At 38.0% G+C, this 444,828-nt stretch overlaps 4 protein-coding genes, 1 non-coding gene and 2 pseudogenes across 25 annotated transcripts; 2 read left to right on the plus strand and 5 right to left on the minus strand.

Moving 5' to 3' along the window:
• Nucleotides 1-637: 637 nt before the first annotated feature.
• Nucleotides 638-88,449, minus strand: ATG4C (autophagy related 4C cysteine peptidase). 7 transcript variants are annotated; one of them, XM_064589039.1, is made up of 12 exons: nt 88,145-88,448; nt 75,284-75,323; nt 63,380-63,519; nt 54,400-54,483; nt 40,777-41,010; nt 38,141-38,471; nt 35,620-35,690; nt 32,690-32,826; nt 26,173-26,251; nt 25,438-25,514; nt 16,937-17,056; nt 638-1,800 (listed from the first exon to the last, which is right to left on the minus strand). In XM_064589039.1, the coding sequence occupies exons 3-12, from the start codon at nt 63,453-63,455 to the stop codon at nt 1,633-1,635; spliced, it is 1,377 nt and encodes a 458-aa protein (XP_064445109.1). In that variant the 5' UTR covers nt 63,456-63,519; nt 75,284-75,323; nt 88,145-88,448; the 3' UTR covers nt 638-1,632. The 7 variants fall into 7 exon arrangements, with proteins under 7 accessions (XP_064445109.1, XP_054368806.1, XP_054368805.1 ...); XM_054512831.2 differs by lacking the exon at nt 75,284-75,323 and adding an exon at nt 76,742-76,936; XM_045897522.3 differs by lacking the exon at nt 75,284-75,323 and adding an exon at nt 9,897-9,974 and having other exon boundaries at nt 1,687-1,800; nt 88,145-88,449.
• A 59,982-nt stretch (nt 88,450-148,431) lies between these two features.
• DOCK7 (dedicator of cytokinesis 7) lies at nt 148,432-368,226 on the plus strand. Of its 14 annotated transcripts, none has more exons than XM_054512832.2 (50): nt 148,432-148,799; nt 173,650-173,755; nt 183,565-183,740; nt 183,931-183,999; nt 188,567-188,696; nt 188,803-189,015; nt 189,373-189,458; nt 201,012-201,078; nt 202,819-202,968; nt 209,037-209,117; nt 211,701-211,866; nt 216,853-216,995; nt 220,771-220,864; nt 221,464-221,626; nt 261,864-261,981; nt 265,324-265,394; nt 269,108-269,246; nt 270,203-270,304; nt 278,157-278,243; nt 282,129-282,360; nt 285,990-286,154; nt 287,800-287,969; nt 297,236-297,328; nt 298,524-298,613; nt 299,558-299,653; nt 301,682-301,822; nt 301,913-302,026; nt 304,203-304,373; nt 308,791-308,930; nt 313,208-313,377; nt 314,535-314,689; nt 322,777-322,959; nt 323,070-323,232; nt 327,230-327,326; nt 328,844-328,940; nt 329,476-329,610; nt 330,973-331,125; nt 336,172-336,330; nt 337,019-337,119; nt 338,598-338,790; nt 340,172-340,315; nt 342,881-343,012; nt 344,492-344,506; nt 351,929-352,054; nt 353,816-353,905; nt 354,027-354,263; nt 354,614-354,757; nt 356,402-356,508; nt 366,129-366,296; nt 367,762-368,226. In XM_054512832.2, exons 1-50 carry the CDS (start codon nt 148,762-148,764, stop codon nt 367,802-367,804), a joined length of 6,423 nt encoding a protein of 2,140 aa, XP_054368807.1. In that variant the 5' UTR covers nt 148,432-148,761; the 3' UTR covers nt 367,805-368,226. The 14 variants fall into 14 exon arrangements, with proteins under 14 accessions (XP_054368807.1, XP_064445114.1, XP_064445112.1 ...); XM_064589044.1 differs by having other exon boundaries at nt 323,070-323,205; XM_064589042.1 differs by lacking the exon at nt 344,492-344,506 and having other exon boundaries at nt 351,920-352,054.
• On the minus strand, nt 163,843-163,951 carry LOC123860605 (U6 spliceosomal RNA). Its single transcript, XR_006794734.1, has one exon. It is a non-coding gene; the product is annotated as a U6 spliceosomal RNA (small nuclear RNA).
• On the minus strand, nt 167,137-167,813 carry LOC123858522 (nicotinamide riboside kinase 1-like; annotated as a pseudogene).
• LOC123860759 (U2 spliceosomal RNA) lies at nt 197,480-197,647 on the plus strand (annotated as a pseudogene).
• ANGPTL3 (angiopoietin like 3) lies at nt 239,007-248,919 on the minus strand. Its single transcript, XM_045897539.1, has 7 exons — nt 248,363-248,919; nt 247,578-247,688; nt 244,112-244,226; nt 243,002-243,115; nt 242,041-242,136; nt 239,770-240,036; nt 239,007-239,191 (listed from the first exon to the last, which is right to left on the minus strand). Exons 1-7 carry the CDS (start codon nt 248,855-248,857, stop codon nt 239,007-239,009), a joined length of 1,383 nt encoding a protein of 460 aa, XP_045753495.1. The 5' UTR covers nt 248,858-248,919.
• Nucleotides 368,227-370,420: 2,194 nt separating the features above from the next.
• On the minus strand, nt 370,421-396,167 carry USP1 (ubiquitin specific peptidase 1). Of its 2 annotated transcripts, XM_045897537.3 has the most exons (10): nt 396,041-396,167; nt 390,296-390,329; nt 379,155-379,389; nt 377,688-377,808; nt 377,062-377,166; nt 376,326-376,486; nt 374,517-375,202; nt 373,658-373,828; nt 372,837-373,038; nt 370,421-371,932 (listed from the first exon to the last, which is right to left on the minus strand). In XM_045897537.3, exons 3-10 carry the CDS (start codon nt 379,322-379,324, stop codon nt 371,197-371,199), a joined length of 2,352 nt encoding a protein of 783 aa, XP_045753493.1. In that variant the 5' UTR covers nt 379,325-379,389; nt 390,296-390,329; nt 396,041-396,167; the 3' UTR covers nt 370,421-371,196. The 2 variants fall into 2 exon arrangements, with proteins under 2 accessions (XP_045753493.1, XP_045753491.1); XM_045897535.3 differs by lacking the exons at nt 390,296-390,329; nt 396,041-396,167 and adding an exon at nt 381,525-382,302.
• Between the last annotated feature and the right edge of the window lie 48,661 nt (nt 396,168-444,828).

Genomic DNA, 444,828 nt, shown 5'->3' on the forward strand with positions numbered 1-444,828 from the left:
TCTAAACTTGTATATAGTTCTTATAAGAGAATACTTACAATCAGTTCTGATTCATTTGAAGGTATGGGTACTTTCATTGGATGTGTTTGTTGTAAAATCCTGTGAATATTGCAGGTGTATATAAAGAACAAACTGCAATAATTTAGACGAGACAACTGCAGTGCATAAAATCGGGCATACTACTGGTTTCTTATTCCTATAATGCTTTGACATTCTAGGAAAATTAGTACTGGACTTAATTTGTCTAGATTTTATCTGGAGTAAAGGAAAATTTTAGATTTCAGGCCATTTATATCAATTCAATAAACTGTCCTCATAGGGAAATGCCAAACCTGATTTCTCTCATCAGGCATACTAAAGCAATCTGCCCCCTCTGCTTCAGTTTTGCATGCAACTCTAAACCTAACAAATAGGCTTTCTGATGGAAGAGATCAGTGACTTTAAATGATACACAATTTTATGTCTTTATAAGTCACCTTTCCACACTGAAACATGAAAGCTCCATAAAAGAAGTTAATATTTTGCTTTCAAAGAAACAGTATTACTTGCCTTCATTATAAATAAATAGACTTCATATGAGACAATGATTTTTTTCAAATTAAAGAACTAAAATAATCCTATTAAAACCAAACAAAGGTATTTTATGTTCTCACATCTTTATTAAAGTACAAAATCCTGGCTGAATAATAACTCTTATATTTTTATATCACAAATTTGCCTTTCAGTAACACATAATACACTTAAGGCAGATTTACCTTATAAATAGACTCAACTTCTAAACACCACTACACTGATTTATACAAATAGCAAAAATCACATAGAGGAGCATCTACTGATATCCTTCTTAGTACTTATCTTTAGGTTTAAAAACTCCATAGTAAGCAGAATTCCCATAAAATTCCATTTTTGAGACAGGAAACAAACAACTGCTACTATCTCAAAATTGCCTTTATCTGATTTGATTGGATGAAGTTAATATTAATAACATAACCTTTAAATTTCTGGAGAAAACCAATACTTTATATTCACTCCTCAGAGAAGGCTTGATAGCAAGCAAAATGAGGAGCCATTATAAAATCATATTGCTAAGTATTACATTAACTCACAATTCTACTTATATAATTGTATGCATATCACAGCTAACAATTGCTATTTAATATATCCAGATACATCCATAAGTATCCTTTGGCTGCATTAATAACAGGAGGCTATGCAGCACTCAAGATGCATTCTCTGGTCTTCTGGTTGTTAGTATAAATAGAAGCTTTTGAACCTATTTGGTGATCCCAATTTTGGGGCCTATATCAAAAACCTTCAGGAGACTAGTGGCCTCAGGTGGAAGAATTTGAAGACTGGAAGGCTTATAGTTAAGTTAGAGTTATCGTTAGCAGATCTTAGGGAAATAGGAATGCAGCCAGAATCACTTGATATTTATTAGAAATAAAGATTCATTAAATCATTTCTCCTTCAGAAAAATATCTTTAAAACTTGTATATTTTCAAATGTTCTTTTTTTGAAGAACATATAAAATTAAGATACTTGTGAAAATAAGCCGGTTTCAAGTAAACTTGTTTCTCTTCATTGTTCCCCCTGCAGAAGAGTTCTTCTCAACAAGCACAAATGTACTAATCTTTAGAGCAAGACAAATTCTTCTGTGCTAAATCTTTTTAATCTTTTCTTTTCATCCTCTGAGAAAAGGTCTTCTTCATTGGTTGTAGTAGATGTAAAATCATAGTCTCTGGAATGACCATTTACAAAAGTAAATAAGGGATATCTCTCTTTAGAAGAAATTTTCAGCATCTGTAACAGAAAGTACAGAAAAATCCCTTACTGGATGCAAGAGTGCACAGCAGGACCACATGATGAAGTCTAATGTTTTAGCCCTGAATCTCTCTTGTTAGTTTCTCTCATTTACATTTATCCAGTACCACTGTTACACTGTTCTGGCTAAAAGACAAAAAGTTCATCAGCATTGTAGAGTTTACTTATAGCTAAATACTTGCTTCTCCATTAAGAGTAGACCATCAAAAATTAAGTACATTATCATTCCCATCCTACCCCCCTCAAAGTAAGTCTTCTAATCACCTTCTGACTTAAAGGTTTACTAAAGAACCAAGATTTATCTTCTTTTGGTAGTAATAGACAATAAAACAAAATGGTATCACTGACTATAGTAAAATATTGTGAAAGACTGGGACCATTACACAGAAGAAAAACCATTAAACTGAGTCAGATGGTTCATTCTAATCTCAATTCTACAACTTACCTTGATGAGACCTTGGACAAAATTACTCTACCTGACTATCAACTACAAAATGCAGCAAAAGATACCCAATCTCCTTACCTCAGAGGATTGTTAAATTGACCAAAAGCAGTAATAAAAATTTATTTTTAAAAATTGAGTCTTTTCAGAGTCACATATTTGAAAAAATATTTCTGCAGTAATTTGGTAAACATGAAAAATAGTGTTCTTATACATAGTAATAATCCATACCTTACATATTACCTTCTTAAAGCTACATAATTCAGAAGTGAAAAAAGTAGTACCTGGAATTTTGTGGGGAGACCAACAACCTTTATAACCTCTATCAATTTCGGATTCGTTAACAATCCAACAACCCATTCTAAACCACCTTAAATCTTTCTGTTAAATAAATTCTATTAAAAATTTAAAAGAATTTTCATTAAAAATGAATAAAATTTTTGAATGACATTTTGATAGAAACAAACTTTTCTATAGATAACAAGGACCTATAAGGATTCTGAAAAGTTTATGTGAATTACAGAGAATGCTGAAAAAATATCAACAGTATTTACACATCATTAATCATGATCAATTAATTATAATTTGTTTCTAAAGGATAATTTCAGGGGTAAAAACTAAATTCTCCCAAATGTCAATATTCAACTGAAGGATCATCAAATTCTTATATATTACATTTATAGATTCTCTTAAAATGTGGCTAAAATAAATATGTAGCCCTAGCATACAGATACAGTGTTAAACTTAAAATATTTCAATGAGACAGTTAATATGAAATACATTTTTTAAATTGAATGAGAATGAACCATTTAAAAACAATCAAGTACTTAGAAAAATTAAATGTAATGAAAATCATAACCGATAATTCATATTGCTCTCCTAAAGTATACATTGCTCAAATTTATTTTATTTACACTCTACAAAATAAAAAAGGGAAGAAAGAAGGAAAAGTGCAGAAAATAAAAATAATGTGATCAAGCCTCTTTCACCTCCAGCCAATGGCTGGAATACAGTTGAAAATTGTTGTCATTTTATGTTCATTTAATGTCACTTGTTAAAGTCCAGTATCTAATGGGCACTGTATCATTTTCAAATCAGCACAATAAAGCTAATATTATCATCTCTTCATCCTTTCTTTCAAGATCAATAAAGAAGTCATTTAGGTTTATTAGTGGGTCATCAACTAAGATTCAAATCTGTGACCCGGGGCAAAATGTCAGAAAGGGGCCCTCTGTCCTTTAATTACAAAATGTACCTACTTTTTGCAAACTCACTCATAGTGTAAGGCCCCCTTATGTGTATTTATTGATTTAGGCTTTGAGAATTACAGTTTTTCTAACTTTTCTTGATTTATTTAAAATATTTTAAAGATTATCAAATGAAAAATATATTAAAGGTTTACTCAAATGAACTGAAACTTATGTCCACACAAAAACTTGCTTTATTCAAAATGGCCAAAACTTGGAAGCAACAAAGATGTCCTTCAGTAGGTGAATGTATAAATAAATTGGTACATCCAGACAATGAAATATTACTCAGCATTAAAAAGAAATGAGCTATCAAGCCATAAAAAACATGGAGGAACCTTAAGTGCCTATCACTAAGTGAAAGAAGACAATTTGAAAAGTCTACAAACTGTAAGATTCCAACAATATGATGTTTGGGAAAAGACAAAATTATGGAGGTAGTAAAAAGACCAGTGGTTACCAGGGGTTAATAGGAAGGGAGAGATAAATAGGTGGAATACAAAAAATTTTTAGGGCAGGAAAATTGTTCTGTATGATATCATAATGGTGTCTACATATCATTATACATCTTTCCAAAATCACAGAATATATAATACCAAGAGTGAACCGTAAGGTAAACTATAGACTTTGGGTGATAATAATGATGTGTCCAATGTAGGTTCATCAGTCATAATACATACTGGGGGGATGTCTAGTGGGGGATGCTGATGGGGAAGGTAATATATGGAAACTTTCTATATTTTTCACTCAATTTTGCTATGAAACTATAACTGCTCTAAAAAATAAAGCCTATTTAAAATATATATATTAAAGGACAAGTGAGTTGGGCAGTAAGGTAAGTAATAACCTATCAGTACATAAATATGATATGGCAGGGAAGAAATAATTTTAGAACAAAGAAATATGGAATGCCAAAGGAAACTTTAGAAATTATTGAGCTTACTCACATTTTATAAATGGGAAAATTGAGCCCCAAAGGATTTAAATTACTTTCCCAAGATGACTTAACAGCAGCAGCAACAATAAAAAGAGAAACTAATAAGGAATTATTTGGGTTATTAGGCCTCAATCACTTATCAACATGCTTTTTAAACACTTTTCCTAGCTCATAAGCACCCTATCAAGAATTTTGCAGACTTTTTTTTTTAAGAATAACCATTGATTTGAAAATTTGATTCTAAAAACTTTTGTCAAAAGTGAAAACTTTAGTTTTCCTTTCTTATATTACAAGTCAAAACTAAGCTTAAAGTCCCTCCATGATGGATAACATAAAATCTACATGAAAAAAAAAATTCTAAACTAGGTTATCTATATGACATAGGGTATTATCGATTGAAATACTATACAAAATAAAAGATAACAAAAGTTATTTAATAACTTGGGAAATCTATTATATAATGTTAAAAGAAAAAAAACAGGATATAAAGCTATATCTAAAATTTAATCTCAATTATGTTAAAATCATTTTCAGTAAGTATTTTCAAAAGACTAGAAAGATATACAATAAAATATCAAGTTATCTATGAATGAAAGACTTAGTGGTGATTTTTTTGTAACACTTCTAATTTCCAAACTTTCTAACATGTATATCTTGGATAGTTAGGAGAAAACCATTTTTAAAAAAATTTAAGATGGGCGCCTGGGTGGCTCAGTTGGTTGGGCGACTGCCTTCGGCTCAGGTCATGATCCTGGAGTCCCTGGATCGAGTCCCGCATTGGGCTCCCTGCTCGGCAGGGAGTCTGCTTCTCCCTCTGACCCTCCTCCCTCTCATGCTCTCTGTCTCTCATTCTCTCTCTCTCAAATAAATAAATAAATACATACATAAATAAATAAAAATTTAAGATAACTGAGTTTACTATTTCATAGTCGCTTTTCAAAAGGTGATTCAGTGGTTTGCTCAACAATAATTTTAGAATAGGCAAGTCCTCTGTTGTATTTTAATAACATGATAATCAAAGATACACTAAAGCAGCTTTATTATCTAAAAGGCAAATCATTTTTCAGGAGGTCAAATAATTTATCACATTTTTCCTATGTGCTACGTTGACAGGTTTCAAAAATCTACAAAGGAAAAAGCTGGAGGACAGAAGTTAAGCAATTTCTTCCTTCATAATGCTTGAAGGTGTAAGGAAGAACAGAAATAGAACCAGGAGATGACCTCTTCTCCCCAGGTCAAAACCTTTATTTACCTCTAGCCTCTGCCTCCACACATGTAAAATTATACCCAGTACAGAGCAGTCTAGATCTATGTGGTCTATATTCAACATTATGTTCACAGTGGAGCTACTTTTTATGTAGTGGTTAGGTTCTAAAGTCAGCCCATAATGTGAAAATCAAATACAGTCAAAATCAACATAGTCAGAATTATTTTCAAAAGGCCTTTAAATTGTTTAAAGGGTGTTATGTATAGTCTTGTGTGTATAACCCTATTCCGTAACATGTATAAATGTACAACACACTACAGTCTATATTAGAGTATGTAATAAAGAGCACACATGGTTAAATACATGTTTTATTGCAAGAGTTCATGTAGCTGAACTGAAGTAAGTTAAATGTACATGTGATACTCATTCCTGTCTTCTCTCTGCTCAATTACTGTAACCCAACTTTTACCCCTCACTATACTGAAAATACTCTCTTCTGGTCCTGAAATAAAAAAGGCTTTTGTTAGTTCCTATTCTCTTGATACTTTTCCAGCAACCAATACTTCCAAGCATTACTTTCTTAAAATATTCACTTCCTTTGATTTCTGTAATTTTGCTTTCCTGTTTCTCCTATTTTCTGAACTATTTCTTCTCTATCTCCTTCATTGACTCCACTTATTCCTACATCCCAAAATGCAGGTATTAATCAATTATTGATCCTTTATCTTCTTTATATATTCTATATTCTCAAAAATATTATCTGGGGCGCCTGGGTGGCTCAGTTGTTAAGCATCTGCCTTCGGCTCAGCTCATGATCCCAGGATCCTGGGATCGAGCCCCGCATCGGGCTCCCTGCTCAGCGGAGCCTGCCGCTCCCACTGCCGTGTGCTCTCTCTCTCAAATAAATAAATAAAATCTTTTAATATTATCTACTCTCAGTTTCAGCCATCTCTCTGTTAGGCTTTGTTATTATACATAATTTACAGTTGAGGGGTTAGGTGACTTGTGCAAGTTCACACAGCTAGTAACTCACAGAGCCAGGATTTAAACTTAAGCAGTCTGGTTCTGTTACAACCACTATACTATACCGCTTCCTACAGTAAGTAGAGGCATGCTGCAGTATCTACTCAAACTGATGATCATTTCTGCCTCCCAAAATTAGCTCCCTTCCAGACTTCAGGTTTCTATCATTGATAACATCATCTTTATTAATTAGGAATGGTTTTTGTGCCAACTGACAAAAAGTAAGCTAAAATACAACAATGGCTTTAGGTACCAGGAATTGTTATCACATAACAAAAAGTCTGACATTGCTGGCTTTGGTTAATAGATGTCAAACAGTTCCTACAATTCTCTTGGCCTTTCCCTCATGATCACAAAGTACTACTGAAACCCCTGGTGTTGAGTTCACATTCAAGGCAGGGGCAGACAGATATAAGGGGACTGACAGAACCACATCTAAATCTACCATTTTATCAGAAGAGCAAAATTTTTCCCAGATACTTCCAGCACACATCCACTTATCTTTCACTGGCCAAGTTGTGCTTAAATACAAAGGAGACCAAGAAAAATGAGTATTTGGGTACACTGTCCCCCCAAACAAAAGCAGAATTCTCTTAGCAAAATAACCACAAAAAAGAGGTGGATATAGAACAGGTAACTAATGGTGCTTGCACACCATTCAGAGAGGAGAACCATGATAAAAATAAAACAGGGTAATGTGGTAAGGAAGGACGGGAAGGCTGCTGTAGGTTCTGTGGTCAGAAAAGGCCAAGCTGAGACCCAAATGACAATAAGCAACCACACATTAGAGTTCTAGGAGAAGAGCACTCCAGGTAGGAAAATCAGCTAGTACGAAGGCCTAGGATGCCAGTACACTCAGCATGTTCAAAGAACAGAAAAAAGGCTAGTGTGGCTCAAGGGTAGAAGAAAAAAGGAAGATGGTTGGTACACAAGAGCCAGATCATCCAGGCCCTTGTTAGCCACATTAAACATTCTACTTCATAACATTCAACCATAAACAGTCCATAACATTCTACTGTAATGTTTCTGCTCATGATGTTCCTATCATCTAGCTGCCCTTCATACTTCCTTTCTGATCATACAAACTCAGTCAGTCCTCAAAGCTCCAGCCCACTGCCAAGTACCTCATTCTGAAGTGCTTATAGCTTTCTCCAAAGTCATACAGATCGTCTAGTGTAGCATAAGGATTACAAACATGGACTATGGAACTTAGTCTCTGCTCCGAACCTGGCTAATACCTACAAACTATAGGACCCTGGGCAAGTTACTTAACTAGACTGACTCATTTGCCTTAGGCTGTAAAATGTCAGTATTGATAACATCTATGCCACAAAGTGGTGAGGATTAAATCAATTAATATATGTAAAGTACTCAGAAGATTTCCTGGCCTCTAATATGTTGGCTATTATTGCTGCCATTATTATCACAATGTTAGTATTTACTAAATATATTTTTACAGTCATTTTACTTTAATATCCATTTCATGTCTTCCCAACTAAACAATAAGTCCCTGAAGACTTTAAAAGAATCAGAGTTCTTATCATTAAATTCCAGAAGTAAAGAAGACCTATGAAAGAAAAATATCCCTCAGATTTCACTTGGAGAATACAGAACTAGGAGGGGAAATATAATCATGAACATAAACCTGACACACTAAGGTGTTTACAAAAAGACATTTACCAAAATAGCAATGGGTATGAGAAATTGCATACCATTGGAGAAAATGGGAATGTTTGTTCTAGAAGAAGTAAACTTATTCTCCTGCTTTGTGCGATGAAGGAGTAAAAGTTACATAGAGAATGATTCCAACTCAATATAAGAAATGCTTTTTTAACAATAAGGGTCTGTCCAAAAATTGAAGACTTCCAAGGAAAATACTTAGCTCACCACTACCTGAACTGAAGACTAGATAGTCAACTGTCTGGACCATGTGGATTGATGGATAAATAGGAGACTGTAGAGAATAGTGCTTACGAGCACATACTCTCAAAGTTAAACTGTCTGAGTTTTGAATCTCAGCACTATCATTTATTAGTTGTGACCTTTATGAAGGTTACTGAACCTCTGTAAGTACAAGATTCCACATGTGTACAAGGGGATAGCAGTACCTACCTCAGAAGGTTTGTGTAGATTAAATGAAATAATGTATATCAAGTGTGTAGCACAATATCAAACATATGGTAAGGACTCCACAAATGTTAGCTTTGGATTGAGTAACCTCTAAGATCTCTTAGATACTAGGATTCAATGGCTGTAATATAAATTTTGTTCTATAGCTAGAGGACAGCTGGCTACTTGTAAATATTTTTCCTGTGTGGACATCCATAATCAAACAATTTCCTAATACTCACATTTTTATTTGAGATTTTCTGGTCTCAAACATCAGTACTATTAGGCAGTTAAGTTTATCATTAAAAAATAGTATTTTATCTTACAATTATCTTCAGGCTGAGAACAAGTGAAAAAAAAGGAGGAATAGAGGATGTGAGATAAGATAACAATAACCTACATCAGGCCTTTTTCCAAGACAGCAGAGCAGAGGAGATATAATCTAAGTTCAGGGATTGGGAAAGAGATGTGTTGGCAGGATACTTATGAAAAGTGAGCAAGTTCACCCTGCAGAACTTGGAGACGAAGAGTATATAAAAGCACAAAAACAGAGGTGAGACACAAAACTGAAAACAAAGAAACTCATTGAAAGCCTAACATACAGACTCAATTCCCAGGTCCCTCCTCACAACCAATACCCTTCTTTGCTCCACACTAGACATCCTACAGACAGAAAAATAAAGATGTATTCTTTGGAAAAACTGAATAAAGATACGGCCTTTAGTACACCAGGCACAGTGATGACTACAAAAGCTAAAGATTTAAGTGAGACTCTAAAAATATTAAACTGGAGGGCACCAGTTTAATACACCAGGCACAGTGATGACTACAAAAGCTAAAGATTTAAGTGAGACTCTAAAAATATTAAACTGGAGGGCCCTTCAGTATCCTTCACTTCTTGGTCCTAAAGCACCAGCAAGCAACTTACATTTCACAGGGAGATGGCAGAACTCCTCTATGAAAAAAAATGGGACAACTCCAGAGAAAAGATTATCACTTACGAACACTTGGAGGTCACCCAATGAAAAGGCATACTCATCACCTGATCATCCTAATATTGAAAATCACCAGCTAAAAAGCCATGCTCAAACACACAGAACTTCTACTCACCTCTTTAGTGCCTCATTCTTAAGTATAAACAGACACAGAAGATCACCAGTTATTTGAGGGAAAGCATCCAAGGGAGAACTGGAAGATGAAAGCAAAAACAAAAAAGGATCCAGAAGGAAACAGAAACAGCAAAAAAAAGCAGAAGAAAATTTCAAAATTACTATAATTAATTTCCTTGGGGAGAAGAAATAATATAGCCATTAAAAAAGAAGAAAATACAACAGAAGAAATAGGTGAAAACATACTAGATTTGCTATAATTCAATTACTGAGCTCCTTGCTAATTTATAAGACAAACTTATTACAAAATCTCTTTCATTCCTTCATTCAACAAATATTTATGGATTCCTCCAATGTGACAGGCAGTTCTAGGCACTGGGGAAACAATAATATACAAAACCAACAAATACCCCTTATTGAAATTACATTCCAGTAGAGTAGAAAACTGGTAAATAAATTCAATATACGTAATGTGTTTATATATGATATAACAGAATGTGTGTTTGTGTGTGTACTTAAATGAATATGCTAAGGAGAAAACTAACACAAGGAAAGAATGAAATAACGAATACATAAAGGGTGGCCAGGAAAAGACTAAGAAGGTGACAGGTGAGTAAAGACCTGAAAAAAGTGAAGGAGAGAATCATGAGAATATCTGCAGGAAGAGAATTTCAGGCACAGGAAAACAAGCAGAATCCTTGAAAGAGAAGGGCACCTAGCATTTTCAAGGAAGCTAAGTGTGGCTGGACTTGAGAGAGGAAGGGGATAAGGTCAGGTGGGGGGTGGATAGAGGGAGATTCCATTTATAGAAAGCCTTATAGGTAACTGGAAGAGTAGTGGGCTTTTACTCGGAGTTAAAAAATTACTGTAGAGTTTTGAATTAAAAAGTAACATGATGTTAGTTAACATTTTAACAAGATCATTCAGGCTGCTATACTTAGAAGATATCCTATAGACAGAACAAGGGAGATCAGTTAAGAAGCTACTACAATAATCCCAAGGAAGATATAATGGTGTACCAGGGTAATAATGGTCATGGTGAGAAGTCACCAAATTCTAAATATATTCTAAAGGAGAGATGGTAGACTTTGCTGATGAATTTTGGGCATGGGTTGTGAGATAGAGCAAGGGATCCAGGATGATTCCCAGACTTTTATCTGGACCTTAAGGAAAATGCAACGGATAAATCTTATAAAATTTGTACTCCCCAAATTAAATTATATGTTTCCTATTTTTCTTGTCCATAACACTATATTTTTAAGGAATTTTAAATTTTTGTTATCCACTTGTGGATTTAACGTTCATCTTGTCCACTTAGACATATGTTCATGAAGCTAGGAGTCATAACTTTCTTGCTCACCAGTGCATACCCAGCTCCAGACAGTCATCATTCAACACAGTGAGTACTTACTATGGGCCAGGCACTGTTTTAGATGCTTTGGGATACATCAATGACCTAAAACAGGCAAAACATTCCTGCCCTTGTGAAGTTTATATTCCACTGGGGAAGACAGATAATAAATATAATAGATAAGTAAATTATATAGTGTATTAGGAAGTAGTAAGTGCTAAGAAAAAAATAAAATGACAAGGTAAGAGGGAATGGTGGGGAACACTGCATCTTTAAATAAGGTGCTCAGATTATGCCTCACTGAGGAGACATCTGAGCCAAGACTTAATTAAAGGAAGCAAGGGAATCCGTCCCACAGATATCTGAGGAAAAAAGCATTCCAGTCCATCGCCATTAGGTTAGACATCTGCAAGGAGGCCAACATGACTCAAGCAGAGTGAAAGAGGGTAGAGTAAGAAGATGAGGGTTTGAGGTGAGGGAATGGGGCATGGAGATACACATCATCTGGGGCCTTGGAGGATATGGTAAGAGTTTTTTTAATTTATAAGTGAACTGAAAAGTCAATGCAGGTTTCTGAGGAAAGGAAGATCAGCGAGGCTGCTAAATCAAGAATAGGTTTGGGGGATGGGGGTTTAGAACCAAATTAGGACATTGCAGACCATAATAGTATCAGTAGAGGTATGAAAAGTGGTCTGATTCTAGATATATATTGAACATCTAATTGGTTATAGGATTTGAGAGAGAGAAAGGAGGTAAGGATAACTCCAAGCTTTTGGCCTTAGCAGATAAATTTGCCCTTAAATGAGATGAGGAAAATTATGAGCAGAAACAGGCTTGAAAAGAAAGATCAGAATTTGATTTTGGAAATGTGCATCAGACATACAAAGGATGCTGAATGGCATTTGGAGATATATAATCTATAATTGGAAAAAGAGGTTTGAGTTAAAGACATGATCTTGGTTTTAGTTGACTTATAATTGATATTTAAAGCCATAGGACTAGATGAAATCACCAAGATAAAAAAGATGTGAGAACTGAAGACTAAGCCATGGGGTGCTCCAACATTAAAGAGACTGGGGAGAAGAGCAGACAAAGGAGAATTGAGAAGGAAAAACTAGTGAAGAATGGGAAAAACCAAGAGAGTGGTTGTAGAAGCCAAATGAAGAAGATGTATGAAGGTGTAGTGGATGTTCAGCTATGGCAAATATTAAGGTTAGGATAGGTGGGATGAAGACTAAGATATGACCAATGGACTTAGCAATGTGGGGGGCATTAGTGACCCTGAGAGGAGCTTTGGCAGAATGGTAGGGGTGAGAGCACTCAAATCTTGTTGATTACCTGAACTGTCATATTAATGAACTATTAATTTTTTTCTCCTAGACACTCAGATAGATGTACAGCAGACTGTTTTGGGGCTCTCCCTTTCACTTGCCCTCAAGTCCCAGAAACTGCTTGGTCTTATAGATTCTACTTTCACTAACTCTCAAAACAGTTCCTTCCTCTCCCATCCCACAGCTCTGTCCTCATCCAAGTCTTTGAAGAAGGCATTACAAATCAATGAAGAAAGGTTAGGCTTTTTAATAAATAATGCTAGAACAACCAGTTATCCATGTTTCCCCCAAAAAGATGCAGATCTTAAGACATATACAAGTTTTAAATGTGAAACATAAAACTTTTGGAAGAAATGTAGGGAATTTGTTTGTGACTTTGGTTATTACAGATTTCTTTGATAAAAAATTCAAAGCCCATAAAGAAAAAGATTTACGAATTTGACTAAAATTAAAGACACCATTAACAAGTGAAAATAGTAGCCTGGGAGAATATGTTTACAACACATTGAGCCAACAAGTGGTAGTATCCAGAATTATAAATTTGATTTGATTTCCTTCAACTCAAATAACCTTACAGAGAATTAGAGAAAGGAAATAAATAAACTCACAAAAGGGGAACCAAAGGACCAATAAACTTTGATAAGATGCTCAATTTCACTATTAATCAGAGAAATATAAATTAAAACTACAAAGAGATACTATGTAGTTATATATATTTATATCCATGAGATTTATATCCATGAGACTGGTTAAAAGTATAAAAGTCTTACAATATCAAGTGTTAATAAGAATGTGAATCATTGGAAATTTTCATATACTGCTTGGTATGACCACTTTGGAGAGCATTTAACAATATCCAGCAAATCTAAAAATATGCATACCCTGTGACCCAGCAATTCCACTCTAGTGTGTATCTAGGGTATCTACTGTAATAATCCCAGTTAATGTAGTACACGTAAATGAAGAGATATAAACAAGAATATTCTTAAAAACATTATTTGTAATTGAAAAACAAGCTAGATGACCATCAACAAAAGACAGTTTAAATAAAAAGTAGTATATTGCAAAATGTACTACTATTCAGTTATGAATAAGCTAGACCAATACGTATAGATCTAATTTCTAAGTCACTATTAAATGAAAAAGCAAATTGCAGGATATATACATTTTCATATAAACATACCATTTATGATAAATTTAATAACATGCAAAGTAATATATGTTGTTTATGATATAATATAAAATATGAGTTTTATATACTAACTTAGGATAATAGTTACCACTGGGAAGGAAGGAAAAGAATAAGATTGGGAAAGGTTAAGATGCTTCAATTATATACGTATTTTTTTTCCTTATGCTCAATGGTAGCACATGGGTATTTATTATGTTATTCTCTATATTTCTGTATGCTTGAAATTAAAAAATAATTTAATAAAATCAACATATTGCTAAATTACAGACCTCTTCAGCTTGGCATTCAAGATTCTCCACAATATTATCCAACTTCCTTTTCTAGCCTCATCCTTTGCTGTTTCCTACAGCAGTGTTTCCCAAGTCTTGGACACATACATGCTTCCTTCATTATTTTTTTATGTACGCCATCTCTGTTACGATTAATGATTATTTTTCTTTCCATAGTTTTTAACTTAAATAGCCTTGTACAAATCACTAACAGGAAATCACATGTTTAATATGCCAGTTATATTTTTCTAATATGAATATAAATAAATATATATAGATTAAAATATGTATGCTGGTGCTACCTAAAAACATCAAGTATCACACTTTGGGTTGCAATCTTCCACCAGTAGTTCTCAAATTTGTTGTACAAGACTACTTGGGAGGCTTGTTAGAACTGCAGACTCCCAAGTCATAGAGGATCCTAATTTAGGCAGTCAGAAGACAGAAATCCTACTCTACATGTACCCTTGGCACCTAACAAATTGGACTAATCGCCATTCTCTAGACATGCTCTACATTTTCCTTTTCCAATACCTTTCCTCTTGTTACTTCCTCTGCTTGAAGTAACCTTCCTTCTCCTTAAGCCTATACTTTAAGGACCAAATTAAATATCACCATCACAATAAAGAACTTTGACTTGGATGTGACATTGCTCTCATTTCAGCATCCTTCCTTCTTCTGTCAATTTTTTTCTATTTCTGTATGGGTGCTTATCATATTCAATGTAATGTATATGTACTTGTCTTATTCCCTCTCCTGGCCTATAAATGCTACTTGAGGGCAGAAGCCTTATAACTGTTCAAAAGTAGGGATTATGGCTTGGTCATTTTATACTTTCAACATGGTAGTTACTCAGATACTTGCTGGGCTGAGTTCTGCTAAACACTAAATTAATTTCACAATTTTTATTAATATTTTAAAAATCATATAGTATAAGGCATTAGAATACTCATCCATATAGCATTACAAATTAAACATGAGAATCTAGGCTACCTAGCTTTATTTTCAAAATGAGACAACTGAAATTATATCCTGTATTGAAACAAGTAATTTAAATTGTTTTAATTTTTAAAGAGAAAAAAGTAAGTTTAACATAAACCTGCCAAGTTCAGTTTTTAAGATGAAAAGGAAAACTATTTAACTTACAACCTTCCAAGCAAAAGTAAATGATCAAGTTATTAATCAACAAAGAGAGTTTTTGATACTGCTATGAAAAGCTATTAACTTAAGAACAACACTATTATTAAATAAAGTTAATTGACTCTGGCAAAATTCTCAGTACTTCCAAATGGTATTTCAATATGGTTTCCCTTTGTTTAAATATTGCATATTACTCTGATGCATCATGAGCAATAATTTCTAAGTATTTTTACCATGTAAAAACCATAATATATATAAATACACACACTTATAAATATATAGGCAATATATTATATATATATACATATATATATATAACCCACAAAAACTGTAAGTTTTAATCAGAAAACATCAACATGCAACTCATTTGTTCATCTTGATTCTTCAATTTGGTAATAATTTGATTTGTTTCTATTCCAGGAATAGACTACTTTACTGTTTTAAACACACTTATTTTCACCTAGAGAGAAAATAAACTAGCATAAACAGCAACAGGACTTCAAATGGGAAATGGTCATCAACATCACTCTATATTATAATATCAGCTGGATTTGTGTATTTTAGCACATATTTGACATGATACTTTATAAAGACAGAGTTGCCAAAGAAAAATTAAACAAATGTATATAATAACGTCAAGTAATTGAAAGAGGGGGGGAAACGGAGAAGACACATTTTGTTCCGTTCACTTGGCCCTCTGGGTTAAAAAGGAGAATGAAAAGACGGCAACTATGAGAAATGTAGAATAAGGAAAGGTTCTCACATATCTCATTTTCTCCTCTCATTCATTTTTCTGTCATCTTCCTGTTAAATTTCCTCTTTTGCAGGGCAGGTCAAGTAAACTAAGCTTATATGAAACTTTTTTATTTAACTTTTTCATTCTATTCTTACATTGTAAAAATCAAATTTCAACCCATCAGGTCCATTTTCCAGAAGAAAAATAACTGGAAATTAAAGCAGTAATGAGTACTGTTACACCTGAGCTCAAGTTAAAAATTCCAAAAAATGAGTCTAGTATTGGTTTTACTTACCATAAAATGATAGCCTATAATTATTGATACTAATAAAGACAGCCATCCAGTTATGCTTACTTCCTAAATAAGTAATCCTTTTTATTTTCTAAAGTATTAAATACAGACAGACCTTAAGGTTCTATAAATGTTTTAGCAGTACTCAAGGACCAAAAAAATGCAGAGGTTTAAAGGTAATGAGAGGGAGTTAAATAAACCTATTTCAAAGATCCTATAAGTAGAACAGATCAGATTAGACAAGCTTATTGGAAGGTAACAACACAGCTCATTTTATAAAGCAGTTCTGAGAAATCCAAAAATACCATTTCTCTTTAAAAAAAAATCAAAGAAGCACTTGGACTAACAAGAAATAATGCACAATTTGGCTTGATCAAATACTTCATTAATTTTTTTCTACCCCCTAAGGTATTGCCCTTTTAAAATCCTCTTCAAATAAAATATAACCTAATTGCTTGCACAAGGCTAGTTTGCAAAGGGATTTTTATTTCAACAGTGCCACCTAGTGGAGCAATGGATACTTTCAGCTGGTCACTAGTTGATTTCATTAATCTCAAAGGCTAGGAGTCCCCAAATAGTTTTATTTTCTGGTTCACAAAATTCCTAATAATATTAACATTCAAGGGGAAATTTTACAAAAGAATAATTTACAGATTTTTGTCCTCTGATAGGTTATCTCTAATAAAATTTAGGTCATTTACAAATATTATAATATTTTAAATAAAATTACCTTAGTGATTTCTTCAGAAGCTCGTTTAAAGTCCTGAACATTTCGACAGTAAAATCCTATTGTACAGCTAGGATCCATTTTTCGAAATGACATCTTTTTGGGAGAAGGACAGTGGAATGTCTGCAATTTTAAAAGTTCTTTAGGATTAATTTAGTTTTATTTGATGGACTTGAATATATACAAGATATTACTTAATTTAAAATTTGCCATCTAGCTTTTCTCATAAATAGGCTTTCAAACAGCGTTTTAGTCTGTCCTATGTAAATGGTCCTTTCCACTCTCCAAAGCTGTAAAACATGACAGCCAACATTGTTTACATTCGATTCACATCTCCACCTTCTGTGGCATTACTGCCATTCTGTAAAAGAAAACACGTGTGTCAAAGTGGTGTCCATTTCGAACACTTGCAGAAGGGAGGGAAAATGTGCCACTGGAAAAGACATACATAAGCTAGTACAAGGTTTAGAATCAAGTTAGTGATTTCTATGAAAATTCAATTAAGCCTGGGGTTTTGGTGGGGTTTTTTGAGTTTTTTTTTTAAAGATTTTATTTATTTATTTGAGAGAGAGAGAGAGAGAGAGCAAACACAAGCAGGGTTGGGGGGAGGGCAGAGGGAGAAGCAGATTCCCCGTTGAGCAGGGAGCTCGATCCCAGGACCCTGAGATCATGACCTGAGCCGAAGGCAGACATTTAACCGACTGAGCCGCCCAGGCGCCCCCTTTTTTTTTTTTTTTTTAAGATTTTATTTATTTATTTGAGACAGAGAGAATGAGAGAGAGAGAGAGAGAGCACATGAGAGGGGGTAAGGTCAGAGGGAGAAGCAGACTCCCTGCCGAGCAGGGAGCCCGATGCGGGACTCGATCCAGGGACTCCAGGATCATGACCTGAGCCGAAGGCAGTCGCTTAACCAACTGAGCCACCCAGGCGCCCCTGGGCGCCCCTTTTTTGAGATTTTTTTTTAATGTTTAAAAATCCTTTAATAAGGATACCAAGACTTTATAAACAAATACCCAGATTTATGTAAATGTTCCATTATGATATGAAAAGAGGTCAACTTCAGAGTTTTAGCAGTTGACACAATCAGTACATAATTGCATGTTCTCCCAACCCCCTCTTCTTTTTTTTTTTGGATTTTTTTTTTTTAAGATTTTTTTATTTATTTGCGAGAGAGAGAATGAGAGACAGAGAGCATGAGAGGGAAGAGGGTCAGAGGGAGAAGCAGACTCCCTGCTGAGCAGGGAGCCCGATGTGGGACTCGATCCTGGGACTCCAGGATCATGACCTGAGCCGAAGGCAGACGCTTAACCAACTGAGCCACCCAGGCGCCCCCAACCCCCTCTTCTATGCTTTACTTTAAATTCTTGTTTATTCCCATATGGGACACAGTTCAAAACTGTTCTCTTATGGTCCTTGCTCTCCTCCTTACCAGTCCTGTCCCTTTTAGTTCACTTTTCTCATGTGGTCACAGTGCCACAGATATAAATTGGCTGGGAAAGCTGCGCTAGCCTCTCTGCTCTTGCTAATGGGATATAGTTAACTGGTGGAGTCTGGGATCTTTAGAAAATACAAAAGAGGGACGCCTGGGTGGCTCAGTTGGTTAAGCGTCTGCCTTCAGCTCAGGTCATGATCCCAGGGTCCTGGGATAGAGTCCCGCATTGGGCTCCCTGCTCCGCGGGGAGCCTGCTTCTCCCTCTGCCTCTGTCTCTCTGTCTCTCATGAATAAATAAATAAAATCTTTAAAAAAAAAAAAGAAAAGGGAAGAATATAAAGCTAATCACTCCAGTCTTTTTTCCTTCACCACCACATTCTGGTGCTTTGCCTAAAAGATTTTTTTTTAACTGCTTGAATGCTCAGATATCTTGTCCTTAAAAATCACTGAGGCTACCAAAGTCTGTTTTTCTGTGTATAAAAAAATGTTTACATGTAAAAAAGGAGGGCCATAAAGATATATATATATATTCATATTTGTTTATGTTTATATAAATGAACTGTAAGGATATACCAAAATTAACAAGTCTAGGGGACAGAGAGAAAACTGGGCAGATGGTAGACAGGTGTGAGAGATTCTTTGTTGTATATTCTGTATTTTTTAATTAAAGAATAAGCTCAATTAAGAAATGATCTGGGGGCACCTGGGTGGCTCAGTCGGTTAAGCAGCCGACTCTTGATTTTGGCTCAGGTAATGATCCCAGGGTTGTGAGATGGAACCCCCATCTGAGTTACGCTGGGGATGGAGCCTGCTTAAGATTCTCCCTCCCCATCCCTCTCCCTCTGCCTCTCCCCTACTTGCTTGTGCACATGTGTTCTCTCTCTCAAAAGAAAAGAAAAGAAAAATGATCTAGGCTGAATTTGAACCCATAAAATTAAAATTTCCCTACATTTAATACCTAAAACTAAGGGATTTTAACTTGAAACTATCTATTAAAATACATAGGCTTTCATAGGCTTTCATATTTATGTTCATGGTAAATCAGTCAAAATCACTCTTTTCTCTCCCCCTATATCCATCCCGGTGATCCAATTAGTGTCCCATGTTATCACAAAAGGATATGCAAAATGCATATATTCAAGCTGCTTTTTTCCCTTGTAGATAGTTCAATCATATATTAGATTCAAATCCACTATCATTGCAGTAAATATAGCCAAACAAATGTGTTTTCAAAACTATGACTTCTATAAAATGCTTAGCCAATACTTACTTTATATAGTGAGATCCAACCTAACTAAACTCGAGTCTCCAAAGTAGGAGTCAACACAAGTATCGTATTAGTTGGACTTTTTTCAACACTGTTTCATCACCTGCTTTATTTATCTGTTTTATTGAAAACAAATCTAAAAAGGCACAGAAGAGCTACACAAACTTGTTAACAATATACAAGAGTATATTAGTGTATAAGGCACAAAGGCTCTAGGTCATATTTAAAAAATTATTCTAGGGGCGCCTGGGTGGCTCAGTCGGTTAAGCGTCTACCTTCGGCTCAGGTCATGAACCCAGGACCTGGGATGGAGTCCTGTGTCAGGCTCAGCAGGGGATCAGCTTCTACCCCCTCTCCCCCTGCCCCTCCTCCCCACTTGTATTCTCTCTCTTTCTCTCTCTCTCTCTCTCTCTCTCTCAAATGAATAAATCTTTTTTTAAAAAGTTATTCTACATACATATAAGCTATCTAAAAATAATCACCCTACTCTTTCCAAAGCCAATAATAAGGAATGCTTAGTTTTTACTACTTGGGGATAAGAAAGAAGGGGCAAAGGTTTTTACAGGGTCCAAGAAAGTATTTTTTAAACTCATCTACAAGGATGTCCTACATTATGCCAAATTATGTTTTCATGTAAAAACCAGTAAGACTAAACCAAATAGGCTTAGTGTTGTTTCACTGTATTGCCTCAATGATCACAGATAGTGATGACAAACACTACAGTGTTATTCCTGGTTGTTTTGGTATCTATAAAGATCTTCTTAAATTATTCACAAAAACACAGATATAAATCTCTGATAAATGAAAACTGAAATTACTATTGGGTGTAACTTTATGAGTACTAGGACTCATATTACAAAGAGGCATTTTATACTTTAAAACTAAAAATTATATTTTTTCACTCACCCAAGAAGATTCTGAAGTCAAGCCAACATTAATTGATAATTCAGAATCATTTCTGTTTATTGCAGAACAAGTTAGACTTTAAAATATTTTCCCAAAGGGTGTTACACAGCTATATTTACTTTGTGCTAATGCTTTGAGCTATGTACTTACAATTGCTTTTTTAATTTTTAAAATTCTGAAGATTGGTAAGAGTAGCACCCTCTATAAACACATTTTAGGGAGTATTTACTAGATACACTTCTGTGACAATGAAATATGTTTGTGAAAAAATTAGTCAAGATGAGTTAATTCCCATTTATTTCACTTTTCAATACATTATTCACTGCCTCAACAAATAGTTACTAGGTGCCTACTAAATACCAAGTACTGTCTAGGCTTATTTTTTTGGAATAGTGGATCCTATTACCTAAACATACAAATAATACTGAAACAAATACTTTTAGGTGTAGCTATGCTATTTTGGTGATTTAGATGGAGCTTCCTAAGATAGTTAGAGGATACCCTTACTATAAAGCACCTCCTACTAACTGCAGTTCACATGTGTAATTCATAAAGCGTACATCTTTCACTGATGAATTCACTCATCTAACTATCTAATCACATCACATCATTCTTAAGCTTTAATGTCACTATTCTTTGATTTTACTAGGGCAGATTAAAATAATCACCACTGTGTGGACATCCTAAAATCTGAAACTTGAAACTGGGGGCCCAGGAATCACAACAGACTAACATGTCTATTAATAAGACTTTTCTTGCATTATTAGTAGAATATTAGTATTTAGTAAATCAAATATTGTCTTAATAATAGAAGAGAATTTGGGGGATGGGGGGATGGGTTAGCCCAGTGATGGGTATTAAGGAGGGCACGTACTGAATGGAGCACTGGGTGTTATACACAAACAATGAATCACGGAACACTACATCAAAAACTAATGATGTACTGTATGGTGACTAACATAACAATAAAAAAAATGCAAAAACATAATAGAACACAATTTGTTATTTATAAGAGTTAAAACCGGTCATTCTGAAAGTGTATCATAAATAACATGAAGCAATATTCTCTGGTTTGAGAAATCTTATTAAATACACACATTTCTCCCTCATCCTCTGCCCCTCCCCCAACTTGTGCCCACTGTGTGTCTCTCTCTCAAATAAATAATAAAATCTTTTAAAAAAATAAAGAATACTTGGTCTGATTTGGTTTCAAAATTTTAAAAGTTCAACTCTAAATATGTAGGAATTCACTACCATAAGAACAACAAAAGATGTAATCTGCTAAATCTCCTCTTTAATCTCAAATATTCAGATATCATACTTTCTTAAATTTTCATAATTCTATTAGACTCAAAGCACTCACTAAGTGATTTCTTACATGGAATTGAATAAAAGAGCTAAGATTTTAATTTCTCCATCTATTGACCAAAAACAAGTATTGATCAAAAAAAGTTTCTTTCAAAAATAATTTTGGGTGCCTGGGTGGTTCAGTTGGTTAAGCATCCAACTCTTGATTTCAGCTCAGGTCATGATCTCAGGGTCATGAGATCGAGCCTCATGTCAGGCTCCATGATCAGTATGGAGTCTGCTTGGGATTCTTTCTCTCTCCCTCTCCCCCTCCCCCCCAAATAATTGAATCTTTAAAAAATAATTTTAATCATTGAGGTATAAGTGTGGTTTTAGAATGCTCATATAATTATGCCAATCAATTGCAAATTTTCAATAGCATAAATACACAGAACCTATATAACAAGCCAAGGATGGCTAATAATATAGGGTAGTTAAAATACCTCCAGTTGGGGGCGCCTGGGTGGCTCAGTTGGTTGGGCGACTGCCTTCGGCTCAGGTCATGATCCTGGAGTCCCTGGATCGGGTCCCGCATCGGGCTCCCTGCTCGGCAGGGAGCCTGCTTCTGCCTCTGACCCTCCCCCCTTCTCATGTGCTCTCTCTCTCTCATTCTCTCTGTCTCAAATAAATAAATAAATAAAAATCTTATTAAAAAATACCTCCAGTTGGAGCATTTTAAGCTTAAAATATGATCAAAAGCAAAAAGTAAAATTTTATTTCTGTAGAAAAGCAACTTGCTATAGTTTTCATATTACACTCTCATAGAAAAATAAATGATACTATTCACTAAATAGCCTAAGATAAATCCCTGAACTAAGAAAAATGAAAAACTGTCCAGAGGAATTACCCAGATAGGTGGAGATACTCTACCAGCATCTCAAAAATATAAATCTAAACCCACTTTCTCAGTGTCCTACTGTATAAGAAATAAATGCTTCTGTGCATTTCAGGAGTTACATAACTTGACCAAACTTTGCAAAGTCTCTTAAAATCATTTCCTCTTTTCCATTCTCATTACCAACACCCAACTGCAAGCTTGTATTGATGCACCTGCCTCCCAATAGTGAGCTACAGCCTTTCTAATATTGCTAGTGCAGACATAACCAGGATAGTCACTCACCTGGTTCCTTTGTAGAATCTTTCAAAATATCAGAAGAATAGTCCTTCTCTACTGGTTAAAACAGTCAACAGTAATAATCTTTTAATTTGCCTATTTTAGATAATATTAGAATGCTATGAATAATTTTCCATCTGAGTTTCAAATATCTACTTTTTTAAGGAGTTAATATGGCACAGTGGAAATGTAATTTAGACACAGGAATCAATGCCACAAGACCACCACGCAGCTGAAAGAAAATTACAACGTGGTTCACATAGCAAAATTCTGTCACGCCTCCCACAGTATCAGTCAACTAGAAATATTTATTAAGGTCTACATGTAAGAAACTATGAAGGAAGAAAACAGAAAGCAAACCTTATCTCTGGCCTTAACATACTTATACTTTTAGTTCAGGTAATAGTTTACAAAGAATGCTAGGATGTTTTATAATGTATCTTTCAGAACCAGATTTTTTTTTTAAGATTGATTTTATTTATTTATTTATTTGTTTGTTTGTTTGACAGAGACAGAGCACAAGAAGGTGGAGCACAGAGGGAGAGGGAGAAGCAGACTCCCCGCTGAGCAGGGAGCCCGATGCGGGGCTCGATCCCAGGACCCTGGGATCATGACCTGAGCCGAAGGCAGACGCTTAACTGAGCCACCCAGGCGCCCCTCAGAACCAGATTTTAATCTTACAGTTTATTTTCATAATCTATCCTTTAAATACTACTAGATATTAATATTAGCTAGGAAGCTATTACCAAGATAAATATTAAACCATACTTCCTTGAGAATTAGTGATCCATGCCACTCAAGTGATTATGATTATTTTAAAAGTCTGTAAAAGCAACAACTGGGAAAACAAGAACCAAAACCATGTAATAATTACATGTCTCACTTACGCACTCTCAAAATTTTCTGAATTAAAATACTGGGTCACTGGGATGCCTGGCTGGCTCAGTCGGTAGAATGTACAACTCTTGATCTCAGGGTTGTGAGTTCAAACCCCACAGTGGGCATAGAGATTACTAAATAAATAAATATTTTTTAAAGTAATATTAGGGGCGCCTGGGTGGCTCACTCGTTAAGCGTCTGCCTTTAGCTCGGGTCATGATCCCAGGGTCCTGGGATCGAGCCCCACATCAGGCTCCCTGCTCCACGGGAAGCCTGCTTCTCCCTCTCCCACTCCCCCTGCTTGTGTTCCCTCTCTCACTGTGTCTGTCTCTGTCAAATAAATAAATAAAATCTTTAAAAAAATAAATAAATAATAAAATTTAAAAATAAAATACTGGATCACAAATGACCCAACATAAAGGAAAACAATATGTTAAGAAATCAGACCTAAAACGGGCACGTGGGCGGCTCAGTCAGCTAGTCTGCCTTCGGCTTGGTTACAATCTCAGAGTCCTGGGATTGAGCCCCACATCCAGCTCCCTTCTCAGCGGGAGTCTGCTTCTCCCTCTCCTTCTGTCCCCAACTTCGTGTTCTCTCTCTCTCTCTCAAATAAATAAATAAAATCTTAAAAAAAAATCAAAGCTGGGGCTCCTGGGTGGCTCAGTTGGTTAAGCATCTGCCTTCGGCTCAGGTCATGATCTCAGGGTCCTGGGATCAAGCCCCACATTGGGCTCCCTGCTTGCAGGGAACCTGCTTCTCCCTCTCCTCCCTGCTTGTGCTCTCTCTCTCTCTCTCTCTCTCTCTCAAATAAAAATCTTAAAAAAAAAAATCAGAGCTAAAACAAATATTAGAAACCCAACTTAGCTCTTGAAAAACTTAACTAGGGGCTAAGACTCAACTATTATACTTAAAATAATTTAGCAGGGGGGCTCCTGGGTGGCTCAGTTGGTTAAGCATCTGCCTTCGGCTCAGGTCATGATCTCAGGGTCCTGGGATCGAGCCCCACATCGGGCTCCTGGCTCAGCCAGGAGTCTGCTTCTCCCTCTCCCTCTGCCTCTCCCACTGCTCATGCTCTCTCTCTCTCTGTATCTCTGTGTCTCAAATGAATAAATTTTAAAAATCTTTAAAAAAATAAAATAAAATAAAATAAAATAATTCAGCAGGTAGTCTCAAGTCACTTTGTCATTCTAACCCAACTCCATCATCTTTTTCTTCCCCCCCTTTTTCTTTTTATTAAACATGCCTAACATTTTAAATTCTTCAGTAATATTTAGCTGTTTATCTACAAAATAACTTGGAGGCTTGATCATTTATTTTGGTAGGGCTAGGATATCTAACCAGTTAGAGACAAAGATAAATGAAGAAGAAAGTGTGTCATAAATTAAAATTCAGCAACAAATTATTTAACCTTTGACCACTGTGTGGAGTATGGTTTTATAAATCAGTAAAATATTATTAACTTGTAATACCATAAAAGCATAGCTGTCTAGCACATCTCTACATACTTAGAGTTTGCTTCATATGGTAAGAAAACAGTACCAGCTCTTTATCCATAGTACCTCAAGAGGGAAATCCTTTATGCTGACATCTACAAAAGATTGGCAGTAATGAGGATCCATGTAAATCAAACTGTCATCTACAAGGACAAAACAGAAGACAAGTAATTCAAAAAACACCTTATTATTACACTGCTTATAATCCAATTTCTATGTAGAATAGCTGAAAAAAACCTGGGAGTAACAGCTTGCCAGACTGATATTCATTGACTGAAACATAGGTTTGCACAGGACAGATTAACTTTTGCATAATCAAATATGCTTGTATAAGCAGAATTTTTATAAAGTGATGAGACTGTCATTTAATTTTTGGTGATAAAATTACTTTCACAAACACACAATTATATTCTACAGTTTACATATGAAAAATGTATTGCACTACTTTATCCTGACAGGAAGAACATATTGCTTGTCATTTTATCATCAACTAGCACCACTAAAACTGGTAAAAAGTAAATATGTAAATAGTAACTGCCAGAATGTGGCAGCAATGTCTTCTGAAGTTTAGTGAAACCAATAAATTATGCCTGTTTATGCAATAACAGAAATTAAACATACATTTTACAGAATCCAATTATGTTGTGGACCAAATGACAAATGAGTGGCTATGGTAGGACTGATGAATTTATAAGGTACTCATTTTGCTCTGTTAATCATCCTGTTTCCAAATGATCCCAAATTAACTTTCTGACTTATAAAAGAAAACAATAAAGAAATATATTTTACTAAATCACTGACCTTGAAATCCAGCAAAGTAGTATGACTGTTTAGGTTTGCCACCAATAATACCCACACAATATTCAAGGCTTAAAATACCCTACCAAAAGAAATTAAGTCAGAGTTAGAGTCAAGAGGCAAATGGTAATTATTCAAAACAACCAAATCTGTATTAGCAGTAGCAGTATGTATAGTAGTTCCCAAATTTTTCACTGCCAGTTTTACTGTTATTACATACGCCCAAATATTTCAAAATCCTTTTATCTACCACACTATTTTCCATTTTCTTTAAATAACTCAATATTAACATGACTAAATCATCTATTCTGATCAGCATGTCACTCAACAACATTAACAATTACTGTGTGCCAGATACAGAAATAAATAAGGTCACCATATAAAGGCAATAAAACTCCTGCCAGAGCCAAAACACTTGGCCTTTCGGTTAGCTGGTGCAGCCTTATCATAACATAGTATTTTCATCAGGCTTTCTGAAATACTAGAAATAGTCCTTAGACCTTATTACTGTTTTCACTGAATCTTGAGTCTTAGAATCCTAAGCTACAAACCATTTTCTAATCAACAGCATTCACTTGACACATTTTTATGCGATTTCATACATTTATTGGAATAAATATAAAGACGAATGAAAACAATTTAATCCAAGGCAATTAATAATTGTTATTGCACTTAAAGTCAACTTAATTTACTCATCATAAAATATCAGGGATACCTCAATAAATTATTTAGTGTGCCCCTCAGCATCTATTCTAAGCAGAATTCTATTTAAGCGGGCAAATAACTCTAAACCTTTTTTTAAAAATTGTCTTTTTGGGGGCGCCTGGGTGGCTCAGTCATTAAGAGTCTGCCTTCAGCTCAGGTCATGATCCCAGGGTCCTGGGATCGAGCCCTGCATCGGGCTCCCTGCTCAGCGGGAGGCCTGCTTCTCCCTCTCCCTCTCGCCCTGCTTGCATTCCCTCTCTCTCTATGTCTCTCTCTGTCAAATAAATAAATAAATAAATAAAATCTTTAAAGATTGTCTTTTTGTATTGTATTATTTATGTATTTATTTTAGAGGGGAGCAAAGGGGGTAGGGATAGGGAGAGAGAGAATCTGGAGCAGACTCCAAGCTGAGCATGGCGCCAGACGTGGGACTTGATCTCACAACCCCGAGATCATGACCTGAGCTGAAACCAAGAGCCCTACACTTAACCGACTGAGCCACCCAGGTGCCCCAATAATTCTATACCTTTTAAAAAACATGTCCAGTGGAATCATGTAAACTCTTGTCAATAGTTTAGCTTATATTATGCATATATATATATAGCATATGTTATAAAGTTAGAAAACACTTTATAACATCCAATAAATAATGATAAAACCCCAGAAGTATTAAATAATAGTTAAACTTTCCTTCTCTTAAATGACAGAATGTTTTGAAATCTAGAACATATAAAAATAACGAGTACATGGGGTGCCTGGGTGGCTCAGCCGGTTAAGCATCCAACTCTTAGTTTTGGCTCAGGTCGTGATCTCAGGGTTGTGAGATGGGACCCCGCATTGGGCTCCACACTCAGCAGTCAGTATGCTCTAGATTCTCTCTTTCCCTCTCCCTCTGCCCCTCCCACTGCTTTCTCTCTCTTTCAAAATAAATAAATCTTTAAAATAAATTAATAAAAATATAAAGTATATGAACTAATACTTTTTCCCCTTTAACAAGTAATCAAACCATGGAATTTTTTTTTTTTAATTATTTTCTTAAAAATAATATGTGGTTGGGGCGCCTCGGTGGTGCAGTCAGTTGAACGCCTGACTCTTGGTTTCCACTGAGGTCGTGATCTCAGGGTTGTGAAATGGGGCTCCACATAGGGCTTCACACTCAGCATGGAGTCGGCTTGAGATTCTCTCTCCCTCTCCCTCTGCCCCTCCCTGCCACACTCTCTCTCTAAAATCAATCAATCAATCAATCAATCAATCTTTAAAAAATAATAATACCTGGTTGTTATTTTAAAAACACCCATAGGGGCGCCTGGGTGGCTCAGTCGGTTAAGCGACTGCCTTCAGCTCAGGTCATGATCCCAGGGTCCTGGGATCGAGTCCCACATCAGGCTCCCTGCTCTGCGGGGAGCCTGCTTCTCCCTCTCCCACTCCCCCTGCTTGTGTTCTCTCTCTCGCTGTATCTCTCTCTGTCAAATAAATAAATAAAATCTTAAAAAAATAAAAATAAAAATAAATAAATAAATAAAAACACCCATAGAGTATATATTAAAAAGTAAAAATTGGGGGGGCCTGGATGGCTCAGTATGTTAGGCGTTCAACTCTTGATTACAGCTCAGGTTTTGATTGCAAGGTCCTGAATTCAAGCCCCACTTTAGGCTCCATACTTGGCATGGAGCCTACTTAAAAAAAGAAGTAAAAATTTCCTGGGTGCCTGGCTGGCTTAGTCAAAAGAGCATGCAACTCTTGATCTCAGGGTCATAAATTCAAGTCCCATATTGGGTGTTGAGATTACTTAAATAAACTAATTTTTTTTTTTAAAAACTAACAATTTCCCAAAACCCCAACACACAGAGCTCATCATTATTAATATTTGGGGAACACCTTCTTGAACTTGATCTATGTTACATAGAGATCACATAGAGACTTATGAATACGATCTTACATATGTGGCTTCACACTACATATGCTGTTTTAACTTGAGTCACTCATTATGTTGTAAACATCTTTTTCTACCAATAAATATAGATCACTAGTATAATACCTAATGGCTGTAAAATATTCGATTTTATGAAAATAGCACAACATGCTTTAAAATCTCCATCATGAGTATTTGTCTCCAGATCCTCCCTGTTATAAATAACCCTTTAGGGAAAATAACACCTTTGTATATTTTCAGTCATGTGAAAATATCATAGAGGTTTTCTGGAAAGGAGAACTGCAACTAAAAAAGTTAAATAAAACAAAGAAGGCATAGGTTAAAATTTTAGAGCTAACAAATTAAGCTGAAATTATACAGAAAATAATAAAATGTTATTATTCTATTTTTATTATTATTCCATTAATAGTCTCTTGTTCTGTTCTTTTCCCCTCAAATAAAAATCCTTAATTAGAGAGTGCCTTACTTCAACTTGAGGCAGTCTGATCAGCTGACACACAATGTTTCTGACAGAAAGAACCATGAGGAAGTGAAAGTTCTTAGTCCCTCATAGCCAAGAAAAGAAAAAATATATATAGCAAGAATCATCAATGACTCTCCTCAGCAAAAAAGAATGACTCCAAGTAATGGAATAAAGACTTTGGTTCCTGACATCTATATTTCCTTTGCAACAGACTAGAGCAGATTTAGCAATAAACACTTAGAAGCAGATTAGGAACTAGAATGCCATTACATATAAGAGACTGTATCTTTGGAAACCTGAAACACTCTTCAGTTCCTAAAAAAGCTTCTTCACAGTTATCTAGTGGTGAGAATTTATTGAGCTATACCCATGAAGCAATAAATAAGACTGAAGTAATCAGTCAGAAAGAAAAGTCCCAATTTGTCTTGCTGGAGAAGGAGAACACATTAGATTTTCCCCATTCCAGGTCTTTTAAAATATAAATAAATAAACTTCCTGAGCTAAGAGCTGATAAAGCACCACACCAAGTTTCTTTCTCCTCACAGAAAGTAGCAGGGGATGGTACCATCTCTGAAAGATTGGAATTACCCTGATTAATAAATGTGAAAAATAGAACTGAGTGGTGAATTTTAGAGAGTACAAGCGCAATGGTTTGGCAGGAAAAAATACAACTGCTGACAAAGGAGGAGGAGGAAGTGGAGGGGGAGAGGGAGAGGGAGATGGAGTAGGAAGCGTGGAATGGTGGTGGAGATAGAGGTGAAGAAAGAGAAAGGAGAATAGAGGAGGAAGAAGAATTGAAAGAGGAAGAAGATTATTCTTCTTTTAGGACCACCAGACACTCTATTTTTTCAGTTCCAAGTGAATGCCTCTTTACAAGTTATCATTTTGGCTTTTGACCCAACCAACCCCTAAGCAAACATAACACATAGCATATAATCTACTTCACTCAGCCATTTCTGCCATTTTTTACCGATAATTGGAAAAATTTAAATGTATAAAATGTATAAATTAAACTGGTAGAAGCTCAAAGAGTATTACATTTTTAAAAGTCCATATTTTAGGAGCACCTGGGTGGCTCAGTTGGTTGAGCATCCAACTCTTGGTTTTGGCTTAGGTTGTGATCTAAGGGTCCTAAGTCTGCGTCGGGCTCTGTGCTCAGTAGGGAGTCTGCTTAAGATTCTCTCTCCCTCTGCCCCTCTTCCCCACTCATGCTAAATAAATAAATAAATAAAACATGTTTAAAAATAAACGTCCATATTTTAGGGAAAAATATGAAAATTACAAAAATTCTGGTCAGTTACCAGTTTGCTATCTGAACTTAAACTTATGACGTAACATCTGTCTTTTCTGTTTTATAAAGATAAGATAGTTCCTAGCTGTTGTGAAGGCAAAATGAAATATATCTGCATTAAAAGTATTACACAAATATGAGCGTTAACAAGTATTTGTTGAGCAACTCCTATATGTTGGGTACTGAAGATCACTTTAAAAGCTAACTATGGGGCGCCTGGGTGGCTCAGTGGTTGAGCGACTGCCTTCGGCTCAGGTCATGATCCTGGAATCCCGGGATCGAGTCCCGCATCGGGCTCCCTGCTCGGCGGGGAGTCTGCTTCTCCCTCTGACCCTCCTCCCTCTCATGCTCTCTGTCTCTCATTCTCTCTGTCTCAAATAAATAAAATCTTAAAAAAAAAAAAAAATTTAAAAGCTAACTATGGTTTGTTTACTACACTTCAGGCTCTAATAAATCATTCAAGAGCATGAGGCAGTCCTACCATCTGATAAAAAATATTAATACCACCAAGTAGCAAAGCCCTCAGCTAGATGAAACACGCCTTGAAGCCCATCTGCAGCCCATTCCACTAGAAGTGGGGGTTTGGCTAAAGGAGTCCGTTCCAAGATTGTCTCAGTTTCTAGTCTTTTCATGGTTATAGAGAAGGCAGAGGGAATCTAGTTCAGACTTGACTACAACCTACTGAGACGTGGCAACATGCCAGAAGTCCCAAAACCCTCAATGAATTTGCTAGATGAAATGGTTCATAACTTCCCACATTCTACCATTAACTTTACTACAGAGCCCACATGTTAGCAATCAAAATCCCACTTCTACCTAGGGGATTCGTATGTTATCGGTATCGTATAGTATTGGTATTATTAGTAACATGTATGCCTGCAGAATTTTAGTAACTATTACGAAAAGCCAATATACCAGCTAGAAAACTTCCGTATCTCATGTATTAAAAATAACTGCTCTAGATTTTTAGAAACAGCGGAGTCTATAGTGAGGATATATGTTCCACCCATATACACATGGACCATGAGGCTTCACACGGGGAACAAACTGTTACTGAAACATAAAAGACAAATTTCAGGATTACTATATGCCATAACACTCCATTCAAAGAGCAAGTCCATCTCTGGCCCTGAAAAGATGAGAAACTTTATTAAAACTATGAAAATAATATAAATGCTATAATCTTAACCAAAACTAAGAATTTCAAAAGTTAAAGTTTTGTGCAAAAAACAGAATCAGATCTATAAATAGAGAGAAGGGAGGCGGGGGAGATGGGCAAAAATGAGTAAAGAAGAATGGGAGATACAGGCTTCCAGTTGTGGAATGAAAAAGTCACAGTCATAAAAGACAGCATAGGGAATATAGTCAAGGACACTGTAAGAGCATTGTATGGTGACAGATGGGAGCTACCCTTGTGGTGAGCACAGCATAACATACAGAGTTGAGTCACTATGTTGTGCACCTGAAACTAATGTAACATTGTGTGTCAACTATACTGAAATTTTAAAAAATTCTTTTAAGTTAAAGTTGTGTGACAACTGAACGTCTTGGTGCCCAGAACAAGATAATATAATTAGGCAGGTTCATCTGGAAAAAAGAATTATGTGTTCTCAAATAGAACAGATTTTTAACTGGTTAATATAAAGAAAACCAAAATGGAATCTTCCCCCATACTGTCTTCATCATTTCTGTCTATATAAATAAATAGCCATTCTATTTATTGACCTTATGGTGGCACAGGACTCAAGTTAAGATATAAAACAGCAATAACAGCAAACTCAGTTTGTTTCAATAATTATCTCAAAATAGTTTAATGTGGGTTTTATAAATAAAGGTACATACTTTCAAACAATCACAAATAGGGATAATGGGTACTGTAGACATATTATAGATTATGACTATTGCTGCATCTGTCTCCTTGATTAGCTACAAGAAGTTTAAAAGGCTTTTTACTTGATCATAGAACATCATATCCTTCAAATCATATTTGATCTTACAATCTGAAATTTAAAATTTCTAATATCAAGCTTTATAAAATCATCACTACCAATTTCATAGAAAAAAGACTGCAAACCTTCTGTATTTTTCATATTAGCTAGCATTGCCTTAAAAAAATGTTATTTCATACCTTTACAAAATCTAAGTAGTCGGTGTTGGTTCTTTCCCCACCAAGTCTAACGGGGATTAGAATAATAACAGCTTTGTCATCTATATTATCAGAGGCCATGGAAGTGCACTGTTTATCAATTACATCAGAACTGTAAACTGAGAAAAATACAATAAATATGTATTAAATTTTATAAAAATGATTTTCAGAAATATTTTTACTCTAATCCCTCCTCCCCAGTGGCCAGTCATCTAATCTCTGATATCACTATCAAGGTCTCAATGAGTTAAAAAATGTCTACCTCATTTATACATCCAGTAGATACTTACTGAGTAGCTACTATATAGCATTAAGGGTTTTACCAGTGAGCAAAATAGAGGAAAACCCTGTCCTCATAGATCATATACTCTAATATAAGGAAATAGACAGTAAATTAGTAAAATATAAAATATGTCAGATGGTTGGGGCGCCTGGGTGGCTCAGTCATTAAGCATCTGCCTTCGGCTCAGGTCATGATCCCAGGGTCCTGGGATCAAGCCCCACGTCAGTGAGTCTGCTTCTCCCTCTTCCTCTGCCACTCCCTCCCACTTGTGTGTGCTCTCTCTCACTCAAATAAATAAAATCTTAAAAAAAGATGTCAGATGGTGATGAGTGCTTTGAAGAAAAAGGGAGAAAGATGGCTAGGAAATGTAGGCATGGGGGGTGGGCATGGGGGGTTAAAATAAGGTGGTAAGGAGGGCCTTAGGAAAAACATAACATTTAAGTCAAGACAAAGGAAGAAACCAAAAAATGCCAAAACTTGGGGGAAGAGCATTCCAGGTATAAAGATCAGTCAATGCAAATGCCTTAAGGCAGAATCATAGCCAGCATACTCCAGGAACAAGAGGCCTGTGTTTCTGGAGGGAAGTTGGCAAGGGGTAAAATAATACAAAATAAGGTTAGGAGATAAAGTGAAACACTGGGGGAGAATGAAGACAGATTCTGTGAACTTTTTTTTTTTTTTAAGATTTTATCTATTGGGCGCCTGGGTGGCTCAGTTGGTTAAGCAACTGCCTTCGGCTCAGGTCATGATCCTGGAGTCCCGGGATCGAGTCCCGCATCGGGCTCCCTGCTCAGCAGGGAGTCTGCTTCTCCCTCTCCTGCTCCCCCCTCTTGTGCTCTCTCTCTCAAATAAATAAATAAAATCTTAAAAAAATAATAATAATAAAATTTTTAAAAAAAGATTTTATCTATTTATTTGAGAGAGAGCAGAGCAAGAGAGAGAGAGCACGAGCGAGGGTGAGGGGCAGAGGGAGAGAGACAAGCAGACTTCCCGCTGAGCAGGGAGCCCAATGTGGGGCTCAATCCCAGGACCCTGGGATCACGACCTGAGCCGCAGGCAGATGCTTACCCGTCTGAGCCACCCAGGTGCCCCAGATTGCATGAACTCTTAAAGGTCATTTTAAAGACTGCAGTTTTTACTTTGAGTGAGACAGCATGTTATTAAAGAGTTTTTAAGAAAAGGAATGTCCTAATCTGACTTACACTTTACTAGTGTGGTTCCTGTGTTAAGAACAGACTGTAGGGGCAAGGGCTGAAGCACTGAGAACAATTAGAAAATAGGGCGCCTGGGTGGTTCAGTCAGTTAAGCATCCAACTCTGGATTTCAGCTCAGGTCATGATCTATAGGGTCCTGAGATTAAGCCCTGCATCGGGTTCCACACTCAGTGGGAAGTTTGCTTGAGAGTCTCTCTCTGCCTCTGCCTCTGTCCCTCCCCCTCTTCACCACGCTCACATGCTCTCTCTCTCTCTCTCAAATAAATAAATCTTAAAAAAAAAAAAAAAGGAAAGAAAGAAAAGAAAGTAGCCACAGTAATCTAACAAGAGATGATAGTAGCTTGAACAAGGGCAGTAATTGTGAAGATAGGGAACAATCATGGGATGGTCATGTGGAGCTGGTTAAAAGTGATCAGTAAGTTAAAGAACTCCTTAATATGTTAAATGCAAGATGGGAGAAGAAAAAAAGGGAGTCATAGGTGATTTGAATGGCTTTGGTATAAGTAAACAGAGTAAGAGACATACCATTTACAAAGACATACTATAGACAACTATAGGAGGGGAAAGAGTAGGAGAATCGGGAATTCAGTTTTAGACACGGTAAGTGTCAGATATCTATTAAACATGCAAGCGGGGAGGATGAGTAGGCAGTTATGGATATAAAAGCCTGGATTTGGTGAGAGGTCCTATAAATTTGGGAGTTGACAGCATATAGATGGTCCTGTAAAGCCATGAGACCAGGTGAATTCAAATCTGTGTACAAGAGAAGAGGTCTAAAGGCCGAGTGCAATTTTAGAGATCAGTGAGATAAGGAAAATCAGCAAAGAACACTGTGAAGGAGTGTACGCTGTAGAAGGAAAACCTGAAAAGTAGCATTCTAGAAATCAAGTAAACAAAACATTACAAGGAGGAAAAAGTGGTCAACTGTGTCAAATGCTGCTAGTAGATTGTGTGATGTGAGGACTCTCTGAGAAGTGACCACTGGATTTTTAGCAAGATTAAATTATTGATAAGAGGGAGCGCCTGGGTGGCTCAGTAGTTAAGCATCTGCCTTCAGCTCAGGTCATGATCCCAGGGTCCTGGGATCGAGCCCCGCATCAGGCTCCGTGCTCCGCGGGGAACCTGCTTCTCCCTCTCCCACCCCCTCTGCTTGTGTTCCCTCTCTCACTGTGACTCTCTCTGTCAAATAAATAAAATCTTTAAAAAATAAAAAAAAGTTTAAAAAAAAAAGATTTTTGTTACTATGTATGGTGACAGATGTTAATCAGACTTACTGTGGTGATCATTTCACAATATATACAAATATTAAGTCATTATAAGGTACACCTGAAACTAATGTCATATGCCAATTAAATCTAAGTAAAAAAGTATAACCAAATAATCAGATAAAAATTAGAATTATATACATTCCTCACCTGTACAGTCTTGTGCAACATAAATAGTTATTCCTTGTAAATCAGGGTGTCTTGCTTCTTCAACTGCTTTTCTAAAAAAACAACATGTATCATCCTTTAAAAGCCTAACATTTCCAGTTAATAATTAAAGATTTAAGGGGAGGGGCGCCTGGGTGATTCAGTCGTTAAGCGTCTGCCTTCGGCTCAGGTCATGAAACCGGGGTCCTGGGATCGAGCCCCGCATTGGGCTCCCCGCTCAGCGGGAAGCCTGCTTCTCCCTCTCCCACTCCCCCTGCTTGTGTTCCCTCTCTCGCTGTGTCTCTCTCTGTCAAATAAATAAATAAAATCTTAAAAAAAAATTTTTTTTTAAATAAAGATTTGGGCGCCTGGGTGGCTCAGTTGGTTAAGTGACTGCCTTCGGCTCAGGTCATGATCCTGGAGTCCCAGGATCGAGTCCCGCATCCGGCTCCCTGCTCGGCAGGGAGTCTGCTTCTCCCTCTCCCACTCCCCATTTGTGTTCCCTCTCTCGCTGTGTCTTTCTCTGTCAAATAAATAAATAAAATCTTTAAAAAAATAATAAATAAATAAAATAAATAAATAAATAAATAAAAGATTTAAGGGGAAAGAAAGCCATCTTTTTTTTTTTTTTTTACTTATTTAACCTATAGTGTCTGCTTTCAAAACTATTATCTGAATGGTATCAAAATCTGGTCAATCCTTTCTAAGTAGAGTATTACACTAAATTACTCAAAAAAGGGGTGCCTGGGTGGCTCAGGTCATGATCCCAGGGTCCTGGGATCGAGCCCCACATCGGGCTCCCTGCTCCACGGGAAACCTGCTTCTCCCTCCCCCTCTGCCTGCCGCTCCCCCTGCTTGTGCTTGCTCTCTCTCTGTCAAATAAATAAATAAAATCTTTTTAAAAAATAAATTACTCAAAGAACATTAAACTGTAAGTTACAGGGTGGCTGGGTGGCTCAGCTGGTAAAGCCTTGGACTCAATTTCGGCTCAGGTCATGATCTCAGGGTCATGAGATCAAGCCCCAGATGTGCTGCATGTTCAGCGGGGAGTCTGCTGGAGATTTTTTCTCTCTCTCTCTCCCTCTGCCTCTCCCCTCCTCCCGCTCACTCTCGCTCAAATAAATAAATAAATAAATAAATGCATGACTTTTTTCCCCCTTCACTCAAAAACCTATGTAACCTGAACAAATGAATTTCCTAATTTTGAGTCGTAGAATTCTATAAGTAAAACTGCAAGTTGAAAAATATTTCTGAATGAATAGAATGTTCTCAATGGTGCAAATGATTTGAAAAAAGTCACAGTATCTGTAAAAAGAAATTACACAAATTAGAGAAGTAGAAATATTTTTATTTAACTGTATCTTTATAATTTTTTAATTTCACATGACTTATTATTTATGTTTGTATGTGTTAATTTAGAAGAGGGATTGGCAAACTATGGCCCATAGGCCAAATACAACCTGTGGCCTATTTTTGTACAACCTGCAAGCTAAGAATGGCTTTTACAGTTTTGAAGGGTTGTAAAACAAAAAAAGAAAAGAAAAATGGTCAACAGAGCTCTTTATAGCCTGTAAAGCCTAAAATATTTACCATGAGGCCTTTTACAGAAAAAGTGTTCTGATCCCTGGGGTATAGAACATAATACCTTGAAGAGTAGAAACTAAGCTTTTATAATTATGCTTTTATAAATATCATACCAAGCAGGACTTGATATTATTATTAACAATCCATTTAATAACATTAGACAAATACATTTCCATTTGTAAGCATCTGGCCTATAAAATATAAAAGCCAGCTAATACGCAAAAAAATTTATAATAATTTCTAATGTATATATTATTTTAAATGGAGTAAACTTACTATAACATACTATATTTGGGTGACATATTAATGATTCCATTTACAACAATGGGACACACAACAAATAAGATAAATTTTTTTTTAAATTAAGCAGTATCCAAATGGCACATAAAAGGCTGAGGGACAGTGAGATTTGACTTTCGACTTTTTTCTAACTACTCTGAATGTCACAGACCCTTTACTTTTACTATGATATAATTATAATATTAATAGTCCCATACATTTACAATTCACAAGAATTTGATGTGTGCAAAGAAATGCTGAAAACATCAATTTTAGCTCTTGACATTTCATTACACTATCAGTACATTACAGCCCCCAGGTTACACTATTAAAAAAAAAAAAACTATAATGTTATGCATGTTCCAAGGTTGAAAGAGTTGTTAGTTTTTAGAACATTCCAATAAGGTAGTCTAATGAAAATCTGGTTAGAAAGAGACCCTGGATATCTATCCCCATGAACAAAAAAGGAAAAATTTGTCACAGATATATTAAATGTAACTAGAGTTGCAATGTCTTGTTTTTAGCAAATGAATGCTTCCTTATGAATATTCTCAAACAGGAAGACTTTAAAAGTTCCAATTACATATATGCACTGCAAAAATCAGTATCTCTGAGCCTAAGGACCTCTGTCGTAAGATGAAAGATTTTAATACAATTTTACCTTAAAATATGAGCAACCACAGCTGGTCCATACCAATCTCCGGCTTTTTTCCCAGACTTCTTTCCATATTCTATTAGTTGATGTAAACCGAAGAGAGCCAAAGGGGAATCACCAAACCAAGAGATGATTTTCCTGTGATATATTTCATTCCTCATTTCATGATCATCAGAATATCTCCTGATTGTTTTCTTCTGAGAAACTGTTGGGGTTTTGAGTTCTCTTTCCCCTGAAAGTGATGCTTCAAATGATGCAGTAAATTTTTTCACGGTGTTGGAAGTCCATGATTCAGAGTCTGAATTTTCAATGTTCAAAGCATCAGGCCAGGTCCAAGCTACAGTAGTCCCAAAGCAAGGTGTTCAGATCTTTTAACAGATTTTAACAATTCTACTAAGATAAGTAGATAGCATTTAAAGTCATACAGGTTACTAAACTAAAAAAGTAAACTCAGGGCGCCTGGGTGGCTCAGTTGGTTAAGCGACTGCCTTCGGCTCAGGTCATGATCCTGGAGTCCCTGGATCGAGTCCCGCATCGGGCTCCCTGCTCAGCAGGGAGCCTGCTTCTCCCTCTGACCCTCCCCCCTCTCATGTGCTCTCTCTCTCTCATTCTCTCTCTCTCAAATAAATAAATAAAATCTTAAAAAAAAAAAAAAGTAAACTCAGAAGTAGGCAAATTTACAGAGACAGAAAGCAGATTAATGGTTGCCTATGGCAAGCAGGGTATTGGGAGTGACTGCCAAAGGGTATGAGGTTTCTTTTGGGGATGATGAAAAGGTCCTAAAAGTAGGTGATGGTGATGGTTGCAGAACCCTGGCAACATGCCAAAACCACTGAATTGTTCACTTTAAATGAGTGAATTTATATTATGTAAATTATATCTCAATAAAGCTTTGAGATAAAATTTAAAAAATAATACTGAGAAATAATTTTTTAAAAAAATAGTAAACTCAGGTACAAATAAACAACTCCGGAAAATGCTTTTCTTTCTTTTCTTTTCTTTGACAGTGCTGAAATGGAATGAGGACTTCTATATTCCCTTACCAGTACTATTTATCAGACATCCAATCTTGACTACCCAAACACACAATAAACATATTCACTAACATTAATGAGAGAATAACTTCAGAAAGTAGATTTTGCTCTGATTATATGTTAAAATAGAAGTCTTAACCATGAAAATTTTAAATTTCTTTTCTTTGTTCTTTTCTCAAACAATCCTTTCAAAATAATCATTGTTTAGGGAGTAATATCAATTCTCTAGTAAATGAAAAGTTAATAAATAGAAGTCATTAAAGATCAAAGATACCCCCAAAACCAACTATATTCACTACTTAACAGTTTTTATGACAAGGCAGTTCCAAGCACACATGTAACTTTAACAAAATGAATCATAGATTCAGAGAACTAGTTAGGACTATAAAAAAATCCCAATTCTTGGGGCGCCTGGGTGGCTCAGTCGTTAAGCGTCTGCCTTCGGCTCAAGTCATGATCCCAGGGTCCTGGAATCGAGCCCCGCATCGGGCTCCCTGCTATGCGGGAAGCCTGTTTCTCCCTCTAACTCTCCCCCTGCTTGTGATCCTGCTCTCACTGTGTCTCTCTCTGTCAAATAAATAAATAAAATCTTAAAAAAAAAAAAAATCCCAATTCGTGCCCGTGATTGCACAAGACTATAAATAAATCATCCCAGAGAAAGTTTAAAAATTCTTTTTCTTTGTATTATCCATACCACTCTTGAATAAACATTCTCTCTAAATAATCTCATCAATAATCCCTATAGAAAGGTTACCAAATATTTGCCATGCATTGCAGGAAAATTATCTAACACTCTAAAAATATGATAATACTTAGTAATAACCATATATGATAGCCTAAAATACTAAACTAAAATCTTCCTACAAATGTACAAATTATTAAAAATGGTAAGAAAGGTTTTTCTTTTTTAAAAATAGATATATGTAAGAAGTATCAATGACATTTTTGAAAGTCTTAAAAGACTAAGCATGATAACCTTATTAAGAATATGCCTAATCAAGTTAACTGATTATAATCATATTTGTAAAATAAAAACATTTTAAAGTATTATTGATATATAGAGAGAAAATAAAGCGGTTTAAATTTCTTAAGATTTAAATAATATAAAAATATCAGCTATCTGCTCAAAGTCACTGCCATTGACCTGCTCAAGATTTACTGAACTGGAGATAATCCAGATAATTCAATCAAAAAGAACTAAATAATAACAAAAAAAAAAAAATCCAAAGGCTACTAAAAACTTATACTTACATGTAAGTCATACCTAGCCTAGTTCAATAAATATGGAATATGCTAGATTAATTACAACTTTTAGAAGACATCAGGAAGCCAAGAAACTAACCATAAGAAATTTTACACAGTTTGCAAGCTGGAGTTCAAATTTAAAAAAACAAGCAGGTTGCCCCTGGATGGCTCAGTCGGTTAAGCCTCTGACTCTTGATTTTGGCTCAGGTCATGATCTCAGGGTTCTGAGATTGAGCCCCACGTCAGGCTCTGCACTGGGCATGGAACCTGCTTAAGATTCTCTCTCTCCCTCTCTCTTTGTCCCTGCCTGCCCAAAACAAAGAACAAAACAAAAATCCTCCCCAAAACAGAGATTTGGTTTACCTCTACCAAGGAAGTGTAGTATGAGTCCTTGAGCCAACAGCATCTGGCCAGTTCTTAATGTACAGCCCCAACCACAGTCTGTTGTTAAAGCTGAGCCTTCTATTTGAGGAAATTCTTCCCTGTAGGTCAACCATATTCTTGAAATGAAATCTTTACGAAATTCTTCTACGTTTCCTGCAATTACATGATCTTCTATTGTACATCCTGATCTTGCAGGTAACAGTTTATTTTCATCTACAAAATAAAAATATAAACTATAGTCTAAATATATGCAAAGAAACATCAATAATGGTATTATGTTCCCATTACTGTCCATAAGATATGAAGTATATTACAAGTTTTTCTAACACTTTTTTTCAATTTAAATGAAGATAAATGTTATTCTGCCTAATCAGGCTATTATGAAAATCAAATGAGAATGGATGCTGAAATGTTTTGTACACTCTTGAACTAGCTAATAAAAGGTTTCATCAGTAATACTGTTAATAATAATATCCTATATTCCAAATACAATCAACTCTTTTATGAGGGGATAACATAAAAATACCTTTTCTTTTTGCCTCATTTGGCTCAGGATATACATATTAGTGCTCTCTAAAATGAGGTTTGCAAATAAAATATGATTTGTCAATATGTAAAACTGAATGTAATCACATAAACTAGTTCTAAAAATCAAATAAAATGTGCACATTGTATTTATTGTCATGAATATTTATACTCAAATTATAAAATCAAAACTAAGAAGCTAAAGAGTAAGAATATAAAATTCCTAAATATATAGTTACCCTTTCATCCTGAATACATTTTTTTAAAAACTGCTCCCACCCACATATATCATTTTAAAAAGCTTTTTCAAATTGATTATCTGTAATACAATTTCTGTGTGAAAATTGTGGTCACTGTTTGCCCAATAATTTACAAAATACTGGGGCTCAAATGAACTAACATTCCTTGATTACTCTCTCAAAATGAACGGACATTGCTTGATTACTCCTAGAGAAAATACCTTAGTCACCTTTACAACCTCAGCATATAGCACAGTGCCTAAAACAAGTAGATCCTAATAAATGTTGCTTGGTCTGGGTGGGTGGACAGGTGGATAGATAAATCTGCCTACAACTTTCAATTCCAAGGAGTTCAATTTCCAATGCCCTTCTGCAGGATGTTAAAGCAGTTTTATCATGCTTTTATTCTTTATCCTTGCTGCACCTATCCTTCCTCAAGTTCATTCTGAAAAAATTACAATCACCTAAACTTCATAATATTCAGCTTAATGGAGCTAACTTGTGGCATACAGTTTCAATGACAATAAAAAGAATGACTGCCGAGCCCCCATTATCGATGAATTTCTCTCAATATTTGAAGTTAATTACAAATAAAAATGCCTAGAAATTGAACATGGCCCTACAAATATGTCCAAAATTTCTACTTTAGAGACATTTAAATTTGTTTGAAATTTGATACAATAGTACATAACTCTTGCACCTCATCCTGTGTCTTGCCAAACATATAGTTCCTAATCTCCTACCTTGACAAAGTGATTAATTCTTTATCCTTTTAAGATCTAGCCTCTAAAATTACTCTAAATTTACTCTAAATATTTACTCTAAATTTACTCCAAATATAAAATTTACAGGGACCTGGGTGGCTCAGTTGGTTAAGCCTCTGACTCTTGATTTTGGCTCACGTCATGATCTCGGGGTCAGGAGATGGACCCTGCATCGGGCTCTGGGCTGGGTGTGGAGCCTGCTTAGGATTCTCTCTCTCCCTCTGCCCCTCCCCACCAAAAAAAAATTTACTCTAAATATTATTGGAAAATTGCTAGTACTAAATGGACTTTATTGTCCTCTTGACTTTCCACTATACTAATACTGCCCCTGCTATCCCATTCTTTGACTGACTTTTCTTTTCACAATCTTAATTAATTATATCTATAATATTTATCTACATCTGCCTCCCTTCCAAACTTCAAGTACACTAGAAGAGAGGGAATGTTTTCTTCTGCACCCCTAAAGCTTCAGCACTTAGCACAGAATTCATTCAGTTCATAGTAGATGTGCAATAAACAGTTGTCAGGTGAATGTAAGATAAATGGAACCAAAGGAAGAGGATTTTGAAATTTTTTTTTGCTTTGCTTTTGTTTTTTATGAAGGGAGAAATGTGAGATCAGAGCTTTATGAAGCATGGGAAGTCACAAAGAACCACAACAAAGAATGAAATGAAAGCTGATAAAGGAAACAGAAGAGAACTGCTATTAACATTGAGGGTTCAATCAAGGCTGACTATCACAATTAAACAAGCTAATATGAGAAGTAATTACAAGTAAACAAATTATAAAATGAGCCCTCAAAGACTACGGCTCTTGTAATTATCAGATATTATCAGGATAAAGTAAGTATGCATATGTTTAAAAAATAGAAGGGTACTGAAGGTTAGACAAATAACAAAAAAACAGACTATTAAAATTGACCAGGCACATAGAAAAGAAAACCAAATGGAACTGCTAGAAATGAAAAATATAATAACTAAAATAGAAATTTGGTGTAAGATTGGGTGGGAGGATGGGTTAGCCTGGTGGTGGGTATTGAGGAGGGCGCATTCTGCATGGAGCACTGGGTGTTATGCACAAACAATGAATCATGGAACACTACATCTAAAACTAATGATGTAATAATGTAGGGGATTAACATAAGAATAAAAAAAATTAAAAAAAAAAGAAATTTAATGTAAGATTAGACAGAAAATTATACACCACTTAGGAGATAATTTAAAAGCTAAAGTTACTCAGAATACAGCACAGAGAGACAAAGTAATAGAATATGTGAAAAACCAAAGAATTTCAGAGACACGAAAAAAAATCTAACAAAGATTTATCAGAGATGCTGGAAAGAATGGGAAGAATGGGGAATAGATATAAATTAAAAGTGGTTGAAAATATTTCACATTTTAAGAAAGATACGAATTCCAAGTAGAGTAAAATAAAGTTCACACAAAAGACAAAGAAATGATCTGAAAAACAACCAGAGAGGGGCACCTGGGTGGCTCAGTCGTTAAGTATCTGCCTTCAGCTCAGGTCATGGTCCCAGGGTCCTGGGATCGAGCCCCACATTGGGCTCCCTGCTCAGCAGGAAGCCTGCTTCTCCCTCTCCCACTTCCCCTGCTTGTGTTCCCTCTCTCGCTGTGTCTCTCTCTGTCAAATAAATAAATAAAATCTTAAAAAAAAAAAAAACAGCGAGAACAAAGAAATGACAGCTTCAAAATACTAGAGAGAACATCTTGTCCTAAACTAAGCAAGGATTTATTAAACAGAACACAATAGTAGTAACTATTTAAGGAGGTAAAATAGTTAACCAGACTATATTAAAATTAAGAACTACTTTTCTTCCAAAGATAACATTAAATGAATGAAAAAATAATAGATTAGAAGAAGACATTTCCTATAGATAAATTCAAAAAAGGATTCATATCTAGAAAATATAAAGAAAACTTAGGAATGAATAAGAAAAAGATAATCTAATAGAAGATATATCCAAATGGAAAAATGTTTATGAAAATATGCTCATTCCATTGGTTATTAGAGAAATGCAAATTAAAATCAAAATGTAGGGGCGCCTGGGTGGCTCAGTCGTTGAGTGTCTGCCTTCGGCTCAGGTCAGGATCCCAGGGTCCTGGGATCGAGCCCCACATTGGGCTTCCTGCTTGGCGGGAAGCCTGCTTCTCCCCCTCCCGCTCCCCCTGCTTGTGTTCCCTCTCTCGCTGTGTCTCTCTCTGTCAAATAAATAAATAAAATCTTAAAAAACATAAAATCAAAATGTAGCTCTAATAAAAAAGAAAAATATCAAGTAATGGTGACATAAGGCAAGTAGAATTATTACAAACACCTAGTAGGAATACCAATTGGCACATCTACTTTATAAAAGTATTCGGTAGTACCTACTGAGGCTGACCATATGAATACCCTATGATCCAGCAATTACATTCCCAGGTATACATACTGAATGAAAATCCATACACATGCTCATTCACCAAAGCACATGTACTAGAATATTCACAGCAGCATTCTTAACAATTGCCAAAAATTGAAAATTACCCAAATACCCCCCAAGAGTAAAACAGATAAAGTTTGGCACATGCACACAATGCAATACTGGAAGGAATACAAAAATATCCAGCACCCAACAAGGCAAATAATACAATGTCTGGCAATCAGTCAAGGATTACTAAGCATGCAAAGTGACAGGAAAACACAAGCCAAAAGGAGAATACTCAATCAATAAAAACTGAACCAGAACTAATACAAATGTTAGAATTGCCAAACAGGGACATTAAAAAAGTTATTACAACTATTTTATATATATTCCAAAAGGTAACTAGAGAAAAGGAAGACAAAAAAAATGGAACTTCTAGATATATAAACTACAATGTCCAAGATGAAAAATATATGACTGGGATTCATGGCAGATTAGACATTGCTAAGGAAAAGACTGAAAGACTGGTGAACTTGAGGACACAGCAATTAAGAACGATCCAAAATAAAACACAGAGAGGAAAAATAATTTTTTATTTTTCTTATTTTTTTTTTTATGGAAAAATAATTTTTTAAAAATAAAGGACCAGCAGGAGCGCCTAGGTGGCTCAGTCAGTTAAGGGTCCAACTCCTGATTTCGGCTCAGGTCATGATCTCAGGGTCATGGGATCAAGTCCCAAGTCGGGCTCTGTGCTCATCGCTGAGTCTGCTTGAGTTTTCTCTCTCCTTCTCCCTCTTCCCCTCCCCCCACTCACACTCTCTCTCTAAAATAAATAAAATCTTTTTTTAAAAATAAAATAAACAACCATCAGTGAGCTGTGGCAGAATTTCATCCATGAAAATATACGCGTAATTGGAAACCCAGGAGAGAGAAGAAAGGGAAGGAAAGAAAAAATATTTGAAGACAAAATGAAAAAATTTCAAATTTGAGGGGCACCTGGGTGGCTCAGTCAGTTAAGCATCTGCTTTCAGCTCAGATCATGATCCTGGGGTCGTGTGATCGAGCCCCACATCAGGCTCCCTGCTCAACGGGGAGTCTGCTTCTCCTGCTTCTCCCTCTGCCACTCCCTTGCTCATTCTCTCTCTCTCTCAAATAAATAAAATCTTAAAAAAAAAAAATCAAATAAATAAAATCTTTTTAAAAAAATTCAAATTTGATGAAAACTATGAATCAACAGTTCCAAGAAGTTCAACAAAACCTAAGCACAAGAAACATGAACAAAACTACACCAGTGCATATCATAATCAAATTTTTCCAAACTGGTGATAAAGAAAAAAATCTTAAGTGCTTAGGAAGTAGCAGTTTCATCCTACCAGCCTCTGAGTCATCTACAGTGAATTTATTCATAATGATAAATAAGTATAAGATTCTTTTTTTAAAGATTTCATTGACTTACTTGAAAGAGAGAGCGTGTGAGCACGAGCAGTGGGGAGGGCCAGAGGGAGAGGGAGAAGCAGACTCCTCGCTGAGCAGGGAACCAGATGTGGGGCTCAATCCCAGGACCTCGGGATCATGACCTGAGTCGAAGACAGGAGCTTAACCAACTGAGCTCCCCAGGTGCCACAATAAGTATAAGATTCTTAAACTTGATAATCTGCCTTCTATTATTTTATTTCTACTAATATTAAGACACATTTGCAAAAAATTAGATTATTTTAACCAGGCTAAATCTGGCGTGATCTTTCAAGCTTTTAAATTCATCTTGCTACCTTTCCTGAGCTACAAACTCTTCATTTTATATTACACAATTCTTCCTTCCCAGTGTAAGATACCCTGTTGTGCATTGTTATGTCAATATTTGTAATATAAGGGTTCCTGGGTGGCTTAGATAGATAGATAGATAAATAAAATACACTACCAAAAAATATTTGTAGTATATAAATCCAAATGGTCCTACCAGTTAGTATTATCTTGACGAAATACCAAAATTTAATTTTACAGATTATCTGTGAGAGAAGCAATTAAGGATTTTATTTCATTCTAAGTAAGCTTAATCTTTTCACAGACACCATGCCCCCATCTGGCTAGGATTTTTCTAGGTTTTCTCTTAGATGATTCAGGACATGAAGGCCCAGAGACTGTTAAGGAAAAAACTTAAATTTGAGGCTATCTCTGGCATACCAGTTCTATCATAAGGGCCAAAATTATTTAACGTAAATTGAACAGAGATGAGGCTCTCTCTTTCCTAATTTTTGGGTTGAGGAGCATCTATAGACAATCTCTAGCCTTAGGGGTGAAAATAGTACATGGAAAAAAGAGAGGGGCACCTGGGTGGCTCAGTCATTAAGTGTCTGCCTTTGGCTCAGGTCATGATCCTGGGGTCCTGGGATCAAGCCCCGCATCAGGCTCCCTGCTCGGCGGGAGGCCTGCTTCTCCCTCTCCCACTCCCCCTGCTTGTGTTCCCTCTCTCGCTATGTCTCTATCTGTCAAATAATTAAAATCTTTTAAAAAAAAAGAAAAAAGGGAAAAAACACTTTTTAAAAAGTAGAGAGGGTAGCACAGAGGCTAGAAAATGATAAAAGCTTTTTCTGACCTGAAGCCATCTCAGAGATGGACTTTTGCCTAGGGATCTCTTCGTGGAACATAAGGAAGGGCATGAAAGTAAGACATCAAGTGGTCTTACTATGTGTGCTGTTGGTTTTTGTACTATGTCTACTGTTTGTAGGGATCTGTGTTGCTCTAGATCTTGCCAGGGTTATGCCCAAATGTATGGAAATAAAATCCCAGAATTCGGAACTTTTTGAATCATAACTTTTACTAAAAAATGGCATGTATGAAGAAATGAGTTATATAGAGGTGTATCACTTAATTTCCAGAAATTTGAACATTTTTTAGATCTCGTTCTATCGGGGCACCTGGGTGGCTCAGTTGGTTAAGCATCTGCCTTTGGCTCTGGTCATGATCTCAGAGTCCTGGGATTGAGCCCCACATCAGACTCCCAGCTCAGCGGGGAATCTGCTTCTCCCTCTTCCTCTCCCTCCCCTCTGCTTGTGCGCACACTCTCTCGCTCTCTCTCTCAAATAAATAAGATCTCATTTTATTATTGATTAATACTGAAAGTATTTTGTCTGACCACAGTGGAGTTGAATTAAAAATCAATAAATGATGCAAGAAAATACTATATACATTTTTATAATGGTGAAAAACTAAAAACAAATGCCCATCAATAATAGAATGAATAATTTGTAGTAATTCATACAGTGGAATATTATGCAGCAATAAAAATAAACTAGAACTACCTGTAACAACATGGATAGTTCTTAAAAACACAACTTTGAAAGCCATAAGCAAGTAACAGAAGCAAAATATAGTTTGATTCCATTTTCAAAAAATCAGAAACAAGAAATACAAAATAATTGGTAACATTGCGATAGCGGGGTTTTTTTGGCATGGGAGGGCTGTAATTGGGTAGAAGAAGCACACAAAGATAAAAAAATTACTCAAATAGCATATGATTTCACTTATATGTGGAATTTAAGAAACAAAACAAATGAACAAAAGATAAAAGAGACAAAAAAACAGATTTAACTATAGACAACAAACTGGTGGTTACCAGAGGGGAGGTGGGTGGGGGGATGGGTGAAACAGACGAAGGGGATCAAGAATACACATATTGAGGGGCACCTGGGTGGCTCAGTCGTTAAGCGTCTGCCTTCGGCTCAGGCCATGATCCCAGGGTCCTGCTCAGCCAGGAGCCTGCTTCTCCCTCTCCCGCTCCCCCAACTTGTGTTTCCTCTCTAGCTGTCTCTCTCTCTATGTCAGATAAATAAATAAAATCTTAAAAAAAAAAAAAAATACACATATTGTGATGAGCACTGAGTAATGGATATAATTGTTGAATCATTATATTATATACCTGAAACTAACATACACTGTGTGTTAATTATACTTGAACTAAAAGTTAAATACATAAAAGCAATATTGTATTTTTCTTGTTGAGTACAGTTTTGTTACTCTCAAAAGTATATACACAAGGTTTTTATCTTCTCTATGTGTGAATAATTCATAATATCAAAATTTTAAAGTTTTAATATAAAATTATTAACATATAAAAATTCAATATTTGTAATAAAGAAATAATACAAAGAAGAAAAAGTCTTTCTTCCACTGGATTCTGTCATATCAGTCATATATCCTAGCTTGGTGCTGAAATAAACACTTGCTACTTTAAAGAGTGGTAGGTGAAGATAAGGCCAACATGCTGAGATTAGCAGAGTCAGAAGATGAATAGAACACGTGTTCTTGATGTCAGAGAGGCACTGAATTAACCAACCTAGAGCCATCCCTACATAGGACTTCTGCTTGTGTATGTTAATACATCCCCTTAATGTTTAAGCTACTTTGAAATACATCTGTTAGCAACCTTTCCAATTTGGTCTCCTTCTGCAGTTTTATAGCAGCCTATACTTCTGCTTATCACAAATATCATAATAGGATTGATAACTTTTGTACTTATTTGTTTAATGTCTCTCATCTGCTAGACAGTAGGGTCCTTGAGACTAAGCACTGTGCCTGTCATACTTTCAGTATTAACTCCAGTGCCTGGCACATTATAAGACTCTCAATAAATATTTGTGGAAAAAATGAATAACCTTATTCATCAAATCTCCTACTACTGAATACTTGAGTTGTTTCCAACTTTTTATTTCAATAAAGCTACAATAAACATCCTTGTACACGTGTTCTCCACACATACAGAGAACTTCTCTATGGTAAATACTTAAAGGTCAAATTGCTGGGTCCTAAGTTGTGTATATTTTCAATTTTTCTAAGTACTCTCAAATTTTTCATGAAAAGGTTGTACCAATTTACCCTCAAGCAGTGCTTGAGTTCCTATTTCTTCACATCCTTGCTAACATTTGGTATCATGAAACCTTTCAATTTTTGCAAATCTGATGACTAAGAATAATATCTCATTTTAATTTGAACTCCCTTTATTACTAACATAGCCTTTTCCTATATTTGGCCATTCAGATTTCTACTTAAAAAGCACCTGTTCATTATCTTGGCTCATTTTTTCTTGGATTGTTTATGTGCTTCATATTAATTTGTAGTTCATTATTATTTTGGAGACTACCCTTTTGTTTAAGAAGTAGATGGAGAGATAGAAAGATCATCATGTGATACACACACAGATATCTATACACACAAAAAGAGAATCAAAGAGCGTGTGCAAGTATTTTCTCTCTCTGGCTTGCTATGAAACTTTGTTTGTAGTGTCTTCTGTCATGTAGATATTCTAAATTTGTATTTGGTCAAATTGATCAATATTTTCCTGTATAGGCTGTAATTTTATGTTTTATATAAGAAGTTCTTCTCTGGAGCACCTGGGTGGCTCAGTCAGTTATGCATCTGACCTTGGCTCAAGTCATGATCTCAGGGTCCTGGGATCGAGCCTGGTGTCAGCCTCCCCGCTCAGGGAGTCTGTTTGCCTCTCTCCCTCTGCCCCTACCCCGGCTCATGCTTGCTCAGTCTCTCTCTCTCTCAAATAAATAAATAAAATCTTTTTTAAAAAATAAGAAATTCTTCTCTACCAAATATCATAACCCCCTAGCTCCTTAAAGCAAAACAATGCGGGCGCCTGGGTGGCTCAGTTGGTTAAGCAACTGCCTTTAGCTCAGGTCATGATCCTGGAGTCCCAGGATCGAGTTCCACATTGGGCTCCCAGCTCAGTGGGGAGTCTGCTTCTCCCTCTGACCCTCCCCCCTCTCATGCTCTCTCTCTCTATCTCATTCTCTCTCTCAAATAAAATCTTTAAAAAAAAAAAAAAACAACAATGCAGAGCGCCTGGGTGGCTCAGTTGGTTAAGCGACTGCCTTCGGCTCAGGTCATGATCCTGGAGTCCCGGGATCGAGTCCTGCATCGGGCTCCCTGCTCGGCGGGGAGTCTGCTTCTCCCCCTCCCGCTCCCCCGTCTTGTGCTCTTTCTCTCTCTCACTCTCTCTCTCAAATAAATAAATAAAATCTTTAAAAAAAAACAAAAAAAAACAATGCATAACACAGACCCACACTCAGTAAATGTAGGTTAGCTACTGTTACTTCTCTATCTTTACTACTCTAGTGAAACTGCTCTCTCAAAAGTCATCAGCAATTTCTCATTAACAAACCCTAGAGCCTCTACTGAGGCTATTTCCTACTCAGCCTCTTTTGAGCATTAGACATTTTGTCCTGAAACTCTCCCTGAAAATCTCTTTCCTTTGGTCTCTATGATAATATACCATTGTGGGTTTTTGTCCTATATATTGCCTATTCCTTCTTAATTTCATTCACTAATTCTTCCTTATCAGGATATCCTTAAAGATGGATGTTCTCTACCTATACTTTCCATCAATATGACCTTACCCTTTGGCCTCAAAGGCCACCTCTGAAAATAAATACAGATCAGTTCTAAACAGCCTACTTCATTCAGACTGTTCATTTCTAAATAGTCTACTTCAAACACTAAATGTACCCTCAAACCCATGCTTCCTTTAGTATATAGCACATTTGGTTACTAATACTACCTATCATCCAAGATAGTAGTTTCTAAGTCTTCTTTATCTCCTGTCTCTCATGTTACTAAATCCAGTCATTTGTTAAATGCTGTTGATACTATTTTAAAATATGTCAAATCCATCCCCTCCTTTCCATTTCCACTACCCTATATCAGAGTCATTGTATCTTGCCTATTAACTGACTTCCAATCATTCTTCTATCAGTTATTCTTCCAAAGCATGTATTTAATTATGGTTATTATGTGCTCCTTCTGGGCAAGATCAATGTCCTAACCAGTATATTCTCAATATATGATTACTGATTACACTGAAATTTGGCATTCTTGTTGCTCAAAAATCTCAGATAATAACAATCATTGCAATTAAGAAGCCAACTTGGGCACCCCACTCTATCTCTCTGAAAACTTAGAAAACCTTGCTTATGCCAAAAATTCTGTGACATGTAGGAGTCCAAAGCTAGCCCCTAAGATTTCTGCTAAGTCTCCATAGCTTAAGCTTTAATGGTCCTCCCTGTGTCCAGGCACTACAATATGAGTTGTCTTCTTCATTCCACATGTCAAATTTATCCCCTTTCCAAAAGAACTCCTCTTAGATCAAGCATTTCATAAGCTTACCTGACTTTACTTAAGATCAGGGGATGTCAACAAGGGAATGTCTCATTAAACACGCAGCCTCTTACCACCTTTCTAGCTCCTCTCCTTTCTCCCTCCAGATCCCCACACCTTTCTCCTTCCCTTTATCACCACTCCTAAACCAAAGCAAAATACAGTCAATCCTTGAACAATGTGGGTTAGGCGCTCCAACCCCAATCCTATAGTCCATGTGTAACTTTTGAGTACCCAAACACTTAAACTACTTATAGCTTATTGTTGACCAGAAGCCTTACCTGATAATGTAGTCAATTAACACATATTTTCTCCAATTTCCTATATCATGACTAATAATACTATTTAAGATGCTCATATGTACCAGGCACATCACTAAACCCTTATGAAACAGTTATCATTAATACTTAGGAAGAATAAATAATTTGCCTAAAGTAACAACTAATTAGTAAAGAGCCAAAATTCAAAGCACTTATGTCTGACCCCAAAGCCCATATTCTCCTCTACCTATAAACAAATGACATAACTTTTTAGTATTGCATTCAAGAAGCCCCTCCATAATTTGATTCTTTTCAGAATTCTCTCCCACCATACCTACACTGGACATCTCTGTTTCTGAAATATACTCTCTAATATCTTGTGCCATTCTATTTACCTAAATTGCATCCCTTCTTTGTCCATCACCTTGCTATTCATCCTTCAAGAATGCTGTGAGGATTTAATCAGTTAAACATGTAAATTAAATGCTGCCTAGCACATAATAAATAATAAATGTTAGCTGTTATTATTACAAGACATTTAAAAGGTTTTAGAAAATTGCTGATAAATGATATGCCAAAATAGGTCAACCAAAAATAAAAGCCTTGATAATGACATACTCTCACATACATTCTCTCCTCTCTCTTACACACATACATACACATTCACACTCATACTCACACTCATACACACAAAATCAAGCAAAGACATATAGTAGAAAAAACACCAGTCGCAAAGTGAGACGTAGTCTTGGTTTAAATTTCAGCTCTGCCTGTGTGACTTTGGACAAATTACTTAACTTCTCTAATCTCCTGTTTCCATACTCATAAGGTAAGGATATTTAAATCAACTTTGTAGGCTTGTTGTAAGAATTAAAGACATTTCACAAAGAGCTTAGCATGATGCCTGACACATAGAAGGCACTCATTAAGTGATATAAGTTATTAAAAGAAAATACATAATAATTATTAAAAGAAAACATATGATAATTATTAAGAGGATGAGTAAATGTGGAAACTTAAAAACATCAAATAAAGTCAATTAATTTCAGAAATTGGAACATCCTTAAGAATTGGAAAATCTAATGGATCGTGGATAACCACATCAAAAACCAATGATGTATTGTGTGGTGACTAACATAACATAATAAAATTTAAAAAAAAAAAAAGAATTGGAAACTCTACCATTATTAGGTTAACTAAGGTGATGCTTTTAATTATTAGCATATACTTCAAAGTTATCAGAGAACTTGATAGACAATATTAAGATATCAATTCAAATAATATTTACTTAGCATTCATACTATTATAAGTCCAAAACTAGGAGGGATATAACAAAAGAGGTCATGATTCTCATCCTCAAGGAGTTTACTAGAAACCCAAACCATATGGCAATATATTTTGTGTTACATAAAATACAGGTTCTTAAAAGAAATACGCCAAAACACAGGCATAAAAAGTAGTATGGCGATGGGCGCCTGGGTGGCTCAGTTGGTTAAGCAACTGCCTTCGGCTCAGGTCATGATCCTGGAGTCCCGGGATCAAGTCCCGCATCAGGCTCTCTGCTCGGCAGGGAGTATGCTTCTCCCTCTGACCCTCCTCCCTCTCATGCTCTCTGTCTCTCATTCTCTCTCTCTCAAATAAATAAATAAATAAAATCTTTAAAAAAAAAAAAAAGTAGTATGGTGGTTGCCAGGGGCTGAGGGAAAGAGAAGGTTGGGGAGTTATTGTTTAATGGGTAGAGCTTCAGTTTGACAAGATGAAAAGTTCTGGAGCTAAATGGTGGTAATGTTATTAGCAGAACATTACGAATGTATTTAATACCACCAAACTGTACATTTAAAAATTATTAAGATGGCAGGCGCCTGGGTGGCTCAGTTAGTTAAGCGACTGCCTTCAGCTCAGGTCATGATCCTGGAGTCACAGGATCGAGTCCCGCATCGGGCTCCCTGCTCGGCGAGGAGCCTGCTTCTCCCTCTAACCCTCCCCCCTCTCATGTACTCTCTCTCTCTCATTCTCGCTCTCTCAAATAAATAAATAAATCTAAAAAAAAAAAAAAAGAAAAGAAAATTATTAAGATGGCAAATTTTATGTTATGTGTATTTTACAATAAAAAAGTGTAAGTAAAAAACAAAAAGAAATATGCCAAAAGTAGATTAATCTGGAAATAAACCAATGAAAACAGTTACACAATGAATTTCTACAAAGATTTTTAAATGGGTTACAAATTTAGCACTTACCTTCATATTTAAAATGGTAACATTTTCCAAGCAATAATACAGGGGAATTTCTACTAAAATATGTTTTTGTTTTCAACACCCAACCTAAAGGAGAAAAGAGAAAAGTAGTTTTGCAATTAAAGGATTTCAGACTAAGAGTCTAGCAGCATTCCTTTTTCTTAATTTCAAATCACTAATTCTCAACTATAGACATGCATTTTTTTGCAAGAATAGCAAAATATATGGACAATGAGCTGAAAATACAGGCCATTTATGTGACATTCATTCACACACAGTTAAGTATTTTAAACACATTCTATCCACATAAAGGACATGAGAAAAGAATTTAATTTTAATTTATTTTCCAACACAATGTTCTGATGGTATAAAACTTAAAAGGTACAAATTCTATTCTAGTTTCTCTGACACCAATCTCTTTTCCCAAATGCAACAAATGTTACCAATTTCTTATATTTCCTTCCATCTTAGATAATTAAATATTTAAAGTAATTGAGTATTCCAATGAAGTAATTTAGGGACAAGGTAACACAATACACTAGTGCTTTTGATAAATGTGGATTGAAGTTTCCTAGGGAAATGTTAGACCCCCATCATGTCAGCCACCTGAGGATCTCTGAAAGTAGTGAATAAAGCTTTCAGAGATCCTCATCTCAGTTTTCCACCTCCCAATTCCCAATCCCCAACTGTAGTTGCAAACTCTAATTCTTCCAATTTTCTTCCTACTAAACTGTATGTGTCTAAAAGGTAGTATCCTCGGGGCACCTGGGTGGCTCAGTCGTTAAGCGTCTGCCTTCAGCTCAGGTCACGATCCCAGGGTCCTGGGATCGAGCCCTGCATCGGGCTCCCTGCTCGGCGGGAAGCCTGCTTCTCCCTCTCCCACTCCCCCTGCTTGTGTTCCCTCTCTCGCTGTGTCTCTCTCTGTCAAATAAATAAAAATAAAATATTTTAAAAAAATAAAAAATAAAAGGTAGTATCCTCTTGGTTTTTTTTCCCACGACCCTGAGAGCATGACCTGAGCCAAAACCAAGAGTTGATTGCTCAACCAACTGTGCCACCCAGGTGCCCCTCCTCTTGGTTTTTTATGGTACCATTAATAGTTCTCGATTTCCTGAGAAAAACACTTGTCCATTACATTCCTGAATATTCCCAAGTATATGAAATTCCTGACTGCTAATGGTAGCCTTAAAAGCCACTTCTAAAATGCAAAAGCATATAAACAGAAAGAATCTGAAATTGGGAGTCAACAGATTTAGGTCTACTCTTTTATTTTTCTTTCCTTTTTTGGGCAGCAAAGCAAAGTTTATTGAGTGATAGTAAAGTTTACTGAATCACAGAGTACAAAGCTACCAAAGAGGGAGGGGACCCAAGAGGGTTGCCATTTATATTGAAGAGTTGTTAGAAAATTTAAAATCAGTGATTCTTATGAAAGTGCCCCCCAAAGTGCTATAATACAAATAAATATAAAAAACAAATAAACAAAAATGTGTGTTCATAATAAAGATGATACAAGTATTTGAATTTGCTGGAAAAAAGAATGGAAAATCACACACGAATCAGGCTTTCATGCAGCTTGGATTACTGCAATACTCTGCCATCAGCCTTTCTTCACTCTAGCATATGCCACATGTCACTGCCAAATTAATCTCCTCGTGGCTCAGCTTTGATTGGGTAACTCTTCTGCCCAAAAACCATCCTCAGTGACTCATTACTTAACAGATTTATTATGAACTTCTCAGTGATACTAAAGACTTTCCAAAATATGATACAAATTACCTTTACAGTCATCTTTTCCACTACTTTTCACCTATACTCAAAGTGGGGCTTGCGATCTGGGTCATACTATCAAAATGTCCTCCTCAATATCAGCCTATCTAAATCCTACTTCTTCTTCTGGCTCATGTATGCGTTTCTAAGCCATTTGTTCCTTCTCTCACTGGACTCTCTGATGCTCTTCTCTAAACTCCAATGGGAAGTTAGTATTCACTGGCCACCTACTGTATACCAGGAACTAGGCTAGGCACTTTACAAACATTATGTCTTAGAAATATTATTAGTACTGCACCGGAATGATTCTAATCCCCAAAATAGTAATAACTCCTTCCCGTACAACATCATTTCTAAGGCAAATTTGAAGAACTTCATAAAAACAACCTCAAATAAAAGGAAACAATCTTTAAGGGGGAACTTCTCTCTTTCTCTCTATGCTTTATTACCCTCTGCCTACCCCCTCCTACCAGTCACCAGTCCTTCCTCAAAAAAAAGGGAAGTTGCAAATCTGATTTCTTAGAGCCTGGGCACTGCAAGGATCCACATTTTACATGAGCACAGATTATAGTGCTTTAAAGCTCAACCGTCGTTCATATGGTGCATACTCTCACTTTTGTACTTCCTGTGCAAATTCTGGCAGGACCTAACCCTCATGAAAGATTGACTTCCTTTAATACTCCTTGATGCTAGGTACATAAAGAAGACTCAGGACTTCTGATAAGGTCCAGCCATTTTTCTCTTTTTCCACAGGCATGTCAGAGCTGAATTAGACCAGTATGCCAAGCAACTAGTCTGTATTCTTTTTTTTCTTTAAATTATTTAGTTTTAGTTGACCAATTTTCATTTTATCTTTTTAAAAGCATTGTAAGAAATATACCACTATCTCTGCCCTAGCTTGTTGATGCTGAAGCAGGATGTTCTGGCACACAGAGATTGAAAAATGAAGGATGTAAAATCCATAAAGGTATAGGATAACAGAGCCTGGGGCATAGGAAAGAGCCATGAATAAGAAGTATGATTATGAATAAGTGCTTCTGACACATATTGAGAAATATATATTCATCAGAATTCTTAATACTCAAGAATATATTTTTATTTTATTCCTCAATCTCCCCCACTTTTTACCTCTAAATCTCAATTTATAGCAGCAGGGAGGTGGGACAGAGACAAATTAAATGTCATCATGACTTCTAAATAAAAACTAATTAAATAAAACTAAATAAATTAAGAAAGTAAATTTGGCAAAAAAGCCATTAAATAAATTGACCCAGGGCAGTGACTGTCTATGAGGGGTGAGCACTGACCAGAAGGAAGAATGAAGAAACCTTCTGGGGTGAAGGAAATTTTCTATATATTTATTAGATTGTTAGTTTCATAGTTATACTCTGCAAATTGTATACTTATGATCTGTTCATCTCACTTTATGTTACTTTTCTCTCAATTACAAAAAAAAATTAAGAGAGAAACCAGAACACTGTTCCAGTTATTTGTTCCTGTTTAACAAACCACTCTGAAACTTAATAATTTGAAACAACTTTTTTTCTTATATCACACAGTTTTGTGGGTTGACTGGGCTCAATTGAGCAGGTCTCCTGCTGGTCTTGCTTGGAGTCTCTCATGTCGTAAAAATTAGATGGAGAGGCTCAACTGAGACACTGCGTTGGCTGATGCTTTATCTCTAACGTAGTCTCAGGGCCTTTCTTCTTTGTGTGGACTCTCCCTGTGATTTCTCCAGCTGAGTACCTAAGCTGGTTACATAACAGTTCAGAGATCCAAAACAGAGCAAGCAGGCCTAGAATTGACACAGCCTCATTTGTATCTCATTCTATTGGTTAATATAAGGCATAGGCCAGCCCAGATTCAATGAGAAAAGAAACAACACAAGATGTGATTAAAGATCCTTACTAAGGAGCATCTTTGGAGACTAGCTACCATAAACAAAATATTATAAAAAACCTATAGTCCATTAAGTCAGCAACTCGAAAATCACAAGGCTTTAAAAGATGTAAACAAGCCAAAGAACACAGAAATAACAGACGATAATGATTTTCTGGAGGATCAGAAATATACAGAAGGATGGTTTACTTACTATTTTAAAAAGGAAGTCAAGTTTACATGCCTCATAAAGTCATGAGGAGGGGAGAAGAAAGCAAAAATGAAATAGTTTTATAAGAAAGTAAGGTCCACAGTCTTTTAAATCTTAAGTGCTAAGCCATTTCGAGTTCCTTCATCATTTCATAATATTGACATTGATAAAAGTAATCCTAAATTATGTTCACTGTTTCCAGAAAACAGCCAGACTGAGGAGCAAGACAGGCTGGGTTTGAATACCAGTTTGTTTGGTTTTTTTTAGAGATTTTATTTATTTATTTGAGACAGAGAGAATGAGAGACAGAGAGTATGAGAGGGAGGAGGGTCAGAGAGAGAAGCAGGCTCCCCGCAGAGCAGGGAGCCCGATGCAGGACCCGATCCCGGGACTCCAGGATCATGACCTGAGCCGAAGGCAGTCGCTTAACCAACTGAGCCACCCAGGCCCCCTGAATACCAGTTTTAAGAGTTATTACCTAGATATGTGACTATGAATATGTCGCTGAATCTCAGTTTTCTAATTAAAAAAAAAAAAAAAACACCTCAGAAAGATATCTGTCTCAGAAAGATATGAGATTTGGTGCACCTGGGCAGCTCAGATGGTTAAGCGACTGCCTTCAGCTCGGGTCATGGTCCCGGAGTCCAGGGATCGAGTCCCACATCGGGCTCCTGGCTTAGCAGGGAGCCTGCTTCTCCCTCTGACCCTCTCCCCTCTCATGCTGTTTCTCACTCTCTCTCTCTCAAATAAATAAATAAAATCTTAAAAAAAAAAAAAAGAAAGAAAGAAAAGATATGAGATTTAAATAAGAAGATACATAAATGATCTACAAAATGTTAATGCACTATGGGTGTTCAATCAATGTTAGTCCTTCCTACACCACCCATACTACACAAACCCTAAGCAAGGAAAGTACATAAAACATTTTAGAATGATTTTCACCAATAAAATCAAACAAAAAATAACTATTTTGTAACTTGAAGCTATCTAGAACACTTAGTTACCCTGGACAATCTGTTCTTTAGAGATTAGAGATTACCATAATTTTACTATAGACACTTAAATATCTAGATAAGGAAAACAACACATATGTAAATAATAGGTTAAGTAACAATTCCTAGGATACTACTAAAATGTGTTATCTAGTACCTATATGACAATTTTCAACTTACAAATGAAATCTTCATCACATAACCTATTCACCAGATTAAAAAGAGCATAAGCTTAAAAAGAGCATAAGCTTAAAAAGAGCATAAGCCTCTATTTGCAGATGAACATGATCTTACAGACAGAAAACCCTAAGGAATCCACAAAAAACTGTTAGAGCTAATAAAATAGAACACCAAGCTTACAAGACACAGGATCAAATTACAAAAAACAACTGAATTTCTATATACCAGCAACAAACAAACAAAAATAAAATTAAGAAAACAATTCATTTTAAAATAGCTTAAAAAAGAATACTTAGGAATAACTTTAACAAAAAAGTACACCACAAAACCACAAAACATCATTGGAAAAAATTATAAGCCTAAATATAAGGAAAGACATCCCATGTCCATGGATTGGAAGACTTAATATGGCAATACTCTGCTAAGATGGCAATACTCTGCAAGTGGATCTTCAGATTCTATATCAAACCTATATCAAAATCCCAGCTGGATTTCTTATAGAAATTGATAAGATGATCAAAAATCTTGGAAGCCAAAGCAATCTTGGAAAAGAAGAACAAAGTTGGAGGAATCACACTTCCCAATTTTAAATTTTACAGAAAGCTAAAGTAATCAAGAGAGTGTGGTACTGGCACATGGACAGATGTGTAGATAAATGGAACTGAATTGCAAGTCCAGAAATAAATCTCTACATCTATGGTCAACTGATTTTAGACAAGGGTGTCAAGACCATTCAAAGGAGAAAGAATATTCTTTTCAAAAAATTGTACTGGGACAACTAAATACCACATACAAAAATGAAGTTGGACTTCTACGTCACATCACATGCAAAAATTAACTCAAAATGGATCAAAGACCTAAATATAAGAGCTAAAATAATAAAATTCTTAAAAAGAAACATAGGTACAAATCTTCATGATCTTGATATAGACAACAGTTTCTTAAATATGATATCAAAAGCACAAACAACCAAAGAAAAAAATAAATAAATTGGATTTCATCAAAAAGTGAAAGTTTTGTGCTTCAATGGACACTATCAAGAAAGTGAAAAGACAATCCCCAAATGGGAGAAAATATTTGCAAATCATACATTTGCTAAGGGATTTGTATCTAGAATATATGAAGAACTCTTACAACTCAATAATAAAAGGCAATCCAATTAAAAAAGGCACAAAGGATTTACTTTTTTTTTGTAACTGTCAGCAGTAACAAACCTGGTAACTTTTTTTTTTTTTAATTAACATATAATGTATTTGTTTCAAGGGTACAGGTCTGTGATTCATTAGTCTTACACAATTCACAGTGCTCACCATAGCACATACCCTCCCCAATGTCCATCACCCAGCCACCCCATCCCTCCCACCCCCTTCCACTCCAGCAACCCTGTTTGCTTCCTGAGATTAAGAGTCTCTCATTGTTTGTCTCCCTCTCTGGTTTCATCTTGTTTCATTTTTCCCTCCCTTCCCCTATGATCCTCTGTCTTGTTTTTCAAATTCCTCATATCAATGAGATCATATGTAATCGTCTTTCTCTGGTTGACTTATTTCACGTAGCATAATACCCTCCAGTTCCATCCACGTCATTGCAAATGGCAAGATTTCATTTTTTGATGGCTGCATAATATTCCTGTGTGTGTGTGTGTGTGTGTGTGTATCACATCTTCTTTATCCATTCATCTTTTGATGGACATCTAGGCTCTTTCCATAGTTTGGCTATTGTAGACATTGCTGCTATAAACATTGGGGTGCAGGTGCCCCTTTGGATCACTACATTTGTATCTTTGGGGTAAATACCCAGTAGTACAATTGCTGGGTCATAGGGTAGCTCTATTTTTAACTAGGCATAAAGGATTTAAATAGACATTTCTCCAAAGAATATATAAAAATAGCCAATAAGTATATGGAAAGATGCTTAACATCATTATTCATCAAGGAAATGCAAATCAAACTCAGCGAGATACTTCACACCCACTGGAATGGCTCGAATAAAAAAGATGGACAGGGCACCTGGGTGGCTCAGTCAGTTGAGCATCCTATTCTTGGTTTCGGCTGGGGACATGTGAAATCAAGCCCCATGTCAGGCTCCGTGCTCAGCACAGAGTCTGCTGGAGATTCTCTCTCCCTCACCCTCTGCCTCTCCCACTCATGCTCTCTCTCTCTAAAATAAATAAATCTTTAAAAAAATTTTTTTTAAAACATGGACAACATAGGGCACCTGGCTGGCTCAGTCAGAAAAGCATGCAACTCTTGATCTCTGGGTTGTGAGTTCAAGCCCCACATTGGATTTAGAGATTACTTAAATAAATAAAAAACTTAACAAAAAAAAAAAAGGATGGACAATAAAAAGTGTCGGTGAGGATATAGAGAAATTCAGACCTTCAAACATTGCTGATGGGAATGTAAAATGGTGCAGCCACCTTGAGAAACAGCTTGGTAGTTCCTCAGAAAGTTAAACTTAAGAGTTAACATATGGGGCGCCTGGGTGGTTCAGTCGTTAAGCGTCTGCCTTCGGCTCAGGTCATGATCCCAGGGTCCTGGGATCGAGCCCCGCATCGGGCTCCCTGCTCTGTGGGAAGCCTGCTTCTCCCTCTCCCACTCCCCCTGCTTGTGTTCCCTCTCTCGCTATGTCTCTCTCTGTCAAATAAATAAATAAAATCTTTAAAAAAAAAAAAAAGAGTTAACATATGATCCAGCAATTCTACTAATAGGTATATACCCAAGAGAACCGAAAAGATATAGTCACACAAAAACTGGTACATAATGTTCATAGCAGCACTATTTGTATTAGCCAAAAAGTCAAAAACAACCCAAATGTCCATCAACTAATAAATGAGTAAAGAAAATGCGGTATGGCCATACAATAAAATATTATTCAGTCACATAAAGGAATGAAGTGGTGATAAATACATGCTATAATATGGATGAATTTCAAAAACATTATGCTAAATGAAAGGAGTCAGACACAAAAGGCCACAAGTTGTACAATTCCATTTATATGAAATGTCTACAATAGTCAAACCCATAGAAACAGAAAACAGACTGGTGGTTGCCAGGGGCTGGAGAGATGTGGGGAGGAATGGGGAGTAGCTGCTAATGGGTCCGGGCTTGCTTTTACGGGTGATAAAATTGTTCTGGAATTAGATAGTGATGAAGGTGTACAATCTTATAAATATACTAAAAACCCCTGAATCATAAAAGGGTAAATTTTTTAGTATGTAAATTATATCTCAATTTTTCAAAAAATCAATGTCCATAGTTTTCAAAATGAAATATTTCATTGTTATCAAGTTATAACTATCTAAATAGCTAGCTGGCCATGCCTTCCAGTGAACCAGGAGCCAACTGTCAATTGTGTTTTACCCAAATTTGCATTATGAAGGGGTTTTGCTAAATGTTATCATTCCTATTTTATGGATATGAACCTCTTCCTGTTTCAACTGGTTCTGCTAAGTATTTCTCCATTTTTGAAAGTTTCTTCATCTCTAATTTGTTTCTAGTCCAAGGTGGGTTTCAAAACCACCATATGATCCTTATTGGATTTGTTTGCAAACCAAGAATAAGTAAGTTAAAAATAAAGGTCAAAGGGTACTCCTAAGAGAAATTCATAGGTATCAGTATGGAAACATTATACTGTCTGCTTTGTGTGTTCAAAGGTCTATTTTGCTTGCTTCCTGGTTGCCTGAAACTGAGTCTGAAAAACTGAGGTATTATCCTCACTTAAATAAATTCTGCTTCTGAATGTTCAAAGAAAAAAGGACCACATAGTATGCCTGAATTTCTAGACAATGTTTATGATGATATGTGGTTCTTTCTTAAGGATACAGGCTTATCCACATTCCTTACAGAAATATTTCATTCAAAGAGAAACTTAAGCAATTGTGAGTGACTTAATAAGGCAGATGATATTTGTCTTCAAATATTTCTTTAGATGTATACAATTTTTAAATGATACTTACTATATTTCATGTTGTTCCAAGCAGATACAAATTTAGTTTTTAGCTTGTCAACTTCATCTGTTCCTGTGGCCTCCATATTCAAATTCTAAAGAAAAAGCCATAACTTGATTGCATTCTTCTGTAAAGTTAAATCTTTAGTACTAAAAGAAAAAAATTTAAAGAAAAATAAGTAATGAGTATATATTATATGGTACAATACTGCTAAAGTTTTACTTATGATTAAATACAATTTGCAAATGAGCAAACCAATTTCTCATTTTACATAACAGAATATAATATATTCTATAAATACTTTAATTACAAAAAACATTAAATACCAAATATACAATAAAAATTATCACACAAAACCAAACAATAATCTCCTCCAAGTACTCACAATTAAGAACAATAAATTAGGGCATCTGAGTGGCTCAACTGGTTGAGTGACTGCCTTCTGCTCAGGTCATGATCCTGGAGTCCCAGGATCGAGTCCTGCATCGGGCTTCCTGCTCATCAGGGAGTCTGCTTCTCCCTCTAACCCTCCCCCATCTCATGCTCTCTCTCTCTCTCATTCTCTCTCTCTCAAATAAATAAAATCTTTAAAAAAAAACAATAAATTAACTTAGTGAAACAACTCCACTTCAGTGCTTGTGAGACTATTCAAGATTTGCTTTATTTGTAATGAGAGAAGGTGGTTTTAAATCTTATAAGAAATGACAACTATCTGGCGCCTAGGTGGCTCGGTTGGTTGAGCGTCTGTCTTCAGCTCAGGTTGTAGTCCCCGGGTCCTGGGATCGAGTCTGCTTCTCCCTCTCCTTCTACCCCACCCCCTGCTTGTGCACTCTCTCTCTCATAAAAATAAATAAATAAAATATTTAAAAAAAAAAAAAAAGAAAAAGAAATGACAACTATCTTTAGAATGGAGGATTCCACTTAAACTGATTAAGTCACTACTTTCATATAAAACCTAATTGTTGGGATGCCTGGGTGGCTCAGTCTGTTAAAGCGACTGCCTTCGGCTCAGGTCATGATCCCAGGGTCCTGGGATCGAGCCCCACATCGGGCTCCCTGCTCTGTAGGAAGCCTGCTTCTCCCTCTCCCACTTCCCCTGCTTGTGTTATCTTTAAAAAAAAAAAAAAAAATAGAATGGCTTAGGGGCACGTGGGTAGCTCAGTCAGTTAGGCGTGGGACTCTTGATTTCAGCTCAGGCCATGATCTCCGGGTCCTGAGAGCGAGCCCCACATGGGACTTTGCACTCAGTGGAGAGTCTGCTGGAGATTCTCTCTCTTTCTCTCTCCCACTACCCCTCCCTTTCCCACTCCCCCGCCCCGCTCACACATGCAGTCTCTCTCTCTCAAATAAATAAATCTTATTAAAAAAATAGAATGGCTTAAATCTACAACAGAAGATGTTTTCTTACTTTAAAATAAAAATAAATGTAGCTTACAGATATTTGTTTTATAACTGACTTGAGGGAAAATTGAGATGTGCAATATAATCTGAAAAAGGAACAAACTATACCTTAAAATGCTTGTGCTTATTTGCAATAATTCAGATAGTTTACTTATCAAGAAAAGAATGCTGCACAGAAAAAAAAGAATGCTGCACAGAACACTGCTCTTTTAGGGTTATAAATATCTACTCAAAAGTACTGATACATTTATTTCTCTAACAATAGACATTCCATTTTATAATATGTACTAAAAACTACTAATGATACAGTACAGTTGAGGCAGGAGAAAGCATGGTCCATTGGAAAAATCTTAAAAGTCAGTATGACTAGAGCACAAAAAAATCCAAAAAGGGGGCTTGAGATGTGGCTATAGGTTTGACATGGGCCAGAGCACACACGGCCTTGTACACCATGCTAAGAATCTTGTTGTTTGTCCTAAGAACAATTGGTTTCAAACAGGAATATTAGAATCTGATTCTGTGGGTCTGACTCCCAGAGCAGCACAAAGAATAGATTGCAAAGGAGAAGAGTACATGATTATAGAGTTTACCAGTACTTTACAGGACTAGAAGAGAGATGATAATACCTTGGAATGGAGCAACAGAGAGGGAGATAAATAGACATTATAAGGAAATGTGTCAAAAATTCAATGTCTTGGTGATTAAATGAATATAGAAGGCAAGAAAGATAGATATGCCAAAGATACACCCATGTTCCTGGCTTGTGAAACTAAATAAAAGGTGCCAACCATTGAAATAGGGAGCATCAGAAGAGATTCAGGTTAGAGAAGGAAGATCATGAATTTAATTTATATATAGTTTGAGATGTCTCTGAGAGATATATTAAAGAATCATCCATTTATTTAATTATTCAATAAGTTATTGCCAGGCACTGTTCAAGGCAATGCAGATACAGCTTAGGACAAAAGCAGTGAAATACTTCCTCTCATGGAGCTTAGAATCTAGATATATTCTAGAGAGGCCAACTAGGCAGTTGGATATATAGATCTGGAGCTTAAAGGTGAGGTCTGAGCGGGAGCTATTAATTTGAGAACTGCTGATGTATAAATGAGAATTAGAGCTACAAACATGTTCTTCAAGGACTTTGCCTTATGTTTACACCTTCAGCCTTGAGAATATTCAAGGCCCTTCAAGAAATTACATCTGGGGGGCGCCTGGGTGGCTCAGTTGGTTAAGCGACTGCCTTCGGCTCAGGTCATGATCCTGGAGTCCTGGGATCGAGTCCCGCATCGGGCTCCCTGCTCGGCAGGGAGTCTGCTTCTCCCTCTGACCCTCCTCCCTCTCATGCTCTCTGTCTCTCATTCTCTCTCTCTCAAATAAATAAATAAAATCTTTAAAAAAAAAAAAAAGAAATTACATCTGGGGCGCCTGGGTGGCTCAGATGGTTAAGCGTCTGCCTTCGGCTCAGGTCATGATCCCAGGGTCCTGGGATCAAGTCCCGCATCGGGCTCCCTGCTAGGCGGGGAGCCTGCTTCTCCCTCTGCTTCTGCCTCTGCCTCTGCCTCTGCCTCTCTCTGACTCTCATGAATAAATAAATAAAACATTAAAAAAAAAAAAAAAGAAATTACATCTGCCCTTTTACTTAGCTTCCTCTCTTGCCACTCCCTTACTGCACCATTCACCGAAGCCATTTTTAATATTAATATTAAAGCTTCCTAAACTGGACATGCTTCCATGTCTTTGCATGTGCCATTCCCTCAACCTAAAAGGCCTTCCTGCTCACCCTCACTTTTTGACTACCTTATTATCATGAGTCTCTAAGACCCAGCTTGTTTCACCTCCTCTGGTCAGACTTGTAAGATTCTACCCACCTCCATACCTCAAACTAAAAGAGATGTCCCGCTCTTAACTCCCATAGGATCCTATGTCCTCCTCTATCATGGCATTCATCATACTGTACTGTAATTACTTCTTACCTCTTAAACTAGATGGTCAACTTTTTGAGTGTCCTTGAGTTCTGCCTGGCATGTGATTAGTTCTCAAATTATGTTTATTAAATGAATCAGTGAATAGATAAATAAAGTATATCACTAGTAGCACTTTTACAAGCTGTAAAAGTCTATCAATTGGAAATTTTGTCACTGACAACTAGAAATTTTCCTCCAGAAAATTGCATAATTTAACAAAATTTGGAGAAGTACGGAGAAAGGTTTATAAAATGTACATCCACATGATTGATTACATATCCATTAAAAATGTCTCCAAAGGGGTGCCTGGGTGGCTCAGTTGGTTAAGTGTCTGACTCTTGATTTCAGCTCAGGTCATGATCTTGGAGTCATCAGATCGAGCCCCACATCAGGCTCCACACTCAGCAAGAGTCTGCTTGAGATTCTCTCTCTCCCTCTTCTTCTGCTCCTCCCCCTGCTGTGTGCACTCACTCTCTCTTGCTCTCTCTAATAAATAAATGGGTTATTTTAAAGATTTGATTTATTTATTTGTCAGACAGAGACAGAGCACAAGTAGGGGGAATGGCAGACAGAGGGAGAAGCAGCCTCCCTGCTGAGCAAGCAGCCCAATGCGGGACTCAATTCCAGGACCCTGGGATCATGATCTGAGCCAAAGGCAGTTGCTTAACCGACTGAGCCACCCAGGCATCCCAAGAAATAAATGTTTTTTAAAAAATGTCTCCAGGGGCACCTGGGTGGCTCAGTCAGTTAAGCATCTGCCTTTGGCTCAGATCATGATCTCCAAGTCCTGGGATCGAGCCCTGCATCAGGCTCCCTGCTCAGAGGGGAGTCTGCTTCTTTCTCTCCCTCTGCCCCTTCCCCCTGCTTGTGCTCACTCTTTCTCTCTCTCAAATAAATAAAATCTTTTTAAAACATAATTAATTACAAATAAATAAAGTCTCCAGGAAGTTTGTGATAATGGGGAAACACTGCAAAATCTAAAATTCTATGCATCATATGATACTAGCTGGAGAAGTGGCAGGGGAAGAGTTAGAAAGAAATCAAAAATTGACAAGTTTCTCTGGATACAAAATTGTGTGTGGTTATTTTTATACCACTATTGCCCACCTTTTCCAAATCTTATACAAAGAACAGATGTAATTTTTAGAATTTAAAATTTTTGTTGGGGCAGCTGGGTGGCTCAGTTGGTTAAGCGACTGCTTCGGCTCAGGTCTTGATCCTGGAGTCCCGGGACTGAGTCCTGCATTGGGCTCCCTGCTCAACAGGGAGTCTGCTTCTCCCTCTGACCCTCCTCCCTCTCATGCTCTCTGTCTCTTTCTCTCTCTCTCAAATAAATAAATAAAATCTTAAATAAATAAATACATAAAATTTTTATTGTTAAAAAGCCACCAACTGGGCACCTGGGTGGCTCAGTTGGTTAAGCGACTGCCTTCGGCTCAGGTCATGATCCTGGAGTTCCGGGATCGAGTTCCACATCGGGCTCCCTGCTCAGCAGGGAGTCTGCTTCTCCCTCTCCCGCTACCCCCTCTTGTGCTCTTTCTCTCTCTCTCACTCTCTCTCTCAAATAAATAAATAAAATCTTTAAAAAAAAAAAAAAAGCCACCAACCAGGGTGCCTGGGTGGCTCAGTTGGTTGAGCATCTGACTCCTGGTTTTGGCTCAGGTCATGATCTCAAGGTCATGGGAATGAGTCCCACATAAGGCTCTGCACTCAGATGGGAGTCTGCTTGAGATGCTCTCTCTCCCTCTCCCTTTGCCCCTCCTCTTGCTTTCTCTCTCTCTCTCTCAAATAAATAAATCTTAAAAAAAAAAAAGCCCCCAAAAAGTCACCAACCACAAGTCTTTTAAATTTAAAATATTTAAAATAAGAGAATATACACACGTGTATTTTTTTTTTTAATTTTATTTATTTATTTGAGAGAGAGCGAGCAAGAACGAGGAGGAGAGGCAAAGGGAGAGGGAGAAACAGACTCCCCACAGAGCAGGGAGCCCGACACAGGGCTCAATCCCAGGACTCTGGGATCATGACCTGAGCCGAAGGCAGACGCCTAACCAACTGAGCCACCCAGGTGCCCCCTTGTATTTTCTTTCTAAGTCAGAAAGAAAGTAGGTAATGGGGAATACTTTGGTTCAAACAGTTTGCAACATTGGTTACCAGGAATACCCTAGACAGTCCTTAGGAAGAATGTAAAAATGATCCCTTAAAGTGGGTGGGAAGAACATAAAGACAAAGTAAGATATTTTGTATGGGGAAAGTCTGTACCTTAGAAAATGGCTCCTAAATAAATAAATAAATAAATAGCCAAGGTAAGATGCTGTGACAGATTCAGAAATTAATGAGAAAATTTTCTAACCTCAAGGAACTTAGAGTAGAATAAATTGTTAGGTTACTCTTTTATTATTACCATTTTTCCTCAAAATTCCTGCTTATTGACTATTTACTCAGAATAACTATACCCCCAAATATGAAACATTTAAAATGTTTTTGTAACATATCCTTGACTATGCTCTAAGAATACTTTTATTGCCATTGTACCTAGGGTAGATCAGAATAATAAAATTATTATTATAAGGTCAAACTAGTTAAGCTGTTGCTAGTTTAATAATTCATATACAGTTGACCCCTGAATAATGCACAATGCAGGGTTTGGGGCACTGACCCCCTGTTTAGTGAAAACCCATGTGTAACTTTTGACTCCCCCAAAACTGAACTGAATGTCTCTAATATACGAAGAGCTCCTATAAATCAATAAGGGAAAAAACATCCAAATAGGAAAAAAATCCAGGCACTCTAAAAGAAAAAGACCAATAAACATAGGAAAATATTTTCAAACTTATTAAATCTAAGTAATGCACATTAAATGAATTTCATACTTTTTTCATCATAAGAGATGAAACTAATGATCCTGAAGAAACAAGCATTTTACATAATAATTTCTCAAATAAAAAAGTCCATGAGTACAGAGAATATGTCTCATTCACTACTGTATCCTTATACCTGGCACACTGGTGTGCTAATAGACACAAATATCTGCTGATGACAAAATTATGGTATATACATATTATGACATAGATCTATATTTATTACCATAAAAAGATATCCAGAGAGCATCAAAATATTTGAGGCAAAACTTGCTAAAACTGCGAGAAGAAACAGATGATTCCTCTATTAAGGTTGGAGGCTTTCATACCCCTCTAACAGAAAGAAATACAAGGCCAGCAGGCAGAAAATCAGTAAAGACAGTGTTGAATTAAATAGCACCACCTATCAACTGGACATAATTGACAGAGTACTTCACTCAACAAAAACAGATTATACATTATTCTCAAGTTCACATGAAATATTCACCAAGATGGACAAGATTCTGGGCCATAAAACACCTCTTAACAAATTTAAAAGAACAGAAATCATATAATATTTGTTCTCACTGAAATGGAATTAAACAAGAAATCAGTAACAGAAAGTTAGCTGGATATTTTCCAAATACTGGGACATTAAACAAAATACTTCAAATAACACAGAGCCAAATAAGAAACCTCAAGAGAAATTAAGAAATGTTTTCACCTGAATGAAAATAAGAATACAATTTAAAATTTGTGAGATGCAGAAAATTCCCTTAAAAGTTACATATATTAGAAAAGAAGAAAGATCTAAAATCAATAATTTAAGCTTCCACCTTAGGAAACTAGAAAAAGAAGAACAAATTAGGGGCGCCTGGGTGGCTCAGTTGGTTAAGCGACTGCCTTCGGCTCAGGTCATGATCCTGGAGTCCTGGGATCGAGTCCCGCATCGGGGTCCCTGCTCAGCAAGGAGTCTGCTTCTCCCTCTGACCCTCCCCCTCTCATGCTCTCTCTCTCTCTCATTCTCTCTCTCAAATAAACAAAATCTTTAAAAAAAAAAAAAAGAACAAATTAAATCTAAAGTAAGCAGAAAAAAAAGAAATAATAAAAATTAAGGCAGAAAGAAAGAAATCAGTAGAGAAAATCAACAAAACCAAAGCTGATTCTTTGAAAAGATCAGTGAAATCTATAAGCCTCTGGCCAGGCTAACTAAGAAAAAGAGAGGATACAAATGACTAACATCAGAAATGAAACAGGGGACATCACCACAGATCCCATGGACATTAAAAGGAGGATAAAGGAGTATTATGAACAATTCTATGCTTGCAAATTTGATAATTTAGATGAAATGAAGCAATTCCTTTAAAGACATAGTTTGCCAAAACTCACACAAGAAATAGACAATTTAATTCGGCCTATATCTATTAAAGAAATTGAATCAATAATTAATAAACGTCCAAAAAAGAAAGCATCAGGCTCAGATGATTTCACTCTTGAATTCTACCAAACATTTAAGAAAGAATTTATACCAATTCTCTACAATCTCTCCCGAAAGATAAAAGCAAATAGAATACTTCCTAACTCATTCCATGAGGTCAGCATTACCCTAATACTAAAATCAGACAAAGCCATTATTGGTACTGGCAAAGGAGTAGACAAATAGATTGATGGAACAGAATAGAGAGCCCAGAAATAGACGCACATAAATATAGTCAACTGATCTTTGACAAAGAAGCAAAGGCAATACAACAGAGCAAAGACAGTCTTTTCAATAAATGGTGCTGGAAAACTGGACATACACATGCAAAAAAACAAACAAAAAAAAGGAGGTAGAATAGATCATACACCCTTCACAAAAATTAATTCAAAATGGATCGTAGACCTAAATGTAGAACACAAAACTATAAATGTCCTAGAAGATAACATGGAAGAAAACCTAAATGACCTATAGTATGGCAATGACTTTTTAGATACAGCACCAAAGGCACAATCCCTGAAAGAAATAACTGGTAAGCTGGACTTCATTAAAATTAAAAACTTCTCTGTGAAAGACAATGTCAAGAGAATGAAAGGACAAGCCACAGACTGGGAGAAAGTATTTGCAAAAGACACATCTGCTAAAGGACTGCTATCCAAAATATACAAAGAACATTTAAAACTCAACAATAAGAAAATGAACAGGGGCGCCTGGGTGGCTCAGTCGTTAAGTGTCTGCCTTCGGCTCAGGTCATGATCCCAGAGTCCTGGGATCAAGCCCCGCATCAGGCTCCCTGCTCAGCAGGAAGCCTGCTTCCCCCTCTCCCACTTCCCCTGTTTGTGTTCCCTCTCTCGCTGTGTGTGTCTCTCTCTCAAAAAAATAAATAAAATCTTAAAAAAAAAAAGAAAAGAAAATGAACAACCTAATTTTGAAATGGGCCAAAGACCTTAACAGATTCACTTCACCAAAGATATAGAAATGGGCAAATAAGCATACAAACATATGCTCCACATATGTTATCAGGAAAATCAAATTAAAACAATGAGATACCACTACACACCTATTAAAATGCACAAAATCCAAAACACTGATAATACCAAATGCTGGTAAGGATGTCAAGCAGTAAGTACTCTCATTCATTGCTGATAGGAATGCAAGATCTTATAGCTACTTGGAAGACAGTTCGGCAGCTTCTTACAAAACTAAACATACTCTTAGCATATGATTCAGCAATTGTGGTCCTTGGTATTTACCCAAATGAAATAAAAACAATCCACACAAAAACCTGCACAGATGTTTATAGCGGTTTTATTCCTAATTACCAAAACTTGGAAGCAACTAAGATGTCCTTCAGTAGGTGAATGAATAAATAAACTGTAATACATCCAGACAGTAGACTATTACTCAGGCACTTAAAAGAAATGAGCTATCAAGCCATAAAAAGATATTAAGGAAAACTAAATGTATATTACAAAGTAAAAGAAGCCAAACTTAAAAGACCACTGTATATCAAACTGTATGATTCCAACAGTACGATATTCTGGAAAGGCAAAACTACAGAAATAGTAAAATGATCAGTGTTTGTGAGGGATGGGGGCAAGAGGGGTAAAGAATGAGTAGAAAGAACACAGAGGATTTTTAGGCAATAAAACTATTCTCTATAGTACTACAGTTGTAGATACAGGTCATTATACATTTATTTACACCAAAAGTGAACCCTAATGTAAACCATGGACCTGGAGTGATAACAATGTGTCAGTGTAGGTTCAACGGTAACAAATGTACCACTCTGGTGCGAGATGTTGATAGTGGGGAAAGTTCTACATTTTGTTAGGAGGTATATAGAACTCTGTCTGCTCAGTCTTGCTATGGACCTAAAATTGCTCTAAAAAAGTAAAGTTTAGGGGTGCCTGGGTGGCTCAGATGGTTAAGCATCTGCCTTCAGTTCAGGTCATGATCTCTGGGTCCTGGGATGGAGCCCCACCTCGGGCGCCTGGCCCACTGGGGAGTCTGCTTCTCCCTCTCCCTCTGCCTCTCCCCCTGCTCATGCTCTCTCTCTCTCTGTAACTCTCTCAAATGAATAAATAAAATCCTTTTATAAATAAATAAAATAAAAAAGTTTACCTAACTTTATAGAGGGTGAGGAAAAGGAAGAGAGAATAACATGAATATAATTTACACATCTATATGCATATATACTCTACATGTATATAGAGTTGCACACATACACACAAATATGCAAAAACAATGTCCAGAAGTCCATGCTAAAAGAGGAACTAAGAGATGAAATATCATCTTTTCTTTATTTTTTGTACTTTTCTTTATTTAAATTGTTTACATTGAATGTTTACATTAAAATAATATTCAAAAATAAATTGCTGAATTAAAAACTGAATACAGGAAATTACAAATGCACCTGAAACTGCTTGACTAAGAAACCTACAGAGAAGACATTCTATTACAAAATCCTAAGCAGCTTCTAAGAAAGATAAAATGCTGAGACAGTGCTTTTTCCTTTTTAAGATAAACAATTTTATTCTTCCGGTTCTTAAAGACATCAGATTCAGCTATTTAGTCATGTAGAAAATGTAACTTCCTCAATGCAATCCCCTAGGGCAGCTCTGGCTGAATAAAATGACTTGGAGGATATCCCTAGTTAATTTATAATTTTTTTTCTCCTTAAAATAGTAGTTAAGATTTAGAAAGAGGAAAAGGAATAAATTAATAATTGAGTCCATTCAGTCTATTAAAATGTCTTTTTTATACTTGGTGAGATAAGCCAAGGAAAGGCAAGAAAACAGTACTTTTAGTTTAACTACAAATGAGTAAAAAACACAAATGAAACCACAATGAACTTTAAGGGCAGTAGTACCATTAAAAATTCTAAACTATCCTCACCCACAAATTCCCTTTCCAAAAGCTTTCCTGATTTTTAAAAAATTAGAAAAGAATTAAAATTCATTCTATCAGGTATAAAGTGATGATTTACCCATTACCTAGTATATTTCAATCTCTTGTTATCTAAAATACCTGGTTTCGGGGCACCTGGGTGGCTCGGTCGGTTAAGCGGCTGCCTTTGGCTCAGGTCATGATCCCAGAGTCCTGGGATAGAGCCCCACGTCGGGCTCCCTGCTCAGCAGGAAGCCTGCTTCTCCCTCTCCCACTACCCCTGCTTGTGTTCCCTCTCTCGCTGTGTCTCTGTCAGATAAATAAATAAAATCTTTAAAAATAATAATAAAATTTAAAAATACCTGGTTTCACTGCTGCAGTGATCAAACTGACAGGCCAAAATTCTTGTTTAGTTTATGTAATGTCAGAGCCTTAGTCTGGAAAACCATCAAAATAACATTCTTCACAATTTCCATACACCTTTTTTTAAGACTGTATTTATTCATTTGACACACAGAGAGAGAGGCAGGCAGAGGGAGAAGCAGGCTCCCGCTGAGCAAGGAGCCCAATGCGGGGCTCCATCCCAGGACCCTGGGATCATGACCTGAGCTGAAGGCAGATGCTCAACCAACTGAGCCACCCAGGCATCCCTCCAAACACTTTTAAGAAGGGATTTATGGTTAAAAAAATGGGGGGGGGGATTTATGGTTTTTTCTTTTTTTTTTTTTAAGAAGGGATTTACGGTTATTTCCTAAACTTCAGAGAAATTAGTAACTTTTTTCAAGTAGACTTTCTTTATTAATGCATACTACAATAAATCTTACCATCCACCATTCCCATATTTCTGTTCACTGCTTACCTTCTGACAAATCCATTTTAATTAAAAAATAGCAGTAAAGAGGAGAAATCTCTATTTTATTTTATCTTAGTAAACATAAAGCTACCAGATGAGGTTTATTCCTAAACTTTACTGTTAATGATGTGAAAAATAGAATGAACATTAAGCAGAGTTCTTTTGGAACGCAAAGCTGCAACACTTGATATGAAAATCATCGATTGAGACCCAGATGTCATTTTTAGAGAGTCACTTTTCTAACCATAACCATGCATTAAGACAGTCGATAAATTATAAACTGATAAATGTAAAGGGTACTCAAATCAATGTCCTTGAAGGGCAGATGAAGGTAATCAGCCTCTCCCATAGGGCAATAGATAGAAGAATATTTTATCCACTGAGAATTTAAAGCCAAGAAAAAGTTCCTGACAGAACTTTAGGGACTGACTCTACAGAATATATCTCAGTCACATAGTACAACCGACAAAAACACTGCAGACTTACAGGATTTGCGTATGCTTGGGCATCTTCCCCAAATGGTATTCTGCAGCAAGATGAAATATAGATATTGATTTAGAATTTTTTATGTGCTTTTAGCTATACCATCAAATAAAATGAACTGTGAGGTCCATTCTAAGTTTTCACCCACTGTAACCTTTTCTACCTGCTTGCATTTTTAGTAACAAATATTAATCCCTTGTCTGACCTTGAATGTCTCTCAGTATGTTGGCGTGTCATCTGTGCTCTCTTATTTCTCTTCATCTCAGTTCTTTGCAGAAACATCAATTACCGTATCCATTTCTTTTTCCCTCTTTTCCTATATTTGCCAATCTCCTATCTTCATACATTGAACGTGTAGTCTAAAAATGTTGTTTGTAAACCCAGCATGTTTATTTCTTTTAAAAAGTCACATATATGGGGGCGCCTGGGTGGCTCACTCAGTTAAGCGTCTGCCTTTGGCTCAGGTCGTCATCCCGGGGTCCTGGGATCGAGCCCCACATCGGGCTCCCTGCTCAGCGGAGAGCCTGCTTCTCCTTCTCCCTCTCCCTCTGCCTGCCGCTCTGCCTACTTGTGCTCTCTCTCTCTGTCAAATAAATAAATAAAATCTTTTTTTAAAAAGTCACAAATATGAAGAAAGAGAGAACACTGGTAGTATTTATTTGGATTGTCTTCTTTCAGAGCTAGGGGTTTGGCAAAGTAGATGGCAGTAAGAAGTAAAGATAAAAAGATTGAGCAAAGGAACAGCAATATAATAACGGCAGGACTCACATAATCAGAAACTGGCCTTTTTTTTTTTTTTTTTAAGATTTTATTTATTTGACAGAGAGAGAGACAGCGAGAGAGGGAACACAGGCAGGGGGAGTGGGAGGGGGAGAAGCAGGCTTTCCCGCTAAGCAGAGAGCCCAATGCGGGGCTCGATCCCAGGACCCTGGGATCATGACCTGAGCCGAAGGCAGGCGCTTAACGACTGAGCCACCCAGGTGCCCCAGAAACTGGCTTTTAAAAGAGGGATAAGGGGCACCTGGGTGGCTCAGTTGGTTAAGCGGCTGCCTTTGGCTCAGGTCATGATCCCAAGGTCCTGGGATTGAGCCTCACATCAGGCTCCCTGCTCATTGGGGAGCCTGCTTCTCCCTCTCCACCCCCCACTCATTCTCCCTCTCTCTCTCTCTCGCTACCTCTCTCTCAAATAAATAAATAAAATCTTAAAAAAATAATAACAAAAGAGGGATAAAAGAGCTGATAGCAAAAAGATTAATAAGGGACTAATAAGATAGTTTTGCCTCAAGGATACAGCTTATAAACATTCTTACAACTCCTCAGGAATACACCCTCCAGTTAAAAACACTAAATCAATGCACAGCTACTTTACAATGACAACTCAAATAAAATGTACTACTTATGCATTATTCTCTGAAATCTAAAAATTAAAAAGAAGAAACTAAGTACTGAGCGTTCATTTACCCTCACACGTGACTTGTACCAAGGTCCTACAATCAAAAACCTCCATTTGAGGGGCGCCAGGGTGGCTCAGTCAGTTAAGCATCTGCCTTCGGCTCAGGTCATGATCCCAGGGTGCTGGGTTGAGCCCCGCATCAGGCTCCCTGCTCAGCAGGGAGCCTGCTTCTCCCTCTCCCACTCCTCCTGCTTGTGCTCTCTCTGTCAAAATAAATAAATAAAATATTAAAAAAAAAAAACTCCGTTTGTGCAGCACGGAATATTACACATTCACAGACTATAAAGTTGGTCATCATAACAATCTAAATGGGATATAAGCAGTTTAAATGACTTCAATCACTTACTTAAAATTATAGTAAGAAGTATTAATGAAATCTGGGCTGTTTTAAGCATTCCTTGATCTCCTTGATCTTATCTCTAGGAAGCATATAATATTTACTCTAGTTTGATAACTAAATTTTAATTATGTCAGGTAACCTCTGACAGGTCCAAGGTAACTATGAATGGTTGGAGCCTCCATACTTTAAAATGCAACTTTGCAAGTGGTGAAATAAGCAGTCTGCATAAGAAGCAACATACAGGGTCAAATTATTTAATCATTAACAAAATTAACCTAACCTCTACAAGAACTGAGGGATGTCAGAATCTCAGGACTGAAAGGGAATTTACAAAGTACTTAGTTAACCAGTAAGAAGTAATATTAATAACAGGTCTTAACCATTTTCCCATATATTTCCCATACATTCCAATCTATCCCTAATCTCCCTTAACCTGTGAACAGTGAAAGAAAGCAGCGAAAGAAAATGTTTAAACTTAAAAGATTGAAAAAAATATCACTCCCATCCCAGGAATCTAATCTGCTATCCGGTTCAAACTCACTCACTAATCATTAATTGGCTTCAACCACCCATACAATAGCAAGATCTCCTTTACAACATCCTAGCCAAGTGCATTCACCCAGCCTCTGAGTGAACGCCTCCAAAACAGAGTTCAGTGCTTAATGAGTTCTGTACTGAGCTAAAAATTCAGCTGTAAGTTTAAAAGCCTGATACTATTTTTTTAAACTATTTTTCTTTACTAACATAACTGTTCTAGAGTATCCACATAACTATATTATTCCAGCTAATTTTAAACAATTTCACTTGCTTGAAAGACATTTGGAACCAAAAGTCCTGTGACCTTATAATTTCCACCAACTGGTCCTGGTTGGGGTCCTTCTGAAACTAATATGTCTTCCATTTGATAACCCATCAGATATCTAAAGACCTCCAGGGGCGCCTGGGTGGCTCAGTGAGTTAAGCATCTGCCTTCAGCTGGGGTCATAATCCCAGGGTCCTGAGATTGGTCTCCTTGCTCAGTGGGGAGTCTGCTTCTCCCTCTCTCTTTGCCCCTCCCCCTACTCAAGCGCAAGCACGCGCGCTCTCTCTCTCTCTTGCGCGCGCGCGCGCACATGTGTGTGTGCTCTCCCTCTCAAATGAATGAATAAAATCTTTTTAAAAAAACGTAAAAAAAATAAAGACTGCATCATCTCTTCTCCACATTAAATACACTCAATTCCTTCAATTAGTCAGAAGACTGCTATATGAGTGGTAATGAGGACCTCAAACAGGATACTGATCAGGGGATAAGAAATGACATATAGGGGCGCCTGGGTGGCTCAGTCGTTAAGCATCTGCCTTCGGCTCAGGTCATGATCCCAGAGTCCTGGGATCAGGCCCCGCATTGGGCTCCCTGCTCCGCGGGAAGCCTGCTTCTCCCTCTCCCACTCCCCCTGCTTGTGTTCCCTCTCTCGCTATGTCTCTCTCTGTCAAATAAATAAATAAAATCTTCAAAAAAAAAAAAATGAGATATAAATAGCAAGCTGAATTGTAGAACTAGCAACATCAATTCAGTTTGGGACACACTGATTTTGAGGTTTGTTTAACAAGTAAATATGGACAAGATCTTTTCCAAGTCCCATTCCACTAGTTACTTCTGCTACAAAAAGGTGCATTCATATTATTGAGACTAGTAATTATACCTCATTTAAACACAAAATATCACATTTATTCATTCATCGAGTACTTGAGTGGTTACTTTTGTAAGGTACTATGGGAGATACAATGAGCCATGAAACCCAGTTCCTGTCCCCATAAAATTTACATTCTAGGGACGCCTGGGTAGCTCAGTCGGTTAAGTGTCTGCCTTCAGCTCAGGTCATGATCCCAGGGTCCTGGGATCGAGTCCCACATTGGGCTCCTTGCTCACTGGGGAGCCTGCTTCTCCCTCTCCCTGCCACTCGCCCTGCTTGTGCTCTTTCTCTCTCTGACAAATAAATAAATAAAATAAGTAAATAAAATTTACATTCTAAAATGCAAGATGTTTATAACTAACCAGAACTTAAGATGTAATATGGTTATGTCCCACAGTAGAAATGAAATATAAAATGTTACAATTATTGAGAAATATTTTTCCCCTTTCCAATGAGAATATTCACACAAGAAAAATATCACATACAGTCACAACTGGGATTCTTCAAGTACAAAGACCAAGAACACACAAATAATATAAATCTTACTATTTTGGGTGTAAATAAGGATAACACTAGCCATATTTCTTAGGAAGGAGTTAAAGTACCCTCAACAATTATGTCTATTGTTAAAGATTAATGCTTGAATTGTATCATCAGTCAAAAGAGCATTGTTTAAAATGTTCACACACACAACTGTTTTGGCTTACAAATGGAACTGTTGAATGTCCTTTTCCCATTTCTAATTTTAAACAACCGTATATCAATTTGAAAATAAAGCTAAGGGTTTAAAACTTTACAAAGATAAAAAAAAATGCATATTTTCTACCTGATATAACTGTTCTAGAGTTCCCTATAACAATACACATATTATGATAAAGTTTGAAGTTATTATGGCTACTTTAGTCATTTTACCAGATAACTTATTTTACAGAAAGAGTCTATTAAAATGTAGTTTAGTAGGAACTTTATATTTTAAGCTGATAACATAATCACACAGAAAATATAATACAAATAACTTTGAACACATAATTTGACTATAGGTCTTTAGCAGGATATAGTCTAAGGACATAAAATGGCAAAGAAATCTTTAATTGGTAAATCTGTTGTTGGAAAGAATATCAGTATAGTAATACCAAAACTATCTTAAGTGTTTTACAGGAGATTAGATGAGTAAATATACTGATATGGTTTTGAATCAAAATTTTCCCTGTAGGAAAAAGGAGATACAAATATGAACTGCCAGAAGGTGAAGATGAATTTTGTGGTTCTGAATTTGAACTGAAGGTATCCTATAAGTGTGTGTGTGTGTGCATGTGTGTATCCATTTAAAGGACCTAAAAGCAATGATACTCCAGGGGTGCCTGGGTGGTTCAGTTGGTTAAGCGACTGCCTTCGGCTCAGGTCATGATCCTAGAGTCCCGGGATCGAGTCCCACATCGGGGTCCCTGCTCAGCAAGGAGTCTGCTTCTCCCTCTGACCCTCCTCTCTCTCATGCTCTCTGTCTCTCATTCTCTCTCTCTCTCAAATAAATAAAATCTTAAAAAAAAAAAATTTTTTTTAAGCAATGATATTCCAGTAGCGATGAGTATATTCAATGCCCAAATCTTGGTTTCTGAGTACCATTTGCAACTAAATTGAATCAGGACTCCATGGTAGAATGACTAATCCAGGTCTAGGCAGGGAATATACAAGGTGAGCCTAGAACATCTTATTGTACAAAAAAATAATAATGTGCCCAAATACCAAGGTGAACGTATGCAAAGGCCACAGCAACTGGCTTGAAGTTGACTAATCAAATTTGAGATAATTTAATCATCAAAAAGAATAATGGTGGGGCATGTGGCTGGCTTAGTCGGTGGAGCATAAGACTCTTGATCTCAGGGTTATGAGTTCAAGCCTCACACTGGGCATGGAGCCTACTTCAAAAAAAAAAAAAAAAAAGAAGGGGCACCTGGGTGGCTGAGTCAGTTAAGTATCTGCCTTCAGCTTGGGTCATGATCCCAGGGTCCTGGAATTGAGTCCTGCATTAGGCTCCCTGCTCCACGGGAAGCCTGCTTCTCCCTCTACCAGTCCCCCTGCTTGTGTTCACTCTCTCGCTATGTCTCTGTTCAATAAATAAATAAAATCTTTAAAAAATAAATAAATAAATAAATCTTAGAAGAGGAAGAAAAGGGAAGAAGAAGAATGGTACAGATTTATAACCAATAAATTTTTTTTTAAAGAATTCTTGGGTACATAGTGATACTAAAATAATAGAAGAGAGGAAGAATAGCTCTTCTTTAGAGAAGATAGTCAACAAACATGTAGGATTGAGAGAACTGGAAAACCACTATCTGGTAACCACCAATGCAATGATTGATTCAGGTAAGGAAGATCCATGGCTACTAAAACCAAGGATAGAAAAAAAAATTGTTGGAAAACAGAAATATCCAACAATCTCAAAGTATTTCCCCCATAGATTAATTATTAAGTTCAAAAGGGAAAAGATAACATTAGGATGTAGAAATCTGACTAACGTAAATAACTGATCTTAACATTACCAATAATGGGACAAACTGCCATTATATTCTTCCTGAAGTGGTGAAATGGAAAGTTTACAATATCTCCTATGTAACAGTCTTTAAAAAAATATTTAACCTGAAATTGTGGGAAAACAATCAGACAAATTCATTTTGTGAGGCATTCTACAAAACAAAATGGCCTGGACTCTTCAACAAAACTGTCAGTCTTGAAAGACCAAAAAACAAAAACAAAAACAAAAAAAAGGAAGGAGGAAAAAGAAAAGGTGGGAATTGCTCTAGATAAAACAGGCATAACAACTAAGAAAATTCATAATCTCTGATTGGAAGGATTTTTTTAAAAGATTTATTTATTTATTTGAGAGTGAGAGTGCAAGTGGGGGGGGAGCAGAGGAAGAGAGACAAGCAGACGCTGCACTGAGCACAGAGCCCAATGCGGGGCTTAAGCCCAGGACCCTGAGATGATGACCTGAGCAGAAATTAAGAGTTGGATGCTTAACCGACTGAGCCACCCAGGTGCCCCAATAGGAAGTATTTTTTAAGTATTTTTTTAAAGCTTTAAGGGACATTACTGATAAACATCTGGGTAAATTCAAATTTTTAATATGGCCTATACATTAGATAGTATTATCAATCAGGGTTAAATTACTTGGGTGTGCACACAGCATTACAGCTATGTAGGTGAATGTCCTGGTTCATAGGAGATATATGATGAAGAACTTAGGAGTGAAGTGTCAGGATGACTCCACCTTAGTTTCCAATGGTTCAGCAAGAAAAACAAAGCATGCAATGTGTGTGTATTTAGAGAGAGAGAAAGCAAAATGAGGTATAATGTTAACAACTACTGAATCTAAACAGAAGATAATACAGGTACTCGCTGTACTATTCTTTCAGTTTTTTTATAGGTTTGAAACTTTCTTTTTTTTTAAGATTTTTTTTTTTTCCAAGAGAGAGCGAGCAAGAGAGTGTGCACAAGTGGGGGGGGAGGGGCAGAAGGAGAAGCAGGCTCCCCACTGAGCAGGGACTCAGATCCCAGGACACCAGGATCGTGACCTAAGCTGAAGGCAGACGTTTAACTGACTGAGCCACCGAGGCGCCCTAGGTTTGAAACTTTCAAAAGAAAAATGTTGGGAGAAAAAAGTAGGGTGGAAATTAAATTGATCAGACTTTATTAAGTCTAACTACTTTTTTATCCTTTCCATAAGCACTAAAAGCAAGTATGAGGTTTAGAAAGGTTTGGCTAAAAATAAAAGTAATAGGGCGCCTGGGTGGCTCAGTTGGTTAAGCGACTGCCTTCGGCTCAGGTCATGATCCTAGAGTCCCTGGATCGAGTCCCGCATCGGGCTCCCTGTTCGGCAGGGAGTCTGCTTCTCCCTCTGACCCTCCCCCTCTCATGTGCTCGCTCTCTCTCATTCTCTCTCTCTCAAATAAATAAATAAAATCTTTAAAAATAAAAAATAAAAAAAATAAAAAAATAAAAATAAAAGTAATAATCCTAACAAATAATAAGTAATTACAAACCAAGCCACCATTAGTTTCCTATTATAGCTGTAGACTAAACATAATCTCTAATGAAAATACTTAAAAGAGGACATGTGTTAACTCATCTAGGACAATTATGTATCAGCAAAACTATCTTACATAATATTTACTCCAAATCCAAATATGACTAACCAAGCAAATTTTTTCTCCAATTGAGATCTTTTAGTTATAAGGATCTCTATAATGAAAATGTTGTTAAAGACACACAGATAATTTCAGACCACATATCTGTAACAATAATAAACACAAACTCTGTACCAGGAATTTTGTTAACCTATGCACATATATCATCTCATTTAATCCTTACAGCCACTCTATAATGCAGATACTATTATTATCCTCATTTTATAGATTAAGGGGGAAAAAGGCTTGGAAAGACTAAATAACTTCTACAAGGTCATATTGCTGGTAAATAGCAAAACACACCTTGAATCTAGACAGTCTGACTCCAGAGGCCATTCTCTCTGCTCTACACATTCTACTGCTTTACTATGAAACATAAAATTTAAAAAATAAACTGACTGTATTGATTCAACATCTATCAAAAGTTACACAAAGGAGACATTTCAAGGAAAAATCAAGAGCATGTCTTTCTTCCCTAATACACATTTAAATTTACATATACACTAATTGAATGAAGTTAGAATTTAACCAGATGCCCAATTTATTGCCAATAATCCCACATGAAAATAAAGATCATATACCTATTCATATATATGGTTGAATATGTTACATATAAATTCAGAACAAATACCAACATATTTCCAAATGCTTTCATCTAGAACTTTATCCCTGCTCACTCAAGAAAAAAAAAAAACACTGAAAAAATTTATTTCAGGTACACCATTCCTCAAGTATACTTAATTCAAACAATGACATAAAAGAAAAAAACAAGAAATTAACCTTGAAAACTGATGCCACCATAAAAAAATATTAACAAACAAACCATGTCCCCCCAAACCTGGTTATCTTATAGTGTTCTCTCAATGAACTGTACCACTATCCATCCAGTTACATAAGCCAAAAAGCTAGGCACCACCTTCCTCTCCCTCATTCCTCACATCCAGTCTATCACCTAGTTCCACCTCCTAAATATCTCTAAATCCACCCACTTCCATCTTCACCACCATCTTGCCCAGGATATTTTCATCTTTTCATCTGGCCTCTCCCCATCCACACTGCTGTCCCTCTTGTAAGCAGTTTTTCCTCTGTATAACATCAAGTCCTTTCTTATAGCACTTAAATAACTGCAAACTTTAAATTTCTTTGAACATTTGATTTATGTCTGCCTCCCCAGTTATACAATATGTTCTATGCGGGTAGAAATTTTATTTACTCACCATTTCATCATTGTGACCTAGGAGACTGCCCAGTTAGTAAATGCTAAATGATTGAATGCATGTCAAAGATTGCAAGTTTATTTATAAACAGAAAAAAATTAGTTATAAGGTCCACCAACCATAGGAGTACTTTATTTCATCATTTCTAGATCATACATTTACATTCTAACTCTGAAAATGAATACATCTTATAGTTGACGATCTTTGTTACATTGGCAATATTTTTTTCTTTCATACTGGTTCATAAAACAAAGGTGCATCTTGGAATTTTTTTTTTAATCTCATGATTTGATGAAATAAGTAAATCAATAACACACCTGGTCCACTCAGTTCAAACTTGGTAATCTAGCCTCCCTTTCTTCTTTGGCCACCACGCTACTCCCAACACTGAATATTAACAGAACCTACTGGTTCTTTCACCAACAGCTATCAAATCTATTCCTTTCTCCCAGTCCCATTAAAATAACACTAGATCTATCTAATTCCTCCTTGCTATATATCTGAACTCTTGTCATAGCTTCATTCATTTAAACATTTGTTTCCAATTCAACCAAAACTGTGCACTTGTGTGTGCAAGGAACTAAAGATACAAAGCAGTCCAGTTATTTGTCCGTCCCTCTTTTATCTCTCCCCTACAATTCAGAATTTTCTTCTTTTTATGCCTCAAGCTAGAATCACTTTCCTCCCCATTTCTACCTACCAGATCTACAGTCACTACTTTAGTTCTAGATTAAATCTCATCTTCTTCGTTAAATCATTCCTAGTTAATCTCTTTTCAACTTTAACATTTTTTTTAAATGTTTTATTTATTTATTCATGAGAATCAGAGAGAGAGAGAGAGAGAGGCAGAGGCAGAGGCAGAGGCAGAGGGAGATGCTGGGCAGGGAGCCCGATGCGGGACTCGATCCCAGGACCCTGGGATCATGACCTGAGCTGAAGGCAGACCTTAACCATCTGAGCCACTCAGGCGCCCCTCAACTTTAACATTCTAAAACAGATAAAATCTAATACAGCATATTGGTTGTACTTGCTGCTTCTTGAAGGCAAGGTTTACATCCCATACATTCTGCTATAATGTAAGTTCCTCAAGAGCAGGGACTTTTGTCTCTTTTGTTCACTGTTATATCTCCAGCAACAGATAACATATATCATGTACCAAATAACAGCTGCTTCAAAAAATACTTATTGAATTAATGTTCCTTATATATTCCAGGATAGAGAACACATCTTTGCAGCTGTGGTATAGTGGGAAGAGTCAAAACGAACTGGACTAACTAAATGACTTGAACTGTTTGAGCTTCAGTTTCTTCATCTGCTAAATGTAAATAATGTTCACCAGCTCACTGAGTTGTTATATTGATTAAATCCAATAATGCTTTAACAGCATCTAGTACAGAGCTAAGGACAAGAGGATGCTCTCAATAAATGTTTTGATGATTTTTTTTTCTTTTAAAGATTTTATTTATTTGAGAGAGAGCACAAGCAGGGGGAGCAGCAGAGGGATAGGGAGAAGCAGACCCCGCTGAGCAGGGAGCCCAATGCGGGACTCGATCCCAGGACCCTGAGATCATGACCTGAGCGGAAGGCAGATGCTTAACGACTGAGCCACCCAGGCGCCCTTGATGATTTTTCTGACAATAGTTAAATAGCAAGACATATTCAATAAATGCTTACAAAATGAATAAAATCTCAGGAAAAATATCAAAAGTTTGCATAATATCTAGCCTCTTAATTGTTTATCCAATCAAGAATTCTATGAGTGAATTAAATCTGAAATATATATTTAGCTCCAAATCATAAGCATGGCTGAAAGCATTTCTGACTAATTAGGAATAATCCAATTTGACAGGGTACAAGTATTTATATTTTACTGACATGTATAGATTATATTTGACTGCTCAAAGAAGAACAAAAGTTTTACTATTAGGATTTCCATAGTGCAATAATCAGAAGAAAAGAAAAACTGCAAACTTATTTGAGTTACACAGTCCCCATAAAGCCAGGAAGTACAAAAATTTCTGTCTACAAAGTATTAGTGAAGAGTATACAATGCTGTTTTACCAGCTGTATCAAAATATATAAAAATACACCATGGGGCGCCTGGGTGGCTCAGTCAGTTACGTGTCTGCTTTCAGCTCAGGTCATCATCCCAGAGTCCTGGGATCAAGCCCCACATTGTGCTTCCCGCTGGGCGGGGAGCCTGCTTTTCCCCTCTTCCCCATGCTTGTGCTCTCTTGCTATCATCTCTCTCTCTCCCTCTCAAACAAATAAAATCTTTTTTTAATACTTTATTTATTTGATAGAGATAGACACAGCAAGAGAGGGAACACAAGCAGGGGGAATGGGAGAGAGAGAAGCAGGCTTCCCATGGAGCAGGGAACCCAGTCCGGGGCTCAATCCCTGGACCCTGGGATCATGACCCGAGCAGAAGGCAGGTGCTTAACGACTGAGCCACCCAGGCGCCCCTAAATAAATAAAATCTTAAAAAAATATATACCACAAATAATTACAACAAATAAATTTTTCAACATATTTGCATTCCATTTTAGAGAAAAAGAGCATTAGTTAAATGGTTTTTAAACCTTTTTTACTCCATTATCAATTCCTTATATTGGCTAATTTTTAACTTTAAACCGTTCCCAAAATTTTACAGAGAATGAACTGATAAATCAATACAGCATCAGATTATTGTACCAATTAGAAACTCTTCCTTCAGGAAAGAAGCTTTATTAATTTGTAAACTGGAACATACATAGACTTTACCTTTTAAAGCTTTTCCAATCCCTCTGGGTACTTTCAATGACTCATTATCTAATTCAGAGATCACAAGCAAGCAAGAAGGAAAGAGCATTCCCTTGTGTCTATCTGCTATTAACTGACACAAAATCATTGCAAATTCCACAGGGGATATATGTCCCGACTAAGAATAGAGGGGGGAAATATCCCACCTAAGTAATTCAGATTCAAAGAGCTGTCGGACAAGGTATTCTCCTCTAACTGTAGAGTAGCAGCAAACCCCTTGTGGGAAAATAATCAACACAAAACGAAAATGGAAGCCAAAGAAATCTTAAATAAATAGAAACTCTATAAGCAGAGATATGGCGAGTTGACCACTGACGTCTCTCAGATTCACCAGTCATCCTAAGAATGTATTCGAACTTCCAACCTATAAAGCCCTTAGATGGGATGGAGGTGGAAGCGTTGAGGATGCGTGAGAACCAGATAAAGGGAGTGAACGTTAATGTCTGGATGGAAAGGCATTAAGATATTCAAGCGAGGGGCACCTGGGTGGCTCAGTCGGTTAAGCGACTGCCTTCGGCTCAGGTCATGATCCTGGAGTCCCGGGATCGAGTCCCGCATCGGGCTCCCTGCTCAGCGGGGAGTCTGCTTCTCCCTCTGACCCTCCCCTCTCTCATGCTCTCTATCTCATTCTCTCTCAAATAAATAATAAAATCTTAAAAAAAAAAAAAAAGATATTCAAGCGAGTGTGTTAAGGTCTGCAGAAGTAACAAAGGCCAAAAAGGAGGAAAGGTATTAGGAATGAGAAGATTGAGACCTTCAGAATCTAAGTTTTGGTTCTGATTTTCATTTCTCTCTCTCGTTTGTTGTTGTTTTTTTTTTAAATGGGAAAAAGTTAAACGGATGCGATAGCTTAGGGGACAAGAGGTCGTATCTGGAATACCAAGAAAAGCTACAAGGAGAGGGGAACAGCTGCCTTACAGGAAGGCTTACGGTTTGTTAGGTTTGGAGCCCAGGAAGGGCCAGGGGTCAGAAGACAAATTACACTAGAAAGTAGATGAGGGAGGCGCCAAAATCCTCAAAGAGAGCCTAAACAGTTGGCCACAGGATCTCCACAGAGGGCAGGGTCCCCCAAAAACCCGGTCATTTGGGGACCAGAAACACCAAGTCCCAACCTTCTCCTGACTCCGCTAGGCTCAAATCGCCCCTCACCGAAACAGAACTGGAGAAGTGTAAAAAATGTGCAGGAGCCACCAACCCGGGAAATGTTCCAGCTCTAGCAGAAGCCGCCCCAAAAGCAGCCAGTACACACGCAGACGCTCCGACCTCAGCGCCGCAGCCACAGACACTCGAGCTCCCCGGCCACCGTAGTGAGAGGAAAGGCCTCCCCCTTCGATCCCAGTAGGTCAGCCACTTCCGGGGCACTAAATCCTTTTGATTAGTCGTAGCAACATCAACGGCCCACAGAGCCATGCTCCTCCACTTCATCCTTTTTCCCCACTGTTCGCCACCCCAGCCCCTAGATCACCAATACGGCAAGCGCAGAGCCAAGGGAAAGTATCTATCTGTAATTGGTGTCTCTGATAGACAGTCCACATTACGCCTGCTTGGAGTTCCCGCGAGACAATTGGACTTCAACTCCCAGCGTGCCACGCCACGCCACGCCCTCTCCTTTGGCACCAGAACTACAAGACCCAGTATGCACTGCGCCCCCTCATTCTTTGCCCTCCTCCTGACAGCCGCAGACCCGAGATGTGATTTCAGAGGAGTCACTAAATTCCTTGGGAAAATGTAGACCCATTTTGATAAAAATGCCGCTATTCTGTGCTATCCTGTTTGTGAAGGTTCTCTAAGCCAAGCTATAGTTGAGACGGTAGGTAAATACTTATAAAATATTAAGGAATGTGTGCATTTTCCACATTCCGATTATTTTCAAGGATTGAAACTTAAGAGAGTATAAACGCTTTTTATGAAATGGAAATTTTTATCCACACTCATAAGGAGTATGATACTAAATTATTGCGAAGTGTAATCCTAGGTCGTTTTGCAGTACTGAAAGATTGTGTTGGAACAAGGACTGCCACACATGCTCAGAATTGCGTAAGAAATTATAGTAAGAGCTGGGAGTGAAAAATTAACAATCTGTACTGCCGGACTGTGCACCCACATGGCAAAGGAAATCTTTCAGAATGCCGAGTTGAAAGTTCAAAATTAAATTTTAAAATTTTTTCACTTTTTTAACGGGTTAATGGTTTGGATTATTTTCATTATAACTAGAACTATTTATTTTCTATTATGTGGTAAGGCAACCAAGTAACCAGTCACACAAAGGATATAGCAAGATCATAAATGTAACATTTATTAGAGTGAACAAAACAAAATAACTGTTTTCTTGCCTCATTAAATAGCCTGTGGTTCCATATTTTAAAATAACAGAACTTTGTTTTGATTTCTTAGGACAGATAGCATGTATCAAACAAGCTGTCTGGATGCCTTTTTGTTACTTTCATAAAGATTTAGATTACCAAGAATGAATATATTTTTTTAATTTTATTTATTTATTTGACAGAAAGAGAGACAGCGAGAGAGGGAACACAGGCAGAGGGAGTGGGAGAGGGAGAAGCAGGCTTCCCGCTGAGCAGGGAGCCCGATGCGGGGCTCGATCCCAGGACCCTGGGATCATGACCTGAGCTGAAGGCAGAGGCCTAACAACTGAGCCACCCAGGCGCCCCTGAATGAATATATTTTATTTTTTTTTTTTAAGATTTTATTTATTTATTTGAGAGAGAGAATGAGAGGCAGAGAGCACGAGAGGGAAGAGGGTCAGAGGGAGGAGCAGACACCTCGCTGAGCAGGGAGCCCGATGCGGGACTCGATCCCGGGACTCCAGGATCTTGACCCGAGCCGAAGGCAGTCGCTCAACCAACTGAGCCACCCAGGCGCCCTGAATATATTTTATTTTTGGTATTGTGCACTAGTAGCCCATGAGAAACAATGCTTGAATTCTTAAACTATATGGTAATTACACAAAATAAAATTGATATATACCATAAACATTGGTTTTCTATGGATTTACAGCTAAACAGATTTTAATTGGTTAGAAAAACGAAGTAGAATACTTTCCATTTTTACAACCTCACACAGAAGTCACAGAGGGAAACTGTATTCTGTAACACCGACAAGGCATCCACTACCATACAAACTGCTTTCCAACTACAGTGTGCTGAATTATGCAGCACTAGCGAGTAAATATTTAAAATCTATGATCACAGAAAACAATCTGCTGCTTTCCATACTCATGCACCAACAATATGAATGCAGTAAGAGAAACCTTTCCATTGGAATGATTAGAGGTAATGATAAACTATAATTAGGTTATCTGTTATTCATAACTGTTTGCAGTAAATAAATACATAATTGCATCCACTTATTAAAGATGTTATTAAGGAAGCTTTTAAAATATGCTAAATAATTGATATGCATATTCTAAAGTAATTTCAATGATCAATTGTGTAAATGAACATGGAAGAGGGTTTAAAGAGTACATAATTTATGTAACAGACTTTAGGTTTTAAAAGGAGATTCTTGGCAGCTGCAATACTCAGCAATATTCGGTCCTCACTTTTAAACGTGTCTTTGACTTTCCAATTCAGCCAATTGCCAAGCATAGGAGAGTTAAAGCTGGACAAGATATTCATTTCAGTGCAACAAATACACAATTAGTGCTGCTAAGGACAAAGCACTTTGTTTAGCCACTACAGTCCATTTCTGAAGCACAGAGAATTTTGATAGTTGGGAAAGATTTAAAAGGGAAATGATAAGAGAGCCTTATCAGAATAGAAAACGGAAAGTAAAATATATGTAACATAATCTACTAATAATCACTTATGCATTTGGTTAATTGGAACTCTATACTAGCTAATATACCTTCTAAGAGGCAGGAGCCACATCTTAAATATTTGTGTCCCTCTCAGCTCTAACATAGTACTTTGTTCAGAGTAATTTGCTCTCCATAAGTGTTTGTGGGAGTTCAGAATGATGTCTGAAGCCCTGACACTCCCTTCTTACTCATACTATGTAGTTTGTTTTTTTAATATTTAATTAATTAATTTATTTGACAGAGAGAGGGAACACAAGCAGGGGGAGTGGGAGAGGGAGAAGCAGACTCCCCATGGAGCAGGGGGCCCGATGCGGTGCTCGATCCCAGGACCCTGGGATCATGACCTGAGCCGAAGGCAGATGCGTAACGACTGAGCCACCCAGGCGCCACCATACTATGTAGTTTTAATATAAGCTATTTTTAACATCTGAGCTTCATTTTCTTAATTAGTAATTCAGATTATATAATAAAACAGGTATTAAAACCAGAATATTTCATTAATCAGAATGCACTCAAAAACATGAAAGAACATTTATTGCTGTGTGTGTATGTATATATATATATAAAATATATATATGTATGTATATGTGTGTGTATATAAATATATATATAAAATATATATAAATATATATATATATATATATATATATATAAAACAACATCTATTTTAAGTGTCAAGACCTTTCTAAAATGTCATCATATCCCAGGCATATACTTTGAAACCATACCAGCCATCCTAGTAGCATTGATTGTGATACAACTCAAGATTTTTTTTTTTAAGGATTTTTTTTTTTTAAGATTTTATTTATTTATTTGAGAGAGAGAGAATGAGAGACAGAGAGCATGAGAAGGAGGAGGGTCAGAGGGAGAAGCAGACTCCCTGCCGAGCAGGGAGCCCGATGCGGGACTCGATCCCGGGACTCGATCCCGGGACTCCAGGATCATGACCTGAGCCGAAGGCAGTCGCTTAACCAACTGAGCCACCCAGGCGCCCCAAGATTTTTTTTTTTTTTTAAAGATTTTATTTATTTATTTGAGAGAGAGAGACAGAGAGAGAGCATGAGAAGGGGGAGGGTCGGGAGGGTCAGAGGGAGAAGCAGACTCCCTGCTGAGCAGGGAGCCCAATGCGGGACTCGATCCAGGGACTCCAGGATCATGACCTGAGCCGAAGGCAGTCGCTTAACCAACTGAGCCATTCAGGCGCCCACAACTCAAGATTTTTTAGTAAACTTTTAATCCTTAACTTCTACCAAGAATACTTCTTTATCCATTTCCCTTCTGAACCCAAGGAGAGATGAAAGGTCTGTTTAATAAGTAAATGTGTAACATGAATCCCTGGTCAAGAATATTATCTTGAGATAAATTGAGCCCAGCCTTTGATGAGACCAATAACTTGTAGGCCTTCAAAAGCTAAAAAAAATATTTTGAGGAAAACTTAAAACCTTTCCTCCTTTCCAAGTGACCTTATTTCCATCACCTCTCCTACATCTTCAATCTTTTTCTATTTCTCCACTGCCCTCTGTACCTCAACCTAGCTACAGAATCCTCATAATTTTGAAAGTGAGTTCAGTGGATTCAGCTTCCCTCCTAAATGCAATATTATTCCATCCTCCTTTTCATTACATAGCCACATTCAGCAAGTGCTGCAAAGTAAACCTTAGTCTTGAAATGCCACACACGATCTAGCCACAGCTTATATCTACCAAACACCCAGCACTGTGCTAAATCCTGGAAATATGAAGAGAATTCAGATAGGAAAATTATGGTCCCACAATACAGTGTGATAAACATTATGATAGAGATATGGACAAGGTATTAAGAGAACAAGGAGTGTCAGTTACTCTCAAATTGAGGGACCTTAGAGGAGAAAGTCCTGAGATAACTTAAATGGCAAAAATAATTCACCAACTGCAGAAGAGGGAGGCTCAACCAATGTAGAATAAATTCATTACAGCTGGAACATGAGAGTGAGGGAGTGGTAGGATACAAAACTGGAAAGACAGACTGGGGCTATTTCCTAAAGGGGTCTTGTGTACTATGTTAAAAATCTTGGACTTTAACCTGGTTATATAGGGAACCATTTAGGGAATGACATAATTAGATTGCATTTTAGGCTGCAGTGTTATGGAGAATGTTTTGGGCTGAAAAGAACAGTTAAGATATTGTTTTCATAATTCATATTTAAAAATGGGAAATCTGAAGTAAATAGTGATTTTAAAAAAACAAAAGAATTGGTCAGAGATATTAGAATAATAGAATCAAAAGGAGGTATGAGGGGGAGAAGGAATCAAGAAAGACCCCCAGGTTTCTGCTTTTCCAATTTTCCATATGTTGAGTTAGGAATGGTTGGGGCACCTGGCTGGCTCAATCAGAAGAGCTTGCGGCCCTTGATCTCAGAGTTGTGAGTTTGAGCCCCAAATTGGGTGTAGAAATTACTTGAAAATAAAACCTTTTTTTTTTAATCTTTAAAAAAAAAAAAAGAAATGCTTAAAGAATTGCCAGATGGCTATATCCAGGAGGCAGTTAGATATGAAGTTTAAGAGAAAGATTTGAGCTCACTATATACCTTTGGGAGTTATCAACTTTAGATGATGGTTGAAAAAATGGGCATGGATAAGATTTTTTTTGTTTGAAGATTTTATTTATTTATTTGTCAGAGAGAAAGAGAGAGAGGGTGAGCAGCAGGTAGAGGGAGAAGCAGGCTCCCCACTGAGCAGGGAGCCCAATGCAGGACCCGATCCCAAGACCCTGGGATCATGACCTGAGCCGAAAGCTGATGCCCAACTGACTGAGCCACCAGGTGTCCTTGGACATGGATAAGATTGTGAGCTAGGTAGATAGGGATGTAAGCTCATAACCCAGGAATGAGGCAAGGTAGAGAATGGTATATACAAATGTCTCAAAATCCTTCATGGAACAGGATTTTTACATAAAATCAGAGGATTACAGAATGAGGGAGAGAGCTGAACTCATCTCTGAACCTGGTGTGCATGAATAAATGAGAACAAAAAGACAAAAATAAAAACACATAAATTCAAGAAAGTTGCAGAGAGACCAAATCCAGAGAAAAGTCAGCATTCAATAAGACCAGGAGGTGAGGGGCACCTGGGTAGCTCAGTCGGTTAAGCATCTGCCTTAGGCTGGGGTCATGATCCCAGGTTCCTGGGATAGAGCCCCAGTTGTCCACGGGCTCCTTGCTCACCTGCTCAGCAGGGAGTCTGCTTCTCTCTCTCCCTCTGCTGCCCCCCCTCCCTCTGTGCCCTCCCCACCCCCATCCCTGCTCCTACTCTCTTTCTCTCAAATAAATAAATAAAATATTATTTTTTAAAAAGTCCAGGAAGTGAATTCTGTGAGGAGAATCATGTTGTAGCAAATTAGAGCATGAGAGAAGGAATGGAAAGATTTCTAAGGGAGAAAAGTAGTAAGAGGATTGGGTCAGGGGAAAGGGAAGCACAGGTGAGAGCACAAAAAGAAAGATGATGACCAAGGATGACAGGAATATGAGGTATATTCACCAGCCTCAAGGTTTCAAAGCAGAAATTCTATATAAATCTGAGGTTCACCCTAACTGTGTGTAGCTTTCAGGACTCTTGGCAGCAGAAGGTGCAAACTGACTTACACTCACATCCTTGTTTTATAATGGATTCCACATCCTCCTTACAGCCCAGAGCTTCTGGGCAGAGATATTCCTTCCCCAAAGCCTACAGGTTAAATTATGATTTGCCTATAGTTTAGACTCTAACCAAACAATGTGGCCCATTTCTTTTGGTTTAGGCCATGAACATGTGGCACAATTCCAGGCAATGAGATGTGAAGGAAAATTTGCTAGGGAGCTTCTGGGAAAGGTTTTTGCTAACAAAAAGCAGTTCATGCTGTACACCCTGGTCATAGCAGCATTATTCACAATAGCTAAAGGTGGAAGATGCCCAAGGGTTCATCAACAAGTGAATGAATAAGCAAAATGTATATAGACACACAATGTAATATTATTCAGCCTTTAAAAAGTAAGAAATTGTGATACATGATACAACATGAATGAACCCTGAGGACATTATACTGAGTGAAATAATCCAGTCACAAAAAGACAAATACTGTGTGGTTCTACTTACATGAGCTACCCAGAGTAGTCACATTCAGAGATAGAAAGTAGAATGGTGATTGCCAGGGGCTGGGGGGAGGGGGGAATGAAGAATTATTATTTAACGGGTATAGCGTTTCAGTTTTGAAAGATGAAATGAGTTCTAGAGATAGATGGCGGTGATGGCAGCACCACAATGTGAATGTACTTAATGCTACTGAACAGTGCACTTAAAAATGGTTAAAATAGTAAACTTTAGTTATGTATATTTTGCCACAATGAAAAAAAATTAGAGGGAGAAAAAAGCAATACATGCCAAGGCCATTTAGTGGCAAAAGAATAGTCTCTTCAACAAATAGTGGTGGGACAACTGGATTTCCACATGCAAAAGAATAAATTTGGGGGGCGCCTGGGTGGCTCAGTTGGTTAAGCGACTGCCTTCAGCTCAGGTCATGATCCTGGAGTCCCGGGATCGAGTCCCGCATCGGGCTACCTGCTCAGCAGGGAGTCTGCTTCTCCCTCTCCCGCTCCCCCCTCTTGTGCTCTTTCTCTCTCTCACTCTTTCTCTCTCAAATAAGTAAATAAAATCTTTAAAAAAATAAATAAAATAAATAAATAAATCTTAAAAAAAAAAAGAATAAATTTGGATCCCTAACCATATGATATTCCCATGCCATATTTAAAAATTAGCTCCAAATGGATCAAAGATCTAAATATAAAGGTTAAAATAATAAAACTCTTAGAAGAAAACATACAGGTAAACTTTCATAACCTGGATTTAGCCATGGCTTCTTAGATGTGACACCAAAGCACAAAAAAGAAAAAGATAAGTGGACTTCATCAAAATTTAAAAGCTTTCATGCATCAAAGGACACTGTGAAGGAGGTGAAAAGATAATCCACAGAATGGAAAAAATATTTGCAAGCCATTTATCTGATAAAGGTTTAATATCCAGAATGTACGAAGAACTAACAGATCAGAAACAAAAAGACAACAACCCAATTAAAAGATGAGCAAAGGACTTGAATAGATACTTCTCCAATAGATATATACAGATAGTCAATAGCACATGAAAAAATGCTCAACATCACTAATTATATTTTTATGATAAATAAAATGTTTTTTATGTTTAAGCCTATATATATGTATATATACATATATATATACACACACTTAAGAGTAATATATAATGTTTAAAACTGCAAAATCTGGGGGCACCTGGGTGGCTCAGTCATTGGGCGTCTGCCTTCGGCTCGGGTCATGATCCCACAGTCCTGGCATCGAGCCCCGGGTCAGGCTCCCTGCTCCACGGGAAGCCTGCTTCTCCCTCTCCCACTACCCCTGCTTGTATTCCTTCTCTTGCTGTGTCTCTCTGCCAAATAAATAAATAAATAAAATCTTTAAAAAAAAAACAAAACTGCAAAATCTGGGCGCCTGGGTGGCTCAGTTGGTTAAACATCCAGCTCTTGATTTCAGCTAAGGTCATGAGATCCAGCCCCACACTGGGCTCTGCATTGAACGTGGAGCCTGCTTAAGATTCTCTCTCTCCACGGGCGCCTGGGTGGCTCAGTTGGTTAAGCGACTGCCTTCGGCTCAGGTCATGATCCTGGAGTCCCTGGATCGAGTCCCGCATCGGGCTCCCTGCTCGGCAGGGAGTCTGCTTCTCCCTCTGACCCTCCCCCCTCTCATGTGCTCTCTCTCATTCTCTCTCTCTCAAATAAATAAATAAAATCTTTAAAAAAAAAAAAGATTCTCTCTCTCCTAAGACAATTATCATATGATCTCACTGATACTTGGAATTTAAGAAACAAAACAAGGATTATCCGAGAAGAGAGAAAAAAATAAAACAAGACAAAACCAGAGAGGGAGACAAACCATAAGAGACTCTTAATCATAGGAAAAACTGAGGGTTGCTGGAGGGGACGTGGGGAGAGGGATGGGGTAACTGGGTGATGGACATTAAGGAGGGCATGTGATGTAATGATCACTGGGTATTATATAAGACTGATGAATCACAGACCTGTACCTCTGAAACCAATAATACATTATATGTTAATAAATTGAAAAAAAAATTCTCTCTTTCCCTCTGCCCTTTCCCCCATTCACACACTCTCTCTCAAAAAAATAAGAAAAAAGAAACTGCAAAATGTTACACCAATCACCGCATTAGTTATGTGTTCTGTATAATAAATTACCCATTTCTTAGTGGTTTTGTTTTTGGCTTTTTAAGTAGGCTCCAGGCCCAACGTGGAGCCCAACATGGGGCTTGAACTCACAACCCTGAGATCAAGACCTGAGCTAAGATCAAGAGTTGGACTTTCGGGGTGCCTGCGTGGCTCAGCCATTTAGCGTCTGCCTTCGGCTCAGGTCATGATCCCAGGGTCCTGGGATCGAGCCCCACATCGGGCTCCTTGCTCGGCAGGGAAGCCTGCTGCTCCCTCTCCCACTCCCCCTGCTTGTGTTCCCTCTCTCGCTGTGTCTCTCTCTGTCAAATAAATAAAAAATCTTTAAAAAAAAAAAAAAAAAGAGTTGGACTCTGAACCAACTGAGTCACCTAAGTGCCCCCATCTCTTAGTGGTTTTATTTTATTTTATTTTTTTAAGATTTTTATTTATTTGTGAGAGAGAGAATGAGAGACAGAGAGCATGAGAGGGAGGAGGGTCAGAGGGAGAAGCAGACTCCCCGCTGAGCAGGGAGCCCGATGTGAGACTCGATCCTGGGACTCCAGGATCATGACCTGAGCCAAAGGCAGTCGCTCAACCAACTGAGCCACCCAGGCACCCCTCTTAGTGGTTTTAAAGAACAACATTTATTATTTCACAATTTGGCGGGATTAGGAATCTGGGCATGACTTAGCTGGGTCCTCTGCTTTCTGGTTTCTATCAAGGTTGTAATCAAGATTATGGCCAAGGTCTGTGGACCCATCTGAAAGCATGACTGGGGAAGAATGTGCTTCCAAGTTCAATCAGTGGTTGTTGACAGGATTCAGTTCTTTGTTGAACTGAAGGCCGTAGTTCCTCACTGGCTATTGGTCATAGCCACTCTCATTTCTTTGCCTCAATATCATCCTGTTTCTTTAAAGCACATGAGCCAAGAAGGCAATAGAGTCTGCTAGCCAAATGGATGTCATTGTCTTTTAAAATCCAATCATAGAAATAACATCTCGTCACTTTTGTTGTATTCTACATATTAGAAACAATGTACTGTCTCTAGCCCACACGCAGGGAGAGGTGATTACAAAAAGGCATACAGTGGTGCCTGGCTGGCTCAGTCGATGGAGCGTGAGACCCTTGATCTCAAGGTTGTGAGTTCAAGCCCCACACTGGGTGTAGAGATTACTTAAAAATAAAATCTTAAAAAAAAAAAAAAAAAAAAAAACTGAAAACAAAACAAAGGGGCATACATACAAGGAGGTGGGGATCATTGGAAGCCATTTTAAAAATACCTACCACAGTCACCTTATACAATTGTTGCAAATACCATGCTAATTCGTAAGTACCTTGCAAGGAGGCACAAAATGGAATAGGAACAGAAGCAACAAAGTGAACGACTAGCTTTATGGTGAAAGGATTCCTTGCTATTCAAGAATCTAGTGCATTGGGGCGCCTGGGTGGCTCAGTCGGTTGAGCGACTGCCTTCGGCTCAGGTCATGATCCCAGGGTCCTGGGATGGAGCCCCGCATCGGGCTCCCTGCTCCGCGGGAAGCCTGCTTCTCCCTCTCCCACTCCCCCTGCTTGTGTTCCCTCTCTCGCTGTGTCTCTCTCTGTCAAATAAATAAATAAAATCTTAAAAAAAAAAAAAAAAAAGAATCTAGTGTATTCATGGTTTCTGAGAGAAAGGATTTGACAAGGTAATTGTCTTTTGTTTTTCTTACCTAAGCATTTTACCACTCAAATCCTCTCCATGCTCCGAAGCAATGTTTATCTTTGATATTGCCACCAACAAAACCCAAAACCACTACCTTTGAACACAGTTGCATTACGCAGAGCTAAGGATGTAAGAATCATTTCTTTGAGGGCTGAACATTATTAGTAATAAGAACAAATATTTTGGGTGAGAGGTTGTACTGGGTTAGTACTGAGAACCTGCAAGAGAATGATAAAGATGCTCTTGTGTTTTTAGTGTAATATGCAACCCTCTAAGGCATGGGGACATAGGACAGTGATTCCTCTTTCTTGGGGCTAGTGGCATAACTGATGTGTTTCAGGCACCTGGAACCTGGTAGGCAGTAAATAGTCTACTCCTTGGCTAGTCTAACATTTCTCAACTTTTAGATGATTTGAACTCTGGTCAGTATGACTTCAAAATTCACAGTTTTCTTTCTCTCTTTCCTTCTTTTAATCCCTTCTATTCTTGTGAAAGTTAACCATTTTTCCAATTATTTTTTAAAAACTTATGCTCTTCCTTCTACCTTACACTGCTCTCCAGGGAAGAACAGCAAGTTAAATACTGCTCATAAACATTACTTCTGTTAGACTAAATCTTAGCCAGACTCAATTTCAGGTTCTTCTGAATCTAAATATAGTTTCTCTCTCTCTCTTTCTTTGTTGATAGAAAATTATTAACTATTTTGGGTGTTAGGAGACTCAGAAATTCAGTGAGCCAGGAGAAAAAGGAAAGAGTCTAATACTGGCAATTTGTCACTTGAACCAAAAACCAAATCTCAAACTTTGAATTGGGTGAAGATTGAAATAGTAATGTTTATCAATAGTTCATAATAACATGGAAATGTGCTTTATATTTTAATTGCAAATGAAAAAAGCTGGATAAAAAATTATGCTTGTGGGCGCCTGGGTGGCTCAGTTGGTGAAGCGACTGCCTTCGGCTCAGGTCATGATCCTGGAGTCCCGGGATCGAGTCCCGCATCGGGCTCCCTGCTCGGCGGGGAGTCTGCTTCTCCCTCTGACCCTCCTCCCTCTCATGCTCTCTGTCTCTCACTCTCTCTCTCTCAAATAAATAAAATCTTTAAAAAAAAAAAATTTTTAAAGAATAACTTCTTTTTTTTTTTTTTTAAGATTTTATTTATTTATTCATGAGAGACAGAAAGAGAGAGGCAGAGGGAGAAGCAGGCTCCCAAGGAGCAGAGAGCCCGACGCGGGACTCGATCCCAGGACCCTGGGATCATGACCTGAGCCGAAGGCAGACGCTTAACCATCTGAGCCACCCAGGCGCCCTAAAGAATAACTTCTAAACATGGGTATCTGTGTTTCAGGTTATAACTATTATATTAAAGATATCCTCCTTCATACAAAGAATAGCATGAAAGTTGGTCACATTAAATGTATCCAAGAAAGTGTATCATAGTATTACTTACGAAGTACATTCAGCATAAAAACCTAGTGAGTTAAACAGATTTCAATGACCTGCCAGTAGATGGCTCTCTTAATTTGCTGTTTTGTTTTCAGTTCAAATTTGTGCTTTTCCCAGGCAAGTCACAACCATCAAAAAACCCCAGTAACAGGGTAGAAATGGTTCCCCAGAAATTAATCCATTTGTCTATTTTCTAGAAGGACTTAAAATTCACAGTTGTATTCATTTGCAGAGGTACCTCTTCAGAGGATAGTTGTGGGGGTTTGTTGTTGTTTATTTTTTTTTTAAGATTTATTTTTATTTATTTGAGCGAGAGCGCAAGAGCGGGGCGCAGAGGGAGAGTCTCAAGCAGACTCCATGCTAAACTCAAAGCCTGTCACAGGGTTCAGTCTCACAACCCCGAGATCAGGACCTGAGCTGAAACCAAGAGTCTGATGCCCAACAAACTGCTTCACCCAGGTGCCCCGTTTGTTGTTGTTTAATGAATAAAACCTCAGGGAACACTTTGGGTAATGTTTTAATCAGAGACAAAAATTTTGATTATTTTTACATGTAATGATATATGGATGAACCTAATTTATTTTTTAAAATTTTCTTGGAAAATGAACTTTTAATTTTTCTTGCTATCTCATTTTTTTATAACAAAGTCAAGTAATGACGTATAAAAATCCATCTTTTCTAGGAACATCTGGGTGACTCAAGGCAAGCGCCTGCTTTTGGCTCAGGGGATTGGTCCTGGGATCGGTCCTGGGATTGAGTCCCACATTGGGCTCCTTGCTCAGTGAGGAACCTGTTTCTCCCTTTGCCTGCCACTCCCCCTGCTTGTGCTCTCCTGCTCTCTCTCAGACAAATAAATAAGTAAAATCTTTTTTAAAAATCCATCTTGGATTTTGGTGAAGATCTTTCTATTTCTATGAAATTTTATCTTTCTTTTACTGTGATTGATGGCATTTATTAGTTTTGCTATTAGTTCCTTGAATATTTAGAAAATAAAGCTATATTTTATTCTACAAGATATTTGTTGCTATGACAGATATATCCAGATATTCACCAGTTAAACCTTTTAACATATAGAGTTTATAGCTCTACCCAATGTCTCTGCAAAGTTCTAGAACATAAGTTCTAGATTATCTTCGGATTATATCTCTAAACTCCTAAATATACCTGTGCTCTACAGTTGCCATCCTAAGCAAGTCCAGGGGGAAGCCCAGTCTCTTCATTGCTTTCACAAAAGACCCACTTACATGGAAGCACTTGATGAAGATCTGCAGAATCCTAAAGAGAAGTCACAGGGCAAGGCTCTTGGTCTTTAATTAGGACAATCTTTTGATCTTACTTCATATTTCCTCCTCTTTACTTCTCTCCATTTCTTCCTATATAACCAGAATTTAATAATAAATTCAACCCTGTTATTCATAGGTCTGCCAAGTGTCAGACCTTCTCAAGTTCTTCAGACCCTTCAGCTGACCCCATGGGTAGCTCTAAAGCTGAGATGGCCCTTCAGACATGTCTTGAATCAAGGCAAGAGGCCAGGGCTTGGAACCCCTCATTGATCAGTGTGGAGGCAAGTTATTCCCAGAAAGGAGGCATAACCTGGAATGAGGTGCCTCCCTTTGTCTAAGGGTAATTCACAGAGAAAGACTCAGCTTTGAGCCATCAGCAGCCAACACTCCCAAAAAGCAGGGAGAAATCAGTGCTTCCATCCTAAAGGTGGCAACTGGGCAGTGCACCACAACAATCTACCTCAGAGTCCATCTTCAGAAAAAGAAAATGAGGCCTAAACAGCAAGACATAAACCCAGAAAGAAATGGAGAGACCCAACAATATTATTTGAGTAGCTCAGCTTAGCTCTCTCCCTGGAATTCCTAGTTACAAGAGTCAATAGATTCCATTTTCTGCTTAAGCCATTTGATATTGGGTTTCTGTCACTTGCAACTGAAAGACCCTGACTAATAATACCATATGTTTAAAGAGAGCAATAATCATTAATTTCTTCTTTCAGCACTTACCACAATGTTATATTATAATTTATTTGTTTACACATCTATCTTTCTAATTAGACTGTAAATTCCCTATACGATCACATTTTATTCATCCATCTCTAGCATCTATAGCAATGCATAAAGGAGATAGTGAATAAATATTAATTGAATTAATGAGTAAGAAAATACCAAAATGATAGACAATGCACAAGCATAGACATGGATGAGTTCACAAAGCTCATTAAGGAAAGTGTAGTCAAAACTTTGAGGGTCACGCAGCTGGCTCAGTCAGAAAAATATACAACTCTTGATCTCAGGGTTGTGAGTTCAAGCCCCTCGTTGGGTGTAGAGATTACTAAGAAAAATAAATAAGCATGGGGCACCTGGGTGGCTCAGTTGGTTGAGTGTCTGACTCTTGATCTCAGCTAAGGTCTTAATCTCACAGTTATGAGTTCGAGCCCCACAATGGACTCCACACTGGGCATGGAGCCTACTTATACCGAACTAACTAACTAACTAAATAAACAAACAAGCAAACTTAAAAAAAAAGTTTATTTGAAAGGCATAATATTTGTCCTCTCTGATTTCACATTTCCTCTCTTGGTTCAGTCTAAACTGGAATTTAACCCAAAATACTCAGATTCTTTAACATCAGGTAGCTTTAGGTTGATGTTTAAACTAGGTTTGGTAGAGGGTGCCTGGGTGGCTCAGTCGTTAAGCGTCTGCCTTCAGATCAGGTCATGATCCCAGGGTCCTGGAATCAAGCCCCGCATCAGGCTCCCTGCTCAGCTGGGAGCCTGCTTCTCCCTCTCCCACTCCCCCTGCTTGTGTTCCCCCTCTAGCTGTGTCTCTCTGTCAAATAAATAAAATCTTAAAATAAATAAATAAACTAGGTTTGGTAGAATGCTCATTTCTTCTTAAAATACAATTTTTTGCCTTCTCTCTGATTCTGGGTTCCATGTTCATTCTTGGTCTATGGATTTGTTCACTGTGTATTTGGTCTCAGGCGCTGTGCTGGACTCTGGGAATATAGCAATGAGTATGATAGAAAGCCCTGCATCCAGGAACTGTATATTCTTAAAAAGGAAAGCAGATTGTAAACAATTGCAAATGTATTTGTATTACGGGAGTGTATAACAAGGGAGGATAACCTAAATTGTGAGATTAGGGAAATTGTCCCTGAGAAAATGACATTTCTACAGCGATTCAAAGGAAGAATATATAAGTTAGCTCCCAGAAGTCCCCAACATTTTACTGTGTCTCATTGGCCTAAGGTAATCAGTATGATCAGAAGAATAGATGAATTCACTAATCAATAAGTGAATCAGTAATTTTATTAATTCAATAGAAATTCACTAAGTAGGGACGCCTGGGTGGCTCAGTCGGTTAAGCGTCTGCCTTCGGCTCAGGTCATGATCCCAGGGTCCTGGGATCGAGTCCCACATCGGGCTCCTTGCTGAGCAAGAAGCCTGCTTCTCCCTCTGCCTGCCTCTGTCTCTCGCTCTCTGATAAATAAATAAAATCTTTAAAAAAAAAGAAAAAAAGAAAAAAGAAATTCACTAAGTAGCTAAGCTCACAAGAATCCACTTCTGGAACTGAAGGGTAAGATTAATCTCTCCAAAATTATATGGTTAAGAGTAAGAGAGGAATTTTCCCCAAAAGGAGATTTTTGGGTGCAGCTACAGAGAAGAAGTGGAAATGGATGTTGGGCAGTAAGCACAAGCATCCCATCATAGGCAGCAAGACTTGATTCAGAAAGCCAGCTAGAAGACCTTTGCAGTAATCCAAGCGAGAGATGACTTAAATAAGGAGAGGCCAAAGAGGGTTGAGAGAATGGATAGGACTTGATAATTAATTGGCTGAGAGAATAATAAGTGGAGAGACTATTCAAAGATGACTCAAAGATTAAAGTTTTTTCTTGCCCAGCTTTGACATAGTTAGCCTAGATGTCTTAAGAATTTCCTGGGTGGGTCCAAGAATGAGAAAAGATTTCCCTACCTTATCATAAAGTTCTTTTTGGATGTTTTCTGAACTATCTTTATAAATGTTTCCCTTTAGAAACCCTTTAGAGTTCTTGGTTCTTCTTCTGGACCCTCATATGATTTTCTATAGTGTATTGCTTTTCTGAACCATATTCATTATTCAAACGTTAAGCCTCCTTCTACCTTAGCTTCTTTATGCACTGTATCAAGCAAGCATCTGACCCCTTAATACTAACCATTGGCAAATGTGTTGAAGTTGGACATTATGTTTTTAAGATTTTATTTATTTGTCAGAGAGAGAGAGAGGAAGAGGGAACACAAGCGGGGGGAACAGCAGGCAGAGGGAGAAGCAGGCTCCCCAGAGAGCAAGGAGCCTGACGTGGGACTTGATCCCAGGACTCTGGGATCATGACCTGAGCCTAAGGCTTAACCGACTGAGCCACCTGGGCATTGCAGAAATTACTTTAAAGTAGTTTTTTTTTAAATAAAAAAAGATAGTATACCCACTAGGGTGCTTAGGTGGCTTAGTCAGTTAAATGTGCAGACTCCTGATTTGGCTCAGGTCATGATCTCAGAATTGTGGGATCAAGCCCTGTGACCAGTTCATTGCTCAGCACAGAGTTTGCTTGATATTCTCTCTCTCTAAAATAAATAAATAAAATCTTTAAAAAAATTAGTATACCCAAAATTGTAAACATAAATTGTGATGGCTACTCATCTGATGATTCCCCTGTGACTCGATTTTGTAAGAGATTCCAGATCCCTGGTCACAAATGTAAACACATGATCTGGACTGGGTCAGCTTAAGTTCCTTACTTCCCTAGCCACAATGACTCATCCAAGGGATGGGCTTATTTTTCCTTCCTAGAGATTTTTTATACTGAAGCTGAGAAAAAGATATTCACCTTTTTCTAAAATAACTAAGCTTGAAAGAATACAATTTTTTAATTTTTTTTAAAGATTTTTTTTATTCATTTGATGGTGAGAGAGGGAACACAAGCAGGGGGAGTGGGAGAGGGAGAAGCAGGCTTCCCGCTGAGCAGGGAGCCCGATGCGGAACTTGATCCTGGGACTCAAGGATCATGACCTGAGCTGAGGGCACTTAACGACTGAGCCACCCAGCACCCTGGAAGAATACAATTTCAAGTCTCTTTGCCTGTGTACTCTTCATAAATTCAGATCATCTAAAGAAGGAAAAATTGACAGCAGTGTGCAAAAAGATAGAGACACAAGATATGGAAAGAGACAGAGAAAGAAACAGAAGTAGAGAGACAGAGATCTTAAAACCAGGTAGCATTTATATCCCTGGATGCTGCTGTCCATTGAGCCAGCTCAAATTCTGACCTTTCTGTAGCTTGCTCATATGTTCTAGCAGGGATCCCAAGTGCTGGCACATGACAGGCACTCTAAAAATGTTGAGATAGAGACTTTACTTTGGACCAAGATGAAGTAACAGGGACCACATTCACCCTTTCTTCCAAAACAATGAAAAAAGCAGACAAAATATAAGAAAAATGGTTTTTAGACATTGGACATCAGGCAATACAGGACAGTATGATTTCAGGGTACCTGGCTGGCTCAGTTGGTAGAGCATACAACTCTTGATCTCAGGTCATGAGTTCAAGCCCCATGTTGGGGGTAGAGCTTACTTTAAAGAAAAAGGGGGGGGTGCCTGGGTCCTTCATTCTTTTGGGCATCTGACTTTTGATTTCCACTCAGGTCATGATCTCCAAGTCGTGAGATTGAGCCATGTCATGCTCCGTGCTCAGTGGGGAGTCTGCTTGAAATCCTCTACCTCTCCTTCTCCCTCTGCTTTTTCCCCCTTCTTTCTCTTTCTCTCCAAAATAAATAAATAATTTTTTTAAAAGATTTTATTTATTTATTTGACAAAGAGAGCAAAAGAGCACAGCAAGGGGAGCTGCAGAAGGAGAGAGAGAAGCAGGCTCCCTGCTGAGCACGGAGCTCTATGTGAGAGGCTCTATCCCAGGACCCTGGGATCATGACCTGAGCCGAAGGCAGGCGCTTAACCATCTGAGCCACCCAGACGCCCTAAAATAAATAAATAAATCTTAAAAACAACAACAAAAAAACAGTATGATTTCTAAAGGGAGGAAACAAACAAAGTGAGCCCTATGAATACCCCTACTTACTGTCTGGAGAGAGTTTCCATACTGCACTGCACAGAGGGGGAGCCCAGGTGGAGTCTATGGTCTCTCTGAGTTGAGAAGATAGAGGTGGGGTCATGAGAGGACAAGACAGCTAGAGTTTTCAGGGCAGCATACCAGAGAGGAGATTGCTGCACAGAGAGTGTGCTGGGATGATCTGCAAAGGGTCTGCCTCTATTGCTTAGCTGAGTATTGATCAGAGTATGGATATAAGGAACTAAGGTGGAAACTAAGAAAAAAAAAATCTTTTAATTTTCTTTGAGCAATCTGTATTCCAACTTGAGAAATAAATGACAAATGAATCCTTATAGTTTCCAATGAACAAAACCTCTAATGGCTTTTAAACAATTATTGGATGAATGTGAATCAGTCAATTCTTCCCTGTTCCTTAAGCTAGTTGTGGCCAGATTTCTCTTCCTTACAACCAAAGAATCTTAACCAATACACCTTATAATTCCACTTCCCGGAGTTTATCTTTAGGAACCAACAAAGGATTCGAAAGATTTTGGTTATAAGAATGTCTATCAGGGCGCCTGGGTGGCTCAGTTGGTTAAGTGACTGCCTTTGGCTCAGGTCATGATCCTGGAGTCCCGGGATCGAGTCCCGCATCGGGCTCCCTGCTCAGCAGGGAGTCTGCTTCTCCCTCTGACCCTCTCCCCTCTCATGTGCTCTCTCTCTCTCATTCTCTCTCTCAAATAAATAAATAAACAAATAAATAAATCTAAAAAAAGTGTCTATCATTTTATTTTATTTTTTTAAAGATTTTATTTATTGATTTGAGAGAGAGAGTGAGTGAGAGAGAGAGAGAAGGAGCAGGGGGAGAGGCAGAGGGAGAAGCAGACTCCCCACTGAGCAGGGAGCCCAACATGGGGCTCGATCCCAGGACTCCAGGATCATGACCGGAGCCGAAGGCAGTCGCTTAACTGACTGAGCCATGCAGGTGCCCCAAGAATGTCTACCATTTAAAAAAAAATTAAAGAATGTCTATCATTTTAATGTCTATAAATCTCAGAAATGAGGAGTGCCTGGGTGGCTCAGTCGGTTAAATATCCAACTCTTGATTTTGGCTCATGTCATGATCTCAGGGTCATGAGATCAAGCCCCATGTGGGGCTCCATGCTCAGCAGGGAGTCTGCTCAAGATTCTCTTTCTCTCTCCCTCCGCCTCTGCTCCTCCCTCCACTCCCTCTCTCTTTCTCTCTTGAATAAATAAATAAAATCTTTTGCGGCTCCTGGGTGGCTCAGTCATTAAGCGTCTGCCTTTGGCTCAGGTCATGATCCCAGGGTCCTGGGACCGAGCCCCACATCGGGCACCCTGCTGCGCAGGAAGCCTGCTTCTCCCTCTCCCACTTCCTCTGCTTGTGTTCCCTCTCTTGCTGTGTGTCTCTCTCTCTCTGTCAAATAAATAAATAAAAGTCTTTAAAAAATACAATTCAAAATATTAAAAAAGTAAATAAATAAAATCTTTTAAAAATATAAATAAATAGGGCGCCTGGGTGGCTCAGTTGGTTAGGTGACTGCCTTTGGCTCAGGTCATGGTCCTGGAGTCCCGGGATCAAGTCCCACATCGGGGTCCCTGCTCGGCAGGGAGTCTGCTTCTCCCTCTGACCCTCCTCCCTCTCATGCTCTCTGTCTCTCATTCTCTCTGTCTCAAATAAATAAATAAAATCTTAAAAATATATATATATATAAATAAATAAATCTCAAAAATGAGAAACGAAACAAAGATTTTTTTATGCAAATTTTGGTAAAATAGTCTAATAAAATACTACGTAGTAACTAACATAACATAACTTATTTGACATAGAAATATGTTTATGGGGCGCCTGGGTGGCTCAGTTGGTTAAGCGACTGCCTTCGGCTCAGGTCATGATCCTGGAGTCCCAGGATCGAGTCCCATATTGGGCTCCTTGCTCAGCAGGGGGTCTGCTTCTCCCTCTGACCCTCCCCCCTCTCATGTGCTTTCTCTCTCTCATTCTCTCTCTCAAATAAATAAATAAAATCTTTAAAAAAAAAAAAAAGAAATATGTTTATGATATATTGATGAATTTTAAAAGGCAAGTTATAAACCAGCATGTATAGCTTTTTATTGTACGTATGTATATATACATATAAAGTGTGGATTTATCTTAAAATGTTAATAATTCTTATCTCTGGCTGTTAGAGCTCAGGTAGTTTTTATTTTCTCTTTTTTTTAAAGTATCTGTACAGGGGGCACCAGGGTAACTCAGTCAGTTAAGCATCCGACTCTTGGTTCTGGCTCAGGTCATGATCTCAGGGTCATGGGATTGAGCCTGTCCCACTCCATGCTCAGTGCAGAGTCTGCTTGAGGTTCTCTCTCCCTCTCCCCCTGCTCTCACTCTCTCTCTAAAATAAAATAAATAAATCTCTTTTAAAAAAGTATCTGTATAGGGGCGCCTGGGTGGCTCAGTCGTTAAGTGTCTGCCTTCAGCTCAGGTCATGATCTCAGGGTCCTGGGATCGAGCCCCACATCGGACTCCCTGCTCGGCAGGAAGCCTGCTTCTCCCTCTCCCCCTCCCCCTGCTTGTGTTCCCTCTCTCGCTGTGTCTCTCTCTGTCAAATAAATAAATAAAATCTTAAAAAAAAAAAAGTATCTGTATATTCTGATTATTCTACAACAAATTTGTTTCAACTATTAGTTTTTAATACCCGTCTCCTTAGTTGACCCCAGAGTTTTTGGTTTTGACCTAAAGTTTACCTCTGAGTTCCAGTTTATTTGCAAAGCAGAGGAGATTGACACACTTTTAGCCAGTTAAATAAGTCCTTTCCTGCTCAGATTACAAATTCCTCCTCTATCTCCAACTCCTTTTCCAGAGCTCTAATCATTGCATTTGTACAACATAACAGCTCTACACAAGGTACACACACTGCAGGCACAATAAAAACTGTTAAGTAGATGGTTATTCTCTCAATAATATCCTAAGAGAGAGATGTTGTACAGTCAAAGGTATATGTTTAATAAAATGGGGCCAGAGAGGTTTTAAACTTCTACCAAAACGCACTGAAGCAGCTCAGTTATTAAAGCTTACAAATGTTTCCCAGTGCCTGGCTGATCTAATGCTTTGGCAAATATTGAAAGTGACCTATATCCCTAGGGGGAAGCATATTACACCTAATAATTTGATGTCCCAGATTTTCCAGAAAAGACCTGATTTCTTCCTTTCTTTTGTTTTTCCACAACAAAGGTCATTCCTTCATTGGATTTTAGCTTTCATGTCTCTGGAAGATTTTTCCTATAAATGAATTCATGCATTTATTTTTTTTTAAAGATTTTATTTATTTGACAGAGAGAAACACAGCGAGAGAGGGAACACAAGCAGAGGGAGTGGGAGAGGGAGAAGCAGGCTTCCCGCCGAGCAGGGGGCCCATGTGGGGCTCAATCCCAGCACCCTGGGATCATGACCTGAGCTGAAGGCAGACGCTTAACGACTGAGCTGCCCAGGCGCCCATGAATTCATGCATTTAAATTTAAAAAATCTTTTGCTAGTTTACAAACCCAATTATTAATTTTAAAAAAATTACCAAAGCATCAGAGTTGAAACAACTGCTTCTCAGGTAGGATAATGTGGTATTGATTACCCCAGCAGGATCGGGGAGAGATATGAATATTGTGGATATTAAAAATCTGTTCACACTTTGGTAACCACAAGAAACTACCACGTGAATTCCCAATTTGCACCATAACTACTTCTGCCCTAAATTATAATCCCAGATATAAAGCTAACTAGCTGTATAAAAGAGGCTCAGTCAAAATTTTGTTGCTTTCATATCCTCATCTCTCAAGTAGAATTTTAAAAAATGAGGTATCAGCCTTGCTGGGTTGTTTTGAGGATTAAATGAAATACTCAATGCACAAGTGATCTGAAAAACATTGTTTTTGCCAAGGAGTCCTTTGTTAAAATCTTACTATGGACGTTAAGAAATAAAACACAGAAAAGTTGAGTTGCCCTGGTTGAAGAGGATATGAAGGACAGAAGCCCATCATACAAATGTAAAATGTTACTGTTGCTCCTCGCCATGTTTACTAGGGAAAAATAAGAATAAGGAAAAAAAAAAAAAGAGTAAGAATCACAATTCCACCACATAGAGAACTGTGGATGGACAATATTTTTCCAAACCCTAAAGATTAACTTCAAACAAACTTGAGCAGGTGACTGGTTGAACAGAATGAAGTCTTTTGCCATGGTTCCCTGGGGCTGGGCTAAGTGAGATTCCAGGCCACGGTTCAATCTAAGGAAGGCAGATTTCATCATCAAGTCCAGGAGGCAATGAAACATATGGCCAGAAAGAGGAGACAAAGGCCAGAAGCTGCTGAAGAAGGAATCTGAATGAAGAGCCAGACTGAAGTAAGACTAGAGAGCCCTGGATAATAGTTGGAAACATGGCTAGAGTTCCTTTAGCTTGTCTTTAATTGCCTAGCAGCTGTAACTTCTTAGTTCAATCAGACTAGTATAAAGAATCCGTGTTACCAACGGAATTAAACTTAAGAATGTGGCCATTTTGTTAAACTTAACAAAACTGGCACTGAATTTTTGGTTAAAGGTTACAATAGGGGCAACTGGGTGGCTCAGTCCTTTGAGGGTGGAACTCTTGGTTGCAGCTCAGGTCATGATCTCAGGGTCATGAGATGGAGCACTGGGTTGGGTTCCTGTGCTGAGCCTGGAGCCTGCTTAAGATTCTCTCTCTTCCTCTGCTCACAGGCACTGTCTCTCTCTCTCTCTGTCAAAAAAAACAAAAAACACGTTATTTTGAATATACTTTGAATTATAAAGGTAAAAGAAAGATAATTTTTTGTATATTTTTTCATTTAATTGGGATGATTTTCAAGTATCTGCAATTATGGTAACTGTAAATTAAGGCATTAAGAATTTATTGGAGGGGCGCCTGGGTGGCTCAGTCTGTTGGCCGTCCGCCTTCAGCTCGGATCATCATCCCAGGGTCCTTCCTGCTCCGCGGGAAGCCTGCTTCTCTCTCTCCCACTCCCCCTGCTTGTGTTCCCTCTCTCACTGTGTCTCTCTGTGTCAAATAAATAAATAAAATCTTTAAAATATATATATATATTGGGAAAAAAAGAAAAAAATTTATTGGCAAGTAATGTATATATCCCCACTCCAAGAAATATGATGAGTGAATGAGGTTAAAATAAATGTTTTAAGGTTAAAAAAAAAAAAAGAGTAGGATTAGGGTGAATATTTCCAAATACCCCTGCCTTCTCCTACTTTCTTATAGCTCCAGGGCAAGAGAAGGAATATAACTTGAAAGAACTATGGTAATGCCCAAATAAATTAAGGCTTTTCTATACCAGTTGTTTATAAATATTACTATTATTTGATCTATTTTTCCCTCTTTACCAAATCTATAAAGAGATATTAAAATATTAAAACCATTTATGAATCTGATTATCAGGTTAAAACATTTGTCTAGAATCTTTCAACTTATGTATGCAAAGGTTCAAAACCTTTCAGAAACATTTGATGATTGCTCCATATCTTTCATTACCCTCCTGCACATCTTTAGCCATTCTTTACTCTAGGAAGTCCCTGACATATTCGGACTGGGCTAAATGCCCTTCTATGTGCTCTAAGTCCCTCTATGTATACTTCTATCATTTCTTTTTTTTTTTTTTTTTTTTAAAGATTTTATTTATTTATTTGAGAGAGAGAGAATGAGAGAGCACATGAGAGGGGGGAGGGTCAGAGGGAGAAGCAGGCTCCCCGCCGAGCAGGGAGCCCGATGCGGGACTCGATCCCGGGACTCCAGGATCATGACCTGAGCCGAAGGCAGTCGCTTAACCAACTGAGCCACCCAGGCGCCCCACTTCTATCATTTCTACTTACCACCTGTGTTGAAATTATCTGCTTATAATCTGTCTCTTTGGCTCAGTTGTAAGCTTGTATGGAAATCCTCCACAAACCCTAGAGTAGATTGAGTACCCCTATTATAAGGCTCCACAATTCCCCCTGGGTTTTTTCTTCTTTTCTTTTTTCTTTCTTTTAAGAAATACTAGTACATCATAAATGTTTCATAATTTTTAAAGATGTATTTATTTTAGAGGGGGAGGGGCAGAGGGAGAGGGAGAGTCTTTTTTTTTTTTTTTTAAGATTTTATCTATTTATTTGTCAGAGAGTACAAGCAGGGGGAGTGGCAGGCAGAGGGAGAAGCAGGCTCCCCGCTGAGTAGAGAGTCTGAGGCGGGACTCGATCCCTGACCACGAGATCATGTCCTGAGCCAAAGGAAGACGCTTAACCAACTGAGCCACCCACGCGCCCCTGGCAGAGAGAGTCTTAAGCAGACTTGGAGCTGAGCACAGAGCCCAATGCAGGACTCAATCTCATTACCCTAAGATCACAACCTGAGCCGAAACCAGGAGTCAGGCGCTTAACCAGCTGCACCACCCAGGCAACCCCCTCTGGTTTTTCTTTGTAACACTTAAGGGTGTGATTATTTTTGTTAACAGGGGTGGTAATTATCACTCTCCAGTACTCCATAACCATTATGGTTGAAGCTTTCCCTTACCACTATCACTTTCCTCACTGTATTCTATTTTCAAAAGATTATTTGAAAAAAACAAAAAGAAGAAAGTTGGGTGCTTCTTGCTTCTTTATTTAAAACAATAATTTATCAGCATTCCTGGATGTCTCAGTCAGTTAAGTGCCTTCTGCTCAGGTCATCCAGGGTCCTGGGATGGAGCCCCGCATCAGACTCCCTGCTCAGTCGGGAGTCTGCTTCTCCTTCTGCCCTTCTCCCTGCTTATGCTCTCTCTCTCTCTCAAATAAATAAATTAAATTAAACCTAAAAAATAAAATAAAAAATGAAACAATAGTTTATCTTTGTACAGAGCTTTAAAAGTCAAATACTACTATAATACTTACAATGAAAAAAGCACTACATTGTTCCTCCTTCTCTACTCCCAATTCCCACTTTTCAAACACAATATTTTTTCCATTATGTTAGCTAAATATTCTTCTGGTACTTGCTTCCATCTTTCCTAAATGACATCCATGATTGCTGCTATTTCAAGATTGCTCAGTTTCACATCTCTAGGTTTCCTGCTACAGAAGATGAAGATTAGGATTTCTTACAACACTGCCCACCCCATGCCATATCACACACACATTCACGTACACTCTTTTCCTCCTTCGTTTCTCCCCATATTATAACTTTTGGTTACCTCAACATGACTGTTGCAGTATACAATGATTGTACTTCCTTTCTTGTACAATTTTTTTCTTTTGGAGTTAATAATAATTGTCTTCATTGTTTGCTCAGTTTTCTATGTTCCTATAACTAATTCATCCTCAAACATTCCTCCAGAATTATAAATTTCCTCTCATAATGTTCAAATACATTAGGCTTGTTTTTTTTATTTATTTATTTATCTCATGGCAACATCCCTTGTGAAGCCCTCTGCTCTCCTGCCCTGACGTGAATAGATTGTTCCCTAGCGATATTATCCAAATATGGCTCTGGGATCTCCATACCTATCCTGAGGATTCTCTTCTCCCTGTGTTGGATCTCCTATTTTCTAGGTACCATATCTTTCTTCCTTATTTTGCTCCCTTGTTTTGTGGAGCACATTCTCCAGTGTACATGTTAGATACAATCTTTAAGAATGTGAACAACGGGCACCTGGGTGGCTCAGTTGGTTGAGCAACTGCCTTCAGCTCAGGTCGTGATCCTGGAGTCCCGGGATCAAGTCCTGCATTGGGCTCCCTGCTCAGTGGGGAGTCTGCTTCTCCCTCTGACCCTCCCCCCTCTCATGTGCTCTCTCTCATTCTCTCTGTCTCAAATAAATAAATAAAAATCTTAAAAAAAAAAAAAAAAGAATGTGAACAACTACAAATGTCTTTATTCTAGCCTCACACTCAAATGAAAGTTTGGCTGAGTATAGAATTCTAGGTTGAAACTATCTTCCTTGGAATTCTGAAGACATTGATTCATTGCCTTCTTGTATGAAGCATTGCTGTAAAGAGCCAATTCCTTTCTAATTCTAGCTGTTTGTGGCCTCCCTTTTCCCTCTTTAGAAATGCTCAGGAACTTCTTTTTGTCCCTCGTAAATGAAAATTCACATGAGATGCCTTGGTGTGGGTGTTTCTAAATCTATTGTGCTAAGCATTTAATGAGCTCTCCTACTTTGGAAACTCATGTCTTTCAATTATGGGAATTGCTCTTGAATTACTACTTTGATAATCTCCCCTCTGTTTCTCTATTCTTCCTTTCTGAAAGTTTTATTATTCAGATGCTGAACTCTCTATAATTTTCTTCTCTTTTCCATTTTTCATTTATTTTTTATTTTTGGTTGTACTTTCTCAGAGATTTCCTTCAATTTTATCTTCCAGTTCCTGAGCTTTTGGGATTCCACAGCCATGAATCGCTTTGCTGTTATTACCTTTTCCTCTGTAAGTTCAGATTTTAGCTTTCTTTAGACTGGAATATTCATTCTCACTTATTCATCTACTTCCATGCTTCAAATTTTGTTATATTTTATCCTTTCCCACTCTCTTGGCTCTTCTTGGTTTATGCCTTCATAGGGATTTCAAAAGAAACCTGTGGTGAACACATGTGTTCAATCTACCATGTATAATAAGGACCTTTGTCTCTTGCTCACTAAAATAGCCATGCTTCTTCTTAAGGCATCATGGCCAGCTCTGAGTTACAGGGAAAAGATCAAGTACAAGAAAGTATAGAAAAGAAAAAACACAGATATGAATATTTCAAGATATTACCTCATAACATTTCCAAGACTGCTGGAGCTAGCATATACTAGCTCAAAAGAATAGATGGTTTTATTTTCAGAAATTTTGTGAGCAAGTTGTTCCACACCATTATTAAAAATTAAATTAAATAAATTTATAATACTTATTATAACCACAACTTATAATGAAATAAATTATATTTAAAAAGATAATAAAGATAAGAAAGGAAACAAAGAAAATATTCAAAACTCATAACTTCCTATTTTAGTGAATTTTACTACTATTTATGTTTTTGAAGTTATTTACATCCATCCTATCTATATGGTGGAAATAATATATAATCTCTTTCCAACTCCATATTTAAGAAAATCATATTAGTAACTTACTCAAAAGTGGCAATACTGGCAGTATTTTTTTTTTTAAAGATTTTATTTATTTATTTGAGACAGAGAGCATGAGAGGGAGGGGCGTCAGAGGGAGAAGCAGACTCCCCGCCGAGCAGGGAGCCCGACGCAGGACTCAATCCCGGGACCCCAGGATCATGACCTGAGCTAAAGGCAGTCGCTTAACCAACTGAGCCACCCAGGCGCCCAATACTGGCAGTATTTTTATCACAGAAATAAAAAAATGCTACAATAAGGGTTAATATTGTTCTTTTCCTTATTTAGGCTTAAGAAAGTGATAAAGAGGGGTGCCAGGGTGGCTCAGTCGGTTAAGCATCCAACTTTTGGTTTCAACTCAGGTCATGATCTCAGGGTTGTGAGACTGAGACCAGCATCAGGCTCTGCACTGGGCATGGAGCCTGCTTATGATTCTCTCTCTCTCTCTCTCTTTTTTTTTTTTGAAGATTTTATTTATTTATTTGACAGAGAGAGACACAGCGAGAGAAGGAACACAAGCAGGGGGAGTGGGAAAGGGAGAAGCAGGCTTCCCGCTGAGCAGGGAGCCCGATGCGGGGCTCGATCTCAAGGCCCTGGGATCATGACCTGAGCTGAAGGCAGATGCTTAACTGACTTAGCCACCCAGGCACCCCATTTTAATTTGTATTATTGATATTTTTCTTTATCACTTTATATATATGTAAATATATATATATATATTTGTTTGTTTGTTAGAAAGACCGAGAGCGGGACGCCTGGGTAGCTCAGTCGTTAAGCATCTGCCTTCAGCCCGGGTCATGATCCCAGGGTCCTGGGATCGGGCTCCCTGCTCAGTGGTGAGTCTGCTCCTCCCTTTCCTTCTGCTTCTCCCCCGCTTGTGCTCTACTCACTCTCTCTCTCAAATAAATAAATAAAATCTTTTAAAAATAATAATACAAATTAAAATTAAAAGTGTGTTTTGTCTGTAGCAGTTAGATTGTGAATAGCACCAAAAATTTTTTGTAATTTTTGAAATTTTTGAAAACTATTATCTCATTGAAGAAGAAATCACTCAGTCATTGAGAAACAAGTGAAGTTTTGACATTCTTCTTCCTTGTTTCACTTCATCTTAATCTTTAACTTAAAATATCAACCAACATTCAGGTGGAACCACACTCATTTGTCGATTACAACCATAGGTCTGCCATGGATTTAAGAGTTCTGCAAAAATCAACAAAATCGTTTAGTGAGAACCAACTGGGTATAATGACTTCCAATAAAGTGTATATTATTATTTATAAATTCTGGCTACACATTCTTTATCTTAATAAAATTTAATACACACACACTTTTTTGATTTATTTTGTAGAGAGCTAGTTCTTAAACATGTATTAATACATCACTGTCTATAACTTTCTCTAGATTATAAATTCTATCAGTGCAGTAACTCTTTTTTTTTATTCCCCAGGCCTTATAAGGTTTCTGTTCCCTGCTAGGTACTCCATAAACATTTACTGAATGAATGGATGAAAGCTCAAGAATCTTGCCTTATTCATTCTTTTTTTTTTTTTTTTAAGATTTTTATTTATTTATTTGAGACAGAGAGAATGAGAGAGACAGAGAGCACATGAGAGGGGAGAGGGTCAGAGGGAGAAGCAGACTCCCCACCGAGCAGGGAGCCCGATGTGGGACTCGATCCCAGGACTCCAGGATCATGACCTGAGCCGAAGGCAGTCACTTAACCAACTGAGCCACCCAGGCGCCCCTTGCCTTATTCATTCTTATATCCAAGAGCGAGCACAGTGGCTGACACAGATCAAATCCTGAAAAAAAAGTTTACTGACCTGAACTGAACTTGAGTCATATTCTCCTAATTCTGAAAACAATCCCATGGCAATCAAACATCAAGAAAAAGAGTGAGATGGTTTATTTTTTCAGGCACAAGGCTTGTTTTCATAGTTGCTTTGTAAGTTAAGTCACTGGCTGCAGTAAGTCCAGGATGAAAGCCAGATCTCCTGATTCCTGAAACAGTGCCCTATTCATTAGGTTCCCTGTTTCTCAGGGGCACCAGTATTTTCTGACACTAATATTGGGCAGGAGAGCTGGTTACTTGCTTTGTGGCTACAAGATTTTTACTTAAGATAAATGACAGAGTCAGGAGGAATCAGATAAAGATGTCTACCATTTAATGAGTACACACTATGCTCACTATAAAACTCTGCTTTAAATCTAGTAGCTGGGGGCGCCTGGGTGGCTCAGTCGTTAAGCGTCTGCCTTCGACTCAGATCATGATCCCAGGGTCCTGGGTTTGAGCCCCACATCAGGCTCCCTGCTCCACGTGGCGCCTGCTTCTCCCTCTTGCACTCTCCCTGCTTAGTTCCCTCTCTCGCTGTGTCTCTCTCTGTCAAATAAATAAATAAAATCTTAAAAAATAAAAAAAATTTTAAAAAATAATAATAAATCTAGTAGCTGGGGGTGCCTGGGTGGCTCAGTCGTTAAGTGTCTGCCTTCAGCTCAGGTCATGGTCCCAGGGTCCTGGGATCAATCCCGCATGGGGCTCCCTGCTCAGTGGGAAGCCTGCTTCTCCCTCTCCCCCTCCCCCTGCTTGTATTTCCTCTCTCGCTGTGTTGCTCTCTGTCAAATAAATAAATAAATAAATAAATAAATAAATAAATAAATAAATAAATAAATAAATAAATAAATAAATAAATCCAGTAGCTGGTTTCTCTCAAAAACACTGTAAGGTAGGAACTATCTTTACATTACAGATGAAGACACTGAGTTTCAGCGAGGTTTGTGAACTTGCCTAAAGCTCACCGCTGCTTCGCAGCAATACTGGGATTCAAAACAGTTTCATCATTTTTTTTTTTCTTTTTTAAGACTTATTTATTTATTTTGGAGAGAAGAGAGGAGGGACAGAGGGAGAGAGAGTCTTTTTTTTTTTTTTTTAAGATTTTTTATTTATTTATTTGAGAGAGAAAGACAGAGAGCACGAGAGGGAAGAGGATCAGAGGGAGAAGCAGACCCCCCGCCGAGCAGGGAGCCCGATGTGGGACTTGATCCCGGGACTCCAGGATCATGACCTGAGCCGAAGGCAATTGCTTAACCAACTGAGCCACCCAGGTGCCCCAGGGAGAGAGAGTCTTAAGCAGAGCATGGAACCCAACATGGGGTTCAATCTCATGACCATGAGATCACTACCTGAGCCGAAACCAAGAGTCTGAGCCACCCGGATGCCCCCAGAACAGTTTATTTTAATCGGACAATATTTCTTAACCATCAACTGTTTGTACAGCATTATTCATGTAGCACTTTCAGGATTCGCATGCCAGTCATATTATTTATTTCATATTTTTCTTGGAGCTTTTTTGTTTAGCCTAATCTGAAATAATGATATCCATGAAATGACGGTTTATAATGTTGTCATACTTTTCTAATACATATTAACAGGAATACATGTTTTTTTTTAAAGATTTTATTTATTTATTTGACAGAGAGGTAGAGAGAGAGCACAAGTAGGCAGAGCAGCAGGCAGAGGGAGAGGGAGAAGCAGGCTCTCCGCTGAGCAGGGAGCCTGACATGGGGCTCGATCCCAGGACCCCGGAATCATGACCTGATCGGAAGGCAGACGATTAACCAACTGAGCCACCCAGGCACCCCAGCAATACATGATTATTAAAATAAAAGATTTGCCGGCTTACCACCTACAATGACCTTGGGTATTGTCAGACACATACACTTCCCTGAGGCAAGCACTGCTTCTTACGATGCTGCAGATTTAACTTGTACTTGAGTAGGAGCAAAGGTGATGGTCGTATTTTTTAGTTTGCTTTGTTTCCATCTTGAAATAAAAAGAAATAAATCAATCTGTTTACTGGAAGGGAGGGGGAGACCCTGACTCGTACTTCCTTGAGCAATTTCCCATTGCACAAAACAAGCTTTACAAAAGCTTATTCCAGGGTCACTGAAACCTTCCAGGCAACTGAATTGGAATTAAACTTGGCAAAGATTACTAAATACCACCACTGTTAGACAATTGAAGGTTTCTGCAGCAAAAACAGAATTCAAGAAAAATAAAACCAAATTGTTGGAAAGCACCTACAGAGACAGTCACACAGAATTCAAAAATCTAAGAAAAGCTCCTTGGCATTTTGCTGCCCCAGCTGGAGTTGATAGAATTGTTTCTAGTCTTTCCTGTAAGTAAGTTAGAGGAGGAAGTAGTTAGATTGTCTTTCTTGGCTTTTGAGTGGGAGGAATAATATGGCATTATCAGAGATAATGACAAAAGGGAAAAGGGGGAAAAGTATTTGAACTGCTGAAAAACTAAATTCATATCTCTGTGGAAGAACCCAGATTTGGCGAAGTAGATAATTTGTAATGTTGTCCAATGCATTTCAAAGACAAAAAAAAAAAAAAATTAAAGGAGCATCAGAAACTAGAGCAGCCAAGACCACCGTGGTAAATAGTACAGATATTTTTTAAAGTTTGTGAAATATAAATGTCTACATTTGGTTCAGTTTTAATCTATCTCTTTTATGGTGCCTGCAAGTCCCTCCACAATATGGTTTTTACCACATATTCAGTCTTCTTACCTCAAACATATTTGGGTCCTATACCTGAGCCCAGGCCCAGGGTCACTGACATGAGGGTTTCACCTACCTCTGGACTTTTAAGTAGACCAGAACTTACAAATCGTAGTACTGTGTCCCCTTTATTTCTTTTTTTTCCTCCTTTTGTTTCCTTTTTATTCTCAAAAAGAAAATCCCCCGTAGAATTTAGAGCTAGGAAGAGTGCTGTTTTGTTTTGTTTTGTTTTGAGGAAACAGAATCTTTTTTTTTTTTTTTTTTTTAAGATTTCATTTATTTGACAGAGAGAGACACAGCAAGAGAGGGAACACAAGCAGGGGGAGTGGGAGAGGGAGAAGCAGGCATCCCGCTGAGCAGGGAGCCCGATGCAGGGCTCGATCCCAGGACCCTGGGATCATGACCTGAGCCGAAGGCAGACACTTAACAACTGAGCCACCAAGGCACCCCTTGAGGAAACAGAATCTTTCACAATAATGAGAACTTCACAATTAAGTTTTCATCTTAAAAAAAAAAAAGTGTTCATCTTGCCCTGATGGTGTGGCTAGCAACCTAAATGACAAATTTCATAATTAAATAATTATTTAAATTAAATTAATTTTTATTTACATTAAATTATGTAAATTAAATAATTTCCAGTTGCTATAGAATCTTCACAAAAAAATTAGACATTATTGTTCCTCCCTTCCTGGGAAAGAGTCTAGGGGTAGGAAAGGGGAGGGTAGCCAGGACTTTGTGTTCTATTTGGTACGGTCTAGGCTTCCTTCACCTAGTTAAGAAAACATTGTTTTTGGAGACTTGTTGGACTGGCCTAAAAGAGGAGAGCTTCCAGGGCACCTGGGTGGCTCAGTCGGTTAAGTGTCTGCCTTCAGCTCAGGTCATGGTCCCAGGGTCCTGGGATCAAGCCCCGCATTGGGCTCCCTGCTCGGCAGGAAGCCTGCTTCTCCCTCTCCCACTCCCCCTGCTTGTGTTCCTTCTCTCGCTGTCTCTCTCTCTGTCAAATAAATAAATAAAATCTTAAAAAAAAAAAAAAGAGGAGAGCTTCTGTTATTAAGAGAGAAGGGGCCAGAGCAAAGATGGATTATATCCAGAGTAGGCAGTTAGGCTGTGCTAGGTCCTCTGGCTGTGGGGCTCCTCATTCTGCTTCCTCACAGTGGCCTGGATGTGGCAGGAATGTTGTTGAGCATGGCTTTCTGTGTACCTGAGGACTGAGCACTAAGCTGTAATTATCCCTGTAGTGAACATTCCAGTTGCCAAATTTGGCAGAGGGTGTAGATGCTATCTTCAGCAGAGGCAACCACCTTTGACTAGAGTGTAAAGACCGACAATATGTGTTTCAGCAGCAAATCAGTGGATTGAGGACTCCCTATACATCTCTTCTCTCCATCACTTTTCCTAAGTTACATAAGCCTTGGGTTCTTTTATAAAGAATGAGGTAGGGCCCTCTAAAAATAACTATGACTGAATTACCAACCCTGATAGATAAGAGCCCAAAGGATTTAATTTAATTGAGGAAAAATAATGAAATGTAGTATTTCTTACACCGTAGTTTTTTAAGTTATTTATTATTGTGTAACAATATTACCACCAACTGAGTGGCTTAAAATATCACTCATTTGTTAAAGGCTTAAAACATTATTCATTTATAGGGGTGCCTGGGTGGCTCAGTCGGTTAAGTGTCTGACTCTTGATTTTGGCTCAGGTTATGATTTCAGGGTCATGAGATCAAGCCGCGCTTGAGATTCTCTCTCTCCTTCTCCCTCTGCCCGTCCCTCTGTGCTCTCTCTCTCTCAGTCTCTCAATAAATAAATAAATAAAATCTTAAAAAAAAAAACTATTCATTTATTAGGTCGTAGTTTCTCTTGGTCATAAATCTGGGATGGCTTAGCTCAGTCCTCTGCTTCAGGGTCTCTTACAAGGCTGCAATCAAGTGTTAGCCAGGGCTGGGCTGGGCTCTCATCTGGGGTTTGACTGGGGAAGGATCTTCTTCCAAATTCACATCATTGTTAGCAGCATTCAACACCTTGTAGTCTTTTGGACTGAGGGCCTCAGCCCCTTTGCTGTTGAGGAGAAGCTGTCCTCAGTTCCTTGCCGCATGGGCCTTTCCGTAAGGTGACTTACTTCATCAAAGCCAGTAAGTCAGAGAGTCCACACAGAACATCTGCTAGCAAGATCAAAGTTACAATCTTCTGTAATGCAATGACAGAGGTTACCTTCCATCACCTTTGACATATTCTATTGGTTAGAAGCAAGTCACAGGTCCTGCCTACACTCAAGGAGAAGGATTTACACAAAGGCATGAATACCAGGAAGTGAGGACAATTTGGGGCCATCTTTGTGTCTATAACACAAATTATAGAACAATTTTAAACCTGTTATTTAAGATGTTCATGGAAAAGTGTATAATTTAAGCACAGTAATTTACATTTACCCCAATGGTTGTCATATTAGCATTCTTCTTTCTCTTAGTCTTTATTTTCTTCTTTTATTTATGATATACTACTTTATTATATGTGCCTTTTAAAAACTTTCTCAAATACTTTGTGGAAAGGTGTGTATATAAATAAACATACTTAACATACTAATATAGACTAAATGCTCATGTACCCCTGAAAATTCATACATTAAAACCTAATCCCAAATGTGATACTCTCTGGAGGTTGGGCTTTTGGAGGTGTTAAGTCATGAGGGCAGAGCCTTCAGGAATGGGATTAGTGCCCTTATAAAAGACACTCCAGAGACTTCCTCGCCTCTTCTGTGTGTGAATCAGAGAGAAGATGGACATCTATGAACCAGGAAGTAGCTCTCATCAGACACTGAATCTGCCCATGCCTTGACCTTGGATTTCCCAGCCTCGAGAAATTTGATGATAAATAAGTGTTTGTTGTTTGAACCACTCATTCTATAATATTTTCATTATAGCAGCCCAAATGGACTAGGACACATATTTAATAAAGAAGTACCCACTTTATTAAAGGGGAAGATAGGTCCCAAAATATATATGTAATATTTACTAAAATGAGGACAAATCTGCATAAAATAAATATGAAAAACTTTTCGACTTCATTCATAGTAAGAGAAAGGCATATTAAAACTCACTGATATACAAATTTTTGTAGGTCAGATTGGCAAAAATTTGAACACTCTGTTGGTGAGGCTTGTGGGAGAAACAGGTAAGAAACAAACTTAAGTTACAATGTTAGATGTTGATAGATGCTAAGAAGAAAATTAAAGTAGGACAAAGAATTAGAGCAACAGTGTTGCTATTTTCTATAGATTGGTCAAGATGGCCTATCTGAGAAGGAGACATTTGGGCAGAAACTGGAATGAAGTGAAGAAGTGGACCTTCCGGGATCTACAGAAAAATCAATTGTAAAAGCTCAGAAATGGGAACAGGTTTGCAAAATTTGAGGAAATAGAAGAAAGCCAGAGTGAGCAAGGAGAAGAATGATGGGAAACGAAGTTGGAGAGGCAGCCACAGGTCAGACTGGGGAGGGCTCTGTGGACCATGATAAAAACTGTTTTTCGTTCTGTGAACTGAGGCCATTTGGGGGTGGAGCAGGAAAGTGATATTATAGGACCGAAGTGTTATAAGAATTACTGTGGTTGCTAAGGGGAGTGGGTGATGGAGAGGAACTGGGCAACAGTGGAAACAAACCAATGAAAAGACTTGGTTCCTATTACGCAGTGAAAGAGAACTCTTGATTCCCAAGCCCATCCTCCACCCTTAACAGACCATTCCCCATTCTTTCCCAACTCAGCAATGGCACTACGATCCTCCAAGTTGATCACTTCTTTTCCCATATCTCTTACGAACCTACTTTGATCAGTAAGTTCCTCTGACCTTATTTAAAGAATGCCAATATCCATCCTCTCTTTCCATGTCCACTATCACTCTTAGTCCCAGCTATTTTCATCTCACACCGGGACAGCCATATCCTCGCTGCCTTTGCTTACAACCTCTACAATCCATTCTTCACCAGCAGCCAGATGATCTGTGGAAAATATAAATCAGATCGTGACACTTGTCAACTTGAAACCTGAAGGGTTTCATTTAGCATTTAGAATAACATCGACTCTGGAGCGTCTGGGTGGCTTAGTTGGTTAAGTGTCCAACTTTTGATTTCCCCTCAGGTCATGATCTCAGGTTCCTGGGATTGAGCCCCATGTTGGATTCCTTGCTCAGCATGGAGTCTGCTTGAGATTCTCTCTCTCCCTCTGCCCCTCCCCCTATGCTCCAAATAAATAAATAAATAAATAAATAAAATCTTAAAAAAAACCAACAGTAACATCAACACTTCTTGTCAGTCTTTTCATAAGCCAGCTGAAGACTACATCTCTAATTCATTTCATGCCTATGGTAGGCAGAATTTTGGCCCCCATGATCCCCATCCCCTGTATTATTCCTGTGACTGTGTTCTGTTACATGGCAAAGGGCAGATTACCTGAGCCTGTTCAAGCAGAGGCAGAAGCAGAAGTCAGAGAACTTCAAAACAGGAGAAAGACTCGACTCACCTTTGCTGGCTTTGAAGTTGGAGGAAGAGCCCATGAGCCAGAGTACAGGCAGCCTCTAGAAGCTGAGAGTACCCCCAGCCTACAACCACCAGGAACTGAACTCTGCCAATAACCTGAATGGCTCCGTAAGTGAATTCTCCTCCAGAGCCTCCATGTAAGAGTCCTGTCTGTCTGGGGCACCTGGCTGGTTCAGTTGGTACAGAGTGTGACTCTTGATCTCAGGGTTGTGAGTTCAAGCCCCACACTGGGCATAGAGCTTACTTAAAAAAATAATAATAATAAAATAAAAAATAAGAGTCCTGTTTGGCCAACACCTTGACTTCAGCCTTGTAAGACTCTAAGGGGAGAATGCAGCTGAGCCCACCCAGGCTTCTGACCGACAGAACTGTGAGCTAATAAATGGGCATTGAGTTTGTTGCAATTCGTTGCACAGCAATAGAAAACTAATAGAATTCAACTTTGTCTCTTGCTCACTGTCTTACCACACAGGCTACATTTCTCTTCTTCAAATATGCTAAGCTTCAAAGATGCTGTAGGATCTTTACGTTTAGATTTCCCTCCTCCTGAAATACTCTGATCATGACAGGCTCCTGCTCATACTTTGGGTAACAGCTTAATCATCACAATCTCAGTAAGTCCTTCACTGACTATCTTAAGCACCACCCTCCCCATTTATTGTTATATATCACTGTCTTCTTCATAGTAGTAGGTAGCTCTTAGTATGCACTTCCTATGGGGCACACACATTTCTAAGCACTTCACATGGATTCATTCATTTATTTAATTCATTCATTCATTTAATCTCCCCAATGTAGAGGCTGCTTTTAGGCAAACAGGCTTGAGCAATAGAATGTAGAAAGGACCCACAGAGACCATCTGGCTGAATACAAACAGGCCCATCTGGCGACCCATCTCAAAATATCCATGGGCCCTAACTGACCAATGGGCTACTTACAACTGCGCACAGTTACCAAAAAAGGGAAGATTCCACATGTCACTGTACCTCCTTATCTTCCCCCTTTAGAAAGAGCTCCCACCCACTGCCTCGTGGCAGACAGCCTGTCCTCTGCGGTCCTGACCTGCCTTGCGGTGTGTTCCATAAGCTTCTATCTCCTTTGTTCTGCCTCAGGTGAATTCTTTCACCTCCTGCACCACGGCTTGCACCCAACTGTCGTCCCACATTTGGCAGGCCCCCATCTGATCAAAAGAAACCCGATTTACGCACCACATCCCATATCCCCATAAAGTTATGAAGTAGGTACTATTACTATCCTCATTTACAAATGAGGAAATGGAGGGGTACCTGGGTGGCTCAGTTGGTTAAGTGTCTGCCTTCAGCTCAGGTCATGATCCCAGGGTCCTGGGAGCAAGCCCTGCTTCAGGCTCCCCGTTCTGTGTGGAGCCCGCTTTTCCCTCTTCCTCTGCCTGCTGCTCCCCCTGCTTGTGAGCATTCTCAAATGCTCTCTCTCTCTCTGTGTCAAATAAATAAATAAAATCTTAAAAAAAAAAAATGAGGAAATGGAAACCCAGAGACTGAGTAACTTGCAAAGATCACATAGCTAGTAAATAGCAGAGCCAATACTTGAACCCAGGCAGACTAATTCCAGAGTCCACACACTTAAAACTGTATTTCCTCTACAGTATTTATCACATTCTAAAATCATCTGGGTTTTTTATTTATTTGTTTGTTTGTTTGTTTGAGAGGGAAAGAAGGGGGAGCAAAGCGAGAGGGAGAGAATATTAAGCAGTCTCCATGCCCAGCATGGAACCCAACACAGGACTTGATCTCACAACCCTAAGATCATGACCTGAGCCAAAACCAAGTGTTGGACGCTTAACTGACTGACCCATCCAGGTACCCCTTATCTCATTATTCATTCATTCATTTATATATTTATTGTTTTTCTCTCCTTCTACACTCCCACCTGGCATGTAAACATCTCAAAAGGAGGGATCTTATTTGTCCCGTTCACATAGTAGCTGCTGAAGGGTGGCAGAATATGCCACCCCAGAATAAGACACTTATTTTATTTATTTTTTATTTTATTTTTTTATTTTTTTAAAGATTTTATTTATTTATTAGAGACAGAGAGCACATGAGAGGGGGGGAGGGTCAGAGGGAGAAGCAGGCTCCCCGCCGAGCAGGGAGCCCGATGCGGGACTCGATCCTGGGACTCCAGGATCATGACCTGAGCCGAAGGCAGTTGCTCAACCAACTGAGCCACCCAGGCGCCCAAGACACTTATTTTAAACTGAAGGTAACTGAGAAAAAGCAGATATAAGAAAAACTCTTTGGGGTGCCTGGGTGGCTCAGTCAGTTGGGTGTCTACCTTCGGCGCAGGTCATGATCCCAAGATCTTGGGATCGAGCCCCACATCGGGCTCCCTGCTCAGCGGGAAGCCTGCTTCTCCCTCTCCCTCTGCCTGCTTGTCTGCCTACTTGTGATTTCTCTCTCTGTCAAATAAATAAATAAATAAAATGTTTAAAAAAAGAAAGAAAGAAAAGATAAACTCTTTGCCCTCCCCTTATTTGCCTAAAAGCAGGACCTAAATTTGTAAAGGTATTTCCCTTCCTATCTCTGCCAGGCAGGACAAAGGTTGATCATGGGAGAAAACTCTAGACCCTTATTAGCCCCAAGGAATCTACATAACAAACTTTAGTAACTAGCGCTTACTGTCCATTATTTCCCCCATGTTTGCCTTCCCACCCAATTGAAATTCAAAGCCCTTTTCCTTCGTCTTGTCACTTCTCGAAAAATTTATCTTTTGTTAAGATGCTATATAAGCCCAAATTCTAACCATCCCTTTAAACTATTCCCCACACACCAACTTCTTTGTCTCCGAGGGGTTAATGTTTCCCTGCCCACAAAATGTAATAACTATTCTCCTTTTGCCTTCTTCCCACGCTATTTTCTCCCTGGTCTCTGTAAGTGGCCCTTCCCACCTCCAAATATCCAAATTACAGTGTATTTTAGAGAAAATTCTCTTCCCCCCTGAAATCTTCCCTTCCTCATGGCAGACCTCTGACAGCTATATTCACATTTTATTATAGATAATTATCACTGTTAGAGGTCTCACAGCTGACCCCATTGACTCAAAACAACACATTAAAGCCAAGATTCTGACCTGCAAAACATTTCCTCAATAGCCTGACATGAAACAAAGACGATCACACTGAGGCATTTGACCCAGGCTGCACGAGTCCATGGAAGTTAATTGTTTGGTGATTTCCTGTACTTGAGGCACAAATGCTTCCTTTTCCAACAATAGACTCACTAAAGCCTCAGTCAATGCAATGAAATTAGAGACTAAAAGGGCAGCCTATATTCAGATAACACTCAGTGGTGATTTAGGCTATGAGGTTTGCAGGATTGAAAGGTCATTCACAAAGGAACTACAGGCCCTCCCTGTGTGAGGATTCTTGATTATGGTTCTGAATATTTCTGGAGGGGCTATGGCCCTCCTACCAAGAACTCCTTGACTTTATGGCATCTCCTGGAGTTCAGAGCCTCTTTCTTACAAAAGGAGAAGAAGGTGGATGTGGGTAGTTTGCAAGCATAGCTATTAAAGAGACCAAACTCCTGAGAAAACATAGGAGACCCTTCATGAATTAGATTTTGACTACCCAACCATCTGTTTCTTTGGCCTCAACCTGACAAAGATGCTTTTTTTTTTATCAAACTTTATTCAGATTCCTCTAAACTCTCTTCTCAACTAGGCTTTGACCTTGGGCTTCAGTTTCAATTTTTGTTGGGCTCACATGGACCAGTTGTAGCAAGAATCCTGCTAAGTCAGCGTAGAGGGAATCCCTCACCTTAGGTATCTGATCACCCTTAATATCTGGTCAAATTTGCCATTCCCCACCATCTCCCAGGTGATACCTGATGATTCTGGCCTACTTTCAGCAAGAATCCTATTTGGTCATTTTAGCAAGATTATTCTACCCTTTTAGTAATTTTCCAACCGCTGACTGACATCCCCACCCACCCACCCCATCCTTGGCTACAAATCCCCACTTTTTTTTTTAATTCTAAATTGAGCCCAATTTTCTACTGAGGTCTCTTTTCTCCTATTGTAATAGTTCCTGAATTAAATCTGTTTTCACCATTTTATTTTTTTATTTTTTATTTTTTAAAGATTTTATTTATTTATTTGACAGAGAAAGACACAGCGAGAGCAGGAACACAGGCAGGGGGAATGGGAGAGGTAGAGGCAGGCCTCCCGTGGAGCAGGGAGCCCCATGCGGAACTCGGAGCTCGATCCCAGGACCTGAGCTGAAGGCAGACGCTTAACGACTGAGCCACACAGGCGCCCCTGTTTTCACCATTTTAACCACTTACTGTCCAGCTCTTGTTTTTGTTTGACACATTCTCATAGTAACACTGTGTGCCTGTCACGCTGACTTATTTCTTAATTACTTCTCAGAACATTTCTTGCTTTTCCACCTCTTCCTGCCTCTCCTCCTGCCTAGGAATATCCTTTTTTCACTTCTCTGCCAGGTTAATTTCCTAGTCACTCTTCAAGACCAAGTTTATATCATTAATTAGCCAAGTCTCCTCCTTTCCATTCCTAAAATCACTACCACCACTCAGGCCCTCAAAATTTCTTGGCTGGATGACTGCCAACAATCTACATTCTCCAGGTCTCCAGCGTTGACCCTTTCACATTCATCTTCCATCCACCAGCCAGTTGATTTAAAATGCAAATTTGATCAGCTTATCTGTTACTTGGAGTCTTTTTTTTTAATTGAAAAATGAAGTGATTCTTATTTTATCTTTAACAAGCGAGGTATGTGCTGAGAAATACCAACATCACAATTGGTTTAGAAAGCTGCAGACTTTTATCTTCTCTAATGTGCTCCATCCCCCAGGTCCAGAGAGTCCCTGACTCCTCTAGTGTAGACCAGGCTCTTCTAAATTGGTATTCCTCCTTCCTGGGTGCTGCCTGTCCTCTCCATGAGGAAGAAGAGGAGGAGAAGGATGGGGGTTGGGGGGGGAAGCAGCAGCAAAAGAATACAAAGAAAGGAAAGGGGGGGAACTATGTAGAGAGGAGAAAATGCTGGGGAGAGAATATATGCAAATACCCACTTGAAAAAGGAGCATCACACTTTTTCTTTTAACTCTCTCTTCTTGGCTTTCCTCTCCCTCAAAAACATCTCTACAGTACTGAGGATTTTCCCAATTGAAAAGTCTTCCAGAGGGGCACCTGGGTGGCTCAGTCTTTAAGTGTATGCCGTTAAGCGTCTGCCTTCAGCTCAGGTCGTGATCCCAGGGTCCTGGGATGGAGCCCCGCATTGGGCTCCCTGCTCAGCAGGAAGCCTGCTTCTCCCTCTCCCACCCCCACTTGTGTTCCCTCTCTCCTGTCTCTCTCTCTTTCTGTCAAATAAATAAATAAAACATAAAAAAAGAAAGAAAGAAAGAAAAGTCTTCCAGAACATATTTCTTGGCAAATATGAAGGCTCTTCTATAAACACTAACTTAGATATGGACCATCCAAATAAATGTGAGATTTGGGGAAAGTATATTCATTTATCCAACACATATTTATTGCGACCCTTTATGTGCCAGGCACTAAGCTTGGGAGCAGTGCTGAATAAGATAGATAAAGGCCTTTGGGAGCTGTCATTAGCATTGAGCTCATCTATACCCTCATGGTTCATAATCTGTTAAAATAAATGTCCTCTCTTGAAATCATAGCAGTGATAAAATATGAGATTAAAATATCTATCCCAGGGTTACATACAGGTAGGTGCTTAGTATAATTGCTTTGTAATGATAAAGTGATGGTACTATTAAAACTCTAAGTATAGGCAGGTAATTTCTCGAACTTTATAAGGCAAAGGAAAAAATAAATTTTTATCAAGAATATTAGAAAGAGCTATAAATCAAACAATTGGGACCTTCTAGGTAGACAAATAGATGTATTTAACCTGTGAGTATGCTATCAGAGTTATTGAAGATACTTCTTTCCTGCTGCGGATGTTTCTTCCATTTGACAGGAGCCCATTAGCGTATATATTAGTATAGTGCTTCTGATCTTCTGCCAACTCTGCACTCATTCCACCTGGGGGTAATGTTTGAAAAAAGAAATTGGGCATGAACAGCTCAGCTTCTTCTTGGAATATAACTGAAGAGAGGAGCCATGTATTATCTCTCTGCTTCTCCAGGGTCAGGCCTTGCCCATGCTGGGGCTAGAGGAGGGGTCTCCCTGGTTCCTGCACTGCCTGCAACTGGCTATGTAGGTCTGAATAACTCTGGACTCAGTATTAGGAAGCCCACTTGCTCAGACATCAGCCCTCCAACCTAACATTGATCCGTAATAAAGGTGATTTTCTCTGCAAAGAGACTTTTTAGTGTAAAGCAGGTTAGACTCGCCTTTTTGTCTGTTAGCACTCTCATGGTTTATACCATTCTTAAACAAAACATATCCAATAGCAACAACACAAATAAAACTAGAATTAAAGAAAGAAAACCAAAACAATTCTTTTGTGCTGGTAAGTGGAAACAACGTGTTTTTGCAAAGCACTAATGAGCAGTTTGTAGATTTTAAGAACTCCAGGCTTCAGCATTTTATTATGGAAAGTTCATAAAAAGAGTTGCCTGAGCAGAGACGGGAGTTCTTTTGGACTCGCATGCTCACCCACAGTGGAATTCAGGAGAATACATCAAGTGCGTCAAATAAATGACTAAAAATACATATATATGGTCTATCCAGACAACCAAGGATTCTTTAATAACTGAATTGTTTGAGTTCTGGCACTGACATAATAAAATCAAATGATTTCTTTTTTCTACTCTTAAGTGATATGGCCTAAATAAAATGTTCTTTCATATCGGCTCTTAGGGAATCAGGTTTTTCAGACTGCTGTGTCTCTAGGTTTTGTGCAAAACTGAATTCTTTGCTTCCTCCCTAAATCTCTTCTTTTGTGTTTTTACTTAGTAAATGTTATTCACCATCATCCATCCAGGTTCCCAAGTCAGAAACCTGGGTATTATTTCTGGCATCGTCCTGTCCCTCACTTTTCATAGCCAATCTGAGTCAACTCTACCTCCTAATGACCTCTCAAACTGGTACACTTCTTTTCATTTTCACTGCCACTACCTTAGTTCAGGTCCTTTTCTTTTTTTACTGAAATATATTTGACATATAACATTGTATAAATTCCAGGGGTGTAACATGTTCCTTTGATACATTTATATATTGTAATATGATTGCCATTGTAGCAATAATTAGCACCTCTATCATGTTACATAATGATCTTTTGTTTTCAGTAGCTGGAATAATGAAGTTCTAGTCTTTTAGCAAGTTTGATGATTAAAAAACAATATTATTGTCTATATTCACTGTACTGTGCGTCATATCTCTGGGGCTATTTTGCTACTTACTGTACTCTTAAACAACAGATAATTATGTACTCTTAAGCAACCTCTGTCCTGTCCCCTCACCCCCTATCCCCTGGTAATCATTTTATTCTCTGTTTTTACAAGTTCGGCTTTCTAAAATTCCATATATATGTGATGTCATAGAGTACTTGTCTTTCTCTGACTTATTTCACTTAGCATAAAGTGCTCAAATTCCATCCATGTTGTTCCAAATGGCAGAATGTCCTTTTTACCCATGATTGAATAATACTCCATTGTAAATGTTTATACTGCGTTTTCTTTATCCATCCATCAATGGACACCTAGGTTGTTTCCATATCTTGGCTACTGTAAATAATGCTGAAATGAACATGGTGGGGCAGACATCTCTTCAAGTTAGTGTTTTCATTTTCTTCAGATAAATACCCAGAAGTGAAATTTCTGGATCACATGGTAGTTCTATTTTTAATTTTTTGAGGAACCTCCATACTGTTTTTCATAGCGGCTGCACCAAGTGACATTCCCACCAACAGTACACAAGAGTTCCCCTTTCTCCAAATTCTTGCCAACACTTGTTATCTCTTGTCTTCTTGATTATAACCATTCTAATAGATGTGAGGTAATATCTCAGTGTGGTTTTAATTTGCACTTGCCTAATAATTAGTGATGTTGAGTGTCTTTTCAGGTACCTGTTGGTCATTTGGATGACTTCTTTGGGAAAAAGTCCATTATTTTCTTCTACCCATTTTTTTTTAATTGGATTGTCTTTTTGTTACTGAATTGTGTGCGTTCTTTATATATTTTGGACCTTAACTCCTTATCCAATATATGGTTTCCACAAATTTTCTCACATTCTATAGGTTGCCTTTTCATTTTGTTGTTTCTTTTGCTATACAAAAGCTTTTAATCTTGATGTAGTCTCATTTTTTTATTTTTGCTTTTGTTTTTTTGTTCTTTTGGTGTCATATCCAAACAATCATTGCCAGGGCTCCTGGGTGGCTCAGTCGGTTGGGCATCTGCCTTTGGCTCAGGTTGTGATCTCAGAGTCCTGGGATGAAGCCCCACGTTGGACTCACTGCGGGGAGCCTGCTTCTCCCTCTCCTGCTCCTCTTCCTTCTGCTCTCTCTCTTTCTGTCAAATCAATCAATCAATCAATCAATCAATCTTTTAAAAAAATCATTGCCAAGACCAATGTCAAGGAGCTTCTTTTTTTTTTTTTTTTTAGATTTTATTAATTTTTTGACAGAGAGAGATATAGCGAAAGCAGGAACACAAGCAGGGGGAGTGGGACAGGGAGAAGCAGGCTTCCCGCAGAGCAGGGAGCCCGATGTGGGACTCGATCCCAGGACCCTGGGATCATGACCTGAGCTGAAGACAGACGCTTAACGACTGAGCCACCCAGGCGCCCTCTTTTTTTTTTTTTTTTAAGGAGCTTCTTCCCTACATTTTCTTCTAGGAGTTTTATAGCATCTGGTATTATGTTTAAGTCCTTGATCCACTTCAAGTTAATTTTTGTGGGTGGTGTGAAATAGGGTTCCAATTTCCTTGCTGTATATATGTTTTCCTAGTTTTCTCAGCACCATTTGTTGAAGCAACTATCCTTACCTCATTGGTTACCTTGTCAAATATTAGTTGACCATATAAACAAGGGTTTGATTCTGGGCTCTCTATTCTGTTCCACTGGGCTATATGTCTATTTTTGTGCCGATACCATACCGTTTTTATTACTATAACTTCATAGTAGAGTTTGAAACCAAGAAGTGTGATACCTCTACCTTTGTTCTTTTTCCTCAGGATTTTTTCTTTGGCTATTCTGGGTCTTTTGTGGTTCCACACACATTTTAGGATTTTTTTTTTTTTCATTTTTATGAAGAATGACATTGGTATTTTGATGGGGATTGCATTGAATCTATAGATGGCTTTGGGTCCTTTATATTTTGTACTTAGATGATAGAAACTGTGTATTGTTTCCCAGAAAGTTTATTCTCCCCTTTATTTAGGGTAACATACACCTGTTGAGGTGCCAGGTGGCTCAGCTGGTTAAGTGTTCGACTCTTGATCTCAGCTCAGGTCTTGATCTCAGGGTTGTAGGCTCAAGCCCCGTGTTGGGCTCCATGCTATTCATGGAGCCTACTTAAAAATAAGAAAATAAGTAAAGTAAACCGCTGTTTTTTAATTGGACACATGGCCTCACAAAATAAAAACTACATTTTGTAGCTAACTTTGCACTAGGCAATGGTCATGTGTCTGAATTCTGGCTAATGGGATAGGAGCTGAAGTGATGTGGAAATTCCAGGTCATAAACTTAAAGGGAAATATATCCCCTTCTTCATTTTTCTGTATCTCAGGCTGTAATGCATCTGTGGTAATGGTGAACAATCTTGGAACATACAGATGAGGGCAACAATTGAGACTCCATGGCCTGGAACTGCTGTCTACCAGCTCTGGATTGCTTCTGCCCAGACTTAGGGAGGAAAAAACTTTTATCTCATGTATACCACTTCTTTGGCAGGGAGGGTTTCTGTTATACTAACCAGATCTATGGAGTAATACCCTTGGATTAACACAAAAACCTTTGATTAGTCTTCCCATTCTCACTTTTAACTTCTCCAGTAAAGTCAGAGTAATCATAGAGCTCAAATTTGATCAGCTCATTCCCTGTCCTCCTCCACTTCCCATGCCATTTCTTTCAGGGAGTACATTATACCTCAGCCTGGCATACCAACCCCTTCATAAACTGGCCTCTGCTTTATCTCTCCAGTCTCACTTCTTATCATTCCCAACTTCGTATGCCAAGCTCGAATTACATAGAACCATTTGCAGTCTCACAGAATAAGCCAAAGCTCTACCTGTACATATCGTTTTTTCTGCTTGGAACGCTCATTCCCCACACTCACTGGTTTCTCTGTCTGGCTCATTTCTACTTGTCCTTTAGGATTCAGGTCACCTCTCCTTGGAAGCTTTTCTTGCCCACCTAAGCATTGGTTAGAGTCCTTTCTTATGTATTCCCAAAGTACTCTGTGCATACTTTTGTCAAAGAATTTCCTGTTTGCTTGCCTACTTCCCTCCCCACCTCTCCTTTATCAACTTCCTGGAAAGCAAGGATTATTTTCTCATTCATAGTGTATCACTATGTCCCGGCACAAACCTTGGCACAGAGTAGCACTCAAAAGATATTTATTCAGTGAGTGAATAAGTCAATGAATGAATGGATACCATGGAGTCATGAAAGTAATATTTGAATGGAATATAGAGACCTGCGTTTTGTCCCTGGTTCTGCCACTTCTTGGATGGTTTTAGTTGAAATCATATCATTCCACTTCAACTGAGCCAGATAAACTCTCAGATTCCTTCCAGGTCTGTGATTTACAAATACATTATAGAGGGAAAAGTAACAGTATACAAGCTTACAGAGCTGACAACCATAAGGGGCTGCCTAAGTAATTCTTGTACTTAAAAATGTACTTTGAAGAAATATGCCAAATAGAAGCAAACTTTTATAGTCATATTTAAGTTCTTTCTACTCTGGTTTCTCTTCAGATTGCATAAATTTTTCGCCTTTTACTTATAGCTCTTAAACTGTGTTTGTACTATCAATTATTTTCATGAAATCTTTCAGAAATATCTATCATAATCTCTGAGCAGTAGAGAATATTAAATTCAGTGATAGTAGGTAAGTTTTTAGAGGCAGTAGCAGAGAGAGAAGCAGAGTCAGAATCTGATTCAGAATTGTCTTGATAGAATATCCTACCTATTGTAAAACAAACTAGTGATATTATAGAGTTAAACCAGTAAAGAAAGCAATGAATTTTAAAACAAATTGCAGATAGATGAAAACAGCAAATACCAGAGCTAAGGTATGAGATAACATTCTATTTTTGAATCACATAATTATGGGTTCTGGAAGCATTCTTCAGGGGTAATCATCTACTCTTCCCCTACCATTAAGCAAGGCTACTCCCAGTAGTCCCTAAACAGAGCAAGTTGTGCAATTCTTTAAAATGTTTGGAAAAAGAATACTCTACCACTCTTTTTCATACTTGTCCCAGTGCCGTATCATACTGATAACAGAGGATTTTTATTTACCTTAACACTCATTTAGTTTCATCATTTTTATTTTATAGCTGAGGAAAAAGAGGTTCCAGATGGTTGTGATTTGGTCAAAGTCACATAGTAAGATTACAGCAGAGCCAGAACTAAACTCCAGTCTTGGGGCATCTGGGTGGCTCAGTCGGTTAAGTATCTGCCTTCGACTCAGGTCATGATCCCGGGGTCCTGGGATCGAGCCCCACATTGGGCTCCCTACCCTGTGCGGAGCCTGCTTCTCCCTCTCCCTCTGCCTGCCGCTCCTCCCGCTTGTGCTCTCTCTCTCTCTCTGTCAAATAGGTAAATAAATAAATCTTAAAAAAAATAAAAATAAAAATAAAAATAAAAAAATAAATAAACTCCAGTCTTTCTGATTTCCAGCCCCCTGCTCCAACTGTATCAAGAGAGACTGTGACTTTCAGCACCTTCCCCATTTCACTCTCTGCGTCTCTCGGTAAATTTTTAATACCCTGGCTCCCCAGTCAAGGCCTTATCTCTTAGTTAACAGATTGAACCAATTTCCTAGCTGTGGTAGGCAGAATTCTAAGATGGCCTCCCAACTGCCTGCCTCTGGTGTACATGTTCTGTATAAGCCCTCCTTCAGTGGGTGGGCAGGACCCATGTATATGATGAAGTAGTTGCTCCCTTGATAGGTTACATTATATGACAAATGTATGATGGTCACCTTTGGTTATGCAGTGATAGAAAACAAATATATTAGCATTACATGGTTATATTTACTAAGAAAATGGAATGCAACCAGAATGTCGCTGTCTCAGTTTCCCTGATTTCTACTTCTGAAATGCTACATGGCTTTGCATCCTTCTCTTTCCTCCTGAGGTAGCATATGAAAGATACCTCTTTCTCTCAATGTTACTAAAAGTGTCTCTCTCATATTACCCAATTTTCTTTCTCCTCTTAGTCATTCCCCACAACCTGCAAATGTGTAGGGTTTCCTACCCAGCATAACCTTTCTTTTCTTTTTAAAAAAGACTTTATTTTTAAATAATCTCTAGACCCAATGTGGGGCTTGAACTTACAACCCCAAGATCAAGAGTCAGATGCTCCACTGACTGAGCCAGCCAGGCACCCCGCAGCATAACCTTTCCATGACTCCAACTCTTTTTAACTTTGGGGCTTCTCCTTCCTTTCTCTGTGTCAAACCTGCTTGTTTCAGATCTACCGTACTGTTCCTAAAGAACACTGGGCTCAGCTGGGCCTAGATCCAGAATAAATAATACCCAGCAGGCTTCAGATCCTAGCTTAGTTAAGTGAAATAAGAACAACACAGTAGGGCACCACAGATACTGGTTCTGAGCTGGCCCTTGATCCTACATTGCCTCTACTTGCTTTCTTTCCTTAACCTGGCTGCTTAAACCTTCCAGTCTAGCTACACGATAGATTCATTCTCTGAGCTTTCAACTCTTTCTTTTTTTTCTAATCAGCAGGTTGTCTTCTCCTGTCTGACATCATGCTAATTTGAGACTTTTTTCCAACTTAGAAAGAATGATGCAATGAACCCCATGTCCCCATCACCCAGCTTCAACAATCATCAACATAAACCCATGTTGGATTATGATTTTGTGTATGTTTATGTTGTACATAGATTAAAAGTACCCTCTAAACCATTTTTTAAAAGATTTTATTTACTTTTTTGAGAAAGAGAACGGGCAAGTGAGAGCAAGAGTGGTGGGGAGAGGCAGAGGGAGAGGGAGAAGCAGACTCCTCACTGAGCAGGGAGCCTGATGTAGGTCTCCATCCCAGGACCCTGAGATCATGACCTGAGTTAAAGGCAGATGCTTCACTGACTGGGCCATCCAGGCACCCCTCATGTTAACCATTTTTAAGTGTGAAGTTCAATAGGGTTAAATATATTCATATCGTTGTGCAACAGATCTCTGGAACTTTTTCACCTTTTAATACTGAAACTCTATACTCACTAAATATTAATCATGTTGAATTAAAAAAAATCTCATTTATTTATTTACTTATTTATTTGAGAAAGAGAGCATGTTGGTGAGTGGGGGGAGGGGCTTAGGGGGAGGGAGAGGGAGAGAATCTCAAGCAGACTGTGCTGAGTGCAGAGCCCGATGCAGGGCTCCATCCCATGACCCTGAGATCCCGACCTGAGCTGAAATCAAGAGTCGGACCCTTAATCTACTTAGTCACTCAGGAGCCCCTAATCATGTTGAATTTTATTTATTTATTTTTAAAGATTTTATTTATTTATTTACCAGAGAAAGAGAGAGGACAAGCAGGGGGAGTGGTAGGCAGAGGGAGAAGCAGACTCCCCACTGAGCAGGAAGCCTGATGTGGGACTCGATCCCAGGACTCTGGGATCACGATCTGAGCTGAAGGCAGACACTTAACCAACTGAGGTACCCAGACATCCCTTGAATTATTTTTAAAGCAAATCCCAGACCTTATATAATTTCATTCATAAACACTCCAGTGTGTATTTTCAAGGAATAAAGGACTCCCTCTCCCTCTCTCTCTCTCTTTTTTTTTACAACCACAAAACCCTTATGACACTTAAATCAAGGTTTCAACAGGAAACAGATGACACATTCAAAATAAGATAACTTTAGGAGGGTTTATTTAAAGGTTGTGTGTATAGGGGAATCACAGGTTTGGTGCACTAACCCAAAGTAAGTGACTAAGTTGGTACTTCCTACAATGCCATATGGATAAGGGGAGGGAGTGGTTACTAGAATGTAGAGGAGTCAAGAAATGGGCACAAGAGATGAACAGGCATTTCTCCAAAGAAGACATACAAATGGCCAATAGACACATGAAAAAATGCTCAACATCACTCAGCATCAGGGAAATACAAATCAAAGCCACAATGGGATACCACCTCACACCCGTCAGAATGGCTAAAATTAACAACTTAGGAAACAACAGAGGTTGGTGAGGATGCAGAAAAAGGGCAACCCTCTTACACTGTTGGTGGGAATGCAAACTGGTGCAGCCACTCTGAAAAACAGTAGGGAGGTTCCTCAGAAAGTTAAAAATAGAGCTACCCTATTACCCAGCAATTGCACTATTAGGTATTTATCCAAAGGATATAAACATAGTGATTCAAAGGGGGCACAGGCACCCCAATGTTTATAGCAGCAACGTCCACAATAGCCAAACTGTGGAAAGAGCCAAGATGTCCATCGACAGATAAATGGATAAAGAAGAGGTGGTGTACACACACCCCCCCCCACACACATGAATATTACTCAGCCATCAAAAAGATTGAAATCTTGCCATTTGCAACAACATGGATGGAACTAGAGGATATTATGCTAAGTGAAATAAGTCAGTCAGAGAAAGAAAATTATAATATGAGTTCACTCATATGTGGAATTAAGAAACAAAACAGATGAACATGGGGAAAGGGAAGGAAAAATACGAGGAAAACAGAGGGTATAGGGGAACCACAGGTATAGTGCACTCAGATAAATCATAAGAGACACTTAACTATAGGAAACAAACTGAGGGTTGCAGGAGGGGTGGTGGGTGGGGGGGTGGGGTAACATTAAGGAGGGCACTTGAAGAAATGTGCACTGGGTATTGTATGCAACTGATGAATCACTAAATTTTACCTCTGAAACTAATAATACAGTATATGTTGATTAAATTGAATTTAAATTTAAAAATATTTTTAAAAAGAGTCTATAGAGTTGGCTGCTCTGAGAGAAATGATAACTTTGTCCAAGAGACACAGTAAGCAAAATGTGACCTTGCAGGGAAGGAAGCTGGGGAATAATACCCTGATATTACTCTCCTCCTTCCCTAGAGTTCTTACCACTATTTTTCACTGGCCAAGTCCATCTAATAGTTAAAGGTGGGGAGGAGATATAGTTGACACACAGGGCCAGCCCTCCAGAGCAGAGAGCAGGGTAGAGTGGTTCTAGAGGAACAAATGGAAAATATCAAAATAACAATTCTTAATGTCATTTAAAACCCAGTGATCAGAATTTGCTGTCTCACAATGTCTTTTATTTTATAGTTAGTTTTTTTTTTTTCTTCAATTCCAAAACTTCACACATTGTATTTGGATTGGAATGTGTGATGGCTAATTTTATGTGTCAATTTCACTGGGCCAGATGGTGCCCACATAGTTGATCAAACACTGTTCTGGGTGTTTCTGGATGAGTTTAATATTTATTTTTTTCTAAAGATTTTATTTATTTATTTGAGAGAGAGCCAATCAGAGAGAGCATGAGCAGGGCAGAGGGGCAGAAGGAGAGTGAGAAGCAGGCTCCCTGCTGAGCAGGGATCCTGATGAGGGGCTCAGTCCCAGGACCCTGGGATCATGAACTGAGCCAAAGGCAGACACTTAACCGACTGAGCCACCTAGGTGCCCCAAGTCTAATATTTAAATTGATAGACTGAGTGAAGCAGATTGCCCTCTATAACATGGGTGGGCCTTGTCCAATCAGTTGAAGGCCTGAATCAAACACAAAGTCTGACCTGCCCCTGAATAAGAGGGAATTCCTCCTGTTGAATGGCCTTTGACCTGGATATAAGTTGTTTCCTACCTTCAGACGACTCAAATTGAAATATTGGCTCTTTTGGACCTTGAGTTTCCTGGCCTTCAGACTGGAACTATACCATCAGCTTTCTTGGTTCTGAGGCCTTCTGACTTAGACTGGAACTACATCATTGGCTCTCCTGGTCTCCAGCTTGCCAACTGCAGATCTTGAGACTTGTCAGTCTCTATAATTGTGTGAACCAATTCCTTATAATAAATCTCTCTACCCCCAACTCCCTTGCCCTCCTCCCCACTCCCCACTCTCTCTCTCTGTCTCTTTCTCCTATTCTGTTTTTCTGGACAACTGTGACTAATATAGTATGCTTCTTAAGTCTGTTTTATTCCATTATTTTAAAAAGTTTATTTATTTAAATAATCTCTATACCCAACATGGGGCTTGAACCCATGACACCGAGATCAAGAGCCTCATGTTCTTCTGACTGAGCTAGCCAGGTGCTCCTTGTTCCATTTTTTAATGACAGCTTTATTGAGATATGTGGTACAATAAGAAATATATATTTGGGCTTTGGCCCTGGTTCCTGACACAGAGTTTCTAAAATCCTTGGAATTTTCTGAGTAATAGAGGTGATAGAGCTTTTTTTGTTATTCATAAAAAGCTCCTTTCAAGCATGTCTGAGTTTATGACAATAAGGTGATTCTTAGTGGGCCCCTAGATCAGTTCAGGATGGGGCTTGTTGCCAGAGGGACCAACCATGTGATTAGAGAGTTGAAACTTTTAGCCCCACCCACAGACCTCTGTGAAGGGTTGGAGCTGGAGATTGAATCACCAATGACCAATGGTTTAATCAACCATGCCTACAAAATGGAACATCCATAAAAAGCTCCAGATGATGGGATTTGGAAATCTTCTGAGTTGGCAGAAACATTCATGTGCTAGGAGACCAGTGTACTGCAACTCCATGCAGACAGACCTCCTGTGCTGAGTCTCTTCTGGACTTGCCCTAAGTACCTCTTCATTTGCCTGTTTATTTGTATCCTTTATAGTAACTAGTGATATTAAGTAAAGTGTCTTCCTGAGCTTTGTGAGCCATTCTATCAAATTACTGAACTTGGGGAGGATATTGTGGGAGCACTGAATTTATAGCTGGTTGGTCAGAAGTACAGATGGCAACCCATGATTGGCAACTGGCACCTGAGATGGGGGCATTCTGGTGGGATTGAGCCCTTTACCTGCGAGGTCTATGCAAACTCTGGGTAGTGTCAGAATAGAAATGAACCATAAGACACCCATTTGGTGTCTAGAGAGTTGGAGAATTGGCTGGTATGGGGGAAAAAACTACATACATTTCATGTCAGAGTGTTGTGAATAAAAACAGTTCAAGACAGAGTTCACATTTCATACAACTCACCCATTTAAAATGTATACTTTATAGCTTTTAGGATACTCACAGAGTTGTGCAACCATGACAATTAATATTAGAACATTTTCATCATCCCCAAGGAAGCCTTATACCCATCAGTAGTCATTTCCCATTCTCCCTTTGTCTCTGCCCCTGGGAACCACTAATCTACGTTCTGTCTCTATAGATTTGTCTATTCTGGACATTTCATATCAATGGAATCCTACAACTTGTGGCCTTTTGTGTCTGGCTCCTTTCACTTACATAATGTTTTCAAGGTCCATCCATCCATGTTGTAGTTTGTATCAGTACTTTATTTCTTTGTATTGCCAAAAAATATATTCCATTGTATGTATACATGACATTTTATCCATTCATCAGTTGATGGGCTTTTGGGTTGTTTCTATTTTTTGGCTATTATGAATAATACTGCTATAAATATTCATGTGCAAGTTTTGTGTAGACATAGCCTTCATTTCTTTTGGGTATATACCTAGGAATTGAATAGTTGGGTCACATGGTAACTTTATGTTTAACATTTTGAGGATCTGCCAGACTGTTTGCCAAAATAGTTATACCACTTTATGTCCCCACCAAAAATATATGATGGGTTCCAATTTCTCCACATTCTCATCAACACTTAACAAATATCTGCCCTTTCTATTCTAATCATCTTAGAGGATGTGAAGTGGTATTTCACTGTGGTTTTGATTTGCATGTCCCTGATGTCCAATGATGTTGGAACATCTTTTCATATGTGTTTTGGCCATTTGCATATTTTCTTTGGAGAAATGTCTATTGAAACTGTCCATTTTATTTATTTATTTATTTATTTATTTATTTATTTATTTATTTATTTGAGGGGTGCAGAGGAGAGGGAGAAAGAAAATCTTAAGCAAGCTCCATGCCCAGCACAGAGCCTGACACAGGGCTTGATCTCACCACATTGAGATCATGACCTGAGCTGAAATCAAGAGTCAACGCTTAACTGGGTGAGCCACCCAGGTGCCCCCAAACTGTCCATTTTAAAATTGAATTATTTCTCATTTTATTATTGACTTATAAGAGTTGTTGATATATTCTAGACGTTTTACTCCCATTCTTTGCCTTGCTTTTTCACTTTCTTAGTTGTGTTTTTTGATGTACAAAAGTTTTTAATTTTGGTGATGTGTGATTTACCTTTGTTGCTTGTTTTCATTATATTTTTAATCTTTTAAAAAAATTTATTTATTTATTTGAGAGGGAGAGAGAGGAAGCAGGAGGAGGGAGAGGGAGAAGCAGACTCCCTGCTGAACAGGGAGCCCGATGTGGGGCTTGATCTCAGGACTCCGGGATCATGACCTGAAGTGAAGGCAGACACTCAACCAATTGAGCCACCCAGGCACCCCAATATTTTTAATCTTTAAAAAAAAGGTCCTTGTCATTTATTTGTTGAAGGAACCATGTCACTATGACTTATAACATTTACCATATTCTTAATTTTGCTAATTGTAACCCTAGGGTGTTGCTTAACATGTTCCTCCATCCCCTACATTTTCTATAAACTGATAATTAGATCTAGAGGCTTGAACAAATTTGGGTTAAAATTTCCAGCAGAACTATTTCATAGGTGGTAGAGTATACATTCTAGATATCTCCTCTTTACATGACGTGAGGAGGAATATAATGACTGGTTGACTGTGTGTATGTGTTAAGATTGATGAGTGGGTTGTGTTCTTAACAACCTGACCCAGACATTTAAAATTCCCCAGCAGGGGTGCCTGGGTGGCTCATTTGTTAACCATCTGCCTGCCTTTGGCTCAGGTCATGATCCCAGGGTCTTGGGATTGAGCCCTGCACCAGAGTCCTGGGATCGCTCCCCGCGTGGGGCTCCCTGCTTGGCGGAAACCCTGCTTCTCCCTCTCCTACTCCCCCTGCTTGTGTTCCTTCTTTAGCTATCTCTCTCTGTGTCAAATAAATAAATAAAATCTTTTTTTTTTTTTTTTAAGATTTATTTATTTGACAGAGAGAGACACCGCAAGAGAGGGAACACAAGCAGGGGGAGTGGGAGAGGGAGAAGCGGGCTTCCTGTGGAGCAGGGAGCCCGATGTGGGGCTCGATCCCAGGACCCTGCGATCATGACCTGAGCCAAAAGCAGACGCTTAACGACTGAGCCACCCAGTTGCCCCCTAAATAAACAAAATAAACAAAAAGGGCCTGGAGGCCCTTTCCAGCTCTGTAAAGCAGCAGAACCGTGAGGGCCAAATATATTTAATTCTGGTAGGATAGCTATTGTAGTCTCTGCATCACTTTCGGGGGGCTGTAATAGATGCTACTGATGCTTCGTCTCCTTGCCGTAGCTCGTGTCTGACTAGCTGCGGTTGGGGTGGACAGTTACGCACATGATGGCTTCCCACTGGAAGCACAATCATCTCTCTCAGCTTTTTGAGGCATGGAGTGTGGGGGTAGTTAATATCCCCAGCGTCAGCCTTCAACCAAGGGATTTAGACGTATACATTTAGTTAGCTAAATAAATACTCAACATCAGAGGGACAGTTCTCAAGTGCATATTCAACAGTTCTTCAGAGAGTCACAGGCGGGCTTGAGCCTCGTTGCCCACAGTGGTAAACATCTCAATTACACACCATTTACTGGCTTTCCCTCCTCTGTTCCATTCTTTCTACTACCTCATTCCAGCTTCTTAGGAGCACTTCCTTAATAAACGAACTGCTTCCAAGCCCTTGTCTCAAGCTCTGTTTTGGGGGAAATATAAATTAAGGCATGATCTCAAACACTTTAGTCCATGGCATTTATTCACTCAAAAACATTGACTGAGTGATTATAATGAATCAGGCTGTGTATTATGTGCTGAAAATACAATGGTGAATAAGAGATCGAGTCTGATGGGGCACACAGATTAATAGTCAATAATTGAATAGTGTAGTAAGCATCATAAACAGGGTAAACATGGGTACTATTAGTTGGGAAGTGTCACCAGGTATAGCATCCCTGAATTGTCCCTTTTGCTAGGTATTAAGAGAGAGTGGGTGACAGGACAAAGCAGACGGAAGCATCTTTAGCTTGGACTTTATACCCAACTCCTGGGCTTCAGTTTGGGATTGAGGTAAGCCTAAGTGGTATGCCCAGTCCTCCTTTCCTCTAGACCACGCTCATTCGGCCTTCTTAGAGCCTTCTAAGAGGGAGTCCCAGGTCAATCACACTGCATGAATCCAGTAGTGCTTCAAAAAAATTCAAATCTTCACAAGGGAACTACTCCCTATCCCCCCAAAATTCCCCAAAGAGAACACATTCTGCCTGCAAAGCCAGAACTTTTTCCCTTATGACACAAAACTTTGCCCTTTTGTAGTGTGGCCTTAAAACCTTGACCTTGCCACAACCATAATCCTTTTTAGCCCTATATTAAAGGGGGAAACTTTAGCTTGATTATCATTTAGAACGTGAAACTAATATAATGCCCTCCATCCCCCTTTCTCGGTGCCATATTCCTAAGTCTTCTGCTTGAAGGACTTTAGAACACTGTGCATATTTACTGAGAAAACTGCCCTGAGGCATTCTTACCTAAAACTCACTATTTTTAGGCTACTCTGCCAAATTAGTCCTAGCTCTTGGTATGTACTTTCTTTGCAAGTATCTTCCCATTAGTGAGGAATTTAGGTTCTGAATCCCAGTAAATGGTGGGGCCAACTGCTGCTTCCAGGGTTCCACCCAGGCTTTCCAGTTTTAACAGTTAAACATGGCATTGAACTCCATCCAGTTTTCACCACCTCATGTCAAATGAACATCTTGGTGATAATCTAGTCTTCACCTGATGCTGAGAATTGATGCTAGCTAGAATTTATATGGAGCTTCCTGAATTTTTCCTGTCTTAGCACTTGAACTACTCGCTTATCTTTTCAGCCAGTCTCTAAACTCTTTGAGGCCACAAAACGTCTTATTTACCATTGTCTCTCCAGGGCCTAGTGGTGTCAGTTGACTAAAGGAAGGCTTGTATTAGGTAAAGACTCTTTCAGTTGCTAAAGACAGAACACCCAACTCAGATTAGCTTACGCAAACACCCAAAACCAAACCAAGCCAAAACAACCCCAGCACATTATTAGTTCATGTAACTGCAAAGTCCAAGGCTCAGGTAATGTTATAAAGAGTTCATCTTTCTCCATTTTTTACTTTCTTCTCTGCTGTGTTTGGCTTTACTCTCAAGTAGGCCTTTAGATTGAGGTCCCTCGTGCAGCAAATGCAATTTTCAGTTCTGATTGGGCCCAATTGTCTTGGTCTGATCCATGTACCTATTCCTAAACCAGTCATAGAAGCCTGGAGAATGTGCTTCTCTGCTTGGCCAGACTTAGGCCACATGTTCATTCTTGAACCTGGAGGTGAGGGCATCAGCTCCATATAAGTATGGTGGATTGAGACGGGTGTGTGTGTTTATGTGCAGGGATATACGGGGAGCATGGATACTGGGGAGCCAAAGTAATTCCACGGTCACTCCTTTTGTAATTAAATGCATTTTCCTGAATTTGGACCCTCGTGGGACACGGATATCTGCCCACACCGGACTTGCCTGTGACTGTCAGCTCTTCCCTGAGGTGGGGGCCACCACTCCAGCCTGGAGTATTTCCCAGGCTCTGTCTACCCTGCTTACAGTTTGGTCCTGCTTGTCCTCTTCAGGCTCTAAATGTTCCTAGCAAGCTGCACAGTGCATGCAATGTCCTTTCAGACACTTTGGCAACTAGTGAGTCATGTATACAAAGAACCATTGAAAGGCAGAATGTGGTCAATTCTCTAAGAGAGTAGTGAAAAGATGTTTGGAGAGCAGAGATAAAGGCATACAACATCTGGCTGGAGCATGAGAGCAGACAAACGCTTCAGGGACTATCAAGCACCCAAGACAAGTTTAAGTGTAAGCTGAATAATGATAATAACAGTGATAGCAATGACAGAAGCTAGTATATATAGGACTTACCATATGTCAGGCCCTGTTCTAAGAATTTTATATGAATTAACCCAATGAATCTGCACAATACTTTTTTTTTTTTTTAAGATTTTATTTATTTATTTGAGAGAGAGAGTGAGAGAGAGCATGAGAAGGGAGAGGGTCAGAGGGAGAAGCAGACTCCCTGCTGAGCAGGAAGCCCAATGTGGGACTCGATCCTGGGACTCTGGGATCATGACCTGAGCTGAAGGCTGATGCTTAACCACTGAGCCACCCAGGTGCCCCTGCACAATACTCTTTTAAGTAGGTACAACTATTCCCCTCATTTTATAGTCAAGGTTAAGTAGCTTGCTCAAGGTCACATGGTAAGAAAGTGACAGAATACAACTGGGTTCCTATCAAGCAGTGTCTTAAAGGCCAGGTTACAGTGTTAGACTTGACTTGCAGTTCTTTGAGTAGCTGTTTCATCTTTCCCGATGGATTCAAACTTCCTGACAGCAGGACTGAGTCTAGTTCAGCTTTGTGTTCTCTAGAATATCTAGGTGGGCTATACATTTGAGTAGAAGTTACACAAAATTCCTCTTTGAGTAGACTATCTTTACTGGAATGTGCATTGTTAAACAAAATATGAAGTCTTCCACAGTGGTTATAAAACTAGACAGGAAGTTGTGGATCTGACTAATTGAGGCTTTCACCCCTGACTCAGTGTGTGACTGAGCAAATGGCTCTATGCTACAGAATTTCCAACTGTAAAAGAGAGGAAAACAAATATCCAATGTACCTCACAAGGACACAGAGAGAACATATTAATATTAACATATTAATAATAAAAAAATACACATAAATCCTGGCAATACTTGAGTAAAGGTACATGAGACCAAGATTATTTTTCCTAGTTTCACCATAACATCAGCAATCAGCAAATATGAATTAGGAGCCAAACATTCTACATACTATGGGATTACAATAGAATAAGACATGATTTTTGCTATTCCCTGTTTATAGGATTTAACAGGCAAGATCATTTTGAGTGGTAAACATGTAGACTATTTAATAGGACGTCAAAATGCTAAAGTACATTAGAGCTCATCTGGTCCAACATTTATAAATGGAAAATGAGATCCCAAAGGGGTAAGTAATAGTCTCAGCAAGAGTATTGTTAACGGAGAAACATCTTCAAAGAAAAGGACTGGGCTCTGGGTTTGAACCTCAGTTGAGAGGTTACCGTATGTGTTACCTGGGGCCAGGCGCTTAGCTTCTCTGAACCAATTTCCTTGTCTCTAAAATGGGCATAATAAGAACTTACTTCAAAGAGCTGTCGTGGCGATTAAGATCATGCCTGTAAAACTTTCATCAGTGCCTGGCTAAGCACCACAAGTCAACTATTATTATTGTTACTTCTGTAGGAGAAAGGTCTTTTTTAGCTCTTTTTCTACAAGAAAAAACATTTTTTCTCTGGTCAGACCCCATTCATAAGGTCGGAGCAGAACAGAAAGTGCTTTCAACTGCTCGGAGATGGGCGCTGCAGGAACAAGAACCCAGCCATCCAGGGCGGCAGAGCACAGCCCCCCTCGGCAAAACCCATCTTCCATTTCCTCCCCTTCCTTTTCGGGAAAGCCAAGCCCCCCCCCCCCCCACCCCCGCGTTCTGTAATCTTATTCTCCTGCCTCGCCAAGTCGCTGGCCCCTCTCTGGCTGCTCTCTGTGTCCCTTCGGTAGTGCGGAACCCGCGGCAGCGAGGCGGCCAGGACTGGCGTGTCGCTCCCTCCACGCCCCATTCTTCCCCGGGGCTCCAACCGGCCGCAGCTGCGTTCCGAAGCCCGGGCTCCCGCGGGGATTGACGCGCTGGGGGAGGAGCGGTTTCTCCCTGCGCGCCTCTCAGGAGCATTACGGCAGGGCTCGTTCCCGGCTCCGGCCGCCAGCCCCAGCCTCCCCGGTCCGGAGCTGGGACTGGCGGAGGCCGCGAGGGAGGGAGCGCGAGCGCGGAGGCACGCGCCCGCCCGTCCGCGCCCAGACCGCCGCCGCCGCCGCCGCCTTAGCAGCCATGGCCGAGCGCCGCGCCTTTGCCCAGAAGATCAGCAGGTAAATCTCGGGCGCGGGGCGCGCCGCCGCAGCGGGGGAAAGAGCCGGTAGCCCTCCCGAGCCCGGCCTGGGAGGCGGGTGGGTGTGGCGACGCGGGCGCGGGGATCTGGCGGCCTGGTCCGCGGCTGGGCGGAGGGGGCTCGCGGCTGTGGCGGGTGCCGCCGAGGCCTCGCGCCGCCCTCCAGCCCCGGCCCTCAGCCCGCGCCGGCGGCCGATCCTCGCCCCGGGTGGGGGTGGGGGGGCGCAGGGAGCCCCGCACGCCCGAGCGCCCGCCTCCGCCCGCTTCTCGGCGGCCCGGGCCTGGAGTTTCGCGGCGGCTTATTGCGGGGCGGGGGGGGGAGCTCGTCGTCCGGCCGATCGGCTCTCCCCAAATTCTTTGTGTCCCCACCCCCGGGCTGGCCGGGGGCCGCCGCGGCGTCTCGCTCCCTCACTCTCCCCGCCCACCCCCGTTTGCCCCCAGGAGGGTGCGGGGTCCGCCCTCTTCTCCTCCGCAACAAAAGGTTCGGCGCGCGGCGGGCTCCTGGCCGGTGGGAGGCCGTCCCTTCTTCACGCCTCCCACCGTTCCCGAGAAATCTGACAGGAATCCTCTTTGCATCCAGGGGCCGATTCCAAGTGTGCTCTCGCACCCAGAATCTAAAACGTATAGTCAGAATGAAAAGTTGAGAGCTTGTGGTCCGCACCTTGGGTGTGCAGCTGCCGAATCTTGGACGAATTGTAGGCTGGTGCTTGATCTTAGTAGCATGCGAATTTAAATGTGCGCCTGTGTTTCTAATGGCACCAGACGAAGATGGATGATAGGCAGTGTTCTTTTTACACTGGCCCTTTGACTCATATTTTGGGAGTCTGGAAGTAAGCAAGCAATCACGGTTGAGATTTCCGAACCTTTTACCTGCCTGGGGTGGGTAGGTTGCCAGAACCAAAAATTGAATTACGGCGGGGGATTCTAACATTTGTAGAATTTCATTGGGAAATCTACTAATGTGTAAGACACTAGACTGTGTTGGTTTTATTATGATGTCCCAAGAAAAGAAGCATTCGAATGCATTACTTTTTTGAAAATTTTATTTCTGTGGTTCTGGATCTTTTTCGTTTGCTGATCTTTCTTAACGATTTTTGGACCGACCAAACAGGTTCTTTCTTAATTACCTGAACTTCCATAGCGTTACACTGTTTTGGCACGTTTTTCATTTAAAACTAACATCTTTTTGATTTAAGCTTTGTGCTTAATTATTCTTTTCTTTTGAGCTTTAAAACATTTAATTTTATCCTTAAGAGGCAAAATAGCAAGGGGTGCCTGGCTGGCTTGGTCGGTGGAGGATGGGACTCTTGATTTCCGGGTTGTGGGTTTGCTCGGTGTCGGGTGTAGAGATTATTTAAAAATAAAATATTTAAAAAAAAAAAAAAAGGCAAACAGCAAGTGCTTAAGAACATGTGCTCTGGTGTCAGATGATGCTATGGATTCAAATCCTGACTGTTATTTTTCTAACTTGGCACCTTGATCAAATTGTGTAAGCTCTCTTAAGTTACAGTTTGGGCATCTGGAAAATGGGTAGAGTACCAGTACCCCGTTGATAACATTGTGAACATTAAGTGGCACAATTTGTGTGAAGTGTTTAGCATAGTGCATGGCCTTTAGTAGCTATCATTGAACAATTAATAATTGGTATATCCTAAGGAGTTGTGGTAGAGTTAATAGGAAATTATTACTTTTTTCTTTTTTACTTTTTTTGCAAAATAACTGGGTCTTGTTTCTGAAGGCAATGCCATTGAAAAGATGTATTACTTGACATACATGCTTAGTATTAATTTCTTTTTAATAGAACCAAGTTTCACTGAGAACACGTGTTGATCAGGAAATTGCACATTAGGGAGTTAGATATGAAATATATATGATACCTGTTCTTCATTCATGGAGTTTGTGCTAGGATTAGACAGAACAAAATACAAGAAAAAAAAGAAAGTTTCACAAAATAACACAAAATTCAAAATAATAAGCCTTGTAAAGTTGTCAGATTAAGTAAAGCAGTGGAAATGAAAGATTCATTGATTGGAGAAATACTTAGAGGAGGTGACTGGTGATTGATTGGGTATGGAAGGTGAGGAAGACTGAGGAGTCTGGGATGACTTCCACGTTTCTGACTTGGGCAATCAGGTGGATGATGGAGGCAGTCACTGAGGTAAGGGCGTACAGGAGGAAGAAGGGAATTGAGGTGGGAAGGAGATGATGATTCAGTTTTGGACATGCTGAGTTTGAGATGCTTGTTGAGCATTGAAAGAGAAATATTTATTAGGTTGTTGGTGAGGTTTAAGATGCAGAAGAGAGATTGGGCTGGAGGTCAATAGATATGGGAATCATCAGCAAGGAGATTGTAATTGAAACCAGAGGAGAAGATGAGATAGTACGGGAGGAATGTGTGGATTAATTTGGAGGGAAGACCAAGGACAGAACTGTTATAGATGATGAATTACTGTGATTGAAAGGTACTTTCATTCTTGTTACCAAGTATGGCCAAATAATACTTTTTTAAAGATTTTATTTATTTATTTGGGGGGAGAGAGAGAGCACAAGCAGGGGAGGGAGTGAGGCTGGTAAGGTGGAGGGAGGGCCAGAGGGCGAGGGAGAAGCAGACTTCCCACTGGGCAGGGAGCCCAACGTGGGGCTTGATCCCAGGACCCTGAGATCATGACCTGAGCTGAAGGCAGACGCTCAACCGACTGAGCCACCCAGGTACTCTGGCCGAATAATACTTCTGAATAAATTTTTGTTCTGCTTCTTAGTTTCCTACTAGAGGAAGTATAGCACATACTCTCAAGATAAACTGCTTGGGGTTGACATCCTAGCACTGGACCTCATTGAATAAACTTGGGCAAGTTACTTCACCTCACTTCTGCCTCATTTTCCCTATCTATAAACTGGGGATAATAGCAGAACCTACCTTATAGGGTTGTTATAAGAATTAAAAAATCGGTTCCAGTAAAGTGCTTAGAACAGTGCTTTCTACATAAGTGTCCAGCATCAATTATTTTTTATTATTACAATATTTATAATGTGGTGTAGGACCTTTTCTTGGAAGTGGTCTTTTTATGATACGCATATATGAAATTTGTTGCTCTGTGAATAGCCTGTTGCTGTTTGAAACCTTATTTTTTTCTTTTAAAGCTTTATGATTGTTCTGAAACCTTTATTTATTTTTTTTATTTTTAAAGATTTTATTTATTTATTTATTTGACAGAGAGACACAGCGAGAGAGGGAACACAAGCAGGGGGAGTGGGAGAGGGAGAAGCAGGCCTCCCGCTGAACAGGGAGCCCGATACGGGGCTCGATCCCAGGATCCTAGGATCATGACCTGAGCCGAAGGCAGACGCTTAACGACTGAGCCACCCAGGCGCCCCTGAGACCTTTACTTTAAAAAGAATTCTACTGATTTCTTTTCTGGCTCTGTCATTTCCTAACCCTTTGCATTTAGTGCTGTTATTTTTTGAGGGCATGATTTTGTGATTTCTCAAGCTCTTTTATTTTTTAAATTTTAAAAAAGATTATTTATTTATTTTTGTGGGGAGGGGTTGGGGGAGAGGGACTCTTAAGCAGACACTGGGCTGAGCTGGAGTCCTGTGCTGGCCGCCATCTCATGACCCTGAGATCAGGGATCTGAGCCAAAACCAAGAGTCCAAAGCTTAACCCACTGTGCCACCCAGGTGCCCCAAAGCTCTTTATTTTTTATCACTGATTGTACTACTTACCTCAGCTCATCATGGAAAAGCAGCATGTATATTTTGTTCATATCAGTTATTGCCTCTTGTTTGTTCCCCCTACTTTTGGAGGACAAGCGTATACGTTGTTAATTACCCCCTTTTTAATCACACCCTAGCATATAATATGTAGAATTTGTGGAGTGTTGATTGTAGATTAATGATTTTGTTTAGATTTTGTCCTGTTACTTGATATTCAGCAGTAATGATGAACATTTGGATACACTTAAAGCATTTTTTACTACATTCTCATCTTTATTACCTAGAGAGGCAGAAGAACATTGTAAAGGATATAGATACCAGGTCACATTGCATGGGCTGGAATTCAGCTATACCACATAATAGCTATATAATTCTGGGCAGTTGATCTAATCTCCCTGTCTTGGTTTTCTCTTCAGTAAAATGGGGATAAAAGTGTCTGTGGGTCATCATGAAGATTAAATAAGTTAATACATGTAAAACACTTAAACTGTGCCTGAAACATAATAAGCATTCAACAAATGTTAGTTGCTGCCATACATTATTATATTAATGTATATCATTATACAATGATTATTATTCCCATAATCCAGATGAGGAACTGAGGCCTACATACCATGAAATTATTTGCTTAAATTAGGACTCAAACCCTAGGTCTCTGATTTCAGATCTTACACTTTTTTTATTTGGCTGTATTTCTTTCTGCAAAATATTTTCTGGGGTAGTTCCAGATTTCCTAACAGTGCTGCCGTTAGCATCCCCAAGTAACCCTTACCTACTTAATCTTTCCTTTGTTAATTTGGTACCATTTTGTTGCCTAAGAAGCAGAATTTAATGAAAGGTTTTCATCAGATTTTTATTTTTGAGGAAAATCTTAACATGAGTAGGATTTCCTGGACATACGCTTATTTATAACCTCTTTTTCTTTTTTTTAAGTTTTGAATCTGTTCATAACTCTGTCTGTATAGGCCCAATCTTTCAGTCTACTTTCTTCAATTCATTACCAAATAAATTCTTTCCACATAGTATCAACTACTTCCGTGCTGCCTTTTTCATCACTTTGGCCTTTTGTTGTACTCATTTCCCTCTTTTTTTTTTAATTTTTTTTTTTTTTTATGTGACAGAGAGAGACACAGCGAGAGAGGGAACACAAGCGGGGAGTGGGAGAGGGAGAAGCAGGCTTCCCGCGGAGCAGGGAGTCCAATGCGGGGCTCGATCCTGGGACCCCGGGACCATGACCTGAGCCGAAGGCAGACGCTTAACGACTGAGCCACCCAGGCGCCCCTCATTTCACTAACTCTTAATGCTGAATGTCTAACCTGTTTCTTGCCCCTGAGAGGGAGAGCAGAACAGTGCAGAGTTGCAGAGTTGATCTTTTATTAATGAATGTCTTTTCATTTGAAATGAGGTTTACTCTAAATCATTTCTCTTATTAACATCTTTGTTTCCCTACCCCATCTTTTACTGAAAAGTTCTGGATCACCTAACGTGAGTCCATTACAACCTCAGCATGCTACTGTTCTTATAGGGTCATTTAACCATCTTTCTCCTGAGCCTGTAAGGTATCCCTTCCCTAAAGTTTACCTATTTTTTTTTTGTCCTTTGGACCCTATTACCTTTCCACCTCCCCCAGAACCTTGATCTCATAATTTTTCCTTTCCTTTCTAGCATCTTCACTCTGTTTCTTTTTATGGATCTTTCCTTTATTTTTTTTATTTTTTTATTTATTTTTTTATTTATTTTTTTAAAGATTTTATTTATTTATTTGAGAGAGAGAATGAGAGACAGAGAGCACGAGAGGGGAGAGGGTCAGAGGGTCAGAGGGAGAAGCAGACCCCCCGCTGAGCAGGGAGCCCGATGCGGGACTCGATCCTGGGACTCCAGGATCACGACCCGAGCCGAAGGCAGTCGCTTAACCAACTGAGCCACTCAGGCTCCCCGGATCTTTCCTTTAAACCATAAGATTTATTATGCCTTTCTCATCATAAAACAAAGAACCATTGAATCTTCTGGCATTTCTAGCTGCCAACCAGTCATTCCTTTTTTCTAGTCACATTTCTCACATGTATGTGGTGCAGTCACAACCACTTTCTGGTTGTTCTCATCAGTCTCTGGCCCATTTGGCTGTGCTTCCCGTGGTACTTTATGTGTACTTGAATTATGGAACGCCTGAGGACTAGGAGCCTTTGACTTTTTTCTTCATCACTGATTTCATGAGCTACTGTTTTCTGGGTTTTGTCTTTTTAATTTTTCTTGCCCTCATCCCCCATACCCCCATTTTCCCTCTACTTTATACTGCTTTTCAGAGCTCTTTGACGACTGGTCTGTGTCTTTTTATCTCTCATGTCGGGCACAGAATCTTGTGGCAACTGGACATGTAAGAATTGTTTGAATGAATGCCATCCTGCCACATTGGAGCATCTTTTATTATCTCACTTCTAGATGACCTCAGTGGGGCCAGAGCTGATCTAGTCTCTTACCTCCTGTAATTAAAACGTGTTGCAAATGAAGTCTCCCTAAAATACAGCTTTTATCATGGCATTCTTTTGTTCAAGAATATTATAGTAGCTTCGTACAGTGTTAAACCCAAACTCTTGCTTGATTTTAAAGTCATCTATAATCTGGTCCTTTTCTTGTTGACTTGTTCTCTAGCTTACATTTTGGACCAATCAGTCTAATGTTTTCCTTGTACCCTCACAAATGCTCTGCTCATTTCCAACTCTGTAACTGTTCCATTTGTTTTTTTTTTTTCCTTTTTGATATATCCTTTCTCTTCTTTTCTAAATCTTACCCTTTTCTGCAGAGCACTCCAATCCACTATCCTTACTTTTGGAAAAACCATTTCCTTTTCTTTTTTTTTTTTTTTTAAGATTTTGTTTATTTATTTGACAGAGGGAGATACAGCGAGAGAGGGAACACAAGCAGGGGGAGCGGGAGAGGGAGAATCAGGCTTCTCGCTGGGCAGGGAGCCCGATGCGGGGCTCGATCCCAGGACCCTGGGATCATGACCTGAGCTGAAGGCAGACGCTTAACCGACTGAGCCACCCAGGCGCTCCTCCTTGCTTTTCTTTTTTTTTTTTTAAGATTTTATTTATTTATTTGACATAGAGAGAGACAGCGAGAGAGGGAACACAAGCAGGGGAAGTGGGAGAGGGAGAAACAGGCTTCCCGCTGGGCATGGAGCCCGATGCAGGGCTCGATCCCAGGATCCTGGGATCATGACGTGAGCCGAAGGCAGACGCTTAAGGACTGAGCCACCCAGGCGCCCCATCCTTGCTTTTCTTTATTCTTTCCACCTATGAGTGCATTTCTGAGTAAAAGCATTTTTTCTGTTTTTGAATTCATTTGAATATAATCTTATTGTATGTTGTATGTTGTATTTTTTGTCTTGCTTGTTTTGTTCAAAATTACATCTGTGAGATTCATTCATAATGTTCCAAGTAGTTGGAGTTCATTCTTTTTTCTTTATATTATTTCACTGAATAAATATACCATGATTTTCCATTCTACAGTAGATGGGCATTTGGATTGTTTCCAGTTTTTGGCTATTAGAAACAATGTTCCTATGAACATTCCTATACATATATTCTGGTATGCATGTGCATGAATTTCTCTAGGGTATACTCAGGTATGGGATTGCTGGTCCTTAGGTATTCTTTATTGCTCCTCATAGCAGTTTTATTTATCATGGAGTTTATTAGGTAATACCAAACTGTTTTCTAAGATAGCTGAAGAAACATACACTTCCACAGTAGTGTTGCTGTACCCAGTTGGCACCACTTGGTATTGTCAACTTTGTCATTTTTGCCAATCTGATGGATGTATGCATTATGCTATCTTACTGTAAAAGTTCTCATTTCTATTTACTTGATTACTATTGAGATTGAGCTCTGTTTTGTATGTGTATTGACTATTTGAATATACTCTTTTGTAAATTGCCTATTTAAATCTTTTGCATTCTCCCCCCTTTTTTCCTTTGTATTATTCTTTTTCTTATTGATTTGTGTGAGTACTTTATATATATTCAGTGTATTAATCCATTGAATGATATTATGTGTTGCAAATATCTTTTCTCACCCTGTGGTATTTTAAAAATTCTTTTTATGGAGTCTTTTGAAAACTAAGTCCTCAGCTGTTTTTTTCTTTTTTTTTTTTTTAAGATTTATTTAGAGAGAGTGAGCGAGCGCAGGGAGGGGCAGAGGGAGAGGGAGAGAGAGAATCTCAAGCAGGATCCGTGCTGAGAACGGAGCCCTACTCGGGGCTCCATCTCATGACCCTAAGATCATGACCTGAGCGGAAATCAAGAGTTGAATGCTCAACTGACTAAGCCACCCAGGCACCCCAACTAAGTTCTCAGTTTTTTTTTTTTTTCTTTTTTAAGATTATTTATTTATTTGATAGGGAGATAGAGCCAGAGAGCACCAGCAGGGGGAATGGCAGAGGGAGAAGAAGAAGCAGGCTCCCTGCTGAACAGGGAGCCCCATACGGGAGGCTCCATCCCAGGACTCTGGGATCATGACCTGAGCTGAGCCAAAGGCAGATGCTAAACCAACTGAACCCAGGCGCCCCTAAGTTCTCAGTTTGAATACACTTTTATCAGTTTCTCTCTCTCTCTCTTTTCTACTTTTGAGGTCCTGTTTAAGGAATATTTTCCTGCCCTGTGGTCATTAAGATATTCATCTATATTATCATAAACCTTCTAGTTACCTCCTTTATATTTAGGTTTATATTCCACTTGACTTGATATGTGTATGGTGTGAAATTTTAATTTTTTTCCAAATAGATTATCCTTTCCCCATTGACCTGCCCTGCCACCACTATAATAGATTGTGTGTCCTTATTTGTGGGTCTTTGTCTGGGTCCTCTCTTTTGTTCCATTGGTTTGGTTATACATATTTTCACCAATTATAAACAATTTTAATTATAATAAGTCTTGGAATTTGGTAGAATAACTCCCCCCACCATTTAAGAATTTCTTGACTTCTCTTAGCCCTTTGAATTTCCTTGTATATTTTAGAATCTATTAAAAAACAAAAAATCCCCAAGTCCTATTCGAATTTGATTGGGATTACATTGAATCTGTATATCAGTTTTGCAGAGAAATGATGTCCTTATAATATTGAGTTTTCAAACCTTGGTCGTGGTGTATCTCTTCATTTACTTAGGTCTTCTTTATATCATACAACAAAATTTTATAATTTTCTCTGTAAGATTCATGCATATCCTTTGTTAGATTTATTTCTAAGTATATAACCATTTTGTGTCCAGCTATACCTTGCTAAACATGTCAATTCTAAAAATGTATCTGTGGTGGACGCCCGGGTGGCTCAGTCTGTTAAGCATCTGCCTTTGGCTCAGGTCATGATCCCAGGCTCGTGGGATCGAGTCCTGCATGGGGCTCCTTGCTCAGTGGGGATCCTGCTTCTTCCTCTGCTTGCCGCTCCCCCTGGTTGTGCTCTCTCTCTGACAAATAAATAAATAAAATCTTTAAATAAATAAATAAAAATAAAGTGAAACTTGAAAGTTATTAAAAAAAATGTATCCGTGAATTTTGTGTTTTCTGTGTCATCTGAAACTTACGAATTTTTGTTCCTTTCCAAACCTTATAGCTGATTTACATTTTTGTCTTGTCCTGTGGACGGTTATCTTGTATTACTATGTGGATTATTACCATTTCTGTTTAACATCGTACTAATACTGAGCATCCTCATTTTGCTTATGACCTCAGAGGGAAATCTTTCTATGTTTCACTTCATAGTAAGCCTAATGGTTGCTGTAGGTTCTTTTGTAGATACCTTTTTAATCTGAGTTGCCTAGAAAACAGAGACTGAGACAAGGATTAAGAGTTGAGGATTTACTGGGAGGCATAATCCCGGGGCATCAAGAGAAAAGGGAAGTGAGGCAGAGATGGGGAAACAATGTAAGGTGATACCTTATCTTATTGGTCACTGCTTCACAAAGAGCTGGAGAGAGACTGTTTTCGGCAGGTATGCTGGCTTGGTCACACAGGCTATCTTTGGACGGAGGGACAGTTTCTCACATCAGTAGATAGGAGTCTGGAAGAAGAAGAAATTGATCTACCCGCTTTTCTCTTGCATCCTGTTTTCCATTAGTCAACTCCATCTCCTCAGAGAGTGAACTTCCCTTCACTTCTAGGTTGCATCATAGAGCCCTTTGGCAAGCAGTCTAGATGTGTTATTACTTTTTCAGTGGCTTTTTACAGAAGAGACTTTTTGGTTGCATTTGACAGAAACACCAGTCAGATTAATTTGCTTGTAACTGAGTACATCAGGTCTCAGGATACCGAGGGTATCAGTAGCCTCTTCTCTTCGTGTCTTTGATAGATTTTCCACTAAATGGTTACAATGAGAGTTGACAGACCCAGGCTCAAATCCTACCATTTAGTTCTGGCAGAAAAGATTCAGGAGCTCCATCGTTGGTTTGGCTTGTGTCACATGTTCCTGCTTGAACCAATTACTGTGTTTAGGGGTTAGGGGATGCTGGCCATTCCTGGGTGACATGTCATTCTCCTTGGCTTGAGGAGAGATGTGATGGTGTCAGCTCCACCCAATCTCAAGTAATGAGTTCTTTGCTAAAAAGAAGAGGTTTCTAACCAAAAGAAAGAGGGGGAAGGTAAATGCTGGTCACACCAAAACAACCGGTATTCTTTTAAGTTTGGTCATTGTAACTTGTTCAGCTTCACGATAATTATTTAAATATATAGCAATATAGTCAGTTGTACTACCTGTTAAAATTTATATGTAACTGATGAATCCAAAAATATAAAGAAAAGCAGTGTAATGTGAAGCAGCTGTGGATCCCTGTTCCTTAACTTTAAGTTTAGCTCTGATCTTAATGCCAACTCAGCCTTCCCGGGAAGGTCTGCTTGGTTTTTGCGATTTGGCTTTCCCAGGCTCCTCTCTGCTGTAGTTCTGCATCATCATGAGGTGTTTCTCATTTATCCTCTGCGACCAGAAAACTGCACTCATATCAGCCATTTAATGATTTTAATAAACTTTGCTGAAGGTAAGGGATTGTGGTAAGGAGCCTAAGGGTGCAAGACTTTCTTTGAGACTCCACTTTGGCTCTCCTCTTTTCCTGTCTTCACATTCTTTCTCCAACTGCAAAGCAATGTCTTCCTCTCATCTTCATAGAGCAGTTACAGCCAGGCCCAGCCTCTCTTTTTTTAAGATTTTATTTTTATTCATGAGAGACAGAGAGAGAGAGAGAGAGAGGCAGAGGCAGAGGGAGAAGCATGCTCCCCGCTGAGCAGGGAGCCCAATGTGGGACTCAATCCCAGGACGCTGGGATCATGACCTGAGCCAAAGGCAGACGCTTAACTGACTGAGCCACCCAGGTGCCCCTGTGTTTGAATAAGGAATTGGCAAACTTCCACAGCAACTACACCATTTTACGTTTCATCAGCAATGTATGAGAGTTCAGATTTTTCCACATCCTGCTAACACTTGTTAATTGTTTTCTTTTTGACTGTAGGCATTCTAATGAGTATGAAATGACATTTCATTGTGGTTTTGATTTGCATTTTCCTGATTTGTGATGGTTTTTCTTGTGGTTATTGGCCATTCACGTATCTTCTTTGGTGAAATATCTATTCCTATCTTTTGCTCATTTTTATTTTTTTTTATTTTTTTATTTTTTATTTTTATTTTTAAAGATTTTTTATTTATTTATTTGCAAGAGAGAGAATGAGAGACAGAGAGCATGAGAGGGGGGAGGGTCAGAGGGAGAAGCAGACTCCCTGCCGAGCAGGGAGCCCGATGCGGGACTCGATCCCGGGACTCCAGGATCATGACCCGAGCCGAAGGCAGTCGCTTAACCAACTGAGCCACCCAGGCGCCCTTTTGCTCATTTTTAAATTGGGTTATTTATCTTGTTTTTGAATTGTAGGAGTTTTTTATATGTTCAGAATGCAAATCTTTTATTAGATATATGAATTACAGATATTTTCTACCTGCTTTGTTTCTTCATTTTCTTTTTTTAAAAAATATTTTATTTATTTTATTTGATAGAGAGAGAGACACAGCGAGAGAGGGAACACAAGCAGGGAGAGTGGGAGAGGGAGAAGCAGGCTTCCCGCGGAGCAGGGAGCCCGATGTGGGGCTCCATCTCAGGACCCTGGGATCATGACCAGAGCCGAGGCAGACGCTTAACAACTGAGCCACCCAGGCGCCCGTTTCTTCATTTTCTTAATGGTGAAGTTTGAAGCACAGAGATTTTAAATTTTGATGAAGTCCAATACATCAACTTTTTTTTTCTTATGTGGATCGTGATTGTGGTGTTATTCTCTAAGACTACTTAATTCATGGTCAAGATTTCCTTCTCTGTTTTCTTCTACAAGTTTTTATAGTTTAGCTCTTACTTTAGGTTAAGGATCCATTTGCATTGATTTTTGTGCATACTGTGAGATGAGGATCTAAATTCATCTTTTATGGGGCTCCTGGCTGGCTCAGTCGGTGGAGCGTGCAACTCTTGACCTTGGGTTTGTGAGTTCGAGCCCCACATTGGGTGTAGAGGTTACTTAAAAATAAAAAAAAGTCTTTAAATTTGTCTTTTGCATGTGAATGTTCTATTGCAACACTCTTTGTTGCAAAGACTATTCTTGTCTCATTGCATTGTCTTGGTACCTTAAAAAATCAGGTGACCATAAATGTATTTATTTCTTTTTTTTATTATGTTATGTTAATCACCATACATTACATCATTAGTTTTTTTTTTTTTTAAAGATTTTATTTATTTTTTCATGAGAGACAGAGAGAGAGAGGCAGAGGGAGAAGCAGGCTCCCAAGGAGCAGAGAGCCCGATGCGGGACTCGATCCCAGGACCCTGGGATCATGACCTGAGCCGGAGGCAGTTGCTTAACCAACTGAGCCACCCAGGCGCCCTGTCTCTTCATTTATTGAGATATTATTTGATTTCTCTTAGCAAAGTTTTGAAGTTTTTAGTATGTAAGTCTTGTACTTCTTTTGTTAAATCTGTTTCTAAGTATTGTTTCTGATATTATGATGAAAGTGAAAAATTATTTTTGGTTTTTCGTTGCTAGTATATAGAGATACAGTTGATTTTTGAACATTGAACTTATATCCTCTGCCTTTGCTGAACTTGTTTATTAGTTCTAGGAGTTTTTTTGTGGGTTCCTTAGGATTTTCTGCATATAGGATCATGTTGTCTGTGAGTAAAGAGTTTTATTTCTTCCTTTTTCATCTGAACACCCTTAATTTGTTTCCATATCTTTCCTTCCTTCTCCTGCTGCACTGGCTTAGAACCTCTAGTACAGTGTTGAATAGTGAGAGCAGACATCCTTGCTTTCTCCCTAGTCTAACGAGAAAAGCATTCAGACTTTCACCATTAAGTATGATGCTATTTGTAGGCAGGTGCTGTAGGAAAAGGAAGGAGAAGACAAAGATTTGAGAAGTATTTAAGAGTTAGAATGAACAGGACTTAGCAACTAATTGTATACAGGATATAATTTGTACGTTTGTGGGAGATTCTGGCTTTATTTTTATGAAGTAGGGTGGAATTGAAGATAAATTTATCTCCTTTTGGGAAGATTGACTTTTTACAGTAAAAGGTTTTCTCCCCCTCTCAGTTTTTATTTTAGTTGCCAATTTCAGATCAGTGTTAATTTTTCAAATGCTAAATTAAAAATTTTTTTTCTGTAGTTATAAGTTAATATGTTCCATGAAGTTGGAAACAATGTTATCACCATGTTTTTGTTGAGGAACTTGAGATATGGTAGAATGCTATAGATAGAGTGATGGAGACATCCACGTCTCTTTCATACAGTGCTCTCTAAATCTTTGATTTAAATGTTATTCCAGAATTGTGTCAGATGGGATACATGAGTCATCGACATCTTTTTTTCTTTATCCTCCCCAAAAAGGAATTATGTCTTAAATGTTAAGTGTATTATATAGAAGGACTGTTTCTGTGCTTTGGTTTCACACATCAACCTTTCCTTGTTTTTGTTTCTTAGGCCTTTAGTGGCTTCTGGCCCACTGTGAACCTAAATTCTTAAAGAATTTAACACAGGCTAACTGACGAGTGACAGGGACTCAGAAGGGAGTTTTATTTAGCCATCCTGAAGGATAGGAAACAGATCATAACAGTGGTGGTGGTTGTAATTACAGTGTTCCTATTAATATGTTAAGTGTATACACTAGACATTTTCACGAGTATCTTTAGCTGACCTCATAGGCTAGGTTTTCAAGAACAGAGAGCTCATTAATATGAACTGTAGCTAGAATCATTTACCTTTGGAAACTTGCTTCCAAGGAAAGAGGCCTTAGGAGTTTTATGGATCTGAATTCAAACCCTGCCTCTCTATCTTTCATAAGTTTGTGAAAGTTACTTTATTTTTGAAGTTTATCTAAAAATATGTGTTTTTTCGGGCGCCTGGGTGGCTCAGTTGGTTAAGCGACTGCCTTCGGCTCAGGTCATGATCCTGGAGTCCCGGGATCGAGTCCCGCATCGGGCTCCCTGCTTGGTGGGGAGTCTGCTTCTCCCTCTGACCCTCCCCCCTCTCATGTGCTCTCTCTCTCATTCTCTCTCTCAAATAAATAAATAAATAAATCTTAAAAAAAAAAATATGTGTTTTTTCTGACTATAACGTAATTTATGGTGCTGTAGAAAATTTGGAATACAAAAGGCCCAAAAGATTTCTTTCTCTTTTCATGCATAATTCTAGATTTAGAGAAAATTCTCTCATGGAGCTTGCATTCCAGTGATAATCTTTACAAATCTAGAAATAGCCTAAATGTCTACCAATAGAGATTGCTGGTTAAATATGTTCTGGTTCACCCATATCCTAAACTCTGTAGCAGATAAAAGCCGGAGAGCAGTGTTTAAGAGTGGGGGCTCTATGTTCAGATCTTGGTTCTATTCCTTATTAGTTTTGTGACCTTAACCTCTTGATACTTAAATATCCTACTATAATGCCTACTTCATAGAGGTTTTCTGAGGATTAAATGGGGTATAACAAGTCTAACACATTATACAGTATCTGGCATATAAGTTGTAAATGCTTGATGAATATTGTTAGAATATTATTAATTTTATGTGCTGTTATGGAATGATTCCCAAGATAAGTGTATAATGTAAGGTATCAAGAAAAGTTTTTTTGTTGTTGTATGATGTCATATGTGGACATTAAAAAGTAGACACATATTTTTCTTGAAGGATACCTGATAAAATATTAAGTGGTTACATTTGGGAAATAGGATTGGGGATTGGATGGAGGTAGAGAGATGTACCGTTTGTTTTTACCTCTTTGTGAGGTTTGAGTTTTTTAATGCCAGGTATATATTCCTTTTGTTTACTTTTTGTGTGTCATCCTTACGCAGGGGCCATGCTAATCTTCTCTGTATCGTTCCAATTTTAGTATATGTGCTGCCGAAGCGAGCACTCCTTTTGTTTACTTTTTAAAAGATGTCTTCCTGGGGCACCTGGCTGGCTCAGTCAGTAGAGCATGTGACTCTTGATCTCAGGGTTGTGAGTTCAAGCCCCACATTGAGTGTGGAGTCTACTTTAAAAAAAAAAAAAGATGTCTTCCTTTATAGATTTATTTTATTTTCTTTGTCTTTTCTCTGTGTTGGAAAATCTTATTTCCTCTGCTACTTGTAATAACTTTATTTACATAATTGTGGAGTTTGAACATAGTTCTGGAACCAGCCCTTTGCAGATAGGTTAAAGTCATATTAGAGACTGCTTTGAGATAAGTAAACATATCATATATCTTGTTTAAAAGGAGTTTCATGTATAATAGCAGAGCATTGTGTTTCCCTGTTTCACTTAATAAATGGGATAATGATGTCAGCAAGGCTCTTACAGAAACGGTTATATATTTAGAATTCTTGTGTGGATTCAGAGTTTTCCCCTCAGCAAATATTTACCTATTTGACAGTAATAGATAAAAAGGCATACTTCCTTGTCCTTTCCCAATCAATTAGAAACAATTGTACTTAACAGATTAGTTTACTCTGAAAGGCATTTGGAAGATTCATATACTGAGTAGTCTCTAAATTCATTCTTCTGCCCTATCTCCTTTTCTCTCTCTGCACTCGTATACCTGTGTCTCCGTTTCTTTCTCTCTCTCCATCGTCTCTAGACAGAGGATGTAAAGATTAATGGGGTGCAGTCTCTGTCCTTAAGAAGCTCACATCAGGGGGTGCCTGGGTGGCTCAGTCATTGAGCATCTGCCTCCGGCTCCGGTCATGGTCCCAGGGTCCTGGGATCGAGTCCCACATTGGCCTCCCTGCTCGGCGGGAAGCCTGCTTCTCCCTCTCCCACTCCCCCTGCTTGTGTTCCCTCTCTCGCTGTGTCTCTCTGTCAAATAAATAAATAAAATCTTAAAAAAAAAAAAAAAGAGAAGCTCACATCAGTTGTTCCATTCTGGTATTCTTTCTGAACTACTTTTTGGGGTGGTGCGGGAGAATTATGAATTTCTCTGTATTCCCATTTTTTTAGTTCAGCTTTGAAAACATTTATTAAGTACTCAGGATGCGCCAGGCACTCTGGTAGAGGGTACACAGGTAAATGAAGTCCCCCCTTGCATTGCTTGGTTTCTTTCAAGGAGATAGGTAAGTAGATTTCAAAACAATTTGATAGATGCTATGTCTGTGATATTGTTTGGTTATCACAGTGAGATAGTTTTTGGTAGAAAAGTGCCACCAGATTGAGTTAAAGAATATACATTTTCTTTAATGGCAGAAATTAACCTGCTTTGAGACATTTATACAAAATAAGAGCCAGCATAGCATACTCCAGAAGTGAAGTTTCCTTGTCCTCCCTAATTCCTCAAGGAGGTTCAGAGGTGCCTCTGAAGTGTGAGAAAGTGCCAGACCTGAGAAGCCAAGTTCTTGATCCTTCACTGTTCCTTTTTTCCTTCCACCATACTTTTTTTTTTTTTTTTAAGATTTTATTTATTTATTTGACAGAGAGAGAGAGAGAACAAGTAGGCAGAGAGGCAGGCAGAGGGAGAGGGAGAAGCAGGCTCCCCGCTGAGCAAGGAGCCCGATGCGAGGCTCGATCCCAGGACTCTGGGATCATGACCTGAGCCGAAGGCAGCCGCTTAACCAACTGAGCCACCCAGGCGCCCCCCACCATACTTTTTATATTAGAGGGTTGCATTGGTATTCCAGAAGAACCTGCTTTGCAATTTATGTGCTTATATCAAAGAGAATGTTTACAAACATAGAGCTTTCCTACTGCTGAAATCAGTCTCTGTGTTAGCAAGGCCAGGTTCTTAGTCCAAGGTGAAAAGCAGTCATCGGGCTAGTCGGCTGCCTGTCTAAATGAGCCCCTTAGTAACTCTGTTTCCTTGAATGTATATGGATACATATGATTACTTTGAAAGCACAGAGGAGGAGAAGCTAACCTGAGTGGAACAGAACAGAAATAATCAGGCAGGGCTTTATGGAGGACACAATATACTTCTTGAAGAGTACTTGCCCCGTCTGTACTCCATAATTAGTTTGCTAGTTTTGTACATTAAGGTAGAGTAATAATAACTGAGGAGTTTAAAGCTAAGTTACCGACATCATTTGCATCTCTAAAAGTATAAGGACATTTCCTGCATTACTGTAATACTGTTTTCACACATTAAAAAAACAGTAATTCTTAATAATGTAATACCTGTCTATGTTCAAATTGCTCATTATCCTCAGAAATGTCTTTTGTAGCTGGTTTGTTCGAGCCAGGATCCAATTAGGAACCATTCATTATAGTTAGTTATATCTCTTAAGTTTTTTTTTTTCTTCTTTTAAATAGACTATACTTTTTTTTTGTCTGGTCTTTTTTTTTTTTTTAATGCTAAAACTTAGCCCACTGTCTTTACTTATTTATTTACCATGACACTGATTTGTTGAAGAGACTTGCAGTACAGAATGACCTGCCTTCTGGTTTTTGTCTCATTGCTTCCTTTGGCACCAGCTTGTTCAGCTTGTTCTAGTGTTCTCTATATTTCCTGTTAACTGGATGTTAGATGTACAGTTTGATTCAATTCAGGTTAAACATTTTTGGCACAGATACTTAGTAGGTAACACAGTGTTGCATTTCTTTAATCTATTGTTTTTGTTTTTTCCTGGTAAATTATTGATTTATTCAATGTCATTGCTATTCCTAGTAAAGCCTTTATTTGCAGGAGGTCAGCATCTGTATTAGATGGTAATGAATATTTTTAAAAAATTACAAATAGAACCTGGCATTATATCTAAGGTGAATACTTTTGATACTTGATATGTGTGTTTATATACACACACATCACACACATATATATCTACATACACACAGACACATTCATACAAACACAATAGATTACATATATACTGGATTGTGATGTAAACCTTATTTTGTCCTCTGTGTCCTATTCAGAAAAGTTTGATGATCATTAGTCTAGAGGAACTGAGTCATTGTTTGTGAGCTGTGCTATATTTCTGCACTCCTTGGAGTGAGAATACCTCATCAAGGTAAATTCCTGTCTACTGGCATGGATAACTATTTACTGTTTCACATATTGGGGAAACCATGTGTGATAACAGAAACAAACCAGCAGCTGCCATCATACCAAACTACATACTGTATCTTGGTTAAGGTCCTTAAATATACTCCTTTGAGTTTCCTAATTCATCCCAGGAAGGATTCAGGGCACACCATTTTTATGTTGTTACTTGCAAACACTTTTGCTTTGCTAGTTCTTGTATTAGATCTTCATACACTTGTGAGAAGAGGTCCTTTTCAGATTTTGTTCTGTCTAGGTAAACAGTTTCCCACCTGATGTCTTCATTTCTTCTCTGTGCTTTAGATACATGGGCCACATGTGGCCATCAAAGTACCCTGGGGGGTCTGGAGGCTTGTAGACCTTTATACTCCTCCTCCTTTTATATTCTTCGTAGGGATTGGTCAGAAAGTAGCTTCTGTACCATAGAGTGTCAAGGGGCTTATAGTTAAAGAGAAGGAAGCCTTTGATCATTAATATGGGAATTTCTCAGCATTTCCAGAGTCTGTTGATAACAGTGAGTGTCTTGGGCTTTTTGTCCATCAGGAAATGGTGGATATCATTTTTTCCATGTTAAGTGCTTCAAGCACGTCATACTGCATCAAGACAAATACAGAAATCCATCTGTATTTGTCTATCTCTCAGACTGTGGCTTAAAGAAATCATCCTGGGATATGATGCTGCAGTTTGGAAGGTGTTTCTGCAGATTCTTAGCCAGTGTTGTCTTCCTGCCATTTGTCACAGTACTAATTCCAATGACAAATGTTTTCATAGTTAGCTTAGAAAATCATGTCTTCCTAAAAGTTTCCAGGTGCCAGTTAGAGTCCTCCCAAGCAAAGCAGCAGAAGTCCATAGTCCCTCCTTCCACACCCCTACCGGGTCATAGGTGGCCCACGTCTAATCTGTTGTTTTCTTTATTTTGCTTCTCTTTATCTTTAATGCCAATGGTAGGACTGTGATTCCACCCATCAGTTACCAATCTTGGGCTTGGATAGTCACAACACTGGAGTATCAGCTGTTCTTTTCCTTTTTCCTTTGGGGATTTTTAGCCAGCCCTTTTTTGCCTTGTCTCTGATGTAGTCTCTTACCTGGTATATTCCATGGTATATCCTCTTACCCTTCACTTCTTCCCTGACTTTTATTTTATATATAAACAGTTACAGTTCCAAGAGATCTTATTTCTTCTGTTGGTCCCAAGGAGAATGAGTAGAGATGAGAGAGGCCCAGGTTGGTCATTCTGGATATCATGGGTTAGATGGGGCATCTGAAAGTGGGAAGAAGTTAGAGGAAAGATTAAATACAACATAATTTCCCTCAGGATGTGAGTCCTTTATTGGTTATTTCCAGTGTCCTATGGTGAATGGCCTTAGTGTTTTCTTTTGTGAAAATTGTAATGCATGTTGACATAATGAGGGAGCTTGTGGAAATGGAGAGAGTTGATCAGGAGACAAATAGGTCAAGTATTCAGTCAGTTCTTTTGGGAGGGGAAGAAGGTATTCCCTTATAATTTAGGAGCATAAGTAACTATGGAATTTTTGACCTATTCTTTCTACTTTGCAGTTAATATATTTTTTAAAGATTTTATTTATTTGACAGAGAGAGAGCACGTGAGTGCATGCATAAGCAGGGGGAGTGGAGGAGGTAGAGGGAGAAGCAGGCTCCCTATGGGGCTTGATCCCAGGACTCTGAGATCACGACCTGAGCCGAAGGCAGACATGCAACTGACTGAGCCACCCAGGCGCCCCTGTAGTTAATATTAGTAGCTTATTAGAAGTAAAAAAGGACTTCCCTGTATCTCCCTACAGTAGAGCTATCACTAGGAGTAAGAAAAATTATTATTATATTATTATTATTATTTTTAAAGATTTTATTTATTTGAGAGAGAGAGAGAACATGCACAAGTGGTGAGGAGGGGCAGAGGGAGAAGGAGAAGCAGACTAATTCCAATGACAAATGTTTTCATAATTAGCTTTGAAAATCATGTCTTCCTAAAGTAGGTAAAGGGAGGTAGATGCCAGGCTCCATCCCAGGACCCTAGGATCATGACCTGAGCTGAAGGCAGACGCTTAACTGACTGAGCCACCCAGGTACCCCAGAGTAGGAAAAATTATTATGGGAAAAAGCAGTCTACGGTACGCCCCCATTATCCACAGTTTCACTTTCTGTGATCAGCCTCAGTCAGGGAACAGATGCTCCTCCTTCTGAGGATTCAGCATCTCTCTTCTCAGAAGGAGCCTAACGCCGCATCCCAGTGCCTAAGTCATTCCCCTCACTTCATCCCATCACATAGGCATTTAATCTCACATCATCACAAGAAGGGTGAAGATAATATAGTAAGATATTTTGGGAGACCACATTCACATAACTTTTATGACAGTATATTGTTACAGTTGCTCTGTTATTGTTGTTAATCTCTTACTTTGCTTCATTTGTAAATTAGACTTTGTCATAGGTATGTACATACAGGGAAAAGCATATAGATAGGGTTCGGTAAAATGCAGTTTCAGGCGTCCACTGGGGGTCTTGGAACTATTTCCCATGAGTAAGGAAGGACTACTGTCTAGTAAAGGATTTTAACTGATATCAGGAACTATATTCATCATATTTTTTGTCTTGCATACTTTGGACCATAATATGGTTAAGAGTATTATTTTTCATTTGGGAAAATTTCCTCACTACCATTCTATGAAATCTTCTCATATAGAGAGGGTCTCAGTGTAAATACATCCCTTCTTTAGGTTATATTTTTATTGCTATTATAGCCCATTTTAGAAATGGTTTTTATTCTCAAATTATTACTAATTTTCTTTTTTTGGGAAATTATGTAATGTAGAAATAAGATGAATATTTGTAGCATGGGGATTATCTTTTGTATATCTCTGTTAGTCAAGAAAGAATCATCTCTTTTTTCAGGTAATCATATTTCATTTATTTTAAGTTTCACTGCTTAACATCTTCTGAAATCAGGGTATGTCTTCCAATTAATTGATGGTATGGTGGTTAATTGGCAAGGTTTTTCTTTCTTAGCTATACATGAAGTAATGGCAGGTCTTAATAATTAGTGACATCTTGAATTTGATGAAATTCAGATAACTCATGGTTTAGCCCAGAAACAGTGAGATAGTGCTGAGGTTGATAGACTGAGTTGAGTAGCACTGAGGAAGAGACACATAAAGAGACATAGAATATTGATTCTGTCTGTGAAAAAGCTTTTTCATATTCTCATCTAAGTCTTGACAAAAGAATCAGGAGATTTTAAGGCCTTTAAACTTTAAACACAATAAAGAACACACAATATATAGGCCTCATTAAAAGACCTAAGGGGAGGGGCACCTGGGTGGCTCAGTCGGTTAAGCGTCTGACTTCGGCTCAGGTTGTGATCCTGGAGTCCCAGGATAAAGCCCTGCATTGGGCTCCTTGCTCAGGGGGGAGTCTGCTTCTCTCTCTCCCTCCGCTCCTGCTCTCTTGCTCACTCATTCTCTGTCTCAAATAAGTAAAATCTTTAAAAAAATGAATGAATGAATAAATAAATAAATAAAAGGCCTAAGGGGAATCCTAAACTGAAATGAACTTCCTTGTCTTTTCACATCTGGTGGAAAGTGGAAAGTACAGAGAGTTCCCTTACACGTTTCCCCAGCAGATTTCCTTTATTTTTATTTTATTTATTTATTCATTAAAGATTTTATTTATTTATTTGACAGAGAGAAAGAGAGAGAGTGCACACACACATAGGCAGGGGGAGCGGCAGAGGGAGAGGGAGAAGCAGGCTCCCCGCTGAGCAGGGAGCCTGATGTGGGCTCCATCCCAGGACCTTGGGATCATGAGCTGAGCCGAAGGCAGATGCTTAACCAACTGAGCCACCCAGGCGCCCCAAGTTTCCCTTATTTAAAAAAAATTTTTTTATTTTTATTTTTTATGTATTTATTTTTTTTTTAAGATTTTATTTATTTGACAGAGAGACACAGCGAGAGGGAACACAAGCAGGGGGAGTGGGAGAGGGAGAAGCAGGCTCCCTGCTAAGCAGGGAGCCTGATGCGGGGCTCGATCCCAGGACCCTGGGATCATGACCTGAACCGAAGGCAGACGCTTCACGACTGAGCCACCCAGGCGCCCCCCCCCAATTTTTTTTTTTTAAATTTTAGTATTTAAGTACGTTCCACTCCCAGGGTGGAGCTCAGTGTGGGGCTTAAACTCGTGACCCTGAGATTAAGACCTGAGCTGAAATCAAGAGTCGGATGCTTAATCCACTGAGCCACCCAAGGTGCCCCAAGTTTCCCTTATTGTTAATACGCTGCATTAGTGCGGTACATTTTATAATTTATGAGCCAATATGGATATATTATTATTAATGACAGTCCATGGACTACATTGGGTTTGCTCTTTGTGTTGTACCTTCTGTTGGTTTTGACAGATGCATGAGGACATCTGTTTACATTATAGAATCACGCAGAGTAATTTCACTGCCCTTTAAATCCCCTGTGTACTACTTTCTTAGCCCTTCCTTCTCCCTCTCCAGCCCTGGCAATCCCTGGTTGTTGTTTTTTTAATTGTCTCCATAGTTTTGCCTTTTCCAGAATGTCATATAGTTGGAATCGTACAGTACACAGGCTTTTCAGATTGGCTTGTTTCACTTGCAGGATTCTTTTAAGGTTCTTCCATGTCTTTTGTGGCTTGATAACATATTTCTTTTTATTGCTGAATAATATTGCATTGTATGGATGTGCTGCAGTTTGTATATCCATTTACTTATTGAAGGATGAACTTCTAGGTTTCAGCAATTATGAAGAACAAATTAGCCTTTTATAAAACACAGAAATGGTCTAAAGTACCTCAAATCACCCATTAAAAAAAGTTGAGCTAATTCAGTATCTTGAGACTTACTAACTTTTTTTTACCTTTGTATCAAAAATTTCTACTTGAGTAATAGGCTCAAAACAGCCTGAGTAAATATGTGTGGAATGGTTGAACATGAAAAAAGGAAGGAGGTATGGAAGAGAAGAAGGTGGGGGAAAAGATTGTATCATAAATCTGGATATTTTTTGGAAAATGAGATTGTTTAGAAATTCAGCTGGAGATTTGTACGGGGACCAACATGTTCAGGACTCTGAATTCAGCCTCTGGTTTGAGAACGCTGCAGAACAAAAGCATCAGGCTGGCCCAGAAATCAGGTCATTAGACCTATTTCAATTTATTTGCAGTAGGATGATTGGAGAAAGTAGGGTTTATTTTTTGGAAAAGAGTAAAAAAAACCCAGAAGGCTAGTTTTATAAAATAAGGAAGTGGACAGTTGATGATCATAGTGTAGAGGTTAGATATTGACTACAGAAAAAGAATTGCACAAAATCTATGGATAGTGGTGTTTATTTTGTGTTCTTAAGTTATAATTTCTTTTTTTATTTTTGAGTTCTTATTTCTATTTAATAAAAATGTTACTAATGTGAGGAAGTTGCTAGTTACTGGATTTGGGACTCATTGAATATTTTGCTTTATAGTTTTGTGAAATATGAGGAATATGGAGAATGATGAGGTATAAAGTCATTTGAATTTCTAAAATATTTTTGTTTTAGAAATGCCATGTAAGTAAATTTGAAGTACTAGTATGCCCCCAAGGGTTAGTAACCAGCTTGAAGTGGTAGAACTTCTAAGCTCTAATCCTAATTCAAATAAAGACTTAATCTGTTGTATTATGGTAATGCTTTTGTGGTTTACTTCATTTGTCAGAAAGTTCAGTAATACTGTATATTTCATAGGACTAAACCAGTCACCTGTTTTGAGTGCTGCATTGCTAAATATTTTAGGGAAAACAATGATGAGTGAAACCACTGCCTCTGTTTATATAGAGCAAAAATAAAATGTGGAAAAATAACTAGGGAGGAGGAAAATGCATTAGATTATAAATGCTCTAAGAGTTTCAATGAAGGGTGGTAATTTTAGTTGGGGTGAGCCAAGACGTTTGTATGCATGTCTTGGTATTTGAGTTTAGCCTAAAAACTAGTTAAGGATTGAATTTGTGAGTATAGGAGAGAAACAGCTTTGTGGGAAGCAATTTATGTTCACTGACAAGAATTTGGGAAAGGACACGCAAGGCAGGAAAGGTGATTAGGGTCAGATTATGGAAAGCCATTAATGCCAGAGTATTAAGGCCGATTTCTGTTAGTTAAGTAAAAATAGGGGATAGTTTTCTGGGACATGAATGAGGAGCTAGTGATATTAGAAAGGAAAGAGGAGTTTTTTTTTCTTCCTAATTCTTTGTTTATAAAATATTTTAGAATTTTATATCCTTAAGATATGTACATTTTAATATATATATGTATATCTGTCTTATTGTAGCTTCCTGCTGTGTTGAAGGCCAAAGTATGTTTCCTGAAATGCCAGATACAAAAAAAGCCTTCTGTAAGTTGGCTGTCACTTTTGTGTCCTACATCAGCATAAAGATGTTCTACTGTAATTATAGGCAGTATTTACTGAAGTATCTTATGAATTTATGGCCCTGTTGATACTCTGAGATTTTGTTGGTTTTTAAATGAATATTTAATATACTTAGTTTCCTTCCATTTTAAACATGGTTGTTTTCTTTTTAAATAATATATTTACTTTCTTTGTTATAGAACTGTGGCTGCTGAAGTCAGGAAGCAGATCTCTGGACAATACAGTGGTTCTCCTCAACTGCTCAAAAACCTCAACATTGTTGGCAGTATATCCCATCATACCACAGTAAGTAACATTTAAAATCTGGGATGTTAACTGGCACATTACTGACAAGGCCGTGAAAAAATAGTGGAAAGACGAACCAGTGGATTGGGCTCCATCACTAGTGTCATAATCTGATTTGCTGCTACCCCTCTCTTTCCTGAAATTTGAGTTGGGGAAGAGTGTTAGGAGGTGTAATACGGGTCCTGATTTCCTAGTCAACTCTGAAACTTTACATTCAGAATTTATCAACTCTGGAATTTTATGGTTAAGACTCCCCAGATCCAAGGTGATTCATTATAGGAAAATTTAGGAATCTATTCTGGAAATAGGTACTGAAGGAAATATTAAATAATTACATAGATTTGTAGTATTATCTGTCCCCTTTTATAGAAGGGAATATACAGTTAGTGAATCATTGCCTTAGCCAGTTACTATGTCAGAGGTATAAGCATATGTGTTCTTATTAAGGAAACTGGCATGAGGATAATCAATTTTTAGAGGGAAAGCTCAAGCAGGGGTGGGGGCCTGGAGGGAGAGACAGAGGGAGAGAAAATCCCAAGCTGGCTCCGGCACTGGGCTCAGTCTCTTGACCCTGAGGTATGACCTGAGCCAAAATCAAGAGTCAGATGCTTAACCAACTGAGACACCCAGGTGCCCCAGGATAATCAATTTGGATAAAAAAACTGATACTTAGTAGTTACATTAAGAATATGAATTAAAAATATACCTCCATTTGTCAAAAACTAAAAAAGTTATTAAGAGTGACGGGTAGAGTTATGTATTAACACTTTCCATTTAGGTATGAAAGGACACCAATTATTGAAAAAACATGGTATGCCAGCACATAACAGTTTGATTACCTTGTAATGAGATGTTTATAATGTTTGTATTAAAAATTTTAAAGATGGAGTTTACTTTTAACAACAGTAACATGCTGATGGGAGAAATTTTAGAATATATGGATTTCTTGGTGATTTCAATGTACGTGGAGATGATCCTTTTCATACCCTCTCAGAGTCTTGAACTCCTTTTCTGTACTGATATTCTGTGTCCTGTATTACACCTGAACTACTCACTTCCATAGTCATGCCCTAGATTTGGTCATTATAAATAATCGTAACCCCTCTGTAATCTCAGTTTTCTGTTTCTTGCTCTCTGACTGCTGCTTCTTACCTTTCTTGCTCTCTTGTTCTGGTATCCTTTAAAATTTATTTTTATTTTTATTTTTAAGTAGACTTCACATCCAGTGTGGGGCTTGAACTCATGACCCTGAGATTAAGAGTCAGTCGCATGCTGCACTGACTGAGCCAGCCAGGTGCCCCTCTTATACTGATGTCCTGATTCCAACTATCCTTCATCCCCAGAACGTAGAATCCGTGATCCTACTGACTTTTTCCTGTGCCTCACACTTTGATGTTTTCTTTTCTCTCCTTACCAAACTTAAATTATTTGATGATCGTTATAATGACTCTCTAGCATGTAACCTTGAATTCTTTAGCTTCTCATGTCATTGGCACAACCTCAGTGCTGTTCAAAATCCAGCTCTCTGCTTCCTTCATACCTGCACTTGTGCAGCTGCGTGTGGCTGGAGAAAAACATAATCCTCTTGACTGGTCTCACTCAGTTTATGACCACTCACTCAGGAAGGCTTTCACATTTCCAGGCAAGTAGTATGTTTTCCTAGTTCATTCATTTCCCCACTATTTTAGTTGGCTTATTTCATGCGTCCTCCTGTTAACCCCTAATCGCTTTTTCCCATTTTTACTCCTCAGATAACTTGGCTTCGTATTGTACTTGTGAAAATTGGAGCAGTCAGAAAAGAACTTGCACATACTCCTACCACCATCTGTACCCATGTAGTCTACCTGTACACCTGTGACTCTAGATGAACCACTTGTGAACAAGCGGAGGGATTAGTCAGTCCCTACTTCACTCCGTTATTGAAATACGGTCCTTTAGTAATTCTTCCTTCTCTTTTATCACCTTTCCTCTCTATTTACCTGATCATTCCCATCAGTATACAAACATGCTGTTATTTCTCCCATTTAAAAAAATCCTTCTCGGGCGCCTGGGTGGCTCAGTTGGTTAAGCGACTGCCTTCAGCTCAGGTCGTGATCCCGGAGTCCTGGGATCGAGTCCCACATCGGGCTCCCGGCTCAGCGGGGAGCCTGTTTCTCCTTCTGACCCTCTCCGTTCTCATGCTGTTTCTCTCTCTCTCTCAAGTAAATAAATAAATAAAATCTTTAAAAAAAAAAAAAAAATCCTTCTCTTTTGCCGTACTTTTCTGCCTGTGCCCAGCCCCCAGTATTTCTTTGCTCTTCTTTGCAACACAGTTCCTTCAAAGGATTGTCAGAGCTTGCTGACATCAATTTGTCTTCTTGTATTCTCTCTGATAAAGTACTTTTAAATTATGGGAATCTTTAAACATACACAGAAATAGAAAGACTAGTATAACCATTGATATTTTCTTACTTAATCACAATGCTGTTATCACACTTAACCAAAATTAACAGTAATTCCTTGGTATCATCTAATACCCAGTACATGTTAAATTTCCTTGATTATCTCATAAATATCTTTTTATAGTTGGTTTATTCAAATGGAGATCCACATAAAATCCACAGATAAGAGTTTGGTTTTTAGATCACTTGTGTTAAAAACAAAAACAACAACTAAAGTAGTTTCTTCCTCCCCTAACTTCTAACTTTGTTTTTATGCCATTGACTTTGTTGAGAATATCAAATTAGTTGTCTTATAGAATTGCCTGCCTTGGGGAGCCTGGGTGGCTCAGTAGTTAAGCATCTGCCTTCAGCTCAGGTCATGATCCCAGGGTCTTGGGATCGAGTCCCACATCAGGCTGTCTGCTCAGTGGGAGCCTGCTTCTCCCTCCGCCTGCAGCTCCCCCTGCTTGTGCTCTCTCTCTCTCACTCTCTCTCTCTCTCTGACAAATAAATAAATAAAAATCTTTAGAATTGCCTGCCTTTTGGATTTTATATTTGCTTCCCTATAGATTTGTTCCTCTATCTCCTTCATTTCCTGTAACTGATTAGGATTCTGGTTCAACTTTTTTGAAATTTCTTCCTTGTAGACTCATTTCTCTATCATTCGTATTTCCTATAACTGATTAGATTCTGGTTTAACTTTTTTTTACCAGCCTTAGTGAGTTTTAATCACATGCCAGACAATTCACCCATTTAATTTACAAATCAGTGGATTTAATGTATTCTATATGAAACCATCCCCACAGTCAATTTAGAACATTTTGATCACCTCAAAAAGAAACTCTTCAGCTATCACCCAGCCAAAACAACCTCTATCAAATACCAGAATTTTTGATGGTGCACCAGAAAGGATTGAAAGAGATCTTAACACTAAACATGTCAGCCAAATTCCAACGGAAGGATTGTTAAAGAAAGTATTGGAACATTGCCTATGAAAGGTTCTGTAGTGCTTCACTGTTGCTTCTCATCACCCTTTAACCCTGCTAATGGCCCAGCCACACTCTTTTTTTTTTTTTTTAAAGATTTTATTTATTTATTTGACAGAGAGAGAGACAGCGAGAGCAGGAACACAAGCAGGGGGAGTGGGAGAGGGAGAAGTAGGCTTCCTGCCGAGCAGGGAGCCCGATGTGGGGACTCGATCCCAGGACCCTGGGATCATGACCTGAGCTGAAGGCAGACACTTAATGACTGAGACACCCAGGCGCCCACTCTTTTTTTTTTTTTAAATATTTTATTTATTTATTTGTCAGAGAGAGAGAGAGAGAGTGCGTGCACAAACAGAGGGAGAAGTAGGCTCTCCGCCAAGCAAGGAGCCTGATGCAGGACTTGAACCCAGGACCCTCAACCGACTGAGTCACGCAGGCATCCCCCAGCCACACTCTTTTATAAAATCATGTTGTAATCTTTTCCCTTGGGTCAGTAAATATAGGATCTTTCCTTGGAGTCTTACAAAGTAATTTATAGTTATAATCAAGCTCATCACCACATTCCAAGACTAACCCAAGCAGCTGTCTCTGATAGGCATCAGAGGGAGGGGAGATAGTTGTAGCAAAAATAAATTTGATTCTGTGATCCAAGTCTAGCTAACACCACATCTAGAAAGCCAGTGACCTGTGTGAGTTTGGGAAACAAGATCGTTTATCCTATATTTGGTGTTTTTAAGAAAGTGTCATAGCTTCCTTCCCTACCCTAAGACTTACTCATGGTATGGGTGGTCATTCTTTGAGGAAAGATTAATTTTGAATTAGACATATGCAGAGACTCCCAGCTTTTGCCGTTATTTTCATTGAATATTCATTTGTAACACTTTGAATCCTGAAAGGTATGCTGCCCTAGAAATAATACCTGGGCAGAGAAACATGACCTAAAAAGTTTTTTAAAAAAGTTTACTTCAATCAGTCAGTCAATCTATCTATCTATCTGTATTGTGGTAAAATATATAAAACAAAATTTATCATTTTAACCATTTCTAAGTGTACAATTCAATGGCATTAAGTGTATTCTCAATACCTCTATCCATTTCCAGAAATTTTTCATTATCCGAAACTGAAGCCCTTTAGCCATTAAACAATAACTCCTGGTTGTCCCCTCCTCCCAGTCCCCCGTAACCTCTATTCTATTTCTATTTCTATAAATTTGTCTGTTCTATGTACCTTATAATGTGCAGTCATACGATATTTGTCTTTTTGTCTCTGGCTTGTTTCACTCAGCATTTCTTCAAAGGTTCGTCCACATTAAGACTCAATAATATACCCTTGTATGTGTATACCACATTTTGTTTATCCATTCATCTGTTGATGGACATCGGGTTGTTTCCATGTTTTGTCTGTTGGTATTGTTGCTATGAACATGAGTGGACAAGTGATCTGAGTCTTCATTTGCAATTTTTGGGTGGAATACCTAGAGGTGGAGTTAGTAGATCATTTGGTAATTCTGTTTTTTGGTATGATTTTTTGGGAACATTCGAAAGGCTTCTGATTTCTTTATATACTCTCCTACACTTGTTTTCCATTTTTTTATAATAGCCATCATAATGGGTGTGAAGTAGTATCTATGTTTTTGATTTGCATTTCCTTCATCCCACAAATTTTATGTTATATTTTCATTTAGTTCAACATATTTTTTAAATTTCACTTTTCAGACTTCTGTAATTCATGACTTACTTGGAAGTGTATTTAGTTTCTAAGTGTTTGGAGATTTTCCTTTATCTTTCTGTTGCTAATTTCTAATTTGATTACATTATCGTCAGAGAACACACTCTGATTCCTTTAAAATTGTTGAGGTTGGTTTTATGGCTCAGGATATGGTTTGTCTTGGTATATGCTTTTGCTGCTTTTGAAAAGTATATTTATTCTGTTGCTATTGGGTGGAGTGTTCTGTAAATGTCAGTTAAATCCTGTTGGTTGATGGTGCTGTTGAGTTTTACCATGTCCTTGTTGGTTTTCTGTCCAGTTGTCTTATCAGTTGTTGAGAGAGATGTCTTGAAGTCTCCAGTTTTAATTGTAGATATGTCTTATTTTTCCTTTCAGTTCTATTAATTTTTGCTTCACATAATTTATAGTTGTTGTTTAGTACATACTCCTTTAAGATTGCTGTGTCTTCTTGTTGGATCATAGCTGTTATCATTAGGTAATGTCCCTTTTTATCTAGTACTTGTCTTTACTCTGAGGTCTACTCTATCTGATTTTAATATAGCCACTTCAGAATTCTTTTGATTAATGTATGCATGGTATATCTTTATCCATTCTTCTGTTTTCAACCTCCTTATATTGTCTTATTTGAAGTGAATTTGTACACCATACAGGTAGGTCATACTTTTAAACTCATTCTGCTATTCTCTTATCTTTTAATTGGCGTATGTAGACCATTTACATTTAATGTTACTGTTGTTTTCTTTTTTAATGTTTTATTTATTTATTCATGAGAGTCAGAGAGAGAGAGGTAGAGGCAGAGGCAGAGGCAGAGGAAGAAGCAGGCTCCCCGCCTAGCAGGGAGCCCGATGTGGGACTCGATCCCAGGACTCTGGGATCATGATCTGAGCTGAAGGCAGACGCTTAACCATCTGAGCCACCCAGGCACTCCAATGTTACTATTGTTTTGCGGGGGCTTTAGTCTGCCCTTTTATTTTTTGTTTGTTCTCTCTGTTTTTTTTTTTAAATTAATTAATTTATTTGAGAGAGAGTGAGAGCGAGAGAGATCATAGAGGGAGAAGCAGACTCACTGCTAAGCAGGGAGCCTGATGTGGGGCTTGATCCCAGTACCCTGAGATCATGACCTGAGCCAAAGGCAGACGCTTAACTAACTGAGCCACCCAGGTGTCCCTGTTTTTTGTTTTTCTGTTTTCTTTTTCCTATCTTGTGTGAATTATCTGAACATTTTTTAGAATTCCATTTTGATTTATCTACAGTCTTGTTGAGTGCATATCTTTGTACAGCCTTTTTAGTGGTTGCATAGGGATTATATTTACATAATTTATCACAAAACTAGTGTTGACTTTTTAACAGTTTGAGTGAAGTCTAGAAATTTTATGTACCCTTCCATCTCTTTACCCTTTATTGTATTATATATAGAACTCCTCAGATACTATCCCAACAGTAAGAAGAAGAAATGCCTTGTTATTACTGAATGAGTAGATGTCCCTGTGTGGTCTCCACTGACACTGTGGAGGTGGGAGGCTCATACCTCCTAGTAGATATGAAAATCCCGGTTACCTACTCTGACTTCTTTTTTTTTTTTTTTTTAAGATTTTATTTATTTGACAGAGACAGTGAGAGAGGGAATACAAGCAGGGGGAGTGGGAGAGGGAGAAGCAGGCTTCCCACCAAGTAGGGAGCCTGATGCGGGGCTTGATCCCAGGACCCTGGGATCATGACCTGAGCCGGAGGCAGGTGCTTAATGACTGAGCCACCCAGGCGTCCTCCTACTCTGACTTCTTTGATTCCATGCTTGGTGGGGAGTGTTGGATGCCTTGTTACAGCTTTGTGAGGGTGAAGTTTAGCTTTTCACTTGGCCTTGCTTGTGTAGATATGGGTGGGTCCACAGTTTTTCATATAGTGTTTGGCTGAAGTAGAATGGTTATTGTCTAAAACCTTTCTGTTTTGCTGGGACGCCTGGGTGGCTCAGTCAGTTAGGCGTCTGCCTTTGGCTTGGGTAGCCCCGCATTGGGCTCCCTGCTCAGTGAGGAGCCTGCTTCAATCAATCAATCAATCAATCAATCAATCTCTTCTATTTTGCTATGCTGCCTAAATAAATAAATAAATAAATAAAAACTCTTCTATTTTGCTGTGCTGCCCCTCTCTTGGTCCTTTGGCTGGGGAGAACAGAATTTTGTTGGGGTTCCCCCCCCAACCCACCCCATGGTGTGTCTGGTTTGTGAGCTTTCCTAGCTCCAAGCATGGAGTATATAAGGCAAAAAGAAATTTTAGCTAACTCCCTGTTGTACCATTTCTTGAGTCCCGAGGTCCCTGCTGATTTGCCTTTTTCTCTACCTTTTTGAGTCTTCTGATGTTTATTTTATATAGACTGTCGCATTTATAGTTGTAATTAGTGGGAAGAATAGGGAAAATATGTCTTCTTCCTGGAAGTGGAAGTACGTCCTAGTGACTTTTAACGTTGAACACTTTTTTACGTGCTAACTGGCCATTTCTGTGTCTTCCTTTGTGAATGTCTTGTCAACTTTACCCCCCCATTTGAGAGGGTGGTTTGTCCTGTTATTATTGAGATGTAAGACTTATTTATATATTCTTGTTAAGTATGTTTTGTGAATATTTCCTTTTACTGTGGCCTTCTTAACTATCTTTTGATATGTCAGATTTTTCTCTTATAATTATTTCTGTGTCTAAGAAACCTTTGCCTGCTCCCAAATCATGAAGATGTTCTCCTATGTTTCCATCTAGCAGTTTTATGGTTTTAGTATTTGTATTTGTGTCCGTGATTCATCTCAATTTAAATTTTGTGTATGTTGTAATATAAGGATTGAGATTCATTCCCCCCCAGTATAGATATCCTGTTTTTTCAGCAATTATGGTTGAAGAATATTCTGTTTCCCTATTGAATTGCTTCTTTCCCTGTATTAAGAACAGGGATACTATCATGAACTATACATCATGATAGTATATGATATACTTGAGAGAATAGGTAAGATAGAATGCTTATGAGAGAAAAACCAGGAATTGTAGAGCTTAAAGACCCATTTTTAAATTTTGTACTGTCTTTAGTGGCTGTTTCATTTTCAGGAGTTGTTTGAGTTCTTTGAGCACAAATGCCCTTATTTGTAGAACTGAAATATTAACTTTTCTCTAACTTACAGGGTTTGGGAGAGGTTTTGAATGAGAAAAACACTCAAGTGAGTGTTTATGATGTGCCAGTCATTATTTTACTTAACTATCTATAAAATGTTGCTTTACCTGTTGGGGGTTGTTCAGTTCAAAGCATCATAGATTAAAGCACCTTCTATTTCGTAACATGTACGTGCAAGTCTCAGTGTTTTTACCCAGTTGACATCTTGAGAAATTGCATGTTCTTACTTTCATTGGTCCACAACTGCACATTTGTTATATAATTCTTCACAGTTTTGCTTAATATTTTTTCTCATGTTAGTAAGAAGTAAGGTATCTTATTAAAATGTATAATTTCAGTTTGGCTAAGGAATTCTGTGAATATTCTATTACTGCTAATAATAGATACTTTTAATAGACTTTGTGTATTACTTTCCTGTGGCTGCTGGAACAAATTACCACAAACTGTGTGGCTTAAAACAACAGGAATTTATTCTCTCACAGTGCTGGAGTCCAGAGTCTGATATCAGTGGGCAAAAGTCAAGGTTTTGGTGAGGTTACACTCCCTTCAGAGACTCCTTTCAGAATCAGTTCCTTGCCTCGTCCAGATCTGGTGGCTGCTTGAGGCCGTATCAGTTCTGTCTTTAAGGCCAGAATCTTTAAATTTCTCTTTGCTGTGTCTTCATATGGCTTTATCCTCTGTGTGCCCCAAATTCCCTGTGTCTCCATATGAGGATATATATGATTGCACTTGCACTTAGGACCCACTCATATAATCCAGGATAATGTCCCCATTTTAAGATCCTTAATCATATCTTCAAATACTCTTTTATTTGTATTTATTTGTTTATTTTGCCATATAAGGTCCATGGGTTGGGATGTGGAGATCTTTGGAGGGCCATTTTCAGCCTACTACAGACTGGTTATATATTTTTACTAGAATACTTTATTTGTAAGAACAAATAAAGTAAAAGCGCTCCTTATAAACTTAGCAGCGGCAATCCCAAAGATACAAAAAAGAAAAAAAGAATCCTTCCAATGAGCATGTTGTCATCGTAAAGTATTCTAAAACTGTTAATTATCATTACTGATTTTATGTGAGGAGAATGGACAAAGTCTAAGCGAGAAGATTAAAGTATTGACCCAAAAGTATAAACAAGTATAAGAAGGCCAACACCGGGGCGCCTAGGTGGCTCAGACGGTTAAGCGTCTGCCTTTGGCTCAGGTCATGATTCCAGGGCCCTGGGATCAAGCCCCACATTGGGCTCCCTGCAGGGAGCCTGCTTCTCCCTCTCCCTCTGCCTGCTGTTTCCCCTGCTTGCACACTCTCTCTCTCTCTGTCAAAAATAAATAAAATCTTAAAAAAAAAAAAATAGAAGGCCAACACCTTGTTTCTTTAGTGCATCTGGCTGAATCGCTGCTGACATTTTAGAAATAACTAGGTTAAAAACATGTATTTTTAAAAACAATAAATTTCCTTTGCAAGTTTTAAAATTTTTATATCCACCTCTCCCTTTCTACCTACCTCTCATACCCACCCCTCTTTATAAAGGTGCCCCTTACTGAAGCAGTGGACCCAGTGGATTTGGAAGAATACCTCGTTACTCATCCTTTAGCTGTGGATTCTGGGCCTTTAAGAGATTTGATTGAGTTCCCTCCAGATGATATTGAAGTTGTTTATAGTCCCAGGGACTGCAGAACCCTGGTGTCAGCTGTACCTGAAGAAAGGTAAGGCGACATTTACATATTTTTGGTTTAAGTTTAACTATGGAAAGGCTACCTTCCTTGATTCTGTTTAGATCCTACTTCTTGTGGTAGTATTGTTTCCTATTATATGAACAAGAACTGAAGCAACCAAATTCACAAACATCAGTGCTTTCCTTACTAAATTACAAATTTATTTTCTTTTTTAAACTAGTGAAATGGATCCACATGTTAGAGATTGTATAAGAAGTTATACAGAGGACTGGGCAGTCGTGATCAGAAAGTAAGTCATAGGTTTATTATAACATTAAGAAATGCTGAGTAGGATCTATAAATGGATTAAGGTAGATTAATAATAATTATGAGACCTGAACATTCATTTAAAAAAATAGCTGAAGAGGGTGCCTGGGTGGCTCAGTTGGTTAAGCGACTGCCTTCGGCTCAGGTCATGATCCTGGAGTCCCGGGATCGAGTCCCGCATCGGGTTCCCTGCTCGGCAGGGAGTCTGCTTCTCCCTCTGACCCTCCCCCCTCTCATGCTCTCTGTCTCTCATTCTCTCTCTCTCAAATAAATAAAAATAAAATCTTTAAAAAAAAAAAATAGCTGAAGAAACAAAAGAAGGACCTTTTTTATGTAGATATTTTCTCCTTAGGAGTTCTGCAATTATTGTGGCCTACATCACTTAACTTTCTGTATAAAATAATAGGTTTATCAGTAGTATTTCTATATTATCATAGATCATTAATAACTAATAATATATAATTATAATAATTTATGGTCTAACTCTTCTGGGAAATCATGGGTAGGTATTGATGAATAATTTGCATTTCTCAAAAAGAATCCAGTTTATTGAAACTTAAATGATTAAGTTAAATTGAATAGCCAGCTTTCCAGATCAAGCTGTTTGAAAGGTCCCCACCCTTTATTAACTAACTAAATATTTATAGGTCCTTGACCAGTATATCGAATCAGGTAAATATTTTTTAAAAATAATGTTTTGTTCTACCACAAAATTTCTTTTCTTTCTTTTTTTTTTTTAAGATTCTATTCATTTGAGACACAGATACAGAGAGAGAGAGAGCATGAGCAGGGGGAGGGGCAGAGGGAGAGGGAGAAGCAGGCTCCCCGCTGAGCCAGGAGCCCAATATAGGACTCGATCCCAGGACCCTGGGATCATGACCTGAGCCGAAGGCAGACACTTAACCATCTGAGCCACCCAGGCGCCCCACAAACTTTATTTATTTATTTATTTTAAAGATTTTATTTATTTATTTGAGAGAGAGAGTGAGAGAGAGAAAGAGCACAAGAGGGGGGAGAGGGAGAAGCAGACTCCCTGCTGAGCAGGTAGCCTGATGCGGGACTCGATCCCGGGACTCCAGGATCATGACCTGAGCCGAAGGCAGTCGCTTAACCAACTGAGCCACCCAGGCGCTCCCAAAATTTATTTTTCTAATGGATGGTGTTTGAGATATCAAATCAGGTTAAGAAAAAAAAGTTAAGTTTCCTTTGCTAATTTTAATTTGCATAATGAAGAGTCTTCATCCTGAAAATTCTTAGCCTTATTTTATTTTTCTAAAGGAAAAATAAATGTCCGAGGTAGGGGAGAATTCTGTTATGACATAGTTTTCAGAAACTGAAGTTATCTGTGCTAAATTGTACTTGCAATGGTCTTGTATCCTTGGCTTATTGTTTTGCCCCTATGGTTGCTGTCTTATTTCACTGGGTTTAATATTGTGCTAAGCATCACTTGGGGATACTGCTGACATGCTTTTTAGTTTTAGTGTGACTTAATAAAAGCACAGTCTGCTACCCTTTATAAAGAAGAGCTGTTTTTATGAACTTACCACTTTGATAAGTATTCCAGTAGGTAGATTTTAGACATTACTGAAGAAAACTGTCCCTCTGTCGGATAACTCAGAAGTCTTTATCTCTATACATGTATGTTGGAAACTTCTAATTAGAAATCTTAATATAAAGAGATTAGTTGTAAAACATTAATCTCAGAATCATGGAGTCTGCTACTTAACTGTCATTATGGGGTTGCTGACCTTGGTTTAGGCAAGAGGGTAAGGTAGTTAATATTTTTGGGTACTTACTGTGTATCGAGCATTTTATTGAGCACTTGACACTCATCTCAGTTCCATCTTAAGGTTCCAACAGATGACATAGCTCAGGCTCAGAGTAGTTAAGTAATGTCTTTGAGGTCCCACAGCCAGAAAGTGGGATAGCCTGGATTAGAACCTAGGGACATCGGGTTCTAATGCTTAAATTTTTTCCGTTACGTCAGATATTATTTTGTTTATTATGTGTAGTAGTAAATGACAAAAGGGGCACTTTTGTTGGGCTACAGGTTTTAAAGTATCCCTGGAAGATAGAAGATAGGGTGCGATTGGAACATAAGAGAAAACCACAGTACAGAATAATCTAAAGAGAAGATATATGTAAAAACCTCAGTAGGGTTGTAAGCTCAGAAGTAGTAAATTCAGGCAATGGAAGGGGGACCTGGGGTACTGTTGGACATTTGGTTACTTTGACCCCTGTACCATGTTTGCACAGGAGTGCCTGCAGAGAGATCTATGTCTTTTTTTAGAGCAGTGATTTTGGGGGCTTGAGCTGATAATATAGTGCTCAGGGTGGGCATGCCTTGGAAGAAGAAGGAGCCTCTCATACCCAGAAGAGTGGATACTGGCAGATTCTGCCTGACAGCATAATTGCCTCTTCTCTACAACCGCCAGATACGGGCTGAGCTGAACAGATACAGTATTTTCAGGCAGATATAGGCTTACAGATTTAAAAATAGCACATAATCCAGAATTGACAACTATTTGATGAAAACCAGCATGCTTCAAAGAGAATTATCAATCTCTAAATAACGGAACAATTTAAAGTTGGAAGTAGTTAGAATACAGATCAAAACCCGTAAGTGTAATTAATATCCTCAAGGATATATGAAAGGATATGGTAGACATATGAAAATCAGTGAGTTATCTTTGGAAATTAATATTTTATTCAGTGAAAAAATATTAAAAACTCAGCAGATGGGCTTAATGGCGGAGTGGACGTGACTGAGGAGTGGAATACTATGCCATAAGATGAAACCACACCATTCGTCTATAATTCAGCACAGAAGCATAAAGGGACAGAAAGTATTTCATTTATTTATTCATTCAACAAATACTTACTCAGAATCTGTTATGTGCCAGGCGCTATGCTAAGCAGTGATGATATGGCAGTCAACAATTCCCTGCCCTCATGGAGCTTACTTTCTAGTTGGGGATGAGGGCAATGGACAATAAACAAACACAGATAAATATTAATAGGTATGGTGGAGGTAACTCTTATGGAAAAAAAAAAAAGTAGGGTGAGAAGGATAGGGAGAGCCAAGAAGAGTGGCTAAATTTCCTACTTTGTAAACTAATCAGAAGAGACTTAACTGATAAGGTGAATTTGAGCAAAGACCGGAAGGAAGTAAGGGAGTGAGCCCTCTGGATATCTGGCGGAAGATATTATTAGGCAGAGGGAAGAATAGCACATGCAAACGCTGCATACTGGAAGCATGCTAGGAATATTCAAAGAATAGCAAAGAGGTCAGTGTGGCCGGAATAGAATAAATGAGGGACAGAGCCGAGATATGAGGTCCTAGCAATGGTGGTCTGTGTGTGGGGTTGGATAGAGAGCCTTATGGCAACCAGCTAGAGGTCAGAGTGATAATTTAGAAGAATATTGATCATGAATCATGTCATTCTTCTCAGTTCTTGTGAATTTTATACTGTCCATATTTTAGGACATAAAGGAGGTAGAATGCAACACATTTCTGGTTTATTAGAGCAGCTTAGACAAGCAACTTTACAAATTAAGGAACTTAAAGCATTTTGTGAAAGATTAAAGCATCTGTTTTTGAATAAAACCTTTATGTTACTGTATTGAGTATCTTTTTTTTAGTTCTTTCAAAGAAAAATGCTTTCTTTTATTTTGTGATTATACTGGGATAAGAACATGATGTAGCTGCTATTTTAATATCTTTAGCAACAAGACACAATATGAATGATTCATATCAAGTGTGATTCTTTACTGTTTCATAAATTCACTAGTGGCAAGAACCATATCATCCTCTGGTAATCATAATTGTTTTTGCTCCAATTAAAATTTTCCCCAGTTGGACTATATGAGGTATGGAACAGTAATTGCTCTTTGATCTTAGTGTCTGCTTAATGCTCTTGGATATTGGGTTGTTAGGAAAGAAGGTTACATTAGTTTAAGAGTTATTCTAAGTCTAATATATATATTATGTAGCAATATATGTTAACTAATAGATGTATACAGTGGTGTAGATCTTGCAGTTTTTCCTTTTAAGAGTCTGCAGCTTTAGCTTGTTTCAGATCGTTTATACATAATGACATATAGGAACTTTATTTGGCTATTTGAAATTTTGAGATTCAATGCTTTATATTTTTCTGCCTTTTAAAAATTTACATTGTTATGAATGCAGTATATATTTTCTACTCTCTCATTTTGTTCTTTAGCCTGGCTTCCCATCCTTTCTTTTTACTGCAAAGAAACAATATTATCTGAATTGGAAGTACAACTTAAGTTATATATACATGGTTGTCGTGGAAAGAAGACTATGATTTACTTTTGGAATGTCCTAATCTGCTCTCTAGTTGGAGTAAAGGAACTTTGCATGGAAGTCTTCTTAAACTTCTGGTTAAATGTTTAACATAATCAAAACTGCTGGAATGTATCCTTATTAATGTAAAGAAATAATACAGAGAACAGTTGGCTTGTTACATAATGATGAAAATGAAAAATTTCCAAAACTGACATTTACTTAACTATTTTATTTTGAATAGGTATCATAAACTGGGAACAGGATTTAATCCTAATACATTAGATAAACAGAAAGAAAGGCAAAAAGGTTTGCCAAAACAGGTCTTTGAATCCGATGAAGCTCCAGATGGCAACAACTACCAGGATGAGCAAGTAATACCTTTATTTTTAAATGTCTAAAAGAAATTATTTTAAAGTAGTTTATTTTTTTATTTCTTTATTAAATAAATATATTTATGTTTAATGTTTTGTATGACAGGATGATCTTAAAAGACGTTCAATGTCAATAGATGATACTCCAAGGGGTAGCTGGGCATGCAGTATTTTTGACTTGAAAAATTCACTTCCTGATGCTTTGCTTCCCAACTTGCTTGATCGCACTCCCAATGAAGAAATAGACCGTCAGAATGATGACCAAAGGAAATCGAACCGCCACAAGGAACTCTTTGGTCTGCATCCGTCACCAGATGAGGTATCGATATTTAGATATAAAGAAGTAGATGATTATTAAGATAAGTATTTTGGGAGTATTGTATATAGTATAATAATATAGGGAATAAAACTTAACTGAAACATAGGTATAATTTTTAGTAAATGAAATACACTTTTTATTTGAGTGAATATATTTAATATATAACCAAGTGTAACTTCTATGAGTTGAGCACACTTAGGATCTAATGACTTCTGTTTGAGCGTAAATTGGTCCTTGTTTTCTGTACTCAGTTGTGAAGACTCAAAGTATTAGATTAATAAAATAAGTACTTAAAAAATTATAAAGAGTTGAAATATGGTAAGAATGTTCATTTTAACGCTGCTTGTCAATTTGTAGGAGGAGCCAATAGAACGACTTAGTGTTCCTGATGTGCCCAAAGAGCACTTTGGTCAGAGACTTCTTGTAAAATGTTTATCACTCAAGTAAGTATTTGTTTATTGTATAACTTTTATTTTTCAAAAAATATTTTGAGTATTAGTATGACAAAATCCTAGTAGATTTTATGCTTGTATTTGTGTCCATTTGAGAAGTATTGTTCTTCTGTACATAATTTCATTTATTTATTTATTTATGTAAAAAGATTTTATTTATTTATTTTGACAGAGAGAGAGAGAGAGAGACAGCGAGAGAGGGAACACAAGCAGGGGGAGTGGGAGAGGGAAAAGCAGGCTTCCCGCAGAGCAGGGAGCCTGATGTGGGGCTCTATCCCAGGACCCTGGGATCATGACCCGAGCCGAAGGCAGACACTTAATGACTGAGCCACCCAAGCGCCCCTATTCATTTATTTTTTTAAAAGATTTAATTTATTTATTTGACAGAGAAAGACACAGTGAGAGAGGGAACACAAGCAGGGGGAGTGTCAGAGGGAGAGGGAGAAGCAGGCTTCCCACTGAGCAGGGAGCCCGCTGCGGGGCTCGATCCCAGGACCCTGAGATCATGACCTGAGCCAAAGGCAGATGCTTAATGACTGAGCCACCCTGGCCCCCCTATACATAATTTTAAATGCCCCTAAGCATTAAAACTGTTGTATGAAGCTGAGCTTAAGAGCATTTTTGGCTCACAGGTGGAGATGACTCTTTGTCACAGCTATATATAAAACTTGAAAGCATTTCCTTTTTTTTTTTTTTTTTAAGATTTTATTTGTTTATTTGTCAGAGAGAGAGAGAGCACAAGCAGGGGGAGTGGCAGGCAGAGGGAGAAGGAGACGCAGGCTCTCCACTGAGCAAGGAGCCCGACGTGGGGCTTGATCCCAGGGTCCTGGGATCATGATCTGAGCCTAAGGCAGACACTTAACCAACTGAGCCACCCAGGTGCCCCGAAAGGCATTTCCTAAGTATCTTGTGTTTACCAGATGCTGTACTTGGCTTGGGGAATATAAAGGCAAAGTAGCTTTTCCCTTAAGAGATGATTATACATTTGTTACATAGTAGGCTTTGTGTTTTTTTTTTTTAAGATTTTTAAGTATATATTTCTTTATGTAAAAAGTTAAATGGCTTCTGATCTAACATCATCAAAGTGATTTGAAGTTAATTACTAGTTCTGACTTAAGATAAAGGAAGTTTCAATCCATAGAACTTTCTAAAAGCAGCAACTCATAGGGATAGACCACTTCTGTGTCTGGATAACTTGGACATTTTCCTTCCTTTGAAAGTTAAGGTATTACATATTTAGTTAGATTTATCTAGACACCTGTTAGTGCTTTAGTGCATTGAGTCTTTTGAATATCAGGACAGTTAATATCAGTTATTATGATATAATTTCTGTATAAAATTCACCCTTTTAAAAGTCAGTGGTTTACTTATTTCTTATTAAAATTTTAATTCTAGTATAGTTAACAAATGGCATTGTATTATTTTCGGGTGTACAATATAGTGATTCAGTAATTCTGTGTATTACTCAGTGCTCATCATGGTAAGTGTACTCTTAATCCCCTTCACCTATTTCACCCATCCGCCAACCCACCACCCCTCTGGTAACTATCAGTTTGTTCTCTACAGTTAAGTCTGTTTTTTGGTTTGTGTCTTTTTGTTGTTGTTGTTTGTTTTATTTTTAAAATTCCACATATAATTGAAGTCGTTTGGTTTTTGTCTTTCACTGAGTTATTTCACTTAGCATTATATTCTCTCTTTTCTTGCTCACTTCTTTTTTTGGGTAAAGATTTATTTATTTGAGAGAGAGAGAGCATGCATGAGTTGGGGGAGCAGAGGGCGAGAGAGAGAGAGAGAGAGAGAGAGAGAAATCTCAAGCGGACTCTGCACTGAGCATGGAGCCCAGCTTGTGCTTGATCTCATGACCCTGAGGTCATGACCTGAGCCGAAATCATGAGTTGATTGCATAACCAGCTGAGCCACTCAGGCTCCCCTTTTGTTCACATCTCTCATGATTTTCTGGCTTTCTTTAGTGATATACTTAGATTCCTTTCTCTTTATTTTTTGCATATCTATTACTGGTTTTTAATGTGTGGTTACAGTTAAGTTTGTGTATAACATCTTATGCATAAGCAGTCCATATTAAGTTGATGGTTACTTAAGCTTGAATCCATTCTTTACTCCCCCCCACCCCCAGATTTTAGGTATATGGTATCATACTTTACATCTTTTTATTTTGTGAATCTCTTGCCTGACTTTTACAGATGTACTTAATTTTACTGTTTTTGTGCTTCCTTCTTTTCTTACTCCTGCTTATGGTCTTTCCTTTCCACTCTAAGCATCACCCTTAACATTTCTTGTAGGGCTAGTTTAGTGATCATGAATTCTTTTAACTTTTGTTTGTCTGGGAACCTCTTTACTCTCATTCTATTCTGAATGATAGCCTTGCTGGATAAAATATTCTTGGCTGCAGGTTTTTTTCTTTTAGCACTTTGAATATATCATGCTACTCACTTCTGACCTGCAAAGTTTCTGCTAAAAAATCAGCTGATAGCCTTATGGGTTTTTTCTTGTATGTAACTGTTTTCTTTTCTCTTGCTGCTTTTAAAATTCTCTGTCAGTACCTTTTCCATTTTAATTACTCTGTGTCTTGGTGTGGACCTCCTGCGGTTGGTTTTCTTGGTGCTTCTCTGTGCCTCCTCGATTTAGATTTCTGTTTCCTTCCCCAGGTTTGGGAAGGTTTCAGCTATTATTTCTTTGAATACATTTTCTGCCCCCTTTCCTTTCTCTTCTCCTTCTGGGATCCCTATGATGCAAATGTTACTATGCTTGATGGTGTCACTGAGTTCTGTAAGTTTCTTTTCATTTTTTATTATTTTTTTTCCTCTCTTTTATTCAGCTTGATTGCTTTCCATTACTCTGTTCTCCAGGTCACTGATCCCTTCTTCTGCTTCCTCTAGTCTACTATTTATCCCATCTAGTGTATTTTTAATTTCAGTTACTGAGTTCTTTGTCTTTGATTCATTTTTTTTTTTTTATGTTTTCTCTCTCTTTGTTGTGTCTCACTGAGGTCCTCCCCTCTTTTCTCGAGTCCCATGAATATCTTTATGACCATTACTTTAAATTCTCTATCGGATGTATTACTTATCTCATTTTTGTTTAGTTCTCTTGCTGTGATTTTGTCCTGATTATTTCATTTGGTACATATTCCTGTGTCTCATTTTGTCTAACTCTTTGTATCTATGTCTGTGTTAGGAACGTCAGCTACGTCTCCTACTCTTGAAAGTAGTGGCTTAAGAAGAAGAGGTCCTGTAGTGCCCTGCAGTGCATTGTCTCCTCTTCACCAGAACCCAGTGATTCAGGAGGTCTCCTATATGTGATGCATGTGTCCTGCTGTCATGGCTGAGCTGCTTTTGCCCTCAGTCCAGTTATCTGCAATGGCTCTCTTTGCCTGTTGTGGGCAGGGTTTGGTCCCTGTGTTATTAGTCGGATGGTCTGAGGCTGCCTTGGGCTTAAGCTGAGTAAGACCAGGCATTTGCCAGAGATGTAGTAGCACTGAACTGCAGAGCACTTTCCCTGTGTTGTCTCCCAAGAAACTTTCCTTGGTGGTTGAGGCCTGCAGTCAGATCAGCTGTCTGCCCCTAGCCCACTGCTTGGGCACAGTGGGATTGATGTGTGTGGTTATCTTTCCCTTTCCCTAGGGTAGGAGTTACTTTGGAGTGGTCCTGGCCCCTGTTGGGGCTGTTTGCACACTGCCAGGCTTATGGCATTGCTTTGGATGGTTTCTGGTCAAGGGCATATTGCAGGGGGCAGGTCTGCAGGAGAATGAAGAGGCACGGTGTGCTGTTAGCAAGTTAGGTGGACAGTTGGAGCTGTGCTGGTTCCTGTAGGTATCTAGGCTGGGGGGTGGAGAGGGAAATGGCACCCACTAGCTTCTTTGTTCCTGGAGAGGTCTTTCAATGATCCCTGTTCCTCTGGCACATGCTCTGAGATTAGTAAACAAATTTCCTTTCTGTATACACCAGAGATTTTTCTTTTCCTTTTTTTTTAAAGGTTATTTTTAAATTTATTTTTGAAGATTTTATTTATTTATTTGAGAGAGCAAGCGAGAAAGAGAGCATGAGCGGGAGGGAGGGGCAGAGGGAGAGGGAGAAACAGACTCCCTGCTGAGCAGGGAGCCCGATGCGGGGCTCCATCCCAGAACACTGGGATCATGATCTGAGCTGAAGGCAGACACTTAACCAGCTGAGCCACCCAGGCGCCCCATACACCAGAAATTTTTCAAACTGCTCCATCTATGCTGTAAAATCTGAGGGTCTGGGGCGCCTGGGTGTAGCAGTAAGTTAAGCAACCGACTCTTGGTTTCGGCTCAGGTCTTGATCTCAGGGTCATGGGATCAAGCCCTGAGTCCAGCTCTGCACTCCGGGCGGAATCTGCTTAAGTTTTTTTCTCCCTTTCCCTCTGTGCCCCCCCTACCCCCCATGCATACATGCTTTCTCTCTCAAATCAATCAATCAATCAATCAATCAATCAATCAATCAATCTATGTCAAAAGAGAAAAATCTGAAGGACCGTTTGTTGTGCTGTTTCTTTAAAGGTGGGGACTCAGTTTCCTTTTATCTTCCTGGCTCTCCCAAAGCCTAACTGCTGATTTTTAAAGTCCAGGTGTTAAACCCCACTGATGGTAAGAACTGGTGAAATTTGGCCCTTCTGATTTTCAAAGCCAAATGGGGATTCGTCTTACCCCTGCAGGTTCCCGGTGCCTGTTCTGATGGTCTGTTTTTTCCTCCACTTTCTGTGCCTATAGTTTTCCTCCCTCCTGCAGATCCATTTAGCTCCTGACCTCATCTCTGCCCTTCCTACATTCTTTATGTGGCCTCTTCTCTACGTTTAGCTGTGGAGAGTCTGTTCTGCCAGTCTTTGGGTTGTTTTCTGGTTTATTTACACTTATATGGGTGTTATCTAGTTGTATCTGTGGGAAGAGGTAAAGCTTAGGGTCTTCCTACTCCATCATCTTCCCCAGAAGGCTTAAGTCAGTGGTTTTTAGTATATTCCAAGTTGTATAACATTACTGTGACTAATTCTGGAACATAGTCTTCACCCCAGAGAGAAACTCCATACCTGTAGTAGTCTACTCAGACTGCCATAACAAAATACCCTAGACTGGGTGGTGTAAACAGCAGAAATTTATTTTCTTACAGTTCTGGAGACTGGAAGTTGAGGATTGAGGTGTTGGTAGGAGTGGTTTCTGATGAGGCCTCTCTTTCTGGCTTGCAGATGGCCACCTTCTTGTTGTACCCTCACATAGCCTTTCCTTTGTTCCCGCATGAAGAGAGAGAGGTCTCTGGGGTCTCTTTCTCTTTTTATAAAGACACTACTCTTTTTGTCTTAGGGTCTCAGTTTTATGGTCTCATTTAACCTTAGTTATCTACTTAAAGGTTCTATCTCTAAATGTCACATTGGGGATTAGGACTGCAACATATAAATTTTCAGGGGACAAAATTCAGTTCATAAAAGTACCCTTAGTGGTCACTCCCTATTCTTTCAGCTCTTGACAACTACTAATTTGCTTTAGGTTTCTTTAAGTTTCCCTATTCTGTATAATTCATGAAATGGAATTATATAATATGTGGTCCTTGTGTCTGGCTTCTTCCACATAGCATAATGTTTTCAAGGTTTATGTTGTAGTATATATCAATACTTTGTTCTTTGATATGGCTAATAATATTATACTGTGAATACAGCTCATTTTGTTTATCCATTTATCAGTTGATGAGCATGTGTTCTTTCCACTTTTTAAAAAATAACAGCTTTATTGAAATATAATCACATATTATGCAGTTCACCCAAAGTAGAGCCAGTATAGTTCACCAGTGGATTCACCCAGCATTCAATTCAGTAGGTTTTAGTATATTCACAGATTTGTGCAATATCAACAGTTTTAGAACATTTTCATCATCCCAAAAAGAAATCCCATATCCATTACTTTTCACTTTTTTCCCCAAGTCTTCCAGCCGTCGGCAACCACTGATCTGTCTTCTGCTATATAGATTTGTTTATTTTGATCATTTCCCAGTAATGGAGTAATACAATATGTGTTTCTTTTTGTGGCTTCTTTCACTTAGTATAATGTTTTCAAGGTATATCTATGTTGTGGCATGTATCAGAACTTGATTTCTTTTTATGGCTGAGTGATATTTCATTGGATGGATACACAATATTTTGTTTATCCATTCATCAGTTGATGACCATTTGGGTTGTTTCCACTGTTTTAGCAGTACAAGCATATGTTTTCATTTCTCTTGGGTATATACCTATGATTAGAATTGTGGTTGATTTGGTGGGGCGCCTGGGTGGCTCAGTCATTAAGCGTCTGCCTTCGACTCAGGTCATGATCCTAGGGTCCTGGGATCGAGCCCCGCATTGGGCTCCCTGCTCGGCGGGAAGCCTGTTTCTCCTTCTCCCACTCCCCCTGCTTGTGTTCACTCTCTCACTGTGTCTCTCTCTGTCAAATAAATAAATAAAATATTAAAAAAAAAAAAAAAGAATTGTGGTTGATTTGGTAACTCCATGTTTAAATTTTGGAGGAATTGCCTGCTTCCCAAAGCAGCTGCACAATTTTACATTTCCACTAGCAAGTACAGGGCTTCTAACTTGTCTACATTCTTGCCAACACTTTTTATTATCTATTTTTTGTTGAGAGTGGATGTGAGGCATCTCATTGTGTTTTGTTTTGTTTTTTAAAGATTTTATTTATTTATTTGACAGAGAGAGACACAGCAAGAGCAGGAACACAAGCAGGGGGAGTGGGAGAGGGAGAAGCAGGCTTCCCGCCGAGCAGGGAGCCCAGTGTGGGGCTTGATCCCAGGACCCTGGGATCATGACCTGAGCCAGATGCTTAACGAGTGAGCCACCCAGGTGCCCCATGTGTGTGTGTGTTCTTTTTTAAGATTTTATTTATTTGACAGAGAGACAGCGAGAAAGGGAACACAAGCAGTGGGAGTGGGAGAGGGAGAAGCAGGCTCCCCGCTGAGCAGGGAGCCCAGTGCAGGGCTCGATCCCAGAACCCTGGGATCATGACCTGAGCCAAAGGCAGACGTTTAACCTACTGAGCCACCAAGGTGCCCCTCATTTTGGTTTTATACTTACGATCTTACTGACTAATAAAGTTTTAAATTTATTATTTCTCCCTTAAAGAAATAAAATATAGAATGGATTTTCACATCATTTTGCATTCTTTAGTTTTAGTTTGGTCAGCTTTTGTTGAAAATTCTGGACCTAGAATTATATATATATGATTTCTCTATCATAAGAAAAATCCACGTTTAAAGTAAGGAAGAACTTAGTCACATTGTGATTTCAGAAAGGGTCAGAAATGATAGTTTTATTTTTGTTATCAATTACAGAAACTGATACATTTATGAAAATAAGTTTTCTTATATTTTGTTTTCCAAGAATAACCTTCCCTTTATCCTGCATGAGAAAATTGTTTCTAATATTAAGAAGACTGTGAGTCAGCAATAAAGTGGTCTAGACATTCAAGGAAACCCTACCCAGGCATGGTTAGCTGTTACAAAACTAAGAATTTCTTGGGAGCCTAGAAATGCTAAGAAATCTTTCCATAGGGGTAAGCACTCTATAGCGAATTTTTACATTGGGGCTGTTTCCCAACCCTGTTTTAATGGACTCTATAAGAGAAAGAGCTTGCACTCAAACAGGTGGAACAGACTCTTGTATTAAGTGCCTAACAGCAGATTTTATACAAGTAGTATTCTAGGTGGTAGGTATATTTATCTGTTATGACTTTGGCTCTAGCAGGGAAAATCTTAGATATGAAACAGGAAAAAACCCCCAAAAGAGTAACTGCTCTTGAGTTCGTAACCATAAGCTTATGTACTATCTGTGTGGTTCAAAAAACTCCAAGGCAAAAAACTCCAAGGCAACAATGTAATTCCAGATTTGTAGTGATATAATTATCGACAAAATTGACCATAAGTCATGATAGAGGGTCAATACATGTTGATAAAATGTTCAAAACTGTATTATGAAAATTGTATGAAAGCAAACGTGTTAAAATACACCCCACTAAAATCTCTTCTTAACAGTTTAATATCTGATGCATCCTCTAGCCAAGGACAGTATATTAAATGAATTTTTGGAACTTGGACGTGGAATGGGAGCTTGCTCCATCCATTCCCCACACTGAATGGTATTGTATTGCTTCCACGAACAGTGCGCCCTCTCGGAGGAAAAAAAACAAACACCCCACTAAAAGAAAAAAAAGCCTAAAAGAAATAAGCCAATATTTTGTTAGTTGTGTGTTTTCATAGGCCTCTGAATGATTAAAAATTGCTTTTTTTTTGGATGTTTCAGAATTCTCAGCACTTCAAATAAATGAGCACTTATAGTGGAAAAGAAAAAAACCTTTTTGCAGCTTAGTAGCCACTGAGTATCTAATGCTCAAATAGTATTATTTTTTCTTTTTTAATTTTTTAAAAAAGATTTTATTTATTTGAGAGGGAAAGAGAGAGGAGAGAGAGAGAGCACAAGTGCACAAGAGCAGGGGGAGGGAGAAGCAGACTCCCTGCTGAGCAGGGAGCCCAATGCGGGGCTCAATCCTGGGACCAGGGATCATGACCTGAGCTGAAGGCAGACACCCAACTGACTGAGCCACCCAGGTGCCCCTCAAATAGTATTTCTTGACAAACTCAAGCATGCATATGTTTGGTTGCACGGGAGTAATATGGTATGCTTTTTTTGAATTTTCTGTCTCAAATTATATGCTGAATATATGAGGAGTATACATTGAAAAAGAAAAGATAAAAAAGAAAAAAACAACCACCATGGCAGTCCTTTGTATAATGGAAGAGCCTTTGAAACATTAAAAAAAAAAAAAAAAATCAAATTGTGTATCTCATTTAAAAAATTCTTGTCATGCGTTAGGAGGAGCCTTTCTTAATGTGAAACACACTGGTTTTTTCCTCAGGATTTCCTGCCTTTGTTCATCAATACTAACAATATGGATCTTTAAATACTGTTTCCAAACTATCATAAAAAAAGTTATTATACATGAATTTTATGGTGCTAAATTACAAAATGGGATTTTAATTTTCTCAGTAAGGAATGAACATTTCTCTTATCTTTGGTCCATTTTTGCTTATTTTTATCTGAATTTAAAATTTAGACGAAAATGCAAAGGGCCAAATGGAGGCAGGGCAGTTTTGAAACACTTTATGAAATAAACTAGGTATCAAGACTTAATACAAAGCTACATAATTAAGACAGTGTTGCATGTACACGTAATTCAATAAACCATCCAATGGAATAGAGCTAGATATAGACCTATATGTTCATGGATTTTTGATTTACTATTAAAATGGTACGACAGTAGTCTCCCTCTTATCCATGGATCCAGTTACCAGTGGTCAGTTGCTGTCCAGAAGCAGATGATGATCCTTCTGATGTATTGTCAAAAGGTCAATAGTAGCCTAACCCTACGTGGAAGCCTGTGTCATTCCCTTCACTTTATCTCATACATAGGCATTTTATCCTCTCATATCATTGTAAAGAAAAGGAGGATGAGTATAGTACAATAAGACATTTTGAGAGAGAGAGAGAGAGAGACCACATTCACAAATCTTTTATTACAGTATGTTCTATTTTTTTTATTAGTTATTGTTGTTAATCTTTTACTGTGCCTAAAGTATAAATTAAGCCTTATCACTGGTTGTGTATGTATTGGAAAAAAACATAGTATATATAATTTTCAGTACTGTCCACAAGATTTCAGGTATCCATGGGGGTCTTGGAACATTTTTTGCAGATAAGGGGAGACAACTGTATAGACAGTGGGGAAAGGTAATCTTTTCGATAAATTGGCAGGACAGTTGGATATCTGTTTCTCTCTGTTTCTCTTTCTTTCTCTGTCATACAGAGGGGGCAGATATTTTCAATACATTCATTTGACAAAGTGTCCATATACAGAATTCATAAAGAAGTATAAATTAATGAGGAAAATGGCAAATATGAAATAGAAAAATGGTCCAAAGGAGGATACCTATGTGGTCATAAATATATGAAAAGATGCATATTAAAAGTCCAGCGTGATACCACATACCCCCTGGAGTCATAGAGTCCGAGAGAGTGACAGTAACAGGTGTTACAGAGGTTGCAGAGTAGGCTTTGTAGAGTTTGAGCTGTGTAGACAGTATTACCAAAATCCTTATTTTGGTTTCTGGGTTGAGTCCTGCTAAAAGAGGCATCAGCAGAAGTCAGAGGGTAGAAGAGTGTGAAATCAGGGGTATTTATTTCCTTTACTCATTCCCTGTTAGGTCATGTTGATTGGTTGCCTCCTTCTCCCAAGGCCACTGTTTCTGTGAAAGGCCCTTATATATCTTTTCTTTCTAAATTTTGGTTTACAACTTCCAAGGTCTCCTTTAGGTCAAGGTTTGGTAGTGACTCCCTGCTATTGTTGTCCCCAGAGAATTGTACTCTCTGTAGTTATTCTTCCTAAATCTTGTCCAGTCTTTGTGAATCACCCACCCTTCATTGAACTCTTAACCCAATGCGAGTATGTTATCTCCTGCAAGGACTTTGATACTACTCTTAGGATAAAAAAAATGAGCAGTGTAGAGCAGGGTTTTTTTTAACCTTGGCACTATTGACTTTTTTGTCTGGATAATTCTTTTTTGTCAGGGGCTCTCTTATACAAGGCAGAATGTTTAGCCACAGCCCTAGCCTCTACTCACGAAATACCAGTAATACTCCTGCAGTAATGATAATTTAAAATGTCTCCAGACAGGGGCGCCTGGGTGGCTCAGTCGTTAAGCATCTGCCTTCGGCTCAGGTCATGATCCCAGGGTCCTGGGATCGAGCCCCGCATCGGGCTCCCTGCTCCGTGGGAAGCCTGCTTCTCCCTCTCCCACTCCCCCTGCTTGTGTTCCCTCTCTCACTGTTTCTTTCTCTGCCAAATAAATAAATAAATAAAATCTTTAAAAAATAAAAAAATAATAAAAGGTCTCCAGACATTGCCAAATGTCCCCTTGCGGGAAAATTGTCCTTTGTTGAGAACCACTGCTCTAGAGTTTTAGTTAACCTAATGTTACATATCATGTTTGATGTATGTAAATCATTGTTCTGGGAAGTGAAATTAGACATCTCAATTTAAGCATGCAGTTCTAAAATACACTTTGGCATATTCATATAATGAAAATTACTATGCCAGCATTAAAAATCATGGTTAGATTAATATTTATGACAGGGAAATATATCCATAAAATAATAAGTTGAAAAAGCAGACTACTAAGTGTACAATGTTTTAAAAAAAATCCATTCACCAAGTGCATTTATACATAGACAAAAGTCTAGATGGATAGGCCCTGAAACTTTTAATTTTGGTTCTCTTCATGTGGTGGAATTTTGTATGCTCCCATTTTCCTGTGAATTTTTTTACGTGTTTTCTTAGTTTTTTTTACATTGAAAATACAGGATTATGTAGAGGAGGTAATGGTTGATTTAGACTGAAAGATATACATGGAAAAGTGTTTCAGAAAGAAGGGGTAGCATAGATGTAGAAAGGTTAAACTCCTTTTTTTTTTCTTCTTAAAGGTTTGAAATTGAAATTGAACCCATTTTTGCAAGTTTGGCTTTATATGATGTCAAGGAAAAGAAAAAGGTAAGAGTATATTGTTTGAACATCTTTTGTCATAATCCTTGGTTTCAGAAACGTGTTTTAATTTTTTTTTTTAAGATTTTATTTATTTGACAGAGAGAGACACAGCGAGAGAGGGAATATAAGCAGGGGGAGTGGGAGAGGGAGAAGCAGACTCCCTGCTGAGCAGGGAGCCTGATGCGGGGCTCAATCCCAGGACCCTGGGATCATGACCTGAGCTGAAGGCAGACGCTTAACGACTGAGCCACCCAGGGATCCGTTTAATTTGTTTTACAAGAAAATAAGTGATGGTATTTTTTAGAATTGTTAAACATGTATCTTTTATTTTTTTATTTTATTTTTATTTTTAAAAGATTTTATTTATTTATTTGAGAGAGAGAGCACAAGCAGGGGAGCAGGGAAAGGGAGAAGCAGGGAGCCCAATGCAGGGCTTGATCCCAGGACCCTGGGATCATGACCTGAGCTAAAGGCAGAGGCTTAACCAACTAAGCCACCAGGCATCCCAAACATTTATCTTTTAAAAAGAAGATAGAAATATAATTAATTGAGACTTGTTAAATATTATCTTACTATAAAGTAGTTTAGCTGATACCTAGTTTTTATTTAATGAAAAGGGTTCCAGAAGCAAGTAGCAGAAGCAAGCAGCTTTTAGTTTAAGAAAAAGTTAATATAAGAAAAGCATTTTAGGCAAATGATGTATAAAGGATTAAAATCAATAGGAATTTTTGTTGATGTAATTTTAAAATTCACACTAGCTGAAAGATCATGTATATGTGCTTGAAATATTTTGTCTTAAATACTGCTTTAGTTTTACCGTATCTTTATTACTCTTAGAAGTTTTTCAGAGGGCTGTTTCATCCAGCATTTCTTTCTTTTTTTTTTTTTTTAAGATTTGATTTATTTATTTGAGAGAGAGAGAGTGGGAAGTGAGTGAGCAGGGGGGAGGGGCAGAAGGAGAGGGAGAAGCAAGCTCCCAGCTGAACAGGGAGGCCTTCCCTGGCTCGATCCCAGGACCCTGGGATCATGACCCAAGCCACAGGCAGATGCTTAATGACTGAGCCACCCAGGCGCCCCTCATACAACATTTCTTTTTTTTTTTTTTTAAAGATTTTTTATTTATTTGACAGGACACAGCGAGAGAGGGAACACAAGCAGGGGGAGTGGGAGAGGGAGAAGCAGGCCTCCCGCCGAGCAGGGAGCCTGATGTGGGGCTCGATCCCAGGACTCTGAGATCATGACCTGAGCTGAAGGCAGACACTTAATGACTGAGCCGCCCAGGCGCCACTCAACATTTCTTAATTTACATTCTAAGCCTAATTAATGTGTAGTAGAAACTAAGTACTTTCAGTGACTTTTGCTGTCAATATATGATAGATTTCTGCAGTGGAACTCTGCTCCAGCAGCTTGTATTTGCTAAATCAGACTGCTAAAATATATAATTTTTTAAAGACTCAATATGAGGTAATTCATTATAATAATTTTTTTGTGTACTTTATTACAGGTTACATTTCTAATCAAAGAAGTTAGGGATATAGTTCTTTAGAATATGTTTCTTGTGTATTTCCCAAATGGTTTGTATATTTCTTTTTAGTGTGATTTAGATATGTAAAGGTTGGTCATTGAAATGTATCATAAACTGTATGTTAGTATAGTGTTCTAATATCTATAATATTTTAAGACTGAGTATGCTTGATTTTTGTAAAATTTACAGATTTTAAATTTAATATATGAATGTTTTTTTAGATTTCAGAAAACTTTTATTTTGACCTTAATTCTGAGCAGATGAAAGGATTATTACGTCCCCATGTACCACCTGCTGCCATTACCACCTTGGCAAGATCAGCTATTTTTTCTATCACTTATCCTTCTCAAGATGTTTTTCTTGTAATAAAGGTGAGAATAATGTTAAATATATTTATTTGTGTAGTGTCTGTATACTTGTCTCTATTAATATCACAAGCTTGTCAGGGGCAAAGATTTTATCTTTTTTATTTTTTCATCTTAATATTTCTTTTTTTTTTTTTTAAAGATTTTATTTATTTATTTGACACGGAGAGAGAGAGAGAGAGAGATAGCGAGAGAGGGAACACAAGCAAGGGGGAGTGGGAGAGGGAGAAGCAGGCCTCCCACGGAGCAGGGAGCGGGATGCAGGGCTCGATCCCAGGACCCTGGGATCATGACCTGAGCCGAAGGCAGAGACTTAACGACTGAGCCACCCAGGCACCCCTCATCTTAATATTTCTTAACACAGTATTGGATGTATACTATAGGTGCTTCCCAAGTGTTTTTTTGAGTGGGAGCTCTGTTAGTAAGGATTCTCCGGAGAAACAGATCAGTAGGATGGAGACACACACACACAGACACACAGAGACACAGACACACACACACAGACAGAGATTGATTGCTTTTGAAGAATTGGCTCATATAATTGTGAGGGCTGGCAAATTTGAAATGTGTAGGGCAAGGTGGCAGGCTGGCGTTCAGGTAAGGGTTGATATTATAGTCTTGAGTCTGAATTCTGCAGGGCAGCAGACTGGAGACTCAGGCAGTGTTGAGAATTATTTTTTGGGAAACCTCAGTTTTTTTTTTTTAAGGCCTTCTCATAATTGGATGAGGCCCACCCACATTGTGGAGAAGCTTTACTCTGATTTAAATGCTAATCACCTCTAAAAAAAAAATCTTCACAATAACATGTAGATTGATTTGATCAAATAACTGGGCATCATAGCCGAGCCAATTTGTCATATAAAACTAACTGTCATAGGAGCCTTACTATGATTTTATCACTCAGTTCCTATAGTATATAAATATCAATATCTAAATCATCGAGGTCATGGAGCATTATGATTTGAATGTCAGCCAGTTAAGAATAAGAATTAGAAACATAGGGGGGAAAAAAAAGAGAAGCAAACCATCAGGTTTTTTTTTAGTATTATGTTAGTCACCATACAGTACATCATTAGTTTTTGATGTAATGTTCCATGATTCATTATTTGCATATAACACCCAGTGCTCATCACCACTCCTGCCCTCCTTAATGCCCATCACCGGGCTGCCACATCCTCCAACACCCCCCCCGAAACCTTGGATTATTTCTCAGAGTCCATAGTCTCTCATGGTTCGTCTCTATCAAACAGACTTTTAACTATAATGAACAAACTGAGGGTTGCTAGAATGAGGGTAGGCAGGGGGAGGGGTTAAATGGGTGATGGGTATTAAGGAGGCAGCTGTGATGAGCAGTGGGTGTTGTATGTTGGTGATGAACCTCTAAATTCTACTCCTGAAAGTAGTATTACCCTATATATTAACTAACTGGAGGATAAATAAAAACTTGAAACAAAACAGACAAAAACAAAAAAGAATAATGATTACAAATTGTAAAATCTGAATCTTATTAAGCTCCTTAGCTTAGGATAACTTGAAGAATAACTTGCCATAACTTGACCTTGACTTGAGAGAAGCCTAAAATATATTCCTTAATCATTTTACCTTTATTTATATAAAATTATCCTAAAGGTAATGAATTTTACAATAAGGTTATAAAGTGGATTGTCATGAAATGAATCCTGTTTACCCACAGGAATAATGTCCTAATTTGTGGACACATTGCTATGAATTCAGGTTAAAATAGGTCTTAGCTACAATGAACAGTCAATCCTAGAAGCAACGATTTAGCAGCAGTGGTCTCTAGAAACTCAAAGAGTAAAGTTTTAGGTATTAATACAATTGATAAATATAGTATATACAAATTCCTTTACGTGAGAATATGGTACGTTTTCATAAAATAGAACATATTTCAGGAAATGAGATGGAAAGATACAGCTGCTGCTTGGAATATTGACTGCTTGAAAATGAGATTATTTAGTGACAAGATTTGGTTGTCATGGAGGGAACAGTTAGATGGGATTAAGGATAAGAAATATCGTAAATGTTCAATATAAGTAAATAGGGATATAAATCATGGTACATTCATATGATGAGATACTACGACAAATAAAACCACAATTTGAAAGAATTTTTAGTGACACAGAAATGTGTGTGTGATATAATATTTAGTGACAAATAAGTCTGGTACAAAACTCTATTGTATGACCTCAATTGTGTAAAATACATATGTACACAAATACGTGTGTATACATAGCTAAAGACTTTCTTGTAATTTCAAAAAAATGAATAAGTTAAAATATTATTAAAATTTTGGGGCGCCTGGGTGGCTCAGTCGTTAAGCGTCTGCCTTCGGCTCAGGTCATGATCCCGGGGTCCTGGGATCGAGTCCCGCGTTGGGCTCCCTGTTCCGCGGGAAGTCTGCCTCTCCCTCTCCCACTCCCCCTGCTTGTGTTCCCTCTCTCGCTCTGTCTCTCTCTGTCAAATAAATAAATAAAATCTTTAAAAAAAAAATTAAAAAAAATATTATTAAAATTTTAAAGGAAATTTTAATTAAGGAGGTTTTCTTAAATCTTAATCTTAAATCTAGCAGGATGTTTCTGTTTCTTGAGAGGAAAAATTCCATTGATCTGTGTCTTGGTGAGTTATTGCTATACAAGTACAAAAAGAGAAAATGCCAGTGGCATGCAACCACAAGCACTTACTTAGGTCATGCATCTGAGTTCTCTGGTGGTCAGTCGATATTGGTTGTACTCTCTCTTAGGTGGTTGTGTTCCTGCAACTGTCTCTTGGTTGGTTGCAGGTCAGTGGATTCAGCTGGAGCTGTACTTCTCTGTATGTCTCTTTTTTTGCAGTGTAGCCGGGCATAGTCTCGTGGTGATTGCAGAAGTGCCAAAGAGCAGACCCACCTGCACAGGCACCTTTCAAGCCTTTGGTCACATCATACCAGCTAATATTCTGTTGGCCAAGACAAGTCATGTGACAGAACACAAAAGTCAAGGAGTTGGGATATATACTTGGCCTCTTTATTCAGAGGAATTTCAATGTCAGGTGGCAATGAGTGGGGTAAAGGAAGGGGGAAGAATTGGTGCAGTCTATCACAGTGTGAGGTACTGGAATTCTGGCTCAGCCAGGATTATTACTTCCCTGCTCCTTTTTTGTCCTGTTTAATAGCATAGTTACTTTCTGGCAAATATGTGAAGGGGTAATACCATTATTTTTGGATTGTTTATGGAAGCCACCATTTTAGAGAATAAAAACAAAGCTCATTGAAAGAAACCCATAAGTAGATGAAAAAAAACTTGGGTTGTAGTAAGGTAATGATAACAAAATAAGCTTAAAATTATTTTAATTAAATTTTTTATTGAGGTATGACAAAAGTCATAAATATATGGTTTAATGAATTATCCCCAAATAAATACATTATGTTATGACTTACCCGGGTTAAGAAACAAAATGTTAACTAGAATTCCAGAAACTGTCCATGTACCATTCACTACTCATTTTTTCTCCCCCGAACATATTTGCTTGTTTTTGAACACTATGTTTTTTTTTTTAATAAATTTTTTTTTTTTTTAAGATTTTATTTATTTATTTGAGAGAGAGAGAATGAGAGACAGCACGAGAGGGAGGAGGGTCAGAGGGAGAAGCAGACTCCCTGCCGAGCAGGGAGCCCGATGCGGGACTTGATCCTGGGACTCCAGGATCATGACCTGAGCCGAAGGCAGTTGCTTAACCAACTGAGCCACCCAGGTGCCCCTGAACACTATGTTATAGGATCCAACAGTGTGTATATTTTGTGACTTGCTACATGATTGTGCGATTAATCTATACTGCTTTATGCAGGGATTTTTATTTTTTATTTTTTTAAAGTTTTATTTATCTTAGAGAGAGGGAGAGAGCATGTAGGTGTGAGTTAGGGGAGGAACAGAGGGAGAGGGGGAGAGAGAATCCCAAGCAGATGCTTCACTGAGCATGGAGCCCGACATGGGGCTCGATCCAACAACTTCAAGATCATGACCCAGTGGAAACCAAGAATCTGATGCCTAACCAACTTAGCCACCCAGTTTTAAAATTCATTTACATTGCTTTTTAGTATTGTATGAATATATCATAATTCTCTTTACTGGTGATAGACATTTTCATTAATCTAATTTTGTGGTTTTTATCAGTAATTCTGTAAACATTTGCATTCCATGAGAATAGATACATGTATTCATTTCCGTTTAGTTTATTCTTGGGAGTAGAATTGCCAAGTTATAGAATATTTGTCAGCTTTGGTAGATGCTATCAAATGGGTTTCCAGAGTATCTGATAGTTGTATTCCCAGCAGTAGTGAAAAAGTTTCAGTTAGTTACACTTGGTATTTATCAGTTTTTTAAAAAATTGAGATATAAAATATATACAGTGAGATCTTTATGGGATACAAATCTGGAGTAAACAGTTGGGTCAATTCTTCCATATGTATTTATCTGTATAAATCACTCCTGAACTCAAGACATACAGTATTTCTGTTACCTCATTACCCTAGAGGGTTCTTGTGTTTCTCTTTATAGTGACTACCCCTGCCCTTCCACCAGATAACTAGTATTCTAACTTCTGTCACCATTGCTGGCTTCTCTTCTTGAAGTTCATATGAAAAGGAATCCTACAATAGGCAGGCTTTTGTGTCTGGCTTCTTTTACTCAATATAATGTCTGGGAGAGTCCTCTATATTGTTACGTGCAGTATTAATTTGTCCTTTTATGTATGTTGTCATGTCATACTCCTTTGCAGGATTAAAACAGTTTATTCATCCTGCTTTGACTTAAAAAATAACCTCTCTTAGGCTTTCCTGATACCTTTGGGTATATCTTTTTTTAAAGATTTTATTTATTTGACAGAGAGAGACACAGCGAGAGAGGGAACACAAGCAGGGGGAGTGGGAGAGGGAGAAGCAGGCCTCCCACAGAGCAGGGAGCCCGATGCGGGGCTCGATCCCAGGACCCTGGGATCATGACCTGAGCCGAAGGCAGATGCTTAACGACTGAGCTACCCAGCACCCCCCCTTTGGATATATCTTGCCAACAAATGCACAAAATAAATGGACATAAAGCACAGATGCTCACAGACACAGTTCAAAGCTATGGTAGTTTGATGCTGAGATGCTGAGTGTCGTGTCCGGGGAAGGAGCGTGGCGGTGCCACTCTTGCTCCTCAGGGTGTGTGCTGCCTGTATATCTGGGAACTACAAAGGAAATGTTGAATGTTATTTTTACTTTTTGCCTTTTTTAATAAAAGTGAAACTCTTTAGATTTCTTTCAGTTAGTGAAAGCAAGTATTAATGTAGGTCTTGTATAAAAGCAAAGTGGCATAATGCAAGCTTTCTAAAAGTGCGGATACTTATTTTTTTTTCTTTTTTCTTTTATTGTAAATGAAATTGTTTATTTCCTTCTTGAATTGTTCATTATTAGTGTATAGAGATACAAATGATTTTTGCATGTTGATTTTGTATCCTGCAACTTTGCTGAATTTATTTATTAGTTCAACCATTTATGTGTGTTTGTGTGTATGTGTGTGTGTGTGTGTGTGTCATATTCAGGTTTTCTGAACAAAAGATCATATCTGTAAACAGCAACAAGTTTACTTTTTCCTTTCAAATTTGGACTCATTTTTTTCTCTTTTTCTTATTTTCTGGCTCAGACTTCCAGTACTTTGTTGAATTGAATTGGCAAAAGTGAGCATCCTTATCTTGCTCCTGATGTAAGAGGAAAAACTTTCAGTCTTTCACCATTGAATATGATTTTAGCTGTGGTGTTTCCATATATGGCCTTTATTATGTTGAGAGAGCTTTCTTGTATTGCTAGTTCGTTGAGTGTTCCTAGTGTGAAAGGGTGTTGAATTTTGCCCAATTATTTTTCTTTATCAGTTGAGGTAATCATGTGGTTTTTTTTCCTGTCATTCCATTAGTGTAGTCCATTATGTTGATTGATTTTCTTATATTGAACCATCCTTGCATTCCAGGCTGATTGCTTTTTTTTTTTCTTTCTTTTTTTTTGGTGGGCGCTTAATTAGTTTTTACTTTTTTTTCTTTGACAGCTAGAAAAAGTCCTACAGCAAGGTGACATCGGAGAGTGTGCAGAACCATACATGATTTTCAAAGAAGCAGATGCCACAAAGGTAGAATATCATGCATCTCATTTTCCCCACCTTTATAGACATATAGCCCCTCCCCATTTCCCCCAGATCTCTGAGTCCAACCCTAAACACCCTTAGATTTCCTAAGTTATTATTTGGGAGAATACTATACAAAGCATATTAAGGAATTTTACTACTAATTCATTATTTTCTATTGGCCTACCCACTTTATTAGTTTCTTCTTTATTTCCTTTGTTATCTAGCTTGTGTCATATGCTGTTATTCTTTTTTTTTTTTTTTTTTCCTTAGAGGGGGGTTGGCTAGGAGCAGATGGAGTAAGAGAATCTTAAGCAGGCTTTTCTCTTTTTCTTCCTTATTTTTTCCATAATGCTTACTATGGACCCCAGTGTGGGGCTCAGTCTCACAACCCTGAGATCATGACCTGAGCTGAAATCCAGAGTCAGACACTTAACTGACTGAGCCACCCAGGTGCCCCTGTGATGTTTTAGTCTTTAAAATCTCCCTCACCCCCAAACTAATTGACTCTACAGTTTTTTTTTCTTGGAGAGAACTAAGTTAATATAGTTTAATTCCTAAATAATTAAAATTTTCAAAAATAGTGATATTTTTATAAAATAGTGATATTGATAATAAAACCTTTCATAGCAAAATAGCAGTATTCTGGAGCTCTGTCTAGTTGTGGATAATTAAGGAATATGATAAAAATAGAAAATGCAATCTTTGTTTTGCCATCAGACCACTATGTTGTAGAATTTGGATCAATTTATAAAGCAAGAGTAATTTATATAATGTTGGTACCAAATTTCAGATACCCTGAGTTAGCTACAAGAATAACAGATGAGGGACACCTGAGTGGCTCAGTCATTTAAGCGTCTGCCTTCTGCTCAGGTCATAATCCTGGAGTCCTGGGATGGAGGACCACATTGGGTTCCTTGCTCAATGGGGAGCCTGCCGCTTCCTTTCTCTGCTCATGTTCTCTCTCTGTGTCTCTCTCCAATAAATAAATAAAATCTTTTAAATAATAAAAAAAATAATAACATATGATCTTAGATCTTTGACCACATGATTTAATAGTTGAAATAGCCAGGATAGTATGCTTGAGGAATACTGGACAAGTTACCAAAATCTAGAATATGTTTTGCTTTCTGTCTTTGTGAAATTTATAACAAGAACTGAGACTTTTCTGCTGACTGAGGTTGACCTGGGTACCTGATAATGTTCTCTTATCCCTGGCTAGCTGGTTGAAATCAGGGTTAATGTATTCTGGCTTTCCCCAGGTTGTCATTTTTTAAATTAAATTTGCTGTTTTATGGAGCTCATAGTTATATTAGCAGCCTATTACATATGTGTATAAGTTGATAGAATCAAGTACACTGGATATCTAGTCTCTTAAAGCAAGATTCTATTTTGGAAGTATAATAGATAGCAATAAACAGTGCTACCATTTAGTTATCCTTCCCCCTTTTCCCAGACCTGAGTCTCAAGGTAGGACAATCATTAGAGAATACATCCTATATGGAAAGAGTACGTAGGAGATTTGATGTAGGTTTTTACTCTTGGACCATTGGTTGGCTATCACAGGCCACCTTAGTGTTTGTGTCAGGGACGGCCTGAAAGTTGGGCCAGCTTCAGGATATCTTCCCGAGAGGCACATACTGTTTGGACCATCAGTCTGTTTCTAGGATTTAGTCCCTTTGTAATAATTTTTTCTTTGCTTCTTTTATTACAGTTCTGGGCTTATATGTTATTAGCGTATTTATGGCCCCCCATTCCCACCTTACCTTACTCCTTTTCTTGCCATAAATTAAGGATTAGTTCCAAATGGCTCAACTGCTTCCATCTTTTTCAGTATAATAAAATTTAGTAAGTCATTACCTTGAATATTTAATAGTTAGCAGTTACTGACTAGAATATGGTTATGTTTCTTTTCATAAAATAGTACTTGTAATACATAAACATGTTTGGCACTTGCTCTCCTTTCTTTCCTACCAAGGTGAGAAAATCACAAAGAGAAATTTGAAAGACTTACTCTATACATGTATTTATAGAATGGGTTGAAATTATTCAGTGCTTAAGATAAATAGTGTTAGTTGATCTCTGAAAGGTATAGATTATTTTTCCATCTTTTTTTAAAAAGATTTTATTTATTTGAGAGAGAGAGTGAGCGAGAGAGAGCACTTGAGCAGGGGCAGAGGGGAGAGAGAGAGAAGCAGGCTCCCCGCTGAGCAGGGAGCCGCCCGGGCTCGATCCCAGGACCCTGGCGTCATGACCTGAAGGCAGACTCTTTTTTTTTTTTTTTTTAAAGATTTTATTTACTTATTTGAGAGAGAGAGAATGAGAGAGCACGAGATGGGGGAGGATCAGAGGGAGAAGCAGACTCCTCACTGAGCAGGGAGCTCAATGTGGGACTTGATCCTGGTACTCCAGGATCATGACCCAAGCCAAAGGCAGTTGCTTAACCAGCTGAGCCACGCAGGCGCCCCTATTTTTCCATCTTTGTTGAGAATTGAGAATTCTTACCCTGTCTTTTTATGTATTATGAAGTAGTCTTTAATTCATTTCTTTTGAGCATAATTATATAATGTATAAAGTTTTGTTTTGCAGAATAAGGAAAAATTGGAGAAGCTGAAAAGTCAAGCCGATCAGTTTTGTCAAAGACTTGGGAAATATCGTATGCCTTTTGCTTGGACTGCAATCCATTTAATGAATATTGTTAGCAGTGCGGGGAGTTTGGAAAGAGATTCTACAGAGGTGGAAATAAGCACTGGCGGTAAGAGTGTTTTATATAAAATATTTCTAAATATATAATTTTTTTCTTTTTTCTATATAGGCTTGTTTTATTTGTAGACTTTGCAGTGTTCTGAGGCATGAAGGGTTTTCTGTTTTTGCTTTTTTTCCCCCCACAGCTTTATTGAGATGTAATTTATATACTATACAATTCACCCATTTAAAGTGTATAATTCGTTGTTTTTTTGGTATATTCACAAGGTTCTGCAACCATCACCACAATCTAATTTTGGTAAAAGGCGAAAGATTTATGCGATCTGAAGAGAAACCAGAGTGTTCCCACAATCTAATTTTGGAACACTCAGCAGTAATTCCATTCTCTCCTAATCCCGAAACCCAACCCTAAATAACTTCATAACTCCTTAGTCTGTATGGATTTGCCTATGCTGGACATTTCATATCAATACAATTATACAATATGTAGTCTTTGTGTGACTAGTTTCTTTCACATAGCATAATGTTTTAAAAGTTCATGTTGTAGCATGTATCAGTATTTAATTTTTCTTTTTTTTTAGTATTTCTTTTTATTGCCAAATAATAGTACATCATGTGGCTATGCCACATTTTATTAATCCATTCATCAGTTGATGCACATTTGGGTTGTTTATACTTTTTGTTTAATATGAATAATGCTGCAGTTAAGGTTCATGTACCAGCTTTTGTGTGGACATATGTTTTCATTTCTTTATATACTAGAAATTGTTGGATCATAGGACAATTCTGTATTTCACCTTTTGATGAATTGTCAAGCTGTTTTCCAATGTTGCTGCACCATTAAAAATTCTATTAATAGTGTGTGAAGGCTCCAATTTCTCCATATCTTTGACAACACTTTTATTATCTGGCCCTTTGATTACAGCCATTCTAGTGCACGTAAAGAGGTTTGTCATTGTGGTTTAGATTTGCCTTTCCTTGATAGTTAATGATCTTGAGTATTATTTTTTGCACTGGCTATTTGTTTATTTTCTTTGGAGAAAGATGTAGTCATATCTAACTTCGCCCATTTTTTTTTAAAGCATTTTTTTTTAAAGATTTTATTTATTTATTTGAGAGAGAGAGAATGACAGAAAGCACATGAGAGGGGGAAGGGTCAGAGGGAGAAGCAGACTCCCCGCCGAGCAGGGAGCCCAACTGCGCCCATTTTTAAAATACCTGTTTTGTCTTGTTACCTAGTGGATGCTCATTTTTTATGTGGCTTTTTTATATTATTATCATCAAGTTGTAAGAGTTCTCTATGTATTCTGGATACAAATCTTTTATCTAAGGACTTGGAAATATTTTCTCTCGGTCTGTGGGTTGGTGTTTTTTTTTTTTTTTTTTTTTTATGGTGTCTGCAGCACAGATATTTTTTGACGAAGTTCCATTTTTCTGTTCTTTTGTTGCTTGTGCTTTTGGAGTTATATCTAAGAAAGCATTACCTTACCCACGATCAGGAAGATCTACCTGTGTGTTTTGTCTAAGAGTTTTATAGGTGTAGCTCTTACATTTGGGTATAATCCATTTCAAGTTACTTTTTGTACATGGTGAGAGGTGGAGGTCCAACATTATTCTTTTTACATAGATACTGAGTTGTCCCAACGCCCATTTGCTAAGACTGTTCTTTCTCCAGCAAATGGTCTTGCCATTCTTATTGAAAATCAGTTCATGATAGATATATCGGTTTCATTCTGGACTTTCAATTCTGTTCCATTGATTTATATTTCTAAGCTTATGGTAATACTATTCTGTCTTGATTATTTTAGCTTTGCAATAATTTTTGAAAGTGGGGAGAGTGGTCCTCCAACTTTATTATCTTTTTTAAAGATTTTGTGTGGGTGTGCCTATTTTGGACCCTTGTAGTTTCATATGAAGTTTAGGATCAGCTGTCAGTTTCTGCACAAAGACAACTGGAATTTTGATAGGCATTACATTGAGTCTGTAAATTAATTTGGGGAGTATTGCCCTCTTAACAATATTAAGTCTTCCAATCCATGAAATGTTTTTCCATTTATTTAGATCTTAACATTTTCCCAACATTTTATAGTTTTCAATGTACAGGTCTTGTTCTCTTTCTGTTAAATGTATACCCAAATATTTTACTGTTTTTTATGCTATTTTAAATGGAATTGTTTTCTTCCTTTTTTTTTTTTTTAAGATTTTATTTATTTATTTGACAGAGAGAGACACAGAGAGAAAGGGAGCACAAGCAGGGGGAGTGGGAGAGGGAGAAGCAGGTTTCCCACAGAGCAGGGAGCGGGATGCAGGGCTCGATCCCAGGACCTTGGGATCATGACCTGAGCCGAAGGCAGATGCTTAACGACTGAGCCACCCAGGGTCCCCTGGAATTGTTTTCCTAATTTCATTTTTAGAATGTTCATTTCTTGTGTATAGAATATTGACTTGAATATTGATCTTGTACTATGAAACCATTTTGAAAATGTTTATTAATTACAGTGTTATTTTTTTCTTTTCTGGATTCTTTAGGATTTTCTGTATACAAGATCATGTCATCTGCAAATAACAAAAAGTTTACTGTTTCCTTTTCAATCTGGATGTCTTTTATTTCTTTTTTCTTTTCTAATGATCTCATAACTAGAACCTTCTATATAATATTAAAGTGGGAAGAGTAGATATCCTCTTCTTGTTCTTGACCTGGGGGAGAATGCATTTAGTCTTTTATCATCAAGTATGATGTTTGCTGTAGGTTTTTTATAGACATAATTTAGTAGATTGATGAAATTCCCTTGTGTGCCTAACTTTTTGAGTGTTTTTATCATGAAAGGATGTTGGATTTTGGCAAATGCTTTTTCTGCCTTTGAGTTGACTTGTATGGTTTTTATCTTATATTCTTTTAGTAGGGTGTATTGCATTAATTGATTGCATTTTGGATGTTAAACTAATCTTACATTTTTGGGAGAAATCCCACTTGGTCATGGTACATAAGTTTTTTGTAGTTGTTAGAATATGTTTCTCAGTATTTTGTTCAAAATTTTTCTTCTATATTCATAAGGGATATTGGTCTGCAGTTTTTCTTTATTTGACATCTCTGTCTGGTTTTGATATCAAAGTAACACTGGCCTCACAGAATGAATTGTGAATTATTGCTTTGATTTTTGGAGGGTTTTGTGAAGGATTGGTATTTGGTTTTTGAAAAATTGGAAGAATTCACTAGTGAAGCCATCTTGGCTTTTTTTGTGGTAAGTTTTATTTAACTAAGTAGATCTTTTCACTTACTTTAGATCTTTTTATATTTTCTTTTATCTTTTTTTTTTTTTTTAAAGATTTTATTTATTTGAGAGAGAGAGAATGAGAGAGAGCACATGAGAGGGGGGAGGGTCAGAGGGAGAAGCAGACTCCCCGCTGAGCAGGGAGCCCGATGCGGGACTCGATCCAGGGACCCCAGGATCAGGACCTGAGCCGAAGGCAGTCGCTTAACCAACTGAGCCACCCAGGCGCCCTATATTTTCTTTTTTCACCTTAAGTCAGTTTCAGTACTGTTTCTTTCTAGAAATTGGTTCATTTTGTGTAAATTATCTAATTGTTGACTTACAGTTATTCATAAAATTGTAATATAATCCTTTTTCTCTCTAAGAGCTGTAGTGATGTCTCCTCATTCATTCCTGATTTTAGTAATTTGAGCCTTTCCTATTTTTTTAATTACCTATTTAGCTTATGTTTTTAAAATTTTCTTTTTGAAGATCCAGTTTTTGGTTTCATTGATGTGTTTCTAGTTTCTATTTCATTTATTGCCATTCAGCTGTTGTCATTCTTGAGTCCTTTCTCATGCTTCCTTTGGTTTTAGTTTTCTCTTTCTAGTTTCTTAAAATGTAAGTTAAGTTACTGATTTGAGAGCTTTCTTCTTCTTCTTTTTTTTAGGATAGGCATTTATAGATAAAATTTTCCTTTGAGCACTGCATCCCATATGTCTTAGGATATTGTGTTTTCATTTTCATACATTTTAACTAAATTTCCTAATTTCCCTTGCTATTTCCTCTTCGACCACTGGTTATTTGAGAGTTTGCTGTTTAACTTCCACATGTTTATGAATTTCCCGAGTATTCTTCTGTTACTGATTTATAGTTTGATTTCACTGTTGTTTGAGAACAGATTTTATGTAATTTCAGTCCTTTTGAATTTACTGTATTTTTTGTCTTATGGGTCAGTCTGCCTTGGAGAATGTCCTTTGTGTACTTGAGAAGAGCATGTATTCTACTTTTGCTTGCTGATATGTATTATAGCTATCTGTTATGTCTAGTTTGTTTATAGTTTTAAGTCTTCTGTTTCTTTGTTGCTCTGCAACATAGATCTTCAGCTGGTTTTAAATAATAGGGTTATCTTGCAAGGTCTTGGAATTAAAATTCTGTTTCAAATTCAAATGCTAATAGGGTTATCTTGCAAGGACTTTGAATTAAAATTCTGTTTCGAATTCAAATTCAAGTCAGGGACTATTACGGTTACTAAAATTTTTATTGTGTGAATATTTCCTAGCAAATGCATAGTTCCCCTGCAGCTGCTCTTCATAGCTCATCTTTGGTTTTATGCATAATTTTAGTGTAGTAGAGACTTTTTTTTACACTAGAGAAATTTTAAAAAGAGAACCGGGTGATTTAGGTATAGTGCTTCCTTACTGATCTCTCCAGAAATGAAATTCTTTTTTTTTTTTTTTTTGTTAAGGTTATTTATTTGAGAGAGAGTGAGCGTGGGGGAGAGGGAGAGACAGTCTTAAGCAGACTCTGCGCTGAGTGCGGAGCCTGACGTGGGGCTCAGTCTCACAAGTCTGAAATCATGACCTGAGCTGAAACCAAGAGTCGGATGCTTAGCTGCCTGTGCCGTCCAGGCGCCCCTCCAGAAGTGAAATTCTTACTACAGTCAATATGCTGAATAGTTTTCAACTTTAATGATTTTTTTCCCTGTGTTTGGAAAGCTGCTTGGAAACAAGTTTTAAATATTATGAAAATGAATATCATACTGTTTTTTCCCCCCTTGGTAGAACGAAAAGGGTCTTGGTCAGAGAGGAGGAATTCTAGTATTGTTGGCAGACGATCCCTCGAAAGGACAACAAGTGGAGATGATGCTTGTAACTTGACCAGCTTTCGACCTGCTACTCTCACAGTGACGAATTTTTTTAAGCAGGTATTGTTCTGTCATGTAGTTATTCTAGGGGGCTCTTTGTACATAAAATTTTTTTGGTTTCAGAAAATTTGTAATTGTACATATACATGCAGTGATTTTGATTTTGAGAAATGTAAAAAAACTTTTAAGGATGAAAGTATAAGAATAAAATAATATTGTACCTCTTGTATAATTATATTTATTTAAATGTTATACTAACACATCAAAATCAATCCTCCACATTTATATCCTATTTCTTAATTGTAATTTTTAAACATTTATGTTTATGAATTTTCTTAGTCAGTGATTGTGTGGTTGTATCTCCCTTCCCCACCCAAGTTTTTTTTGGTTGAATTTACCACATCCATGGTGTATGGAATAGGACTCTCAGGTCTTTATAGTGCATTTTTGTGCTAAAAGGTAGTTAACATTTTTATAGGTGCACTTATAGGTCCAAGAAGTTCTTGATCAAAGATATTTTATTCTTTGCAAATATGTTCTCTGTACTTCAAATCATGAATCAAATCAGGAGTTTTTAAATGCTGGTCATGATCCATTAACAGTAATGGAAATATAATAGATAATACCCAGCTTAAAAACAAACACAGAATAGAAAAATAATAGCGCATTGCACATAGTGAGGTTAAAAATTGCTTTGGTGAGCTTTTTTCCCCCTAATTTTTGTATGAGTACATGCATGTCCATACTGGATTTTGATACAAAATGAATTGGTACCATGCATATATTTTGGAACAGATGAAGGGCAAATGCTAAGTATTGTCCAAGAATTCCTTCTTTTGAGGTCTTATTCTAAATAAGAGGAGGAAATCTGGCCTACTGACATCTTCTAACTTGAAAGAGGCAAGGTTTAGGAAAGGATGTGCCATGAAGTGAAAGCTAGCAATCTGCTTGAAGGCCCTTTCACAATTTTATTGCAATAGCATTTATAGACAGCTGGTCTGAGAGATTCCAGTGGAGAGTAAAGTAGCTGAGAAGTATCTGAAGTGGTAAGGGTCTTTTTATTATGGACAATAGAACAAGAAAGAAAAGGCCACCGTGTTACTTGGATGAAGTGATCGGCTAAATAAAGCTACAGAAACCAGGCAGTAGATTTATGTGATATAGTGACACAGCCTTGCAGCTATGACATTTTTCTCTCTTTCTACTTCTTCAACCGCTGTATCACTTCTGCACTATTTCACCAGTTCTTTTTTCATTTCTTCAGCCTACTTTATTATTGAACTGGTTTTGTAACCTTAAATCAACAAGTCATCCATCCACCCACCTACCTATTGATCCAACAAATAGTTTCTGACTGTTCAGCATGTACTGACTATTGATCCAACAAATAGTTTCTGACTGTTCAGCATCTATCCACCCACCTACCTATTAATCCAGCAAATATTTTTGGAGTATTCACCATGTACTGGATACTGTGTTGGAGACTGGTAGCTGGAAACTAGCACAAAGTGATTGTGAAAACTTTAAATGAATGATTATTGGAAACATCAGCAATAGAAAGCATTTATTTGTTTGTTTGTTTAATGGAAAGCATTTATACTTTGTACAGTCAATTTTTTTTAATGATTAGCATGTATAATTTTTAAAAGTATTTTTAAACAGCTAGTATACTATGCATCAGGCAAATGCAAAGTAAGTAAAAAGCAGAGATTACAATTTTAATACAGTAGAATTCAAGGTACAAAATGAGAAACAGAAGGCAGTTCTTTTTTAAAGTTGATGAGCGATTACTAACCATGAATTTGATATAGTAATTAGGAGTGCTTATGTACAGATTTGAAATTGTCAAGTCAAAATTATTAAAAGTACATGGAGATATAAAAACAAAATTAAACCCACCCATTAATTTCAAGAACATTTGTTTTATTTGTTGACAGGTATATAAGTTGGAGTACACAGTGGTGAATATGCAGTGTGGAAGTGGGGGGTGTCAGCTAGGCTCATTCATGTTTGGAGATTGACTTAGATCATTTGATCTAGACCTACTTCTCTTGGGAAGACTGAAATGACTCAGGTGTCTCCGTGTCTCGCTACTTCTATTCTTATCCTCTAGCAGGTTGACTTGGTCATGTTCTCATACTAATGGCAGAAGTTCAACAGGGGGGCCAAGCTCATTTGTGCAAATGTTTGTCAGGTCTCTGCATCACATTTGCTTATTGGCCAAGACAAGTCACATGGCCAAGCTGAGGGGTGGGAATTATGCCTCACCCAACAAAAGGCACACAGGGAGTAAAGAGTAGAGGCCAATAATAGAATCAATTTAACAGGTTAAGTGGACAGAAATAATTAAGTAGACATAATCTGAATGTACTATCAATAAGGACCATTTAAAGATCTGAGTCAAAAGAGGAGAGAGTATACTGTTTTAGCAACTGATAGAACATTTACAATAATTAGGCCACAGGAAAAAATCTTCATAAAATGAAATTCTCTAATCATAACTTAATAAAACTCAAAACTATTTATTAAAGTATTAATAAAAATCTTGAATCACTTGGAAATTAAAAATCACTTTTCTGAATAGTGGGATGAAAGAAGATCAGTTCTTTACTCTGTAGAGTATGTAATAGTGAACAAATGGGATATGGCTCAAGGTGAGCTCACAGTAATAAAGTAATGTTAAATGTGTTCATTAACATAAAATAAATATATAAACAGTGCATTAAAAACAATAAGATATCAAGTGCAGGAGGTTTGGATTAATGAAATCTAAAGATTGACTCTTGAATAAAGGCGTAAAATTCTTACCTATTTTAATTGTAAGAAAAAATATTAAATTGAAAATTTTGTATTAGGTGTAGTTTGGTTTGTTGTTTGTTTGTTTGTCTCTTTTCCCATTGATTGAGATTGTTTCACAATTTTCTTTCTGGTCTTAGTATCAGGATAATTATTCTTTTCCTTATGAGTAATTTCTGTAAACAAATGTATAAACAAACAAAAAGCAGAATCAGACCCGTAAATACAGAGAACAAATTGATGGTTACCAGAAAGGGTTAAGGGTGGGGGTATGGGCAAAATGGATGAAGGGGAGTGGGAGATACAGGCTTCCAGTTACGGAATGAATGAAGTCACGGGAATAAAAGCCACAGCATAAGGAATATGGTCAGTGATATTGTAATGGTGTTGTATGGTGATAGATGATAGCTACACTTGTGGTAAGCATAGCATAATGTATAAATTCCTTGAATCACTATGTCGTACACCTGAAACTAATGTAACATTGTGTGTTAGCTATACTCAACTGAAAAAATTAAAAAAAAAAAAAAGTACTTGCAATCAGAAAAAAAGGTGTAGTTTTTGTTGCTACTTATTCTTTTTTTTTTTCAAATTTAGTTAATGCTGTATATTTTGCATTTGAGAAATTTGGTGATAATGAAATTGAAAAGACAAACATTCAAGTGTAAAAAATGTTTAATAAGACTGTCATATATATATGTTTCTTTTATTGTCTATATTTTTATTTTTTTTTCCTTTTCATCTATCTCTAAATTGTATAGATTTTTTGTATTTTAGTGTCCTGTAATACCTTATAGACATAAATAATGGGCTATAAGTAAATAGATAAAATTATAGATAATAGTATCATAACTCTTAATAAGATTTGAAAGCATAAAAAAGGAAATAAATCAGCATATTTATTTTTAATCATAATTATATTAATTTAATCTTACTTTTCATTCTGACTAAACTGACAGAAGAGGGTATGAATATTAACAGGCAATATACATTTATTTTCAGTCTACTATATTTGTTTTATTGAATACTTTTTTCTCAGGAAGGAGACCGCCTAAGTGATGAAGATCTGTACAAATTTCTTGCTGATATGAGAAGGCCATCTTCTGTTTTACGGCGACTAAGACCTATTACAGGTATTTTAAAATTTTGAGTAGACATTAATACAACCCTTATCATCACTAATATATCCTATTGTTGGTAATTATGCATTCCTTTTTTCACTTATCTAACCCATCTATCTTTCTTTGCCCAGTGCTTGTCAGTCTTCTTCATTTTATTATTCTCTTCTCATGGTCTTAACAGTTTGTATGCAAGATTCAGTACTTTTGATAATTTGAGTACTGAAATGTGAATGATGAATAATATCATGGCTTAAAATTATTTTTTAGAGGAAAGAAAATGTACATAGAATGGTAAATATTCAGAAACAGATTCATATAATCAGAGCAAACCATTCCAGAGTAAAAAAAGTTCCAATTAAATCACTCATCTTTCAGAATGTTGGCTTGTTTTATGCTAGATGCTTCTGTTTCTGTTTTTTCTTTCTTTCTTTTGCTTCTTTCTTTCTTCTCATTCATTCATTTGGTAGGCATTTATTATTTTACATGTAATTATGTCTGTATCAGTAATTTATAACTTCTTGCAAAAATGTGATCTAAATCCTTCCAGGAACATTTTTACATGAAGTTTTTATTATGTTTACATTGTTTTTATAATATGTTTTTATATGCAGCTCAGCTGAAGATAGACATTTCTCCTGCACCTGAAAATCCCCACTATTGCCTAACTCCAGAGCTGCTTCAAGTGAAGCTTTACCCAGACAGTAGGGTCAGGCCTACCAGAGAAATTTTGGAGTTTCCTGCCAGGGATGTCTATGTTCCAAACACTACTTACAGGTAACACATTTTAATTTTAGAGATTTCTGGAATTAGATACAATATATTCTATTATGAAAGTAGAACTAGAATGAAACTCTCCAAAAATCCTTTGTAGCTTTAATTATTCCATTTCTTACTCTATGATTTTACTAAGAGCTGTAATGTATTAAACTTATACTATGTGCCAGGTCAAAGGTCAGATGTTAATTACCTTACATACATTATCTTATTTAATCCTCACAGCTTGAGGTAGGTATTACCTTCATTTTAAAAGTGAGTAAAGGGGGCGCCTGGGTGGCTCAGTTGGTTAAGCGACTGCCTTCAGCTCAGGTCATGATCCTGGAGTCCCGGGATCGAGTCCCGCATCGGGCTACCTGCTTAGCAGGGAGTCTGCTTCTCCCTCTCCCGCTCCCCCCTCTTGTGCTCTTTCTCTCTCTCTCTCTCTCAAATAAATAAATAAAATCTTTAAAAAAAAAAAAATAAATAAAAATAAATAAATAAATAAATAAATAAATAAATAAAAGTGAGTAAAGGGGGGCGCCTGGGTGGCTCAGTTGGTTGAGCGACTGCCTTCGGCTCAGGTCATGATCCTGGAGTCCCAGGATCGAGTCCCACATCGGGCTACCTGCTTAGCAGGGAGTCTGCTTCTCCCTCTCCTGCTCCCCCCTGTTGTGCTCTTTCTCTCTCTCTCTCAAATAAATAAATAAATAAATAAATAAATAAATAAAAGTGAGTAAAGGGGGGCGCCTGGGTGGCTCAGTTGGTTGAGCGACTGCCTTCGGCTCAGGTCATGATTCTGGAGTCCCAGGATCGAGTCCCGCATCGGGCTCCCTGCTCGGCAGGGAGCCTGCTTCTCCCTCTGACCCTCCCCCCTCTCATGTGCTCTCTCTCTCTCATTCTCTCTGTCTCAAATAAATAAATAAAATCTTAAAAAAGGAAAAATAAATAAATAAATAAATAAAAATAAGTAAAGGGATGGAGAGGTCAAGTATCCTTCACTCAGTGTGGTGGAGCTAGCACTGGAAGTGTGGGCTGTGAGATTAAAACATTTGAACTCCCAGTTACGGTATTTCCTCAGATGTTCTTATTAGCAGAGTCTAGCGTTCCACAGGATCCAGACTTATGTGGCTGCAGTGTGGTCCAGCAACCAATCAACAGGGTTTACTGATCCACTACTCAGAATGCTTGGCACGAGGTTGTTGAATAGGCTTTCCAGGCTGACCACTCCATAACTCTAAGGGTTCGTTTACTTATACTCCTTATGAATGAAGCCCCTTCATTTGTGAGTGCCTAGCCTATGACTTGACATTGGGATAGCCAGCAGGGCAGCTCAGATGTAAGATTCCAGCCCAGACTTCCCCATCTTAGTATTTTTCACCACCAAGTTATGCAGTTTCTGAGGCCAAAATTTTTGGAATCAAAGTGATTTCTCTCCTTCTTACTCCTCACATTTACTCCTCAAACAAGTTTTATAGGCTCTGCTTTCAAAATGTATCCCAAGTCCCATAGTTCTTACCTTCTCCAAAGATTTTTTATTTATTTGAGAGAGAGAGAGAGCACGTGAACACACACACCAGTGGGGGAAAAGGAGAGGGAGAGGACGAGAGGCAGACTCCCCACTGAGCACAGAGCCCCACATGAGGCTCCATGTGGGGCTTAATGCAGGGCTCGACTAGGGGCTTCAAGCAGGGCTCGATCCCAGGACCCTGAGATCATGACCTGAGCCCAAGTCAGGCACCCCTCACTCCTTTTAAAACTCTAGGCAAGTCACTATCTAGATCAGCACTGTCAAATAGAAATATAATGGGAGCTACATTTGGAATTTAAAATTTTATAGTTCCCACATTAAAAAAATAAAAAGAAGCCAGTGAAATTAATTTTAATTATGTTATTTAACCTAATATACCTAAAATACTATCATTTCAACATGTAATAAATGTAAAAAAGTGTTGAGCTATTTTACTTTTTTTCTTTCCTACAAAACGTCTTCAAAATCAGGTGTGTATTTTATGTTTAAAACACATCTCAATTTCAGATGAGCCACATTTCAAATGCTCAGTTGCTGCATGGGGCTGGAGGTTAGCATATTGGACAGCTTCTGATCTCAGATTTTTCTGTACCTTTCTAATTTGATCATCTTCCTTTAACCCTGGCTAAATCAATTCTCAGCATTATCACCAGAGAGATATTTAAATGTTCTCAGTCAGATCATTCATTCCTCCATCTAAAATCCTTCGGTGGCTTCCATCATAAGCAGAAAAAATGCTTTTTTTTAATAACAGTCTTTAAGACTCTATGAGTCTGCGTGTCTTTAACTTCATATCCTACTCTGCTTTGCTCAGTGGCCTTTTTACTCATCCTTGAACAAACAAAATTTCATTCTCCCTGAGGCTTTTCCATTTGTTCTTCTCTTTCCCTGACATGTTTTCCCCTATATTTTCATGTGGTTTGGTTCCTTATTCAGACATCTCTCTGCTTAAAGGTCACTGCCTAGAGAAGCTCCCTCTCATTACCCTAGGTAAAAAGATCCACTGCTTCTCTCCAATTCTTCACCCTTCTTTGTATTTGTTATCTAGCATCACATTATGTAGTTATATGATCGGGTTTTTTTTGTCTTTTTCATTATAATGTAATTAATGTAAAGGGCAGGGACTTGTTTGTTTCCGTTATCACTTTATTTCCAGCATCTAGAATAGTATGTTAGCACACAGGCACCACACAATAAACATTTATTCATTGAGTTGAGAAATAAGGAACTGGACAGTGGTATGAGAGTGGGATTTAGAGTCATAGAATTAGGGCTGTGATTTCTGACTCCACTATGCACTATTTGGTGACTTAAGACAATTTACTTAATATATTGGCCACTCAGTTTTCTTCTTAATAAAATGTGAGGTCATAATTATACCTGCCTTCTCTTGTGAGGGTACAGAGTACAAAACACTGCATGTAATTGGCACTTAGTGTGAGTAAAATTTCTGCAAGTTAGGCTAAAGAAAATATATATTGCTTTTAAAAGAAATAAGGTATTACAAAATTATTCTTCTATAAATTATATATTTAAGTACTTACAAGCACATGGAATAAAGAAGTGATTATATAATCCAAAATTTGTATGAAACCATTTTGAGGTTATCAACTGGACCTCTTACCTAGTACAGGAATCTCATCCAGAGCATCCCTAACTTGTATTTATCTATCTTTCCTCTGCTTGGATTATTTCAGAGATAGAGAAAATAGAAATCGGGGTCTTGAAATGGTTTTTTCTTTTATTTCCCACTTGTTTTTGTTATTTACATATTTATATATATATTTTTTAAAAAGAATTGTATGAATCAAAAACTAATGATGTAATGTATGGTGATTAGCATAACATAATAAAAAAAGATAAAAAGAATTGTATGAATATACTTAAAGTTCGTGTAAGTACTGTAGGCTTAAAATTAAAAACAGAGGTCCTTCATCTTATTTCTACCAGCCTTTCCCTACTTCGATGTCTAATTTTCAGTGCCAATCACTGGTAACTCTTTTTGCTCCTTCTTTTGGTATTTTATTCTTTGTTTTCTAAACAACATATTAATGCTACTATTTCTTGATTCTTGTTCAATTTTAAATATCCATTTATTGTTATATTAGGTGAAGATTTAACTCTTACATCTTCCTTCCTAAAAATACATGTACTTGTATAAATTCAGAAAAAAATACATCTACTTGTCATCTCTTCCATATGTATATTCCAGTTTTTCATTAAATCAGTGTTAATTTTTTTTACCTATTTGTGATTCTTTTTTTTTCTTTTTTTAAAAGATTTTATTTATTTGAGAGAGAGAGAGAGAGAGAGAGAAACAGCATGAGAGGGGATAGGGTCAGAGGGAGAAGCAGGCTCCCCGCTGAGCCGGGAGCCCGATGTGGGACCCGATCCCGGGACTCCAGGATCATGACCTGAACCGAAGGCAGTCGCTTAACCAACTGAGCCACCCAGGCGCCCACCTATTTGTGATTCTTTTTTTTTTTTTTTTTTTATTTAAAGATTTTTATTTATTCATTTGAGAGAGAATGAGATAGAGAGAGCATGAGAGGGGGGAGGGTCAGAGGGAGAAGCAGACTCCCTGCTGAGCAGGGAGCCCGATGTGGGACTCGATCCCGGGACTCCAGGATCATGACCTGAGCCGAAGGCAGTCGCTTTAACCAACTGAGCCACCCAGGCGCCCCTATTTGTGATTCTTATGTAACTAGTTTTGCAGTGGAGCCATGAAGATTACTATGATTTTATTCCTGCATTTGATTTATAAAGGGGCTTTTTATATTCCTGAAATAGTTACATTATTTAGTTTCCCTACTTTTTTGTGTGTTATTGCTAAAATTCTCTAAAGCTTCTTGCAATACAGCAAAATACATCAGATAATCATTTCCTGTCTTGCAGCTTCCTTAGTTCCCCTTGCAGCTAAATTGTAAGTGTGGCCAAGGGAGTTTCCGAGGCTTGCTAGGCTTACTGTACAGTTGTCATCTTGGAGCCTGTTTACCATGATCCTGGAAATTCTCTTTGCATTTCTTTTGCTATGGAGTCTTTATTTCCTGTATATTGTTCTTTCTTGTTTTACTCATTTTACTGACAGCCTTCAGTAACTTCCTGAAACAGGGTGTATGGGAGTAAATTTTCTGAGACTTTTACATCTGAAAGTATGTTTATTTTACCTTTACTCCAGAATTACTGATTTTGCTGGATATAATATTCTTTTTTTTTTTTTTCATAATCTTCTGCATCAATCATGGGAGATGAGGAGGCAAAGTATTTTTTTTTTTAAGATTTTATTTATTTATTTGAGAGAGAGAGAATGAGAGAGAGAAAGCACATGAGAGGGGGGAGGGTCAGAGGGAGAAGCAGACTCCCCGCCGAGCAGGGAGCCCGATGCGGGACTCGATCCCGGGACTCCAGGATCATGACCTGAGCCGAAGGCAGTGGCTTAACCAACTGAGCCACCCAGGCGCCCTGGATATAATATTCTAAGTTGTAAATTATTTTCTGTCAGGATTTTGAAAACATGACACAACTGTCTTCTGGCTTTAAGTGATACTTTTGAGTGGTCCAATATACTTTTTTTTTTTCAAAGATTTTATTTATTTGAGGAAGAGAGATAGAAAAAAAGAGAGAGGATGTGAGCATGAGCGGGGGGCAGAGAGGCAGAGAGGGAGAAGCAGACTCCCCGCTGAGCAGGGTGCCCGATGCGGGGCTCGATCCCAGGACCCTGAGATCATGACCTGAGCCGAAGGCAGATGCTTAACGACTGAGCCACACAGGTGCCCCCCCAGTATACTTCTGATTGCTAATCCTTTGTTGGTATCTTTTCCTTTTTTGAGTTGTTTTTTTTTTTTTTTTACCCCCGGTGTTCTGAACTTTCATGTGATGTGCTGATATGATAACATTTATTTAGTGCTTTATAGTATTTCATTTATATTGTTTTCATTTAAATTAATTTATTCAGTCTCAGAAGAATCTTATAAATTATATAATTCTGGCAGAATTGTTACTTACCTTTTATTTACTATAAATAAGAGATAAGAAACTTATCTGGACTTGAACCCAGGTCTTATTTTCTGTATTCTTCATCCTTTGGGATGATAGTACATCCAGCATTTATAGTTATTGACAATATGAATAAAATTAAAATTTCTTATTGCTAGATAATTGATTGCTACATTTTTATTAAAGCAGGCAGAACACCTTTATTTATCTTATTATTTGCCTCAAAATGTGCCTCATTATTTATCCTTGTCTAATAATTTTTTTAATGCCTTATAATTGAGCTAAGTATAACAGTTGATAGAAATGGCATCCTAGGGTATTATGTATATGAAGGGCCGGAAGAGCAAATCTAGACATGTTTTAGGACTTGAATGGAAGTTGGGTAGAGAGCTTATCTCAAGTGAGAAGACATCTTACTGAATGAGGTAGCCTATTGTTTTCTCTCAATTATGTATCCAGTTTTAATCCAGTTTTACTCTGGGGAAGAAGAAAAAGTTAACACACCAAAAGATTTAAGTGGACTTTATAAAGTATAAATTAGCATGGTTTTACTGTATGAGCTTATAGAAATTAAGTAAACATATATCAGCTGTTTCAGGTAACTTGTTTATTTGTGTTTGATTTTGGTTTTTATAATTGAATGCTTTACCATTTGAAGTGTTTAGCATCAGTAGAGATAATTGATTGTCCAGAAACTGTAATTATTTTCTATTTTTTTTAAAGATTTTATTTATTTATTTGATAGAATGAGAGAGAGAGAGAGAGAACATGAGAGGGGGGAGGGTCAGAGGGAGAAGCAGACCCTCCGCTGAACAGGGAGCCCGATGTGGGACTCTATCCTGGGACTCCAAGATCATGACCTGAGCCGAAGGCAGTTGCCCAACCAACTGAGCCACCCAGGCGCCCCTATTTTCTATTTTGGCAGTAAACTTTTCAGGTATAAGAATGAATTCATAGCTAATTAGCTTGAGAATGATCTGGAGAGATCTTTTAATGCATCTCAGTGCCTTTGGCTTGGACTGTATCTAAATACTCTATTAATTAAAGAGTTGATACTCATCCCAAGCATTATTAGTGAAAGTAACATTGTAGGCAAAAAATGATTCATTAAATGTGTAAAGAAGAACTGTTCTTCTCTCAAGAGTGAGCAGTTTATTTCCAGAGAATAGTAGAACTAGCTAAACTTATCAATAAGATTAGGTTTATTTCTATTAAACGTTTATTGAAAACAAATACTGCTTTAGGTTCTAATATTTTTCATCAAAATAAATTGGTTTCAGGTTAGAATTTTATATAATCTTTTTAATCTTATGTATTGCCTTTAAGGATCTCATGTAAAATGCTTTAACTCATTAACAAACATTGTAGATTGTAATATAGGATGTCAAGTTTGCTAAGTTTCTTAGGGTACAGAAAGGATCATAGTGCTTTGTTAGTAATAGGTGAAAGCTGTTGAAGCAAGAAGGATACATTGTTTAAGAAAGAGATTAATAACCTTGTACTGTAAGAGTGTCTTCAAAGAAGTAAAGAAAGTTAGGTACACGAGAACATAGAAGTAGAATTATGGTTTCTATACTTTGTTGATATTTTTCCTGTTGTTACTCATTGGCCAAAAAAAGTTTCTTTCATTTTTAAAAAAGAATGATTCTAAAGTTGATTGTATGCTTTTTTTTTAAACCAATCTCTGAGTTATAAAAAGAAAGAATAGTTTTTATATTACTTGAAATGATATGACTCTATGCATATTTTATTAAAAATTGGGAAATGGAACCATATTTTGCAACCATATTTAATTTTAGGAATTATCTAAAATTGGAGATTGACTGGTTTTCCTTCTTTTTACATGGGGATTATAAAAGTTCCTATATCTTAGAAATTTGTGAGGATTAAATGAGATAATATATAAAGCTTTTTGCAAAGTGCCTGACACATATTAAATGCTCAAGAGAAGCTGAGTCATTATTATTATTATTGCCTTTATTAGATTACATTTATCCAAGCATTACGCAACTGGAGAGAGAATAGTTTGAAAGCATAGGGATTCTGGGCTTTTGGGGTATAATTAGATAAGAAAATGATTTTAAAACGGGGGTTATCAAAGTTAATAGTAGCCTGCTTTGTATTATTACTTGAGCCTTCAGTGCGCATGTGACCTGAATATTAAATCATATAGGTTGCTTATTCTACTTAATACTTTTAAAAAATTTTAGTCTCATGGACAGCTAATATTTTTAGGAATTTATAGTTTGTTTTAAAAAAAAAATAACCTTGGGGCACCTGGGTGACTGTAAGTTAAGCGTCTGCCTTGACTCGGGTCATGATCTCGGGGTTCTGGGATTGAGCCCCGCATTGGGCTTCCTGCTCAGTGGGGAGCCTGCTTCTCCCTCTCCCTTTGTCTGCTGCTCTGCCTACTTGTGCTCTCTCTCTCTCTCTCTCTGTCAAATAAATAAATAAATAAAACCTTTTTTAAAAAAATAAACTTTATCAGGTGTGCCTGGGTGGCTCAGTCATTAAGCATGTGCCTTCGGCTCAGATCATGATCTCAGGGTCCTGGGATCGAGCCCCACATCGGGCTCTGTGCTCCTCAGGAAGCCTGCTTCTCCCTCACCCACTCCCCCTGCTTGTGCTCCCTCTCTTGCTGTGTTTCTGTCAAATAAATAAGTAAAATCTTAAAAAGAAAAACAAAAAAAACCTTTATCGTATCTAGAAAATCTCGCATAGAAATAATTCTAGAATGACAGAAGGGGGATGTATGAAACTTCATCAGAAATCAGCTAACATACAGATATCATAAAATATTTGCATAAGTTTCCATATATATTTGCCAACTAAATTGTTGCTGGATTACAATAGTATTCTTCTAACCCAGTTTGAATTCTTTTTCTTTTTAACCTTTTAAGGAATGTTTCACGGTAAACCATAATTTCAGGTAATACACACTAGTGGTCATTATACAAACCTATATGTGTACATTTTCGCAGTGAATAATGTTTAAAAAAAAAAAAGGTGAAGTTGACACTGAGACTCCTTGTACTTTCTATACCATCATTATTTCATTAACTGTGTAGCAACCTGCATAGAACCAGTATGATTAGCTGACATTCCAGAGGGATCACATTTGTAACTGAAAAAACAAGAAATTTAAGCATTTTTAATATGGGTTTTAAGAAAATATTTGCACAGGGGCGCCTGGGTGGCTCAGTCGTTAAGCGTCTGCCTTCGGCTCCGGTCATGATCCCAGGGTCCTGGGATCGAGCCCCACATCGGGCTTCCTGCTTGGCAGGAAGCCTGCTTCTCCCTCTCCTACTTCCCCTGCTTGTGTTCCCTCTCTCACTGTGTCTCTCTCTGTCCTATAAATAAATAAATAAAATCTTTTTTTTTTAAAGATTTATTTTATTTTTTTTATTTGAGAGAGAGAGAGTGAGTGAGAAACAGCATGAGAGGGGAGAGGGTCAGAGGGAGAAGAAGGCTCCCTGCTGAGCCGGGAGCCCAATGTGGGACTCGATCCCAGAACTCCGGGATCATGACCTGAGCCTAAGGCAGTCGCTTAACCAACTGAGCCACCCAGGCGCCCTAAATAAATAAAATCTTAAAAAAAAAAATAAATAAATAAAATAAATAAAAATTTAAAAAAAAAGAAAATATTTGCACATTGTGGGGCGCCTGAGTGGCTCAATTGGTTGAGCATCTGTCTTCGGCTCAGGTCATGATCCCAGGGTCCTGGGATTGAGCCCCGCTTCGGGCTCCCTGTTCGGCGGGGAGCCTGCTTCTCCCTCTTCCTCTGCCTGCCACTCTGCCTACTTGTGCTTTCTCTCTATCTCTCTGTCAAATAAATAAATAAAATCTTTAAAAAGGGGGGGGGCACCTGGGTGGCTCAGTCGTTGCGCGTCTGCCTTCGGCTCAGGTCATGATCCTGGGGTCCTGGGTTCGAGCCCCACATCGGGCTCCCTGCTCTGTGGGAGGCCTGCTTCTCTCTCTCCCACTCCCCCTGCTTGTGTTCCCTCTCTCGCTGTGTCTCTCTCTGTCAAATAAATAAATAAAATCTTAAAAAAAATATTTGCACATTGTATTTATTTTTAGTACAAAGTTTGAATGTATTTTAAAGAGTCTCATGCGGTAAAAATTTTAAAATATTATTGTCTGAATGAATGGATGTGATTGAAGCAAACATTAGGCTGACGTGAGAAAACAGGTTAAAAAGAACTATATTCTGAAAATGACAGATTTTCTATCACTTAACACTTTTACCTCCAATATTTATGGTTATTATCAGACAATGTAGAAAAAAGTTGTCTAAAAAGGTATTCATGTAAAAAATATATATGTTTAAGTTGTTATTTTTTGTATTTTTAAAAAACATGGTTTTAAAGAAATTATTGTGATTTCCCAAAGACATTTAAAAAAAGTCTCTTATTAAGCTATACCTAAAATTAGAGATTTTTGTATTTAAATAACCCCCCCCCCCCCACATTGATGGTTCACTTGTTTTTGTAGAGTGTTAATCCAGGAGAGACCTGGTCTTTTCAAATCTTCTATAGGGGTGAATGAAGGCACACAGATAATATGGTAGTTTGTAGCTAATGTCATGCATTTCTTATTGTGCCAAACAAATGAAGATTATTTACATTAAATGCTTGCTTTATCAAGGAAATAGTTATCACAGTATCATAGAAAAAATACTAGTGCAGTTGTTACATTAAGATAACCAAATAGGGCACCTGGGTGGCTCAGTCGATTAAGCAACTGCCTTTGACTCAGGCCATGATCCCAGGGTCCAGGGTTCTGGGCCGTGTCAGGCTCCCTGCTCAGCCGGGAGTCTCCTTCTCCCTCTACCCCTTACCCCTGCTTGTGCTCTCTCTGTCTCTTGCTCTCTCTCTCAAATAAAATATTTAAAATAAAAAGATAACCAAATAATAGCAGTGGGGAAAACTTTTTTATTGAGTATCTGAAATCATCTGAAAGTTAGATACTGGATTGTGTGTAATGTTATTCGTGTTCCAGATTTGTACTTGACTTCCACTGTTGAATTCGAGTTATAAAGATCAAGGTATAATCTAATTGAGCAAATGCTCTGTGTTTGGTTTTTAAGAGCTGCGTCACATGTCATTCTGTTCTTAGTGAGATTGTTAGGATTGGCCTCTTTTCCAGAGTTTCCTTAGTTGTAATCACCTACTGAACTTTCATCTTTGTTTTTCTTCCAATTTTTAGAAAGATGGTATCTAGCAAATATTGTGTTACTAAGAATATAAGAATGAATGCAGTGGTTCAGACCTGGTAACAGTGTAAGAAACAAAATGAAGGGCCGCCTGGATGACTCAGTTGGTCAAGTGTCTGCCTTTGGCTCAGGTCATGATCCTGGTGTCCTGGGATCCAGCCCCACATCGGGCTCCCTGCTCAGTGGGGCGTCTGCTTCTCCATCTTGCTCTGCCTTTCCTCCCCGGCTTGTGCTCTCTCTCTCTCTCCCTCTCTCAAATACATAAATAAATAAATAAGAAACAAAATGTAAAGACGCCATTCGTTTTGATCTGGACCTTGGTTAGCAGTTAGGACTATGCCCCATACGTCTCTTAATAATCCTTAGTAAATTTGTAGGTTTACTAATCTGAATATAGTCTTAAACTTTTTATAATGGGAAATTACAAACATATACAAATGTAAATAGAATAGTACGGTTAACCTCCATTGTCATTCTTTTTTTCTTTTCAAATTTTTATTTAAATTCTAGTTTGTTAACATAAACTGTTTTTTTATTAAGTAATCTCTATGCCCAACATGGGTCTTGAACTCACAACCCTGAGATCAAGAGTCGCATGTTCCACTGACTGAGCCAGACAGGCTCCCCTCTATTGTTTTATCTATTACTTGTTCCCTTTTTTCTTGTAGTATTTTAAAACAAAGCCTAGTCATTATATCATTTCACATGTCAGTCCTTCAGTATGTTTTTTTTATTATGTTATGTTAATTACCATACATTACATTATTAGTTTTTGATGTAGTGTTCCATGATTCATTGTTTGCGTGTAACACCCAGTGCTCCATTCAGTACGTGCCGTCTTTAATACCCATCACCAGGCTAACCCATTCCCCGACCCCCCTTTAGGATGTTTTTCTGAGTGGTTTAATAAGCTTATTACATACTGATTGAATTTTTTCCCTAAACTTTTGTTTCTAGAAACAGATTGGCCAGTCAAAAGTAAATGTATACTGCTTATATTATGACCCATGTAATTCATGATTCTTGAACTAGGTCATATTATGATAGATCTTGCTTTGGACTTGGGTTCTTAAAATTTTTTTTGTCACGGTACACTTGCAGTTTTGTGACTCCTATGATTCTCTTTTTTGGAATAATGTTTTTAAATGCATAAAATAAAATACATAGAATAACAAAAGAAACCAATTACATTGAATTATAATTATTGAGATATTAAAGTTCTGATACAAGTTTCTTTATTAATGAATTAAAAAATATCTAGCCACAGGTCTAAAAGTTACCATATTTTCTAAGCAGTAATAAGCATGTGACAATATTCTGAGATATCTGCAATAGTTGTGAGACAAAAATATGTATGATTTCTATTAATGACACATTCTCCTGTATTGCTAATACTGGTATGGGCAGTTTCCTACATTCAAAATCTAAAGAAGTGCAAATTTCAGTGAAAACGAAGGAGTATTTTTCTTCCCATTCAAGTTTATGGTCCCGTGCTTTAGAGAGTGTTAGTTTTTGTGTTTGTTTTTAGTTTTCATGGATGTCTCAAGTTATTGCTACATACTCTGCTGTTCTCGTTTTGCCCTAGATATATCACTGTAGGTTTTAGCCTACCTTAATTGATCCTAGTTTTATTTTAACTATAAAAGTTTTTGAGTTGAGAACTCTTGTTTCCTAACATTTTAAGATAGCCACCCATGAATTTTTAGTTAGGGACTTGTATTTGAATGTGAGGAGTATTATCTCAGACTCTGAGGGAAGGAGTAAAGTTCCAGGAATGGTAGTAGAATAGGAGAGCAGTTTTGTTCTATCGTGAGAATTGGAATATTTTTAGTTTGGAAAAATTTGTACACATTACATACTTAAAGCGATGTGGAGTGATATCCAAGATCTGGTTTTTACAAGTATATACATTTGCTTAGAATTTTATAGTTCATAAAACCATTCAAATACCCTATTTTCCTTGATTACAACAACCCTATGAAGTAGATTTGGCAAGATTATCATTATTCCCATATATGGGATTTGGAGACTGAGGCTTAGTTGCTTATTTGAAGATAAGTAGTTATAACCTTACCTCTTTAAGGTTGTAGATTATCACTCTTTTAGATATACCTAATCATTTTGTTAGATCTGTGATTGTTCCCAGGGTTAAACTCATACTTTTTTTTTTTTTTTTTTTAAAGATTTTATTCATTTATTTGACAGAGAGAGACACAGCGAGAGAGGGAACACAAGCAGGGGGAGTGGGAGAGGGAGAAGCAGGCTTCCCTCCGAGTGGGGAGCCCGATGCGGGGCTCGATCCCAGGACCATGAGATCATGACCTGAGCCGAAGGCAGATGCTTAACGACTGAGCCACTCAGGTGCCCCTAAACTCATAAGTTTTTCTGTTTGAGATGGCATCCTTGATTTTATATTTTCTAAAACGTCATTGAAACCTGATTTTATAAAGGCACACTATGGGAGGTTGTTAATCCTACTTTCATGACCTTGAACTCAACATTTCACACCAATTGAGTAATTTTGTCCTAGTTGATTTGCCGTGAGAACACTTTGGACTTTGATAAGAAGACCAGCTGTTTGGTCCTTTTGTTTTTAATTTTCAAAACTACTGTGTTGGATGGTCACTTAGGAGTACATACATAAACGCAGTGCTGTGGTTGTTAGTGATGGGAAAAATCACAAGGAAATTTGACTGTTTTATAACAGAAGGTGAAATATGTAACAGTGCATATTTGGAATAGGTTTTATAAAGGAGGCAAATAGTAGGAACTCAAATACTGGTTAATGCAAATATTTTTGATTACTGAACAAGCTAGTTGATTTCCATGAGTTAGGCTATTAGGAAGAAAAGATACAAGCATGAGAACATGCTGATTATAGAATGACAGAGAATAAACAGGTTATACAAAAATAGGTAACCCCAAAATGAGAAATGTGTATACTTGCTCTCAGTAAAATTTACACTGGTTCAGATTGAACTCTTGGTATAGAAATTTGGCAGTAATTTACTCAAATCAAGTAGATAGACTATCTTTTTGATGCTCTTGGAGCTTTTATTACTATTTTTAACAATTTCTCTTTTTAATTTTTTTTAAAGATTTTATTTATTTGACAGAGAGAGACAGCGAGAGAGGGAACACAAGCAGGGGGAGTGGGAGAGGGAGAAGCAGGCTCCCACTGAGCAGGGAGCCTGATGGCGAGGCTCGGTCCCAGGACCCCGGGATCATGACCTGAGCTGAAGGCAGATGCTTAATGACTGAGCCACCCAGGTGCCCCTCTTTTTAACAATTTCTGTTATATTTTGCCATATATACTTTTCTGTCTTCATTTGCTAAGTGCCAGTTGAGGGGTACAGACAGTACTGCTGCCTGGTTTTAGAGGGAGGAGCCCCATTTACAAGGATATTTGTAGAGGAAGTGAGATCATTTATACCTTCCAAGTATAAATAGGACCTAGCCAAGTAGAAAGGTGTACAGAGGCATTCTAGACAAATGGAATGGCATTAGGGAAGTATACAGGGGATATTTAAAAGTAGATAATTTTGATAAGAGCTAAGGGTTTGTGTTGGGCAAGAAATGGTAAAAAAGTTAATTTGGGGGGCGCCTGGGTGGCTCAGTCATTATGTGTCTGCCTTCGGTTCAGGTCATGATCCCAGGGTCCTGGGATCAAGCCCGCATCAGGTTCCCTGCTCAGTGGGAAGCCTGCTTCTCCCTCTCCCACTCCCTCTGCTTGTGTTCCCTCTCTCCCTGTGTCTCTCTCTATCAAATAAATAAATAAAATCTTTAAAAAAACAAAAGGTAATTTGGGGTCAGATTATACAAACTTTTGAATATCTGGAAGAGATTTGGATGTTTTCTGTAGGCTTCTGCCCTTCAAATTGGGGTACACATTCTTGCTGTATAGGGTATGCAGATCCACAGGATAAATATAACACACCTTCCAGGAATATCACTTTTTAGAAGATTTGGGGAGGAAATAACTATTTATAAATGAAGATTATAGAGTAGAAAACACACTTCACATGCAATTTTAAGATAAATTGTAAGATTTAAGGTAAAAGCCTAATAAGATCCTGAATGAAGTATGGGCTTATATAAAGCCATTTCGTCCTCTAACTCTAGAATTGTAAAGATGTGTTTTCAGTATCCTCAAGCTGTTCTACTCTTTTAATAGACATGTTTGAATGACACAGGTCAAAGTAGTATGTAGCCATTATAAATTTGTTTTAGGAAAATTGAAGGAAGATAGACCTAAACTTAGGAGACGAGGCAGGAGACTATTCAGATAGTTTAAAATTCAGGTTAAGAGCAGGTCTTGGTAGGGTAGAAAGCATATCATATTAGCAGTCTTTTCAAAAGAAGATTGTATTCAATATAGTGGCTTATGATACAGGAGCAGTGGTTCACAAAGTTAAGTAAAAAGGCCGAGATGTCTCCCAGGTTTTAAGCTTGGATGACTGGAAGTGTGGTGGTGCCATTAATGGGTATACAGAGGTAAGGAAGAGTTTGATGGGGTGTAGAAATGGGGGCAGGACCAGCAGAGGTGGCAGGGCTTTGATGAATTTATTTGATATGTTGAATTTGAGGAGACTGTAGGTTATCAAAAGGAGGAATGGCAGATAGGCAATGTAAGAAGGAACTGGAGAGAGATCTGGGAATAATATGTAAATTTGGGAACTTTACTCATGGAACATAGATGGGTCCATTAGAGTAGATAGAATTTCTGAGGATGAGAGTGGAAGAGATTTTTGAAGATTGTGCATTTGCCCAAATATGTCACATACTAGGAGGGAATAGGGCTATAAAAATGGATTCAGGTTAGGGATAATCCTTGGAGAATATAGTCATAGTGTGGAAGCAAAATGAGGGTCAAGTTTGAAAAAGGAATATTGTTTATTAGTAAGTTCACGGAGAGATCCAAGAGAATGTGGACTGAGGAAAGGCCATTAAATTAGACAATTATGAGTTAGTGGTGTAATTAGAATACTTGGCAAAGGAGTGAGGACAGAAGGACACAATTTGTGAATCGTAAAAAAAATCCTTTCTGTACCAGAATTATCTCTCAATCTGAGCATATTTTATACAGAAAAAACTCACTTAGTACTCCTAAAAGGAACAAAATGAAACATGTTGTGTAAGAATTCTAAAAAACTGAAGAACAAATAGAAGAAGCAATTGGTATATTAAATAATGCATTATTTTGTATTTGAATGCTTCCAGGTTTTTTTGGAAAAAAAGTCATTATGGTATTCTGGATCTAAAAAGTCAATTTTGACAGTTTGGCTGTGGTTTTAAAAGCTAAAACATTCTTTTGTACTTTATTGGAACAAGATATTTATGTAGGATCCACATAGATCATACATATTTAACATGTCATATATGTAAAAAACATGACGTTTAGTAATTTAAAATACATAATGCTGAATATTTTTTGACTAAGGTGAGTCACTATATAACTTAGGTACTGTATTCTTTAAAAGCTAGATTTAATTCAAAATTTTATTTCTATTTGGTAGTTTCTTTAAAAAACTTATTTAAAAAATACTGATAAGTAATATTTTTATGATAAAAAGATTTGTATTTAGTAATCCTTGAGGGTTAGAATTCAGATTTTTAAAATGAGAAAAATTGTAATCATTCTTTTATCACATGTCATTAAAAAACTACAAGAATTTAAATTTCTATATTTTAAGGGAGTGAGTCTTTATTGAATTTGGAAACATACATACACATCTGTCAGGCTATTTAAACATTCAATAACTTGTTATGATTTTTACTTCTATTTGACAACCTACACATAAGTATTAGACTCATACCATGTCCACGGGGAATAAATTATTAAACTTGAGGCCACAGATATTTTCATTCTCATTATATTCTGACAAGATCCCTTTAAAATTGTTTTCACGATATTAAGTGTTAAAATATATAAAAGGTATACAGTATATAGATAAGTTAACAAATATGTTAAGATACAGTGATGCGTGATATTAAGGTCAATATGACCTAGTAATCATGATCTACTGCATTTGTTTAAGACAGTTAACCTCTTTTAACACAGTATTTTATCCTGCTTCATTTGACTTCATAAATAAAGCATACCAAACATTTATTTCAGATTATTTGGTAGCAAAATGAAGCATCAGTTTTAAAATTAGTATTAATAGATTTTCATATGTACTCTGCACTGACTGAATTTTAATTTTGAAATTAATAATATTACAGCATTTAGGAAATATTATCAGTCTTTTAGTTTATTCAAGTTCAGAATTTTAGCAAGAAAATTAATTTTTTAAGCTGAGCAAGTTATGAAATTAGCCTACATGATGACTCTTAAAATAAAAGTCCTTGTAAATTTTTTATTTAAGAAATGACTTAATAATTCACCCATTGGGTAAAATTCAGATTGTGACTACATAAAATTGGTTCTCACATCACAAAACATATGAATAAATGATATCATAAGAATTTTGATTGGGAAAGATAAATGGTATTCTTTGAGGTGATTTGACGATATGTTTACTTTTAACTTGATAGTGACTTTAAAAAAGAATCTATTTCTGAAGGCTTCTGTTAGGGATTTAATACCAGATTCTTAAACCACAGTAACTTCAGATGAGTTTAATGTTTAATTTGTTGGCTTTTTAATTTGTCTCAGTTCATTCAGAGCTTTCTGAATCTGTTGGATGGATCAACATTTTAGTTGATTTGACAGAGTATAACCTTCCATTTTGAGACTTCCAGCATATTCCTCTTCTCCTCTCTGGCTTAGTTTTTGCTCTTGGCTTGTTATATTTACCATTCAGGTTGTTTTCCCCACAAACATTGTGCCACCACCAGCCTCCTAAAGAAGACAGTGCATTTCATGAATACAAACTCATGTAGTTACTGTTACTACATTTCCCCACGAGTACATCTTCACTTCTTACAAATATGATAGTATTGTATGCATAGTGCATGTATCCCACTTTTTTTTTTTAAAGATTTTATTTATTTATTTGAGAGAGAGAGAGGGAGAGAGAGCACATGAGAGGGGGGAGGGCCAGAGGGAGAAGCAGACTCCCTGCCGAGCAGGGAGCCCGATGCGGGACTCGATCCAGGGACTCCAGGATCATGACCTGAGCCAAAGGCAGTCGCTTAACCAACTGAGCCACCCAGGCGCCCGCATGTATCCCACTTTTAAATAATCTTTGTAAGTCTTGTGTATATCACCCAAAATAAAATACGTGAGAAAGGTTGTAGGTAAAATATCAAGTTGAACTAGAATCAAATTAATAGTTATGTTAAGAGGTTTTTACCTATAGAAAAAATGTTTGTTTGGGATTCAGTTTTTAAAGAGTTGACATTGTAGGTATTAGCTAATACTTTTGGAAGATATTTTGTAGATATGAAAATGAAGTATTGATATTAGGAAAATGATACCTGAGTAACTTTCTGGACAGTTGACATGTCCTTTTGCCATGTGATCCCAAGTAGAAAACACCAAATCTTTGTGTTCCGGGAGTGCACTGGGGACGTTGCCACTAATTTCAACTAGGTGTAACGTATAGTTGGTTTCATGATTTCCCAAGTGAAAGGAATATTCAATATAATGCTTGTTGTCATTCCAGTCTTCTAGTTCAATTCGTAAAATGTAATTAGATTGCTTTACTATGGAGTATATCTTCTCTAGACCCAACCAAAATTCTCCTGAAAAGAAAGTAAAAATCTGCGGGTTGTTAACTGCAGATTATGTACCAACAGGTTTTTTTGTTTTTGATACTGGTTTTTTTATTGGTGTAAGTCAGTGAGTTGTTTTAGCCTAGAATCCCTTGGTTATTTATTTATTTTTTTTAAGATTTATTTATTCACTTGAGAGAGCGAGAGAGAGAGAGTACATGAGAGCTGGGGAGGGTTAGAGGGAGAAGCAGGCTCCTCGCTGAGCAGGGAGCCTGATGCGGGACTCGATCCAGGGACTCCAGGATCATGACCTGAGCCAAAGGCAGTTGCTTAACCAACTGAGCCACCCAGGCGCCCCGAATCCCTTGGTTATTTTAGAGTCTCTTAAAATATTTCTTTTTAAAACAATGTTATTGAAGATAGTGAAATGTACAAAAAATGTTAAAAATATTAATAAGCCTGCCTAAAGTATGATTATGATTTTTTTTTGAGACATACTTCATGGGTGAAATATATTAGGCAATTATAGATATTTTAATCTGGTCGTTGGTAAAATATTATCTCATTTCTAGGTCCTTAGGTATACTGGCTTTACTATCAGGAATTTATTAATACCCATATACTATCAAATGGTTTGTTAAGTATTTGTACTGTTACATTCAGTATTACTTGGATGATAATAGTGTCATTTTCTTCAAATATAGTCTTGGCCTTTGATATTTGCTTGATATATGTTTTCTTTGTAGAAAAATAAGGGAATAAATTTTTTAGACATTTTAAATTAAAAAACATAATTCTTAATAACTTCTCTCTTTAATCTTAAAAATTATTTTTATTTGGAATTAAAAACAACATAAATACAAATAGATTTCTTTTTAATTATCACAGTCCTTTCTATTAAAGTGTTTAAGGAAAAAAGTCAAACTTCTATTGCTCTTGAATTAGACAACAATTTTAGAGATTTCAAGTACAAATGTCTTATTTTCTTATAGAAATAAATGAGTATTATGGTTTTAACAGTCAGCCTTTTATTTTAGAGTTACACTAACTCTTAGAAGATTTGGATCTGCAAAACATATCACCGAATATCTTTTAAGATTTTATTTATTTATTTGAGACAGAGAGAATGAGAGAGATAGAGAGCACATGAGAGGGGGGAGGGTCAGAGGGAGAAGCAGGGAGCCCGATGCGGACTCGATCCCGGGACTCCGGGATCATGACCTGAGCCGAAGGCAGTCGCTTAACCAACTGAGCCACCCAGGTGCCCCGAATATACCTTTTAGTTAGGGAATTAACTAGTAGTTTGAATATAAAATTTTTTAAATGATCAAATAGTACTGAATGTTTAATAAAAAATTTGATATAATAATGGATGTTTTCCAGTTTATAAATGAGTACTTTATATTTGTGAATTTTTATAATGTGCCTTTTGGATTTTTAAACCCCTTATTTATTTTTGTTTTGCTTATTTTATCTTATTTTGTGATTAAAATATAATCATTGTACTGAGCTAACTCATTTATTTTAAATCACATTTTCTATAGTATACATTTATAATATTTAAACAGTTGAGATTTAAACATTTTGTACTGTACCCCTTGACAGTTTCCTTGTTCCTACCACCTTCCAAATAATTAATATTAAAAATGCTAAAAAAGAAAGTAGAGTGACCAGTGATAAGGATGGTTTTCTTCATAGCTCATTCATAGCATTTACCACTTACCAGAGCACATAGCATTTAATCATAATTATCTTTAATAATTATAATTATGATAATTAGAAGCCATCAAATTAAATTGTGATACATATACTTAAGAACGGACATGAAATTGTGATTAAGTATAATTCAAATAGACGCTTGTAATAACTGTAAATTACTAACAGATATGTAATTATTACTTAATAAATTCTAAGAAGGCTGGGCCTATTTCTCATTCATTGTTGCATTCCTAATGCCCAATCCAAAATAGATTCCCAGTAAATATTTTTAAGTTAACGAGTGAATGAATGAATGAATGAATGAAGTCACCTTACCATCAAGTCTCCCAAAACCATATCTGTAGTTTTCCCAGGTTTCATTGAAGTTTTGTGATCCATCTGTTCGGTGTTGAATTAATGTCCATGACCTATCTGAATATAATGAACAAAATTGTGTATTTTAAATAGATTGACGCTGACCGATGTAACAAAATACTGTGTTGTTTTTTTTTTTTAAAGGTTTCTTTTATTTATTTGAGAGGGGAAGAGAGAGAGAGAGAGAGCACAAGCTGGGGATGGGTCAGATGGAGAGCGGGGGAGACAGAGAGAGAGAGCAAGAGAAGCAAGCTCTTTGCTGAACAGATTGCCCAACATGAAGCTTGATCCCAGGATTCTGGGATCATGACCTGAGCCGAAGGCATATACTTAACCAACTGAACCACCCAGCTACCCCAAAATACTGTTTTCTTGTTTTTATTTTATTTTATTTTAAAGATTTTATTTATTTATTTGAGAGAGAAGAACAGAGAGTGACAGAAGTAGCACAAGCAGGGAGGAGAGGGAGAAGCAGACTCTGAGGCAGGGCTCGATCCCTGGACCCCAGGATTGTGACCCGAGCCAAAGGCAGACGCTTAACTGACTGAGCCACCCAGTTGCCCCTTGTTTTGATTTTAATTGGTGGCTTTGTAATGTAGTCATTAATATCATATACCAGTTTATTATTTATTATGGTCCCAAGAAGTTAAGTAAAGGGCAACTAATGAATCTATCTTAATAAACTTATTAACAATAATAATTTCAGATTACTTTCTGGAAAAAGATGGAGAATATTGAGCAACTGCATGAGTAAATACAAAAATAAACAAGGCAAATATAAGTACTAGAGCTATGCAACTGCTCATGTTACTTATATTTCATTTACATATATTCAGAACAAAGATAATAGGATTAGTCTTACTAATAGGTAGTGAATAACCTGAGCTAATTACAGTCCATTTTCTCATCAGGCTGGTTTTACCTGATTTAACATCACAGTAGACATTAAAAACTTGCGAGTTGCTGGGTCTAATGGAATAGATGCCACTTGTATGTTCGCCTCTGTTATAAACGGTGGTACAATTAGCAGGAATGTCTAGAATCAAGAAAGTGTTATTACATAAGATATAGTAATAGGAATGGTATCTTTAGAGCTTGAGCTTTTACTTGACATTTTATGGAATTGTGGTAAATGTAGCCCTTAGCCTTTTTCAGTAATATATTACCAAGAGAGTACTTTATACTGAAGCAGATTTATTAGATGGCATGTTATGCAAACAATATTAAAATAATTATTATTAAACTGATTTGTTTTTAGGAAAAGTGACAAAATGAGAATTTTAGACACATATTTTTGCTAGATATAGGAAGAATATAAATATAATGCCACATACGAGACATTATTATAGTGCTCGGTGTGCATAGCACTTAATCAATAGGTGTATGTGGAAAGAGTAAACGTACATGAAGGAAACTTACAGAGACCTTTTGTGTGTGTGTGTGAATTACATATAAGTAAATATATTTTGAAAGTAGTATTTTGTGAATGTTCGGTTGGGAATGGAGACTTTGTTCTTTCATCTTTGTGGTTTTTTTAAATGAAAAATTTCAACAGGAAAGTAGAAACATTAGAGAGAACTTCATAGTCTTTCCATCTGTATTCAGTAATTGTTAATCTTTTGCCATTTTTGCTTCATAAGATTTGAAAGTAATTTCCAGACATTATGACCGTTAACCCCTTGAATATTTCAGCTTGTATCTCTTAAACATGAGATTATTTTCATACATAATTATAATACCATTATTACATCTAAGAAAATTTAAAATAATGTCATATTATCTAATATCAAGTCTACATCTATATTTTCCTGATTGTCTTAAGAATATGTTTTGTATGGTTAAAAAAAAAACAAAAAAACCTGCCAGGATCCAGTTTAGGTTGACACAGTGTATTTGGTGGATTTGTCTCTTTACGCTCTTGTAGTTTAAGAACAGGCCCTGAGAATAGCAATTTTTGATGGGAATGTCTAAGATAGGAGAAAAATTTGATGATAAAATACCTTCAAGAAAGAAACCCAACAAATTAACTTACCATCATGTTCTACATTGTTTGTTTCATTCAAGTGAAGAAAGGAGGTAGTTCTTGGTGCTCTTGGTTTAGAAGAAAGCGAATTTTCTGTGGATTCTTGAATACCAGTTCTTCTTAGCTGATGAAAGAATATAAATCTTTTAAAAATGGTACTAAAGGGGTGCCTGGGTGGCTCAGTTGGTTAAGCGACTGCCTTCGGCTCAGGTCATGATCCTGGAGTCCCTGGATCAAGTCCCGCATCGGGCTCCCTGCTCGGCAGGGAGCCTGCTTCTGCCTCTGACTGTCCCCCCTCTCATGTGCTCTCTCTCTCTCATTCTCTCTGTCTGAAATAAATAAATAAAATCTTAAAAAAAAAAATGATACTGAATATACAGTTAGGGGAATCTGAGGGAGGATATTAAAAGTACAACTTGTAGGGGCGCCTGGGTGGCTCAGTCATTAAGCGTCTGCCTTCGGCTCAGGTCATGATCCCAGGGTCCTGGGATCGAGCCCCACATTGGGCTCCTTGCTCAGCGGGAAACCTGCTTCTCCCTCTCCTACTCCCCCTGCTTGTGTTCCCTCTCACTGTGTCTCTCTCTGTCAAATAAATAAATAAAATCTTAGGGAAAAAAAAGTACAGCTTGTATACATCTTTAAGTTCATGTTATTGCTTTTGATGTTAAAACAGTTAAGCAGTGACATACAGATTGTACACATGACCTGTTCTCAAAATACTTAATCAAGCACATTATCTAATGAGTTAAAAAAACTAGAGAAAGAGAGCAAAGCACAAACCAGAAATTGGTCAAAAAAGAGTAAGACCAAAGGTAAAAACTGCTTATTAGCATTTTTTAATACATTCTGTTCATTTATATGAATAGAATATGTATTCTATTTATCAACAGGCAGATTTTAAGCTTAATAATTCTCAGTTGTTGGGGCGCCTGGGTGGCTCAGTTGGTTAAGCAACTGCCTTCGGCTCAGGTCATGATCCTGGAGTCCCTGGATCGAGTCCCGCATGGGCTCCCTGCTCGGCAGGGGGTCTGCTTCTCCCTCTGACCCTCCCCCCTCTCCTGTGCTCTCTCTCATTCTCTCTCTCAAATAAATAAATAAAAAATCTTAAAAAAAAAAATTCTCAGTTGTAGGCCTTATTGATTGAGTTTCAGACCTGCCTTAAAAACCTAGCACATAATTTGAAAAAGGCTGCTTTCTTTTTTTTTTTGAAAAAGGCTGCTTTCTTAATAGTTTTTTGGAATGTAAACATATCTGCAGAAGTAACAGATTGGCAGGCTTATTTGCTTACTTTCAATGCATTCAGTATTTCATTGCAAGTTTTAGCAATGTTTAGCAATAACAGTTTATTTTTATGCAAAATGTGCTGGGTTTGCTGTTTATTGACTGATAGCTTATTGATGGCCTGAGAAAAACAGATTATGTAATATCTTAATAGTGTTTTTTGATGTCGGCATTTCCTATGACCTTACTCATAAGGATCTGTTGTAGAGTTCATTTTCTGGATATTACCCTTTTCTTCGAGGTAACTGTATGATGTTAAAGACACTTAACTTACAGAGTTTTGGATTATTACTTGAAATTTGAGGAACGTGGGTCAGATGATCTGACACTTCTTTTAACTCAGATATTCATTGTTTTGAATTCTTCATACATTTTATTATTAGAAAGGATGTATATCATTTGATAATAGTGACATTTTGTTTTGTGAGTAGGCTCATTTAACCATAATAAAAGATATAAGAAAAAAGAATTTAGAAAAATAATGTAATGAGGAAGTTATGGCAATCAAAACTAATTGGCAAAAACCCCTTTTGGATAATTAGCAAAAGTAAGAAAATAACCTACTAAGCTATCATTCATAATTAGCAAAAAATAACCTGAAATGATGAGTTATAAAATTTCTGAAACATATAATGATATGTTTGTATAGTGGAAATGGTTTTATAATTCTTGGCAACTATTTTTTTTTACAAGTTTCTCCATATTTGTATTATTTTTGGAACCCTCTGGAGTGCCTGTTTCATAGTATTAGTAATTAATATTTTTGAAATGTTAGGTTCTCACATTGCTTTATTTTAAATAGGTATCTCCCTCACCTACATTGGTAGATAATTTATGGATTACCTTGTAGATTAATTATACTGTTGGATATTGAACTTTACAGTTTCTAATATTACTAATAATAGCAAGCTTTTATTGACTTCTTTGTGTTGAATATGATACTAACTTTATTAATTCAACATATATTTATTGATTTCCTACTATGTCTCAGACAGTATTCTCTATTCCGGGGCAACAGCAATGAAAAAAATGAGGAAAATCCCTCTTCTCATGGAGTTTACATTCTAGTGAGGGGACAGACAAAATAAATAATGAAAATATACATATTATGTGAAATAGAGATAAGTGTAAAGGAAAAAAGGAGAGTAATGAAGGAAGTAACAGGTTTTAAGGATGGGTTTGGGAATTGTAATTTTTTGATTAAGTGACCTAGTAAGACTTCACTGAGAATTTAATACTTGACAAAGACCTAAAGGAGATGAGAGTGGGCCATGCAGATCCCAGGGAGAAGAGCATTCTTCCCCTGGATGATAGACGGAACAAGGGCAAAGGCCCTGAGACAGCAGCATTTTTTTTTTTTTTAAGATTTTATTTATTTATTTGACAGAGACACAGTGAGAGAGGGAACACAAGCAGGGGGAGGGGGAGAAGGAGAAGCAGGCTTCCCATGGAGCAGGGAGCCCGATGCGGGGCTCGATCCCAGGACCCTGAGATCATGACCTGAGCCGTAGGCAGACGCTTAACGACTGAGCCACCCAGGCGCCCCGAGACAGCAGCATATTTGATGTGTAACTGGGAAGAGTTACCCTAGTATGACTAGAGTTGCAGAGATGAAGTCAGAGATAAGAGTCATCTAGGGTCTTATGGGCCACTGGAAGTGAGATGGTAAGCCATTGTATGGTTTTGAGCCAAGAGAGACATGATCTAATTTTGACTTAAAAAAATTAAAAAAAAAAAAAAGATTTATTTGAGAGAGAGCATGAGCAGGGGGAGGGGCCAAGGGAGCCCAACCCTGAGCCAAAGTCAGACGCTTAACTGACTGAGCTACCCAGGCACCCCTAATTTTGAGTTTTGATAGAATCATGTTGAAGATATACTTTACATGAGTTAATTCTTTTTTTTCTTACGACACTCCTATAAGATAGGTTCTATTATTTTCTTGATAGAATAAGTGAGGAAACTGAGAGACAGAAGGGTTAAGTAATTTATTCAAGGTCACACAAAAGTTTTAGAGCCAAGATTCAAACCCAGGTAGTTTCTTAGCTTCAGAGTCTACAGTCTTAACAATCATGGTGATGTGATCTGTTTACTCATTATCCAACTATAAGTTTTAAAAATAAATTTAGGGTCTAATGTTTTCATAAACCTAGATTTTATATAAAAGATTGGATATACCATTAAAATATTGACTTACCTGGTTTTCTATTTCTTTTATTTGACTATGCTGTTGGTTTAATTGTCTATATTGTTCCTCCACGGTCTGTAGAAGGTCTTTGATGCTATTATCTTGCTGTTCTACAAAAGTCTAGACATAGATTGTAGGGTGGTTAGAAGTTTCTGTCTTTCTTACTTCTTTTTTCTTTCTCTTGTTAAATTAGACTTATTTTTTATAACACAATCTAAATTTTTAAAACTAATACTGGATTAGATAACTGAATATTGGCAACATTTTTCTCTTATATGCTTCTTTGAAATCCTTTTGTTTTTATATTATAAAATGTACCATCTCTAAAACCTAATTACCTGAACTTCAAAGTACTTCAGTTAAATGAAAAAAACAACAGTATTTTCATAGAACTTAATCTTTTACCATTTACTTATTACATTTATTCATTTTATTTTTACTTCATTTTTTAATTTTTATCCATTTTAAACATGGGAGGATAGTTTCAAATTATATTCTTTAACTTTTTACTTGCCTCCAGTAATTTGCAATACTGTAATAATTTAGTGTTCTAAATTTTATTAATTGGTTTGTAATTTTTATCTGAAATGTAAAGTTTAGTTGTTTTTAGATATAATGTTAGGGAATCAGAAAAACCAACTTGAAATTATAATGGGAAATTTTATTTCCTAGAGGCTTTTTTTCCTTGAGAAAAGTATATTTCATTGATTCAACAAAGTAGCATGTTTTAAAATATTTTTTAAAAAGATCCACATTGAAAACATAATCATGAACCCTCTTTGATTTCTACTTACTTTAAGTGAAGTTACTTCTGGGTGTTCCTGAATTTCAGGTTGATTTTTAATTAAACTGGTTAATTGCTTCTCCAAATACCTCACTTTTTGTTGAAGTAGAATTTTTTCTTCTAGGAGGCTTTCAAGTTTTGAGTTGAGTTCAAGTGACATATTCTTCACTTCTTCATTCTTGACTTGCAGTTTGGATGTAGTTCTTCTAAGTTCCTTTTCTTCTTCTTTGATTTCATTGGTTTGCAGTGATAGGTCATAAAAAGACTGATCAAATATGTTGAGTTTTTGAAATATATCATTAATTTGGCCCTTAGTTTTATGGACAAAGTCTTTAAGACCATGTCCTAACTGAAGGAGGCCATTGGCTAAAATTTTTACATCATCTAACATAGCAAATCTTGATTTTGGCTCTGGAGACATAGAATCATATGATGAATAGTCCTGGTCAATTTTGGAAGAAATAACTAGAGGAATGATAAAAAGAAAGAGCTTAATTGTGTGCATTTTTATCCTAATTATTCAACTAATTTTCTCCTGTAAGCAGACCTAGACTACTCAACCCCAGATATACCACAATTTGCCACATGAGCAGTAAGGTTGGCAAGCGAATATAGTTAATCATTAAGCTGTGTAAAGTTGTACGAATGTAACCTTCTACATTGAGTTAGATCAGTGCTAAATGAAATCAAAGAAGTGAGCAATTAACTTACTAGGTCATTTTAAGTTGTTAATGTATTTAATTTTGCAGTGTTACAAACTCCATCAGTTTCAGGGTTGCAAGAGCTACCTATTTTTTTGTTTTTTGTTTTTTAAAGATTTTATTTATTTATTTGACAGAGACAAAGCGAGAGGAGGAGCCCAAGTAGGGGGAGTGGGAGAGGGAGAAGCAGGCTTCCTGCTGAGCAAGGAGCCAGATGTGATATGGGGGCTCGATCCCAGGATTCGGGGATCATGACCTGAGCCAAAGGCAGACGCTTAATGACTGAGCCACCCAGGCGCCCCGAGCTACCTGTTTTTAAAAGCTTATATTAATTTCTCAGTGATTTTTAAAAGAGATTTACAATTAGACAAACTCTTTTGATTGGTAAATTCACATTAAGGTTAAGGAAAGTTAATGAATTAAGTATGCATTTCCCAAATTGTATTTTAGTTATTTGGACACAGCAGCCTATTCCCAGAAATGGGTTCTCTGTGAAGCCAGCCACCACTTCTTCAAGTGGCATTAATGGCTCTCAAGGCTGCCTTGTCCTGCTACTCTGTATAAGCTAACGTATGATTATATATTCCTTATTACTTGTCATATTATTTGCCTTGTAATTGTTGGTATGTCTTTTTGCTTCAGATGATGTTTCCTAACCATATTTGTATATTCTCACAAAATCTCATACAAGGTATCTCACTCCCTTTCTCTATATCTGTGTTTATGTTCTAACCTCTTTTCCATGTGCCCACTGAAAGACCAATAGATTAGGTGATCTTCTAAAGTCAGACCAGAATTACATTATTCCAATGTCTGAAACAATTTACCTGTTACAAGTTTTTCTGAATTTTGTGAGCTTGGTAACAATTTTGGTAATATAAACTTAACAAAACCAACAAATTAATATGTTCAAAAATAAATGTTCTACTCTGCTTCTAACTTAGTGTTAAAAGTGAAAATACTAAATGCTTCAGTTAAATTATAGCTGATTATCCTTTTTTTAAGAGAGAGTGTGCATGAGCTTGCACAAGTAGGGTGGGGAGGGGCAGAGGAAGAGGGAGAGAGAGAATCTTAAGCAGGCTCCACACCCAGCACAGAGCCCCACACAAGGCTGGATCTCACAACCCTGAGATCATGACCTGAGTGGAAATCAAGAGTCCAGCACTTGATTGAATGAGTCACCCAGGTGCCCCTGATTATCCTTCTTAAGTGCTCATTGAGAACTTTTTGAGAAAATAATAAGTTCTTTAAAATGCCTTATCTTGATAAATGAGTATAGTGTAATTGTTAAAAGAGCGTGGGTTCTGGAATCAGACTGTCATCTATGTCCAACAGCCAGCTCTAGCTGTCTGGCCTTGGACAAGAAACTTAACCTCCACCTGCCTCAGTCTTCTCCTCTGTAAGGTGGGGTATAGTACATACTTAATAGGGTTATGAGAATTAAAAGAAATGATATGTGTAAAGCACTTAGAACAGTGTCTGGCAAATAGGAAGTACTCAAAATGTTAGTTATTATATCACATGTAAACAACCTTTGAACTTGTGTATGTGTGTTTAATCAGGCCTATCTGAAAATAATTTTTAAATAAAGTTAATGGCTTTTTTGCAAAGTGGAAAGCTTTAACATAATGAATTTTAGTTTAAATTGTAAATTGTCAAGCAAAACTATAAAATGAGCCATTTCCAAATTTCTATGTTTAGAAATGCCTCCTCGTGGTATACAATAGAGACCCTTTCCTTTGATGATTTAGAAGTAAGGGCTTTCAGATGTAATAGCTACAGTCAGGTAGTATACCATAGTGGTTTCGAGTATGATTCTGGAGAGAGGCAGGCTGACTTGGAATCCTGGCTGTCCTGTTCTTCAGCTCTGTAACTCTTGGTCAAATTATTTGCCTTTTCCGTACCTCCATTTTCTTGTCTGTCAGGTGAAGGTAATACCTACTTTATAGGATTATATGAAGATTAAGAATTAAAATTTTTAAAGCACAGAACACTATCTGGTGTAAAGTAAATACTCATAGTATTATATATTGGTTATTTGTTGGTAATTAGAACCAATCAGTGCATTTATGCCCATATTGTAATATTTTATTGATGAATATTATCTAATCTCATGTTAAGATGATGTTGAGAAATTTTGCTAAAATTTAGGTTTTCTGCATTTTGGTCTCGGATCTTGGTAGATAGAAGGAATTATGTCTTTTGTTTAGCCTGTGTATACCTTTTTTTAAAAAAATATTTAATAGAGAACCATATAAATATTTCTCTTTGTAAGAGAAATAAAGAATCCAAGTAAATAAAAAGATATAAATACTTCCACTAATAAAGAAGAAAAATAAAGTTTCTTATTTTTCATTTTCATCTTACCCTCACCAGTGTTAAAGTGTATGTAGAACTAGTGAAGAAACTTGAATTTTCTTCCTTCTTTTTTAAAGGAAAAAGTTAGTGTTGTGATCATTGGTCATGAGGGCATATTTCAAAACTTCTCTTAACTAAACTGTCTACTTTTCTGGCTTAAAACTATCGACCCTGATGTTTCATCCACCTTCTAGTTGAGGGGAAATTGAGATTGGCCAACTTCTCTCTGTTGCACTATAAGCAGTTTATGGGCAAGATCTGTATCTGTTTTTAATTTGTATCCCTTATAGTACTTTATTTAGTAAAATGCCTTACATGTTTGAGAAACAATATAAATATATTGAATGAAAAAGAGAATGATAAAGTCATAACATGGGAGTTTTCCAGGTACAAAATTTGCATATAGTAGATGTTCAACCTGTTTTGATATAGGAGGTTCTTTTTAGAGAAAGGAATTTGAAAAGTTTTTTGAATTTGCCCCTTCCAGTGCATGAAAGTAACTGGACACTAATACAAAGACAGGCTATGTGAAGGAATTTCCTTCCATTTTGGTTACTGTATTAGAATAGTAACACTTTCTGCACAATTTATGCAATTCCTTACATGTGACACTAACAGATTAAAGGCAATGGTCACATATTCTTGGTTTATATTATATCATCTCTGGGTGGAAATATCTGGATAATTTTTTTTTCTTGTTTTAGTTTGACATGTTACTGAATATACCTAAAGTAAATAAATTGCCTATTCACGAGCTGTAGAAGAGTACCAACATGGGGAATGTAATGAAAATAGCAATTTTTTTTTTTTAAGATTTTATTTATTTATTTGACAGAGAGAGACAGCGAGAGCAGGAACACAAGCAGGGGGAGTGGGAGAGGGAGAAGCAGGCTTCCTGCCGAGCAGGGAGCCCGATGTGGGACTCGATCCCAGGACCTTGGGATCGACCTGAGCCGAAGGCAGACGGTTAACGACTGAGCCACCCAGGCGCCTGAAAATAGCAATTTTATAAGTGATTTTACATCTGCCTTTTAATGCCTCCTTTCTGAGTACACATTGTCAAAGGCAGAATCTAAGCTTTGCTTGAACTTGTGCCTATTTAAATAGAACCCTAATCAAACATAACCAGTAGTGTTATGAAAGTTTTAATATTTTTATGCCAAAGAAAATAAGAAACTAAAAGTTGGGCATTAATGTAAGCATTCTAGTTTCTAAAAACTAATATACAAAGCTTTTTAGCTACATAGAGTTTTAGGACATTTAGAAGTCTTGTTTAAGTTTCAAGCAAAGCAAAGTCCTTTGTCCTCCCCTAGGTTGTGCAATCTTCCAGAGATGTGACTTCCAAATAAAACACAAGGCATTCGGATCTTTTGAATGTAGTATCCCTTTTAGTTTCTTCCTTTTAAAAATGTGATTTGTTTTTGATTTAATGTTTGGTAGAAAGATTCTGAAAGTAATTGCATGAGAAAAACCCATTTATAAATAGAAATATATTAACTAAAGTGAAGAATAATGCTAGATTAATACATTTGCTTCCCTATCCTCTCTGTCCGGAACACTGTCCAATGGAAATACAATGTGAGCTATATATGTGGAAAAAAGTAAAAAGTAACAAGTGAAATTCATTTTAATACTACTTTTTATTTAATCCAGGATATCAAAAATTATTTCAATATGTGATCAATATAAAAAACATTAGTTATATATTTTATATTCTTTTTTCATATTAAATCTTCCAAATCTGGTGTGTTTTTATACTTTCAGCATATCTCAATTAGAATAGGCACACATCAAGTGCTTAGTAGTTTCATGAGACTATTTTTTTGGACAATGCAGATCTAGAAGATGAGTGACCTTTGAAGTAATTATTTCATGTATCTTACTTTTTTCCCCATGTTCTCTATTAATGAATATTAAATTTTTATGCTGAAAGTACTTATTGTGGAAACCCAGATATTTCTGAAACTTGTAAAAGATAAAAATCTTAGGGGCACCTGGGTGGCTCAGTCGGTTAAGCTACCAATTGTTGATTTCAGCTGGGGTTATGATCTCAGGGTTGTGGGATCGGGCCCCACAGGGAGCCCCATGTGGGGCTTTGCACTTATTGGGGAGTCTGTTGAGATTCTCTCTCTGCCCCTCGCCCCGCACTCACACTCCTCTCTTTCTCTAAATAAGTAAATAAATAAACAAACAAAATCTTAAAAAAAAAAATCCTGACTCTTCACTATTAACATTTTGTGGTCTATCCTACCAGATCCCTTGGATGAGTAGCTGCACATAATTTCTCATGTCAGATTATCCTTCAGAAGTGTAGTGCCAGTTTACATCCCTGCCAAAAGTAACAAGAGTTCCTCTTTTCCCATGAATTTTTACCAATGCTTTGAATGAGAGAAACAAAAAATATCAATAAATCCTTTTTTAAATGATTTATTTATTTATTTTAGAGAGAGAGTGCATGCACATGTATGTGCAGGGGTGGGGCACGGGCAGAGGGAGAGAGAATCTCAAGCAGACTCCTGCTGAGTGCAGAGCTTGAGGCAGGGCTTTATCCCACAACCCAGAAATCATGACCTGAGCCAAAACTTAGGAGTCTGATGCTTAAGCGTCTAAGCCACCCAGATGCCCCCTCAGTATCAATAAATCTAATAGGCAAATGTGTCTAGTTTATTTTCTGGGCCATCTCTTTTGCTCTCTTCATGAATTACCGAGGTATTATGTAAGTTCCTCTGTCCAAACTCCTCCCCCCCTTTTTTGATTGTTTCTTTCTTTCTTTTTTTTAAGATTTTATTTATTTATTTGACAGAGAGAGAAACAACAAGAGAGGGAACACAAGCAGGGGGAGTGGGAGAGGGAGAAGCAGGCTTCCCGCAGAGCAGAGAGCCCGATGTGGGGCTTGATCCCCAGGACCCCAGGATCATGACCTGAGCCGAAGGCAGACGCTTAACGACTGAGCCACCCAGGCACCCCTTGATTGTTTCTTTCTGACTAATTGTGGGAATTATTTACATATTATGGATACTAACTCTTTATCTTGTGTGTAACAAATAGTGTTTTTTCAATTTGTCATTTGTCTTCTGCCTATGTTTATGGTATCACCTGCTCTGCAGAGTCTTTAAAATTTGTCTTTTATAATTTATGTGGCTCATGCTCACCTATAAAATATGGTGTCTTTAAAGCTTTTCTAGTGCTTTTATGGCTTTATTTTTATTATTTAAGCCTTTGATTATTCTGGGAATTTAATTTGTGGAGGGGGTGAAGTATGTATTCATCTTTTTTCCCTGAATGACTAAATGCTATCTCAGTACTTCATTAATCTACCTTCTCACTGCTGATTTGCAGTTGTTCTGAAGTATTATAAATGCAAGTTAAAGACTTACTAGGTTTATGTGGGAATTTATTAGTGGAGTTAGTAGTCAAATGGAAAGAATCTGGCTTCAGTTTTATGCCTTTTACCTTCAGAAACAAGTTGAATTTAAAACTGTTTGGTTTATATTGGAAATCAAGCATAGCTTATAGATAATGTTTAATTAATTTCCATTTAACCTGGAATCCAAACTCTCAGAAGTATTAAGTAACTATATAGTGTGCATTCTGTATTATTCATTAATTCATTCAATATGAGGCACTGTTTTAGGCATTGGGAATATAGCAGTTAACTAGATAGATAAAGTCCTTGCCCTCCTGGAGTTTGGGCTCTGTCTATCTATCTATCTATCTATCTATCTATCTATCTATCTATCTATCTGTCATCTATCTATAATGGAGACATATAAGCAAGAAATAATATATAAGTGAACAAGATAATTTTGGATTGTTTTAAGCAAATTGTTTAAGAGTTGTGAATGAAATAATAAAGTGATGTAATGGTGGGGGGAGATTAAGGTTAGGTTTTCTGAGACTTGAAAGATGGGAAGAGTTCAATCATGTACTTGTCCATAAAACTTAGATGGTAGTAATGACATTGTAGAGGTTCTGAGGTGTGGGAGACAGCATAGTGTGTTTTGCTTTTCTGTGTGTTCTGCACGTCTATCCTACTTACAGTTTTTTAATTGAAATGTATGGGCAGATTCTTTAGCGTCAATTCCTCTTGTGGGCTCCAGTGACATTCTATGTTCATAGCACTCATCATACTACATTACAATTATTTGCTTGTCGAGTTCTCCCTGCAGGCCAGTCAGGTCAAGACCTTAGTCATTTATCTCTATATTCTTAGTATCTAGCACACTGCATATTCAGCAGATGTTTGTCACAATGAGGAATTACAAACATAATTAAGGGCAATCTGTTATCGTGTGCTTTGGATCCTATTCTCTCCTACAATTTCAGGAGTCTTTACTTTCTTGTTCTAATGTATGCACACTGTCTTAGCTGGATTCTTTTCATTAGTGTTTAATCAAACTCAAACCTATCCAATCTTAAAAAGCTTACAAAATCCCTGTATTCTGTCTCCAGCCATTGTATAATCTTTCTCTTCTTTACAGCTACCTTTTTCAGAATTCCACTTTTTAAATTTTCTTAACAGCTTCCTGTTCTTGAACCTACTTTTATGTGTTTTCAGCCTGATGTTATCAGTAACTTTCACGTTGCTAAGTCGAGTTGACCTTTTTCAGTTCTTAACTTATTTGGCCCCTGGGTGGTGTTTGACATTTAACTGTTTAATTTTTTTTTTTTCTTTAAGTAGACTCCACGTCTAGCGTGGGCTTGAACATAGGGCTTGAACTCACCACCCTCAGATGAAGGCCTGAGCTGAGATCAGGAGTCCGACCTTAACCAACTGAGCCCTCCATGTACCCCTTAACTGTTTAATTCTTCTTATGTTGTTTTCTCTTGGATTCCATGTCACTGCACTCTCATGGTTTTCTTTCTACTTCTCTGTGGGTTCCTTCTCAGTCTTCTTGGCAGTCTCATCCCCTGCTGGATGGCCACAGTATCTTGGAGAACCTTAGGACTCCATTCTTAGAATAACACACATGAATAATTATGTGATATTCTAATTCTGCCATAGTTTATATCCTTCAGAATGATTGTCAGCATAGGAAAAATGATAGGTAGATGCAAGATAGAAAGGATTAAATAAAAACCTTGTAGTCTTGAATTGGAATTTGAAATATCAATATGTACTCAGTGCATGTTAAAAGCATTTTCCCCTTGGGACGCCTGGGTGGTGCAGTTGGTTAGGCATCCATCCGTCTCTTGGTTTTGACTCAAGTCATGGTCTCAGGGCTGTGAGATTGAGCCTTGCATTGGGCTCCATGCTTGTCACGGAGTCGGCTTAAGACTCTCTGCTCTGCCCCTCTTCGATCTCTCTCTTTCTCTCTCTATCAAATAAATAAATCTTAAAAAACAAAACAAAACATTTCCCCCCTACTCTTTCTACTTAAATGGCCTAGGAACAGTGACTAACCCACAATGAGTACCCAGATTGTAGCTTGGAAAAACATTTCTCATTCAGAGAACCAAAGCTCCTTGGAGAAATGGCTGATTCTGGGTCCTGGGAGAAACGGTATAAGAAGAGCTTGGAACATCCTGCCATATAGCAGATAGCAAGAAGTCACCAAAGAGTATTATGACTGAATCCCAGGGATTCAGGAGCCAGTTTGAATTGGCCTTTTCATTTGCCAAAGATGGGAAAATTTGAACATCAGTAAAGATAATAGCTGCAGTGTATTGAAACCAATTAATACATTTGGTCCATGAGTTTATAGGTGATGCTAAGAAAAAAGAACTAATTTCTCTTAGAAGATTATAATGCACCAACTGCTTATTTTGAAAACTGGAAAATAATGGAAAAGAAAGCATTTATTCCTGTCTCTGATATAATGGCTCACTGGCTAAGCAAATAGTAGATGAGGAAAAGTACTCTTCATAGAGATACTCCAGCTATTAAATAAAGGAGGACTGATGGAATATTACCTTTTGGCAGCCCTTAATGGAGCTAATGGGTTTAGGCATTGATCACCATCCCCTGACTGCACAAAGAACAACAACCAGACATTTTCTTCCTGGTAGAAGGACACGGTACCATTTATGAAATGATCTTGCCGAAAAGCCCTCAAACCTAAACATGACCAAAGCTCTAGATCCACCTCTCAATTTATAGAAAACACAAAGGAATGTGTTAAATGTCACTATAGGGATGCAATCAATAAATTCTAGCTTCTAGAAAAATTACACAAAAACAGTCCCATTTCTTCAACAAATATATTGCAAAGGTAGAAGATGAAAAGACTTGCCCACAGTCAACTAAGTATCTTTGTCCCATAGCTTCTGCATACCTCTCTCACAACACATTATTGTGAAGTGTTCTGTTTATAGGCATTTCTGTCTCAGACTGTATGTTCCTCAAGACCAACAAATGGCCTCTTAATCTTCCTTTATTTCCCTTGCATGTAACATGGTACCTGATGTTTGGTGCAGAGTCAATAAATATTTCTTGTGCAAATTTTATTTGATGACTTTAGTGGTTAGTCAGTCATAGTCATCTTTGCTCCTTGGTTCTTTTGATTAGGAAACTGACAAGTCATAACATTTCCATATTTGCCTTTTTCACTTTTGACTATTTGGACTACAACTGGCTCTTTCAGTGACTTTTTTTTATTTTTTATTTTTTTAAGATTTTATTTATCCATTTGAGAGAGAGAGAGTGAGAGAGAGCATGAGAGGGGAGAGGGTCAGAGAGAGAAGCAGATTTCCTGCCGAGCAGGAAGCCCGAAGTGGGACTCGATCCTGGGACTCCAGGATCATGACCTGAGCCGAAGGCAGTCGCTTAACCAACTGAGCCACCCAGGCACCCTTTCAGTGACTTTTAGATTGTACACTTATTGTTACACACACCTGTCCTCTCCCATAGAAATTACTTTATTGTTCTATCTAATTTTATTTTTTATTTTTATTTTTTTAAAATTTTTATTTATTTGACAGAGAGAGAGACAGAGAGAGGGAACACAAGCAGAAGGGGAGGGAGAGGGAGAAGCAGGCTTCCTGCCAAGCAGGGAGCCCGATGCGGGGCTCGATCCCAGGACCCTGGGATCATGACCTGAGCCGAAGGCAGAAGCTTAACGACTAAACCACCCAGGCGCCCCTGTTTTATCTAATTTTAAAGGTCATGTATTCTCACTGTAAAAAAATTCAAACAAAATAGAAAAGTATAAAAAAGAACTAGAGCCTTCACTGTTAACCAGGAATAACCTTTTATCCCTTTCTTTCTCTCCTCCCTTTCTTCTTTCTCTGCCACCCCCTCCAACTTTCCTCTTGTTGGATTGACCCATCCGTCATTATGTAATGACCTTCTTTGTCTCTTATTATAGTCTTTATATTATAGTCTGTTTTGTCTGATATAACTACCCCAGCTTTTTTTTGGTTTCATTTGCATGGAGTATCTTTTTCCATTTCTTCACTTTCAGTCTGTGTGTTTCCTTATATCCGAAGTGAGTCTCTTGTAGTCAGCATGTAGATATGTCTTGTTTTTTTTTTTTAACCCATTCAGCCATTCTATGTTTTGACTGGAGAATTTAGTCCATTTACATTTAAAGTAAGTATTGATAAGTATTTACTTATTGCCTTTTTGTTAATTGTTTTCCATTTGTTTTGTATTTTGTCTCTGTTCCTTTCTTTTCTTACTCCTTTCCTTTGTTGTTTGATGACTTTAATAGTATGCTTAGGTTTCTTTATTTTTTGTGTATCCACTATAGGTTTTTGCTTTATGGTTACCTTGAGGCTTGCACATAACAACATGTATCTAGAACAATGTTTTTTTTTTTTTTTAAGATTTTATTTATTTATTTGACAGAGAGAGACAGCGAGAGAGGGAACACAAGCAGGGGAGTGGGAGAGGGAGAAGCAGACTCCCCACAGAGCAGGGAGCCCGATGTGGGGCTCGATCCCCGGACCCTGAGATCATGACCCAAGCCGAAGGCAGCCGCTTAACCGACTGAGCCACCCAGGCGCCCTAGAACAATGTATTTTAAGTCAATAACAACTTAAGTTTGATCCAGTTTTAAGGTTCTTCATTTTTACTCCCCTCTCCCATGTTTTATGTTTTTGATGTCATATTTTACATCTTTTTATCTTGTGAATTCCTTAATTAAGTATTATAGTTATTTTTACTACTTTTGTCTTTTAACCTTCATACTAGCTTTATAACTGATTAATCTGCTACTTTTAGTATATATTTACTTTTCCAGTAAGATTTATTCGTTCACATTTTCTTGTTACAAATTAGCACCTTTTCTTTTCAGCTTAAAGAACTCCCTTTAATAGTTCTTGTTAGGCCAGTTTAGTGATGATAAGCTCCTTTAGCTTTTGCTTGTCTGGAAAATCTGACTCTACTTTACTTCTTTTTTAAAGATTTTATTTATTTATTTGACACAGAGAGAAAGAGACAGATAGAGAGGAAACACCAGCAGGGGGAGCGGGAGAGGGAGAAGGGGGATCCTGGCTGAGCAGGGAGCCCGATGCGGGGCTCGATCCCAGGACCCTGGGATCATGACCCGAGCCGAAGGCAGACGCTTAACGACTGAGCCACCCAGGCACCCCTACTTTACTTCTGAATGATAACTTTTTTGGGTAGAGTGTCCTTGGATGAAAGTTTTTTCTTTCAGTACTTTGAATGTATCTTGCCACTGTCTTCTGGCCTGCAAAGTTTCTGAACAGTCTGCTGATAGTCTTATTGGGGTTCCCTTGTGTGTAACAAGTTGTTTTTCTCTTCCTGCTTTTAGGATTCTCTCCTTCTTTTTAACTGTTAACATTTTAATTATAATGTGGCTTGGTGCAAGTCTTTTTGTCTTTACCTTTTTTGGAACTCTCTGAGCTTTCTGGGTCTGGATGACTGTTCTCTTCCCAAGGTTAGGGAAATTTTCAACTATTATTTCTTCACAAGTTTCCATAAGTAGCACATGCCGCTATACCTCCTGCTGCGGAACCTGCTTTTTTTCTTCAACATGCTAGGTATCTCTTTCTGCATCAGCAAACATTGCTGCACATTGTCATTTTGCAGACTCCGTAGTATTTCTTCTTACTAATATATATTAATTTAATTACCTAGAACTGTGCTGATGAACATTATACTTCTTCACAATTATTTGTAATTAATCTCTATTACAAAAAATGTTGTAGTGAATTTTTTTAACACATCCATTTGTAGATGTGTGTAGTTATCTCCTCAGACTAGAGGCAGGTTTCTTAGATCAAAGATTGTGTTCATGTAGAATTTCTATATTGCCCTGTCATGTTCCAGAAAATTTTGACCTCCGTTTTCATTGCTTCAGCAGTTGTTTAGCAGGGCTTTATTATACTTGAAGTCTTGTTCATCAGCTCTCAGCACTAGTCTTCAGTAAGTAACTCTCATTCTCTTTTTTTTCTTTTTTTAGCCCTCTCTTTTGGTGTCTTTTCTTGAATTATTTATCTTCTCTGTGGTGGCAGCAGTGACTGTTAAAGTTGTGTAAGATGCAAGATCATGAACTGGACATGAAATAAATGCAGTCTAATATGTGATTATCTTATAGCAACTACCAAATACTGTTACACCTAGCATATTGCTATATGTGTTTTTAAACAAACATTGTGGAATGTTATACCTCTCAAATCCTTGATCATATTTATATGACAGTTTCATCTATAAATGTCAACTTTATATCTGCGTGGAGGAACTAACATAATACATTATTAACTTTAAAAAAAAAGATTTATTTATTTTAGAGAGAGAGAGAGAGAGAGCACATGTGGCGGGGGGCAGGGGCAGAGGGAGAGAGAGAAGGAGAGAATCTCAAGCGGACTCCTTGCTGAGTGCAGAGACAGGGCTTTATCCCATGACCCTGACATCATGACCTGAGCCAAAAATTAAGAGTTGGCCACTTAACCGACTGAGCTACCCAGGCGTCCCCGCTAATAACTTCTGTTTTTGTTTTGTTTTTTTTAAACATTTTTATTTATTTGTCAGAGAGAGGGAGAGAGAGAGAGGCAGGCAGAGGGAGAAGCAGGCTCCCCACTGAGCAAGGAGCCCTATGTGGGGGTCGCTCCCAGGACCCTGGGATCCTGACCTGAACCAAAGGCAGACACTTAACCAACTGAGCCACCCAGGTGCCCCCAGTATTAACTTCTTAATAATGTTTTAGTCTATACTCATTTATTTCCCAGAATCCTCTTGTAGACGAAAGAACTTGTGTTTTTAGGTCTGACTGATGTATATTCTGACTTCAGCTTTGCTGCTTACCTAGTTGTATGTGAACCTCACTTAAGTTTTCTGGGCTTCAGTTCATCTGCAAAATTGGGGTATATTTGATTGCTGTCTTTGAATGATTGCTCTAAGAATCAAAACATTGGGTGTGAAAATAGTATAGTGGCTAGCAAATATTAATAATTCAGTACTTGTTCCGTCCTTTTCTTTTGTGGCATGCAGTAATACATACTGTTTTTAGATATATATTCACTATCATGTATACTATTGCTTCACAGAAATCTTCTCTACATATACCCTCAGAGTCTCAATTTTGCCAATCGTCAAGGTTCTGCAAGAAATATAACAGTTAAAGTACAGTTCATGTATGGGGAGGATCCAAGCAATGCCATGCCGGTAAGAAATGTTCTTTACTTTTCCTGTTCTTCATATATGGTTCAAATAAACTTTCTTTTTTACTTAGTTGGCAGCTCTAAACTGGAAATTAATATTATCTTGTAAACCAAGTTTCTAACTGCATTACTTCCTGTATAGATAGTACAAGTTTACTTGAATTCTTTTTTAAAAGTTTTTATTTAAATTCCAGTTAGTTAATACACAGTGTAATATTAGTTTCAAGTGTACAATATAGTGATTCAATACTTCCATCTTAAAGTCTTAATTATTGAGGGGTTGGTATATGCTAGTCACTCCCAGAGATACAAAGATGAATAAGACTTGTAACCTAGAGGATATGAGATAAACACATAAAATTCTGAAATAGTGACTTACAAAAGAGGATCAGAACAGAATCACCTAGGGTACTCTAATGAAGCACAGATATATATATTTTTTTCTATTCTTGTCATCTGTGATTCTGATGCTTCTCCTTTAGAATGAAAGGCCAGGTAAGGGAGGTGTAAGTTGATGCGTAGTATATGAGGTTGTGGTATAGGATGGAAATGTTCCCCACACGATTCTAATATGTATGATTTTTCCCATGTTTGTTAAGAAATCCTGATAATAGTGCACATTACACTTACCTAGGGAGCTTTTAAAAATACCAGTGCTCAGACTGAATCTTACTCCAATTAAATTATAGTGTCTGGGGGTGGGAACTAATCATGTATCAGTATTTTTAAATCTTCCCAAGGAATTACGTTTTGCAGCCAATACTGAGAACCGAGGTATTTGCTAAGTGTTAGAAGATTGCTATAGGGATTCAAAGGCATAGATGTACACTAGTAGGAGAGAGTGTCTTGCTGAGGTAATAAACAGGTATCACCTGGGGGAGGTATATCTGAACTAAAACCAAAGGTGTTTAAAAAGTATATGGCATTGGGTCTTAGACAGTGGAGGAAAGAAAGCAGCTCTCTCAAGTTGGAGAATGTCCTTCAACAGTGTTACAACAGTGGGTTGCCAGTGAGCCAGAGCAATGTAAGATTAAGTCAGAAATGCTAGATTGAGGCCAGACTGGGGAGATTCTTGATTGCCCAGATTGTCATTTAGGATTTGGGGAACATTAATGCACATTCTGTGAAATATAATGTAAGTTCCATGAAAGTAGATTTTAGGCCCAACTAAACTTAGTAACATATGGAGTAGGAGCACAACTGTCACTGTAGATGTTCAACTTCTGAGAACCCTAGTGGAATGAAAATGAGCTTAAGAATAGGTGCATTGTTAACAGAGTTTTATTTTAGCCTTCTGTGTCAGTCATTAAATCAAGTTCTGATTTTCTACTTACTAGGAAAGCTGTATATTTTCTCTTTTCCTATTGTCCCCGTTTCATCCGCATTTATAGATCTTGACAGGAACAAGTACAAATTATTCATCTTTGTAATCTTCTATGGCAGCTGCCTCAGATCTTTGCATATAATACCTGCTGAATAAATATTTATTGGTAAATGTAGAATTTATTTTTGAGGTTTGGAATTAGCATTTCATGTTCTTTATTAGTTTTTTATTTCTGCTGAAGGAATGAATGTACTATCACAGTTGATGAAAAGATGCTGGATTGTGAAAATGGGTGCTTTGTTATGTGAATTGCCATATGGATTTGAGCTAATGACAAATGTAGTATACATAAGATAATCTGTTGTTATTGTTTGCCTAACAAACTCTTCCTTGTCTTAGCATACATATGGCCTCCTCTGCAGAATTCCAGCTGCATCCAGCCACATTGGCAGTTAGACCACTCCCTCTTTAGGTGCTACTATGCATAGCATCTTCTCATTTCTTTTATGGGCCTTTTCACCTTAAGATTATATGTTTATTTCTTCATCTTGTCTACTAGATTGTGAGCTCCTTGAGGGCAGGGACCATGTCATGATTGTAACCTGATGCTTGTCATAGTGCTTGGCACAGAAATGATCCTCAGTCTGTGTGGATGAATGGTTAAAAATACCTGTCAAATGGTCAAAAAGGGGAACACTTCCCACTTTTTATCATTCATGTTTTGAAAATAAATGTGTTACTTTGTGAAAAATGATAGTTTCTCAGGAAGAAAAAAGGTACTGCAATCCTTTCGCTTGTGTGTTACTAATCATATGAAAATATAATGCTTTTATGTTTATCCTAGTGGCTGGCTGAAAGTATAGAAACATAGACACATTGTCCTGGCTTAATTTTTTAAAAAATAAGGACTACTCAAATGGATCCTAAGATAATTTTTTGATCATATATTGATATGATAAAATCATAAACTTCACGTTCTGTTATTGGAACAACATTTTATAAAAACATGGTAACGTATTCTTAGCAAATTGATGAAATTAGACTTATCTATGAGAGTCATAATTATTACACCTTTACACACCTTCAAAATAAAAGGACCTGCTTGAACTGTTACAAAAAGAAACACAAATATCTGTTAATATGTTCTTTTTATTTACGGATGGTACCAATTAATCCCTTTGTGTAAGATACAAAGTTTGAGTTATTTTACCAGTTGTGTTGATGGAAGTGTGATGACATGTCCATGTACTTATTTCTGCATATGTAGAGATGGCTGGCCAGACGTAAGAGCTTAACTTATGGCTAGATAACATTGCAAGCCTAACTGTCTCACATAGGAATTGTAAGCCATTTATCTAATCAGCTGCCCTAATTAACTATAATGTTGCTATTAGAACTCAAGAGGCAGATATACATACAAGACTGAATTATTTTACCTCTAACCCTTCTCCAATAGTATTGTACTTTTTTTTGTTGTGGTGGATTTTTTTTTTTTAACACATCCGAAAGAATATAAGAATGGTGCTCTTCCTTCTTTATAGAGTAGTTTATAAGAAATACTGGAAGCAAAAGATACATAGCTTGACCTAAAGTAGGATTTTTAAATATCATTTATAAATAATTTATATTTGACTTACAGAATGATTAACTGTTTTAGTAGAGAAGCCACCAATTTGTATAGTAGATATATACTACCATTCTAAGACCATATTTCTTACATAAATTCCAAACGATATGCTACATCCAGATTTTAAAATGAATTGTTCACCTTCTTTAAGAAACAGGAAATATAATGGGTAGAAACTTTTCGAATGTTTGAATGTCAGATGGGTCTATAGTTGAAAAGAAATTTACAACTAAGCAATTGAATTTATTAATGAGCGTCAGTAGGCACATTGTTCTTCATTGGGCTGATTTTGCCCATTGTTCTCCAGTAGTTATTAAATCAGACAAATTCTTACATAGATATGAACATCCAGCATTTATTACAACAAAGTTTCAACATGCTGTTATTTGTTACAGGTAATCTTTGGTAAATCTAGCTGTTCAGAATTTTCAAAGGAAGCCTATACAGCCGTAGTATATCATAACAGGTACTGAATTCAAATATTTCTTTCAAAGTTACTCACTTCTCAGTGGCATTGTTAGCACTCACGTTAGTGTGTTTACCAAATGCTTTGCTGCACTGAATGTGCAAATTCAAGACAGCTGACATCAGAGTTATAATTTTCAACCTGTAGATGCATATTTTTCATAGACATCAAATATAAGACTTTATACACAAAATATCTTTCATATCAAATTCTCTGACCCTTTCATTTTTATTATACTGTTATTGATTATCATTGTGGCCTCTGGTCCTTTGGACTTTCTCTGTTATTTTCCCCTCGACACTTTGTAGTTTTACTTAACTCTTTACTAAGCTTACAGCCATTAGTCAGTTAAATTGGTAGTATTCTCAAAATCTAATAATCCTTTGACTTAGGACCCTTCCAATTTACTTCTTTCGGAAATTTTTAACTTTGGATAACTTTTCATCTCTACTTTCTTTTCTTCTTCTTTTGATTATTGAATGCTGTTGGAGAAAAATCACAAAATTCTACCAATCAAGATGATCACAAATTGACGTCATTTTATCCATATGATTGGGCTGCAGAAATTCATTTTACTTTATTTCATCTTCTTTTCGGCCCCACCACTCTTTGGTAATCTTGCCATCGCTTTTTTATCCTCTGTCATTTGGCAAGACATATTTTAAGCCTTTCTCCTCCTTTCTCTAGCTCCTACTTATTCTCTGTTTGCCTTACTCTTAGCATTCCTACTTTATTAAGTGGATTGAGACCATCCAACTTGAGAACCATCCATTTGTGTACTCTTTACCTCTGATGATCTCTGCACGGGTCTGCCTTTCCTTCTGGTTCAAGGGCAGTCGGGGCGCACACCTGGCTCAGTGTGAGTCTTTCCCCTCTGCTTTCCTCCAGTCTGATCCTTGCTCTTTCACTCCGTCACTGAAGCCTTCTCTTATCCCATCAGTCCCTGCTTCACTGGCTCCATCTCTTACTGTCAAAAAAAAAGCTTGTTTCTTGTACTTAAAAAACAAAACAAAGGTCTCTCTTCAGTGTTGTTGTGTAGCTCGGTTTCTCCTTGCCCTCCTTAAGACTTTATTCTTTCTCACCCTTACTTAACGACCCTCTTTGTTTCCTCCCATCTCTGTGGACAGTTTTTTGTCTGTAATAATTGCTTTAATTTTTCTTTCTTTCCTTTTTTTTTTTTGAGTATAGATATTCCATACAAAACAGTAAGGTTTCACCCATAACCTTCTTTTTCTATACTTTACTCTCCGTAAATAATCTTATATGTATTTCTCAGAGTTACAGTCAGCGAAAATGCTACTACTTTTATCTTTATGTGGATTGTTCCCAACTCTTATTTTCAGTCATAACCTTCTTTGTGAGATGCAGACATATATTTTTTAGTGGCCTATTGGGCATGTTCAAGGTGCCCTGCTGCCTTCTCAATATCCATGTGTTTATCCTTGATTGTCTTCTGGACCCTATCTCTGTCTGATTCTTTATTTTTATTAATGTGGTACCACAATTTTTCCAGTTCCTTTGATTCAAAATCTAAAACATCCTTGCTGTCCTTCTTCTTTTCTCTAATATCCAGTCATCTTTTACATCTTGATAATTTTCTTTTTGCCTGATTATCAAACATATCCTGTGCTCTTCTGTTTCTGGGCCTTTCTTGGATCTCTTTTTCTATTATAATACCAATTCCCTCTACTGATTGAACTCCTATTCATTCTTTAAGGCCTGTATCATATAGTCTTCCTAAACACAATTCCCTGATCCAAAACTTGAAATAATCTGTTCAACTCTCTTCTTGAAGCACTTAACCTTAGATGCTCTATACCAGGGGTCGGCCAACTTTTTCTGCAAAGGGCCCAGTAGGTTTGTTTGAGGGCTTGTGGGCCATATGGTCTCTGTTGCAATTACTCAGCCCTGCTGTTATAGTGCAAAAACAGCCATAGACAATAAGTAAAGTTGCAAATGAATGGGCATGGCTGTCTTCCAATAAAATTTTATTTGTGGACACTGAAATTTGAATTTCATGTAATATTTCAAGTGAAATGTTATTCTTTTTATTTTTTTTAAGGACTTCTAAAAATCATTCTTATTTTGTAGGCTATACAAAACCAGGCAGTGGACTAGATTTGGCCTATGGGCCATAGTTTGCCAACCCCTGCTTTATAGCATTGCTATTGATATATGTGTGTCTTATTTGTATTTCTACTAAATTATATATTTTTGAGGGTAATTATTTTTTCATGTTTATCTGTAAAACCACCACAAAAATAACACAATACTTAGCATAAAGGTGAACAATTAAAAGTACTTGTTGATGAATAACTAGTAGATGCTTAATTTTCCATAAAAGCCTTCACATAGTATGATTTCAGAAAAGAAATGAACTAAAACATTCAGTACCAGGAAAGATACTGATAAAGAAGGTAGTAATTTCTTAAAGTATCTCAATTTGTAGATATATCTTTATTTTTGTTGCTGTCAGCATTAGTAGAATTAAAATGACAACACTGTCTAACATTGTCAGTAAATTCAACTTTCTAATAATTCAGTAGTGATTAGTACGATCAATAATAAGATGCATAGCATCTTTTATTCACCAAATCATCAAATTCTCAAATGGCTAGCATTAATTATCTTTCTTGTAGGTATTAAAAGCCTCATCTACCTAATATTTCTGTAATCAAATCTACAGTTGTTAGTGTTGTTGAGGCTTATTTGAAATGTAAGGATATTAGACTTAATAGCATCAGAGTTTTTTCTAATTTGTGGAACAGAATTCACTTTTAATTAGTTGGAGCCATATGGTTTGGATGCATTTTAATTGAATATAATTCTAAGAGATACTAACTGAATATGGAAGGTTGGGATGCTAAGGTTCTATCCATTTTAAGTCTATATCATAAATAGCAGCAATACTTTTCTATAAAAATGCTCCTAGGGACCACTCTCAGTGAATACTGAGGTGAAATGCCATTGGTTTGATCAAACTTGATATTGGTTATATTCTTATAGTGTCTGGGAGCACTTCTAAACTGGGACAAATGCAATTTGTAGGTGTTCCCTGATATTTTTTCTTTTCTTTCTGTTTTTTTCTTCTCTTTTCTGAGCTGTCAATACATTAGTTTATGTTTTGTTAACATCTATTTCTTTAGCAATGGAATAATTGATATAAAATATTTCCATAGAGAGCCCAACTTGATACTAAGTTGTCTAGAGATACTTGTTTTTTTTCTTTTTTACAAAAAGATAATACATATTAATCTTTAACATGAAGCTGCACTCCTATAATAGAAAAATACTTTTTTATGGTATGGTTTTAAAATATCTATTTATAAAAAACTCCTATTATTTTTTGTATGTAATATGTATCAGAATATAGAAAGCCTTGCATAGTCTGCTCTTTTATATAATTTCCAATCTAATGAAGATCTCGGCATTAAGGTGGTGATTATTAATGAATTTTAAAATAGTAGGATTACCCAGCCCATTAATAAAAATGGGATGAGAAATTTCAGAACAGAGTCAGCTCCCTCAACTGGAAATAGGAGTTAGTTACTTAAAGTTTGGGAATAGAGAAAAATATTTTGTACTAGAAGAAAAATTAAGTATGAATCCTGAAATTAATTTAAAAATTACTCAAATATACCAATGCAATAATTACTTATTTTGAACAAATTACTGACTATTGATCTGTTTTGTTTTGTTTTTTTTGTATGAAGGTCTCCTGATTTTCATGAAGAAATCAAGGTTAAACTCCCTGCTACTTTAACTGACCATCATCATTTGCTTTTTACTTTTTATCATGTTAGTTGTCAACAAAAACAAAATACTCCTCTTGAAACTCCTGTTGGATATACAGTAAGTATTTTTTGTTTAATATGTAGCTGTTCTATCTTAAAAATACTGTAATTACAGTATCTGAGATGAAGTTGGTGTTCATTATTACTTGAGTATTCCTTATCTGATTCCCCATAAGGGTTAAGAAAAGTCATCATAATAAGAAAATACTCATTACTGTAATTAACTAATGTAATTAATTACCTAACATGTGTGAACACTTAGGTGTTGGTCCTGATTATTATGTGTTTACCCAACAATACGGTGTAAATACATGAATTTTAATGGTTCTTCAGAAGAGAATGGTTTCAATGTAAAATGATTAAAAGAGACCCTTGGCTATTAAAACTCTTTTGGCTTTAATTAAAAGCAGTTAAAACTCTTGAGTATTTTTTGAAAATGATATGATTGAATTGCAAAGGTAAACCTAAGGGGAAGGATATGGTGTCATGATGTGCTATCACAACTTTGTCAGAAAAATCATGCTGCTACCCAAAAGAGAAAAATCAGCATTTGACTTTTTTTTGTCTCTTGCAGTTTATGAAATGAATTTTGCTAAACGTAACAAAATAAATTTATGTTCATGCTTTTTAGTTTTGTTGTCAGCATTGACGTTTAATCAAACCTTTCCCTGTGTACATTGACACTGTTACCCCCGTTTAAAATGGATCCACTTGGTGGCCTTTTTCTTCTACTCCAGCCTTTTCTGGGATAATAAGGACCATCTACAGATTTAAATATTGCATGGTTAGTTAGTAATAATAATGTTTTGGGGATCCTCCTTAATAAAATATTGTCAGGGGAGCTTTTCTTTAGAGGAATCATGAAACCTATTATTATTACTTAATCAAATCCCCTTGGTGTTTGGTGATGTGAGACAAATTGGGCTCATACCAAGTTCTTAAAACAGATTTGCCAAGTAATTACTTTTGTAACAAACATATTAAACTTAATATTGTTTCCTTCTTAATTAAAAGTGGATACCAATGCTTCAGAATGGACGATTAAAGACTGGGCAGTTTTGCCTACCAGTCTCACTGGAAAAACCACCACAGGCTTATTCTGTACTGTCTCCTGAGGTCAGTATCTCTCCTGGTGAAACTCTCCAGATTGAATGAAATGAATTTTTTATTACAAAGGTATTTTTCTCAAACGAGACCTTGCTATTCTGTCTAGAAGTATGTAGATAATAATACTATTTTCTCTTAGAATTAGACTTCTACTCTGTAGAATACTTAAAGCTTTTAATCTAAGTATATTGATTTTTTTTTAAAGATTTTATTTATTTATTTGAGAGAGAGAATGAGATAGAGAGAGCATGAGAGGGGGGAGGGGCAGAGGGAGAAGCAGACTCCCCGCTGAGCAGGGAGCCCGATGTGGGACTCGATCCCAGGACTCCAGGATCATGACCTGAGCCGAAGGCAGTCGCATAACCAACTGAGCCACCCAGGTGCCCTAAGTATATTGATTTTTAAACCAAAGTAATATGTGAAATATAAACTTACAAGGCAGATTTGGAGAATTTTCATATTGTAACAGGAGAAGCTTTAAATAAGTGAGTTTTTTTGTTTTGTTTTGTTTTGTTTTTAGTAGACAACATTTCACTAAAAATCTGGAGGAAGGAGTACAAACAAATTTTTTAGAATATTTTTGTAATTGATGATCATGTACGTGAAAATAAAGTAGCTATAAACATGCAATACAAGAGGGGCACCTGGGTGGCTCAGATGGTTAAGCGTCTGCCTTCAGCTCAGGTCATGATTCCAGGGTCCTGGGATCGAGCCCCATATCAGGCTCCTGGCTCCTGGCTCCTGGCTCAGAGCCTGCTTCTCCCTCTCCCTCTCCCTCTGCCTCTGCCCCTGCTCGTGCTCTCTCTCTCTGTATCTCTGTCTCAAATGAATAAATAAAATCTTTAAAAAAAAAAACATGCAATACAAGAAACATTAGCAGCTGTGATGATGACCTATGTGACTTGCAAGAAACAAAAACATTGAAAAAGCTCAATCAGGAATCAGTAGCCACTATTCAAAACCCAAAGTGCGTTTTGAGAGAACTGTTACAGGATGATTTGCACGTGACTCTTTGTATGCATTAATCTGAACTATGTCTTGGGAATGTTCTCCTGGTGGCATTTATTTTCAGAATAGAACTTGAAATATATTCACAAATAAATTTGTATCGTTTTTATTTTTAAAAAACAGAGGCAACAGAAAGCTCCTGCTCCGACCTCCTTTCTTACTGTTCTCTGTCACTTACTCTGTCCCAGCCACACAGCACAGTGCCTTGGCTGTTCTCAGACATGCAGAGTCCATTCCCACGTCGGGCCCTTTGCAGTTCCCTCTGCTGGTGGTGCTCCATCACCAGGCCAGCTTCTTCGCGTCATCCAGATAGCCCCTCAGATCCTGCTTCTTCAGACAGGGTATCTCTGAGCGCTTCATTTCAAGTGCAGCCTCCACCATTTTTTATCCCTTTACTTTGCTTTGTCCTCGTAGTACTTATCATTGACTTTATACTTCATATATCTTTGTTTATTTTCTACAGAGTATAAATTCCAGGAAGGTAGGGACTTTGTCTTTCTTGTGCATTGCTCTCTCTACAAGTACTTAGAATAGTGCTTTGCTCACAGCAGGCAGTAAGTATTTATTAAACGAATGAATAAAGACAGTAGGAAAGAAAGATGACTCCTTCCTTCCTCCCTTCCCCCCCACGCCACCCCCTGCCAAACCTTTCATTCAGTTTTCTAGGAACACATCTTCTCAGTAAATTCAGCTAGTCTTCTGTCAGGGATTGCATTATATATTTCAAAAGGAAATATTTTAAAAGAAAATCTGATTTTTTGGAAGTTATGCTTTTATTAATTGATTTGCAAATGCAAGGTCGGCTTTCTAAAGGGAGGCTGATGGTTTTCTTCTAGCTACTATGCTGTGTATATGCTCATATATAAAGAATATGGGCATAATTTGGATTTGACTATAGATGTGTAGTATGACTGATAGATAAGTGCTTAAGCTTTTGTATTTTTTAAAATTTTAATTATTTGAGAGATCCTGAGCAAGGGGAGGGAAAGAGAATGGGGGAGAAGCAGGCTTCCTGCTGAGCAGGGAGCCCGACTTGGGGCTCGATCCCAGGACCCTGGGATCATGACCTGAGCCAAAGGCAGAGGCTTAAAAAATTGTGGTAAAATATACGTAATATAAAATTTACCATTTTAACCATTTTTAAGTGTCCAGTTCCATGGCATTAAGTGCATTCACATTGTTTTGAAAACTAGCGTCTTAAAACTACTTTTAATTGAGGTATATGTATGTCTAAACAATACATTTTTACTTTGCTTATTTTTTGGATTTAATGAAAAGGGTATTATGCTGTATATAATCCTCTGGGGGGACTTGCTTTTTTCATTCAGCATGATATTGCCAAGACCTAGTGTTTCTTTATGATCACATATAATGTTTATATAGTGTATATTTTGCTGGCATTTCATTGTACTTAGAATATAAATCTAGATTTTTCTCCATGACCTCCAAATCTCCAAAGGATCTGAGCTCTTCCACCTCTTTAACATCATCTTCTACCATCCCTGAGCCTGTTCTTCGGTACTTAGAGCTTCTTCTAAATTTTTTCCTGCTTCTAGGCCTTTGAATTTTCTTTCCTCTTCCTGAACTTCACATGGCTGGATTCTTTTCATTTTCTGAATTTTATATAAAATATTACCTCCTCATAGAGATCTTTGCTTACTCCATGAATTTCCAACCCTTCCTTCTACCTCACTGCTGATACACTCTATCATTTTTAATCCAATTTTTATTTACTTAATACTTAACCACTATCTGAAATTATATTATTTATTTCCTTACTTTTCTCTATAAGAAATGGTGGGTAAGCTCCCTGAGAGCAGACCTTGTGTTTGCCATGGAACCTTAGTACCTAGAAAACTGTCTAGAGCCTTCAATAAATATTTGTTGTATGAATTTAAAAAGTTACAGCCTTCAATAAATATTTGTTGTATGAATTTAAAAAGTTACAGGATTTAGTTTTTAGCAAAACTAAAAAATGAAAATTTTGTTGAGACCATACAAAGTTTCTCAAAGTGATTAGCCATTTGGCAGTGAGGAATATCTGTTGTGTTCTTTTCCCCACAGAAACATTGGCCATTTCTTTGCATCTCCCTCATCCCCCTCCCCCATTGGGCATTTCACTGGCATGTGGAGAGAGAGGACTCTAGGCTGTGAAATACAAACCCATTTGCCAAATCCCATCCATAGTTCCTCCCATTCCAAAGCTTGAGTGCCATTTTTCGATGAACCACCAATGACATGCAGTGAAGGATATTACCTAACTACCTTTTAAGAAAGTATTTTTAGTATCTCATTTGCCCAAGTTCACTGGGTATTTCACTTCTCTGACCTAAGTTAGAGTTGGACTAAATCTGTGACATCCTGAGTAGCGCATTAATTTTAACTACATTAGTTGAATGTGGTTGATACATCTGTGTCCTCATTTCTACAAAGAGCATACCAGGTTGTACCAAGCATAGTCAGGACATGCCATGCCAACATAGATGTATTTAACTATTGACATGGAAGTGTATAATATATGACTATAGTATTTTTATTTTATTTATTTTTGTTTTTAAAGATTTTATTTACTTGAGAGAGAGAATGAGTGAGAGAGCACCAGTGGGGGTCGGTGAGCAGAGGGAGAGGGAGAAGCAGACTCCCTGCTGAGCAGGGAGCCGGACACGAGGCTGGATTCCGAGACTCCAGGATTATGACCTGAGCCGAAGGCAGATGCTTAATTGTCTGAGCCACTCGGGTGTCCCTCATCTTCATTTAAAAAATGTCTTATTTTATTTTATTTAAATTCAAGTTAGTTAACATATACTGTGTAATATTTTTAATAGATACATTTTGTTTCATCTAAAAAGAAGGAAAAAATTATAGGATTACTGATTAGCAAAACATAAAAAATGAAAACTACATGGATCAACCAAGAATTTAATACTGAATTAAATTCTTGTACATCCATGCAGTGTTGCAGTAGTTAAGAGGAGTAATACAGATTTCAATATCCCACCTCAGTATCCCAGTAGAACATTCATTCATTCATTCATTCATTCATTCATTCATTCATTCATTCATTTATTGAGAGGAAGAGAGAGAATCTTTTTTTTTTTTTTAAAGATTTATTTATTTATTTGAGAGAAAGAGAATGAGAGACAGAGAGCATGAGAGGGAGTAGGGTCAGAGGGAGAAGCAGACTCCCCGCCGAGCAGGGAGCCCGATGCGGGACTCGATCCTGGGACTCCAGGATCATGACCTGAGCCGAAGGCAGTCGCCCTACCGACTGAGCCACCCAGGCGCCCAAGAGAGAGAATCTTAAGCAGGGTCTACACCCAGCACGGAGCCTGATGCAGGGGTCAGTCTCACAAACATGAGATCATGACCTGAGCGGAAATCACAAGTAGGACACTCAACCTACTGAGCCACCCAGGCGCCCCCCAATAGAACATTTATAATAAAAATATAAAAGCAAACAATATAGTGACAACCAAACTCACCCCTCAAGTACACATCAGTAATTGGGTGATAAATAGTTTGGAAAATATACATCAAGTTTAGCAAGGTTAACTTTTGAAGGGTGGGGATTATTAAAGTTTTTATTGTTGTTGTTGTTTCAAATCTCATATACTTTCGAAAGGCAGTATATCGTTATTTTCAGGGTTTCATTCCTGGCCTCACCATTTATTAGTTGTGTAACCTCAGGTAAGTTTCTTAATCTCTCTGCTATGGACTGAATTATGTCTCCCCACCTTATCCCCCTTTCCCCCCGGCAAATTCATATGTTGAAGTTCTAACCCACAATGTGCTAGTATTTGGAGATGAGATCTATGGGAGTTAATTAGGTTCAAATGAGTTTCAGATGAGGTCAGGAGGGTGGGCCTCATGATTAGTGCCTTAAGAAGAGTCATCAGAGTACTGTTACTGTTAGCTGTGTAAGAGCACAGTGAGAAGGTAGCCGTCTGCAAGCTAGGAAGGGTTTCTCACCAGAAACTGACCATATTGTCACCTTGATTTTGGACTTCTAGTCTCCAACCTGAGAAAATAACTTTCTGTGGTTTAAGTCACCCAATGTATGATATTTTGTTATGGCAGCCCGAGCCAACTAAAATATTCTCTGTGCCAGAATTTTCTCATCTGTAAGTTGAGAATAATTAATGCTTCTAAGAAGGGGTTATGTTGGTGATCAAACGATAGTAGTCTGTAGAGTGCTTAGAGTGGTGCTAGGCACATGAAAAGTGCTAAAGAAATGTTCACCACTGTTGTGGCATTCCTATTGCCACACTGCTTGTTAGAGTTTTAAGACAACAGTTCTTACCTTAGCATGCATCAAAATCACCTGGAGAGGTGTTACGCCAGCTGTTGAACCTCACCCCCAGAGTTTCTGATGCAGGACGTCTGGGTTGGGGCTTGATTATTTACATTTCCAATAAGTGCCCAGATGACGTTTATGCTGCTGATCCTCAGATCAGACTTTAAGAACCACTATATTTAAAGCAGTCTGTGTTCATTTTATTTGCGTATCCTATTTTTTTAAGCTGAAAACAAGTGTTTTGGGTTGAAAGAGCTAGTACTAATTCTTGCTTTGAATAGTTTGAATTTACTGCACCGTCTTTCTTTTACAAAAGTTTCAAAACCTGTATTTACCTTAGTAGAGAAATTGCATTTCTTACCAACTTAGTCTTGAATTTTTTTTTTTTTAATTTATTTGAGAGAGAGAATGAGAGAGAGAGAGCATGAGAGGGGGGAGGGTCAGTGGGAGAAGCAGACTCCCCGCCAAGCAGGAAGCCCGATGCGGGACCGATCCTGGGACTCCAGGATCATGACCTGAGCCGAAGGCAGTCGCTTAACCAACTGAGCCACCCAGGCGCCCTAGTCTTGAATTTCGTAAGAGGAAACTGACTTTAGTCGGTTTTCTTTTCTACGCGTGATAAAAAATGAAACCATGGGAAAGAAATCCCTAAAATATTTTTCCTGAAACTTTCTATTTTGGTCATTTATTTCAAGGATATTTGTAATTGCTTGTTGAAGCCTGTTTTGCTTTGTTTTAATGATGACGGTCCAGCATCTGTGTCATGTTAGTGTTTGTTGATTGCTTTTTTTCATTTGAGATTTTTCTGGTTCTTGGTGTGATGCAAGATTTGTTATTCCATCTAAGACATCTTGGGTATTATGTTATGACCTCAGAGCTTATTTAAGCCTTGGGTTTTAGCAGTAGGGGGAGGCACTATTGCCACATTCATGCAACAGTAAAGATCCACATTCCTCACTTTGCAGTGGTTTCAGGGTGCTTCTTACTAATGGATAGAGGTGGGATTTCAGGCTCCCCACTAAGCCTCCGCTGACACATCCCTGTATGTGAGAAGGAAGGGCCACCTTGGTACTGCTCCCTGCTTGGCTTCCACTGACACCACAGTTGACGGGGGTACTTGTTACCACTGGGCTGGGACTAGTTTCCACCTCTGTCTTCTCTGATACCCCCCACTGTGTTGGGCGATGGGGTGAGGAACGAGGGCACCTCATTACAGCCAGCTGAGGGTGGACACCTGCGCTCCCTCCTCAGCCTATGGAGGAGGGGTGGGGCTGCAACTTGTTTCCTTATGTTTGGCCAGAGTAGGGTACTTGCTGGCTTTGATTAGAGAGAGCAGGCTTTTCTTGGAGCTTGTTTTTGTCTACTCCTTTTGGTGTTTCTGGGTTGCCAGCTTCTCTAGCACCTAGTCCAGGATCTGTGATGCAAAAATAAAACCCAGGAAACACTACTTTATATTTCCTCACATCCCGAGGTCCCTAGTCGTTTGCATTCTTCTTTCTACCTTTCAGTGTTTATTTTGTGTATCATGCTCAGGGTTTTTTAGCTGTACTTAGCAGGAGGAATAGAGAGAAGTGATGTACTCTCTTTAAAAATAACTTTTTATGGGGCGCCTGGGTGGCTCAGTTGGTTAAGCGACTGCCTTCGGCTCAGGTCATGATCCTGGAGTCCTGGGATCGAGTCCCGCATCGGGCTCTCTGCTCAGCGGGGAGTCTGCTTCTCCCCCTGACCCTCCCCACTCTCATGCTCTATCTCATTCTCTCTCTCAAATAAATAAATAAAATCTTTAAAAAAAAATAACTTTATGATATAACTTTAATTAATATTCCTGGCAATTTACATCAGACAGAAAGTTTTCTGACCATTATAACAGAATTCCTTTGCGAGGCACCTGGGTGGCTCAGTTGTTAAGCGTCTGCCTTCGGCTTGGGTCATGATCCCAGGGTCCTGGGATCGAGTCCCACATCGGGCTCCCTGCTCCGCGGGAAGCTTGCTTCTCCCTCTCCCACTCCGCCTGCTTGTGTTCCCTCTCTCACTGTGTCTCTCTCTGTCAAATAAATAAATAAAATCTTTAAAAAAAAAAGAATTCCTTTGCTGTGAATATTTTACAGCCTTACTAAAACAAAATGGGTGTTTTTTACAAGAAAACAATATTAAAATGATACTGTAGATGTGAATATATTGACATGAAAAGAGATTCACAATATATGTGAAAAACAGGTTTAAAATAATGTTTTATATAACCTATGCAAGGGTAGGGTGTGTAAAAAATACACGTGCACAGAGGAAGATTTGGAATGATATAAAGGGATATGTCTTTGGGGAGATAGAATTTTGAGTGTATATTTTCTGCTTTTTGCTCCTTGAGCCTTTTAATTCTCTTGTAAGAAACAATGATTTTGTAATAACAAAAAACAAGCTTTACATTCATTTACAGTGTATAAAAATATATTTCCACAGGATTTTTTTCTCATTGAGGTATTATAATTTTTTTGTTTTCAGAATTTCTAATCAACTTAAGTATCTGTGATCATTATATTTAATATAGTTAATATTTTATAGGTTCCTCTACCTGGCATGAAGTGGGTAGATAATCACAAAGGTGTTTTTAATGTTGAAGTTGTTGCTGTTTCATCTATCCATACACAAGTAAGTGAGTTTTAATAATTTTTATGATCAGTTTTCACTTGAATGAATGAACATACTCTCTAGTACTTAAATCAGTTTCATTATCTGCTGTAACTTAGGGGATTATATATCAGAAATGTATAAATTTAGAAGTTACTTTTTAAAGGAATCAACCAAAGCCTTTTAATATCCACACAAGCAAACTTTTTGCTCTTCAAAGTGTCATCGATTTCATTTTCAACAATTCAGTGACTTTTTTCTTTTTTGTAAGTTTCTGGTACATTGCAGAATTAGAGTTGAAAACCGTCATCCAACCTGTTTTATTCCTCATAGACTCAGATATTTCAAGTGGTGAGAGTTTGATCATTTGCTCTGTATTCTTCGCTGTTTATCTGGAATATGCCAGGCTCTCCTCAAAGCCTGCATATTTACTCTTTCTCTAGCTGGAATACTTTCCTCCTGACATGCACTTCTTTTCAGTAAGACTTCTGCATACCTCAGGCCTTTCCTGGGGACTTTTTAAAAAAAATTTATTTATTTGAGAGAAAGAGTGAGTGAGTGCACGAGCATGCAGAGGGAAAAGGAGAAGCAGACTCCCTGCTGAGCAGGGAGCCTAACATGGGGCGCCATCCCAGGACCCTGAGATCATGACCTGAGCCGAAGTCAGTTGCTTAACCGACTGAGCCACCGAGGTGCCCCTTTCCTGGAGACTCTTAAGCATAGCAGCCCCATTACTCTATCATCTTACCCTGCAGTTGCTACTGCTTCTAGCTCTTACCTGTACTTTCTTGCACTTTTGCTTTCTCTCATTCTGTGTGTGTAATATGTGTGTATGTATGCATATGTACATATGCATTTATTTATTGGTTCTTTCCTCATTAGACTGTAAGCTCTATGTAGTCAGGGATGTTGTTACCTGTCAAGGAAAGAAACTTCCCTTCAAAGACCTTACAGTGTAATAGGGGAAAGTGTAAAAATAATAGCAGTACAGTAAAGTTAGTACTGTGTTAAATGTATGAATGAAATTCTTTCAAGAGTAGAGAGTTGTCTGTTCTGCTGGGAATTGAGATGTTGTATTGATAAGTAGGCATTTACCATACAGAGAGAGGGTGGGCAATTCAGATGATAAAAAGCAAGTGCAAAGGGATAGTAGTCTAAGAACGGGCAAGTATTCTGGTGTGAATGTAATTTATAGTGCCTGGGGAAATTGTGATAGATGAGAAAAAAAGACCAGGCTGTTAACAGATTATGAAGGACCTTGAATGCCATAGAGTTTAGAGTCTAGGTAGATGGTGATTTCTAACCTAAAGAAAGATGAGAGAAGTAAATTTGGTTGCATGCTAAGAGAGATTATGGAGATGATTCTGGAGTTATAGTGAGTTTATTTTTGAGTCTGTTGAGTTTGAAGTGCCTATGTACTTCAGATAAAAATATCCCAAGGCAGTTGTAATTAATTTCAAGTTTAACATTGAAGGTGGCAGAATAAATGTGATAGCTGAAACTATATTGGTTGAGTAATTATCCAGGGAGAAAATGTAGAGTGAGAAGAGGCAAGTGTTTAAAATGGAGTCCAACTTGAAAAGGGAAGGGGTGGTATATGGGGATTTCCAAGGCCACCCTCAAGTTCAAGGATTTTCTAGCAGAACTCAGAGGACCCATCATACAGTCATATTCACAGCAATGATTTATTTTAGTGAAAGATAAAATAAAATCACCTAAGGGAAAAGAGGTCAAGCCCACAGGAAAGAAAGCACAAGCTTCCAAGATCCTCTCCTAGTGGAGTCACATAGGGTGAGTGGAAGCAGCATGTGTGAGATATTGTCTACCAGGGGAGGCTCATTCATTAGAGACTTAGTTCCCAGGATATTTAGTATAGGGTGTAACATAGGCACCCTTTGCCTATCACATACCAAAATTCTTGAGTCCCAGAAGGAAAGCACGTTTTCAGCATAAACCATACTGTTGCACAAACAATTTAGGTGTAGTAAGTCATCCCCTATCAGGTGGAACTCTCTTGAAATCCAGATTCCCATCTGGCCTTCCAAATGATAGCAATCTTAAGCTTGCTATGTTAACTCTTTTCTGCAGTGAAGTAGGGAAAAATAAGACAGAGCACCTCTCTGTTGTGTTTTAAAACAACAGCAACAAAAGGTAGTAGATAGGTTATAGCATTATACAGGTAGATCCCAGTAAAAGAATGGCTCCAGCAGCGTTTTTCCTTTTCTGGTACTGGATATGTTCTGTTTCCTATAGTCTTTACTCTTTTGATAATGATAAGATTGATGTTACAGTATACTGTTGAAATGTATTCTTTCCCTTAATAGTATCTTCTTATAAAAATACATTATTCTTCATGTTTTTTTATTCCTATAGTCATTATTAGTTTTCTCTTTTTAGAGTTGGTAGTATAAGTATCTTTTACTCCTAACTTCGTTTTTATAGAGGCAGATACACGTGTTATCTTTATGTGACAAAGAAGGATTGGGGCAAAATATATAGATGATTTAGAATCTATAGAATGTAGGAGAAGATAAAGTGGAAGTATCTACTTTGTAGTAATCTGGCTTTCACAGTCCTGATGAGTAATACGCAAGATTTTATAAATTTTTGCCACTATGTAAAACAATTTCATCGTGTATTATCTTCTTAAAAGGACCAAACACAATAATGTTTCTTATGTTTTATACTTTGCGTGTAGCTCTTTGAAATTTACTGGGTCTATAGTTAGAACTCGAGAATTTTTTATTCATTTAAATTCTACATATCAAATTAGAACAATATTAGAACTATAAATGTGAATGAAGCTGTTCGGCATTATTGTCTTAAAGTTTATTTTCACTATTAACTAAGTAAAAGTCTTCCCAGAGTTCCAGTAGACTTCTGTTCACATCTCACTGGTCAGCGCTATACACACAGTCATCACTACACACATCTCATCAGTAGGCATAAAGCAAGCTGGGGGAGCAAGCATCTGCCCTGGGACTGGGCACAGAATTGCTTTAAATAAGACTGTGGTTCTGTTGGTATAGGAGGAGGTTAGATAATAGCAGTCAGGATTTAGTCAGGAGATGGAAATTGCCAGTAATTCGAATGGAGACAATTTATATCCAAATAATTGTTAACTGGGTTAAAGGTGATTCACTACTAAATGGGGTAAAAGAAAATTCTGTGATTGTAACAGAGATAGCAGTTGCAGAAACTGATAAGAAAGGAACTTAGAAACCTAGAGGAGGATCCTGAGGGCTAAGACGCAGACCTCCGAGGAGAGGACACCGCTGCTTCGGGCACACATTGCCTGCCATACCAGGGTGTGGAGGGCACCTGCTCGGGGACAGGAGCCACCATTGCTGGTGTGAACACTGCTGCCATGTCCCTCACCTCTGAAATTCCAGCGTTCACATCTGCTAGCTGCCATTGGGAAAACAAATAGGAAGAAGGAAGGCTGTTTCTTGTACCCTCTGTGGTCAGAGCCTAACCACAGGCCAGCTGACAAAGGAGAAATGCAATTTGAAGAGCCCAGCTCCAGTATTACAAATTGTGGCAAGATGGTGGGTTTGGATGGAGCTGAGAGGTAATAAACTAATAATGGGCACAGACCTTGTACTGATAGACCTGCACAATCATTAAGTTCTAAAACAATAAGATGGACTCACACTGGGGGGAGAAAAATCCTTAATTAGTATCAATAGAATTCTGACTAATTAATAGTGTTCAAAATGGCCACTTTACAATAATAAATGAGAATAGATCTAGTTTTAATTGGAAACAATATATATAATTGTGACTTTTTTGTATTACTAATTTATACGAACTATTTTATATTATATAAAATATATTTATATGGTCCAAAGTTTGGGGAATTTACAGTTATAATTGGATAGTGATTTTGTTTATTCTTTGTTTTAGGATCCTTATCTCGACAAATTTTTTGCTCTGGTCAATGCTCTGGATGAACACATGTTCCCAGTCCGAATTGGAGACATGCGTATAATGGAAAATAACTTAGAAAATGAATTGAAGAGCAGTATTTCAGCATTGAATTCATCTCAGTTAGAACCAGTGGTCCGATTTCTTCATCTTCTGCTTGATAAACTGATACTTTTAGTTGTTAGACCTCCTGTTATTGCTGGCCAAATAGGTAATTTTTACTTACGTTTGGGGAATTAGGAAATTTGTAACTTGGCATTTCTAGCTTTTGCAGAAATAGAGTCATGATTTACTATGTGTTATCTATAAGGACTGTGTTTGATTTTGGGGAGGAGAAGGTGAGGGTATTTACTTGTTTCTGATGCCAGAAAGTAACTTTATTTTTTTTGTTTTTATAAAATGTGCCATATAGACTTCAATTCAGATTATGGAAACAAATTCATTTATCCACTCACCAAATATTGATTAAGGTCTTACTATGTGCTAGACACCAATAGGCTCTGTCCAAGGCTTAGTTCCTGATTTTAAGGATCTCACAGAATATTTTGGAAAACAGGCAGACAGATAAATCATTTTGCTTTTTACATGATGCGTGATTTACCTAGCCTACATTTTTACTCATCTGCTGATCCCGGGGTCCTGGGATCGAGCCCCGCATTGGGCTCCCTGCTCAGCGGGAAGCCTGCTTCTCCCTCTCCCACTCCCCCTGCTTGTGTTCCCTCTCTCGCTGTGTCTCTCTCTGTCAAATAAATAAATAAAATCTTTAAAAAAATAAAATAGCTGTTCTTTTCTTCATTAACTCGGAATCTCTGTATTCTCATTTTCTTCTGTGTTATTCTGGAATTAGAGGTAGTCCTGTTTCCTGTGTTAAATGGTTGCACAAAGGAGAGGAGTGTTCAGCTCCTTGGAATTTTATCATATTTTATTCTTATTATATTTTTATTTTTTAAATTATTTTTTTATTATTATGTTCAATTAGCCAGCATATAGTACATTGTTAGTTTTTGATGTAGTGTTCAATGATTCATTAGTTGTGTATAGCACCCAGTGCTCATCACAACATGTGCCCTTCTTAATACCCATCACCCAGCTACCCCATCCCCCCACCGCCTCCCTTCTGTAACCCTCAGTTTGGTTCCTGGAGTCTAGAGTCTCTCATGGTTTATCTCCCTCTCTGATTTCTCCCCCTTCAGTTTTCCTTCCCTTCCCCTATGATCCTCCACACTATTGCTTATGTTCCACATATGAGTGAAGCCATGTGAGAATTGTCTTTCTCTGCTTTAAGGGAGACTTGTTAGTAGAGGTGATTCTTGGGTCAAATATTTAAACTTGAGTAGGAGTCTGACAGGCAAATAACTAGTCCAGGGAGATTAAATAGTATGTGCATGGTATACAGACAGATAAAAGAACTGGGAAATTTGGGGGGAATTATAAGTAGTCATAAATTGGAGGGTTGGTGATTAATGATGATATTGGAGATGAGGGAGATGAAATGGGATCTTCCATGATCCTTTAGGGAATTGGGACTATTACTCTTTAAGGAATCAATAGTTTTTTCTTTGTTTTTTTGTTTTTTTTTTTTCTAAAGATTTTATTTATTTATTTGAGAGAGAGTGAGAGAGAGCGCAAGAGGGGGTAGGGTTAGAGGGAGAAGCAGACTCCCTGCCGAGCAGGGAGCCCGATGTGGGACTCCATCCTGGGACTCGATCCCAGGACTCCGGGATCATGACCCGAGCCGAAGGCAGTCGCTTAACCAACTGAGCCACCCAGGCGCCCCCAAGGAATCAATAGTTTTTGAAGGGTCTGGTCTTAATTAGGGAAGTAATGTGACCCAGTTTGGCTTTTATAAAGATGAGTGTGCTATGTGGAGATGGGTTGAAAGTGGGAAAATCTGGAAGCAAAGAGGGAAATTAGGAATCTTACAGAATTTCATACAATAAACTATGAGGTCCTGCCAAAACAGGAGGTGACAGTGAGTTGGAGAAGAGGGGTGGATTAAGAAATATTGAAGAGCTATTGTACAGAGTACTGTCACAGGAGTCCTAGGAGAAGGTTTTAAGAAAAAAATTTAGCACCGTTCATTTTTGTAGATTATGTAAGTAAAATAATAATGCAATAGTAGCAGACATTTGCACAGCACTTAATATATGCCAGCAACTGCTATGTGCTTTATTTATATTAATGGATGAAATGCTCACAACTCTATGTGTAGATAATATTACCACTGTTTTACAAGTAAGTAGAGTGATGAACACTGTACTTGAAAATTTGCCTAAGGATTCAGACCCAAGCAACTGACTCTAGAGTCCCAGTCTTATCTACTAAAGAGGTGTCCACTCGTGAAATTAACAAGAGTTTTAGTCAAACAGTGAAAGTAGAAACCAGATTACAGAGAATTAAGTAGCGCATTATACATGATGAGAGGAATACAAAACGTATACACTCTTTTTCAAAGAAATTTGGTTAGAAGAGGAGGCAGGGTTGATTATGGCATAAGAATGGAATCATTTGAGCATGTTTATGTGCCTAGAGTAACTAGTGGAGGGGGGAGAAAAATATAAGAGGTGCTAAAAGGTTTAATTAATGGAGCAAGCCTGTGGGACAAAAGTCAAGTGATCATTGTTTATTATAGGAGAGGAGCACTGCTTCCTTTAGAAGGGAAATAAAAATGATTTCAGATTTGGATAAATTTGTAGTAAAAAGTTGAGGACTTTAATACTATAAATTTCTACTGTGAGATAAAAAGCAAAATTTCCTGAGAAGGGAATAAAGTGAATCTGAGTTTTGAGAAGGATTCTGATGGTTTGGAATAGCTACTATGAGGAAAAGGAAAAGGAATTAAGCAGGAACCATTTATCGGATTATTCCAGTTTTAAGAGAGTTTAATTGGCCTCATTTCTGTTCATAATTTCCTGTCTTGATTAAATAAATCATAGGGGCACCTGGGTGGCTCAGTCGCTGGGCATCTGCCTTCGGCTCAGGTCATGGTCCCGGGGTCCTGGGATCAAGCCCCACATCAGGCTCCCTGCTGGGCGGGAGGCCTGCTTCTCCCTCTCCCACTCCCCCCTGCTTGTGTTCCCTTTCTCACTGTGTCTCTCTCTGTCAAATAAAGAAAATCTTTAAAAAAAAAAATAAATAAATCATAGACTCTGAGACTTAATCACCCAGAATGGCTGTTTGTTTTACCCATTTATTTAATGTGCTACCAGAATTTCCCAACTTTTGCAAAATTTTCATTACACCCTCACTTGAATGACTGGGTAGGTATTGCTAGCCTGGCATTTAAAATGCTGTGCCGTCTTACCTCAGCCTGTTCCTCTAGGCGCCTAATCCTTTTACTGATTCACTCATGTCAGTCACGGTGCTTATTCACTATCCTCTTTTCTTAGTATTTTAAGTTGATATTTTTAATAATCTACTTTCATTGTTAATATTTTTTAAACAAGAATAACATGCTCATTGTATATTATTAGGTTTTCAGAGTCCTCTTTTAAACAAGAAGTGACTTTTCAAAGGTGATACACAAGATAGATTTCTTTTTTTCTTATGTGCTTTGTATTGTTTTACAAAATAATGGGTACCTGTTGGGTGATGTTTTGTTTTTTGACTGAGCAAACCCATATAGTTTTCATTAGTAAAATAAGTGTTTTAAAATTTTGTTTAGAAAAGTAATTTTGATTCAGCTAATACAGCATTAAAATTAACATCAAATATCATCTTTATACACTTACTATGCATAATCACTATACTTAACACATGTAGAGATGATAAAACCTTGATCTTTTTGGAATTTGCAGTTTAAAAAAATTAATGCAAAAATGTGTTCCTTCTTCTTAAAAGTTAATCTAGGTCAAGCATCTTTTGAAGCCATGGCATCAATTATAAATCGGCTCCACAAAAACTTGGAAGGAAATCATGACCAGCATGGCAGGAACAGCCTTCTCGCATCGTACATCTATTACGTTTTTCGCCTACCGCATACTTACTCTAATTCACCATCACCAGGTACGTTATTCCTTTTCCTTTGAAATTCTCTTGTATGTTTGTGGTGAAATTGAAATAATCTCGTTGTCCTAGTGGGATGCATTCATTAAACAGCAAGCATTTATTGAGTGCTTGCTGAGTGGCATGGAATATGCTAGGTGCTGGAGTTAAAAGGATAATTAGGTTACATCTCCAGGCATCATTGTTTATACAGCTTCCTTTAATTTGAATTAGAGCTTGGTTGAATTAATTCTTGGAAAGAAACCTTGTAAGTTCTGTGTCTTTGGAAGCATTTTACTGTAAGATAAATAGAATGTTATATTTGTCATTTGGAATGTTGGACATTAAAGAAGAAATAGGATGGCTTAGCTCCCTGATAACTTTGTGAAACCTACAACAATATAAAAGATTATTCTCTAGAAAAGTCCTGATCTCTTCATGGTCAATAAGATAATATAGCCTTTGTGAATATCAGGGCCCAAAGTGGTTACTTGGCTTTGTATGACACTGGTGGTAGTGTGGTGATGCGGTGGGGGGATGTCTTAGTCTGAATAACTCTTTAGGTGTTAGTTAGTTAATGGTTTTGTTGTGCGTACCTTTCATCCTGCCCACATATTTGTTTGAGTCATCATTCATCACTAACGAGGTTGGTAAGTGCCCTTTTCCAGCTCTTGGCAACGTTAACATTAATAATGGTGATAAATACATATGACATTCATTATGAAAACTAGACATAATAGTAATCCGACTCTAAGTTTTAGCATATTTTATTTCTTAATTGCAAAAAGAGAAGTAATTGACTCATATTCTGGGTTGTAATTTCCTATCTCGATTTTAAAAATTATAGTACTTCAGGCTCTGAAAGTATATTGTGGACTATATATAATGCTTCTCCATTTTACCTTTCATCCAGTATACTATTGTAATTCCACAGATTTTGCACAACATCTTTTTTATATGCTGACCTGACAGTTGTGTGTCATTTGCAAATATGAAAGGTTTCTTTAAGAAAATGGAGATAAATTATGGATACAGTTGCTGGGTATTTTTATATTCATAGAATATGATTGAATGATGGTTGAACATAGTTGATATTAGACAGAGGAATTCTTGCTTTCATAACTTGGGCTCTTAGAAGTATCTTGATTATACATATATATGTATATCGTAAGGATGCCATTTTGTTATAGTTCAGATTTCAGAACTATAAGATTTCAGAAACAAAACACAATCTCATTTAAGAGATGTTGACAGTAAACTGGTTGTCCTTCCAGTGACTGTATATCCAGGACAGAGTAGGAGGGGTGGGAGAAAGGAAGAGTCATCAGCTGAAGCATTTTGGGTCCTAGATACTCCTATCTAAAGTGAAAATAATGTGTGTGTGTATTTTCTATCTCGTTTTTTATCGTACATTTAATATATAATCGGAAACATTGACAAGATAATGACTTTATTCGCATGTGGTTTTGTCAACTGCTGTAAAATAGAATATCTTGGTGTAGCTATCAGTAAGTTTTAAGTGTTTTTTTACTTAGTATTTTTCATTTAGAAATAAATAATTCCTCATTTTTATGGAATTTTGTAAAGTGGCAGAGATTTTTTTCAGATCCTTTCTTGACTTAATTTTTTTTTGTTTAATTATGTGCTATCTTATATACAACTCTAGGTCCTGGGGGTTTGGGAGGATCAGTGCATTATGCCACAATGGCTAGATCTGCTGTGAGACCTGCAAGCCTTAATTTAAATCGTTCTCGGAGCCTTAGTAATAGTAACCCAGATATATCTGGGACTCCCACGTCACCAGATGATGAAGTACGGTCAATCATCGGCAGTAAGGTAAACTGAAGATACTCGTCTGTACATTTGGTTTTCAGTTTATGAACAAATGAGAAATGTCCAATTTTATTTTATTCTTAATTTAAAAATGTATTTGAGTTAGTAACAGGCAAAACATTGTACCTTTCTATCTATCCGTCTACACTAAGTGTCTCATGTTTCTATTAAATAAGCTTGCTGTTACAAACTGGTTTGTGCATTCTGCTCAAGAAAATCGCCAAATTCAGAAATTTGTCCAGGATTACCAGTCCATATAACATTTTTGTCTGTGTGGTACTCCATCCTGTGAAAAATGACTAGATTAATTTCCTATAGAGTTAAAAGAGACCTATCTGACTGCTTTGTAGAAGGGACATCACATCATTAATTTAAAATGTGAACCTCCATCCTTTCTCTGAAAAATATCAAGACCATTGATTAGCCTTGATTGGTAGTAGAGCTGCCTTTCACTGGAAAACTCTATATAATATAAAGATGCACCAGAGCTCGAAAAATATGATTTATTTAATGATGGTTAATGATTATTCCACGTAACAAGTGAGAGGCCAGCTAGTATGAGATCCAACTATATTTTTTAACAGCATCTTTATTAACCCCCTCAAAAAAGGGAATAATTAGTACCTTTTTATAGGTCAGGTACAAAAATAATTACGAGTTTAAACAAAGTGGAAAAAAGAACAGTAAGACTAAGGCCAGTAAATAGTGTTATGTTGTGTTTTGACCAAACCATTTCAAAAGTAGTTTTTGCCATTTGAAAGGAGGAAGATACCATTGTTGTGGAATCACAGCCAGCTTTGCTTTGGCACTTCTAGTCTATTAACTAGGATCTGAGGAAGAATTAATAAATGTGTTCTAGCGTCTGTGTTGAACCCTTAGCCTGAACTATAATAGATTTTTTTTTTTTAAACAATCTGGGTTTGTTATGTGAACTTGAACGTTGATCAAAAACATCAGAACTACTCATACCTGTTCATATAGTTAAAGAAATTTTACATTCAGAAGCTTCTAATGAACTTAAGCATTGCTCTTTTAAAGTAACTTAAGTAATTTTTAAAGTAATTGCTCATAGATCAAAATATATTTTGTAGTCTTACATTTTAAATAATAAACATGAATTTCAGTAACTTACAGATCCATACAGACCTTACTCTAATTAAACAACTTTCACTTTTTGTGAACTCCCTGAGAGAGTGATGTGCAGATGCATCTTCATGGGCTTGTGCAAAGTAACCTGAGTAATACAGCAATTGCAAAAGGGAAGGCTCCTATGCGCCCCCTCCCCAATATATTTCCATCTTTAGGAAAAGAACTCAGGTTTTTTTTATCCTTGTATTCATTCTCGATTGTATCTCATTATAATAGAGGTAGTACTTAGCATTATTTATATACTGTAAATATAGTTCTTCTGTAAAATGAATCTGATTTGTGAATTAATAAGAAATTTTCCTGTTGAAGAGCTACAGAGATGAAAAAGATACCATTGTCCTCAAGGTTCTACTTTTAAAATGCCTCTTAATTTCTCTAAGACTTGCATTATGTTTCATCTAGAATAAGTCTAGAGTTTTCCTTTTTATGATGTATTTGACAGATTATAACATCAGGATTTAGAACAAAGGTCTGCATATATTGGAATGATTATTTGCCTTTTTTCAAGTAGTTCGTAAAATGAGACATAATGATGACATAAACTTCTGATGATATGTATTGTAGATATCTGAGAAAGCCATCATAAGATGAGAATTTTTCTTATGACAACACAGCCTCTTCCTAATCAAGTTTTATTTAAATGGATTTCATGTTTCCTCTTGGAAATTTTTTTTTTTTAAAGATTTTATTTATTTATTTGACAGAGAGGGAACACAAGCAGGGGCAGTGAGAGAGGGAGAAGCAGGCTTCCTGTCCAGCAGGGAGCCCGATGCGGGGCTCGATCCCAGGACCCTGAGATCATGACCTGAGCTGAAGGCAGATGCTTAACGACTGAGCCACCCAGGCACCCCCCTCTTGGAAAATTTTTGATAGTTACTTCATTTTGGAATATCATTTAGACATAATCACTAATAATGGTGTAAAATTTTATCTCATTAAAATTATAAGGAATTTGAAGTTTATTTATAGCTACTGTTCATTTATTCTGACTTCATTGGCCTGGAAATTAAAGAAACTTTTTTTTTTTTTTGGTGAGAGAGAGAGAGGGAGGGAGCAGGAACAGGAGGGAGGGGCACAGGGAGAGGAAGAAGCAGACAACCTGCTGAGCAGGGAGCCTGACACAGGACTACATCCCAGGACCCTGAGATCATGATCTGTGCTGAAACCAAGAGTCAGGTGCTTAACTGACTGAGCCACCCAGGCACCCGAAAAAACTTTTTTTTTTTTTTTATGGTTTAGTCTTTCCCCTGCCTCAGCCGTGGTCATGTCGTAGATGTTATTACTAATAACTTTAACCCTCATAATCTCAATTTCATGAATTGTATCTCTATTAGCTCAAGTTTTTCTCCCTAGTACCCCAACTCCTAACACTGCTCTGCAACCTCCCATCACTTGATCTGATGACCTTTTACTGTGTCTCAGTCCTTAATGTTATTCCAACTTAGCTAGCTTAAATCGCATGACCAATCATTTTTTTAAAAAGATTTATTTAGGGCGCCTGGGTGGCTCAGTTGGTTAAGCGACTGCCTTCGGCTCAGGTCATGATCCTGGAGTCCCTGGATCGAGTCCCGCATCGGGCTCCCTGCTCGGCAGGGAGTCTGCTTCTCCCTCTGACCCTCCTCCCTCTCATGCTCTCTGTCTCTCATTCTCTCTCTCTCAAATAAATAAAATCTTAAAAAAAAAAAAAAAAAAAAAAAGATTTATTTATTTATTTTACAGAGAGAGAGAGAACGCATGAGTGAGGGGAGGGGCAGAGTGGGGGGTGGGGGGAGAGAGAGAGAGAGAGGCAGAGAAGCAGACTCCCCGCTGACCGCAGAGCCTGATGCAGGGCTCGATCCCAGGATCCTGGAGAAACCAAGAGTTGGAGGCTTAACCCACTGAGCCACCAGGTGCCCCTCTATGACCAGTCATTATAGTGAACCCTATTATAATCAAACCTCAATGCCTTATCTTTCTCTCATTTCATTTTACTTGCGTAGCCCAATCTCAAGCCATAGTTGAACCCAGTCGTCTGTCTGTGCCATGTCAGCACCTGTGCTGATGAATATGACTTGAGAAATACTGTAATGACTGGTTTCATTTGAAATGAAAAGCCGTGGACCTCAAGAGAGCCCTCAGTGCTGGCAGGCAATTAATTATACTATATTTCTGCATTCCATTCACTTTCCCATTCTCCCAGAAAGATTTCATGCCTTCTTCCCTTACCTGCCCACCAGTTGTCCTTCTCACTTTATCTCCTACTTCACTGAGAAAGTGGAAGCCCTCAAAAGAATAATTTTATAGACTTTTACCACCATATCTACCTACCTACTACCATCTATGACTACCCACTACTTAAAATAATACTCTGCTACAAATGAACTATCCATTTTCATACATCCATTTGTAGACAAGCTCTTGTCTCCTCTCACCTACTCAGGATCCTCACTCTGGCAATTATTTCATCTCTCTACTGCTTCATCAGTTGCCCCTATCTACTAAAACATCCCATCCACATAAAGCATGATATTATTTATCCCCAAATCTCTTCTCTAGTATTTCAGCTGCTAGCTTCCTCACTATTTCTCTGTTACCTTTTGTAGTAGAATTCCTTAAAAGAGTTTCCTATACTAGCTATCTCCAATTCTTTTACTCCCATTCTCCTTACCCTACTTTAATCAGATACCGCTCCCATCTTCCATCCAACCTGCCTTTGTTAATGTCACCAACACTCTCCATGTTGTTAAATCCAATGGTTAATTCTCAACACTCAGCTTACTTGACCTTACAGCAGATTTGGGCATAAATTCTTTCCTCCTTGGTTTATTCTATTTACTTGCCTTCCAGGGCCCTGCACTCTCTTGTTTTTCCTTTTACTGTTCTGGTTATACCTTTTCAATCTCTTTGGAATTCTTCTTTTCCTGATCTCTTAATCTGGAAGTACCCCAGGCCTCTGTCCTTACTTCTCTCATCTTTTCTCTTTTCTCTCTATACTCACTGGGATGATGCTGATGTTATCAACTCCCATGATTTTAAATACCACTGTATGCTAATGACTCCCAAAATTATATTTCCGAAACAAATCTCCCTCTGAAATTGTAAACTCAATCCTGTGGCCTTTCCTAAATCCTTTTGTTCAGATTTAGATATATGTTAAAGATCAAACCACTGTGACTACCTCTGCTACTACCATTTGGTCTGAACTACCATCCTGTCTTCCTCGGTTCATGTAATAAACTGGAAGATGGTTTCGCTGCTTCCAACCTATGCTCTCTTCTTTTTTTTTTTTTTTTTAAGATTTTATTTGTTTATCCGACAGAGAGAGAGACAGCGAGAGAGGGAACACAAGCAGGGGGAGTGGGAGAGGGAGAAGCAGGCTTCCCGCCGAGCAGGGAGCCCGATGCGGGGACCATGACCTGAGCCCAAGGCAGACGCTCAACCGACTGAGCCACCCAGGCGCCCCCCAACCTATGCTCTCATCACAACATAGCAAGCAGAATGCTGCTTCAAAAGCTTAAGTCACAAAGAACAAAACTTAAGTTAGATTATGTCATTCCAGGGGCACCTGGCTGGCTTAATCAGTAGAGCATGCAGCTCTTGAACTTGGGGTTGTGAGTTCAAGCCCCACACTGGAGATAGAGATTACCTTAAAAAAAAACCCAAAAAACTTTAGATTATATCATTGCTCTGAGCAAGATAATCCTATTACTAACTCCTTCACCTCCTTTCTACTCTGACCACCTTATTTAAATGTATAACCTGTATCTTGGGGACTTCGGATCCCCTCATTCTGTTTGTCTCCTAACATTTACTGCCTTTTAATGTAGCATATAAAGTAGTTAATTATTTTTCAGTGTTTGTTTACCTTACCTTTATCACAGGTAAGGTGAGCTTCATGAGGTCAGGCATAGTTGTTGAGTGATATATCCTAAGCACCCATAATGGCCAGCATATTGAAGGTGCTCGGTGGATATTCAGTGAGTGAATGTTAGTAGGTATTGCAAGAATAAACGACTCCTTTAGAAGTTATGTTTTTGTTTGCCTTCTTGCTGCCAGGATTAATTATATATTTAATGATCTTAAGAGATTTGGCTTTGTGAAGGTTTTGGCTTCCTATTTTATTCTTTAACATAAAATGTAGAACTCCTAAAATTCAGGAATACTTACATCAGTAGGATTTTATTACTCTGATGGCTGTAAATTCAGATTTGTGAGACTTTCTTCATAATTATTTTTCCCAAAACTGATCTGTTTGCCCTAGCAGTCTTCCTTTAACATTCAATTATGTAAATATATGATTATGACAAGTTTGAATTTTATTGCTTTTAATCAAATGCCAGTGCAGTTTTACATGGATATGTAGTTTCTTTGTAATAGATCATTTCCTATTTTTAAATGTAACACTGAGAGCTTACTGTGTGCTAGGCACTGTGCTGAGGACTTGTGGATACAAAGCCGAAATCTTTGAATTCTTTTTTTTTTTAAAGCTTTTATTTATTTGACAGAGAGAGACACAGCGAGAGAGGGAACACAAGTAGGGGGAGTGGGAGAGGGAGAAGCAGGCTTCCCGTGGAGCAGGGAGCCCGATGTGGGGCTCGATCCCAGGACCCCGGGATCACAACCCGAGCCAAAGGCAGACGCTTAACGACTGAGCCACCCAGGCGCCCCCGAAGTCTTTGAATTCTAACAGCAAGTTGATGTCAGGTCAAATAGAATATGAGCCTTGCCCATGGAGGGAGCCTATCTATATTTAAGGGACACAATAATGTTACAAAGATGTGACAAAAACAAAAGCCCTTTCATGCACATGTGCACACATTTGGTTAATCTGTTCTGTAGTTGGAGATCAGTAAATGTAGTTATGACATTAGTAAATATCATTGATGAATTTGCTTAAGGAAGTTAAGATATAATTCTTAGCTTTGTAACACTTAAATTATGGCAATTTTTTGCTTTACAAAATAATTGGCCATAGATTTTCTTTAACTAGTTAGCTTTGATTTGATGTAATTATAACTGCTTAGTCTGAATATTGTGGATATAATATACAATGACACAATTAGATTTGTTGTTTATTCTCACATTACTGATTAACATGTGCTTAATTTCAAAGGAAATTAAGGAGGTGAAAAGTGTGTTTAAGAGTACAGGAAGATTACTGGTATTGTGGAAATTTATGGTAGAAGAGCACAGTTGTAATGTTCTAAAAATCAGATGCTTATGTATTATTTTTGTAACATGAGTAGTGGTTGTAAAAATTGCAAATGGCAGAAAGAACTTCATACGCTGGAGACATAAGTTGGGAGACTTTTAATATCTGAAAAACATTGTTTGCAGATTTGCTTTTATTTGAAATAATATGGGGTTCTGAGAAGGTAAGTATTTTAAACAAATCAGATTACATAATTTTACTAGTACTTGAATATTCTCTCATTACTTTGATAGGAAGCATTTAAAAAAACACAAGTAGGAAGTTTTTGAACTATTTGAACTATTTTTTTTTTTGAAAGATTTTATCTATTTGCCAGAGAGAGAGAACGTGCACAAGCAAACAAGCAAGCAAGCACAAGTCGGTAGAGGGGCAGAGGGAGACAGAGAAGCAGGCTTCCCACTGAGCAGGGAGCCCGATGTGGGACTTGATTCCAGGACTCTGGGATCATGACCCGAGCCGAAGACAGACGCCCGACCAACTGAGCCACCCAGGCGCCCCAGAACTCTTGAGTGTTTACTATATTTGAAGCATTGTATTTAGTAATTTACTTCCACTTTTAAATTTGATCTTTGCAATATGAGGAAGACTATCATTATTCCTATTTTATACTAAGAAGCTGAAAAATGAAATTAGATAATTTACCTTAGGTTTTACAGTTAATAAGCAGTAGAACCTGGATTTGAACTTCAACACTCATCTTACACATTCAGTATAAAAAATGAGTGGAAATGGAGGCTTACTGTATCATTCAACCACTCTGTATTTTTGGAAAAATCGGGAAAAAGAAGGAGGGGAATTAGTCTCCCTAAAACCTAAACTCTTTTTTTTTTTTTTTTTTTAGATTTTATTTATTTTTTTGACAGAGAGAGATATAGCGAGAGCAGGAACACAAGCAGGGGGAGCGGGACAGGGAGAAGCAGGCTTCCCGCAGAGCAGGGAGCCCGATGCGGGGCTGGATCCCAGGAGCCTGGGATCATGACTTGAGCTGAAGGCAGATGCTTAACGACTGAGCCACCCAGGTGCCCCAAAGATTTTATTTATTTTTTGACAGAGACAGCAAGAGAGGGAACACAAGCAGGGGGAGTGGGAGAGGGAGAAGCAGGCTTCCCACCCAGCAGGGAGCCCGATGTGGGGCTCGATGAGGGGTTCGATGAGGGCTTGATGAGGAGCTCGATCCCAGGACCCTGGGATCATGACCTGAGCCGAAGGCAGATGCTTAACGACTGAGCCACCCAGGCGCCCAAACCTAAACTCTTGAGAGTTAGTTTGTCTTGCCTCCTTCTCCCTAATCTTCATTCCCTCCTGTAGTATTGATATATTGGCTTCACTCCCAGAGATTCTTATTTGTTTAGAGTTAAGGCCCTGCATATTTATTGTTGTTGACCTTTCCAGGTGAAACACATGTCTATACAGTTGATTATTGTTATTACTACTCTTGTTTTTCCTTTACCTATCCTTTGGTGCTTTCTGGGGTTGGGTCCATAGTTTGTCACCTTGTCTTGGGTTGTCTTCATTCTTTTTTTTTTAAATATGATTTTATTTTATTATTATTTTTTTTAATTTTAATTTATTATGTTAATCACCATACATTACCTCATAAGTTTTTGATGTAGTGTTCCATGATTTATTGTTTGCATATAGCACCCAGTGCTCCATGCAGAACGTGCCCTCTTTAATACCCATCACCAGGCTAACCCATCCCCCCGCCCCCCTCCCCTCTAGAACCCTCAGTTTGTTTCTTAGAGTCCATAGTCTCTCATGGTTCGTCTCCCCCTCCGATTTCTGCCCCCCTTCATTTTTTTCCCTTCCTACTATCTTCTTTTTTTTTTTTAAACATATAATGTATTATTTGTTTCAGAGGTGCAGGTCTGTGATTCATCAGTCCTACACAATTCACAGCGCTCACCATAGCACATACCCTTCCCAATGTCTTCATTATTCTTATTCCAACAGTCCTCTAAAAATCCCTTATAACTGGCTCCAGTTCTAATAGCAGATTCCCAGACCACAGCCCAGGTTGCTGAATCAGGATTTCTGGGGATGGGGCCCAGAATCTGAATGTTATAAAACTTCCCAAGTGACTCTAATGATTAGTCAAGTTTAAGAAATTAAAGCCCCAGTTCCCTCCACCTGGGATAATAACTTTTTTCAGAGAGTAACAGATGTATTCACTTCTGGTCAAACACATTACTAGCATATTAAATTCAGCGATAGTGATGATGAAGATGTAATTCCTACAGACCAGCCCCATCATAATGCTTTTTAAAATAATATTTATATAAAATAGTAGCCTGTTATGTTTAATTACAACAAGCACAATAAAACTGAGCACAACCCCAAATCCACCCTAATTTTTAGGCAGGAGCAAATATTAGTCATCCCCCCCTTTTTTTTTCTTAATTCTTTTTATTTTCTTAATTTCTCTTGTTGTTCCCTTAGAAGAAAGCAAAAGAGGAAACAAGGTCAAATAGAATTATGGAATATCAATACACAGAAGTTTCAGTTGGTGACAAAGTAAAGGCTTTTAGACAAGAATGAAATGATGTACTTCGATTCTTTTTTTTTCTCTTAAATCCTTGTTAAAGTCAGAGGAAATTATGTTGCTAACTCGTGCCATCTTTAAAGAGGGTTTGGGGGGTATGGTGCTGTGGGAACTTTACTTGGTACTTCACGGTGATCCCTTTACATAAAGAGAAATTATCTTTAAATGCTATACTTAATATTCTTTGTGATTTAAAAACAAATTATGTTATGTAGTAAGGTAATTTTGGTGAACTAATACTTCTAGATGCCTAAAAATTTGGTTGCTTTAACAGTACTAATTAAAAACATGTTTGCATTGGAAAGTCTGGATTTCTTTAAGAATAATTTATGGCATGCCACATGTAATATTTCTTTCCTTTCCAACTGCTTTCTATTATATGCTTAGGGTTTAGATCGCTCCAATTCCTGGGTTAACACTGGTGGTCCAAAAGCTGTCCCATGGGGATCCAACCCCAGTCCAAGTGCAGAATCAACACAGGTGGTGTTTATATTAGAGGTTTCTTTATTGGCTGCTGATGTTTCCCTTTAGAACATTACTTTTTAGTACATACTATGATTTCAGTGGCTTGCTTTTTAATCATTAAAAAGTGTGTATTTTTGTTTACTTAGCACATTTTCCAACTACTATGCATGAATACCACCAATTGCACCAGTAATGCTCTCCTTTCCTACTTCCTGTCTCCCTCCCCCCCCCCCACCCCGACCCTGTCAGTATTTCAGTGCCTGCTGTTTATGCAAGTGATGGCTTTGATAACAGTTTCTACTGTAGGGGGAGCACATCTTTAGTAGGAATTTTTAAAAATTTTGTGTGGAAAAAAACCTGACAGTTTCCATTTGCTTTTGGTTTAAAGTGTAGCTATTGTATCCTTTTCATTTAGCATTTACTATCTTGTCTTTTTTTTTTTCCCCCATAATTACTGACTAGAAATACTGGGACTAAGCTGAAATTAAGTGTGGACAGTATATGATCCCCATGCTGTGAGATTTAATACCAGAAGCAAAAATCCATTTTAATTTGTATTGTGTTGCAAAGTATGAAATTTGTGTGTAACTTAGTTGAACCAGGTATTGCTTATTTAAGTCTAGTTGCTTCATAGCTAATATTGCATGATACCTCAAAATATACTTCTCATCTGTGTATTGGCTTTGGAGTGAAGTGCTCCTGTTCTTGAAGAATTTAATTCCGTGTTTAATATCTTAAGTGTTTTATATTTGAAGTATATGGCAGATCCGAATAGTAGTTTTTGATAGTAGTGAAAAGTGAAAGAAACCATTTTAACCGTTTAATTTTCTTTATTGAGTATAAAATTCTTGATTGCTTTGTTTGGTCTGAAACCAGTGAGAAGTATGTTTTTACTTTTTACATTTTCTTACTAGACGTGTGCATGTGTATAGATCACATGGATAAAAGTTTCATTCTTTGCAGCACTCTGAATTTATATAGTCATTAAAATATTCATCTTTTTACTAAAAATATATAGAAGCCATTTTGATACTTCTAATGTACTGTCATTAAAGCAGCTTAAAATGGTGAAAATGAGATGAGCAATAATAAAACAGTTGTTGAATCCAAAGTAGAACTATTTAAAAAATTGTATGTAATCCTTGAGCTGCAGAGGCCTCCACAGCGGACTTTAATGTTATCTCGTCATTCATTCACCTCCACTCCTTAGGCTATGGATCGAAGTTGTAATCGTATGTCTTCGCACACAGAGACGTCAAGTTTCTTACAAACATTAACGGGACGCTTACCAACTAAAAAGGTAGATTCATATGAAGAAAATCCATATAGGGGGAAAGTTCCAACAGTTAAAATAGATGTAAAATTTCTTTATGTAGCCAGTATGTTGCAATAATTGCATTTAAATTATTTGTTTAAAAATACATTTGAGCAAGCACTGCTTATCTGATGCCTTTTTGGGCATACCACTCCAGGGTATGCTCTTTTATATTAGTGCAATGTTTATATCTTTGGGATTGACTGTTTGAAATCAAATTTGATCATCAAATTTTAGTACCAAAAAATGTATCAACTCTGAATTCTGTTTCTGTAACTGCTTCTGTTTTGTGTTTTAAATCTCCAGGGAAAGGAAGATGAGTTAGAAAAATTATCACTCTTAGTAAGATATGTTGATTTGCTTCCCTTATGCACAGTTTTGTTAGTCCTTTTTCATATCGATACACACTACTTTGCAAATGCTTTGTATGCATATCCATTATAAGGCAGGAAATTTCTGCTATGTTTATAAAAAAGACTTCAGATACCTGCAAACTTGAAAATTAATGGCTTATATCAAAGTTTAAATTTTTAAAGGTATTTCCTAAATTGTACCAGCAAAGTTCATGAATGTATTTGCATATGTTGGAATATGTATTTAAGGCACAAACAAGATCGTATTTGTAACTGTGAGTTTTTGGTCTAGTTTCTGTTTGCAGGTACAATTTAGGAGGCTATTTCCCACCTGTCCTTTTAAAATTACATTTTACTGCAAGATAACATGTAATTTTTTCAGCTGTTCAACATGCCACTGTCTTACATGTATAAACAGCCGTTTCGTTAATGGGTGTCCTCACTGCATCATTGAATGGTTCACATGCCTTATTTTGCTTATTCTCATTATATCTTCATTTGCAATTGCATTATTATCTGGTTTGTGTTCTCAGCACGTATGACTTTGATAATAACTTTGGCTTTGCTTCTGGATAGCTTTTTCATGAGGAGCTGGCTTTGCAGTGGGTTGTCTGCAGTGGCGGCGTTCGGGAATCGGCTTTGCAACAAGCCTGGTTCTTCTTTGAATTGATGGTGAGCAAGCTCAACATGTTTTTAATACTGTTTTCCATAGTTAACGACTTTGTGTTAGCTCATTATTTTATCCTAAGAATCCTTTTCTGTTGTCCCTCTTAGGATTTTACATGTGCCTCCAAGACAAAATTACATTTGTTACATCTCTGAATAAACACTGTGGACACTCGGCACAATTTAGGTGGAATGTGAAAGCTCCCGTTAACTACTTTTTTTAGAGATGGTTGCAGAACCAGCTGTCTTTAAAGGAAACGTGGTACCTTATTTCTTAGCCTGGACGTGGCTAGTGTGTAATGTATTGTAGATTTCATCCCAAACATAGATAAAAAAGGGCTTTATAGATCCTCACTGCTTTCATGGTTCGAAAGCTCTTAAGGAAATGCCACTTACAGCCAATTAAAAAACAACACTTTTTGCTCAATTTAATAAATGATATTAAAAACAAGTGAATTAATATCTTAATATTCATATACACATAAACACATATATACACGAGAGCAATAAAGATTTGCCGTGTGTACAGTGTGTAGCACTGTCCCTGTGGGCCGGGGGTTATCAAGGCACAGAGAGATTAAGTAACTTGTTTAAGTTGGTACAGCTTTTATTTACTTATTTTTTTTAAGATTTAATTTATTTATTTGACAAAGAGAGCAGGAGAGCACAGACGGGGAGTGGGAGAGGGAGAAGCAGCAGGGAGCCTGATGGGGGCTCAATCCCAGGACGCTGGGATCATGACCTGAGCTGAAGGCAGATGCTTAACCGACTGAGTCACCCAGGCACCCTGGTACAGCTTTTAGATAGCAGAACTGTGATTCAAAGTCAGGCACTTTGGCACTTAGGGACTTTCCTCTTCAACCTCTAGAAAGCTGAAGTCATTGAAACTTTTTCTTCCAAAAGAGAAATGTGTAAAAAAATAAAGGAAAACAACACAACAACAACAAAAAGGAAGGCAGGAAGAAAAGAAACAAAAAGAGCTTCCAGAGTATGTTATACGGTCATTCTCAGCATTGAATGTTACCCATATTGGGGATAAGAAGACAGCTTTTCTAGAAACTTACTAATCTACCGAAGAAAATAAGTCAGGGACCCTATGTAAGTGATAGGCAACTCATTTTTTCCTTCTAGAGAATAAACACCAAGTTTGTCATTCTTGTGCTTTTAATATAAGATCAAATTGTAATTTTGATTTGTTTTTTGATAGTCTTACATGTATGTTCAAATTTCTTTAGAATAGTTAAAAAGCTGCAGTTTAAAACTTAGCTCTGCTGCTTACTAATTGTTGAAACTTGGGTTCGATTTCCCTGAATTCTGTATTACTATTACCACGTTGTTGTAATTATCAATATCCAGAAGCATCTTTTAAAAGATTTATTTGAGAGAGAGAAAGAGAGTGTGAGTGCGTATACGAGCATGTTGGGGGAGGGGCAGGGAAAGAAACTCTCCAGCAGACTCTGCACTGAGCACAGAGTTAGACATGAGCCAAAACCAAGAGTTAGACACTCAGCCGGCTGAGCCACCCAGGTGCCCACAGAAGCATTTTGTACACATAAATCACTTTGTTAATTTTTGCCTAATATCTTATAATTCATATTGAGTCATCAGTGTTTAATGTACATTCACCATATGTCACTATATTATAGATGCTGAAGAAACTGCAGTGAAGTTAATGTGTCTAGTATCTCAAAGCTTACATTGGGGTATATAGAATGTCAAAATGTTGAGTCTTGGAAAGATTTCATTTAAAACCATTTTAAAGGGTGAAATATTTTTCTGTTCACATTCATAATTCTTTTCATATTGGTAGCCAGAATAATTTTATGAAGGTGATGCAGTGATTGAGTTGTACTGTGTTTGATATTTCTTGGGAACATATAAAATATTGCAGGGAGATTCTCAAAGTATTTGAGGAGCTAGAAGTATTTCAGCCATCTGTTAAATCACATAGTGTAGTGAAAAAATCGCCTTAATATGATTAACTGTTAATTGCATTCATAAGAAATTAAACTAATGGCTTATTTATTTTTTCAGGTAAAGAGCATGGTGCATCATTTATATTTTAATGATAAGCTTGATGCACCAAGGAAAAGTCGTTTTCCAGAACGTTTCATGGATGACATTGCTGCTCTTGTCAGCACAATTGCTAGTGATATAGTTTCACGATTTCAGAAGGTAATAACTTTTTAAAAAATTAAATCTCTATCAAGCGCACATTATACAATCATACTTTTATATGTTTTTGCTTTTTATTCTGCTTTCCAGGACACAGAAATGGTTGAGAGACTCAACACAAGCCTTGCATTCTTTCTCAATGATCTGTTGTCTGTTATGGATAGAGGATTTGTCTTTAGCCTTATTAAGACGTGCTATAAACAGGTAATGCATAATTAGTAATAATTAACAAATAATTTAAACACTGTATTTGCTGTTTTTAGAGTTGTAGCTAAGAGATCTTCAAGAACACACTCATATACTGATATTTTTAAAAAGCAGCATTTTTCTTTTTAAAAGGATTTATTTTCAGGAGGGGCAGAGGGAGAGGCTCTGAGAGAGAGAATCTCTGGGGCACCTGGGTGGCTTAGTCGGTTAAGCATCTGACTCTTGATTTCGGCTCAGGTCATGATCTCAGGGTCCTGGGATCGAGCCCCGTGTCAGACTCCCTGCTGAGCTGGGAGTCTGCTTGTCTCATTTCCCCCGGCCCTCCCCCTGCTCTCTCTCCCTCTCATTCTCTCTTAAATAAATAAATCTTTAAAAAAATAAATAAAAGCAGAGTATTTTTATTAGTAAGGCAAAAGTAAATTTCATTTGTTTTATGAGGACATAGTCCTATGCCAAGCTGCTATTTATACAGCTGACTTTTCCTTTATTTTACTGGCCCAGTCAAACTCTTTGTTCCCATTCTGAAGCAGATCATCAAGTCACTAGTCTAAATGTTAAGCAGCCCTGGGGGTACCTGGGTGGCTCAGTCGGAAGAGCATGTGACTCTTGATTTCAGGTTCGTGAGTTTGAGCCGCCCATTGGGTGTAGAGATTACTAAAAAAAATAAACTTTTAAAACAATTTGGAAAAAAATAAATGTAAAGCAACCCCCACAGTGCCATGCAGGAGTACCAGTTACACTGAATGAGCAGCCAAATGAACTTTTTTGTATATTTATTGGGTGATTTTTAAAGCAGCTGCATTCAGCTGTATAGTCCTCCTAATGTAGACCTAGACATTGTAGAGTTTAGGTTCATGGACAGATGCTTACCCAAATCCCCAGTGTCAATCATTATGTTGCTTTTATTATTTTTAAAATTTATTTATTTTTTCCATTATGTTGCTTTTACTAAACTAAAGCATCCTAGAACTTTTCTACAAACAGCTGACTTTAGCTTAAAATTTTTATCAACTGATTAATGAAATGTGTCTTTTGGAAAACATTAGTTATTGGTTCTGATAGGCCATTTGGGTAATGAGCTGTATAATCATCCTAGAATTACCTTTTAAAGGAAGTTTAAAAATATGCAGCTCTTGGGGTCCTACTCAGCATTATTGAGGAGTTTGAATCATGGGGGTGGGGGGTGGGCATGTGGGGCAAAGTGCTTGTGCAGCATTTCTGAGAATTGCTGGTCCACAGGCTCATTTCTGAGAATTACTGGTTTAGAATGCTGTTTGGCAGTCTAATATTTAGAATTTTGGAGATCTATCAGCTGCCTTTATTGTATGTTCCATTGATTGATTAATTGACTGATTTACTTTAGAGAGTGTGCATATGAGTGGGGGAAGGGACATACGGAAAGGGGGGGAAAGAGAGACTCCCAAGCCGACTCTGCGCTGAGTACGAGCCCGATGTGGCGTTTGATCCCACAACCCTGAGATCATGACCTGAGCGGAAAGCAAGAGTTGGACGCTCAACCAGCTGATTCACCCAGGTGCCCCTGTATGTTTCTTTTAATAGAGAAGTTAAAACTACACATGGGCACTGACCCACTTGCAGATATTTGCAGCAGTATGTATTATTTTTACTTTACCCCAAAATTTCGTGTTCTGTTGCTCCTCAAATCTTGTTGTTATTCTTCAAGCATTGACTTCCTGTGTTTGCCAAACCCTGAGCTAGACCCTAAGGATGCCAAAGCTATTAAGTCAGTGTATATATGTCTCTTCAAAGTAGCTTATCAGGTAGCTGGGTGAATAGACAAAGAGATAATTATAAATACAGATTAATACAGCTGCTGATTATCCAAAGAATGGATCAGTTCTTTTATGAAGTTATTTTGGTGGTATACTTTTCCTTCATAAAGTGCATCTTTGAGAAATGGAAATATTAATCCTATATTTGAAATACAAAGAATATGACTTTTAGCCTAGTCAGTGGATTTGTAAATCTTAAATAGATCTTCTAGTTCCTCATTTTTTATTCTAGCAGTAACTCTGGAAAAAGTGGATACTGTTGTTTACGCCACAAAACCCAACACTGCCCACTAAATAAATACTTCACCTGTCATTCTGGTGTTGGCTTAGAGAAATGATAAATTCAATTGGTGTTCTTTTATTTATGTAATGCTTACAAGGTATCTTCAAAGCTTTATTCATTACCAAATCCAAGTGTGCTGGTGTCCTTGAGACTGGATTTTCTGCGAATTGTCTGCAGCCATGAGCACTATGTTACATTGAACCTGCCCTGCAGCCTGCTTACTCCACCTGCATCACCATCGCCTTCTGTTTCTTCTGCAACATCTCAGGTATGCAGAGTGTCTGAAAAAAATTTTTTATAGAGCTCATTTTTGTAAGAAAGCATTCTGAACACTGGAATAAATGATAAAGACTGTTGAATAATAGCTGTGTGATAGGCTCCATACTAAGTGCTTTATAAATAATTATTATTTGCTCCTTAGAGTAATGCTAGGAAGTAAGTTCTATTATTTTCATTTTACATATGAAACAGAAAAGTCATGAACTTACCCAGGGTAACAGTAATAAGTGGCAGAGCTAGACTTTGACTCAAGGCACATGTTGACTTTATTCTAGAGCCCAAGGTCTTAACTACTATGTTGTACTCCTCTTACAGATTTATGCACATCCATGTGAGTGAATTCACTTAGATAAGCCCATTTCGATGTTTTCGCAAGTTGGGTTTTCTTGAAGCAGATGCAAGGTTGTCTTGAGTTTGGGATAGAAGATGTTTATTAGGGATCAATACCTGTGAAAGGCAAAGAAGTGAAGCCTAATGTAGCAGAGAAAGAAGTCAAACTGCAGGGCAGTCCTGAGAAAGCCCTACCTACTGCCCTTGTGCCTAGAAAATCCAAAGGAAACTAGGTGGTTGTTCATAGGGTTTTATTGGGTGGCAGCAGACTTCAACAGCTAGTAGTTTCTTTTGGGGTTGGGGGGGAGCAGAGGTTCCTTTTTTTAATGTAAATTCAATTAATTAACATATAGTGTGTTATTAGTTTCAGAGGTAGAGTTCAGTGATTCATCAGTTGCATAGAACACCCAGTGCTCATTCCATCACCCAGTTACCCCATCCCCCCACCCACCTCCCCTCCTGCAACCCTCAGTTTCTTTCCTATGCTTAAGAGTCTCTTATGGTTTGTCTCCCTCTCTGATTTCATCTTGTTTTATTCTTCCCAGGTTTTTTTTTTTTTTTTTTTTTTTACTAACCAGAATCATGCTGTATGTATTGTTCTTTGGTGTGCTTGTTGGAGATGTTTTCAGCCTAGCCTCGCTCCTTTTATCCATTCTGTATTCCACAGAAATAGTGTCACTGTTTGGGTTGCTTCATTCTGCTGGTATAATTATGCCCACTTTTGTGCACAAACTTGAGCATAGGGGCTGGAATTTGAGAGGAAGAGTGCCAGTTTGAGCCCTTGGCAATCTGAGGTGAAGGCGTATTGACTTGGCATACCGTGCATGCTGACTCGGGCGGGAGGGTGGCTGGACTGGGAATTTGGGACCCACAGGCCGATGGCATCATGTATGACAGGGATGTGGCTGGTTTTGCTTTTAACTTTTGTTTTTCTGGTAAACTGTATCTCTCCTTCTATTTTAAATGAAAGCCTTGCTGGATAGAGTATTCTTGGCTATAGATTTTTTCCTTTTAGCAGCTGGAATTGATCATGCCCTTCTCTTCTGGGCTACAGAGCTTCTGCTGAAAAACCCACTGATAGCCTTGTGGGGTTTCCTTTGTATGTCACTGCTTTCCTTTCTCTTTCTTGCCACTTTTATTTTTTTATTTTTTTATTTTTTAAGAATTATTTATTTGACGGAGAGAGACAGCGAGAGAGGGATCACAAGCAGTGGGAGAGGGAGAAGCAGGCTTTCCGCGGAGCAGGGAGCCCGATGCGGGACTCGATCCCAGGACCCCGGGATCATGACCTGAGCCGAAGGCAGACGCTTAACGACTGAGCCACCCAGGCGCTGTCTCTTGCCACTTTTAAAATTCTCTCTTTATCACTACTTTTGGCCATCTTATTTACTTTGCATCTTTGTGCAGACCTCTTTGGGTTGACTTTGTTGGGGACCCTCTGTGCCTCCTGGATCTGGATTTCTCTGTCCTTTCCCAGATTCAGGAAGTTTTTTTAGCTATTATTTCTTCAGACAAATCTCCTGCCCCCTTTTCTTGCTCTTCTCCTTCTGGGATCCCTATCATGCGACTGTTAAGCTTGACAGTGTCGCTGAGTTCCCCGGGTCTATTCTCATTTTGCGTATTTTTTTTCCCCTCTCATCTGCTCAGCTTGATCACTTTCCATTACTCTGTCCTCCAGGTGGCTGATCCGTTCTTCTACTTCCTCTCATTTGCTGTTTATTCCACGTGGTCTATTTTTATTTCCATTTAGTGAGTCCAATAGCTCTAATTGGTTCTTTTTTACGTCTCCTATCTCTTGGTGGAGGGTCTCATGGAGGTTCTGCACTCTTTTCTCAAGTCCAGTGAGTATCGTTATGAACATTACTTTAAATTCTCTGTCAGACATATTACTTATCTCCATTTCGCTTAGGTTTCCTGCTCGCTCTGATTCTGTTCCACTCTTTCATTTGGGACATATTCCTCTGTCTCCTCATTCTGTCTATTGCTGTGTCTGTTTCTCTGTGTTAGGAAAGTCAGCTACGACTCTCACACTTGAAAGTAGTGGCTTTATGAAGAAAAGGTCCTGCAGCGCAATGTCTTCTTTTCACCAGAAAATGGTGCTTTGGGGGGTGTCTCCTATGTGTGTTGCTGCAGGAGCGTCCTACCATTGTGGCTGGGATGTGTTTGCCTTCAGTCCAGCCTGCGATGGCGCTCTGCCTGTTGTGGGCAGAGCCTGGTCTCTGTGGTGTTAGTGGGCCGGTCCGGGGCTGCCTTGGGCTTGAGTTGAGTCAGAGCAGGTGTTTGCCACAGGTGAAATAGCACCAGACTATAGGCACTTTCCCTGTGTTGTCCCCTGAGAAGCTTTTGTTGGTGGGTGGGGCCTGCAGTCTGACCAGGTGCCTGCCCTCAGCCACTGCTGGGGTCACAGTCAGACTGGTGTGTGGTTATCGTCCCCTCTCCCTGGAGCAGGACTCACATTGGAGTGGTGCTGGCCCTTGTCTGGGCTGCATGCGCACTGCCTGGCTTATGGCACCACTTTGATGGGATCTTGCCAAGAGCGATCGGAGGGGGTGGATCTGCTTCGCTGTGACCTCTTGTCTGTGCTGGGCTGCAGAGAGTCTGTTCTGCCAGTTTTCGGGCTGCTTTCTGTGTTATTTATGCTGATGTGGGTGCTCTCTAGGCGGCCATGCGGCAAGAGGTGAGCCCAGGGACGTCCTAGTCTGCCATCTTCCCAGCAGCCTCTGAACAGCTAGTAGTTTCTGTCAGGACAGAAAGGGGTTACATAGCAATTATTTTGTTTCCTATCATACAGATGGAGATAAAGGGATTTTCTGGTTTTAGTATCAGAGAAGCCTGGTTCTTCCCTCTAGTGAAACATTCTTTCCGCTCTGTAATTTCTGAGGCAGACAAGCTGCTTTCTTAAGCTTTCTTAATCTCTTAATGTTTAAAGTTATCTTAACTTTTTGTGATGTTATTTTTGAGTTATTTAATTCCTGGATGTAATTCCCTAGCCTACATCAATCTCAGATGCATGATAAAAAAAAAGTTTTTAAACTTTACCTTGATGAGAAAACATGAGAGAGCACCCATAACTTTTCATTTTACCTTTACAAAAAATCTTATGGATTGGCATATTTTCACGTACTCTTTTACCTGGCTAGCATACGCTTCTTCCTATAACAGATAAGGCTGTGTCTTTTGCTTTCTTCACACATCCTCTGCCAAAGATGTGGCTATCCAGTGGAGAGCAAATTAATCATAATATAGTTCCTAAAACCTTTAATGAAACACATTTGTTTACATCTATCTCCCTCTGAACATCTCATTCAGCCAAGAAATTAATAGAATTCTTTCCATTCTCTTGCTCCCCTTGTTTTTTATCTAACTACATTAATTTCATTCTAATAGATGATAGAGACCTCACTCTTTCTGGGGGGAGGGTGCAAGAATAATCTTACATACTTATTAGGAAGATGATTTCTCTGTAGAGAAATCTGAAATCTGTTCTAAAAAACCTCACATGGATGGTCTTGAATATGAATTAGAGGGGGATGAGATTGTAGACACTCTTGAACTATATCTTGGGGAAATGCTATTTTGCAGTATTAAAAAAACTATGAGTGAATCACAAAATGATAGTAATTTTCTAGAGGTAGTATTTTCTCTGAAAAACAATTTTACTGGTATTTGGACTTTCTCTGGAAACCAGTAGCTTTGACTATAAATATGTCTTTTGTACCCAGCAGTAAATGTGTAATATATCATTTGGGTTTAGTTGCTTTTTTTCTTCTTTAGGGTATGATATTGAAACATTAAGTGGCTAAAAGAATAAAGAAAAAAAAAAGATGGAAAAGTTTCAATCTGAGAAAAAGGAAATAGAAAATAATTAAAAGTGTTATTTCATCACAGTTTCCTATACCAAAAGTAAGAGCAGTTACTTTCTCCAATGTGAATAACAGTAATGTAAAATAAACTACCCTAGGTGAAGTGCATCTTACTTTGAGATAATGCTCATACTGCATTTGTTGCAGTGTTCTGTCTGTAGGATGTTTTGTTGCACAGCTATTGTAGTTTTGTTCTATCTCACTCCCAAACAGAGTTCTGGATTTTCCACAAACGTACAAGACCAGAAGATTGCAAATATGTTTGAATTATCTGTGCCTTTCCGCCAACAGCATTATTTGGCAGGACTTGTGTTAACAGAGCTGGCTGTCATTTTAGACCCTGATGCTGAAGGGTGAGTAGACTGATTTTGCCTTGGGAATAGCAAGTTGATTTTGGATAATGGGACAGAAGTATCGCACTTATATTCCTAAGAATCAAAAGAGTACTCTTTACTACTCTTCATACTTCTGTATGAAGAATACTTCTGTATTCACTAAGTTCCATACCCATGTTATCTGCATTTCACTGATTTTAAGAAAGCCATTTTTTCATACTTCATCATCTCTGAACTTGAGGTTTGTTTTGAAATCAGTGGTGTATCATGGTTTATTTGATAGCGTTTGTTTTTCCTTCATTGTTACAAAAAATATTTGTGAATATAAGTAGGTAGACTCCTAGATTTGTTGATACACAGTAGGCACATTTCAGTTGAGGAAAATGGACTAGTTTTCTATTCCTTGTAAGGAAAATTTATTGTTTGCCATTATACTGTGTAGCATTTTATTTCAAAATATGCCCTATAAACAAATATTCTTAGGTTTTAAGAACATCCGAAGTTGTATACACTTGTACAGGATTTTTAGAAATTGATATAGTAAGGAAAGGGCATATTCTCTGATGATTTGAATTTATAGAAATAGCTTTAGTGTTGTGGTCTAGCATCCCTAGAGAGTACTTCTATATTAATAATTGTTTTAAAAAATCTGTGTAATCATAATTCCTTTAGGTAATGGTCACTTTTAAAAAAATCCTCATAATAGGATCTTTAGGAGTTTTTTAAAGTTTTTATTTAAATTCCAGTTAGTTAACATGCAGTATAATGTTAGTCTCAGGTGTACAATATAGTGATGCAGCACTTCATACAATACCCGGTGCTCATCACTGCAAGTGCACTCCTTAACCCCCATCACCTATTTCACCCATCCCCCTGCCCCCCTCCCCTCTGGTCACCAGCAGTTTGTTCTCCATAGTTAAGAGTCTGGGTTTTTTTGCTTATCTCTTTTTTTCTTTGTTTTGTTTCATAAATTCCACATAAGTCATAGGGTATTTGTCTTTTTCTGACTGACTTGTTTTGCTTAGCTTTATACCCTCTGGATCCATCCATGCTATTGCAAATGGCAAGATTTCGTTCTTTTTTATTGCTAATATTCCTGTGTGTGTGTGTGTGTGTGTGTGTGTACAGCATCTTCTTTATTCATCTGTTGATGGACACTTGGGTTGCTTTCATATTTTGGCTATTATAAATAATGCTACAATAAACATAAGGGTGCATATAACTTTTTGAATTAGTGTTTTTGTATTTTTGGGTAAAATCCAGACTTTTAAGATTTATTTATTAGAGAGAAAGTGCACATGTGTGCGCAGGAGGTGGGGGCAGAGGGAGAGGGCGGGAAAGAGGAAAAGAATCCCAAGCAGACTGTGCTCAGCATAGAGCCCAACGTGGGGCTCGATCTCATGGCTCCAAGACCATGACCTGAGCCAAAATCAAGAGTAGGATGCTTAACTGACCGAGCCACCCAGGTGCCCCTAAAATCTAGACTTTTAATAATGGTCCTCAAAGCCCTGTTTAGCTGGCTCTTAGGTACTTTTGCCACTGTCTTCCCTCTCCACATATTAAAATCTAGCCATCCCAGTCTTTTTTTTCTGCTTCTTTAATATGCCAAATTCATTCCTACCTTATGTATGGTATTTGCACTTGGGTTTTTTTTTCTCTGCCTAACAGTGCTCATGTTACCCTAAGACTGTCATGTACCTTTTTGCTCCTTGTGATTCTTCAGGTCTCCACTCAAATAGCATCTTCTCAGCGAGGCTTTCACTGGCCACCCAGTCAAAATGATAACCACGCTGCCCTGCCACAATCATTCTTAAACATATACTTTTTCTTTTATTTTCCACAAAGCATTTCTCTGAAATTTGCTGCTTAATTTCTGTCTCCTCCCATTAAAACGTGATTTCACGAGAGCACACACTTTTATCTTTTTTGTTTGCTGTTGTACTTCCAATGCCTTAGAATTGTGTCTGGCACAAGGTGGATGAATACACATTCATAAATAGATGTTAATTCGGTAATATATGAGTAATTGACTTTGGGAGACTCACATCTCATCTCTAAATTTTATATTCTTTAGTGATATACAGATAAAATACAACATACATTGTCTTAGATAGGTACTTGAGAGGAATGCTTTTCTTTTTACTTCATCTGCTTGCTAATAATAATTCCTTGAGTGGCAATAATATGTTTTAATATTGATCAAAGATTTGCTCTTCAGAAACTTTGATTATAGTTAGAAAATTAAGACTATGAAACAATATGATTAAATGCTAATTTTGTAGCACATAATTCTATAGAAAATTAGTACCTCTACTGCATTTGTGACACTGAATTATTATTTTTGTGTCTGTGTTTCTCTCTTACAATAGCAAACTCTTTAAGAACAGGGACAGTGTCTTATCCCTAATACTTAAAATAGGATATTGCACGTCCTGAATAAACATATATTTAATAACATGTGATTGAGTAATGTAGACCTGTGAAAAGGCTTATAAAGATGATTGGGTAGGGCTTATTGGTAGGTTAATGTCGGGCTGGTAGCTACACAGCTGAGGAATACACACCCGGGTTTGGGAGTCATCATTGGTAATGCAAAAATTCAGAAGGGAGAACATAAAAACCAAATGACCAGAATCTGAGACTTGGGTGAAATGAGAGAGAGAATATGAGGAAAGGGTGGGAGCTATTTGGAGAAAAAATTGAGAATAGATAAGATGACAGCGTCGAGTAGAGAACTGGAGAATAAAATCTGAGATATGTCAGTTAGATGTGGTTCTTGATAGTGTTTAAAAATACACTTTCTGAATAAAAATCTCGAAGGAAGAAGAAAGAATCTCCAGCTAGATTGCATATATAGCAATGTAAAGTGGCAGATAAGATGAAGGGCTCTGGTTTCCAATCCCAGCTTTGAAATTGGCTATGTGATCTTAAAAAAAATAAGAGCTAGTATTTACTGAGGAAGGCAGTATACAAGGCAGTGTGCTAATAAGTATGTTACATAAATTATGCAACTTAATTCTCACAGCCACCTTATGAGGTAGGTAATTACCCTCTTACTGTGGGTAGGGAAACCGAGAAGGTAAGTAACTCTAAGAAATTATTTAGTTATTAAATAATGAAGCTAGTACAGTGCCACGTTGTAAGCATTCAAAAACTGTTAGTTCCAAAGAAAGGGAGTAGATACTAGGAAGTAAGTGGAAACAGTTGCTATGGACTATACATTTAGGAAGTTTATTACTGGAGAAATTATGGTAATAGTTTATTACTCGGAGAGAGTATATAATGTAGAAGAGACTAGTTTCAAGTGAACATGTATTTTCAATATAGGAAAGGCTTATTTGAAAGAAAAGGGAAAATTTTAGTGAGGGGGGCATTGAAGCTGTTGAAGACGCGTGGGGTTCATTAAACATAATGGAGAAATTACTTTTTGAGAGAAGTACAACTTTTTCTGAGACAAAAGGAATGAGAGAGAGATAAATGTGGGGATGTGTTAAAGATCTGGCTAGAGCAAATTCAGAATGGCTTTTCTTTCCTAAAAATCAGAAGTCGGAGGTAAGATCTTTTTCTGAGGTGGATGGTGAGAGGCTGAAGGGGCGAATGAGGTGTGGAATTGCTGCCAGGTGTAGCCCTAAGGGCCTGTCGACATTGGCCAAGTGTTTAATTAGAATAGTTGGCAGAGTCAAAGCACCTTCAATCCGAGAAGAGGCAAAAAAAGAAAAGTGATTAGTGTTTTAGCCCAGCTGAAACTCAGGGGATTGAGCCTACAGAAGGTGTATGGCCCAAACAAGGTAGATGAGCAAGGAAGTTGAGTTTAAATCCGAGAAGTCAAAGACAACCCCCCCAGCCTATGGACTGCATAATCCATCAAGTAGAGGATTTTTCTTTTAGAAAAAGGACATAAAAATTATTTTTGGCAAATGTGAGAAGATCTAATATGAAATAAAATTTGAAGCTACTTAAGATTTTTTTTTTTTGCTTTAAAATATAACCACAACTGGTCTTAAGTTATTTAATACGAATATGTACTAATAAGGAGTTGATATAAAAATAATTGAGATTTACTTCTAGGTGAATTTGTTTAGCATTTCTTTTTCCCCTCCATCTTTACTTTATACAGAGAGACATTTGTTAATTTCATAATGAGAAGCGTTTCATAGGAATACATGCAAATATGTGGCAAAGTTTAAGTTAAACAAAATTGATTCAGTACTGTGACTTACTGTTTGCTTTAAAGATATTAACTAATCTCTGTGACCTTAGTGCTGCTGCTGCTTCTTCATCTTCTTTTTAAATAGACTGTTTGGATTGCACAAGAAAGTCATCAATATGGTACACAATTTACTATCCAGTCACGACTCAGACCCACGGTACTCTGACCCCCAGACAAAGGCGAGGGTGGCCATGTTGTATCTACCTCTGATTGGCATTATCATGGAAACTGTTCCTCAGCTCTATGACTTTACAGGTACTTCGTATATTTAAAACATCTTAAAGGAAATCTCAGTGTTGCAAAGTATTAGAAATATTTCGAGGCTAAAGATCTTATTTTAGGAAAAGAAGTACAAGGAAATGTACACTGGCATAAATAAACTGTAAATATTTAACCATATTACTGAATGACTTTTGACTACATCAGAGAATTCACTGCAAGCTTTCCTCAAGTAGTTCTTACGATGAATTTTAAAATAATGATTTATAGCACTTCTGTACCTGCCTATTAGAAAATAGGGTTTTTGGTATGAGACTGTACTGTTCATCCGAAAAAAATGTATATAAGAAAACACGGCAGATGTCTCCCACCTTCAGTCTCATTTATATTCATAAATATATAATTGAAATTAATATTCACCTGAATAACAAAAATTAGGTTTATTGTTAACACTGGGCTAATAAGTTGAAGTTATGTTGCTTTTTAAAAACTAGAACTCACAAAGTTTTATTGCTCTTGCTTTCCATACATAGAATTTCTTGAATTCCTGCATTTGTCCTAAAGAAAACCCTGTAGTTTACATTTAAGAAAACAAAAACGGGGCGCCTGGGTGGCTCAGTCGTTAAGCATCTGCCTTTGGCTCAGGTCATGATCCCGGGGTCCTGGGATCGAGCCCCGCATCGGGCTCCCTGCTCTGCGGGAAACCTGCTTCTCCCTCTCCCATTCCCCCTGCTTATGTTCCCTCTCTTGCTGTGTCTCTCTCTGTCAAATAAATAAACAAAATCTTTAAAAAAAACCCAAAACATTTACTGAGTACCTATTACATATTAAGAACCTGAACAGAGCTGGTGATACAAAGATAACTAACTCTGTGTCTTTAAGGGACTGGTAGTTGAGTAGTTCAACCAGTATTTTGATCGCCAAAGTGGGCTTCCTAATCTGAAGGTAGAAATGTTTATATTATTATATCTTCTTTGACTAGCAACTTCTCTACAAAACTACAAATTGTTACTGTAGGAATGAGTTAATGTTTAAAATACTGTTTAAAATAAGAAAATCTAATGGTAAATATTACATCTTAACAGGTTTTTCTTTTAAAGAGTAATGGAGAGTAGGAAATTGCATGCTCAATAACTGTTAATTAACCTAAATGGAATTTTGGTTATTTATTTTGGGATTATTTGTTTTTCCAGAAACTCACAATCAACGAGGAAGACCAATTTGTATAGCCCCTGATGACTATGAAAGTGAGAGCGGAAGCATGATAAGCCAGACCGTTGCCATGGCAATTGCAGGAACATCAGTTCCTCAGCTAACAAGGCCTGGCAGCTTCCTCCTTACATCATCGGTAAGAAAACCCTCCTGCAGAAGTTTTTTCTAGAAAGACAGATATTTACAAGGATGTACCCTTAAATAACAGATTGTTGTATTAGCTGATGCAAGAGTACTCTTGAGTTTCATTTACTTTGTGGAAATATTAAGGTTCTGAGAATATTGCTTATCTTGTACTGAGTTGTTTTAAAAATTATTAATACCTCAAGGTTTATGGTTGCTCTGTATTCCACCATTCAGAATTTTGGAAGTTACCTTATTGTATATGGCCTATTTTCTTTATTTTCAAAATACATTTTGTTCTTCAACCCTAAGAAATATTTTCAGTTGTTTAGCAATTGAGAATATTTTTTTTTAATCTCTGAAGATTTATACTGTTTCATGTTTAATAAAATTGATAGGTACTCTGCCCCTGTAATTTTTGCCCCCTTAAAGAGGGAAGGATATGGGAGCAGAGAGGAAACAAACTGCCAGTAGGGCAAGATCAAGTTCTAAAAGACTTTCTTTCAGAAAAATGCAATAGTACTTATGGAAGCTGTCCTGACAACTTCAAGTTTTATTGAGATAGTTTACATATCAAAACATTCACCCATTTTAAGTGTACAGTGTCATGGTTTTTAATGTATTTACAGAGCTGTATGGCCACCACCCCAGTCTAAGTTTAGAATATTTCCATCATCCCAAGAAGAATGCTTAGGCCTATTAAGAGCCACTCCCTATTTCCCCCCAGCCCTAGGCAGCAACTCACCTACTTTCACTGTGTATCTGTATAGATTTGCCTATTCTGGACATTTCATATAAATGGAGTTATACACTGTGATCTTTTGTGTCTGGCTTCTTTGACTACACGTAAAGTTTTTGAGTTTCAGCCATGTTGTAATGTGCATCAGCACGTCTTTTTTTTTTTTTTCTTAATTGCCAAGTAATACTCTTGCCAGATTTTTATCCGTTTGTCAGGCTATGAACCTTTGGATCCTTTCCAGTTTGGGGGCTGTTAAGAATAATGCTGCTATCAACATTTGTGTGCACATATGTTTTTATTTCTCTTAAGTAGATATCTAAAAGTGGATTTGCTGGGTCATATGGTATCTCTGTGTGTAACATTTTCAGACACTTCTAAATTCTTTTAAAAGTGGCTTCCCCATTTTACATTCAGCAATAAATGAAAATTCCTGTTTCTCAAATCCTCTCAATTCCTCACCAACACTTGTTACTATCTCTTTTTTTATTGTAACCACCTTGGTATAGAGTAGTATCTCATTGTGGTTTTGATTTGCATTTCCCTAATGTCTACTAATGTTGAGCATCTATTCATTTGTTTACTGACACATCTTTTTTGTGTGTCTTATTTAGAGAGAAGTTCATCCATCTTCCTTGCCATTTTAGTATTGTGTTACTCATTTTCTTGTTACCAGGTTGAAAGAGTTCTTCATATATTCTGAGTACAAATCCCGTATTAGATAGGTGATTTGCAAGTATCTTCTCCCATTCTGTGTATTATCTTTTTGCTCTCTTGATGGTGTCTTTTGAAGTGCACAAGTTTTTAATTTTGCTGAATTCCAATTTATCAATTTTCTTTTATCCCTTGTACTTTATATATTTTATATGTATAATATCAAAAGTACATGCACAATTAAGGTATCATAATAGAAGAAACAATAGTGTACCCACCACCCAGCTTCAGAAATAGAACATTGCAAATTCCTTGAAAGTTCCCAGTCTGCCCTCAGTTCAGTCCCTGTCTCCGCCCAAAATGACCACTGTGGTCAATTTTGTTGACCTTCCTTTTCATTTTTTAAAACTTCTCTTATGTGAAATATACTACATATTAAAAAGTACATGAAACATAAATGTACAAATTTATAAAATACTGTAAAATGAACACCTTTGTAACCACCACTCAGGACAAAATATAGACTGTTGGCTGCCTTTCAGAAATCTCTAGCATGCTCTTACCCACCACAGCTATCCACCAAGCTGCCCTCTATCCTGACTAATGAAGTAATTGCTTAATTTTGCTTATAGTTTTATCATTCAACTTTGCACCCCTAAACATTGTAATTTAGTTTTGTTATATTTTTAATTTTCATCCATGTTATAAAATGTAGCTATAATTTACTGATTTTCATTTCTGTATGTCTTTAAATTGTCTGTCTATAGATTAATTTATTTACCTCTTCTTGTCTTAGATGCATAAATGGCTTCTGGTCTTTGGTTATTTCAAATAGTAATCCTATAGATTTCTTTACATGTATGGTGTGTGTGTATGTGTGTGTGTATATACATTTTTATTTAGGTTATTTCCTAGGAGTAGAATTTGCTGGGTTATAGAATATGTATGTATCTTTATACCAGATATACCTGGGTATTTTTCCAAAGGGTTTGTCTCAATTGAGACATATGAGAGTTCCCATTCTTTCACATGTTCATCAGCATTTAGATTTTTCAGACTTGAAAATTTTTGTCAATCTGGTAATTTATAGTTGTATCTCATTTCAGTTTTCGTTTTTCTGATGTCTTATGAGGGTATGCACTTCTTCATATACATGTTGGCCATTTGAATTTTCTCTTTTGAGGTTCTAGAGTTTTTCCCATTTGCCATTTGATTGTCTGCCTTTCCATGATTGTATATTAATGGATTTTGTGTGCTGTAATTTAAGATTTGTGTATTTGTGCTTGTAGGTAAAATTATTTGTAATATTTTTCTCATAATGTTCCTTACAGGTTTTGGAATCAGGGTTAGGTCAGCCAATTTAAATTTAAAAGGGAGTTTACCCTTTTATTCTGTTCTCTGTGAGGACTTGTTTAAAATTGGAGTTATTTCTTCCTGGAATATTTGGAGAACCTGTGGGTGATGCCATCTATACTTGTAGTTTTCTTTTTTGAAAGTTTAAAAATTACTGATTTAATTTCTTTAATGACTGTAAGACTGTTCGAGTTTTCTATTTCCTTTTACACTGATTTTTGTAAATTTTACTCTAGTAGAAATTAAAATTTATTGGCATACGAAGTTCAGGTATCTTCTATAATCTTTTTAAAGTCTGTGCCATCTGTAGTAGAGATAAGTGGTTTCATTTCTGTGACTGGCTTTTTGTACCCTTTGTCTTACATCAGTCTCAACAGAAATTTGTGTATATCTTTAGTCTTTAAAAAACCAGTTTGGGGGCATGTTGATCCTCACTTTTGAATGTTTATCTTCTTTATTTACTGTCTTTTATTTTCTTCGGATTTATATTGTTCTTTTTCTAACTTCTTGAGATGGCTGCTTAACTCACTAATTTTTATCATTTCTTCTTTGGTACATATTATAAGCCTGTACATTTTCCTTTAATCATTGTTTTAGTTACATGCCTACAGTTTATATGTAGCATTTTTATTATTCAGTTCAAAAACATATCTAAATTGCATTATGATTTTTTCTGGAATTTTAGGCTGTGAGTTAAGTTTTTGTTTTAAAATATCTAGTCATACATGAACAGACATTTCTCCAAAGAAGACCTACAAATGGCCAACAGACACATGAAAAAATGCTCAACATCACTCGGCATCAGAGAAATACAAATCAAAACCACAATAAGATACCACCTCACACTGGTCAGAATGGGTAAAATTAACAAGTTAGGAAACAAATTGATGTTGGTGAGGATGCAGAGAAAGGGGAACCCTCTTACACTGTTGGTGGTAATGCAAGCTGGTGCAGCCACTCTGGAAAACATGGAGGTTCCTCAAAAAGTTAAAAATAGAGCTACCTACGACCCACCAATTGCACTATTAGGTATTTATCCAGAGGATACAAACATAGTGATTTGAAAGGGCTCATGCACCCCAATGTTTATAGCAGCATTGTCCACAATAGCCAAACTATGGAAAGAGCCCAGAATGTCCGTCGACAGATGAATGGATAAAGAAGTTGTACACACACACACACACACACACACACACACACACACACACTGGAATATTACTCAATCATCAAAAAGAATGAAATCTTGCCATTTGCAATGAATGGATGGAACTAGAGAGTTTTATGCTAAGCAAAATGAGTCAGAGAAAAACAAATACATGATTTCAGTCATGTGGAATTTAAGAAACAAAAACAGATGAACATAGGGGAAGCGAGGGGAAAAATAAAATAAGATGAAAACGGAGAGGGAGGAAAACCATAAGAAACTCTTAACAATAGGAAAAAACTGAGGGTTACTGGAGGGGAGGTAGGTGGGAGGATGGGGTAATTAGGTGATGTCCATTAAGGAGGACACTTGATAAAATGAGCACTGGGTGTTGTATGCAACTGATGAATCACTAAATTCTACCCCTGAAACTAATAATGCAGTATATGTTAACTAAATTGAATTTAAATAAAAAATTTTTAAAAAGTTCTAGTCATAGGGTGGGGCACCTGGGTGGCTCAGTCAGATAAGCATCCAACTTTTGGGGCACCTGGGTGGCTCAGATGGTTAAGCGTCTGCCTTCGGCTCAGGTCATGATCCCAGGGTCCTGGGATTGAGTCCCACATCGGGCTCCCTGCTCCTTGGGAGCCTGCTTCTCCCTCTGCCTCTCTCTCTCTGTCTCTCATGAATAAATAAATAAAATCTTAAAAAAAAAAAAGCATCCAACTTTTGATTTTAGCTCAGGTCATGATCTCAGGGTTGTGAGATTGAACCCCGCATTAGACTCCGTGGTGGCAGAATATAGAGCCTGCTTAAGATTTGATCTCTCCCTCTGCAGCCCCATATTTATTTATTTATTTGTGTGTGTGTGTGTGTGTGTGTGTGTATGTAGTCATAGGAAAATTTTTCATAATCCCCATGTTTCTGATTTTGGCCTGATTTTATAATCAGAGAACTTTGTGTAATTTCAGTTATATTTGTAGTAACTGGTTTTATGGTCTCGTATATAGTCAGTTTTTGCAAACAGCTCGTGTATTTGAAAATGCATATTCTTCATTGTCCTGTATTTGTCCATTATACCTATTATTTCAAATTTATTAATCTTATTGTTTAAACCCTTTTTTCTTTTTACTGAATTCTGTCTGCTTCTAATACCCCACTACAATCATGGTTTTTTTTAATAACTTGTCATTTTGTCAGGTTTAGTTTCCTTTGAGGTCTTATTATGAACTAATTTTAAATTACATTTTTTGATGGATTGCATCTTTTATCAACATGAACTATAGTACTCTTTTTTTTTTTTTTTGCCTTCAAGTCTACTTTTGTATATTAGTATAGTTATGCTAGGTTTCTTCTGAGATACGAGTTTTTCCACCCTTTACTCTCAACATTTTTTTCTTACGTTTTAAATGTTTGATACTTATGTTTTGGATGTCTTTTATAAGTAGCATGTAGTTAGATTTTGTTTTAAATTTTTAAAATCTGTTTATTTTTGTCTCACTAGAGTTTTTTAAAATCCATTTAATTTAGTATAACTAAATTTAATGTAATTTAATGTACTTAACATTTTTAATTTTAATTGTCCCATCCCTTCTGTCTCTTTTGTCTCCTTTATTGTCTTGTATTTTTTTTTCTCCTTCCATTTTTTCCTCATTTTACTTTTTCCTTTCTACTAGTTTGGAAGTTAAACATTCTGTTTGTATTCTTTTTGTGATTGTATTACAAATCACAGTATGCTTCTGTGAATTAAAGTCCACTCTAATTTAATCATTACCTTTACCTTCACATTGGTTAATAGAAGCTCTCAGAACAGGTTGCCAATTTATTTACCTTTCTCCCTATTTAAATGCTATTTTCAGGCATTTTTAATTGTATATATCATTAAACCTCAAAAAACATTGTTACTACTTTTATGGCTATAGAAATTTAATTATCATTTAGATTTGTCCATGTGTTCACCACTGTATTTGCTCTTTTCCCAAATTTGTAACCTTTTATTAGAAATATTTTTCTTCTTTTTGAAATATATCCTTTAGAATTTTCTGTGCTATGGTGATGAGCTCTGTGTTTCCTTGAAAAATGTGTGACCTTCATTCTTAAGGTTTTTGTTTTTGTTTTTTTGAAATAGCATCTAAGTTTCCTGTTTTCTTCCAGCATGCGAAGGGCATTGTCTCTACTGTGTTCTCATTTCCATTGCTGATTTTTTCCCCCTCTTCTTTATGATGTTCTCCCTAGAATTGGTCTTCTGTGGTTTCACTCTGTTCCATCTAGTTTTGAATATTTTGAATATTTATCCTGCTTGGTATTTTTTGGACTTCTTAAATCAGTGGTTCAGCATCTTTCTTCAGTTCTATGAAATGCTCAATTATTATATGCCCAAATATGTCCTCTTCTCCATTCTGTCTCTTCTCTTTTTGCATTCCAATTCAACATACATAGTCCTCTTTATCTCATCCTCTGTGTCTCTGCTCTTGTTTTGTATAGCCCCTCTTTTTGTTGACCTGTGCTTCATGCTGGGTTGTTTCTTTTGATCTGTCTTCCAGTTTATTAGTTCTCTCCTTAGCTGTATCTAATATTACATTAAACCAATCCATTGGGTTCTTAATTTGGTTATTGTATAATTTGGCTAAGTGAATTTATGTAGGTGAACTCACTTACATGTGCATGCATCCATGAGAGGTAGTGAACATAGAAAAGTGCTCGATCTCTCTATAGAGCCACACTTTCTGCATTTGAATCTTGGTCCCACTATTTACTGCAAAATACCTGTATAAAATACTTCTTGGTGTTTTGGTTTTCTTGTCTGTAAGATGGTTTAAGTAACAATATTTATCTCTTTGGATGGGTGCGAGGAATACATAAGCTCATATGCATAAAGTTTTCAGTAGAGTGAAGAGCACAGAGTAAGCGTCATACAAGAGTCAGCTGCCATCATTTTCATCATCTGGGACAGCAGAGGGATTAGGGTAGTAGTTGAGATCATGACACCAGTGGTTAAGTACTTCCTTTGTCTTTTTCTCTCAACATCCCTCCCACTGCTTTCTTCTTATTATTTAGTATATTTACTTCACCAAATATTAGAATGTAGTATAATAGACAAATATAGAAGAATATAAGATTTGGTGTCTGGTTAACCTGGACTAAAATCCTGGCTTACTTTCTAGCTTTTCATTTCCTTACCTGTAAACTAGAAATAACCGTAGTTAGTACCATCTCATAAAATCATTGTGAGCATTAAATATGAAAAAATGATTGGCATAGTGTCTGGCACATTTCAGATTTTGTTATGTTTTGTCATCATTGTCATTGTTATTGTCATCCTGTATTCTTGTCTGTAAAACTGAGATGATACAACTCCCTTGGTAATATTGTTGGAGGACTGAATGAAATAACGTATGAAAGGAGCTTAGCATGATGACTGGAGCAGAATAAATACGGAATAAATGGTATTGTAGACAAGTTTTTATTCTTAGTTTTTCGTTTATGTTTCACATACTCTATACAATTGCAGACTGAAGACTGAAAATAGCACCTTCACCTTATCTGCTCTAACAGTGGCCCTTGAGAGGAAACTGTGGTTCTCTAAACCTGATCAACATTTTTTATTACTTTCTATTCTTATTTCACTTTTACTGAGTGCTTTTTTCCTTTTACCATATTACATCAGACATGATGAAAATAGATACATTAGTTTTAATAGTAGGATCTTTTAGCTTTGTCCCTTGATGTTTATTTGTTGTCTGCTGGAAGCACTACCATAAATTAAAACAATCTTTCAATCCCGGGAGAAGTTTATTAAAATTCAGGACCTTAAGTTTAAAGTTCTCTGTGACTTATTCAGGTATTGTCTAAATCAAATGGTGGGGCTTTTTTTAAAGATTTTATTTATCAGAGAGAGAGAGAGGGAGAGAAAGAGAGAGCCTGTTCTCACAAGTGGGCGGGGGAGGGGCAGAGGGAGAAGGAGAAGCAGGCTCCCCACTGAGCAGGGAGCCTGAGGCAGTTGTTGATCCCAGGACCGTGAGATCATGACCCAAACCAAAGGCAGGCGCTTAACCGACTGAGCCACCCAGATGCCTCTTCAAATGGTTCTTTATAAATATTTGCTTTTTAAAGCAATTTTTGTTTTATTGTATTTAGAAGAAAACACCTAACAACCCCCCAAAAGAAATGGCCATTGATCAGTCTGTCTCATTCTACTATTCTTTATTTTCAGAGTGGCAGGCAACACACTACCTTTTCAGCAGAATCCAGTCGGAGCCTTTTGATTTGTCTACTTTGGGTTCTCAAGAATGCAGATGAGACGGTTCTACAAAAGTGGTTTACAGATCTCTCAGTCCTACAGCTAAACCGGCTACTAGATTTGCTTTATCTCTGTGTATCTTGCTTTGAATACAAAGTAAGTGATCGCTATGCCATTGCAGAGAAGAATGAGAAAGCAAACGTCATGTGGAAAAGGAAGAACAAAAGTTCCTCAGTGTCTCTTCTTTTCTAATGTTCAAATTTTAGGGAAAGAAAGTGTTTGAAAGAATGAATAGTTTGACCTTTAAGAAATCAAAAGACATGAGAGCAAAGCTTGAAGAAGCTATTCTTGGGAGCATAGGTGCTAGGCAAGAAATGGTGCGCCGAAGCCGAGGACAGCTTGGTACGTACACAATATCTTCTCCTTCTGGTGAGAATTTTTTCAGTTTCCTTGAACTATATATTATAGTGATCATTGTTGCAAGTCTTCAAAGATTCTACACTCTTTTAAGTGTTTTTCATTTTTTGTTTGTTTGTTTTAGAAAGGAAGGGGGGTGAGGAGCAGAGGGAGGACAGAATCTTAAGCAGGCTCCACGCATGGAGCCTGACGCAGGGCTTGATCTCACAACCGTGAGATCGTCACCTGAGCTGAAATGAGGAGTCAGATGCTTAACTGACTGAGCCACCCAGGCGCCGCTTAAAAAGTGTTTTGAATGAAACAGTGAATTTACTTGAGTAACCACTTCTCTGTAGGAATTCAAATTAGAGTTCTAAACAGGGTGAACATATTTCCTGATTTGTTCTGGAGAGTCCCGGTTTATTACTGTTGCCCTTATGTGATTATTAATAGCATCCCCCCCCCCCCCCGCCTTTAAGACTTTTTAAAAGCAGTTTTAGGTTCACAGCAAAACTGAGCTAACAGTACAGAGATTTCCCGTCTACTCCCTAACACACATGCATTGCCTTCCCTGCTGTCGACATCCCCCGCCAGAGTGATGACTTGTTAGACTGATGACTTGTTAGACTTGGTACTGAACCAGCACTGACACATCATTATCACCCAAAGTCCGTATTTGACATTATGGTTCAGTCTTAGTGTCATACTGCCTACATGGCATCACTTTTTACTCTTAAAAATTTCCTATTTGGCACAATAAATTAAAATACCCAGCATTTAAGGGAAATATATTGTCCGTCAGACTCAAATGTCAGGGAGAGAAACAGGTTGATAGCATTTGAGGCCTGTTTCTGATCCCAAGTACTGCTATCCATTAGCCATATAACCTTGGCCAAGCCACTTAATCTCACTTTCCTTTTCCTCATCCACTTGTGATTGTTTTGAGAACTTAGAAGGTAGTTTAACTGATCTTATCATCTTTGTAGTGACTGTGTGTGTAAACATTTCCTAAATTCTAAAGTGACAAATAATAGTGTTGCTGAGAGTTCCTTAAGGTCAGGGACATGGTTTAGACATCTGTGTGTATGACACATGCTAGTAGTTCAATATATTATGCACATTTACGTGAATATTTTTAATGTTTTCTGATAGGCCATAAACACATAAACATGTAGACATCATTTATCTATGTAAACTTAAATATCTTTTATATGCTATCCAGTATATTTGGAATTTCATAAGAATACAAAACCTTTGCCTTTGGAATTAAGAGAACCATTTTTTTTTCACTTTCAGTTTATATACAGTCTACAGTGTACTTAACAGATTTTCTTTTAACTCCTTTATTACATACAACAACCCTCTATAATATGAAAAGGAACTTTTATTTAGGTCATTTAATTATCACCAAAATCAATGAATGATTATCCCTACCTTTAAGTTAAAGAAAATGAAACTCGGGATGCCTGGGTGGCTGAGTCGGTTGAGCGGCTGCCTTCAGCTCAGGTCATGATCCCAGGGACCTGGGATTGAGTCCCACATCGGGCTCCTTGCTCGGTGGGGAGCCTGCTTCTCCCTCTGCCTGCCTCTCGCCCTGCTTGTGTTCTGTCTCTCTCTCTGACAAATAAATAAATAAAATCTTAAAAAAAAAAAAAGAAAAAGAAAATGAAACTCACCAGAGGTAAATAACTTGCCTAAGATCATAAACTATGTGACAGAACCAGGCTCTTTTGACTTCCAGTGTAGTTCTCTGTATTATACCACAGCTCTTTCTAAGGTTTAATGTCAGAGAGAGTGGAACTGTTAAGTGTATGTTACATTTTTAAGCATGTGGCCTTAGGACAGCTATCTTTGAATATAAGAATTGAAGTTCTCTGTGTGGAATCTAAAATAAGTAAATGAATAAATTCATAGATACAGAGAATGGATAGGTGGTTGCCCTGGGTGTGGGGTGAGGAATGGGCAGAGTGGATGGAGGAGGTCAAGCAGTATAGACTTCCGGTTATAAAACACATAAGTACTAGGGATGTAATGTACAGCATGGTGCCTACAGTTAATACTGAATGGTATGTTTGAAAATTACTAAGAGAGTATAGTATGTCTTAAGGTCTCATCATAAGAAATTATGTGTGGTGATGGATGTTAACTAGATTTATAGTAGTGATCATTTCATAATGTATACATATATTGAATCATATTATGCACCTGAAACTAAAATAATGTTATATGTCAACTAATCTTATTTTTTTTTAAGATTTTATTTATTTATTTGACAGAGAGAGACACAGAGAGGGAACACAAGCAGGGGGAGAGGGAGAGGGAGAAGCAGGCTTCCCGCGGAGCAGGGAGCCCGATGTGGGGCTTGATCCCAGGATCCTGGGATCATGACCTGAGCCGAAGGCAGACACTTAATGACTGAGCCACCCAGGCGCCCCCAATCTGATTTTTTTTTAAATTAAAGTTCTTAGAAAAATTAAGCCTTTGCGATTCTTATTTATGTTTGGACATACAGGTTACATCACCTAATGATAGACATTCTTAGCTAAGAGATGAGAGACAGTTTCATGGGGGTAAAAAAGTTAATGATGAAAATGTAAATAGATCCCAGATATCAGTTTTGTTAACTGTGTAAAGATAGGCATATGTTTTTTTGTTTTATTTTACAAAATATTTTGAAGATAGAGATTTCACAATAAAAAAAAAAGGGAGATAAGGGAAGGGAGAGAAAGTAGAAGAAATATCCCAGACATGTCCTTTATTGTGTGACAGATTTGTCTCATTATTTTTAAAATTTCTATTTGAACTCTGAATTTTTACTTTTTTTTTTTTTCCATCCTCCTAACCAATTTTAAGTCTTGGGTTTTTCAAAAAGGAGCGTTAGTTTTCTAGCTGAAATTCTGAAATCATGGCTGATTCCATCATTTAGGTGTGTATCTCTCCACAATTCTAAATGCCTTCTTCATTTCTGCTGAATTTGTATGAACCAGTTCTGTTGCTGCTACCCCTTACAGGAGCCCCCAGCATTCAGTCTGCTTTCCATCCCAGAAACTTTGGGAGAAAGCCCCCATCTTTCTCCTATCCTGTCTTCTGTGGACCAAAGGAAGTAATTACTTTAGGAATCCTTCTATTTTGCTTATATATTAAACAAAAACTTGTTGAGCTCTCAGTATTGCCAGACACATTGTCAACCCCGAACATAAAAGGGTGAACAAAATAGGCATAATCTCCATTCTTACTTAAGTAGCTTAAATTCTCGTGATCATAAGTGCTAATGGAGAGAAAGAAATACAGCCAATTAAGAGGAAAGAAAGTGTTGGAGAGGGACGCGTGGGTGGCTCAGTCAGTTCAGCGTCTGCCTTCGGCTCAGGTCATGATCTTGGGGTCCTGGGATTGGGGCCCGCCCCACCTTGTCCGGCTCCCTTCTCAGTGGGGATCCTGCTTCTCCCTCTCTCTTTCTGCCCCTCCTCCCTGCTCGTGCTCTTTCTCTCTCTCTTAAATGAATAAAATCTTTTAAAAAAGAAAAAAATGTGTTGGAGAGTTGGGGAAGACCTTTCTGTGGAGATTATGAATGACTGGCCAGTGAAAATTTGTGGCAAGAACAATCGCGTAAGAGGAACAATAACTATTGTGGAGGTCCTCAATCAGGAGCATGTAGAGGGAGACTGTATATACAGAGAACACACAGAATGACTGTGGTGGTGTAAGCAGGAAGGAGAGTGGTTGGAAGTAAGATCTTACCATGTGGGGCCTTATAAGTCATGGTTTAGGTTTTGAGAAAATCTGTGTTAAGAAAGTTTGCTTATATAAAAGGGAGCTTGTTTTTTAATATTACATGTAACAAATGTATTTCTTCTATAACTTTTTTTTTTATTTTAATAAGTACTATTGTTAGTTTTTTCCACTTGTGCTGAAGATAAAATGACTATGTATAAAGTGAGCATTGTGCAGTATTTCTTATAAGTTGCAAATATACTTATAGGTGGTCCAAATATATAACATTTTAAAAATGGTTTTGAAATTTATTTGACAGAGAGAAGCCCATCTGGAAGTGCCTTTGGAAGTCAAGAAAATCTGAGGTGGAGAAAAGATATGACTCACTGGCGTCAAAACACTGAGAAGCTTGACAAGTAATATGACCTTCTGTTTTATGTTACTGATGGGCTTGTTGGATTTCAAATGCAGGATGAAAATCACTAATTTTAGTGTTGTTTTTTATATATTAGGTATTCACATCTTAGACAACAAAATACTTATATTTAGTTTTTAAAGTTTAGATTAAAAAAGATTTGGGGGAAGACTTTTTCATGTGGTATAGTAAAGCAAAATGTTACCCATTTTGTTTCCAAATGTGTCTAAATATCCGCCTTCAAATTATTCTGTAATAATTTTTTAATGTATTTTGGGAGTCACAGTGAACTAAATATTTCCAGGTCACCAACAGTTAGAAAGCTAATCTTTACCCTCTTGGAGCTTAAAATATAATTAAAGAAAGACAAAATACTTCAGGTCTTCTGGTTTTAGCATGAGGTAAATAGGTACACTGACTGACCCTACTGCCAAAAACAACCAAAAATGTACTTCACTGATTCTGGGATCTTAAAGGGCTGTACCATCGGTGTAGGGGAAACTAGAAGTAAACCCTTCTCACTGCCTAGGTGACCTTGGGTAAAATTCGTTGGCTTGAAATGTGGCATTGAGTCAAGGGTCTAAAATTTTTCTCTTGAGAATTTGTAATTACAAGTTAGCCCTCAAGTAGGTTGACTGGCCCAATAAATTCTGAGAATATGGGGACCAACTCATTCATGTTTGCCAAGTATACCCATGTTCATATCCCAGGGAATCCCACAGTCCTATCCTAAAACAAACCAGGATGCTTGGTCACCCTACTTAGGAACCATCTTGAGACCAGGCTTTGGAGGATTTTCACAGATAAACTTGCGGAAATACTAGCTCACAGACAGTAGCATCATAAACCCTAGGAAGGACTGTCTTGTGCAAGCCAGCAGAGAGCAAGTCGCAGACTCAGTTCCATATAGATGAGTGTTTGGATTACAAGAAACTGTCTTAGTCTCTGCAGGCTGCTGTAACAAAATAGGACACACTGCGTTGCTTATAAACAACAGAAATTTATTTCTGACATTTCTGGTGGCTGGGAAGTTCAAGACTATTTCTGATACAAAATATTGAGAATTTAGATGATAATTTAGAAAAAAATAAGTACTTTCATCTTAAATAAATTGAAAATCCTTGAATTGGTAAGATGAGCACTAAACATTTTGAATGTTGCTTTACATGAAGCAACCCTAAATCCAAGCCCACATAGCACCACCTAGTGTCCGTGCCGTTCAGAATAAAACAGTGTCCTGTGTTTGCTACATCTCTGAAAGCTAAACATTTATGCTTTCATTGGTATTGTGGGACTGTAATGGGGTGAGAAAATATGTACTGACATGGTTGACAAAATGCAGGGTAAAAGAAAACAGTTCTTATTGTGTAAAATATTGTCTTTCTATTCTCTTACAATTTTTCTTTCAGGCAAATATTGAAAAATGGTTCCAAGTTTTTTTCTATGAATCTTAAGACTTAAGTCTTTTTTGCATAGTGGGTCTATGTAAATGTACTTTCTTATAATATTTTATATTAGATCAAGAGCAGAGATTGAGCATGAAGCACTGATTGATGGAAATCTGGCTACTGAAGCAAACCTAATCATTTTGGATACATTAGAGATTGTTGTCCAGGTAAGACACAAACGAGGAATTTCAAGTATAGACTTGGTAAATTGGGATTGTGCAAAAAGTATTTATTGAGCCATACAATTACATTGAAATATCGGTAGTTCATAAACATTTTTCTTTCTTTTTTTCTCACTTAAATCCTATTCATTCTTTTTTTTTTTTTTAAAGATTTTATTTATTTATTTTTTTGACAGAGAGAGACACAGCGAGAGAGGGAACACAAGCAGGGGGAGTGGGAGAAGGAGAACAGGCTTCCCGCGGAGCGGGGAGCCGGATGTGGGGCTCAATCCCAGGATCCTGGGATCATGACCTGAGCGGAAGGCAGACGATTAATGACTAAGCCACCCAGGCGCCCCCTGTTCATTCTTTTTCCCCCTGTTCGTCCCTTATTCAAATCCTGCTCAGCTTCTTTTCCCTGACGTCCTCCTAGATCTTATGTTGTCCTTTTCTATTTTTAAAAAACTGTTTTCTTATATTCTGTCTCCCTAACAAAATTGCAGGTACATCTCCATTTTTTTAATCTGTTTTTAAATTGCAGACAGTTTCTGTAACAGAATCCAAAGAGAGCATCCTTGGTGGGGTACTGAAAGTCCTACTGCATAGCATGGCCTGTAACCAAAGTGCAGTTTATCTGCAACACTGTTTTGCTACACAGAGAGCCCTGGTTTCAAAGGTAGGTCATTTTTGAACGTGCAGTCTTACCAGACTTTGCTTTGTCTCTTTATGTTGTGTAAGATCATCTAACACAGTCGTTAGTTAATATATTTATAGTTAACATTTTAATAATAGCCTGAGACCCACGATTCTTCTTTGCCTCTTTTCTACTGCTTGCCTTTTTTTTTTTTTTTTTTAAAGATTTTATTTATTTGAGGGGCGCCTGGGTGGCTCAGTTGGTTAAGCGACTGCCTTCGGCTCAGGTCATGATCCTGGAGTCCCGGGATCGAGTCCCGCATCGGGCTCCCTGCTCAGCGGGGAGTCTGCTTCTCCCTCTGGCCCTCCCCCTCTCATGTGCTCGCTCTCTCTCTCTCAAATAAATAAATAAAATCTTAAAAAAAAAAAAAATTTAAAAAAAAAAAAGGAAAAAAGATTTTATTTATTTGAGAGAGATAATGAGTGAGAGAGAGCGCGCACATGAGAGAGGGGAGGGTCAGAGGGAGAAGCAGACTCCCTGCTCAGCAGGGAGCCCGATGTGGGACTCGATCCCAGGACTCCAGGATCATGACCTGAGCTGAAGGCAGTCGCTTAACCAACTGAGCCACCCAGGCGTCCTGCTACTGCTTGCCTTTTGTAATTTCTTTCTTATTTGGATCACCCTTAACCAGTTTTGGGCTTAAAAAAACAGTAGTTTTGTTGTGGAGAAGGGCCCCAAATTAATAACTAATTTAAAATATGGGGCTTTCCTTGTTTTCTCTTTATCTCATTCTGTCTGTTCCTTATTAATTTGATTTGTTATTTAAGGTGTAAATAGTTCATTTCATTGGCATTAACTTACCCCATGATGAATGGAAAAGAAGGTACTTTTGTTTGTTCACCTACTGCAAATATTTATTTCTGGTGTTTGTCTTTCCCCGGGAAGTAGGGATATTCTTAAATCTTGAAGGTATCTATTTTATCATAGTCATCTAATGATACGGAATGCGCAGAGCTGTCAGTGGAGGTTTAACCAACGGGTTATAATAAAATCGTTGCAGAATTATTACATGTTGGTTACCGTATTGTTTTGTGCGTAGCATCTCGTCTCAGATGCAGTTCTCAATTCCCTGTAGATATTGCCAGGCCCATTTTATGGCTGAGAAAACTGGTCCAGCGTCGCGCTGCTGGCTAGTAAGTGACATAGTATTCAGACCCAATCCGCCTGGCTCTGTGGTCCACATTATCAAGCATTAGCAAATAGCGCGTCACCGTTTTTAAAAACTGGGCTATACCTGCAACTCTCTAGTTCGGGCGCTGTTGACCTGCCCCTGGAACGCTGGCTGCGCAAGTTCGGTGTTGGTGGTGTTCTGTTGTTACCGTTGTTTTGCGTCGTTTTGGACAGTTCCCCGAACTCTTGTTTGAGGAAGAGACGGAGCAGTGTGCGGACCTGTGCCTGCGCCTTCTGCGGCACTGCAGCAGCAGTGTCGGCCCGATTCGGTCCCATGCCGGCGCCTCGCTGTACCTCCTCATGAGACAGAACTTCGAGATCGGGAACGTAAGTGTTCATGCCTCCGCTCGCAGGGGGCCCGAACTTCTGCAGATGCCCGCTTAGCGTGTGTCGGTGCGGAGCGCGGCGTTTGTCTTTCGAGCCTGCGCTGTCTTGATACTTCTGACCACGTGGCTCTCCTACAGAAAGCCGCATCTCCAGTGCGGCTTCCCCTACTACAAATAACCTATGGTAGTACAACTCGGAATATAAATGTATCGCGAGCTTTTGGAAAATCTAATTATTATCATTAGGTAAAATGAAAACACTAATAAAGGAAATGAAAGGTTTTAATGTCTTGCTTTGGCATTTTATGATTATGGGCCAGCCTGAAGAACTCCATGTTTTCATTTACGTGTTTTGTTTGATAATCTCTTGACGCGTAGTGTTTTTTTTCTAACTTTGAGTCAAACGTATAGTTCATTTATTTTTACTTATGTAAGTATTTAAGGCCTAGCTCGTCCTTCGAGCACTGTTTTTGGTATCTCATTGGTTCTGATATATAGTGTTTTCAGTATTCTTGTTTTGTAGATATTTTTTGTAGTTTGTTTGAATTTTTTTTTTTTTTAAGATTTTATTTATTTATTTGACAGAGAGAGACACAGTGAGAGAGGGAACACAAGCAGGGGGAGTGGGAGAGGGAGAAGCAGGCTTCCCACGGAGCAGGGAGCCTGATGCGGGGCTCGATCCCAGGACCCTGAGATCATGACCTGAGCCTAAGGCAGACGCTTAACGACTGAGCCGCCCAGGCGCCCCCAGTTTGAATTTTTAATCCCAAGAGTTGACAGTCCATTTTGTTTTAAAGTTTGGATGTTAATTTCTGGTTTTATTTCAATGTGATTATACAATGTTAAATACTGTGTCTCCTTTTTGGTACTGTGGATGTGTAATGTTACACAAGCACTTAAAAAGAAAGAGTTTACTTTATTTCAGAGTACTGAGTTAAATATACCTTATTAATTACATTATTTTTCTATATCCTTGTTATTTTGGTCCACTTGGTGGACTGAAGGAGGTGATTTAAAGCCTATGCATTATTTATTTCTCCTCTACCTCTTATTTGGTAAATTGGTATTCATAACTGTTGTATCTTTTGTTACTTTTTTGTTGTTGTTTTGTTTTAATCATCTCTCTTTTTTTTTTTTAAGGATTTTATTTATTTGACAGAGAGAGATACAGCGAGAGAGGGAACACAAGCAGGGGGAGTGGGAGAGGGAGAAGCAGGCTTCCCGCGGAGCAGGGAGCCCGATGTGGGGCTTGATCCCAGGACCCTGGGATCATGACCTGAGCCGAAGGCAGGCGCTTAACGACTGAGCCACCCAGGCGCCCCGCTGAGCCACCCAGGCGCCCCATGTTTTAATCATCTCTTATTTGGCTAAATACTCTCCTGTAGTTGTTTATGCAAGACAGTTTGTGGGAATAATATTTCCCAAGTTCTTGATTGTTCAGTGTTTTCTGTACTTAAAGGACAGCAAAGATAGTTATGAAGTTTTTTGCCTCAGACTTTGAATGAAAAAAAAGGGGGGGTGGTGGTGAGAAAGACCAGTAAAACATACCAGATAAAGAATACTTAATAGAAAAAAGAAAAAGAGATACTTGAATACCATTTTCTTCTGGCTTTAAATATTGTTATAGAGATATCTGAAGAGAGTCTGCTATTTTCTTCCCTTTTAAATAACTTTTCCCCTCCCAGTTGCTCAAGGGATTCTCTTTAAACTTAAAATTAAATACCTTTTCTAGAATGTATCTTGGTATTGATCAATTTTTGTTAATTTTCTCAGGCACATCATACCTACTTTCAGTTTATTTCAGAAAGTTTTCTTGAATATAAAATTGAATATTTTCTTCCAGGGTTTGGGGTTTTTCTGCTAGGTACCAATTATGCATATGTTGGATCTGTTTTGCTTTACTTTTTTTGTTTTGTTTTGCTTTACTTTTTGCCTATCATTATTTTCTCTTTTCCTTTTTTAACATTTAAAATTTCCATTTATTGTGGTTCTTTTTCTCAGAATTTCTCTGTCCTATACCTTATGTGCTCTCCATGACATCCTTTCTTTCTTTTTCCAATTTTATCTTTTTTTCTATTTCTTTTTAAGTAGTGTCAGCTCACATGTAAGCTCCTATTTTGTGTCCTCTCTTTCTGATTTGTGCTCTTTCCTTGAGTTTATTTCTGCCTTGTTTTCCTTTCTAAAGTTCATACATTTTAATAATTTAAGGCAAAATATTTCATTAGAATTTTCATCTGTTTCATAACATTTTTCTATTAAGTGTTTTTCATCTGGTGAGTTTCACTAATCTTCCCTTTTTTATTACTCAACATAGAAGGAGTTGGATTGTCTTGGCCCAGGTATTTGTAGGAAGTTCCTTCAGGAATGTGTTTCTCATGGAATTTTGCTATTGTAAACACACCTTGCCTAACTTCCTGAAGTTTCTGGTCAAACCATTTCTAGCCAGTCTTCCCAGATTTTTAGCTCATTTTGTTTTCAAGACAAAGAGCTTTATGACTTCAAAGTGAGTCTCCTATCTGAAAGAAGTATTTTTCCCCATTATTTCTGAAATCTGTGCCCTAGCATCCCTCACTCTTTGCTTTCTTCTCCTTGCCTTCTTTTGAAACTGTATCCTATCTTAGCCTGTCTTGGCAACCATTCTGCATTTTTCTAATACATGGATTACATCAGACTCCTCCTTTGATGAAAATAAAGTTTGTGGATTTTTTCCTATTCGTCTTTCATTTTTGTATAAAGTCCAGGGGAAGTAGGAAATTGCTATTTCACACTGTCCCTTTTTAACCAGAAGCCAAGTCCTCATTTCTTAATCAAGAACAGAAGGATCCAGGTACTTTATTGATCCTGTTTAGCTTTTGAAATAAAGTCCCTAAAGTTTGACCACACTTGGAATCTTGTTGGTACATCTTCTGTTGTTTTAGGAAAGCTTTATATAATAGGATAAAAATAGGTAATTTGTCCTCATAGTGTCAGGTAGTACCTCTAATAAGGAATAGGTAATTTAAAACTGGCAGTGATTTAGTTTATGTATTTGACAGATAGTAGAACCAAGTATTGAACTGTGTTCTAGGTACTGTAGTAGGCATTGGGCACACATAGATAAAAGAACAGTTCTTTTTTTTTCTTTTTTTAAAGTAGCTTAACATTTAGTGGGAGAAGAAATGAACAGTGCTCATCTATGAACAGCCAATGTTCATCCTAATAATAGCAAGAAGTACCCTTTCTGTGGTGAGGATATATAAATTCATATTAGGTAAAACACTTAAAACAGTAACTGGCACTGAGCAAATGCTGATAAGTGTTTGCTGTTATTAATATAATGAGAGGTAAGCACAGGGCACTGTGTAAGCACAGAGAAAAATGATTTATGCTCCCAGAGATGGGTTTTCAGAAAGAGGAGATGGTTGAACCGAGGATGAAGAATTGCCTGATCAGAATGATAAATAGGTGGGTAGCACTTTGTAGGTGAAGAAAATGGCACATGCATAATTAAAAAGGCATGGAGTCAAGAGAAGGGAACAGGCAAACAGAGAAAGATACTCTTTTAGCACTTCGTGATGGTTCTGGCTGGAAGAGAGAATAGGAAGAGATAAAGTTGTAACTGAAAAGGCCTAGACTGAGCTATCTCTAGGGCAGATACTTGTTTTAGTACTGGTCTTTCAATTCCCACTGTATAGTTTGATATCTTTACTGAGTCATATACTTGACTTTTATCCTCAAGGCTGTGGTCAGCCATTGGAATATTTTAAGGAGAGGAGTGATATGTTCAGACTTGAAAAATGTACACAAATTTCCCTGATAGTATGTAGAAAATAAACTTGGGTTATGAGAGAAAAGGCCGTAAGATCAATTAAGAAGTTAATACAGTAATCCAAGTAAGACATGGTAAGGGTGTAAACCATAGCAGTGGCCTTGGGAATGGAGAAAGACAGACTGGAACAGATTGGGGGTAGTGTGGACTGGCTCTGTAGTTTGGATAAGGACAGGGGAGAGTGACAGAGGGATGACTCCTAGACACTTTTTTGGCCTGAATGACTACAAGAATAGCAGTACCATTTGTTTAATCAATAGGAAAAGAAGGTATATTAGAAATGTTAAAATTGGGGTGCCTATGAGATCCAGATAGAGCCATCTAGTAAAATACTATGGCCTGGAGCTCTAGAGAGAAATAAAAGCGGAAGACCTAGATATTATATCTATACCAGTTGAAGGCAAAGAAATGGATGAGGCTGTTCAGAATGACAAGTGAAGAGGTTTCTTGACAGAATCTTTGGGAACACTGGTATTTAAGAAGGGCAATAAAAAAGTAGTGGATATATTTAGGAAAATCAGGATAAAATGGTACCACTGAAGGTTAGGCAGGAAATTTTCAAGGATAAAAAGTAATCAATACATTTAAATATACAGAAATGTCAGGTAGAATATTGATCAGAAAGTATCTTGGATTTGCCTTTACTAGGTTATCCCTGATTAACCTCTTAAAAGTGGTTTCATAGGGAGAAATGGTGGGACAGAAATGAATTTACCCTGTAAAAGAAAGAATGTAAACTACTTCTAAGCATTATTCCAGAGATTCTGCTTTAAGTTACTTCATGCATGATGTGTGTTAAATTACTTTCATCATGGTAATGGACCTAATGAAATGGGCTGGAGGTTAAAGACGACATCTCCCACCACGAATTTTGTGATACAGGTCAAGCTCTATAACCTCATGTGTAAACATAGTGTTATTATTAATAATACATTCCTCAGAACAGATTAATGTAAAGTCTTAGGTACAACTTCTGATTAAATTCTAATACATGGCTTTTTTTTTTACTCTGTTTCGTAGCATATTATTCTTGGCAAAATTCTAAGTGTTGGGTCTTATTATAAAGTTTTAAAATAATTTGATTTTAATATGCATATTTCATTACTTTTTAAAAAATATCTTGCTTGGAGTGGTATTTTTTTTTTTTTACTAACCTTTTCATTTAGCAAGTACAAAAAGTAGACTTTTTCCTTAAGTTTTTCTATATTAAGTGCTGATCTGACAGTTTCTCTGTTACAGAACTTTGCTAGGGTTAAAATGCAGGTAACCATGTCACTGTCATCCTTGGTGGGCACATCTCAGAATTTTAATGAGGAATTCTTAAGACGTTCTCTAAAGACTATATTGACATATGCTGAAGAAGATCTGGAATTGAGGGAAACGACATTTCCTGATCAGGTCAGAAATGTGACTTTCTAGATCACTAGTTGAAATAGGATGATAAATAGGCACTTTCCAAATTGTTAATTCAAACTTTGGTTTTTACTGGAGGAATCTGTATTTTTCTTTCAATCCATAGATCATATGCCATAGATGGGGTGAATCATTTTGTTTCAATAAGCCATGCTTCCTTCTTGGAAAGCTTAATATCTTTGATATGTAATTCTGTGAATTTGTAACAAATAACAAATAGTAGACCTAGGCAGTATAAACAAATAGGAAGCTTTATGATGAAATATTATTCCCACTTATTAATGAAATAGTAATTGTCCTTAAAAGTGAAGTTTTTACAAACTACCATTGGGAGAATCAGAAACAGAGAAACCTAGGAGAGAATTTCCTTTTGTATTCTCTTCTTGTATCCTCTACATCCCTGTATTTTATTTCTACTTCTAGTTCTCTTTGTTTCCAGAGAAGAACTGGAAACAAAACAGAAAAAAACAGCCCACTGAGGAATTTAGTATAAAGTTTACTACCCTTCACTCATCGTACTCCAGCATATCCATATCCTTTAGAACTATATCAGTGTCATTTTATTTGTTTTGCAACCTTCAGATGTTTATCTGAAATATCTTCCAAACTAATTTAGTGATTGTGAATGAATGATAATTAAAGAATTTTTTTTAAATAAAATTCTCTGCTGCAGGTTCAAGATTTGGTTTTCAATCTCCATATGATCCTTTCTGATACTGTTAAAATGAAGGAACACCAGGAGGATCCTGAAATGTTGATTGATCTAATGTACAGGTATCATTTGTTTGATTCGTTTGTACCTTGTGTAATAGGTTTAAATTGGTAAAAGTTAAAAATAGAAGTACCCTATGATCCAGCAATGGCACAACTAGGTATTTACCCAAAGAATACAAAAATACCAATTCAAAGGGATGCATGCACCCCGATGTTTATAGCAGCATTATCTACAATAGCCAAATTATGGAAGCAGCCCAAGTATCCATCGACCAATGAATGGATAAATAAGATGTGGTATATATATAATGGCATATCATTCAGCCATCAAAAAGAATAAAATCTTGCCATTTGCAACAACATGGAGCGAGCTAGAGGGTATAATGCTAAGTGAAATAAGCCAGTCAGAGAAAGACAGATACCATATTATTTCACTCATATGTGAAATTTAAGAAACAAAACAGATGAGCAAAGGGGAAAAAGAGGAAGAGAGACAAACCAAGAAACAGACTCTTAACTATAGAGGACTGATGGTTACCAGAGGGGAGGGGGGCAGGGGAATGGATGAAATAGGTGATGGGGATTAAGGAGGGCACTTGTGTGATGAGCACCGGGTGTTGTATGGAAGTATTGAATCACTAAATTATACATTTAAAACTAATATTACACTGTATGTTAGCTAACTGGAATTTAAGTAAAAACTAAAAAAAACCAAATTGGTAAAACATACAGAAAGCATTAGATAAAAAAAATAAACATACCAGAATTACTTAAGTCGTTTTCTAATGGTAGATTGAAAAGTCAAAATGCACTTTTTCCATGCTACTTTTCAAAAACAGAGGATTTTTAAAAATAATCATGACACATATTTACACCTTACTATCCTGTGCCCTAGACTTCATGCAGAGGCCTAAGACCCATATTTTAAAGGTAAAAATCAATCCTTTAGGAAGAAAATACAGCGTATTATTTTACCATAACATTAAGTTTCCTGATTTTAAATATGGCTGTGCCTATAATGTAATATTTCTAAGAGCACATTTTGAGAAATTTGTAATTCCTGTTATATCTTGAAAGATGCAAGTAAAACTTGAGACTTTTCTTTGGCATATGACCCTCTCTTTTTATAGTTTTGGAGTTCTTTAAAGACACAAATATTTCTTTAAAATAAATATGATGCAATGAAACTGTCTTATAAATCATTTTTTGACTATAAAACTTCTTTATATTCCCATAATGAACACATACGTTCTCATAGCTTTCCCTTACTGATGGCATGTTTTTTTTGTGTGTGTGTGTGGTTTTTTTTGTTTTTTTTGTTTTAGTCCCCCCACAAAAAAACTGCTATCAACCATGCCATGGGCCTACAGTTACTTCTTTAAGCATATTCAGAGACATTTTCATACCATTCAAACACTTGTCTTAATAGGTTATGCTCAATGACAGAAACCTCTCTAGGTAAATACTGAACGAGCAGTCCAAACTCCTTCCAGCTTGGGAAGCAAATGCTCATTGAAAAGAATTTCTCTTCTAATTAGAATTGCCAAGGGCTACCAGACCTCTCCAGATCTGCGACTGACCTGGTTGCAGAACATGGCGGGCAAACACTCGGAACGAAGCAACCATGCCGAAGCTGCCCAGTGCCTGGTCCACTCAGCAGCACTTGTCGCTGAATATCTGAGCATGCTGGAGGACCGCAAATATCTTCCTGTAGGATGTGTAACATTTCAGGTAGGAATCTGCCAGGTTTACGTTACATCAAGGTATGTCCTTTTTAGTTTTACCTTTTCTCACTGGTGTTAAGATTCACTCAGCTTGTAAGGAAAGCATAAAGACTAAAGCTAATGCTTCACAAGATAAATTAACATTTCACTATCACTGTCTTGAATACATTGGTAAAGAGTATTTCTTGTTAATTTCTCCCCCCCCCCTTTTTTTTTTACCTCTCAATACCAGTGTTTATTCTCTTTGCCTATACTGCTATGGACTTCATAGCATCTATGAAACACATGTGAAATACAGAGAACCCAAATACAGTAGAAACTCTGAACTGGCTTTTACTTAAAACATCAGATAACCCAGCATTCTCCATTCTCTGTATAAAGAGGCAGATAACCGTGGCTCAGAGATGATAGTTTACTCCCTTGTAGGATCCATACCTCTGACCCACTAGTGGAATTCTTTGCTTGCCAGGAGTCAGTTATGCTTTCTTGAAAACCTGTGAATGTCAGATTTGGGAAATTACAAAACTTAGTTAAATGTTAGTCTGCTGGTGAAATCTAAATGTGGAGAGAAAGCCAGTCATTGTTTCTCTGAAAACTAAGTTAAATGTTTTGCAAAGACTTGATAAAAGTGAGTCTCCAAAACAATTGCTATTGAATTAATTCTGGCCCAACTACAGAAGACTGGGGGGAGAGCTCCTAGAAATCTAGGATAATTGGATAACCTTCTGAGTTCAAGTTTTTCCACTAAAGAAACCAGAACTGGAAATCTTTACCGAAGGTTGCATTATGGGTATCTAGTCAAGAGAGATTGGACGAAAATCTGGAGACCTCTACACAAAGAAAAGGCCTTAGATCTACTTTGAAAAAATGTCAAATGAGTGTATATTTGCTGTAAATGTTTAGGTAAAAATATTTAAGGTAGTATGCATTATTTCTTCTTTGGAAATAATGGCTGATCCCAATCTCGTTGGATTTTATTATATCTGAGTTTGTTCATTAACTCAATGTATGTTAGGCAAGCCAAGCCATATTGCGCCTTAATTTTCCTTGTGGGGGGTTTTGACAAAATCATTTAAGTTAAAAATAAAGACTGTTTAAGTCTCCAATGTCCTGTATCATATCACTGTTTTCCTTAGCCCGTGATTTTTCTAATTTTCTATCTCACAACTTTTATTAATGGAAAAGTTACTATAGTATTACCATTTATTGTCATCTTCAGAATACAGAAGGATTTTGGAGATTTGTCTATTATCTTTGTGTTGATTACCCCCACCTTTTTTTTAATCCAAGCTTGTATTAATATTTCATCTTCAGTTACTTCCTTATATACATCTTTCATGCTAAGAAGTTAATTCCATTTCAAAAGCCGTTTTAATTTTCTCCCCCAGAATATTTCATCTAATGTTTTAGAAGAATCTGCAGTCTCAGATGATGTGGTATCTCCAGATGAAGAAGGTATCTGCTCTGGAAAGTACTTTACTGAGTCAGGACTCGTGGGATTACTGGAACAAGCAGCTGCTTCTTTCTCTATGGTAGATGACTCCTGTTCATTCTCTTTCCACAGATACATACCTCTGAATTATTCATAATATGTATATTCTCTCTGCCTATGACCCTGCTTTACCTTATGATAGTTTTCTCCAAGCACCTTAAAAACTGTTTAGGAACAGAACAGATTTTCTCTGTAAATATATCACTGCTTAACTCCTTTTTGTCTTAATAACCTGTCATTTCCTCCAGTATTTTTCATTTGCTTATTTATGAACCATCACTTAATCTATAACAGATTTTTTTTTTGGTTTATAAAACTTTTACCACCAAACATTTTCTAAAACCTTAAAATTAAAAATCAGAACAAAAAAGAAAACCTCTGGATGATTTTAACTTCCTATTTGAGGAGACTAATGTGGCTCTAGCTCTAGAGCTGGTCTGTTGGATGACAGGGAGAATCTTCTTTTGAGTGTTTTGGACGTTGCCCTGGTGCTCAGGAAAATTATGGCCCCTCATCTCTTGGTTGCATAGTGAGCCCTATTAGGAAGGTATTAGAGACCTAGAGCTTACTTACCAGGAGCTTTATGAACTATGTCCTTGATCCTTTGCCTGTACCATGTTATAAGCCCAGTCCTTGTCCCTCCCTATCTGTATGTGAAGAATTGAAGCAGTCTTATTGATCCATGATAGGATGATTATTGGAGAAGGGAAAGAGAGCTAGCCCTGCTTACTTTCTTAAACTATGGTAATAGGGACACCTGCTTTCTCTGACATTTCTGTTGGGTATTTAGTGTCCCAGTGCCAAGGTTTAGGAGACTATGAAATTCATGTTAGGGTAAGGGGAAAGCTTAACATAATATGCAATGCTGCCCTTCTTCACCATTATACTGCTATAGGGAATTGGTTATTCTCCTGGCCTTAACCCTACCCTGCGATGTGTTGGTTAAGGGCATCTATTTAGAAGGCATACAGCCAGAATTCATATCCTGGCTCTGCTACCTTAGTAGTTCACTCACTTCGGGCACAAATTACTCAGCCTATCAGTGCTTCGCTTTTCTCATCCATTAAATGCATCTAATAGTAGTAGGAATCGCATGGGAATGCTGTTAGGATTAAATGAGTTAATATATGTAAAGTGCTTATCATGGTGCCTGGCTCCAAGTAAGTATTAGTGTTTGGCATTACCATCCTCTTCACCATTAGTCCCACTAAGAACCAGCTTATTTAAATATAATTATTCTGAGACTCTAACAATGTTAGGTAATTGCCATTTTAAAATGTCCTATCTGAGGACCTCAAATGTCCTGATTGCTCCCCTTGATCCCTGCTGCTTGAGTTTCATTTTAAGTGATCTGAACTAGCAGCAGTGGGGAAGTGTTTTTTCTTATTAATGGAATATTTTAATAAATACACACTCTGTGTTTGTGTGTGTGTAATTTTAATAATTCATAGTAATACAATGGCCTGTATTACAGAAGTTTTTTTGTAATAGCATGTAATTATGAAATTCACTGTTTTTCAACTAATCCGTTTAAATTTTCTTTTTCAAAATTTTTTTTTAAAGATTTTATTAACTTGAGAGAGAGAGTGAGAGAGAGAGAGAGAAAGAGCGCATGAACAGCCTGATGGGCAGAGGGAGAAGATCCTGGGACTCCAGGATCATGACCTGAGCAGAAGGCAGACACTTAACTGACTGAGCCACCCAGGCACCCCCTAATCTGTCTAATCTTAATTACAATAATTACTGGGGCATTTTAGTTACACTATATATCTTTCACTATTACAGTTACATGATTGCTTAAACTCCTGTGAACTTTTACTAGAAAATTTAAGAACCATATGTTTATTTCCTTGGCAAAATATGTTGATTTGTGAGGTAATAGAACTCAGCAGCTCTTGGAAAATCTCTCTTTCTTCCTTCATTACAGCCACCAACCCGTTATTAAGGATAAGAAAACGGAGTAACAGTACAAACACATGTTGTCCCTCACTGTGGTTGTAAGCAGAGTAGCCCTTGGCCGGCCATTGGCCTCTAGGGCAATAAAATCTGGTAGCTCAGAACCTTCTTAAATCTGGTGAAAGATCACTGATTTTTTTCCCACAGGATATTTCCAATAAGATTTCCTGTACCAATTTAATGTTTTAGAAATGTAAATAATTTTAGCTTGCCAGGATGCCACAGGTTATCTGGTGTCTGTGACTAATGTAGTACTTGGATTTCTTTTATTCTTCTGCTCAGGATTAATTTCTGCCACAGTTTATATGCATATGTAAGTACTCACACATACACACTGGTGAAGTAATTACTGTGTAGATATCAGAATGTTCGATTTCAATTATATAGAAATTTAAATATGTATATACGTTTTTTGTGTAAAATATACCCACACGTACATATCCATCCATCTAGAGGAGATAATGCATTGTGCAAAATTCTTTTATTAAGGCTTGATAAAATAAAAAATTAGTAGTGTTTGTTTTTATGTCCTACTGGGAAAGCTTCAGTGGTATTGCCTTAGTGGAAGTATTGTGAATTCATAAATTGTAATTCTTTACTTTCATATTGATGTAAGAGAAAACAATATCTTATAACATTATTCTTATAGGCTGGCATGTATGAGGCAGTAAATGAGGTTTACAAAGTACTTATTCCTATTCACGAAGCTAATCGGGATGCAAAGAAACTATCCACAATTCATGGTAAACTTCAAGAAGCATTCAGCAAAATTGTTCATCAGGTAATGATTGCAATTTCAGTGTAAATGGAGAAAACTGTCTGAAAGCATTAGTGTTGCTTTGTCCTGATGTCAAAGTAGATCCGATGAAATGACCATTTTAATCAGGTTACAAATGAACAATGTCAAAATGATGGTTCATGGCCAAAGCAAGATTCATTAACAAAAAATGAATTTACCTAAAGTAGATCATGATCATCATAAACTTTCTACACAGTTTTTTTTATTCACTTTTTAAAAATTAATAGTTGGCAAATTTTTAAAATTGTGAGTTCTTTTCTGTTTCAAATGTGAGTTAAAATTGTGAATCTGATTTTTAAGTTGATTTCTTTTGCTGCCAAAAAAGTTTTGTATTTGTTAGTTTTTTATTAAATGATATGAAAGTTTAATAAACTAATATTGTTAATGTTTTCACCTCAGCTTCAACTGTTTTTCCCTAGATGTTCCATTCAATCATACTTTAATATATTTCTAATATGAAAGTAATATTTAGTGAAAATAATGACTAAAACTGTTGTCTTATGCTTATTCAATTATAATAGCATGATTTTAGTACTTGTTTATAGTTCATGGAATCCACGTTATCACCAAAATTAAAATCAAAATAAGGCTAGGTTTAAAAATGAAGTAGACTACTAGCAATTGATTTCCCTGTAACTAAATTCTTGGCTCTCTTAATATACTCTGAAATATCCTGTTGAGCCTCCTTCCCCACTTTTCCCTTCCCTTCCCCAGACTCCCTGTGCTGTTATCTGCTACCCCCCTCATCCAAGAAGGACGTGGAGTACTGATGATCCACTTTTGTATTCATTACTAGTCCTGTTCTACTGTCTGTCAGCTTGACCTCCTCTTTCTCGCTGTGGACTAAGCTATTCTGGATGAATTGATATAATCTGAAAAACTTTTAATAGTCTTAAAACAGGGCTGCTATTGTTAAGTCAATATTTTATTGTCCTCTACTAAAACACTGAAATTGCCAGAGATTTATTATGATTCATGATGGTAACAGGTGGGTCTTATAATAATCAGTTGTGTACATGCACTGTCAGTTACATGTTTGCAAGAAATTTTCCTCCATTTGTATGATAGGCATTTGAGCAAAATTGCGATTTCTATTCCAGTGTACGCTGGGTAGTTCAGTGAAGCACAGCTCCTGTGAGTTAGAGGTCTAATTCAGATACATTAATGGAACACATAGCTGTCTCTTTTTCACCAAAATTTATAGTTTCTCTTTCTAAAGTTTTTAAAAGGTGGAATTTTAACTACTTAGGTTTTGAACAAGCAATTTAGGAAATTGTCACAGATCTTAAGTGAAAGAATATGGTGTTAAAAATATCCTGCTGTCTTCTGTTCGCAGAGAAGATTTTATCGTATATGGTGCCTTACACTGCTCAAGTTCCTTTGGTCTTTTTTTTTTTTCCTTTTAAAACAGTTTTTTTTTTTTTTTTTATGACTTGCCCTTTTTTACTTTTTATTATACAGAGTACTGGCTGGGAGGTAGGTAATGTTTTAGTTAGTTAAAGACACTAATAGATTGATTTGACGAAATTTCTTATGCCAATGCTTTGCCCACATGTGCTAGCTGTGGGCATTCTGTTGCTATCTGCTATCAACTGAATTCATTAACCAAAGAAATTTTGTTAAAATACTCTTAAGTTATTTTAAGCAATTTATTATTAAGAGGTTGTAGGCAGTGCATGGAAATTCATATGTTGTACTAATGAGATTCTTTGGTAAATGAGCCACTTTGTCGTCACTTTAGTTTGTTTTTATCCTTTGAAGCATTTTCTTTCCTCAACATTTACACACAGATTTCTTTTTTTAACCATATTGTTTCACCTCATTTTACAGAGGTCGATTTATGTGTTATTGCTCAGAGGTGTATAGAAAATACAATATTTCATCTGATCAAAGACGCCATCAATTGTAAGACATACCATTATTTTATATGCCTTTAAGAAAGAAAAGGAAACGTATTAAATCACAACATCAGGGATATTAAAATGTGGGCCAAAAAAATGTGCGTCTCAGAATTGATGAAATAATGTGTTGATTTGATCTTGAGTCACTTCACCTTGAGTATGAGCACTACTGAGGGAAGAAATTCACTTTGTCATTTAAATTTTGTTGGTGGGAGGGATAAAGAGAGTGGGAGAACATGAAATTTACTTTGACCTCCTCTACTTGACAGTTTGATAATTTGTGTGGAAGACTACATATGCTTCCTTTTATGTAGGAGGTAGGCTTGTGAAGAGTAATGTATGAATCGAATTTTACCTGAAAAAAGCCAGAAAGATTTGATTGCTATTGTTTTAAATCTTTCTATAAAGAAAAGAGTTCTGGAAAATGTGCCCTAATTTATTTTGATGAGGTGAAGCCAGGGTATTACTGAATCAGGTTTATTTTAAGCGAGGTGTATTTGTAAAGTTGTCTGCTTTGCCTCTCACTTTGAGGTCACATTCACGTTGGCTCAACAGCTTACACTTTCTCTGGTTTTGCACTGCGGTCCTTATTCGGGGACCCAGATAGAAAACCTCAGGAATAAATGTTACTACTGTGTTTCCTCCATTCCTGAATTAGTCCCTACTTTCTGCTTTTCTTCAGTTGAAGCCAGTACTTGCATATCTACCTTAATTCTCCAGATTCAATGTGTATGACCTCATTAATATCTAATATATAATTCCTCATTTTTGTGGCTCAGTTAGGAAATAACAGAAAGAGACTTGCCATGGTTAATTTAGGAATGGTAAAGTTCCTTATGGATTTCCTCACATGAAATGAAATTAGCTGAAAAGTAGGCATGAAAGAAGATATATTGAAACCTCTGAGCAGTTTATTACTAGTCGGCTTGATGCTAAATCGACCCCTGAAAGGTATAATTTTCACTGGTTATGACATTAATATCATTCTGTCATCATGTTTATTGCATGATAGAAGTCGTGCAGACTTTATTTTTCTGTTTATATTCTTGTCACTACCGTTCACTGGACTTTTAGCTTTGTAGCTTCTAAAATTGTTGCACGTTTGTTTTTTGCTTTTCCCTTGTAAAACTTAAATGGATGCTTGCATTTTAAAAATGTGTTTGCCACCATTTGCTGCTTATTTGTTTTGAAATTTCCCTAATTAAAATGCTTTCTGTTTTCTCTTCTCTCTTGCCCCTGGTTGCTGACCCTACTCCCTACTTTTACTATTGTCTATTGTGGTAAGTTCCTATCTTGTGAATATTTTTCTTTTTGACTCTGTGAAAACTTCAGTAATTTTGTTTTTTTTTTCTAAAAGCTGTGTTTCCTAGCTAATATCCTAGTATTCTCAGAGAACTCACTGGTTTAATATCCAGTAAGGATAACTTATCCATTGTGTAGAAAGGCTCTTTGAATGGATAACTCACTACCTGACTTACAGGAAAGCCCTTCTGGGCAGTGTGTTTCATTTTTCATTATGCTCTGATTTGGTACAAATAATTGGAGTTGGCAAAGCTTTTGAGGGGTGTGTGTGTGTGTGTGTGTGTGTGTGTGTGTGTGTGTAAAAGATAGCTCTAAAACTTGACACTCAGCAATTTGGTCAAGTATTTACCATGCAAAGGAACCAATCAGGAACCCATCACAAACCATGGTGGCTGTTCCCTGCTCTTTCACTCTCAGTACCTTAATGGCTATTTAGTGTTCACCTTTATTTTCTCTTTTCCCAAGCCCATTTCTTTTTCTGGCAATAGTAGGAAATAAAGTGTGTTTTAATCATTTCTTTCTTACGATTGCATTTTAAAAAATTTTTAGGAAAAGAGAAATACTGAATTTCTGTATGGAAATTTTTATACTGATTTCATTTTTTGCGTGTGTGTGTTTCATTTTTAAAAGAAGCATTTATCCATGTACCCAACAGTGATCAGTTTCAGAAATAGATTAATGCAAGTTTGGATTTTTCAGAATAATCAATCCCCAAACATTGGTAATAGTCATGTGACACTTTCTCCTTTCTTTTTTTTTCTTAGAAGATTACAACATATTTCTTCAAAGGGAATATCACTACCGTATTAGGTATATTTTATCGTCTCCAGAAAGGCTAGAGAAGGGCTTATTAGCTTTGTGAAGCTAAACTCTTTCTGCTGGACCACTAAAGAAAAGTGGGGTACCCTAACTTTTGAGATCGAAACATGCAAAAGGGCTATATCTTAACTCTTGTCATTGGGCTGGATGGACATGACTATGAGACAGTTTCTGTGCTCAGAAATACTGGCCATAGTTTTGGTGCAGTGGTTTCTGTTGAATTTTTTTTTTTTTTTTTTAAGATTTATTTATCTATTTGAGAGAGAGAGAATGAGAGACAGAGAGCATGAGAGGAAGGAGGGTCAGGGGGAGAAGCAGACTCCCTGCCGAGCAGGGAGCCTGATGCGGGACTCGATCCCGGGACTCCAGGATCATGACCTGAGCCGAAGGCAGTCGCTTAACCAACTGAGCCACCCAGGCACCCTCTGTTGAATTTTTAATGCTTTAATCCATGCTAAAGCTAAGTGAGATAAATTAACTCATCTAAGCAAGTAAAGGTAGAGCAGAATTAGAAACAGCGATATGATGGAGGTGGGGGGAGTCCCTGAAGGAAGGGAATGAAAAAAGAAATTCCAAAAGCCTAGTCTTTACCTCAGGAATGTTAAGTCAGATATAAAGAAAGTTAAGGAAAACATAATAGGTGGGAAGAATCTTCTTATCTCCAGGAGGAGACAACTTTTTGGGTAGTTGGTGACTCTCTGATAATTGGTACAGACCCATGACTGAGCATCTGATGATGCAGTACCACTGATCGTGTTCTGCCCTTTATGCTACTTTTCAGAAAAAGGAAAGATTTGGGCAGAAAACATGCACAGTGTAGAGGATAGTAGATGTGATTTCTTTTTCCTGGACTACGACATGGAATGGTTGAAACTGAACTTCTGAAAAGAAATGTAACAGGCTATATCTTAGAAGAATATATTCCATAGGTGAACCACCAACCTGCTTATCATATTAGAGTAGAGAGGACAGTGTTGTAATACAGCAAAAGACAAAGCATAGGGTAGGAGGTACCCATTAATTCTCAAAAGACTTACTCAAGGAAATTCTCAAAAATTCTCAAGGAAAACATCAGAAGTGGAAGATGGTTCAGAGATCATACTTATGTCCTAATGTTTGTATATCAGTATATAGGGTATGGGAATTTATATAGCTTAATTAAGAACTTGGACTTCAGGTGTCAAATATATTGGTATTTAACTCTCAGCCCCACCACTGATTAACATATGACCTTGGACAAGTTACTTTTCCTCATCTATAAAATGAGGGCAAAAAAAAAATGGTACCTATCTCATAGTTGTGATAAGAATAATTCGTGTAAAGGGGATAATAGCATCTAGCACATAGTAAGTAGTTTAAAAATGTTGGAGATTATTATTTTTATTGTTGTTACTATAACATCATCATCATCATCATCATTATTGCTACTTGAAATCTTAACACAATTTGGCTAATGAAATCTAGGAGGTGTTATGTTCCCAAGTTGACATCTACTACTAACTAAACTGATGAAAGTGTTTGTGTTCTATAAGAGGAATAGATTGAGTAGAAGAGGAGGGTGATTACTACTGTATGAAATACTGGTGTGCCTTTCTGGAAATCAATAACCTTGAAGGAAGCATAGCAGAAAACAATTGGGTGTGGATAAAAGTTTTAGTAGTGATGTCATTGTAGAAATACAAAACTAGCCCCAGAGTGTTCTTGCATTAAAGATAACAAAACTAGAAAAGATTTGCGGTCCATTCGTCATAAGACATTTCAACCATTAGAGACGTGGAGGGAGGAGTAGATGGGTTTTGCTTGTCTGTGATGTGGTCGCATCACCCAGGAGATGGTAGAATCAGTAAATAGAAGAATAAATTGGAGTGTGGGAATGATAGGAAATTCAGAGAGAATTCATGACAGTAAGGAAAGTTAATGCTAGAAAATAGAAGCTAGGTTATAGGAAAGTAGAAAACAAGTGTCCTCTTGTGGTCTAAAACTCTGAAGAAGAAATAAGATGAAGTGACGTTTTTGCTGAGGAAGAAGCTATATGATTATGGGTTCATGAACATGATAGAGTCAGTGGTTTTACACTATAGAACTTTTTGTAAATTGAAAATAAATTTCCTCAAACTCTTAGCCTTCCTTCTGTTCCCTCCCCCATTCCAGTGCACACACATTCATTCTCAATTCCAGTAACTCCTTAGAGTTACGTCTCTGATCTACTCCATTCTGCCTCTTGCACACTCCCCTTCAATTCCCCGGCCTCCTTCGTGTTCTTCAAACATACTGGATAGGCTCTGTCCTGGGACCTGTGCACTGTCTCGCTCTTCTGCCTGCAGTGCTCTCCCCAGAGATCCACATGAATAACTCTCCCACCTCCTCCACATCTTTGCTCAGATGTCACCTCTAGACCTACCCTGACCATGCTCTTTGTCTCTTTTGTTCACTGATTTATCACAAATGCCTGGAACAGTTTGCTGACATATATGGTAGGCACTCAGTCAATCTGTGAATGGATGAATGGTTTCCCTCACATTCTGTTTCATGGCTTTTATCTTCTCTCTGCTGAAATGGTCTTTCCTTCCTTCCTACATCCAGTTAGCCGTTCTTCTGACTTGTAGAACTCTGTGTGTCACCTTTTCTGTGACCTGGGTCCAGCAGGATTAATCTTTCCTTTCTTGATTCCACTTTTTATTATTTGTATTGTAATTATTTGAGTATATCCTTTACTTTCTTGAGGAACGAAATCTTCTCATTTTTATTTTCATATTACTGACAATGAACAGTGTCCAACACATTATAAGCACTCAATATTTTTTTTCCTTGAACTGAATGTCAGTATAAGAAAGTAAATAAAAAGAGCTTTAAGTGCTTAGTAACTGGGTATAAGCTGCATTAATAAAATTCAAGTTCATATGGGAGGCAGTGAGCCCACTGATCCCTGCACTGATCAGATCATATCAGTAGTATTCTGTCTGTTTCTGAGATGCCACACTTTGAAAGGTGGCATTGAAAAACTAATAAAATGCAAACATGATAGTAATTCCTATCATATAAAAATGATTGGGAACTGGAAAGTTTAGCTAAAGGAAGCAAGTCCTAATCTCGGTCTTCAAATATTTAAAAGGCCACAATATTAAAGATGTGGAATAGCATTTTAAGTTGGACACCTCTGAGAGGAGTTTGGCCAGAATAACAAAATTTTACTATTTGTGGTTTCTAAAAGTAGAAATGTATGTGTATATATGTGTATGACATTTTTGAAACATAATAATCACAAGGTATTAATTTTCTCAAACGCCATTTTTATTTTCCATGCAGTGCCTTCATTCCTTGATTATGTCAAAATTTGCTATTATATTGTTTCATTGGCTTATGGATGGTTTTAATCAGAATTTTGATTGAATACCTTTTTTTCTAGAGAGATTTCATTTGCTGTAGGAACTTAGTTAATTTTTATACGTGTTAAATTTTGAAATAACTGTGAAAAAAAATTTTTAGATTAGAAACCTCAAGGGTTTTTTTGTTTGTTTGTTTTAAGCTTCAAAGACATTTTTGTCTTCAAAACTTCATTTCTCCTGGATAGAAATGTGGGGATATTTTTAGTCATAGTACTTTTTTTTTTTTTTGGTATTATGAAACTAGTAAATTAAGGATCAGAGTTTCCTGTTTTGCTTAATTATCTGTTTCATTTGTGACTTATTTTACATCTCCTTTAGCCTTTCCAGTAAGAACTCAATATAGGAAGAGTAAGTGTAAGACAGATTAGGCTTAAAGAGAATTCAGAGGTTTTTAAATACTTATGTGAGACTGTGTATATAGGCACTACCACAAAATCCTTCAGAAACATCTTGGTGTTTTTTTTTAAAGATTTATTTATTTATTTGAGGGGAGGTAGGGGGAGGGGAGAGCGAGAATCTTAAGGAGGCCCAACACAGGGCTCGATCTAATGACCCTGAGATCGGGACCTGAGCCGAAACCAAGCATCAGACGCTTAACCAAAGGCACCACCCAGGCAGCCCCTTCTGAAACATCCTTGTAAATAAATTGTAAGAATTGCATAGAAAGCTTCCAAATATTTTATCTTTATTGAAGGAATTTGTGCTCAAATGTGCTGTGTAAGAGTTCAGATAGTCTTAGTGTACTTTGTACTTGAATGTGTGGTTAATGTATGCAGCAGGTGGTTTGGGGACTTGAGAATAACCAACTCATGTCACATTTTTTTCTTATCTCTCATGCACTTTTCCCTTTCTGTTCCATTTTTTGTTACTCTTCCACATAGAAGTATTTTTATCGAGAGAGGGACACCCATTGTAAATTGTCTGCCTCAGGGCTTCTGCATGGTCTTGCCATTTACTGAGTCCTCTATGCCGGGTGCTATGTACTTGGCTCCTAACTTTTATGACCTCATTGATAATATGTATAAAGATTGTATGAAGGCAAATGCTAAATAAAAATGTTAATGTTATTTTTAAATTTAACTTTATTTGATATGCTATAATTTCAGAATAATTAAGACACAGTTCTTGTTATACAAAGCATCTTTTCTTTCAATAAGGAAAATGATTTATCTCAAAGTATAGGGACTTAAAAACATAGACCAATGTGAGGTAGTCACTTGGTACAAACTCTGAAAAACATAAAACATGTGATTCAGTCACTTGATAAAAGCCCTCATTGCAGAATGTTATTTGTTAGAAATAACGAAAAAGAAAGAATATTTACTTTGTTTTTACCTTCATTTGAGAAACAATAAAATTTTGTAATTTTGAATGAAATCTTTTTGCAGTGTTTTGAGAATTTTATGCTATAGCAATGTAAACATAATGTGAAAAACAAAAAAAAACTTTGTATTAAAGTTTCTTTGTTTTCCTACGCCTAGGATGGTAAGCGGATGTTTGGCACCTATTTTCGTGTTGGTTTTTATGGAACCAAGTTCGGGGATTTGGATGAACAGGAATTTGTTTACAAGGAGCCTGCAATAACCAAACTTGCAGAGATCTCTCACAGATTGGAGGTGAATGCTGTGGTAGTTTATAAATGTCATCTTTAATTTGTATTCTCTATGATGAATTGACTTTCAGATCCAGATCGAATCATTTAATAAGCCAGATCCTGCCAAATAAACTACTCCTTTAGAGACTAAGGATTTTTTGATAGCTACAGTAATAATCTTTCAAATCCTTCAAATCTTCTATGGCAACAGTAAAATAATATAAACTTTTTTTTGAGGCTCTTTTTTCACACATATTTTATTTTATTTTATTTATTTATTTATTTATTTTTTAAGATTTTATTTATTTGACAGAGAGAGACACAGCGAGAGAGGGAACACAAGCAGGGGGAGTGGAAGAGGGAGAAGCAGGCTTCCCGCCGAGCAGGGAGCCCGATGTGGGGCTCGATCCCAGGACCCTGGGACCATGACCTGAGCCAAAGGCAGACACTTAATGACTGAGCCACCCAGGTGCCCCTTTCACACATATTTTAGAAACCACTACAACCTTCAGAATTACTGTGATTTACAGAGAAATGTATAGTATTATCTACATTTTGCAGTAAAAGGCATAAGGAGTTAAGTAGCAACTGATGATGGAACTGGAACCCCAAGAAATTTCTGACCCAAGTGCATTATCTCTTTGGCCTGATTCCCAGTGAGAATCCTTTAGAAATTAAAAGCCTGAAATCATACCCTGAAAACACTCCTTAGAACCCCTTAACCTTTAGAACTTCTTCATTTTCACCATGAATGACTAATTTTCATATTTATGAGGTTTACCAATCTTTTCTGCTATAGTTAGTCTTTCCAACGTCTCTCTATTCTTTTTTACTCAAAATGCAGCCCATGGACCAGAAGCACTGGCCTCATCTAGGAGATTGAAATGTAGAATCTCAGATCCTACCTACTCCAGATACTCTAAATTAAAATCTCCATTTTAACAAGATCCCTGGGTGACTTGTATTCACATAAGAGTTTGAGAAGCAGTGTTCTGGGCTTGTTTTAATTCTCAGCTCCTATTAATTTCTTGAATGTTGTATTCTTATTGGTGACTTCCCTGGGCTCACCTTCCATAAATTGGCTTAAAGTGTGACTTTTTATTTTTCAAGAGCTAAGTAAGTCTTGGGAAATATTGAGACAGTATTTTCCAAATTTACTCAATCATAAAAATTATCTTTGAGGGAAGAGTAGGGGTTCTCCTTTGAAGATTCAGATGTAATTTTTCCTATGGAATAAGCTCCATCTGTTGCCCATGCTGCTCCTCCATGTTATATGGGAAAGTCACTACATTCTTGACTGGGTTGCCTTTTCAAAATCTAAACCAGTATGAAACTTTCAGCAGATCAACGCTTTTATTTGAAAACTCTGGAATATTAAATCATTCATAAAAATGAATGTTGGTTCATTGACCCATGTCTGCAAGAAATCAGGCCACATCAGTCTCAATAAAAGTAAGGTCCTATACATCAAAGATACCTTGTTTCTTTGGTTCTGCTTTCTGTTCCCTTTTTATTTTTCTTGAGGATCCCTTATGGAATCCTGTACTTTTATTGTAGAAAATTGTTCTTCTATTTTGTATTAAAGTGAGTAGATATAAATAATATCAAATAAATAGGCTAATATAATTTTTGTGAACCTAAATAATTATTTTGTAATTACTCAGATGGTTGTACAAGAACTCACTAAATGGCCTAATTTTGCTCAGAAGTCTCCCTCAGAGGCCTTCTCTGTTCTCCACTAATGTTAAGTTCATGTAAAAGGTTTCTTTTTCTTTTATTGTAGGGATTTTATGGAGAAAGATTTGGAGAGGATGTGGTTGAAGTAATCAAGGACTCTAATCCTGTAGACAAGTGTAAATTAGATCCTAACAAGGTATGGTGGGTGAGACCGAATGCCACACAAGTGTAGCTCTGAGACCATGATTTTGTGGGAGAAGGACTAAATGATGATTTAACAGTGAGAAAATGAAGGCCTTTTTTTTTTTTATCCCCAGGCATATATTCAGATAACCTATGTGGAACCGTACTTTGACACATACGAGATGAAGGACAGAATCACCTATTTTGACAAAAACTATAATCTTCGCCGTTTCATGTACTGTACGCCTTTCACTTTGGACGGCCGTGCCCATGGGGAACTTCATGAACAGTTCAAACGGAAGACCATTCTGACTACTTCTCATGCCTTTCCTTATATTAAGACAAGGGTCAATGTCACTCACAAAGAGGAGGTAAGTCCACAAACGGGAATAGGATTTGTGAAACAGAGACACTGGAGCCGTGTGAGAACAGTGTGGCTGTAGGGTTACGTACCGCCCCTCACGTGGCAGCATCCTAGAACTTTACCCATTTTTGAGTCATTAACTTTGGCTTCTTTTCTAAATCCCTAGTTTACCCTCAGCTTATACTTTAAAAGGCTGGCTCCCCCCGCCTCCCCAATTTAGGGATCCAAAGTTTGGAATTCTATTATTAGAAAACAGTTTTATAGTTGGTCTCCACTTTTTAAAAAAATGATTATATATCAAGCTCATTGAATAGTTTTCGATCAGTACACTGACCTACTAGATGTTATTTCACCCAGATCATCTTAACTCCAATTGAAGTTGCTATTGAAGACATGCAGAAAAAGACCCAGGAGTTGGCATTTGCAACACATCAGGATCCAGCAGACCCCAAAATGCTTCAGATGGTTCTCCAGGGGTCTGTAGGCACAACAGTGAATCAGGTTAGTGCTTTTTGCTGGTACTCTGATGGCAGTCGTAAGTGGAATTGGGAAGGATTTCCTGATTATGTTTCACAAAGGCCACGAGTGTCTGATCAAGTGGAAAAAGATAGGTGGGTTAGGAGTGGTTTGCAAAAGACACGAAGTATAAATGAAAATAGACTGAAAAAAAAATCTTTCTAGTATAATCGCAGTCATTAAGGTTTTCATGCCTGCCCTCTGTACTGCCTGTATTTTTCTACCTGTCTGTTCTTAAACATTCTATTAAGAAGGAACTGATTCACTTAAAATGGCCCTTCCTTTAAAACCTCGTACTGAGGGGCACCTGGGTGGCTCAGTCATTAGGCGTCTGCCTTCGGCTCAGGTCATGATCCCAGGGTCCTGGGATCAAGCCCCGAATCGGGCTCTCTGCTCTGCGGGAAGCCTGCTTCTCCCTCTCCCACTCCCCCTGCTTGCATTCCCTCTCTTGCTGTCTCTCTCTCTCTGTCAAAAAATAAACAAAATCTTTAAAAAACAAAAACCTTGTACTGAAAGAACGTGATCTAAAAAGGTCTTGTTTTCAGAACTCTCTTCGTACATGTGGATGCCTACTTCCTTAGATATTCCCTGATGTTACCTTCTCCAGATCTCCTTCCCATTGAGTCATGAGGAGGAAATATGTGGAATCACTCTGAAAATTTTAATAATATATGTACATAAGATATTATTGTTTGGTGCTTTGTCATGTGCAGATTAGAAGCCATCCCCGTTTATCTCCTTGTAATGGGTTCATTCAGATTCTCTTGGTGATGATTAGGGAATATTCCAGGGTAAGGGAAAATCCAGAAAGGCTTCAAGTAAGAATTCATATTATATATCTTACCTATATTTTAGGTTAAAGAAGCAAAGCCAAGAAGTGCCGTACCAAAGCGAAATAAATGTTTTAACACCTTTACCCCTAAAAACATACATGATTTGGGGGTTTTACTTCCAAATGATACAACACTCACAAGGGATCGTCTTTAACTTGCAGTGTTAGAACACATTTGGAATACTGAGGGAAGCTATTTTAGCAGAATCAAGTATCTAATAACCAGTGGCTTGACAACTGTTTGCATCCAGGGTAAATTAAGGAATGTAAAAAGTACAAGGCAAAATGTATTGATAAATATAATAGTCAATCCTTGAACTCCTACTATTTTTCTTTGAAAAATACTCAGCAATTTAATTACAGTACCTAAGCATATAGACTTGGCATTAGGAGAAGCTAAAAATAATATGGCCAGAATCTGTCTGTGAGAAGGTTTTTTGGTATTTTGGTTTTGTTTTTAAAGATGGGTGTATTTATTTTAGAGGGAGAGAGAGTACACTCAAGGGTGAGGAGAGGCAGAGGGAGAGAGAGAGAGAGAGAAAATCTCAAGCAGACTCCCTGCTGAGCCCACAGCCGGACACGGGATTCTGAGATCATGACCAGAGCGGAAATCAAGAGTCAGACGTGAACTGACTGAGCCACCCAAGTGCCCTGAGAAGTTTTAATATAGACATAGACATATCTGCATTATGCTTAAATGCAGCCATCCTAGTGCTAAGAAAAAATCATTTGGGTAAATTATACCTCTGATTTTAGAGAAGACAAAAACACACTTGTTTTATTTTCTTATTTTACAGGGGCCTTTGGAAGTTGCCCAGGTTTTTCTGTCTGAAATACCCAGTGACCCAAAGCTCTTCAGACATCATAATAAACTACGACTGTGCTTCAGAGATTTTACTAAAAGGTACTCAAGGCTTCCTGTGTAAATTGAGAATGTCCAAACCAGAGAATGGTGTAAGGGTCTTAAGGGACTCTTGAAAAGAGAAAGTCTAGGAAGTGGCTCACAAAGAGGAACAGTTTGTGTATAACTTACTATTCCTTCAGGGTGTATACATATCCCCCCACCTCTGATGCTCTATATTGCCATATTTTTAAAGATTAGAAAAGCCTAGACTCAACATTTTTTTAACATGGAACTATTATTAGACTAGTTAGCTGTTTAACCTGAGAGTTGTTATTTATTGTGAACCTTCAGTGTGAAAGTTTTTGCTTCCCTTCCCTCAGGAAACATACAAGCAACAAACTTGGAAGCAGAAAATTTGTGTTCAAATCTTGTCTTTGTCATTGTGTGTCCTATTCCAGGTCATTTAATCTCTGTGATCATTTTCTAATCTATTAAATAAGGATGATAATAATAATCTACTTCCCACAGGGAGGTTGTGCAAGTTAGATGAAATAATATATGGGTGTCTCAGGGTCCCCAGGACTACCCCCAGTTTTAATGATTTGCTAGGAGGACTCACAGGACTCCGCATATAGTTGTAGTCACGGCTGTGATTGATTTCTATGGAAAGGGACAAAGTAAAAACCCTCAAAGGGAAAAGGCACTGTGCGTGAAGTCTGGGGGGATCCAGGTATAGACTCTAGAATCCTCTCTCAGGGGGTTCACACAGGCGCTCCTGATTCCTCCAGCCGTGAGCTGGGATGAGCTGGGATAGCGTGTGTGAAATGTTGTCTACCCGGAAGCTACTGAATAGAGACTCCGGGCCAAGATTGTTGTTGAGGGCTGTTCCTATAGGCCCCTTCTCCCTGGCAGGTACCAGAATTCTGAAAGCAGGTGTTCAGCATAAGCCATAATGTTTGTATAAATAGTGTAGGCACAGTGAGCCACTCTTATCTTCTGGGAATGATTACCTCCCGAAATCCAAATTCCCAGCTGCTAACCAAGGGCCAGCCTTGGAAATAGGCCTTTGAAAAGGGTAGCAGTCTCAGGCCTGCAGTTAACTCTTTTCTGCACAGATAATACTTGGCACAAAATAAATAGGTGTTGGGCAAATATTAAATTTTGAAACAATAGGAAAAAAGTCATTTATCAACTTGAGACTGATTCCTGCTTTACCAACACTGTAAGCTTGACAATAGAGGGAATGATTAATTTTACATGGTGATGCCAGGGAAGATTTCCCACAGAAGTCGACATTTGATATGGACCTTGAAGGATGGATATTAGTTTTTCAGGCAGAAACGAGGAGCAGGGCATACTAAATAGAAAAGGAAAAAAAACCCAGCATGCGCAAAGTTCAGAGACTGTTCTGAGAAAAGTGAATAGTTTAATGAAGCTGGAACCATGGACTCTGTAAAGACAAGCAGTCAAATACTGGGTAAGTCGACTGGGAATGGATCGTAAGAGAGCCTTGTGTACCATTCAGTAAATGACATGATGGTCACCTAACAAAGCGGCATTAGAACCCAGTCTTTGACTCCCGTTTATGGTTTCTCTTATCAAGTCATATACTGAACCAACTTTATCAGGGGTAGAAATAATTTCACATCAGTTTTGTCATCAGAAAATTACAAGGAATGCTAACATGTTCAAGTATTTTAAGATGGAATTTCCCCCGTTCTCACTGCAATAGCTATCATGAATTCCTATCAATTTCTCCTGCCTGAACATGGTGACTGTCTTTTAAAAAGGCTTCAGAAAGCTTCATCAGAAATCTGAGATTCCAGAATCTGATTATTGTGCCAGACCACCTTCTAAGTTTGGTTTTAGGAGACAACAGGAAACATAGCTTCTAGTGTATGGAGTGGATGAACTGTGGTAGTAAAATAAAGAAATCTACTTTATACTTGTAGCATTGACTGATTCCTAGCATTAATTTTATTATTAGGGAAGTTTCGGATAACAACCAAAAACACCCTGCTATCTTTGTGTGCCAGATGATCTTGGAACAACACATACTTCTTTAGGTCATAGACATTTAAGTATAGACAGTTACTTCTTTCCCTGCTGTTGTTTTGACTACATTTTAAGTCACATGTCCTCCTCCTTGTGTATATTGATGATAAGGTGATCAATTTCTGTAGTCTGCTGGTCTCTAAGTATTACCACCAACTGTAGAGAAGGTTTTCTTAAATGACAAAAAGAAAAAAAAAAAAAACCCACTCCATAACATAAACCTTATCAAGAAAGTTACAGCCTTTTTTATTATTTATTATTTTGTTGGTCATGCTATCTTTTTTATTTTTGTGTTACCTTTTTTTATATCAGTATGCATATATATTTATAAAACTCACAGTATACCTATAATCTTTTTATTTTTCAATTAAAGCTAAAGCTTTCTAATGATTATATTATTTCATTAAATATTTGAATTTAAGTTTGTTGGGTTTTTTTAAAAGATTTTATTTATTTATTTGACAGAGAGAGAGATAGCAAGAGCAGGAACACAAGCAGGGGGAGTGGGAGAGGGAGAAGCAGGCTTCCCGCAGAGCAGGGAGCCCAATCGTGAGGCTCAATCCCAGGACCTGAGCTGAAGGCAGACGCTTAACGACTGAGCCACCCAGGCGCCCCTATTTGAATTTAAGTTGAATTTAGGTGTGGTGTGTTCACCAGTGCATTGGATCTTTTTTTTTTTTAAGTGTTTTTTGTTTTGTTTTGCTTTTAGTGTCGTTGGCACAGCAGTGCTACATCAGTTTCCGGTGTGCAGCATAGTGCTTCACCTTCCCTGTGTCTTACGCTGTGCTCACCACAAGTATAGCTACTGTCTGTCATCATACACTGTTACAGTACCGTTGACTGCATTCCCTGTGCTGTGCCTTGTATGTCTGTGACTGATTCATTGCAGAACCGGAAGCCTGTGTCGCCCAGTCCCCTTTACCTTTTCTGCCCATCTCCCTACTGCACTTCTCTCTGGCAACCATTAGTTCTCTGTATTTATAGGTCTGATTCTGCTTTTTGTTTGTTCATTTGTTTTTTAGATTCCACATATAAGTGAAATCCTGTGGTATTTGTCTTTCTCAGTCTGACTTACTTCACCTACCATCATACCCTCTAGGTCCATTCATGTTGTCACAAATGGCAAGATGTCTTCCCTTTATGGCTGTGTAATATTCCAGTGTGTGTGTGTGTGTATCTCACATCTTCTTTATCTACTCATCTATCAGTGGACACTTAGGTTGCTTCCATATCTTAGCTAATGTAAATAATGCTGCAGTAAACATAGGGATGCATGTGTGTCAACGTCTAGTGCGTTGGGGTCCCTGGGTAAGGGTCTACGAAATCACCAGGACACAGGGGATGCAGAGCAAAGGCAGCACTTGCAACTGTATACTGCCGTTTATTTCTCACATAGCTATATACTCGCAGAGATCAGATAAACATAACAATGTATACTTAAAGTATCAAGCCAACATCCCTGATGTGAAATATACACGAAATGCAATAAGAACAAAATACATCCTGTTTATGCTTGCAGAATAAAGAATTCTCTTAGCCATCCTTCCTTTGGAGACAACATGTTCTTGGTCTTTAGAAAGAACACTTCTGTTTAGAGAGATACACTTTAAGCTAGGCAAGAGCCACTTCCTGCTGATCCAGGCATTTAGGCCTTGCAACATGAGGTAAGGGGAAGAGAACATTTTCTCCTCCTGGCCTAGGCCTGCCTGGCCGACCTTAACCTCAGTGCAGTCCTCAAATGACCCTGGCCTGCAAGTCTACAAGCCTACACCATCTCACATGTGTCCTTTATAATTAATGTTTTCATTTTCTTTAAGTAAATACCCACTAGTGGAATTACTGGATCATATGGTATTTCTGTTTTTAATTTTTTGAGGAGCCTCTGTACTATTTTCCACAGTGGCTGTGCCTCTTTTTTTCTTTTGTTAACATTTGAATCATGAAATGACTGAGCCGAAGTACATGAATATTTTTATTGGCCCTTAATATATCGCGCATTCCAAAAAGTTTCTAAGTATTAACAGTGCCAAGTATGCAAGTGTACTACTCTCAGAACACCTTGCTTTAGTAATGCCATTTAGGTAGGATGTTTGTTGTTAATCGGTTTAAATGGTACTTTAGTTTGCTATTCATTTGTTAATCATTTATTCCTAAAATAATTAATAGCTTTGCATGTGTTTACTTTTGATATTTTGGGGTTTATCTTTTAAAATTTGCTTTCATTAAATCTTGAATAGATTCAATATAGCATTTATAACATTTGCTATTAAAGAACAGGGAGAAAAGAATCATGTACCTACCCACCCTGCTTAAGAAATAGCATTCTCATTGCTTTGAGATCCCCTCCTCATATGTTCTTCTCTGATAGCATGTCTCCTTTCCTTTAGAGGTGACCACTATCATGAATTTCATATTATTTCCTTTATTGTCTTTATCATTTTATCATAAATGAGTGTATCCCTTAATGATACACTACTTTGTTTCACATGTTTTTTATATAAATGAACAGTGAATATAATTGTGACTTGCTGTTTTCAGTGTTTGTGAGATATACCTATAATGTTGCTTTATTTTTATATATTATGTTGTATGAATATGCCATGATTTATTCATTTTCTGTTGGTGGATATTTGGTGGTTTCCTGTGTGTTTTTACAAAACAAAATAGTTACAAAGAGTACTATTCAAATATCCCTCTATTTCTGAATTGACAAGAGATTTTCCAGGAGTTACATACCTAAGAGTAGTGTTGGTTCATAGGTTCAACTTCAACCAGATAATGCCACTTTTTTCCCCAAAGTGTGTAAGCTGTTACACATAAAGGAGCTACAAAAAGAAAAAACCCAAAACCGGCAAAAGAAAGGAAATAACAAAGATTAGAGCAGAGGTAAATGATACGGAAACTAGAATAAACAATAGATCAATAAAACCAGGAGCTATTTCGGGCGCCTGGGTGGCTCAGTCGGTTAAGCGTCTGCCTGTGGCTCAGGTCATGATCCCAGATTCCTGGGATCGAGTCCCACATCGGGCTCCCTGCTCAGCGGGGAGTCTGCTTCTCCCTCTCCCTCTGTGATCTCTCTCTCAAATAAATAAATAAAATCTTAAAAACACACACACACACACACAAAAACAAGGAGCTAATTCTTTGAAAAGATCAGAATTGATAAACTTTCACCCAAACTCAACAAAAAGAAAAAAGAGAGAGAGGACTCAAATAAGCAAAATCATAAATGAAGAGGACAAATAACAACCAACACCACAGAAATATAAACAATTACAAGAGACTATTATAATAAATTGTGGGCCAACAAACTTGAAAGCTTAGAAGAAATGGATAAATTCCTAGAAATATAACAGCCTACCAAAATTGAAGCAGGAAGAAATAGAAAATTTGAACAGACTGATTACCAGCAATGAAATTGAATCCATTAAAAAAAAAAAAAACCTCCCAACAAATTAAAGTCCAGGACCGGATGGCTTCACAGGTGAATTCTACCAAATACTTAAAGAGTCAATGCCTCTTCTTCTCAAACTACTCCAAAAAATAGAAGAGGAAGGAAAACTTCCAAAATCATTTTATGAGGCCAGTATCATCCTGATACTAAAACCAGATAAAGACACCACAAAAAAAGAGAACCACAGGCCAATATCTCTTATGAACATAGATGCAAAAATCCTCAACAAAATACTAGCAAACCGAATCCAACAATAATGTTTAAAAAAAAAAAAAATCATTCACCACAATCAGGTGGGATTTATTCCCGGGATGCAAGGGTGGTTTAGCATTCTCAAATCAGACAACATGATACATCACATTGATGAGAGAGGATAAAAACTATAGGATCATTTCAGTAGGTGCAGAAGTATTTGACAAAGTACAACATCCATTCATGATAAAAACCCTCAACATGTGCTCGCTTCGGCAGCACATATACTAAAACCCTCAACAAAGTAGGTCTAGAGGGAACAAACATACCTCAACATAATAAATTGATAAGGAGGAAGTAAAACTTTATTTGCAGATGACATGATACTATATATAGAAAACCCTAACAATTCCACCAAAAAAACTACTAGAACCAGTAAACGAATTCAGTGAAGTGTCAGGGTACAGAATTAATGTACAGAACTCTCTTGCATTTTTATACATTAATAATGAAGCAGCAGAAAGAAATTAAGAAAGCAATCCCATTTACATTTGCACCAAAAATAATAAAATACTTCAGAATAAACCGAAGAGGTGAAGGACCTATACTCTGAAAACTATAAAACGTCAATGAAAGAAATTAAAGATGACACAAAGAAATGGAAAGATGAAATGGTCATGGAAGCACACACACACAAAAATTGCTACCCAAAGCATTTTACAGATTTAATGCAATCTCTGTCAAAATACGAACAGCACTTTTTTTTTAAGTTTTATTTAAGTAATCTCTGCACCCATTATGGGCCTTGAACTCATGACCTCGAGATCAAGAGTTGCTCACTTTTCCAACCCACCAACAGCATTTTTCACAGAACTAGAACAAATAATCCTAAAATTTGTATGGAACAACAAAAGACCCCAAATAGCCAAAGCAATCTTGAAAAAAAAGAAAAAACTGGAGGTATCACAATTCCAGACTTAAGCTATATTCCAATGCTGTAGTAATCAGAGCAGTATGGGACTAGCACAAAAGTAAACACATAGATCAGTGGAACAGAGTAGAAGACCCAGAAGTAATCCCACAATTATATGGTCAATTTGTTTTCAATAAAGGAGGAAAGAATATGCCATGGAAAAAAGTCTCTTCAACAAATGGCATTGGGAACACCCAACAGCTATATGCAAAAGAATGAAATGGGACCACTGTCTTTCACTACACACAAAACAAACTCAAAATAGATTAAAGACTTAAATGTGAGACCCAAAACCATAAAAATCCTAGAAGAGTACAGACAGTAATCTCTTTGACATCGATCATAGCAGCATTTTTCTAGATATGTCTCCTAATAGCAAGGGAAATAAACTAGCGGGAACACATTAAAATCAAATGCTTCTGCACAGCGAAGGATTCAGTCTTTTCTTTATGACTGCTGCTTTTTGTATCTTAAATTAACTTTTTCACTGAGGTCATAGTATTTTTTTTTTTAAGATTTTATTTATTTATTTATTTGAGAGAGAGAATGACAGAGAGAGAGAGAGAGCACATGAGATGGGGGAGGGTCAGAGGGAGAAGCAGACTCCCTGCCGAGCAGGGAGCCCGATGCGGGACTCGATCCCGGGACTCCAGGATCATGACCTGAGCTGAAGGCAGTCGCTTAACCAACTGAGCCACCCAGGCGCCCCAAGGTCATAGTATTTTTTATTTTATTTTTAGATTGATTGATTTATTTGACAGAGAGCACGTGCACAAGCAGGAGGAACAGCAGAGGGAGAGGGAGAAGCAGACTCTTTGCTGAGTGGGGAGGCTGATACGGGGCTCGATTCCAGGAGGACCCAGGGATCATGACCCTTAGCTGAAGGCAGACGCTTAACTGACTGAGCCACCCAGGTGCCCTGGTCATAGTAGTATTCTATATTGACTTCTAAAACCCAGTATATGGTATCTCTAAAACTCAGTGTAGGTTAGGGGCACCTGGGTGGCTCAGTGGTTTGAACTTCTGCCTTCGGCTCAGGTCGTGATCCCAGCCCCATGTTGGGCTCTCTGCTCAGTGGGGAGCCTGCTTCTTCCTCTCCCTCTGCCTACCGCTCTACTTGTGCTCTCTCTGCCAAAGAAATAAATAAAATCTTAAAAAAATAAAACTCAATGTAGGCTAAAAACAGGGGAAGAAGGCAAAAATGGCTTTTTAATTTTTAATTTGAATCCACTTGCATTTGATTTTTGAGTGGTTCAAGGTAGGGATTAGTTTTTTTTGTCCATTCTGATGATTGGTGATTATCTTGATCCCATTTATTAATTGTGGCATGAACTGGGGTCAGATGTCTTTTCCCTATGGATATCCAGTTGACACAGCACCACTTATTTCAAAAATTGCCCTTTCTCTTCTGCTTTGCGGTATTGTTATAAATCAGGTGCTCATGTTGGTATCCATCTGTCTCTGTGATCTTTATTATCTTCCATTATTCTGTTTTTCCTTGAGCCAATATCATGCTTTCTTAATTACTGCAGCTTTGTAATAAACTTTGATATCTGGTAGAGCAATTTCTGTCACCTTTTGTTCAAGGACTATTTTGGACCCTTTTCCCTAAAGGAAAACTAATAACCTAAAACTAATAACCTGAATCTGTAGATAAGTTGGCAGAGAGTTGGAAGTTCTTTAGAACTTGACTCTTCCAGTCCATGAGTATGACCTCATTCTCATTTACTTAGATGTTTTCTTAATATTCTGATTTTCTGTAAAGGCCTTATATATCTTGATTTTATTCCTTGGTATTTCATACTTTTATGCTTTTGTTAATGGTATCTTTTAGAATTATATTTTGTTTGCTGGCATACAGAATGCAGTTGAATTTTATATTTTTACATGATGATATTACCAAACTCGTTAATTCTAATAATTTATCTGTAGAATCTTTTCTAATTTTTACAGTGATGTTTAGAAGCTCCAGTACTATGTTATTCTGAATAGCAGTATGATAGAGGACATCACTTTCTTGTTCTTGATCTAAAAGGACAGAATGCTCACTGTTTGAGTATAGTGTTTTCTTCAGGTTTTTTGTAGATACTTTTAATTAGGTTAAAGAAGTTCCCACCTATTTGTTGTTTTGCTGAATTTTCATCATGACAAATTTTAGAATGTTACGTGTGTGTGATTTGGTACAACAGTTTCCTCTTGTCTTGTTTAGGAGTTTTGCAACTGTGTTTATGGGTGAGATTAAATTACACTTTTATCTTTATAGTCCCATTAGGTTTTGGTATCCAAACCTTGAAATAGGAGTTGGAAACTCTTCTCAGAAATATGTTTTTTTCCCCCTCTATACTGTAGAATAATTGTGTTACACTGGGATTACCTATCCTTAGAATGTTTAGTAGAATTCGCAGATTGTTGTGTTTTGTGTGGAAAGATTGTGATTTGACTTCAAGTTTGTTCTGTTCTTTTAAGTTGCTTAGCTCTTCACTTTTAGCTTTTTTAAAAAAAATATATAAGCATTTAAGACTATGTTTTCTTCTGAACATCACTTAGCTGTAATTCTGCAACTATTGATATGGGTACATTGTTTAACATCCTACATTGCTCTGTTAGGGTCCAGGTTTTTTTCTTAAATATCTGAATAAATTGGACAAAGGATTGTTATCAAGGACTATTCATTTAAGCACCTTATTTGAACACTGGCAAACCACTCTGCCAGATGCCATTGTTCGTACATAAGTGAATAGGGTTGAAAAGTCTAGTGGTGGTATGTGGAAAATGGCTTAAGATTTAACATTAAAAAATACACAGTATTCAATTAAATGAAGACTGTTGGTGAATGTTAGAGTGTAAAAGAATTCAAGTTGATCATCTGTTCCCTGCCTTACCCCCAATGCAAGAGAGACATTGAACCAAAAAATTGAATGACATCATCATGGTAAATATGTGTAATAGCATCAGGCTCTCAAACTATGCCAGAGAAATCTTTTGGTAACACACAGTTTTTCCTAGGTGTGAGGATGCCTTAAGAAAAAATAAGAGCTTAATTGGGCCAGATCAAAAGGAGTATCAAAGGGAACTGGAGAGAAACTATCATCGCCTTAAAGAGGCCTTACAGCCTCTGATAAACAGAAAGATCCCGCAATTATACAAGGCAGTATTACCTGTCACCTGCCACAGGTATGCTCATTTTTGCCTATTATTTGGGGTATCTTCAGGAAAATGAAATGTGCTTGGTTTAGTAATAATGAATTTGTGTAACTTTTATTACATGGTTTCAGATAGTCTCTTGAAACCTAACAAGTTCAGCTAGCCTCTTATGAATAACCCTATTATGAATCAGCCTTCAAGACCGAAGTCAGTTCTTTCTGTAATTTGAGAATAACAAAGTTGTGTTAAATATGCATACTATACTAACCAAGACACAACATGTAAGTCTAGCCTCCTAAAACTATTTCTTTTAAAGTCCTGTCACACTTTATTTGTATGGGAGAATTTACTAGAATGTATCAGGAGCCAGCTACTCATTTTCCTCAGCCCTAACAGTAAATAGTATTAGAGTATGTTCTTCTGGATTTGTATTAAAGCAGGCAACCCCACTGAGTATCAAAAGGGCTTCAGTATTTTTCTCCACTAATTGCGACAAATAAAATAATACTTACCTTTAAGAGGTTGTTATAGAAATTAAATTTTAGGCATGTAAAGTTCCAAGCAGTGTTTGAACATTTTACTTTAGCACCTGAATTCTGGAGAGGGCATGATAACTGCTGAACGTTAACTGCCCTTTTTTTGCATATTGAAATCCAAATATACATACAACCATTGAGTATTTTACCACCCTTTTCTTTGAACTAGCAACAGTAAAGCTATTAAATTGTACTAAGTTGTACTTAATTCTTACAAATGGGTTATTTTATAAAGTAATAATTTGAAATCTTAATTTCTAATATGATAAATGTCCGTTTAAATCCACATAAACAAAAGCTTCCTGGGGTCCTTAGTTTTTAAGTGTAAAAAGGATCTAAAACCCAGGAGTTTGAGAACCGCTGAATTCTGAGGATTTAAAATTTTAAATAAGCAGCACCTGCCTTTTCCCTTTTAATAATCGCAAATCTTTTCTTGAAATCTCTCTTATCCCTTTGCTCCTGTTTTAATCACCTATTGGACAAATGAATAAATGATCAATGCACTTGGCAAAGTGGTTACTGTAATATACTTTTAATCTATAAAACTAGAATATAGAAGGCAGAATGTATAGGATGAACATGTAACCTGAAAGTTAAGAACTTTGATGGCAAAAACATTTTCAGTTTTTGATGGCAAACTTTGAGCTAGCTCTGGCAGAAAAAAAGTACATAAAGCATATTTTATTTTTGTTTGTTTTTTTAAAGATTTTATTTATTTATTTGAGAGAGAGAATGAGACAGAGAGCATGAGAGAGGGGAGGGTCAGAGGGAGAAGCAGACTCCCTGCCGAGCAGGGAGCCCGATGCGGGACTTGATCCCGGGACTCCAGGATCATGACCTGAGCCGAAGGCAGCCCCTTAACCGACTGAGCCACCCAGGCGCCCCAACATAAAGCGTATTTTAAAGGAATATGCAAAAATTGTTTACTTATAATTATATCCTTTCATTCTTCTCCCCAGAGATTCCTTCAGTCGGATGAGCCTGCGCAAAATGGATCTTTAAAATAAATGCACTTGTCTTATTGATTTGAAGAGAGCCATGTATTCAACACTGAGTATGAAAAGAAGTTAAGATTTATTGAAAAACAAGACTTGGGGCTTAATTCTGGAAATTCTAGCATTAATTTACTACTCATTGAAGAACGCAGTGGCCAAAACAGTATCAAAAGTAGATCACTGAAGTTTGAGAATCATGGCCATGGTTTCTCATGTTCTGGTAATATGCTGTTATCTTTTTTTAAGACTCAAAAGTAATGACTCACTATACATTTACTATTATTTATACCATAGCTAATGTTAAATTTATTTACTTTAAGTTTGTATTTTTTAATTTATATTACCATTTATAGATTCATTTTGGAACCATTTTAAATGTAGTAATGCTTATTTTAAAGGTACTATTAAATATGTGAACGTTTACACTAATTTTACCGAGTGAGACTTTAAAAATTTTTGTTGACAAAAGCAGAGAATCTTGAATTGATTCAAGAACTAGTTCCAAAACTAGCAAAGTTTTAAAAATGAAAATTGACATTGTATGGGCCAAAGAGCCCCAAATTAAATGAATGAATAAATGGGTAGTAGATAGATATTGGTAACTGGTTTGTGAAGTCTTAAAACACGTTTCTAAGGTATTTTCCATTTAGAAACCAAAAAAAAGGGATTCAGGATAAATTGCAGAATAATTTTACCTAACGAAACTTTTGTCTGTAACAATTGAATACTGTTGATAGCTGACAGTAGCTTTATCTTTGACTCTCAGTCTTGTTATACTGATAGTATGAACTTCATGACTCTCAGCAAGTAAAGTGAATGATTCCTATGTTTCAGATTAAACAAGCCAGTCATTTTATGAGTTTGGTCATCTAAACTGGTCAACTAGAAATCTGCTTTAGAGCTATACCACCATAAAAATGACACTGAAAGCTGGTGTTCGATTTTAATCTACCAGTTGAATGAAAAGTTTTATTTTTTAATGCTTGTATAGACTTTATAAAGTAAAAGGTAAAATTACCTGTTTTAATTGAAATTAAGAACTAATTTAAAATAACTTTGACATGAAAAACTAAGGCAAAAATCTTTTTGAAAATATTTATTCCAATTACTTGGCAAGTTTATCCAAGAAACTACATATTAATGATTTTTGGAAGTGTTTTCAACAATGTTTTTTTTGTGTGTAGTAATATAGCTTATAGAAAGGCATCATTTTTAAGCTGTCCCTTTGATCTATTGACCAGTGACATGATTCACTTAAAAACTGATTAAATATGGTGCCTTCATTCTGTAGTTGTTGAAACAAGATCTCAAAAATACCTGCTTTTCCTGAGAACATAGGAGATAGTTGATATATCCTTTCTCCAGCCTACCTTTATAACTGGCACTATTATCTCAAATTCATCTTACCTACATCAGTTCAAAGACTGAATCACAAAAAGATTTTTCAGATGAGTCAACAGTGTTGGACCAAAAGGGCTGAGGAGTCAGAAAGGCATAACCTCAAAAACTTGGGGACAGAGGATCCACATGAACAATAAGGGAAGACAAGCCAAGAATGGAAATTCATTAAAACAAAAATAAGGTAACAAGTACTCTCTCCTCTTCAGGGCAAGGGATGGGGGAGGTATACATAAGGGAGAGAATATTAAGTAATCCCTAGGTCATTACTCATTAGATTATATCACGTAAGAGCTTGAAATAGTTCACATAAATCTCAGTGACAGTATCAAAAACTCTAGAATTTATATAATTATGATTTTAATTACCATGCAATGCTGTTTTCTGACTTGAATAAAAAGAGGCTTCCTCTGAGAACAATGGTATAGTACTGAACACTTCCTTACTTCCCACATACTTAGTTTTCTTAAAACATAAACTTTCTCGGATCAAGAATCTATACCAAGTTCTTAACATTGGCTGTCTCTTGGGTATGAGGCCCAGGCTCTATCCTAAAAGTACTCCATCAGAAGCTTATGAGTAGTGTTCAGGGCGGCTGCATTTTAAAAGTTCCATGAATGATTCTTTCTCTATCAATCAGAAACGGGCTATTTCTTTTTAAAAGTTCCATTAGTGATTCTGAATGTAGAATGAAGTAAGGACCATGATGTTTTATATCACACCATCTTGTGAAAGAATATAAGACATGATTTAACTGTGTGACTAATTTATTAGTTGACAGGTACTCTGGGGGTATAGAAGTGTTATTCTAATAGCATTTATATATTCTTTAGGATTGTTTTTAATGTCTTAAGTCATAAGGTAATTGATCATTTACCAATTTAATATACATTTAGAATGAAAATTTAACCACATTTCTGTGTGTGCACAAAGCATCATCTTTACAGATTCTATAAAGTTATGTCTACTTTAAAGGACAACTAGAATTCAACAGTTTTTACTATAAACTTCTTTTAAGTATGACAACGTGGATGGACTAAGCAGTTTCTCCTATTTGAAAAATCTCTTCACCTCCAACTCTCATGGTATTATTAAAGGTAATTACGCATGTTTATTCTCTTCTAGGTATGTGTGTGTATGTATATATTATACATACACATACATTTTCTTAAAAGAACTCAGCTATAGTTACGGTAAAAAAAAATATGCAAGTAAAAATGAGCAGTTATATACATAGTTGTTAAGCAGTTTAAATTTTATTGACCTCCCGGTTTTTAAAAAAAGTTAATTTTAAGGTCACACCTCTAAATTTGATATACTATATACAGATCGTGCAGAATATGACTATGAAGAGATACAAATTAGTCCATGCCCAAAAAGATTTACTAGAATACAGAATCATTTTCATAAATACATATAAAATTGTTGTGAAGATAGAAGAGGACTGGCTGTCCAGGTTTTCTGAGACACTTTTCAAAGTGATTCAAGGCACAAAGTGTAGACTACTGTGAATACACACATATTCCAGACTTTGTGCCTCTAAATACAGCCCATTAAAGATTTGGCTTCATGACTTACAAAACTAAATGTACTGAAATGAGATTCTGCTTTTTAGCTGAAAAACCACAGGACCTATAAACATCATATAGATAATTACTCCAAAATATGGAGATACAAATACAAGCACTTTATTTTAAAAAGCAAACACAAAAGATAGGTGTAAATTCAAAAGTGTTTAAACGCTTCCCATTTGAGTAATTCAATTAAGAACCTATGCAGGTTTGTTCCCAGAAGCTAATGCATCACTAGTCTCTACTATGGGAAATGAATTCTAAAAATTACCATGGTTTTCAGTAATTCAAATGTCACTATTTATATAAAAACCTAGAGAGACCAATAATATCCAATAGCTTCAAAAGATAAGCTAGACTCTTTGATGTAATCAACTTTACCAGCTTTTGTCCAGGTCTGTTTAATATATACATAAGGAAAATACTCACTCTATAATTTCTTATAAAATAGCAAATAAGGAGTAGATGTAGGAGATGTAGAAGGGGAAAGAGAATTCAGAAAGTCCTTCTCTTCTGTAACTTTCACTTCAGAATCATCAAAAAGTAACCACTTCCCCTCATACTCCTTTAAGCTTTGCACTACGTATGAAATTTTGTTCTCAAATCCACTAAAGTTAATGCCTGTTTGGTCACTGGATTCCTTGTTTGCATCAAATTCATGGGTCCCATTAGTATTGTTAGTCTCAGAATTTCTATTTTCAGCAAATGCTGTACTGGCAACTTTATCGGGATTAGATGCTTTGTTGTATAGCTCATAATCTGCTTTGCTCTTTTGTCCTCCAAGAAGTCCAATAGCTTCTACATTTTTTTTGTTCAAAACTTTACTTGGCTGTGTATTTCCACTGACTCTAATTGACACTTCTTCATCATCATAATTTTCAACCACACCCCTTGCTTCCTCCTCATTCAGTGGTTCTGGCTTACCTATTTCACACATTTGGTCGATCACAAAATTTCCCTTATCTAGTTCTAAACTGTTAAGGTCGGTGACTTTAACAGAAGCAGTGTAGTGCCCACTACTGATGGTGATGCCACTGTGCATCACAACCGCAAATAAGCCATAGCTGTCGTTGGTTGGCTTTGTGCTCCATTCTTCTAGTGACAGTTTAAGAGGTGTCAGTAAAGGAGTGTTGATCTTGGAAAGTCCACCACCATAACAATCAAACCTTTGGAAGGAAAAAAAAAAAGGGGTTTTCTGCAATTCCACTTTACATATATTCAGTTTTACCCCCAAATGTGAAACCAAGTAGAAGTCTGAATGACCCTTAATATTTAGTGCTTATATAAACATAAAAACCAGACTCTAATTTTGTATACTTATGTATACAAAGAAAAAATACTGAAGTGCTAATATTCACCTGTTTCTGTGAAGGATATATGGCATTCTCCCTTTCATTTTCTCTACTTTCCTAATTTTGTACAATGAGAAGATCCGTTTTTAAATGCCATTTAACTTCAAAACCTTTTACATTTTAGTTAAGTAATTTTAATGTGAAGGCTTTCTCTACCAGGATTTGGGGAGCAAAGGAAATGTCCACTGAAAGAAAGCACTGTGTGTCATCTTCAGGCATAATAAAGTGTGTAGAGAACTACTGGAAAGCCCTCATGGTAATTTCAAACAATTCATTTACATGTATACATGTCACAAAGGTACTTAAATTTTCAACGAGAAGAATCTCTCATTCTTCCAAGAACTAGTTTGACTCCTGGTTACCTTGAAAATGAAATAATTCTGCCTTTTTCTCCCCTAAAAAAAAAAAATCTCAATGTATATAAAAATCTCTTTGCTTGCTTTAATCAATTCAACTTGAAACTGTTTCTAATAAGGAATGAAGATTAAAAGATGTGGGAAGAAATCCTAGAATCTGTATTCAATCCAAAAGGATTTAAATTGATGCATTTTTACAAGAAAACTGTTAAAAAGAGAACAGACTTTTCTAAGGTAATCTTTATAAATTCATTTCAGTAGTTTATATTATGCTATTACGCTATTTTACTATTAGAATATTTTGAACAAAACTTCTTATAGAGCTTATTTTTTTTCATGTAGCTTTTATTTATAATACTCACTCCAAGCCACTAGCAGCAAAGCACTTCAAATGAATAGTTATAACTTCAGGCATTTTGTCAAACAAAAGACTTCGTTCGGCTTCAGTGTAATGATGGCAATTTTCACAGAAATATTTATCTTCTCCTACAATCCTCTCCACTGAAGCAAACTGTGAAATTGCCCATCTCAGGGTCTTCATTTCTGTTTTTGGCTCTGGAGAAACTACATAAGAGAATTCCTTTCACTCACAAATGAAAAACCTCTCAGACATTTAAAATTAAACAAGGTCCATGTTCAAAATTAACATGCAATTTCAATTGACTAATCCTTCCCAAATAGTAAAAACATTCCTTTGAGTTTCAGAAACTTTTAAGTTCATCCTCAACAGTATACGTATCTTTTAAATATTTGTATTTGGGCAGCCAAAAAGTATTTAGGTGACAGGACGGCAAAATGAAGATAACCTACTCTGAGTGTTAAGACAGACTTTAGTTTAGCTATTAATTTCCAGTATCTGAAGAGGTAAGCCAGTCTCGTGATCACTTTAAACGGTGGCTCAAAGATGTAACTCTAAGACTGAGACACCCACCAGTTATTAAAGTGTTTAGTTTTCCCTTTTTCTCCACTGTATACATTAAAATAAAGATGCCACAATTTTCCAAATGCTAACTATTAACAAGTGAATCTATAGGAGCAGAAAAATTTTATTATACCAGAGACTAAAAGCCAGCTCTTTTTTCTCAATAATTATGTCAAACTACTATTAGACTGTGTTTCGTTGAAGAAAACTACTTATTCCACGGTCCACACAAAGTCCATACAAGACTCCAATTCTGCTTACTTTCAGAACTCTCCTCTACTTTGGAAAGCTCATCTTCTTGTACTGGTACACTGATGTCCTGAAAATCTTCTCTTCTTTCTGTTAAACTTTCACATTCTAAGCAACGAGTCCTTAATACCAGCTGACCTTGAAATAATTTCTCTACTAGCTCAAAACCAATTTGCTCTGCACCTAAAAAAAAAAGGAAAACTTTTCAGCATAGCCCACATAACCAATAGTTCATTTACAGTGTATCATGAGTAAAAGGTTAATTTTTACATCTAAACTTGCTTATTAGCATTAAGAGGTATCTTACTCATGACCCATAAATTCCCTGTAGAGATAGTTTTGAATATGAATTACTGTTGTCTCTAAGAAAGAAAGTCACAATTATGTCATTTTTACTCCCTTCCCAAAGACATTCCTATAGGAATAACCCCCAAATAAGTATGACACTGTTGGTAAAACCATTAACCACGTCAATACTATACATTTTGTCTGAGATCTGGACAAAACTAGGTAGAAATCCAGTTCAAGAACAGTGTACCTACTTAGTTCTCTAAAAATGTATTTCATTAAATGTAATTTCTTGAGTTTATTGTCAAGTACTGCTTTCAAAAGGTTAAAATAATTCTCCATTAAAATGTATTGAACTCCCCTTATTTATAAACCATAAATTAACATTACATTAACATCACCTTAAGATTAATGAGATTTATACACACACATCTAAGCACAGTGTTTGAAACACCACAGTTCATGTTAAAATTTTCTCTTAAAACTCGAAGTACATTTATATTGTACACGTATCTAAGAACATTACAGTTCTGCAGCTGTTAATCCTCCTACCTATCAAAGTCTAAGAATAAATTATACTGACCTTTGTTTATGGGCTTAACTTCATTAACGGGCTTAACATTATTCCCTGGAGACTCAAGTTCACAACCATTAGTTGTGTTATCATTTTCACACTTCCCCCAGTCCTCTTCAAGATCATATTCATTTTCTTTCGACTGTCCTTTGGATCCCTGGTTTGTTGTTATTTTCCCCAGACTACAGAATTTAGAAAGAATGCTGGGTTGCTTAGTTGCAGGCTTCAACCAATTTATTTTAACTCTTGATTTCTTTTGTGAGGGTCTTGCACCTTCATTTTCAGAAACATACTTGGGGATTATTTTAGAAGGAATCTCTAACGTATCACCTGTAGCTTTCCTTTTTGATCTGGTTTGTCTCTGGTTCTCTTCCAATGACTGGTGTTCCTTGGATACTTTAACTTTTTTCTTCATGTTACCAAATTCAATGTCATTTTTTCTTTTCCCATTTCCTTTTGGGAGTTTTTCTTTATAGTCTTCAGAATGCCTCAGGTTGTCCATCTCTATGCTGTTAATACCACTCACTTCCTCTTTCTGATGAGGTTTTTCTTCTACCTTAGTAGATAATTCTACCACATTTTTTACTTCTTCTTTTTTTAGGAGTTGGCATGTTTCTTGAATGTTTCCCAAAATACACTGTAATACTTCCTGTGCATCATGCTGTAGATATCCTTCATACATAGGGTTGAGTTCCCTATAAATAAAAATTTCCATTTCATCTATTCTAGTTTTAAAGATAGAATACAAAAACCCTTTCTATAGAGAAATTGATTCCTTTAGAGAGAGAGCATAAATTATTTTAAAAATCTAAAAACATTTATTCAACTAATTTGAAACTTCTTACCTAAACTTGTAACTAAAAGTAAAAACAAATTTTACCTCATATTCATTATCACAAATACTTTCATCCTCTTCTAAATACCAGTAACATTAGTATATATATTTTACCATGTACCAGGTTTTATTCAAGATGCTTTTTATGTTAGATATATAACATAATTTGAATAATCCTATCAGGTAAGTACTATTATTACCCTGATTTACAGATAAGGTAGCTTGCTCAAAGCTAAGATTCAAACCTGCTCTTGGCCCCCATGCTACACTACACTTACGCTCATCAACAAACACAGAACAGTGTATTTACACCCAACATGAGGCTCAAACTCACAACCCCCAGAGTAAGAGCTGCATACTCTACCAACTGAGCCAGCCAGGTTCGCCAGCCAGGTTCCCCACCCTAGGTCTATTCTTAAATAACTTTTTAAAGATTTACCCTATAACATATTAGATAAAGCTATTTTATATATTGAAGTTTCATTTAAGACAATACAAAGAAATCTAATCCAGCTAACTAATAGTTCTGCAAGCACATACAACAAAACTAGAATACTTGCAATTTACAGTTCTTACGCATAATATATTTTGAATAAAAACCTATAATTCCTAATCTGAAATTTCTTAGGACCAAATGTATTTGAGAAATTCAGTAATTTTCAGATCAAAAATATGGCACTTGTACTATCCCATAATTAAACATACTACTATTTCTACAGAAAAATGTATGAATATTCACATTATAAATAAAAATGAATAGACTATAAAAAGCCTCATACCGATTCAGATCTAATGAATTTATTAGTACCAAACTTACCAAAGAAATGTCTAATTTCCAGAGCCTCTGGGATACTAGGGACTGTAGATCTGTAGTTTCTGTTTTCTTTGCCCTTTATTCCCCCTATTTGTTCACATATCACTCTCCTCCAAAGAGAGCAATGAGTTGCTAAGCTGGAATCCTAAAATTATATGAAAGGCTATACCTGAGTGTGTTAAGCAGTCGCCTTGGCTGAGTAGCAAGTTCATCAGTGTATTTCTCTGGATTTAAGAGAAAGCTAGCCTGAAGCTGTTCAACTGAAATGATCAAGGACTGTAAGCTGCATATTAGTTCATAACTTGCCAAAGAATCTTCTTTGCAATTTCCCTGTCAAAAAAGAAACCCACACACCATTAAACAAATTAAGTACATTCCCTCTTTTCTTTTTCTCACTAGACAATACTAGCTTTGCTAAATTTAATTTCATTATTATAACACTAATTTTATGGAGGTATACAAATAAACTAAAAAATTTTAAGAGTATTTTTTCATTACTTTCTACTTGGAAGAGAATGGTTTTCTGATTGTGTAAGTCAAAGTTTTCTTTATATTTAAATTTTAAAAGTGAGTACTGGAAAACAATAGATAAGTAGCAGATGGTATAATGGTATGATAAACTGACTCTGGCATATAAATGACAATGCTTATTGGTAAGCAATAAATTAGAGGGCAGGAGAAGACACTGTAAAAGGTGATAATGTATTTAGCTAACCTACAAAAATGGAAAAAAAAATGCCTTTCTGAAAACACAGGATACTGAGAAATTTCTCAGTTATAGTTTAACAGAGAAATAATCTGTTATCCTCCTCCCAAATCCTCTGTGTATCTATTACTTTCTCATTTCTAAGCAAGTGAATTTCCATGACTATACTTTTTATATATGTTGTTGTTTTATTTTTTACCTTATCTTTTTGATTGGTTTCATCTTTTAGGGCTTCTTTCTTCCTTGAAATAATGTTAAATAAGTGCTTCACTCCAGATTTAAAACCAGGACAAAAATATAATACCTATAAAAAGTAAGAATGTCTGAGTGTTTATCTACATTTTTTGTAGAGCACTTTTAAATGCATTAAAATTCTGAGATTAGTATTAGATCAAAAATTGTTTTCTATTTCATCATACTAGCCCACTGTCTTCCCTCAGTGGCAGCAAAGCACTGAGGCTGGGCACATATTGCTAAGACTTATGGTTAGAAGGGTACAACATAAAGCAGAGTTCCAAAGGTTAAAATTCATGTCACCACTGCACTAGGAATCAAGCAGAAAAACTAAGGGTTTGGCATCTTCCAATTAACCAAAGTCAGTTCAATTTTGTTATTCCCATTTTATTTAACATATCACTTTCTCTCACCCCAAAGGAAGCTGGTAACATACAGAATCATTACTTTAGTCCATTCTAGTTTATTTACAAACAAAGGCAAAGACGTATGGACAATTATCCCAATAATCTGAAATTCTCAGAACACATTAAATGTGACATCATGCTTTGCCTACTGAAGCTTTATTATATAGCAAAGTCATCAATTTACCTGAAGTATACTATTAAGATAACAAGTATTGCCGAGATTATTCAGTCCCACAAATGGTAACAAGTTTTCTCTCTTCTCACAGTTTATAGGTGAGGACTGTGCTGCAGGAACAACTTGATCACTATTAAGTATAGAGCAGAGAGAGGTTTTATGAAGTGTAGTATCTTAAAGTAGAAATTATACCTCCTAAGATTTAGCTTTTTCCAAAAGTTGTATGAACTGAAAAGCATATGGACTTTATTTAGGTGACACTTGAGAAGAAATCTGTACAGGTGTGAAAATTGCTACATACCCAGAATAAAAGTTTTACAAGCACTTTAAAAATATTATACACAACAAGCCTCTAAACAATTCCATCATGAAGCTGTTAATCCCATTTTAGAGCATAGAAAATTGAACTGGTACTGTGATTAATAAACCCTACATGACATTTTTTTTTTTAAGATTTTATTTATTTATTTGAGAGAGAGAGAGAATGAGAGAGAGCACATGAGAGGGGAGAGGGTCAGAGGGAGAAGCAGACTCCCTGCCGAGCAGGGAGCCCAATGTGGGACTCGATCCAGCGACTCCAGGAGCATGACCAAGGCAGTCGCTTAACCAACTGAGCCACCCAGGCGCCCCCCTACATGACATTTTTAAAAGCAGTCTCTCAATAAAAACCTGGGAATACGCTATGATGGTATCTAGGAGAGGCTGTACTACCTAAGAAATCAGGCTCTGCTAAGATTAAAAGGAAAGAGTCTATAAAGAGAATTAGTTGTCCTTCACTTTAAAATGAACTGTTCAAGTTTGTAATTCTTTTACCTTACTTTAACAAGTAGTAGGTCCTCAACAGCATTTTTATTTATTTTACAGCTGCCACTTACTACTCTGGCACCTCAAAGTGTTTTAAACATAAGATTCACATCTCCTAAACTGATTATTGGTAAATATTAGGAAATTACACGAGACCAAATCCAGTTTAGTCATACAGCAGTGCACCTTTTTGTTGAATAGCGACCTAGTGTAGACTACAACTAGAACAGTATTAAAATATTCCATTTTGTTCAGATCTGAGTCACTGAAGGATTTACTTGCATCAAAGCATTTCCTATTTTTAGGTTTATCTTAAGTTGGCAACATACAACAGGTTTGGTAATTCATACATATTAGGTATGACTATAAAATTTAAATATCTCAAGAACTGTCAAGTCTTCTGAACCACCCAAAAGAAAAAAAAAAATCACGTTATTTCTTTACCCTTTACACAGAATGTGTTATACTACGAACAAATTTGAACTGAAAAATAATTTTAGCCAATAAATATTTCTCCAAGTTAATCTAATTGGCTAATAGGTTTGTCTCACTACTGTGTTTTGCCTGCATAGACTATCAAGTCAGAATGTCTGGAGATATCAAAGTTCACTGCTTCTTCACTGATACGGAATTCTTAAAATACAGAAATATACTTAAAAATAACATACATACATTTCAGATCCTCTATATTCAGAAGCCTTTTCTTCATTTTCTTGAGAATCCGTGAAATCCAAGGCTCTCTTAGTTTCCTTTTTCTGAAAAAACTTCAAGGAAAGTCTGTTTTTCTTTGATGGGCTACCTCTTGAAAGCCCATTACTTTCACTAGGTATGACACCAGGCATTTTCTCTTCAAATCCCCAGGAGTTGACAAGAATTTATACAAGGATGTTGTAATCACCAATCATATCTGTTAATCGCAGAGAAAAGGTTTCATTACTTTTCAGTTATCTGCTGTAGGCAATAAAATCATTAATTTTGAAAATTTACCAAGGAATGGAATTAATTAGAACTTTGCATTTGAAAACCCAATGCTTGGCCAGTAACAGGCACGCGATGCTTATTGCTTAAATGAAGGAGCTTGCCATTTGTCTTTAACTTTCTTAACAAAAATTATCAGATACTGAACTTTCATTAGTCTGTTGGATTAAGAGCCACATCACGAAATATCCCCATTTTAGTACACCTACAGTAAAGTAGTAGTGAGTAAAAAGTTAATTTTTATTTTAACTTATTCCGAAAATATTGACTGAACAACCATCTCTAATTCTTAAGTACAAGGTGAGAAAGGGATGAATGGGAAGTCAGAGTACTAGAAGTGAATGAGCCTTCCAAGGTCTTTTCTAGTTATTAATATGAATACATGAAATAAAGTCTCTAAAAAGCTGCTTTAAGGTATAATTTGCACAAGTCACCATGTTGTACATCTGAAACTAATGTAAAGTTGTGTCAACTATAGTCCCAATTAAAGTATAATTTGCATATAAGCAAAGGCACAGATCTAGTATTCAGTTACACCTAAAAACTTGAGTGAAAAGTAATGAAACATGCATGGTTGGGACAGTAAAGAACTGCCGCACTTTGTGCAGTCCAAACTGTTATGCACTAAACACAATACACTACTGATTTTCCAAACACTTTTTTAAACTATAAATTTTTTTTAATGCTGCTTAGAGTAGAAAAAGTATGATTTTGACTTTTGCAACTTTTTCCTCTTGTTAAAACTTTTGGATGAAAAAAAACCCCGCAGTACTTGTGATAGTTATTTTATACACCCATCCTATTTTCATTAAGATATCAGGGGAAAATTATCTGATTGGAATATTAGAGCACAAAAGCTCGACAGTAACTTTCAAATACAGACACATTAATAGGATGAGTAGATAATTCACTCAAACTCCATACTTACTAATAAACATTTCACTCGGCTGCCGCTGATCTGGGAATTCGCAACACTGAACTCGGTAGTGAAACCACATTTTTGAGACTCAACTCAGAAGTAACTAGAAAGTTGACCAGTTTCCCCATCCCCCTCTCCAACTCAATTTACCCTCCAAGTCACTTAATGCTACTGATGGAAAGCTATCGTGAATGATAAACCAGCCTGCGCCAATTTGTCAGGGATCTCTAAGCATTAACGATTCTTGTCAAAGGTTTTTCTTGGGAGGTAATTCTTCTAAATGATGGAAAGTGTATTCTCTAACCGGATTTAAGTACATATTAGAAAAAAATGACCGCGCAGCTGAAATAACGGATAAATCCTAAACAATAAAGCCTTTTGGCTCCCTCAAATTACTAACATTTAACATCACTGACAATATCACATTTTTACCAGCTACCGCATCTTATGCTACACCACTTCTTGCTCCTGGCTTTCCTTAAGTCTAAATCAAGTTCCGCAGAAAACATAATAAATCGAGCATTAAATGCTCTTGAACAAATGACAGTACGAACATTCAGTCTCATTAGTTTTAAGTTCTTCCCCTTACAAGACACGACTCAATTCCAATTTTTCGGGAAAAACGTAAAACAATTAAGGATAGCATCCTCCACAAAGGTTTAAAACACGTGGCCTTCTAAATACTTCTAGAAAAATTGAGAGTGCGCGATAAAATTTAGCAATTCCGGACCTGAGTGGAAACATTTTCTCCCGACCCCGCATCACTCCCGGAACGCAAAAGTGAAAAGACGAGGCTGTGCTGCCGTCCGTGCCCGTCAGACACGGCCGGGGCCCGGCGGGAGGCTGACCGGTGGCGACTCCCGCCGCACCGCAGCTCCGGGCCCCCTCGCCCGCGGAGTCGGCCTATTTATGCCCAGCCCGCACCTGCCTCCCCGAATCCCTATGGCTGCAGGAGAGGCACCCTCCCCGCCCCCCAACACAGACACAGCGGTGCCGGGAGGGCTTGGCTGGCAGCTCGGCAAGGGCGTCGCAGCGAAGGGGTCCTGGCGTCTCGCCCGCGGCGTCCCGGGGCAGTGCCCGTCGGGACCCGGCCGAACTTGCCTTGGCGCCCAGGCACGGACCCCTCCTCCCCAGGCCCTCCTTACCTGGTCATGGCCCAAAGCGAGGTCCGCGGCGGTGACGCCCCGAGTGCAGCCGGGATGGGTGTGGGTGCGACAGGTGAGACCCTGCCCGCGGCCCCCGACCCAAGGAAAAGCTGGCCGGATCGCTCTCCCTGCAGGGGAGTGACCATTCGCTCTCAAGAGCGGGAACCCGGGCTGCCGCTCGGTCCTGCCCTGCGCCGGCACCAACTACATCCCGGGAGCGGCGCCCGCCCCCGCCCGCCCCCGCCCCCGCCCCCGGATGGCAGGGAGCACCAGAAGTAGTCCCGCTCGCCAAAAGCCTGAACCGCTAGGGTCTTTCCCACTCCACCACCGAGGGGAACTTGGCGCGTTTTCCTCACTCTCAGGACCCCCGTGTTTTAGCCTCCGCCCGCGCCAGCACTGCGATTGGAGGTGGCGTCCTTCGAAAGTGCCGGTTCTAGTCTCCACGCTGCAGAGACGCGAAAGGCGGGAGCCGCCTCGCGACCGCCACTCGCCCCCCTGGCACGCACGGGCTCCGGAACCAGCTGGAACGGTAGTTTCCCCAAGATCCTAACGGGTTCTTCAGTTTCAAACAGCGCAGGCAGCGTCACGGGCAGCTCGCGCGGGTCCTCGCTGAGGGCGCGCGCTAGGTGCTGGAGGCCTCGCTGGCGGGCTCGAGCCTCACACCCTTTTTTTTTTTTTAACCATTCGTGCGCGCGAGTTGAGGAAAAGCGTACGGGTCGGGAGACAGGACAGGGAGAGGATGGGACGGTCTCCTTCCTCGAGAAGACGACGCTAGGTGCTCAAATCCACCAATCTGCGATAAGCAATCCCCCAAACCTTGCCCCCCCACCACCACCCAAGAGGAGCCAATCAGAAGTACCTAGACAAAAGCCAAGTGGGTGGGCGGAAGAAGGAAGTCTAGCCAATACCAAAAAGAAGAAAGGAGAACTCGGCCAATCATTGCTAGATATGCAGAGTACCCTTCAGGAGAGGTCCCCTCCTTCCGCTCTCATTGGCTTTCGAGTGCGCGCTTTCGCCGCCGACTGTTAAATCTGGCTCCGCGTTTTGTGAATCCTCGACGATGGGACGCCTCCGAGGGTGCGGTTTCCGGACTGAGGCCCTCACAATAAGTCCCGCCCCTTTCTTGCGCACGCACTCGGGCGGGGTTACTAGGGAGACTGGTTTCGGAAAATGGCTGACGGGTTTGCTTGGTGCTCGGCTTTCTGATTGGAATTGCAGTCGCGGCCCCACAGCCCGCCAACAGAAACCAGCGCGGTCCTGGATAACAGCGAATTCTCAACCGTATACTGCAGCGCTGAGGCTTCTTCCATGGCCCTTCATGCCTCAGTTTCTTCTGTTTACCCGTTTCCCTTCCCGGCCAAACAAGGAAAAGAGCATTTTAAGGCCCAGCTCTGGCCTGGGGAGCTAGAAAGGGTTTCTTCGCGAGCCCTTACTAGAGCTCAAATGCGGCGAGGCAGGCCTTACCTGGTTTGTTTCCTTTTGTTGTTATGCTTACTTTAGTGAGGTGACCTCACAAAGCAAGTGATGGAGTTAAGCAGGATAAGTTCGGTCCAAATTCATTTAATCAAGCATGATTTGGGGTGCCTACTATGGTGCCAGGCTTGCATTTTTCAAGGCGCTAGGGATACGGTGTGAATGAAATACATTTCCTGCTCCATAGGAGCTTTACATTTAGAGAGGGCGGAAGTTAAACTAAAATAGGAAATAATGAGTGGTAGGGAAAGGAGATAAAGAGTGGGCTGTTCTAGATATGATAGTCTGGAAAGACCTCTTTGAGTTGACATTTGAGCAGAGAGCTGAATGAAAGAGTGAAGCTTGGAGGAATCTCAGGGAAGAATAAATCAGGCAAAGAGAACCGCAAATTTAAAAGTCCTCAAGCTTAATGTGCTCGGCGTTCTGGACAGAAGCAAGGAGGCGAGGCTGCTTAGAGCACATTGAGCCTAGATGTGATGATTGTGGGAAATGAGGTTAACATCAGCAGGGCTCTGATTAAGTAGGGTAAGGAAATGGAAGTCGTTGGATGGTTTTGAGCTGGGGAGTGACATAATTTGTAAAGTGACTGCTTGTGGTGGATGGACTGTTGACCTTCAAAAGTGCAAACTGGAAGGTTGGCTAGGAGACTGTTCCAGATGCCCAGGAAATAAATTATTTGGCTTAGAATAAGTGGTAGCAGTGGAAATGTTGAGAACTGGTAGGATTCAGGATATATTTTGAAGTAGAGCCAACAGGATCTACTGATGGGTTGTAATAAAAAGAGACCAAAATGACAAGGATTATTTTTCCCCCAAAGCAACTGGATAGTGGTTGGTCCTTGCTGAAATGGGAAATATTAGGGTACTAGTGGGTCTGTTGTGAGGGACTATTGTTCTTGCACACTATAGCAGATGCCTACTTTACATACAGAGAAGTTGAGCCAACAGATAGCAAGTTTGGAGCTGGCGGGGGAGGGGGAAATTTGGATCAGGGGATATAAATTTAGGAGTCACCAAATGGTATTTAAGACCACAAGACTGGAAGAAATCACCTAGAGTGGAAATCTATCCTAAAAACTCTGCAGGGCATTGATGACCTCTTCTCTTGTCAAGCCAAGAATCCTAAATCCAGATAACTGCCTCTTAATTTACTCCCCTTAGAATCAATACCCTTAAAAAAAAAAAAAGAATCAATACCCTTCCCAAATACTCATTTTAAGAGTGAGACTTTAAAGCTCCTAATCACTGGATTTTTACAAATAACAGTATGACACACACAGCGACTCTGAACTGCCTAAAGAGAAATTAATGCTATCACTTGGTAAAATAAGCTCAAAGCTAGGGTGTGAGCTACTTTCAAGGGATTAATAATTCCTATTTGGGAGCAGAAAAGAAAGCACCCCACCTCATTTTGAAGCCAGTATAATGTTGATCACCAAAATAGACAAGGACAGAACTGGAAATATTATAGGTCAGTCCCTTAGTTTGCCATTGTTTATCATGTCCTGGAGTGTTTCATTCTCCAGTACTAGCAGAATCATTGCTGCTTTCAAACTCTACCAGGACAGATAACCAATTCTAGTTTCCTATTATAATTTTCCTAATTCTAGTTCCCTTATCTTAATTGAAATCCTATTGTCTGCAGCCACCATTCTTCCTCTACAATTTATAATATCAGTCAAGGTTCAGTTGAAGAGAATAGAATCCATTCCCCTGGTATAAGCACAAAGAGTATTGAATACTTGGGAGTGTTGATTAAATAGACTCTTAAGATTAGTTTTTCAGGAGTGAGTCCCAAAGTCTTCACAGACCAGGCCACCAAGGGAGCAATGACTTTCTACAATCAGGAAATGAAGACTCCTGAACTATATTGCTCCTGCATATACCTAGGAACCACAACCATCAGAGCGCTGCTTGTGTGGCCAATTCCAGAACCACACTATACCCACTGTGATCTGCTCTAGTACAATACATGTCTTCAGTCCTGAATGTTAGGGCCCACGGTACTAGTGGCTAGATATTGACGCCTCTGCTAATGCTGTTCAGAAATACCAAACACCTCCACAACTGTGCTTGTCGGTAGCGACACTGGAAGCCCATGAATGTATATCAGGCTTGATGTATCTGGCAATATAATTCATGCAAAAATGTAAAAGGTCTCTGATCCTTTTGTTTTCACTCAGTTCTATGTAGGAGAAATTACAGCTGTAGTTCTTGCCAAGATAGAATTTTTAAGCCCAGGGCGCCTGGGTGGCTCAGTTGGTTAAGCGACTGCCTTCGGCTCAGGTCATGATCCTGGAGTCCCGGGATCGAGTCCCGCATCGGGCTCCCTGCTCGGCAGGGAGTCTGCTTCTCCCTCTGACCATCCTCCCTCTCATGCTCTCTGTCTCTCATTCTCTCTGCCTCAAATAAATAAATAAAATCTTTAAAAAAAAAAAAAAGAATTTTTAAGCCCAAAGACTCTTATTTCCTAGCTTCCATGTGCTGCTCAACTACCTTACTCTTAATGACAGCTACCTTGGGGGCATCTGAAACAATGGGATTTTACAGGTTGACAGCATTCTTTTAAAAAAAAAAAAGTATTTGAAAGAGAGAGAGAGCAGAGGGAGGGGCAGAGGGAGAGAATCTTCAAGCAGACTCCCTGCTGAGCAGGGAGCCTGACGCGGGTCTCAAGCTCACCACCCTGAGATCAGGACCTGAGCCAAAATCAAGAGTCGGATGCTCAACAGACTGAGCCACCCAGGCGCCCCAGGTTGACAGCATTCTTAATCCATTTTTGTCAGCCTCGTATGGCTGAACAGCAGGCATATTTCCTTCCAAGGCTTTTGTTCACAGGCAGTTTCTGTGTGCTTTGATTTAAAGGGTTTTTCAGCCCTTCCAAATTATGGAACTCTTAATACACTTAGATTGTAGACAGAATTCCCCTCTTAGCAAAGCTATATACCTTTCCATCCCTACTTGCAGATTGACTAGTTCTCGCCTGAGTTAATCAAAGAACTGTGCTAAAACTGGTGAAAATTTAAAGCCAGCAAATACCAAGTTCATACATTTTTCCAATTATTTCCCTTCATGCCACAAATATCTTGCAACTGGACAACAAGGGTCTCCAGTTTTCCATGTTGCAGTATCTGAGTCTCTACCACGCACTGCCCAAATGCTTCCACTAAGCCAATACAACATTTATGTTAAGGCATGTTATGTGCTGTATGAGTTTATAGGAATCAAATTCTGCATCAGATAGGAATAGGTTAATCTATGAGAAACAGTATTTTTTTAAATGTCCTTAGCCAAAATGAACACATTTCTTTATCACATAAACAGAGTGGAGAGGTAGACAGTCTAGATTAGTGGTGATTCCATGACCATCAGGGACCTAATTTCCCCCATTCTCAACATGTGGCTTCTACCTTATGGTCCAGATGGCTACTTAAGTTTCAGCCATCATGTCTACATTCTAATAAGCAGAAAAGAGAAAAGGAGAAAGATGATCGTGCCTCCTCCCTTGAAGGATACTTCCTATAAGTTGTACACGCCATTCCTGTTTACAATCCAGGGGCCAGAACTAACTTTATTCTCAGTGCCTATATGTCCAATAAGGGATCATAGTATCTGAACCATGAGAGACTATGGACCTGAGAAACAGGGTTTTAGAGGGGAGGGGGGCGGGGGGATTGGTTAGCCCGGTGATGGGTATTAAGGAGGGCATGTACTGCATGGAGCACTGGGTGTTATACGAAAACAATGGATCATGGATCACTACATCAAAAACTAATGTATTGTATGGTAACTAACATAACATAATAAAATTTTTTTTAAAAAGCTAAAAAAAAAGGGATCATAATATCAAGGAAGAAGTATACAATAGATATTGGAGGACAAATACTCTCTGCTATGCTTGTACTTTCTTGACTAAATAAAAGATTTCCCCAGCTGGGGAAGCAGAAGGTTAAAAAAAAAAAGAAAAAAGAAAGAGTAAGTAGATCTTTTGGTTCTTTGCAAAAGAGAATGTGCTTGATATCTCTGTTTGCCCTAGTAGTAGATATGAAGATGCCACCCAGAACACCCTTCAAGAAAGGACTTGCTCCCAAGCTGCAGGGAGTACCTCCAGCTGTCAGTTCCATTAGTGTCTACTTCAGTTGCAGGGAGAAGCCTTGCCCAAGGTCATGCCCTTTCCAGCGCAGCTGATTTTGGGTGATTGCACAAGGCTGGAATAGAAAGACTCTGCCATTATGGCCCACCATGGGACATATGATTTGCAATATTCACTCTAGAGCTTCTGTGCAGGTAGTTCAAAGCTTTCTTGCACCCGTGGGGCGCCTGTGTGGCTCAGTTGGTTAAGCATCCAACTCTTGGTTTCAGCTCAGATGGTGATCTCAGGGTCGTGAGATCCAGCCCCATGTCGGGCTCCACGCTCAGAATCTGCTTGTTGTTTCCTTTCTCTCTCTCTCTCCCTCTCCCTCCCCCTCTGCCACTCCCCCTGCTCATTGCTCTCTCTTTCTAAAATAAATAAATACATCTTGAAAAAAAACCCAACTTTCTTAAACTGTACTAAAATTTGACTTCTTTCTCTGCCCAGTCCTGCTTCCTCTCCCTTCCTCCATATCTTCTATGTTCTGTCCCAGTGTCTGCTTCCCAAGAACCCTACCTATGATAAGTGATACCAGGACTGGTTGGAGAAAGCAGGCATTAAGATGGAATTTGGGAGATGGATTATGGACCACCTGGCTGGTAGCAGATGAAGCACAGACAGCCCCTGGCACAAGGTGATGGTCTAACTGGGGTGATCTATGAGGTGGAAGGGAACACTAGAGGTGTGACATATCAGGAATTTGAGACATATAGTAAAAGTAACAGTGATAAGGATAACAGAATTGGATGACTATTGCTAAGCTCCATTAGTTATAAAAAAAGAATGAACAGCTGAGGGTAGGTATTAGGCAATTTTAAGTGTGGAGAGAAAGCCAGAGCCCCTGTTCGTTGTGCACAAGAAAGCTCTCATTAGCAGCGAAGGAGTGGAGAATGACAAGCAATAAGACCAGACTTTAGAGTGGTTAAAAGATGGCTAAATGACCCAAAACGGCAGGTCTGTTGTGGCAAGGTCAGGGCCATGACTGAGAAAATCTAGCATTCCAACACATGGAGGAGACAGCTGGGTGGTGCTCCTAGAGATTTTCATTCCTCAGGCTCCTCAGATGCCTGCAATGTGGCTCTACTCACTCCTCACTCGTCTCTACCTAGAGCTATCACTTTCCTGTGCTAGAAGACTTCGCAGAGGCTTCTAACTGGAAGGCAACACGTTCCCCTCTCCCCCAGCAGACACCCCCCCCACACACACACACGCCTTCTGCCGCTAGGCCTATAATTAGGGTTAAGTCAGTTGGAAGGTACTGTGTCTAATAATGGAGGTAAAGGACTATTCCCCAAAGAAGATGTAAGACCTAGCCAGTATGTACCATCAGCAGCTTGAGGAGTAGGCATGGGACAGGATTCAGAGAGGCCTTGATCAAGGAGGTCAGACCACAAAATGGGATAGGGAAAATTCTACTGATGGTGGAGCACACATCCCGGCAAGGGCCCAAAGAGTTGGTGTGAACTCACTACTATGATGGCTCCTACGAAAGCATGAAAAAAAAACAGTGCTTTCACTAAAACTGAAATGCCAGAAGTGCTAGGACAGGTAGGTAGGACAAGAAAGGATAAAAAGGTTCAAGGAAGTAGGTGTGTTAGAATGGATGTACTATCTATAGCCAGAAGGTTATGATAATTCTGTTCTGGAGGACAGCCCAAAGGACACACCATTTATCAAGGCCATAAGAAATGCATTGGTGCAAAGGGCAGGAATATCACTAAAAAGTTTAGTAGTGGCTCTCTGCAAGTCATGGCTGAAGGTAGCAGAGGCCTCCAGAACTTGACTCACTGATAGCAATGCAGATGACAGGACCCCAAAGCAGCAAAGACCAAGTGGCAGTGCTCAACTCCCAGAAGCCAGGGTATTACAAATATTATAATGTGGACCTAACCCACACATTTATGGAAATGGTTAATAAAACATGGTATCCCTAAGGGCAAAATAGGTAGGCAGCCAACAAAGGTCCTATTTAGTTTGTATCAGCAGAAAAAAAAATCAAGCCTAGCTGACCAGGAGGCTAAAATCCCTCACTCAATAAATTCACCATTCCTTAATCCATTTTCATACCTGAGCTAGTATATAGACCTGGAATCACTGACTGAAGAGGTCCTTAGGAGGAAGGTGCTTAGGAGGAAGGAATGCTACATTTCAAGTATAAATGATAATGATTTTCCTAGTTCATCATCCCCAAAGTATCTTTGGTCATTTACCTGGGTAACTACCTTGGGGAAATGCAAATACCCAGACATGTCAAGGACTGTTAGACACAGGGTCTGAATTGACATTGATATCCAGAGACCAGAAGCATCATCATGAGCCTGTTAGAGTGGGAGCATAGAGAGGCCAGTTAATAAATGGGACCATGACAAGGTCTAGCTCAGAGTGGGTCTACTGGGTCTGTGGCCCCACCCAGTCATCATTTCCCCAGTCCCCAAATGTATAATGAGCTTCACCTATTTGGTAATTGGTACAAATCCATGGGAACCTTTGCCTGTAAAGTAAAAAGCCATCATAGTGCAGAAGGCCAAGTGGGGTTCCCTGAAATAGCTTCCCCTCCCCAGCCAAACATGGCACGGGAAGTCAAAATAATACTGTACCTCAAGAAGGGATGGCTGAAATTAGTGTCACTCTTACGAATTTAAAGGACACAAGGTGCAGATTCCCATCATAACTCCATTAAACTCACCATGTGGCCTTGCAAAAAATAGATGGCCCCTGAAAGATGCCAGCAGATTGCTGTAAAGCTCAACCAACTAGTAGGTCTGATGGCAGCTGCTATGCCAGATGCAGTATATTTGCTAAAGTACATTAATACAGCCTCAGGTATGTGGTGCACACCGTAGACTGAGTGAATGCATTCTTTTCTATCCCGATCATATGACAGGATCAGAAACAGTTGGCATTCCCATGAAACAGATAAAAGTACACATTTGCAGGGTGGCCCAGGGCTATGTTCACATTCCTGTCCTATGTCATAAAATAACCTGAAGAGCTCTGGACCTTCTGGATATCCTGAAGAACATCACATAATCTATGACATCAATGACCTCCTGCTGATTGGGCAGGATGAGCAAATTATGCTGTAACAATACCAGGAGAATTAAAAGACTAATAATGCACATGTGTGGTGGAGTGCCAAGGAAATGTGCAAAAGAAGGCTAAATCCTTACCTTCCATGTCAGGAAGTTGGTAGATAACGGCTGACTGAAAAGCAAAAAGCAGAAATATGAATGTGTTATTTAGATAAGTGGAGGTAAATACCAAAGAATCAGCTTAAAGTTGAAAGTAGTTGCCTTGAGGGAAGTAAAGCCTTGTCGGAACCATTTAACTCTTTAAATCATGTACAACTTTGAAAAAATAAAAAAACTAAAAAATATATACATATTTTTTGTTTTGTTTAAGCACTGTCAATGAATTATTTTTCTGATTTCATCCCCTGGGAAAGGTCAGAGCAAAGAGGTTCAACAGGAATAGATTATTTGAGATTGGGGTGACAATTCTTCCAACCTTCACCTGGGTGCAAGTAAAAAAAAGGCTCAGTATGTGAACCCTTGGCCTTAATCCAGCATCTTTAGTAACCACAAAAGGCAACCAACCTCAAAACAGCTAGTAAAACCACTATCCAGTAGTTAAATTTAAATAAAAGATTATTTCCACAAATTAAAGTCTGTTTAAAAGGTAAAATCCACTTGGCTTCAGGATTTTATATTTTGTTTCACAATCTAAAGCCCCAGGATAGGTGGGAGGACCTCCCATGCCTAGGAAAGGAATGCCTTGCCCCACTTCCTTAATGTTTGGTAACAATTCAGTAGAGGAATGTCCGGTAAGTGGGTGGGTGCTGAGGGGTTAGCAGGAAGTCTCATGGGCCTATTTATATTTCACGGAAGAGAGTCTTCTTTTTCTCATACCATTAAGATTCTCTTACCCTTTGTATGTTTAACCCATCCTGAAGAGAGATCTATATTTTTTCTACTCTGAATAAAATTTACTTCAATAAAGTACTACGTATTTAAAAAATAAAGCCTTATTCTTTCGAGTATTATTATGGACTCATGGCTTTTTACAGTCTTAATTTGTTTTAATTAAGTATAATTTTTATTTCCTTTTTGAAGCAAAAAAACAGTCATATTTTAACCTGTGGTGACTCCTTTTAAACAGGCTTCCAGGTCTTTCAACATTTTGAAAGCATCCTTGCGTTCAAGCAAATTCCAGGTCCATCGTTAAAAATATTTTCTTGGGCGCCTAGGTGGCTCAGTTGGTTAAGCGACTGCCTTCGGCTCAGGTCATGATCCTGGGGTCCTGGGATGGAGTGCCGCATCGGGCTCCCTGCTAGGCGGGGAGCCTGCTTCTCCCTCTGCCTCTGCCTCTCTCTCTCTCTGACTCTCATGAATAAATAAATAAAACATTAAAAAATAAATAAATAAATAAAAATTAAAAAATATATATATAAAAAATATTTTCTTACTAACTTGATGATACTATATAATACGTTGTTTTACCATACTGTATGCTTAAACCACAATATTATTAAAGGCTTATAAACCTTAATTTAAAAAAAACTTATTTAAGTATGTCATAAGTCACTGTATATTACTTTATCATTTCATTCTGGGCTTTGAAGAGAGCCCATGTATTTTTCTTTTTTTTTTTTAAATTTATTTATTTATTTGAGAGAGAGAGCATGTGCGCACATGCGCGATTGCAAGCACAGGAGCAGGGGGAGAGGCAGAGGGAGAGAATCTAAAGCGGACTCCCTGCTGAGCATGGACCACACCCCTCCAACCTGGCACAATCCCATAACCCTGAGATCATGACCTGAGCTAAAATCAGACTGAGCCAACCAGGTGCCCCCCCACCATGTATTTGCAATCAGATAAGAATATAGTTGGCTCTATCATGAGGATTGTGTGATGATTATCTTTCACCTAATTCAAATTAGATTTTGTGTAGGTCTTGGTATGTAAGCACCCCAATATGTGGCAGTCTAAAATAACAATCTTATTTCTCATGATTCTATGGCTTGGCCATGCTCCTTTGGTGGCTGCATTCAGTTGGAGGGTCACCTGGGGACTGGAATCAGTGCGGTTCACAAGTCTTCCCTCTCTCTTGGTTGCTCCTCTTCAAAGAGACAGCATGGGCTTTCTCCACAAGGCCATGGCAGCAGAGTTCCAAGGGGGCAAAACCCAGTGTGCAACGTATACCAAGCCTCTGCCTGTATCCCTCTCTTTGGTCAAAGCCAATCCCATGGCCAAACTCAAAGTCAGGCATCTTCATAAGGGCATGGATATAGGGGGAGAGGGGGGCTGAGTCACTGGGGTCATTAATGTAACAAACTACTCCAGTCTTCCTGTGAATATTATCTTAAAGTAGAAGTCCTATCACTCAGGGTGTTAACCTTAAGACATAAACCTGCCAGTTATTTCACCAGCAAGATAGTTTTGTTTTTGTTTTTGTTTTTCAGGAATAGCAGAGAATTAAAATCTGGGATAAGCAAACTAAAGCAAAACCATAGGCAAATCTGGAGAACAAAGGAATGAAACCCTTTTTTATAGAGGAAAGGTGGAACCTGGGAGGACTATTATAAGCAAAAAGTCCATTAGCGTAAACTGGGATTTTGAAGTATAGTGACTTTTCATTGGCTGACTTGTGACAGTCACTCGTTGGCTGGGCTATTGTTGGGGGAGGAAGAAAAACTTCCTTCCTTCTGCTGGGATGGAGTAAAGTTGTATCCACTTACAAGGTCCCTCTCTCTTCCTATTGGGTCTGCAATTGACAAGGAGTGCTAGTGTGTGCGTGCTCCCCTTGCTGACCTCTCAACTTCGTTCTAAATAATATTTTCTATTATTAATTTTATTTTTCCCTTTTGATCAAGATCTTTCTTTGAAAGCATCACTGATCAAGAGTCAGGTTTTCCATATTTAGTGGTTTTGTCCTTCCATGCTAGGAAGACCTTTCCTGGTTGCCATTTCCCATGTCAGAGGGAAAGTGCATAACAGTTGAAAACTACTGAAGGCCCCATTTGAGTAACAAGGAAGATTAGGGGGGAGACCTCTCAGGCACTGCCCATCTATAGTCCATATTTTATTTAGATTGTAGGCATTGGAGATCATCTCAAAGCACTGAGCGAGCATCACCTTATTGGGTATATAATTTAAAAAATTTTTGACAGGTGACAAAATACAAAACAAAATAATTATATAAAACAGAAGAAGTAACATGAAAATTCCAACTGTATGATGGTTCTAAACCAAGACTCCAGGTCTGAAAGTAGCCAAAGGGTGGTATTACAGGGACTAGTGCAGGGGATAATGAGGCCCTGAGCCTTGTAATCTTTAATTATGGGCTTGATGTCTTGAAGGGCTTCTTTATTTATAGTGTATTAATTCCGGGTGGGGGGAGCTTTTGAGGGATCTATCTGAATCTTGATGGGAAGTGTGCTGTGGATTCTGCCAATATTGATTCAGGATTTTGCCCATAAAGAGAATGGTAGCTTATCCAATAGGAACAAATGATTGGTGTCCCCAGACTCAGCTATAGCACTGTTGGAGACAGAGCAAATAAAAAAATGTTGAAGGGTCATTTAATTAATTTCCCTGGTTGACTATTTTGATTACTACTATCAAATTATAGAAATATTCCCCCCACCTTTGGAAGAAAGGAATTCTGGCATGATACTTTTCTAAGAAATCTTAGCCCAGTTAATGAATAGAGATGGAGAAACTGAGAAGAAAAGGCTGTGTCTCTCTCAAAGGGCCCAGACAAAAGGGAGTAAGTATCTGTTGAAGTTTATTAGAGACCCTTGCTGTTTGAACTGCTTTTGTATTCTGAGGAAGGGGCCTTTGTATTCTGAGGAAGGGGCCTTTGTATTCTGAGGAAGGGGAAGCTGAACACCAAATGTGTAGCGCTGGTGTCAAGACAGAGATTCATTCCCAATCTGAAGAGTGGATTCTCCAAGCTGATTAAGAAAGAGGATTGGGGGGATGCCTGGATGGCTCAATTGGCAGAGCATGCGACTCTTGATCTTGGGGTTGTAGGTTCAAGCCCCACATCGGATATAGAGAGTACTTAAAAATAAAATCTTTAAAAAAGAGAGAGAGAAAAAAAAAATTGGAAAGAGCCTCTGTAGTTCCTCAGATTCCCATCATTGGGAATTAGGACATTGGAAAGGCTGGCTAGAGGGCTGAAGGCACCTGGAGCTCTTAAGTTGGTAGCAACCTTTTCTTCCAGTGCCCTGGCTCTTTGCAACAATACCGGAAACTAGGGGAGTTTTGGTTTGTTTAGGGGACTTTGTTTGCCAGAGTTAAAAATGAAAAATTTTAGTTGTCTTTCTTTTAGGTGACTCATCTAGGATGTGAGCAAGCTAGTTTATCAAATTAACTAACTCTGGAATGAACATAGTTTCCCATTCCATCCTGGTCCTTTTAACTAAAGGAGAAAGATCCTGGTTCAGCACATTTATAAACATAGAGTTAAATGCTACCCAGGTGGATTCATCATCTAAAGGAAGACCAGAATTATTTAAAAACAATTTGGAGTCTTTTGTAATAGTTATGAACAGGTTCATCAGGATTTTGTGTGCCATCCCTAAAATTTGTTCCAATCAGGAAGCTTAGGAAAAGCTATTATAATTGCTCTGTGGAGATGTCCAGCAAGTGTTCTAGCATCTTGTCAGAAGTTAGGGGTTTATTTCTCTAAATTCCCTTCAGGATGCTCCCCTTGGGTTAGTTCCATCCAACTTTCGGCCTGGTCCTCACCAACAAGCATGTGGACTAATTGCTGAAATCTGAGAAACCAAGTTGGTAAGTCTGAATAACGTAAATTCTTCAGCAAACTTATGGGGGCCCTAGTCCAGGGGACATAAAAAACTTAACTTTATTTAGATCCTCAAGAGTTAACTTTAGAGAGACAGGTTTTAGTAGGTTCAGGAGAGGAGGAAATGCAAAGAGATTCGGAGAAAAAGAGAAGTTCAACAGAGAGAAAGAGGAAAAGGGTGCTGGAGGCAGGGCCTGAGCACAGGGCAGCCACTGTGTGTGTGTGGATGAACATGAGGGAAGGGAAAAGGCCTCAGAAGCCATTCTGACTCCTTTCAACTGTTTGTTTGCCTCAGTTAATTTAGAAATAGTATTTTGTAAAAAGGCAAACTTAGAATCCTGAAAAAATTTGGAAGCCTCAAGTTATAAATTAAAATAGGCATCCCCATTCAGTTATTTTTTTCTTGCCTTGTTTTCTTTTTTCGAAGCCATAGCCTTCTAATTCATTTTTTAATAAAACAACTTTGATGAGATGAAAAATTCCACATAATGGATGCTGGTGTCCTAAGTTACTTTTGGCTAAGTTAGTCCATTTAGTTATACATATGCATGAGGGGGCACCACAGTTTTTTTTAGACATTACACTGGCCAGGGGCGCCTGAGTGGCCCAACTCTTGGTTTCAGCTCAGGTCATGATCTCAAGGGTCATGGGATCGAGCCCAGTTTAGGGCTCCACACTCAGCAGGGAGTCTGCTTGAAAGATTCTCTCCCTCTGTCCCTCCCCCCACTTGCACTCTCTTTCTCTCTCTCTCCCCCTCAAATAAAAAAAATAAAATCTTAAAAACTGGCCAGAGTCCCAGTAAGGGCAAGTGGGGCACCCTCAAAGTATTTTGACGACTGGGATCCCATTTCTTGGAGGTTTTTCTCTAAACCTCCGTATAAATTCTTAAACAGCACAGTTTTAACAGGAACAGCCTAGTTCCAAAAGGAATCAGACCAAAGGCCAACATGGCACAGTTCCAACAGAAAGTCTGATTTTGAAAGGAGTCAGACTGAAGGTCAAATTAGTACTCAGAAAAGACAGGCCTTAAAACAGATCCCAAATAAAACCTGGAGGACTTGAACACAAAGACAGCGAAGCTCGAAACGCTAGAGAAAACTCACTCTCAAACTCCAGGGTCCGTGAGAAAGCAGTGAGTCCAACTGGTCCTCGGGTACTAGCACCAGTTTGCTCACCAGCCTTGGAGCTGTTGGGGGTCCTCTCTAGATCGCACTTCTCATCACCAAGTAATGTTAACCTGAAAAAACAAAACCACCAAGTTATTTTACCAGCAAAAATAAGTTCATTTGGGAACAGCAGAGAATTACACCCTGGCACAAGGAAACTAAGGCAAAGCCATAGGCAAGCCCGGACAACACCAAAGACCGCTCTCTTATAGGGGAGAGGGGGAAGCTGGGAGGGCTGTTATAAACAAAGTCCATTGGATTAAACTGGGAGTTCAAAGTATAGTGGCTTTTCATTGGCTGAGTTGTGACAGTTTCTCATTGGCTGGGCTGTTGCAGGGGGAGGAGGAAAAACTTTCTTCCTGGGCCCCGATAGGGTAAAGTAGTATCCAAGTGCAAGGTCTTGGGTCTGCAATCGACAAGGAGCGCTAGGGTGTGAGAGCTCCCCTTGGTCGCCTCCAGACTCCATTCTAAATGAGTTTCCTTTTATTAATTTTCACAAGGGATATATCAGACAGATGACCTAATATTGATACAGAATTTTATATGAGATTTGGTGTAAATATCCCCTTAACTATAGGTTTTTTAAATATACAAATACACATTTCCTAGTAACATTTTTAATCTTTTATTGCAGGCAGTTAACATTGAACTCAAATATTTTATGTTTATTTAAAAATGTTTTTTCCTCCAAGTTTTTATTTAAATTCCAGTTCATTAACATAGAGTGTAACATTAGTTTCAGGTGTTACAATTTAGTGATTCATCACCTACACACAATACCCAGTGCTCATCACAAGTGCCCTCCTTAATACCCATCACCCATCTCCCCTCCAGTAACCCTCAGTTTGTTCTCTATAGTTGAGAGTCTGTTTTCTGGTTTGCCTCTCTTTCCCCCCCCCCCATGTTCATCTGTTTGTTTCTTAAATTCCCATATATGAGTGAACTCATATGGTATTTCTTTCTCTGACTTATGTCTCTTAGCATTATATTCTCTAGCTCCATCAATGTCATTTCAAATGACAAGATTTCATTCTTTTTTATGGCTGAGTAATATTCCATTGTATATATACACCATATCTTCTTTATTCATCCATCAGTTGATGGGCATTTGGGCTCTTTCCATACTTTGGCTATTGTTGATGATGCTGCAATAAACATTGGGGTGCATGTACCCCTTCAAATTAGTATTTTTGTATCCTTTGGGTAAATACCTAGTACTGCAATTGCTGGATTATAGGGTCCTTCTATTTTTAACTTTTTGAGGAAAACTCCATACTGTTTTCCAGAGTGGCTGCACCAGTTTGCATTCCTGTTGTTTCCTGTGTTCGTAATTTTAGCCATTCTGACTGGTGTGAGGTGATATCTCACTGTAGGTTTGATTTGTATTTCCCTGATGATGAGGGATGTTGAGTATCTTTTCATGTGTGTTAGCCATTTGTATGTTTTCTTTGGAAAAACTTCTACTCATGTCTTCTGCCCATTTTTTAAACTGGATTATTTTTTGGGGGGGGGTGTTGAGTTTGATAAATACTTTCTAGATTTTGGATACAAACCCTTTATCAGATGTCATTTGCAAATATCTTCTCCCATTCTGTAGGCTGCCTTTTAGTTTTTTTGGTTGTTTCTTTAGCTGTGCAGATGCTTTTTATTTTGATGAAGTCAAATAGTTTATTTTTTGTTGTTGTTTTGTTTATTTTTTGCTTTTGTTTCCCTTTCCTCAGGAGACATATCTAGAAATAATTTGCTATGGCTAATGTTGAAGAGGTTACTGCCTGTGTTCTCCTCTAGGATTTTGATGGTTTCCTGTCTCACATTTAGGTCTTTCATCCATTTTGAATTTATATTACAAAGCTATAGTGATCAAGACAGTATGGTACTGGAACAAAAACAGACACATAGATCAGTGGAACAGAACAGAAAACCTAGAAATGAACCCACACAACTATCTGGTCAACTAGTCTTCGACAAAGCAGGAAAGAATATCCAATGGAAAAAAGACAGTCTCTTCAACAAATGATGTTGGGAAAACTGGACATGCAAAAGAATGAAACTGGGCCACTTTCTTACACTAATTTTTTATGTTTATTTATTTATTTTTAAAGATTTTATTTATTTATTTGAGAGAGAGAATGAGATAGAGAGAGAGAGCATGAGAGGGGGGAGGGTCAGAGGGAGAAGGAGACTCCCTGCTGAGCAGGGAGCCTGATGCGGGGCTCGATCCCAGGACCCTGAGATCATGACCTGAACTGAAGTCAGATGCCTAACTGACTGAGCCACCCTGGCGCCTCCATCCAAATACCTCTTAAAATCTAAATTAGTTTGCAGAACATTTGCATAAATTACATTGCTTTTAGGTCATGCTCTTTCAATTCTTTGTTTTTAAAAGCAAACAGCTGGGGCGCCTGGGTGGCTCAGTTGGTTAAGCGACTGCCTTCGGCTCAGGTCATGATCCTGGAGTCCCTGGATCGAGTCTCTGGATCGAGTCCTACATCGGGCTCCCTGCTCGGCAGGGAGTCTGCTTCTCCCTCTGACTCTCCTGACCCTACCCCCTCTCATGTGCTCTCTCTCTCAAATAAATAAATAAAATCTTAAAAAAAAAAAAAAGGCAAACAACTTATAAACTTACATTAAAAGTTATTCAAAATTATTCAAAAGTATAAACTTTAAAAAGATTAAAAAATAACCTTTTTAAAAATTTCCCCTCATTTTGAATTATAAAATCTGTCATAATTTCTTCCATCTCTTGTTCATTCTCTTGTCTTTTTGTCAATGGGATATAAGAAGCCTGTCTGGCTTGGGGCGCCTGGGTGGCTCAGTCGTTAAGCATCTGCCTTCGGCTCAGGTCATGATCCCAGGGTCCTGGGATCGAGCCCTGCGTCAGGCTCCCTGCTCAGCAGGGAGTCTGCTTCTCCCTCTCCCATTCCCCCTGCTTGTATTTCCTCTCTCGCTGTGTCTCTCTCTGTCAAATAAATAAATAAAATCTTTAAAAAAAAAAAAGAAGAAGAAGAAGCCTGTCTGGCTCAATCGGAATGTGTGACTCTTGCTCTCAGGGTTGTGAGTTCAAGCCCACAGTGGGTATATGGATTACTTAAAAAATAAAACCTAGGGGTGCCTGGGTGGCTCAGTTGGTTGAACATCCTACTCTTGATTTTGGCTCAGGTCATGATCTCAGGATTATGATATCGAACCCCACATCAGGCTCTGCACTCAGCACAGAGCCTGCTTGAGATTCTCTCTCTCCCTCTCCCTCTGCACCTCCCCCTGCTTTCTCTCTCTCAAATAAATACATAAAACCTTTAAAAATAAAATCTAAAAAAAGAAAAGCAGGTTGGGCTGACTTACCTAGTTTTGCTGAAAACTTTGACCCGGGCTTCTAAATTTTTGAAGTCTCCACAGCTGAGATTTCTAAGTACTTCATTGTTTTCTCATACATTATAAAGTCCAGTCTACCAGGCTTTCTTGTAGTGTCCTGCTCCCTTGAGTTTCAGATGCATCCTCAAAATAGTAACATCTTGTCCCAGATTACCTATGGTGCAGATATTTCCAACATTTGTGAGTCAACATTTATGTATACCTTAAATCAATTTATAAGCATGTCCTTGGAGCTATCTCAGTTCTCACAAGAAAAAACACCCCCTCAAACTACTTGGCCTTGATTTACCCAGGATTTTTCCTCCATTCACATGGGGGTGGGGGGAGGGCAAAACACTGAATTCAAACTGAATCTGCTCTTAGCTCAAGACTTTTTCCATGTAGAAACCAAAGCTTCTAGATCCTCATCTCAAAAGACCCCTTGAAAAAAAGGCAGCCAGGATGACAGGAGCACTGCTGGGAGAATTCAAGAACACTGCCTCGGTGAGCCCCCAGCTTTGGAACTATTGCCTTAGCATCTTCACATAATCATAAGTGACTATATTTCAATTTATACAGGGAGACCTACTCATTGATATCACATTCTTCCTGAAGTGTAAACAACATTTTTACACCTTTCTTACCTAAGCAGCTATATTTATTAGAAATCCCTCACGTTCCTTGTAGAGACCTTTTAAACAGACCTAGTACCAGTTTAGCTAACGCAAATTTAGCTAGGGTTTGCATGAAAAGCAGAATTCCACAGAAGGAAAAAAATACATATCTAGTAGAGCAAGATGAGTTTCAGGAATTTTAAAAAAATTATCCATAATAGATTTATAGCCACTATAGTAACTTTTGTTACTATGCCAGACTTCTTTTTCACCCATTTGGCCTGCTTTCCAGATATTTTTTATGAACTATTTGAGAGATATGGAAGAACACACAAGACAAAAATATAACTTGTGGTGCATGATAATAAAATGAGCACCCATGAAACCAGCAATCAACTGAAAAGCTGGATGTCAATAGCTCTGCAGGCTCCCGCTGGGCCCCTTCCCCATCTCATCCCATCCTCCAGCCTTCCTCCCTAGGTAACTACTACTTTGTTTTCATTCTCCTCTTATCTTTAGAATTCTATCAAATATATGTGTGCATTGGGATAAACTATCCCATTATGTTTGGTATCAAAGTTTATATAAGTAGTAACAATCTACCCCTTGATTTTTATATTGGTTGTATGTTTGAGGAATTCAACTATGTTACTGTATGTAGCCATAGTTGACTTTTTTCCTGTTGTGTAGTATTTGATTGTGTGACTATGCCACAATTTATTTATCCACTCTCCGGTCAATGAGCATTTCAATTATTCCCAGGTTTCTTTTCTTGTAACATATATCTATATATATCTTGTAGTAGACATGTGCACGTATTTCTCTATGGTATATATGTCAACTTTGCCAGATAATGCCAAATGGTTTTCCGAAGTGTTTATACTAGTTTATACCCACACAATGTATAAGAATTCCTCGTTCTTTTCAAGCTCACCAACACTTGATATTGTCAAATTTTTAAACTTCAATTTTCCCTAAACCAGAAGATATAAAACAGTAACTGATGGGGCACCTGGCTGGCTCAGTCCATACAGCATGTGGCTCTTGATCATGGGGTTATGAGTTTGAGTCCTATGCTGTGTGTAGAGATTGCTTAAATAAATAAACTTTAAAAAAAAATCTTAAAAAATAAAATAAACAAATGGCTACTTGCTGTGGTTTATATTTGCATTTTTCTAATAATTAATGAAGCTGAAGATCTTTTTTATATGCTAGTTTTCTTTTGGTATATTTTCTTTAATAAGATGTTTCTATCCAAGTCTTGTACCTAATTTTTTAAAAAATTGGGCTGTTTTCTTCCTATTATTATAAGACTTCCTAGATACTATATAGAAGTTTTCTTCAGATATATTTTGCAAATATTTACCCTCTATGGCTTCCCTTTTTATTTTCTTAACAATGTCTTCTGAAAAAAAAATTTTAAATTTTGATGAATTCCAATTTATCATTCTTTTTCCTTTTAGTGCTGTATCTAAGAAATTGTTACTTGACCTAAGGTCAAAAAGACTTTCTTCTGAAATTTTATAATTTCAGCACTTATATTTAGTTCTACTTTCTTGTTTAAAGGTTTTCATTTATTTGACAGAGAGACAGAGAGAGAGCACAAGTAGGCAGAGCGACAGGCAGAGGGCGAGGGAGAAGCAGGCTCTCCGCTGAGCAGGGAGCCTGATGTGGGGCTCCATCCCAGGAGCCTGGGATCATGACCTGAGCTGAAGGCAGCCGCTTAACTGACTGAGCCACCCGGGTGCCCCAGTTCTATTTTCTATTTTAAGTTAATTTTTGGATGTGGTGTGAGATAAGAATTGAGATTATCCAATTTTGTATATAGATATTCCAGCACCGTTCTTTGAAAAGACCATCTTTTCTCCTTTGAATTACCCTGGTACCTTAGTTAAAAATCAGTTAATTATATACATGTGGGTTTATTTCTGAACTCTTTTTTTTCCCCTTCTGAACTCTATTAGTAAATTCTATTAATCTATATTTCTGAAGATACTTGCAAGTGATATATCTGAGAAAGGGTTAATATCCAAAATATATAAAGAACTTATACAACTCAACACCAAAAAACCCAAATAATCCAATTTAAAAATGGGCAAAAGACCTGAATAGACATTTTTCCAAAGAAGACATACAAATGGCCAACAGATACATGAAAAGATGCTCAACATCACTACTCATCAGGGAAATGCAAATCAAAATCACAACAACATATCACCTTACACTTGTCAGAATGGTTAGTATAAAAAGACAAGAAATAACAGGTGTTAGCCAGGTGGCAGAGAGAAAAGAACCTTTGTACACTGTTGGTAGGAATGTAAACTGGTGTAGCCACTGTGCAAAACAGTATGAAGATTCCTCAAAAAGTTAAAATGAGAAATACCATATGATCCAATGATCCCAGTGCTGGGTATTTACCCAAAGAAAATGAAAACTCTATTTTGAAAAGATATATGCACCCCTGTGTTTATTGCAGCATTATTTACAGTAGCCAAGATATGGAAGCCACCTAAGTATCCATCAAAAGATGAATGAATAAAGAAAACGTGGTTATATATATGAGTGGGGCTGGGGGAGGATGGGCAAAATGAGTGAAGGGGAGTGGGAGAGATATGCTTCCAGTTATGGAAAAAATAAGTCATGGGGATGAAAGACACAGCATAGGGAATACAGTCAGAAGTATAATAGTACTGTATGGTGACAGATGGTAGCTACACTTGTGATAAGCATAACATAACCTGTACAGTTGCTGAATCACTCTGTTGTACACCTGACACTAATGTAACATTGTGTGTCAACTATACGTCAATTAAAAAGTATGTATCTGTCCTTACACCAATATCACATGATCTTGATTACTGTCGCTTTATAGTGAGTCTTGAAATCAAATAATGTCAGTCCTCTGAATTTGTTCTTCTTCAAAGTTATTTTAACTATTCTAGAACTGCTTTGCACTTACATTTAAATTTGAAATCAAGTTGTTGATCTATAAAAACACAAAAAACACTTAGGAGACTTAACTCTTCACTCTTTTTATGTTTTGTTCTGTTTTAATAAATAGATGTTCCAAAATTTAATATGGTCTAATTTATCAATCTTTTTTTATGGTCTGATTTTTTTTTTTAAGATTTATTTATTCACCTTAGAGAGAGAGAGAGCACGAGTAGGAGGTGCAGAGGGAGAGGGAGAAAGAACCCCAAGCAGACTCCACACTGAGTGCAGAGCCTGATGTAGGGCTCGATCTCACGACCATGAGATCATGATGATGAGATCACGACCTGAGCCAAAACCAAGAGTCGGACCCTCAACTGACGGTGCCACCCGGGTGCCCCTGCTTTTGTTTTTGATCTAATCCAAGAAAGCCTTTCTTATCTTGAGGTTAAAAATATTTTTTCCAATATTTTCTTCAAAAAGTTTGAAAGTTTTTACATTTAACTTTTATTGATTTTTTTGTGTATAATCTAAGGTATGAACCTAATTTTACTTTATTTTTTCCATATGGATAAAACATTATCCCAGCCCATTTATTAAATAGTCCATCCTTACTCCAGGGACCTGTAGTAACCTCTGTCATATATCTAGTTTACAAATATGAGTCTGTTTATGCATTTTCTGATTTATTAACTGTGTAATTACTATAGTTTTGAAACAAATCTTGATATCTGGCAGGACAAGCACTTATGTCTTGTTTTGCTTCAAGATGTCTATTTTTAGCTTTTACCCTTCCAAATAAATTTAAGAATCAGATTGCAAAATTCCATTAAAAACTGGAGTAGTTTATGTGGGTTCTATTTTTCTCCCCTCTTGAATCTGGGCTGGCCCATGACCTATTTTGCTTGATAGAATGTAGTAGAAGTGATATGTTGTAATTTCTAAGACTGATCTTTAAGAGATTTACATATTCTTTCTTTGCTGTGTGGAACATTCCCTCAGGCCTGAGTCTTACTTAAAGGGAGCTCAAACAAGCTATGTGAAGAAAACTATATGTAATGAGGCAGTGTAGAGTTCTAGCCTTCCAGCCAGGCCTAGCAAGGCATCAGACATGTGAGAACACTAGCACTATCTGACATGCAACTTCATGAACCAATGTAGAGCAAAAGAATTATCCCCCCAAGTTTTGGTCACATTCTTGACCCTCAGAATTGTGAACAAATAAAATGGTTATAATTTTAAAGCAGTATATTTTGTCAGTCCTCTGAATTTGTTCTTCAAAGTTATTTAAACTATTCTAGAACTGCTTTGCATTTACATTTAAATTTGGAATCAAGTTGTTGATTTATAAAAACACAAAAAACACTTAGGAGACTTATCTCTTCACAGCAGGTAAAGGACTGAAGAGCAGTAATGTGGTCAAATATTTGATAATCCTGTTATCTGTAGTATGTGAAAGATAGAAAATATACCTAATAAACTTGCCTTAACTTTACCTTCCATGTCTCTTCATTTCTTTATATTTTTTCATATGAATTTGACCTCCAATTTATATTCTACATAATTCATTCAGTCCTATCTTCCACTTAACCAATTCTCTCTTTAGCGGTTTCTAGTCTATTGATCCTAGCAATGAGTTTTTTATTTCCTCTGTGATATTTTTAATTTCTTAAAGATATATATATATGGCACCTGGACGGCGTAGTTGGTTAAGCATCTGCCTTCAGCTCAGGTCATGATCCCAGGGTCCTGGGATTGAGTCCTGCATCAGGCTCCCAGCTCAGCGGGAAGTCTGCTTCTCCCTCTCCCTCTGCCCCTCTCCCCTGCTTGTGTTCTCTCTCTCATGCTCTCTCTCAAATAAATAAATAAATAAAATATTTTTTTAAAATACATAGATCAATATAGGTATCTATAGGGCGCCTGGGTGGCTCAGATGGTTAAGCGTCTGCCTTTGGCTCAGGTCATGATCCCAGGGTCCTGGGATCGAGTCCCACATCGGGCTCCCGGCTCAGCAGGGAGCCTGCTTCTCCCTCTGACCCTCTCCCCTCTCACGCTGTTTCTCTCTCGCTCGCTCTCTAAAACATTAAAAAAAAAAAAAGAATATAGGTATCTATATATATCTATCAATGCTTTAATCTGTCTGCATATTTTTTCCCTTGTTATCTACATTTTAAACTTCATCTTTCATTTATTTAAACAGATATTGTTATTTAAAAAATTTTTAGACAGTAATTCTAATATCTGAAATCTTTCTTAGTCTGGTTCTATTGATTTTATTCTTTTCCGGTTGACCCTTGCTCATGGTGGCTTTTTCTTTGTGTGGGATTTTTTTTTTTTTTGTCTTTTTAGGTTGTAAGCTCACATTTGTTGCAACTATATCTGTAGGAATATTTTGAGGTATGGGTTAAGGGTTCTTGTGGTAGGTAGAATAATGATCTCCCAAAGATGCTGATGTCTTAATGCCTGAAACCTATGAATATATTGTCCTACATGTAAAAAGGGACTTCGCCGACATGATTAAGTTTAAGGACCTTGAGATGAAAAAATTATTTTGGATTGTCCAGTGGACCCAATATCATCACCTGAGTCCTTAAACCTGGAGAATTTTTCCCAGCTGTAGTGAGAGGAGCTATGACTACAGAAGAATCAGAGAGATGGAAGATTGCTGGCTTTGAAAATAGAAGAAGGGGGCTATGAACCACAGAATATGGTTAGCCCCTAGAAGCTGGAAAAGGCAAGGAATTGGATTCTTCCTTAGAATCTCCAGACAGGAATGCTGATACTTTAATCTTAGCCCAGTGAGGCCCGTGTTGGACTTCTGACCTACACTGTAAAATAATAAATCTGTGTTGTTTTAAGCCACTGTATTTTTGGTAATTTGTTATAGCAGCCATAGAAAACTAATCCACATTTTTCCCCAAGGAGGATTTCTTCAATTTCTTGCTTATGCTCAGAGGCATTCCAGACCTGGGTCCATCTTAAATAATGATTTGAGAAGAGGAGAGGTTTGTAGTTTTTAGGATCTTCAGAATAAATGTAAATTCAGGCCAAAATCATGTGAGAGCTGGTCAATCACTAAACTTCTCATGGGAGACTTTTTTTTAACCTTCTCTCCAAACCCAAGCCAAAACAATGTTCCTGATTCTCTACCTTTGTGGAGAAGGTTTCCCCCACCCAGCTTCCTTCGATAGCCTTTCCAGTGTCCCAGATTTACTTAGAGTGGTCTCTGCTGTCTCCCTGCCCTGGGTGGGCCTGAGGCTGCATTCCCAGGTCCCTCTATACAGTGACATTGCTGCCCGTGGCTCATGTGCACCTCCGGATATCGGAAGGCTTCAGCATTCACTTCCCTCAGTGATTTCATCTTTCCTTTCCCTAGTCTTATGCTCCCTGCCGGGCCTTCAGCTCCCATTTATTACGGACTTCATCAGTTTTCTCTTTCCTTCTTGCAGCTCATCTAATCACGCAAAAGAGACTGAGAGAGTGGGTGCGTTTGTATTTTGTTGAGTAATTCTAGATGGTATCCAGCCGAAGAATTTCAGGATCTCTAGTCTTCCATGTTGCCAAAGTGGTCACATTTAACTTCTGAATCTGTCCATTTCTCTCCATCTCTATGGCCTCAGTTCAGGCTGCATTCTCGAATTGCACACCTTCCTGCAAAGCTTCTCTTATTTAGTCTTGCCACTCTGATCCATCCTCTTCCCGCCATGAGACTTGTCTTTTTAACGCAATATCTGTGAACAGTAATGTCCTAACTCCCATGTATGGTGTGCCATAAAGAGAGTTTTCCCCTGTTTCTCCAGTCTCGTATCCCATCACTTTCCTATTCCCACCCTATACTTCAAATACACCAAGCTGTTGGCAGTTTCCTCAACAGGCTATGCTTGTTCACAAATCTCTCTTTTCTGTACTAATTCCTTTGCTCAGATTCTCTTCTTTGGCTTCTTTTTTCCAATCCCATCTCTACCTGTTGTTATCCTTGAAAACTCCTTAACTTCAACACCTAGTTCAACCTTCTCCTTGATGGACCCTTCTTTAGCTTTTCCCTCCCCTGAGCACAATTTGCTCAGCCTTGATTGGCTGCTATGTTGCAGGCCCTGTGCGGGCGCAGGGCTTACAAAATAAATAAGACCAAGTTTCATCCTCAAGGGACTCATATTCCAGTGGAAGGACCCACCAAGTTGTGGGGTTAATCATGCCATCTTTCTGTTACCATCATAAACTAGTTGGTCTTATTATGGCACTTTACACTGGATGCTGAGTTCTTTGTACACATTAAGTATCTGGGTTGTTTACATTTCCATTCCAAATTACCAAATTTTATTCTAGTTTTATACAAAGAGAGGGGAATAACTTGTTTAAATATCTGCCTCCCTCACTAGGCCGTGGGCTCTTTTAGAAAATAAATCCTGTATGACTTATCTTTGTGTACACCGTATGCCCTTAATAAGTAAATGGACAAATGAATTAGTTCCCACCTGTTCTGACATTCTGTCATTCAAACGTCACTTCTGCAGAAGCTCACACAGAATGAACTGTCGCCTCCTCTCTATTCTGGTTTTACTTCCTATAGACTTCCATTTTAACCTTTAACGTTTGATCATATATTTATATTGTTGCTCTCCATGGAGATACTTTTTTAAAACTCTGTATCCCCTGTGTCTCTGCCTGGCATAAAGAAAGTGATTGATGAAGGGGGAATTGAAGTTTTTTATTCCAGCTCAAAAATGCAAGTCCACCAAGCTAGTCTTAGAAATGCTGATTGCTGAAATCACTCAAAGTTAAAGTAATTTAAATTTTGTTTTTTTTAAAGATTTTGTTTGACAGAGAGAGACACAGCGAGACAGGGAACACAAGGGGTGGGGGGAGGGAGAAGCAGGCTTCCCGCGGAGCAGGGAGCCCAATGTGGGACTCGATCCCAGGACCCTGGGATCATGACCTGAGCCGAAGGCAGACGCTTAAGGACTGAGCCACCCAGGCGCCCCTGAAGTAATTTAAATTTTAAAACTTAAAGCTTAAATAGTTAAAAGATAAAACTTTCTAGTTTAAAAGGGGGTATATTTGGCCAGTTAATGCATTAACTAGTTAAAAGTAAAAGGGAACTTTTCAAGTTTTAACTTTTTAACTAGCTAACTGAAATAAGTATCATCTAAGTTTCAACCATCTAAAGGATCTCTGGAACAAGGAATGCCTTTAAGCCAAATCAAGACATTAGGACTCAGAATGCCTTTAAGTTTCTCCGCAGTAGGTGGCGCTCACTTCATAGTGTTGACTTGTCTTTAAGCTTGCTGGTTTTCCAAAAGACTCTGACTTGGGGATGGAAAAGTGTGGTCCCCTGTATTCATTATGTATGCTGAGGGCAGAATATGTAATTGCTATGAGGATTAAAAAATAAGTATTGTTGGGGCGCCTGGGTGGCTCAGTTGGTTAAGCAACTGCCTTCGGCTCAGGTCATGATCCTGGAGTCCCCGGATCGAGTCCCCGGATCGAGTCCCGCATCGGGCTCCCTGCTCGGCGGGGAGCCTGCTTCTCCCTCTGACCCTCCTCCCTCTCACGCTCTCTGTCTCTCATTCTCTCTCTCTCAAATAAATAAATAAAATCTTAAAAAAAAATAAGTATTGTTAATATTTATCCAGGTTCTGTTGATTAGTACTTGGAACACTTTAGCAAGTTTCTTTGGCTGAGTGGCTTAATCAATAATCTGCTTAGAAGAGGGGAAGGTAAGAGTGGTAATTCACTAGGATATGAAGTTGTTTATTTATTTTTAAAATTACTTATTTATTTAAGTAATCTCTACACCCAATGTGGGGCTCGAACTCACAACCCCGAGATCAGGAGTCCCATGCTCTTCAGGCTGAGCCAGCCAGGTGCCCAAGGACATGAAGTCATTTAATGGAGCATTTGAAAGTTAGGAATTAGGCAGAGTTGCAGTTCTACAAAATGGAGATATTAATACTACTTCGCTCTATTTTTTTTAAGCTTTTATTTATTTATTTGACAGAGAGAGACAGTGAGAGAGGGAACACAAGCAGGGGGAGTGGGAAGAGGGAGAAGCAGGCTTCCCACCCAGCAGGAAGCCCGATGTGGGGGGCTCAATCCCAGGACCCCAGGATCATGACCTGAGCCGAAGGCAGATGCTTAACGACTGAGCCACCCAGGCGCCCCTACTTCACTCTATTTTTATTTATTTATTTTTAAAGATTTTATTTATTTATTTGACAGAGAGAGAGACAGATAGCGAGAGCAGGAACATAAGCAGGGGGAGTGGGAGAAGGCGAAGCAGGCCTCCCGCTGAGCAGGGAGCCCGATGTGGGGCTTGATCCCAGGACCCTGGGATCATGACCTGAGCCGAAGGCAGACGCTTAACGACTGAGCCACCCAGGCACCCCTACTTCACTCTATTTTTTTTTTTTTTAAGATTTTATTTATTTATTTGACAGAGAGAGAGATAGTGAGAGCAGTAACACAAGCAGGGGGAATGGGAGAGGGAGAAGCAGGCTTCTCGCCGAGCAGGGAGCCCGATGTCGGACTCGATCCCAGAACCCTGGGATCATGACCTGAGCCGAAGGCAGACGCTTAACGACTGAGCCACCCAGGTGCCCTACTTCACTCTATTTTTAAAGCTAATGTTTGGGGCCCCTGGGTGCCTCAGTCAGTTAAGCGTCTGCCTTTGGCTCAGGTCATGATCCCAGGGTCATGGGATCAGGCTCCCTGCTCCTCGGAGAGCCTGCTTCTCCCTCTCCCTCTGCCTGCCAATCCCCCTGCTTCTGCTCACTCTGTCAAATAAATAAATAAAATCTTAAAAAAAAAAAAAAAAGCTAATGTTTGTTGAGTGCTTACTATGTACCAGGCACTAGATTTAACCCTTCACGTGGATTATGTATTTAATCACCATAATCCTATGAGGTAGGAGCTTATCAGTTAAAAACTGATCCTTCCTGGGGGCACCTGGGTGGCTCAGTCAGTTAAGTGGCTGCCTTTGGCTCAGGTCATGATCCTGAGGTCCTGGGATCGAGCTCAGCAGAGAGCCTGCTTCTCCCTCTCCCTCTGCCTGCCACTCTGCCTACTTGTGCTCTCTCTTTGTCAAATAAATAAATAAAATCTTTTTAAAAACAACAAAAAGGGGCGCCTGGGTGGCTCAGTTGGTTAAGCAACTGCCTTCGGCTCAGGTCATGATCCTGGAGGCCCAGGATCAAGTCCCGCATCGGGCTCCATGCTCAGCGGGGAGCCTGCTTCTCCCTCTGACCCTCCCCCCTCTCGTGTACTCTCTCTCTCTCTCATTCTCGCTCTCTCAAATAAATAAATACATCTTTAAAAAAAAATAAAAAAACAAACAAACAAAAAAAACTAATCCTTCCTCAAAACCCTACATCCCCCTTTAGATGCGGCCCTTGCCTAGCCTTCCCAAACTCCTTGTTACTACTTACTGTCCCTGTGTCCTCTCACAATTCTACTCCCTTCAATGTGGCTTCCAACCACTTTGCTCCATCAAAACCATTTTCTCTAAGATAATTAGCAGCCTCCATGTTTTCTTCCTATGCTGAACCTCCTTATATACTCTTCCCTTGAGTCTGATGGGCCCATGACACTTGGATCTTCAGCAAGTGTGAACAGGAGGGTTATGAATGCAGCTATGTTGGGGCTCCTGGGTGGCTCAGTCAGCTAAGCGTCTGCCTTGGGCTCAGGTCATGATCCCGGGGTACTTGGATCGAGCCCCTGGTTGGGCTCCCTGCCACAGTGGGCCTCCTCCAGCAGCCTGCTCCGTGGAGAATCTGCTTCTCTCTCTCCTTCTCCCTCTCCCCTTCCCTGTGCACCCTTGTGCACCCCTGTGAGCGCACGCACTCTCTCTCAAGTAAATAAATAAAATCTTAAAAAAAAAAAAAATGAATGCAGCTATGTTATAGAAGGAAAGGGAGGGTCAGAGCAATCCTTAGTTCCTTTTCTTCCAGTTCTTCCTTGTTCATCAGTAAGGTGAGGGCGAAGAGTGTTGTTAGAATGTGTGTGTATGGAGAAATAAAATAAAGCCAGTTAAGCTAGTTTTGTACAGCGTTTCCACTATTTTGGTAAGAACAAAATACATATTCATGTATGAGCTATGAAATATGAATTGGGTAATTTCAGTGATTCCACACAGGAGTTAAAAGTTCTTAAATTTGCATTTAAAACTGCCGTTGCACAATATAAGATGAATGGCAAAATTCATGCTAATAATTCAAAATTTTAATATCTTTACTTAGAATGACATTAAATAGCAAATTAAAAGCACCATGGCAAGCTGAGAGAGGGACCTTGGAATAAAAAGCATTACACGTTTAGTACCTTTAACAGCTCATTATTCTTACTTTTTGAACAAGGGGCCTTGCATTTTTATTTTGCACCAGCCCTGCAAATTACCTAGCTGGCCCTGTTCACAGCCCTGACTCAGGAGTGCTAAAATGTAGCTCTGATTTCTACAACTTAGTGTGATTTCTGACTCTGAACCCCTATTCTGCCTGATGCAAAAACTTGATTGCTCCTATTCAGAGAAATTTAGTTTGATTCACTAATTTCTTTGTCACCCTAGGTTCAGAATTCAGTTTTGGGTTCTATCCAACCCAGAACAGCATCCCTTGTCCCCCTAGGTTGGCACATAAGCATAGAGGGAAGGGGGTTTCTGGCTTGTTGCCATCCTTGGCCAGCACCTGCTGCTGATGTCAGTCCTTAGTCTCCTCTTTCTTGATCGGCCTCTGTACTCACTGCATTTGAGAACCACATGCATGAGATGATGACGACTTAATTGGGGCTCTTTTCTAAGTTCTTGACTTATTTCACTCATTTAGCATGCACAATAATCCTATTTGGTCGGAACTGTTATATCCATTTTACAGGTGAGAAACCAAGGCAAAGAGAGCTTAGGCAAATTGTCCAAGGTCACACAGCTAGGGAGTAGCAAACACACGGGCTCCAGAACCTATTGTCTTAGTTACACACTGGACTCCCTCTTTCAACCTCGTGCTCCCCAGAGGCCCTACTTGGTCATGATAAATGTTTTTTGGTTTTGTTTTTCACTAATATAGTGTTAAATGGGATTTAAAATGTTTTTAATTTAATTTTTGACATTTAGAAGAGATCAGCCTATCATTTTATTTTCTGATTTGTTTGAGTATCAGAGTTATCCTAGTCTCATAAAACGAGTTGGGTAGCTTTCCCTCTTCTTCTAGTCTGTGAAAAAATTTATAAGGGTTTTTTGTGGTTTTTTTTCCCCTACCAAGTTTTAGAAGAGCTTGTCAGTTAAGCTGTCTGAGCTGGTGGCTTTTTGAGTGTGGAGAGACTTACTTAACCAGCAACCAGCAGCAGACATCGTGCTCTAGATTTGAGGCTCATGCAGGGAGTGCTGACTGGCATCTGGCCCCTCCTGTCAAAGGTGCAGAATACAGGTGACAGAGGTGATGGCAGGGAAGTTTCTTCAAGAACCAGCCCCTGGTGTGGTTAGGCACGTGTCCTGGTTGTATGGGCCCTGAACACTTCTTTGCTGGCAACGTGGTCTACAAGCCTGGCTCCCAGCCCTCCTGCAGAATCAAAGCGCTACCTAGTATCTTATTAGTTCTTTTCTGCTCAAATTAATGTGGGTAGATTCTGTTGTCTGTAACTAAGAATAAACTTTAAGACATAATACATGGTCGCTTTTTGTGTATTTGTACTCTATTTAGTACTAGTTTTTACTCCACTTGAGCACTCATGTCTGAGAGGAGTACGGTAAAATATAACATGCACAATATTGAAGGAGAAGAAATCTGCAGGATTGACAAGACCCAACCTTAAGACATACTATAAAGCTACAGTAATGTCAATGCAGTATTGAACAAAAGACAAAAACAAACCAAAAACAGATCAATGGAACAGAATTGAGAGCACAGAAATAGACCCAAATAAATAGTCAACTAATATTTGACAAAAGAGCAAAGGCAAAAAATGGAGCAAAGATAGACTTTCTTTTTTTAAAGATTTTATTTATTTGACAGAGAGAGAGAGAGAGAGAGAACAAGCAGGGAGAGCGGCAGGCAGAGGGAGAAGCAGGTTCCCTAATGAGCAGAGAGCCAGACATGGGGCTCGATCCCAGCACCCTGGGATCATGACCTATGCTGAAGGCAGACGCTTAACCGACCAAGCCACCCAGGTGCTCCAAGATAGGCTTTTTAAAAAATATGTATTTATTTAATTTCTACACTCAATGTGGGGCTCAAACTCACAACCCCAAGATCAAGAGTCTCATGCTCCTCTGAGCGAGCCAGGCACCCTGCAAATATAGACTTTTCAACAAATGGTAAACAACTGGACATCCACATGCAAAAAAAAAAAAAAAAAAGGAATCTAGACTCAGAACTTCCTTACACTCTTCACAAGACTTAAAATGGACCAGAGACCTAAATGTAAAACATAAAATTATAAAACTCCCAGAAGATAACATAGGAGAAAATTTAGATGACCTCAGGTTTGGTGGTGACTTTTTCAGTGGGATGTCAAAGACACAATCCATGAAAGAAAGAACTGATAATCTGGACTTCATTAAAATTAGAATTTTTTTCTCTGCAAAAGAATGAAAAGATAGCCATAGGTGAGGAGAAAATCTTTGCAAAAAACACATGTGATAAAGGACTGTTACCCAAAATATACAAAGAACTTTTAAAACTCAACAATAAAAACACAACTTGACTAAAAAAAAAAATGAGCCAAAGACCTCAACAGACACCTCACCAAAGAAGATACACAAATGACGTCAACATAAGAAAAGATGCTCCACATCATATGTCATTAAAGAAATGCAAATTAAAACAACAATGGGATATCTCTGCATACCTGTTACAACAGCCCAAGTCCAGAACAGTGGGAACACCAAAATGCTGGTGAGGATGTGGAATAAGAGGAACTCACATTCATTGCTGGTAGGAATGCACAATGGCATATTCCCTTTAGAAGACAGTTTGGTGGTTTTTTACAAACATACTCCTACCATACAACCCAGTGGCCATGCTCCTTAGTATTTACCCAAAGGAGCTGAAAATTTATGTCCACCCCAAAACCTGCACACAATTGCCAAAACTTGGAAGCAACCAAAGATGTCCTTCGGTAGGTGAATGAACAAACTGTGGCACATCCAGTCAGTGGAAAATTATTCATCATTAAAGAGAAAGGAGCTATCATGCCATGAAAAGACATCAAGCAAACTTGAGTGTGTGTTACAAAGTCAAAGAAACCAATCTGAAAATCCTACATACTGCGTGATTCTAACTATATTCCGGAAAAAGCAAAACTATGGAAACAGTAAAAAGATCAGTGGTTGCCAGAGGTTAGAGAGGAACGAAAGACGAACAGGTGGAGCACAGAGGATTTTTAGGGCAGTGAAACTACCCTGCATGATACCATAACGGTGGACACATGTCATTATACATTAGTCCAAACCCACAGAATGTACAACACCAAAAATGAACCCTAACGTACACGATGGACTCCGGGTGATAATGATCTGTCAGTGTAGGTTCACTAGTTGGAGAAAATGCAAAAAATGCACCAGTTTGGCAGGGGATGTTGATAATGGGGCAGGCTGTGCCTGTGTAGGGCAGAGGGTATATGGGAAAACTGTAGAGCTGCCATTCAGTTTTTCTGTGAACTTAAAACTGCCCTGAAAAATGAAGTCTATTTCAATATATATACATATTTATATAACACTATGTTATAAAGTGCACTTAAGGCCACAATTTGGGGAGAGGAGGATTGTTCCTTTTATTATTTAGGAACTGCCCTTCTTTCTCACTACTTATTACTTTCAGCCTCAAATTCTATTTTATTTAATGACATTTTGCTACACTGGCTTATTTTTTATTACTGTTTATATTGGAATTAGCTTCACCTGCAAAGAACTGAGACCCAAAACAGCAGTCACCTAAGTGAGGGAGGCGATTTTCCTCTCCTCAGTGGAAGTCTGAGATAGGACAGCCCGGAGCTGACACGGTGGCCCTGGTGCACGCGTCCTTGGGGACCTGGGTGTTCGAGCCTCGCTACTCCGCGGTCCACAGGGCGCGGCTCTCAGGCTCACGGTCCCCCCAACCCCGCACGAGAAGCCTGCTCAGCATAATTTAAGCAGAAGCACTCACGCTGGTCGTGAGATCATCCCACTGAGAGGTCTGACCTCGTGTGTTCAAGATCGCGTCCAGACCCTTCATCACCTCACTTGTGCAGGGCAGCTCTCTAATATTTCCCCCCACAACCGCTCAACTGCACTCCTTCCGTCCATCCCTGACGTGGTCAGTCAGTTCCGCCCCCTGTGCTCTCCCCAAACTCACAACTGTGCCATCTTCTCTTGAGCCCAACCCTCCCTACCCCCACCCCCGCCCCAACTGCCGTCCCATTTCTTTACTCATTCTTTCATCCAAATCCTTCAAAAAGTAGTCATTTTGCACTGTCCCCAGTTCCCTCACCTCCCGTTCTCCTCCAAACTCACTCCATTCAGGCTTTGTCCCACGTCACCCCTGAAACCTCTGAAATCCACTTTGTTAAATCCGGGGCTTATTCCCGGTCTCATCTGCTGGTAGATCCGCCTCTGGGGCCAAAAGCAGAGGAGCGTCCCCCATGGGGCCAGCACGGGAAAGCCCGCCTGACCTTCCCACACACATCAGTGCTCAGCCGCCAGGCCCATTTAGTTCTACTGACATCAGATCTTACCAGTTAATTCTTGAAGGCTGCACGGTGGGGCCTGTGTTTCTGACTGCCCACAGGGCTGCATGTACGGACACCGTCACTGGTGAACTCACCTGCCGTTCTCTCTGCAGAAAATATGCACACTGACCCGGTGACCTCAGCTGTGAGCACTCCAGGGAAGCCCAGCCTTTCAGAGGCTCCCGCTCCACCCAGGTGATGGAGTCAAGGCTACACTGGGGGCAGAGGCAGGGGGGATGCGAAGGAAAGACGAATTATTCTCACCAATCTGGCTCACAGCACAAAATTTAAGAGGGCTTGACACTTACAGATCCTGTGCATTTGGAATTTGCAATAATCTGAGCATGAGAGCTGTGAGCTTCTCTTTTCAGGCTCTGCTAAAAAGCATTAATCAAGTAAAATGAGAGTTGCCCAGCTGGGACCACTTAAAACCCATTCTTTATCTCACTCAGTCCCCACCCAGACTCTGGGTCACCCCTGGCTTCAGGTCTGGGGACTATAAGGAGCTTTTACCAAAACTCTAGTTGCTTAAGAATACAGTTCTGAGGGGCTCCTGGGTGGCTCAGTAGGTTAAGCGTCTGCCTTCGGCTCAGGTCATGATCCCAGGGTCCTGGGATCGAGCCCCATGTCGGGCTTCCTGCTCCGCGGGAAGCCTGCTTCTCCCTCTGCCTGCTGCTCACCCTGTTTGTTCTTGCTCTCTCTCTCTTTCCCTGTCAAATAAATAAATAAAATCTTGAAAAAAAAAATACAGTTCTGAGTCCTGAGCCTGACTTTCATGACCCTTCATTGGTTGAGAGCCAGCTCTGTGCTAGGCTGTTTCAGGGGCTGGGATACAACTCTGTGCTAGGCTGTTTCAGGGGCTGGGATACAAATATAAATGAGACATGCTTTCCTGTCCTCTCCTCCCCAAAACACAGCCTCAAGGATATTCAAATAAGCTGACACATGCAGTGATAGATACAGGAATGGAATATGTTATTTGCCAGAGAGAAGGGCCTATGTGTGGACCTTGAAGGCTCCTCTCCTCCCACCAAAAGGCATACCTCTGACGTGGCCGGTTTGGTTTCTCCGGAGGTCATTCTCCTTGGCTGGCGGATGGTGGCCTTCTTGCGTGGCCTCACATGGTCTTTCTTGTATGCATGCATCTGGCATCTTACCTCTTTGTCTGTGTTCTACTAATCTCTTCTTATAAGGGCACTAGTCAGCTTGGGTTAGAGCCTCCCCTAATGACCTCATTTACCTTAATTACCCTATAGTCACATTCTGAGGTACTGAGGGTTAGGACTTTGACATATGCATTTTGGGCGGAGGGAGACATAATTCAGCCATAACGGTGCTCAAAAGAGATTTTTAAAATTTTGTATTTATTCTTTTAAAGAGATTTTTTAAATGAATGAATAAAGCATTAGATATTAACAGAGGAACTAGACATACCCTAAATAAATTTATACTAATAGACTTTAAAAAAATTCTCCCGGGTGCTTGGGTGGCTCAGTTGGTTAACCATCTGCCCTCAGCTCAGGTCATGATCCCAAGGTCCTGGGATGAGTCCCACATCAGACTCCCTGCTCCCTGGAGAATCTGCTTCTCCCTCTCCCCCCCACCCCCACCCCAGGTCACAAAAATAAATTTAAAAAATCTTTTAAAAACATTAAAAAATTAAAAATTAAAAAATTCTCCCAATATTATCTGCCAGGAGGCACAAGGGTATAGCAATGAGGAGAAAAACACACAAACCCACATGATGTAAGGTTAATGACATAATCACTTACCATCTGTATTTGTGGAAATCTTTAGGACTTACAATGACATTGTTTGGATTCATCTTCACTGAAGCACAATCCACCTTACATTAATTCTCTCTATGGGTTTGATAATAAACCATGGGGAGCCCCCATATCAGTCACTGGACATATTTCAGAGGCTTTATGTTTTCCTATGGGATGTAAATGTTGCCTTGTGAGTATAGGATCCCATGGTGTACTCACTTAATTTTTGGAATTGGTCAATCAACTTAGACTCATCTAAATTCAAAATCAAATTTCATACTGTCATCTAGGGTGGACCCAAAGGTGGTGGGAGGGTCATTTTTTTAAAACAATATCTTCCTCAGGGGCTGGTCTTCATGTATCAGCTCTTAGCATTCCAGTTTTACAAAATAAATTTCTACTGTCCTTTCAAAGTTCACTTTATAGTTACATAGCTTCCCTATAAAACATTCTGGCTCTATGTTCTATCACAGTTCATATAGGTAGACTTATACACACTACTCATTGACCCAATACAAGTCTTTCTTAGGACTCTTCTGTAGCATGTGGAATGGACTGAGGTGACCTGTGAGCCTACCCTTTGTTCATTCCAAAAGCAACACTCTCCAGAAGGCTATGGGGTTCCAGTCATTACACTCTTGTTCTACTTTAGACCCTGCTAAAAAGTAGTGTCATTGTGAGGGTGGGGGATACAGCAATCACATAGGCACATGATTTCATAAGGATTCTATCATAAAACAAGGTATATAGTTTCCCACCAAAACCTTTTCAAACTCCTGAGATTAATCCCATGTGGCACTGTGAACAGTTTTCCATAGTCCATAGGTGAGCTTGGGCAGGAACAACTGGAGTAGCCATCATTCATCCATGAGTCAGCTATCAAGACCCATGAGGTTACAGTGCTCTAAGAATAAACTTACCACCCACTCTATGTGTGCCACCAGAATGGTACTCCAAAGTGGGCTTTTGGCTAAGAAATCTTAGCATCGGGGCACCTGGGTGGCTCAGTCGTTAAGCATCTGCCTTCGGCTCAGGTCGTGATCCCAGGGTCCTGGGATCGAGCCCCACATCGGGCTCCCTGCTAGGTGGGAAGCATGCTTCTCCCTCTCCCTTTCCCCCTGCTTGTGTTCCCTCTCTCACTGTGTCTCTCTCTGTCAAATAAATAAATAAAGTCTTAAAAAAAAAAAGAAATCTTAGCATCATAAGGGGCCTTCAGCTGGAGCTTCCAGTTTCCAGTTCTGTTCAATTTTCACCAGGAAAAATACCAGGACGTCCATAAATGAGATATATACCCTTTTAAAGAAAGTAAATTCCATGGTTGTAAGTGGTAAATAATATGGTTGAACAAGGGTTGACAAACTATGACCTGCGGGCCAAATTTGCCAGCTGCCTGTTTTTATAAAGTTTTTTTGGAACACAACTATATTCATCCATCCATGAATTGTCTATTGCTTCTTTTGCACTACAAACGCTAAACTGAGCAGTTATGACAGAGACCAACTGTCCCACAAAGCTTAAAATACTTACTATCTGGACCTTGACAGACAAAGTTTGCTGATCTCGTGGTTTGATCACACCTTGATCTCTTTCTTCTAACAAGTAATGGATTCAAGCTACCCAGTGTTTTACCCCAGGGCTCCCAACTTTGCCTTTGACAGCTGATTATGTGCAATTATTCTCAGTCAATTTTTACTATAATATTTTTTAAAGTGGCGGTATAGTTGATTATTAGGGTCCTCAGGGCACACTCACAGAATACACAACTTATAATGGAAGGAATCCATTCATTAGCACTAAGAGGTTGTTCCAGGCAACTGCTAAGAATACAATGAGTCTCAGAAAAATAAAATAGGATGAAAATAGAAAGGGAGGCAAACCACAGGAGATGCTGAACTCTAGGAAACAAACTGAGGGTTGCTGGAGGGGAGGTGGTTGGGAGGAAGGGGATAATCGGGTGATGGGTATTAAGGAGGGCACTTGATGTAATAAGTGCCGGCTGTTATAGGCAACTGATGAATCACTAAATTCTACCCCTGAAACTAATAATACAGTATATGTTAACTAAATTGAATTTAAATAAGGAATTTTTTAAAAGATAAAAAAAAAAAAATACAGTGAGTCTCACCAAGTTGGTCCTGGAAGCAAGTACAGCTCATCCCTCATCTTATGGCCAGATTAAATTCATATACAAATTTTTCCCTTTGTCTCTGGTTTTTATAGATCTAGACAATTACTAATAGGTAACCCCAGGGTACCTGGTTTTTACCTCCACTTCCTGGGCCATGACTATTGAAGGGTCCTGAAAGGAGACTGGTTTTGTAGGAATTATTTTTCTAACCATGAACACAATAGAAAACAATCCACTTTTCCATCTGACTCAAATATTAATTATCAAATAAAATATATTAAAAAGTATATTATGAGGACACCAGTAATCAAAACCAACTTTCTCTAGAACAGTATTTCCTCAATCTTTTTTTTTTTGCTATTGCCCTTCTATAGAATCTTTTTTGATAAATTTTTCAAATCACTCTTCTCCATAAAATTTTATCATAAATGTACTATGTATCTGTTTATGTATTGTGCCTTTTGGAGAACCATGAACCATTATAACATCTAAGATTTTGTCACACCCATTTGAGAACACATGTTCTATCACAATTATCCAACATGACATCATCATTTTTAATCCATAGTCCCATTTTTTTTTAAAGATTTTATTTATTTATTTGACAGACAGAGAGAGAGCACAAGTAGGCAAAGCGGCAGGCAGAGAAAGAGGGAGAAGCAGGCTCTTGCTGAGCAAGGAGCCTGATGCGGGGCTCGATCCCAGGACCCTGGGATCATGACCTGAGCCAAAGGCAGCCACTTAACCGACTGAGCCACCCAGGCGCCCCCATAGTCCCATTTTTTAATCTGGCCTCAGGAATGCAGTTGATACTGTGGCTCCCTTCTTGGGCCAAAGTGCTCACTACACTTGCCCCTTTTGGGTGATTGGCCAGGGACTGGTGTGGGCTGGAACCCCCTTGTATATAATAGGGGCCAGGCCTACTGTCAGGGCACCATTAACAGCTTCTTATCAGGTCTTTGTTCACTTAATTCCACCTTGAGATCTTGCCAATCATCTTTGTTTACCAGATCTACTTGACTCACTATCAGTTAAAAAATACTGGGGGTTGATCAGGGGTTGGCATTAAATACGATATGATTGAGAATGTTTCCTGTATGAAATTGAGGCTATAAATTCTTGTCAGGAAAAAATCAGAACCAGCACATACCCCAAGGCAATTTCCTTGAAGGCACCTCTTGGTCAGTCTAGGATTCCTAACCCCAAAGTAGAGCTAATCCAGCATAAGAGCTCTTGTGGTAAGCCTAGAAAGGAATCAGTCCACAGGTGACTAGGAGGACAGAGAGATTCAGGAGCGATGTTACAAAGAAAACATGAAGCACATAAATTGCCTCATTTGTTTAACCATCTTGAGAAGAGATTTATACTTCAGTCCCAAAGTTTGTATATGACATATTGATGGTTATCTAAAAAACTCAGAAAACAAAACCAAGGCAATTACTGGGGTGCCTGTGCGGCTCACTTGGTTAAGCATCTACTTTTGGTTCAGGTCATGATCCCAGAGTCCTGGGATAGAGCCCCATGTTGGCCTCCCTGCTCAGCAGGGAGCCTGCTTCTCCCTCTGCTCCCCACTCATGCTCTCTCTTGCTTTCTCTGTCACTATCTCTGTCTCTCAAATAAATAGTAAAAAATAAATAAAATCTTTAAAAAAAACAAGGCAATTAGTAACTTGACAGAAAACAAAAAGCTGTACAAAAAAGTAATCATAACACACTGCATTGTTCAACTTGGAACAATATATAGTTCTAATAATGTTAACATTGAGTATTAATGTTAGGCTGGAATATATTTTTATTTTTAGTATTTCCATATTCTAATCTCTTCCTCCAGGAATACTTGAATATATAATTTAGAACTTGTTGATGTTTCTTATATAGATATTATGTAGACTGGCCATTTATTCCTACCACCACTCTATGAGTCACCACAATCATTTAACTAATGCCACCACTGGTGAGGGAGAAGCCTGGGGATTTCTCTCCAAAAGGGGACCCTTCCTCATACCAGAAACACATCTGCTCCAGAGCTGGGTATCAGCCCATAAAGAGAGATATGCCTATCACTGAGACACACTATGGTGTCCCTGATAGTAACAAAAGTCCAGATGTGAATGAACAGACCTGGAACTTCCAGATTTGAGAGTGAGATCTCCCATACTAAAATGGGACATATCATTGAACAGGGGTTGGGGTGCTGCTGTCTCATCAGGATTTTTTTTTACTTGGGTTTTAGGAGCTTGAAAGAATAATTTCTTTCTTTTTTTTTTTTTTAAGATTTTATTTATTAATTTGACAGAGAGAGACATAGGATTATGACCTGAGCCGAAGGCGACGCTTAACCGACTGAGCCACCCAGGCGCCCCTTGAAATAATCATTTCAATATTCTCTTACCACAATGTAGTAGTTTCTGACGTTGCTCCTATAACAATTTACTAAAAAAGTAGTGGCTTAAAACAATTCAAATTGATTATCTTACAGTTCTGGAGGTCAAAAGTCTGAAATCACTTTCACAAGGCTAAAGTCAAGGTGTCATCAGGGCTTCATTCCTTCTGGAGGCTGCAGGTGAGAATCCTTGTCTTTCCAGCTTCTAGAGGCTACCCAGGTTTCTTGGTTTATGGCCCCCATTCATCTTCAAAACCAGCAATTGTATCACTTTGATCCCTGCTTCCATTGTCACATTTCCTTCTCTGATTCTGACATTCCTGCCTTCCTCTTATAAGGACCCATGTGATCACAGTGGATCCACTCACCTGGATAATCCAGGATAATCTCCCCAACTCGAGATCCTTAATTTAATCACATGTGCAAACTGCCTTTTGTTATGTGAGGTAACACATTCACAGGTCTAGTGGATTAAAACATGGACATCTGCCTGCCACACTAGAGGCTCCAGGTAGATCTGGTGGTGGGAGTTGAAGAGGGTGAATGGAGGAGCTGCAACCACTGCTCTCTGACCCCAGGTCTAGAAAAAATACTCAGGTCACCTTGGCCCAGGGTTGCCTTCATAGTCTGTCCTCCCAAATAGCTCCAGCCCAGGTATTTGGATGCCATTATGACCTACCTGTGTCCTCACTTGACCCAGGGAGATTTGCTTAGACTAGCAATTTCACCATCTCTGCAGATCTGCAGTTCTCCAAATAAACTTTTGGAGCTTTGCCTCAGTCTGTTCAGCATACCATAGAGAGTCCTGAAGAGTGGCCTGGAGGACAGAGGCATTTAATTTGGCAGCTACCTTGTGACACCCTCACCTTTTTATACTTCACCCCCTAAGTTTGTATTTACTATGGGTTGTCCAGAGTTAAAAACCTCATTCTCCTACTGGTGGCCTGCTTGAAATCAGGGCATCCTGTGCTATCCAAGCTAGATCATTCTCATCCCCTGGAGAGCCTTAGGGTCCCCAGGGCCCATGGTTCCACCTTGGGAAGGCACAGAGAGCCCCAGGGGAAGAGGGCCAGGTGACCTTCCTTGCTCACCCTTCATGCAGAATCCTATCTCCTGCCCTTGCTCGGCTTTTGTTTTGTGTCCTCACTCTAGCATTAGAGCCATTCCTCCTAGTAATACGGTCTTGTGGTAGACCAACGTGGGTGCTCTCTGAGCTAGGGGAAATTTTATATTTCAAATTTCTATGGCCCCAAGTTGTTGGGAGGGCTCTTGTAGCTGGCACCTCTGTATTAGAGTCTTGGTAGGGAATTTCTTTACTAGACAGCTCCTGGGGTGGAGGGAAGACTTGCCGTTGAGTAAAGTTAGAAGTGTTGCATAATGAACCAGGTAGCTTTATTTCTGAATTAGACTGTGTCTGACTGGCTTTAAGAGTGATCAAAAAACTCCCTGAGTTTCAAGAGATATGAGAAGAATTTCTCCAACTGAATCCATTTAAAGGGATGATAGAAAACCAAATGAACTTACATTCTGATTACATGCCACAAGTTAGGTTTGTCTTGTTCAGCATACCTAATACACGAATTTCCTTTATGAGGTCTCAGTGTGAATAAATTTCAACTGATTACCAACAAACAGTTCACCCACCTGCAGACTCACTAAATATTCTCCATTATTTCTATCAGCATTCTTTTAAAATTTCTCCAATTGGGTGCCTGGGTGGCTCAGTTGGTTAAGCGACTGCCTTCGGCTCAGGTCATGATCCTGGAGTACCGGGATCGAGTCCTGCATTGGGCTTCCTGCGTGGCAGGGAGTCTGCTTCTTCCTCTGACCCTACCCCCTCTTGTGCTCTCTCTCTCACTCTCTCTCTCTCAAATAAATAAAATTATAAATAAATAAATTAATTAAATAAAATAAAATTTCTCCAATTTATGCCTGTTGGGAAATGTCCTGGAAACCTAGTTCAAGTGACTTCCCCTTCCAAACAGCACTCCCTCCCTCCCCATTTCAGGCCACTTGATCACTTTATTGGGTACAAGGAATAGATTTGGAACTGGAAAGATTTCCTCTTTGGGGAACAATTAGCCAGTGTGGGGGCACAGACCATTTGGGTCCAGTACAGAGATAGCTTTCTTCCAAGAGGAATGCTAAGCACATAGACACCCTGATCCTTACTGTTCCAGTCCTTGTTGGGATTCTCTGTTCCAGGGTCCTGTAATGGAACCTGCAGGTCAACCCCATTCTATGTCCACTGACTGGAGTCTGACTCCTTGTAGCAGCTTTGTATCTTCAGACTGGAGCCCAGCATTATTTCCTGCTACCCACACCTCAGCCTGGGTCACTGGCAAGGGAGCAGGAAGATCCCTGTATTTGGAGGACAGGCAGAAAGGAACAGAACCAGGGAAGTCATCTCTTGTTTAGTGAGCACTGCTGTGCCAGGTATTGTGCTGTGTGCTTTGCATACTCAGTGTAATTTCACTGAATTTTCTTAATAGCCCCATGATGTGGGTGTTACTATCCCCATTTTGTAAGGAGACCAAAGTTCTATATTGTCAGGGATCCAGCAAGAAACAGATGGCATACTCAGGGGGGTTGACTGAAGAGAGTTTAAGGAATGGACTATTTACAGAGGTATGAACAGAGGTAAGGGAAGTAATAAGAGATAATGAAGTCTTGAGGGATTAGCAACAGCTAGGAGCCATTATCACCCCTAGGTCTAAAGGGAAAGAGGGAGGAGTTATTTGGAACATGAGAGCTGAAGCTGAAAGAGGGTCAAAACAGTGCAGTACAACAGGGCAGGGAGGTGGGGGATGAGGGGAATTATCACCCTCCCCTCTCTTCTCCCACTGCTCCTACCCAGTGGTTTTCCCACCACCACTTTCCATTGGCCAAACCCAACTGGATGCCAGGGAGCAGGGATGTCTGGATGATGCAGTCTATAGAGCTCAGCTTCCTGAGGGGCAAATGGAGACCAGCAAGCACATGTTCTGAGAGATTAAGTAATTTAACCAAGTCTTGTGCTGAAATGTAAACCTTGGTCTTTCTGAATTTAGAGTACCTCCTGCTGTCCTCCCATTATCTCCAAGAAGAGCAGCTAGAAATTTGAAGGAAAGATAGACAAAGAAATTAAATTTCAGCTCAGAGACTAGCCATATCCAAAGTACATTCCAAAGAACACTAGGCTTTTATTGCCAAAATGTTTGACAAATGCTTTATTTCATACCTCCAGTTTGAACTCCAAAATGTGTTTTAGCATATTAAAGACTCTGAGAGGTAATTAAACCTAACAATTTTTGCTCTTTTCCCCAACTCAATTGACCAGAAAAACTTTTTTGTTAATGTAATACCAATTATATCACACAGACTTGTATTCTTAAAAACACACTTGGGGAAGTACTGCCTTAAGCAATGTAAGGTGTTGGTAAAGGTAAATGAAGCTGCAGTGGAGAGAATTAATTTGAAAAGGTCAATGTAGGAGACAGGCAGACCAAATAGAAGACTACAGAAGACCCGGAACTTGTGAAGCTGCCATAGGAGGGAGAGGAAGAACAGGTTTCCCTTCCCCATCCCTTCCCTTCCCTTTCCCTTCCCCTTCCCTTCCCCCTTTCCCCTTTCCTTTCCTTCCCTTCCCCCTTTCCCCTTTCCTTCCCTTCCCTTTCCCCTGTCCCCTTTCCTTTCCTTCCCTTCCCCCTTTCCCCTGTCCCCTTCCCCTCCCTTCCCTTTTCCCTTCTCCTCCCCTCCCCTCCCCTTCCCTCCCCTTCCCTTGCCTCTCCTTTCCACTCCTAGAGTGACACTTAAAGCCTGGGGAGCGGTTGTCATCCCCCACATTGAGAAAGTAGAGCAGAGGGTCCAATTCAGCTTCAGGGTATGAGAGAAGCTCTTGAAATTACTTAAAATATTGTGTGTCCATGAATATAGGCATTTTTCTTTCAGGGAATAGTGTCTCATAGCTTTTAGCGTCTTTCCAAAGGTATCCTTGAAAAAAAGAAGCTTAAGAACCATTGTAGAATGAGAAGAGAGGAGGATTAAGGGTGGAGTCTGCAAGGAGAGACACCAAACAAGTCTGACACCCATTGGCCCAGCGATGGAAGAAATGCAGGGTGAAACGGGTCACGGAATCCAGAGTGGAAGGAAAGATGAGCAATTAACAATGGGCAGTCCAGCACAGTTAGGTCTAGAAATAATCCTTTTTTTTTTTTTTTAAGATTTTATTTATTTATTTGACAGAGAGAGACACAGCGAGAGAGGGAACACAAGCAGAGGGAGTGGGAGAGGGAGAAGCAGGCTTCCCACTGAGCAGGGAGCCCGATGTAGGGCTCGATCCCAGGACTCTGGGATCAAGACCTGAGCTGAAGGCAGGCACTCAGTGACTGAGCCATCCAGGCGCCCCTAGAGATAATCCTTTTGATTCAACAATTAGGAGGTTATTGGTGGCCTTATCAAGAGCAGTGTCAATAAGGTGTTGTGTGGGTGAGAATACAGAGGGTGGAATAGTGAGTGGCTCGGGAGGAAGTAGAAGGCATGAGAAAAGACAAACTCCTTTAAGATGCCTGGGGCCAAGATAAGACTAAGATTTAAGTGTTTCTATTAGTTTGAGAATGAGAGCAATAAAAGCAATTTGGTATTCAGGGCCCACCCCTGAAGATGCTGTTATAAAAGGAAAAATGGATCCCACATACTAAAAACAATTTCTCTGGGTGAATAACAAATATCTATAACTCATGAAACCCATCAACACACACACCCATGCAAAAGCAGCAAGTGAAAGTAGGGAGAATAGGTCACAGTAAGGATAAATATTGAAGATCAGAGTCAAAAGGATTTGCTTTTGATCTGAGCAGCTGGGCGAATGATGATGTCTTTTACAGAGTTGGGGAAGACTGGGATAAGAGAATTAGGGGTGGAAAGCAAGAGTTCCATTCTGGAGATACATATATTATGGTAATCACTTTGCAATCTATATGTATATCAGATCATCACATTGTATACCTTAAACTTATACAATATTATATGTCAATTATATCTTAATAAAGCTGGAATAAAGTCTAATTTATATATATACATACATACATATTTGCATATACAGACGTACATATACATATAAACATTTACATATATACATATACCTATAAACGTTTATAGATACATATACATATACACATATTCATTTACATATACATAAATATGTAATTTAGTAATTCAATTTAATGACACATTAAAATGCCTGGCTTTACCAGCAACCAAGCCGCTGCACTAAGGCATTAATTATTCATGTCTCTGATTAGTAAATAAAAAAAAACACTGAGGTTGTCTTGGAAAATTTTCAAGTGGCCTATACTTCAAAGAAAGTATGGCCTGTGGATAATACTAGCAAAATAGTTTGTCCTGGGCACTTAGGTTTAGCTGGATTCACGTCACGGCATCCTAAACCTGAAAAGTGATCCCAGAGCAGAAAGAACGTTTCCTGTTTCTTTCCCTTGGAAGTATTTTCACTTTCAGGAGACATATCAATGTTGCCAAGTGCTTCACTCATCAGCTCATGGATGTGGACCCCACAGCTCCCATTGATGTAGCAATCCCTTTACGGAGACCAGTTTGCCCTTAAGAGAAATTCTAGGCCTCTCACATATATTTATATATTTTTCCACATTGCCAAAAATTCCACACTGAATGAACCTGAAGGGCAAATCATTCCAAGCCTTGTTGCAGCTGCCATGGTTTTTCTACAACTGGGTTGTGAGACATACAGCCATCTGGGTTGTTAGTAACCAAGAATGAGAAATGCAATGGCTAGTCCATTGAGTGTAATGTCTTTACTGGTTTAATTTTAGCAAAGATGAATATGTATAAGGCCTTTTGTAACTTTGTTCATTATTTTGGTCCCTTTTCACACAAGATCTTCTATTCCTCAACCATGAATTCCATTAATAAATAATCTCCATGGTCAGAGAGGAAATAATGTATAAATCTTGCCTATACTTTTCATTTGCAGATGGTTTCATATTTGATCTTACATTAGAGCCAATGTTTCTGGGTTTGGTTTTTCAAATGGCACCTTCCAACACCACCTGGTTGTTGGAAGGACCTGATGAGATGCTACAGGTAATGCCCTCGTCACAGAGCCTGGCACATAGTCAGTGCTCAATAAATACTGGCTGGAAGCAGAATGCACCATGGTTAAACCATTCTGGAGTTGGAGTGCTATCTTTATGAACGTGAGCATGTAAGTTAACCTCTGTCCCTCAACTGTTTGTCTCAGCTGTAAAATAGAGAAAATGACAGTCCTGCCTCACAGGGTTGGTGCACGGATCACAACATTTCCATCAGTGAACATCAGAAACGTATGTTTGTATAAGTTAACATGTAAAACATTCCCCAAAAGTACCTAGCACACTGTAAGCATTATTTAAATATCAGGAACAATTCTGGGATAATAGACTGAAATGATAAAATGGTTTTATCACAATATGCATACAAAGTATTTATTCAAGGTACTCATAATTTGTATCATACTGCCTAATTTTTGTTGGTATGTACAATTAACACCCATGCTTACTATGTCCTAGGCTCTCTGCAAAGCACTTTTTAAAAAAGATTTATTTATTCATTTGAGAGAGTGGGAGGAAGGGGGAGAAGGAGAAAGAAACCTAAGCAGACTCTGCTCTGAGCATGGAGCCCAACATGGAGCCTGATCTCATGACCCCGAGGCCATGACCCAAGATGAAACCAAGAGTCAACACCCAAACCACTGTGCCACCCAGGCACCCCTGCCAAGTACTTTCTAAGCATTGCTTTACCTAATACTCTCAACATTCCCTAAACAGATGAGGAAACTAAAGACACAGAGCAAATGAGTGATTGCCCCCAAATCAGTGACTTACCCACAGTGTGTCCAACTCCAGAACTCATACAGCAATCTGTTATACCTCCTACAATAGTTTGAAGCTATTGCCAGTGAAAACACATGTATGATAGGATGCCAAAAATAAAAAAGGTCTTTAAGAAGGGAGCCAATAATGGAGACTAGAACCTGGGATAAAATAGTAATTCCATCAAGCATTAATTTAGAGCTAAGTTTTCTAGCAGCCCAGACAAAACAGAAATTATAATGTGTCATGTGGTATCTGATTAAAAAAAAATAAGCCATGCTCTCCCTTACTTCACTCTGAGCCTGGTGCACTCCTACTCATTTTTTCATCAATATGTGCCATGGTTTATATTCTATTTCTTACTCTGCCATTAGGACCAATGGCAGCAGGCTCATGTGCTTTCTATATTTCAAAGACACGGTAGCTTAATGCAGCATTTCTCAAACTTTGATCAGAAAAAAAATATCTTTGTTGGCAGCAAATCTATTAATATCTCCAGAACAATGTTCCTCACGACACACTGATCTAATGTAAGAGTATACGGAGGTGAATAAACTCTGGCCAATGTCCAAGGTAAAGGGAAATAATCCTTGTATCATGCTTTCATCTTGCTTTCAATTGTAAATGTTAGTTTTTCTGTAAACAGGCCTTCTGACTCATTAGGGCTCTTTGTACAAGAAGGTATGTTTGCATTTTAAAGTCTTATGTCTCTCAATAAAGCCAAGTTCTGAAAACACATTTTGCTATAATAAAGACCTTTCTGAGATCATAAAGCTAAACAGAAGTACGATGTATTAAAAAGTTCTTCCTTACCATGGAACTAGCCATAAGAGACCCATAAATATTTATGTATATAATCTTTGTCTATGAACCCATTGGGCCAGTACAAAACCATGTTAAAGAAATACATATGGTTATCCATATGTGGGTGGGTTCATGGGTAGTAATGGTAGGGTATGTGTCCTTCAGGAATATTAACTGCTCTCCTCCAGCTGGGTGACTTTGACAAATCACTTCCCCTGCAAGCATCTCAATCTGCCCTCTGAAAAATGAGGGTATTGAATTACAATGTTTCCAAAACTTCCCTAAAGATAAGAATGGGGGGGGGGGAGCAGTTAAATACTGAGATTACTAAACCCTCTGCTGAGAGTATGATTAAAGGGATCTAAGTTGCTTATTTTGTTTGTTTGTTTGCTTGCTTGTATGCTTTTCTATTCATTTGTTTAGTATTCCCTCTCTTGAAAGGACTGGCCTTACACATTCTTGAAGGTGACCAAGGAAGTCCACCTTTACTCCTGTTTCTGTAGAATGAAGTAGGCATGGAGGTGGCAGGAGTGGGATGATCCTGCTGCATCCCTCACAACATATTAAGGTCTTTAAAAATAAGTGAACCAAATAAATATTTGCAAGTAAATTTTCCAACATTAAATTATTGCATAGTTGTGGAGCACCTGGCTGGCTGGGTCTGTAGAGCGTGCGACTCTTGATCTTGGGGTTGTGGGTTCAAGCCCCACGTTGGGTGTAGAGATTACTTAAAAATAAAATCCTTAAAAAATTTTTGCATAGTTGTTTGAGGTTGGGGTGGAGGCCACAGAGGATGATGTCAGACTCCAGAACACAAATTTTTTTTCCCCTGTCTTCATTTTTAAAACTCAGCCCATCTTAACATTTCCTTCTGAGACCAGAAGTATGATCCTGGGCTCTTGGCCAGAACCTCTCCCCCTTTTAAAGACTGGCCTCTTTTCTCTCATTTCTTTAAAGAATGGAGAAGAGCAGAAAAACCTGGAAAACATTATGCACCTTCAACAAAAATAAAATCCAAACATGCTATGTCAATTTCTCACGCCAAGATCTCATTTTATTTTCAGATATGTGGGAGAATCTTTTATGAGACACTCAGCCCAGCACAGCAAGGGGAAAACAGGATATGCTGTAACTAGGTTGTAAATAGATTTCAATCCCTTGTGCCACTCTGCCTTTAATTCCTAATGCCCTGCCCCATACTGGAATGACAGGGTCAATAGCCTAAATCTCAGAGGTTTTCAAAATTCCCTTCACACAGCCCTAGACTTCCTTATGTGCACAAACTAAATAGAAACAAAACTGAAATTGTGACAAATGCATTGAAATAAAACAAGCTTTTTTTTTTTTCTTTTTTCTTTTTTTCTGTACAGGAAGAGTAACAGATCCAAACAAAGTCACCCAAATTGATTTTCTCACTTGCTGAGCTGCGTATCTTTATTCTGCACACTGGTTCCTGTTCCCTGGTGCCCTTTTCATTAATTTGCTGGTGGATTTGAACCCAATCTAATTCCCATCCTTTCCATAAAACCTTCATTCTCTCCTGAGAACCAACGTGTACGTTGAGGAAATAGCAGTTAAAAGCAAAAATAAGTTAATACCAGACAAAAAGTATTGAGTAAAGCAGGCTAAACTTTCTTAATGCTTTCTTTCTTTTAATGCCTACATATCCCTTGGAGGTGTCTGCTCTTATTTTCTTCATTTCATAGATGAAGAAACTGAAGCTTCAAGGGGTTACAGCTAGTAAGAGGCTGAGCTAGCACTTGAACAAATTTCTGTTTTGCTCCAGCACTCAAGCTTCTAATCACCGTGATAAACCTCTTATCAGGAAGCTTTGGAAGGACTTAGATATTTATGTTAAAAGTAGCAGAACTTTGCAGGGAAGATGCCAAGGCAGCAAGACAGAGTAAGAAAGGGCAAAGGCAGCCACATATAGTTGGGCATATTGGGCTCTACACACCTCCAGGGGGTGCCATTCCTGTTGTAGTCTATGGAAATGGCACCCTTGAAGTTGTGCTGGGCACTACCTCCATGGCCACATGCCATAAATGGGAATGGGCTTTGATGTCTAAATAAGCTCCCATGATTTTTGAGCTTGGGTCAATAAGTGGCTTCACTTCTCTAGGCTTCAACTTCATCACAAGCAAACTGGGGTTGCCAATAAACACAGAACAGGCAATCCTGCTAAGATGACTGCTACCCCAGTGGCTATTACAGTGGTTATGAATGCATAGTTTATGAGTACCATACTCAGAAAGCAATTTCTCCTAGAGTGCTCTTCCTGGGGATGGAAGATCATTTTGAATTGGATTTGGCCAAGTGCTAGCTCCTTCTTCTTCTGAACCTCTAAATGCCGGAGTGCGGAGAGCTCAGTATTCCAGCATCTCTTCTACTTATCCTCATTCTCAAGGTTAACTCCCGTTGGCCCATAACTCAAATGCCATCCAGATACAACTCCAAAGTTCTATCTCCATCCCTATCCTCTCCTGGAACTCCAGATTCTGTATCTATCTAGATATCCCCACTTGGGTATTTAATAGGCACCTGAAATTCAATACAATTTAAAATATACACACAAGCAACAATAAACAAGTTGGACTACATCAAAGAGCCCTGCAGAGCACAAGAAACGATCAATAAAATGTAAGGCAACCTACGAAATGGGAGAAAATATTTGTAAATCATGTATTTGAAAATGGGTTAATATCTAGATATACAAGGAACTCATACAACTCAATAGCAAACTCCCCCCGAATAATAATAATAATAATAATAATAATAATAATAATAATAATTATTATTATTATTACTTTATCCAATTAAAAATGAGCAAAGGATCTGAAGAGACATTTTTCTAAAAAAGACATGCCAATAGGCAGGTATATGAAAACGCACTCAACATCACTAATCAAAAGCACAAGATATCACCTCGCAGATGTTAGAATAGCTATTATCAAAAAGACAAGAGATAACAAGTGGTAGCAAGGATTTGGAGAAAAGAGAACCCTTGTACACTACTGGTGGGAATGTAAATTGGTATAGCCACTGTGGAAAATAGTATGGAGGTTCCTGAAAAAATTAAAAATAGATACATACCATATGATTAAGCAATCTCATTTCTGGGTATATATCTGAAGGAAATGAAATCAGTATCATATACACCCCTATGTTCAAGCATGTGGACAACAGCCAAGACATGGAAACAACCTAAGTGTCCATCAATGAATGGATAAGAAAAACAAATATTATTCAGTCATAAAAAAGAAGGAAATCCTGCCATTTGCAATGATGTAGATGAAACTCCACTGAACTCTTTTTGGAGTGCATTCCAGACAGGATATTTCATCTGTAAACATTTCAGAATGTATGTCTAAAACATAAAGAATCAAAAACCCCACAATATCATTAGCACATCTAAAAAATGAGCAATAGCTTCTTAATTTTATCAGATATCCATCAGGAATCGCTACGTGTTCCCCTACAGTCCTAAAAATATTTTTTGACAACTTGTTTGCTGACTGCATCCTCATCGTGTCCTTTCACAGGGCCCTTTTCTCTTGTTTCTGTAACAGATACGGAGGCTTGATGAGAATCAAATTTGAATTCTCTCTCGTTTTTTTTTTTTTGGCAAAACTACTTTATAGGTGGTAGTGTGTACTTCCATTGTGAGCTTTGTTATATCTAATGGTCTCCTTTTGTGATGTTAGTGGGTGTTGATGATCATTGCCTACATGATGATCATTAGGGATTATAAAGTGGTGATCCTCTGACTATCATTCCTTTTAATAGAAGCTGAAATACTTGTGTGAAAAGAAATAGTTTGTACAATTAATACATATATTTGAATAGTTGAGGCAAATTTCTTTTAGAAATGTCAGGATACATTTTTGATTCTTTACCAGTTTTCAAAATACTCAGATGGCTCCCTGGTGTATTTTCAAGTAATCAAAGCAGTCATCAAGTAACTATGTTTTAAAGTCACTTTGGAAATTTTCATATGATTATGCCTTCAACTCTACCCTATTAGGTTCAAGTGCATCATTTGGTTTTATTTTCTTCAAATTTAGCAAAGTAGAGAAAAGTATGTAGGGAATGTTACCATTTACCCAAGAATGATGTGTGTGTGTGTCTGTGTGTGTACACATTTATATATAAATTCTTGGAAGAATAAACCACAAAAAAAGGGGAAGGACAAAATAGCATGGAAGAGAGAAGGATAAAGGCTATGTTTTTACAGATTTGACTTTAGAACCATGCATACATATTACATAATTAATAAACAAAATTAAATTACATAAAAAGCAATCCTTAAAACTCAAAAGAATATAACTTAAAAATTTTTTTTTTAAGATTTTATTTATTCATTTGAGAGAGAGAGAGAGCGAGCAAGAAAGCATACACAGGCTCCCAATCAGGGAGCTTGAGGTAGGGCTCGATCCCAGGACTCTGGGATCATGACCTGAGCCGAAGGCAGACACTTAACCGACTGAGCCACCCAGGTGCCTCAAGGATATAATTTTTGAAAGTTGCTTCTACCACTTCATGGCTGGGAAGCCCTCAGTAAGTTACTAAGCCTCAACTGATTCATCTCTAAAACTGGAGTAATTATAGCAACTCCCTCGTTGAGTTAATATGAAAATTAAATCATGCACATTAAATATATTTAGCACAGTGCCTGGCACAGGACAAGTATCCAAAATATATTAGCTATTTTTTTTTAAGATTTTTTTTTTTGACAGAGACAGAGATAGCGAGAGCAGGAACACAAGCAGCGGGAGTGGGAGAGGGAGAGCAGGCTTTCCGCCGAGGAGGGAGCCTGATCGATGTGGGGCTCGATCCCAGGACCCTGGGATCATGACCTGAGCCGAAGGCAGATGCTTAACGACTGAGCCACCGAGGAGCCCAATATATTAGCTATTATTTGTAACCCTAAACCTTGGAGCAGAATAATTTGGAATCAAGTATCCATTTTACATAAAGATTCTCCCTGAGATCCTTCTCAATATGGAGATCCTCCTAGATATTTAAATATTTCATTTATAAAAATGTAGTTTTTCAGAAATGGGACTATTACAATCTTGAGAGGGCTAGTGGTAGTCTATACCAGCCAAGCACAGAGAATCTGCTGAGAGCTGGACCTTGGAGGTGGCATTGACTTCACTGCACTCCAGTGAAGGAGAGGCAGTGTTCACTGCACACTAAGGAACTTCCTGCCTCTTTGAGCAGTGGGAAGCTTCTAGAACTCCACACACAAAAGAGCAGGGCTTTTGGGGAAGAGACCAGACTAGGCCAAGGCGCTTGGTGAGAGGAAAGCCTTTTGAACAAGTCTTTCTTCTGACGTGTTTCTGCTCCATTACTCATGTACTCATGAACATTGCCTCTTCCCATCATGAGTCTGAGGGTGTCAGCATCTGGTTGGCAGGGATGTTCCTGAGAGCCATTCCTAACCTAGCATATGTCTTGAAATAACTACACACCAAAGTGAATTTGAGCCACATGAAATGTCCCATTAAACCCAGACTAAATGGGTTAGACCCAACTCATTCTTATTGTTGAAAGATTTAATTTATTTATTTGTCAGAGAGAGAGCGCACAAGCAGGGAGAGCGGCAGAGGGAGAAGCAGGCTCCCCGCTGAGCAAGGAGCCCGATGTGGGGCTCGATCCCAGGACCCTGGAATCATGACCTGAGCCAAAGGCAGACGCTTAACCGACTGAGCCACCCAGGTGTCCCAACTCATTCTTTCTTTACCTGGATCCTAAAATTGCTTTTGACACAGGGGAAAGTAGTATGGGGGGAGCAGGTGGTAGGAATTGCAGTGGAAAGAGACAATAGCCTTAACCAATTTCAATTAAAATACTGTGTTTTTGTGAATTTATAAAAACATATGACTATATAAACACATTGTTGGGGATCCTCCCAGGGCCTTGGAAGCATGTCTGCAAATGAGGGACCTTGTGGCTTAAGCTTTGTCAGCTTCATAGTAAATCTGTCTCTGCTTATCAAGAAGCTCAGTTTTCAGAAGGATTTTCTGGGAAATCCTTTTTATAGAACTGCACCTCATTTCTCAATCTATTAGTCTGTGGGATGAGGTATTTCCGTGTCCAGTTTTCTAAAAATGGAGTGATGCCGGCATGTAAGAGCTAAAAGCTATATGAGGTGGCTGATGGGGGCGAAGGGGTGCTAGCACCAGCTGCTTCCAGAATAGTTTTGAGGGTGCAACAGCCATGGCAGGGGCCAGGTCTGGGCAAGGAGGCAGCACTCTAGGGAATAGATGCACCCCCCCCCCCCCCCCCAGACACAGGCGGGTAGAATCACTCGGCACCACGGCAGTTAACAAAGACAATGATGGCAGAGGGGAAGTTTCCAGAACAACCTCTGCCTTTCAACACCCCCACCACACATCCCCATCCCCCCACCGCCACCCCACTCCCTTGCCAGACAGCTATAATTACACTGGCCGGGTTTAGCTGGAGAATTTTGGATGCATTCCCATTATGGCCTTATTGATATCCCCTGTTATCATGCCTTGGGCCCCTAGCCAGGAGAAGCACCTGGTCTAATTTTATTTATCACTAGATCCTTAATATCCTCTGGGAGCGTCAGGACGCTTCATTCCAAAGACTGCACGAATGAAGAGTATTATTGCAAATTACTCATCTCAGACCTCAGCCCAGACTTCTGTTTTGCATTTTTATAAATGGCTAAAAGGTTAGCTTTGGTTGGATCAGTTAGAATCACATTTTAAGTTTCACCTAAGGTTAAAGTAGCAGCTTTCAAAACTCATGATTTCAGAATATCAGGAAGTGACGAATGAATTAATTGGAAATTATTATTAGAATTAATGAGGCTTTCAGAATTGCCCTTGTGAGCCCTATAACAAACTCCTTTTTGTTCAAATTTTAAGAAAGTCACCCAGAACATGGCTCAAACTTCCTTAGATGCCTATCTCTGTAATGAACAGGAGGTTTGAAAATGTGCCCTGCTTCCACAGCAGACTTTATTGCTTTTCAAGATGGAAAGATCTTTAGCTTACAGAAAAACAAGCACCCTCATTTCCCTCTTTAATTCCTATCCCTCCGACAGAAACACACAGTGAAAGAACAAGTCAGCTGGATGGACTCTCAATGGCTTCCTGTGGTTGTAGCTCTATTATGGGACAGAAAGGATATTCAGAAAGAAAAAGTGAGATTTCATCTGTACTTTCATAAGGAAGGAATGTGGTGCGGTCTGCACATAACTTTGTAAGGTATATCTGCTGTTGCAGGAATGGGTCACAAAATAACTCCACTTATGCAATTATTTGTACAATAGCTGTTTTCTCTACTAGATTGAAAACTTCACATGGGCAAGGCTCAATTTCATGTGGGGAAGTTTACCTTTATGTCCTTAGACTCTAGCACAAGATGGATGCCAAAAATATATATTGAACAAGCACTATCAAAGTCCCAAAGAGTGATTAAAAAAAAAAAACATAACTAAGGCTCACATAAAAAAAAAAGTCCAGTGATTTTTAGGGAAGAAAATGTACTAGTTTTTGATAACTTTTCATTTTGCAATAATACAAACTTACAGAAAAGTTTTTAAAGTTATACAAAGAACTCCTGGGTGCTCTTCATCCAAATTCCCCAAATTTTAACATTTGGCACATTTGCTTTAATACATATATTAGAGAGTAAGTTGCAGACATGCTGCCCTTTTATCTCTGAATACTTCAGTGTGTAATTCCTAAGAACAAGGACATTCTCTTATATAACTATCACATGATTATCAAAATCAGAAGATTAACAGTGAGACAATATTATCTAATCTACTGACAGTATTAAACATTTGCTCATTGACTTAATATATCCCATATAGTAAAAGAAAAATAATTTTTAAGGATCCAATCCAGGAGTACACATTGCATTATAATATCTCTTTAATTTCCTTCAGTCTAAGACAGTTCCTCAGTCTTTCTTAGTCTTTCATGACCTTGACATTTTTGAAGAGCATAGGCCAATTATTTTGTAGGAGGTCCTTCAACTCAAGTTTATCTGATGTTCCTTCATGATTAAATTCAGATTTTGTAGCTCTGGCAGGATCAGCAGATAAGTGATGTTGTGTCCTTTGCAGTGCATCATATCAAGAGGCACAGAAGACAGTTTGTTCCATTCCTAATGATGATAACCTTGATCCCTTGAATAAGGTGGTGTTTGCCAGTCTTCTCTACTATAAAGTTACTATTTTCCCCTTTGCAATTTCCCTTTGTGGTTAATAAGTATTTTGTGGGGAGACTCTTTGAGGCATGTAAATATCCTATTCCTCATCAAAGTTTCAACTGCTTGCTTTAGCATCCATTAATAATTTTTGCTTGAATTAATTATTACTGATACTTGCTAATTAGTGATTGTCTAACTCTATCATTCACTCTACATTTGTTGGTTGGCATTCTACTATTAGAAAACTGTTCTGATACTCCTCTGTTTAATTGATGTATTTATTTATATTAACATGGGCTTTAATTATTGTTTTCAGCATTGGGGTTTTATCTGTTAATATCATTATTTATTTGATGTGTCTATTCTCCCAGTTTAAGTTGGCTCCCATGTTCTTTTGACATGGCCCATTATTTCTGAGCATTACCCTTTTCTGTAAGATAACAATATGTTCCAGGCTCAACCTGAACCTTTTCTGCCCAGCCCTAAAATCAGTCATTTTCTCAGGAGCTCAGGTTCCTTTAAGTGGAGAATGGTCTCAGATTCACTTTTAAAATAAAACAAAAGCAAAACAGAGAAAACACAACTATTCAATAAATGTAATAAATATTTTAAACATATTCTGATCTATGCCATTGCCAGTTAAACAAAAGAGACACAAAGTTAGATTCATTAAGGCAGTGTAGTCCATTACAGTGTGTAATGATAAAGGATCATTACATTGGACTATTCAACTGATGATGTTAATGGTTTTTTAAATATTAAAAGTAATCAACTTAGTTCCTTCTCAAAATTAGAAAAATAAATTCTCCATATATTAACGTCTTACTTATGAAAACAAAACAGAATTATTAGAAGAAAATTCAGAAAAATAGCTTTAGAATAGAGCTACTGCAAGATTTCCTAAACAGGCACAAAGGACACACAAGTTCATAATTGTCACATCTTTTTGGTAGACTCATTACTGTGCATCAATCCACTTGTCATTATCAAATTCTTCATCTCAAAGTCCATCTTATCTGATATTTATATTTGTACAACAGCTTGCTTCTGATTGGTATATTTGCAATATGTCTTCTTCTGTCCCTTTATGTTCATTTTCTATCAGTTTGTTGAGGCCTGACTCCTGTAAACAACATATACCTGCATCTTTACCTTGTCACAATCTATTTTATGTTAATACCAACTTACTTCTGACAAAAAATAGCAACTTTGCTCCAGTAAAGCTCTATTTCCTCCCTCCTTCCTTTGCGCTTCTGTTATCACATCTATATTATATCTATATAAACTCAGTAATACCCAGTTATAAATATTGCTTTAAACACACATATAGTTGGATTTGAGTTACTGTCTGATGTCATTCTCTTTTGGCATGGAGGATTTTGTTTGGTACTTCTTTAGGCAGATCTTCTAGCAATGAATCATCTCAACGTTTGCTTATGTGGAAATGTTTTGATTTCACCTTCATTTCAGAAGGATAGTTTTGCTGGATGTAGAAGTGTTAAGGATGGTTTTCCTGGAAATTGCATTCTTCACTGACAATGTTTTGTTTGCATCTTGAATATGTCATCCCACTGCTTTCTGGCCTCTGTTGTTTCTCATGAGAAGTCAGCCATTGGTGTACTTTTGTTTCCACTGGTACACAATGAGTTGTTTTGCGGCTGTCAAAAACCTGTCTCTTGGGGCACCTGACTGGCTCAGTCGATAGAGCATGCAACTCTTGATCTCGAGGTCGTGAGTTCAAGCCCCATGTTGGGTGTAGAGATTACTTTTTAAAAAAAAAGTAAAAAAAAAATTGTCTCTGCCCTTTTCTTTCCTCAATTTGACCATTAAATGTCTAGATGTGCTCCTTTTTGTAGTTATTCTGCTTAGAGTTGATTGAGATTCTTGTATCTTTAGGTGAATACTTTTTGACAGATTTGGGAAGTTTCTGGTTATTATTTCTTCAGATGATTTGCTACTCTTTCTTTTCTCCTTCTTGGACTCTTATTATACATTTATACCTATGTTGGAACAATTAACATTGTCCCACAAACATCTGAGGCTCCATTTATTTCTCTTCAATCTTTCTTCTCTCTCTTCTTTAGAATGGATAATTTTATTTGACCTATCTTCATGTTTACTGATTCTTTTTTCTTTCCTCTTAAATCTGTCATCGAACCCATCTAGTGAATTTTTTTATTTTAATTTTTGTATTTTTCAATTCTAGAGTTTCCATTTGCTTTTTTTTTTTTTTTTACAGTTTTTACAGTTTTAATTCCTCTTTTGAGACTCCCTCTTCATTGACTCAGTGTCAGTATATTTTCTCTTAATTCTTTGCATATACTTATCACTGCTGCTTTGAAGTCTCTCTGCTAAATTCAACATCTTGGCCCAATGAGAGACAGTTTGCATTGGTTGCTTTATTCCCTGAGCATGGATCACACTGTCCTGTATTTTATAGGTCTCGTAATTTTAGTTAAAAATTGGACCTTTTAGATAATATTTTGCAGTGACTCAATTCTGTTTTTCTGAGTTTTTCTTTTTGTTGTTGTTACTAGCCTATACTTGTACTATGGAATCTCTCCACAGTGTGCAGTCACTGATGTTTCTGCTAGCTTCTTACTCTGATTTTAATTTTTTAAGCTGGCCTCCTAGGGGTCATCCCATGCCTGTGTAACTCGGTGGTTAGCCGATGATTTGCACAGAAGTTATTCTCTAACACCTCCAACCTGTAAAGCTTCCATTTTCTGCCTATCTGTGTGTAGGTTGGAGAATGCATTCAACTTTGCAACCAGTTCCAAGTCTCCCCCTGGCTTTCACTTTTTACCAGGCTCTCTTAAATCTCTTCCAGTCAGCTAGGTGTGTGTGTGGAGTTGAGCTCAGTGTCTTATGGCTCTCCCATTTTCAGAATCTCCTCGCTAAACATATGTCTCGTCCACTATTCACATCAGCTGGAACAACAACCTCAAACTAGCAAAGCTGTGGGCTTTCTCCTTCTGTTTCCACAGAGCCTGCCACCATTAGCTACTCCAAAGACACTGGCAAACTGTAAATAAGAAGTAAAAATATGGCAAAAGCTATCTTTTCCTGTGCTTTATAAATGTTAATAATTACCTTAGCGTTTTTATGCAACAGAGCATTTTCAGATAGTATATGGTGCCCCCTACGTTGCCGCATCATATTGGGGCCAGTCATAGAGTACAAAGAAAAATGAATTGAGTATTTTTTTAAAAATAGGCTCCATGTGGAGCCCAATGCGGGTTTTGAATTCATGACCCTGAGATCAAGACCTGAGCTGAGATCAAGAGTCAGACGCTTGGGACACCTGAGTGGCTCAGTCCGTTAAGTGGCTGCCTTTGGCTCAGGTAATGATCCCAGAGTATTGGGATCAAGTCCCGCATTGGGTTCCTTGCTATGCGGGGAGCCTGCTTCTCCCTCTGCCTGCTGCTCCCCCTGCTTGTGCTTGCTCTGTTTCTCTCTCCCTTTCTCTCTCTGACAAATAAATAAAATTTAAAAGAAAGAGTCAGACACTTAACCGACTGAGCCACCCAGACACCCCAAATTGAATATTTTAACTGTAGATATGACGAACTCTTTAAAATTCAATAATTGTTTGTTATGGCTTTTCAAACTAGAAATGAAAAAGCCACGGAAGCGCCTTACAAGGGAACTTATTGTATTTTCATTGGCTGGAAAAGTACACATAATAGCAGAGGGACTTATAAAACCTTATATAGTTCACATTGCTGAATGACCACTGGGTGGAAAGTCAGTGACAGAAATCACAGAACTGCCATCTTCCAATGATTCAGTAACTCAAAGTAAAGATTTAGCGACAAACAAAAAGACTGAGTTTGTATCTCCTCCATAGAGCTGAACGTTTGCCTGAAAACAAACCTACATATCTGCCTAGACTTGCAGTTTTGCTTTTATTCAGGCTCAGCATCAACTAATCATCTGAGATCTTCCTTTACATGAATACGATAAACACAAGTGGTATTGAAGTTTTCAAAATGTTAAGTAACATTTTTTGAATGGCTTGGGTTATCTAGTAAAAACTGTTGACATTAGTCTGGATGGTGTAAAAGTGATGGTGGGTATAACTGCTGGTGCTTTAGCATCAATCAAAGTGATGGGGCGCCTCCCTATACTAGTAGTCATTAGGTTCTTCACCACCACACACTTTCAGGAAAAAAATTTTTTTACTGAAGAACATCCTTGATGAAGCAGGAAAAATTATTAATTTTGTAAACTCTCATTCCTTGAGTACACACACACATTTTTTTTGAGTACACATATTTTTAATATCCTGTATTGAATGGGAAGTACACATGAAACACTTCTTTCTTTTTTAAAGATTTTATTTATTTATTTGACAGAGAGAGACATAGCGAGAGAGGGAACACAAGCAGGGTTAGTGGGAGAGAGAAAAGCAGGCTTCCCGCTGAGCAGGGAGCCCGATGTGGGGCTCGATCCCAGGACCCTGGAACCACAATCTGAGCTGAAGGCAGATGCTTAACGACTGAGCCACCCAGGCGGCCCCACATAAAACACTTCTGCGGCATACCAAGTATGATAGCTATCTCGAGGAAAAGCACTGTTGCAATTGTTTGAAATAAGAGCTGACCTAGCTTCTTCGCTATGGAACACCATTTGAAAGAAGGACTGACAGAACAACTTTGGTTATTCAGACTTGAGTATTTGGCAGACATTTTATAAAGAATGGACAAAGTGAGCCTATTTGACAGGAGATATTTGTGAGCTATTTTGAGAAAATAAAATTCAAGCTTTGCTGCAGAACTTAAAATTGGGGGAAATTTGTATCTGTTCCCATGAGCTTGACAGCTTCCTAATACTTAAAGACTTCTGATGAGATCAATGGTGATAATAACATATGTGATATTTAAAAATTTTGTATACAGATCTTCGACTTTCAATGGGGTTATGTCCTGATGAAGTCATTGTAAGTTGAAAATATCATAGATCAAAATGCATTTAATAGGGGTGCCTGGGTGGCTCAGTTGGTTAAGCATTTGCCTTTGGCTCAGGTCATGATCTCAGGGTCCTGGGATTGAGCCCCTAGTAGGGCTCCCTGCTCAGCGGGAAGTCCGCTTCTCCCTCTCCCTCTGCCCTCCTCCCCCACTCATTTTCTCTCTCTCATTCTCCCTCAAATAAATAAAAAAAAAAAAATCTTTTTTTTTAAAGAATTTATTTATTTGACAGGGAGAGACACAGCGAGAGAGGGAACACAAGCAGGGGGAGTGGGAGAGGAAGAAGCAGGCTTTCCGCTGAGCAGACAGCCCGATGCAGGGCTTGATCCCAGGACCCCAGGATCATGACCTAAGTCGAAGGCAGACGCTCAATGACTGAGCCACCCAGGCGCTCCAATAAATAAAATCTTAAAAAAAATGCATTTAATAGTTCTAACCTTCTAAACATCACAGCTTAGCCTAGCCTACCTTAAATATGCTCAGAACACTTATGATAGCCTACACTTGGACAAAATCACCTAACACAAAGTCTGTCCTATAAAAAGGTATTGAATATCTCGTGTAATTTATTGACTACTGTACTGAAAGTGAAAAACAGGATGGTTGTAGGGGCACAGAATGGCTGTAAGAGCATTGACTGTTTACCTTCATGACTGCCTGGCTGAGGGAGATGCATTCACTGCCCCTGCTTAACATCACCAGAGAGTGTGTACTATGTAGCTAGCCTGGAAAAAGATCAAAACTCAAAATTCAAAGTATGGTTTCTGTTGAATGTGTATCCTTTCATAACTGCTCCGTGGAGATTTCTAGCGAGTGTTCTAGCATCTTGTCAAAAGTTAGGGGTTTGTTCCTCTCAATCCCACTCAGCATTTCCCTTCTGGCTAGTTCCATCGAAAGTTTGGCCTGACCCTCACCAACAAGCATTATATTAGTTAATGTAAATCTAAGAAACCAGGTTGCTAAGTTTGAATAAGTATGTTAAATTCTTCAGCAAACTTATGAGGGTCCTCAGTCACTTTAGAAAACTCTTTAACTATGGCTTGTAATTCAGCCTTAGTCCAGAGAACACAAGAAACCTGAGGTTTATTGAGATTCTCAGAAGACTTATTTAAAGAGGCAAGTTTTAATAGGTTCAGGAGAGGAAGGGGTGGGATCGATTTAGAAGAAAAGGGAAGTTCAGCAGAAAGAGAAAAATGGTGCTGGAGGCAGGGCCTGAGCACAGGGCAGCCACTGTGTGTGTGTGTATGAACATGAGGGAAGGGAAAAGGCCTCAGAAGCCATTTTGACTCCTTTCAACTACTTGTTTGCCTCGGTTAATTTAGAAATAGTATTTTGCAGGGGCGCCTGGGCGTCCCAGTTGGTTAGGTGTCGGCCTTCAGCTCAGGTCGTGATCTCAGGGTCCTGGTCTCAGCCCCGCATTGTGCTCCCTGCTCAGTGGGGAGTCTGCTTCTCCCTCTCCCTCTGCCTCTCCCCCTTGCTCGTGCTCTCTCTCCCAAGTGAATAAATAAAAAATCTTTAAAAAAATAGAAATAGGGGCGCCTGGGTGGCTCAGTCGTTAAGCATCTGCCTTCGGCTCAGGTCATGATTCCAGGTCCTGGGATCAAGCCCCGCATCGGGCTCCCTGCTCGGTGGGAAGCCTGCTTCTCCCTCTCCCACTCCCCCTGCTTGTGTTCCCTCTCTCGCTGTGTCTCTCTCTGTCAAATAAATAAATAAATAAAATCTTAAAAAAAAAAAAAAGAAATAGTATTTTGCAAAGAGGCAAACTTAGAATCCTGTAAACATCTGAAAGCCTTGAGGTACCATTTAAAATAGGCATCCCATTAAGCCTCCCCCCTGCGCGTGCACCCCCCCCCCCCCCGCCTCCGCTTTTCTTTTCTTCTAAGAACCCTCGGCTTTCTAATTTAATTTTGAGTAAAACAAGTTTGGGGAGATGGAAAGTTCCCCATAATAGATGCTGATGTCCTAAATTACTTTTCGTTAAGTTAGTCCATTTAGTTTTACATGTGCATGAGGGGGCACCATAG

This window comes from Mirounga angustirostris, unplaced genomic scaffold (genome assembly GCF_029215605.1).
Source record: "Mirounga angustirostris isolate CCGP_5_RB_7025 unplaced genomic scaffold, mMirAng1.0.hap1 SCAF_4, whole genome shotgun sequence".
Taxonomy (NCBI): domain Eukaryota; kingdom Metazoa; phylum Chordata; class Mammalia; order Carnivora; family Phocidae; genus Mirounga; species Mirounga angustirostris.

What these genes read in the sequence shown, in the direction of transcription:
- ATG4C (XM_064589039.1), bottom strand. Translation starts at nt 63,455, where the DNA reads ATGGAGGCCACAGGAACAGATGAAGTTGACAAGCTAAAAACTAAATTT. An exon ending in TTACCATTTTAAATATGAAG is followed by an intron (nt 41,011 to 54,399) that starts GTAAGTGCTAAA and finishes TTTATTTTGTAG; the next exon opens with ATGAAAATAAACTGTTACCT. An exon ending in ACTACACTTCCTTGGTAGAG is followed by an intron (nt 38,472 to 40,776) that starts GTAAACCAAATC and finishes GGACTACTGTAG; the next exon opens with CTTGGACCTGGCCTGATGCT.
- USP1 (XM_045897537.3), bottom strand. Translation starts at nt 379,324, where the DNA reads ATGCCTGGTGTCATACCTAGTGAAAGTAATGGGCTTTCAAGAGGTAGC. An exon ending in AGTTAAGCCCATAAACAAAG is followed by an intron (nt 373,829 to 374,516) that starts GTCAGTATAATT and finishes TTTTTTTTTTAG; the next exon opens with GTGCAGAGCAAATTGGTTTT. An exon ending in AGTAGAGGAGAGTTCTGAAA is followed by an intron (nt 373,039 to 373,657) that starts GTAAGCAGAATT and finishes TCTCTTATGTAG; the next exon opens with TTTCTCCAGAGCCAAAAACA.
- DOCK7 (XM_054512832.2), top strand. Translation starts at nt 148,762, where the DNA reads ATGGCCGAGCGCCGCGCCTTTGCCCAGAAGATCAGCAG. An exon ending in TTTGCCCAGAAGATCAGCAG is followed by an intron (nt 148,800 to 173,649) that starts GTAAATCTCGGG and finishes TCTTTGTTATAG; the next exon opens with AACTGTGGCTGCTGAAGTCA. An exon ending in ATCCAAGCAATGCCATGCCG is followed by an intron (nt 261,982 to 265,323) that starts GTAAGAAATGTT and finishes TATTTGTTACAG; the next exon opens with GTAATCTTTGGTAAATCTAG.
- ANGPTL3 (XM_045897539.1), bottom strand. Translation starts at nt 248,857, where the DNA reads ATGCACACAATTAAGCTCTTTCTTTTTATCATTCCTCTAGTTATTTCT. An exon ending in TAAAAGAAATAGAAAACCAG is followed by an intron (nt 244,227 to 247,577) that starts GTAAGTCAATAT and finishes TTCTTTCATCAG; the next exon opens with CTAAGAAGAACTGGTATTCA. An exon ending in CTACTGTGATGTTAAATCAG is followed by an intron (nt 242,137 to 243,001) that starts GTAAAACCAGCC and finishes CATTATATTCAG; the next exon opens with ATAGGTCATGGACATTAATT.